At 36.3% G+C, this 404,376-nt stretch overlaps 22 protein-coding genes and 4 long non-coding RNA genes across 62 annotated transcripts in view; 12 read left to right on the forward strand and 14 right to left on the reverse strand.

The window, feature by feature from the left end:
* LOC105837722 (multiple C2 and transmembrane domain-containing protein) overlaps positions 1-6,298 on the forward strand; it is a 34,585-nt gene extending 28,287 nt beyond the window's left edge. For all 10 annotated transcript variants that reach the window (XM_028194637.2, XM_028194640.2, XM_028194641.2 and 7 more), the window contains one exon: positions 1-6,298. This exon is cut by the window's left edge and continues 508 nt beyond it. The gene's annotated coding sequence lies outside the window, so the exon portion shown is untranslated.
* On the reverse strand, positions 3,574-8,984 carry LOC118645421. The gene is made up of 2 exons (XR_004963113.1): positions 8,947-8,984; positions 3,574-7,300 (listed from the first exon to the last, which is right to left on the reverse strand). It is a non-coding gene; the product is annotated as an uncharacterized LOC118645421 (long non-coding RNA).
* A 16,695-nt stretch (positions 8,985-25,679) lies between these two features.
* LOC105832720 (mucin-12) lies at positions 25,680-42,336 on the forward strand. The gene is made up of 10 exons (XM_036286266.1): positions 25,680-25,832; positions 32,190-32,537; positions 32,848-33,237; positions 33,849-35,743; positions 36,117-36,372; positions 36,487-37,185; positions 37,305-37,787; positions 38,321-38,782; positions 39,036-39,647; positions 39,825-42,336. Exons 1-10 carry the CDS (start codon positions 25,680-25,682, stop codon positions 41,322-41,324), a joined length of 6,798 nt encoding a protein of 2,265 aa, XP_036142159.1. The 3' UTR covers positions 41,325-42,336.
* An 808-nt stretch (positions 42,337-43,144) lies between these two features.
* Positions 43,145-69,977, forward strand: LOC105832719 (anoctamin-8). Of its 3 annotated transcripts, none has more exons than XM_036286418.1 (16): positions 43,145-43,465; positions 51,804-51,889; positions 54,136-54,296; positions 54,398-54,674; positions 54,797-54,985; positions 55,205-55,390; positions 55,625-55,777; positions 56,116-56,251; positions 56,727-56,782; positions 57,807-57,881; positions 57,950-58,273; positions 61,701-61,898; positions 62,241-62,532; positions 63,034-63,345; positions 63,973-64,246; positions 67,486-69,977. In XM_036286418.1, the coding sequence occupies exons 1-16, from the start codon at positions 43,219-43,221 to the stop codon at positions 68,066-68,068; spliced, it is 3,549 nt and encodes a 1,182-aa protein (XP_036142311.1). In that variant the 5' UTR covers positions 43,145-43,218; the 3' UTR covers positions 68,069-69,977. The 3 variants fall into 3 exon arrangements, with proteins under 3 accessions (XP_036142311.1, XP_036142312.1, XP_036142314.1); XM_036286419.1 differs by having other exon boundaries at positions 63,055-63,345; XM_036286421.1 differs by having other exon boundaries at positions 57,950-58,228.
* A 437-nt stretch (positions 69,978-70,414) lies between these two features.
* On the forward strand, positions 70,415-72,214 carry LOC105830893 (NADH-quinone oxidoreductase subunit B 2). Its single transcript, XM_012670576.3, has 3 exons — positions 70,415-70,532; positions 70,926-71,480; positions 71,958-72,214. The coding sequence occupies exons 1-3, from the start codon at positions 70,514-70,516 to the stop codon at positions 72,053-72,055; spliced, it is 672 nt and encodes a 223-aa protein (XP_012526030.1). The 5' UTR covers positions 70,415-70,513; the 3' UTR covers positions 72,056-72,214.
* Positions 72,215-72,730: 516 nt separating this feature from the next.
* LOC105830888 (MAU2 chromatid cohesion factor homolog) lies at positions 72,731-77,484 on the reverse strand. 2 transcript variants are annotated; one of them, XM_012670572.3, is made up of 9 exons: positions 77,117-77,484; positions 76,615-76,794; positions 76,266-76,544; positions 75,920-76,166; positions 75,332-75,579; positions 74,916-75,121; positions 74,512-74,714; positions 74,208-74,423; positions 72,731-74,038 (listed from the first exon to the last, which is right to left on the reverse strand). In XM_012670572.3, the coding sequence occupies exons 1-8, from the start codon at positions 77,339-77,341 to the stop codon at positions 74,227-74,229; spliced, it is 1,785 nt and encodes a 594-aa protein (XP_012526026.1). In that variant the 5' UTR covers positions 77,342-77,484; the 3' UTR covers positions 72,731-74,038; positions 74,208-74,226. The 2 variants fall into 2 exon arrangements, with proteins under 2 accessions (XP_012526026.1, XP_012526025.1); XM_012670571.3 differs by having other exon boundaries at positions 74,225-74,423; positions 77,117-77,341.
* A 462-nt stretch (positions 77,485-77,946) lies between these two features.
* LOC105830889 lies at positions 77,947-85,041 on the forward strand. Its single transcript, XM_012670573.3, has 3 exons — positions 77,947-78,857; positions 80,006-80,123; positions 82,354-85,041. The coding sequence occupies exons 1-3, from the start codon at positions 78,696-78,698 to the stop codon at positions 82,542-82,544; spliced, it is 471 nt and encodes a 156-aa protein (XP_012526027.1). The 5' UTR covers positions 77,947-78,695; the 3' UTR covers positions 82,545-85,041.
* Positions 78,963-81,102, reverse strand: LOC118645424. Its single transcript, XR_004963116.1, has 2 exons — positions 80,265-81,102; positions 78,963-79,071 (listed from the first exon to the last, which is right to left on the reverse strand). It is a non-coding gene; the product is annotated as an uncharacterized LOC118645424 (long non-coding RNA).
* LOC105830886 (transcriptional repressor p66-alpha) lies at positions 83,824-96,978 on the reverse strand. Of its 8 annotated transcripts, none has more exons than XM_012670563.3 (9): positions 95,848-96,978; positions 90,737-90,805; positions 90,032-90,318; positions 89,703-89,928; positions 89,320-89,608; positions 88,968-89,033; positions 87,626-88,056; positions 87,107-87,411; positions 83,824-87,023 (listed from the first exon to the last, which is right to left on the reverse strand). In XM_012670563.3, exons 2-9 carry the CDS (start codon positions 90,784-90,786, stop codon positions 86,767-86,769), a joined length of 1,911 nt encoding a protein of 636 aa, XP_012526017.1. In that variant the 5' UTR covers positions 90,787-90,805; positions 95,848-96,978; the 3' UTR covers positions 83,824-86,766. The 8 variants fall into 8 exon arrangements, with proteins under 8 accessions (XP_012526017.1, XP_012526019.1, XP_012526021.1 ...); XM_012670565.3 differs by lacking the exon at positions 95,848-96,978 and adding an exon at positions 91,893-92,006; XM_012670567.3 differs by lacking the exon at positions 95,848-96,978 and adding an exon at positions 91,563-91,857.
* On the forward strand, positions 91,940-95,069 carry LOC118645423. The gene is made up of 2 exons (XR_004963115.1): positions 91,940-92,012; positions 93,804-95,069. It is a non-coding gene; the product is annotated as an uncharacterized LOC118645423 (long non-coding RNA).
* A 2,830-nt stretch (positions 96,979-99,808) lies between the features above and the next one.
* On the reverse strand, positions 99,809-114,297 carry LOC105830885 (F-box only protein 33). Of its 2 annotated transcripts, XM_036286430.1 has the most exons (8): positions 112,969-114,297; positions 112,481-112,800; positions 111,680-111,774; positions 111,414-111,605; positions 110,934-111,338; positions 110,567-110,815; positions 110,300-110,489; positions 99,809-110,156 (listed from the first exon to the last, which is right to left on the reverse strand). In XM_036286430.1, exons 1-8 carry the CDS (start codon positions 112,982-112,984, stop codon positions 110,025-110,027), a joined length of 1,599 nt encoding a protein of 532 aa, XP_036142323.1. In that variant the 5' UTR covers positions 112,985-114,297; the 3' UTR covers positions 99,809-110,024. The 2 variants fall into 2 exon arrangements, with proteins under 2 accessions (XP_036142323.1, XP_036142321.1); XM_036286428.1 differs by having other exon boundaries at positions 112,481-114,297.
* Positions 114,298-114,925: 628 nt separating this feature from the next.
* On the forward strand, positions 114,926-117,330 carry LOC105830186. The gene is made up of 3 exons (XM_012669366.3): positions 114,926-115,452; positions 116,458-116,567; positions 116,671-117,330. Exons 1-3 carry the CDS (start codon positions 115,105-115,107, stop codon positions 116,834-116,836), a joined length of 624 nt encoding a protein of 207 aa, XP_012524820.1. The 5' UTR covers positions 114,926-115,104; the 3' UTR covers positions 116,837-117,330.
* LOC114253925 lies at positions 115,770-116,751 on the reverse strand. The gene is made up of 2 exons (XR_003625352.2): positions 116,613-116,751; positions 115,770-116,543 (listed from the first exon to the last, which is right to left on the reverse strand). It is a non-coding gene; the product is annotated as an uncharacterized LOC114253925 (long non-coding RNA).
* LOC105830185 lies at positions 116,988-120,263 on the reverse strand. 2 transcript variants are annotated; one of them, XM_012669365.3, is made up of 5 exons: positions 119,158-120,263; positions 118,340-118,663; positions 117,856-118,272; positions 117,549-117,780; positions 116,988-117,125 (listed from the first exon to the last, which is right to left on the reverse strand). In XM_012669365.3, the coding sequence occupies exons 1-4, from the start codon at positions 119,470-119,472 to the stop codon at positions 117,562-117,564; spliced, it is 1,275 nt and encodes a 424-aa protein (XP_012524819.2). In that variant the 5' UTR covers positions 119,473-120,263; the 3' UTR covers positions 116,988-117,125; positions 117,549-117,561. The 2 variants fall into 2 exon arrangements, with proteins under 2 accessions (XP_012524819.2, XP_036142324.1); XM_036286431.1 differs by lacking the exon at positions 116,988-117,125 and having other exon boundaries at positions 117,437-117,780; positions 119,158-120,260.
* A 1,153-nt stretch (positions 120,264-121,416) lies between these two features.
* Positions 121,417-124,042, reverse strand: LOC105830189. Its single transcript, XM_012669368.3, has 4 exons — positions 123,461-124,042; positions 122,872-123,195; positions 122,393-122,812; positions 121,417-122,111 (listed from the first exon to the last, which is right to left on the reverse strand). Exons 1-4 carry the CDS (start codon positions 123,779-123,781, stop codon positions 121,896-121,898), a joined length of 1,281 nt encoding a protein of 426 aa, XP_012524822.1. The 5' UTR covers positions 123,782-124,042; the 3' UTR covers positions 121,417-121,895.
* Positions 124,043-125,086: 1,044 nt separating this feature from the next.
* Positions 125,087-253,877, reverse strand: LOC105830188. Its single transcript, XM_028189306.2, has 6 exons — positions 253,149-253,877; positions 205,275-205,340; positions 170,062-170,181; positions 127,588-130,727; positions 126,845-127,312; positions 125,087-126,566 (listed from the first exon to the last, which is right to left on the reverse strand). The coding sequence occupies exons 4-5, from the start codon at positions 129,752-129,754 to the stop codon at positions 126,891-126,893; spliced, it is 2,589 nt and encodes an 862-aa protein (XP_028045107.1). The 5' UTR covers positions 129,755-130,727; positions 170,062-170,181; positions 205,275-205,340; positions 253,149-253,877; the 3' UTR covers positions 125,087-126,566; positions 126,845-126,890.
* Positions 253,878-259,882: 6,005 nt separating this feature from the next.
* LOC105832333 (DNA polymerase interacting tetratricopeptide repeat-containing, protein of 47 kDa) lies at positions 259,883-261,778 on the forward strand. Its single transcript, XM_012673169.3, has 6 exons — positions 259,883-260,323; positions 260,434-260,605; positions 260,689-260,881; positions 260,979-261,259; positions 261,337-261,501; positions 261,585-261,778. Exons 1-6 carry the CDS (start codon positions 260,044-260,046, stop codon positions 261,667-261,669), a joined length of 1,176 nt encoding a protein of 391 aa, XP_012528623.1. The 5' UTR covers positions 259,883-260,043; the 3' UTR covers positions 261,670-261,778.
* Positions 261,779-261,991: 213 nt separating this feature from the next.
* LOC105832338 lies at positions 261,992-277,801 on the forward strand. Of its 2 annotated transcripts, none has more exons than XM_012673182.3 (6): positions 261,992-263,254; positions 268,343-269,674; positions 272,049-272,318; positions 276,282-276,470; positions 276,803-276,938; positions 277,395-277,779. In XM_012673182.3, exons 3-6 carry the CDS (start codon positions 272,096-272,098, stop codon positions 277,531-277,533), a joined length of 687 nt encoding a protein of 228 aa, XP_012528636.1. In that variant the 5' UTR covers positions 261,992-263,254; positions 268,343-269,674; positions 272,049-272,095; the 3' UTR covers positions 277,534-277,779. The 2 variants fall into 2 exon arrangements, with proteins under 2 accessions (XP_012528636.1, XP_036142325.1); XM_036286432.1 differs by lacking the exon at positions 261,992-263,254 and adding an exon at positions 265,095-265,450 and having other exon boundaries at positions 277,395-277,801.
* A 3,172-nt stretch (positions 277,802-280,973) lies between these two features.
* On the reverse strand, positions 280,974-287,717 carry LOC105828130 (eukaryotic translation initiation factor 3 subunit A). The gene is made up of 5 exons (XM_012666347.3): positions 287,494-287,717; positions 283,223-285,946; positions 282,808-283,133; positions 282,485-282,657; positions 280,974-281,745 (listed from the first exon to the last, which is right to left on the reverse strand). Exons 1-5 carry the CDS (start codon positions 287,540-287,542, stop codon positions 281,649-281,651), a joined length of 3,369 nt encoding a protein of 1,122 aa, XP_012521801.1. The 5' UTR covers positions 287,543-287,717; the 3' UTR covers positions 280,974-281,648.
* A 1,067-nt stretch (positions 287,718-288,784) lies between these two features.
* On the reverse strand, positions 288,785-291,239 carry LOC105828118 (putative DENN domain-containing protein 10 B). Its single transcript, XM_036285155.1, has 5 exons — positions 290,874-291,239; positions 290,589-290,785; positions 289,905-290,336; positions 289,617-289,734; positions 288,785-289,380 (listed from the first exon to the last, which is right to left on the reverse strand). Exons 1-5 carry the CDS (start codon positions 290,911-290,913, stop codon positions 289,109-289,111), a joined length of 1,059 nt encoding a protein of 352 aa, XP_036141048.1. The 5' UTR covers positions 290,914-291,239; the 3' UTR covers positions 288,785-289,108.
* A 1,872-nt stretch (positions 291,240-293,111) lies between these two features.
* Positions 293,112-304,741, reverse strand: LOC105830946 (tyrocidine synthase 1). Its single transcript, XM_012670682.3, has 14 exons — positions 304,579-304,741; positions 304,333-304,505; positions 301,682-301,872; positions 301,270-301,545; positions 299,199-299,354; positions 298,704-298,930; positions 298,052-298,114; positions 297,018-297,228; positions 296,583-296,750; positions 296,180-296,376; positions 295,507-295,702; positions 294,521-294,884; positions 293,980-294,430; positions 293,112-293,883 (listed from the first exon to the last, which is right to left on the reverse strand). The coding sequence occupies exons 3-14, from the start codon at positions 301,812-301,814 to the stop codon at positions 293,743-293,745; spliced, it is 2,583 nt and encodes an 860-aa protein (XP_012526136.1). The 5' UTR covers positions 301,815-301,872; positions 304,333-304,505; positions 304,579-304,741; the 3' UTR covers positions 293,112-293,742.
* Positions 304,742-311,444: 6,703 nt separating this feature from the next.
* Positions 311,445-318,706, reverse strand: LOC105830947. Of its 4 annotated transcripts, none has more exons than XM_012670684.3 (9): positions 318,432-318,706; positions 318,043-318,311; positions 317,740-317,847; positions 317,404-317,543; positions 315,998-316,160; positions 315,507-315,663; positions 313,234-313,386; positions 312,314-312,734; positions 311,445-311,903 (listed from the first exon to the last, which is right to left on the reverse strand). In XM_012670684.3, the coding sequence occupies exons 2-9, from the start codon at positions 318,257-318,259 to the stop codon at positions 311,661-311,663; spliced, it is 1,602 nt and encodes a 533-aa protein (XP_012526138.1). In that variant the 5' UTR covers positions 318,260-318,311; positions 318,432-318,706; the 3' UTR covers positions 311,445-311,660. The 4 variants fall into 4 exon arrangements, with proteins under 4 accessions (XP_012526138.1, XP_012526139.1, XP_036141036.1 ...); XM_012670685.3 differs by having other exon boundaries at positions 318,043-318,349; XM_036285143.1 differs by having other exon boundaries at positions 318,043-318,155; positions 318,432-318,705.
* An 8,925-nt stretch (positions 318,707-327,631) lies between these two features.
* LOC105835772 (growth hormone secretagogue receptor type 1) lies at positions 327,632-368,419 on the forward strand. Of its 10 annotated transcripts, none has more exons than XM_036285153.1 (8): positions 327,632-327,842; positions 329,006-329,825; positions 329,953-330,068; positions 330,198-330,360; positions 353,117-353,225; positions 353,346-353,417; positions 366,225-366,843; positions 367,770-367,901. In XM_036285153.1, exons 2-8 carry the CDS (start codon positions 329,726-329,728, stop codon positions 367,899-367,901), a joined length of 1,311 nt encoding a protein of 436 aa, XP_036141046.1. In that variant the 5' UTR covers positions 327,632-327,842; positions 329,006-329,725. The 10 variants fall into 10 exon arrangements, with proteins under 10 accessions (XP_036141046.1, XP_036141043.1, XP_036141045.1 ...); XM_036285150.1 differs by having other exon boundaries at positions 327,635-327,842; positions 328,918-329,825; XM_036285152.1 differs by having other exon boundaries at positions 327,638-328,191.
* An 862-nt stretch (positions 368,420-369,281) lies between these two features.
* Positions 369,282-375,330, reverse strand: LOC105835779. 3 transcript variants are annotated; one of them, XM_036285886.1, is made up of 7 exons: positions 374,440-375,330; positions 373,090-373,342; positions 372,958-372,987; positions 371,450-371,643; positions 371,122-371,316; positions 370,743-370,985; positions 369,282-370,591 (listed from the first exon to the last, which is right to left on the reverse strand). In XM_036285886.1, the coding sequence occupies exons 2-7, from the start codon at positions 373,292-373,294 to the stop codon at positions 370,430-370,432; spliced, it is 1,029 nt and encodes a 342-aa protein (XP_036141779.1). In that variant the 5' UTR covers positions 373,295-373,342; positions 374,440-375,330; the 3' UTR covers positions 369,282-370,429. The 3 variants fall into 3 exon arrangements, with proteins under 3 accessions (XP_036141779.1, XP_036141778.1, XP_012534778.1); XM_036285885.1 differs by having other exon boundaries at positions 374,018-375,330; XM_012679324.3 differs by having other exon boundaries at positions 373,429-375,330.
* A 1,889-nt stretch (positions 375,331-377,219) lies between these two features.
* LOC105835783 (eukaryotic translation initiation factor 4E type 3) lies at positions 377,220-380,057 on the forward strand. Its single transcript, XM_036285818.1, has 6 exons — positions 377,220-377,457; positions 378,455-378,575; positions 379,083-379,190; positions 379,306-379,428; positions 379,508-379,607; positions 379,669-380,057. The coding sequence occupies exons 1-6, from the start codon at positions 377,261-377,263 to the stop codon at positions 379,701-379,703; spliced, it is 684 nt and encodes a 227-aa protein (XP_036141711.1). The 5' UTR covers positions 377,220-377,260; the 3' UTR covers positions 379,704-380,057.
* A 7,490-nt stretch (positions 380,058-387,547) lies between these two features.
* On the forward strand, positions 387,548-403,620 carry LOC105836539 (rhythmically expressed gene 5 protein). Its single transcript, XM_012680626.3, has 4 exons — positions 387,548-393,607; positions 398,010-398,181; positions 398,356-398,448; positions 401,003-403,620. Exons 1-4 carry the CDS (start codon positions 393,485-393,487, stop codon positions 401,419-401,421), a joined length of 807 nt encoding a protein of 268 aa, XP_012536080.1. The 5' UTR covers positions 387,548-393,484; the 3' UTR covers positions 401,422-403,620.
* Positions 403,621-404,376: the final 756 nt, after the last annotated feature.

A 404,376-nucleotide genomic window follows, 5' to 3' on the forward strand; every position in this document is an offset into this window, starting at 1 on the left:
AAATATTAAGCACTGCGGTCATAAACAAACGATTGATGATCATGTGATGCATCTCGGAGTGTATCACAATAAAAGAAGCTATAAAAAGACGCAATTATGTATTGGAATATATATTGTAAGATATTATACAGAATGTAAAACACGTTGTAGAATTATACCTAATGCATTGACAATGTATATAACATATATTGTATATTAAAATGACAAATTGCCATTGTCATTACAATTAATTATAATGATATAACGAATTATGTGATCACGTCGTTTCTTTTCCGCAGTAGCTTGGGGATTTTATTGTTGTCGTTTTTTAAAACGTTTGACCATAATTAATACTTTTCTTCTCTTCCATTGAATAAATTGAAAGTAAAACTATTACATAAAATTTTTTAATGTAAACGCACGATAGTAAGCGCTTCCTATTCGAATTGTCTGGATCTCTATGTTAATGATATGTGATTAATGTAACACCATGATCAGTGAAGAAAAAATTGCATAACGTTTTAACTTCTTCCATATTACTTTTTTATATTATAATCACTTCTGACAGACTGCATAATTACGTGCGATATTTCTATAGTCGAGTCTCTAAAAATACAACAATTTAAGAAGTAAATTTAGAGACACTTCAAGATTCATAGAAATATAAAAGTAAAAAAAGTAAGAATAGGTATTTAAAAGATTTATTAATTGAATTATTTAAATATGCAAAAAACAGAAATAATGAATTAAAGACCAACCAGCCATTAATTCATTATTTGTAAAGCCAAACAGCCAAGAAGAAACTAGTTTTCTTAAAATTCAATTTCAAATTAAATCAATTAAGTAGTAACTTCTTTTCTGGTCATACGATTCAGACAAGAAGAATACAATAATTTCTTTAAGATGATCTCCTAAGTAATAAACAGAGAGAAGGATAGTGATAAAAGGAGGCATAGGCAAGTTTGAAAGTATTCAATGTTAAAAGTGAGAGCCACGTTTCGAGCATATCAAGGAGAGCATGGAACGTGTGTTCTTAAAAAAATTGATAAATTAATGAAGCTAGACATTTAAACAAAATGCGATGATATTTCCCTTAGGGGAACGCTCGTCAATTGTTTCGTCCATCGGTGTTGTTAGTTAGCAATTAGAAACTATTATGAGGGATAGAGAGATGTAAGAGCCAGTAAAAAAAAAAATATATTTTCCAGGACACAATCGTCCTAGAGTTCCCGCAGAAAGTACACGTAACTTCGCGAAAGGATTATTATAGTGGATTTCAAGTTAATTCAGTCACGCTTTTCTTATAGGTAGCAAAGGGTTAGCTTTTCTAAATTACTTGCGGGGACTCCACGAAATGTCCGCTAAAACTATTGAAACGAAAGGAATTGTGTTGCGGTATTTGTAAGTAATAATTTTATAGAGACGCAAAGGGGCTTAGAAAGAAACACACGGCGAAACTTCCGCGTTAACTCAATATATTCGCGCATGCGGTTTTGCAAAATCGCATTAGGCGTACTTACATACGTTGCGTGCGATGGTTCTCTTCTAAAGCGTCTGACGTTACTTAAGTTTTTATTCCAACGCACAGTTTTTACCCGATAAGATGAGATAGAGGGAGAGAGAAAGAAAGAGAAAGAGACGGAAAGCGCGTATTACTTATATGACGGTAACTTGTGTGCGAGGAAAATCGTTGTTGCGAGAAAAGCCTTTTCAACTAGAACTTACCTAAATCACGGCGCGTGTATTTTACAATGGCGTTTGGCATTTGCAAAGACACGCGGTTAAATAACGTTAAGAGACATGCAAATCTGTGCAACTGTTTTCTTATCGCGCGGAGAAACAAGTTTGTTGTACTGCTGCTATTACGATTAGCGATTTTAACATGCCTTTTCAACATGCGGTTATGCAATTGTCGTTGACCTAACTTTTTTTTTCTGTTCGGTGCGCATTTCATTTCTGTGTTAATACTTTATGTCGTTCTAAATTGACAAAACTATGGTAGAGATATATGAAACAACTGAAGATACCTATCGTATTATAACACGTCGTAACATGCCAGTAAGTTTTTAGTGGAAGTCTAATTAGCAGTCTATATGCAAGAGTTTATATGCATATTATCTTAAATTTACATTCGGAAAATGAAGAATATATCACTCGCTACGTTATTACAAACATATGTTAAAGGCATTCCGTTCTTCAGAGGTGTAAATTTAAGGCAGTTTCAGAACATAAATTTTATCCTTGCAAGCCAATTACACTGGTAAATACTGTTATTACTTGCACTAGTATTTCTATGTGTTATTTTACGGACAGTTACTTATTCTCGTACGTAATATTTGGTAATATTTAGTTAAAAAATAATATTATCTTATAATTGAATTGCTTTGCCAGAAAATTAGAATACTTATTTTTATTTTATTTGTCCAAATAAGAATTACCGTTAATTGCATAAATAATATATAACTAAAAATTTCAAAATTATTTTGATAAGTTAAATATATAGCACATTTTATTGGTTCGACGTGGATATTATAATGCGATTGTGATCTGTTTAATTCTATTAAGAGATTTTGAAAAATATTCAAGAACAATATACAATAATGACATTGCATATCTAAAACTATATAAATAAAATATACATATAAATACAAATATCAGTTTTTCAAAAATTTTGAATATCTCGCAACAATGCAGATACAGACCCGAATGTTTTCTTTATTACAATTTCTCAATCAATTTGAAATAAATTTTTCCTCAATGAAATCGACAAATGTAATATTATTCAAGTAATATATTTAGAATAACAAACAGTTAAAAATATTTGTGAGCTACATTTCAGGAAAGACATTTAACAAAATTAGCTTCAATCAAGCTTTATTAAAATTTTCATTTAAAATTCAAAAATGTTTTATAAATTGAAAAGTTACAACAAATGATGATCTCTATACATTGATGGAGAAAATTATGATTGAGAAAATATTCGGATTTTGGAATACATCGTATTTACAAATATGTCGAAGAACGTGTTAATTAATAAATATATGCGGCAAACATCTCTGCGAAATGTCACTTCGGCGACCGCAGTCTCGTTGTGCAAATGCATTTGCTCGAAAAGGCGAATACTGCGTATGAATATTTATTTCTAGTCGCAATTTTAATCGATTTGTGGCCGGTTCGCGAGAAAAAGAAAGAGAGAGGAAGTATGAAAGAACGTGAAAGAATGAAAGAAAGAGAGGGTATATCGCTGATCCATTTTTCGCTTTTCTAATTGTATACTATAGTCGTCACACATACACACAAATACATACACACACCGTACATACGTCTTTTTCCAAGTCTTTTATCTTCGACTTACTCATTCTCATGCTATATAAGCGCCTCGATGATCCTTCCGGCACAGCATTGAGACTCTCGTTATGGAGCACAACGCGGGGCGCATTTATTCCACACACATTTACACGTATATACACGTATTACATAACATACAGGATATGCAACAACCGTCAGTCGTTTTTCTCAGATTGTTCTTACAAAGTCCTTGGCTATTTTGGAACTGATTTTTCCTGTCGATGAAAATATCGATTCTACTTGTAGTTTTTTTTTTTTTTTTTTTAACAATTGAATTATTGAACTATTGAAAGAACCTCTAGCGGATGAAATTTCGGGATAGAAAAATAACATATTCCTCTCGCTCAGCTTCTCAAAAGTGGAGAATAAATAATTAATAGGATTTTTATTTGAATATGAAACTATCCAACGTTAAAGATCGAAAACGTGCGATTAAATAAAGTAAAGAACGATTTCCTTCGATATTCTCGCTAAGGAAAAATCTCCAAATGAACCAAAGAAACTGCGGTTATAGGATATCCAGTGATTATGGGACCTGTGCACACACCGCGTTACTTTTTTCGTTATTAAAGGCCTAAGGGGCGAGTTCTAAAAATACGTTACATATTACAATATTATGTATTATTACAAAGCTTTATGCCCAGTCTACAATGAGTCGTTGGTCGTTGGTCGTAAGAAATTTAACCAATTATGTTCGGTTATTCTTCTCTAAGATCAACTGTGATTGGTTAAATTTCTTACGACCAACGACCAACGACTCATTGTAGACTGGGCATTACATCATCTAGTCAACGAACATATACGATTTTACGAATAACGAAACATAAACATCCAAGATACCTTGAATCATTTCTCAAGCTTCCACTTTATATATCTTTTCTCAGGTTTCTGTTTAATCTTAACCAATTATTTGATTTTTAATCGCGATACTCATTACATTCCTTTATTCCCATTAAACGTTATATCACTGCAAGTGTACTTATTCGAAGTTAATTACAGTTGAAAGTTTAAAATTTAGTATTTTCTATACTGTTATTTATTTTTTAATGTCACAAATCATAAAGAGCAATATAACTTTAAGATCGTTTCGATTTATAAAAATTGTTTCTTTTATAATTGAAATGCTATAATTAATGCGCAAAATATTTTTTATTTTATTTTACCTACAGTGTAATGACGGGAAAGTGAGATCGAATAAGAAATTATATATTTTATTTTACCTACAGTGTAATGAAGGGAAAGTGGGATTGAATAAGAAATTCTAAGTGGAAAAGCTTCAGCTTGTTCGCAAATGCTTCCTTAAAAAGTAACAAAAATTTAATTAAAAATTACTAAGCTACAGCTTAAATAGTATTGTATTCTCTTGCCAAATAGTCTCACTGTAAACCCTGAACGCAGATGTTATTTCACATATTTTAATCATATAAAGGGATGCAATATATTTTCATAAATTAATTTGTATACCAATTTTATCCCCATATATACACTTTACTCAGATTAGTTATCTAAATTCGTATCAAAATATAAAAGGAGGAATATGATAGATTTTAATTATCAAAAACGGTACCTGTGCTGAAATATAGCGTCAATATTAATCAATATCATTGCAAATATGCAGTGAACATTTCACAAATTTTGAGCTCGATTTTTAACTATTCCTAGTCCTTTTCTACTCTTCCAATTTTGTACTTCCACAGATTTTAAGATTTTATCCTCTTTCCACGATCGATACATAGCTGTTTGTTTTCCATTTTATTGTCTTATTGTTTCTCAAAATACAAGCTGCAATACGAGCGACACAAGAATACACATGTAATATGCTTCAGATCAACAGTAAAGCTCTATTCTTGAAAAAAATCGAAGGTCAAAATGTTTAATCTTAGCACAAAAGTGTAATTTGTACAGTTTACATATCGTTACTTTAAATTACTACATCAGATTTCGATAATCTGTTGATTTTCAAATTAAATTTTTAAACAAAGAAAGATTTAATTAAAAATTAGTAACTCAAAATTAGTAAATTTTTAACTGTCGATTCTCCAAGTTTCAAATTAAAGAGCTTATTTTCAAACTGTCTTACATCCTTATCAAAAAGTAAATAAATTCGATATTAAAAGGTTACGCTATTATGAAGCTGTGGAATTATAATATTTTATGTAATAATAATTTCCACAGCTTTGTAACACTAATTTCTGAAAGTATGGATTTAAGACAGTTTGAGCGAAAAATAAGCCCTCCTATTTCATTTGCTCTGTTTTAGTCTAAAAAAATATCTTTTCAAAATGAAACGGCTGTGTCTGAGGAAGACACGTTCGTATTATCAATATGCATCTTCTTAGAGAACAGCTTATAGACATGCAACAGACACTCTTATACATACGTACACATACATACATACATACATACATACGTACACACGCGCACGTTCGAATTTGCATGCTCCGGTTTCTTCGTGTGTTATTTCGATCTTCATTCGGGTGTTTAGTCATTAAGGGGAAGATATGGGAGAATCGCGAACATTTACGAGGGTCGCGTACGTTTTCCTGAATTACGCTGGCCGCAAATAGATCGCTTAAGTCAGTCGAAAAACGCTCCGCACACGTTTGTCTACTTCCTAATCGATGAGAGACAGAGATACTTAAGGAATTTAGATAGAGAACGCAAATGTGATTCGATCGTCGATCTAATAGTGAGCGAAGGGAGTACGTATCGAGGCGGAAGGTTACGTTTAAGCCTTTCCGGAAGAACTCGATCGACATGGGGCTCGTTAATTGCGCCACAATTGGAATTGGGCGCAGAGCGGAAAACGCGAATGCGTGACGTCGATCGAGTTCACGCCGGTGTCCTCGACCAACGTTCTCGATGTTCCGATGATAAGATACTTACGACAAAGCGTGATAAGAATCGTTATTATATTCATAATATGAAAAGGGATACAAGAAATTGAGAAATAAACGAAGCTTTTAATATCCACCCGCCGTTTTATGCTCTTCTCTTCGTGCTACCTACCCTTTAAACTCGCTTCCTTTCACGCGCCAATCATCACCTTTCAAACCCCTTACAGTGATAAAGTTACGCGAACATCTTGTATGTCTTCGGAAAAAGGTTCCCACACTCTAAAAAGTTAAATATAAAATGGCGTTTAGAAAATGGCAAGATTAAAAAAAAAAGTAAGAGATCGATAAGATCTTTTAACAAGATTCTACTCCGCAATCTTGCATTTTGTTGTCTGATTTATAGCAATAGATGCACGGAAAGAATAATTTTGCTAAAGTGTCTAAAATTTAACTCAACATAGATCTAAAATTAGTTTTGTTGTCATGAAAATAATTATGAAACAATGAGCTTTCAATCAATAATGAGCAAGCAATACCATATAAAAAGCTTTAATTATTGTAGCCACCAGCTTGAGCGTTCTACATAATTATTTTGATCTAGCAAAATTACTTTCAGATCTGTAGTCAACTAAATTTTTAAATACTTTAGCGAAACTGTTCTTTTCGTGTAGATAAGAAAAAAATCACCAAATTTAACGTTGCATACGAGCTTCAGCTGATTCATCGCATTGCGATAAAACGATTGCATCCTCGTACAGTCGTGAACGAAGAAAAAAATGTTTTCGCGCGCGATTGCACACACTTACAAATAATTCGTGCAATTTTTCATTCCATTTATCATTAATGTATTACGCTACGTGAGCTAACACGTCACACGTGCGTGTTGCACCCGTAAGATTTTTCCAGCCCGGGCGGAGATTACACAAGTAGGAAACAGCCGTGTTATCCTTGACGGCCGCTTACGCGTTATTTCGCAGTTCCGTCACCCTACATCCTTTTTGCGACCCCGATGTGTCAGACGCGGTTTACTTTCCATAACCGTCGCCGAAGAAAGAGAGGCAAGAAAGGTGCACGCGCTGCGCCGTCGAAGAATGCCGCCAGCACTCGAACGGTGAAAGTAAAACCGCGCCCGTCAACTAAAACAAAATTTAAAAGCTTTTACCGGAATGTACCGGGTCGTGGTAATCCTTTTTCGAATAACGCGGCGCCACGCTGTTAATGACATGTCATGCTCGACGTGATGCGAAAGTAATCGTATAAAAAGTCCTAATGTAAAGTAGATTTTAATGAAATGTTTCAGTTTTTAACTATCTTATGACACTTGTGATTTATATTTACTAAATGAAATACATATTTATGAAGATGTTTACAAATTAAGTGTATTTCTTGTCTTCAATTTCATATAAATTTCTCTAAGGATATTTTTGAGGGATTTCTTACAAAAACTGAACAAGTCCAAAAAATTAAATGTTCAGGAAACAAGAAAATTTCTTAATTTAAAAAATGGTTTATTGTAAATATGAAACCTTTTTCTGGACATATAATAGAAATGAGAACAAAATTGTAGACTTTGATTGATATTTTAAGTTCTTATTTTAAAGAAAAAATAGAATCTTGCGGATTTAAAAAATAGGATTTAATTCTTCCAGAAATTTAATTTATTAACTTATCCTATAATATTTTACATTTACTTCTTTGTATAATATTAATAAAGAAGGAAATATTAAAATATTATATAAAGTAAAATAATTTTATTTTTTTATTTGCAAACATTTTACAAATTGCTCAAAAATATTCTTTCGTATTTCTTTTTTATAAATATGGTAATTTTTCTATGAATATATAATAAGTGTAAAAATAATATTTTAAATTTTAATATATTTTTTTTTAAATAAAATAAAAAGTTTCTAGACATGTTTGATTTTTATAAGAAACCCTTCATTATTCTTGCAATCAAAAATATAAGCCAAAATATGAAAAATGTATTTTCTTTTTTTTAGCTTATTTAAATTTCTCTGTTAAAAATTGAATTTTTCCATGTTGCAAAAAAGTATTGTTTTTTTCTTACAACATATATAATTATTGCTTTTAAGCGTGATAGAGATAAAAATAACCGGCCCGTCATCAAGAATAAGATAATAATCGTAAGCGACGTCCTAGACCTTGTACGAAGGTGAAAGTCGAGGCCACGTTTAACCGACCGGTCGGATTTGGGTCCTCATTGGGAGAGCATGGATGACCAAGCGTCAGTGGATCGATAAATACGCCGCTTACCACTTTCTCGTAAAACGAGCATCGTTAAAGATCATAAACGTTCATTGGCCCGACACACATAAACATGATAGAATATTTTTTTTATTATACATTACTTTTTAATCCATTGTAGCATCTTTTTACAAATTTAATAATTTTAGCCTTTGTTTTATAGCTTCAGCAAAATTTGTTAACAAACATATATATATCGGTCATAAATTTATAATTTTATTATAAACTAGCCCTGCCACGCGTTGCTGTGGCTCTCTATTCTTATGCTACGTTTTTTTTCAAATTTTCTTTGCTTTCGTTGTTTAACTTTCAAAAGCCTTGCTTTACTGTTGCTCTTTTTATTTTATTTTTGAATAAGCATTTATCTATCTTTAATAAATCTAATATTCATTTATTCACGTACTTCTAACTTTTTTTTCTAAAAGCTGCCATGGATTTAGAAATCCATTCAAAAGACTGTTTTAAATAAGTTCCTTTTTTTCAATAAAATAAAAGTCATCTTTATTTTTCTTATTACCTTAATTTAAACACAATAGAAACATTCTTCGCCTATCCCCGTCTCTCCCGGTCTCTGCCCGTCTCTCCCGGTCTCTCTCCGTCTCTCCCGGTCTCTCCCCGTCTCTTCCCGTCTCTACTCGTCTCTCCCGGTCTCTCCCCGTCTCTCCCGGTCTCTCCCCGTTTCTTTCCGTCTCTCCCGGTCTCTTCCCGTCTCTCCCCGTCTCTGCCGGTCTCTCCCCGTCTCTCCCGGTCTCTCCCCGTCTCTCCCTATTTCTACTCGTCTCTCCCCGTCTCTCCCGGTCTCTCCCCGTCTCTCCCGGTTTCTCCCCGTCTCTCACGGTCTCTATTCGTCTCACCCGGTCTAGCAAAATTTGTTAACAAACATATATATTTGTCGGTCATGAATTTATAATTTTATTATAAATTATCACGGAAATTTTTATTATATCTTTTTACACATGCACAATTTTTATATATTATATACATTTTAATATGTTATATTAAACTATATATATATGTACTCTTTATTTTATTTGTACTATCTTATTTTTAATAAAATAAATTTAAGTCAAATCACGTACGATGTTTACATTTAAAAATAATTTGTTTCAGTTGTCAAGTTATTCATCATTAGAAATAAAATGATATCCACGTGTGCACAGATCAAAATTTACCGATTGCTCGCGTTAAAATAAAATGATGATTGCTCCCGATGAAAGTTTAAGAGAACCATTAGGTCTGAAAGAAAATTGGAGACAGGTGATCACGTAGAAAGGCTGGCCATTTGTCTCGATACACGTACTCGATCTGGATCCGTCAGATAGAATCGCGTAAACTGGATGAACCGGCTATAATCATTACACACGGTGTAACTTTCCAGTGGAGTGCCCGCGTGAAAATTTCAGTGGTCCAGGTCAATGAATCGAGTTTCTGGTTAAAAAAAAAAACGACACGGAATGCAAAACCTATTCCGGTCTCTCTGCGTATCTAGTTGTTGTTCATAAATCAAACTCTATTAGAAAATTGAGGACGTTGTATTAAATGATAAAAATGGACGGAAATGATGGAACACAGCGGCAATTTGATAATTGTGAAAAGCTTCGCGATAGTAGCGTGATTAACCTACATTCGCTTCAATTTACATAAATTAAAAAGAAAGTTAAAAAAGACCTAAAAAGAGTTGGTTAATAATTGTCAGTAAAAAGATAATCGCTCATTTCTCTTAATCCTTCCCTTAAGTTTCTTTCCCTTAATTCCTAATATACCTTTTATATTATTAATCATTAATCAAATGTAATTTAATGCAGCTTAAATAATGAAACCTGTAATACAGAATTCTAAAAATTTAAATTGACCTAAAAAAGAATATATACTTAACAGATGGATCTTGAAATATCATTGTCTAAAAAAAAATAAAAGATAAACTAGTGATTCATCGTGTTCAAGTTTGAAATTTTCTTTAGGACCTGCTACGTGCGCGGCAGAAATTGCCCTATTTTACGTTTCAAGATCGAGGCGTGATTTCTTAAATTTTAACAAAATTATTTGAGAAGTCGTAAAAAAAAAAAATGTTCCGTGGCATTGAAATCCGGATCCTGGACCGGAGCGGTCAGACATCCGAATGTGAAAGTAAGATTCTCTACGACTCTCTCCTCTCACAGTTATTCATATTTATCGCGTACACACACTTTGCCATGCAAGGTAGACTGCCTACATCAACGTAACGCGATCGAATCGACAACGGACGTTTGAGAAACTTCTCACGAAAACAATTAGAGGGCTTTCCTCTTTGACCGTGGCCTTAATAAATATTGCATTTTGATTTTTGGACGCGCGAGCGAATGGCTGTGTAACGAGCAAACAATGATAGTCCCTGCCAGAACGAGTTTCACCGTTGGAAATTTATTTTCGGAGTAATCAACCTGACCTCTTGTCGACCGTGTTAATTATTCTCGTTATTTCACAAACGCTACGTTTCTCGTGGGATCCATCGCCACGTCGTTTCGTCACGTCGAACGGCGGCACTTTAGCACTTTATTGTGGATTTCCTGCGAGGCCGATAATTTCAAATGCGTTAAATGTTGGCTTACGAGGTGAGTTCGAAGGTGAAATGAGACGCGTATGAAAGTCATTATAAAAGTTTTCACGGGGAAATGTTACAATTTTACAGATTACAGACGTACTTCCTCTTGGGTGATGCAACGCGGAGCGGTTACTCTTCGTGCAGCGAGTTGGCTACTACGCAACATTCGCGCTGTATAATCTCTGCGGTATTACATTTGGTAATCGTGGCGAGAAGCATCACATACGTTGACCGGAGCAAATCGCATTTCACTCTCAGAGAAACACTCATTTTCTCGAAAAGTTTTAATAAATATTATTCACAGACGAATACATTACGTCACAATTATGTGAAGAGTCGTAATAATATTGGTATTTTTTAATTATTTAAATATTGGTATCTTTAAAAATCTAGTGTTTTCTGAAAAGGAATATTCACGAGTAAATCCGTATATTTATATATTTTATTATGTGTCACTGACATGCTGTCTTGATTTCTATTGTCATTAAGAATTCCTATTACCAAATTGTAAAAGTTGATAAAATTAACGGCAAACATATTAAATCTTCCAAAAAAAAATTAAAACGTGATAAAAATTTGTTTACTATCACAAAATGTGTGTCCTGCTTTCTTTCAATGACACAGTTGCTACGTAATAATTAATTTTTAACCTGTGACACTGGAAACCAGTTCTTTGTATAATAACTATTATTTTTTTATGTCAGAGAAAGTATAATATAAAAGAAATTAAAAAAAATATTATTTCTAAATTTCAATATAATTATAAAATTCAATCGCAGTAATTTGAAGATATTTTGACTATAAAATATCAGTTAAAAGTTCGAAATTTGAAGACTATAAGCTTCTAAGATTTTTTCTTTCTTAATGACAACATTTTTGATTAATACCCTTTTAGCTCTAAAATTAACTACAAAAAACAAAACACTTAATAACTTAATTCATAACAATTTATGCAACGTAAATAACTTTTAGTACACTTTTTTTTTAAACTCTTAATTTTTTAATGAGTAAGTGGATTCAAGTGATTTTTCCCCCGAATATTTATTAAAATTTAATTAGTATATACAAAAAATTAAATTCAAATCGTAATGCTATTTTTTTCTTCTTTGCAAATAAATACTACAAAACACAATTTTACATAAGAATCAAGAGAAAGAAAAAAATTAAATAACAATTTAATTTTAATGAGAAAATTGTGCTAAAATTTTGTACAGATACTCATAGTCATTGCACAGAACTATAATAATAGAACAAGTTATATAAAGGAAAATTGAACACATTTAATATTGTATTTTAAACATTTACTTATATTTCTACGTAACAGAGAAAGTGCCAATTATATATCGAATAATACCAATGACTTTGATCCGTGAGAAAATCCAAGGAAGGAAAAGGCAAACTCCCGATTGGTTCTAAAGGTCGCTCGCGCAACAATGGATTTGCCTCGCCGGTTCCGTATGTAATCGATTGCGGCTGCACCCTTCCCAGTTAAAAAGTTAAGACGCTGATGTATTATATCGATACGATCGCGATACGCGATAGGCGTTGTCCGCGAATTTGTACGCGCATCTGAAAGTAGGCTGCGCGGCGAATTCAGACTTCGACCTAGAAAATGCCTAATTTGTATGCCGTTGCGACACGAGTTACGTGGGTAAGTAGAAGTTATTATCGTAAGTACTGTGGAGACTGTATAATGTTTTCACATAATATAACAATCTTAACCGAAAAAATGTGTCCGTACTTAGAACCTACTTGGACGTTGGAAAGATAAAAGAGAGAGACAAAGAGAGGGGAGGGGAAAGAAAAACAAGATTTTCATTTCATGTTTCTTAAATGTGAAAGCTAATAAAAATGTCATAATTTCATACTTTCAACAATAAAAGAGTGAAAAAGATTATCGATTAAACTTCTGACTTAAAAAAAAAATGTACTCGATTGAAAAAATTGTAACAGCGATTTGTCAGAGTGAAAGGATCAAGGCAAACTCCTCGAGAGACCCCCTAATAGACGTCTCGATAGGTGAAATTATTGATATTCACCGCACGCTGATTGCATGCGATTACATGCGCGATCGCGACGTGTCTGAAAGTGATTTCATAATGCACAATGAAGAATCCCGAATCGCATCCGGAATTCTGTCTGCGGTCTTCCGATTTGATAATCCCTGACGAAATTTTTATTTCTCTTCGCGTACGTTCTCGACTGTGGTGCGCCATTTAATAAAACTGGCGGAGAAAGCTGTCCTCCTCCGCGTATTTTCGATCGCCAAGTTCATTTCTTCATTTACTTAAGGAACTTAAGAGATCCCGGTAGAGGAGAGAGCGCAGTTGCACCGACTTGTTTTGCGCCGCGACGCTTCTCGTGCGCAACGATCCCAGACTTGTTAGGCTGTTACGTACCGCCTAATTCGCGTTACATCGAGAGATGAAAACTGACATAAAACACGACTGTTACTCGGTTACGCAATGGTTGCATTAAATCTGCTCCGCATAACAAGAAGATTGAATTGTATCACGTGCTATCGCCGTGAAATTTCGACGGAAACTTTCGCGCCATCAATATATAACAAGATTACATTTAACGCAATTACGGTACTTCAATTTTAACGTTCGTCCATTGTACTGCGTTACGTGGGCGAGTTTCTAAAACAGCAATTTCCCTATATTGTACCAAGCGTCCATACCCCGTCAGTTAATGACATGATCTAATATATCATATATAGAAGTATTTATAGAGAATATGTGTGTGTATAACAATGAAAGATATAATTCTGAATATCAAGCATATTTGATAGATATACTTTCTTAATCTGCTTCCTTATATATGAAAGATATACTTAAAATGGAGATACACAAGATTAATGTCAGAGGGTTATGCATTCTTTCCTTCTTTTTATTTTCATTCAAAATTCTGCGTCAAATTTATTGATATTGCAAATTTCAAAATTGATAATATTCCATGTGTCATGTTCTAAATTATTTTAAAATTTCTTATGATTTTCAAATTATGGCTGCGTTCCGAAATTCACTGCCAGTACTCTATGAAAATCTATAACATATGTAACGTGGACTATAGATTTTCAGTACTGGCAGTGAATTTTGGAACGCAGCCTTAGTATCAAAGTGTCATAAAGATCCGCACGAGGCAACTCGTATTTTAAAAAGGCATTTTTTTCAAAAAAAGGGGAAGAACAAGTCTAATCTGACCAAAGAATTTATATACATTCGTTTAAGAAATAGCTGAATGACCCGTCACGCTTCAAAAGTCACACGGAGGATAGTCAGCGTGCTCTCAGAGAGGATTCACCCTGACCCACTTCCGGTCAAGTTCATTGCTCATCCGCCATCGGAGCTTCAGCATTCACCTTTTTCGCGTGGCGTGACGCATACTTTTACATACTTCTCTCTCGCGGCTTTCTCTTTCTCTGTTCTATGTGTATTTGAAATGATAAGTCCATTAAGGATTGTAATAAGATATTGCTTAAACATTGCATGAGTCACATAAGTGCAGGATATAAAAAAATAATAAATGTCAAACAGAGAAAAAAATCATACTAAGCGTCTACGTGCATTTGTAAAGCATAAATTAATTTCGCATAATAATGTATAATTTTGTATAAAAAATATAATGCCTACAGAAGAAATATTGATTTTTTTATACTGGACCAAATATATATAAAACCGATGAAACATAGATATTTTTTGTATTATTCATACATAAAGAGTTGAATATTGATGTTTTTGTCCATTTCTAGTCTCTCATATTTTATAAAGCATTCATAGAATGAGTAAGGCGCATTGAAAATAGATCAATTTCTAATTAGGCTACCTTCCGACTCCCCATTTCGCAAACTGCTGAGTGCAATACACAAAATGCGATTGCATTTTGCTAGGTGCCGAAGGAAGGGAAACCCGGTTTAAACGGGGAAAGGAGTTCTAAGGATATTACGATGTCATGGCTCTATAATTAATCTAATCATGCAATTCGCGATGCTGCGTCGTCAAAATCAAGCAGCGTAAATCGCTGAAGATTACATTCGTTAATCTTGTTTCGCGATAATATAAAAAAGACACAATGTTCTTTCCGAGTAAATTATTTTGCATAATGCACGCAAAATTTCGCAGCTCTGTGCGAAGATAATTATGGCATTATGCCGTGTAATGTCGTGAATAACGTAATGTCTTTGCTTTAGGATAACTGCTGGAGGAGTTTGCAAACTCGGATTTTACATTCTTACAAAACTTATAACGATATAACATAAATGACTGATATTAGATGTGTACTTACATAATAATAAATAAAATATCTAAACAATAATAAGAAAAAAAACCATTTTATTTTCTTACATTCGACTGGCTCTCTGTTTAAAGCAAGTACAGTTCAATCTTTTATAGAGTGTACTATAACGCAAGTGCTATTAGAACTGGTATTATGCAATAGATAATATTCAATCGGTATTATGTCTAAAACTAACATCTACATAATATAATTGCAGTTACATATATACTAACAGTTTTATGTAACGTTCTATTATCTCTCTAAACTTTTACATTGTAATGCTTCTTTGTGATAATTTCAATAATTACTATTCTGCAATAATGCAAAATTGTCAGCCGTATTTCTCAATTAAACGAAGTTTGATCTCGTTAAAATATCATTGCTTTCAATTTGATCGCCATTAAAATTGATTATATTTATTTGCAATTATTACCGCTCAACCGCACAATCTGCTAATTGGAACGACATTAACCGTGGCATCTACTCACCGTTTATCGCGTTATTTCGCTACTAGCAAGTTATGAGATATCGCCGCGCGATAATCAAATCAGGAGAGACATTCTCCGTCCCTGTAATTCTTTTGCAAGAGGCAAACGGAGTCAAATCACGGCAAATTGAGCCGCCACAATATCCGCGACCGCGGGACGGAGGGAAAGGACGCTTGAACGACGGTGGAAACACGGTGATACGGCGGCAGATTATTAAGATAATTGCATAGGAGAAGCGCGTGATGAGGGGGACGGCCACGAGGTAAGAATGCATTTTGCTTCACGGGCGGGTCGCTTTCACCTGCGGCGATTCCGAAGGCACGAGACGGCATAAAACCTCATTGTCTCCGCTATCAATTAGTGCCGCTCGTGACAGCAATTTCGCTTTTCTAGGACTCCCCCGCGTCCTCTCGGGGCCAGCTTCTGCGAGAATGAAAATTTATTTGGCCTGTCGCTTAAGCGATTCTTCACTACGAGGCAATTACTTCTTTAGTACGAAGAATGTATTTCGCGCAAAGAAACCATACCCTCTTATAACGCGCTATAAACACATATCTTATAATTCAAGGATAATCCCGATTAGCAGGATAACTATCGTTTATTTTGTTCATTTCAAGCGGACAAATGGTGAAGCGGACAAGCGGAGAAACTTTTTGCGAAATTGTTTTCTCAGAAATCGCCAAACGTTGCGCAAATTACGGTAATGTCTTCTTATAGAAACGCGTACATTATTTCATGGATTTGCCTTGTGGCATTTTATGAAGATTCTGATTACATCTCTAGCTGCCGACATTTCACGAGATAGCTGGGATGTTCGTAAAATGCCACGTTTCGCGAAAAGTCCACGACAAATGTACATAAATGTACGCACGGAAAATCTTGTACTGGCCGACGCTAATTTTTACAAATCGCAACAGTGTCAGTGAAAGGAAAGAGCGAAGGTCTAAATAGGTGAGAATAGCTGAACGGAGTGTCCACAAAGATACTTTCATGGATTCATTAGTACTGTAAAGTTAGTACTACAAATCCTGTAAAAACAACATATTGTATCTTTACGCGTTACGTATAATTCAAAACTGTACATATTTAAGTTTATTAAACTGATGTTAAAGTCTTTAAATTCCAAAATTAAATTAAACATTGATAAATTTATGCCACCTGTTTGACACTTTTACAAGATGAAACAGGTTAAATAAATTCATAAAAGTAACATATATTATCGTAACATTTACCCGACAATATATCGATACAACTAGATCTGTGGAGACCTAGTTATATGTCGGGTAAATGTTAACTAAATAATTATCTGAACTAGAAAACGGTTCATTGATTTTCAAACTAATAGTAGTTATAACTTGCGAGATTTATCTGAGCTCCATTTTTTTTCTAATCGAATTCCAGTTATCAAGAAAAAAAAGCTTAACTTTTTTTTTAATCTTATTGGATTCTCTTTCAATAATAACAAATACAATACAATAGATAGAACCAATATAGTGACAGCGCATATTTTACTTTCACAGTTTACATTACCGACAGATATGAATACTTTCTACGGCAAGGAGAAATTATGTATTTTTCCAATCAGTGCAGACGTGTACTCGCCTGTTCCAAGGTTGCTCACAACAGCGATTATGCAAATTTATTAACGTCCACTTTCGGGAACAATGACGCGATGTAAAGATTTCCATTTACTCTTATTTGTGACAATGTAGTCAATAGGACAAGTTGCGAATTTCTCTCGCTTTCACCCTCGTTTCAACATTCTATTTGCTTACTTTACGCATCCGCAGACTATCGGTCGAGCCAATCAATAAGACACGAACGATTGAAGAGGAATATCAAACGTCCTTGCGTGCGGAATTAAACCATGAAATTTAAGTGTTGCCTTGGAAAAGCATCTGATTAAATCTAGACATCTATAAAGATTAAATTATATACAAACTGTTTTAAAATGAGAAAAAAGAAATACTCACTTGGAAGATGAACATTTCACATAACAATGTTATAAATCAGGAATTGTATATCAAATAATTGCTATAGGAAATTCGTATGTGCGTATAATGTGCGTATATATGTAAGAATATTCTTATTATATTAATATAATATAAAGTTTCATGAGTTTATTTCAAACATTTGATAATATTAATATTTTTTTGTTATATAAGTTTGAATATATCATAACATGAAGCCTGTCAAGATTAGTTGTTGTCATAAGAAAATGAGATATATAATACTGTGTACACATAATGAAGATCTGTTTGCCAGGTCATCAATTTACTCGTAGGACGTATTTTTCATCGCTCTGTGTAGGACAGCATGAAACATGTCCGGCGTCTGTGAGGCCGTGCGAATGTTGAAGGCATGCAATCATCAGCACCCCGTGCATCCGGGCATTCAATTTGAGAATTTGTATTCGTCCTTCCACAGATTCGTTTTATTCTAAATCTTACTCGTCCTTATTTCTCATCATAAAAGGACACGTTTCTAATTAGAATGAGATTCTTACACAAAATTGATGAAAATATTGTTTTAGAATAAATCCTTAACCCCGCAAAAATTTTGTAAAGCAAAAAATTCTATATTGTTTGTATTATTTAGAATGCTATTATACTGAAATATTAGAACTAGAAAAAGACTTTTAATAGTAATTTTTTCAAATTTTTTAAAATAGAGTATGTCAGAATAATTTATTTATTCAATTGTTAAATCTTGAAATTTAAATTTTCAATTTTTATAGATTAAAACTCTAATGTCCATTTTCATCGTACATAGATTAACTTTGACTCCAATTTAACTTGTTCTTTATCTTTTCTTAATTTTTAGAACTAGCAAAAGATCAAAAGTAAGTTAAACAGAGATTAAAATTAATCTACACTGATAAAAATAGATATAAGTTTCTTATAAGACGCTGTATTAATTTTAATATTGCAATTCTAATTCTTCTAAAATTTAATATAACTTAGCGTAAACGACAACGTAAAATTTAATTAGTTATAAATAGAAAATTAGTTATAAATAAAAATATAAGAAATAATTTGTCTACAAAAATTTAATACAAACGTAATACAAGTTACTGCTAAATTTACTGCGAATAATGCAGCTATTCCCTATCAATCAATTCGAGTTTGACTCGAGCACTTGAAGTCAAGGGGAAAAAAAAGTCGATGTTCACTGGGAATTGCGAAAATTCCGTAGCGAGTTAGGCGTATCTCTTCCGACAAAAAAGCATTCATCGGATGCAACATCCTGAGAACAGCGCATGGATCATGACGAGAATCAACGATATGTTCCAGACGCGGCTGATAGCCGATGCGTTTCCTAATCCTGGCGCGGCGCCTCGTTCCTTCCTGCGGGCGAGAGGATCGTAGCCGGCGCATATTTCCGTAAGAGTCGACGAACTGACTGACCCACGATTCCAATCAGAAGTTGCATAAGAACGAGTAACACGCGTATACACCTCCGTTCGCCTCTCACTTCTTTCGCTCGCCTAGCGAGCTCCGGTCGAAGCGGAGCAGCTCTCTCTCTATGATAAAAGCCCATTCTAGACGATCTATAGATCGCCACGGAAATTGGGACAAAATTCTTTGTAACCTGGTACATGCCGCAATGGAGAAAATCTGTTGATACGTGTTATAAAGATAAATTGTATTTCTAAGATCTAAAATAAGCTTAATGCTTTATACGTCGATGTTTTGACGTTTCTTGTACAAACACTTTGCCGGAGTAGGCTAAGGCTTCGAGATTTTATACCAATATCCGCCTATTCTTCACTCTCACATAAACTGGGTATTATAGCCGACGAGAGATGTGCAATTTTCTGAAATTTAATTCTATATCTCTGTTGTATCCTACCTCATAAAATTTGGTATACGATATCTTGCGAATTTTTCATCTCCCTTGTATATAATCTCATACCATAATATATATTGTCTTATTACAAAAATCCTTATTTATTTATTAAAAATTAATTTGTAAAATTTTATGTACACGAGACTAATAAAAATGTCAATTATGTGTATTAAAAAATATTTGCATTTTATTATTTTTGCATGAATGGGGAAATACCGATAAGATAATATCGAATCTATCAAACCTATCATAGCATTTTCTGATCGATGCGTTGCGATAGATATTGAAAGTATGCAGTGCACAAAACATCGCAGTTCGAGTTTCAAACATGACGCGCAACTGGATCACTGCGAAAAGAAATCAGAGCAGTGTATGTTAATATCGCGGGACGCAAAATGGAAAATGATTGATTTCGATCGTACGATGGGTTTTAGTTTTTTTTTTTATATTCGTACGAAAAGAAGATACGAAGAGAAGTAAAATTATACACTCAGCATAACATAGTTTCGCTATTGCCACTGGTACTGAGAGATGCGTCTCCATATTTTTATATTTTCACAATTTATTCGTCTACTTATATTCAAAATAAAATTTGTCGATATTTCTTGTAGTAAAAAAAATCTCTTTCTTTAATATAAGAAAGAATGTTTATCAAAATTAACATTAAAAAACCTTGCTTCTCAAAAGAAGTCAGGAAAGAAAGTAACTTTAATTATTCGAGCATTGAATTAATTCTGATATAGAGCCGGGACAAGAAGTGTGTGTGAATACGAGCCAATTGAGACTCATCCCTTAGAGTGAGATTCAATGTATGATCCCAACACTATAGAACCAATCAAAGGAGAGGCTTTCTCTTGTATCACACGGTTTGCCGGTGGTACCCCGGGTTCCTGTCGGCGAGTTCCCCCGTCATTCTCTGGAGGGGATGTCTATATAGCCTGTCCATTCTGGGACAGCCCGTTCAAACTGCTCGTGTTCCTAAGACCGCACGTGTACGACCGTGTCGACGAAACGTCGTATACGGTTTCGCTTCGAGCTTGCGAGGCAAAACGGAGACGGCTCGAAGTGAATCGAAAGAATCGGGCTCCAATTACGATATAATTGGGATACGGCAAGGGGAGAGATATGTGTGCCGGTGGTGCGATGTGAACGAGTGTGGGGTACGCGATCAGTAAACAAAGCGGCATCGTATCGTGAAGTTCAAGAGAAAGAGAGAAAGAGGAAGCGAGAGTAGGAACCGGCAGTAGGTCGAGGGTGGTGCTGTGACCTAGTGCGGAAATCCACCCACCCCTGCACAATGGTGAGTCCGCGGTGGTGGCGGATATCGTAAAATTCCGGTAGTGCGTAAAGCCCGTATCAAACTACACATTGTGGAAATTGAAAATAAACAATAAAATTCGACCAATCAAATAATCCTAGTCCTTAATCCATTTCTGTTTGATTGAATTAAATCTTCAATTCGCAATCTTTAAGCTTCAATATGTAATCTGATCCGGGTTTTAGAAATACATCAACTTTATATGTTATAACAAATTGCATGCATAAATTCAACCGTGCAAATATAGAATAGATACACGAAAAATAGCAGATAATAGAAGATCTCCAAAAATAGTAAATTATAATTTTATAATTTATTCTTTAAGGAAGTCAAACAAGTAATGGTACTTTCTACAACACACACTCCTACTAATCACGTTTAGAAAGTTATTTTTAAAAATTATATTTTGCCGTATCTTTACAAATGTGAAAGAATTTTGTACATAATAAATAATATTTTACTTATAACAAAAAAAATATCAAGTGTGAAGTATTTTTTTTTAACAATTTACAGAATAGCTTTCTTAAAATGCAAAGTCAGAAAAGTACGTTAATCATTTCTTTTATTTTAATCATTTTTTTCATATTATATCAAAAAGTAAAAGTTTGCTAATGTTTGTTACGTATATTAGAATGGTATTAAAAAATCGTTACACAGTTTCAGATGAAAAATTGGCACAAAGAGAATCCTGTATAAATCTGCATAGGTAGTTTGCTGAATTACAAATCTCCATTAACAGAACGTGTACATAATTAATAGTAGAAAGTAACACTTCTGTTCGACCTCTTTAGAAAATAAAACGTGTAATTGTGAAAATGCCTCAATGTTGTTCATCAACAATAAATAAGCTTTTCACATTTTATGCACAAAGCTGCGCATATGACCTAAAATTTTTGTTTACTTTATGTTGTTTTAATAATTTTGATACACCAATGAATACATAAAAAAAAAATAAAATATTGAAGTCTCTTCAAAGTCCGTGTTAATTCCCCATGTTTACTTGTAAATTATAATTTAACAACTTTCTCGAGGAAAAGCTCATACAATTTTTGCAAAAATACTGAAGAAGAAATATAACATAAAATAACGTGTAAAAAGTATACAAAATAACATACAAAGTATTTTTTACTCTTTGTTTTCTCGGAATTGTAATTCCGTTCCTATAAAATAACAGTGATTTTAAATTTGTGCAATAACCCATTCGGTGTACGCGAAAGCAATCCGAAATATGCCAAATATCCGCGATTGCATTCCTTTATCTTCTGAACAGCGAGATAATTGTAAAATAGACTAGTGTGTCGATGCGTCTCTCGCACGCTTTACTACGCTTTCTAACCTACGCTTCGTATGCCGATGCTGTAAAATTTCACAGTACATAATTTACGGCTGCTAAACAGCTTAAGAAATACCACCGGATATTAAATAACGATAATATTCGGGGCCTAAAAACCCTCCCTACGGGCGTAGCCAATAAAAACATTTCATTGCGGATAATATCAATAAATCGCCTTGCATTAAAAATTTATGCCTGTGAAGAGGTTTTATACTTATATTCCGTTCAATCAGCTATAATTGGGTCGTAGTGTGTGTAATTTACTATTCTTTTTCCTCGCGTTATGGTTACCCTGAATACAGTTTGTATTCAGGTCTTCATGCTCAAACGCAGATCTTATTAAAGAATTGCGGTGTACTGCGAAATCAAATAAGCGGTCGCGTATAACGTGGCAGAAAAATATAAACTGCATCGAGTTTTAATGAGCATGTTAAAAGTTGGACAAGCGTCCGTAGTATGCTCGAAGCGAAAAACGGATTGAGTTAAGGATCACCGAATCCTATTGCAAAAAGAAAGAAGGAAGAGAAAAAGAAAAATTGGAAAGAGAAAGCAGCGCGAGTTCTTGCGCGAAATGTCATTTTGCACGTATCGATAACGATCGTCGACGTTCTTTCTTCCGTAAAGCACGTTTCGCGAGTATCGAAATACTCACTGGTGGCACTGTTAGACAGGATTGTACAACTTTGATTAACTGCAACGTACAGAACCAGCGTGCGCCGCGCGAAAATGGAGACGCTCGCGCGCAACTATTTTTTTCTTCGGCGGGAAATAAGGCGATGACGCGACGATAAGGAGAGAGATAGAGAGGAAGAAAGGAAGATGGTCGCTGACCTCCTGAATTGCGATATAAGAAGCGAAGAGCTGTTCACACACTGACCCGCATTTCGTTCCCGCCAGCGAATAATTTCGAGACTTTTGCCTATTATTCGATTTTCCATGGACGGGGCCTTTCTCCCGGCCCGGGCCGAGCCGTTTCGACAGGATATTCAAGTGAAATCTGAATATAAGTTCAATCTCCGATCGCGTGATTTAATGCCCGAGTTATAGTTTGTGGCCTACTTGTAGCAGGCCACCGCGCGGTGTGAAATTTGTCCAATCTATGTAGAAACGAACAGAAACGTCCCGTCTAATTACACGGAAACATTTTGCCCATCTGCCTTTTGTTTCAGAGTCATTTAGTTTTAATAAATTAATTTAACATCCAGGATTCCCAGAAGATACACATACAAAAAGATTTTAAGAATTACGTTTCAATCTGATAATGGAATTTGACAAAAATAAATTGTCGTGAGATTTATAACTCGTATTAACTTTTTAATAAAAAAATATAAGAAACATTAATTAAAATTTTGTACTTTAATGGAATTTTTGTTTTAAGATTTAGTCCCATTTGTAAACTAATGAACTAAACTTTCAAAAAAAAGTTTCAAATTATTCATATTTTAAGCTCGTGCGGAAAAATTAATACTATTTTGTCTTATAAGAAACGGAACTGAGTGTGATAATTGTAAAAAAACAGTACACCATTTTATTTTTTCTTAAAAAATTCAAGATTGTATAATAATTATCTAATAAATCTAAAATTAACATTTCTCTTCTTTGATTTTTGTATTTTAATTCATAACGGAATTATATGCTTATATGAAACTAGGTCAAAACTCATCTTCCTAAATTGGGCAAATTTCATGTTTTGCCGCAGATCCATTGTGTATGACATTATTCAGCACACACGAAGTGTACGTTCGTATATTTAATCCTAATTGATGATAACATGAATGCATATGCGCGCTTATTAATTAATTATCTCCGCGTACGGTCGTGAAAGAGGAGACAATTCATTTTCGGATCGAGTGTTTTAAAATACAAATAAACAATACAAAATAATTTTCAATATAAAAAATAAACACTTTTCCAGATTAACATGATATTTTTAACGCGCGATTTTTCGCAGACATAAACATTTTAAGAAATTTAATTTTAGATGTTCAGTTTTCATTTCACAATGTGTCATAAATCTCTAAAACAGTTAATAATGTTTTCTAAGCTTATGACACACAAAAAAGAAAAAGTGTTCTATAAGATTCATAACAATACACGGAGAAAATTGTATGGTAAAAATTACTATGGTAAACATTTTTACTACATTTTTCAATTGCCACTACTTGCGACATAATTCTCTGAAATTTATTCTTATATCCGTAGCTGCTATTATATATAGTAACTTTTGATATAAAATTTTCTCCGTGTAGCGTCTAGATTTAAGTTATAAATTTTGCAAAGCTGCCGAAGTATTTTCAAAGTTTCACGACAAGATAATGACGTCAAATGGTTGTTCTACGACGGAAGGTCAGCCGTAGGCGGAAATCCTTGCAACAAAAGTCGCAACTATAAGTGGCACGTAACCGGGTAAAGAAAAGGGATCTCCCCGCCTCCGGCTTTTTAATAGTTCCATCGCGTGCCGCTCTCGTGAGCGAAATGAAACTAGGAAAAATTTGTGATCTTCACTGCTCCTCTTAATTACGTTTTGTCGCGACGAAGTCACGCGTCATGCTGTTGACACCCAGCGGACAAGTTTTGTTTCGTCGCGAAAATGGAGGTAGCTTCTTTAATGTGGAAAGTATGCAGAAACTCAATTCTTATAAAAGTTTCGCCAAGCAAAACGTATTTAGATTGCCGGTGAAAGGGCCCTCTGCTGTTTTATAAACAAATTAAGTGTAATTGTCTCTCAGGCGTAGGAGCAGAATTTCTGCAATATAAATCCTTTAAGCGAAACTAATTATAGTCCTCTTCTGCAGAAGAACAAAGACGCTGCGGGAAAAGTCGTTTGATAACGTTAGAATTATAATAGTTATGTCACGATACTTCCCTATGCCGTGACTATATAGATCGTTACCAACAAGGCACACACAATCGCGACTCGTGCGTGATTAATTCCGTAATCGTAATCCTCCAGGCTAATCTCATCGCAACCCGGAGTCATTGTCATCTAGGTGTATCCTATTCAAGGATGATGACCTCGCGACAACGCGGTGTCATTGTCCCAACGGTCCCACGGATGTGTCTCAAGAGTTAGCGATAATTGGAACTAATTGACATTCAGATTAATAAAATAAAAATTTCAAATCCTGCTAAAAAAGAAACCTGGATATCCTCAAATAGAACAAAAATGCGAGGATATTCCTAACGCGATGAGATAGATTTATTTCTCTTCGGTCTTCTAGACCGAGCAAATTTCACATTTCACACGACGTCGTTTTTCCGTCGGGCGTTACGCGTACGTTTCCCTCATTTCCTGGCCGGGTGTTATTTGCTCCTTTTTATGGTAGGAAGTCGCACGAGCAAGCGATCTATCGCGATAGCCGGGGAACCGCCATCCGAATCGGTCTCGGTGTAGCGCGCTCGAATGGGAGCCAAAAGTTCGAAGGCGAAAGTAAAGGTGGAACACCGGCGAAGAAAGTCGGCGACAATAAGTGGCACGCCAATGAGGCGTCGGCCATCCGACCGGCTCGAGCATGTGAAACCTGTCGGTGATCTCCCGGTGACAGGAGGTGATCAAGTAGAGATCGCGAGAGTCCCGCTGGGAGACGTATTGCTCGCCTCGCGTTCACGTCAAACGTCAGCCTTTCAGACGATAAAGTTTTGTGTGTTGCATTACGACGAGGAGTAAATGCAATAAACTGCAGAAACGCGCGAGGTTCAATCGTGGAAAATGAATCTGCAAGCATCCCGGATATCCACGATATCGTTTTTCGCGGTGAAAACAATCGCTCGTTTGCTCGTTGCTGCCCCCGCCCCACATTGCACACATGGGTCTTCATCAGATAAATTAGCCGCAGCTGTTATATGCAGAAGGAACAATGGCTTGTGGAAATTATAATGAGATTGAACAAAGTCGAGATGTACGACAGATCTCTGGAGAAATTTTGTAATAAACATTAACTCCTTAAATAATTCACAATCTAATCTTTTATAATAGATTTTATTTATTTGAGACTTAAGTATGGATTTATTTAAGAAAATTTATTTATAAAAAGATATATTAACTGAAGTACTATATTTTATTATAAATTTCTTTTGCAAGTAATAACTATATACTTTATTATACAAATAAATATATTAATTAAATAATTATGAAATAAATTATTATATATAATATTATATATAAATTATTAGAAACGCGTTCGCAATTAATTTATTGATCCGACGTTTTTTGCGCAGCAACTAACTACAAAGCCGTAACTCATGCATAATCCACAAATGCATAATCCACAAATGAAATGTGCTTTCCAATAAGCCACGATTGCAAGATGCTATCGCACAATGCATCGCTATTTCTGTACGCGCGTGTAAATTCTATTTACAAGAAACTCGATCGAAACTTATATCGTTCGCCGGTACTTCCCTCTTAGACGCGACGGATACCTTCTCAAAAATCTAAGAAACGAAAGTTCACAAGCGACTGTGGATAGGATCGTGCAAAGGTACAAGTAGAGCGTGAAATTCCGAAGGACGCGAATATGCCATTTTTGCAGACGGTACATTCGACAGGATTACGCACAACACATGTGCCATACGTCCTTCTCAAGAATTTTCAGAACTGAGATAAGACTTATACAAAAGTATTCGTATGAATGAAGAGGCTGTCAATGTTTCTAAATCCTCTTTTCACAGACATCGCTCATGGAACACTGACAAAGTTTTAAACAAGTTATTGCTGTTCAATTCAATTTACTATTGGTAAAAGGACAAATTTTCGAACTAATGTACCTTTAAATATGCTATTGATTTACAATATAATATAGCTATAATACATTTTAATACGATTAACTGATTTCAATAGAAAAACAAAGTGTTAAAAAAGTAAGATTTATCTTCTAAAGAAATACGCTAAAAAAGAGTTTGGTAATATAATAATCAAGCTTTGTTAAAATAATTGTAATTACATATTTTTTTTACAACCAAATATTTTAATATTTAGTAACCAATTGCTTACGAAACGATTACTAAATATTTAATTATATTAACTGAATTTAATTAAAACTATTTCGTCAAACTTAATAATCAGACTATCTATGCTTGAGTATTATTGCTAACTTTTTTTCAGTCTATTTTAAATATATCTAACATATTTTTCAAGTGCTTATATTATCTCAAGTTCTCTTATAAATGTTAAATCAAATGTTTATCCTTCCTCGACGCAATATTAGCAATCTTACATCAAATGACTTTCGGTCATGTACTTCTACATTATGCATTTTAAGACTATATTTTATTACACGTTTAAACGTTTAAAGACCTAGAAGAAAGTTCTTGTAGTATCTCATCAAGCTAATTTACTTTTATCGTGATGCTCAATTTGTTAAAAGCTTGAACCGAGTTGCTGGACACGAGTGATACCGAGACCGCGCCTCTGAAAGAGCCCGGGCTTCCTCGTGCGTCGAGAGAAAGGTGCTCGACCTCCTTTTTAACACCGTTCCGATCCGGCATTCTGTACGCGAACATGAACGATTGATAATTGCACACATTACCGGCGGCATTGGCTGCGCGATGTTACGAGCGAAGCTCAGCGAGAACGACGAATATCGGCCTCGTGTATTTGCGCGCGCTTCTCCACCTGACCGAGAGAAAGTCATTTCTTTTTAACGGCGCGCCGTGCTTCACCGGCGGCAAACGGATAGCTTCAGTCGCGGCTGGGAACGCGTGGGAGGCTATCGACTGGGATTGAAAATGGAATTGCGATGACGCTTATCATCGCGCAGGACGGCGTACTTTCAGATGTAACTGAAAGAATGGAAAATTCTGAAACCAGAACTTTTTAGGATATGCATTTTTCGCGGCTACTTTTATTTCACAGTTGACTAAATATCAAATACCAATCACCGTTTTTGGGAGAAACTAAATCAAGGAAGTAATATAAAATAATTAAATTTTTCAATATCATATAAGATATGGTAATTAAATAATATTAATTGCGATTTCTTTTCATTTGTGTCAATTAGAATGAAATGAAACATATTCTAATATAATTGGAAAAAAAATAGCAAGTCGCATTTACGATGTTGTGTTTAGAAATTTCATTATATATTACATATTTTAGTCTTATCTGTTTATATATTGTAATTATAATATATAATTGATTAACTAACTAGTTTCAGTGTGAATATTCTTCCTGATATACTGACAGTGGCATATATTTCTTCGCGCCTTCTTGGAACAATGTCCTTCTTCTTCCGGAAGTAAATTTTTCATTGCCGGTGCTTTCGCCAAAAACGACGAACCGATAATTCACCGTCGGTATTTCATTGCCACGTATACATGCGCGAGCGAGCGAGTGTCTCATACGTCGTCGGGATCAATTTCTTTTCTTTCCGAACGGGAGAAGGCCCTTCCGGGCGGATCGCGCCGTTGTTTCACACTCGATGGATTCCGTTTCTCTTATAAAACCGACCGGGAGTCGCGCGCGGAAAAAAATCGCGAAGAAAGCAGAAAAATCGCCGCGGCGTGTCCGACACGCGATATGCCGTAATGAAAATTACATAGACGCGCTCGCAGCGCGTAATCAAAATCATGTCAGTGGCACGAAGACCTAACCGATTCGCGCTCGAAAAATCATCGTGGAGTTCAGGAACTAGAGAATTCTTAGCATTCTTCCCGTTCACCCCATGATATCATATACCGATGATATCATATTGTGTGCCGGCTAATTGCACCGATAATATCGCGATAGGTGCACGATAGTGATCTTCAATATACGTTTTCCAGCCACTCGAAGCATTTTTCCGGAATTATCGGTGACTGGTTATTACGCTTAAAAATTCAGCCCGCTACGGTACAATCGAAACGGTCGTCGATGTGGATTTTCATACTCATTTTTTGTTACCACACGCTCGTTTCCCGCATAGTTACTCGTGCAACTTGTCAATCATCATTTTCTGCGTAAAAACTGTGTTCGACAACTTGCGATCTCGTAACTTTAGGTAGTAGTCGAGTCATTTATTAGAAATCGCCGTACACTATTTGATGCGATTCACAGTTCGTTAGCGCTGGTCGCACTCCAGAAGTTCCCCCCCCCCCCGATTCGTGCAAGTAACATGCGATGGCAACATCATCCGGATATTAATTGTAACGATGATATTGTTCGACATATAATAATCGAAATAATTAATCGTAATAAGATTAATAGAATAATTTAATTATGTAATTTTAATGACATTTTTGCGAACATTTTATCTGAACAATATTAATGACACAATTTAGCATTAATAATTGTTTTCTAATTCTATACATATATTTAATAGATTCGTGATCGAGTGTGAACACGTGTGCATAATAATTTCAATTTTAAACAATTAATAAAATTTGATTTGTCCAAAATATTCGTAGTTTAAGCTTCGTTAAAGTAATTTATTTTAAAAAATTAATTATTATTCACTCAAAATTTATTAATCAATTTACTGACGTTCAAATCGAATATTACTCACGATATAAAAAGTCAAATAATAAAAGAAGAAACTCTTTTTTTTTTAAGTTTGTGCGTGTGAATGGTTACACTCCCATTGCGGATGTAAAATAGATTAAAGATAGTTGCGTGTCTATATTTTCCGTGTCCCTAAGTAGAAGGCCGACTACATTCACTTGGAGTACCCGGCACTTGAAAGATTTCCTACGTCCTAAGTATAACGTGTTGTTACGAATTTAAAACTGTATGATTATGACATTCCTAAAATTCTAATTGACGTATACACGATTGAAATAAATTAAACGCATGCACTCTTTCGTTTTAATTAATAAATTATAATTATTAATATATAACACATTTACATTATTATTTCATAAATTATTTAAAGTTACTAGCAACTTTTCTGAATATATTAAAATATTTATATTATACATTGCGCGGATATATAAATAAATAAAAGTGATAACCTCAGTAAAAGTTGTCTTTACACGGGTAATTAAGTCTAATGATTTATGCCTCGTGCACTATTATCAAAGCTATAACTTAACCGTAGTATGTATTTGTTTAAAAAATAAGTAAAAATAACGGATATTGTGTGATATATAAATATATGATTCTCTCTCTCTCAGATGTTACAATCGCAGACGATTTATTTCTTCACCTAACCACTTTGATGGAATTATCGCAAAATAGAGTATTAATAGAGTATTAATGCGTCAACGTGTAATTCCGCGTGCGGTAAATGGAGTGGAAGTAAAACGGAAAACTGTATCGAAAGCAGATATCGGAACAACAGCCGTTGCATTATTCCAATGCAATAATACGCGTCATTCGCATCTCTGTTCAAGATAAACGATCGATCGATGACATTCGCGATGTGCGCGATACGAGCCAATCGCAAATGTCAGAAATAGAAATGTCACACAATAAAACTTTTCCGGCTTGAGAGAATAACAAATTAATTTAATAACGTGCGCGCGTGTCAATATATAAATATATAAATATAAAATTAAATTTTATATTTAAATGATTTATATGTAAAACTTATCGCGTAATTATATCTACTGTACCGCGTACAATAAAAGAAAATTTACGACATTTTCATTGAATTTATACAATTAATTAAATAGAAAACACATGCAATTCTGATGACAATCTATTTTTACCAATCACAATTAATCAACATTCATAACTCGAATTAAATGAAAATCAATTCTCTTTAATTAAACAAGAGATTCAAAATAAGAATAGACATTTGTCTGTAAATATAAATTTCAATAATTTACCTTTATGTAAAATATGCTCTACCTATAAAATAATAAGTTTCTCTCAGGAGAAAATAATTCTTTCAAAGACTTTGTCATAAAAAGCGATTTATAAAACGTTTTATGAGAAATAGTATCGACATTAATATCAGAAGTAATTAATAGCATTGTATACATGCGTGCGTTTGACGTCACAGCTTTGTCGCATTATGAAACCACAGAATCCATTAAAACAATAAAGTAGTGGTCGATTCATCGGTCTATAATCTCGATTAGTTATTTGCATCATGATAAATGCAGTGAAATTGCGGTTAGCTTCTTGTTATCTTCCGCAACATTACCACGTTTTGCCTATTATCCTCTAATGCACTTTACATTCTGTTCCTAAATACATAAAATAACAAGTTTCTGCCTTCATATTATAATAGAATGTATCTTTTATTATTACAAGATAATTTATTTATCTTGTTATCTATGTAAAGAATTATTTTGTGTTTTAATTATTTAAACTTAAATTAAATTATTATAACCTTTTGATTCCCAAACGAAACAAACTGTTCGTCCCACAAATGAATAGTACAAGAACTAAAATAATTATAATAATTGTAATAATCATAATTTTATTATTATTATAGTTTTAAAGATTCTATATCGATATAAATAAAAATATGTAAAATAATGTATTATATTTTTTTACACATTTATATATTTATTTTAATATATATAATGTTTAACGTCATAAACATTATACAAAAAACTTTTAGGATCAATCATTCCTTTCTTTATTGGGAATTTATGTCTACCTAAATCAAATAGTCGAAGTATGAAAATTAATCAATTTCAATTTTCTTGCTAATTTTCCGGACCAAATCAGCGATTCAAGGCAGAATTTCATATAGAATCTTATTTATAATTGTATACGTAATGTATAATAGTATGCGGCTATTATCCTGTATTACAAAACTGCAATTCACATCACTTCACACGCGACGTGTGCACGGGAAAGTGCTTTAAAAAAATATATATAAATATAAATTATACGCCAAAACGAACCGACGTCGATACTGACCCAGATCCACCCTGTAAAGTCAATCGAAGCAATTTTACGTTGTCAACGTAGCGTACGTGCCGTCGACGAAGTTAATTACTTAGCATCCGCGATCAATTAATCGATATCGTCGGTTTTTAGATTGTGCGGAGGTGCTTCACATCGACCGCGGTATTCGTCGTCCTAACGTTGTTAGGCAAATTCGACGGAAGCGCGGCCGAGCGATGGTCACGACAAGTCTCTAACAGCGAGTGGATTCCCCTGGCTAATCCGGGAACCGCGTCCGCTCAACTGCCGCGGGGCAATGCGGAAAATGGGCTTCTATCTAGCAGCACGCATATACCGAATCCAATTCAAACCCTCGCGTTACCGCCCGCCCTTCAGCAACAGTATCAAAACCAACTACTTCAGCTGCAGAAGACGCAAGAGAGCATTCAAAAGCTTCTCTTGCTGCAGCAGCAACTTAAAGCTCAGCAACAACTTCTTCAGGTAAAATGACTTAATTTTCGCTGTTGCTAACATGCTAAATAATGTTCTTAAATTTGTTTTTATAAAAAATATTCACCAAATAATGTCGATAAATTATATTCTTTTATACAGCTTACTTTATCAAATATATTCGTTTAAAAGGCTATGTTTAGATTGAAGGAAAAGATGAGTTTGGCAAAAACTTTTTATATAAAAAATACGATTAACCGTTTCACTAAATGTATTTTCTTAAAAGCTACAGATTTTTAAATTAAATTTAATAGTCGTTCATTTTTACATTTTTTGAAATTAATTTTGCTTTTATTTACAGACTCAGACGTTACTGCCCGGCGATTACAGTAGCGCCGAAGATGAGAAACAAGCACTACCACCGAGTGCCGTAGGCAACTTGCAACCCGAAATAGCGTCGGAAGCTCTGGTACCGCCGCAGCCACCCTCGGGAGCACTTCCGCCAGTGCGACCCCCTCAAAACTTCCTGTCCCAAAGACCGGGACAAGCCTATCAGAATCAGGAACTGACGAACTTGCCTGTTCAGGGTCAAGCTGTACTGCAACACGGCGGGAATGTAGAAGACGTGCAAGAAATACCGCACGCTTACGTAACGAAACAAGAAAGTCACAGACCCGACGGGAAACGTCTGAAAGGACAACCAAATCCAGGATTACCACAATCCTCTCTGATTGGAAGCGATGAGGAGGAGGTTCGTTGACAATGAAATCCTCACTTAGCTTGCTTGCTTTCTTTCCGACGTACGATTTATCAAGTTCTATTGGCCAATTCTTACGTGTGCATCTCTGCGATGGTATCATTAGATTAAAGCAGAATCAGAGCGTGCACAGAATACGGCAAGATTCATGTATCAACCGAGCGAAACCGGAACTCAGCGCGTAATGAGTCTATAAATTTATCTGGTTTCCCGAACACAAAAGTGGAACCTATGATAATGACTAATCGTAGCAAATTAGATTTTACCAAGAAATAAGTTTCGTAATTTTTATTTCAAGTTCTATAATTACATTTATGACGAACAATGTTAATAACTGTTATATGTATAATAATTCAATAAATGATTAATATGTAATAACGCAACGAAAACAAAATTTAATTAAAACCAATATATTTACTGTATTATAAAACGTTAAATATTTTATAAATGTTTATTTTTATAATAAAACTATAAATTTAATATGTTAAATTTTTTAGTTCGATTCATAAATTTTATACGTCAGAATCAAGCATTTATTTTAATTGAAAAATCTATAATTAAGGATGTATATGTTAAAAGTGGCAAATGCATTATATTCAACGTAGGTTCAACTAGTATATGTCCCGGCGGAAACATTGGCGCAAAGAGGTCAACCGAAAAGAATTCGCGGAAGGAAGCAATATCCCGTTCGCCCACAGCATCAGCACCGAGAGAACCAAGGAATTGACCAAACCTCTCTTCTGCCTGAACAAGAAGTCTTAACGCGGCAAGTGCTACAGCAAATCCAGAAGGAACACGAAGAGAAGGCGCAATTTCTAAAGGAGGAACGCATGAGAGAATTCCACAGATTGAATGAGGAGCAGAAAGCGCTAGAGCGGAAGACGCGATTGCAACAAGAGGCTCTTCAGAGAGAACAAGAACTGTTGCGACAAAAGGAGGCTGAGAAGAAACGAAAAGAATTGGAGAGGCTGGAGGAAATGGCGAGGCAACGAGAGCTGGATCGAATTCGCGAGGCTAGAGAAAAACAGAGACAGGAAGAGCTCGAACGACGACGGCTTTCCGAACTTCGCGTCAAGGAGGAGAGACGTCGCGAGGAAGAAGCGAGACAACGCGAGGAGATGCAGAAGGAGCTGGAACAACAGAGAATCCTGGAAGGTCAACAGGAGAATCAATTACAGGCTACCAATCCAAACATCCAAAATCCTCAGTCTCAAGCTCTGATCCGCGAACAGGCGCGTCGCCAGCAGCTCTCGGACGGCACCAGGATCAAAAAGATTCGCGGCAGACAACGTCCACGGATCAACCAGTACCAGGAACAGTCGACTTACCGCGAGGTCACTACCACGCCGTCGCCTAATCAGCCGCCCCTCTCCGTTTACATGGGCAGTTCCTCGTCCAGATTGGATGCCCCCGTCAGGGTTACCGATGTCTTGAAGATCTTAAAAAACGCAAAAACCATCGCTGTTCTGGATAACGTCAGTCCGAACAGTCCGCAGGTATTCGTGGGCCCGTCAAACCTGGACCCTCCCTACGGTTACGCGAAGTTCGATCTTCCCTACCTGTCGTCGCTCGACCACAACAGGGTGGAACGCAAAGTCGACAAATTGCCTTTCTTCGTTGCACCGCTGAGCTTCAATCCGCCCCCGGGTTACTCTAAAATCCCATTCCCGGCGCCGCATATCGGTTCCGTCGTTATCAACAACCTGTCGGAAACATCCTCGGAACCGGACACCCCAACGGACGAACAGAATCCCAGCCCGACGCCATTGATCGAGCCAAACTCTTACAGCGACACTGATCAAAGCGGATCCATCGCTACCACCGCGTCCTACGATTCCTCAAGCACTCAAAACTTCTCCCCGGAATCCAACAGCCATAAATACGAGCCCACTTACTCAACGCCATCAAACTCGAAGTTCAGATTCAGGCAGTATTACGACAATAAGCCGAGCACCGTGGTTGGCACGTCGTATTACGACGAACAATCGACCGCGAAGTCGAAGCCAAAACATTACTACGAGCAAGAGAAATTAACAACTCAGCCTCCGAAACTTGAAACGACAATTAGCTATAGACAGGAAGTGACCTATTCTAGCACCCCGCATTTCCAGGACAGATCGGTAAGTCCGCGTGATCCCTCCGCGAAGGAGCAGGATCTGGCGGCTCAATTGGCGCTCATCAATCAAGAACTTGTCCACCAACGGGAGCCCCAGAAATATAACACCGCCGAACACTATCATTCTCAGTCTAATCTGGGTGAGTCGTACGACGTGAATGACGTCAGAGCGCCAGTTGGCCCGGCACAATACAATTTACCAGCGGAATTACCGCCGATCTCCCCGCACTTGCCGGGCTTAATAAATTCCTTGTTGGATAAGCAAGAGGTGAATCCTCCTGTCGCTTCAACGCCACCGCCGGCAACGACCACGACCACGACCACGACACCAACGACGACAACGACTACACGTATAAGCTCCACGACTTATAGGACACGAGGAAGGTAATTTTATTATATTTTATTACTACTTTCTGTGTAGCCATTTTTCAAAATATAATTTTGTTTTAATGTCTTTTGCGATTTAATTTTTTTGAAATAGATGTTCACAATTGTGAACTTCGATTTAATAATTTAAATTTAATAACTTAAGTCTCTTTGTCTACACTATTTTTCAAAGTTTTCTCATTGGTTTTCAAAATCGTTAACACAATTTATGTGAAAGGCTTAAAATTTTTCCACACAAATCTCTTATTTGATTTGAATTGATGGTATAACATTAAGTAGAGCATAGCAGTTTTTCAATCGTGAACATCAGTGAGATAATATATTAGAATTACGTTGTTAATAAATTAGAATTATGTCCGATCGCACACAGAGGCAGAACTATACCTACAAGACCCAGAACGACTCAGGCGCCTGGTAACAGAACGGAAAGAACCCGAAGGCCAACGTACAATCGATCCAAATCTAGATTTACGACCACAACGGAGGATTATCACGACTCCTCTTACGAACCAACGAAGGCGAAGACGCCGGAGACCACGCAGAAATATAACGCGCTAGAACACAGAAGACCAACGTCTAGAACGCACAAGTATAGGAATCGAGATAGAGCGAGTTCCCTGGCTACGGTACGATTAATTTTTTTAGTCTTATCTATTTTTTTTTTTTGCAATGTCGAGATCTTGAAAGAAAAATAACATACAGTACTTGCGTGAATATTACTTTCTAAACTTGCCCCACAGGACCAAAGTAACAACGTTCAAGCTAACTACGAGAACTATCCGCAGAGTGATTCGCAAAGCAATGCGTCCCCCGATGCGTATTCGTCGCCGAGCGGATCCGCTTCTGGTCTCTATCAGAAGGAAACCCCCTTGTCAGGGACGAGCAATTACCCGGAGAACTATCCTACCGCCACCACGCAGACCGAGAATTATCCGCCGTCGTTGCGCGAGATCCAGCACAGCACGCCCGTGGTGTCCGACGATTACTCCAGGCGGCAGAATTACCCGCAAAACCGCCCTCAAGAAGCGCACTACCAACAGGACGCGACGTACATTCAGAACGACGGCTTCCAACAGCCGGGACTCGAGAAAACTCCGGTAAACGGATTCAATTATCAACTTGCAAACGAGAACGCACCAGATCAAACGATCCCCCAGAGATCCAAGGAATATCCGCACTACCAGGAGGACGCAAACTACCATCTGGCCACGACGGTGGACTCGCGAGTCACGCCCGGCGAGGAGAACCGGTATTCCCCGATTTACGAGGTCAACGTGCCGCAAGCTCAGCCGGATTACAATGCCGGCGGACAGAATTCATTCGACAAGATCGAGAACGCCGCTATAGAGACCGATCCGAATGCGTCGCCGATTTTCGTTCCGCTTCAACAGAACAAGCAGGAAGATTACGAATTGCCCTCCTCGGAGCCGCTTATCGAAGTATGTAAATTAATAATATCAATACACTCTGTGTACACGATATTTTATATTTTTACGCATAAGGTTTGATAATTTTAACGTGCAAAGTTTAAATGTCGCTGCAATCATTTCTGTCCCAGATGACCACGACTAGCACGACCACTCCGGCGCCCGTAATAATACGCCAGCGAGTTCGTGCTCGTCTAGGCGGTCGATCTCAGCAGGACTCCGCGATTCAAACGCGACCGCGCGGCTCTCAGGACGAGTACGTGCGTTTCAGCGCTGTGAACAACGATTCCGGCCGCGGCGCCGGTCAACGGCACCGCGACGGATCGAGGACGAGGACACGCGCGCGTCCGCAAAGTCACGGGTCGCAGGTGCAAACTGAGGGTAACGAGTACATAAAGATACACGCGGCTCAGCAGAGGCTGGCCGCCACCACCGTGCCGCCGACGACGACGACAACCACGACCGCTCGCACGGTCGAGGAGGAGGACGTCGATTACGGATTCATAAGGCCGCCGAACTTCCGGCCGGTGCAGCCGGTGCATCCGGTGGACACCAGATTCCAAGCGCCCGTCACGTACAGACCCGCTTTGTCCGAGGTACGTTCCCGCGACATGGTAGAAAAAAAAAGAGCAATTTTACACGCGGACGCTAAAGTTTTGCTGAAATATCTAAAAATTTTTTTACCTACAGATCCCAACGTAATTTTATTGGGCCATCAAAGTCATAAAGGACATTCAAGCATAATAGTAATAACGCTGCAAAAAGTTTTGACATTCTAGCAACTAGTTTAAATGTACCACATGATAATAATTTTAAAAGTCTAACAAAATTATTTTCAGATCTGTATCGATGCACAGATAAATTTTTAAGTACTTAGCAAAACCGTCCTTTCCGTGCAGATAAGAAAAATTTTTTTCACAATATTTTACAATTCAATTCTTGTGCAATAATCCATCCTCTTCGATATATCTGAAATTTTTCACTTCTCTTAATATTGTCCAAGGGACATATTTCACCTGTGATACTTTAAAATGAAATTTCCGCGTTACGTCCCCATTCATCTTCCCCTCGATGTACCGCATCGCGCAGAAGGCATTCGAAATCACCCTTCTGAAAATAAATGCGAATAAACATGCCGTAAATATAGCACATCTTCTCCAATGACGATACGGCGGTGGAGACGGGTCCAAGTCACACCTTGAAAAATCGTCCGAGATATCAAACCTCGAACCGTCGACCGACTACAAAGACGTTCACGACAACGACGACGAGCACGACGACGGAAAGCGTGCCCGTTGCGACGACGATGCCGGACGACGCCGCGTACAGTGTGAGACCGAAAACAAGGCCGGATGAGTCGAGGTCGACGAGAGTACGAGGAAGAGTCCGGCGACCGGGGAAAAAGCGCATCACGACGACTACGGAATCCGGGCTCGATGCAAACAACGAATTGCCGCTGGACGAAAACTACCCCCGAGTAACACCGCAACAGCTACCGACGACGGCGAGTGGACAACAGCCTCTATATGACGACAATTTCGACGTCCCGCCGCAATTCGTGCCGAATCAGAATCGACCGACACAGTTTTACGAGGAGAATAGCGAAAACGTAAGTGAACTCCCTCCCCCCCCCCTCTCTCTCTCTAGCTCTCTAATAGGTTGTTGCAAAGGAACAAACATGAGATAAGATAAATGGATGTTGGAAAGAAAAAGAAATGCAACTTTTTTCTCGTTCGTAATCAAGGTACAAAGCTAAGATATATAACTATATATATGCTTGGCTAAAATCTGTTTCCGATATTTCTCTAAAGGATTGGTACGCCCTTTTAAATCGCTGTAACATACGTAACGTATGTTTCCAGTACCCGTCTCAGGAATTTCTTCTAAACTTCGGCAATCTGCCGGAGCAGGTGCCGCTACGCGAGGAATACGATCAGGCCCAGCTGGCTAGTGTCCCGTCGAAGAAGTACAGCCACTCGAGTCGCGGGGGCTCGAGCGCGCACTCCAACGCCGGTGACATTTACGGCGCCGAGAGCCAGTGGTCCACGAAGCTGTCGAAAACGTCGTTCCAACCGAGCTTCGCCGAGAATCACGTGCCCGACGAAGCGAAGAGCGGCCGGGGCAGAGCCGACGGCGATCGGGAGAACGAAGACGCGCCCGAGATTATTACGGCCGGGCCAGAGGTGTCGTCGGTGACAATGGTCGTCTCCTCGGACTATCAGAAACAGCCGAGCGACCCCGACGACACGGACACTACGATGGATGGTTTCGGATGGAGGACGAACGCGCAGGATCACACGGAGGAGATGAACGTCACGACGGCAGTGACGAATTCGCCGACGACGGTGCTTCAGGCCCAGGCCGATAAGGAAACGTTGCCAGAATCGCGACCGAGCGGCAGCAACGAGAACCTCAGGGAGCAGATGGACGACGGCGCCAGGGTGACGAAACCTGACTCTCCTAGCGGTAGAAAGGTAAAATATTTCATATAAATAAAAAATGTAAGACACTCCGATATTTTGGAAACCGAACGATTTGTTTTAAACGGTACATTGAACTGATATCGCGATTTAAGCTTACCCACCTTTCTTCGTGTGAATTTTACCTGGCAGGAAAACAATATAAAACAAGATGGAAAATTTGTCTTTCAGACCCGAAGGAGGAAAGTCCGCGTGCGGGTGAGACCGCTCGTGAACAGCAGTAGGCCCGCGGCGGACGACTTCGTCACCGCCGAATCTCAACACTACAATTCTGCGGTGAACAGCCTGGTTCAAGATCAATACAAGTACAATCCGATTCGCGAGTCGAGGTTCACCACCGTTCGGCCGATTGTGACGACCGTCACCGCAAGCACCGCGGCGGCCGCGGAGCCGACCAAGAAATCGTTCCTCCAAGATTTCCTGGAGGAGATGCTGAAGAACGACGCGATCTCGATCCCGACTCGCGTCACCTCGGTCACCACCGAGCTGCCCGACGGGACGATATCGACACCCGTAACGACGCCGATGACGACGCTGTATGGTTTTTCCAACGACGGCGAAGTCACAACCTTGAAGGAGAACAACGCGGCGATCGATACGACGCTGATGCCGAAATTAACCGAGGTACGCGCCACGACGGCAAACGAAAATTCAAGCGGATCGAAAGACGAGGCGACATCGCCCGAGGGAACAATATCTCGTTTGCCGCAGGAAGAAACTGAAGCGCAACAGGAAGCTAAGCCGGAGGATTACTGGAATAAGAAGGAGAACTCTCAGGAGGACAAGAGCGAGCAGAACGACTTGGAGAACGTCGAGGTGTTTAATCAGAGATACAAGCTGCCATCGAATTATGACAAATCGGGAATCCCGAAGAAAGACGAGGACAGCACAACAAAACTGAGTGCCATCGGTGCCAAGGATAAAGAACACGTGATGACGTTAAAGAGGCAGGAAAACAATGAAGAAAACGAGGCGCATCCGAAGAATCACAAGACCCAGTGGAGCGAGGTGAAATACCCGCTGACCTTCGATAAGCCGCAAACTACATCGAATTCGTATTCCACCACCCTTATCCCCGGCATAGTTACGCAAGACAAGGGCGACGGCAACGTGAAAACGCTCTCGGACTACGTGAAGGCCATCTTCGACAGCATGAAAAACGCCGAGGGCGAGGGCGAGGTGGAGATCGCGAAAGTGATCGAGGCTAAAAGTGCGACAGATAATTATAACTTGAATGATACCGCTACGGCGCACGCGGCAGGCGCGAAGGAAAGTGAAGAGATCGATCGAAGTGCCGGCACGGCCGGCTCGCCGCAGGACATTTCCGCGACTCGACGTGCTGAGGTTGATGAGAACGGGACGAGGACGCAGGAAGCAACGACGAGGGAGAGCGCCACCGCTTTCGAAGCGACCACGCTGATCCCGGACACGACCGCGACCACGTCGGCGATACCGTCCGAGAGTACCCTAGGGGTAACAGAGCCCTCCACGACGACCACGAAGACGTCGATCGGAGAAGCGAGCAATGTGTTCAGAATGAACTCCACGATGTTGGGCAAGGTCCTGAGAACCTCGACCACCACGAAGGTGTCCCACATGACAGAGATTTGCTACAGGGGCCGATGCGTGATGACCAGGCCCAAGATGGACGACGAAGTTATGACGAGATGAGGGAAATTCGGCGATTCGGGATTGCGAGATTATCCTTAGCACCTTTCTGTCCGGTTACCAAAAAAAAAAATCAACTGATAATGCGGCAACGATAGATACCCAATAAAGAATTCTCCGAGATTTCTTTATTAAGTGTCTGCCATTGCTGAGAAAAAAATCAACTAAAAATATCGGGTAACTTAGCAATATATTTATATCAATATTTTATATATGCTTATGTTACGTAATTTTTAATGGAAAAGTTTCCAAAGCTATTACACAACTAGTGATAAGAAGTAATTGAAGCAGGACAGAAAAGTGTTAAACCCCCTTTTGCACTTTTTGCATAATTTCTATTTATTGATAGAGGTATATCGTGCTAACGAATCGAATCTCCAAAAGGTCATGTTCGTCAATATCCGAAACTACAATTATGTTTCCATATATTCCCAGATTAAACCCTCTCTTTGTACTCGGAATTCTCTTAATTACATATCAATTCATAAACAAAAGGTTATTATATTTCACATCACAAAAATTAATTAATGTTGGACCTAAAATGTCAGCCGAAATTACGGCGTAGGAGCAGAATTAGTGAATAATCGCCAGGCTCGCACATAAACATGTAAGGAATGATCAATATTCCGTCCAAACACTTTCATTTAGAGAAGATATTTTGTCGCTGGGAGATACGGTATCGCTCAAGATGTCGCGGCAAATTACGTATGTTGGAGGGTTAAAAGCAAAATACCAACGTGATATCAACCGTGAAAAGGGACATCCCTTCTGGAAAGGAAATTCTATGCCGACGGCAAAATCGATCGTTCGTCGCGACGCGTACTCATAAAAAGGGCGCCGAGCTTGTGGCGGTGTCTCCTTCCAGCGAGATCGAAGTGAGATCGAAGCGTAAGCTCGACTTGCGCGACTAACGTGTTAAGTCTATTTAATTTAACTACATACCGGTGTAGTATACGTGTAAGTTAAGCGTGTAAGTATTTTAATAAAGACGCGAAAACGTAAAAAAAAATAAAAATATTTCTCATTTCCTTAACCCGAAACACAGCGCAGATATTACCGGAAATATGTCGTTTTTATAAATAATATAAATCATATATAGTTAATATAATTTATTGTTAATGTAACATATTATTTATTGAACAATATAACTTTCTGTAATGCCATCTATAAGATCATCCATTTATTTGTCAACTTTGTAAATTCCTTTATCGAAACAATTAACCAACTTTGATTAACTTTCGAAAAATGTAGATAAGCGATTCAAATATCATTTACTCTTATCACTTGCTTTTACAGAGATTTTTTCTCGCAAGAAGAGTTTCAATAATCGGAAGAGATGACAATTCACTTCAAAGGAAAGTTTCCAATAATTTTTTAAAATAAATATTTTATATAAGTATTCTTTACAAATTTATAAATTATTTATACGGGTGCACCAAAAATTTTCGACAGACTTGTGATAAAAAAATTAACATTGTCGTTCTAATGTAATAACTTTTTCTTCATTCTAAAGATAAATTTCCTTTCGCGCCTCGGCTAAAATTCACCCTTATATCAGCATCGATCGGCAAAGTTCAACCCCCCTAGTGCAGATGGTGCCACGTCACGGAGGGGTGGTATTCCGGCGCCGGAAATACGACGAAGGGATGCTCGTAGGGATTTCACCCCCTCCTCGTCGCCGTGCGAGCGGACGGCTAGGTGGTACGGCTAGGCGGCGGAGGGGTGAGGAGTGACGAGGCCACGAAGAGGGGTGGGTGCAACGAGTAAACCGGGGGTATAGGGGGTGAGGCGAAGAAGGGGGGATAAACGAGAACGGCGTAGTGAGAGGAGTCACAGTTCAGTTGAGGCGCAAGGGTCCTCCGGCTAAGGACTACGGTCCCTGGCAGTCCGGGACATTATGCCAGGCGGCGAGGGGTCCCCGATCAATCTCCTCGACCACCACCACCATCATCATCGCGCGTCGACCGCCGCCACCACGTCCACGTCCACGGCGGACGAGTGCGCGAACGGCGACGATGTCAGAGCCGCGTCATCGACGACGAGCACCGGCGCGACCTTCACCAGCGCGATGACGAGCGCCCTAGCGGGCGACGGTCTCCGTCGCAGAAAGGTCATACACGCGGCCCGCGAGACCCTCGATAAGGGTGAGTCAGGCGCCACTTCTTTCGTTCCCTTTTGCGGTTATCCTAAAACGCCGTTTTCTCGCACCATCGTCATTATCGTTTATGAAACTTGACGTAACCACCTTCACGTCGCCGCGGATATCTAGCCCCGAATCTCTTTTGATTTTCTGGTGCACGGATATCGGGATCGATCCTCCTTCTCCATGATGCCGCCCGAGATAGGCGGAATGCTCCCCGATCCCGTTCCTGCTCCCTTATCCGTTCGACAAAGTGACCGTCGAAAAGCCAACTGACATGTGTTAACATCAATTTGCGAGACAGCTGTGTCTCTCGGTCGCGTACTCCTATCGCAATCAATGATTAACCGATAAACACAAGATGCGAATTTAGATCTTATAAATCGAACCCCTTGCCGCATTGAATTTATTATTAACCTGTCCCAGGAGAGTATATCATACTTGAATATACATTTCAGAGTTAGAATGTCTATTGACATTCATTATACGTATTCCAATTTAAATTAATTTGCGTTATCATTGAATTAAATATTAACGTTATTGCTAAGGGATACGTATAAACATAAATTCGATAAATTCATGCGGTTGCTTTCGCATCTTTGCATTTTTGTTGTTCCGTTCTTCATGGATACATTTCGGTATAGTAGATTCGTTCTATTGATATATCCGCGAACATGACAAAACTCATAAATAATACATAAATTTCGGGGGGAGATGGATACATGCGCGCGGTTATACGACAGTACAACGAAATGATACCACGCTCGATTTACAATGATAAATATTTTTGCAAAACGAGCATGTTTTATGTCATGTTGATGTCTTTTGATGACCCCGATATTTCAAGACCGCCATGTTGCAGTTGCACTTTCGAAATGGTTGCTGTTATGGCATTTATGCGGGTTGCTATAAATGCATCGTAGATACAGCGAGATGCTATCATGCGATAAGAACATGAAACAGAAATTACTTCATGTTTAATCGATAACATCTTTTTCAGAATGCATAACAAACCTGTCATGAAATTTGATTTTCTGTTAATTGTTTACACGTGTATAACGACAAGAGACCAATGTCGAATTTAAATATTTTATATAGGTTTTCTTTCAAAATTTTATTTAAAAAATGAAACAGCTGAAAATTCTAGAACGTATTATAGATTTATAAAATGTAAGAATTTACGCATTTAATAATAAATATATTAATGTAATATATATTATTTATTATATTATTATGTTAAATAATAGAGAGTAATTCTAATTTAATTATTATATATTAATAATAATTAATTAATAATAATAACTAAACAATTATTTCTTTCTTTTTGCCATAAAACAAATAATAAAGAAAATCAATTTAAATTCTTTTAATCAAGAGAATAACTTATTTAAAAATATTTTCTTAAAATGATAGAAGACTTTACGTAATAATATAGAGCTTCCTAAATATTTTATAAGTTAATTTCTTTAATATAAAAATCTGATATATTGTAGAAGTAACTGCAGTCTGGAAATGTTAAATCTCATCTCTGCAATGCTTTGCCAATTTTAACATTCGACGTACTTATGCGCGTACAGGAGTTACGTAAGAATCCATCGCACGTGGACTGAATGCATTATATGCTCGTTTGTATGTATGTAGTATTATAAAAATAGTTCACCTCTTGTTTTTTAGATAATGTAACAGAGCAATTAGTTCAATATAATTTAATAATAATAATAATAATAACAGAACCTAAAACATTAAAATAAATGTATTTGACAAAGAAAGAATAGAACAATTTGAAAAAGAAAGAATTAAAGTATTTAATTTAGAAAAAATCATAAAAATAAATTCTGAAATTGCGTGAAAAGCAAAAAAAATTACAACATCAAATTAAAACCGTAGAAATATATATATTCATCTTTTAACTAATGGCAATTTAATTGTTTTTACGAATTTGTTTTTTATTTACATATAATCAGATTTCTTGAATATTAATTTATAAATTTTCATAAATTTTTAATTGATCAAATTTAATTAAAATACAAAATCAAAATTGTTTCAAAAAGTTCTATCTTTTAAACAATTTTAAGTCGGCATTGAAATCATTTATAATATCATATCTTAAGTGTGGTAAACGTCAAAGTTATCATTATAATTATATAATTTTATGAAGAACACGAAGATCAATTCTAATTTAGTTTGTTTAATAATCGTGAAATTTTCGCGTTTATCAACGTCCCAAAAACTTCTTATGAACAAATTTGATTAGCACGAAATCCACATGGGGCTAGTTCGGAACTTCTCTTCAACTTCATCGAAAACAACGTTAACCTGAATTCATTTAACACGTGGCGCATAATTTGCCTAAAATAAAAGAACGGAGCTATCCTAAGTTTTATGTATGTGTTTTTCAATCTCTTGTTAGAATATTATTTAATTTAATTTAAATATAGAAATCTTAATCTTAAATCTTGTATTAATTAATTCAAATTAATTCGAAAGAGAACTTTAGATCAGATTTCTATACTTTGAGAGTTGTCGAATTTTATAAACATTAAAGAAGGACAATTCTGGCGACAAGAAAAGTTAAAAAGGTTTGAAGAATCTCCGGTTTCTTAGAAAGTGTAGCTCTCAGAAGATCTAAAGCAAAGAAGAACGCTTAGCGTTTGTTAACGATGATCCCAATCGCGCCGTTCAAATACGGCTACTCGACCTGTTTTTGTGTCACATCACAATTGCGCATTGAATCGAATGATGTGACACACTGTGCATTATCTACAGTATGTATTATTCTCTGATTGTCAGGTTAAAACAATGTTCATGAAGTCTAAATCGGGGAAACGAAAGTTGATGTCACGATTTCAAAACAAAATTTAATAATTATCAGTTCATTTAATATCCGCATTAATGCGAATATAGCAAAGAATTTGTAACAATATGGAAATGTCATTATTCGCGATCAATTACTTTTTCGTTTTCATATTAATTAATATTTAACAAGCCTTTCAAACTCCTTCATATCAAATCTTTTCTATAAACTGAATATGGATCTATATATATATATATATCTTATACTCTTTAACCTTTTTCAATTTTATACATTTTCTTCAATTTTATAAACTTTTCTTGGATATTTTCTTGGTAAGACTTCTTAAAAGAGAAAATGTCTAAAGTACTAGTGACTGTGACGAATAAGTCAAATTACCTCCATCTGTAAGATAAATAAAGAAAAAGTTTATACAACGAATAGCCTGTTGGAGTGTACGGTAACTGCATTGCTAAAAAAACATTGCGAAAGAATCTATATTTATATAACATATTTTAAAGGAGAGTACCATAATATCTGTAATATAATCGATTTTTGTTTGGTTACGAGTTACGACATAAATGAGATCGAAAATACTTTAATGCAGAATAATATTGATTTTGTATTGAGGCAGATTTCCTATCACTTCACGTTTTTATACAATTTTAGCTAAATGTTTTATCTATATTTCTCTAAGATATTTTCAATTGCAAAATGTATAAATAGCAATTAAAATGTAAATTACTCTTTATTTCAAGAACTTTTTAATCTTATGTATAATACTGATAATCAATAAGAAACAATACAAAAAAATTCTAGACAAATGAAAAAATACAAGTGCCAAATACTTTTAATCGAGGTTATACATATATTGAAAAAAAATTTAATTAATGCCAGATTACTTTAATAAAATTGCATTATATAATTATCACAATAACAATTTTCAAATTTCAAGACTAAATTAATATTATTGCCTTTCTATAATCGCTATATGCCAATTTATTATGTACAGTATTAACGCATATATTTATAAAGAATAGTTTTTGTGATAAAAATGTTATCTCATTTTATTAAAAAAAAAAAAAAAAACATAAGCCAAACATAGATATAATAAGTTAGTTTAATTAAAAATCAAATATATGAAAAACATTTAATTTTACTTAAAGTTCTAATCTCTCTGAAAAAGATTTTAACTATAAAAATTTTAAATATACAAATTAATGATAAAATTTTTTAAGTAAAGGTTTATTACTATTTAACTGCAATGTAAAAACGGTCTCCAGGTCACTTAAGTTTTCTTGGTCACCTTTTATTTAATATGATAAAGTATCTAATATAATAGAATGGAAGAAGAGAAAACTATCTCAAGATAATTCCATTGTACTCATACGCGTTTTATCGCAAATCTATTTGCAAAACTTTTTCCTCAAGAAAACGGAACATGGAAAAGCTTTTATAGTTTTATGGATGCACTGGCGTCTCCGAGTTCTTCGCTATCCGATGTCATCGGACTGCAAGTGTAAACAAAGTGCATTGACCTCATTCCAAGTATACTGAGTCAATGAAGCATGACTATTCAGTAAAAAAATTCTTGTATGACGCATAAACGGTTGTTTGTAGGCGTGTCTCAAAAATAGCTTGCTTGTAGTAATACTTTTGTAATACGATTACAAAATACATGCAAAATATATGAAATTTCAAGATTTAAGTAGATAAGAAGATAATGGAAGATGCTATTTGAATTAAAAAATATAAATAAAATTGATCTCAATTTGATGGTGCAAAGTAATAGTTAATTTCTTGTTGACATTTTTCCTAGAGCATTAAATTTTATTGTATCCTCTTAGAGAGAATGCGATAAAGAGAATACAATAATAAAATTATACATCAAAGACTGAAGACAAAAAATATCTCGTAATAATTTCATGCAATTAGAGATTAGATATATGACGACACAATTGCGGAAAGATGTAAAATCTACTGCTAGACATTACGATGAAATAATATATGGAATTATACCATTTTATTTTAAAGATAATTTGATTTTATATATATATAGATTGCAAAATAGAAAATTATAGAACGTGATCAAAGAATCTGTGTAGATAATAAAACACAAACCATTTTGTATTTTAATAAATTAAGATTAAAATTAAGTCATGTTTCCATTGTAGAAATATTTTAATTTGTTACCTTAAAAGTTTTCGCTTCAAAGTATAAAAAATGTATCAGACATTGAATTTTTTACGGAAAACTCAGTTGAAAGTGAAACACGTTCTTAGTGATGTATTTTCATAAAAATTAATTTGTAACATTTTAATTTGTAACATAAAATCCCTCGATATCTTGTGTGTTCGATGCGACAATTAGCTTCGTAACTATATATTCAAATCTAATTAAGAAATCAATTTATAAAATATGTGAGAAGACTCAAAAGTATAATATATTTCATATGTATTAATAAATTTAAATTTTAAAACACATTCATCTCGCTTAATTGCCGCGTAATAATATTTTGCCCGACTGCGGCGTCCATGATGTGCGCATCAATGCGATGTTAAATGACGTCCTCAACGGAAACGTGCGATTTCTCGTTCGAGATGGTCATGTCCGTAATTTCTACGTTTTGTATAGCACCGTCCGTAAACGAGATGTAGAGATAGCGTGGAGCCCGCGCAAAAGAGAATATAGATATACATATATATCTGTATATATATATGCGCGGCTGTGACGTAAGAGGGATTCTCACTCCGTTCTCAACCCCCCACCGAAATGAGATGCGGTGGGTAGCATTTCGGCGACGGTTCATCCGAAGGGATTCGGAATGGGGATCTTCCGAGGCAGCTTAACCACGGCGTTTATTCTAGATCTCAGAGGTGCGAATTTTCGACCTAATGGTTCGCGAGATATTAATTATTCAAATAGTTCCGCACGAGCGCGTGCGACTGCGGTGCATCATTAACAGCCAAAAGAGCAATAAAACTAACAGAATTCACATTAATGTCTTCCTAGTTTGAAATATTCTACTTGTATATATTTATATGTATTTTAACATATTTATATTCATATATAAATATATATATATATATATATATATATATATACACTGTACATATACATATATAAAATTTGTAAAAATATATACGTTTCATGGTTGTTTCTTTAATTGTATAACATATAGTATGTGCATTTTGAGAATCTGCCAAAATGTTTCTGAATAAACTAGTTTTTTGAAGTCTACAAAACTAGGAAAACCAATATTTGTACATAAATTATCACGTCATATGAAGCTAAGAGAACTAATATTTGTTTCAAAATTATTATGCCACATGTCAAACTATATATGAATTTCTCCCTTTCGTGACTTTATTTATCTAAAACATTGCTGTTCTAAACACACAAAAAATATAAAAGTATACAAAGTAAAAAAGATTCTGAAGAGAAATTTTTTTGTATGAAATATTGTAAACTGCTTTGATATTATTAGACATAAAAACCATGGATAATATTAATGAAAATCATATTCTTGTATTGTACTGAAATAACAGAGTGGAGTACAAAATGCAGAATAATTCAGGTATGCTTGATTAGTAGTTCTTTTGGCTCTACTGTTGGAACTCTGCCATTATTTACGCTACATTGTCCCCACATTATTAAGAAAGCAACAAAAACAATACTTTAGTAGATACGACGATTTAGAGTCTATCTTTACTGCAGTACATTTTTAAAGCATTTTAAAAAAAGAATTCTCATATATAAAATGTAATAAAACATTTTTGAAAATAAAATATCATTGTGTATTATGCTCTTATACAAACAAAACTTTTTAAAATTATAAACAATTAAAAATTTCTTCATAACTTATGTTATACGACTTGGTTGCATAACGTAATAATTAAATAATAAGTAAAATTATTTAAATAAAAAAAAGATAGAAACTATTTTGTGTATGTGTGTGTGTGTAATTAAATATAATTTTTTGTAAAATTGCGCAAGAGTTTACAAATATTTTATCTCTTTCTATGAGCAATTAAGGGTCTAATTTCATATAAAGTTTTACGAAAAAGATCACAAATTCATTTTCCATCTTTTCCCTACACTTGGTCCTTGCAAACTCGAAATTTACTGGCGTTTAACGACAGTACATCCCGATGAGAGCTTTAAAGTTTCGCGGTCGACATAGATAGATGCCCATCTTCACGCCTACGCTAGATACCTTCGGGTATGCTCAAAGTAATCACACATACTTTATCTTGTCGAAGGATTTTTAGTCATTACACGTTTTCGTGTATGCGAGATTAATGGTCGTATCCTTTACTTGGTGGTATAATTTACCGCTTGGTTTTCGTTACACGTGTCCGGAAGGACGATTCTTACCACACTGATTGACTTTAATCGTAGTTTAATTGTTTCTCCGTCCCTTTCTGCAAACAAGAGAGGCAATCAAACTGCGACTGAAGTTCACTGACGTCAGAGGAATAGGAATGATGAAACGTTAAAACGTTACTCTTCAACAGTTTTACAGACAAAGTATAGAAAACCAGAATATGCATTGCGAATATAATCATTATCGTTTAAAAATGACAAAAGTATAAACTCGGAGATAGATATAAAAATCAATAGAATACGTTAAGGACTAACGAGCTCTACGCTAGTTTGTCGAGCTAAATAAATAAAGCTATCAATTAAAAAACGAGCAAATATAATTATCTCCTTTATAATTCTCATCTTTCTAAATTATCCAAATAATGTATTGTATATTTTTTTTCTGTGTAAAAAAGTAACACTTTATATAAAAGAAACAATTTTGCTATTTATGAAAATAATTATGGATGGAAGTTAATTACAAGAATGATAAAATTTTTGTAGCGTTGCTCATCGCGCTTAAAAATTCTATTATATTTTGATAATCCAACAAAACTATTTTTTAACTTATATCTAACTAAATTTTTAAGTCATTTCAGAAAAACCGTTCTATTCAGATGTCACTTCTTAATTTTTTATAAGAATATGTAGATTATAAAGATATAAAGAAATGACAAGAATAAAAATTTGTAGTACTTGTACGAATTAGCATAAAAAAAGAATCAATGCCCTCTTTTTTAGAAATATGTGTGCAATCGTTTCTTATTATATCCTAACGATTTGTAAAACTTTCAATACAGAAACGTATAGCTAGCTTATTTAAGGAATCATCGCTCAATGTTGCAATCTGTATAAATTTATTTTCTCGATAATGAGGTCGAGCTCCAGTCTGGGAATAATTTGAAAATCGATTTTTTAAAAAAGTAATACGCCCACACAAATCTCAGGCGCCTCATTTCATTTAAAAATAAAAGAAATTGCTTGTACAATACACACGTGTCAATAAAATCGGAAATATTAAATTTTGCACAAGCTGCACGTGTATTACTCGACACTTTTATTTGTCCTTAAGCTTTACTTCTGCAATCAATGATATAAATTGATGATGCATATCTAAATGATAGAGTATAAATTAGTACAAATAGATAAATTTTATGATTTCAATAATATATATTTTTGTTTGCAGCATCCCGTCTTTTGAGACGAAAAATACCATGTACAGGCCATTTAATGACCCCCCGCCGCCTATGGATACAAAAGGTTCCTACTCAGGTATGTAATTAAAGTATCGTTAAGTAGTTAGTAGAACAAACGTTATTTTTACAATATGCGAGAATGAAATTTAAATGTTCGCCTAATATCGCGAATAAAAGTCCCGACGGAAATTCGTATCTTTCACTCGACATCACAGCAGCAATGTTAAATTTCATAACTTTTCGTCAGAAAGTAATACTTGAATAAATTATTAATAAAGACGAATATTATTCAACGTCAACAAAGACAAAATATTATTTGTCAAACGCTTTGCTGCGCAGAATATTTCAATTCTGACATTTCAGAAATTTGCGAGCTGTATTCAATTACGTTATATATTAGAAATAAATTATATGTGTCAATATCATAATAATTTTAATGCAACAACACTATTTATGCATGTAAATTATCGACTCCAAAGTGTGAAGGGAGAGCGTCACATTTCACTACGATCGTAATGTACGAGTTTAATGCGCAAATGTTCTTTTGTGATGAAAGGCAATACTGGTAGTTTTCTCGTCTGGTAATGCAATATCGCTTTAGTAATATCCTTTTGACACTCAATTGTCATGGTCATACCGATAACGACTTGTGTGCCGCCATTAGAGTTAGATACTCAAGTATCTCCATTTCTTCCTCGTATGTACGTGACTATCTTCATCAATCATGGTATATAGCGTAGCTTAATGATATCACCGCAAAAATCTAATCTGATAAAAGAAACACGTGTATCTAAAAAAAGAATACCACAATTCGGAACTTTCTTAAAACTTATTCTTAAACTAAACTTATTAAGGATAATGCAAAAAGAATCTCCTCTGAATTGAAGACTTTGTAAACAACAATCACGTTATAGATTATGCAGGTAGTTCTGTTCCTATGGAAGTAATAAAATATCGATCGTACACATTAACCTATTAGTGGGTAGAACTTCGCGTGTATTGTGATGTTTACTCTTTCAGGCTACATTGTTGATCCTGTTCTATTTTGTTTGTCCTTCCGCTACTTCGTCTTAAATTGCGGATTCGATTTTTGTCGTGTTGTGATGTGAATTTACTTTGTCATTTTATGAAATATACGTTTATAATAATTTTCATGATATGTTATTTCTATTAAAAGTTATATGAATACTCTCTCTTTCTCTCTCAATAGTATCATTTCAAATCATATCTGGCAAACTTATGTAAATGCAATAAATACCATAATATACAATACCATCTATAAAATCTGCATATTTACGTGACTTGCAAACTAATTGTTGTCATAACGAAACTTATTTCATTATTTGCATACGTTCCATTATTTGCATATTTGGATACGTTTCCGTTTGTTCGCAGTAAATCATATTTCTGCGTACAAAAGAAATTATGGCTTGTATACATTTCAAAAATATTTTTTACTGTAATATTCTCTTTACAATAAAACAAATTCTACATATTAAAAAACTTTTCAATCAAATAAAAAAAAAGAACTATTACATCGTTACGTATTATTAATTAATATTATCAGTTATAAAAAATAGAAAGAAAAAGAAAAAGAAATCTATTACACGGTACTTAATACGGTTAATTAAACAAAGATTCTTATGCAAGTTCGACCCATCGTCTATTTATTATTTCTTTTTCTGTGTAATGCCAATGTTTTTCAATGCGCAATAGTTTCTACGTCTAATCTTAACGCTTGAAAATTGGAATAAGCTGGCTGAATTCCAACTAATATAGCGCTTGATATTGCCATTGCACGTACTACGATACCCCGATAACACGGCTGACCTAGTAATGTACGTAACTACTTGGCCACATCACTAAACCTTCGAGTGGTTTTTTCAGTCACGTTGGAGACCATTAATATTTCACGAAATGACATGTAAGACTGTTGAACTATTCCTCGGAGAGCGTACCTAATGGATTTATGCGGTAGTCTAACAAACTTAATATGCTCTTCCAAAATATTTTCTTTGCGAGGCTATCAATTAAAGTACCAGTAGCCAGTAAATAATAGAACAAAACCTACTTTTTAAATCTATGTATATCAATCTATATCAATCATTTTTATGAAATGTATCGGTAATTAAGATGTTTTTCATTTATTACATTCGCGCGCATTAGGGATATATTATATAACATATTATATAAACCAATCTATAGATAGACAGATTTAAAAAAACATAGAAGAAGAGATGTTATAAGTTTAACCACACTTTCTGTCATATATAAACTATGCGCAAAAAATTCAAGAAGCTTGATTTTTTTTTTTTTTTTTAGGAATGCGATGTAGTCATGATGTTCCCCAACGGGGCGAACGACGAGACTTTGATGTGGCTTCTAGGTCGGCTTCGGGCTGGAACCCCGGGGCTAATAGTTCACGTGCGACATCATGCTTCGTCGGACAGTTACGGGTTTTACATTACGGCACCATTTAGCGTGTAAGTATTCATTTCTCGATAGAGAGTGCACGGGCAGACTTCGAGAAATCGTATGCGGGGTGAGGACAGCCGCGCTTAGATATAACTCGATCGGCTCGCAGTCTGCTCAAGGCCGCCGAGGAGGTGCATCTTCCGAAGACCCTGAGACAGGAATTCGGCGGTGGATTCAAGGAATTCGTCGGCTCCGAGGCCAACTGCTTCGAAGGCAGCGACGACGAGATCCGATTTTTCACTACCCAGGAAAAGCAGTCTCTAGTGCTGCATCTACTTCACACCGTAAGGGCCGGTCCTCACGATCTCAATAGTATATCCGGTCTTAAAGTGGTGGAAGGTCAAGCGATTATCCCAAAGTGCATTTCATCCGGTATTATTTCTCAGGTGCGATATACGCGTATACTGATTGTATTGTGTCCCGTTTGCACTTCCCTCGACGAGACGAGATTCCAACGAATCTCGTCTCATCGACGGGGAGATCCATTACGCGACTCTACTTTCGTCAGGTCTTCCCTCTTCACGAATTACCCGCGTTAGAGAAACTGCAACGAAACTGGGTCCGCGCGTTCCTCAGTTCCCAACCGTTGGACGATATTTGTAAATACTTCGGGGTGAAAATCACCATGTACTTCGCCTGGCTCGGCCACTACACCACCGCTTTGATCGTTCCAGCTGCAGTGGGTGTCATATACTGGGTGAGTATCTCAAAAATGCAAATAACGAACGGAAGCATAGAGAAAGCGCGTAAAATATCCTGTATATTTGTGAATATTTATTTACTGAATAAAATAAAATATAAAATGTAACGGTGAATTAGGAGTTAAAGTAAACCGATTCTCAGACAACGGAAAATGCTTTAAGATTTGCAGCTGGCAAGCAAAAATAAGTAATTATTGGATTCCGAAACTATTTAGGTCGGCATCATCGGCAGGAACCAAGCGGTGGAGGACGTGGCGTACGTTCTGTTTTCGGTGTTCAACGTGATATGGGCTACCGTGTACCTGGAGACGTGGAAAAGGAGGGGCGCGGAATTGGCGTACAGGTGGGGCACTTTGGATCAGAGGGACGACTTATTGGTTGAGCCTAGACCTCTGTTTACAGTAAGAACCTTTCGAACATTTTTAAGCCTTAGCACTAAACTGTCGGCATGGTAATCGCCGTAGTGTGCTACTCCAGCGTCTACACCTGCACAGCGCTATGAGAATAGAATACGCTTTTGCTGCAATTCAGGACGTAGAAAAAATCGCGAGGGATTTTTTAAGGACAAAAAGTCTACCTGTAAAAACCGTTCAAAGCTCGATCAATTTAATTAATTCACGTTTAACTGTGTTCAGGGAACTCTGGAGATTTCACCGGTGACGGGTAGGCTGGAACCGACGTATCCCAGGTGGCGAAGAAATATATTCCGATATTTCGTGAGCGTGCCTATCATCGCAATCTGTTTACTCTTCGTCTTCATTGTTATGATTCTGAGTTTTCAAATACAGGTACGTATAAGTGCACTGCACAATTATTAGTCATAAAAAGATGTCGATTGATTATCAAACAGAAATGGTCATATCAAGTTTAGAAACTTATTTTCACGTATAATAAATTAAAGATTTTAATTGTTTAGAAACGGAAACGCGACGTATGCATAACATAAATTTAAATCTAAATGGCAGAAAAAACTTTTTTTGTCTTTTGGGTTTATTTATTCTAAGTATGTGCATCATTCAGAGTAAATAATTATACAATTCGCTTATTAAAAGAAGCTTTTTAAAAGAAAAAATCGAACATATATAGAATTTGTACTAATGTACTCTTCAACTTCGCAAAATTACAGGATTGGTGGGACGCACATCTTGAATCTGGTGGCTATGGATTCTGGCTTAGTTACGTGCCAAAAGTGCTACTCGCGGTAGTGATTGCATTGATGGATGAAGCGTACTTCAAGGTTGCGGTGTGGTTAAACGATTTGGGTATGTGTCCCAATAATAATCAAGTTTCTATATTATACACTATTTTCCTCCATCTTTCTTCCTCCTCCCCCCCCCTCTCTTCTCTCTTTCTCTCGCTCGCTCTACCTCACTCTTTTTCTCTCTTTCTCACTCTTTCGACATAATCGTATCTCCGTGCGACTCAAAATACAAACAATTGCCATTTTGCCGAACTTTTCGCATCGATATGTGTATTCAACGGTACACTATGCACGTCTAGTTCAAAAGCATAGCATATACTTTCGATAAGTTTTCCACGGCTTAGCTTCTTCTAGAGAATAATTGGAGGATTATGTAACGAGAACATCATATACATTTACATGAAAGACTGTTGCTCTGTTCTTTATGTGACTAAACCCGTGACATATCATAGATACAGTTTCGTTATCATTTAAATTTTGGAGAGCGTTTCATGGTGCGGTAGATAGTATTTGTGATTTTTGTGTGTTGGACGCAGAAAACTATCGACTAGACACCGAGTACGAGAATCATCTGATCTACAAAGTGGCACTGGTAATAAGAAGAACTCTCCATTTTCAACGAATAGAATATCAATGTTGTGCTTAACGTTGTACATATGTCCTCCTCTAATTAAACACAATAAATAATATTCATCATCTTTCTTTACATGATCACAAATATACTCTTTGATCATATTTATTTATTTATCAATTTGTAATTATCTAATAACTTCTAAAAATCTTTAATTTTTGTTAATAGTTATCTATATAACTGATATTCGAAATTATGTAATTATAATTTGCCTGAATAGCTTAACTTGATTATAACTGTTACTTTAATTATTTTGCAACTAATTTTTCAATCTAGTTGCATCGATTATCGAAATCAAATACAATATTATAACGAAAGAATGTAATAGTTTATAGTTATGTGTGATTGGTTCAGAGTATATAAACAAATAGTATAATTACTTCTTTATTTATTATACTACAATTTATTGGATATGCTATATGATATTACTCTGTAAGTGAATAAAAAGAAACATTTTCTTATAAAAATACAATTTTCAATTCTAAATTATTTTTCTAAAATTATTCTTTATATTTTAATAGACTTCTAATAAATTTTATGTAAAATATTTTAAAAAACACAATATACAATACTTAAAAATAAAATTAAAAAAATTAAATTTCTGAAGTATTTATTGTAGAATTTATGCAATTAGTATCAATTCAACTAACTTGATTTATTCATTTGCAATTCAGGCAAACAGGCTTAAAATAAATTAATAACATTATCTAAAGAAAAGCAAATCATGTATTAGAGGTGGACGTAAAAAGGAATACGGTATAGACTAAGCTTTTTGTTTTAAAGCAGAAGCGTCTGCTCTGGCTGTCTCTGTCGCTGCATGAACATTCTTTTCGCAAAAAGAACACTTTTTTGCTTACGCTTAATGTAATCTCTACATCACAGGCTTTTCGTATAATCGCGCTTTTGTGTGTATTTTCGTATATATTGTGTATGTTAACGGCATTGCAATCTCCAGATAATCTGCAACGACTATCCTACATTTCAGTTTCAGTTTGTAAACTCCTTCCTATCGCTGTTTTACATCGCCTTCTATCTTCAAGATCAAGAGAGACTCAAGGAGGTGAGAGGATTCAATTACCTCATCCGCGATGTGTGATAACCACATGAGAATAAAAATTTCCGTTTCAGCAATTGGCCGCCCTACTCATAGCCCGCCAGGTGATCGGCAATCTGAAGGAATCCGCGGTGCCGTATCTGATCGAGCAACTACGGCTGGCGCGACTGAGCTTCGAGCTGTTCGGTGCCCTGAGTCCCAGCGAGGCGAGGCTACCCCCGGGCCAGGAGGCCGGCGAGGAGGTACAGGCCGGTAAGGACACCGATGAGAAGGACGAACGGCCCCCTGACACCGGCAAGTCGAAGCAACCGCGAAACGTCAGCCAGGCAGAATTGGAGAGTTCCCTCTACAGAGTAGGGCATCCCACTAATTCTCTACTTAGTGACGTTACGTTCAAGGTTCGGTCTAGATATAGCCAATAGCTCTTTTGTTTTTCTGGGAGCACCACCAACGCACACGCATGTCGATCTTCGAAGCACTCGCAATCGCAAAACTCAATCGCAATGTATGCGGACTATGTAAAAATAAAAAAGACTACGGGCCTGGACACGGGCTTTTGAATAACGCATAATGCATAATGCATAATGCATAAAAGAATCAATCAATCAATCAGAATCGTTTACTTTTCTCCCCAGGATAAAAATAAAGACCTCTGATTGGTTAATTCTCTTATGCGTTATGCAAAAGTTTGTGCTGCAACCCTATAGATGCGTCTCTCTCTCTCTCTATCGAGATTATGCTCAATAGAGATGCTTCAATCGACAAGGTCTCTCTCCTTGAGGGGGTTTCGAGAGGATGTAAGATTGCGAGTGAATCGAACGTGTCGTATCATAAATCGATCCATTTATCTCGCCCCTAAAATCTTTCTTAGTTCTTTCCGTTCAGACTGCACTCTGAGCATTCTATCGCATGATGGCTGAGCCAAACTATTAATAGCAATATCAATATCGCGTTGCTTTTGTTGATCGTTTCTTTTTGCAGAATTTTAATGATTTTTTCCCGTTTCACACCCATCGATGACGCACAGGTATCAACCAGCAAGGTAATATCACACTCATCCTATCATTAAAGACCAATCCTTTCTGCCACGAACAATCGTGATCTTTCTCAAAAATGCAAAGTGCATAATTTTGATAAACTAATTGTTTCTTAGATGCATTTGATTGTTGTGACAATGTTTGAGGGACGTTTAAAATATTTAAATTTATATAAAATTCAATTTTATGAAATATTTATGCTATACAGGATTCGTAGTTTTGGGATTGAAATTAAAGTGTATGGTTCAGCCTGTTGTCATTTCTACTTCTAATTTTATAGCTATTTTCCCATAACACACGATGCTTGTTTTCACGCTAACTGGATTAGTCTCGAATAATTGAAACAAACTAGATTAGTCTCAAATAATTGAAAATTTTCTGATGTATATTTCATTTATTAATTAAAAATATATTATGGCTAATATTATAAGATACTACATTATACATACAGTTATTAAAAAATTCATAAATGTATCACGGTAAAAAATTTTCCATATAAAAACATATATGAATATTTATGTAATATACATATATGTAATTATGTAGAAAATATATCTATATACATGTTCATATTAATTTAGCAAAAGAAAAAAATTAATATGAACTTATATTATATGAACATATTTCCTACCATAATTGTACGTATATTTTTTTATAAAAAACATTTTAACGATCCCGTTCCTAAGACCGAACGTCGCGCGGCACGAGAAAATAACCTAAGAAGCAGAAAGGGCAACAGGCATGAACACCGATACATTTCAAATACATTCCTAAAATTACTTAACTGTAAAACAATCGATGAGACACGCGACGCAGTCAAGTGTCGTAAGCGATTAGTGTCGCGCGAGTAAATAACAAGTAAACAACAAGAGAACATCATAAATTGTACGTAAATATAATAGGCTACTTACCCCTACGGTCCGCTCCATCGTCGCTCGTCTCCTCACAGAATCCTTCACGGTTCTCTCTCCATGGCACCTCTACACCACGAGACACACGATCTTGCACGCACGCGCGCCAATTACCGAAACGCAACGAAAACATTGAGGACGGTGATCCGGGTGATCGCACAGGTCGTATCTTCCGATTAAACAATGTCGCGAGTCGAGACAGCGTCGTTCTGTTACGTGTCCACAACGTTCCACTGGCGACCGAGAGAGTCGAGAGTTTCGACAGCGGCAACTTCACATCGGCTACTTCGCTCCGATTTATCGCGCGACACAACGCAAATCAAACTAAGGTTAGGATACCGCGAATCGAGACGGTTAACCTTTCGTTACCATGCACGCGTCAAATACCCATCTTTACGGATTACCTCGATACAAAAGTGCGTGTTTTTCTCCGAACGTGCACAACTAGCTAATCTACGACTAGAGATCGAGATGTTTCTTTCACGCAAGTTAAACGCATGCATGGAAACCAGAGGAAGCTAAACTGCAACACGACGCACGACGGTTCGTCTAAAGATAAACAGAGGGACGAAAGAGAATTATATAGAATTTCATATTCACTGTTCACAACAATAGTTCTCGATCGCGCGAATTCCGCGAAACACATGTTTCATCAACAAAAAATCGATCGGTTACTGTTACTTGAGCACGCGACTCGCGACTCGCGACTCGCGACTCACTCCGTGCCTTTTAACGATCTGAAGATAGCGGAGGATCAAACGAACAGAGGCACTTTTAATCGATGAAACGTACAAAGCGATGTATTCAAATCCTTTAGCCTTGTGCCTTGATGTATAAATGATAGCAATTTTACTTTATTTCGGCTGTTTAAATAAGTGAAATGACTAAATTATTTCATTTATTCAATTTTAGACATTAACTTTTATAAAATAATATAGGAATGTTTAAACATGTAGTTTTTCATATTACGTAGTCTTCAAATTATGCAGAGTGACCGAAAAGAACAGAGTTCTTATGGCTTATCACTTAGAACCTATCCTCGTGTTCTCAATTGGCGTTTTGTCAGAATTTAATTTTCTTTAAATGTATGCACGTGGGCATTCACACCCAAGACATGATAAGTTATCAAGTTTTTTTTTAATTATTTAAAAACAAACACTAAATATATATAGTATATTAGCATCGTGTTAACTAGATATTCTTATTAAGTTGATAATATAATAAATAAATAACTTATTTCACTGCCAGATATTGCCAGGTATGCCATATTAGTTCAAAAGATTTGTATATATAATTATTTAAACAATATAATAGAACTAGAAAATTATTATTTTAGTATTAGAATACTTATAAAGAATATGTATAGAAAGGAAGTCTATTTATACACTGAAAAAAAAGTAATATATTTAATATGTTATTGTGGGCTGCCAACTACATATATACTCAATACAATAATATATGCTATTGCAGTATCAACATTGTACTTGCATTAATAGCAAATATTATTGTATTGAGTATTTTATGTAGTTGGCAGCTCGCAATCACATATGTTATTGGCTATATTACATTTTTTTCTGTGTATAAAGTAAATGATAAGATAATTACATTTTCTATTTGTAGCAGAGTAAAGAAACGCACTAAAAATTATGTATATTAATTTATATATACAATATTTAAAATTAATAGATATGATTAAGATAAATTTATACATAATTGAATAAAAATATTTTTGTGTAAATTTTGTAATTAATAATAGGCAAGATTTTTTTTCCCTCTTTCTCTTTCTCTCCTCTCTCTTTCTTACAATTTATTTGTATTAATCACAAAGTTGTATTGTCTTAATGAATAATGATTAATCAATAATTTTCAATTTACAGTATGATGGAGCGTTTTCAGAGCACCTGGAAATGTTATCACAACTGGGATACGTCTGCCTCTTCTCTTCCGCGTTTCCGTTAGCCGCGATGGCCGCTTTACTTGGGAATTTGCTCGAATTACGCGGTGACGCGTTCAAATTGTGTTTTGTGCTTCAACGACCTTTCGGGCGTAGGGTCTCAAATATCGGCACATGGCAAGTAAGTGATAAGCAAAAAGCTCGATATTTGCGGATTTAAATTTAAGAATGAATTCAGTCAGCAAAATATTTTTCTAGAAAATGTAATAAATATTTATTATATATCTAATATTACAAGATATTAAATACATGTTTTTTAAGATAATTAATTTTTATTGAAAAGTTGTTATTGCAGCTATTGAAATAAAAATTAAGTATTGACAAGAATAACTTTAATTTGAAATTAAATAGAATAAACTTTTCCTTTTTTCTTTGTGTGCTAAATCTACATACAAAGTTACATTAGAAGAGGCACATTGCATGATTAAAAATAGAGCTCAACTTATTTTTGCAACTTTGATAGAACGCTATGGAGGCAATGGGCTTGGTCGCTATTCTGGTAAACTGCGCCCTAATTGGACTGAGTGGGCAGGTACAACGAATGTTTCCGGAAATGTCAGCAACACAGACGATTCTGTTAATAGTAGCATTGGAGCACATAATGTTTGCGATTCGATTCGTCATTATTTGCGCAATTCCCGATATACCTCACTGGGTCGCCACCGAGATGGCTAAAGTGGAATTCTTAAGGCGCGAAGCAGTCCGAAGGCTATCCTCGACTCCATCACCGGAACAACAGCCAACTACAGTGATAGGTACATAAATCATTTTTGTGTGATGCTTACCTATGTATACTGTCTATCTATCTATTACCTAACATCAATTGGAGCTATTTTTTATACAAGGAAAAGACGATTTTACTGAATAATATCTGAAATTTTAGCTAGCTGCAGATTTGAAAATAATTTCACTGGATATTCGAGCACGATGAGCAATGCTGCAAAAAGTTTTGACAATCTAGCAATCAGTTTGAACTTCTGCACAATTTTGATGGTACAATGAAATTATTTATAAATTCACATCTAGCTAAATTTTTAGATACTTTAGTTAAATTATTTTCTTCGTGTGTGATTTCTTTATAATATTTTTGCTATGCCAATTTCATCTTTCCCGATCCAGTGGCTATTGTCGACTGCCTATCCAGTGTCCTGCTCGCGAATGATCTCTCCACTCTAGCAACAAGATAGTACCAAAATCGCTTAGTCCATCGCGTTACATCCTTCCTCCTACCAGCTATTAATTTCGCTCGAACTCAGGGAGATTCGTGGTGAGTACAGCAGACGGAGAGACTGAAGAGCAGTTGCTTTCCGAGCGCGCCAGTTATGCGGCCATGTCCAGTCATGTGGACACCCCGACCCTGGCTTCGACCACTGCTCACACGCCAAGCGGTCCGACCACGCCGAACGCCGCAGCGGTGCCGAGGATATCGGAAACGCCACCTATGGCCGGGACCCCCGCCAGCGGTGGTAGCAGCAGCGAGACCAGCCCATTCCTACCTGAAAACAATTCCAACGTCAGCCGGGACATTCGTAATACGCCGAGATGTTCTATACCTGGAGGCGAACGAGGTTTAGAGTTTTTTAAACGCGCATCGATTTTATATATTTACAAAATTTACTTAATTACATTCAAATCACTGTAATTAACACGTTGCCTGCCGTGATGGAATTACCGGCGCTAATAATGTTTTTTGCTTTAGATGCTTATACAAAAAATTAAACGTCATAAAATTTTGAATGATATAAATGGTTTGATAACAAAGTGAAGTAAAATGTGTGTTAATCAACAATTAATTAGCTTTTATTTTTTTACTCTCTAGAGACCGCATTATTTTATTGTATTAATTTTTTTTTATTTTATAAGTAAAGAATTTATTTTATATTTCTTCCTCTTTCAACGCTTATTAATTTTTTTAGTGACAAGAAACATATTTTAGTATGATCGATGCTACACTTCTACTTTTAATTTGTAAGAGTAATTAAATTGAATATACTGATCTTAAAGGATTAATCATGTCATGCCATATTTCATTATTGATGTTTATGATTATAATAAAAATATTATGTGATGCATGGTAAACCATGCAACGTAACTGACGTATTAATGATTTAACGCCGAAGTTCTGCAAGTTCTTAGAACCACGCGAGAGACTTCAGGCGGATAAATAATCGTATTGACGAAAAGTTTCTCAATAGGAAGACGCTCGAGGGAGTGGTTGAGCAACGAACCGGAGGCATCCGGTACCAACGATCAATATGGCCATCATCTGACCATCGGACCACACGGCGGCGTTGATTGGGTGCGTCGATTGGGTTTGGAGCCAGGTGGACGAAAATCGAGCGACTCCGAAATTACCGGTGCCGCCGCGGTGAGCGGACGGGAGCGGGAGGAAGAATTAACTTTGCACAGGTCGACCGACTGCATCGTCTCTAAAGAACTCGCTTCTTCCTCCGACAGCGATCTTCTCAGGTACACACACACTCTCTGAAACAAAATTAATATAAATCAGTAAGATTTCACTAGAAAAGAATTATAATAATATCAATAAAATCCTATCCTATCTAAAAAAAGGCATGTAAAGTCGATTGCTCGCATTTCTCGAAGATCATTGTTGTCGCTTTTCCGCGATGCCAATTGGTTCTCTCGCTGCGCTTACTTCGTGTTGCAAGAGTAACTGTCATTGCAATTGAATTTTGACAGCTGTCAAATTTGTATAAATATTATCTATACATTTATTGTTGTAATTTATGATTGAGTGAGCGAGAGTGAGCGAGGAGTGAGCCGGGAGTGAGCCAGGAGTAAGCCAGGAGTGAGCCAGGAGTGAGCCAGGAGTGAACGAGTGAGTGAGCGAGGAGTGAGCGAGGAGTGAGCGAGTGAGTGAGCGAGGAGTGAGCGAGTGAGTGAGCGAGGAGTGAACGAGGAGTGAGCGAGGAGTGAGCCAGGAGTGAGTGAGTGAGTGAGTGAGTGAGTGAGTGAGGAGTGAGCGAGGAGTGAGCCGGGAGTGAGCCGGGAGTGAACCGGGAGTAAGCCGGGAGTGAGCCGGGAGTGAGCCGGGAGTGAGCCAGGAGTAAGCCAGGAGTGAGTGAGTGAGCGAGGAGTGAACGAGGAGTGAGCGAGGAGTGAGCGAGGAGTGAACGAGGAGTGAGCGAGGAGTGAGCCAGGAGTAAGCCAGGAGTGAGTGAGTGAGTGAGTGAGTGAGTGAGGAGTGAGCGAGGAGTGAGCCGGGAGTGAGCCGGGAGTGAACCGGGAGTAAGCCGGGAGTGAGCCGGGAGTGAGCCGGGAGTGAGTCGGGAGTGAGCGAGGAGTGAGCCGGGAGTGAGCCAGGAGTAAGCCGGGAGTGAGCCAGGAGTAAGCCGGGAGTGAGTGAGTGAGCGAGGAGTGAACGAGTGAGTGCGCGAGGAATGAGCGAGGAGTGAGCGAGTGAGTGAGCGAGGAGTGAGCGAGTGAGTGAGCGAGGAGTGAACGAGTGAGTGAGCGAGGAGTGAGCGAGTGAGTGAGCGAGGAGTGAACGAGGAGTGAGCGAGGAGTGAACGAGGAGTGAGCGAGGAGTGAACGAGGAGTGAGCGAGGAGTGAGCGAGTGAGTGAGCGAGGAGTGAGCGAGTGAGTGAGCGAGGAGTAAGCCAGGAGTGAGCCGGGAGTGAGCCAGGAGTAAGCCAGGAGTGAGCCGGGAGTGAGCCGGGAGTGAGCCGGGAGTGAGCCAGGAGTAAGCCAGGAGTGAGTGAGTGAGTGAGTGAGTGAGTGAGGAGTGAGCGAGGAGTGAGCCGGGAGTGAGCCGGGAGTGAACCGGGAGTAAGCCGGGAGTGAGCCGGGAGTGAGCCGGGAGTGAGTCGGGAGTGAGCGAGGAGTGAGCCGGGAGTGAGCCAGGAGTAAGCCGGGAGTGAGTGAGTGAGCGAGGAGTGAACGAGTGAGTGCGCGAGGAATGAGCGAGGAGTGAGCGAGTGAGTGAGCGAGGAGTGAGCGAGTGAGTGAGCGAGGAGTGAACGAGGAGTGAGCGAGGAGTGAACGAGGAGTGAGCGAGGAGTGAACGAGGAGTGAGCGAGTGAGTGAGCGAGGAGTGAGCGAGTGAGTGAGCGAGGAGTGAACGAGGAGTGAGCGAATGAGTGAGCGAGGAGTGAGCCGGGAGTGAGTCGGGAGTGAGCCGGGAGTGAGCCGGGAGTGAGTCGGGAGTGAGTCGGGAGTGAGTCGGGAGTGAGCCGGGAGTGAGCCGGGAGTGAGTCGGGAGTGAGTCGGGAGTGAGTCGGGAGTGAGCCGGGAGTGAGCCGAGAGTGAGTCGGGAGTGAGCGAGGAGTGAGCCGGGAGTGAGCCAGGAGTAAGCCAGGAGTGAGCCGGGAGTGAGCCAGGAGTAAGCCAGGAGTGAGCCGGGAGTGAGTCGGGAGTGAGCCAGGAGTGAGTCGGGAGTGAGCCGGGAGTGAGCCGGGAGTGAGTCGGGAGTGAGTCGGGAGTGAGTCGGGAGTGAGCCGGGAGTGAGCCGGGAGTGAGTCGGGAGTGAGCCGGGAGTGAGCCGGGAGTGAGCCGGGAGTGAGTCGGGAGTGAGCGAGGAGTGAGCCGGGAGTGAGCCAGGAGTAAGCCAGGAGTGAGTGAGTGAGCGAGGAGTGAACGAGTGAGTGAGCGAGGAGTGAGCGAGTGAGTGAGCGAGGAGTGAACGAGGAGTGAGCGAGGAGTGAACGAGGAGTGAGCGAGGAGTGAACGAGGAGTGAGCGAGTGAGTGAGCGAGGAGTGAGCGAGTGAGTGAGCGAGGAGTGAACGAGGAGTGAGCGAGTGAGTGAGCGAGGAGTAAGCCAGGAGTGAGCCGGGAGTGAGCCAGGAGTAAGCCAGGAGTGAGCCGGGAGTGAGCCGGGAGTGAGCCAGGTGTAAGCCAGGAGTGAGCCGGGAGTGAGCGAGGAGTGAGCGAGGAGTGATCCGAGAGTGAGCCGGGAGTGAACCGGGAGTGAGCGAGGAGTGAGCCAGGAGTTAACCGGGAGTAAGCCGAGAGTGAGCGAGGAGTGAGCGAGTGAGCGAGCTGGCGAGTGAGCGAGGAGTGAGCGCGTGAGCGAGCTGGCGAGTGAGCGAAGAGTGAGCGAGGAGTGAGCGAGTGAGCGAGGAGTGAGCCAGTGAGTGACTGAGTGTGTGAGTGAGTGAGTGAAAAAGGGTGCAAGGAAGGGAGCAAACGAGCGAACGTAACTAGATAAATATGTAGCTAGGTAGCTAGGTAGCTAGATAGCAGTAAGTATGCAAGTAGGTATGTATGTTGGTATGTATGTATGTAGGTAGGTATGTAGGTATGTATGTATGTATGTATAATTAAACTTTACATTTTTTTATTTAAAATTGCAGAAGACGTTTAATTAATGTAAACGAAAGATAGAGAAAATCAAATTGCAATTATTATTATTTTTAAAGTAAAAAGTCAAATAGCGCGCGCGCAGCGCGCGCTTGTAATGTTCTAGTATAATAAAATAGAAATACAAAATGTGAGGATTTATATTGAAAATCGGTAAAATGTTCATTGAATCTCAGTTAATCCTTTTAATTTTTTTATCAATGATATTTATATTTTTACTGAATCATCAATGATATTTATGTTTTTATACACACATAAGGCAAAAACTTTCAATACTTCCCTCTGATTTAAAGTACGCGCTTCAATTACAAACCTCTTCTATCGATAATAAATATCTTATATGTCCCTTATATTTTCGACGGTAATACATTAGTTTTCTACTTGAAGATCGGCACCGCCGTGGATGACGGCTCACAGGAACCAGAAGTTTCGTTTCTCGCCCGAAAAAGAAAAGGAACGCGAGAAAGTGGAAAAGCAGCAATATCACCAGCAACAGCAGCAGCAGCAACAGCAGCAGCAGCAGCAGCAGCCGTATCAACATTTTCACCGCGAAACGCATGAGTTTCGCGAACGCGAGCGCGTGCGTGAGCGCGAGCATGAGCGTGAACGTGAGCGTGAACGACAGTCCTATCTTGGCGAAAAGGAGAAGGACTCGAGCGGCCTGTCGGACTCCAGCAAGACGATCTCGAGTCAAGAGGAGGATAAACCATCTAAGGAGGAGCGGGAGGCGAAGAAGACGCGCGTCAAGCAAAGCCTGATGAAACGGGCACGCTCGGTGGCGATCTTCTCGCTAAAATTAAAGGAACGTCGCGCACGGGAGGCCGAGCTTAAGGCCAAGGAGGCGGAAAGGGAGGCCAGGTGGCAACAGCCGCAGTCGTGCGTCGGCGGCGAGCTCTCGTGCATCCCCATAGAAAAGCTTATCTCTGTGGACGACATCGCGGCCATGGAGATGCGCCGGCCGAATCATTAGCCGCTTGACGACTCGTCCTTTCGTCGTCACACTTTCGTTTCCACTGCTACGTAGAGAAAGAGAGAGAGAACCGTTCGCGTACCGTCACACGCGGGTATTTTGCGTAACCGACGACGGTGAGATCGAGTTCTCGCGCGCGCGTATCACGACGAATTGCGCGACGGAGAGAGAAACAGATCCCGGCCCTCGTGCAGGTGCGCGTTACCGGACGACAGAAAAAGGCGCACAATTTTTCCGAGAATCATCGCAAACACAAGGATCCTGTAGATGACATTCCGTAGAGATTACTGCCCCGATATCCGCTACCTAGATCGCGATGATTCGGTTCCGGAACGGCCACGCGTGACACGCTTTCGAAGGAGGACTGAAAATCCTCAAACACAAGTTTGCGCGGTTTTGAACAATATCGCTGATAATAACATGAAAGATGACCGCGTCGCTTTTTTTTTAAGAAGGGAAATGTAAAAACAAAAATTTCACTAATTTGCAATGGAACGATCTCACAGAACGGGAGATTGCAGAATAATAATTCTCGAAAAACAGAAAGACACCAAATAAATTATGCGATAATTTTAATTGTACTATATCGATTTTAAGAATTTCTGAGCTCTAATTTTTTTGTCAAAATGTATTATAGATGATTTATTATAGAATATTCTAAATATAATCAGAACACGTGTACATTGCCGAATGAAATTAATCCATGTAAAATTCTTGTATCATATTTTTTTCGAGATGTACTTTAATACCCGCTGTTCCGAAACCGAACGTATCTATTTCGATGATTTTAATTTCACTTCGATTCGATGCTCTGCTGAAAATGACACATACTTTACACATAGCTTAGGTCGTTCGACATTGTAGATCGTTGAGGTCCATTCCGTTCGTACTGTCAGTATTCTACGCCGAAATTAGATTTATTCTCGGCTGTGCTCCGTAACGAAAGCGCGTGTAACGAAGTCCCGATGGAGGCGCAGTCGCACGCGACGATCCAATCCGGTCGCGGAAGAAAGGCATGACCGGAAACCTGATAATATAGATACGGGTCCTCTCGGAGAACAACGTGTAAAGTATTCCGGTTACACTCCCGCTGAATACAGCGAGTCGCCAAGTCGGCGCGAAACTCAACGAAAAAAAAAAAAACTTGGAGGAGGAAAAACTTTGTTGTTGTTGCGGTAATAAATTGTTAATTAATCTATAAAACTTTAGGCATTAATGGATTAAACGAACTTTTTGCTAAATAGATCTCTACGAAGGCATATCACATATTGTCGAGACCATCCGCGTCGTCAGCGTCGCCTCTCAAAAGTATCGTCCCTCCCAAGATCGGACGCGCGCGTGGATGCAGGATGAGTTCGCGGCCACGTGAAACTCGCCGGTGGCGATGAGATATAGAGTCAAAGACCATGGTACACACGCGAGGCTCTTCGTCCAGACACGAATTAAAAGAATCTAAAAGGATCTCGTTTTTTGTATATAGTGAAAAAAAAATGTTACGCATTGTAAAATCGGTTTCCATGGCCTAGCCTCATGTCCCCGTCCGCGGCTTTAGTGCAGAGTTATTGAGTATTACTAACACATACATACATACATACATACATACACATATTACATACAGAAACAACACAGATACATACGACATTTCATTACATTTACTGATATTGTTAGCTTAGTATTTATTAACCATTAGATGCATCCACATTGAGCACTGTTGAGCAAACCGATAATTGCGTTGTATGTAGCGTACCCTTCGGAAATTTGCGAGACACAAGTGCATTAGATGCAAAATTGATAGATTAGCCGCTTTTCGTAAAGGCAGGTCGGAGTAAATTCAGCCGAAAGCATCTGTGTTTGTTAGATGTTTTGTATAAAAACAAGAGAACTGAGCCAATAAAAATATTCTACAAAATACCGATTCGGTTTTCCTCCCCTTTGTTTCAAAGATTATGTATGTCTCAAAAGTTTAAATATTTAAGTAAAAATTAGCTTTCGGTACTGAGATAATTTTAAAAAATATTTACAAATATATTTAATATGTTTTAACATTATTGTATTACATTTAATGTAAAAAACTTGCTAATATTAAAAAGCGAATATAAAATTGCCACATTATATTATGTTAATCCTGCTATCCTGCTTGAATTTCCTAATCACATCAAACATAAGATCGAAATTAAAGTAACGCTTATTATAATTAATTATTCAAAAGATTATTTTTACATAAATAAATTTTTTAAATTATCTTTCAATTAAATATCAATTAAATATTCAATAAATATCTAAAATAATAGATACATTTTTCAAAAAAGAATCTACTTTTTAAAGTGTACCTATATTAGTCACGATTTAAATTACGGGTCTTTAATCGTAACCGGCGCATGCGCTCGAATAACCTGCGATTTGCGATGTAGCAGCTAGCAGCAGATCTGTGACGTAGAATCGAAAATGTTTCGTTCTATTACACGTAAGTTATTTCACTGTAAATTATACCGAATTCTATTAAACGAACGCCTCGATGATTAGTCCTGATGCATCATCAGACATAATACGTATTCAATCCCGCGTTGAATAAAATGCCGCGTGCATCTGGACCGCGAATGATCGATATCTCGGCTTTTTGCACACTTTCTGTTTCAATGTCGCGGTATTGCATAAGATTATATTGTAATATACATTACAAAATTTGAAACGCATTTATTTATTTTTATGGTTATACGGTTTATTCCAAAACGATCAATATTAGATTGGAAAATACCATCATAACCTTTCAAGAATAATTAGGCTCACATGATCACACGCTGATTTTTATAATTAAACAAGCATGTAATAATTTATTTATTTGTTTCTTCTTTTACAGATAACGTCCCTCAGGGACTCGTGTCCCTGGTACGCAACAATGTTGCGGCATCAGGACCTGCCACTGCTACATTAAAGGTTGAATCTAAACACATGGCTACGGAATCGTCTGTGCAGGAAACGAAGACTAAATTGCCAGAGAAACCCAAAGTTGATCCATACAGTCCTTTCCAGCAGCCAAGTAACACGGCAGAGTATGCTTTGGCCAGAATGGATGATATATTGAATTGGGGACGTAAAGGATCAATTTGGCCAATGACTTTTGGTTTAGCCTGCTGCGCTGTGGAGATGATGCACATCGCGGCGCCCAGATACGACATGGACAGATTCGGCGTGGTATTTCGCGCCTCGCCTCGACAGTCGGACGTTATTATAGTTGCTGGTACTCTAACGAATAAAATGGCACCTGCCCTGAGAAAAATTTACGATCAGATGCCTGAGCCCCGATGGGTCATCTCCATGGGAAGTTGCGCGAATGGAGGCGGATATTATCATTATAGTTACTCTGTGGTTAGAGGTTGTGACAGGATAATACCCGTGGACATTTATGTACCTGGTAAATTTGCAATTTTTAATTTTTATTGTATACAGACTGTTCAGCAACAGATGGATGAAAGTTTTAAGAAATTTCAGATAATAAAATAAAAACTAAAAATAACAAAGCTTAAGGCTTTGTTTTTCTTAATTATAAACATTGAAATATTCGTGTACTTTAAGGGCACTTTTTAAATATTCAGAATTACAAAATTAGAACTAACAAAATTTTAGAGGTTTTTATTTTTCCTTACAATATCTGAATATTCACATAATCTTTTAGACACTTGACATATAAGGATATTTAAACATTTAAAAATAAAGCCTTGATCATAATTTTGTTATTCTTGATTTTGTTACTTTATCTTATCTAAACCTAATATCATACTTAATCTAAATTCACTCTTTGAATTTTCTTCCATTTGTTGCAGAATACACTATATAAACTCCATTATATTATCTTATTTTGTCTGTAATATATAAATCTTTAATGTTATAGGTTGTCCCCCAACAGCTGAAGCATTATTGTATGGTGTTCTTCAGTTACAAAAGAAAATAAAACGTATGCAAACCACACAAGTTTGGTACAGGAAGTAATGTACATGATGAACATAGTAATAAATGTATAAATTATTTAAAAATTGTAAGATAACCGATACATAATTGAGCAAATAGCGAAGTTGTATATCATTCAAAAATGTGATTGATAAAATAAATCACATTTCAATAAAAATAAATTTTTTTTATTACCACAAATCAGTCTTACTTACTCTTTGCATGCATATTTAATAGAAAAAGAAAAAAAGTGAATTAATTCACTTTATATTAAATAAATTAAACATATAGTTTGCTAATATACATATTAAAAACTAATATCCAAAAATTTATGTAAATTTCAAGATGTCAAGATATATAAACAATATTATTTAATTTTTTCATTAATGTTATATAATGTATTATAATCAAATACATACTTTATTATACACAATTGTGTAACATGGTAATAGAAAAATCTCAATTTCTTTTTGATGTAATATAAAAAAGGGATATAACTTCCTGTATATATAAATTTAGATGCAATATTTTGCAAAATTTTATCAAATTATCTTCTCTTATCTTCTAACCAGTTTTGCCTTTTTTAAAAAATAGCGACATTAGAATAATCGAAAAATCGTGTTGTATTAATAGTCAGCGTAGTAGTAATCGTAAAATATTAATGATAATTGAAGTGCTTTATATACATATACACATATAAAAAAGTATACTACAATAAAATTTGTTCTGTTCTTTATGTTAAGAAAACAAATATTTGTACAAACCTGTGTTTTATTACATTATCTATTCTACTATTTGCGTGTACGTATTTTTTCACCTCTAAAAATATGTACAAAATATATTGGAATAATTTAAACAAAGTAAAGAATTTTACACACAAGTTCTTTGCTGTTCAAGTTACCATATTCTAAGGCCCCTTTCTTTGTTTATTTATTACTGTAACTAATACTAATATATAACAATTACATTTTTATTATATATTCATACAATACATACATATATCATCTTAATAAAAATACATGTATATATACCGAAACATCTGGTAATATAATAGGTAAAGAATTTGCCTCTTTTCGACTTACTGTGCAAAGTTCCATACCTATCTTTTTTTATACTGCTTAATGAACATGTTCTGTTGTGCCACAGCCAAATTATTAATGTTTACTTTGGTCATTAAAAAAAGGCAATGATAAAATATAACCAATAAAACCATTCCATTAATACACTGGACACATGGAGAATTTGTCAAATCTTGCTGAAAGCTAATTACTTAGATTTTATCATTCTTAATATATTTTTCTTATATAATCCAGTATATACAAAATTTAATATTTAAATTTTGATACTTGTTCCCCCCATTACTCACACAGTAACATTTTGAAGATTAATTGTGCTTTACCAAACAAAATCTTTATATATAAAAATATTGCAATTATAATTGTAGACTACATAAAATGATTGCAATTACAAAGTTTAAAATAACGCATCTAATATATTGCAATTTTTTAATTTAAAAAATTAGTAGATTTTTATTTATTTCAGTATGTGATAGATACCAATGTGATGTAAAAAAATCTTGCATAATCGGAAATATAGACTTGACGAGATTTTTCAAACAAAAATAAAAATTTTTATTCTATATTCCGATCTATTCTATATTCCCTATATGTGCAATACAAATCTTGTCTAAACGCATTGTGCGGTAAAACGGTTTATACAACGGTTTAGTCTAAAAAACGCGTCTGTTCTCCATTACGGAAAATATTTTGTCTTGAATAATTTCACATAAATATGATTTAATATAATAAACAAAATATTAATGATCTACATATACAATCAGTCCCTGCCGTGTACAATTTCGATGATTTAAACAATATTATAGCATTAAATTGCTTTCAAGCTCTGCTATAACTAGTTGCCATATACCTCGCAAATCTCTCGTATCAAAAAAGTTTGGATATTATATCAAATATCCTTTAATCCTCCTATATTACCGTCGTGTTACCGCACGGAACATCCGATTTTCTGAAACATTATCATTTTTTTAATATCAAAAATTGAATAAGATTGAATCCATCTCTCTTCATCTTATAATTCAATAAATAATTTGTGTGTGTGTGTGTGTGTGTACATGTATGCAACACACACACACAGTTTCAGAGATTTCTGGACAATTTATATAAAAAAAACACACCTAAATATCTTTTATACCATTAGAGTATTGCTTGTGACGTAGATGGTGGTGGATTAGTTGGTAACGCAGGCACAGGGCCGTCTATCCAATGAATGAGCGAGTGCTCACTCTTTTGGGTACTCTGGAAATGGTCCTTTAAGAGAGTTTGAGAGAATGTGCAGTGCATTTGATACGCTTCGGTCTCACGAGACTGTTCATTACACATTCTATATAAATCTGCAATATTTCAATTATATACAATAAATAGCTAATTAATAAAATAATTATTTATTTTTTGTATCTACATTTTCGTATCTATACAAACCTTTTAAAATGGCAGTAGCCCACAATTGTACATGTACATCAGGTATTTTAGAAGCTAATTGCATCGCAGGTGTGACCATATTCATTGATTCTCTACTATTTCCCAATGAAAGAAATATGTGTCCGAGAAGCACAAGACTACAGGAAGTGAGTCTGTTCAAGTCTTCTGAATTTGCCATTTTTAAAGTCTCTCTAAGATATCGCCTAAAAATCATATTTATATATTTATAATATATTCGAACTGTTTTATACACATTTTTAGGAACTTTTAACATTACTAACTAAAAATCAAATTATCCTATCTTTTACATCTCTTTATTTTTCTTTAAATAAATTAAACTTATTTAGGGAAATTTGTCATTTATATTAAAATATGAGATTAAATATTTAAAAAATCTTACATACTTTGCTTCATTGTATCTAGCCCCAAAGAAAGCTTGAAGTCCCTGTACATAATATGCAGCTGCCCTCAAAGAATGAGAATGTGATGGTAGAGATTCTGGATTTATCCTTTCTAATAACATTCCCAGCTCAGCTTCCTTCTTTGATCTAAGATATACTATCGCTAGGTTCAAATTAGCGAATGTCCAGAGTTCCCTCTCTTGTGACGTCTGAAACAAAGATGAAATAATCTTTTTAAATCTTAGCCAATAAGTATTTCATATACTTAACATTATAATAATGTGTAAAGTTTAGCTAGAATAAAAATAAAAAATTAAATATTACATGTTTGTGTAAATATAGATTAGAGAGAACAATAATATGTATAAAAATTTAAGTTACTTATTATAATATATGATATAACGATTCTATTTTCTTACTCTGAGCGCAGCAGTGAACTGAGCCTCTGCAGCTTCCATACAATTCATAGACATTGCATATAAACCTAGTAATACATGTAATTGTGGTCTATGGCCTTGAAGTAACCTAGGCTGTCGCCTGCAAAGTTGGCATGCTTGAGAAATTTCCGTAAGAGCCAAGGTTTTATTTCCCATTACAAGTCGACACATGATTATATGTTCCAAGAGCATTAATTGAAACACGGACAAAACAGGTTTATTATCGATAACTGTAAAAAAACAATAAATATAATTATAAATGTACAATTACAATTTAACTATAAATTTAACTGTAAAATAGCAAATACAATTCAATATTAAATTGATGCAAAGAGAATAAAAAGTAAAATATAGGGTGACGTGTCGTTCCGTGTGAAAGCAGTCATTTTGTAATCTTTTGTTTCATATATGCCTTGATTTACAAAAAAATAAAAGAATCGAAAATAAATACAAAAATTTTAAATGTGATCTTTATAAATGGATGTATAAAGAGAATTGTATTATTTATAATAAATTGTTATGGTAACAATTAGGTATTTCAATTAATTAAAAGAAAACAGCCGTACTTACTTTTTAGTTTTTCGATTTGGGTAAGAGCTTTATCAGTATATTTTTGTGCCTTCTCCATATATCCGGCTTGCATCGAATGCATGACCGTTACTAAATAAACCAAGACATACAGTTGATCCTTCGGCATCCATATAAACATGTCTCCAATATTGGAGCCTGTGACTACGTCATCGGCAGGCCAACTAGGTGACATTATAGTCTGTATGCTTTGTTGCAATTGTTTTAGACAAGGTTTTACACTTTTCACCTATTTTGATAATGTAAAAAAGATGGTTGTACAATATCTTTAAGAGTCACACAGCAATATTTTAAAAAATAAAATTAATACTTGTAACTATTCTTTTACCTGGCCTGCCATAAGATAGTGGCATACTTGAAGAACTAAAAAGTACACCTTAAGATAGTCTTTTTGATATGAATTGCCCTGCCAATTCTCTATATGGTGGTTTGCTGAATTTAACAGGGGATGAACTTCCGTGAACTTTTTATCGATCAACAACAACATACACCGACTTAAAAGGAAGAGAACTTTGGTGTAACAGGCGTTGCTTATGTGAGAATAATCAACACCAACCGCGAGCAAGCTACTCGCCGCGACAAAGTCCTTCTCCGAAGCATGAATTTGCTGCAATCCACAGGTCATCGTGAGGTAACGTCTCCTTGAGACGTTAGAAATTAAAGATCACTAAGCTTACCGCAAGTTGAAAGATAAGCCTGCAATGCCAGTAGACATTGTGCTGGGACAGTTCTATCGCCTTCCTCAAAATCGGTTTACTCAGGTTCGGCTGCTGCTGCTGCTCGTACAGCTCCGCAACGACGCTTGCCGCTTCGAACTTTACATCATCGAACGTATTTATATTCTGACTCAGCCGCCACTAAAAAGAAAATAAACAAGCGTCACAACAAAGGTGATAACATAATAGCTCCGTTTGTGGTATTTAGCTTTGTGAATCGCGATCGACATAAACGTTTGACTATTTGTTGTTATAGTTTGACACTAAGATGGGACGGGGAGAAAGGGGAGAGTTAGCTTTCACAAATTTGTTGTGGTCGCGCGTGGAGAGGTTAGGACTGACAGGCATGCGGAATCACGCAAATCGCGCGGGGTCAAGAAACGGAGAAGCGGGAGAGGACGGCTCGGAAGACGGAATTCGCTCGCGATACGGCGGGACCAACGTGCTAGATGGAGAGACTGACCGCTTGATCTAGATGGTATCGCGCCAAATCGATGTTTTTCGTATGCGTGAGCAGAATGTTGCCGAGCTGAAGGTGGGTGCGTGCCTCGACGCGCGGCGGCGGCTTGAAATGGAAGACCGCCTGCAGACACTGGATGCACGACTTGATGTTGGGCGGGCTCGACGTGCGGAAATTCTCGGCCAGGCCGAGCAACGACAGATACCAAGCGTCCTGGGAAGACGCCATTTTCACATTTCACAACACGAGCGACGAACGTAGTTAGCGATGGTCGGCGACGAGATCTCCACTCTACCCACCTCCTCCTGAGCCAATAATGCCAGAAAATATACGTCAGAACGAGGACGCCGCCGCTCGCTGTAAAACAGATGGAGGGGCTTGTGCGTACACGCGCGCGCATGCGCACGTTCGCGCAAATATGAAAGGAAGCCTGTCGCATGCGCGCTCGGAGATGCTCCATCTAGAAGTATCTAACTGGAGCATTTAGATTCCTAGATGATCCGGAATCGGTTCGACGATTCAAATCATGCGCGTCTTATCACTTCCCATATCCATATTTGTTAGTAATATTTAAATAAATTTAATTCTTTGATTATATTTTTTTATATCTTTCTGGCTTTTTGGTACCATCACTATTTGTCTTCTTGTGCACTATTTTATTAAAATTTGTGTTTATCTCTTGTTTTTTATTTTTGCCGAAGTTTGTTATCTTTTTTTAGCAATTAAACATTCTTATCTAATATTAAAAAAATACATTTCCATAAAAAAGCAATATTTTTCTATTTCATATAACATTTCAAATAAGATATTAATTTTATTTAATAATTATAATCCATGAATTTTACATATATTTCGTCATTTACTTATTTTGACACTCAATAATTATTAAGATATGACTATATTTTGATAACTTTGTTAATTAAACTCAATTCGAATCAAAGTCATTCTTAAGACAATATCGAAGGTTTGAATTTCTTTGTTTCTACTTGCTCCATTCTGTTCTACATGTAAGACGTACATGTAAGAATATTTTATGGTACATCTAGCCATTATGTAATTGATTATTATAATATAAATATTACTGTCAAACAAACAGTATTTACTAATTACGCTATATATTTTTTAATAAATTAGATCTTCGGCGAAAGGCAAATAGAATGTAAATCAATCGCCGACTTTTTTGATCTATAAAATTTATGAAGACTTCATATTAGTTATCGGCAAACGATGTGGAGGAAATTACACAATACCCGCACAAGAATCAAGAACATGGAATACGGGATTAACCGCATAATAATCGCATGAGAAACGTATTAGAATGCGCGCATTTGCAGCCCGCCTACATTACTTAGTCTAAGCTGAACGAGCGTTTTTTTTTATTTTTTCATAGACCGAGCAAATTCCGCGGGCGCGAGGCGATGCTTTTCCACGTCGATGTGGGAGATCCCCACCAGGTTACTCGACAAGCACCGAGTCCCCAGGCCAGCTGATCACCAGTCGTTTGTGATTTTCGAATCGCGCGGGACCGAACGCGCGCGTTCTCACCGATCTCTTTCCTTAATTTCTTTCCCTATCTCGCGCGATGTCCTCCGACCGGTGTGTGCTCGCGTTCCTCTTCGGTTTATTGGCGTTCCTTCCGCCGCGCGAGACCCACTGCGCGACGAACGTCACGGAGCAGATCCAGGCGGAGAACGCCCTGGCGAAGCTGGTGAAGATGTTCTCCAAACCGGGCGCGTTCAAGCGGGTAAGCCGGGTGACGTCGAAAAAAGTTAACAGGAAATTTGTTGCTCAAATTTCGATTTATTAATTGTTGTCACGTGGGACTTTTTGAATAAAAATATTGTAGATCTTTATATTTATCTCCCCTAAAAATTTATTTAAACTTTTTATCCTTTCAAAAAATCTCCCGTAATTATAACAAAACTCAAATTCTCCAACTCTGACATCGAACACAGTTCCTGAAATTCAAAACTATTATTATTGTTTACGTTTTTTTATTCGGTTATTATTATTAGACAATTTTATTTAATAATTATTGTTATTTAAGTTTTTAACACGGTCATCAGTCATTCGAGATCTTTCAACGAAATCTTGCATTAAAATTTAATAAAATCATTGTAAGCCAAAGCGAATTAAAAAATGTACTAGAATTACTTTCGGCAAAGCTCGGCTTCTTTGAAATTTAATAAGAGACAGAGTCACGAGTGCATCGGAGTCACGCGAGAGTCGAAAATGGAAAAACACTCTTGGTGCCTCGGTGCCGAGGTGAAACGGTCGCCCGGTTTTATTTTTCTGTCGTGGTCCTCCCGCGAGTCAAATTTATAATTCCAAGCAAATCGTCTCCCGCTCGTGATGCAACCATCGCATGAGAAATAAACGCGCGCGGCATACGGAAAGGAGAAATAATCACCGATGCGTCCTATTACGTCGTTCGTAATAACAAACGTGCCTCGCAACAGGATATTGAGGCCCTAGGTGCGCGTACACACCTGGTGTCTTTCTCCAAATAAAGCAAATTCGGACCACAGATTTTTATTCCCGTCGGTCTCGATTTTTACACTTGATCTCAATTCTTTTCAGTTTTTGGAATTAATTGATCGTAAATCTTCTCGCTGGAGTGGCGAGAGAAATTTTCGAGCTGCGAGCAATTAAAAACAAAAAAAAAAAACGGAAAGCTTTCTCGACCGTCGGATTCTCGGCAAACTGGGAGCGTAACGCGATAATTTTTTCAAAAAGAAAAAAAATCCGATAGACGTTTGCGTGTTAATTAATGACTAACATTTGCCATCGAAATGAGAGTTTCGTAACAGCGGCGAGCGCTCGCGACGAATGGAATTCCACGCTCAGGTAGCGATATCATATATGATGACGAAATAATTTCTTTTTTCTCAGATCGACGCGATACTGGGCGAAAATACTATCGAGGCGTCATTCACGAGCTGTCCCATGGGCGAGGAGGGCCTAGAGTGCCGAAGGGCGGAAGCACGACGATCGGTCGACTGTCCTAGAGGTAAATCCCGCCGCCAGGATCCCAGCACCTGACCGCATTGCAGTCCGCGCGCGATACCGTTAGCGAGAGCTTCCTCGCAATTACGAAAAAAAAAAAGAAAAAAGACATCGCTATTCGCTCTTTGACAATAGAGATTCTGACCTTGACAATATAGCCGCTCCCAGATGACTATGTTCGCCGACGCAGCGCGGCGTTGACGCCTCGCCTCTCGCATCCCGGTGACTAAAATACCTGGGGATATTATCACGAGGCGCAATAGAGCGCTATTTGATTACGAAAGGTGATTACGGGGAAATTCGGAGTGAGGCGACGAGATTAAAACTCGTGCACTCTCGAATTTGAATTCACTCCTCCGAACTTGTGAATTAATTTAACGACATATCTCCGCGATAACTGGAGTAAATGTGACCACTTGACATTGCGGGAAAGGAGAGCGTCGTAGCCGCATTTTAAGCCTGCATTGCGCATCGCACCTTTCTCTACGCGTAATGAGTTTAACAGAGAAAAATTTAGCTCAAGGCGAGGATTACGCTGTTTCAAGAGATTTCGAGGAAACGTCGGTGCGTTTTTCAAGGCGCGTCCGTTTGAAATGAGATATTAGAGCGACGAACATTTTAAAGCCAGAAACGCAAAACACATGTAACACTTTCCGCGTTTTATCAATGCTTGAGAAAGTCTTAATTGTTATAACTAGGTGAACACGTTACATGCAAGCGCTTTCGAGTGATGCGTGCATCAGAGCACGCGCGCACGCGAAATACTCGCAGGGATGCAAGTACGAGCGGAAACATTTGCAACAGAAATATCCTCAAAAGTTTATATATTGCATCCTCGCTCACCAAGATCTTGTATTCAATTTTGTGAATTTTATACATTACGACTTTATAGATTCTTAAACTAAGCAAGATGTATAATTGTATAAAATTCACAAAATCACCATTCATTTAATAATATATTAATCACTATACACTGAAAAAAGTTTGATAATAATAAAGTTTTGTAAAATAATTTTAATTAAATATTTAACCAATATAATCAAGTATTTAATAAGTATATTAACTAAACATATAATAATAATAACCAATCGATTACTAAATGTTATTAATGCTGCGTTCCGATATTCGCTGCTAGTACTGAAAATCTATAGTGTAGGTGACGTAAACTATAGATTTTCAGTACTGACAGTGAATATTAAAAAGCAACCTAAATTTAGTTATATTAACTGAACATTTAATTGAAATTATTTCATCAAAGTTTAATAACTATTGTCATTTGATTATTATCAAACTTTTTTATATTTTTAAAAATATTATACATATTACTAGGTGTAATCGAATTTGTATCTACTTAATGTCAAGTAATGCATTCTTTAAAATACAAAAAAACGCGTTATATCTTCAGAATAATTTCAACAAATTAAATTCTTTTCTGAATTTATAATTGCGTGATTGAGAAACGTCTCACAAATGTCACTGCCGCGAATGCGTACATTGATTGTTGCACAACCAGTCTTCAAGTAAAAAAAATGTGTGTGCGATATCTCACTCGGGACATTTTTAAGTCTAATTCTTTATCTTACTCTGTTTTTTGCGTGAAATTATGAATTACCTTTACGTCAGAAGTTTGCAAATCGCATATATGCAACATATATAAGACGATACGAAATATACAACAGATAAGAGAAAGTAATACAGTAAGAACATTCGGAGACAAATCGTTCATACGATTTTCTAACTGTACAACTGATTGCAAAACAGATTTAGAATTTAAATATTGTCCTAAAAATTCTAAGATAATGTATAGACACACACACACATATATATGATATACTGTTTCTAAAATATAAAATTAATTCAAGATTTCTTATATAGACGGAGTTTATAAATAATTCTCAATAAAAGACCTTTCAAGTATTAAGAAAATATTAAACTAACAAATTAAATTTTATTTTGTCACGAATGTTTGAAGAACGATAATCCGGAAGCACTTGGCTGCAACCAGATTTTATTTATATCAGTAAATACTGCAACGCAAACATAAATCGATATTTGTCATTTGTTTAACATCCTCGTTGAAACACTCGAAACCCGGAAGCCGCTTATCACGAGCTTGAATGGTCGAAGATAAAAGACATGTATCGACGCGAGTGAAATCGAGGAAGTAAGATTCGCAGGAAATCGTTAATATCAAATTGTAGAGATATTAAATTGCATCTCAATGTAAATTGCAGGAGACTGTTTCTGTTACGATTGCGCCGCCGCCGGACCTGACTTGTGGGCCTCCTGTTGCCGTGAAAGCTTGAGATGCTGCTCTCATCTCGCGGCGGCTTGCAGGACATGTGATCATCCGACATTGTATCCCTTCTGCGCCAAACACTTCAAGAAGTGTCTGACGCAGTATAACGAGAAGAAAGGCAATTAGGCATCAAGATTTCTCCTCGGCGTTGTCTCAACTGTGATAGTTGGCTTATCCATGACGATCATCGATGATCTTGTGACAGAAGATATTCGATTTGCCTCCTACGCGATCAAATTGTCAAAATTTGCATCGTAGCCACTTTAAAATCGAACGCTACTAACGATCAGAAACGCGAGACATTTAATTTAATCGTATTGCAGGTTGCACAACCGAAGTTTTATACCTCTAGATATAGCGTTTACCCTCGAAGTCGTTAAACTGGTCCGACCTGATTGCTCCTGGGCCCCAACTTTGCTCGAATAAAGATTTCAAGTTCTGTAATCAATTGTACCTGAATCTTGGTATCTATCAATCTACAAGCAGACATTTATATTATTTGTGGAACATTACTTAATGATAAATTATTAAACAGAGATAAAAATTGTTACGTTTTTCCAATTTGTACACATAAGTTAGAGAAAAGTTTTTGCTATAATTAAATTCATAACATACAGTTAATGCATACTTATATAAAGACGTTTCTACCAACTTATATATACTTACCCAATAACATATATTAAAATTTTGGCTGTTAATTAGGTACTCTACGTACCTTAAAGCGCCTTTTGAAAAACAAAAAAACCTTTAGGGTTTATAGATTTACAGATTGAAATCTTGGTATATAAATCAATAAATTCATACGTTTAAAAATTTGCGAATACATAGGTTCATATACCACCAGCATTTTATTTTTTTTTTTTTCGATCCTTGGCAAGACATTGAATAATTAAGAAATAATTATAACAGAACACACATATAATCTTGGATCCGCCGATATAAACATATATTACCAATACTAACAAAAGTCTCGTTGATGCATTAATCAAAAAGAAAAAAAAAAACGAAAATATTACAAGATAAATAAATATCACCTTTTAATACAATCATTGGTAGCTTTATTCGTATAGTTTCCAGAGTATTCGGTAATCTTTATTTATCCACTAATTCTATCAATCGTAGGGGACAACGCTTTTCATTCGGACAAACGTTTCAAAATCGGTGTATGAATTTCGCAATTTTTTTCCTTGATAAAATAAAAAAAAAATGTGCGCACGTCACGCAGTCTTCAACGATTTGATATTCATAAAATGTTTGTGTCCCCGCAAAACGAGCGGACAAAGTCGACCCGTATCTTTTTCTTTCTTTTCTTGCATTTTGCGAACGCCTTAGAATTCTAGTTCTGCTAAATATTCGCCATCCCTCGTTTCTGTCGTGTAGCGAAAAGAGAGTTTGTTTTTTCTTCTTTTTTAGGATATAAAATTCTCTCGCACTTTGAAAGTGCTTAATTGCTAACAGCACCACACAGAGATTAAAAAGAGACAAGACTAGAAAAGAAAATTAGAAAGAAATGTATTCCTTTTATTTATGAGAAACGAGACGCGATTACCGAATGCTGATAATCTATTTGTGGATAATGATAATGATGAATAATGATGGTAATGATGAATAATGATGATAATCACGATGCTGATAATAATGACGATGATGATGATGATAATTTATTTTTTACCGAATCGGTAAATTCCAAGAGTCATATCAAGCATATTCTTGTGCCATTAATTTTATAAAGAAAAATAAAGTAATCTTTTATATATCATCCGTTTATACATCGGTAAAAAGTAAATTGAGAATTTGAATTCCCACAGTGATTCTTATGTTTGTTATATAAGATGTCGCAAGTGATTGCGGAATTGATAAGCTTATTTCCAAGTAGTTTTAAGTAATCATCGAAAATATTAAAATTCCAATCGTTATTTCTTAAATTAATAAACACATATTGAATCAATTTAGACAATTCAATGAATAAACACTAGAAGATATGACTTATAACTAATAATTATAAATCATAATTAATTTTAATGAATATAACATGTAATTATTTTTTGCATTTTAACCTGATTGCTTAAAGAGCAAATTTTTTTAACGTAAAACAACTTGGAAATAAAGCCTTTAATTATCCAAATTATGTAAAATATTGCTCAGTTTTCTTGGAGAAGTACGTTCAAGCTTTTAAGACTCTCTCCTTCTTCAGGTTGTCATTCTATTTCGCTCCCGGATCTCATTTTAGGATAACGACAACAACGACGACGACGGTAGTGCCCCGATGACGGTAATTAGTTGACGACGACATATTATTACGTTTTCTCTTACACAAAAAACACAGATCTTGATCTATTATGCGATCGTAGACTTATTATGGTGTACATGTATATCAAGTACGAGTTCAAAATCTATCACGTAGTACAAAGAGAGATGATTATGCGCTATTTTAGTTTATTAAGTTGTATCATATATCGAGAAATATCAAGACTATAGTACTATATATTAATTGATTCGGAAATGTATAAGACCAAGATCGGTTAGCCCAGAATTAATTAAATCAGACTATTAGTGGAGGAGGAAGGGGGGTGGAGGACTGGTATTAATGGGGACAAGTGCCGGATACGTTCTTTTTTTAACTCGTTCAAGTGCAGACTCATAGAGGACGTCGTAAAAACCCGGCGGTCGCCGTGTTGTAACAATTCGCAAAAATCTCGATTACGTATCTTTTCTAGTTAAGTTTCTTTAAATACTTTTACATCAAATGTGACATGAAATCAATCGCGCTGCGTTAACTCGAATCCCGAATTACCATTTCAGATTCGTCTGAGTCTCGTTTTTAACGTACAAGAATTGTTCAAGTTTAAGTCGTGTATACATCGCCCGAGAGTGTATAATTCCGCGCGTGACACGAGTCCGACTTGACATGCGACTTAACGTCGCATGTGAAAATCATATTTGTGCGCGAATAATCATTCGTGTCGCTTTTCACAAAAAAAAAAAAAAAAAAAAAAAACTCGCCGATGCATACTCCGCCGTATGTCAAGAGAGAAAAAGATTGCTATACATCTCACATGTGCTGGCTTATCATCACTCACACGCGCTTTCTTACAAAGGTTATTTTTTTTCTTTTTTCTCGTATGCAGCTACAGCCCTATCTTGCATTAAACTCGCCTTAAAATATAAGTTCGGAGAAAATAATGAGATATACACATAGTACAGGTACTGCCGATGATCACAACACTCATTGGAACCAACGGCAAAAATCGTCTTAACTATCTAAGGGCCTAAAAAGATCCTTTCCATCAACTTCGTTACCTCGTTTTACACTCTCGTGTCTTCCCTCCCGCAATTATAACTATTATTGTTAATAATCTGATTTGCAGTCGTTTTACACTTATTATTGATTTATTTAGTGCCTTGTAAATGTCTATTTGGTTCTTTATATTTATGTTGTATAACAGAGTTGTCTAACTTGTGATATCGTCACGCGAGAGAGCGAGCATTTTTACTTTACTTTCTATCATATTAAATACTCCTTGTAAATGGCAAAGCAAGAAAATGATACAGAAGAAATACAATAATAGAATCTTGCACAAATGGATAATATTACTTGTTAATAATAAAATTCATTAACATAACAAAAAAAGAGATGAAAGAATGTTATGAAAAGTAATACGAAATAGTACAAAAAAAATAATACAAAATATGATATTGAATAGTTTAAAAAAATAATACAGTAAGAGTGAAGAGGTGATCGCTCACTCGCGTCTAGTTAAACAACTCTGGGTTTATAATTCAAGCAATTGCATTTAATGTTATAATATGCTTGTCGATACGCTTAAATTAATTATTATGTTTATATATCAGCTGTTCAGTGGACAACGTTAACGACACATTAACGAAATAATAACGGATATATATATAAGGAAAGATCAGGAAAAAGGAAATGAGCGACACATTTCCATTTCGGGAGAATCCGTTTGGCCTCCATTAAACGATGAATCACTTGGACGCGACGCGATTCTGTACCCCAACTCATACGTAACGTTGAGTGCGTGTTTCAATGACGGAAATTAAACCTTTACCCCTTAGATAACAATAAAGTCATAAAACGTACACGTCAATTGACATATTCACAACGATTAATTATTCTTTATACAATACTAACGAATGTCATTCTTCTGACGTACTTGAGCTTCTCCTTAACTGAGACACTAACGTTGCGATTGGCATAGTAACATTCAGACGCACAGAATTATGACTGCACACTTTACTAGATTCTCCCTTAGCTTCTTCATTTTCCGTTACACAGGTTCACTGTTTATTCGCACTTACTGCTACATCATCCTTTAAATGCGTCCGGTTACGTTTTCCAGTTGTGTGGATGGGCTCTGGGTGGTGCTTGATTGCCTTGCGCTTGAGATGCCTGCGACGGAATCATGTCAAGCAGATATTGACGTTGAAGGTCCGCCGCTTGTCGTTGTAGCTCTACAAGGCCCTTGCCACCAGCAGCCATTGCTAATTGGTAGGGATACAGTATCGAGGTAAAATGCGGCATCATATGAGCAGGAAGAGGTTGATGCGGTGGTAGACCCGCTGCTACCGGATTCTTCGCCAATTCTGAAACAATAACAAAGAACAATAAATTTAGTATTCGGTCAAAATTTTCGCGGATATGTTTGCTCGAGGATATCTATATTCACCTCTGAGCAATTGTTGCTGCAAGGCTGCCGCAGCAGCTGCATGATGCGGATTAAACTTCCCACTCTCAGCCAGCTTCACCAAGGGATGCTCTTGCAGCTTCGGCGCGGGAGGCGTCGGCGTCAACGTAGGTGCCGGCGGTACCTGCGGCGGAGGCGCAGGCGGTGTAGCTACTCTTCTTGTAGGAGTGGCTGCCTTAGGAACTGGTTTCGGAGCAGGAGGATCTGGACTCGGACATGCCGCTTGCGCTAGCCTTTGCTCTATCTCCTGTTCTTGCTGTAGCGCTTTTACGAAAGCAGTTTTTAATCTGTAATCCAACATATAAAATCCATTAGATGCAAAAAAAACATTGTTTAATTTTTATTTTACAGAAATATATTAAATTTTCAATTATTCATATATCTAAATATTTTACTATATCTAATTATTTATAGAAATTACAATTTATTAACAGATTAACAACAAAATGAGATTTTACTATTATTTACTTATAATTTAATATATACGACATAGAGACTTACCGATTAGTGTGCTCTGCCTTCAACGCTTTCTTCACATTAGTCGTCACACAGTGTTCACATATGACTCTTGGATCGCGACCCGCTGATGGTCGTTGGAAAGTCGCATGTTGCCCTCTAGGACTGTCCTTCTTACCACCAGGCAGAGGTTTCTCCCATTTCCACACGGGCGTGAAATCGGTTTTGCATTGCGAGCACTCGAATGGTTCAGGAGGTGGTGGTACCGCCGGTTCCTTCGTTATAAAATCGACCACGTGTTCCAAACCAACCAGATATATGAATTCCGTATTGGAGGGATTCGGTACAAAGTGCATCTCCGGAGGCGGCGGTTTCGGCGGTGGTATTTGCAACAATGTTTTCTCGAGCTGTTTTCTTAGGGCCATTTTGGCAGCTGCTTGACGTTGAGCGGGTGTCTCGTCTCGCGTTGTTTTTTCCTATGTTATCGAAATGCAGAATAAATATTATTTAATGTAATAAATTTTATTCTATATACAGTTACTCTATATACAGTTAATCTTCCAATAACACAAATACAAACATCTTAAATAAATGAGAAATATATAAACATATAATAAAAGTTGCAATGCAATTTAGATAATTTTATTTGCGCGTTTATATATGTTAAAAGAATAACATGTAAATAAATATCAAAGTATAAAAATAATAGCTGCATGCAAATTACAATTAGAAATAAAATATTCTTTATGTTTAATATTTCTTTCATGTATCCGGTGTGTGTATATATATATATAATTATTAGAGATGTGTATAAATCAAGATTTTTTATGCTGAACCAAATCAAATTATTTCAATTTATAATTATCAAATATAATTATCGTTAGGCTGAGTAATACAGATTTAATAACAAAAGTTTCTATATTGTATATGAGGGAAATAATATTCATTATAATATAAAAGTATTTTAAATATAATTTATAAGACATTATAATTCATATTCAAATCTCTTGGATTCAAAATTGTCGAATAGTTTTGATTTGAGTCATAGAGATTCAAATCCGAATTCAATCAAGTCTTACCTGATTTAATTCGAATTTGAATTTACACATCTCTAATAATTACATTCAAAAAATAAACATGTTAGTAAAAGTTGAGCAATACTGCATGTTATAATTTGCGCATTAATGAAAACTTAAATGCTAGATTTTCTTCCTTATATATAGCTCTTTAATAACAAAATAAAGAATTGTTAAAAGTAAAAAGCACAGAAAGTAAAGCTTAATTAAAACATCACAATCAATGTGAAGGGAAAAAAACAAATCAATAGCCTTTAAAGAACATATAGGCAAAAGAGACATTATACACATTGATCGACGAATGAATATACCTGTTCCGAATTCACAGGTGTGCTTAAGGATGTGGTGGTTTTATTTTCTTGCGATCCAGCAAGCAGCTTTGTGTTTAAAAAACACAATAATGGATTACATATACGTTGATCACAATTAAACAATTATTTAACACTTTCACAGCTGGGAGCAGCGTTTGCGGTGATCGCTCGTAATGTATTGCATCGTAGCGATCGCGAGTAAATGTATTAGCGGTGAAAGTGTTAGTGTTCTTAAAATTATTCACTAAAGGAGTTTTCTCAATGACTTCTCATCGACTCATTCTTAACGTTCACGTAAAACTAGTTACATTACTAATACTTAAAACAAAAGTAACAAAGTGCGACATTATACCTTACTTACTTGATGCGCAGGAGTCGGCGTTGGATCTTTCGTAGATCTCTCCGTTCTGTCCGTTGGCGCGTGATAACTCGAGACAGTTGCCGCCGCAACACTGGGTGGTCTTCCTCTAGGATGAGGTGGTTGCGGTATCACCATGTTCGGAGGCATTCCGCCTGTACTTGGAATGGCATTTCGACCGGCGGTAGGAGGTAGTACCATGCCCGGTGGTGGAGCATGCAAACTACTACTTCTGCTTGGTGCGGGTTGACCCTTAAGTAAAGGCGGTGGCGCTTTCCCAGCTCTGTGATAGAGAAAAGAAACGGCATTTACTTCGACTTTATGCAATGATATATAAAAGTTATACCTCGGAAAAAAATATCGTAGTAAAGTTTTACCTGTGAGGCACTTGCTGCGCTGTTACTGGAGGTGGTAGTTTGCTGAGAACTTTGGGTGCCGCCGCGATGTTCTCCTTAAGTTGCTGAGACTGACGCAGCTTCTTCAAAAGTACTAATTTCATTTCCTCCGACTTGAGTTCCTCCTTATACTTTCTGAGCATTCTTTCGCGCTCGGCTAATTCGTCGGATGACAGTTCCTTGATCGGCAGCAACGGAGGCATGTCGCCTGTTTAAGCATTCAACATAAAGCGAGACATTGAGACAACAGTTCATAAATTATCCTCTTCACTCTTTAGCAGTAAAATTTAAGAAAAAAGAAGATTCACAACCTTCATCGCTGTCCGATGCATTTCCATTTAGATATCCGTTCATTCTAGGTTCATCGGGGCTCTCGGCGTAGCTCCTTTCGATTCTAGGTCTAAGATTACGACGTTGCTTACGTTCGTCCCCGTGCGACGAGCGTTTAGGCGCCAGGATGCCACGGGCAGCGTTTTGTATATTACGTGCTTCCGGCATGCTATTCTCCAAATTGGAACCAGTGGAAAAGTGAACTCCCAGATCCAGCGGAACGTCGGCAGAATTCACGGAGAGGGACGGGGAATTGCGTCTGCCACTGCTGCTGAAAGAACACGTAGTATTACGAAAAAATTTTACGTGAAATCCACTGCATAAAACATTTGTTATCGCATGGCATAAGTAAGTCTCGAAAGTCTTTGGTTGTTTTAAATATATTCAGGCGTAAGTATATTCGAGCCAAGAAGTAACAACAGTCTATTTCTCCGTCCATCATATAGTAGTGATAAGAACCTAATACCGATAAGAAACTCCTGAATAAAAGGTGGCATTATCATTAATTACCATTGCATATCTTGTGTCCCCTATTTTAACATTTAGAGTCGTACAATTTGAAGTGAGATCTGAAGGAAATAAGCGCGAGCTGTCGTTACTCCTTTTTTTCCTTTTATTTCCCCGGGTTTAATCGGAGGAAACGAGTGATAACGAAGTTCCAGGACTTTTTTCCTTCGGCACTTTACCTGATGCTCAAATCCACCACGGAGTCTCCATCTGCATCCATGGCTTCCATTCTTTCGACGGTGGTCACTCTGCAATTACAAACACACGCGTGAAGTCGACCCGACACGAAGGCACTTCATTCGGGCAAGAAAGAAAAGAGGAGGGAGGAGGGGGGAGAGAAGAGAGAAAGAGAGAAAAAGAAGACGTCGCGTTGTCGTTTGAAAACATGCGCTGCGAGGAAACCGCGGCTACGACGTTAATCTCTGCGTGCAGTAACGAGCGAGAGAGATAAATAGAGGAGATATATAGAGAAAGATATATATATACCCGCGCGAAACACCGGCGGATTACACGCTACGCGAGGACACGCGCCACGCACCGCACACGCACGCACGCACAGGCGCGCTACTCTCGCGTCGGCATACACACAACTGGGTTACCGAATCTCTCCTGCGCGCATTCTCGGTACGCGCCGCCGTCGTCGTCGTCGTTGTCGTTGTCTCCCGTGCGACACGACGCGCCCGACCGGATCCCCCGAAAATTCCCCGGCGATCGAGTGCGACGCGTGTTACACCGCGCGCGGACGCGGGAGGGTCACGTATCGTGGACACCACACGCGCGGCAGCACGGCGACGGAATCCCGTACGACACACGACGACGCGCGAAACCGAGGAACATCCGTGACGGGAGACGACGCCACCAGTGTAAAGGCACGGAGAGCGGGCAGCGAGGCGAAGAGGGAGAGAGGGAACGAACGAACAAGCGAGCGAGCGAATGAGTGAAAGAGAGAGAAGGAGATCAGAAAGATGGTAGGGGAGGAGGACGGGACGAGCGATCGGCCAATACCTGCGGAAGTAACTGTCCTAACCTAACTTCCACGGGAGTTTAAAGAGAATCGGTAGCGCGCATCGGTGGGGCGAGTGTTTCCAGAGAGCGAGAACGAGGGACGCCACACGACTCGCGACGAGCACGCCGGACGACGACGTTTTCGTCGTTGGTAAACGACACGGGCCACGTCGGTACCCGGGGGGGTCACCGGCGTATCACTCGCGCGAGTCTCGCGCGCGCTGCTTTTTTTCGGCGGAGTGCACGCACGCACGCACACACACATACACACGCACGCACACGCGCACGCATGCACGCACGCATACACGCACATACACACTACAACAATACCTCCGCCTTTTTCCCTCCCTCTCCCTCTCCGCGCAATTGAAGAATTAAATTTGATGCCTCGGAAGTGGCGTCCCCGACACAATGGCAGCTAAGCGTAGCGGTACAAGACCCATGGAGTAGGTAGGTCGGCCGAGGAGGAGGAGAGAGGGGGAGGACGGGAGCGCGGGAAGGGGGACACGAGGAGGAGGAGGAGGAGGAGGAGGAGGAGTACGCGGGGAGAGGAACGGTCGCACATTAATTATTTCGCCTCTCACCCCTACTACGACCGCTGCCGCGGCACGCTAGCCGCTCACCCACACGCGGCGGCCGCCGCATCGGGAACGGGCTAGAAACCAATTTCTCTCTTTCTCTCCATCTTCATTTCCCTCGCTCGCACGCGCTCTCCCTCTCTCTCTCTCTTTCTCTTTCAACGTATCGGTCCATCGCTCCCCCCTCCCTTTCCGCCAGCGGGCGCGCTCTCCCACTGTCTCCCTTTCGCACCCCTTGCGGATTTTCCCGAATTTCGTCTCCGTACGTACGTGTTCTCCCGCCCCCACCGACGCCCTCCCGGTCGCTCGCTCGCGCGCCCTTATGCCCTACGGGAAATCGATTTTTCGACGGCAGGGTCCCCACTGCTGGCTTGCAGCGGCGGCGGCAGCGGCGGCGGCGACGACGACAACGACGACGACGGCGACGGCGACGCCGACCGCCGCCGATGCGAAGGGCTCGCGACGAATTTTTCGGCGGGCTGCTCTACTCCTCTTCTTCTCGCTCGCGTACGCGAGATCGTCATTTTGCGCGCGCGGCCGGGACACGAGCGCGTGCCCTCCGAGCCGGGCGCACGTTACACCTCACGCCGCACGCGAGAACGCGGGCGATATTCGATAGTTCCCCCCCCTCCCCTCCTTTCCTTCGCTCGCATCGTACACGTCGTACGCACCTCTGATCGCCTGGCTGGCTGCCGTGCCTGTTCGCGCGAGCCGCACGTGGATTCTTTACCCCCGGGTCTTCGTGCACGCGAACCGACGACGCGAAAAACACGCTCGCCTACTCGCTTCGCGGATCCTCTCCCCCCTACCCCCTCGTTCTCCCTTTCTTCCCTCCTTTACGCCGTTCCGCGGCCTCGCACACCGGCATGCGGCGTCACGTGACGCGTCCCGAAGGGGTCTCTAAACTTTCCGCACGCGCAAGTATGCAACCGCTTTATGTACCGCGCGCGTTACCGAGTTATGTCATTTCGCGCGAACGGAGTCAGGCCGGAAAATCGCTTCGACGCGCCGCGCCGTCCCTGCGACCGCTCGCGATAGCGATCGAGATGCTGGCGTTCGATTGTAAATTTAGCGCGGCGTTAACACACCACGAGAGATCAGAGAAAGAGAGAGTGCGAGAGAGACCGAGCACGCCGCGCGATCAAACGAGTCTCGCCACGTGGCGGGCAAGTCGCGTTAAACGTTAATTGATTAGCGGCGGCCAACCTTTCCTTATCGACGACTAACTAGAAGGAAAAAAAAGAATGAACGCACGGGATCCCTTATCTAAATAGGTCGAGTTTTTCCTCTTTTTCAGCGCGCCGAGAACGAAGAGACGCGCCCATCGAGTTTCGATCGCCGGGTGAGTCGAACGACGACGACGACGACGACGACGAATTGCGACTTATTCATCTGGAAAATGACGGCTGTCTCCCGGTCGCGTGTAATTCCCGCGAGTGCAGCACGGGTGTTCCTTCCTCCCCGATGACTTTCGCCGACGATCGACGAGATGCTCGTTCGCGAAATTGTTGTCGGTCTCCCACGCGCCATCGGGAAAGTCATTCTCTCCCGCCCTACTCTCTCTCCAAAGAAAAAAATAAATAAAAGGCGAGGGTGATTTACGTATGCGCAAACGTGTCGCAGCTATTCGCCGCCAACGTTTCGATGTTTTTCGGTTTCCCAGGTTTCCACGACTGCACACTAGAATTGGAAATACCGAACTGGTGTTTACACGGCCAAAGAGAAACAGATTCGAGAGAGACCAAAATTTGAACAAATGGTTCTAGGAAAGGGATGAGTGGAAACAGTCGGAGATTGTTTGCTCAACAGTCAACTAGTCCCAGATATCCGCTTTGCGGGATAATCAATGCTCCTTCGAGAAATATGATTATAAAAATAGGGCCGTACTTGTCAGATGTAACATGTAATGTAAAAACGTATCGTTCGTTTGTTACAACTACGACGTAGCTCGAAAGACAAATATTTTCAATTGGAATCACAAAAACTTGATAATAATTTTAATTGCGTATAATTTAACCTACTGATTACAAAGAAACACAAGTATAATTAGCTCTTCACTCATTGTATTGCACTCTTATCAAATTTCTCCTTTTGTTTACAGACAATTAAAAAATGTCGACTTTGTTATAGTTGCGACAAATGAGAAAACGATATATATTTATAGCCAAAGATCTAAATTCTTGGAATTAAAGTTCCCACAAAAATTCGTTTAAATAGACATCGATTTAATAAGGTAAATTAAACTATAACCTGAATTAATGATAAACTCTTATTTAATTTTTATGCTAGCCAGATAAAAATACATAACAATTACATATACAGTTATATCAACACACTCTGTAGCGTCTTGTGCTAAATAATATTTTTCATAAAGTATATTATTTTTATAAATATATTAACAATGAATTGATATATATCAACATTTAAGTAACTCCTCTCCCTCTCCCCTCATCTAATAAACATGTAATCCCAGTACCAAAGTATCAATGTAAATAAGAAATATATTGTTCTTTTCTGTTCTTACAAGAATTAGAAATTACTTGACAAGTGTAGTGCTACATATAAAGAAAATGTCTGATTTGTTTCATTAATGGGACAATATTAATTACGACGATAATTTCGAAAGGTAAAAAAAGGTTCAAAATAATATTACAGTAATTTTATAATTCAATGCGAAAAGACATTGATTACTTGCAAAAAATTAGTTATGTATCTTTATCTTTTTATTATGCATCTAGAGATTGTCGGAGTTGGTTGCATTCAACTGCGTTGTCGAATATACATATATTATATATATATCGAATATGTGTAACAATGTTTAAAAAGTATAGTAACTCAGTCATCCATTTTGACAATTGCTAATTGTACAGTTTGTGTCTTTAATTAATCGTTTAACAAAAAATAAATTTAATAAAAACTTAAAACCAACCGAAAAAAGCGAATGTCTTAACATTACTTGATAAAATATTTAGAGCGCGAGGTGTTACGCTTGCTTACTGGTGGAAAATATATACATATATTAGCGTGTCTAAAGGAAATTATTGTTTCGAGAGCAATTTTTAATTAAGGTGTACGATAAAAATGCACGAAACAGTGTAAACGCAAAATGTGAGCACCTCGCGTTTAAAGTTATAACCGGCGCAATTAAAACGTTAATTATTTATTTCCACGGCTGTTTACGAATTGAGCGGGTAAAATTAAATAAAAGGCTCGCGCCTATATTTACCGAACCTTTTAATTTTGCACGAACGCGATAAATTAAAACGATCCACGGGCAACGGGAAAACATTCAATTTTATTAAATGAAATATGCAGCCATTAGCAGTCTACACATAAAAAAAAAAGTTGCATTTGCGTCGCATATTGATTGATAACGTCAATAAAAGGTCCCGACGGTATATCTCGTCGCACATCAAGCGCGAGCGTTTCTTCCTCCCTCCACCCCCTCCCCTCCCTTACAAACGAAGTATGTCTCTCGCTCTCTCAACGTCACGCCTAAATTCCCGAAAAGACAAGTACGGCCCTGCCGACGCGAGGGAGCTTCCGGCATCTGTCCATCGGGGGAAAACTTCAGTTATATCTTTTCCGATCGGTGCAGCACCTTGAACCTTCCCGTACTCTCTTTGTCCCCCCCCCCTTCGTTACGCTCCCTTCCCCCGTCGCCCCGCGGTCACCGTACATCCGTGCTAACCCTTGGCGATACGTACCTACGATGTCAATCGGGACTGATCCGAATTCGCGTGGCGGTTCAGCAGACATGCGAGACGAACCGATTCTGCTCCTCCTCCTCCTCCACTTTCTGTTCTTCTCCGCGCGGCCGTCTCCCTCCTCCTCCTCCCCCTCGCGTACGCGGGCTGACCGCGTATGACGGCGAGATGTGAGACGCGCCGCCGTTGCCGGTGACGACGACCGTTCCTCTTTTTTTTTTCCTCTCTTCTTCCCTCTCCTCCCCCGCCACTCTTCCCCGCCTTACTTCACACGTCACCGCGGTCCGTCCGCGTACTACTACTCCGCGTATCACCGCGATTCACACGGCGGGACGCGCACCGCTGCTCGCGCGAGAGATCTCACCACTGCCGTCGTCGCTCGTCCGCAGCACGATATGGCGCACACGGCCAGACGCGCTGTGCATAACCGCTACGAGCAAAGTCAATGTGCACGCGTGCACTCGGCCGACCCGACCGAACGTCCACTCCGCCTCGTCCGCCCTCCCCCTATTCGTCCATTCGTTCCTCCGTTTGTCCGTTCGTCTGTCCGCCCGTCCGTCTGTCCGTCTTGCCGCCGTGCGTCTCGTCTCCGCGATCCGTTCGTTCTTCCTCAATTTTACTGATATCCTAACGCATCCGCGGACACGTCGCGATCATCGCGCGAACGGAACTATGTTGAGGAAACCTACTCGGGAACGCGAAAACTTATCCCTGCGACGATACAGAGGCACGACCGACCCCGCATCGGCGACCCTGAAAGAATTTTCAGGACAAAACGCGGCCGACACTCGTTGCTCCGTTGTTTGTTCCACCTCCTCCTCCTCCTCCCTTTCTCGCGGTACCCGGTGGCCGCGGCGTGCACACGATTCGCCGCACGGAATCGCGATCGCGCGCACAAACACACGCGGGGGCACGCTTCGTCACATGTTCCTCCAGCGAACCCACGCTGTACAATCGGCACGAACGCACGGCACGCATGCACGTCCGTTCGCTCACCCGCCCGCACGTACGTACGAACGGACGCACGAGTTTCACGAGAAAGAATGCCTGCCCGAGTTCCGACTTGTGCACGCGCGAGCAGCGACACACCGACCGAGTTCCCCCAGATAGATGGCGCGGGCCGGCGAGGGAGAAGGGAGAGGGAGAAGATTCCCCCCCGGTAAGCATGCGCAATGGCGCCGACCACGTGACCGCCTCGACAAACCGGTGGCAGCGTGGTGGGAGTCTCCCGGTTAAAAAAATTGTTCGCGCCTTTTATTATTATTTTCCGTTACCTCTTCAATAAACCTTTAATGTCCGTCGACTGTGCGTCGACTGCGTGTCTGAGGATTCAACAGATTTCGCTGCGACTCCGTTCGATTGACGGAGAAACTCGTGCTGCTTTTTTTCCGATATTTTTTTTGCATCCTTTGGGACAACTTCGTTAATTCCGAAAATATTGGAAGGTTAGCTTGACCTTTTTTTCTACATGTTGGTAGCCGTTAACTGAACCGGTTATAACATGTTCGGAACATTTTTCGGTTTAGTAAAAAAAATAAGTCAAACTAGCACTAGTTTGGAATTTATAAAAAAACAATCGATTAATGTACGAAACTTAAAATAAATTATTATCTTAATAAGAAACGCTTAATTATTAATTTAATCTATTATATTTTATATAAAATTATATTTTAGAAAATGAAAAAATAAAACAAAATATGATCAGTTTTGCAGTTAACAATTTATAAATTTAATCGATTAAATCAAGTCGATTTTTTAAGCTAATCAAAGTCGGTGAAATTGACCCGTTGTTTACACGAGTTCAATGATACCACTTATTTCGATGAAAAGTTTACGCTACTGGAACAGCCGAAGACTGTGCTACTGCGCATGTTTGAAAAAATCTGGAAATATTAGCTATAGGTCCTTAATCATGTAAATGTAAATCTTTGATGCGACAAGAAATATCGCACTTGTCATAGAGTGGATGGAAAATGTCGAGAAAGATGCTAGATTTGTAGTGGATTAAAAAATAAGATCTATCGAGTGTCCCCCAAGCAGAACACATTGATGACCCAAGGAAATGGAAAAGTCAAAATGATGTCAATTTGATGTCATATTGACAAATTTACGTCATCTTTAAGTCACCTGTGATTTCATTAATAATAAAAATTTGTCAATGACATCAAATTGACATTATTTTAACTTTTTTGTTCTTCTTGGGAAATCTCATAATAACATCGTAAGGATCGTCACCCTAATTTTATTTGTCATAAGTACATAAAAGATGTCCTTACAATTTCATCGAATGACAAATGATATCTTCGTGACATTATTTGATATGACTTTCGTGATTTATACTTGATATACTAGCGAAAGAAAATTTCCATACGTCTATTTCTGGATCATCGTACTTTAATCCGTTAATCGGAGAGCTAGTCAATAGTACAAAATGTTCTCGAATGCGAACGTGCCTAGGTTCCAGCGCGTTGCAAGCAGGTTTGAACCTGATTGGGTTTTTACAATGTCTCGAAAAGCAACTGTGATAATCCCCAGCGGAATCACAAGCACCTGAAACAAGACAAGCTCTTTGCGAGAAACGAACATTTCCTGATGGAATGGAATTCTAATCAAATCTCTCGCGAGTATCATCGTGGACGAAGATCTTTCTCTCTCTCTCTCTCTCTCTCTCGGCAATTAGACTTCAGCATCTTCCTTACTTTTTCTTCCAACTAAAAACATTACAACAGATATGAAATTCATTTGTTGACGAAGAATCGATGTTTCGTTATTGCGCAACAATCTTAGAAAGTTTCCGCCGCTCTAATTACTCGCTAATTACCATTCGGCTCGCGGCTAACTTCAATCGATGCATCATAATCAGACTGGAGAGCGCTCCATTTTTGATCGCCGACGTAAAAGCGAGCTAAATGAGCGCGCGTTTTGCGAGCAACGAACAGGAAATCTGCGAAGTGAAATCTGAATGTCGAAGGCAACTCGCAATTTCGCGAGCGCACGTTCGAAATTGATCCTGTCATCTCGTGCAGAGCGCGGCGCTGTGAAGATAGGCGCGGTGAAGAGCCGGGAAGAGAGAGGAAAGTGCCGTGGACTCGCGAGATCGACGAATGACGGGGAGAAAAAGAGGGAGAGGGAGAGGGGAGGGCCTGCCCGGGCACCTCAACCTTGAGCGTGCGGCCGGGGAAAAAAATCGCGACGCCTCTGCGCAAAAATTAACGAGAGCGATACAACATGGCAGCCTCGCCCGCCGTTGATGCCTGCGTCCCTTCCCCCTCCCCATCCCTTTGCCCCGGCCCTTCTGCGCGGGCACGATTTCGCCAGGTACCGTTTCGGGCGCGGTGTCACGCCATTCGAATGAGTGACTGGAGGGTGGAAGGACGAAGGGAGAAAAAAAGTAGCCAAGGGGGAGAGAGATGGAGAAAGGGACAATAGGTCATCCTTCGAGTTCCTTCCCGGCAACCCCCTGCTGGCGCAAGTCAGCGGGTGTCGCCAGCTATGGGGCTTACCAGAAACAACCCCAATATCGGACTTAACCGGATGCGGCATCTACACGGTTTGACAGTCGTCTAAACAAACCCCCACCTCCGCGAATTCCGTTTCTCTTCTCTTGTCTGCCGCGTAGCGTGCGACACGACTCTTCACACGGCCAATCAGAATTGAGCCGCGCGTTTGCGACATACTTCAAATCGAACCGCTACGCGGGACGATCGAGATTAATATTGTAAAAATTATTAAAAAATTAATTGTTCGATAATAGGAATATTATTGATTTAATACGCGACTATTTTTATTTGTTTTTGTAATTTAAAAAAAACTTCTAAACGATTATTATACGTATGACTACAATTAAAAGATTTTTCAAACAAGTTTATTTTGAAAAAAAAAATCAACCATTCTCCGTTAGTAATGTTATATATTCTAAGATGAAATTGTCGCATGGAAATAACGTGAAAGGACAATGGAGTTTTGCTCTTTATGCCATGCATTATTTATTTATCGATTCATACATTTTTAAAAATTGATTCACATTTCCAAAAAACATCTGATCTCTATTATTACAGGAGTGACGTAAAAACGATAGATCGGTACACAATCCTACGGGACTCTGAAGTTGAAGGAATACTGATTCGTTAGAACGGTTCTGGCGATGTAAAAATGCTCGCCCGGGACTAATAACGCGTCCGCGGGAAACATGGTGGAGGTAATCTGTAGTATTAAAGTAGTTTACAATAACAGACCTCTACGATGCGTAACACAGGTTCCGCGGGTTGTAATGACGAGCTTCGGCCCTTCCGCAGGTCCGCAGGTACGACCGTATTCCGGGATCGTGCACTCCGGAGGAGGTAAAAGAAACGCCGGGTACACGTGAAACAATCCCGTCGCGATGTCGCTTCGAAATTAACTTGTGGGGAGGAATGGCGGGAAGGCGAAAGATTCCGCATTTTTGGCCGTAGAACGAAACTCGCACTAGAACGTGGCGTAAAACTCGTGTTACGGATGTCAAGAGTGTGTACCGAAATACGCACGAGTAGAATACGAGAAATTTATAGACATACGAAGCTGCAAGAGAGACACATTCGCAAGCACTTCGGAGAAAGATGTATTTGATTATACATTTAAAAAAAGGGGAAACAAAAAAAAAAGAATAGAATGTATCACATCGCGCCGCGCGTAGTAGCTCGGCTGCAGTTCCGTACAGTTCAGGAACGAGAAGAACGTAAGATTTGTCGAATACATTTCTCATTTGTTCCTTCCTAACAACTACGTACTCCTGCATTCGGTGTATCAACGGTGACTTAACGCAGTGACAACGGATATGCGACTATTTTTTTTCACGACTATTAGTTCGATAAAAAAATCCTTCAAGTTTTCTCTTATTCTATTAACGATGAAAGCTACAGGCAAAAATGAGCGAATTTTTGTTATCGTTCTAATATTCCCATTTGTCGCAAATCCAACTTACAGAAACAAATGTCTGTCAAATGGAAAAACCATTGATATATAAGATAATTAGATTCTATTTACAAAAGAATGGAAATGTATCATTGTGGGTGATAATAAATAATTAAATCGGGTAAAAATCTTATATATCTAAGCAGAGATTTGCATGAATTTGTCATATCTGTCGTGATATCTGTTGTCAGAGCATTAAATCGAATTTTATTCAAAAGAATTATCGGAGTACATTTATTATTGTTAATTTAATAATGCATAACGGCACATAAAAAAATTAAAACGCAACGACGAGCGTCTCGACGATCATTAAATCGACTAATTGAATATTACACGCTGCTCAAAAATAATTGAAGGACCACTGCTCTTAAACGAACGAAAATACCATAATTTATTTAAAAGAGCTAAAAGTAGATCATAAATATATTCATTAAAAATCCAAACAAAACAAGATTATTCCTCATAGAATAATTTGTCTCAAAAGTGTAACAGCATATTAAATATATATATATTTTTAACTGCTGTGAATCGTTGAACTTTCTTCAGGATTCATTAATGGGTTTATATTTTCAAAAGGTTATAACTCTCTTAGAAATACTTATTCACTAATTTGTATATAACAGGTTTATACATGTTTCACAAAATCAACGTAAGGCGTCCGTGCCAAAAGTCATGGTTGAACAAAATAAATATATTTTTATAAAAATATATGATAAAAGTAAAAGTTTTACTTCCCAACGGTTATTACTTAACAAAGTAATTAGACTAGATTTTAAAGAAAAACTTGCAGTACAAAAAAATAATATGTCTGAGTACATATTTGTATATAGAATGCTTTACTTGGTATTCCAAGATCTCAATAAAAAAAATTAGAACTTCATTCTTAAGCAGAAATTTATAAGATGTAAGATTCAAAGTTGTTACCGTTCCCTTCGAGAAAGCGATCCTCTAATTATTTCCGCAGCGTAATTCTCATCGTTTCACAACTGAATGCGATTCGACGCGCGTCGAGGGCATCGGGAAGCGGCTCTAACTAACATCGACAAGTGCTTAGAAAATAATGCACGATTACAACGAGCTTCGTGTGTTTGAATGCCGCCGTGCTGTTTCGCGGCGGCAGTCTCGAACAGATTACAACAATGAGCGCGTAAATGGACAGCGTAAAATCAATCCGCGACCCCATCCCGCGATTTCTTCCTCGTCGTCGAATTAAGCCGCGCGATTATTAATAATCTACGATCGCGAAGCCTCCCTCGTCGGCGCGCTCATGCACACGATATAATACGCATAGAATAGACGAACACGCAACGTACATACATATACATCTTACAATTCGTTAATCTCGCTAAGTGAGACGATTATTCGATATAGTGTATGACGCAATTACATTGGCAGAGAAAAATATATAGCGCGGTTGGTTCGTTCGGACTGACGGTCCGACATCACAAGCAACAACGAGTGAGACTTCAGTGCTGAGATTCGATGACGATTCCATTCGGTCTCGCGAAACATCGACAGCACGCGGAAAAGGAACCGGGTCCGGCGCGCGAGAGATTTTTTTCACACGCCCTACAAACCCGTCTCCTTAGTAGACAGTAAAATTGCGTCGAAACGATATCTGTCCTCGGAGTAAGAAGGACAACCCGTCGTTTGCTTATGTCGCAGGCTGTCCGAAGGAAAGTGTATCGATATACTGAGACGATTATGCCGTCCACGAAGGAACCTGGAGACGATTTTTCCTTCGGCGACGATTGGCGAGCTGATCCGCGAGAAAGATTTACTCGCGGCGGAGGCAATGTCTCGTCGATTACGTCGCCAGGGGGAAAAGTCGGCTGCCAGAACGTTTCCAAGACTCAAAAGTCCCCCTCTCCACGTAATACAATTCCCTTTCCTCGACTATATTCCGTATTACATCTGCACATGCAACGCGTTGTATCATGTGTACACGAGAGACGTGTGGCGCAACACGTTCACGTTTGACAGCACGTCGATTAAAATTAGCACCGATCGCAAATCTTTTTCTTTTCTTTTTGGTTGGGCGTTGGTTGCAATCAACACGACGCCATGTGTAACGAATAACATGTCGAGGCGCATCGACGAAGCGCCGCGCTCTTACAGACAGAGGAAAAATGTGAAAGCGACGCCAAATCGCGGCGAGCACGCCGTCACCGTCACGGAGTGCGAGCGCGTGGACTTTCGCGCGCAATTCCTCATCACAATGTTGTACAATCGGCATTTCAACTGCCGACGATGCTAATACTTATAACGAAACTAAATGCTACGGAGTCGACGAGAAGTAATTACAGGTATATGTATCTTGGTCCGCTTGGCCGCGTCGCCATGATTTCGCGTCGTTTCAAACGTCTGTTCCGCCCGATGGGGAACGACATTCGCAAAAGCAACGAGCGCTCTTCCCCCCCCCCCCCCTCCGATTGCTTCTGTTACGCTCAACAGAGTCCCGTTCTCATTCAACCGTTTAATTAGCAACCGAAAGTGCCACTTTTAAACATTGAGATCTTAAACCGATTAAGAACAGTTTCTATCGACAATGACAGAATTACAAAAGTGACGAATATCATTTGTACCCTACGACCTGTGATTATACATCGCCGGTTGAACTCGACGAGACTCTGCGGTAGCGTCATTTGGGTACTAAAGGGTTTCTCCGACGCTCCTCGTGCTGAGAAGCTAAAACTGACATTCCCGTGCTAAACGGAATTCTCACTGAAAAATTCCCAAACCGATAAACCAAATTTTTCATACCCGACAGTATTATGTATTTTAACGCCAATCTGTACTGCACAATGCCCCGAATGCCTTTTTCATCTTAGAATGCTCTCAAATCTGGATTATACGCTTGGAAATTGCATTAATTATCGTCAAGAATCGACTTTAGCACGTTTTTCGGAGTTTCAATTTGCATCGCAGGCAAGCGCTCAAGAATCCCCATCTAACGAGGATTGTCGTCGTACAACATCTTTTAGCGTCGCTCTCGCTCGGTTTAGTTTCAGACAAATAACACGCGAGAGATCATCCTCTTTCGCGCGCGTTCTTCTCTCGTCGATCACGCAACCAGGGCTCGCAAACGATAAGCGTGGCATAAGTGCTTCGATGCTCTGGATCATTCACCATTATACGCTACGCTTTCTTTTCGATTTAACTCTCTATTGCCACGCGGCATACATTGTTGCATGTGGTTACATTATCTTCCTCTTTCTCAGTCAATAATTCAAAAAGTTACAAACTGTACTTAACAATCTATGCGTCTTCAATAGTACAGATTAATTTTAACTCATTGTTGCTACGTACCCCTCCCGCTGAAACCTCCGGGAAGAGACTCGGCCAATAGAGAGTTAAAAAGTCCCGCGCGTTCGGGACGGATGTGCATTCGAATGACCATCCCCCACATGCTCGATGGCATTACTCGCGCACGCTAGACTACTAGGACATTGTGTAAGATCCGTTCGTATCTACGAAACGAATTATTACAGCGACAAAATACATACATACATACGCAGACTCATAAAAGCCAGCCCCTCGTGAAAGATTTCGGGGGAAAATCTTCAGGCTTGATCGCGCGACGGTTACGACGGACTTTCGTTCTCGCTCTTACACAGCTCGTTGCTTACAATCTAACACTTTTGTTTGTGTACTCTTACGTGTGTGATATCGATAGAGGAATGCGCGTGTCCGGCGATTCTACCGTTCCCGATGGGCAAGGATTACTTCGTTACGAACAGATCGCTGATGTCGCGACGTCGCAGGTACAAGTCAATCGGAAACGTACGTGCGTTTTTTTTTTTTCGGAAAATATAACGCCAGTCGAATTCTCAGATAATAGGATCGGTCGACACCGGAAACGATCTACAGGTAACTCATACAGGCACAGCTAACGCTATTAGTTCGTGCCTCCCCTTAGAATCAATAAGATCGTCGTTTGATCGACTTAAGGATTAACGGTCTATCGAATAGGCTGAAATAATCATCCGCTCCCGATCGAAGCTACGCAATACGTAATTTCGGCCTCTCCTGAATCTGATTTCGCTCGACGAGACGAATCGTATCGCCTGTCCGATTTTCTTCCTCGCGTCACCTTACATCACACTACATTCCTGTGAAAAACTTGGAATGGATTACGTGTACTCGTACTTCGTTATTAAATTATGACGACGTTACACGTGCCGCGTCCGAAAGTATTGGAAAGCGCCGTAAACAAAACGAAACAACAAACGAATGAACGAACGAACGAATGAATGAACAAATCTACGTCGAAACTGAATACTCTCTTTCTTGTTCGTGCACAAGGGCGCGTGTGTATTCGTGTGTGTGCCGGCCCTCTCTTCGTTCTTCTATCGCTTATAAACCGTGTAAGGTGTGGTTTTTTTTTCTTAGGAACTTATAAATATTACTCGTGGCCGCCGACCCGACGGCGACTTCGTTTCTTCGTTCGCGCGGGTTTCAACAAAATGCGTCTACATGTCGCGTGTCCGTGTCAAAATCAAAACTATATACATTACATATACATATACTCCGGCTGCTGTACCCTCGATAATCTTGTGCGATCTCGCTTTCAGTCGACGATAACTTAACGTTTTTTTTCTCCCTCCCTCTCCCTTTCTCACGCTCTCGTTCCTTATTATAATTTACCTAAATGCGCGCGCCTCGCCGTCAGCGGCGGACCTTAATTGGAGGAGGAACGTTGTAGCAGCTAAAAGGATTATCTAAGGACTCCCGGAGTGAGTCGAGAGGACCAAACGTTGTTCGTCGATGAGAAGTCGGCGGAGCGGTCGCGCGTGTCCTCGCTTCTCACCGTGGAATGTCGTAGACGGAACAACAAGAAAACTCCAAGCCGCGCTTGGCACCGTGGTACCGCTTTAGAGCCGTGACACCCGCCGTTAAACGTGACGAGGTGCGGAAGTATATACTACTACGCTGTATACCAGACTTCCGGTGAGTGTGTATGTGTGTGTGTGTGTGTGTGTGGTGTACCACGGATCCTCTGCGGGACGCGCGCACGCCTGATCGCTCCGGCTCTCTGGCCGAGGAGAAAAAGAAAATAGAAAAATAAACGTGCGTTGCAAACCCACGTGTAAAGCGCGCGATCGAGCTGGTCGAGTCGTTGTCGTCGTCGTCGTCTACTAGTTAGACCGGGCTATCTCGTCGAAAGACAGTTACTCTTTCACTATTCGCGCTCTTCTCCTTCGATCTGCCAATCATGATTATTCACGACGAACTCTCTCTTCCCCGGAGCGCCGGGGGTCGCACCGGCCCCATTTTGAGTTTCGCTGATCTTGCGCTGATTTAGACAAGTTTTCAACGCCCGCGCGTGAATTTCCGGTCCTCCACAGCCCTCTCTCTTTCTTTCTTGATTTTTGTCTGCTTACTCTCTACCGACACTCGCCTTCGATCTTCATCCACCCTCGAACACGTTAGATTTTCTACTTTATCACAGATGTTTTATTCTCGGTTTTATAACGCCCTGGCTATGCCTACAGCTCACTCGGTACAACAATCTATTGGGGATCTTTGTGTCGTGTTCTCCCCGTGCTGTTCGCACACTGTTCGCACGATTACGCTTTCGATATACATTTTCCATGTTGATTTCTCTCTCTCTCTCTCTCTCTTTCTCCGCTTGTGTAGCCCACATGTGTTACAATTACAGCTCTCGCCTAGCCACTTATGCGCAAGAAGACACGATCACACGCTAAGGCCTGCCTTAGTACAAAAATATACATTCGCTTCTTAAAAAATAGATCTTAGCATTCTGTACTGGCTAGCGTTCGTTTGATATTTTACAGTATTTTGATTCTTGGCAGGCTGCTTTAAGGGTTTAGCTTATAATATCGGCTTCTACGAGAACCGCCGTGTCGAGTGAGCTCTCTCAGGGCTTATTCCGATCTAAACGCTAGCTTGTGTGCACCATCCCTTTTTTGTTTCGCTTTCGCGACGCGCATATTCATAAATTAACGTTCGCGTTCGCTCGATCGCAACGGCGAGGTGGAAAGCAACGTGGAAGGATAGCCGCGTGTCTCTCAGGCGCGGCGAAGAATACCGTGAGGAAAGACAGTGTGTTCGAACACATGACAATTTTATCTTTTTTTTTTTTTTTCAACCGGATGTGCTTTCCGTCCTGCCTCCTCTTATGAATATGGCAACGTGCGGCGGCGGCGGCGATGGCGGCAACGTGCAGCCCGCTCGACTTTTTTGTTGTGTGTACACCTCTTTCGGCAGGTTCAGTCTTATGCTTGTGGTTTTGTTTCGTTATCACGCTAGCGACACGTGGTTACATAGTTGCGTTGTGCCCGCGTGCCGAGCGGCTGCACGACCGCCTTTCTCTACACACACGATATTACTTTATTACAGAGGACTCGCAGAGAGATGGTACTATCATATCACTTGATTTGTTTCTACGATTCGCGGATATCCGTTATTACATTCGAACGCTTATCATCTCGCTCCGCGCTCTCGAATAATTTTTCTCTTGGTTTTTCCTCTATTATCGCACGCTATTAAACTTGCTCTCGCGTAATTGTCGCATGGTTTTTGCTCTCATTCTCTCGCTCTCGCTTTCTCTCTCTCTCTCTCTCTCTCTCTCTCTCTCTCTCTCTCTCTCTCTCTCGCTCGTTTGTCACACTCACACGCTGGACACCGCGTCCCCGAATATAGTTTTTACTTTTGTTTTTTTTTCTTTTTCTTCTTCACGCGGAATTTCCGTTTGTTGTTTGAAAGAAAAACGAGAAGAAACGTAAAATTACCTCGTAAAGTCTTTATTCCGTCCGCGTGGTATCGGCGGTCAGCGGACACGCGTTAGCTATTCGATCAACGTCCGCGTTTCGACTCCCTTGGAAACTGTCTAGTTACGCTTTTTCTCCTCCCTTTCTCACGCCTGATGTAAAAATATACACGCGCGGAATACGAAATGAAAGGGCACGAGCGTGATATACCTTAAGTTTTGTGGCCGCGTGGTCCTGGCGAACGTGGGCCGCGTGTGCACATACGCCCGCCGCACGTTTGCGAGGACAGCAACCGCTATAAGGTGGTTTTAATCTGGTTATCTCTCTATGGTGGATGTCGCGTGACAGATTTCTCAGCGAGTTTACCCTTACCCGCGACTCAGGTACATATTAAGGCCCGTTCATCTTGTATAACAGCTGTGGTCGTACGTCGAAAAGAAAAAACGCTTTCTTTCCTCCTTTCGCATCATATTACTCGCACTTTTTATCTCCTCCACATTCTTTCTTCTTTTGTGCTTTCTTCCATCTCTCCTTTCTCGCTATTTTTTCTCTCTTGCTCGTGTGTATATATATATATATATATATATATATATATTTATATTCCGCACACGCAATTCCGCGTTGTTCGCGCGTGTATCCAGTGTATCTCGAACGCATGGAGAGATGTATGTACAGAAACACACATATAAAAAACCAATATTAATACATGTGTGACTACCATAGTTACGATATACACGTTAATGTAATATAATTATACAAGGGCTCGAAAAAAGTAAACAACCTCTCGGAATTGTAAACTCTGTGTGTGTGTGTGTGTGTGTGTGTGTGTGTGTGTGTGTGTGTGTGTGTTGTGTGTTTATCGGCATATACGCACGCGGTTGCATTTTGGTATTTTATCTTTGTTACGAATAACTCTCTCTCTCTCACTCTCGCTCTTTTCCTCTCTCGCGCTTCTTTTCTCTCTTTTAAACACGCTCTCAAAATCGTCATTGTTAATCGCACGACAGAAATAGATGCGCGCTGCGTCCGAATGTGTTGACGTGTTTAAAGTTCGACAGATAATACAGTTATACATACATATACATACATATACGATTAGCGGTTAATAACTCCGATTTTACAGATATACTTATATTCGTGTGTTCGTCATCAGCGGTCGCTAAGAGCACGATGAGTGTAGACGGTTATACTATATTACTCGTTCGATTACTACGCGTTATCACCCTGTCGAAAGTTATACATGGACAGGCTGGTATGGATAAATACCGAGCGATACTTTTTCACTCGTTTCGCTTTTTCGCTCCACGTACTTTATCGAGCGGACCGCGTGCGCTCTTTTCCGGTGTGCGCGCTACGTTAACATTTGTACAAAAGCGTCCGATTGGTCTTGGTATTAAAAATAACCTCGGATCGCTGTATTGACTTCGTGCTCTCTTTCGGATCGCTGTATTGTGACTTCGTGAACTCTTCGCGAAGTCTTACTAGATATTTACTCTCGCACGTCGTGCTCTTGGCGCTAGCTGTCACCTAAACTTCCCAGAGAATTGGAAAAATATGTTGTTAAACGTATTTTCTACTTACATACGTTTGGAATTTTGTTATTCTTTCCATTGATGGAAGATCACGAGATCCGAATCTCCCTATCTTTTTCTTTCTCTCTCTCATATGTTATACGCTTTCTCTTCTTTTGCTGAATAAATCATTCGTATTCTTCTATCCAGCTCCGCTGCGCTTGGCGTTATTACCTCTTGTAAGATTCACAGTCTTCCTACATTGCAATCTTGTTGCTTAGCTACGCCGTTCTAGGTTGCCGCTCTCTTTGACCAGAATAATAATTGTAGTTATATAAAATGTACTCTGGCTTCTTCTGGCAATATCGACTTAATATAGGCGAGAGAGACTATATGTATATATATATATTAGCACATCTTAATGCGATAATATACGTTTGTGATCACACTCCTAGCATCACTTTGTCAACATCAAAGCGCGACTCATGGTTTTCCATAAGAAGAAAACTATAGTGCATATAAATCACTTGAGAGAAATCGTCCCTTGGTTGAAGAGATCGTCTCATTGTTTGTAAATATGTTGTAATTTGCATTCAAATATATCAACAAGTCGAAAGTAGATCTCTCTCTCTCTCTAATTTAACTACAATTTTATCACATTCATATAACTGACAGAAGTATTGTAAACGAGGAGAAAGTTACGTGTGTGTGTATATATGTGTGTGTGTGCGTTTATCTCTTTGTATCTCTCACATAACGCACCCAGAATTCCCAACTTGGAAAACGATAACGCTATTGACAACGAGATTTCGGATTTACATGGTGCGTACATTTCGCTGTTCGATGTTTCATCCTCGTTAAAAAAATCTTGTAGAAGAATAAAAGATATAATTTGATAACATTACTTCTGAGAATGTTGATGTGGCCCAGAGAGTTGGTTTTTAGATGATCATACTGGAGAGATTTTCCTTGGCTTCGAAAATTAGTTTTGATCACTGAGAACCAACGGCATAATCACTTCTCTGCTGTCGCCTTTGAAAGGATCTCGTATCACCGGTGGTAGATCTATATTTCTCAACAGCCTCCAATGTGGACCCATTATATCTTGAATTTCCTAGATATTGGAACAATTCATATTTAAAAAATCTCTCAATTTCACAGTTAAAAGATTAGATAATCGATATCATTATACAATATTATTGATTGTCTAGGAGCTACTTTTTATAAAAAAATATATTTGTCAAAATGAATACTCACACGTCTGATGTTTTCAGCCTCGGACCAAAATTCAGCTGTAATATCGCATTCTGCGAATACCAACGATTTAAGAGTGCTGCCTCTGAGACGTGCAATGGCCAACAGATTTTCTTGGTAATATTTATGACCCAGAAACATCATCTTGACAAGTTTAGTACACTTCCATGCCACCAACACCAAAGAGTCTGGACTGTAATGGAATTACATATAGATTGTACTCTTGTCAGAAGGGAATGTATCAAGTCAAAGTATAAAGAATTTCCTTACCTATTTGGATCATTTCGATCATACGTAGATGGTATGCACTGCTTGCGATCTATCGAATCTATCCACGTCAACGATTTCAGTGTTTGCGAATACCACATTGATAATTGATGCAGTGCTGCGATATTGACATTTTCGCAGAACAAAACTTGCAAGTGTGTCAATGGCATAGCAGGACAAAATATATGGGTGTCCAAAACCATAACGCCGGCATAAGAATGTATAAGATTGAGCCTCAACTCACACTGTGGACTGCAAATAATTAAATACATAGTTACACAAATCTCCCCTTGCGGAGGGAAACAAGACCATTTTTCCCAACAATGAAAATAATTTCCAGTATGATTAGCATAACAATCACTAAACTCACTTTTTCTGAACAAACATTTGCCAGGCCAAATTCGTCGTGCTCGAGTAATCCTCTCTCCAGCCATGTATATGAATCACAAGTCTCTGCATACATCCACTATCTAATGCTTCCAACAAAGTATCACTAACATACTCATAATCCAGAGTTAAGATAGACAATCTGATAAATGAATTAAAAATAGAGTTATCAAACATGTAGAAGTCGTAATAATCGGGATCGTCCTTGATGGATGCCAGACTGAGATGTGTTAGATGTTTGGAGTGATGAAGACGGAGGGGTTCCAGAATCGTCGACAAATCCAGCACTTCCCTACATCCCAGACTTAGGGTCTCCAGGCAATTGGAGGTCTCAGTAATATTTACCAAGGATTTCACTATTGATGTGGAACTTTTGTAATTACTGAAACTACAAACGCGATCCAACTGTTGTATGTACGTAATGGAAAAAAGCTGAGTTGTACACTAGATAAGATCAATTTACCTGTCATCTTCGTTGTCGAAAAGACAATCGAAGGTGTTGCTATTGAATTCCAAGAACAATTTTTTCAGTTGTCTATTGCGACCTAATTTCTTCAAGAGCCTGTTTGTTTCACCTATGCAGTTGATGTATCTAGGCTTATCCCATCGGATTGTAGCTTCATGTACACTCAGAGCAAAACGATTTGTCAAGAATCTACAACAGATATGCTATGTGCAATACTTGCAATGAGTCGGTTAATAAATGAATAAGTAGCTAGATTTACGAACCGGACCCACGAAACACTGTCCTCATCTCTGAACACAAAAGTAATTTTTTTCCAAAAGTTTGGGTGGAATAAGGTGCTTCTCCAATTTTTGCACACCTACAGAAATTGAATAACAAGTTAAACAAATCTTGTGTCAATCAAGCATAAATGTTAATAAATCCCTAGTCATATTCATGTAAATAACATTTACATTTAAATTTAAATGATTATTAATGAGAAATTGCACATAAGATGTCCAATGATAGTTAATTTTTATTATGAGTGCATAAAATATTGTTTACAAAGATTAAATCACGTTTATCAATTTTGTAATTTTTTGTATCATTAAGGATCTAATCTCTATCGCATGTGCATTAACATGATAACTAATTTATTACTGTAAATGATCGCTGGCACTTCAGCATACCCGTTGTTTTGTCGCTCGATACAACAATGCAGGAAAGAGAATGTACAAAGTAGCAACTCCCCTCCCCTCACATACATGTATACGATACATTCGTAAATCAAATTTTTACTCATGCAAATAACGGTTGATCATGCATATGTCAGACGAAAGAAGGGGAAAGAAAGAAAGAGAGCGGATTCTCATTAACATACATTTCGTCGCAAAAGAAACTTTCTTGCGATTAACACGACAGACGGCTTTATCGGCCGCACAATGTCAAGTCAGTTTACAACGCGAACGATCGTGAAGATAAGGAAAACAAGAGGCAAGACACACATACACACGCATTTATGCGTTCTCTCTCTCTCTCTCTCTCTCTCTCTCTCTCTCACTTTCTCACATTCCTTTGGCGTATACCTGGGAGGCTGTTATTCTGGTCTCGTGCGACAAATACGAGAATATCTCCTGCAGGATAACGGCGGGCAGTCTGTCCCAGGACGGGCCGTGGTCCTCTTGCGCCATTTCGGACGTGCGGCACGCAGGCTTGCAGCAGGACGAACAGCACGAACAGCTGTTCGCCGCCGCCGCGCACAGCGTCGACAGCTGTGCTCCCTCGCACGACTTCCTCGACATCGCCAGCTCCAGCTCCTCCTCCTCCCCCTCCTCCTCCTCTTCCTCCTCCGTCGTGCCCGTCTCCTCCTCCCCGTTTCCGTCGCCCGACGCGGTCGCGGCGACGGCGGCGACGGCGCCGCTCGCCGTCATAGCCGCCCTGAACCTCTCCAATTGTACCTCGGACGTGTCGTCGCAGGCGCGCATCATGTCCAGCCAGCCGATCGGCCAGAGTCGCCGTGCTGCGCCGTTCAACCTGCCGCCGCCGCCGTCGCCGCCGATCGTGGCCGAGACGGGCATGTATATACACATATATATACGTACCGCGAGCCGATGTGTGCACGCACCGAACTCGCGATCACGACTTCCCGCTGCTTCCCGCAGACGCCAACTACTCGCTTCGCTCGTCCACCGTCCACGACCCACGTACGTAAGCCCGCGCCTCGCTCCCTCGACCCCAACTCTCACGGCCCTCTCCTCGCGTCTCTCGCGTCAGGGGCGTCGGGGCAGGCGCGCACGCACGGATGTGTTGTGTACATACTGGTACATACAGTCGTACACTTGATGGCCAGGGTCGGCTCGCGCTTCGATCGGTCCACTAGCTCTCAATTTCCATCCGCGAGAAATAAGCGAGTCGACGACAAAGGATCGAAGAATCTAAAAGGTTTTTTTTGCAGCGAATATATTTACTGAAATGCTTGATATTTATTGAATGTGTGAGAATTTCTGAACGTCAAAAAGGAAAATAAATATATGAAAAAATATTTCTAATAGATAATCGGAATTTGATTAATTTCAGCCCTCACTGCCGTTTGATGGAAGCCGCAAGATTAAAGAAAGTAAAAAATATGTATATAAAGTAAGAAAAATAAATAAATACAATTAGAAATCTCGCGCCTCGTAATTAAGCGGCGCGCACAGCATGTCGAAAAATCGTCTCGCTTTCATTGGCCGTCCATTTCACGGGTGTCAACGTGTTATTCCGCAAACGCGTATTCTTGGAACGGAGAGCGCGATTGTTCAAGCGCGAAATATATTTAAATGCGCATCGTCATACGATCTACAACGACCGCGGTAAACGACACGGAGAAGGAAATTCGAAACCGAAAACTTTTCGCAGAATTCGATACACGTTGTTCGTCAAGAAAACTGGTAAAATCAGGATTACGAAGTCACGATGGAATATTTTATCTTTATGAGTAGGAAACAATAATAAGGAAGTCATGCGTGCGTGACGCGGAAGTCGATTCATTCATTAATAATCATAATCATAATCTACGAAAATTTGAAGATTCCATGCGCGAAAGTTTTCTTTAATGTTCTCTAAACGACTGTCCAGCTGGGATATACGTAAAAGAATTAATTAAACCATTTCGTTTATCATATTTCTCGAGCTATAAATTCTGTGTTCTTTGAAAAGTTTACAAAGAATCTGAAGCTTATCACGGCTAGGTCTGACTTCGGTTAAAAATGAGATATCGTTGACGATAGCACTTTATCTGCGGAAACGACCGCCGATGAGGTCACGCGACTAATACGATCAACTATTGATCATCAGGACGAGTACGTTTGTTTGTAAAAAAGAAAGAAAAGGATTCGATAAGCAGTGTTTGTCATTATTTATATTAAAAAAACCTAGATAAATATTTAACTAAAGAAATAGCTTTATCTTATCCCGATTACAATGTAATTCGTATTTTCTTCATCTTTATCTCGGATTTTTCAAATGTTTTTTTTTTTTTTTTCTTTCAAATTATCTAAGGAATGCAAACAACGAGTATGAAATATTATCAATCTTAACATTCCTTTTAACAGAATTTCTTATGACAACAACAGATTAAATACATTAGAAAGTAGAAACGCAATTTGTATATTAATCAAATTCAAAGAATAACATTTTTTGTCAAATTAAATCACTTGGAGAATTCTAATGTTCAGCTCCAAATTTTATCAAGAGATATTCAAACGCAATAATAGAGCAATCTGTAAAATTGAAAAATTTTTGATAATAATTTTGAAATGTAACACACACACACACACATATCCTTAATGATATACATCATAATCATTCGGGGCGTAAACACGCGTACGTATACACACACCGTGGGTACACGCGTACTTGCAGTGACACGTGCGTGCGTGTGGCATCGCGCGCGCGCGCGAGAACGGTCCGAACGTGGACCGAACCGTCCGAAGGCCGCGGCGTTGTGTGCGGTGCGGAACAGCTGGTCGCGGGAGGAAGCGTGGCAGTGGCGAGCTGGCGAGCAGCGCGGCGGCGAAGGACGTCTAGTTATGCGCGCCGGTCGGCAAGCAACATGGAGAACGTGCTGAAACGTTGGACTGTCGCGTCGTAAGTCGCGAGGGGAAGCTGTGTTGTGACCGTCGTCGTCGTCGTCGCCGCAGCCACACCGTTGCGTAAATGACACGGCACGATGACGCGGTCGAAGATCCAGAAACTAAAGTTCTTCATATTCCTGCTGATCTTCCTGCTGGCGCAGACGGCGGTCTGCGACGGGAGTTACCGGGAGAAGAGGGATGCGCCGACGGACGGGAAGAAGGACGCGGCCGCCGTCGTCGCGACGGACGAGAGGAAGAATGCCGGTGGGACGGCGAACGAGAGGCACGGCGATAAGGACGGCCAGAGGAGCGCGGCCGGTTCGCAAGGAGCCGCCGACGCCAGGAAACTGTCGGCCGAAAGCGGCAATAGAACGCACGACGTAACCTCCAAGCCGGACGTCGCTGCCAACAAAACTGCGCACACCGTTGACACGTCCAGTGAGGTTCGTACCTTCTCGGCCGTTTCGTATAAATTGCAACCGCGTTTTTTTTTATTTCCCTGACGTTTCGTAAACAGTGAGTATCTCGTGGTCAGAGGGGTACGTACATACCGGCAAGATAATGCTTTCACATGAGAGAACAAAAGAATGAAGAATAAAATTCTTTTACGCAGTGATTTCTCCTGAAGGAGGGCAATTCATATTTTTTATTCGTGCAATTCTGTGGAAAAACGTTCACCGTCAGCACTAAAAGAAACTCTGCTAATCTGACAAGATTTATGTTACGCTTCTGAGAACTAGAATTATTCTTTTTTTTTTTATTCGTTTTAAATCAGGATAAAAAAAGGCTACTCTTTTGTATATGTAATTGCTATTAAGGTGAGTACGTCATAAGGTCAACAAGTAGAAATTAATATTGACTCCTGTTATTAGTTGAAATTCTTGTTTACCACTTTATCAGTATTTAAGGAAAAAAACTTTAGCATAATTTCCTTCATTATACTAAAGTAGTAGATTTTAATTACAAAGTGCAATAATATGCTGTATAGCTGTAGCAGATAATGTCAGAATACATATTCTGTTAATACCAATTAATAATCAATTAAATATGATTGCATTGGTAGAAAATATATATAGATATAATATTGACAGATTAGTATTTAATGCTCTATATTATGTACATGAAGAATATCTGTGAATTTTAATTCACATAATAATAGATTTTTCATTTAAAATTTTGGCCAATCAAAAAATTAATTAATGTATTTAAGCCTGTGAATATAGTGCCTCATACATAAAATTGAATCAATCAATAAAAAAATAACTTTGAGTCAGTTTTTATCAAAACTGAGATATTAGAGGTTTTAGGATCAGGGGAAGTAGATACATGACTTCCTCACATCTCAATTTTGGCTAAAATTGATTTGTGTTTTTAAGCAACTTGATTTTTGTATTGCTGTTTGGATTTCTTCTCATGTCACTATTATTGTTATCATTTTGATGCAACAGTCCAGCGAGGGCCACACGTCCTTCAATACTGGTGCTCTTGTACGTGGTTTCTTAGTCTTCGTGGGACTAAGCATTCTTGTCATGGCCTACATCGTGTTCCGTAGTTTTAGGTGCGTTTCAACAAATAACAGTATCGCAATAAGAATGACACTTACAGATATCTCTGGTGTATGATGGATTAATAATTTAATGGTCTTGTGTTATTCATGACAGATTAAGTAAGACGCGTGCCCAGCTGGTTCGGAAATATGGTGTCCTCACGCACAGGCAGGACGTCGAGATGCGGCCGCTGCCACTGGAGGAGGAGGACGACGAGGATACAACCGTTTTCGATGCAAGTAATGTTGTGACGATCAACGCTCAACATCAAAACGCATAGAGACGTGTACCATAGTGAAATACATACCACCTTCGCGTTATTATTATGCGTCATCCTTGTAATGTTCTCTCGACATGTGATTTTTAATAACATCCGACTAACTTTATCGCAATCTCTCTTGGAGTATAAGGCACACAAGAGGACTATCAATTGCGAGACCGATTAAGGCATTTTTCAACGATCTTAAGAAGTAATTTGCTTTGTGCAGCAAGATTATTAACATCAAATATGCATCTGTGATGCACTTATTATTAACGTATTGTGCTTGTCAGTAATAGATGTACTTTTCCTACAAAAAAGAAAAAAATACGAAACATTTCTACCAAAAAAATTCTCCACCCTGTTAATATTACTATGTGATAACACAAAATTTTAGATATTATATCAGCTGCGAGCTAATGAAATAATGGGTGGCTGTATCTCTACTACTCTTATACAGATTATATTTTAATTATAATCTCTACGTTGTTATAATTAAAATTATATAAAAAAGACATGGATTGTGTCTATATTTTATTTAATTCTACACGTTTTTAAATAAAATTCGTGTATCTAAAATTTTATTTCAAATATATATGAATATAATTTTGAGATATATATTGAAAAAATATAAATTTTCATAAAAGAATTTTACCAAAGTTAATTAAATATGTTGCTAATGACATAATTGTGCTTAATAATTTTCTATAACAATGCAAAAAAGATTAATTACATATTTTATACTTTCATAAATATCCATTTTCAACTGCGTGAACAATTACGTCTGCTAATCTTTGTCTTCCACTTGACGTTTCAATATTAGATAGTTTCCAAACATCAGCAATATTTACTGCATCATTGCCCTTGATAATAGCATCTAAATCGAATGACTGAGATGGATCCAATAAACAAAATGGAACAGCTTCAGTAGAGAATACCATTCCAACTTTAAAGTTCTTCTTCACCTGCAAATGATTTCAATATTAGTTATGATTACAATTCCCTTTTAAAACGTTGAACATAAAATAGACAATTTTTACATCTTTCATAAATAAATCCCAGGGATAAATCTTTTCCGGTTCAGATCCAAGAGATTTAATGGCGCTGCTCAATTCGGAGTGATAAGTCTTCAATATGTCATCAAAATACTGATCTCGAAATGTCTTCAAAGTGCAAGAATAAACTAAAAATGATAGATCTGTAATAGGACTAGCGTAACGTGCAAGCTGAAAATCCAGCAATAGTGCTTCTTTATTTTCCCCAGTGTCTCGAACTAGAAAGTTCGGAGCCCAACAGTCACCCGCGGCTATAACACTCGTCGGATTATCTTTGCTGTTACATGATTTTGAGCACTCGTCATATAGTGTGCCAAATTCATAGGAATTAAATTGCTTTAGAGCTTCACTGTTGGGATATTCCGTACTTAATGCATGTTTAGCTATATTTACCAGCGATTTCTGTAAAAACAAAAGTACTTCATTAATAATTTAATTTCATCAAAATGCAACACATAATATCACTTACGTGGAATTCTTGGTACCACTCCCAGTGATCATCACCAAAGTAGGTTTCTTTCAAATAACTCGCAACTTCTACGAACTCCTCTTTCTTTTGATCCTTGTACGCAAATGAAATTGCGTGAAATTTTGCCAGGGCTTCTAAGATCACAGTCAATTCCTCCCAGTCCACACAGTTTTGTCTGGACGCAGGTCCAAATCCTAGGGGAGAGACATCTTCTAAGATTATAAAATCATTTTCACCATCCTGGTACGAAGTCAAGTAACGTGGTATGCGCAGCAAATTGCATTGTCCTTTCTCTGCCAAGAAGTTTTCCATCTTTGGATAAACCTTTAAAATAATATTTGTTGAGACTTGCTTGATTAGATAATATGAATAGATTGTATATGATACGAATAAATTATATAATTAGATCATGTAACTAGAATGTATCTAGAAAAAAATATCAAATCAACAACCATTACCTCATATAAGAATATAAAATTTTTTAAGAATATTAAATTTTAGTGAAAAATATATTTTAATATTAATTTCAATATTAATATTTTTATTTCAATAATCATAAAAACTACAATATGCTTTCATAATAATAGTTTTTAACAAAATATCTAATATTTTTTCCTATCAGCTTGTGAAAATTATTGAATAAAGATATATATTTTTCTTACTGAAACTATAAAATTGTTTGAAATTATAACTTTAAAATTCTTTAAAGATTTTATATATGAAATAATGATTGTATGTATTGATACCAATTTCTTTTCTGTGTCTTTTCACAAGATACATCTCTAATTACATGAAGGAAAAGTTTCAAACATTCTCACCTTTGTATAAAACACGATTTCATTACCGAAAAATTCTGCGCTCCTAAAGGTCTTTCTTCTGCCAATGTTTTTAGGAATCGATTTTACAACGACGTTAACTTGTTCTGGATTGTCGTTTACAATACCGTACACTTTACCCTTGGTAACAGTCGATAAGTAGCTGTCGCCTTTGGTAAATCCCTCGCCACCAAAATTCCAATTTGTCAGCTGCACTTTCTTCCCGTTGTACGCCTTACGGAGAACCTCTACCAGCGCCTCTTCCGTGAACTTCTCACTCATGTCGCTCAAGTTAACACGATTTTCCGTTTGATTCATGATTTCCTCTGCTTTTGTATTTATTAAGACTTACGAAATTCAACAATACTGAGATTTGATTATTAAATACGGCAATATTAATGGAATTAATATTTTGCTATAATTTAAAGAATTTTAACGACGCGTAATCAATCGAAGATCATACATTGATTACAATCTATCTCTGTGATAATCTCTCGTTACGATTAAAAAACGTAACAAACGTGAGGGCGACAGTGAAATATTGATAGACTGGCGAAACCGTCGTGGTTCTTTTATAATGTAACCGTTATCTCACGGCACGATAATTTATTGTGGTTTTTTAGATACTGAACCTTTTAATACTGATCGCCTCTCCTCTCCCGGCGATAAAAGTAATCTACAATTTACACACTCAGAACCACCTTATCATTTCTTGGTATTTAACTTCTTCTACAACACGATTTACAAGTCGCTTCTCGCGTTCTCACGTTCGCCAGAGAGAGAGAGGGAGGGGAAGGGAAAAAGAGAGAAGCGGTCGTTCTTCGCGTGAACACATATACTTATTAACTCAGAATAAAAAGACGCCTGTGTTCGATCGTCGACGATAATTGATGCCGTAATCGCACGCGAGTGTGCTTACGTAGGAGTGCTTCGCATTCCTAGCGCGTCGACACTGCCAACGCTAGACGGGATTTTCCATTGTTAAGCAGGATGAATCTCGTTAAGAGGTATCTGTCATTCAATCTCGCGTGGAGGGAGCGAATTAAATGGTATGATGAGAGGCCACGTGGCGAACTGTGGCTGCGGAATTCCGCGTCACCCTCGTGAACTCCGTGTATCTCCGTCCCCCTACATCGACGCTCTATGAGCTAACACTGGCAGTGTTTCATTATTCACTGCTAGAAGATCTATAGTTAGCGTTACGTATACTGTAGACTTTAGTATCAGACATTGGCAGTGAATATATTGGAACGCGGACACGGCGGACATTGTTGATTGTGCGCAGCATGGACGTATCTAGAACTTCTTTTGGGGGAGGTTTCATTAATTTCGTTGCAGCACGTTTTTTTTATATTAATAAGTTTTGTTTCTTTTCGATTATTCCACAGCTTGTCTACAAAATGTCTCTTCGTTTTTTATTTTTAATAAAGAAATATTGGGTTCTTAAATCGCAACTTCGTTTTCCTGAAGAAAATATAGGCAAGATACAGTCATTAAAAACAAAATAGATTTTTAACTTTGCAATTATTACATATATAAATGTTCGTGATTATTTTCTTAGGAAAAGGAACAAAAAAATATCAAAAGAATAGAAGGGTTTTTTATATAAAAAACGTTTACTAAATATTAAAATGTGATATTAAAGTTAAATAAAAAGAAAATGAAGAATAATGAATAAGACAAAGATCACTCAAAATTAAAGAATTATGCGACGATTTTTTTCCAAAACAATTTAACACATCTTCAATATTTTATGACAACAAAAAACTAATTCAAAGTCAAAAGTTATATTCATTTATAATTAAAAATGAAAAAAAAATTTTTAAGTTTGAAATCCTTTCCCTCATTTTAGATACGCCCATGGCGCATTCCTATCATCGATTCGCACAGGAGAAACATAACCTTACGTATTGCTGGAAAAAGCGAGGGGACTCTTCGATAAAAAAAAAACTTCATTTAAAAATACTATTAAGGGCCAAAGGTTGTACATGACCAATCGCAAGACCTGCAATCTTTTTTTTTGCTTCAAGGACCGTTTTGTTCTTCGAGATTGAAAATTGAATTAACTTAATTGTTTCTAGGACCGTTATCAAAACCATTAATGATGTATAAATATTTATACATCACCGTCTTTTACTGACTTTGCTTCCGCTATGATATTGCACATTTTCTCGCGATTATATGCTGATAAGGGGATGCTCCAAATTTTGATAAATCATACGATGCACTGTAATGTAGGTATATGGAAATTATACAGTCAGGTTTTTCAAAGTGTTTTTTAAAACTTTATTTTTACAGAGTAAAATTGCATTTGTGCAATCGATTAGTCGACGATTTAAAAAATTGTCTTACACGGCGTTCTAAGAAACTTTGAAATTTGCAATACACTTTGCCTCGAAATGCAAAAGAAAAGAATGCTGAAAGATTGCCTATTAGAAACATACTATGTAAACGTTGCTTTTAAGTAATATTTTAATTCGCTGTTATTAAAGTATCATTAAAATAACAAAGAATATATTTCGAAGGAAATATATTCTTGATTTGAGTAACAGTTAATACTTAAAAAATACTTTATAAGAATTTAGGAAACAAAGAATTGACAATGTTTCCTCTATCTCTAGTTAGTGCGGATTACTTTACAGGCGTCGCAAAAAAATTACAATGAATCCTAATACTATTCATTAGTTATTTTAATTGTTTCACGTGGCGGGCAATGATATTACAGCGAAAACTTCCGCGCGTCATATGTATCCTTTTTCAACGGCGTGAACTATCACGTCCGCTATTCTTCGTCTTTCGCTTGCTGTTGCGATGGAAAATGTCACCCCGTCACTGATATCTACTGCCTGATCGCCCTTAACAGCGGTGTCTATGCTGAATGACTCGGACACGTCCACCAGGCACAGCACGATAGCGTCAAGCGAAGTGAACACACCAAATACGAATTGCTCCTGCACCTGAAAATTAACATCAATATTAGCGTTAATGCAGGATTGGACCGATGTCCTTGCCGTCGCATTCGATAACGATCGTTACTTTTTTTGCCTGTGAATACTAATAACGAATTTCATCGGTACTTTATATAAACGTTAAAAAAAAAAACACGTGTATGGACCATGTTGAGTACGTGAACCATGATCAGTATGTGTTTTTCCTTGTCTATATAAAATTATCTAGATGATAAAATAATTCTATTCTTACTTTATTTTGAGAAAAATTGTCAGGAAACTACTCTCACCTCTTTCATAAACAAATCCCAAGGATAAAGCTTCTCGGGATCGGATCCGAGTAATTTAATGGCACTGCTCAATTCGGAGTGATAGAATTTTAATAGCTCGTCGAAGTACTGATCACGAAATGACTTCAGGGTGCAAGCGTAAATTAGAAACGACAGGTCTATGATAGGACTCGCGCAACGTGCGAGCTGAAAGTCGAGCATCAACGCCTGCTTTTGATTTTGCCCAATGTCGCGAAATAAGAAATTCGGCCCCCAACAATCGCCTTCGACTATGACAGATGTAGGAGCGTCGCCTCTCTTACATAATTCCGTGCACTTGTCGAAAAGAGCGTTAGATTCGTAAGAATTGTATCGTTTTTCAGCCTTACTGTTGGGATATTCGGTAGCTAATGCGTGTTTAATCAAAACCCGTATTTTTTCCTGGAAAAACAAATCACTTTAGGCGGAGGGAAACTAATTTCAATTTTGCTGTTACTTACGTGAAATCCTTTGTACCAGTTCCAGTGTTCAGGACCGAAGAAGGTTTCTTTTAAAGAATCTCTTATTTCTACGAACTCGTCCTTTCTTTGGTCTTTGTACGCAAATGAGATCGCGTGAAATTTGGACAGTGTTTTCAAGACAGCCGAACATTCTGTCCAGTCCAGGCAGTCGTGTCGCGTTATGGAGTGAAATCCTAAGCAAGAGGCATCTTCCAAGACTAGAAAACCGTTTTCGCTATCTGTGGAAGAGATTATATAACGTGGTATGCATAATAGATCACTTTGTCTCTTTTCCGCTAAGAAGTTTTCAAATTTGGAGATAATCTGCAATAAATTTAGATAATAGTACGTTTGATTACGCAGGTGAATTTTTTTTAACGAATAATGCATCTGCATAAAACTAGTGGCATATAGAAAAATTTAAGCATTGAGCAAATCAACCAATTATAATCGAGAATTTAAAGCAATAGGATAAGAAATAGCAAACCGAAACTGTTAAATTGTTTTCTTTCTAAACGCCTTACCGCTCGAGTTTTTTTATATTCCACTAGTCTAAGTTTCAAAAGTCTAAATCCAGCTATAAATTTACCTGCGTATAAAAAATAATTTCATTAGAGAAGAAATCTGCACATCTAAGAGTCTTCCTCGTTCCAGGATTTTTTGGCATCGATTTCACAACAACATTCGCTTGCACATGTTGCTTCGGATCGCCGTCGGTAATTCCATACACTTTGCCCTTGTAGACAATTGACAAATAATTGTCGCCTTTAGCAGACCCCTCATTAAAATTCCATTTCGTCAGTTGCACCTTTTTCCCATTGCTTACTTTAGAGAGAATATTTATCAGCACTTCTTCCGTGAATTTATTATTCACTTCACTTAATGTGACACTCATCTTATTCTGATCCATTTTTTCTTTCTTAATATTATATAATTATATTAATATATTGATATAAGCGTGAATTTTGATGCAATTTACTAATGCTTCACAAAATTTACTAATATCTTATTAAATGTTACTATTTATTTATATTAACGAAATTAACGATTAATTTCATAAGATTGATATTACGAGTGAGCGACAAATTGTACTAACTGACACTAAATTAAAGATGAGCCTGGTGCGCTTTATATAACTTATCTCACTACATTACGCTTTATCAGAGGTTGATAAAAACGTAGACATAGAACATTATAATAATCAGAGTAAAAATGCAGTGTCGTTGTAATCAATAGATATAAATATTAAATATATAAAAAAGGATGTTAAATTTATTAAATAATATTTATAATCTGTATTAGTGTACTTTATTATTGCATTTAATATCAAATATTTGGTCATTAAAATTTGAATCTTTTATACAATATACTTACCAAATCAAATTTTAATAGATTTCTGAAAGAAACAAACATGTATATCGTTATCGTTGTTCATTGTTTCATATAACAAATATAAATAAAAAGTAAAATATAATATCAATATTCTTTAAAAAAAATAACATTTTCCACGAAAAAAATTAAAGAAGTGGAGAATGAAAATGGAAAGAAATGGTACAATAAAACACAAAATCATATAAATATGAGTACATACGTAACTAATACATTATATTTATATATTACAATATAAAATTTGTTTATAGGAAACCTAAATTCGGAAACATTTTTGCGTAATGTGTGTCGGACTATGAATTCTGACATCACACTCTTGTCAAATTTATTCAAGTCATGCTATCCCGCGATAAATTAATAATATATCGTGAACACAACTTGTGTAAAGGTGTCTTTCAACTAAAATTCGTTCTTTATAAAAATATAAAATCAAGAGTATGTTTCACGTATATTTGATGCATCTAGAATGACTAAATCTAGTAGCACAAAACATTGGCACAATACTGGAAAGTAATGTAAATGCAATACCCTTAATATTGATTTAATATTAAAGTAGACGTTTCTCCTCGGCCAATTTATCTAAGTAGTAATATCATTCAATATTCGATATCAGTTTAACATTGGGCCAATGTTAGATTATTCAATTTTTCATATTGGATATTAATTACATCCTAATTTGCAACCAATTTTTTGTAACCAATATTGGCGTTACATTAGGAAAATATTGATCAATGCAGTTCCAATATAAACCAATGTTAGCCAAACATATTGCCAATATATTGTGTTACTAGGGAAATCTCGTTTGAAAGTAAGATAAACAAAAGACTTCGCAAAAAAGCTTTTATTTACATTTGTTCCGCTTCGTTTAGCGCCTAGTTAAATTTATAATTGCAATAAAATCCCACACAAATCGATCGCGCACTCACACTGATCACTTGTGGAATGTTTCACATAATAAATACAGCTTCTGAGATAAATTAAAATACAAGTCTTGCATCTTTTTTTTATACAACCAAGAGATGTATAAATTCCAATGTGTCGAATAGAATCCAATCGGATTCTATCGTAACAGTAAATTCACTCACGACGAGCCCATATACCTTATTTACAATGTCCATATATAAACATATACATTGCGACCTATCGATATATGAAGTGAAAGGTAAAAAGTACTATTTTGTACCTTAGAATCTGAGAAATAAAGTAAAATGCTGGCCTGTGTGTGTGACGTTAAATCGCACTTATGTCGTCTATTCTAAATCGGTAATAGTATTTTTTTTATGTCTTCTTATTCTCCTTCGATTTATTAAATGTAAACCTGTTGACATTAGTCGCATTTTGCCTAACTTAACGGCTAAACTTAACGTAACCCGCAATTCTTAATCTAGTCTTAGCCGCTAACTAAATCGTACAATTGGACTGAGTGATAAATTATCATCGACTGTACAAACATCGCTTTCAGCTTGACACAATCATATCCTAATCTCGGAATACCTGAATGAGAATCGTAATTGTTTTCCCCAGTTGTGTGTGTTTGGACCTCGCGTATAATTTTTGTAAAAAATATACTTCCTGCTAATCGCAAAAAGCTGATTTTATGTCGAATTTCCGTCACAACGGAGAATTTAAAGAAGAACAAGTGTCAATTGAACAGATGATTACTGAAATGCTTTAACATATGTACGACTATACATAAAATAATGAATCTATACGATTATAAAAATTGTGCTGGAACAATATAAAACGCCGAAGTCTTCTATAATGTGGCAGCGAATAAATAGCAACGTGTTTGCTAAAATACGTCGGAATTCCTTGTGTGGCATTAGATAGAACCGATTAAAAAATTATTTGTTCCTCCGATACGTTCCACAGCCGTGTTCGGTACTAACAGTGAACATAAAACCGAGCGAGAAGCGTTTCCCTATATATTTCAGTGAGACACATTATTTCTTTTATTTTTTTTTCAATCACATGAATCTTAATAAGTACCAAGTGCCTAATATAAGATCAAGTTTCGATATACCCTGAACTACCCACATATAGGTAGAGGAACCCCAAACGAGTTCGCCGTATACTTTTACTCGCTTATCGAGGATCAAAATAAATATGTATAGATATCGTACGGCAGAGGCTTGGCTCGGACGTCGATGCGAAGCGGGAGAGCAGGAATGGCAATTAGGTTTGTCTATACACAGGACATATCTTACATAGAGTACGAGATAAAATTAGTTTAGACCGAAGTTTGCGAGGGCGACGATTCTCGCGGGTGTCGATATATCCTGTTTCATCGACGACGATCGTTACGTCTGTAATAAAAGAACACAAATTATAATACATGACATACGTAAAGACAGATAATCCATTATCATTTTATATATAATATTACATACATATAATTTTATTTGTTATTTATTATATTCTTTAGACATGCACATCAACTAATATCGTGATCTCAACATTTTTCTTACAAGAAAATAAATTGAAAAATCTCATGTAAAAAATAATACAATAAAAAATAATAAATTATTACATTAAAACAATATATATATAATAACATTGAAGTTTTATTTTTTGTTATACCTACCGAATCAACGAGAAATCACGTTCTAGTCATCGCGTTGGCACAGCCTTTATGTGTTGTTGTAAAGTTGGTGATGGGTTTGATGCTGACTCGGATGCGAGTGTTGCAACGAGTGCTGGTGCTGATGGGGATGCTGATGCTGTACCGTAGGATGCCTCGCGTTGTATCTAACGCTACCGGCAAGCGAGCTTCCCCTGCCGTGAGTGCCGACCATGCTCTGCGTATCGGACAGCTCGTCCTCCTCCGCACCAAGACTCCGAAACCTAACGAAGCCGTCCTCGGCGACTAGCATCGTCGAGCCGCTAGTCGGAGGTTGTTCGTGTAGGCCTTGAACAGGCGTATGCCTCCCGCGAGTCTCTGAGTTCCTTAAGGTCTGTATGCCGTTACCATGACGACTTAAGGATCCCCGACCTTCATGAGGAAAGTGGCCCATCGTACCTGACTTGCGGATGGAATGTCTCTCAAAGGTACCTGCGCAACAAATAAACATCATTTTCTGTTAACCGATTAACAGTTTATTATATTAAATATTCTAGAGAGTTTATATATTAAATATTCTAGAGAAACCAAGATTTTGTGTGTGTGTGTGTGTGTGTGTGTGTGTGTGTGTGTGTGTGTGTGTGTGTGTGTGTGTGTGTGTGTACACGTAAGTGTTTTTCTTTAGATTGAGAATGTGACAAATAAATTTAATGATGAAGAGATCATATTCCTAATGGAAAATTTATAAGATATTACAGTTGTTTTACCTGATATGTTCAAATGCTCGGGCAAAGTATTCAGTGGAAAACTATCGTCATAAACTTGCTTTCCCGTTCGCATGGTATAATTTTGAATCGCTTGGTTGGTGCTACATATAGCGGGGTAGAGTACATCGTCCATGTTTTCCGTTGACGTGGAACTGCCGCAGGGAAACAGAGCGAACCCCGAGTGTGCCGAGTGTTGCTGCATCTGTTTCTCTCGTAAAGGATACTGCGACAGGCTGGCAACCCAGGCTAGGAGACCACAAACGGATAACTCTAGCAGTCTGACGGAAAACTGCCAGCCCCACCAGAGCCATGGATACTGTTGCGGACGCTCTTGAACGCCGAATATGCCATATAGTTGCACGAAGCCCATGAGAATGAACAATAGAGCGGTGGCGATTGTGGTAGTGATGGCAGTGCTGAGAGCTACCGTGGTAGGATCGGCGCCCATCATGTGATTCGCACCGGCTGCCTTATTACTGGCCATGTGGATCTGCGAACGCACCACACGGTACACATACATATAGCACAGACCTAAGGTGACGCAGACGACGATATAGATGCACTGACAGATGAGTGGCAGGATTCTCGCCTCGTCCTGATAACCGAGCATGTTCGCGGACACGTGCAACGATACGCACAGTACGATGTGCACTGTAGACGAAAGTACAAGCGTGATGGGCGAGACGATGCTGTTGTTAAGCGAAGGTGCCTCCGAGCACCGGGCGAGGTATAACATCAAAGTGGCGAACGCTGTGGACAGGAGCGGTGCCGGCAGATACATCAGTACCCTGGACAATGACTCCGGCAGCGAATGTCCGAGATTATAAGCGTCATAAAAGAGGTGGAAGCACCTCAAAGTGCAAATTGTAGTTAACAGCAGATGAACAGCTAGGAAGTACGACTGCGTGAGCAGATTCGTTGCCTCGTTGAAACGCACGATTTTGTAGATCGAGTACAAGGCCATGAGCGTGAACATAATCGCCGCGAAATACACGTGCAGCGACCAGGCGATTCGCCACGTGGATTCGAGCGGATGCGTGTCGACGTGTGGTATCAAACGATCGTCGTCATCGTCGTCGGTGCTCGCCGGTCGCTTCGACGTTGGCGCCGGTGGCTGCGGCTGCGGATATGGTAGCCTTTCCTGTTGCACTATTTCGATACTGTCAGCTTTTAGGCCGTGTTCTTCCTGCTGGCCAGTGTTCGGTAGGTAGATCGTCGGCTGCGTGACGGCGATCTTCGAGGGATTCGTCGTACTGCCAAACACTTTCGGCGTGGTGCTTGGCGGTGACGTAGTTTTGTCGGTTGCCGGGGCAGAAGGTACATTTGGTAGCAACGGACTCTTTGTGGCTAAGGGCTTTAGTATGGGCAGCAGGATGTCGGGGATTTCCTGCTTCCTGCCGTTGCTGCCGGACAAGATCCTAGAAATACTGGGGTAATGAAGGGTCACGAACGAAGGATCGTTCGTGCCGTTCTTTCGATCGGCCTCGCCGGACTCCGCAGGCCTGTGCTCCCTGCTGTCGGCCACGTTCGTCGGTTTCCTCGAGTGAGAATGATGCCTCTCCGGCACTTGTGAGGGACTTTGAGGTAGATCCGGCGGTCGGATCGGTATCCGCTCGTGCGCCGGCGTCAGGCTCGGTGGCGGTACTGGCCTCCTGTTATTGGGGTGTACATCCGAGTTGGTACCTCGCAACGTGGGCTTGTCGGCGAACGGGTGCAGGTACTCCGGCGGCAGGGGTGGCGTGAAAAGTGCCCTGGAGGGCGGCGCGTATGACGGCAAATCCCGGAAAACGGGCGATGCCGTGGCCCGCGGCGCTGGATATTTGATAGCGGGTATCGACGGGGTAGTGGTGGTCGTACTGGTGATCGTACTGGTGGTTAACGGCGACGGCACCGTCGACAACGTTGTACTGGCCGACACTTGAGCATCGTACGCCGGCACGCTGCGCTTCGTGGTCGCGGAACTGTGCGCCACCTTGTTAAAAATTGCCGCTAGATTCTTCTCCAGAGCAGTATGATCCAGATTGAAGATCGGACTGTTAGGCCCACCATCGCTGCTCGCCGAGCAAACGATCGAGCAGGATTGTATGGCCAACAGAGCGGATAGGAGGAGCAGCCGCATCATCGGGGTCATGATGCTCGTATCGAGCGCGATGATGCTCGCGGACATTTAGATGCCCTGTCCGGGCATCGGTTCATTCCATAACAGGGTCAACGCCGCTTCGCGACGAGGACACGACGTCGAGAAGAAAACCTGAAGCCGTAAGGACACTTGTTGGAACGAGTCTTTGTCGATCCCGTATGTCGATCTATTTATTCCGTATGTTCCCCTCTTTCCTTCGTTTCACGATTCCCAGTTGAAGGATGTACTGATTTCCTCACACGGAAATCCTGTCACGCGTCACATTCCTGAGATTGGCTGTCTCTAGGTCCTCTCACCGTGTCACTTCCTTTCCTCGCAACATCCGGCACGTTTCCCTTCGACGTCGACGTAGCGTTATATTTTATAGCCTGTACTTTCACGTCGATCGTGAATACCGTCGATACACGCGAAAGATTTTGAATAGGATAGGATGGGGTTAATAGTGTCTTCTTTGTAACTATACTTGTATCTACATTTTTTTTGTGTCCCGCATCAGATAGAATCTCCCTTGACATTTGCGATGTGTCGGGCGATTAGGCGGCGTGTGAAGATGGGATTCAATTTCTTCCTCGCAGCATCCACCATCCTCTGGGTACACTATCGTCTCGTCTCACTTGCTTCCATTATACGTGGAATACGGGATCCAATCGCCCCTGGATTATTTTATCACGCTAATTTCGTTACCGTTGTTCTACACTTGACTCGATTTAAAATCTATCTACTTGCGCAACCGATACGGCGATGACACGGACTTGTTAACTGAATTTGATCCGATATCGCTGTTGCTGCTGCTGCTGTTGCCGCTTTTGCTCCCAGAAGGCCATCCCCGATCTGCGAGAGTCCCGGCCGGAACGTGAATCGCCGGGGGAGCATTTAACGTGCCGAATTGGCCCGTATTCCTAGTCGCCGACGCGGCTTCGTAATTACCGTATCCATTTCTTTAATTAGGACCGTGAACGTGCTCGTTGTAGTCATCCAATTCTTTCACGACGCTGGATACCTGCAAAAAATATCTGTCGTTAGTTTAAGGAAACAATTTGGAAAATAACGATTTTTAAAAAATATATAGGCATCAGAATTATTTAAAAAATAAAAATTTTACTAAAAAAAAATTTGTAGTTCTTTTCACACAAAAAGAATAATTTTGCATTATCTAAAATTTTAACTAGATACATCAAAAAATAACTTTATGTTAGATTATCAAAACAATTATATACCACACTCTCAGGCGTGATAACATTACTGCAAAAAATGTTAACATTCTAGCTTAAATATAATGTTCAATACAATTTTTATAATAGTTTAGTATAATTATTTTCAAATCTATGTTGTATAGCAAAATTGTTCTTTCTGTGCAATCATATTTTTACGTATATTTTTACTATTTTTATGTATATATATATATATATATGAAACAAAGCATTATAAAAAAATTTAAATTTGTTTGGAAAAAACTTCCAATTTAAAAGAATTTAAGATATATATTTTAAGTTTTTATCATTAATATTTCTAATATTAATATTAAAATTCTTATATACTATATTTCAGAATGTATTAAAAACCTTGATTTCGTAATTGTTACATACTTTTTCATTTTACTGAAATTTCGCAACTTGTTTTATTTTTAAAATAGTATCTGAAATTTCTCAGATTATATTTCTTTATTAATTCTCTTTCTCTCTTCTCTCTCTCTCTTCCTCTCCTTCATTGATTTACTTTTGCATGCCAGAATTTGAACTAAATATTCTAAAGCGTAACGTTAAGAATTTCAATCGGATATCAATAACTCAATGATTTTAAACTAATATAAAATATTATACAAAAAAAGCTTTTAAAATGTAATTTTTTACATTAAATTTATCTAATAATTAAAAAGTTTTCACTTTTGATTTAGTGTTCTTGAAATTTTTGTGAGCTTTTACGCAAGGAAGAAATTTAGAAATATAATTTGTTTTATTTCCAGCAAGTTATACGATTGTTTACGTGCCTGATTTCGATAATGTTTTATTGTGCATCAATTAATCGTATAAACGGATAAAAATAAATATACACCGACCACAAATGCACAATATCCGTTACGCATCATTAATTTACGCGTTATTAATATTACTAGCCCGCAGAAATATGTAAATGAGCAAGTTCGTGTTGGACATAATTGAGTTATTCATAAATACTACTATTTATCGTTATTAAGTTAATTAAGTCCGATATCGGTCACCGCTGCTACCAGGTTGGTAATTCACCACCGGTAATTGATCGTAAAACGATCCGAGTGGCGGAGTATAAATTTCTGGGATATCTTAGACAACGAAGGAAGTCCTACAAAATTTCCTCCGACCCTTCGCGATGCAGCCAGGAAATTGATTCGGCCAGGTAAGACGGAACACGTGGATGAGTCAGTTGTGACGAAGAAAGGAGTGACCATTGATTTCTTCCCTCCCTCCCCCCCCCCCTCTCTCCCTGGTTCGATATCTCATTCCGTGAAACGAAACTTAATAATGGGGACATCTCTTCCGACCGCGAGAGATTCGATTTTCGATCATTCGGCCATCAGCAATCGTAGGTGGACGCGCGATGAGCGATGTTCTCCGTAATGAGAGATATTCCGAATACTCCGGAGGGAGAATACAACGCGAATCAACAGAAACAAATCTAAACAGCTAGATGTAAATGTTGATCGTCAGATTGCCGCGCCTGCGGGCCATAATGATGATCGTCCAGTGACTACCATTCTTGCGTCATTATGAGATTCATCCTGAATCTCGTTACAATAAGAAGAATAAAGTCATATAGCATTGGAGCATTTTTAATGTCATAACTCGAAAGATAAATTGAAGACAAATTGGTTCTGCATACGGTAAATTGAATTGACTAACAATTTAACTTACTGATCATTATCTACCTTATTTCATAGATGACCGAGAATGTCTCGTGACAGAGTGGACATACCGTGGACAAAGTCCGGTGGCAAAAATAGTAGCTTACATATGATTACGTGTCATTATTTTAAATGGTTGCATAGCGATGATATAATTCCGTGACGGGATCAGAATAGGTCAGGGCACTGATTCCGTATAGTCGATATTATGATTCATAGACGATAGGGAACAACTCGTAACACTTTGCAGACGGCAAAAAGCACGTCCACGTCAAATTGAAGTATGATAAAATATAGATGTATGCTTTAAACGTTGGGTGAGGTGTCACGACGGAATGCGTACTCTTTTCAGGCCGACAAAAAACCACTGGGGTAGATACATACAGTTAGCCGAGCAGCTATTTGTCTCTTTTTCAACGAATATTTTAGGGTCGACCGTACCTTAAAATATTCGTTGCATGCTACCTTACGTGTAACCTGATTTTCAAATACTGCCGCTATCAAGATTCTATCGAGCGAAAGTGGATAACGTTTGACATCTATGGAAGATTGTAAAAACAAATCAATCATGTATCATGAAATCATAAATAAATTCATATGCCTAGCGGTGTTACTTGCTTCGCACATTTGAAAATGTGTTGCCGGAAATTTCAAATTCAGAACATTAATAAAATAAATTTTCTTGTGGAAATTCTGAACGTCACGTATTTACACTTTTGCGAATCGCAGAACCAGAATTGGCATAAAAAAATTTTCTCGAATTTTCATTGAACCCAAAGATATATATCAATTATCAGTACGTAGAATTTTCATTAAGTTTTTTAAATATAAAATTGTTATATATTAGGATAAATTCAATAAAATTAAACGGTTAGTAGAAGATAAATTAAATTATTTTACTAAAAGTATATATATATATATATATATATATATAGAATTAAAGTTTTCATTTTATTTTTATTATTTTTTGCAAGCGATTTTTTTTCTATTTGGAATCTAAAAAAATGCCTGGCATCTGCTAAAGCCTTTGTGAAAAAATAATCTGCTCATAAGTTCATTAAACAATTCGTGAAGCAATGAAACGACAATAATTCTACTGCATTTCAATATTAATAGTTATCATATATTATACTAGTTTAGCGTATAAATCTCATATCGATATGTACCACCTGGTCGCTTTGGTCATTACAAGCTTCGTGACATAGAATCGTTGAAATTGTTCGCGATAAAAGGGCTTTATGCTGTTGCACGTTTGTGATCCGCTTGTCACGATAATAGTCTGTGAATTAAGTATTAGCTCGAACATTCATCATCAATGGACAGCGAACACTACAATCAATAACATGGCTAGAGTCGTCGATCTCGTTTAGTTTTTGGGGGGAAAAAAACATCCACTTTATATTTTTAATAAACTGAAACATTAAAATATATCAAAATGCCAACCTGTCGTTCCTAAGAAGAATCGAATGTTTATTCAAGAATCTGTAGTTGCAAAAAAGTATTATGGATACTCTAATATTGTTTTTCCGTTTTTCGGTCTCTCCATCAAACAACTCACTGTTGCTAACGACATCCCTGATTTTTTCACTGCACCTTTATTTTCAAACGACTTATCATTAGCAACGTTTTGGCGGCCAGTTTATTTTATTTGGCAAATACGCGACATTCGTTGGGCGGTTAATTGGTTGGTTGGTTTGCGCATCTGTGTCCTTTTACCCTTTTACGTTTGTCCTCGATCCATCGAATCGCGTGATCGCACACGCCGATGCTGCGCCAATACATAAACCCTGCGGGCGATTTGCTCGATAGGAGTTGATTAAACCAAATCAATGCAGCTAATAATATCGTTTGTTAAGGCTCAAATGCATTTACGCGACCGAGCAGGTAATTTTTGTCATCGTTCTATCGACCTTGTTGAGCTTGTTACTATTCCATCGTATCACGTGAATACAAATGACTATAGGACTGTGATACTTTCGATTACTCCGACTTTCGTACTTTACGTACAGCTCCATATTAATAATTATATAATAACAATAATAATAAAATAATTTATAGTCCATTATCTCTTCGTGTATTTAGGAAAAAATGACATTCCATTCTCAGTGCTAATAATATAAAGTTTCTTTAAATTAAAGTTATTAAAGAGTTCTTTAATTTCTCTCTTTTTATTATTAGCACACTAAGAATGGGATTTTTAGCTTAAGTAAAATTTTTAAACGTATTTAAGTAGCTATAGCAAATGGTATTGAGTTTACTCGTGTTTAGAACTCTAACTTTCCTAAGTTCTAAGAATGATGGATCGCAGACAAGGAAAAGTACAAGGTACATATATGCTGACACAAGTTGTTAGTTAACATAGTAAGTTCACGTAACTTCATGTTTCCCGGGCTTAGTTTAATTAATTATACGAATGTCGTGGGATTGGCATGTTAGAAGGCCGCGTTCGTTCACATGCTTCCGTATGATATAATATCTAGGTAAAGCTACCTTAGCTATTCGTGACTAACGATCGTCAGTGGATGGCAAAGGGGTGAATAGGGTGTGGAACCGTAACCAAATTGGGCACACGAAGACCTAGCGGAAATGTTTACATTCGTGATTGGCGAGTTTCTTGTAATTTTAAAATTTCCGCCGTACCTCGTTTCTCTCTTAAATAAATTCTATTTTCCTAAATACATAGTTAAGTCTTAATTCCGTACATTTTGCCATTTAGTATTAGGTTATTCTTTCAAATTTTATTTATTTTCACGAGTTTCTCGAGAAAATGTATCTTTAATTAGAATTTAAAGTGATTCGCTAAACATTCTTATGCACATTGTACAATTTAATATTATATCTTATTTATAAAGTAATTTAAAATCTTTTAAATAGAATAATGCTTGGCAATCTAAAAGTATAAGTTTTTTATACTATATGTAGTCAACATCTATTATTGTGTTTTATTACAGAATTCTAACATTCAAGAAATAAATTATTTAAAAAAGATATTTTTAAATATTTTTAGGAGTTTTCTATAAAGCAGACGGATAAAATCAGTTGAAGTCTGCATAATGTATCGTAGCTGCCCGTAAAAATATTTTTCAATTCGTGAAACATCACCGGAGGTCGCAGACAGGGTTTCAAGAGACAGAAACGCTGGGGAGATAAATATTTGTTCAACGCATATTAATTTCGACTAAACGATTTCAAAATATGTTTGCCATGGCCATCGACGGGGGAACTTCCCCGACGTAACAGCGAAATATTATACAATAAATATCAGTAATAGATATTATGTGATTTGTTAAAATAATTTTGGTAAAGCGAAAGAAAAACCTCGAATGAGATAAACTCAAATCTCCATTTATAAAATTATATAAACCTCGATTTATTTATCGATATCTCTGGAAACATATTGATTAAATGATCTTTCTATGGATTGACAGAAATATTTTGCAGCAATTAAATTCTCGTGCAAAGAATATTAATATGAAAACATGAGATAATAATTACGATAAATACAATTATGGTTTTGTAAACTTTTATAACCTTTTTTTCAAAATTTTTACATTACTTGATCGATGGCATAGTGGTAAGGATAATATAAAACAGATAACATAAAACTATTGAAAAAAATCAGGAATTCGATGTAATCCGGTTGTTTCGAGGATGTTAGTAGCGCTAAGTGAAATGCGATCATGTTCGATCTGTTTTCAATTCTCAACGGTCCCTGAGTTGAATTCATTATCAATTGTTCCTGTGCAGGCAGCGTAGCCAAACAAGAAGGAATTATAGGACATTTGCCTTTTCCCATTTTTGCGATATATACTATAACTGTAATAAATACGAATGCATATTTCAAAAATAAAATTATATTGAAAATCACTGGCAATTGCCAATCTGAAATAAATTCCTCATCATGCCATTACATATTAATCACAAATGAGTTCATTACTGTCAAAAATTGTGTATCATATGCAAAAGGAAAATTTTCTAAAGGGGTGAAAAAAATGTAGATGCCAGATATCAAATTTCACTTCAAATATTTTCACAAATATTTCAATTACCATTTTGGGAGGAAACATATATTGTAGATAAAATATTTACAGATTGAAATGGATTGAAAAATAGACTGAAATCTCTATACTGGATATCACGTGTACAATTCGTTTGTATCCTATAACTTGCTCGGTGAAAAGCTTGACACGTGTTTCGCGATTCGATTATCTCGTCTGGATAACTGCTGCACGCTCTTCAATGGCCAGTGATTGCGTATCGCACGCGCGTGTAATTCGCGTGTGTCACGCGGAGTTACATCGCGGCCGTCCGCGAAGTCACGCGAGGAATTCAGCCGCGCGATGCTCTCTCGCGATGCAATTGGTGCTAGATCATTTCGTTCACTTTCACATAAAATTATCCTCTTTTACGAAAGCGCGCGATCCTCCGGGATCTATTAACATACAGTAAAGTTGATCGAGCAGCGCTCGACCCTACAGGTGTCAACTTTTCCAATTTCCGTCGAATATATCGGAGAAATATATCATCTTTTTCGAGTTAAAGAATAAAAAAAAAAATCGGATGCGATACCACGGCTCCAAATCCTCGATATCGAGAGAAGGGCACGGACACTCCAACTGTCAAACTCGTCAAAACTTACTTTCAGGCTGAAATATGTATCCTTTTCATTATCGTCTACGCTCCTATCATAATGTGAAACTCGTTCTTTAATAATTCAACGATATAGCTTGATTAGAGACGGCGATATTTTATATCGCGGTGGATTAAGTTCTCTCTTTACCCTAGAAGTGCATGCTTTCGATACGATCATTGAGTATAACCTCGAGTCGCATGACGTGTAGTTATCCCTCATTAGCCCCCTTATGCCTTCCTCTATGAAAAGAGGACGGTAATCTATTCGCTGAAGTCTTATAAGGAAAGAGCTCCGCAATCGATCCTGATTTTGACGAGCTTCGCATATGAAACAGGATAATAAGTTCAATAATAAAAGACATGTATCTTCTTAACTTATAAATTGAGAGAAATGTCGTGAATTTGATAAGATTTGATATGTAAAACTTACGAATACATATGTATTCTGTATCTGAATTCGTTGAAAAAGTTGAGGTTTACAAGACATAGAAAGAAACTATTATAAATGTAACTGTGTGTAGATTTTTATGTCTTTAATTATATCTAATAAGCAAGTTGCGTTCTTATCAGTATTAATACGGTGAAATGTTTTCGAAAAATAAGAAAGTACCTATACCAGTATTGGCAATCTTCCTCTAATAATATAATAGATAAATGATAACTGAAGGTCCAGTGCTAAATATTCGGATACATATTTCTGTAATTAATATCGTGATTCTTCAATATCTTGAGATTGTTACTCATCGATCAGCAAGAATCGTTTAATCTAAACGGTGTCATGGTCGTAAATTTAAGCTAACTTGAGATAAAATGTGAACTACATAACTGGGTCGAGTTCCAACGTATTTGATAAGTAACCTAAACCCGTGCACCGTATTAATTATTAAAAGCACTAAGGCGGGACTATCTGCCTTTATGCTGGTGTCTCACGGGGAGCATTACTCGAGGAGAAGGTGAGGAGAACCCCCGGGACTCGACGATGAAGTGGCCCGCAGGTGAAACCTCTCCCAATTCCGTTAATTATTAAACACGCTGTCCCACTATTTCCTACCTTCAAAAACTTACAGTCGACAACATGCATCCTATGATAATCCGCTAAATTAATTCTCGAAAGTAAAACAACGTATAACATCAAAAATAGGACCCTACTAAGTTCTACCGGATTAATTAGAATAATAGAAATATATTCTAACTGGTTTATTTCTAAAGACTGAAATGTGTAAAAATAAATCTCTCTTTTAGTTTACTTTTAACGTTTTTACATAATTTAAAAATCGAAACTCCAAGTGAAGTACTTTATGATTATTGTATTTCTCTTTAAATTTAAGTTTCTTATCTTCGCGCGAAAACATTTTTGATTCAGTCATTAATAATTACATTGAGTCTTTCTCAATGCACTAATGCCCATTTGAGAGACATTAATCAAAATATATATAACTTTATGCCTATTTAATGTCGCTCAGTTTACTTCTCTGCAAAGTCCAATTAATCTTTTATTAATTAAAAATCTATTGAGATGGAGGAACACCTCAATATTGAAAGTACCGTTATTCATTTTAATTTAACATCCCTCCCCTGTATACTCTGTTCTCTGTCTACAGAACGTGTGCCGCGCAAATAAACGGTATTATGGTGCGCGTGACTGAAAAATATCCTCTAATTAAACTCGTCTCAATGCAAATTAGTGCGCACAGAAAATATTTATTAAAGTAATTAGTCATGCGGGGCAGTCTATATTTACGGTAGTCTCACGGTTCGCGTTACAGTACAGCGGCAAAGGTTTTGCCGATGACAACGGTATAGCCACGGTACGTGACAATTTTAGAACTTTCCGTCAGTCACGTGTAGTGAAAATAATTCTAGAAGAACCGAAATTATTCTGCCTGATTGTATATAGAAATGCGTTATATTTTTTCCGTGTTTCGTATCTCTTTTTATTTAAGCAGATCAAATACGAAATCAAATACAGGATACGTTATTTGATATCGCGAGACGTCTTTTACGGGGAACTCAAATCATGTAATGAAATTACTACTAATAAAATTATTAATATGTACTACATAAAGTATGCTTATATTTATATACGTATTGGATATATATATATATATATATATATATATATATATATATATATATAGTTTTTCTTTCTCCCTAAGTATATTCGAGTAAATGTAACATCGTGACATGTATCGATATGAAGAACTACTGCTAAAACAATCGTTCTTCATTATTAAATGTCGTTAAAGTGAATTTTGCATGAGCCCCATTAAACTTCTTGCTACACCAAGCACTCTGGATAGCGCGTAGCAATTTTATATCCCCCTAATACCTAGGTGGAGTTTCACAGACTCCTGCTAAAACAACAATTTTCACGTTTATAAAAGAAGCAGCTCGGTTAATGGACGATTACGTTCATAAGCCTCCTTATTATTTTATCCTGCAATAAGTTCGACTATTCAACATTTGAATTGTAGTAATTATAAAGCATAACCACCATCTCTCCAAGTGTTTTCCCTACTTGCTTTTCTACATTTAACTATCGATAATAACGCCGCTATTATTCAGGTTATAAAAACATTGAAAAATCGTTACTAACTGCCATTACTTAATAATCGCAGAAAATTTTTCAGAAAAATTTGATCTACGTTTTCTGTTGTCTTATTGATGTCTCAAGTTTTTTTAAGTATAGTTTTTGTAATAAATGAAAAATATGCAAATAAAAAATTTACAGTATACAATATTCGTCAGATAAAAATAGAGAAAAAAAGGTTTTTTTTTTATCTACTTGATGGTCTTTTACTACAATGATAGAGATAGATTGTAAATATCACTAACAATAAAGAAATAACAGAATACCATTGATTAATAACTTCATCAAGAACTGCTCGTTCCATCGACTTATTATGCTGCAAAGTGGAACGTTCGTCAAAACAACCGCGTGCAGAAAACGACGAGAAATCTATGGGCAATTAGTGAACAGAAATTGTTCCGTCTGAATGAGACCGCTCGTTAAATCAACTTCAAATAAACGATACGCGCGGTTCATATGAAAACGATACACATTGTTTCCGAAAGCTATCGCTCGTTGAGTGTCATCGCCGCCTACGCGGGCTTTGTCCATCCTCCTCATTGAAAATACGACGAGAAATAATAGCACGTGTCATTTTAAGAATCTCCTCGGAAAGTTGTACATTGTGGCGTTGTCTCATCCGCAACCATATTTCTTTCTTTCTTTCTTCTTTCGACAAACTCATAATGCATGAGTCGCTTTACAATGGCACGAGGATTTGCGACTGGAAAAGCCTGCGCTCCTTTAATAACGCCGCATCTCAATCTCAGTCGTCAAAACACAAACGAATATTTCACTTTAAATACGGAAAATGTAAAAAAAAAACAAGAAGTGCAATTAAAAGGAAAGCGCAGACTCGGAGAACGGCGGGTCTTGCGGCACAAAGTTTAGCTACGTAAATAAATAATAAACGAACGACAGATATCTTTACGTTGCGCGTTTTCGTGCGGATAAATCGAGTTTCAACTTCGGGAGGAAGAAACTTTGAGGCGTAATTTTTCGTAAAAATTCGCGATTTCGTCTTTCGTAACGCCGGGCCGGAAGGCAGCCGCGTCCTTAAAAAAAGCAGAATCAAGGGGGAACCGTCGGCGAGATAATGCGTATACGGTTTAAAATTTAATTACCCGACGCGGTTTTATGGAGCCTGCCGCCGTTATTGCACGCAACCTGATGGGTACCTTCGTATCGGTTTCGGTAATGAGACACGGTCGAGAGGACCAAGGAAAGGCGAAGGGATCAGGAACGTCGGTCGCCCTCCCCGGCCGGATTATAACAAAGTTGAAATATATAAACGCGCGGCGCGTAACTTTAATGGCGATTATCGAACTATGTTTTACGTGTATACGCCGACGGCACGACCGGCGGGAATGTCGTAATCGACGAATTATCCTTCGTAAAAAGGGCCGCTTTCTCAAGTTGGCCGGAACGTCCATTTACGGCTTCTGTGTACACACAGGCGGTTTCTTTAATATCCAAAACGACCCGCGACTGATTATCCGGATTATTTATGCCGGTATGAAAAAAATTGTTTGAGGAAGAGAAACAGCTATCCGCGCCACCGCCGGACGTTTCGACGGCTTATAATACGTTCGCCCTTTTTAAGGCGAGGGGTCCGTTCTCCCGCTAACAAGATCGTAACGCGCCGATATGGACGATCGGCTGAAATTCCTACCTCTCTCCGAGATGCCGATAGGACGCGGCGCGGCTCGTCGAGGGAAGACGAAGGACGGAAAGATCACGCCGGGAATACCTGCGCATCTTTCCCTCGTACGAAGGATTTAAGAAACCGAAGTGCTATCTGCCAAGGCTCGATCAAACGCGCAATAAAAAGCGCAATAAAAGCACTTCGCGACGAATTCGGTCGACGGTTTCTCTCGACCGATCGCGTTTCCACTTGCACGGCTCCTTCATACGGCGCAGTCCCCGTCACCCTCCCCCGTCTTCCGCCTACTTCTTCGATCAATTTGAAGTGAACTTTCCCTTGACAAAACTCGGAGAATATCCTTTCGAGTTCGTAGCGATTGAAAAATTTTACGAATTTTATGTGACTTGCACTTTTGCAAAAGTGTAACAAATATTATCGCGCGAAACTACGTAATTCTCTCTCTAAATGTTTATTTGATAAATATCGTAAAATCAACAAAAAAGTATAACAAGTGCGTAGATATGTAAACATTCATAAAGGAGAGAGAAAGAGAGAATCTTTGAAGTGTAAAAAGATGCTCGTCTCCAAAATTACTTTAATAATTCGCTAATTAACGAGTACACCGAATTCTCGTAAGAAACTACGTTCAAAAACATGAAATGATAAGAAGCAAATAACGCTGATGGGTTTTCGTAACGAGTATTTTCGTATTTGCTCAAGTTTTCAGTCCCCAGCTTCAAGAATCGAATTTTATTAGAGCACCATTCGCAGTTCTCGTATCGCGAATACATATGATTCTCCTACAATCGCTTTTTATCCGCAATATTATATTATACAACCGTATGTTCCGTGGCAATTCAATCTTCATAGAATTACAGAATCGTTTTTATCTCATTAGCGAATTAATTTCACTCATGTAATTTAACTCATTTTAATATCTGCAATAAGATATATTTGCATAGTGTATTTAATGCTAAAAGCTGGAAAATGTTGCGACCTCGGCAGTGGTGTTTTATGAAATTTATAGAAAAAGCCAGCTTAAATTCGCCGGAGAGTCTGTTATTGTCAGTTACCATCATTGTGTAAAGTTAATAGAGGGATGATGTCCCGTATACATGTTACGTTAACGCAAATTCACCAGTGGAAGTATCGCGTTACAAAAGATACTCGCGTTACACTTGCTTAAGTACCTAAGCAACGCTCCTTAAATTATGCAAATATACATCACGGCAAAACGTCGGCGGTGAATTTTATTCGCTGGGCTCGCGTTTGCGCGAATGGCCCGAAATACGAAGCTAATGCTAATGCGCCCGGGAGAAATTTGTTAATTCAGTATTTTGTTTCATCGCGTTATTCTAAATTGTCTTGCGTTACCAACGTGTTATGTGTAATTAAAAGTTAAACCACGGGGAATCCACGTTGATACTCGTCGTTGACGACAATCATTAAATGTAGTACGATTAAGCGCTTATTGAGACGGTCTCCAAATAATTCCGACGAATTATAAATTTGACTCGTAATTCTTTCGAGCATGGCTTTTGCATTATCACTCTTTACTCTGTGAAATCCTGAGAGACCCATAGCCATTACGAACATTCTACATAGATCAGGCGGTGTAACATAAATTATTCGTTATAAGATAGTTCCCGGCTTACACGAAGGTTATGCAAACTACATAACGCATGTAAATCCCTGTATCGAACAAATACAGGTGAAATTAATGAAGTAGTGTATTACAATTTATTTCGAGAAGCGATTAAGATTATTATTGCGAAATATTATGATTCTCTTTTTGTGAGAAAAAGAACGGACAAAATATATGTAAAAAAAAATAAAATAAAAAGACAACAAACACTACTTACACGTAGAATCAGTGTTTGCCAAATTCTTTTGTATAAATATTCCTTTTGCGGCCGCAACATTTATCTAGCTTAGGAAATTGGTACAATATGGGAGCCACGTGACTTGTGACAGCCTTTATGAGATACCCTGTACACAAATAATATAAGCTACGGTACACATAGGCAAATGTATACGCTCATGGGAAAAGAGAAGACAGAGAGGGATAAGGAAAGAAAAAGAGAAAATGCGTCGCGCATCTACATAAATTCTTTACTGCTACGTGCATCGCATATTTCCGATATTCTTGCGCGGCGTGTTGTGAGTTCTCGGAAACTTTAAAGAAACATTTTCTACTATGATCCCGTACATACCTATCTCGAGCATCTCGATAAACTGTTGCTCGTAACAAATGATGCTCTTATTATAGATAATGTGATGAATATTGGTTGTAAAAGAATATATTTATTGCAAACTTGTTTATCGTATAAAATGCATATTTTGCACCTACTGTTTTAATTTTGGTCTTATAGTACGTTGCTTTTTATTTTATACATGATATCCTATAACTCTTGCAATAAATCATTTTCACATTTTTATCCTCACAATCTTAACTTGTAAGTATACTGTGCAGATAACTCATATTAAGGGGGGGAAAAAGGTATTTTTTCTCACTTCTGTTTCAGGACTCATGTTATCACTTATTTTTATCCTGTAAAAAATTTAAATTTTGCAAAATTTGAGAAACAATATTATAAAATCTGCTGTATTATTTGCCGGAAGATACTTTCTATAGTTTGTATAATATTTATGTTATCAAAATTTTACAGTTTATATTTAAAAAATAAAAACTTAAAAATAAAAATGTGCCGGTAATTGGTGACCTTCCTCTAAATATATTGACATTAATATCTCCGTAAGTTTCAAGGATTTGTACGTACTCGTGCAGTGTTCAAGAATCGGAGAGTTCTGCGGAGAGACTCATGCGTGTGCAGTGACCGATCTTCCCGCGAGTCGAATCGCGATGGACGCCGTCGCAAGAAAGACGACCTACGAGACGACCCGTGATCTCTTCCGGGCTGTCGATACGGCGATTCGCCTCGCGCACTTCTCTCTCGCTGACGTGTGCCGCGTTTGCTTTAGTTCCGGGATGCATATGCGGGAAAGGGAGAAAGAGAAAGAGAGAGAGAGAAAGTGTGTGTATGCGTGTACGTGCAGACAAGGTTTTATTAACCCTCTCGCGTACACCGCTCGCCGCGTATGTATACGGGAACACGGTGCATCGGCTACGAGTTACTCTCTCTCCCTCTCTCTCTCTCTTTTCCTCTCTTTCTTTCCTCTTTGCTCGGTGTACAAGCGTGTATAAAGCACACGGCGCGCATTCTGTGTACTTGCAATCGATCGTTGGCGCGTTGCCACCAGCCATAGCGCCTTTCTTCCTCTGCCTCTCTTCTTCTTTATCACCCGTTTCGTCGTCTGTGTATCTTTTTGACCTGTCTACTTCGCTCTTTCTCTCTCTCTCTCTCTCTTTCTCTTTCTGGTCTCATCCGGCACGGCGCGTTTGCACATACCTTTCCCACGACCTATAAATTCGCTCTCGATGATATTGTTCCGTGAGCATCGCATCGCATCGCATCATATCGAATCGCGGTGTAAGGCGCTTAGATAAGAAACCATTGAAAGAGACACCCGGTATTACGACGATATAATCATTACGATACGAAAGCGCGAGATTGAATTTCGCTGTTGGGTGGTAAGGAACGAGGGATGTGGGGCTGTTCGACCTTTAAATTGTCCTTGTAATGAATATTTTATTACTATTCCTTTTAGCAACGTGTCATCCGTCATTTCCGGCGAATCTTGATCGCGCACGATAACAAGGAAGATAAAGATTAACAGTCTATATGCACACATATCATGTTCTCATATAAAAGTACCAGAATCCTTAAGTCTAACTGAAGTTATATGAATGTGTAATTAAAATTATTCATTGAGAAATATGAAGATAAATATCTTTAAATACATTTTAGAACAAAGAATTCAAATATATTTCTCTTAAATGTTTGAAAAGTTTCATAAAAAAAAGCAAAACTACTGAAATTCTAAATGAATTATCTAAGATAATTTATTTTGCCCGTTACATCACAAAGAACTCGTGAAAATTCGCATCTCTGAGACAAAATTTATTGTAATGTTATATAAAGACCTGTAATTTAAAAAAAAATTTTCAAAATATTTCTATTCATGCATTATATATTGAAAATATACACATAACTTTTACATTAATGTAGAAATTTAATATTATAATGTATTTATGTTATATATAATTAAAAAAAAAAAAAAGAATTAACACACAAAATAATTGAATATTTATTATATCTTTTACAAATTCATATTTTTTTACGAATCACAGATCTCTCGCTCAATTTGTTCTATTATATTTATTTTCTCGTTCTATCGTTGCATGAAACAATATTTACAGTTTCATTGTACTCCACTTTTATACAATACTAATAAAAAATAATTTCTAATCAAAGGATACATTATTTTGCTCCAGGAGGAGGTTCTTAATTTTAAACTTCAAAGGTAATGTATTGTTTAATATTGCGATTGTTCAAGAATAAACGGCACAAAACTGCAAACGCTCGAGTTCTGCACAAAATTGGCGTATCGATATTCCAAGGCACTTCGCACGAATGATTTCAATATTATTGGAATCTAATGCTTTAAGCCGACGGATGCGCGTGAATTTCGATAAAAGCAGAGTTTGCGAAGTTAACTTTGTGTTCCCCATGTGTGATGGTGAAATTGCTGCGTTCTCCATGGGCGAATAAAACAACAGATATCTGATAAAATCGTTTCGTCCATAGACTGATTTTTCCGCCACCGCCGACGGAGGCAATTGCGCAAATTATACGGACCGGCTGATAAATACGCAATACCGCTAAATCGGAAAAACTTCATATATAATCTAAATGCAACGCGAAAACATTCCTCGGATTTTTCAATTTTACATGCCAATGTAAAAAAATTCGTCCCTAAAATTAGCAGTCGTATAAAAGAGCTAATTCACATGTTCCAGTTATAGTCGTAAAAAATGTAAAAACCAAAATAACTCGTTAAAAAATAATAAATGTAATTAATAGTTTTCGAGACGGGGAAATTAACCATCTACGGAATAATAAAATAAAAAAAATTCAATCGCTTTTGGTGAATTATAAAGAAATACTAAATTAATAACTGTGAAAAGCTTTTACGGTAAATACTTGATTTTCACTGTGAAAAATAAAATACCTGTCGTTAATAATTGATTGCCATCAACTGACGACTATAATGAACTTTGAATTAATTATGCGCATTCGAGATTAATCGACGCGTGGAAAGATAAAGCAAAGCCTTTATTCCCGGCGCAGATCTGTATTTTATCATTCTTATTGATTTTCGTTCAGGCAAGAATAATATGAACCATTTATTTCGAAGGGAGTATGAATCAAACTTTGGATTACAGGAATTTGCATACGACAGGGGTTACAAGTAGATATACGCGTGTAAAAAAAAAAGATTCTTACAATTTGATTTAGACTGCTATGAAAAAGAATGAAAATGTGTAAGTATATAATGTTCTAAAAAATTGACAATTAATTTAGTATAACGCATACGAATGCAGTTGATAAAACTTTATGCAAAATGTTATCAAATTCAGAGAAGTAGTATTGCCAGAAATGAGATATATCAAACATTTTAAAATAAATACATAAGATTAAAAGAAATAAAACATTTTCACATATACATTACTTTTAATACAATAATTCGGTATACATTTGATTGGTGAATTAAAACTCAGCGATAAATATAAAGCTATCCATTTATACGGCTTTGCACGTCGCAGCTAAATATTATCAACAAATTTTAGGTAACGAGAACACAAAAAGTAAATGACGCGACACATTCCAATTAAATCTATGCCTAGTCGACTATTTGTACGGGAATTCTATCAAAAAATTGCGACTATTTCCCCTGCAGTGTCTGTCATTCCTTTTCCCCTTTAATCAACCGCCACGCGACAGTTGCTATGACGACTTTTGATTGAAGTAACATTTCAAATTGGCTTTGTGCAATCGCACTTAACGAACGCTTTACACTGTTCCATTCGTCGCAATGGAGAAGAACAGAGATGGAGAGTTTAGAGTTTAATATAATGGGTATTAGCAATATTACGAGCGAGTTGTTAGAAGAGGGGTTCAATAAGTAGCGGCCGCTCCCGAGGGTGCCCAGCTGTTCGAACACTGAGAAAGGGTTTTGAAGCATAGAGAGGAGGGTTCTGATAGGTTGGCAGTTTGAAGGAGAAAAATTCTCGTTTCTTTTTTTTTCCCGCGTCAAACTTTGGATTCCACCAAAGGTGTGGTGGCCACACCGTGAAATTCCCTCCCCTATTTCTCAACCTGTTGAACCACCTTTTACGCGACCGCCTCTATCCCCTAACCGACATAACGCACGATTTGTTTTTCGCGGTGTTACCGCATTCCCCCGATATTCCGGCAAACTTGCCGACGATGAATTTCGTGGCTCATAGAGAAGATTGTACTTTAAGATGTTTTTACAAGTTTCAAGCTGACGGAGACGGAGAGAAAGAGAAACTCGATTTCAGCTATGCTTCTTCTAAGTTTTTGGACTTGATTAAGGCGGCGATACTTCTTGCGGTGGCTTCCCCGTAAGAAATTTATAAAACGCAAGATGTACGTTGTTCCCGAGGTGGAAGTTTTGCCTAAACAACAACGTCGTTGGCGGAACGACGTGAATTTCTTCCGCGAGGCAATACGGTATAACGTGGGGGACGTGCGCCAGGGGAGAGCGATAGATGTCGGGGATGATTTGATCGCGAACAATTCGCGTGAATTCACGCGCGAAGTCGAAAACGACGTTACGTATCGGCAGTGATGCTGTCAATATGTAACATCGCACGCGCAGTTATCCGCTTGTACGCGGCTTACTGCCGCCGTTTCTAAAGCGCGCATTTTTGGAAGGTGGTAATCCGCGCGCGGCTGGCGCTTTCCCCCCCCCCGTCCCCCTCCGCCCCCTCCCACCAACGAGAGTGCTACGTGCTACCATGCGTCGCTTCGGTCTGAAAGGCAGCCGTTAACAGTTTTTGCAAAATAGCCATAAAATGGAGGAACTCTGCCAAAATCTGTTTCGCATTTGTTTCCGTCCTATCTACGTTTCAATTGCGATCGGAAATATGCTGACGGAATTTCGCAGTAATACGAAACACCCTTGGATGTAATAAAGCCGCTTCGACACCTCGAAGTAGACGTTTTGCAAATTGTCTAAAAACAAACGATCCCTCTTCTCTCAACCTCGGCATCGTTTTACCTGTGGCTACCTCGACTACGGCGAATTAGCGACGTTTATCCGGTGTAATAAAGCGCTTAAGAAATAGCGTCGGTATTTAAGAGATTAGCAGCCGGCGGGGGGGAGAGAGAGAGAGAGAGAGAAACTCTCCTTTGTAGTTGACAAATCGAGGACAATCCAGCCGAGCGGAGAGATTGCGCGACGTCAATTTCGAAGATATCGTTCCGCGCGCTGGCTGCGGCATTCTCGCGCCGCCGCCGCCGCCGCGCGTTTGCTTTATTAGGCACGGACTCGACTGTATGTCTGTTTATCGTTAAACCACTTTTACGGAAACACGCTCGGGGCAAGATAGATTACCCGCGCCGTGAACGAGCGGGCTCTTTACCTTGAGTTGCCGCAACGCTCGTTGTGCAGCCGGCTCTCTCCGCTCCCAGCAAGCGTAACGATCCCCCGACGGCGCGGCGCGTATCTGGACCGCGCGATGATACGAGCCCTCTCTAAATGGGAAGCCTGGCGGCCCGGTCGTTTTCGCGATAAAGACGCGAGCAAAGTCGCTCCCTCCCCTCCCGCCACACAGCAGACGGAGAATTTCATTAAGCCGCGACGATACCCGCCGAGTTGGGAGAAAGTTAATGTCGGATTCCGACCGTCATTTACAGGAGAGGCGAAGCGACCGGCCGCAGAATTCGCACCCTTCGTAAAAATCGCCGTGAGAGACGCCGAATAAAATTAACTTTATGATGTACGACTTCTTTTTTTTTCTTCCTTTTTTCTCTCCTTCGAAAAGGGGAACTTCTGAGGTCTCGTCTGATCCCTTATACGCACTTGTAGATTGCTTTCGAGAAACTTTGCTTTTTGCTATTATTAAGTGCCTCGTCTACTTGTTGAATTGTCATGAAAAAAAAAAAAAAATGAGAAAGATAGATGTATGTACATACATACTAACATATACATATATGTATATACATACCAGCGTACGCTACATTTGAAACAGATATTACATTGGCAATCAATATCGTTAAAAAAACAATTGAAAGGCTTACACGTGTAACATTCACTTTGAGTCAATAACGTATCATGCGTTAAATTTAATCGATATCAAAAAAATAATTTTTTCCGCTTTCTCCTTTTCCTTTTTTTTTTTAGGTATAATAAGCTTATACAATAGGTATAACAGTTATAATAATTTTTAGGTATAATAAAATATAATAAACGGTAGCAAAGATGCACCATACGGCGAAACGGAAACTTAAAGAAAATCCCAATAAAGTACTAGTCAACTCCGGTATTCTGAGACGAGAAATTTTCTACGTTCTGATTCGCGCGCGCGAAAGTTCGAAAACTTTGAAAAATTGCACATCCGTACGGACCGGCTATAAATAATAGTTGGCGGCAAGAAGCGCGTGACTTATGTTGTATGCGACCGTGTGTCTCTCCCAGTGCATTAATATTTTCTCGGAATCTCGACAGGGCTATGCCTTTTTATTGCAACGTACGCGCAATGTAAATCCAAACGCTCGTATCGTACGGCCCGAAACGCGCGATATTTCTTTTTCATCTGCGGCAGACACCGGCTGTCACCGAGCGTATGATCTGCACATTACCAGTTTCTAACGAGGAAAACACTAGCTACCCGGACATTCCAGGCATACGTGCGAGGTGTAATGGATACAATTTTTTAATATTTATATACTTTAAAATATTTCTGAGAATTTCGCCTCGCAAAATCAAATTGTTAAATTGATTTGCAAGGAATAACGATTAAAAAAAAAATTGCTCAAACGCGATATCATCATACAAGCAAAAATCAAACTTCGTTATTCGAAATAATTGCCCAATATCCACTTATCATTAACTGAATATCAGTTCGATATTTAAAAATAATCTCCTGTCACTAAAACTTTCTTTATAAATGACGTCGGGAATACTATCTTCCCTTATAAACATTATAACGACAGTAACAATAAGTAAAAAAAATAGATAGTGATTTGTCACTATCGACACAGAAGGATGCCAATATTTGTTGCCGTTTTAATTTAGTTTTTAGATGGCACGATATTCGATATTCCAATATCCACTATAGTCTCCTATTTTTCAATATTCCATTTTTTTAAACCGATGGTATCCGTTTTGTTTTCAGCTTTACTGAAACATTACTGACTATATTACTTATTCATCGTGCGACTAGGAGACAATAGCTCAAAAAAGCATTGTCCCATCAAAAGGAATAACGGAGCAAGTCAAAATTGAGAAGAGAAGAAACGAGAAAAAATTTGAATCATGCATCGAGGTCCGTCTTAACAATTAAAAAGCTACGGAAACTTAACCATTTCGGAATAAATGCTCGGGGTTTGGAGTAGAGGCTCCATCATTTTATACAAAAGTCCGCAGTAATACGAAATGATTGTCGTTGCAGATGTTTGATAATTCCGACAAACAGCGATAAATGTCATCGGTGCGCTGAACTAATCGCTTCTGTCGTTCGTAATAAAATGGAATAACGGCCGTTGATTTCGCGGCTGTGTTCTTTCGGTTAAACAAACGAGTGAATCATGTGCGATTATCGGCCAAATCTATTGGAAGTAATACTGTGTTCACAGTGGCGCGTGCAAATTATACAGATTGATTGCTTGCGGTAATGAATTGCGAGATCGATGAACATTGCACTTGCGGCACGACTTCATGCTATAAATCTAAACGTGCCGTTACATTAGTGCATTACTGTAAAATGGTTTAACATAAAAACTGTATATGTGATAGGTACGCTGATTATTTTAAATTGCGTGTGTGTCGCAAAGTTCGAGGGGGAATTCTAAATCAATACGAACAGCTCTGGCTTAAACTGCACAAAATAATTTATTAAATTTGTGCTAAAAAAATTTATTTCCCTAAATTTATCTACCATTACTAAAATAATTTATTTACCATTACTAAAATAAACACGAAAGAAAACATTGGGAGAAGTGTAAATAACTTACGGCAAATTCATGAAATGCCATATAAAAATAAAGCTATTAGTTTAGTGTAAAATATTTTTACACTAAAAATGTAGGAAAACATTTTTAATAAAATAAATCTTTCTATTGTATTTTTCGTAAAATACGTTATTTTGTTCTACATTAAAATTCTTATGGAAAAAAAAGTACAAATAAAAATATTAGACCAACAGCAAAACTTTGTAAAAAATACATTTTGTAATTCTGAGCATCTTTATCGCGAGAACCGTTTTCGTGCTTTATTGATCTAATGTTCGCATGGTTGCATTAAGAAATTGTCAGAAAATTATTTTCGTGCTTCATTAATCTAATGTTCGCATGGTTGCATTAAGAAATTGTCAGACCTTGACATAGAAACTTCCTCATTTGCCTGAGAATAATAACCTTTTCTCCGTTTTCTGCATTCTTGCTTCTCTAATTTTCATATAAACGTCAAGTCGAGTTTCGGATGTCGAAACGAAGCGGCTGAAAAAAGATCATTCTATTATACACATGCTCGTATATATGTATATGTACGTTCATATACACACACATTACGAGCTAGAAGGATAACAAAAATCGTTGCTCTGCTTCGTACACTTGGTCTTGGATGAGCATACGCAGCCAAGCGGCTACGAGGCGGATATCTATGCAACATATGCAACATAGGTTCCTCCGGAAGAACCTCTAGAAAAGTAGAGCCAGATGTGGCACTGTTTCAAATTGTCCTAAGACTGTCACCCGTCGTTCTTTACCGGAGGTGAAGCGTGTTACTCTCAAATACGTCTCCGCCGCGCATTTTTCGCACAAAAATAGTTCCTCCCTCCGTGGATAAATTTTAAATAAGAGTCATTCCCGGGCTCGACTCAACCGACAACGTTTCTTTCCGTCGTCGGGATTTGTCATCGTATTTTTATTTAATAGTTCGCCACAAAATTTCAGCGGGTAACATTTGTAGCATATTGCATTTTAAAAAACACGAGAAGCACTTCGTATAAAAACAGTAATACAATATCTTCTCACGCTTTTTATGTAAAATTGAAAAATATGTATAAAAAGAGCTAACTGATAACCATATCAAAGTTGGCGTCAAATTTCTTTTACCAGCAATTTTATCGTGTAAAGGATTATCTGATAATAAAAATCAAAGCTTTCTGGTACAAATGCGAGAACAAATAGAAACTTTATTCTTCAGTTTCAGCATATGTAAGGTACCTGTACCCAATATGGGCCCAATTTGGCTCCTCCCCATTTTCAAATAGTTACACAATGAATTTTATAGATAACGCTAATATATCATATAAATATATCATATCGCTCAGGAAGTCGATATGATGTATTTATGCTAGTTAACTGAATATTTCCTTTCTACGGCTTGTAATCACATTTTATTCAAATTATATTCTTCTAAATCTAAAATTTCAAAGGTAAGTTTTTGCTTTGTGTAACTATTATGTAACAATTACAAATATCAACAATTCATATTATTGTAACTTATTTATGCTTTTCAGTACTGTATTTATTTTAGATTTTTATTAAAACATCTCGTTTGTAATTAAAGAAAAAAAGCTCTTTGTATTGTGAAACCATTATGGCCAAAAATACTACTAAAAATACAATATATTTTATTAATACACAAAAAAGTTAAGATTCTGTTTCTTTATTTAATGTTTAATTTTTTATTAATATTTCTTGTCTTTCTTTATTTAGTTGAAGCTTTTTGACAGGTAAAAGTTAAGATAAAGCCCCTTGTAAATAAACACAGTTTCATTATTTAATGAATAGCTGTATATCAATAAATGCTTAATTAAACGTGTTGATTTTGTTATTTCACATTAAAAAAAAAAAAAATTATGAAAAAGAAGAAAATACATAACTGGGCCACATTGAGTATATATGTAATCAACACCTATCTTTTGTTAAATGTACTATATTTATAAATAATTGAAAATATTTCACATATTTTTTTTTAATTTCAGAAATGTCTCCTATTTTAAATCTGACAATTATTTTTTCAATTTCGTATTCATCAAAAAATTACAAAATATTCAAAGTTTAGAGGGATATATTGGGTACCTTAATATGAAGCAAAATGTATGATGTGTATAATGTCAATTATTAATAATTTAGCTATTCAATCTCGCATTTAAAATCATTGCATAATTGAATCAAATGTTTTTTTTACGTAGTGTAAAGAGTGTAGTATAACTTAGAAAACAGTAAAAAGTAAAAAGGGATAGATTATAACACGAGAAAATAAAGCTTATGTATTACAAAAACTAATGTGTACATTAACGATTACTAGCGTTCCTTTTTTTATTAAAAAAAATTCAAATATTTAAATAAATAAATGAATTAAAACTGTGACAGTAAAATACTTTTTATTTTCTATACAAAATCGATTGTTGAACTGTAAGAAACAAAATATAGGCTATGTCTCGAGATAAATTTCACAATCAATCTCTCAGTTGAAAATACAACATGCAAATACAAAAATAAATCTTTCAAGATCTCTATTTATTACATCTCACAAAATTGATTTCAATGAAGTTTTTATATAAACGCGATTTAAAAAAAAGACACAAGTTTAAAATATAAAAAAAATAAAAAAGATTGTGAGAAAAAGTCTAAAATATTTGATAAAAAAATAAAAGATCGTGAGAAAGAACCTTAATAAAAATCCATTAAAAGAATTAACCTGCTAGAAATTCAATAAAATGTCAAACATTTTTCATATGTTTTACCAAAATATTTAACTATCTTTATTTATAACTAATAAAATTTTACTTATATTTCGTGTATGCCCTATAAGATAATGTGGTCTATACGGCGCTCTGTGTAAACTATACGCAAGTATAGTTTATAACTGTTTACAAGTATAAATATAATTGCAAGAACCAGTACTCATCATTAATAGTATAACTCTTTTTTTTCGGATAACTATCTCTACATACTTATCTTTCTAAAGATATACATTACAAAATTTACCGATTCCAGATTCTGCCGCAAACGGGACATAAATGGGACGATATGACTACGATAGATAAGAGGGAAGCGTTCCTTCGTCATGGTCGGACAATAAAACTCATTGTCAGACGGCTATGAGCCATACAGATCTTAAGGCTGCCCCACGCCATTGTCTTCGCGAGCTATTTTCGGAGGCGTTGCCGTCACGATCCGAGGTACAAAAAGATCGCTCTGTTCCCTTTCCGATTGCTCCACGCATTATACAAGGAAATGAGCCATCTACGAAGAATAATTAAAGAAAAATCCATCCTATAATCATCGATTAACATCATGCAATTATTTCCTTTTTTAATTAAATAACTACTATTTTTAATCGGTGCTTTCTTCATTAAATGACTTGATTGCATAAACTTACGTTTACAGTAATGAACGAAAAGAGCGGCATTTTTTAATTCTCATACTAATGGACGTCGTTGAAAAGATTCGATAAGCTAAAGGGAAATAGCTGTTCAAGCTGTTTTAACGCTTTTAATTTACTTTTGCAGAGTAATTGTATCGTCGTTTCGGTCACATCTTGCGTATAATTCAACAAACAAAAGTATTTGTATACGTGTATACAGGTCAATACTTGGAGAAAGCAAAACTTTGTGCTCGCAGTTGGGGAAATACGATAAAGAATTAATTTCTTTAGCCAAAGAATTAATTTCTTACCTCCCGTTAACAACAAATCTTGACGGCGTGTCTCTCCGTTGCCTTAGACAATTAATATTAGATATATTACGGCAATGGGGAGGGATAAACTGCATTATGCAGCGGGAGGAAAAGGGGAAGAAGATTGATCTACATTCTACAATATTCATTCGTTGTTATTATACTTGGGATAGGTAATCCGATAATGCAGGACTAGTGTAGTTTCCCCGGAACAATGTAAAATATCAGCGGCAGAATGAAATGACTAAACTATGTAGCTTTCGTATAGACCTGATATCTGCAAATTTGCCGTAATATCATAAAACTGCAGTTTTTCGCGTCTACTAAGTATTAATTTTATTTATCGCATATTTTATATTATTCAACATAGATAATTTTTTTCAAATTGCTATTTTCAGGAACAGACAAAATCTTACAAACTGCATATACTGTATAATATAAAGAGTAGATATAGTAATGCGTAATCTGCATACAACTCGCGAGCTGCAGGCTTCATTGTTACAAATTATTATGTATAATTAAATAATTATCAAGTTATATCATAAATAATTATAACTCAGGATTTAATATTATAATTATAAATTATAGATGTATATTATCTTCATTTAGCTAAGAAGTTATTTGGCTTACGCTCGATTAGAGCATTTTTAATTTGTTTTTTTTTCTCGTCCGTACATACGTAAAAAAAAAAACGAAAGTTTATCCTAATTGTCCGCCGGCACAAATTGAACTTTACAGGAATAGCCGCCGCTTCCTCGGTTGCGCTTCGTCGGCGGATTTATGTTCGCGGTAAAACTATTTTTGCGACAATGTCGCGTCGACAGCGACAACGACTACCTTCCAGGCGCTAGTTGCGTTTCGACAATGTTGTCAATGACGAAAGTTTCTTCGTTGCCGACAAAGTTGGCTGCTGCGAACGCAGCATCGCAACGACACACAAAACGACGGTGTTCAATAGCGTACCAAATAAAATACAAATAGGCATAGGGAAAATACGCACTGCCGACGAGGCATGAAATTTGTTCGAACTACGAACAGGAATATTTGATTAAGAAAGTACAAAAATATTTCATTTGGTTGCAACTAAACATAGACGCTTCTAGTTCAGTAATTTAATCTTTTAAGAGCAAGAAATTTGTGAATTTATATTTACTTTTTTATTTTTCCCAATTACTTGTTTTCTCTCCGAGTAAGTATATTTTTCTGAGAAATATTCAAGAGTCTAAATTTCAAAGATCCGTTTCATTGGATTAAAGATTTCCAAATATAGCTAGGTAAAATGGATTCTATTACCTTTCTAAATTGAACAAATTTCATAGTATGCGACGCCGATGAGAAATTCTCTCGAAGAAAGGCGTGAGCATGTCGAGTTACCTCGAGCAGAAATAACGCGTTCGCAGATGAGCTATTAGATCAGCGCACATCTCGCTTGCCATTAAAATAGATGAAAAGTAAACAGGAATAATTGCAGGGGCGTGCTTGGAGCGAACGGTTCTTCTTGCGGTAGTCTCATAACGACAGGATCAGACACATATGACATGTAAGTTATGCGTATACGTCCTTTGTGCAGAACACTTTGTTTGAACTATGATCTGTTTCATTAATTCCGAACAAAATTTTTTATTAATTACAAATACCGTAGCACTTGCAGACTCTTTGGATCACAAATAACTGAAAATTGAGAGATATTCAGGGATCTCTAAATATTCGTAAATATCAAATATAAAGATAAAAATTGGTTACATCAATCAGCAGTGCATTAATTAGTGTCTAATAATTTGTGTAAATTTTTACTATCTCCAACTTCTATGAATGCTGCGCGCTGCAGTTTTTGTTGGTTTTAAAACACAGTCCCTACATAACGAGAATTCCCTACGGAATGAGTAATTTCACTAATTAAATTGATGAATAATTTAATAGTATTCATTCTCTCAAGCATCTGTAAGATTTCCTCTGAAAAAAACTTAAGAATTTATTGTGAAAAATAACATTTCAGTCAGGATTCGTAAATAATAAAACGTTATAATAATTATTTAATTTAATAATTTAAACAACCTTTAATAATTTCTACTTTACATATGTACATTAGAAAGATAAGTTTAAATGGCAATTAAAATATTTCAAAAGAAAAGAAAAGAATAGCTTTAAACTTGATCTAATTAAGATCAATTAAGATTAATCTAATTCATTTAATTTAATAAAGAATTCTGTTAGGATTCTGTAAGTGACAGAGGAAAAAAAAAACAAAAGACAGCTGTGATATGCTGTATATGTGCGACACGAAATAGCAAGTTTAGACGATGTCGTGCAAAAATAAATTAAGGGATTCGATGTAGCTTGACGCCGAAAGACGGGCAATTATGGTAAATTTCCACGAGTAAGAGTAGAACGACAATAGGAATGTAATTATTGTTTAAATTAGGTTTATATCAAGACTGTCAAAGAACGAATGCATTAAATGGCGAATGTAATTAAGTGAATGTAAACCATTATACAAAAGTAAGTCGGAAAATCATTTGACGTTGGAAAGGCCAACAAATTTATCTCAATTGCACTTATTTTATTACAGAAAGAAAATATTTTAATAAAATTAAGAAGTTTATTTATATGTGTAATGAATAATTATATATACAACTCACATACATTGCAACCAAAATATTATAGATACATAGGAATTTTAAAAAACAGTCACATCGATCAAAACTTTTTTTCAGTGGATTATAAATCTGTAATTCAATCATTAATAAGTGTATTAATATCTAAAAATTGTAATTAATATTTTTAGAGTTAATTTGGTATTTAAATTTTCATAATATAAACAATTCTGGAACAAATCTTTTAAAAATACTTATGTTATTTAACCCATTTGTAATAACATATATATCATCGTTAGATTCTACACCTCGTAGGAAGCTTACACGGCGCTTAGAATCGATCAAACGAAGTTTGAGCGAATCTAAGCATCCTATAAATCTTCTTCGATTTCTGTAACAAGTATGATCGCGTAAAAACTTTTCTAACTTCAACTTGCAACTTTGGAATACGGAAAACGTTTGGGGAGACCGATAAGAAAACCGAGTATCCGACAGTATTATCGGGGCAAATGCAGCTTATATGGATGCTTGAAGTGCGAAAGCTCAACAAGCGGATAAAGTTACACAATATGAACTGTCATCAATCTAAGAAAACAAAAATATTCTATCCGGCTCTATAGAAATATCCCATATATTCTTCTCTTGTGTGTATTGTACATACATGCTTTAATATCATTTATTTGAAATTCATAGACTGAAAGACCTTCAAGAAAATCTTAAAGGAAAAGATCTTTGAAAAATATATCTACAGAAAAAAACATTGGAATTAAAAAAGATACGTTATTCTTTAAAATATATAAAAAATATTTTTTATTATTTTAAATTAACAACCGAATAAAATTTGAATTGAAACTATTTTACAACTTGTATTAGCAATTTGGAGACAAATATTTTTTAATTAAAATTCAATTATAAAATATTCCCTTTTTTTAACATTAAAAGAAAAATAGTTTTTGTTATCATTGTACTCCAAGCTTTTATATTTGCAAAAACAAGATCAATATTATATAAATAAATTTTACAATAAACTAGCGAAATTGTTCCGTGGATTGAAGCATAATAATCTATGTAATATTATTTTATATTTTTTGTATTTACTTTTAGAAGGAATTTTAAAATATAAAATAATTATTAATATCAATAACAAAATTAATAAAAATAAAGATTATGTTTATATGTAACACAAGGTATTTCTTAAATTGAATAAATTTTGCGACGCGAGTGATGATACTTCCAAAGCCACCGTTTAAACGTTACATTAAATTTTTTAATTACACATTCAGCTGACCAACCGAGAAAATATCATATTCAAACTCGAACTCTCTGTCGGCAGAATAAGCCATAAGAAAAGTACACCCTTATCTTTGAGAACCCGTCGTGCTCGATGCTCAACAATGATCCTCGGGGGAGAAACAGAGACGAGCGTGTCGACGACGCTGACAATGCCGTCCACGACAAGTTTTCTTGCGGCGAGGTACACGGCTGGATGCAGAAAGTACAACGCCACGGTGCACTGTCTATGATAAAGCGTAAGAACAGTAAGAAACATACAACTCGTTATAAATATGTCACTGCTCCTAGAAAAGAGTATGTAAACAAGTAGAAGTTCGCCTTTAACGTCCTCAAATGTACGAGAGAGTGAAGTAATGTTATAACTTTTATCCATTTCTCAAATAAAGTCTAATTTTCGAAAGTAGTCATAAGCAGGTCGAATGTAGAAAATGTGTTGTACAAAATCTTTTCGTGTCAAGAAATCAGGTTCTCTCTCTCTCTCTTTGCATTTTACAAAGTTTTAGAATAATATGCAGTCTCGTAAGGGCATCTATTTTTTATTCACTCATAAAAAGTATGGGTATCTCGAAATTGATAAATCCGGCATCTTTTATCGTTACGTTTTACATCTCCAAAACTTGTAGAATTCTTCTAGTTTTACTCTTTTTTTGAATACGTTGCTCGTGCTCGTATTATACGATAAATATAAATCTGAGTTATGTTAACATGTATTCATTTCGACGTAGTAACAAGTTTGATATTAGATTTTTGCTGCACGTGTAATGTAATCAAAGTTGGTGCAACGGTATAAATGTCATACATACATGTATATATATGTACGTGCATATAGCTATATTGTGTACCACTTTTACAGCAACAAGAAGTTGGACGTGCAACACGTCTCTAGCATCAAACTTCTTGCTACTATCGCACGCGCAGCATCGATTTGCATCAAGATTGAATAATGAACTCTTTTTTTAATTCTTCGGTGAGCTTACAGATTTCCGTCTGACGCTGTCACGAAGGGCGTCTCAGGCTTTTTTCCCTCACGATACGAACGTATCGTAGAAAGGTCCAAAGGACGGATGCAAGACGGTTGCTTCGTTTCACAAACGAGCGATCTCGATTCCTACCGTTAGAATTGATTATTACAGCAACGCGATTCGATTGCGAGCATTCCAGAGACACAAAGGGGCCGATGTCACCGCTCCTTCTGCCTATCTCTTTTAACTGTGCCGTGAGAAAAGATAGAAAAATGGCCGCTATTCGTATTACTCGCGAGCGTAATCGCGATATATCTCTTACGACTTTAAATGGTCTTCGTTTCGCACTAACGACCCTGTCCGCACTTTCTAAAGACTTAAATGGCGAGGCATGACTTTCGCCACAGTCGGCGTTGCCATAAACAGTATCTAGCTTCGGTCGGATGCGGAGCATCTTCGTTGGAATGTCATTTCGTAACTCGTCAGCGATAGAAAGCTAATTCGATATCTCTTCCTTTCAAGAAAATTGAAACAGGATTGTGGTACTCCAACACTAGTCCACTCTAGGATGCTCTTTCACTGCAGAATACTTGCATGAATTTCTTTTAATGTAAACATGCAGGTGCGTGCATTAAAAACAAAACATTATCCGATTTTATCGTCAATGAAAAAACAGTGGATGTCGGAGAAAAAAAATTTTGTAGGAAAAAAAAGAAAAATATCGAACGTTTGTATTATCCCGCGATTGTTTTATCTGGAAATATGTATTTAAGTACGTAAACAAAAAATTGTAATGAGATTTGCAGTAGGAAAGAGGCGGACAGTATAAATTTTCATCCATGTACGTTATGATGGAAATGCAAGCGGATAAGATACAAGGAGATAATGACTTCGCGCGGTGTAAAAAGAAAACAAATTTTCGGTTGATACTGGCCTTCGGATAAATACGAATTGGTTACGATGTCGCACAGCGCGATGAGGCGACACGCGATTTCGAACACGCGCGGCATCGCAATTTCGGTATGCAAATTATTGCTCGCCGCAACGACGTTAGGCGCCATTGCTCGCTCAAAAGTTATAACTGCATTTCCCGCCTAATATCGCCACGCAGAGCTAATTCCGTATAATAACGCGCAGACATTTCGGGTTTAATGCCGGGTGGACTTAAAGTTTTACGAGATGCGACGCACACGGTAGATTTGACGCGCTAGAATTCAAAGCGCGGTCAATGTGGCAGGATGGAGGATACTCTCGGTTTATTTTTTGTTTCCGTGTATGAATCCGATAATGTGAAGAAGACTTTGCAAATGTAAAATATAATAAATAAAAAATGTTATATGTACAAATAATGTTGAAAATTTTGGGTTGCTCCACAAAAAAATTCTTTTTTTAATTTGGATTACCCTACAAAAAAAGCAAAATACTTGCTCTGAAATAATTCTCACTATATGGCAAATAATATTTCCACGTTACATCAAATATCTAAATGTAATTATTTAATCTTAAATATGTGTTTTAGTATAATATAATAAAATATATTAAATATTTGAGTAGAGAGAAAAAGAGAGAGAAACAGATTTCATTTTTCAAATAATAAAGATAAATTTTATATTTTCCATATTTTATTCTTATTTTAACTTTTTCCTTTTATGTCTTTCTTCTTATCCAACGATTCGTTTGAATTGTCATTTCTTCGCACAGACGTGACACGACCTATTTTCTTAATCTTAGCAGTTTGAAGCGGAAAAATTCTGGAACTAATCCGTTATAAGCTTTTAAGTAAACACAACGCTTCCAGAAAGAAGGAACCCATTTGAAGAAAGGTAATTCAATATTTAAAGAAAGTAAAAAACTTTTCGTTTCCGATTGTTATAAAGGAACTAAGCATCCATCTAAGAAACTTATATGTTTAAGAAACATCGGCTTTTTGTCTGTTTCAGAGGTATCAGTGGCAGGTGAATATTGATCGTAAGAAGCCTCAATTGTCACCTCAAATCGCAATCACCACTTTTTATTGGAAAACCCAATACACAACGTCATGTTGCATCGTATCGAAAGCATTTCACGAGAGATAAGAGATGCATAATAGCGTAGCGTTACTGTTGGCGTATTGTATATTATAGATTCACAGTTCTTATTCTTGTGATTAGCAAGATGATTATTTTAGTAAAATAGTAATTACATTCGATATGCTTATTAATTGTTTGTTATTATAACTAATAGATTTAAGATTAAAATATAATAAGAGGGAAATAAAGAAATAAAGTTATAATATAAGATGTAAGAAATAGAATGCTATAGTAACCAATAATTGGAAAATAGATATCTAAAACTGAACTTTTATTAAGTGATTTTAAAATTATGAATCTATAATATATTTTTAAATACAAAGTTAGATCTTGATCAAGCAAGATTTAAAATGCGAACGAAACAGAATAAATTTGCTGCAATAATAGTAAATAAAAGATAGTAAATATGTATGTAACGAGCAATAAATAATAACTGTTAAAAAGTCTCGTAATTGTTTCAATTTTACATAAATTATGCACATACATTTTAATTGAAATATTCGCTTTATTGTATGCTATGCCCAAATATGATTATCTTCTCGCATGGTAATTACACGTGAAATTATATATTTCCTAAATAATTTCACTCAACTCTCCTCATTTCCATTACACAAAAACGCGCATTTAAACCTGTAAATATTTATTACATGCTCGCAACTTTAATTCGAAGCAACGACCAACATTCTCCGGTTGCCGGTTTAACATTTTCACGCGACGCTCGGTGGCTCTTTGGAAACAGTCACATTGGGGATTAACTTCTATTTCTCGTCCGTGTCCTCCATTCCTCTGCCCGAAAGCAACGTTCGCAAACGTTTAATTACCTCGCGCTGTACTGTATTTAAAAAGTATCAAAGTGTCGAATGAGTTTGCTGGCCATCCTACAGCGGCTTTATCACGTAACTAGTATTCGGAAGTGATCGCCGGCGCGCGGGTGCATTTCAATTCCAATACAAATACAATCCAGGATAATCCTCTCCCGTCCGTTTTCTAAAAGCAATGCATCGGCCTACCTAACCGCGTGATTGGCTGCTCCTCTCATTTCATTGTTGAAAAGCTCGTTGGTCTTATCGAATATAGCACGAATAAAATCGCGAATTCATATTTTGCACGCGCAGTGATTATATTTGGTTTCGCATTTAAAAAAATTCAGTACTTTAGCTCAAAATTACGTAATTTCTAAGTAAATCCATGGAAATTTTATATTTGTAGTCGCACGGAAACTTTTAAGTTTAATTGTGAGCTAATTGAAAAGATTGCATTAATGAGGTAATGTAATAATTTTCCAGAGATTATTAAATATAGAACTCGTGCTGAAAATTGTAATAAAATTATAAACAATAAATTATATATATTTTGTCGCTGGAAGTTTATTGTCGCAATAATAAAATATCCCACTTTATTGTTGTATTGTTCGTATTTATACGTATATTATATTATCTTCTCTGTTAATGTACAGGATGCCCTATACAATATCGTATAATGATTTAACAGCGTATCTTGGCGAATTGAAGGCTTGCTTATAATACGAAACCTATTGTGATCTCGACAGTTCAATAATAGAGTCTTGTAATTAATTTTCAACATAAGTTATTAAAGTATTATATAGTACGGGGACTATGATAAAATACAGAATTGTTAAAAAAGTATTTTTTTTTCGCGGAATTACACATGAATTAATTGTAAGAAGAATAAAAGTTATTTTAGCATCATGGAACCCATAAAATTTAAGTTCAAATCAAGTTGTTATAAAATATTGAAAATTAAAAGGGTCGATCTTCTTGTATATTCGAGAAATATTTCATCCACAGAGTCTCGCATATTTTTCTGTGTTTAAAGTATCGTATATGTTTAAAATTACTTTAATCTAAATTTTTCTATCTCTCGTCATTGTATGCAAACGCACTTTGAATCGAAAAAAAGGAAGTCCCGAAACAATTCAGCGCTCGAATCTAATTTTCGCACGTGTTCGAGCACAACGTTGCGCCGCATTCAATTTTTCCTAAAACGATTCTGCTCTTTTGTTATCGTCCGCAAATTCATATTTTTCGATTACATGCGCGACCACATTCGACGAAAAGAAATAGAAAGAGAGAGGAAACAGTAGCCGAGTCAGAGTGTTCGCAAAGTTCAAACTATCGCGTACCTAGCATTTTTTTCATTTCTTTCCTCAAAAATTCTTCGCTATATGATCAATTAGAATCAGGATATTTTTGTATCTCCCTTAAAAAGATATGCTTATTTACTACTATTTCCTTCACTAAAAGAATAATATCTCTTAAAAAATAATAAGATATTGGAATAACAATTGTTTAAAGAAAAATAACTGATTAATGACTCATATTTAATTTTTTGACGAAATATAAAAATTCCGTATAAAATCACATACCCTAAGAATTTATTTCAAAAAACAACAAAACAAATATTTATTTTTCAATTTGCATGCAACGCTTTATTAAAACAATCATAAGGCTTCAGAGTTCTCTAAATAAATTTTTATTACGCCGTATTATTGGAATAAGCGCGGCTTCAAATTTTCTCTAAAGCCGTTTTCCTCATTAGAACATTTCATTAAATCACTGCTTTTAGATCGCTTTAAATCTTTTTTCCATACGACAACATTCATTAGAATAATTAGAACTTCACATTTAAGGGATAGAAAAAACCACCTGCAGAAAAACCTTCAGAGATTGAAAAAGTTTCGTGTAAGCTTCCAATCCGATATTTAAATATACCAATTTTAGTGAATCACCCCGTGTCCGTTGGTGAACTCCTTTCTGCATCGATGATATCACCTCTCTCAGCGCGATCCCCGGCGCTATTGCAAACGATATATATATAATACATATATATATATAGTATATATACGCACGGCGCTCTCGTTGCGCGGCCAGAAAAAAAGTGCTCAAATAGAGAAGCGCCAGGAAAAACGGAGGAGAGACAAAAATCGAGGCTTCCGACTAAACCGGCGCGGCGAGCATCGGCGCGAGCCACAGTTCCCCAGTTCCCGCCGCCGCGCCGGCAACGCGCTACCGCGAGGTCGCCTACTTTTTTTGGAGCGACGCACTCGAAAACGCAATGTTTCTCGCTCCGGCGAGCTTTCCGCCTCGTTCGTTTGTCTGGCAAACGATGTGAATAATGCCACGGAATGAAAGCTTCGCTATCGCGAGGACGCGGCCGGCCGTCCTTATCTATATAACATATTTCCTCTCTCCTGTACTTCAGTCGAAATCTTTCACCGTCTCTCACCCTCTCACGCTCTTCGGTCTTCTAGCGGCATCCCGTTTCCACTTCTCCTCGTTTCGATTCTCCCGCAGCAACCGAGCGGCGGCGGTGGAATCGAACGAGAGGAAAAGAAGGCCCTCCTTTCTCGTCTAGACCCCAGTAATCCACCCAGTCATTATCTAAAACGTTCCGAGCGAAGCTACTAAATGCCATCGGTATCTTTCTCGGTGGCCTCCGTCTCCTCTGCTTCGCCCCCTTTGCCGCCGCCCCGCCGTTCCATCTCTCGGGGTATGCCTTCCGAGATCGCACGGATGGTCTTTTCAACTTCGTACAACTGCGGAGAGAAGGTGGGTGGAAGAAGGGCGCAGCAGCCGTACAGCCGCATGATATTTGCCTGTTGCCAGAGACAAAGTGATGCGCGCGAAAATGATCACGCTAAACGGTACAGAAGGAGCTGACGGTGAAACTCTCCTTTTAATTTCGAACGCTACAACGTCGCGCAGGCATCACCTTTCCGGGTAAAAAGGGAACGAGGTGATATTCCGAAGGAGTTTCGCGTAAATTTTCTTGTCAAGAGCGAACTTATCAGATGTTTAGCTGACAGACACATGAAATATCTATAATAATTTTATATCATTATGTAAAAGAAATATTCGTGAAAAATGATTGCGCAAAGACGAACTTAAATTTTAAACTGTCATAGTCAGATCAAAGTGATGCTATACCTTATTGCGAATACTTGATGACGCATTTAAGGAGAAGAACGCGCGAGAAATTGTGCTAACTGCATCTGTAATTTCTTTATAAATTTTTTGAGCGCATTCATGCCGTGTTCCTTATCGCCACGGAGTCAAGGTCTGAGTGGCCCGCCGAGGCCATTAGCATAAGGTACAGCATCATTTCTTTATTAGAGTCCATCAATCGGTTATCCAAATTTGACCACAACGGTTTAGACTTAATGATAGCCGAGGATAATGGCATGCGCAGACAGAGGCCCGAGACGGGCCGAGGGGCGTAGGGAGAGAAAGAAAGAGGAAGAGAGACGGACGGGTGACACGAGAACGCGAAGTTCTGATAGAAGGAATAGCTCTCGCTGAAGGATCGGCATTCCAGGTGCCTATTTCGAGAATGACTGGACCCCGGGGTTTTTTCGGGTGTCGTATCCGCACCTCTGTTTCGCCCTTTCGTACCACCCTACTCGCCCTTCGTCCGTTGGAATCGCGCCAGTTATCGCGGGTAGTACGAGGAGGACGCGCTCTTTCTCGATCTCCTCGCCGTCGGCGATACGTCGCTCCCTTCCCCTGACATTTCGTTCGATACCGGCGTCCCCGGCATTCACCCGGACCACGAACACTCCCGGCCCGAAGTGCGCCTGAGGTTTTTAATCTCGAGATTCTCCCGAGTCCGAAATCACTGTTCCTTCACTCAAAAATGTGACGGTAATTTGGGAATATCATGGGTACGCGTTTCATCCTCTTTCTCTTCCCCCCTTCCTCCCCCCCCCTCTCTCTCTCTCGCTCTTCTTACACGTTTCTTTATCTGATGATTCTTTAAAAGACCGAAAGTTGTAACTTAACGAAGTAGCGTCCGATTCTTTCAGAATTCTAACGATAACTCCTTGTTCCACGAACATTTATATCGAATTGAATAATTTTCTTGTCTTAATCGCAGCTATAATGATGGAGAAACCGCAGCGTTTCTTATTTCGTTGCAATAACGAAGATAAGATTCTTCAGTCTTCTTACGATGTCGGATAAAGAAATGTCTGAGAAAGATGAGAATCCGAGAGATTTTATATGGAATATCTCAAAATTACGATCATTCTTTTAAGTTGTAGATTCTTCATCCAATTAAAAATTGTTTTTTGTTTAATAAAGCTTTGAGATGCAATGCTCATCACTGTCCTTTCAAATCCAGCATTAATTAATTCTCAAATTAAAAGTTCTATTAAAGTGAAAGCTAGTTAAATGTCTCAGCTTAATTTTACAATATACTGGCTTTGTTGCATAATTATAATTTGAATATCCGCATTCAGACCGGTGTTTGAGGATTAACAACTTCGAGACAACAAATCCTGTCATGCAGGCTTAAAAGCACCAGACGTAAGATGTTTGATTAAACCATACAAGATTATTAAGAATAATAATTAAAAAGAAGGAACAATTAATTCTTTAAATGCAGGACCTGGTACATTTTTATGAGTGATGGGTGACTTATGAGTGACAAACTATCGCATTTTTGACAAAAGTCAAAAGCTTGGTCGAGCAACAGCGAGCGTTCAGCAGTCAATACAGTTTCTGTTTGAAAAATGATTTCCTCGTTCGAAGCTGACCTGAAGAAGGGTTTGTTTGTTCCAAAGCGTCTGGAGCTGAATACTCCACTACCAAACAGTTCAGTCCTCAGCACATACCATAAATTCTGTTCTGTTTTCGGTACAATGGGATCTATATGACTCCACTTGAAAAAAATAAAAAAAAAAAAACACGATTTTTATCCCTTTTTTAACGTTTCGTTATTCGTCATGGCAACGTTTTTCGACGCAACGGAGCCCGAGGAATAGCTCTCGCTGAGGGTTAAGAATCGTGAAATTAGGTACTAGCAGACATCCATATCCATATACGGCACGTACGGCATCAAAATTCCGCCGGCATGCAATATCATAGCGGTCGCGGGGCATCCAGCGCGGTAAAAACTTCGTCCCGACCAAAGAGGCAAAGGACCAAGGAGAGGACGCGGCCAACGCAACGGAACGGGATACGTGCGGCGGGAGAGAGATGCAGCAGCGGCAGGCAGCCATCTTAATTACCTAATTTTTTCGACGGCGTCTTAAAACCCCGAAGACAATTACTAACATGTACGACGGACTCGTCGGGTCCGAAAATGTGGTTTTAAATTTTTGTCCCTTTATGAACACGGGTCAGGGACCGGCTCCTGGCTATTTTTTGGGGCTTTGTTCGGTTCTACAAGGGGCCAATAATAACCAGTCATGCTGGCCATTCGCCCCGACGCGGAGTGAAAATTCATGTCAAAGTTAAATAAAAAATCAAGACAAAGCGTTCGGACGATCGATTTTTGAGTGATCGATTGTTATCGGGGCGCCAGAACTCGGGTAAGCCGAAGAGATATCGCGCGCCCGAAAAATTCAGGGTAATCGAAAGTAATCCTGGGCATCACCTGGACTAAAATTGAATTCAATTTCGCGAATAGATCCGACTCGAATGTCGGATCTCTCGAAAATTTCTGCTGCCGGCGCAACCCCCCTAGTGATTAGAAACACATGCCATTAGCACAGCAGTTCGGATACCTGATAGTTTGGAACTTCCGGCGCAATTTCTTAGTAATGAATGCCTCCTCTTTAATCTTTCTACCTTCGTCGGTTCTAAACGCCGCAATACATAGCTCACGTGTCGCTTTAGCTCGATTTTTTTCCCTCCGGTGAATTTTCTTAGAACCTTAGCAAGGTTTATTTCGCCGAGCGAAGGTGTGTTGTTTTTCGAATTTTTATTTCTTCCGGCACCCCCGTAAGATTGACTGTCCCAAATTTCCGTCTGGCGCATATAAAAATTCAGGCGCAGTAGTTGGAATGTCGATTCTGCCTCGACACATCGACGTATTCGTTCGATAACATACATGCCGCCTCTCCATTTATTCTTCCCTTTTTCCTCTTTCCGTCTCTTTTGCCCTTTCATGTCGCCCTACTATTCTGTTTCGATGAAAAGCTCGGCCAGTTCGGGCGTAAGCGATGGCGAGTATTCAGAAGTGTATTGCAAAAATTGTGCCGATAGAGAGGCAAATCGCGTTCGCACAAGTGGCTTGAAAAATTTAACTTTGGTTGTTTCGTATTTCGATGCCGCACAGAAGCCGTCTCGGTCGCCGCCAATTTTCGGACGTGCATTTATCCGAGACTTCAAATACGGGACCGCGCACGTATTACACGGGGGAAAAAAAAAGGAAAAAAAAAAGGGAAAGATAATAGCACTCCGTTCGCGAAAAGGAGAACAAATAATTGTTCTTTCTCAAAACACATTCCTCTACAATGCGAATGTACAATTAAGATTAATTGGTTCGTGTGCAGCGTACCGTGATAGATGATAGACACAGAAGTAATGTCTCGAGTACCATCTCACCGCAACGGTATATTACAACTCACGCTATTATGTATAAACTGCAGGATGTTTGGAGAATAGATAGCGGTGAAAGAGTATAAATCATAATTATGAGCTTCGCGCATAGCACATAGCAATATAAATAAAACCGCGCCGTCAAAATAATGCCGGCTATCGAGATAACAGAAATCAGACAAACAGTTTATAGAAGATGCTGTTTGGACTCCCGTGCTACTTGGGCAAGCAGTCAGTCTGTATAATCCTATTTCGGGTTCTCTTTTGAAACACGCCACATTCTACATCGACTGTCAATGTGGAAAACTAACATCAAACGCGCGCCAGGTAAAGGAGAACAATAACAGAAAAGGGAGAGAATAAAATTCCCTGAGAAATTTTCTCTCCCCAGATGCAAGTGGCACGGAACGAAAGCACACACGCGTTTCGAAAACGATCGTCAAAAGATCGGCGTAGAATCCGCTAGTAGAACGAGAGGGGCAATGACGACTTGGCATTTGGTACTCACGTTACTTTCGGGCCGGCGATTACGCTTATTGCAGTCGTCTAATAACGGAACATTGTTTTCTGCAGGAGACGAGGCGAGGCGAAGCGAGCCGTTGTTCCGAATTATTCCGCGCCTTTAGACCTGCAACAGGAAGCATAAAATGAAATTAATGTCGTAATAATCGCGCCGCCGCATAACGTAAGTCAGCAAAGCCGCGCCCTTGAGACGGCGGTTAATTCCGCAATAATTGTACTACACGGCGAATTATCGTGATTGTATTACACGCCTTGCAATACACGCGCGTGGACAGGCTCTGGGTGTTAGCACCGGAAACGGAATCGCTTTAATACGCGAACCATAGTCTTGCGTTCTACAGAGCGATTCGGGAGAAAGCAGTAGTGCTTCCAACACATGTTAGATGAAAATAAAAGCAAGCGTATAACTGATATACTGTAATTAACTAATAATTCTGTCTTTGTTTTCACTTATTTTTATCCAGATTATTATAACAAAATTAATTGCATCGATATATAACCTGAGTAAATATACATTTATATATTTAAATATACTTTCGCACAAAGGAGATAGGAACTGCTGGGATAATTGGATATATGTGTTTATAGAACACGTCTTGTTTTAACATTTTAAAATTTCCGCAAGAAAAGTGTGACTATCTCCTTTCAAATCACCCTGTGTGAAGATATAGTAATTTCACTTGTTCATTGTACTTTCATTCTCGCTTTCCTCGATTCACGAGTAAAGTATATTTGCGGGTAGAAAAATCCGGTTCGACGCGGTGTCAGCTTTCCAACAATTCTTTCAGACATAATCAAGCACTCTCCTCGTCCGTGTGAAAAAACGCCACACGCAAATGCTTCATCACTCGACATTCTCATCGCCCATTTAGCGTTAAATGCGGCAGCCCGACTCTCATCTTGTGCCCACGCTGAATGCGATCCTCCCGATAGACAAGCGGAACTCGTGTGAGCTCGGCTTATCTTCAACAAAGATCGCGAAAAAACAGTTGCGCATTCACCGGTACAAGTAAATTTCTTTCGTCGACTTCCGAAAAAAATTGCGTCCATGTATGCGATTATATTGCACATGGTGCAAGAACATGCAAGGGATATATATTTCATACACAATCTCACCAAGTGTATCACTCGGTATAGTTTTAACTACAATTTCCATGATTGATTTAACGCTAGTCTGAGCAATTTCCTTAATAAAAATGTTAAAAGAGACAGCATCGTTTATCACATTTTTTTTCAAGTTATACGTAATATACTTTATATATCGTTACGATATTAAAAATCAGATTAAAAATGCTAGTAATTTTAAATATCAAAATTATTATATTTTTATTAATGAATATTTCCATTCACCAATATGTTTCTAATTGAGTCTGATTTAAAGTTATAAAATATCCAATACTTAAGACGTTTTATAAAAATGAGACGACACTGCATAATGGGATCGAAGAGAAGCGGAATAATGTGAAGAAGAAAGAGATGTGAGAAAAGTATATTAAAATTACGATAATAGAAACAATTTGAACTAATGTTAAACACATTTAAAAGAACAAAAAATTAATTAGCTGTCATAAATATTGCAATACTACCATGTTGTCACGTTCGCCGAGTTAACTTCACTTTCTTCGGTTAGAATGATTTAAAAGAATGAGTTAAGAGCCGATTGTTTCTCTGTGTTCAATGACTTGTCGTGAGTTATAATGGCTCGCTATAAAAACCGATGAGTATCATTTATGATACCCGAAGACCCTAGGAGCGCACACATTTGTCCGCACGGCAGGATGTACCACGTTCGTTTTCGAGACGACGACGAATCGCCACAGACAGCATCGTCGACAGCATCGTCGTTTCTACCTACCGTCTCTCGTTTAAACGAAACACGTCCGCTCCGATACCAAACCCACTGAGCAAAGGCGAGGAAATATTCGCCCTCCGTCGTTGTGGAAACAAAAAGAGATCAGCGGAAGGAAAACAAAATCGCACAGAGAGAAGGTCCATAAAGGAAGAGAATACAAAGAAAGAAGAGAGAGAGAGAGCTGAAGGGACGGCGCACAGAGGGAAAGAGAGAAAGGGGGAAGTGAGTGGAGATGCGAAGAAAGAAAGATGCAGAACGAAAAACGGAGAGAAAGAGTGAAAGCGAGATAACGAGCAAGTGGAAGAAGAAATGGAAACAAAAGGCGAAAGGGCATGGAAGAAGGGAACACGGAGGGAGGGAGGGAGGGAGGACGCCAGAAGGGGGTGAGGAAGGCTGCGGGCGAATGACGTTGATGAAATGCTTCTCAGCGGCGAACATGTAACGCGACCTCGGCGGATCGAGATAAACGCATTCGCGAGTCGGATTCCTGCACTCTCCCCTTTCCCCCTATTATCTTCCCTCCTCCTACTGTTCCCCGTGATGCCCTCACCCACCATCACCTCACCGGATAGCACTGCATTCGCACGACGGCTCTTCCTTTAATCCATTCGAGCTTTATCTCATTGACGAGATAGTTGGCTCGCCGAGATACATCCGAATCCACCCAGTGTGTATATATACTCTCTCACTCTCTCTCTCTCTCTCTCTCTCTCTCTCTCTCTCTCTCTCTCTCTCTCTCTCTCTCTCTCTCTCTCACACACACACACTCTCTTCAGCGCGCCTACGATCGTTTTAATCAGTGGTTCGGATCGACTCGATTGAAATCGGCCCAAGCGCGATTGAGGCTGGCGTCCGCCACTACGCTCTACTCTACGTAAAACTGAAATCGATACCGTTCGGTTTGTTCACCGCAAAGCCCGTGGTGGGATTTCGCGCGAGCGAAACGTGCGAAGCACCGGAAAGTCACAGCGCTAGAAACAGGAAGTCAGCGCGGAAAAAATCGACAGATCTAGAAAAAGCACTAGAAAGTGCTTCCTGCGGAAAGATCGTAAACTTGAAAACCTTGAGGCTTGCAAAACAATCCTTTTTTTTTTTAATCCTGCGTAACGTGTGCGATATCACAAAACGTAATTCTGAGATCTCATTGGAAATTCTGTGTGCATAAATTATTTCTCGTAGATTTATCAATGTAATAAATTTATTAAGCTTAATGTGCATCCTACATGCGTGCACGTACGAAAGCACGAATAGAAATAATTTATTCTTTCCTTTTTTTAATCAACGATTGTTCGAAAGATATTGCATTTGCGCATTTAATTATACACTTTAGTTTGTTTTCTGCGCGCGCGAGGAGATCGTCGCAGCGCGGAATTTCGAATTTCGACGACACCGAGAACAGCGGAATCGATAAGAAACATACGTGGAGAAGATATTTCCGATTCCTTCGCGCTATACTGTACGCATACTAATTTGTTCATTCTTATTTATAAGCCGCGGTATAGGTAACGCGGTGAGCCTACGTAAATACAGAGATCCCAGTTAAAATGGCGATGGCCTGCTTTGGCGTTTGAAAGCATCGTGTTAATACGAGAGAAGAGCATAGAAAAGCGTGCTGACTTTCGAAGGAAGGAATTAAGCGACTCGATGTAAAGGAGATGAAGGCGCAGCTTCCGCGTGTTTCTCGGGCTTATCGCCGAAAGTTCTACCCGCGAGCTCGTTTTCTCCTCCTGAGATTTGCTTAATGAGAAAAGTGAATAGAACCGTGGCTGTGCGCGCTACCCGAAAGTAGCAAACGAGGCTCCCTAACGCCTCTCCAACCGTCATCGGCATCTTCGAACCTCGAGTGTATTCCCGGAGCTGGAGCTATACGGTCGCTTCGCTTTTCTCCCCCCCCCCCCCTTACTGTAGAAAAACTATTTCCCTTTGGACGGCCCTGCACCGCCACCGCCAGCTCTTTTTCCACGATCTTCGCTTCGAACGGTCGAGTCCGTGCGAGCTTACACTGATAACGGCTCCCCATGCTCCCCGGAGGATTTCTCGCAGAGGTTTATTCGACAGCTCGCCCTGTACATGTCACATACGTGCAAGTATACGTGCGGGTATACACATAGACAGGCGTTACGTTTTTTTGAATTTTACCGAACGGACAAGTTTGTACCGGGAAAGCTTGTACTGATATTCTTATCTCATGGGTTTTTCCTTTCTCTTTTCTAGGACCGTCAATGAGCGTCGAAATATAGATAACATTGTTTAGGAAAACCTGTAAAAAGTGAAATAAGTTCCAATGTAAGTTTATATAATTTCGCAGGATAACGCGCAGCAATCAAAATTTTTGTTGGTACAGAAAGAATATCTGTTTCTTTCGGCTTTTTTAAATCGCATTTCAAATGACATTTATTTAAATTACTATTCGGTGTAACTTTCATTTAGAGCATATGTTAATATAAATTTGTCTTCACACACACACACACAAATATTTTTACATATTTATACAAATTCTACCCAACAGAAATAAAAAATTGTATTCTATCGATAGAAAATATCTACGATTTTATCGAAATTATCTACGATTTAGATTAAGGAATAAATCGTTTATTCAACTATGTATACTAATACAGAGAAAACGAAATATAAAAAGGCAGGATTTACCGAAAATGTTAGACAAGTAATCTAATATTTATGAATAATAAAAGTATGATTTCATTATATCAATTTTTTTAACTTAATCGTATAAAACATTTTAATTACGTAGATGTAATAAAAACATGATCTGTTTACATTACAGAAACATCTCTATTATTCAGGGCAATTTGAGGGTAGGAAGGTTGGTATGGATAATCGAGAAACGCAATCCAAAGCACATACCGTACTTTATTGAGACACAAACAAACATTGCTGTATAACTGTAATTTATTCGTGATATGCATAAATACACGCCCAGCGATGCTTACGAGTGGACGTTTAATACGTTCATGTAAATAATTTGCGATTTTCGTTTACCTCTGGGACTCGATAATGAATCATTTTGTCCGAGCACGTTATTTCTCATCTTCATCATTAGTCATTAGCAATTTACGATAACGCACAGATAATACGTAAATAGGATAATACCAAATGCGGATAATCCAGAACACGCTGCGCATATTTCTGTATGCCACTATTTCAAATACGCTTGCTGCCTTATTCTCATATCAAGAAGTCTGAACTGCTTAACCCTAGATAAGTGAACTAAATGAACTAATTTTACTCAACGCGACACAATCAACATTTAATTAATAAAAAGGAGTTCATCATTCATTTTAACACTTTCGCGTTAGTACTTTTATGCATTGTATCTCAATATTATTTTTCAAATAAATTCACGCAAAAATTAGTTCGGCATTCAAAAATAATCCGGATAATAAAACTAGCTTGACCAAAATTAACGCATTTGTGTTCGACTGATATTGGAATTGATTTATAAAAGACCTCATATAAAATGTTTCAAAATAGAAGTCATATTTTTTGTATTTTAGAGCACGTTTTTTAACGTGCTCTACGCTCAGGTAAACTAGCGGTACTTTCAATGAAAAGAATTAGGTGGTCATGCTTTCTTCTTTTTTGTGATAAAAATTTAGTCCTGCAAATAAAACTTTCAAATTTTCTTCATAAATATTTGTTAATTATTAAAAATTATACATCTTTTCAATATTATAATATTGCTAGCAATCATAAAGCCATGTATATTACATTTATTAATAAAATGTGGAAATTTGCAATCTCTGATAAGTGCATAATTCTCTAACGATGGCAATTTCCTAATGAACGCGCTTTTATCAAATATGAATGCAAGTAATGACGTTAATATGATTATTCTCTAATTCATAGCAAAATAGCTTGTCTGACAATCGGATTTTATTTGTGGTGATGTACGAATAAATATAGAATATTATAGATCGTAACGAGAAAGAAATAATAATCTCTTTAGTCATTATAATCTATAAAAAATATTTTTTGTATTACATACCTAAAAAAATATACTATTTAATTTAAAAAAACTGTTAAATTGTAAAATTGTCATAGTTCCTTATTTTTAATAAAAATTTGTAACATTTGTTTATATCAAAAGACTCTCTTCAATATATTTTGATTCACTTTTTTTAATTAAATTATTTTTTATAGTTTTCTTTTCACTATTCACAGCACTATAGTCGCAGGAGAAAAAGATATATGTGTATGTGTGTAGATGTATTTAACTATTCGTAGTTGATGAGCTTGGATCCGTAGGTTTGCTAAGCCTTAATGACTAGGCGGATCAGTCATCCCAGTCACTGTTTTGTTTGATCTCTAACTTTTTATGCCTATTCTAACGGCACGTGCTAATACTTCGACATTTTAGTTTGCGTTGCTTGATTTCGTATTAAAATTCTACGCAATATAATACATTTATATACACATGTATCTAACCGTTGTTAAAAGCTTTCAGCATAGTGAGTTTAATAACGATACGTATATATACACATTTGTTTTTTTTATTCATGTAATTTCATATTTTTATAATATAAGACTAATAATTAAAATTATTGAAAAATTGTATAGAATATAAAAATGTTTTATTAATGTTCTTTTTGTACGTTTACATTTCCATATGCATGTATAATAAAATAGTATATTATAGTATAACACACAAAAAGAACGATTTTGTTGAATTATCTAAAAATTTAATTATATACAGAAAATAATTTTGTTAGACTATCAAAATAATTATAAATAATAAGTTCAAATATCATCAGTAAAAGTTTTGACATTTTAGCAACCAGCTTGAACATCCTACATAATTATTTTGATAAAATTTAATAAAATTATTTTAATCAAATATATATTTAATAAAATTATTTTCAGATCTGCATCTCTCCCTCCTGCTCTACACAATTAAAATTTTAAATTTACTTTAACAAAACTGTTGTGTGTGTGTGTTGCATATGATGAATAATAAGTCATTTTTATCATTACAATTAAAAATTGTTTATAACTTTTATATAAAAAATTTTTTCAACTGTATTAATAAAACATTTTTATTCAATTTAATGTTCAAGTAACGGGTTTACTCGTATTAAATTTTCAAATCCTGAATTCCTTTTTTAACATCTTGCAATAATAACCAGTCTTTATTGGCCTAAGAAAAATTGAGGTTCCCATTCAGACTGCGACGCAAAACTAAAAAGGTGAAGATCTTAGAATTAGGATTATTTTACAAACCCCAAAAGAGTTATATTTTTATGACCAAATGAAGATGAGTTGAAAACGTGCAGCTTTCGATGGAAAGGCAACTGACAGGCACAAATGTCTAGTGTGCAGGGTTTGGAAGCTTGTAAATAGCTCGTAACTTCGATTTGCTTTTTTTTACTCCCGCTCGCTAAGGGGTCCGGCTAAATAGGGGTAAGGTTGTAAATGGCGGGTGGTGTATATGGCAGAACCCTTCCTCGCTTCGTTACGGGCATCGTGTAGTGTTGGCAGGTCGGACCGCGTAAGAGGAACATTAGGTTTCGCGCGGCTTGCTCTACGCACACAGAACGGTCGGAGAATAGTGCGGACTCGGTGATTCTGTCCGCCTAGTTTATCGATCGTCCGCCGAACAGGCAGAGGGAAAGAGAGACGGGGAGAGAATGAGACAGAGAACTCTCTGTACGAATGCTGTATACATGATTACCAATGTAACATGTGTTTTCAGATACGCACGGCGCTGCTGATAGCGCGACGTAACAGTAGCGTAATGCATCGATATAGCGCTAAATTATTTCACGCCTCAGGCTCCTGTCCCGTGAATTCTTAATTTTCGCGTTTAATAAATCCTACCATAGATGTGTATGTCCGATAGCGAGCACCGATTCGCGATTACTAATCTGATTCTGGCGCCGGCATGAGCGAGACTGCGAACGACACGCGAGAAAGAAATAAAAATGTTTCGCGCTTCACGTACTCGCCGCTGCACGCGTGTGCGGAAAATGAAAGATTCAGCGTTATGAGTGGTACACTCAGACTTTGCAGCACGCATCGCTTTGAATTAAAGTAGCGATATACAACTACTTTTACCATTACGTGCGCATTCGTACGTTTCAAGGAATTAGAAATAGTGAGATTGCATTTAAAAAAAATGTTCATAAAATGAAAAATTGGAAAACTGCAATATATTTTCAGTAATATTATTCGATATAAAAACAAAATGATGAAATTTAAAAGACGTTGGTAGAAATAATAAGAAAAGCACAAAGTTAGCTATTTGTAGAATTCATATGATTAAAGAAGTACGTTAATAGATGGCCATTATTATTCTAATGGATTCAAAGAATTAGTTTCTACAATATTGTAAGCATTATAACGAACTCTTCAAAATGCAATCATAGAAAAAAGAAAAATCCAAATTTTCTCGGGTTTATTTGCAACATTTCCATTGCAATCACAGTATTGGTAACGTTGCGAATACAATTATGCCGAAGTGACATAAAAGTTCGATATTTTTCACGGTTTAGTCAGTTAATTTCAGTTAATCTCTTTTCAAACGTTTCTTCCGTCTGGAAACTTTTCAGAAACACCGTGTATACGGACAGTTACTAACTGTATGTAACGGGTACGTGTAACAGAATTTTCAGGCAACCGCGTGGCGCAACTAAAACGCCAGCGACAGCTTTTAATTGAAGCTGGTTTTGTCAGGCGAGATATCGGAATTAATCGCGAAGGTTGTGCCGCGCTAACGAATGGACGAACGTCGTGTTAGATCACTCAACGGATAATGGATAAATCGATAAAATGCTCCCCCATGGCGTTGACACGCTTTCCCTCTTTCGCGCCATATTCGCGGTACTCCCCGCTAAACCGAACCGTGTCTGCAAATCACTAATGCAATTTGCAGCCCGCGCGGCGCTCTTACACTCCAACTTCAACACCTTTGTGAAATTGATGTATTATTTTTAGAATTTCGTTATAATTGATAAACCATCCCTTTCTTCGAAAAGTTCTGCAGTTTTTCGATGGATTAGGGGCCGGTTGTTCCAACTTCTCGGTAAACTCACCTAAATATGTGTTCATCTTTATTTATTTAAGAAAAAAAAAATGAAGATAGACATACGCTTACCTGAAAAGTAAGTTTCCCAAGACATTGGAACAACCGGCACTAAAAAGAAAAATCCGTAACGAAAATAATATAGAAAACAGAGATCCGAAGTTATGGAATGTCAACTTTTATTCGAACAACAATACTATCTACACACGTAAATATTACGTATAAAAAAATAACAAAATAAATCAAATTTATCGTTGACGTATCGCAGTCTGTCTAAATAAAAATGCTTCACGCGTGTCTGAACATATTCGTGCAGACCTCCCACTCCATAATGCGTAGTTTATCTATCTTGATCTTGCATTCTTTTCAAGAAAAACGTTTTACATTTGTAATTTTGCAATACACCAATACCTTAATTTCGCTTTAATGAGACGGAAGAGTTCATTACCCGCCAAAGTTTCATATTTCATAGCGGCAATGATAATATTCCAGAAGCAATTAGGTCGAAACATAGCCGATCAAGACGAACGGATGATATCGGTGGTCGTATACGGGGAATAGAGCGCTCGGGAGAAATGGCGCAGGGTGAGGAGATAGAGAGGGGCACGGGAAGGCAGATAGGAAATTGCTTCGAGCAGATACTCGCACAATACCATCGGGGCAACAGGGGTGTATGGGCGCGTGTGCGTGCGGGTGCAACGCACCGTGACCCCCGTTGCGCGCACTATGCAGAAATTTTGTTACGTCATTATCGAGGGCAGCTGGACAGTTTGGACATACTGTGAAGAATATCGTAATCTACCATGTGTTGCCAAGGAAAACAAAGATAGTACAGCGTAATACTTGGGTTTGCTTAGATGGCGCCCACGCACCTCACTCATTCTCGTTTAACGGTCCAAAATGATCCAGCTAGGATTTGATTTGCGGCTTTACATTTAAAATTGCATAGAAAATCGTTTAGATAAAATATACAACAATTAATTGTACAAATGTGAAATTTTTTATAATAACTATACACAATAATAAAAGCAAATTTGTCCTGTATAAAATAACTGTCTAATTTTAAAATTGGAAAAAAATTGAATTTAAAAATCAATTTCAAAAGTTTTGTGAAATTATTATTGATGTTTGACAATTAAATTATTTTAATAAAATATATAGAAATATATAAGCGATAAAATAAAAGCATATAAGTAACGTCGAAATATATAATAGCTTATTCTTTTTATTTAAAAAATTTTTATTATAACAAAAAAGTTAATTTCCCTTTGTACATAATCTACTTTTATATATAACACATATGTATATAGCGCACATGCATATGGAGATGTAGGCATGGATTTAAAAAATGCTATACATAAAATAATGTCTCTCAAAGGAGAAATAACACTTGTTAGAAACGGCCCGATAGAACACACATGGTTTTAATCTCTTCTGTGACAAAAAAGCCCAACCCCTGTCACGAAAATCTAGTCTCTTATAAACAAAAAAATCTTATAAAATAATCTTATGGATAAAAAAATCTCGTCGAATATATCCCAGGATTGTAATTTTTAATAATGTTACAATACATAAACGAAATTTTGAATACCGATGATAGAAGAATTCAAAACTTGTTTACTGTTTCTCTCTATGCAGCTACCGATCAGATTTGTTTATATTTTTCATTATAGAGTTGATTCATACAGACAAGCGACTTGTCTTGCTTATTGCGATATTATTTGCGCTAAATCAAATAAACAAATTCCATTATTTTACTTTCGACTAACAACAACGTTTAATATTCATTTAAAGTTGAATAATACTATATTAGGATTACAATTTCGAGAGCTGATACGCACAAAAGGTACATTATACACCTATACAATAAATATACTAACAACATAAAATAATGAAATTCATTTATTCACTTTTCTCCTCAACTATATAATGATTATAATGTTAAATCAGATATTATATCACTTGTTATATTTCAAAAATAATATAACAAATAAACGCTTTTTGTTAACAAACACTTTTAGTGGGATATGTTGTATTTAAGATACAAAACATTTTTCAATTTAATTTTAATTGAAAAATTAATAACAAAAAACATTTTGTTACACACACTGGAAACGATCATTGAATAATTAAGTTACTTTAAAATATTATGTTATACATTTTCCTAAATATTAACAATATTTCCATCTCTTTTATTACTAATTACAGCAATCTGTAATTCGTAATGCTTTAATATTCAGCCAGTTCTGCACCTGGTACAATTTGTTGGTCAGTTGGATAATAAAATAGGGGCAAATTGTACCCCAACTGTTCTGCACTTAACATTCGCATATCGTTACCGTCGTTGTTAGTTCCACGAGAATTCGTTGTCGCGGTATACGCGCGGTAATAAAGTTTTCCGTCGTATTCAGAAGTGCTTCGAGGCCCCCCCGAAGCTGCTATTATTCTTGCGCCAAGGTTCGCGTCATCCATCATACGGCGTTGGGGTGCATCGCAACGCTCGTGCACCCACACGGGGACACGCGCGCGCGCGCGCGCGCGGACGTGCACCGGCGCACCAGCGGCTAAGAACAAAGCCGGCGGCAAATGACAGCAGTAATTTTCGCAAACTGTTGTGGGACGCGCGGCCGAGGCATTCTCTCCAGGCAATGGCATAGTGCGCGCATCGCGCGTCCCGCCGCTGCCACCGGCTACTCTCTCCGCCGCGCCGCGCCGCGCCGCGCCGGCCGCCGCGAATCCCATTCTACCTGTGCACCAGAACGAAGTGCATTCGTTCGATTCGACGCTCGGCGAGAATCGCAATCGACGGCGAATCGCGCGCTCGATTGACCGTGCAATTTTTCAAAGTACGGCTTGGATTGAATCGAGATTTTTTAAAAGTATTAGCTTCTACGGTTAATGTTTGTCGCTGCGAGAAACGTTTACACAACGTTTATATCAATAATGAAGTAGAATACGAATAATTTCTCCCGAGTGACTTTCGCAAAAAATATCCCATCACATCGCGGATGTTCATTAAGGAAATTTTTACGTCGTTTTTATGCTTAAACGGTCGATTTAAAAATTTCCCGAGAAATTTTTCGATATCGCCGAAGAAGATTTGACGGGTAATATAGCATATGAAAGTCGCTCGTCGCGCGTCGTGTGTCGCATAAAATCTCCAATTCCCTTTGAATTCTATTCGAAATCGCCATGCGAAAACCGTCCGCTGCACTCAAACCGTTTCCACTACGCCTGGTTTAAAGCGAAATTGGATTGAAAGGCAACCCGTGAGAACGATCGATTATGGCTTATGGATATCACTCTCTTTAATTTAACTGCAATTGTCCCGTGAAGTTCGATGATATTTACAAAAATAGTACGGTTTACCTGATTCGTAATCCCGTTCAAATTTAAATAGGTATGTCACAGAAATAGAAGGAAAAGAAATTCGTTACTTCAAGTTCTGTAAGTTTTAAGACCCTTTAAGAATAAAACTAGAATAAACTTAATTTTTTCGAACTATTTGTGGATTTTATTAATATTATTCTCATTCACATGAAAAAACGATAAATATTTGAATTGTCGGTGTCATGATGTTGCTACAATAAATTGATAGAATTTTGTATCAGCAATTTGCACATCGCAAATAGATATCTAAAATAAAGAACAATTGTATTATCTGGCACTGTAGAAGAATACCATAAATAACTTTATAAAATATGAAGCGCTTTTCTTATCGTAATAACAAGGAATTCATTATCTCTGTATTGACTATTCTCAGGAGTTATTAAACTTTCTGTTACAACTTTTGTTTTTCTCTTTGTCGAATAAAAATTTACTCAAAAATGCATTTGTTGTTTCTATGCATACTATGTTAAACAAGTACAGATTGTATTTCTCAACGTAGAAAAAGTTAGGAGAAAAAGAAAAAGGAAAAGAAAAAAATCTTTTCTCTATAAAACACCTCTGAAACTAAGAACGCCTAAAAGTTAGAGAGTGAAGGTAAGCTGTTAATTTAAGGTGGTGAGCAAAAAAGGTAAAGTAGAAACGATTGAGGCAGACTTTTCCGAAGACTACACTTTAATCTACACGATCAAACACGAAAATCTGGAAGATTAAACCGTTCCAATAAGCACAGTTGGAAGATACGAGGACTAAAAGAGCTATCTAAAATCATGTTTACATCGACATTCTGTATTAGGAATATCTTGAATAAAATCACTGTCCCTTACATGTTTATATAGAATCGTTAAATAATTTATCTTTTTATATGTTGTAATATTTTATAATAAACGCTCTATCGATATATATAGTCTTCTGTAATATTATTATACAATTATGTTTAAATTTAGTTTAAATTTTCAATTAAAATTTAAAAGTTTATAAATTCGTTAACAATTTATTATTATACAAAACTATCAAAATTGTCCAGTATTTTTAATTATTTTTTATTTAATTTTATTTGATCTTTATGAAAAAAAAAAAACAAATATTATATATGTTCTAGCATAATAAAAAACATTTCCAAATTTAGCGATTTAAATAAAGATAACATATTATGAAACTATTGTGTGTTTCACATGTATTCTGTATTTAACTCATTTATCATTGTACTATTCTGTTAAAGTATTTGTATAATTAATTCATGTTTAAAAATTAGAAATTGTACATAATATGACAATTACAAAACACATAAGACATATAAAACTTCTGTTGTAACAGTATCTCTGCTTTGTGAAATACAATTTAAATTATAAGTTTCTCGATTTAGAAAACTCAATAGAAATAATGATGTTTTAGAATTGTAAAGCGTAAACAAGCCAGTTATCGTTGCAGGCTTAATAAACACTCGACAGACTGTGAAGACTTAACACAAGTACGACTAATGACCTCTGCACAAGAGATCTCACTTACGGAAATTAAGTGCTTCCAGGTAGGGGAGTTCGCGGCCAATTGTAACAAGGAACAATTGTAACACTCGTGATAATTCGAGTCCTTAGTTGCTATACACCGTCGAGAGGAGTTATATCGAGCGAAGAATGTAAGGAGAATTAAATCTTTTCCAATAATCCACGTTGAAGTTTTCCTTACAATAAGAATTTCTACGATATATTATTTAGTAGAGATTCCCGCAAATTATCTGAAGACACAAATAAGGATTAAATTTCAAGTTTTCATAAACTAAATTCGAGATTGTTTCGAAGAGCACTTAACATATTTTCAAATATAATTTCGAAAGAACAAACGATAAGAAACGCACCTTCTACATTTCAAGGCAAATTAGCATCTCGTGCATTTATGTATTAAGCATTCGCTTCTGAATTTTCTGACAAGCTATTCAGGATTCTATTGAAATTCTTATATTCAGGCGCGTCTTACAATCCCGAAAATCGATATCCCGCTTACGTGGAATCATAAGAAAGTTCTATCACAATGTCGAGGTGGACATACTAATTTTCGTGAAACGCGCGTGCAACGCTTCGACTTTCGACACGCGAAACGTCGATGAAAAGTTCAGCTGGCATCTCCCCGGATGCGCGGCGCGCATCTTGTATGAAACGAAGCAGCACCTGGAGATGCACTCGCGTGCCGTCACGTAGGTACTTCCCCGCCGCGCATTGGTATACACAATACGGTGTAGCGGACAATAATGCCCAATTTTACACGGGGCAAGATTGACGACTGTATACGTCTCTCCCTCTCCTTGGCGGACGGGCGAGCGGACGGGCAAGGCGAAATCCGCTTAGAAGTTTCAAAACCTGCCCCTGGGGCACGTGAGCGAGTGTACGTGTGTGAAGCGAGAAAGAGAGAGAGAGAGAGAGAGAGAGAGAGAGAGAGAGAGAGACGGGCGCACTATGATCCGATACGAATAGGACGGAGAGAACTTATTTACTTTACGTCGCACACAGGTGAAGGCGCGTTGCACGTGTAGCAGCGTGCAGGTACACACGTCCTTCCTCGTACGGCTTCATCCATGCGTTAAATTCCTCCGGGGGTTTCTCCCGTCTTCCTCTCGCTCGTGGATCACCGGCGGACCTTCCTCTCGCCTTCCTCCTTTATCTTCCCCTTCCCCGAGACCGGGGCACTTGGCCGAAGAGAGACCGCCGCGCCAAACCCTGTGGCGTCTTTGGTCGCCGGCAACTTCGATGGCGGTGCAACAACAACTTGGACGATCCTTGATTCCCTCCCCCGGCGCAGGGCAAGTTTTAATTTCTTCGAGGCACGGAGACACCCCCCTCTCCCCGTGTTCACCTTTCCGTCCCTTCGCGTTTTTCGGACTGGAGTTACGACGAGAAAGTGCGATAGAACAACGCGGTGGATACGGATCGCAACGGCGATAAATTATTATTGCTGGGTGGACAGGGCATTACCGCTGCGTCGTGCTCAAAGTCTTCGCTATCGCGCGGCAGTTATAAGCGATAAATGGGCCGTCGAGGTTGGGGAACAGCGGTGTGTAAACCATATATTTCTCCACTCGAGAAAGGAAAAAAAAAGGGGGGGGACCGTGGAGGAAAAAACGCCGCGTCTCGGTTTATCTAACGGAATCAGAGGATTGACTTTTTTCCTGAAGATTGTAGCGACGATAGGATTCTATTCCATATGCGCATAATCTACCCGGGCCACAGATTTTATCCCCACAAAAATAACAGCGCACATTATTGAGTGTGTCAAATTCGGTTCGCGTAATTATACCTCTATGCAAATGCAACTTGTCTTGGACTTTTTATTTAAAAAAAACAAAAAACAAAAAAAAAAGCGTTTCCACGCGAGACGGACGGTTATCGATACGCTCTCCCCCTCCCCGGCGGAAGCCACGGCAGTCTTGAACCGTTATGAAGATGACGAGTTCAACATCCGACGCCGCGAATGCGGAAGGGATTTATCCTTGCGACAATTGTCGCGGTTCCATTGTTGCGAGCAAAACGATAAGGATCGCTTCGTGCGCGGCGTCGGGGGCGTCCGAGACCGCTCAACCTGTGCTAGATGCTCGCAAATTCTTCACCGGTTAGGATGAACCCGAAGCGACGCGACGGCGCGAGGAAAGCGCTGTTTGCGCGTGTCCGTCGTTTCCACGAGGGGCCCCGAGCTCCTCTACGTACGAGGAAGAGTTCGAACACGCGCGATGCGATTGTGGCGGATGCGCCCCTTGGCATGCAGCGCGGTCTACTCGCGCGAGCGTGCACTTTGTAACGCGCATACCTGTACACTTCGCTCCGAGCGATTCGCGACGCGCGCGCATCGCCGCCGCCGCCGCCGCCGTCGTCGTCGTCTTTGTCTTTGTCTCGCACGATGTGCTGCAGCACCGAGCGAACTGGGGGATCTTTCGTCGGCATTACACACGGACAGCGGCGAACAGAGAGAAGTTTCTCCCGATTCTCTCTCCGATAGGTTGCAGTTAAATGCGCGCCGAGGGCCGGATAACGCGAATTTCCGATTTCCGAATCTAATTCACTGCAATTCAGTCGGTGCAATTATATCGTGGCCACGCGTTTCCTCGCGAAAATTATTACATCATACACAAAATTACACATTTACGAAAATATATGATAAAATTGTTATCCCAACGTGCTTACCTGTGCGAGTTTCGTTCGATAAAAAAAAATAAAAAATAAAAAAAATCCGGCGTCTAACAATGAAAAATGTTCGCATTAATGTGAAAAGTATAAATCCGTTTTATACGTTACACAACGTTTACCGTGATACGCGTCGTTATGTTAATTAATTCGCACAAAATAGTTAAATACTTGCCAAGTTAAAGCGTCCTTTACTGCAAATAACGTTTTATTTCCATTATCACGCATTTTCAAACCATTTTGCTTTTGATGTGAAAAGGTTTGCCCAAAGAGCCGTGTTTAATCAATGTTTAATCGCACGGACGTGCGCCAACTTTTTGCAATAATTTTTCAAATTAAACATTCAGGTTCAGTCGAAACTTCATCCTGTCGGATGCGAGCGCCGGTGATAAACAGTTCGGAATACGATTTGCGAATTATTCAGAGTCTGACAGACGGAAATGGGGTTTCAATCAGGGAGGGATATCCACGAGTAATGCTACGCTATCTTAAATATCGATAGAAAAATGAACGTGAGGAGATTTAAGCGTTCAACGCTCCCCTAAAAATGACACGAGACTTCAGCGGGGATTCTCTGTAAAAGTCGGCAATAAACACAACGATCGTTATAAAGCCGTCGCACAATAGTCTACTTTTTAAAACGCTATTGACTGTCCGCCACCGCTGTCTCGGGCTTTTTTCGGGCTTTAACGTGCGCATTTAATTTACTGCCCGTCCGCCGTGCGTCCGCCGCACACCTCTACAGGTAAATAAAACTAGACAAGTGGAAAGAGGAAGTGAAAGAAGAGAAGAGAGAGCGAAAGAGATAGAGGGTAGGACCACACCGAGACTCCTAACTTCCTCAAAAGGGCTCCAACGCAATTTAATTAAAAAAGTATATTTTCCAGGTTGCTTTTTCCCCGCCGGCTTTGATCATGCGCGCTGAAACTCTTTATACATTTTATCCCGACGAAAAAACAAGCGTCGGCACGAGGCGACCGGCTACGGTTTTTCGCGGGGTAGCGCGATGCGCCCGTCCGTTCGTCAGCTCGCTTGTTCGCGGAGCCGCGGGGAAAAAAACCTTGTTTATTCGCATATATATATATATATATATATATATATATATATATATATATCTATGAATGTTTCATGCAATATTCTTCCGCATACGTAACAAGGCTGTATGATAATGCGCGGTCGAGCAAACGAAGCTTATCGTTCTTTGGATAAATTATGCGTCGCTCTTAACTGCTCATAGAGAAAAACTTCTCGTTCATCGATCGCGCGTGATACATAAAAGCGCATGGAGGGGAAAAAAAGAGCGAATGCCGAAGATGCAAAAGTTTCTACCTCAGATTGTTCCCCAATTTCGTACAGACTTTCTTTTTGACGAGGAGCGAAGAAAGTCAAGGAAATTCTTGGCGACCCTACGCTACCTAAGGTCTGCCTACAGTCTACTTAAAAGCGAAGACGACTTTCTTCACAGTTCCAACAGCGACGTTAATTTAGATTTTCTGTGGAACGACCCTTTAACTCATCAATAACTGTCAGTCTTAAAAAGAGAATAAATATGTTTAACACATTTGTGTTAAAAAATGTGTTTAGTTTACACAGTAAAAGCAGATAAACTATACGCTCCTTTAATGTAAATATATTGAGGAAAAAGTTGTTAGTGTGATTAAATTTTTTAGTTAAATATATAAATATTTAAATTGAGGTTTAAGTATTTTATGTATTTAAGTTAAATACACAAATACTTAAAGAAGTTTGTTTATGTTGAAAAAATTTAATCAAATCAATAACTTTCTTCCCAATGCAAAGATAAATCATAATAGTTAAGATTGGATTAAAAAAAAGTAAAAAATAAAAATTTTAATAGTGATAAAAATTTTCTTGTAAAATATCTTTAATGGATGAAAAACTCTCCGACTTTCCTCAATGTTTCTTTCCTGGAAAACTGATAAGCGTATTACGGAAAAATATCTTGCACTTTTACGTCAAAGAGACGTAAGAGAATGAACATTATCCGAATAATCGCCGCAGAGAAGGATTGCGGTTGGAACATTGGATCCAAGACGCAATGGCAGATAGAGGTCTCGATTTATGGCACATTATTCCTTCGATTACCAGTATCGGTGACCTAGCTACTGTTGATGATTAGTCGACGACGGATGATCTCGATAATTGCAGTGGAACGCTTTGATACACGCAAGGAGAGCGCGCTCCCATTTACGGCGGAGAACGCGACTCGTTAGCGTCTGTCGAGGCGAGATCGTAGAGTCAATCGTCGTGCACGAATGATAATTAGCCGTACAAAGGTACAGTGAGCGAGCGAGCGAGCGAGCAAACGCGAGAGAGAGAGAGAGAGAGAGAGAGAGAGAGAGAGAGAGAGAGAGAGAGAGAGAGAGAGAGAGAGAGAGAAACTGAATTCTCTGTTGTACGAGAGTCATAATAATTATAGTGCTCGCGCAACAACCGCGCAACAGACGATCCCGAGCACCGGAAAAGAAGAGTCCATCTTCCGAATTGACACGCTCCTCTTTGAGATCCGTCACGGTTCTTTGTGCGAGTTCTAAAGGAACTATACAGGGTGTCCTGGTAAATTCCGCGAGTAAATGCCCGTTAAGCGTACAATAGTTTTCTCCTTTCTTATGGAAGTTATGATTTCATGGAGATTTCCTAAGCAAATAGGCAAAAAGGAGTTGCGACAGCTCGTTTTATATTTTATAAATGATCTGCTTACTTTATAAGTGAATTTCTTTTTCTCCTGCTCACGTTATAAATTCTAGTTTAGTCTGGGAATAGTTGACAGTCTAAAAATATTATATAAAGAGTAGTATATTAATTTTCACGAACATTAACCATGTATATTATATATATAAATTTCTCGAATTTAAAATGTTATTTCAGAAAAGAAACAAGTCAAACACGAAATTTTAATTTTAATTCAATTTTTTGCTTTTATAACTTAAAATTATCACGGTATGAAATTAAAAATTAAAATATTACAAAAAGAGATAAAAGAAATATAATCTTCACCAAGAAAAAAATTAATCCTAAGAAATTCATTATTGAAAATTCCCGATGGTAAAAAGTATTTTCTACTGTATTAGTTGAGAGAGAGAGATTGATTGATTGAAGTTTATTTAGCTTTCTATTATGTATTACATAGATTTACATATATGCTTCTTTAACATCCGTTTAAATACATCAATTCTTTCACAACTTCTAATTTCTGCTGGCAAAATATTGTATAATTTTACGCCCTCGTAACACACAATTTTTTGCGCGCTTTTAGTTCTAACAAATTTTATTGCGACAGTCCCTTTCTGTCTTGTTTTTCTTCCATTTTCATTACTAATTACTTCTAATCTATCCCTTAAGTAATTTTGCGCCAAGTTATGTAAAATCTTAAATATAAATATACATACATTATAGTGTAGTCTCTGTTTTATAGACATAAATTGCAACGCTTGTAACATATGTTCTATTTTGGTGTATCTAAATTGTAATATTACTCGCATAGCCCGATTCTGTGCTACTTGCAATTTATTCAATTGCGTTTCTCCCATATCTACCAGTAGAGATCAGGAGAGACCGGGAGAGACAGGGAGAGACGAGTAAAGACGGGAAGAGACGGGGAGAGACGGGTAAAGACGGGGAGAGACCGGGAGAGACGGGAGAGACCGGGAGAGACCGGGAGAGACGGGGAGAGACCGGGAGAGACGGGGAGAGACCAGGAGAGACCGGAAGAAACGGATAAAGACGGGGAGAGACCGGGAGAGACGGGGAGGAGAGACGGGGAGAGACGGGGAGAGACCGGGAGAGACGGGGAGAGATCGGGAGAAACGGGGACAGACGGGGAGGACCGGAAGAGACCAGGAGAGACGGGGAGAGACGGGGAGGGAGAGAGAGAGATATGTATTCATAATATTTCGAAACTTTAAACCGAAAGTCACAAAGGAGAGATCAGTGCTGATAAGTAGTAGACTTTTAAACAGACAAAAAAGCTTGTGATTTTACATCCTTGGGACATAAAATCACAAACCTCCGCGTGCAAGCGCTTTAGCTGATACTAAAAACGAAAAGTACCGGCGATAGACCATGATATGTTGTCCAGCAGGTAAATATCGACTCGAGGGGGAGGAGGAGGTACGATGAGAAGGAAAAGGCGCAAGCGAGAAAGATCTCGATTATTTAACATTGAGATTTGCAATCGGCGTTCTCTTCCTTCTGCCGCTCACTGCTGCACAGATGCTTTACCATATTCTTGCGCGCACGCGCACAAATCTGTGGAGGATATCTCTTGTGATTCTTCCATAAAACGCGTGAGTCGATGGAAGAAAGAACGATGAGGGAATGACGAAAGTATCGGAGAATCTCGTCGGCGTTTCTCACCAATTAACCTGCCAATATAAGCGTAGAGGAGGATGATATCGATATTTTAATCATTATTGACTCATTACTGAAGAGATGGATCAGATATTTAAGTGGTAAGAGAGGGGAGGACAGAGAGAAAGAGAGAGATGCGTCAATAATTCAGATGGTATAAAAAATGAAAGGTTTTTTAAAAAAATCTGTCAACAATCACGGTTCATAATTAGAAAATTTCCAAGTATTAGAGACTCTCTAAAAATAATATAATATCAACATTTTCTTGTTAATTTTAAATAGGGTAAATAATGATTATTTTATGAACCGTGATCTAGAATATGTTTATCCAATTACTCAATTTTGTTTCAATTCTTTGTTAAAACACTTAATTGCCTCTCTCGTTTACAGATGTGAACGTTGTGAGATTTTCTGATCGGTTTAACCGCTGAGTTATATGATCCAATGCATCAAAAATACAGCGGCGGATTTAACGACTGTTGAATTCATCGGTTTGCGAAATACCGGGAACGATCCGGCTTTTCAGCGAGCCTGTCTCTGCGGAACATCGAGACAAATACATCCGTTATTGCATTTGAAGAGAGACAAGTCGATAATCAAATACGTGGCTGGAATCGAAGACGGGAAGAGGAAAACAAAGTACATTTTGTTTTCTCGTATAAAAATTCATGCTATCAATGCGTAAACATATAACAGAAATTTCATAGTATTTACAATGCAATATGATAGCAAATCATGTTTAGTAAACGTTGGAACTCGCTTTCCTGGTAACGTGCCAAAAATATTTTGGCATTGCTGACGATGCTTTCACGCAAAACTTATTATTTCACGTTTGCTTTATTAAATAACACATCGCGGAGTTTAATTACTATTTACGTTGTATCTCACTAACCATTGTACCATTCTCGAAACTTTATTTTGAAATGTTTCATTTACATTAGTATCGTAGATTTGAAAATATTTCTCAATTTTCCATTCTATTGTAATTTCCAAAATGACACTCTTTTCTCTTCTCGCTTACCGCATTTTTCTGCTACCCTATGCTAAATAATTCTAAACAAAACGCACGATATTACTAGACGGAAAATACTTTTGTTCTCGTAACGCGACAAAGAGACCGCACGAAATTCGCGAGGATGCGAATTACCGGGCGCGTCATTAGCACGCACATCCGTAAGTAACGCGAAGAGTTTGCGAACGGCTTATAAGAAGCTGAAAAGTGCTCCTGACAAAGTATCGTTCGAGAAGCCCGCAAGAAGACGAGAGCGAGGAGAAGGAGGGGGAGCAAGCCGATCGTCGTAGCTATATCGGTAGCACGGCGACGCGACGAGACGTCTTTTTGCCTCGCCGGTGATTTTGCATACTTAAAAAGTTTGAACTTCGCTTTATAACAAGCTTAGGACCTGCGCACGGTTAACGAGGAATGATTTACCGCGTTCCTCGCCATATGGCACATTACGGGACCGCGCGCATACATCGTGTCCGCGCGATGTGTGTATATAATCGGACGGGAGGGAGGCGGGAGAGAGAGAGAGGAGAGCGACTGAATAAATCACCGCCGAGCCGAGCAGGGCGCACGGCCTAATATAATCGCGCCTAATAAAGTTGGCAGCCACTAAATTTCCTTAATTCGACCTCCCTCCCGCGCACTCCCGCCCTTTCGATCAATTGGCCGGCCCGGTCGACTGACCGCCAAAACGATTTAACAACGTAATTTGCCCGACCGAATTGTCTCGCGACAAATGCGCGCGAATACCGACGTCCGATGGCCCGACGTCGTCTCTCGTTCTTCGAATTATCGGAGATTTCGTGGAGATTAAGGAGCCGGGAGACCCGTCTCGGAGCGACGTGATATGCCGGAAAAATAATGCGAGTCATTAGAGAGCGAAGCGGGATGGAGGGGCGAAGAAATGGAAAATTGCATCGATCAAATCGGAAAATTAATTTGAGGGTTAAAGTGCCGAGCGCTAAAAGCAATATCGACGAGACGTAAATGGATTTCGTAAGTTTCACATTTCGATTAGAAAGCGTACCTTTTAAATTATTTCGAAGTATATAAAGTTCTAATATGTGAAGTTCAATTTTAGCTTTCGACGCCTCAATTATCTCGTTTTCAACGCCTCGATTATCTCCTTTTCAACGCATTCGTATTATTGCTGGACTCGCCAAAAAAAAAAAAAAAAAACCGACTTCGGGCTAAATTTCACAGGAAATAATTTCAGAGATCCATTTATCACCAATTTTGAGACACCGTGTGTGTTCTCGTAGGCTTCCATCCAGTATTTCGCATGCTTTCTTCCTTTTTTTCAAAGAAAAAGGAAAAAAAATAGGTCTATGTGCCGAAAGGAGCAGACATGCCCGTTCCATTTGGCACACAGACCCATTTTTGATCTCTCTCACTCCCCCTTTGTGCCAATATGCCGTTTCAGTTTCTCCGGGATCCTCCAAAAATTACCGTGGCCAACATGATATTTCACGCCGTCGTGTCTAAACTATCGGGCCTGACCTAGTGACCGTTCTCGACACCGAAAGGTCCACGATCTTTTTTACGCTTCATTATGGCATTTTTAGTATCCGCCGCGCATAATCATTGCGCTTACGAAATGGTAACTGTAAAACTACTAGGTGGTAACGGATAAATGCAAAAACCCGAGACTCCCTGCTCGAGGCTGGGCGTTCGTTCGGCCTGGGCAGCTACGCGGTCATGTGTATTTACAAGGGAGATTTACGTTGCACGCCGCTACCGATCCCTATTCGCGTATATCCTCAATGCATTAACGTTGAGGTTGTTGATGAAGAAAATGCAGCAGCGGCGGCGGCGGCGGCGGCGTCGGCGGAGGAGGATTGACCCATGGACCCTTTCCTTCCGCTTGGTAACCTTCGCGCAGCCGTATGATTACGTTCCCCATCATTTTTCTGATCCAGCAAAACAACGAAATCGCTTTCTCGGCAGAGTTGCATTGTTAAAGTATACGATCGAGAAATGTACGTTGCAAACCATTACCAATAATATAAAAATTTTATAGATTGTATAGATTTTATAGCTACTGCAACTATTTTTCTCTCTCGGTGATTGATTTAAAAAGTAGCTTAATTTTTTATTCGTTCTTGATTCTTGTATATAAAATCGTATTATTTCCAAATTTGACGAGAAAATAATATTATAAATTAAATCAAAATTTTTATGTATATTGATAAAACTGTAATAAATATTCATGCAAAGTTCATTTAAATCCATTTATTAGTTTAAAAGTTATTTACCTTAAATTGCAGAAAAAATAATAATTCACGCTGCATGAACATTATAAATTCAATTATTCGTTGTTTTGATGTTTAATGGTTTCAAAATTGGTTTTTGTATATTTACAATTAAACATTTTTTGCATCATTGATTAGGAAAAAACATTAATATATTTAAGATTTAACATGCAATTTTTTAACTTTGATAACTTTTAGCTAGTACAGCATAACCAAAATACCCTCGATACATTTATTTAAATAACATTTTCGTTATATATGATATTCTCATAAATATTATTAGAATTTTCTTAGAAATCAAATTTGCACACTCATCATTTTCCTTATGTTAATTTCCGTCTCTTTTCCAGGCTTTCTACACTAATATTACACGGGATGTTCCCGCAACGTCATGCTCGACTTTGACATCGTAAAATAACATTAATCGAATTTCATAATTTCTCACAATATTCGCCGTCACTTGAAAATGAAGAAACTTTCTTGAAGAACTCTTGAAGATCTGAAGTTTTAATTTGCGCTTTTGCGTTTACTTTACAAGAACTGATTGCAAACCTCAAATTCTGACGTCTGAAATGCATTTCTAACACGATTTATAATTAATTTTTACTTCATAAAAGCCCATCAATCTCAACTATATTCGTCGATGAGAAACGTCACGAAGCGCGAAAATGTGATAAATGTAAAAATTTATAAACTTTTTCAAGAGGTTAAACAGAACGTAAGATACTTCTGCGAAATTGTCGTTGCAATTTCCATCACTTGTCGCGTACTGATTTGTCGCGCTTTGTAAAATCGGCACGACGATCTTGCGGCTATCTTTTCAAGCTGTGCAAATTTGCTGGAGAGCCATGTACTATACGCGATATCAAACGAAATAGTCGGGAAGGGATTTTCGAGGCGTCGACGTGAAATATACGACGTGTACGGGCGGAAACGTATGGGAGGGTTTCGTATACCCTCTTGATTTAGACACGATGATTCTTGCATTTCATTTTGCAGCGGCGCGAAAATCGCGCGTATTGGCAGCCGGAAAGATTTATCGAGCAGTACGGGCACCTGGTATCGATAAATTATTGGAATTGTAGTTGGTTTTGGCATAAATAAATTAGTAAATTACTGCTGTAGCCGTAATGATCACAGCGGTTTGGCAAACAGCTACATTTTACCGTCGCAATGAAATTGACGATTAAATTCAACGCGCGACATCCGAAGGCGACCAATGCATGGCGATTTCGCCGTTCCTCTTTCGGGGGGAGGGGGAGAGAGGGGCTCGTAATTTTCAATGGAAAAAGAATAAGAATAATTGACACGCGGCCTTCAGTCCTCGTTCGATACGCGGAAAAGATCGATCTGAAAGTATAATTTATGGAAAGTCCGGGCCGCGCGGTAAATTCCAGAAATTCTCTTACTATCCCGTTTCGTGGGGATCCTTCGCCTTCATCCCCGCAATCCTGCATTCACGTTCGCATTTTCACCGATTCCATCGCTTCTGAACCGCTCGTTCGTCCATGTCTGTTCCAGGTCCAATTTGTGACGTCCGCGTCGGATTTGACGAATGTCGTGCAGAGGTAAACGACCCGATATCTCGAGGTATCGGTAAATCGAAGATCTCCCTCCCTCCCTCTCTCTCGTTTTGTCTGCTGTTTCTCTCTCTCTCTCTCTCTCTCTCTCTCTCTCTCTCTCTCTCTCTCTCATATCTTCTCGCTTATGGAAACAACGTCTCGCTTCACTTGCGGCCACTTAATCTCTCTCGTTAATTTTGCATTACGATGTAATGCTCTCTACAAGCGCAACCGTATAACTCGCGACCGGCATACATTTTCCCTATCCATCTCTCTGCCTCCCGCCGGAGCAATCTTCCCGCGAGCATCGAAGCGTGCGATTACGTTTCACTTCATTCTTCGCGTATTCCGCATAGCGTAGAGGTGCGTTTATGCAGCGCGAGCCCGGGTAGACCCGTGTGAACGAACTCGGTGTGAACGGAATTTTGAAATTGTGTATTCAAGAGTGACCGAACCTCATCCAGCATAAATCCATTGGATTCATGGGATGCCAATGCGGATCGAACACAATTCAAGATTTTGTTACTCTGGTATTAGGTAGTAATATCCATTTTAATACATGACAGTAATACATGATACAAGCGATATGTCCCAAAATCATATTATATCAATACGCTCCATGAATAAAAGTAAAAAGAGAAAAATAAAACGTAATCTCTAAAATGTTTTTTATGGAAAAAATTGTTGTAACGAAAAAAACGAAAATAATTTCAGTTAAAATTTCAAAATGTTCGGCTGGCCTTGTCAATACGAGTCTGACATATTCTGGAGAACAATTCTTTAATCTGACATTTCCCCGAGATTATCTGATTCTCTTTCATTAAATTTTTCAAATGTAAAAAAAATTTCTATGGAAAAAATCGAGAAAGAGAATTTATCGAACGAGAGGAAATATATGACAGAATTTGATCAATGTTGCATTCGTTGAAATTAAACAAAAGCGGCACAAAATTTAGCGCTAAATTTAATCTTCTGACAATATCAGACTTGTATTAAAAGGGATAATCAATATTTTAAAATGAGAGATTAAGCAACAATTTTTTTTTACCGTTAACTATTGAAACTTTTGTTTATTTTAACCTTTTATTAGAACCAATAACATCCTTTTCCTACTATAAGGGACTTGTTAGAGATGCTACAATTTTAGAGGCGACAAATTTCGAATATGCAAGGTAACTCGAGGTGTTTGTAACTAACGCGAAGATTAAATCAGTAATTTGTAAGTTCCACTTTAAATGTGAAAGCTTACCTAAAGTATGTCTTACAAATTACTGATTTAATCCACCCTAATTCCAAAGACCTTGAGTTATCGAGTGTTCGAGAGACTTCTCGTCCCTAAAAATTTAACTCTGCAGACACAGTTGCGCCCGGCGTTCTGGCCAGAGCACTGTCCAATACCTCCGAGAGATCTTTCCGGAGATGAGATAGTCACGATCCGTCGTGAAATTTAAAGAAGCTCCAACGGAGCAGAGAGAATATAAGGAAATCAAGCTATACGGAAAGTTCTCATTGACGAATCGCGCCGCCGAGCGTAATCGCAAACGGTAGTTTACCCGCGCTGACAATTGATTAGACTCAGGATAATACAGAGCTCGGGTGTACTGAGAAAAGAGACAGAGAGAGAGAGAGAGAGAGAGAGAGAGAGAGAGAGAGAGAGAGAGATACTCTGTTCCGATAACTACGAGTCGACTACTCCGCGCATATAATTACGTTTTCCCTCATCCCGCATCAATTCGACGTAGTGCCTTTCCGTAGTAATTCGTTTCCTACTTTCATCCTCCTCGAACACTCCTTCAGCGAGCGCGTCCTCTTACTCTCTCTCTCTCTCTCTCTCCGTGGCCAGGAGAGAGAGACAAGCCGTTCCGAGAAAGAGAAAGAGAAGGAGCAAAGCGTGCATTTTACCGCGACTGCAAAATTTAATGAAGTCACAGAGAACGGGAAAAAGCCCGTATCAGCATCGGGAGTAATTTAAGGAGGTCAGGCTATGTTCGCTTTGTGCGCATTTACCGAGCGTAATTCTTTATTAAATATTTCCGCCTATCACTTAGAATTTGCATCCGGTGATGTGATTAGGATCAGGTCATTTCTTTGCAAAAACTGCTGTACCTACTTCAGTATTCGTAGTGGTTTTCCAAAAAATTTATGTAACCCGAGTTTTATGTAATGTCGCGGAATACTTTATGGCTTATTGCAAAATCGATAGTCTTCTCCAACGAGAAATTCTTCTTCCGTTTACAATTTGCAGAGATGGTGCCGTGCGTTATTCTTGAAATATTGCGCATCTATGCATTTAATACATACGAATTTAGCATAACAGACGTGTATACTACTGTACCACTATTATATATGCCATTGTACTATTCAGAGTTGCGAATAAAAATGATCTCGTTCATCTCTATGCCATTACCGCAGTTTTTAAAGAGAGAAACGAAAATAACTGAAGGAATGATTTTTCGTGACTCTTAACGCAACCGCGGCCGCACGTGAAAGCATATCAGGTCATGACGAAACGATTTTATCCATTCTCAGATTCAAAGGGGAAATATCGAGAATTTTCTGAACTTTAACGTGGGCTCGCTCATAAGATGCGAATCGCTCGCTCATGCGAGAATCGTCGCGCTTTTGCTTTTGATAAAGCCTAACGGCAGGATTTTTAATACCGCTATGCCGCCATCTATCTATCCATCCATTCATCTGTCTATTCATCCAGTCAGCCAGGCATCCATCCATCCATCCATCCATCTACCGTCACCGTATGGAAACGCGACTCTACGAAATGAGTGCGAGGATCACTTGACACTAATCACGATACGTGGGCCATCAAAGTTCGCGGTAGAGCCTCGCAGAGTGGACCATTCAATCGCCAAAAAGGAAACGGAATCAAAGAGAGCAATTAAAAAGCCGACATATCTACCGGTCTTCATTCTTTTATTTCCCTTCCATCTTTCTCTCTCTTTCTCTCTATTTACTATCTGTCTGTCTATCTACCTATCTACCTGTCCAATCGTTCTGTCTCTCTCGCTCCCTTTCGCCTGCCCTTTCGCTGGCCTTTCGGACCTTTGCATCGTCCCTCAATCAAAGTACCCAGGCGTGCGCGCGTGCACACACATACACAGCCGCGCTTACATATGCGTGTTTGTGAGAAGATACCGCATCCGCGTGTGTACATAACCCGTCGGGATCCTTCCCTTGTTAGAAGTCATTTCAAACATTTGCTATATCACGATCGCTCGCTCGTTGCTGCTCGGCCGGTGCGAGCGTTTCTTGCTCGCGGTCCCCCGAGCTAGGAGAAAAGACGTCCGGTCGTCGGAACGAGACTTCGATGGTCCCTCGACACGAATTAAAGACCCATTCGCGGTACTATACCTACGGTGGGCTCCGCTCGCTTCTTCTTGCTCCTCGTTTCTACGTATGCGGTATGCGCGGCGATGAGCTAACGAGCGTCTTAAGTCGTCTCGTAAATACGACGAATCATTCCGGATATTAGTCACAGATAGGAATCCTCGGAAAGCTTAAAGCGTTAATATATTCAACTCCTGAAGTTAATAGGAGAATGTACGATAATGTGAAAGACCGAAATCGATAGAGTTTTAAAAATTTGATTTTTGCACAAACGCGTCGGACGTTGCAGCAATTGTCTATACATATTTGCGATAAAAGCTTTTTGTTAAATATTTAAAAAATTGCTTTAGATAAAATAAAATTAATTTCGACTTCGCATATATTACACTATTTATGGCACAGACCATCGTATCTCTCTGTCCCCAAAACTTGAGTTTTATGTGAAAATTTAATTTTCGCTTAAAATTTATGATCTACATTTATATCCGATTAAGATAATAAATTTGCTCGAATATACATATATTTACACATAACGACGGTGCTTAGTACTTAATGATATAAGAATCTCCTAAATTTATTTACTTTAATCTGTATTACAGATTGATTAACAAAATTACATACGGAGTTCTATTCATAAAAAGATTTTAATGTTTAAAAATTATCAAGACTTTCATAGAGCTTTAGAACCTTTTATATTTGTTAATATATCTCTCGTAAGATTTTCAAGACTCTCAAGAATTTCTGTGTGTCCTTGTGAGTAATATCTACAGTAATAATTCCACAGTTACTATATCGCTCGAGAACTTGTAAGGAAGAAAATAGAGTTACTAGGTATGCGTCGGTGTGTCCAGGCAATTCCCCGATGCATGCTCGATGTATTTTTTAGATTATTCGGATTCACCCGTCTTCTTCCCGCCCCCTTTGGGTCCGCTGTCTTCCCTTGAATATAAAGGAGAGACCTACAGGTGAAAGTGTACCCGATGTGCAGTGCCAGCTTAGTCATCCTAAATGTGTCGTCGGACCTCGAGTAGGTAGAACAATGGCCCGGGCTCCATGCGTCACCCTCTTGTCTCATAGTCGCTGTCTCTTAGAATAAACGCGCTAGATGCTCTACGTTAAGAAGAGCGATTAACGCTGTTTGTCCTGTCCTTATTGTTTATCCACTTAAAATGGAAGATCTTTCGAAACTAATTGCAACATTAATAACTGACTGAGTTCAGTGCAACGACGATTTAACTCACTTCTAAGAAATTAAACACAATTAAACGCTAAATATTATTTCCTCAAATTTTAAGAACATTCTCTTTTTAAGAGATCTCTTTAAAAAAAAGAGGAAATCGAATTGCAATTATAATCGTCAATCTTGTAAGATCTTATTCTTCCACTTCTACAAAATGTTCTCTTTGTATTTAAGAACACAGTTCTATTGATATCACATTAAAAAGGAAAGATTATTTTTAGGTTAATGAAAGAATCATTGAAATTAAAATATTCAAGTCAAAATCTATTTCTAAACCATATGTGTTTCTAGGAGCTTGACTCCGAGATTTAATTTAATTAATAGCATTCAATTGCACGTAGGCGAACGCGATGGAGTAAAATCCCCGAGAGATTCGCAAAGAGACTCGCGAAGACCCGAGGAAGCTAATCGCGTATCTATCTCGTTTCTCGTCGCGTCATGTTGAGACGACAGGCACCCCGCGTAATTTATCGCACCGTTTACATAATCGAAGAAGCCGTTGTTGGGTGAAACATACATATTCGCAGCAGGATGCATGCTTGTCGCGATTCGAGAATGCATTCTAGATACAAAAGAAAGAGGGAGAGAAGGAGATGAGTAATCGTTGGCAAGATATCATTTTTCCCGAAAAATAGGAATGAAGCATCAAATAGCCACCAACTCTAACTTCGAAAAAAAAAACCCCACGTGAATTCAACTATCCAAGCGTTGAGAAATGCATGTCTCTCACACTATTCAACGAATAATACAATCACATATATTATCATATTTTCCCTTACAGAGCTACTGTTAATGAAATATATATTTATATGTACATATACATTGTTAGCAATCATTTCAATTACATTAAATTTTAAATATTTTTTTAACAAAAAATTGTATCTAATTTTCTCCCTTTGATTAAATAGATTTTCAGTTAAAATCGTAATTAAATTTTAACTTAAATTCTGTTAAAATAAAAGCAAAATTTTCATGTAATAAGGATTAAATATATGTTTTTAAACAAGCGCATAATGCGTAAATTTCATGAAATTTTATGTTAAACATTAATGCTTAACGTAATTTGGTCTTTAAACTTTTGCAAAGAGAAAAACGTCAATTATAAAATCATCAAAGGATACAAGACCTGTATTATGATAACATTCTAAAATATATTTGTATACGGAAGACAGTTCAGAGTGGACAAACAGCTTGATTGTCAAACAAACAACGATCCGCAAAGAAAACAGTGAAGGAGACCTAGCTGTAATGAATCCAACAACAACGAACGACCCATCATGTAACTGTTACGCTATTGAGGTAATGGACTATGATTGATTCGATAATGTAGGATGAACTATTTTTGACTTCAAAGGCTAATTTCCGAGATGATGATAAACATTGCATTAACTACCTCCGCAGTCACGAAAAAGACATGAGAATTTATGACGTACGAAAAGGGTAACTAAAAAAAAAAAAAAAAAAAAAAAATAAACGTTTATTTTACAAATGTGATATGCGCCACTTGTTTTTTGTAGATTGATTAATGTGTGGATTTTCGGCGAGCTCATTGGACATTTGCCGGGAATTCCCATGAATTATAGACTGGATATTCAATACGAGTGCCAAGGACATTCATCACATTTTCATATCATCATATTTTCTTTGTAATATGTAAATGAACTTGATTACACTTGCTTTTATAGAAATAAATAATTCATTTTCCATTTTTTAATCTCATCTTTCTTTTCTACAACCTATACGTATACATAATAATATGAATAGTATAAATTCTATAATTATAGAATTTATTAATTTTGATTACACAGACATCTCAATTTTAATTTATAATTATTTTTGTTTGTACTTACTATCGTTTTGCGTACTTACAATTACATGTCAATTACATATTTATATTACAACAACAATTGTTTTCTATAAATTCTTTAATTTTTTATTTAAGTTAAAAGATTTTTGCTATGTCATATCGCGCGATCAACAGCATTCCTCAGAAAGCGATAATAGCTTCGAAAATACTGGAAATATTGCCACAGAGGAATTTATAATAGATGCACAATTTAAAGAGACATTAATAAATGGATGGCGATATAAATATTGAGTAAAGGTCTGCAGTTTCGAATTCGATTTCTCGGATGTATATCGCACTACGCGGATTGCGTTTAAAATTGATAGCCCGATCAACGACACCCGCCTCCTACAATTGAATCTTCTGATAAATTCCCCATCTATCTCGACACGCAACTTCTACGACGCCAACGTACCAACATACCCTGCATACGCCCGAGTCAAATAATTTCACGAATTGTAATGTCGCCGATAAATCAATCCTCGTCGTTCTGATCCACAACGCAATTGTCTTTGTATTCACGAGTACAATGCCGTGTTAGCACGCCCGAAGTGCTACACGTCAATTCGAAGGTTTTACTTTTTAAAGCGGTAATTCATTAGCTTGGTATAAAGGGCCGTTTTTTAACCTACAACTCGGTCTTTACACTCGTTTTTAATTACCTTCTTCCTCCACATAGAGTGCGAGTTTGGCTTTGCTCACGTGGCAACTCTGCAACCACAACTAAAGGATATAAAATAATGGACCACATATATATAATATCGCGAGAGAAAATACAGAACGTTTCTACCGACAGTTTAAATTTCATTAAAATTGGAATATATACTGAAAAATACCAGTTCTATTAAATGTCAGAACATTTCTACAATAATTTACTCTCCATCGACTTTTTCTTCAATTCATTTATCCTACGCTTAAGATAATAAATTGATAATAATAATGACGAGCTGTTCAAACTGTATGAATAATAATAAACTGCATTTGACTTAAAAGGGAATAATAGAAATCGATTTTCAAAATGAATTTGTGTGCGTTTCGTGAGTTAATTTCGAAAATAACTCGCGATAGTTACTCTCCAATGGACACGTAGAATGACCGTTCAATATTTAAATGTTTAGTTCGACTTTTCAAGCTCCAGGTTTTATCGTGAATCGAAAAGCTAACAAAAAAGAGTGTAGCTCTCTCGAGCACGTTACAATACTCCTGTGTCCATTTCTCCTACGCGGCTGAAAATGCGCGCGCTCTTTCTCTTTCTCTCTCTCTCTCTTTCACTCGCTCGCTCATCGCGTTAAAATTCCGAGGACCAGTAGTCGCTCTTTGTATCCGATATATATCGGGAGCGCACCACAGGATGCATCCGGGAGAAGCCCAGAAAGAGGTGCGCAAGGTGGTACAATATAAAATCAACCGTTCATTTAAATATAAACGAGCCGCGTTGGACAAATAACGTTTCGTCGGAACGATGAACACGTTATCCCCCGCACCTCTAATTCACGATCTCCTCTTGGACGCACCAAGACGACGATACAGTGCCGTGGCATCATGTATAGCATAAGCCATATTTACATATCTTGATACATACACATGAGAAAAATCGATGGCAGCCACTATGGCCAATCAGAAAGCGGAAGGCAGACCCTACGCACCGACGTTGTACGTGGCCATCGCTCCGGATATATGGAATATATAGGGTGTCCCAAACCTATCAAAAAGTATTCTAAAGAAGAGAAGATAAGAGAATATCAGATGAGATGGATATTGTAGACTTTGTAGAGAGACAGCGAATAGACCATGATCGTCGTTTCCTTTTAGAGAAATTTGAAAGTTTTAAATAGACGATAGTTAACTTTCTAATACTTTTTCTATTATTGGAACGCACATAAGATTCAAATTATGAATTACATACATATAGTAAACATCACTAGTAAAATAAAATATCTAATTTTATGAAATACAGATACCATCGGTATTCTGTATTTCGACTTTCTATTCTATCTTTCTATTCTGTCTTTCTTGATTACTTTTTCTATAGAGAAAATATCAAAAGATATCTCCATTTATCGAATATCATTTATTGGTAACAGCATTTTTCCAATTTCCAAATTTCCATTTCTTGATCAACAAACTTCAAATAAAATTTTTGTTTCGATAAAGTTTGCTTGAACTTAAAAAATAATTTTGTTCTCAAGACATAATTCTAAAAATAATATGTCCCTTTTTATTTTGTCGTTACTTTATGCAATATTAAAAGTATCTATTATTAATTTTTTCAAATTCAAATCCTGCTTAAGTCTTTTAATAGAAAATACAGTTTTTTTAATTTAAGACTAGCTCATCGTTTTTAACAAAATAGATTTAAAAAACTCAATTCGTGACATTTTTTATCAATAATATTTTAATGGCACTAAAATGCCATTAGGGACACCTTATACATAAAGCAGGGTACTGACCGCTCGCGTTATTCGGCCGCGCGTTAAACAGTTCGTCGAAAAAGGCACGTACTTAAGTCCACTCTCCCTCTTTTCGCTTCCCTGGCCGTTTTTATCGGTTTCTTTCGTCGCACAGAACCGTAAATTCTCCTCGCGTTTCATTCGGAGGAATAACGAATCGCTTGTTTCTGAGAATGGCGATACATGGGGTAGGAGAGGGTGGAAGGGGGTAGGGGAGCCTAGAGGGAGATCAAGGTTTATCGTAAACGACCAATTTTATTCTCGCCACGAGAGCTATTCGTCGCGCGGGGACGACGTAAAGACGTCTAGACATTATTATTTAGGAGGGAATCGGGCTGCAACAAGAGAGAGAGAGAGAGAGAAGCTTGTGGCTATCCCGCGGGAGACACTCGATAGAATGGGAAGGAAGAACGTGTCATGGAGTCGGCTATCGATGCTTAACACCGGAAACGACTACCGGTTATCGTCCACCATCAAAGTCAGAATATCTATATTGACGTTTGATACTACAAATATCTTGAGAACATCTCACTATCTGTAATGTTTGATTTGGGTTTCTACCATACAAATGATTTCATAAAATTCGTAACAGTAGATAACAGATAATAAAGAGTTAACTCAGCACTCCATGTCAATGCAATCTATGAACTTATTACCAATAAAAATTAAGGTTAATTACGAACCGAAGGTGATGGAAGTGAAGCGTGATGCGAGTATCCAAATCAATCAAAACTAGAGGCAGCCAGCATCTGAAACAGAAATATTGCGTACATGAAGAAAAATATAAGTATCGCGTAAATTTGAATAATATTAATTCATCCTTAATAAAAAAGAAGACCTCAAGTTTTTTGCTTTATTCAAAGATGCTCGATTTAAAGGTAGAGAATGCTATTCGGAACTAAAACGTTACCCTAATAGATGATAAACCACCGATACTTTTCTCCCCCATCTGCTATTTGACTATCTATTCTTCTGCATCATACCCCGCTCTTACCCGATAATATCATACAGGGCAAAGCACCAGGTCTCATGAATTGGCTATCGAGTGGCCCACCGTTTCCGAAATATCGACGCTCGGCGGAGGGTCGTCTCTCTCTCTACGCTCCATCGTTCGGTAGAGCGTATCGTTCGGTATCGTTAAGAAAATGATAGTTCCCGGCGCGAATCGGCGGGAAAAATGGAACAGCAGGTGCCCGCGCCGGACCACGCAGGCAATCTGTCAGTAGGTGGGTCCGTGTAATCGCGCAGCGTTGATTCTTATGAACGTTATATATGCGGCGTTGCGTGCCGCCGTTCTCGACGGACAATTTAAACTTTCCGCGTCCTCCCAGCGGCGTAATTAGGGGAGGCGGAGGACGCGAAATTGGCCGGGTTTACCTGGCATCGACGTGTTTAACATTCATTAATTTACTAGGGCAATAATTTTTCATTCAAACTATTGTAAGATTATACTCCGCGAGGGCGGGAAAAAAAAGCTGCACGAATGGGTGCGTCTCGCGTGCGAGGTAGGGAGGGAGCAATGGAGGATGCAATTTAAACTTTTGCGAATAAGTTATTCCAAAAACTGTCGTTACAATCTTCGTTCATAAGCGTTTAGTGTTAATGATGTGTTGTTCGCGCATTTCAAATAACACACAGAGTGAATCCTAACCACATGCCAGTACTTCAAAGGGCAAATTTAGAGCGCGGAGCAAGAAGAAAATATGTAAAATATATATAAGGAGATCCTGCATAAGGAGTTAAATGCTAAACATGTTCCGAGCCATCCACTTACTTAGTTACGCCGCCGTCGCTTCCTTTCCTTGCGTGTGGATTAGAGCACGCCAGGCGGGCACTCTGTTACCTTCTTTTTTTTATCCGTCACGCTAAAAGATAAAGGCGCTCGAGCAAGAGACGCGTATAAATTTCAGCCCAATTTTTAGGGATCCAGAGACTTATGATCATGCAAATCTCACGCGACCGTTCGTGCTCTCGAAGGTCGGCTGTTTGTTGACGAAGATTTTTCTTGTCCCGCCGCCACACCTTGTCGCGCGAAACAAACGATCTACGGTATCTATTGTACGCGACTCAACACAAGGCGTCGGCATCTAAGAAAAAATCTGTGCCGGACTCTTTATCCAGGTCGGTTAGGTTTAGCTGGAATAATCGCTTTTCCGAGCCTATCCTTGACACCCATCGCGGTTTGCTTTCCGTGTTTCAAGACTGACAATGGACCGTTTCCAAGATTGAAGGCTGGTAAGAAAATCCGTAGTTTTGTGCAAAAAGCCGCTTAAAATTCTTTCCCAAACTAGTAGTATACATGCATGTGTACGAGTGTGAAAAAAAGGAAAACTCACTACGCTGCATTTCAAGTTTATGAAATATTCACGACTGTTCTAAAAAAAAAAATCGAAATATATTCTCTCTTTCACGAAATTCTCTAAATAAATAATGTTCACGAAGTAAATAGAATTTTATCAAATGCAATATATAATAGTACAAAATATTTATATCCTTCTCTTTCTACTCAATAATTGTAATCGAAGATACAGAAAAAAAAGGAAGCAATAGTTTAATTTTACAATCAATATTACTCTGCGAGTTGTGTATCAACTGTAAATTTCTATTTTAATAAAAAGTTCAATAAATAAAAGTACAGTAAATAATATATTGCAATGTTTAATTTTTATTACATTTTTACACACAATATTTCTCTAAATAATATTTTATTCAAAGCAATTTGAATTTTTTGAAAATAAAATACACAACAGATTTCTCTCGTATTGTAAAGAAATCTTATTTATTAAACCAAATATTTCCCCCCTTTTTAAAATATACGGCATGAATTTCTGCATTATTTACCAGATAAACTTCAAATGCGTTTAGCTAAACAAATATTGCAAAATACATATTTTAAATGTTTACATAATTTATAAAATGTGTAAATTTAAAATATTTAGTAGAGATCTGATTCTTTACATAATAAATTTTTATAAATATATATATACGTACATAAAACATTATTGTTTTATCTCCCTTATCCTTTTTAAGGTATTAATAATTGAAGCAGAAAGAAGAAAAAAATCAATTATTATGTAAATAATTACAATATAATCAATCGCATTAATAATTACCAATATTTAATGTTATACAAAAAATATTTATATTAATAATGTTATATATATATTATATATATTATTAAACAATATATTTTGTACATTATATTAATTGATTAATGCAATGATAAAGCAATCGCAAATGCGTTTCTCCCACAATAGTTTACTTCTCAACAGTTGAGTTTGTGAAATCAAGAATTGATTGGAGCTTCTGAATAGTAGGATATTATCATTACGATTAAATTTCCGATCGAGAAACGACATCTATGATCGTGTGTGAGTGCTATTATTACGGTCTGCCGTCCGGCAACCGTCACGCATAGCTACACGCGCGTAACGATCGTAGGAGACTTCCGGAAAAGAAAGAAAACTCGGGCAGCGTAATAATCCCGTTGGAAACTACGGACGACTGTGGGCGCAATTACGGTAATGCGGCGCAAAGACAGACGCAGAGGAAAAAATAGAGAAAGAGGAAGTTTGTAACTCTAGAGCGAACATAATACCAAAATAACATAGATACACAGTGATAGTTTTAAAAAGAATTACAAAATTGAAGAAGTATCTTTCTCCCAGTATCGAAATCTAATTTTACGTTCACATAAATTTTCACATTTTCACATTTCATAGGTGATATACGAGTCGATATACGTATAAAGTCATCTGATGGAGCAATTGTTTCGCGTAGTATACAAGGTTTTTTTTTTGCACTTGAGGGAGAAAGAGAGATCGAGTAGAAAACATTTTTCTTTCAAAAACACAAATTTCGTTGGAAGGGACACCAACGGACACGTGTGATGCACACCGGCGCGTAAATTGGAACGTGAAAAATGTAAGAGACAGGCTTAGGCAAGCTGTTCGTCACTCTTCTGCTTCCGGCGTAACACACACGTGTTCGTCGTCGATCTTTCCATCCTCCTCCACGCGACCGTGAAAAAGAAAGGGGCGCGCACATATCTACACCCCCTCCCCCTCACCTCCCTTACCACCGAGCTCGAGAGAGCCGGGCTCGGCGAGTGAACTGTTGCAGCAGCTGAATATTACATCGCGCCGGCTACGGTACACGCAATTGGACGTCGGGTTTCAACCCTACGTACGTACCGCATACATACACGTAGCGCTTATGTCGAGCGTTATCCCGAGGCATAACTCATATACGCTCGCGCGGACGCGCAAACTCGACGCCCCGCGCACAACAAACTTACGAGCAGCTAATGTTTACGTAGTCGCGGGAATTAAGGATGCGCATTCCTACCCTACCTCCCCCTTCCCCCCCCCCTCATCTCATCTCATCTCATCTCATCTCGGTCATACTCGAGCGTTGGCATAGCCGGAGTCGCATGCGCCGCGCCGCCGGTCCCCGGTGTTTATGCTCGATATTACGGAAGTTATGTATGTCGTAATAGCGCTTTTTAGTTTTATACTCTCTGTCCCGTGCACTCTTTCTCTCTCCCCGCACCTGCTTCTCTCTATCTAGCGTCATTTTACGGAGCGATAAAATTACGAAGTAGAATGACCACCCGCACCAGACTATCCCTCCGCCTGGATGTATTTATGACCGCGATAGCGCGGCACCGGGCGAACGGCCGAACCCATGAATCCACCACCGCGAAATAATCATTTTCATCTGTCGTTTTTTTTTTTTTTTTTATTGTGAACCGCCGGCCGCGCCGCCGTGCCGATTGTCGCGGATCGACGAGCGTCCCCAAACCGCGATTGCCAATTTTTTGATTGTCGCGCGCGCTCACAAAGGGAGACACTAGCTGTCACTGATGACAGATTCCGTTAAATCGGAAGGCCGGAAATATTCTCTACGGAGAAGTCGAAATGTGTCGGTTTGAAGTTGAGCGTTTTGCGCCGATCAATCTCGGAAATTTGTTCACCGACATTTCGAAATGGAGAGAAAGAGAGAGTGATTGCGTTACGTATTTGGAAATGGCACATCGATTGGATGACGTTATGCCAAAGTGATTTAAATAATCCAGTAGTAGTTTACTGCAAAATGCAGCAAAATGTTGAATTGCACTTTGTCAACTCAATTATTCATCCCTGATTATAACCCATTTTAATCAATTCTGTACATTATCAAATTTATAAGTACGTAACACTGTCCAATTATACTTACGATTCGATAGTAAACGGCATAATAACTGACTAGTTTATTCAGTTAAGCTGATTGAGTGTAAAAATAGAAAAAAAATATCTCAAACTCGTCTCTCCGCAGCTATTTGGATAATTCAATTTTAGAAGTGTCATTATCAACAACTTTTTAAAAGCTTTTCCTCCCATTCTTCCACGTCAAACAGATAAATTGAAGATTAACTCGTCTCATAAATATAAAAAATTGAATTACCGCTAAAACCTGACAACCAACTTCCTTGACTTGTGTATCTGCCTGATTGATCAGGCGTATGCTGAGCATATCTTTTTTTTTTCACATGAGAATACGATCGAAAGTTCAACGTTCTGCGGTTTAAAAGTTCATTTCTCAGTTACCGCAATACATACCGCGGTACACACAATACGTTACGTTACAATACGTTCGCATGCGAGCGCTGTTAGCGATAGGAATTTGTCGACATCGACATTTGATATGAAATATTTAATATAAGAAACTGTGGTCACAATTCTATTGAGATTATCATATCGCGGAAGCCAATGCCGCAATTTTCAACTTCCTGTTTTCCATGTATTGTTTTGTATAAAAGTTTTAACCTTTAACCTTTTCGTAACGACGGGACTGATAAACACTATCACTATATACTCGAAGAGTATAATTCTTTCTGGAGTACACAACTCCGCCTCACGTAAACTAGTATAAATATTCAATTTGAATAATTTATATATACAAATTCGAGATATAATGTATATGGTTACCAAAACGCGTTAATTTATGAAAAATTTAAACTATAAAAAACTACTTCTAAAATAATATCTCCCTCGTGTCAGAGGCTAATTGAACTTTAGAGAATTACTTAATTCAGGGATGTAGTGGAGAGTTTAAAGAATCATTTTTGGCCGGTCATGTTCCTATCGTGCCTCGTCCGTTATGCTTTTACGATGTAATGTAACACGTAAAAGTTACACTTTTAATCAAAGTATCGCGTGTCACAAAGCTAGAGGACCGTTCCTTGATCTTCTCGTCCAATATAATTTTAACACATGCTGTGTATAGTTTGTTCATGAATATACGCATATTCTGTAATAAGATAATATTTGGCGTAAAAAATTGTAAGTTGAAGCATCTAATTGATTCGTTGATCGACTTTCTCATTCCGGAAGTCACACTTCATAAAAATTCCCAAGGAAGACGTGCCCTCGTCGCGACTCGGGCTTCGTGACTGCCGGCTCTATGGCCTAATGAAAATGATATCGAGAGAGTGGAGCACTGCGCGGCACGGTAAAAAACACGCGGCAGAAATCGATTAGCTCTGACAATCCTCGACTAACGGGCGCGCACATTTCTCGAGGGAGACGACGGGCCCAGAGATAGAGGAAGAACATCGAGAAGAATTGGCGAAGATGGCGCTGGAAATTATTGTTGTGATTACACGTTCATGCCGGACCAGGGTTCCGACCGCAGGTATAAAGGGAAAACGAGAACGAAAAAGAAAAAGAGTCTTGTCCGAGGATACAATATCCTCGCGAAACGTGCCCGGATTTTATTGAGAAAAGACGAGAGAGAGAGAGAGAGAGAGAGAAGCGAGTCGCGCAGGGAGAAAGCGCGGCCGCGCGATCGCCCGTGCTACCACGGTCCCGCAGGCCTTAATCTCGTCGATTATTTCGTTTGGGGATGCCGCCGACAGATGGTGGGTTCGAGAGAACGAGAGAGAATCAATTTCAGGGAATCAGCTCCCCCGGGCTGCGTTCTGCCGCTCGCGGGAGAAGAAGGGAACGGAAATGCCGAGAAACGCTGAAGAGCAATAATCCTATGTGCGTCCGCATTGGCCACCCTTGCCATCTTTGCCATCCTTGCCATCCTTGCCACTTTACTTTCTCTCTCTCTCTCTCTCTCTGCCCTTCCTCTCGAGCCCGCGAGAGAAAATTAAAAACTTAAATTACTGATCGCGACACTGCGATCGAAATCAATTTCGAGCAACGGCACCTGGCATAGCTGACATAGCTGGATAAAAATTCGTGTAATTTGAAAAATTAAGAAATAAATGTCGGGGAATTGACACTACTTCAACGTTACAACAATGCTGTTAGAAATATTCTGAAGATTGAAAGCTATGGCACTTGCAGGTTTCAAGATAAAGAAAAGAAGTATTTATTATTATTATTAATTAATATTGATTATAATTAAGTTTTCTGATTAAAATACGTTTCATGGTTATCGCAAGACCTACCCTTATACCAGAGCATTTCATAAAACTGAAATCTTCAGAAAGCACGATTTCGCATATAACCAATCTAATATTTATCTTCGATTTAAGTAGCCTAACATAGGTATGTATACAGTACCGCCGGGATCAAATGCAGACCCTGTTGAAATTCGTTAAATATTTGCAGACTCGGACACTGATCCACTGTCTCGATTTCGCGACCCACTGTGAATTACTCGGCAGTTATCGATTATTATATTAGCGTTCACCGGGCCGCACGAACACCTGGGCCGTTCGAAATCAATTTTTCAAGTTGTCGGCATGCTTTTATCGAGGATGTATTTACGAAGTTCGAAAGGTTAAAGCGCTCAGCCGTAAGTACGCGCGCCGTAACGCACGGTCGTTAATAAAGTTTCGGCGTTTATCTCGCTTTTCCACTACGATAATTAACCCCGATGTATGTGTGAATATGTGCGCGTGTATATATAAATATATATGTATTTCTTTCTCGCGCCATAATCCCGCGCATGCACACGCGAAGAATCCGCACATACACGAATGAGTTACTCGCGGCGGCTCGGAGTTCGGATTTCATCTCATGGTGGTCTCCCGTTCCGAAAATTACATACTCGTTATCCGGGAATTTCGCTTACATACGTAAAATTACGTCCGAGAGGGAGACGCGGCGTTTGAATGAACATGTGCACACGTACGTGTGCGGCCGCACTTACGCGTGTCTCTTCCTCATTCAGGCGCAGGCTCCGGCTCAGCTCGGCTCAGGACTTAAAACTGTTTTACCAGAAGTGGCAGCACGTGATTACGACGGTTATTCTTGGCTTTGAAGTTTTGATATACTCGTATTTTCATTTACTCACTCACTCACTCACTCACGTGCTCTCTCTTTCTCCCTTCCCCTTAGCCCCCCTCCCCGTCTTTCTGTCTCGCCACGAATCCGCACACGTAACTAGGGCGCGTCTCCCTGTGTTCACTAAATGCGGGCGAAAAATAACGCGCGCGGTCGAGTATTGGGAACGTGTCGTCTCTCGTTAAATTATAAGTTTCATCACGTGTCGCTTACCGTCCACCATCACGTAAAGCGCATTTTCGACCGTCATTCAACGATATTTGAACAGTCTCGTTTCAACGAAAACATTGAGTAACACGGTAAGACACGTTAGATGAGCTGAGTCCCACCAGCTTAATGTACCACACCGCGAAGATAATGATTTTACACAAAAAGATAAAGTAAAAATTGCCACGAGAAGAGATACAGATTAGATTTTTGGAATAATTTAACATTTTACTATACATAATTCATTCTCAAAGTACTCTATTTTAGAAATTAATAATACTTTTGTCTAAACTTTGAATTACAAATGTATAAAAAATTCATATTCTGCTTATTTAAAAAATAATACAAAATATAAAACAAAAGATTCGTGTAACATATCAAAATTATGTTAATATTATTTTGTCTCGTTTAATTTAATATTATTCTTCCTTCTCTTTCAACAAAATGTTTTTGATTGATAAACGTGAAACAACAGCATGTGCAGACTACAAACGAGGGAATCTTTGTTATGTAATACATAAAACGGTGAAAATACATCATGTAGATCTCCGTTATGCTTACGATAAAACTAGGTTAATATAATAGCTGGAGTGGCTTTCTGTGACTATAAGCACTGGTTAAATAGTACAGTGATTATTCAACATACAATACTGCAATAAGACAGTCAGTACGAATTGTTCTTCTAAATTATAGATAGGTAGAACTTTTATTTCCAGAAGATAATATTCGTCTATAAGCTTTCACGGTGCAATATTTTGCTTGAAAAATTTAAACACAAATATGCATATTCGCTTTTACGATTGTATACCAAATCTGGTATAGTCAGTTTATATTTATTTTAAGTTTATACATACGCTTTCTCGTATACTTGTTAAGAAAGATTACTCAATTTGTGTGTATGCCAATATTACAACTTAATTATTCTAAGAAAAATGATAATTTACTGTATAAAATAAATGTCCCAATTAATACCGCTTTTGTCAATTGTAGTGATAGAATAAAACGTATGAGAGCATTATGTGTTAAAATGTTTCAACTTTAAATCAAGACTATCTTATAACATAAATAAATAATTAAGTACACGAACAATAATTACAAATAAGGAGGCAATATTAAGTATATACGGTAGTAATACATCAAGAAGAGGGGAAGTAGTATTCAGGACATTGACTACTAATAGGTTCAATACCTTACATTCTTTCATTAAAAAGTATGAGAGAGCGTTATGTATTAAAAATGTTTTAATGTTAAGCTAAGACTGTCATATAAACGTATAAGTAAATGCGTGGCTGTGATAGAGAAGTAATATTAGATACGTATTTAATTAGATACGCGACAGTAATCATGGAGCGAGTGCAATATTTGCGACATTGATAAGGCTGACAGTAAATACGGTCATATCTTATTTTTATTTCTTTCATTATACAATACTCAAATAATCAATAATTTTTCGACCTCGTATGTAGCTTTTATTTTGTGTAAAGTTTTTACTTAAATATATAATAATAAAAAATAATATATTTATTATATTCAAAAAACTGTTATCTAAACTAAATAAACACAGACAACGTACGTGCTTGAAGTAATTATGTATGTGAGTTTTGTTAAGAATAACATGTTCTGTTTTTTTTTTAAATATAAAACGGATAAAAGTTCGTTGATATTATAGCTTCGTCCTCTTTTTATCTGTGGCAAATATCTATAGTTACTTCTGCTTTTGTCCCACTTGCGCATAAAGATACATGATCATCCCCAAGTGTAACTATAGCCTAACAAGTCGCGGGGTATACGACAAAATCTGGTTGTTAGCGGTATCTTCTTGCTCGCAATAAAAATAAGATGGCAGGAGAAGCGACGGTGCTCGCAGAACCCTCAAGAGGGGTATAAACGATAAGTGGCGGAAGTAGAATCGCCGAGAGGTTTTCAATATAATCATAAAAGTTTACTTTCGCTTTGACGTTGATGCGAGTGCTCATGACACAGTAAAAGTCATTATAACTTGCCGGCAAATATCGTTATGCGTTTATCTACGGTCGGGGATGGACATTTAATATCAGTTGTTTTTGGTGCAACGATACGACGAGCCTCGGGAATTACTCCAGATCAGAATAAAATATATCTCGCGTGTTACGTCCCACTGCCAGGCCCTTACTTAGATTTCAATTCCTTCAACGTTGAGTTTTCATTTACCGTGAGAGGCACCTAAGTTGTTTGTAAGCGGCTGCTAATTTCGAATGAAATACAGAGTACCAATATAGATGAAACTCGAGATTTTCCACGATTTGTTTCTACGAAATTAAATTTGTTTTTGGGAAATAATTGAATATCTTGAGAATTTCGGAATACTCCAAAATTAACGAACGTCTAATTATCTATGCTGATTCTAAAAATACAAAAATATTTGACACCTAGTAATTAAATTAGCAAATGTCATAAAACTAAATATATAATTTTGAAGTTAATTCGATATTTTTGGTGCTTTGGATCTTCAAAGCCATAGATTTATATACGATAACCAATTTATTCGTTAGATGGAATTTAATAAACAAATAATTTATGATTAATAGAAAAATATTTACATAAAATATAATAAATACATAAAATCACATAATTGTATAATTTTTAAACTTTTTTCTTCTATTAATATAATTCCTTTGAGAGATACTCACGTAACTACATCTTTCAAAAATTCTCCACTGTCTCCAAAAACAAAAGAAATATTACTTTTTTTCAAAAGCTTCGCTCTAAACATTTATGACTGACGACGCTGGGAACAAAAGAATTAAGACATCATTACGTTCGCAAAAATGTTTACTTAATTCATTATCGTTTTCCGCGTGTAAAAATATAAGCGAAGTTCGTATTTATGACGCGGAAAACTTGCAGAGAAAAAGAGGCGGAAAAGAAATGCAAGACACCCCTCCCGACTTTTAAACTTTGGAATTACGTCTACTTCCGCGGGTACACCGGCGACTTAGACCGACAGTAAAATAAAAATGTTGCAAAATGCACGGATATTCAGAGACGTTTTGGAACTTATTTAGGGAAACTCTAACGATCAACTTTCGCACATTGCCAGATCCGCCGGAGAGAAGCAGAAACAGAGAGAGAGGAGCGAGTCGCGTTCAATAAATTTGTCCGCGCTTTACCGTCTAGCAATTCCGCCGTACACCGTGGAGAGCAGTCCTTTATATTTATTTAAACAGAAAGTTAATAAACCTTCCTCTCTACCTCTAGCCAGTTAGAACGAGAAGCTATCCCCTCATCACCCCCGCGCGATATTTAACACCAAAGTTTCCAGCCGTAGAGTACGCAATTCCACTTTCGGTTATATTTGCGCCGTGAGTTTTCCGCAATCATAACGAAGTTCCCTTCCCCGAAAGGAAAGTTATTTAATTCGATATCGGCAAGAGTACCTTTCTGCCGGCGCGGGATCCTCGACGCGTTAATTAACGGGAGTGTAAGTACCTACATATTCAAGACTTTAGTGCTTTTCGATCGTTGGAAAGTACACGTTGCACTTTATAAGAATCAGATAATTTATTAATGTCACAAAGTAGTCGCACATTATATACAATTACACATAGAAACAGATCGACTCTCTTGCAATTCTATAAATATATATTGAAGATTTTGTAATCTGTTATCAAGTTTTCTAAACGATCCTGTAATGTAATTAAATTCGACACAACATTCAACGCAATTGGCAATTCAATATGTTGAGGCAGTTCATATCACGGAAATCTTGTTTCGTTCTCGCATTTTGTCAGATTTCCCTACATCTGCGCGTAAGTGGATTATGTAATTTTCCTCTAAAAGTGGAAAGAGCCGAGGGAAAAACTTTTGCGCGCGAGTTTATCGAAATTGCATGTGAATACGTAGGATCTTTTTTTTTTTCACCGCGATATATGATGAAATTTCGATTGGGCGAGATCGGAAATCGTAATAAAACGAAACTTGACAATTGGATTTTTGATGACGGTGTCATTGATCCGTCCGCAGCCCCGCCTTCGAGCTTTGCGCCATATCTGCGAAAACATCGTGACGCGTATGTACACACCATGCGAATAACGGCGCAATATTTCATGATACATGCACCGGATGCGATGCTCGAAAATAATTCGACGTTACGAAGGATGCGAAGAGCGAACCGGAAATAACGAGATCCGCAGAATGGAAATGGCATATACCTCGCAGAGAGGCCGCGGCGAAAGATTTCGCGATTTAAGAGACGAGATTGTCGTGTACCCCGTAATAAGCAGTAAACGTACGTTTATTTCGCTTCCCGTCCGTCTCTCACGCTAAGCTTGGTCACCGGGGCGTGACCTGATAAATTATTCATACCTGTTTTGTCAAAGTGCTCCGCGAATCGAGTGTCTTTAACCGAACCTTCGCCCGAGATGTTCTTATTATTGATGTACGCGAAAATGTGGCACACGCTGCCACCGCCTAATAAACGTGGGCCAGGGCGAATGAGAGCGAAGATAAGCATGCTCGGAAATATATCGCGCAAATTGTTTAGTTTATATTTTATAAAATAACATTTAGTTATCCTTTCATATCCTCGAATTAATTCAATAATGTTTTCTTTACAGAAAACAAAAAAGTATATAGATATGTCAGAAAATAAAAGGTTTGAGACATTGATATTTTTTAGTTAAAAAAATTGAAATTATTTAAAAATATTTCTTGACAGGCCCATTATTCATTGGCATATCTACCTCATCACGCGCAAAAAAATACTACGGGGTGCCGTTCACGGTCGATTTCATCAACCCTCCTAAAATTCTCGTTAACGAATGTTACGTCGACGAGGCATCGATTTTTGATAGCTTGTTAAAAAAAAAAAAAAGCAGACAGAGACGATTCAACAATTGCCGGCGCTGGCGATCGATGTAATAAAAAAGCTCCGCGTTTAAGGGATCGTCAAGGATTTAACGGGTGTTATTTGTCCCGGTGAGGAAGCCCTTCCCTCCCCTCCCACCACCCTATTGAAATCGGCCGTTAGTCGAGCTTTCGACCGCGCTCGGAAAATCGCAGCGGAAAATATCGGATATCGCGCGCACGAACAGATAGGAAAGTAAACGAAGCAATATGGGCAAAACTGGGAAACACGGTCGATGGCAGTTATGTCGGCGCAACGCAGCGCGTTCAAATATGCGACGCGTATTGGGGGCTCGGCCGATTAAAATGCTGTTCTGGGAGTGCTCCGATTTAAATCCAATTATTAACGGCGAATGAGCGTGAGCATTAAGCGCTAAGTGGTCTCGGCCGCATCATGAACCGTGTGACGTCGAATCGGAATAATCGCGATTGCCATGTCGCCGCCTTGTCATTCTCGATGTTAATATTCGACTCGCGTAACGCGCGTGCACGGCTGGATTATCTTATCGCACGCGCGCGTGCCGCGCGTAACGAGCCGATTTTCGAGGGTGGGTTCTATTTAGTTTACCTCGGCCATGCCTTCGTGCGGTATAAGGGCACGTATCCTTGACTTCACGGTGACAAATCGATCGTGTGCACGCGTAAGTCCCTTTTCAATTAAATATTAAATTATTCCGCGCATGTATTACAGCAATCAAACGGTTATCGTAATTAATAATAAAACTTACGATAAGACGTAAATTCTTCTTTTACTTACAAGTTTTCATTAAACGTTGGGATTTGTTGTGCCTTAAAACTTATATAATGAGATTAATAATGTGATAATTAATAATTTAATACCAAGCGTTATCAACCAACGACTTGCGTGCATTCAAATGTTCTTTAGATTTCTTATTTACTCTATGTAATAAAAATGTTGTAATTATTATTTACTAGTCCTCTATTTTTTGGAAAATATGATAAAAATTAAAGTGCGTGAAACACAATACAAAAAAATTTTTTTCTTGATATTCCTCGTAACAGGAAACTGTCGTTTCCCCCCTAGACTAAATCCCGCAGAACAAATTCTCTTTGGCATGCCTTATTTTCTCGGAGTATGTCAATCGAATACAGTAAAAACATCGAGAAAAATCGAGAAATTTCAGCGGTTGTGTTACGCCACCAACAAAGTTATAAAAAACCGAATTTAAATTGCATTCCCATGCAACGGGCGCTGCAGCCGCGTATCACGAGTGCACGTAAACCCGTATCTCACGTTTCGTTCTCTCGCAAACGGGCAAGGGAGAGATCTCTCTTCCTCCCGCTTCTCGTTCTTGGGCAAAAAAAAAAAAAAAATTGCTGTTAAGCCCTGTGGAGCTTTTCGGCGATTCGTCATACACGCCTACCGAAAAATGCGGCTTGTCACGCGCGCGAGCTCTGTGTAACACTGAATAAGCAAACATTACCTATCTCTAAACGCCTTTGGAGGCAAAACCGTAAACATATCGCGTTTCGCGCGATACACACACGACGCGTATACGCATTACACGCGGGAGGAGGAGAGCCGTTCAACTTACAACAAGCGAGTCCCTTGTATCCACGCGGTCGAACGGCATACAACGGCGCGCGGCTTACGTTACATAAGCGTTCCGCAATAATCTCCAGTCTCTGTGTGCGCGATTCATTACCTCCCAGCATCGCCGCAATACTACACCGTGGAAGATAATTCCATGTTGCGTTATTATGTCGCGCGATAGTCGAACTATGCCGTGTAAATAATAACTCGCGCCCGATGATGGAAGATTCGTTTTCCTCGCTTTATCACGCGGATAAATGCCCCGTGCCCTATCATGCAAGGATAAAAAGCCCGAAAGAATTATCCCGCGTTCTCTCAGTGGGAGGAAAAAAAAACATGTTGAACACACAATACGCATACACAGATGTTTTATGTAACGGTAAAATGGGGTTACATTAAAACGTCACTATAATGCAATAGCCGTAATTCGCGGAAAATATTCCATCACTCGCAGACATTCGAGATTCATTCGAGCATGAACTCTGACCTTAAAAATTCAACGACGTTAAATAAAAAGGGATCCTTTCGCGAAGTAAAAGTTTGTGTAACTAGGAGACAAAAAATAATTGGAATAATTGTTTGAGAAGTCAACGCAATTTATATAAAGTTTGTGAACTTAGGCAGACATTTCATTTTTATACTATCGCTAATTTTCTATAAAATCGTGTGTCCGTGAAATATACTTCTAAATGTTTTAAATATTGTTGAATTTCGTTGCATAAGTGCGGAATCGATAATCGTGCAAAACACCCGCGTGGCCTGGGAAAAAAAATGTACTCTGCAATTTCCCGAAATAACACTTCGCCCATAAATACTCCCTGATGAACAAACCCGTTTCGGCATTAACCTCTCCCTACGTCTCCCACGTTGACAATACGATCAGGTATAAAGAATCGATTTTGCGATAAAAAAGGCGAGTCCTGCACCACGCTTTGATTTATTACTTGACAAACACGCTCGCAACAAGCCAACGTTCGCGATGCGGGCGCTTTTTTGCCTTCGGGCTCGAGAGGAAAGAGCCCGAAAAAAAAAAAGAAAGAGGGAGAGGAGAAAGAAAAAGGTCGAACAATTCGCGCCGCGATTACGTTTGCACTGTCACGCGGCGAAAATCCCCGCGATGGCGTCGCAGATATGACACGGATTTTCCACGTGTACTTAGACCGGCGGCGGCGGGCAGGCGGACCGCGAGGAGAGATACCACACGGTCATGCACAGACTGGGAAGAATGCGGAGAAAGGCAAGATTCACATCGAGCATGCCCGCTCGCTCGCTCGCTCGCGAGCGCTCGCGCGAATGCGCGCGGCCGAGCATTCGTTCGAGATGATTCCCAGATGCTTGATCGCTCAAGCAGATATAATCCCACGAGCGGGCAAACGGGATGATTTTAAACAAAGGAAGCCACCCGGTGAAGCATGATCGAAGTTCGCCACGGTACGTAGCCGTTCTCCTCGGCTCGGTGGCCGCCGCTCTATCGGCCTTTAGACGCCTTCGACGAACCGCCGGGCACGAACCGACCTTCGGTACCGACGACGACTCGTTAAGGTGCGTCCAAACTTGCAGCGTTACCCGCGCGCTGCCGTATTGTGTCACCGTTGTAACGTTTTACAAATGACGGGCGCACGCTGTGCCGGCACGTCAAAACTCTACTTAATCAAACCCTCCCGGTGCCCGAGAAATGAGGAGGGGAACAAAAAGTGAGCCGCGGCACGTTAGCGATTCGAAAACGGAAAATATTCGGCACGTTAGAGGAAGAATAAGATTCTTTATGGCCTCACTAAGTTTCAAGGTAACTTACCCTATTAAAGATAGACTCCCCTCTAGCCCACCCCGGAAGCGGGAGAATCGTAAAGAATCGGGGCCTCTTATACGTTCCTACCTCCATTTTTCCGAAGGAGTACGCCCCGCCCATACGGTATGTCAGTTTACGTTACGGAACAATGGCGGTTCAATTCTATTTTGCTACCTAGAATAACCTAGGATTTTGGAGCGTAACCTCGTGATGGGTTTAGGGCCCTACATACGCACTTGTCGACACTCGATCCTGTTCTCTCTCTCTCTCTCTCTCTCTCTCTCTCTCTCTCTCTCTCCCTTTCTCGCGCGCGCGCGCGTCTTGTCCCATTCACTTCGGCCGCGATGTGCGGTACATTCGCGGTAAGGTTTATGGGTCTGGACGGTACCTTTACAACGCGCGAGCCGCCGTAAGACGCTATAGTCTCTCTTTGGTGAGTTTATAATGTAGTCTTCTCCCCGGCTGCCATCGCGCGCGCGCGCGCACGGTGTTGGCGGTGTCGTTGCCCGTTCTCTCCGCGAAGGAAACTCCCGAGGCGAACAAAGGATCCAAATAATGCGGCCGAACATCATCGCGAAACGTCATCGGCTTTTCTTGCGATAGTTTGCCGCGACGTTGATTAACACGAACACACGTGCATGTACTGTGTGCTGTTTCGAGGATAATATTACGAGTTGCGATAAGTGGATCGCATGTAGCCGATTCGGAATTATGATAATGACTGCATATGTCGGCACTAATTAACACTAGGAAGCGCTAATCAACATTTTGCTTTTGCGTGATGAGTTATATATAACGATGTACAGCAAATCAATATACGTATTCTGAATAAAAATAGAATCATTTCTTTGATGCCTGAGAAGAGACTTAACTTCGGATTTAAGCTGAAATAATTCCGACAGTATAAACCTCGAAAGATGAAACGTGATACACCACGCATAACGTGAGGTGCATCACATTTTTTGCATTACAAGCACCGATCGAAATATCTCCCGACCGCCGATATCTCTGGCATTTAAGGTATCGAAGATCCGAAATATTGGATTCGCTGGATGTGGGTCACCCGCGAACGCGCAAAAGTGCGCGGCGGCAGACTGCAATAGCGTGTAACGATGCGCGCACAAGGGAGACGAGTGCATCGATTATTTCCCATCAATCCCTTATCGCGCGTGGCGGAATAACGCCGTGACTTTCGGTTTTCCCCCGGCGCGGCCTTATCGCGCCACGAAAGCACCACCTTCTCACGCGAACCACACGGCATACAGCCGCCGATGTTGGCGATAGTGCGAAGAAAGCATAACCCATTAAGCGCGAGCGCGCTCGCGCTGCGAGTGCACGGGCGGCTTTCGCAGCCCTTTTACTTCGAGAGCGCGCTGCATTTTCCACAAGGTCTTCTACGTTCCTTGTGTTCCCGATTCAGGTCACTCGCGCGGTTAGAGTACGTCAGATTTACACGGATCACTGTGTACAACCTATACATTACAAAATACTTCCTATCGAGAATTTCTTGCCATTGTCCTCTCGATGTAGCTACAACTTACCGCCTGCATTTATCTAACAATGGACAAAGTCGGTAATACTTTAGAAAAGTTTTCCAAATCGTCTTAAGTTCACATTAAAGAAAAAAAAAAGATAATTACAGGACTAAAGAAATGCCGCAATAAATTCGTAAACAAGCTGTAAAGAGTATTTCTATCGTTATATTATTTCTATCATTTACGTAACTGTATTAATTTCTTCTTAACTATCTCCTTGTAAATATGGAAGTTCATAAATTGTATAAAATATGTAAAAATGAATAGAAAACGCGTGACCAACAGAATTGTCATATCTTTGGAAAAAAAAAGGCAAACAAAAGCGCTAATTCGGAGTACAATTCTATCGATCTCTTCAGTTGCGCTAACGTTGAGAAAAGACAAGGAAGATAAAAGTAGAATGCGAATTGCGTAACTACTCGAAATTGTATTGAGAAAAAGAAACCCCGTGGTACTTTTTACCTCCTTCCGTCGAATTTAACAAACAAGCGAGAAAAGCAAATGTAATAATAGGTGCAAAAATCGAGGGAGAAGAATGCGAGATTCTCGTAACACGTCGATTCTCTTCCAGGCGCATCGGTTTACCTTCGTCGCCGTCATCGCTATTACGGCTACAGGGCCATTCGACGTTTTTCACTCTCAAGAAGCTGGGTACGGCCATTCTCTCACGCGAACCGGTAACTGTGCCGCGAAGATTATGCAAAGACAGCATCATCGAGCGAGCGGGCGAGCGAGCGAACGAACGAACGAACGAACGAACGAACGGACGGACGCGACTCTCGGTAAGCGGCTCTTTCTGCCGGCTCATTCTTTTCCTTTATGCCGCATTTCGTGCGATGAGCTCGGCCTCTTCGCTCGATCACACAGATCTTGGCAGCTTCATGCTCCTTGTTGAGAGTCACAGAGAAGAAAGAATCAGAAGATTTTTGCCTCTTGATTTTATTATACGAATTACTATTACGGTCGTTGCATTATTAGCGCGATATGTCTCGAACGCTAATTAGATGAAGTCCGATTGCATGCCGTAGTCGTTAAAACGTTACCAATAATTACGGTAGTCGTAATTACGTTATCGTTTATTCGTTGCGCACCATGGTGCATGCGCTACCTGCACGTCATTATCGACTAATTGCTTTTCGTATTTGTATAACAGACAAAACGATTCAAAAAATATTCCAAATAGAATATAAATTATACGAGGAAGAGAGGGAGAGAGAGAGAGAGAGAGAGGGAGAAGGAAAAAAAGGAGAGATACATGCCGGCAAACGCGTAATTGCTGGCGAGACACGTGATGCGATAGTCGCAATGTGCGGCACTTCGCAGCCAGCGAATTAAATTTGAATTAAATTCTAATTTTAATCTCGTATATATGCTTGACTTCCCAAAATCTCTGCAGTAACTCGATCGGCGCGAGTAACCCAGCCGACGCGCTGAAATTTTAATGACGATTACGCGCCGCCGAATGTTGCGCACCACCAAACTTTACCTTCGCTTAACTTGTCATATACGTCTTACGTGCACACGTAAGTATCGCATGCATTAGGAATCGGGAACGTAAGCGCGATATTCTACGCAACTATAATTCCAGAGTATATCCGACAATTTTTTTTTTGGGATCCAATTATTAAGCCAAGTGCGCGCAACTTGTGCAGGAGAATCCGGCAATATGGATCTCCCGGTGCAATTGTAAATGCAAATAGGAAAACGGCACCGCGAACGATCCGAAAGCCTTGTGTTTTCTCGCATCCCGATAGTCGGCTCGAGATCTTCGGATCTTTGCGAACGTAACTGTTTTTTCTCGGAATTACTTCCAGAATCTATCGGCATATTTGCATTTCCTTGCCGGAGCGCGGCCACTTGGCACATTCCCGTTGTCGGCGTCCCTTTGTTTTTCCCTCCCCTTCCCCCGCCTCCAAGTCGGGGGCCTCTCGTCGATGAGACGGGAGAAACGTTTCGCGCACCTTGTGCTCTTTCGAGGCTTTCGTTAGAGGGTGCGCGCTTCCTTCTCGTTACTTCGTTCGAGAGCGCCTCTCGTTCTTTCACACGAGAGAGGCCGGCGACTGTGTTGCTGATGATGCGAGAAGAGCATCACCCATCAAGCGTGCCGAGTCGAGCGCGGCGGCGGCACGGCGGGTTCGTCTTTGCCGACCTTCCCTCTTCGTTTTTTCTCCCTCGTTACCTTCGACTCCCCGACATTTGCACTCGCCATGCCGCCGAGACGAGGCCGAGCAACGTTGAAGAGAGAAAGAGAGAAAGAGAGAGAGAAGGTAGGCACACTTATATGCCGCGCCTTTTGTGCACGGGAGAATGCGAGAGGCGAGTGTGCTCATCGCGGCGTGACTCAGCCGCACGATATATTCACCGATTCGATGAAAACGTATTTATCATTCGTTTCCTTTCGCTTCTTTTCGCCCCCCCTCCCCCCTCTCTCTCTCCATTGACAGATAGCGCACCTTGTATCACGCAAGAACGATCGCATACAAATTTACACGAGAATGTAGCAAAGGGCTTATAAATTCAACTCGAGAAAATGCTAATTCGGCGATTAAGCTCAATCCGATTTTCTTATCCTTAAGCCGCAAGGGCTTTATAAAATGTCCGTTCGGTCTTCCTCCGTAGGAAGAAAATTCATGCCGTTGATAAGCCCAATATGGTTAATTCGCGGGATTTACAAGCTTATGAATTGTTCCTAAACTTAAGTTATGCTTTCGTTTATCTTGAACTGCTTTTTTTCTCTGCGCGATGGAGAAGCCATTTCGGCGACGCATTAACAATGCACAAATGTATTTGCCGATGTGACTTTAAATCTTATAAAACGCATACGTCTTCTCATTATCTGCAATAATTATTTCGTAATTAAAATCGGTTTAACATTTAAATTTTGTACGAACCGCGTATTTATACGTGTCTCTTTAATTTCATGGAAATGATTGAATGTATTACTGCAAATGACACAAGTATAATAAATAAATTATTGTAGTTCGCTGATTAGAATAATAAATAAGATATCATTATGAAATAATAATGACGTTTGGTATTTCATTATCAATGTTATGAATTCTGCATTATGACAGAAAGACCTTTAACAACGATTATTAGAGTAATTATCCATCAGCGATCAATAATCGTTACAGTAGCCACACATCAAACTTGAACTTCAACATAAATTTTTTCCCCCCTTTTTTTTACAAAAGTGGAAAAACTTTAATAAAGTACCTTTATTTTCTGGAACGTAGAATAATGAAAGCGCAGTATTACTTCGCAACACAGAGGAGCAATAATGAATATTCCCGGAGCTTCTTCTCCTGAATTGTTTACGATCGAGAGAAATTCTTGCGAGTCGCGTAAATATGAATCGTTGTTAAGGCGATAATTGGATCGTTTGGAAAAATATTAGAATGGCTCGCTGCGGGGTTCTTTTGTGAAATCAAATTCACCACAGATATCAAAGACCGAATAACAATAACAACAACGGTAATCAGCGCGCTTTTTCCTCGTGTTTTACTTTAGCCAATCGTTCTTTTCGCAATTTTCCTCGATCGTTAGTAAAACGCGATACTCAAATGCTATTCTGGTATGCAGGTAAGATGCATTGTTTATTCATTATCTTCAACTATACAATATTCTAATTGTCTCACAATAATGAACAATGATGCCAAAAGGAACAAGATTACATTTTCCAAAATCGTCCTAGAAGGTATTTAAAATTTGAATTATACTATGATCTCAAGTAGTAAAATAAAAAAACCGTAACATAATAACGAAATATTACTATTTCCGTAGAGAAAACAATAAAATTTCGATCTCCAGCAATAAGTCATTTCCAACATTTTGTTATTAACACAATCTATTAGTTCTGTGGTGTAACAAAATGTGAAACGACGTTTTGTCTGCAAAGAGCTGCATCTAGGCTCTGCACGATGGCCAGGAGAGAGAAAGGGATGGAAGGTCCGCGTTTCTCTATACGGCTTTTATGCGAGAAACCTTCGATGAGGATTCAACGACGTGACTCAACGCCATAAGCACGCGGAGACGGTTGTGAAAGAATTTCCCCCGACTCGTGGGCTTATCGTCTATCATTAAATTCTTCGGCCGTTAACGAACGAAGAGGAGGCGCGTATACACTATAAACCGAACCAAAGTGGCAATCGCTTTTTCTACCCGTCGAATAATTCCCTCCCGATGAAGGAATCGCGTTTATGCGTTGTACAATTTGTATACACGTCGCCGACACGTGAACATCCTTGTGAGAAGCTGCGCGCCGTTCCCGTCGCATCGGAAGTCGCATCCCTGCACAGCAAACGTGTGTACGTACATTGGAAGCGCGCTAATTCACACGGTGGTTGAATCGCAAGCCATTCCGCAAACGCCAAGTCCGATAATTAAAGTTATATTCTGACAATAAAAGTACGTAATAAAAAGTACGTTATTTCTGAAACATGAATATTGTTTCCAAGCGGAATTATGTACGGACAGTAGTCGTACATTACGCAGAAATGTATTGCAGCTGCGTATAAGAGAAAACCAGAAATGCAAATAAATGCTGTAAATTACTTTCCGATCTTTTTTTTTTTTCGAAAGATTTAGATTAAATTCATAAAAAAGATGGATTTTTCTAGAAATATTATTTCAATTGCGGTGCGGACTGCCTCGCTGCTTACCTACATACATATACCGTATTCCTTCGAGTTCTCCGCGTTCTCGGGGCCAACTACGCACGCAAGTGCGTGTCGGGATGTGCGTTAGAGAAGAGCGGGAGAAAGAGCGAGGAGAAAAAAAAGCGCGTGTTCATCCGCGTGAGCGCGAGGTATTTCTCTCTCGCGGGATCTCGAAATAGTAGCGCACACAATCTGGGCTACAAGGCACGTAACGTGGACTATTAGTTCGCTACGCTTCGGCATGCGGCAAAGCGTGCCGTGGAACTCTTTCGCTACGCTTCGCGACGTATGCGCTCGGTCTCTCTCTCTCTCTTTCTCACCGGTGCGCAAAGAACCGACCGATACTTTATGCAACGTGCACGGTGCGTATCGGTATGCCTGGCGATCGCCGAAAAATACCGCAAGTATGCGGCGCACTGCGGCGTTATCCTCCTCTTTCTCTCGGTTCCTTTTCCCTTCGTTTCTCCTCTATCTGCATCGGTGCGTCTCGTAATTGCGACGCGTCCGCGAGAATTAATTCGTACGATTGGCCGGCTCGTTTTTTCGTGGGCTTCGCCTTGCTCGTGAGAAAGCGCCACGCACTGTATTTACGGCGAGAGTACGATTAAGGTAAGTGAAGCCAAGTACATTTATTGAGCGAGCACATACGGGGTGTTCAGAAAATTTACGAGGGCATAAAATATGAATCAATTCATTGTTTTACACTCACATCTCTTATCCATTAATTTCAATTGTATATCGCATGATGAACCAACACGTCTCCTCTATACAGCACTCAGAGTAGAGAACCTAGTAAACAGCGCGACCGAATCGCCATGTATACACACGTTCGTCCGGTATACGGAATGTACCTTCACTTGCCTTAATACATTTTTAATCGCCCCTTTGACGCGCAACTGTTGAACGTTCTCTCTGTTGAGCAAGACGACCAAGTCCTTTGTACATACGCTCGCCTTAATCGACGCATTGTACGTGAGCACTCCATACTCTCTCTCTCTCTCCCTCTCTCGCCGTTCCCCGTCCCCTCGCAATTTCGAATCTGTGAAAATCCGTGAGAACGCGACGACAAACGACGCGGGAGCGAACGTAGGGCGAGCGAGCCAGCGCAGCGCGAGTAACGGCCAGGAGTGAACGCGTAATCGCGTAAATACCAAAGACATCGCAGACGGCCTTCGAGAAGATTTTCTACTACAAAAGAGCGGAGGAGAGAGAGAGAGAGAGAGAGAGAAAGGGACAGAAAGCGAGCCATTGGCAACGAAAGAGGACAACGGCGAGAGAGGATTTGCCTCACGTCCCCTCGGCTCGGCCGCAACGGTACGACGTTCCAAATGGACTCGCATTCTAGTAAGACATAAGGTCATCGGATTTTTCGGAATTGTAAAAGCGGGACGCCACCATATTTTAAGTTCCCGTTGTTCCATCCGAAGTACCTTCCCCCCCACCCCCCGTTTCTAAAAACGCTGGTAAATGTTGTGCCGTAAATACAAAGTGTAAAATGCAAATTTCAAAATTTAATCAAAAATACACCGTCGCGATATATTTTGGTATGTGGGACTTTGTTTGCGAGAATTCGGAGTTCGTATCGAACTGCAGTAATAAATTTATCGAAGCAAAAACTTTACATAGTTTTTACTCTCGCGCGTAATTCGTTTCTCCGCACACTCGTTTCTGCTTACCCTAGCGTTAAAAGCCAAGTGTACCAGGTCACCCTCGCACTAAGACAATGGTGAATCGCCATCGGGCATTGCGAAACATTCGCCACCAGCACGCCAATTACAATTCTATGCGCATTATATGCTCATTAGCGTGGCCGTGTCTCGCAGGGCAGGGGCGGCGCGCGGCGCACCGACGTTCCCTTATGCATAATAACCAGCTGCCTGGCAGAATCCCCGCGGCGCCTCCGTCCCGATAACGTTACATTATTTCCGTCTAATTCACGCGAATCGATACGATAATCCATCCATCAACGTTACGGCGTTCGCGCCGCGCCGCGCGAGCGGCTCGTTAAAAATGCAGCCGAAATCACGTCTTGATAAATGTCATGTCCGTTCGATCGGCTACGCGAGCGCGCGCCCGGCTTCGTTAAAGCGAGTTTCATAAGTAACGAATATATATATAGATATATATAAACGTGCTACAGTCACCCCCGGTGATGCATCGCGGCTCATTCGTCACTCGAATCTTTGAGAAACGAAGAAACTCTCTCTCCCGGCACAGAGGACGATTGTGTACTCGCGCGAGCGTGTAAACGTTATTACAAAGAGGTGTAACACGGGAGGGGGGGGGGAGAGGGTGCGACGTAATGTAACGGCTCTCTCGTTATCGCAAAAGTTTACATATCGTTAGAAGTTGTAATGCGCGCGAAGCGCACGTTAACGTTTCATTTAGCAAAACGGGGCCAATCTACCTTGTAAATTTTATCCTGGAATTCTGAAAGACGTGCCTCTCCAAAGAGAAACTCTCTGCTGACTGACTGAAAATTGGACTGTTGATTATTCTGATTTCTAATGTGATAAGCTTCGTGCTTTAACGCTTTATTCGAAAACAAGCTTCTAATTTTTTTTAAATATCAAGATTGGCCTAGAAAAACGTTCATGTTTAGATTCTAATATTAATATATAATTATTATAATTCATAAAAATACAAAATTAAAGATTTATTATAGAACAAGAGTGATCTAAACTCATTTAAAAAGAAACTTGGATGAGAGAGAATTAAAATTTAAAATTCTTTCATAATTTTTAATGTTAAACTTAAAAAAATAAGTATCTTTTCTTTTACAAAATGAAATAGTACAAACGTGAAACGTAATGTATTTTTTTAATTTGATCTACTCTACAACTTTTATGTTAGTAAGAAAGATTGAATTAGTGGTGATATTAATATTTTGTGAAAAGCACGTGACACAAAAAAATCTCACAGGTATTGTGCGCTCCCCTTTGAAGCTACAAAAACTTTTGTCCAAAATACTTTTCATTTCAGCACGCTCAAACGGAGATAATCCAGATAATAATGTTAAAATCTCCCATTCTGCACAGCACAACTGAGGGTCCAAATTATCAAAAGTCTCCCAATTCTCCCTCGTTAAAATTATTTTCTGTAACCTCCCCTCATAATATGAAGATAGTGCGCGGGATAAATGCCGGGCTTGAGAAAAAGAAGTATAAGCACGTACCCGATGAAATTAAGTAAACAGCCATTGTCTGCGGAATGACGCGCGATATGATCGACGAGAGCAGCTATTGAATCGAACGGGGGGCGGTTTGTGGACACAAAAAATTCCTTCCGAGACGTGGAAGCTAATGAGACCCGCACCGGCGATCGACAATGAATGACGTCGGTTTATTTTGGATTTCGACTTTGTCAGAGGGCTGACATCACCACATCGGCGTTTGATCGCTGAATCGAGCGACCAACCAGATACATTCGGTCATTCGAACGAACTACCAGATGCTGCAGATGGACGGACCGGCTACTAATCACAATAGAGGCCCTTCTCACCGATATACAGAGTGTCTCAATTTTGACGCGCGTCCTTTTCATCTTTAGGTTTTAACAAAGTGTATTTCTTAAAGGAAAAAGAAAGTTTTCTTTACCGAAAATATATTTAACATTGTATCTTCTAAGAATTTCTCTACAGGAAATTTAGATACTTCTTTAGATTTTTTTTTTTTGTTAACTTTAAATTATGCTAACTACACTTATGAAACTGAGAAAAGAACGAGATTTTTACTTCCACAAGTTAGTAGATGTAAAGTTCAAAGAAACCTCGGGTATTTTTCTGAAGAACAAATCCCCTTGTAATTAATCAACCGTGTACATAAGAGAGAATACAAAACATTCAGAGCACCCTATATAAACGCTGTAGATATAATTCGAGCGTTTACCTGCACGCGTTTGTAGGGCTTTAGCTCTGTGTGCTCGCCTTCTGTGCTCTCTTCCTTTCCCCATTTCGCCAGGTAAGCGTGGAGGTACACGTCGCGCACACGAAAACGTTCCCGCAGCAGCCACCGTGTATGTATCCGCGGTCTTTGTGCGCTGGACCGCTGACAGGAAGAGCCAGGCGTGACGACATAATTTTCGTCGTCTTCCTTACCTCCCACGTATTCCGCGTTTTCCTCGCGACTAAGAAACAACCGAGACAAGAAGTCGCAATAATAATGGACGAGGGGGAGGGGGGGTGCATTCACGAGGTAAAAAGAAGGTCGCGAGGGTGATAAAATTAACGACCTGCGCCTGCGAAATTTTCGTCCGTCGTGTGCGACGATATTGTCTCCCCGTCACCGTTGTTATATCAAGGAGTTTGCGCTGTGTGTAACGCGCGCGTGAAATTTATCGTGCGTGAAATTCGTCCCGCTCTTTTCCCTTATACGCACTCGCCACATTTGCATTCAACGAGGCGATTCCGCGATTCTAATTTGTCCCACGTAGGTCTCAAGAGACAGCTGAGAGATTAGCTCGTCCTCATTCAGTATACACACGGGGGATAATATCTTATTCTCTTCACACGCTCAGGAATTGACGTCGCGTGCGCGCGTCGCGCCGCGCCGAAATAACGCGAGTAAAAAATGCATACGCTTTTACGTTGCGGCGCGTTAGCACACCGTCTACACCGTTTATGTCAAAAGCGTGGAGTTCGCTTCAAATCCTCTTATCGTTCTTCCCTTTATCTTTCTCTCTTTCTCTCTCTCCCTTTCTCTTTTTCTTCATTTGTCTCTTTCTCTCTTTTTTCTCCCTCGCGGCATTTCCCTCCGCGCTTTCGAGCATTAGAACGTGCCACCTTTTGGCACAGCACGAACGAGCGAAAAGTTCCTTTCCACTTCGCGATTTATTTTTGAAAATTCCCCGACCGCGTAAAGGCCGTTTTGAGGCGGACTGTCCATGCGTTCGGGACTGCGAGATGTTGAACTTTTAGAACCGTGTGTATTATGAATGAACGGCAGGGCCGCGAACCATATGGCGAGAGTGCAAGGCGAAGTACTCTTATGTGTGTGTGTGTGTGTGTCCGTAAGAGAGAAAGAGGGGCAGGCACAAGGAGAAAAGAAGAGAAAGAAAGAGAGTGAGGGAGTGAAAGGGAGGAAGAGAGATCGGAGAAGAGAGGAGCATGCCACGGCAGATTGAACGATGACAGCAAAGTCGATGGCTTCTTAGGGCCATTTTATAGAGAAATCCAACGTAGCGCGTAATGCAATTTGGGACGTGACAAATGTACAGCAGGTAAATTCCCTGGGACTCGCACGATGCCGCGTGCAGCCCCCATTATTGCGACTCTCAGCTGCTCTCGCATCGTTCCCGATAAATTCAGTGAAACTCTTAACCGATTAATGGTTCTCTTCATCGCAGCTGGGTTATTAAAACGAAATATACAGGATGAGTTATCGATTAAAAAAAAAAAAAAATACAATAAGAGAATGCTGCGTTAAAAAATAAATATTCAAGATTTTTATATATTAGAATAAAAAACGATTACAATCATCTTTCATTATGTAAAGCATAAAAGATTAAGACTATTCAATATTTAATTGAATTGTGATAAAGCTCTTTGTTGATGTGCAATTCCTTTATATAATATAATACTAAATCCTTTCTGCGGAATATCAGAATTGCAACATGGTTTGATGACGAGCAACTGTAAATTGGATTGAATTTGTTACTGCTGACCTCGGGCTAAACGCAATACAAACGTATATTTACGCAAAGTGAGTCAATGCGACGAATTTGCGGTTTGATATACAACTGGCGATTGAATGCGTTCCATTCGATTGTTGTTTGATTAATTCTTACTTCCTCGAGTGTAACATTAACGTTTAAAGGTACAAGGGGGATACGCGAGGCGTCTTAAGTAGACGGTCGAAGGCATTAATTGTAACAAAACGCGAGTCCATTCATTCAGTTAAACGACTTTCACCGCCTTTACCCGTCTGTCGAGCGTGCGATATAACTCGCACGCGTTACACTTTTAATTACAGCGAAGCTGAAAGCGCGTGAGGAAGAGTCATTATGCATTCCGTGCGAGAAGCGGTGCGTACTATGTAATTTGAAATGCAATAAAAGCGCCCCGTGTAGACAGGTAAGTCGTAAAACCGCAACAATGCATGTACGTATATCTCTTTAATATGAATTTCAGTGGGGTGTGCGCGTCTCCCTTAAACACCGCATAGTAAATCAATAAGTCTCACAAAGTAACGTCGGTAAAGTGTAATGTAGTGTATGACAGAGTACCTCGAGTTTTTTCTGCGGCAAACACTTTTGAATCTCTATTTTAATACAACTATTTCTTTGATCTTTCGGACACTCGAATAAAAATGTCTATAAAAATATAATATAGTGTATAACAAAGTGTGTGTGTTTGTCTTTTCATAACAACATTTTTTAGAATTAATCTGAATTTCATCGTTTTCTCTGTGTCTTTCTGGACAAGAATGGATGAACTTGTTAAATAAAAAAGTAAAGAAAATCATTGACTTTTAAATCGGAACACACAGAAAAAAAAAGTAATATAGCCAATAACAGATGTAATTGCGGGCTGCCAACTACATAAAATACTCAATACAACAATATTTACTATTAATGCAAGTACAATGTTGATACTGCAATAGCATATATTATTGTATTGAGTATATCTGTAGTTGCCAGCCCGCAACTACATATCTTATTGGATATATTGCACTTTTTTTCAGTGCATAAAAGGATTTTGTTAAAAACAAAATTTTTGTGATTCTAATGTATTTTTTCAACTTGTTAAATATATGTTTTGATTGTTAAACATCAATTGTTGTAATCAAGGCATCACCATGATTGTATTTATTTCATTATGCAATATGTATTCTCTCTCTCTCTCTCTCTCTTTCTCTCTCTACCTCTACCTCTATTATCATATATAGTTACATATTAATATGTAATATGTGCATTAGCTTTAATACCCTAATTATACTATCAGAATAACATGTCATTAAAGAGGAGGAATTTTCAAAAGACATTTACATAAATTTCACTATAATTAAAAATATAATTTAGGCATAATTAATATCGATTATTATAGCTATTGCTAAAAACCACGCTTAAATCCGTATAATGAATAAACCGCAATACCAATTACAGTCGCATGTTCCGCGCATTTAATGCTTTCTCTAGCACGATATAAAAATGCTAAACGCGTATCCCCGACGAGAGCTCTCGCGGTCTCGCACGCGAGCGCGTGTTTCGGCGAGACGTTCATCCGGAACCAGTTTGGCGGGTTTTTCGTTACCTTCATTGTGACCAGCGCGGCACCAGAAGTTCGTGAAAAACCGTGACGAAGGTTGATGGAGAGAGAGAGAAAAAAAAAAGATACCCCTGCCGCCGCGGTTGTGCCTGCTGCTGTGCTGTTGCTGCTGACGGCGTGTCCGGTGGACGTTTACCAATGAATTGCGGACAAGCTTGAACTTCTTCGGCCACGTTGCATATCGCCGGAACTTGATATATACGCACATGCGGGCGCGTACACATACATATGCACACACATGCGCGCCTACGGCATTGTAAAGGATCTCACGACCGGTACAGGCTTCCGTTGCCCATAAAATTAACATCGCACCGACGATCCACAAATCGAGCGAGTTAATTTTCAAAGAAATTCATCGAGCGACAATTCCTTTTCAGGTGCAAATGTTGACTCGTCGCCTCGACTAACACGTAAATGTATCGTCTGGAGACACCCTCTCTTTCTCTTATCTTCGATAACGCGAGGAGGAGGGTCGTTATTCTAATTTTCTTGTTTGCTTTCTACATTTCGTCGTGAATCATCCTCACGTCGCGTCGTTGTCGAGCGAGACGAGACAAGAGGCAGCAGCATTTAAATAACAATTACCCATTCGCGACGACTGCAAATTGAATGCAATTAAATGGCTAAAAACCGGAGTACGGACGGGAGTTTACTCGTTGAGCTTACCGAATTTATAATATAATCGTCGCTTACTTTATTTTCTTCGACTTCCGTCGCTTCTCGAGAAGGACGACCGCTCTTCGCGCTGAATAATGTAAGGCGAATGTATAAAGCTACACTCTTTTTACTCTTATCGGAAACTCCACTGTTTTTAATATACAGCAACTCGAAAACAGAATATGAATAACCCAGTTCTAAGCTAAAAAAGATGGCGATAACTTTACAAGATTTAATAGCGGCAGACTTATTTAATGTTACGAAAAGTGAAAACTTTAAAATTATGTATACTAGAAAAGAATGGTAATAATAATAATTGCTAGTCTAGATTACATTTATTAAGCTATTAAGTTTTGGTTAAATAATAAAATGTTTGCTTAATATAACTGAATACCTAGTAACGTATGGTAACACACACCGTTCGGTATTGTTATATTATATATTAATACATAATTATAATTAAAATTATATACTAACATAATATGCAATGCTAGCATACATTTGATTATTAATATATTACTATCAATATATTACTAAATATTTAATCATCTTAACTAAACATTCAATTGAAATTATTTCATCAAAAACCTTATTGTTATTATTACAAAATTTTTTTTTCAATGGTTCGAAATCATAGACGAAATAAATAACCACGCGCGTTAGATTCACAGATATATTTATAATCGATATAATTAATCACGAAAATCAATTTATCGCCCGAGCCGATAATTTGAAAGAAATATTCGTGTCTGCCTCCTCGTACTTGACGCGATCGCGTCCCGATGAGTAATGCGACGACATACAGAGCGGACCTGCCGCTACCTGCTGACTCGAGTCACCTCGCAAATGACAGCACACGATGCTTGGCGATCTCGAGTCCCGCCAGGCGTTACTAAAACAAGCACCGCAAGATCGTACGCCAGCCAGCTTCGTACGAAACGTCTAACAAATTATGAAATAACGCTAAATGTTTCACTTCGTATATTTCAAATTAATTTTGATGAATGACCCATCCCGCACTTTGCGCTTCGTGTTTTGCGAACCATCTGTGCCGTCTGAGACAAAGATTAATATCGTTCGATTGACAAAGCGTTTTGCAACGGAAATATTGTTACTTAATCTGATTGACATGTATATTAATTACAAACATTAACGCATATTAATAACTACTAATAACGACTGATACATACCAGTTATTTCTTTTTTTATAAATGACAATTAGAGAGACAAATGCATGCAGACGATCTCATCTCAACCAATCTCTATCAATTATTGAACGAGAAAAAGCTCAGATTGCCTCAAAATTGTCTCGAAATAAATTTCATCTGAGTATCGCAATTTATTAATTTAAGAAGAATCGCAATTGTAAATATGATATATTAAAATAATTCTCAAGATCAATTTGTTGAACGATATATCTCATATGTAAAATGTTCACAGAAATGTAATCATAAATAAAAGCTTTGGATATTTTCGGTTAATTCGTCAATATTTTTATTTTAATAGAAATTATTGCAAGTTCAAAGTCCTATATCAAATAGGAAGATACTGGAAATATTGCTATCAAATTTAGCAGAGATAAAATTGGCAATTTATTGGAATTTGCCCATTGTTTGAAATTTATACCCGCAACATTTCACCGATACGCACAAATAACAAATGTCGTAACGCGTTACAAATATTTTTTTTTTTTTTTCGATCACCGAGTGAAGCAATGCGTTTCGACCAATCCGATTTACCCAGTGTCCGCTATACGAAACAGTATTTCCTCGTTTCTAATTTCGCGACGTAGATCTCGCGACACGTTGTGAGAGTAAATTTCGAGCACTGGGCGAATTCTGTTATTACCAGTAACATGTTCGTAGCCACGGAAGATACGATAACCCCGGGATCTGTGTCATCCTGTATATAGGGTGACCTAGAAAATCTTTATGTTTAACGACAACTGTAACCAAAATGAAATCTCAACAATAAAAAAATCAACATACCAATAATTTTGAAAATTTACAACGATAGTAATAAAGTAAAATTTGCACGATATAAACGAAGATTATTTATTTATTACAGAGACATGTTATACGAAGCAAACGAAACATGAATAATACTAAATAATATATTTGCGAATAATATACTTATTTTAGCAAGTTATTCATTCATCACGTTCGTTTATTTTGTATAGATCTAGTTTAAGAAATATTATTTTCATTTAAATTTCATTAATTGTCCCGTTTCCGCACTATGAGTTTATATCTCCTAACATTCTTGATTTTCGTATCATTCCCCGACTACCCTAGATTTTCCTAATACTAATTCGTTCCTGATTTAAAACAGTTTTGGAGCCGAGAGTTGGCAGGGGAAATCGAAAATAAAACGCACAAAGCCAAATCTCTCCGAACGGTTTTTATGTCGACGTCGTTACGGAAAAGTCGAGAAAATCGGAAGTCGATGGTTTCACGAACGAGAATTAAATCGACAGAGGCACGAGCGACAGCAACGTAAACAGCGGCAGCGGATAAAACGCGTATACGTGTGCACGACCACACCACCACCATCACCACCCCACCACACGCGGGGGAGGGGGGTGTACCGCACATGCAGCATCACGTGATATCCACTTTTCTGGCGGTAGCATCTAACAGCCTTTAGCCGGGAAAAAAATACAAACGATCGCGGCGGTTGCCGTGGCGCGCGGTATGCCGATCGCGAAATTCCTCGATAAATAATCCCTCGGCCTCTTTCGCGGATACATGGGCGTGCGCAGGTAACTCGCTGATACTCGCGATATGCATCCGCGTGCGCGCGCGCGCGCGTTGTGCGTGCACATGCAATACACACACACACATACACATCGATCGCTCGTTCACCGAAAAAGCTCGGAAACCGGCCGCGCTCGCTCTCGCGACGGCTTAAGTGATTTGCATGCGCGACAGGTGCAGCGCGCGCGAGTCGGTGTATTACGTGTTTAATTCACGTGTCTCGCATACCCGGCGTTACGATTCCCGCTGATTTCCATAATGCAACCGGGGCATCGCACCGCGCGCCCCGCCGTGCCGTGCCGTGCTGCGCCGCAGAGAGAGAGACAGAGGGGGAGGAGGGGGAGAGAGGATCCGCCCCGGATCAGCGCTCGTATTTTTCGGCGCGCGCGAGACAGATCACCCGGCGTTTATGCGCCCCTATCGATCGCGTTAAACGCGTGTCACCGACGCGTGGGCGGTCGACGACGGTGCCGTGTACCTCGCCGAATCCGTTGACATCCGCGTATTAACTCTTTGTGCTCTCAGGCCGAGGTAGGCAGGCAGGCAGACCCCTCGATATACCGTAGGTTATAACGATATGCATTTTTCGATGATAAATAATTATTTCTCTTTGATCAGCGCAGACAGGGAAGGAGAGGCGGTAGTCGCGTTAGTAAATTATTCGTGATATTTCGACAATTGGCTCTTTTTATCGTATAATAATTTAATTACGGCTTAACTAAATTACGGATCAGATCCGTGTTCGATATAACAACTGATTGAATTATAAAAATTGAAGAATATACGTAACGATAGCTTGCGCACGTAAATGAAGTCCGCGTGATTCGCGTACAATTGCATTGCTTTTTATTAACATCATCAAACCGTTGAAAATGTTTTTAATTTATACTTGTAATTAAATCAATGTATTGTTATCATTCTTAAATTAACTCTCAGCCAATTTGTTTTTTTGTTACACGATTATATTGTGGTGTAAAGTTAAACGTGATTGTAGGAAAGTTTTAAATCTGAAGAACGAGAACCTTGTAGTAACGTTTCATATTTGCGGTAAACACGCAATAAAAAAAAATAAAAAAAAATAATAAGTTTCCAACGTCTGTAGAGTGTGAAAACGTGTATACTGTAAATTGTATCGTATTGCCATCGTACTCGTCGACTATAATATGACGAGGCGTTCAGTTTCGTCGAGTTTCCGATTAACGATGCGTTATCGGTTCCGCTTTCCGAAGACGTGGCGCGTGACAACGATGACAACACTCGCGCGCTGGTAAACGTAATCACCGGGGAACGTAGCGTTGCCGGGATTAAACAAGCAACAATCTCCGGGGGTATGAGTTTCATCGAGCGAATATCCACCGCACATCGGCTGCGTTCCCAGCGGGGATCGTTGAATTCTAAGTATTCCGCTTCGTCTCGACTCTCGCGGAGAGAGAGAGGGAAAGAGAGAGAGAGAGCGAGCGTGTTCCGAATATACGCGGCTCCGTGAACGCGGCTCCGAAACAACAAACCGAAAACAGAAAAAAAAACAACGACCGGGAGGAGAGAGAGACAGAGACAGAGAATGAAGGAACGAGGAGAGGAAAATAGTCGTAAAACAAAGCGCGTATCCTCCCCTTCCCCCCGCGCTCGCTTTAAAGTTCTAACGACCGGTCCGGCCCGATAAAGCGTGTGTATGTGTACAATGACGGCGATGCAGGAGAAGAACGGTGCAGCGTGTGCGCATGTGCACGCGTGTGTGCACGCGGATGAAAGTCCACGGGGTCATCCACCAGTAGGGAGGCCACGATGCGCTCGCTTCGTTCGCTCCGCTCCGCTCCGTGCCGCCGCCGCCGCCGCCGCCGCGCTGGAATTACGTTCGACGTTGGATTAACGTACCGAAAACTCGTTTATGTGTTTTGCCATTGCCGTGTACGGTAGCGAGTACACCCCGGAGACGATGACGGGGATCTCGGGCTACGCAACAGTGACGCCCGAAGTCCTCAAGGAATAATCCTGGAAGAACCGTAATCGCCCGCGCTCATCGCTCGACTGATTAGGGAGAACCGAAGAGACCGCGCGATTCGCATGCCATCGGAGTTTCCTTCCGTATACACGCGACACGCGAATGTGAAAAATCGCGTTCTTTATTGCGCGAAAGCCCTGCCCTGACGGGGGGGGGGGGGGGAAAAAATCTACGGCGGTAGTCGAGCAAATTCTTTTATTTTCTATTTGCGTTATCGCTGTTGCGATAGTAAGTATAAACGCGATTTGATATCACAACGTGCAGAAACGATTTTAATTCTTAACTTAACGTATATATTTTAACGTATATACAAGACGGTCTACATTTCGTGACTTCAATTTTAATCGCATTCTCCGAGCAAGTTGGACTTTTCCTTGGTGAAAGGCTTTTGGCGAATTAAACTTCAGAGAGCCAAATAGATAACAAAGTCACATTCTTTAGCTAATTTCAGGCGAACTTTACTGTAACAGAATTTTAAGATTTAGTTGCAAAAGTATGCGGCATTAAGAATCAGAAATTGCAACGAATGATGATCCCCTTCTCAACATTTTCGCTAAATCGGCTGTAACTGCAAACACATAAAATGAAACTACTCGACTACATTGGTCAAATAATTTCCCCGTAAACTTATAAAACTGCGAGTAATACGGAACAATCTTAGATATACTTTCGAATCTCTACAACCGTAATTATATTCCTAAAAATATAGTTGCGTACTTATGCATTTTTCTCTCTCTCGGAAATACATACCTGTAATTTATATTTCAGACGATAAAAGATCTCCCTACTATCGCCAGTTTTCCCATCGTCGTAAAACTTAAACGTGAAGAAACTCAGATCATACAGATAAGAAGAGGAATTTTACGCATTTAACCCTTTACGTCACGTTAAACTGCTTCTTCAAAATTATTGACAAGACAGAAACGAGTTGCATTTACGATATATATTACCCAGATTCATTACCTCCACGTAAATCAGCGTGAAATAACGATGTCGTAAATTAGCAGCGAGGAAGCTTAATTGAGCGTCCCTTAAAATTTCACTTGTCTTTATTGTGAAGCTCTCGATCCTAGGCTAAGTGGACACGTGTACACGGCGTTTCCATCTAAAGGGTTAAGGATTAATAGTGGTAAAAGATCTGTCCGTTCGTTCCGTGTACAAGCCGTGTACGTTAACGGTATTAAATACTTACGGAGACGACGAAAGTTTACGATCGTGTCGAATCGTCGGTTACTCATGCGTGCGTTGAAAATGCCGAACAAGCACATTTAGTGCTGATCGAACGTTATAACTCGGGAATTAGATTACGCTCGATTGATACACGTAGCGACACGTATTGCACGTACGTTCTGTATTTTTAATTCTTGACAAATCGCGCCAAGTTGGCTCAATTATTAAATGGGAGGTCGCAAGACTTGTATGACAAAAATAAAGATTCTGCGACAGCGGAAGGAACTGCGCGCATAAAACGTCATATAAAAAATTTAGAGAATGCATTTTCATGATCATTCAAGAGATTAACGAAGTAGACTTAATAAGAGTAACAATATTTTATGTTTGAAAGCATGGCGAAGGTGCAGCGTCCTATGGAGATTTTCCACTTTGCAATTATAAATACCGGATTCTCTAATTAGCTCATTTCGTAGTTTCACGAGCTTCATAGAACGTTATACAATATTAAAAAATATGCAATAAATGTAAGTACATACGTATATGTATTTCAAATAAATTTAAATTTTTATTAATATAATTATTGCAACATACCTATTTCGTTATTTAACAAGAAACACAAGATACAAATAGCATACAAGTAACTTTGGCGACATCAAGATTCTTTCAACGTAACGTAACGTAAATCGTTTCTAAAACAGGCGAATTAAAATCGCCGAAAAAAAGGAAAAGTAACAGTAAATAACGAGACGAGTAGTACTACTCCCGTCTCGGTCTGACGCCACTTCCGTGTTATTATGTAAAGCTAGTATTCGCTATCTTTTCGCATGGAAAGAAAATAAAATCAGTGAACTAGGAAGAAAGGGAGAGAAAGAGAGAGAGAGAGAGAGAGAGAGAGAGAGGAAGGGAGTGCAACCGTCACGTCGATTCCAACCATTTCTGGATAGCTCTCCACGGTGGTTTGCAACGGTTCAATTGGATCAAGCCCGTCGCTACGCGCGATGCACCTTGCACCAGGATCTGCACGGACGAATCGAGCTCGTTGCAGCGTGAGCTCGAAGGGCGCGGTCGAAGAAGGCGCGAGACGAAGAAGACAAGAGAAAGGAAATCGCGTTATGAAAAATCCTGGCGCGGCTAAAGCCCGGAATTTAACACGGTTCGACTCATGGTGACCATCCCGAATCGTCCAGAGTGAGCGCATTGGACAAACGAGTTTTTGTTTTTACAGTTTACATCGGAAGGATTCAACCACCCACAATGCATTCCAGTGTCGCTTTCTCGAGGCTTTTGAGAAAAGCTCAAACTAACGAATTACACGCCGTTTTAAATACTTTCCTTCTCTCATTCTACCGACCCTGTTTTATAATAGTATAGTGCTAATATATACATATATATACAATGCAATTAGTAAAACAAAGGTATTCTCTTCATAAAATTTTATCAATTTGTATATAACTTTAAAGATATTGATTTACGAGAACTTTGATTTATCATATAATGTTCTGTTATGTATATATATATTGTGTGTGTGTGTGTGTGTGTGTGTGTGTGTGTGTGTGTGTGTGTGTGTGTGTGTGTGTGTGTATTCATATAAACAATAGTGCATTGTATGCATCAGTTATCTCGTAATACACTTTTTGCGATAACATTTACATGATTCACTTTTATGATTCACTTTACGTGATTCATTTCGAGTATTACAGCAAATGTACGAGAAGCTTTAACCGTGCCAAGCATTGAATAATTCACCAAATTTTTGGCGTTGCTACAGACTCTCGTACTCGATCGGCCAAATTGGATGCAGATAACAGTTTTACTTCTTTCCACGGTTCAATATTTCCGTGAATATGTTATTTACTCAATTCATTTCTCGATGATAAATGAGATGGGTGTTCAAAAGTCGACCGCGTAAATTCGACTTAAGCTGCACATGTAATTCCCGCAGGATTTTCAACTTGCTATGCATGATTCTAATGTGCGTAAAAGCCTCTTATGTCCCTTATCTTTTCACCGTTTAACAAACAACACCTTGACACGATTCACTTTTTAATGCTTCGTTTAGGATTATCATCAACAGACGATCATATAAAATTGGTTTATACTACACGCACTTCTTTTCGATTGTATAATTTTAATACGCATTAAAGCTTCCAAATGAGATTAGCCTCCTTTCATCTTTTAACAAACTTTTTTTTTTCTGAAAATATCGCTTGTTCAATTTTTTAAGGATTTAATCGAAAGCAAATTCAAGTTGAATTCCACGATTCCTACTTCTTCTGGGATTCCGTGCATGATTTTAATATACGCGACCTCGTTGACGAAAACGTGTCGATAGCGCCATGTCGGTAAAGCGAATAATAAAACGACACGAGAGGGATCCTCTCAACGACGAGACGTACCGAAACCAAGACAAACTAATTGTAAACGAGCTTCAAGGAGAAGGTGGCGAAGGCAGAAGAGAAGAGGTAAGGAGCACAGCGAGCAACAGCAGCAGCAGCAGCAGGAGAAGATCCTCGTATTCGACGCCGAGATTCCAGTTTCTCCGTTAGTCGAGAAGCGGCGGTCGCGGAGACGAGAGAAAGGAGGAGAGGAAAGAAGAGAGAAGGAGAGGAAGAAAGACAGAGAGAGAGAGAGAGAGAGAGAGAGAGAGAGAAGGGAGAGGGAGAAGAGGTCTCCCGGTATATACGCCGAGGCAACCAGCCTAACTCGCCGAGGTCGGGTCGAATAATAAAATAAAAGAGCACGTCGGGTGGATGGGGTGCAAGGTGGTAGCGTGGTAAAGGTAGAAGAAGAGGAAGAAACTTCGCTACGGGTACGATGGGTGGTTACGTGTGGCCGGCGGTGTGTACGTGTGTTGCTGCCAGGGAGAAAGAGAGAGATGCAGCCGGAGGAGTCGAAGGGGAGCGCGAGAGAAAGAGACTGATCTCGGCGTTGCCACATGCTCACTGAATTTCCGAGCGCCTCAAATATAAAGGCCGTCTTTATAAGACCGCCGTGCGCTTATGCGACTGCCTTCGAAACTCGCATCAAATTCTTGACGTCTCATTAAACATCGTCAGGTTTCAAGAAGTTAAACGTTACGCCGCTTTACGCACGGCGGGCCGCTCCTACGTGCAGAAGTAACGAATCCGCCGGACAGAGGAGCCGTTCTTTCTCCTCTCTTCCTGTTTCGTTGCCATTCTCTCGCGCCTGCACTCTTCGCGAACGAAGAGAGAGAGAGAGAGAGAGAGAGAGAGAGAGAGAGAGAGAGAGAGAGAGAGTCCTGCCTCTCCTACATGCGTAGGATATCATATGTAGAGTGTAAATAAACTACAGGTGCAAACTTGAGAGATTAATGGAGGTCATTGGAAGGAACAAGCAAGTCTTAATAAGCATATGTCTGGGAACTAGTAATTACAGAAAATATTCGGCTTTTCAATTTGTAAGCCGGCAATCTTTTTACGCGTAATTACATCTTACGGCAGAATGAAAAGAATCTAAAAGGTATGAAGCACTATAAGAACTTTTATTTTCAACTTGAAAACAGTGTTTCTGAAACCCATGTGTTGGTTGGAATTTCTTTGTTCTGTTCAATAAGCTCAGTTAAGCCTCAAAGAGATTGTACACCCACAGTTTACATATACACGTATCTACAGACACATATAATACACAAACGCTCAGTATAAAGTTTCAAAGTTACATTAATGTGTTTCTATTGACGGCCACTAATTAATTGTTTTCATAACCAATTTGCTCTAGAAATATTAGTTCGCTCGCGCCTACTTAAGAAACGATTTGCCTGCCAAGAATGATTAACTACTCGGAGCGTGATAGGCTCTCTTCGATATTCTCAATATCTTAGAGTGGTGTTAACCCTAATTTTATCGCCTATTAATCGTTCCATCATTTTACTATAAAAACAAAGTAACGCTGATAATATATAACGTCTCGTCCATCCTAAACCTCTATACCCCTAAACGATCCTTACGGATTCTTTGATCAGTGTTTGAAGTGGACTTTCCTTACTGAGGTATTATCTATTTAAAATAACACGGTTTCTATACGCGGTGCTCGTTACAAGAAGCAAACTGCATAAAATATTTTTATCTAACATCGCCAATGCAGCATACATAATGTCTTTGAAAACAATAGATAACCAAGTTTCTATCCTCTGATATTATTACACAAAATGTCTTGGGTATCGCTACAGTGACACTGTACAACGCAAACTATCACGTGTAATTTTATGTTAATATATTTTCCGTCATTTTATTCCTAATTAATTTTTTATGTAAACGTCTTATGAACGAAATAGAAGAAATGTTTCGTAACGTTTTGGAGAAAACGCTCTATGCAATTGTTGATGCGCATAGATTGATGTCTCTAATATTTATTTAAATATTAATGAGCAGTCAGTGACGCTACAATTATATCTTTTTCGCCGAGTAATCACGGTTGACGAACGAGCTCATTTATCATACCAAGTAATTACGCATAATAATTGCGACAATTGCGGCGTTCTCCCGAGCATTACAATTTCATAAATTTTAGCAGACTAATCCGTATCTGTTTTTCACAAATTAAGTATTCCTTATTTACAGATACAATGTGTTGTGCTAAAGCCTAAAATTAATTATATTTATATCTCTCTTTTAAATCATTGTTATATACAATTATACAATTGTTATTATTTCTGGCTTTATAATAAAAATATTCAAAGACATCGAGATACGAAAAAATAAAATTTATGTTAAGCTATCGTTACATTCACGAATTCTGTCGTAACTTTTTTCATTCTTTTTCTTGCAATTTGCATTTTAGTCAACGTGACGTTTCAATTATAACTGGAGCTATCGAATATTTTAAGAACTCACGTTGATATTTCACAAGTGAAATAACGGCTGCATTTGTGCTTGATAAATTAGATGGATTATTATGTTGGGAACTCTTCGTTGACCGCTTTCCGGTATATGCACAATATTTGCCACGTCTCGTCGAGTTCAAACAGCAGAGTCAACAGTGTGCGGTATGCGAGCATTATTCCTCGTATTATGATATTCCGCGAGATACGAATCTCGAGATAGAAAAATTGCCGGCAGGAGGAATAACGTCGACCCGGTTCGTTCGTTGCGAACGCGATGCAGCAGCAACGCGAGGCCGTAAAAATGAATTATTGTATTCGGAATTATCGGGGGGAGTTGCATCGACCGCGAAATGCATACGAACGCGTTATTTCCGTTGCACGAAATCGAATTTATCGAGATTTCGACGTTGACAGGATACAGATCGACGTAACGAGTCATAAAGCGTTACCGTTAATTGCATCATTGGACATCGCATTTCCTATGATTTTTGAACGTCGAGTCCGAATGTTGCAGCGCATAACGCTCCGCTCCATCATTTTCAACCAGCATCATCCCGGCGCAAGATAAATTTTGCAACTTCTTTATCATCATTCAATCCTCTTTTCCTTTTCATCTAAATTTCGCGTTTAATTTCAAGGAGCCTCAGATTTGCGTTGCACCAGCGTAATAAGAAAGGCAATTCGCCGCGTAAAATAATCGTATACTTTCTACTCCGACGAGCTGGCGACTTCATAGAAATTAATGCGATTGTGCGCGGACACCGCGGTGCAATTGCGTTTAAAGGGCATTTATTCCGCGCGAGACTCTCTCTCTTTCTCTCTCTCTCTCTCGGCTCTCTGCAACGAATTATATCTCATCTCAGCGGCATGATGGTACTGTTAGCTGTATTAAGAAAATTGTTTATAGGCAAAATACCGACGATACGGCGACAAGAACGGGTATATTGCTCGCGTGAAGCTACAGTGAGCGCGCGCGCCGCTGCATGGCCGTGGTCCGTCGTGTGTGGATACTGGTTAAGCGAAGCACGTGTTTTTCTTTGCAAAACGAACAGAAAATGCAGGAACACCTGTTACCTGCGTGATACATTATTTCGCGATACTCCCTTTCGCGTCACTCCGGAATACGGAAAGGGGTTGACCGCGTTCGTTCGTTCGTTCGTTCGTACTGTGTACATTTTCGGGCAAAATAAATCGATCGAACGCAAGAAGAACACGCCCTTGCGCCCGGATGGACTTAATTTTAATCTCAGTGGTATTCCCAAAGGACTCTGGAAAGCGCGCGCGCGAAAACAAACCGGTTGCGTCGATATTTGTCAAGAAGGCAAATATTATTCGATTACAATTGCCAATTTGTCGCATATAATTGCATTTCCCGTTCACCGCGCGTAATTTAGCCCTACAGTCGGGGAACGAAACACTTTTTATTACGTTTTCGCAAAATACAGGAAAATCTCGATCGCGCAAATTAAATGAGAAATATACATCTATTAAACTGACAGCCATTTTAAGCACTGAAATGTATGTATGCGGAAATTTACGCTTTTTTTGTCGCCAACGTTTTGTCCCGTTTTTGTTATTCCTGTTCTGCTTCATCAAAAACGTGTATATAATGTAAAAAATGCATTGTCGAAATAATTGCTCTTTTCATTTAATTAAAAATACACAATACATTTTAATGAAAGAACTATTTATATTATGCGTATTATTGATGTATTTATATCACGTTTAGGTTTAAGGTTATTATGGTATTAGGTTAATACATTGTGATACGAGTATCTATAGATATTCAAGAGATAATTAAAAAAGATTATATAGAGAAAAGAATTTATAATGGAAAGTTTAGGGAGACAAAAGTAATTAAAATAAAGATAGACTGTATAAATAAGACAGAAGGATGGATGGACGAATACATGAGTGTGTCAGAAATAGTAAACCAAGTCCCCTTCTTGGCTACTGTAATGTTGAAGAGAATAAAGATTGAATATTATTGACGTATTTGTTTTATTGATAAAATAAAAAATAAAGCTAATAAAATTCAATTATTTAATTCTTTTCTAAACTACGTCCGCGGTGGAAAGAAGGACAACGATTGATAGAGGAGAAAAATATGAGCGTGCAAACCGACATATGCGCAGAATATTGGTCCTTTTTGCTAAACGACGTTGTTCAAACAAGCGAACGTTCGATTAAACAATATTCAGATAAACGACCGGTTAAATGGTGTTGAGGTATAGCAGAGAGACTCCAACGTACGATTAAAAATAACAACCAGATGGATAACCTCAAACTGAATTTTTATCAAAGTTGTCCTCAATAAAATACAATATTATATTTATTTGATACGTACGTATCTTTTCATTTTCAATTGTTTATAATTTCAAAAACTGAATATGCACAGCTGTAAAACTAGAATACATGGAAGTTCGGATGTATGGTAAATAACCAATGCATATGCGCAAGTTAAACCCACGAAAAAATAGAATAACACGAGTTACAAATTTTTATAAAATATCTCAATATCGCCGGAAAGGGTGTATGTCGACGTAGTTTTACATGTGAATGGCAAACGTTCGTATGTTGGCTACATGTATTAATTAGTCACTTCGCTGCAAATTATCGGCACGTCGAAAAGCCGATGAAACTACCAGGCAGTTTCGACAATTTGAACTACGTTTCCATTTTCAGTTTCCTATATACATACGTCGGTATACCGAGTCCCGCCGCGACTGTAAATAAAAGCTCGATTATTACATCGCGCAAATATGCTTTTTTATTGAACATGCTCCGAAACGTTCGATCACATATGTATCACATATGTTATTAATACACAATCAAAGATCAACAACCGTTTCGTTGTTACGATCGATTTGCTTTTAAAGTTTGTTACGGAATTGTCGAAATATATTTTATATTTTAAACCATGTTTATGCATATATATCGCACCATAATGATTGATTTATCGTTACTACCAACGCGAGATCGAGTTTCATTTCACAATATCTTTTTTATTTCGGTTATTTCATTTCGGCACGACACGTATGAAGTTATTTGGGTTTTAAATATATATATTTTTAAAAATATAATCTGATTTTTTCACGCTAAAGAAAAAAAAATCGGCGTCGAAATGGACATCGTTAATTAAAAAAATCGTAATATTTCAATGATAAAAGTGTGGTTCAGTAAAAATGCAAAAATCTAAAAAATCATAATCCCGAATATATAAATGCGGTACAGTAGATATCTATTGTACCGAAATATTGTGGGAAAATATCATTCTCTCGAATATGCGAGGTTTTATTCAAAAATGTACAGAAAAATAATCGGAATTTGAAAGATGTATGCAGTGTTTTTCCTAACTTAACCACCTGAAATATATTCGTTACTTTTAATACAAAAAAATACATAAAAAGAGAAATCTTTTTTCTATTAAAAAGGAGAATACAAACGTTATAGTCTGTGAAAACTTTAAATTAATTTTCTTCTTTTTTTTTGAAATATTAAAAAATGCATATTTTCTTTTTGCTCTTTTAAACAGCAAAATCTTGAACACATTTGAAATAATAACCTATATAAATTCCTAACGGAATACTATATTTTATATAATTTCAAATTATAATTAACATAATGAAGAAACTAGATGATAATATTTTCTTTCATTAGAGCAAGTAATTTTTCACATACAAATATTTTTTCATACTAAAAGCAACGGAGATACGTCAAAATATGCGTAAATATATATAAATCCTACATGATATAATTCTACCCGCTCTAATCTTTATTATAATTAAAAATTATAATTAAGAGAATTTTTCGGTATCTTGTGTTGCGAAATACGTAAATTCGCGGTAATAAATTTTTGAAATAGCGTTTCATTCCACCGATTGCTCGATGAGAATTTTCTACGTTTCGAATGTTTCAGCCAATAAAATCTCAAGCGGCGATGGCGACGTCGAGATAACTTTTCTACCGTTTTCGCGTATACCTCGTATCATATCTCTTTCTGTCCTTGGGTTAGCGAAACGACTTTTAAGGACTTCCGGGAATTTTGGAGACCGATGAAGTCTCGAAGCGATGACACATCGAGATAACGTTTTTTCGTTTTCGGCGTGTGTCGCGTCGGCGCATTTTTTTCCCCGACAGTCCTCCTTTTTCGGGAGCGCCGCGTTTCGTCCATTTCGCAAACGTGACGCTCGTTATAACGGCCACCCGACGACGGACATCGACGACACCGCATTAGCAAACAGCACCTATCCCGCCGACGACGTCGGTGGCCGAAATCGCGCGTACACGATCCGCGAGGTAACACAAATACCTTGTCAACGGATTTAACTCTGAGTAAAATATGTCATATTAACACGCAGAGAGAAAGAGAAAGAAAGAGAGAGAGAGATTCACGGTGGTTGTCAAGATATTTCAACGTTGGGTGAGCAGGTAACGAGCAGCAGATTTCAGATAACTATTTATTAATCACTGAACTAAATGCATATAAATCATCACGGAAATGTAGCCGCTGATATTATCTGACAGGTATGAAAGCCACTGCCCTTGCGCCGCCACGCGCAAACGAATACCGTGTATTTACTTTTGTGCTGAATAAACTGCTGACACATTATTTCCATTAATACTGTAACGCCGAATACGTTGATTACGACGTTAATACTATAACATTAAACATGAAATCGGCAAAGAGCGTTCCGGAGATTGCCGCTGCCGTGATCCAGATAAGCCGCGCAAGATTTCGTACGACGTTAAACGAATCACCGTCCGAGCAATTATCGAGCGTCACGTCGCGACTTTTCACGTAACTTGTAAGACCCGCTGGCAAAGAGAGAGAAAGGAAGAGAGAGAAAGAGAGAAAGAGAAAGAGAGCGCATTCGCGTTCCGCGGATCACTCCACAAGACGTCAGCCTCCCCGGACTCGTTACACGCTATCGCGTACAACAGCAAAGTGGCAAAGCGCGATGACAGGCGACGCACAACCGGGCGACACGCACTTGTCGTCGCGCGCGCGTCGTCGGTCGCCCGGTTCGTATTTATCGGGTCGGTCGTATGCGGGCCTGGAGTCTTGCGGTAATAAGCGCGTCACGCGTAAATCGGAACTGGTTCCCATAGAGAAAGAGCGAGAGAGAGGGAGAGAGAGAGAGAGAGACACAGACTCCCGGGTGCTCCCGTTCGTCATTCACGTGGACGCGTGCGCGCAAGTACATAAATACGCGACGCGGACACGCGAGAGAGCGTGTGTGACGAGAGAAAGAGAAGAGTGGGATTTGTAAGAAGGTCGGGGCGCAAAGCGGGAGGAGCCAGCGGGTGAGTGCTGTTCCGGAGCAGCACTTAAGGATAATAAACTACCTCGCGATAGCACGAAGGGGAGGGGGGGAGACGCGACATCTTTCCCGTATGTACGTACTACAATCGGGAGAGGAGAGGAGAGAGAAAGAGAGCGGATATATATATATCTCTCTCTCTCTCGCTCTCTCTTCCGAAATTGATCGCGCTTCGCGCAACGCGCATACTCTCATTACGCGGCTGGCCAGGAGTATGTACATGACAATAAATGGACCTTCCCCGAACGTGGGGGAAGGGAAGGGGGAGGCGAAAACGTTGCGCAAGGAGCACGCGCCCCGACACACTTCCTTCCGGATGCATCCTTCGGAAATATCGGACGCTCCTTCACCTCCTCTCCTCCCCCCCTCCACCGCAACACGAATCGCGCAGATGAAACGGCTCGAAGTATTGTTCAAGTAACAAATGATAGTAAATCATCCAAAAGTAATACAAAGAAATAACTATTGCATTATTGTATATTTAGTGTTATAAATTAACGTCGTGAACTATAAATTTGCGTGCCGCTTGATTTGTGCGCGTGTTTATTTACGGCTCCCTTTCTAAACAGAATTAATGCGTTCACGCGCGCGCGTGTGTTTATCATTCTTACGTACCCTGGTATTCGTCCGCGTGGTAAACACACGTTTACTCGAACGCGATAAAAAAGGAAGACGAGGCGAGCAAAAAAAGGCGAGGAAGAAACGCACGTCCGTGTCCCTCGTCCCATAAATCGGATATGTCGGCGACGTTACGCGACGTTGGCTCGCGCAATTTTTTTTTTCTCCCACGCGGAATTTCGCAGGATCGCCGTCGACGGTGAAAACGAACGGCCGACGACCGACGACGACGTATCGACGTGCCGTTTCAGAATGTCAACGCGACGGCTCTCGATTATGGAACGGCCCGAACGGACCGACCGCGAATTTAACAAAATAACACGTAGAATGCGAACCACCATGGAGAAAACCATTTCGCGAGTGCGCGTGTTGTTCGATCCGCACGATCGAGACGGCCGTCGAAAGAGAGAGAGAGAGAGAGGGAGAGAGAGAGAGAGAGCTGTAGAGAGAGATTATCGAGATATTCGGACATCGAGGTTCTCTCGGTACGGACAGGCCTCTTCGCTCGAGAGGAGCGAGCGCTACCTCGTGTTAACGTACACACGTACACGCACGCGATATACGGCTTCGCCGAATAATTCGGCGAATTCAATTTTGTACGGTGTAAATACGGCGGCGTATATATCACGCGTGGGATTCAAATTTCGTTTGCTTCCGTTATTCCCGACGTTCGAATTGTAGATGTACAATTCGCGGACAGTGACAGAGTTTGGCGTCCGACATGAAAAAAAGAGTGAGTGAGAGAGAGGGAGGGAGAAACAGCCCAGCTACATTGCACTCGCAATGTGTTTTGATACGGACTGGCGGCAGCGTTCGAGTTTGATTATCGCGAGTGACATATTTACAGCGACGGTCGAAGCGTCGAACTCGTCGCCGGGGCGACTACCCTGCCTTTCGTGTTCGTGCGTGCACGCATCTGTCGCACGCACACACGCACCCACGCACGCACGCACGCAGCCACGTACGCACGAGGCGATCGTGACTAGCTCAAAATTTGATTAACGCTCACTCACCGATGCGACGTCGAAGTCGATGGTGGACCACCACCGCCGTAGTCGTCGTCGCCGTCGTTGCCGTCGTCGTCGTCCTCCTCCTCCTCCTTCTCCTCCTCGGTGCCAGGGGGGACGAAGAGGGTGACGAGGCGTCCGAAACGCGCCTAGGGGAGACGACGCCGCGCCTGATAAATCCACCGTCCGACGAGGGATCCGAGCGCCGGCAGTGGCGGCAGCACGACAACGCACACTCGACAACGGGCCGCACACATAGAGACTCCCCCCCCCTTTCCCCCGTACACACTTGGCTGCTGGCACTTGTGATCCGTTGCACGCACTATTCACCGGGAAACCAGAAGCGCTCCAGGATAGCCGCGAGCGATCGCGCACGACCACCGACCACCGGATCGCGACGACGATTCACAACCGACGATTCGCGCGACGATCGACGGGAGACGAGTGCCTCTCCCCCTCGGTTTTTTTTTTCCCGTTCGTCCGTTCGTACGTGCGTTCGTTCGCACCCCGCGCGATCAACGATAGGACGCGCGAAGAAGAGAGACGGCGCCGGGCCTCACTGCTCCTTCTACTCCACGATGAATCGCACAGTAGTGGCCATTACACTCGTCGCGGTGAGAAGCGGAGAAGTATGTTGTTTTGTTTTTCTTTCTCTCTCTCTTTCTCTCTTTATAATTTCTTTCTCGTCTCCTCCGCGCGGGCGGCGGCGACAACACGTCCTACCGCTACGACGTCGTGGCAGCGACTGCTCTCGGGAGACTGGCGATGCAGCCCGATCGACCAATCGCGTGCCGGCTTTTACCGAGCGCCATCTTGCCCCTACCCGAGCACAAAGAGGCCGCCGACCGAGCGGCCGCGGAAACGCACGACCGTGTCCGCTCGTCGCAGTTTCCACCCCTGCACCACCGTCTCCTCTCCCTCCTCAGCCCCTCGTATGCAGTCCCCCCTCCCGCCCCTGCCCTTCCTGCCGTCGACGCCACCGCTACCCCACCGCCGCTATTACCCTAGCGCGGCGGTGGATCGACGCGCGTTTTGCGGCTTCGCTCCTTCGGTGTCCTAACTTTCGATATAGGGGTTTTATGGCGGGATTAAGCGCGGGGCGAGCGGAGGCGGCGGCGGCGGCGGCGACTGCGAGCGGCTTGCCCGTATTTCGTGGAATTGTACTTCGTAGGTAGCGATTCGCGATCGGCGTATCGTCGCCGAGCGATTGCCCCGAATGATGACTGTTTTACGAAAGGGGGAAAGCCCGCCCGATAAATCTTTATTGCGCTTTCATTCATGCGCGACCTCGTGTGTACCCTAAACGACATCCGAGGGAGGACGCGAGAGACTTCGTCGCCGGGCAAATCACATCCGAATAACGACGTCGTATCGCGATAACGGATTTTTTTTTTTTTTTTGTATCGGAAGCGTGCGCGATGTAACTGCTGCGATTTAAATTTTCGACACGTACGTCACGATCGTCCGCGTATCGTCTAACGAGAAGTAGTTAACGGCACATTTCGCGGGTTATTTTCGAGTAATTTTCGCGCGGCCGTCGGTGTTGGAACTTTGCTTTCCTCCACTCGTCGCCGAGACCGTACCGGTTTCGAACGAACTTCGACGTGGCCTCGATTACGACGATCGCTCAAACGGCACTGATCGCGCGAAGACCCGACGGTAACCGACACGTTTCCGACGGTCGTCCGTCACTCCGCCCGGCACTCCCGACGGAAATTCGCGCTCGTTATGCGCGCTCCTGAACGGATAAAACTCCGGGACTGCTTCGCGATCGTGTTTCTGAACCGCGAAACACCGTCACGGTGACCGGTGGTATTTCGCGACGCTTCGATTCGGAATGTTAGGATAGCGAGAGATTGCAGACAATTCGCGACGAGAGCTGGTCGTTTCCTGATACACGCTACTGAACAATTTGCGATCATTAACGTGACGTTGTATTCTTTATGGGTCGATTGTCCCCATTTCTTGGTAAACTATTACCTATCAGGTAATAGTTCTTACCTATCTCAGGTAAATATGTGTCTGTCTTTATTTATTTAGAAAAAAAATGAAGACAGACATCTGCTTATCTGATAGGTAAGTAAGTTTACCAAGAAGTTGAAACAACCGGCCTTTTAAGAAATAATAGAAACGCCAGAGAGACGAATCGTCGTCGATAAAGTTTTAAATTGACGCACAATGGACTCGTCCAATTTGAGAAAACGAGTAATGTGAACTCGTCCGCGTAATTAATCCGTCAAACATTGTATGCTTATGTTGTAAATATAAAAGGAACCAATTCTCATCGAGTTCAATATTTTGTTATTTTTTTCCCATGTGCGTATCGAAACGTATTATGTTAACGCAAAACATGTGATCAAAAAACCATCATAATTAATCTGTTCATTTTTGTGGACAAATATATCTGAGATATAATCAGATACCTTTATGCTTACAATTTTAAATTAATTTTAAGATATCTTATTGTCAGATATTCATAAAGTTCTGCAGGATATTATTACTTGATATCACGTGTTGCCTGTAAAAGGATATCTCTGGCATATAATATGGTCGGTATTACAGTTAAATTATTTATTTTATTTAAGTTTGCTTTATATTTATTTTGAAATATATTTCATAGCCATTAAGATAATTCATACATATTTTAACATATTTTAAGGTAAAATTCAGATCTTAAATATGTCTATCTTAAATATAAAAATTAAAGATAAGATTAAACCAAAAAATCAAATATCACATTTGAGATAAAATTATCATGATTTTTTAAGTATCTTGGAGATATCTCAGAAAAAATTTTAAAATATCTTGACAATGCTACGTAACAAATATTCAAACATACAGAGTGTTGTACATAAGGTGTTGTGGATTCGCAATGAATGGATTGATTGCATATAAAATTTGTATATAAAAAAATACAAATAAATCCAAAATGTTTATATTTTAGTTTTAAGAACATTATAACAAATAATCAATTTAAATCTGTTAAAATCTGTCAATAATGTGGACTCCTAAATGCAATTAATTAGTAGACAATCTACTGTATATAATATTGTGGATAATATAATATTTCGGTTGCATTCTACCAATGGAATCTATTTTATTTCATAGCGAGTTATCTCTATAGACATGCTTGTATGGCCTCGGTATTGTAGAGGTTTCGAAATTAAATTACACATAGTGTAATTGCGTCCAAAAATGTCAAAATATTTTGCGATGATCGAACATTTTGTGACACACAATGTAATATTTTTATTTCGCGAAAATATTATGTTTCAGTTTTCACGTTGTTTATGTGTCTCTTATAGATCATAGTAAACTAGTGAAAAATTAAGTACTAAAAAATGAAGAGCTGAAAAGCAAAAATAACATTATTCTGTATGCCTAAAGTATTTAAAAAAATGTTATGTATGTTAAAAATATATGTTTAATATTCTAAATGGATAAAACTAAAAACGATTGAAACTAACTAAAACGGTATAATTTTTCTAATTTTCATTTCTAGATTTTTTACGTTTGAGCGAAATAGAGAGAAAAAGAGTGAAAAGAGAGAAAGAGATAGATAGATAGAAAGAGAGTGAGAGAAACCTTTTACTCTAAAAGCGTTTTAAGAGCCGTATTTTTTCAGTTACGCATATATTTTATTTTGTCGGAAATATGATGTCAAAGAAACGCAACGTTCCATATACGACGATTGATAATATCTATAGCTCGCAATAAGTATTACATTTTATTAAATTAAAGAAGTAATAGTCGATCTGTAGCTGAGTACCGTGTTGTTATTGCGCTGTTTACAAACGCTCGGTGATTTCCTGGAACCGAACAGCTTCGCTGATTCTCCGAATTTCCCGGTTTCAAGCGCCTCGCTGTTTTTTTGCCTCTGTTTTGCTCAGCGTTTTACATTTTAGGAATCTTGAAATGTATGACTATCCTTAAAATATATGAGTTGTGTTTTGATGCTTGTTTTCCATAAAAGTCGTTAATAATAAATTGACAAAAATATGAAATCGCGATGGAAATAAAATCTTATTAATCAGTTCAGATTATGCTCGTAAAATTTGGAATAAGAGAATTACCGGAGTCATTTCACATTCCGAGAAAATATGCTTTTTTATTTACCAATTGTTGTCAATAAAATTATAGGGATGCTCGCTTCTTTAATTTTATCAACGATTTATTCGACTTCATCTACTGTTTCATGTTGCAATGAAATATTTCAATGATTCGATACTTAATAAAACACAGGAGTATATTTAGCGGTTTATCGAGTTATTATAAGATATAAATAATCAGAATAGAAATACGATTGATCATCACGACTTCCGGTTGGAAAGACGAAATTTAGGAAGTTTTATTTAACGATTATTAATTGTTGATTGACATCTGTCTCTCTTTTTGTTATCCTCTAACCCCGTGCGCTTTCTTTTTATAAATTTTTATTAAAAAAATTGTGTTTTTCTCTTAACTGCTTGTATGAATAATCACAGTGATTTGATCGGCCGCGTTAATGCGTTAAAAAAATTAATATAATATATAATATATATACTAGTTAAGGAATTTATGACCAGATGTACAGCCGGTATAAGAATAATTCTTGGAGATGCTTTGTCCATCGTCGATAATCCGCAAAAATTTATTGCCGTATAAATCGAAGGATATGTTTCTTAATAAACTCGTTTAAGAGTCATTCTGTCGAATTGATCGTGAAGGCTGTAATTACAAAGGCAACCAGCAGATATTTCATGTGTTCTGACAATAAATTCTCCTTTTCCTGTTCTCTTAAATTTGTTGTATGTTGAAATAATGGTTCCTCAAATTCGTGGTTACACCCTGCGAATCTCGTAATCCCAATATCTCGATAATCCGATAATATATCTCCGTATATTAATTAGTATCGAATTATCGAGATGGCGCATTGTATTGACACGGTCCGTTTTACAATCCGCTCGTAAATCTGTTTCCGCGAGATTTTTGTCATAAATGTAACATGGCGGAAATTAAAGACAACAAAGGACGTGCGTTGCAACATATAAATTATTCAAACTTAAATGTGTGCGAGAAGGAGAAAGAGAGAGAGAGAGAGAGAGAGAGAGAGAGAGAGAGAGAGAGAGAGAGAGAGTGTGTGTGTGTGTATTGTTTTCCTTCTCTTTATCACTCTTTCTCTATCATCCTCTTTCTATTACCTTCTCTTTCTATTTGTCTGTGTCTATCTGTCTGTCAGTCTGTCTCTGTTTCTCTCTCATTCTGTCTATCCTTCGTTACCCTTTATTTTCCAGCTCATAGCGATCAAATTTTCCATATCCCGGCTTTTCCGCATTTGTATAGATGATCCCTCGACGGTTATACATCAAATTTCAATGTTTTATTTCCACAGTCAATATGTAAAAATAAATGGATATTGTGTATTTATCGAACAATTATTAATATTGATGGCTCTGTCGCAATATTAAGCTATCTATTATTCAACACTAATTTATGACTTTTACTGCACGATCAAGGTAATTGAGACACTTTTTGTTTAGGCAGCTACTATAAATATTTAGTCCAATATATAGATCAACACGCGAGGCAACAGCGGCGAAATACATAATTAAAACATTGAATGCTTTAATTAAATCATTTAAAGATAATTTTTTCCACTTTCTTTTATTTTTGACGCCATGTATTATTTTCAGCTAATAAAATGGACTATTTTTAAAATTAGAACAATTCTTTATTAAGAAAGCAATCGAGTTAATATAGGTTAAATCAACATCGGTGATTTGCCCCTATTCCATACGTACAGTTTGGGAATACTTTGAATTATTGAAAATTTAGAATTGATTGGTTTGAATTAACGGGGACGTAATTATAATAACGTCAACGGTCGTAGCGGAACAATTGTAGTAAGTGTGCCTTCATTGTTGACACATTGATTCTTTTCGTAAATATAAACCTTAGCCGTACGTGACTGAAATTTTTTGATAGAATGGAGCAAAAATATGTTGTTTCTTTAGAAAATTCGCAACATACAATGTAATTGCATAAGAATGTCATTTGAAGAATTTGTATCGAAATTCGGGCGTTTAACTGTCAACAAAATGTCGAATTCGTGCAATGCATGTTGAAAGTCGAGATTTGTGTCAGACGTAAGATTGCAAACGCAAATTGAATTTGAGAAACGTGGCATTCAAAAATTTCGTATGATATTTATTTATTGAGCGCTGCGCTAGATTGCATGCAAATATTGCATGAAATTTTCTCGATTTCTCTTATACTGACTTTATCTAGAACTGTTTGCATAATTGTGAATCATTATTCATGTATGACGAACATATCATCTGTAAGATAATTATTATTGATTTTTTTTTACATAATTATTATATTATTTGTTTCAAGATTATATTACTTGGAATAATTAGTTTCTTTTTAATGTTTCATATTTATTTATAATTTAATTTTGTTTTCTCTTGCTCTCCCTTTTCCTCTGTCCTACATTCCATATATAATTAATATTGCCTCAATAATGCAATCAATTTATTATCATCTATCTATAATTATCTTTTTCTCTTTTCCTTGAAACTCGATTACAATTTTATTCTACGCTGTAAAAATACATTTATTCGTGCACCAAAAATGTCGCATAAAAACAATTAAAGAGCACAGCCAGTGCCATCTGCAAACGAAATCCCGAGGCATGGTCGGTAAAATCAGGATGAAATTATCGTCTGCTTCTGCTATTCTCACCTCACGTGGTTGTTACAGACGGTCGATTTTGAGGTTATGCTTTGCGCGTCGAGCAATATTACGAGTTAATTGTGACATATGACATATTCAATTATTTATTATCGTAGACGAATCGGATTGTAGAAAAGTTTGTTTGTACATAAGTTCGAGTATTGTGAAATATTTTTATGAAAACAATATGCAACATACGGGAGACAATGTTGGTGAAAAGAAAAAGGTTTGGACAGAGGAGGAGCGTTTGGAGCTTGCCGCGAAATTGGACGCCGAATTGGACGAGTACATAAACAATTTGGAGAAGAAGAGCTATACGGAGGGATGGCCGGAGGACCGATGGCAGGAGGAGATGGAGAAGCACCCTTTTTTCATGAAGAAACCACCGGAAGCCGGTGACGAGTTGTCCCCCCTGATGGAGGGACTGCAACAACTCAAGTATGGAGAGGATGACAACACTCCCGAGGGTGCGTTTTCTTTCATGTACATGTTTTATTATTTGTTGTATTTTGTCTTTAATGGTTTGCATTGCCTGCTTTCCATGCAAAAAATTTATATTCGTGTATCTTTAATGTAGAATTGGCAAACAATTACAAGGAGGATGGAAACTTTAATTATAAGTATAAAAAGTATCGCCTTGCAATTCTTAGCTACACAGAAGGAATAAGAACCAAATGCAAAAATGATGATCTGAAGGCTCAACTTTACAATAATAGAGCTGCTGCGCATTTTATGTTGCAAAATTATAGGTAGAGTTACCTTTTGATAGACTGCATTCAATGATTGTTACTCTAATGATAGATTTTATATTTTAATGTAATAACAATTACAGATCATGCTTGAATGACTGTAAATTGGCTTTGAAGTTTAAGCCACAGTATTTAAAGGCTTTGAGTAGAGCTATCACTTGTAGTTTTCGCATTAGAGATTATGACCAATGTATCGATTTATGTGACCAGTTCCTTGATCACAATCCAACTGACAAAACAATATTGAAATTAAAGTCTGATGCTATAATTGCAAGGGTAAGCTGTTGATAAATTATATTAATATAAAAGTTAAGTCATAAAAGAGTACAAGTTTCTGTTCTCAATATGCCATTTTTTTACTTTCCTCTTGAAGGAGTGTTTACGAAGAGATCAGAGGAAGCAAGAGAAAGCAGAGAAAAAATTGGACAAGGAGGAGGAAAAATTGTTAGATACAATTTCTCAAAGAGGTATAAATTTAGAATTGACAAATGATAAACAAAAGCTTGAACTTAGAGATCTAGAGCCTCAAGTACCACAAATAGCACAAAGCAGAGTACACTTTGACGAGAGGGACAAGCTTGTGTGGCCTGTGATGATTTTATATCCAGAGACTCAGCAAACTGACTTTATACAAAATTTTCATGAGGATACATTGTATGTGTATCTTTTTTAAATCAAAATATACATTATGTAATTATTACTAATATTAAAATCTTTTTAATCATTCATAGATTAATCGAACAGTTAGTTGAACTATTTGAGGAACCTCCAGAGTGGGATACAAAACGTCGTTATACTATAGAAAATATAATTGTATATTTTGAAGGAAAAGATAAATGTTCCGTTCACAAAGTAGACACTCAACTCACATTGGGCGAAATATTACAAGACAAGCAGTGAGCATTTATCGGCAACATAAGTTCTATAAGTAAGACATAAACCGGAGCTTATTGTTAATGTCAAATTAATTTCTTTTCAGGTTCATAGTTCGCGGTGGTACGCCGGCTTTCTTAATCTTCGTAAAATCAAGTGAAGCTGAGAAACATTTCTTAGCAAACTATTAAGTCTCTGTGTTATTAATTGTATAATGTGTTTTGTACATACTGCATATATATTGTATATTAATGATGTCTTTTATAGATTTTTCTGTAAGTATATTTTTGATGACATACATATAGAATCTCTTCTGTAAACTCACATATTTTACATCGTTGAAATTCAAAGTAAACATCAAACAGACCGCCATGTAGTTACCTAAAAATTGTGAGTCGAATGAAAAAAAAGTGGCTTCCGCAAAAAGTTTTACCCGATGCGAAGAGCCGAAAAGGTTTTCTCCCACACGAAGTGCATGAGTGAAAACAGTTAAAAATTCGTGGTCATCCCTGGGTCAACCGCTTAAAAAAAAGTAGAAATACCAGTGCGTTTCTCAGATCGCTGCGCGATAAAAAAAACCATCTGTCCGATAAAAGGGCGGCGAGCTCCCTTCTGGCTCGAGACGCGTCCGCACGCGTATATTCGTGTATACGTGGTTAAAAATTCGTGGCGGTCGTTCCCTTTTGTACAAAAGAATGGCAATATCATTGCATTCTCTCCTTGAGATGCCACACGAGAAGAAAAAGTAGCTTGTTACCGAGCCGGGAGACCCGGAAGAGCGTCACTCAGCTCGGAACACCCGCGTGTGCGAGAGCAAAAACGCGGTTAAAAATTCGTTGCGGTTGTCCCTGCGGTTTTTTTTGCAAAAAATAAAAAAAAACTTCCCAGGAATCGGGGAACCAAGAGAAGTTTTCTAAATGTGAACCGAACGAGGAGAACAGTTTCCTGAAAGTTGTGGGGTCAGAGGGAAAAAAATTGGTTTCAAGAAAACCTTCATCGGACGAAAGGACCGGAGAAAGACTTTCCATTTCAATATTATGACCACCTCGAATTTTTAACCATCTTAAATAACCTTTTTTGCTCATATATATTATCTCGAATTTTGTTCGTTCGAAAAAAAAGGGCTTTTGTTTTCCGGTTTCTTTTCTTCGTTCGAGGACTAAGAAAGACGTAAATACGCGAGTTTTAAAAATCAGTCAATGGGAAAAGGAATGCTGCTAATTAATTTCTTTAATTATTTATCTTGAACTTTGTTTCTTTGATAATCGATCGTTTAAGAAGAAACAGAGAGCGCTGGTCTTCTTTCTCTTTTTTCCTCTATAATTTGCTCCCACGACGATCGTTCTTTGGAACGCGGCAGGATCGGTAAGCGGCAGGGGGTCGTCGATCGGAAGGTGGTGCCACCTGCAGCACCTGTCCGCGCCAGGTGAGAATAAAGAGAAGGAGCCGCAGTAGCCTGAAATTCAGTTGGGTCGACGCCGTGGGACACGTGTGTTACGTTATCTATACGTATTCCGGTCGCCGCGGGGAGATTACGTTGAACTCGGCCGGTTCGGCGTCGAGGAGGAGCTCACCGTGTGCGCAAATCGAGGAATCCCGCGAGGACAGCACGAGGAAGGTCGGCAAGGGCCGCCGTTTAGTCCGGGACCTTCAAGTTTCAAGAGGGAAAGAGGAGGAGAAGGAGTGAGAGACGCGGCAAACCGAGGGACGTCGTACACCACACAGCCATCGCGGAGCAGCGAAACTGGACGCAAACGGGATGCCGAAGCAATGCAGGTAAAATTCCTCTTTACGTTGCCCTTGCTGCTCGCGGAAATGCCCGCGCCTCGCGCGAATCCCTTTTCAATGCGACCCGGCTTTGTTTCGTCGGCTTTGCGCGTCGCACCTGCGCCGAAACGAGGTCCTTTTGCCCGACGGATCGGCGACGCTCGCCGTAAAATAACGCGAGGAAAAAGCCGCTTTGTCTTTGATTAACGGGAAGGCGAAACTAATAGCTTGCGTTTCGTAAATCTTTTCCGATTCTTCGACTCGTTTGCATTCCACAGAATTGAGTTGTGAAATTTAATCGACGATTTATACTTGCCTACTTTTTTTTTATCGTTCATAATTGTTGATTGATTTATTTTTAATTGCTATTTCTCTCTTTTTCTCTAAAATATTTTAATATATATTATAGAGTTAAATAAAAGTGATATATAATTCACATGCAAAATGTAAATTAACCCACACAGCAAAATATATCTATCTGAAATATAATTTGCAATCAATAAGATAACTTATTTAATATATCTTATGACAAACTTCAGACTATCTTAAATATAAGAATTAAAAATAAAATTAAACATAAAAATTAAATATCACATTTGAGATAAAATTATCATGACTTTTTGGTATCTTAAAGATATCTCAGAAATATTTTTCTCAGAGATATCTTGACAATGCTATGCAACAGATATTCTGACACATTGATATCTTCAAGATATTTCTGTGATATATTTTGTTGTGTGGGAAATTTCTTATCTAACAAAAATTTAAATTACATTTGTCATCTAATTAGAGGTAAAATACACTTTTCAAGTGATACATTAGTTTAAAGAATTATTGTAGTCTTAGATTTAAACATTTTAATATTCTTATAGTCTCAATATCTTAAAGTTTATTAAGTAATTTGGTATTAAGTATAATTTGATATAACTTGAAGTATGAGTATCGTGTGTATAAGTTTATTTGTATACAACATTAATTGCTAAATGGGATAAACAGTAGAAAAATTGTGAATTAAATCTAAATTAATAATACGTCTCGCAAATGCTTTGAAAAATAATTGCTGAGATCTCACACTATTCTGCAATTTTTCTACAATAATAATATACCGATAAAAGAGTTGTTGTATCTGCATATTTACCTTCTACATCTTAGTTTCCCAATTCAGAGATATGTTGAAAAAGTGCTGTGACGCTTTCAAACTTTCTCGATTCTTTGCGTGGGCATTTTTAGTGATTGATCATTTGGAAAGTGTTCTTGCTACGAAATACACAGATGTAATTCAATTAAACATTTCAAACGTACGAACTTTTAATAATTGCGATCATACATGAAGCACAATTGTGCAAATAATGGATTCTTGTCAGATAACAAATTTAATTTAAATCATTTTTGTTAGATAACTAATTTAATTGGTTTTTAACTTGTTTAATGTACTGGAGGCGGTAAATGTCAAATTGGTTTATTGCGATTTCAAAGATATCGATTTTGCGCGCCGTTTCCGAATTTGTATTCATGTCGGTGGCCGTTGTTTCATCTTGATTTTAAAATAAAGGGAGGAATGCGTAATGATAATGAGCCGATCTGTGCGCGGGATCGGTGTGCTGCGGACAGTGTCATTAGTACACGACAATGAAGCTATGTCGGGCATTAAATTATTCATGGGATAGCTCTGTTGCATCGCGTCCGCGACGATCGGCGCGCATTCCGCTGCGTGACAAAAGTTTTGCATTTGAATGCGACCTGGCATTAACACACGGTGCGGTTTTGCAAAAATTGAAAGCCGCGCGGTGGTTCCACCCGGTAGAACCCCGGTCGGATCCGCTTTTTCTGGGTCAGAACAGATCGTCGGTCGATCTCGTGATGCACGCTTCGCCGGGAAGAATTCGCGAATTTCGAGCGACTTCGTAGATCCCCGAGGGATGAGGGACACCCATAGTCGGCACTGCGTGTCCTAGTTTCGCGCAGGATGTGCGCCGGGCCACGGTGCATCTTTCCGTCCGACATCCCGAGGGCAATATGTGCCGAGGGAGTTGCGTCACGCGAGGCACGCACATCGTGCGGCAAGAAAAATGCGCGAGCGGACCGATCGCCGAACCGGTTATAACGACGAGTCAACATCCAGCCGGTCGCGGACCGAGAAAGAAAATCATGTGGGGAATATCATGTGCTCGGAGATTGCGCCTTCGGTAGAAAAACGGAGCAGGCGTAAAGATAAAACAAATTTATTTGATAATTTCATTTTTTTTTTTTTACGAGGTTCATAAATTCCTCAGAGGTTCATGATCGTTTTAATATAATTACCGATAATAATTTAAAGTTATTGACTCCACACTTTTATATTTATTGGTTTGTTTGACGTTTAGAGTTGAAATTTTAATTTTGGCTTGCCATTTACTTCGATTCATTCTATTTTTAAATTTTCAATTTTAATTATCAATGTAACAGCCAATATGATAATATAAAATTATGTAAATACATATAGTAACAAAATGATCTAAATGAAGACAAAAAATTTAACAAACTGGTGAACAAAGATTGAAAACTTAGCATGTACCAAATATCAGTTCACAGAATGTATTTTTCGTACAATCGGATCGCTTAAACTTGATAGAACGCGGCGTCTCGGCGTCTCCGAGCGAGTGTCAGCCGGCGAAACTCACTCGTGACAGGTTTGATTTCGCGTGGAGACAATCGGGATCGCGCAGATTCCGATCCTGGAACTCTCTCTTTGTTTCCATCTCCCTCCTTCGGTCCCCGTCCGTTTCTACGTCTCCTGCTCCTAGGCGACGATGCCTCGCACAACGCGTATGTAGTCGCGACGTGACACGGTCTAACGGCATTCAACCCAACCTCGTCAACCCGTTGCCTCTCCGTGTATGCGTGCATTCCTGCGTCTTCCTCGCTCTTACATCCTCGCTCGTGTGATAACATTTCCGTCACGCGTGTGCGCGCACAATCGTTTGTCATATCGCGACGGGTCATGCGAATCCGACGCGGCGGCGCAGTCATGTCAAAACTCCTTTTATCTCACGGGCCACACAGAGCAATTTCGCACAATTTTATGCCGACGGTTATGCGTCCTCGACATTTACGCCGGCGGCGCGCCGGCATCCTGGAGCTGAATGTATCTCTGAATATTGTTTGCGAACGCTAAGAAACTCAACGACCCGCGATTATTTTCGCCAGTCGTTTGAAATCCAATTTGAAAATTTTCTAAAACAATTTGTAAAGTTGTTAAATAAGTAAAATGCTAAGGCGTAATGATGTGTGAAAATTTTCTTTCTCTCTCTCTCTCTTGTTCTTTTCTATTTTACACACACACATTAAATCTATCGAAGAGAAATAATTCTCTTCGTTATGATATTCGCGTAATTCAATTATACCGCATCTTGTAGTCTGGTCAGCTACCTCTCGCATGTTCTGTGCAAATAAAAACTAAAAGCACAAAGGTCAATGAATTGCTTATCGATAACCGAACGAGCTAACAAAGCTATTCGTTCCCACACACATAGCATCGTTCATCCGAGATATTGTAATGCTAGAATTTTCTTCCCTTCTTTCGATCGAATATTTCTTACGACACAGCTAACGGAGATAGCTCGGATAGTAATAGGAAAATACTTGGTGTACATTTAAATCCGACTTTAATAATATGCAGTGGCGCGCATGCGATACATTACGTCGCGACAATTGCTGCTCCAGTTCCGTCAAGAATGTTACAGGACAGCATTATGCAGGAACACCGACTTAAACTCATTTTCCGCGGCATCGATAAATAAACTGAAACGATATAAGCGCACTTGACTTGATTGTTCGAAATGAAAATTTCGGGGCTAATAATTTTTTCTTTCCTTGTAATATCTCCCTTTCAACCTCAAAGTTTTATCTCGTAAACCGACTCTCGGAACGGGAGAGAAATTATTTTGAGCAGCTGCTATATACAAAAACTTAAATGCAAAGAACGTTTAATTATCTCTCTTCGAGTTTAAACCGACCGTCCCGGCCTCCCGGATCGTTTTTGGCGGACCGGTTCAACCTTGGTTGTGATATTTAACGATGAAAAAGATGTAAATGTAAATCTTAACGTACTAACGGCAAATAACAAAGTTTCTTGCGGCAGTAATGAAGCACACTTGGGAAATGTCGGATAGCAAGAAACGGTTATTATATCGCGCCTCTTAAATTTTATCGTACCGTTAGCGATTGTCCCGCCGTTGCCTGCTTATTACAGATCATTAGCAATTCGTTTCATTTTATTTTAACGTTGAGAGAATTTAAGTAGCATCGTACCTTGCAAAACCCCAGTGTGGGACTGGGTACGAGACCGGGGAAGATACGAAGCTCGGTATCTTCCCTGCTTTCTGCATCCCCAATGAAATTTCCTCATTCCATTTCGCGCGATCTTAAACGGAAGACAGCTCGGCAGATTTGTGTATTTTTACTCTAAAAATATACGCCAGCGTTCTCTGACTTTTCAATTCAAATTTAGGTCAATGCGAAATGAAACTCTATTTTCCCACCAGTCTCGTAGCTTCTATTTGTGCTGTTTGTCAATTTTGTTCCGAGAATTTTCATACAAAGGCGTTACTTTAGTAATGCTAAAACTTTGTTTCTTCCTGGTTCCATGTAAAACTTTGAGGTAGAAAGAGGGAATTCAAGAAAAAGGAATTATTTAAATTCTAAATATGCTTATTTAATAATTCTTACCTTTTAAACGTTTTTGTTCTTAAACTTTCCCTATTTTCGCGGAGTGGAACGTCTTGAAAGAAAGTACAAATCATGCTTGTGTTATCATTAAAATAATGTGCTCGTATAATGCATATGGATTTATTCACGATGTCGAGAGTAAAAAACGAGATACTTGACACTTTCGGTATTTTAAATTATAAGAAAATAATGTTTGAGATTAGAAAATAAATGCCGCATTGCTTTCTAAGAGCCTATTGTACTTCAATGCTCAACGAGGAGGATTTCTAACAGAAAAATACGTATTTCGCCTCCTGCATAAACTTTATTTATCGCTATTCTTTGCGTGTTTATTTTTTCAACACAACGAAACTTCGTTCAAATCGCCTAACGTACTGATTTCTCTTACAGTTGACACATCGCAAGATCTCACGTGGTAAAAAAACACGCGTCTTCAAGATACCATTAAGAAGTCCCGACATCAAAAGGTATTCGAGGTGGATTCTGAAGCGACGACGTTTCAGAATCCCTCCATCAGGACTCGCGCGCAATAGCATTTGATCGGAAACAAAGAAGCAAGAAGAAGGAAATTGCCGCGGTAATTTAAGCGACACACACATTGCACACCTCGCATTGAGAGAAACTTCGCCGTGCGACAAGTTCAAGCGGGGAATTCTCTTTCTCTAACTTCGCAAGCCGCAAAAGCCGTCGAAATATACGTAATAAAAGATTGCGGCGGTATCCAAGGGGGCCGAACGATTTTCCGCAATCCACCACCTGTGGCTTCTGATAACTCCTCTGATAAGGAGAGAAAGAGGAGCGCCGCGACACCGCCGCGGGGGCCTTCGAGATTAACGCTAAGCCCTCATTTTTAAGGAACCCTCTCTTTCTATTAACTCAGGTAGATGTACTCCGCAAGTTACGAAAGAATGTTTTAACCGCGCCGTATTTAAGAGAGAGAAAGAGAGAAAGAGACGATCGATTTCGCGAACTGGAGAGGAGAATGTTACAAGTCCGTAACTTAGAATACTTTTGGAAATTCGGAGTGAGAACAATGAGACGTTTGTTTTAATAAATAAGAATTGAAAGCGATTTTCTTCGGAGGTGAGATTATTTGCTCTCATTCCAAGATCGGTGGACAAAGGTCTGCTGGCGAACGTGGAACAGACGTTGCCGGAAGTAATCTCGGACAATCGCGTCATAGAGAGATCGTTGAAGAACGCACCGGTAGAAAGCGCGTTATTAGATCTCCGAGGAAGAGTCGGAAGCTTCTGTAGAAGATTGTGAAGAGATCTGTCGAACAGAGGTGGGATTGGCGACATCCCCTTCTCCCCCTTTTCTCGAGCACCGTGGAAGGTAATTCACGAAAAACGGCGAACCACTACGGGGTGCATTACGCGAACTCGTACGCGTGCAGCAACGGCGCACCGAGCGTGTACACCAGCACCGGCTGTTGCACGAACGTCAACGGTGGCGGCTTTAACGTTCACCAGCCGCAGCCCCACGAGGATTATCGGCCGATCTACTTTTACGTGGCGCAGCCCTACACGATCCCGTACACCTTCGCCAAGAGGCCGAAACCCGCCGCGTCGTCGTTGCTAAGGGCGGCAAAGCCGCGCGGCAACAATTGCCGCGTAAAGTTCACCAAGCGACTCGGGAACGCCGACTTCTCGCAGAAGGTCAAGCAGGGCGAGTTCTCGCGGAGTCTGAACCAGGTGCACTTCGCGGAGGGTCAGGGTCAAGGTAACTGCACGTCCTTTCAATTCACCGAGAGAAAAATTAGAGAGCTTACTTTCAAATTTGAATTCCATATTTCTAAGAAACAGTCTGCACATAATTTTCTACATATATATATATTTTTTTTTCAATCTTTATATTTTTAATATTTTAAAAACATCTGAGCGATTTTAAGATGAGCTTCTCAATTCGCTGTTTAATTTTTATTTGAAATATTGATTTAATTCAGCTAAATGGCGTATGAGACTTCCGATTTTAATTTAATTTAATAAAACTGGTTTTCCTGATAAAACTTAGTGACTGTGTGCATAGCATCGTATTTGACTTCATTATGACTTATCGGTTCAGTAACTTTTTTCTCTCAATGGTTCTCTGTTTAACTTTTATCGCATAATTGAATTATAATTGAGTATGTGCATATAAATTAAGTAGTGTGTAATGTAAGTATAATTACTAGCTGGAATTGATAATCTAATAGAAATTATCTTGTCATATCTTTTGAGCGACCTATATATTTTTTCTTTCTCAGATCTGAAAATTGTTTTATAATTTATTAATTAATTGTATCTCACGTTTCACCTTTGCAATATTATATTATCTCGCGAATAGACTTATTTTTCCAAGAGCTATACGAACTGTTGGAGCTTTGGATGCTTTGTTTTCAAGACGCTTTCATACCTACAGATTCTTCTTCTAGTAGGCCAGATAATTGTTGCGAAAGTGGCATAGTTTCTGTGTGGCATAATTTAAATAGCGACCGTCGTCAAGTAGATTGCCGATGCCCATGCGAAGAGCAGTCTCGTTCTCTGTCTCTTGCACGGAAACATGAGCGTGTCACATGCGTCTCCGGTCAGTTAAAGAATGAATAGAGAAAACACATTCTAGAGAGAAAGGAAACGAGCTGCGCTGGTGCACAGTGATACGAAAGTTGAAAAAATGTGGAAAAAACTCAGTTTTTCAATAAACACGATAAAATGTTCGCAATTCAAGTAATCCGCTTAATAATAATAAAATAATTGAATTTTTTTTAATACAGAGCAATTTGTAAGTTGAAGAAATTGATGCAATTGACGTGAGATACTCAGGATAAAATTAATTTTCCGTTTATATAAATTTGATTAAATAAATTGACTTAATGTCAATGAATTAATAGAGATGTATATATGAACTATATATATTCAAATATGAATCTTACCCGTTTCGATTTCATTTGGATTTTCATTTCGAAGATTATACAATATATTGACAAACTAATAAAATTAGATTTTTTATATTGATATTGCAACGTTAAATATGACATTACATCATATAATCAATTTTTTATAGTACAGAAATATTGTTATTATCTATATATTTAACCTAATAATAATGTTGTATTGATTAATGATGTTAACACGAAGGAATTCTTCTCAAGTACAGCAGAGCGCGGCAGTAGTACACGCTATTTCGTTTCGTTTACGCGAGGAGGATCGAAGTGTTCCGACGTAAAAATTTGTACTGTTATTCTGAGTACGGTAGCGGCTCTCATCGGTAGGTTCTCATGTACGCGGCGTAACGCGCGGATGATGTTAATAAGATGCAGCGAGGCGAGACTCTGCTCCATGCGAAGATCGCGAAGACGTTTGCTTTCCGCGCTACGTGCGGGATAAAGGATGAAAGGCATCTTCTTTTTACTTTGGCACGAATGTAGGGAGAAAAGACGTGCATTTCGCCTGAATTTTTTTAGAGAAACATTTTTACAAGTATCTGTTGGATGGTCATAATTTTGACATGTTTAACAAAGTGAGAAAATTTTCTCAACAGTTAGAAAAGAAGCATCAAGGCAACGGTATAATAATCGGGAGATATAAAGGAATTGAAAGCGAGGGATGAAGTCGAGTAACTTGCAATAGATAAAAAACATTTTATTCTTTATTCCAATTAAATATTAGCAAAGTTTTAACTTTAAAATATGTACTTGAAGATTCTTGTGAATTGTAATTGATTTATAATCTGAAATTACGTATAGAAACTGTAGCATAAAATTATTACTACCATGTTATCACAACGATATTCAATAACATGTAACGTTTTCAAATATGTCATATTTAACGTTGCAACATCAATATAAACAAATTTTGATTTGCAAATGTTTCTAAAACCTTACAATGTTTCGTGAAAAAATATGTTTCAAATAATCTTTCTGTATCGGTTAAACATACATGAAATTAACATTTCTAAATATTACTTTAATATTTCTTGCTTATTCAGACTATAATATGTATCAATAATTTTTGATAACAATAACAATATTTTTATTTGAAAGATGCTGAAAATATATTGAACTTTTTTATTATCCTCCTTTTTTGATATCTTTGTCATATTCTCTTTTACTCCACAGTGCTCGCGAGCTATCCAAAAGCTGGATCATCGTCTCGCGACCCGAGAATGACGTCGATGTTTCGAAGAGGCACGATCTTCGCGACCTTCTTTCTATCATTGCTAGGCGGTGGGCTCGTCTGCGCCGCCCTTGTGACGCAGCACTGGGTAGAGGCGCGACCGTGGAGAACGCCTAATCCTCAGGAGAGCGCTGGCAGAGTTCATTTCGGCTTGTTGCAGGGTAAAAAGGAGTTAAACGTCGCTTACGGATGGAGGACGTATCACGTGTCCGGTATGTTGGTACTTTCCGCCTTTCTCTTTGTGCAACGCCGATTGCGTTTTGCGCGTAATCACCCAATCTTTCTCTCTTGGTATGACACAGGATATCGTAACCTTGAGCGTGCATTCTGATTATTAATCGTGCGCGTTCTAATCGGAAAACTGATACGCCAGGAATTACCGTTAGCTAAGATTTTAAACTACATAGAGCTGCAATGCAAAATATCTACACACTCTCTTATATAATTATACAAGCAAATATTAGTTGCAAGTTTTTTGAGAAGGTAATATAAAATCAATTAATGAAAAGGAATGAAGGAAATTTGTTTTTTTTAATGACAAATATAAGAAAAGTAATAGGGATTTAATTTTTGTAAGAGGAGTAAAATACGTGAACAAAAACAACTATCGCTAAATTCTGATGTAAATTAGTGAAAATCTCACATTTATCTTGTGAAAAATATAAACGCATGTCGAAATGGGAAGACATATTTAAAAAATTCAGTTTTTAAAAAAATTTTTTTCCATTTCAAAAATCATTCAATCTGATACAATAAATTCCTACAATTTCTTTTAACACTCTTATTTTTCGCCGGAATTATATATTTCATCGGGATTATATACCCGTGATAATTTTAAAATAAATGTTATAGTAACGAGACTCGAGTATTGTGCGATCGTGCTGAATACTTTTCAAACGAACTACGCTATTCGAGTGACTCGCATGTGATGAATTATGATCGCGCAGAGATATTTGCAAGAGAAAGACTGGATGATAGAACATACGTATGAGGCAGGACAATAAATCTATGAATCGAGTGCATTAGAATTCTATTTAGCGTTCGCTGATGCTTGTAGTTGATCGTGGACGTATGATGTGCATGTGTGTGCAATGGATGATTGATTTGGAAATCATTAAATTCATTTCATTGATTTCGCGTATCGATCAAAACGATTGCCAATCGTCAATGGATCGCTGAATCCTTTGTGGATACTCAGAACGCTCATCAATAACTTCCGTAAAAAAAAAGTGCAAAATTCACGATGCATTAATGAAGTCTTAATAATTTTTATTGATGCAAATTGTATTGATACATATTACGTATTATACATATTACGTTTTATTAATTGTAATATAGCAAGGAAAGCAATATGTACATTGGCTTTGAAATATCAAGCTTTTTGATTGAGATTTGTTTTGTAGTAAAATTTTTTTTTTCTGAACATATTTTTTAAAAATCGAAATTGTTATCGTACGAGAAGAAACTGTTATCATGCTATAACCAACATACAATAGCGGTTGAAGCACTCAACTGGAAACATCCGCTCCTCATGGCATCTTCGTATGGTGTCCTCGCAGATGGAGTTCACAAAGAGATCTTTCAAAAATATAAACACAATAGCAAACAAGAGAAAATATGTATAAATCTTTTCCCTTGGAATTATTTTCTTATATTTAATCGCGTTTTTTTAAAATCACATATCGCATTTTAGTAATGTTAAAGTTATTTTTACGTACTTATGTATATGCAAATTTTTGAAAGAAAATATGTAGAAATTGAAAAAGTGAAACAATGGGAGGTTCCAAAGAAATTTAATAATTTTGAAATCAGATAAATAAGACGATGTGTGTTTTTATTAAAAAATTTGAAATATTAAAACTGACAATTACAGTATCACTCTCTTTCTTTCCTTCTCTCTTTGTCTTTTTTCTTTTCCTTTTTAGTTTTACTAGTATCAAATTTTCACACACACATACACACACACACACACACACACACACACACATTATTCGATTTCCGGATTTTACGTTCATTAAATTTTTATACTATCTCAATATCAGGAAATCTGATCTGTCTCTAGCTATTTTCATATCCGCCGGGTGTACTTTTGCGAAGCGGCGGTGTATTGTGCCACGCGTGAAAAAGATAAATTCCTTATACACAAGGCATAATAATCGTGCCGATGAGCAAGCGACTTTTACGTAGCTATTACGCTGTACTTCCGGAGAAGAACAACAGAATCGCTGGCACGCGCTGTGAGAAACATTTCTCTTTCATTCAGGCGGGTAATGAGTCCGAAGGGATACCTACGTAAACATGCATTCTACAATTACTCTAACGAATATCTTTTTAATCATGATCTTTTTTGAGTAATTTAAAAAGGACATTTTTCTTCGAGAATGTCAAAAGACGTCACTTTTAATTACATTTTTCTATCACTTGTTATCACATTATTGCATCTTACGTAAGTTTCAAATTAAAATCCTATATATATATCCAAATAGTTTTTATAGTGCTTTGATCTTTTTATTCAGAGATAAAATCCGATTGATATTTAAGATTATTTGATTTAAAAAGATGCGACTGTTAATTTCTAATAAACTTTAAAAGGGAATAAAATAATTATGATAAAATTGTTTCATCAATTTTATTAATTTTACTTGCTAAGGAATGAGATGCTGTGCTTCCAGAACGTGGTGATATGGCCGGCGGTACTTTAAAGAGAAATTCGAGCATATAATTCGAGCGTAGCATATCTGAGAGCGAGCATATATACGCACGTTCGAATTTCTCTCAGTGTAAAACCACAGGCATATGCATGCTTGCATGTTATCATATATGTAACAAAAAACCGTCAAGTTACGAGACGTATGCGGGTAACAATAGACACGGAAACTAGTTTTAACATACAAAAATCAACGACCAAGCCTCGTGGTCTACTTTCACGTGCTCGCGCGTTGCTCGTATCATCGCTACTGATGCTGACCGTGGTAAGAGTATCGGATTCTGGTACGTGATCAATTTTATATGGCCCAGAAGAGAGGAGAAGGAAAGAGAGAGAAAGAGAGAGAGAGAGAGAGAGAGGACGAAGGAGCGGTCGATTCCACCTGATTGTGGTATTCGCAGCTTACATTGTGCCACAACATTTACTGTACAAGCGCATTTTCTAAAAGCATGCTCAGTATAAGAATGCATTACGCCATCATCATCAATCATTTTCAGCACGGAAACAAATTAAATTATTTGCACATTTATGAAGAAGCTGCTTTGACTTAAAATTTGATAAAATCAGTAAAAACGAAGTTAGAACCTTGAAATTGAAACTAATGGACTCTAATGCCGTTTTGCACGTAGCAGCTTTAATTTTGGTCATAGGGACGCTATGAATGAGATCGGACATAAAAATAAGAAATGCACCATATCGGATTGAAACGATAGGACTATCACGACCGCCGTCAGATACGTTTTTGAGTACCTGAGTACTTTAGCGGTAGATACATTTTCGAGGCGGATACTCGTGGAACTTGGCGGTCGCCTCCGGCGAATGCAATGATCCGTTATTCACGCCGTCGTGAGTTGAAATGTCTCGCGGAAACTTCGTCATATTCTGGAAGCGTAATGCGCGAAATATTCCTACTTATATTCGTTTTTTCACTCTCGAGCGTACATCACGCCCGAATATAAAATACGATAACAGCGGCTTTTAGTTTCCGCGGCGTGCAATACATCTGCATCAACGAAAGACGTCAAAAGAGTATAGCATTGCGGAGTATTGTAGATATTTTCGAGTATGACGTTACTGAAGATATATTTTGATATGTAAAGTTAATCGCTTGAGAACTGGCTTCGTTTCAATTTTCGGATATTATGCAACTATATTGCATAATCCAAGTCCTCGTTCCTGTGTTACATTTGGAGAAGCAATTCAAATTTATTTCAATGTATACGCGACTTACCGATAACATGTACTACGAAAATCGTAGAAATACTAAAAATAATATTAAAAACTATAATTACAAAAAGATATAATTGCAAATTGGGCAAATTGGTTAAATTTAAAGAAATCGTGATATCATAAATCGATTTTAACATTCAACGTTAACTAGAAGCTTAAAGATAGAATAATTACGATTGAAATCACATTTGTTATGCCATTATTCCGAATATTAAAATCTTGATTAATAATGTTTCAGTTCCTCAAATGATCCGGCAGGATCCATCGGTGATGTCTTGGGCACTTTGGATCGGTACTTTAACAACAACCTCGGCTGCTCTGCTAGCGGCTGCATTAGCTGCGCTTTTGGCAGTTTTAAATACGGCTACTTCACCAAGATCAAAAATTCTATCTATTCCTGGAGTATATTTTATAAATATGTTAACGCGTAAGTATTTTTTCAAAAACATTTATCAAAATTATGAAACATATTCTTTTTTAAGATTATTAAAACAAAGATTATTAAGACAAAGATCTCAGCTTTTAACATTGGATAATTTTTTTTTTAATTTGATTGTGTTTATTAAATAAAGCGTTAGATAATATTTTTTTACTATAATGTTGATTTAAATATAAAATTAAAAAAAAAACAAAAATTAAAACGTTATGAAGTTTATATAAAAAAATATGAAAAAATAATTTTAAATTTATTTCAAGTTCACATATAAACTATGTATCGTGTGCAGCATGAACTCTTTCTTATTCGTGACTTATTTTTAGTGTTAATGTGCTTAGCAAGCACTTGTACTTGGTTAGCGCAATATTATACGAGACTATACGTCAATGTGCTTCCAAAGGAGGACATCGATAATATGTGGACCAGCGAAGGTTCTGCTGAGCTTGGTTATTCATTTTGGTAAGATATATATTCTTTACGCTTTATGATAAGTTTCCATTTTAAATTAAGTATCTATTAAAACAATTTTTCAATGTTCTTATTTTTTTCCATTAATATGATTTTAATTTTTTCATAATACTTTTCCGACTTTTTCAATTTAATTGCGAGCTGTTTATTGTAATGGTGACAAGAAAGAATCGGATTTCTTATTAGATTTCTAATATTATTTTGCTTAAAGAAAACAATTTATAGAAGTGCTTCGGGTAAACTAATTAACTAATGCTTAATTAAAATTGTCGTAAATATCTACATTTTTGTCCAATAAAAAATTTTGTTAAACTAAAGTTTACTTTATACGTATTACTCATTTATATAATTTTTAAGTTAGTTTCGTATATTTATATTTAGTATTTTAAATTATAAAATTTAAAATAAGTTATCTTATCTATTTTCTTATCTATTTTTTTCATTTAGGCTCGTGGTTAGTGCCGGTGTTGTACATCTCATTAGTATAGCATTAGTTGGCTGGGGCTCAGGTAGAGAAAAGGATGATCGTCTGGAACCAATACCCGCACTTGAAGAGAAAACAGCCGCAGCGATAATGTTATACTAAAATATTATAATATTATTGCTGCAAGACTTCGACTGAATTACGTTAATGTGCGTAATATCAAGTTAATAGTGTCTATATCGAGATTAAACGAAAATTAACTGAGATTAATAGCAATGAAATTTTCGTTTATATTTGTGCCTTGCACAGTTCCTAGATCTGCCAGACGTTTGTAATCAGTTGCCTAGGTGTGTTTTGCAACCGATATCGTGCAATTTTATATCAAATTAAAATACAAAAATAAACTTAGCAAGTATATTTGAAGCGCATTAATAAAGAACAGTATTTATTTGTGACAGTATCTTGACGAATCAAGAGTTAAATAACTATGACGATATATACATAGCATTTACTGTATACATTTGGTCATATTTTATGTATTGGTATTATGAGCGGTCATCGCGTCGTTTTAGGTGTTTTCATTTATCAACGCCTCTATGTGCACAAAATGTATACATTGAATTACGTAGTCAAATATCTATGAATCCCATAGGTAATGTGCATGACTTTTTCGGTCTCCTCTATGCTACGTCTACGTTTATTTCATGCTATATCCGTAAATTTTACAATTATATGCATTCATATTTTAAATCTTTTATGCAAATGTGCATAATCGTGTTCTATAAATGTGCAATACCACATATACATGATATAAATTCAATTAATTTATTTGATAAAAATTCACTCACCGATTGCTGTCACTACTCCTGCTGCTGATGCTGCTGCTGCTACTGCTACATTCCTTTTCCAGTTTTGATTCTGAAAATGTGATAAATATTATTCCTAAACTCAAACACAAAAGCAGGTAAAGAAATGTATCACTTGAAATAATAATATATTTTAATACCGAGTCGCTCCATGGATGCCACTTTCTGCTGACATCATCCTGCTACTTCGAATGAAACTGCACATTAATAATAACGATCGCCCGATACTTTATTCGGCACTCCCGATATTACAGATAATATATCACACACGAGTAAAACGTAAATTGCGCGCGAGAATTTCACTTGGCGCGACCGTTACATTTGGAAAAATACGTGAAAAGTACGTAAAAATGCAGGCCGAGGAAAGCGTTGAGAAAACCGTTTGAATGAAAATTACGCGCCGAGATACATCGAACGGAGACAAATTCGTTTCGTGAATTTTCTATTTCGTATGCTCGCACGACTAGTAGCACTTCACTTAATTGGCACTCGCGATATTTTACCGTATCCCCTTCGAGCAAACTCTGCTCGAACACGCACGCGAACACTTCACTCGAAAGCAAACGCACGATGCCACGCTTTACAAATAAACCCGACCTCTGTTACGTACGACACATGGTTCGCGTGTCGTTTGTTAGCGCGACGGCACTCTAAACAGTATAAACACAACACCGTACCTGCGCACAATGAATTCTGAATACGCGAGACACGTACGGAATCAACAGAACGTCCGGGCGATGCGTCCGACCGGCGCTGGAGCGCGGAGCAACATGGCGGCGGCAGCGGCGTACGTGACTCGGCGGTAGTCGGCGCAGGCGCGGCGAGTCAACCGCCTAGCAAGGCCGAGTGGCGCCGACTACCGCCGAGTAGCGCCGCGAGTCACGTACGTGCCGCTGCCGCCGCCATGTTGCTCCGCGCTCCAGCGCCGGTCGGACGCATCGGACGTTCTGTCGACTCCGTGCGTGTCTCGCGTATTCAGAATTCATTGTGCGCAGGTACGGTGTTGTGTTTATACTGTTTAGGGTGCCGTCGCGCTAACAAACGACACGCGAACCATGTGAGATCGTTCGTTGATTTTCGTTCTGGGGTAAAGTTTTCGTGTGCGCGTATTCGCTCGAGGAGTGTACGCAATCCGTTCGGTAGAATGTCGATCGTGCCAATAAACTTTACTAGTCGTCGTGCAATCATACAAAGATACAAAACTCGGAGAGCGAATTGATTTTACTTCTGTTCAGTGTGCCTTGACGTGCCGTACTTTTAAAACGTATTTTTCCAAATGTAACGGTTGCGCCAAGTGAAATTCTCGCGCGCGGATTACGTTTTCTACTCGTGTGTGATATCCGTAACATCGGGATTGCCGAATAAAGTATCGGGCGATCGTTATTAATGTGCAGTTTCATTCGAAGTAGCAGGATGATGTCAGCAGAAAGTGGCATCCATGGAGCGACTCGGTATTAAAATATACTATTTTTTCAAGTGATACATTTCTTTACCTGCTTTTGTGTTTGAGTTTAGGAATAATATTTATCACATTTTCAGACTCAAAACCGGAAAAGGAATGTAGCAGTAGCAGCAGCAGCATCAGCAGCAGGAGCAGCGACAGCAATCGGTGAGTGAATTTTTATCAAATCAATTAATTGAATTTATATCATGCATATGTGGTATTGCACGTACATTGATAGAACACGATTAAGCACATTTGCATAAAACAGATTTGAAATATGAATGCATATAAATTGTAAAATTTACGGGTATAGCATGAAACAGAACCAAATAAACATGGACATAGCATAGAATAGACCCAAAAAGTCATGCACATTACCCAACATTACCTACGGGATTCATAGATATTTGACTACATAGTTCAATATGCATATTTTGTGCACATAGAGGCGCTGATGGATGAAAACACCTAAAACGACGCGATGACTGCTCTCAGGTTCCTCTCTGGGATATCAATTTGTAATACTCGTGATTTCAAAGTGACTATAATCAATAAATTTATAAAAAAAACGAGCATTTTATGTGTGACAATAATAGATTATGATTGTAAACTATTCGTTTACATCTTACATGGTATAAAAAGACGAGATTGAGTATGGAAAAAAAACGCTTTATTATAGCTTAATCTATACATTAGTTTTTTTTATCAATAAGGCCGCAATCTAGACATTGCAATTATCATTTCAGATCTCGGTTAACAAATTTTTATCATTGGTAGTATAAACGTTCGTATACAGACGCGTATGTAAATTATTCACTACAAATTTAGATAGTATATTATTTTGTTATATCATTTTAATTATTGAGTTTTGTCCTTTGATATATTTCATACAGTTAAAATGCATCTGTTTTATATCCTTATTTAGTATTATATATTTTCTCTTTTTTTACAAAGGCGATTTTTTTGACTAGACTGGGCTCTCGAGAATAATTATATATATATATATATATATATATATATATATATTACTATTTATAATTCAATTAATTAAAGAGGATATTATAATAAGTAAGCGTGGCGTGCCTTCTTCGAGATAATGAATATTTTTAACAGTTAATCCTCGAGACTGCGTTTTTCCATATAAAATATATGGTTTCATTAAATCTGTGGCAAATCATATCAAATATACATCGTGGAATATATTGTATGTAAATATAATAAAAAGTTTCCTTGGGAGTATATTTATTACAATGATGTCGCAGGCTTAATAAAACAGTAAACAAGAAATAAAATATTATATGATCTTCATACTTTATTTCCTCTATTATGTCGAGCTCTTCTTCATTATCTTATAATCTATTTCACATAAATGTTTTTCATTGTATTATACACAACGATAATTAATCGCTGTAGATGTGTAATAAAAAGAAAATGCACATTAAGAATGTACAATTTCTTCTTAAGGAAAGATAAGTGAAATAAGACAGGATAATATAAAAAAATCTAATAAAGAGGTAGGGTACAAGAGAATTTTATTGATATTTATCTTTTTTAATCTTAAATCTTTAAAACAAGATATTTTTATCATGATAATCATTGATTAGTTGCGCTAAATAGAAAAAATAGTGTACCTGTATATGTTCAAAATATCTAAACTTAAATAATTTGAATCTATATCGAATTGGACATTTCAAACCTGGGTTTACCATCATTCTTTCTGTTTTACGCAATAATCAATATAATTTATTATATTTAATGAAAATATCTTGTTTCTCCAATTCTTGCTATACATCTATCATTACAACTATTCCCCTCCCACTTTCTTTTCTGGAAGAATAAAGCCACGCACAAAATAATAAAAATGGACAGACTTCCGTATTAGATAAAAGGTCTATTCATGTATAATATATCGTTCTTAGAGAATAATGAACTTATATAAATCTACATGATTAACTAAGACTTTGATGTTAGCGCCGACTGACTTTCGACCAGCCATCATCCTCTAATGGTCGCCTTCTTTCATCAGATTTAGGCGGAAGTCTGTCATCTTTACGATCATCTCGTCTGAAATGCACAAAAAAATCGAAGTTTAATTAAAACTTAATTACGCGATCACTACTCGTAAAATCTGTTCAAAATGAGTATAATAATTTTTATTTTGTTATCAGTGAACAGTAATTGATATTATTAAATATGTTACTACTAAATATTAATTCCAGGATGATATTGCTGATATATAGTACTGGTATTGACATATAAATTTGACATCCGAAAAATGAGTCACTTTTAATTAATACACACAAAATTTTTATACATTTCACACTTCTATTAATAAAATATTTATAATCTAGATCTTCACACATAAACATAAATTGATTATTAATTTTAACATAAGATTTAAATCCTTTATTCAGCCTAAATATCTAATGGTGTAGCTCAGAGCAATACTAGTGATTAGGGTGGTTAATACATACAACATTTTTATACATTTCACACTTTTATTAATAAAATATTTATAATCTAAATCCTCACACATAAACATAAATTGATTATTAATTTTAACATGAGAGTTAAATCCTTTATTCGACCTAAACATCTAATGGCATAACTCAGAAACAATACTAGTGATTAAGGTGGATTAGGATAGATGAAAAGAATGGAATATGTAGAGGTTGTTAAAATATAAAACATAAAGTTTACATACAGTATCACATACTCTTACATACATACATATATTCTAGATTTAAATTTTCATACATACATACCTACATACATTCCGGACTTAAATTTCCTAAATACTCACTCGCGCTTGGGTGGGTCTCTCGGGGAATCTTGAGGCGGGTCGCGTTTTCGCCAGTCCTGGTTAGTATTTCGTGCTGGTTCATCACGACGATCGCGATAACCACTACGGCGATCGGACATTCTACCGCGATCTCGATCTCGATCATCGCGTATGTCACGTGGAATCTCTCGTATCTATAATTGCAATTAATTAGAGAGATATGAATGTAATAAAGAAAATTTAAATGAATAAAAAGAATGTGACAATGAACGAAGAAAAAGAACTACAGAAGAACATTTTATAATGTATGTAACAGGTATTTTATTGAAGAAACGTATACTTACTCCGCGTCCATCCATTCCACGATCACGGTCACGGTCACGATCACGATCGCGATCGCGATCATCTCTTTTGTCAAAACCACGGTTTTCTAGTCTATCTCGATCTTTTGAATCGTCTTTATCAAAGTTATCATCTTTCCTCCATTTATCCATAGTATCTTTTTTCCATCGGTCCGCATCATCGTTCCTTCTCCATTTATCCATGTCGCGTCGTTCTGGTTCTCTTTTCTTCCATGAATCTTCGATCTTGTCATCGCGTTTTCTCCAACGGTCCGTTTCGTTTTTGAGTCCATCGGAGTCCTTGTCAGGACGTCGCCATGACTCCATCGCTAGTAATGATAATAGTACAAATTAAGTTTCATTTATAATCTTCAAAAGTATCTAGCGATCTAAAGATATAAAAATATGTTATACTCACAAGATTTCGGGCCATCGCGATCACGATCACGATCACGATCACGATCGCGATCGCGATCACGTTCACGTTCACGATCAAATTCCGGACGTCGCCATGTTGAAGTCAGTTCTTTATCTCTCTGCCGTTCTTCCTCCAATTTACGTTCAATCTCAGCTTCCTTAGCTCTAATAATGTCTGCTTGTTTCTTAAGCTTAGCCAAACGTTCGGCTTCTTTGGCTTCCTCTTCGGCCCGTCTGATCCTCTCTTCCTCCTCCCTTTTCGCTCTTTCTTCCTCAAGACGTTTCTTCTCCTCTTCTTGTTTAATGCGCAATTCTTCCAGTCGTCTTCGTTCCGCAGCTTCCGCACGTTCCTTCTCCCATTTCGCCTTACGCTCGGCTTTACGCTCCATTTTGCGCTTCAACATTCGCCTGGCACGTTCTTCATTTAACAGTTTCTCAAATTCTTTTAATTTTTCCATGTATATGCTCCTACGCTCCGCCAAGATCTTGGCCAGGAAGATGTCGTGATCCTCTTTCATACGCGCTAAGCGCTCTTGAGTCGCGACGGCCTCTTGCCTCTCTTCAATAGCTGCGGCAATTCGTTCGTCTTCCTGTTGTCGCCAGAGCTGTTTCGCCTGTTGCATCCTATCTTGTACGGCCTTCTCCAGTAACGGGATTTCTTCGAGCCGCTTGGCGCGCTCGAGATAATCGACCTTCTTCTCTTGAGACTTAAGTTTTTGCTGCATCTCTCTGCGTTCTTTCTGCAGTTCTTCAGCTTCCCGTGCCGCAATTTGCTCCGCGTCCAACTTCTTGATCTCGTCCTCATCTAGTTTCTTTAGCACCTTTTGTCCATGGCTCGTCTGTGAAATCTGCTGCATCTTTTCCTTAAGATGACGATCTTTGATTTGTTGAATCTCACTTTGCTGACGCTTCCGTTCACGCTCCTCTCGCTCCTGCTCCAGTCGTTTTTGTTCGGCCAGCATCTGCTGTCGCTGGAGTTCCTCCTGTCGGCGCATCTCCTCCTCTTCTCGGACCGTATTGATGTGTTCAATGTACTCTTTTCGCTCTTCGATAATCTTGTGTCTACCCAATATTCTCTGGTGTTCCTTCATCTTGGTCTCGTGATAGTGAGCGACCATCGCGTTGCGTAGCTTTTCGCGTTCGAGTTTCTTCTTGTTAGGATTTATCACATTAATAGCACGGTGCAACACAGTTGCCATGTTCACCAATTGGCAGCGTATTTGTTCAGAGGGCATTGCTTGCAATACCGGACCATCCGGATGATCCTCTCGTTGCGCCTCCGAAAGATCAACTCCGAAGTGAACACATGACTTGCCGTGGTCTATTCGGACCTGCATGTCGTTGTAGCGCACGCAGTCTACCAAAAGACGCTCGAGGTGAAAATCAGTAGTAAACTTGGCGAGTTCCAAAAGTCTGGAGAATTGTATAGTTTGATAAACTTGAGAGATCTGATGGACAAGTCGCACGAGTGTAACATCCTGCAAAGCCGGAATGTATTGGACTAACGGACTGTTTTCGTCCGCTTGTAATGTCTGAATAACGGAATCAACTCTACAACAGAGTTCTAATGGATGGAATTCAACTTCTAACCACGAATATAATTCTTGTAACTGCGGTGACGCGAGACTGACAACGTTCAAACGAACAATGTCCTTCAACAGAGAGACGCGTGTCGGTGGTTGCGAGAGACCCAGAAGGGTTGCGAGTTTCTGTGCTTTTTCCAACGGGCTCTTGTCGGTCTCGATGAAGCGATCAAACTCAGGATGCGCGGATGGCAACGGTATCGACAACGTTGCCAACAATACACGATTGGCCATTCGCTGCTGCTCCTCCGAGGACATGTTCTTTTTCATTTCACGAGAAAGCTGTAGAAGTTTGAACAGCGCGGCCGCGTGAAATAAATAATTGCCAGCTTTCCAGAAAACCATAGCCAGCTTCTGGTAGTAATTGGCCATCGTTTTTGGTACAGGTAACTTCTTCGACAAATTCATCATACCGTGAACGTCCTCTGAAGATTTAAAAGCTTCCTGCCATAATTCCATTTGTATCGCAGAATCTAATTGATTTAATCTAGTCTCTAGATTCAACTGTTGCGTTTCCGCTTTATTCATAGAAACGTTCGACACGAGCGGCGGCAGTTTACATATTTCTTCAAGGTGTTTCCGTAATTTCTCGCACAACTTACGAAATTCAGTCTTACGACTATACTCGAGACAAAACTGGAAGGCCATACGTGCGATATCGTGGTAAAGAGTTTCTACGTGCGCATTAGTTCTGAGTAACTCCAAGCATTGACAGTACGATTCCCACAAGAACTTGACCCAGGGTGTCAAAATGGTACGATCGCTTCTGTCTTGTGCATCCTCTCCGCTAACAGCTGACAGTAAGATGCTCTCGGGCGTAGCGAGGTTATCGAGGTCGTCGATGTCAATCACTGCTTGCTGACTTTGCTTACGCGCCGCATTCGTTTTCTCCTCAGCCATTCTCAAATAGCCACGTATGACATTCTCCAAACTTCCAACATTGACGGATTGAAACATATTTCGATACTGGAACAAGCCCTCCTTCGCTATGTGTGACTTCTTCAGTTCCACACAGAGATCCAGATACTTGAACATTATAGGTTCCAAGACGGATTCTGACCAGTTGTATGTCCATTTTTTATTACGGAAGACTTCTTGCAGTGTGTCTAATGCTCGAGCAGGTTTACCCACTTCTATGAACTCTGTTTAAAAAAAGAACAGAAATGTCAATACATTGCTATATTTAGTTTAAAAACCAAACTAAAATAATTTTTTAAATAATTTTTAAACTTTTATATGTGTATATTAACAGAATTACTAATGTAAACTTCCAATAATGTGAAGTAACTTTGATCACTGTTTAACTTACTCTATATCTTTTGTTAATTCTAAGAATTAGGTTTTAGGAAAAGACAAAGAAAGAGTTAACTCTAGATACAGAATATTGCTGAGACAAATAATAGTATGCAGTATTGATACTGATACATAAATTTTTTTTTAGCATTTAAGAAAATGGGTCGCTTAATTAATGTAACAAAATTCTTATATATTTTATTGACAATTTAGATTTTTAAAGACACATAATTCAATAATTCCAATTATTAACTTTAACATGTCAGAATTAGATCCTCTGCTGATCAATGACACAGTTGAGGACAACTGGATACAACTGGACACAATTGAGTATAGTTTAGCACTCAGCAGTGGTACTTATTGAGGTAGAAGGAATATATAAAATTATATGTAAAATTTAGGTACAATACTATTCTAGAGTTAACAGAGATCTTAATCTGCATTGGTAAAAATGGACACAAGTATTAAAGACTACAGAACACTGACAACTAAAACTAATTTCAATTTATCAAAACTATTTAGCTATACTGTATTACATTTCCTGGATTCAAAGTAAATATATATATTTATATCCAGGCATTGGAAGGGAAAAAAAGAACATTTTGGAAAAAATAATTATAACATATTGCACGTTTTCACTTTGCTTATGTAACAGACAAGGTATGACACTTATGAGACAATACAAAATACTTATATAAAAAATAAGCTAATTAGCAATGTAAATGTACAATGCTAAAGAGTACGATATTTACACGATGAAATACATAAGCTCTGCTAATCTCTTTCCAGACCCTTTTTGTCTTTGTTTTTTTTGACTGAACTTCTCGCACAGTTCATACTCCATATTTTTCTTTTCATATCAGACAGAAAAAAAAGAAAAAATAAACCGTGCAAGCTCAGTTCTACAGAGAACAGACTACTTAGCATTTCCATACACAACTCATATGCTTCTGTTAAATAAACAAAGAAACGTGAAAAATGCTCTACGTGCAATGCGTATTGTGCACGACATTGCGGAGTGTACCTCGTAGCTTCCCGCACCTTCGACGATTTCGGAGCACGTCCGATGTGAATGCATATGGTCATAAGAGAGAAGGAGAGAGAAAGAGAGATAAGCGCGAAATTCCACCGAGAGACAGGCAGCCTTGAGATAGGCACGCCGATTTTTTGGACACTGGGCGGCGCGGCGGGGTCGATCATTGGAACTCGGGGATTATCTCCGCGAGTGGAAGCGATAAAAGGAACGGAGGACTCGTGCGTTTTACGCGCGAACGCCCGCGAGAGACGCGTGAGTCTCCTTCTTTCTTTTTCTTCTTTACGCGGGACAGCAGGGCTCCGATGCCATCGGCCATGTCATGCTCGTGTAGGATGTCAGGCGGAACCCCCCCGGACTTACCGTTCGCCCGTTTCAGGGCGTTCTCGGGTCTCTGCCCATAACGCGCCATGTTTCCTCCCCGCGGCTGCGGCTACAGCACCAACATAAACACTAAACGAGAGCTCCGCTGCGGCTTGCAGGCGTTCGGAATTCCGTTTACGCGTGATAACGTGCGTTCCCGACACGTACCCTCGACCGCGTGTACCGGATAGAAGAGGCGGCCACCGAGGAAAGATGGCTGCCAGTTAATGCGCGAGTCAAAACACGATCCGATGTCCGGCTGTTCGTGTCACGGGATAATTACACGACTGCGAGACGAATCGCGTCCGTCTATCGCCGAACTTTTGCTCTTATTGTCGACATACCAGCATTCCGGCGGCAGCCGACGACGTTGATGTTCACGGAACGAAGCTTGACTCGCACGGTGGTCCAGCGACATCTCATTGGCCGCTCCGAGGACTGGACTTCGAGCCCGAGCACCACACTCACGCACACATCGCGCGCTCCGTCTATCCGTGAGCCGTCGCGCGCACTCGGTTACGTTCGGCCAAGTGGTGTCGCCAGTGTCGCGTTGGATCGCGGCGGGAAACGCAGGAGTGCGAAATGTCGGAAGTATATCTCTCGCGATCGCGATTGCCCGCGGTAAATGATGCATAATGGAGTGCGGAGTGTTGACCGTTTCATCGTAAGTTGAGTGTTTCGTCGCAATGCGTTCGCACGTCGTACACGATCGTCGACGACGTAATTGTACTACGCCAACAATGTCGCTGGTGGATCCTGAGAGACGACCTACTCCCCTTCTCCCCCGTTAGCGCGACTGGCTTGGAATGTGTCCGGATTCGATGGAAATCATTCAGCCTTGATGGGAAGCAGCGAATTCAACATCATCACCAGGTAAGTGCTATTTGGTTATGTTGTGATTAATTCTCGTGAAGCTTTACATTTCGCTAATTCGCAATCTTATTTCGATGAACCGTGAACCGTAAACCACTCAGAAAATGCGTAATGGCGATTGCCACAATTGAATTTGAATTGCTTCGAATGCTGCAAATCGCTCGCGATTGTTTTCGCCGAAAATTTGTCGACGAAGAGAGATGATTTATATTTCGACAAAGTATATATTTCTGATCGTTACACAAAAAATTCAATATTTTAAACGTTTCGTTAATTTTTGATTTCTAAACTATTACTATCTATTTTTTAATGTTAACGTTAAGACGTAATTATAAATAATGAGTGCATCTAAGTTGAATATGGACATACATTGATGAAAGTCATATTTTATAGTAGTTATATACAGAAAAATAGGTGCTTTTTGCTAAGAAAGTGTAGATTTTATTCTTAATTATTATATTTCTTAAAAATATAATTAACAATATTAATATAATATAATAGAAGAGGCCTAATGTTCGAATAAGAATAAGAAGCAATAAATAAAACATTGCTAGAATAACAAATAAATTTTTATATCTTAATATGTAAGATTAATATGTAGATGATAAGATAGAAGAATTTGATATGTTAATATAAAAATCTCAATATGTAAAGAGAAAATGATAACGAAATGAATACATTTTATTTCTTATTTTCATTATCCATCGTTTAACGTGTTAAGAGGCTTTGGTTTATACAATTATCATAATATAAAAAGATTTTCCGCAATGGCTAAATTAATAAGGAAACTTTCTACAGCTGGCGCCAAATTTTTCTCCTTAAATATCTCGACGGAGATCATTCTTTTGCCATCTGGAGTTTGCACCGTTGCTAACGAAGTTAACTGATTCAACAGATCTTGCGTTTTATCACTTATCTCGGATATAACCTGTGCCTCCGTATAGTTTTGATTTTCACACAGTTGAACCATGAATAAAGCTATTTCCTTGTGGGTTTTTGTCATCGTAAGACTTTCTGAAAAAGAATGAATGTAGATTATTACAAAATTTTTACTTACAAGATTGCAATGATGAGATATTTCATAGATGAAGCCACACAGCAGAGAACTTTATTGTTAATATCGCTGCAATATTATGTGCTGTGATGTTTGGAAGAATATAAAGATGTTTGAAATAAATGTAACTAAAAGTATTTTCTTTTTAAAACCAGAAATATTGAATATACCACTACTATTTTCTTTTTATCATTACCTTTGGCATGTGGTGCTACAGTAATTTCTCTAGCAGGAATGTTTACAAGTAGGTCATACAGATCTATTCTTGATGATATTGAGCTGTTACTGCAACCTGCCACATAGTGTGAATATTTCTATAACACAGTGATAATAATTATATAGCAGTACAATTAAGAACAACAATATGAGTAATAATATCAACAAGAATAATAACATACTGCTTTCATAGTTCATTATGAATAAAGAAATTACGTCTCTTATCATTTCTTGCTACTAAAGATATGTTCTTTTATATAATACGTGCCTTCAATTCAATTAACTCATCGTTTACCAAGTCGATCCAGGGGAAAAGATTGTCAGTAACCTTTCTGTGTTTCATCAATACAGGAAATGTTCTTATCCACTTGAGAAGCTGCTCCAAGCTATGATGATATACAATAATTTTCTTTTTTAATAAGAGAGCAGTATATATCAATATTGTTTCTAATTCGAATGTTTTAATCAATTCTTTGACGTTGGTACTAGCTGCGAAACGATGAGTATTGAAATCATCAGAGACAAATGTTCCATTCTCTTGGGTTGAACACGATCCCTTCGTGAATACCGAAAGATACAGCTGCAAAATCTCCGTGGGCTTTCCTGTTTTGCAATACATTTTGCTAAGAACCCGCGAAAGTACTTCATATTTTTGTGGATTAAAGTCCTTAGCAAAGAGAACTAATGCAAACTGCTTTACCTGTGACAATTATGAGAATCAAGATATAAGTCCATATTCAAAACATAATTATAAAGACATTGGCATGTTTTTTTGTCATTCTATTCTTGTTTAACATCCAGTAAATAATAAAGATATAATGAGAGAAAGTTAGTAAAGCTTTTTAAAGAAAATATCTTTATAAGCACATTTTCTGAATACAGCCCATAGTATTTTTTTTAATTTATAAGAAAATATCTTTTTATTGTAAGAAGAACAAGAACCTATAGATACCTTTGGTAATTTGTCGGAATCGAATACTTCGCTGCAGTGTATGTAGAACCAGTCATGGCCGTGTCTCGCACATACAAATACATGAGGGGATGTATGTTCTAATTTCAAATTGCATTTTCTCATGACTACAGTCTTCTGAGATTCTGTAACTGATGGATACGACCATGTCCACAAGACATCTCCGTTACAATCTTTTTCTGAAATTTTAATTTTAATTAAATACAAGGTGAAATATATCTGGTATATATTATATTTTCACTTTTTCACTGTATAAAAATACTATACCTATTACACTGCAAGAAAGTAAATCCGTTAATGGTGCCATTTGGAGCCGTTTAAAATAAGTAATTAATAACTAGTAGACAAATAATTAATGATAATAACAACTGTCAGAAACAATATTTTTAAGTATTTCTTATTCTGTATGCCTAAGTGTGCAAAATTAATTTTTTATTTTCTTTTTCTTACAGATATATCCTACACATTTCCATTATCACTATTATTAATTCACTAACTATTAATTCACTAGAGTAAATTATTGGTATATGTCGAGTACTGTCAAATCGAGTCAATCATGAAATCAAGATAGAAATGAGGTTATGTTTAAATTGTCTCTCTCTCTCTGCCCTCCCTCTCTTTTTCAATCTCTCTCTCTCTCTCTCTCTCTCTCTCTCTCTCTCTCTCTCTCTCTCTCTCTCTCTCTCTCTCTCTCTCTCTCTCTCTCTCTCTCTCTCTCTCTCGCCCTCGCTTTCTCTCTTACTCATTCAACAGTGATAAATTATTAATATTAAATACATATATATTTGCTCCAATACTACAACATTTATTAAATTATATGAAATCTTAAACAAAAATTTGCAAATCTTTATTGTACGTATAATATATTAAAAATTATATTTATATAGTGAGATAAATTTGTATGTATATCCAGATAGCATGAGTTTTTTTTAACTCTCTATGCTATCTGAGTATATATTTGCATCAATAAATCTTTTTTATTCAAGTTGAAAGCTTATTCTCTTGCTAGTTAGAGTATAGAATAATTATTACATATACACAAGTATCGCATATAATATATATGTATATATACATACATATATTTTCAAGAAGTATATACAAATTTATTGTTATATTACTTATATTTATCTTGTCTTCAAACTATATTTTCTAAGACTCGGAGCATTGTCCCGAAAAGTCAAAATCCCGAAATTTTGATTTATATTAGACATTAAACAAATTTTAATTTCTTTTGAATATAATGAATAGAAAAAGGAACTTATTTTGTTTGTTAAGTCATGTGTCTGAATGTGCGTGTATGTTGTGTGTATATGTGTGTATGTGTGTGTAGACACTTTAATTATAAATTTAATTAAAGTTTTATTATGACTATAAAATAAATATATTGGAATTTTAACTATAATAATTATAATGCCGTGCTGGACAGTTATGACAATTCTGGCGACAATTCTCGGTATTTTATCTCAATCTTAGTTGAAAACAATTCGTAATAATTCATATTTTCTTAGATACGATGTGAAACTCTTTAAAAGCAGGGCTACAAAAATGTTATAAAGATAAAGATAAGATTGTCTATCCGGTCTGCAACAAATGTTACTGTTGCATAATATTTTTTCAATGAATTTAATGTTTCCAGCTCATTACGAAATACGCGCCACTTTTTTCAGTCTTGAATTACAGTTACTAGCTAGATATTGGTACTCAGAAGCATCTAGAAGATTTCTTCCTTTTCCTAAATTATTGGAAATAATTATTGCGAAAACTAATATTTGAATCAGGATTGGCCCATCCTAATTGAGATATTATTTTTTGCAAAACCTATATTATTGTGAAAATAATACATAGTCAGGACTGACCATCCTGGCTGAGATATTATTCTTTGCAAAAGCTATATATAAGTTATTGGGAAAATAATACATATCTTAGCCAGGACTGACCACCCTGGAATTATTTCTTGCAATAAATTATTCGCAGTAATTCGGGAAGGGGAGAGGAGAGACCTTACAGATGCGTTACATGGTTACAACATTGAGTTGGTTCAGTGCATCATAGTATCTAGCTACTAACTGTTTCAAAACTGATAAATGTATCGGCGCGATTTACGATAATTACAGTTGAATGCAGACTATCGTATGATTTTATTTAATATATAATATTTATTATGTGTAATTAACGTATTCTCGTATATGTCCGGAGTTGCAACAGAAATGTCTGAAGTTTTAGGCCGGTAAGTTCTAGTTTAAAAAATGTTAATATGGCAACTTTATTCGGGACAATGTCTCGAATCTTTAATTTTGGAATTTTGACTTTTCGGGACATTATCTCACTTTTCGAATTTCGGTACACTTTTTGGGGGGACAATGTCTTTTTTTTACATTACAACTCTGCAAATTGAACTTTACTGATTTAAATTTAGAGAGTACAATAAAGTATTATAAACAATGCTATTTTAAAAGTTGATCAGAAAAAATGTTTGTAATAAGTCAATTATTGATACTTTTCGGGTTTTGATCAAAATACTTTTATATTTAATTACTTTGGAAAATTTTCGGTTATACATATAGCTTTATTAAATTATTATTATAATTAATTAACTATACAGTTCAAATCTTTGAGAATTATTTCGTATTTTTACACATGAATATCGATAAATAACTAAAATAAATTCTAGACTAAAGTAAATAATCTTAAAGTTTCCTGATCTATGAAAAAAAAAAACAATAACGAAGAAACAATAATCATTACGTTTAACAAATAATGTATAGATAAATAATTGAGTCTAGTAGAAAAAGCAGTTTTACAACTGTTATAAAATGTTTTAATACAAATTAATTATACACCTTTTGATCTGAAGATACTAGAGAAGGAACTAAGAGCAAAAACCAATTGTATCGAAGAATTTTATAACAGTTACAAAGCTGTTTTTTTTTGCCGAACGCAGTTATTCAATTATTGTATAGCTTAATTACATTGCTTATATCGCCGATATTTACAGAAAATAACAATGCTGTGTCAAAATAATTTTATGGTAATGGATTATTAATAGTCGCAGATGATAAACACAGTGTAGTAATGCTTACACGTATATGTCAATTATTCTCAGTTCTCTCTTTTTGCATTAGTTATTAAAATTGTTCTAGTTAATCATCTTCAATGAACAAATAGCCACTTGGCTGTCAGGAGCTTTGCCGAAAGGTTTATTTCCATCGGGTGTCTCATATTTGTTTACTTGATACGCCAGCATTGTTTCATAACCGTATACATCCGTACCAAGTTGCTGAAATTTACATTAAAAAATGTAAGTCAAAAACTTTGCAGGATTACGTATAACAAATAATTTCTATTATTAGTTATGTCAACGGATTAGATTTACCTGTGTGAGCGGACTGGTATTTGTAGTGAAAATTCCGCTGTAACCTTTTTGTTTGGCGAATTGCAAACAATATTCTTCCATTTGTCTCATTACAAGTACGTTCTCTGCGGAATTCAAATCGCCGCTCGTCGCCATCATGAAAGAATGAATAATCTGACCTTTATCTTTTGGCAATCTGCAATCTCTAATCGGTTTCTCCAGATATTCAAGAAAATCGAAAACAATCATTAACTTAGATTTTAGTATCACTTCAGGTTCATCCCAAAGATCAAAGTTGAAAGTAACTCCGATTGTTTTGCCACTTTGCGCCGACTTTATAACGAAACTGAGATTCTTTTTTACAAGAGGCTCCCACATAGCTTCCATTAATTCCCGATAATCGGCTCTTGTTATGTCTGGCATTAACCACTGCTCCAAATCAGCTTTTGAATAAAAGCTCTCTGTGATTATTCTGCAAATTGAAGTAAATGTTTACTCTGAACGTTTCACTTTATATCATAGCCAGTTATAAGATTAAATTTTCATTTTGCACTACGCTTACTCGATCGCGTCCTCCTTATGGTAATCACTCAATGATTCAAAAATGTATGGCTTCTTGTCGATGGCTTCTTTCAAAGGTTCCTCATCCGATGATATGAATTTCATCCGGTCTAATATTTCAGCTAGATTTTTTGCCGTGATAAAGTCTGTGATACCGATCTGATAACCTTGATCTCTTAACTTGGTCACCGTGTAAATGGAATTCAAGGAATTTCCACCAAGTTCGTAGAAATTTGCGTGTAGTGTTATTAGTGCGCGACCACCACGTCCGATTACGGATGCGATAGTCGGAAAGAGGACACGGGCTTTTGCAAGATCTTGACTTGGCACGTTGCTGTAATCACAATGCGTAGCAACGTCGTTTTCTATGGAACACAATTTTTTAGCTTAATTACTAAACATTTTTTTAAATTAAAGAGTAAATTATCTTTTACAATTAAAAGAAATTGAAGTTTTTTCTGAACATTTAGATTATTAATGTTTGAAGAAATAAAGAAAAAATATGATTTTTTTTCTTTAAAATGTTACAATTTTTCTTATTTTTTTAACAAAAGAATTTCTTTTAATTCTAGAGTAATTATCGTATTACGTACGTTATTTAAATTATAAGTTTTTACAAGTCTTACGATTTTATCTAGAATTAATTAGCATAAATTGTAAAAAAGCTTAGAAAGATTATTCTAATCTCACATAGAATTATTTTAATCTCATATAAGATACATGAGGCGTGTTGAAATAGAAAGGAATGAAATAAATATTCATAAATTGGTTTTTTAATAGATCAGTAACACATTTCATAGTTTTACATAGTTTTATATGGTGTCACGTATTTGATAGCTTATAAGTTCTTTTTATATGTACAAGATAAAACAGTTGTGCATAATTGATGTATAATTACAGTAAAGTAATTGCACGTCACTTAATATCACAACGTATACATATCATTTTACTTACCATAATGATATAAAGTTATTAATTTGACATTACCTTCGTTAGAGCAAGATGATTGGTATTTCTTTAGTAATGTTTGTCGATCCGTTTTTCCATTGGTTAGAAGAGGTATATGATCAACAATAAAAATTTGCGGTAACATATATGGCGGTAACGTGCTTTGAAGAAAATCTTCGATCTCCAAACTGGATAGGGTTTTGCCATTCATAATAGTAACGAAGGCTATTAGTGCCTAAAAGTACAAAAAATATAAAATGTATAAGTCTATTTAAAAATTAATTTACGTTATGAAATTAATTAATTTATGTTTAATGATTTTTAATATTGCTATTTTTGATAGCTTATAATTTAGAAATGTTTTTAAATATAGGAATATGGATTTCTATATTGGATTATGTAAGACAATGAAAATTGTCAACAAATTTCATAAAATTGAAATAGTGTCTTGTTTCAATTTATAAAATATCGATATTAATAAAGTATTTCGATTCTTTATAACATGTAAAACAAACACTAAAAAAGATTAAAGCTTTATTTCGATTTAAAGCGATTAGAAAGATTGACATATATGTATATTGGATTATTTATCTCTTTAAAATGTTTAGGTATTAGAAAAGATTTTTGAAAAAATTATTTCTCTTTCTCTCTCTCTCTTATGAATTTTAGCATAACTATATATCGTCTTGCGCACATGTATTGATATATTTACCTGTGACAATTCACCGGGTTTGTAACAAAGAACAACGACTTTATCGATATCAGGTACTCTGGCGATCACTTTTTCGACTTCCGTAAGATCGACACGATGACCCCTAATCTTAATTTGCGAATCCACTCGTCCTTCGAAAATTATCAATCCTTTGACAATTTTAGCATAATCACCCGTACGGAAAATCCTTGGATATTCTACATATAAAATCGACATATTAAAAAATGTTAAATATTATAACAAGATTATAATTTTATACACTAAGAAAATCGCGACGTTTTGTTTATTGTACTTGTAAAGGAAATCGACATTTTGAAAGGGAGAATTTATGTGTCGCAGTGAATTCTTCAAGTTCGAAAGACATGGCATTCTATCTTCTTGTTACGTTATTTTATTTTCTCACCTGGATCGATGGCGTGAGGATTGTCCAAAAATTTATGTGTGTCTTGTTCGCGTATATAACCTGCGGCAAGATTTCTTCCAGCCACGATCAACTCTCCGGTTTCCCCCTGGGAAACCAGTTGCATGTCCTTGTTTACAAGATAAATTATGCAATTGTCGATAGGTTTTCCTACAATAAACACGAACCATGTAAATGTCGTTAGCGATTATTTCCTAGTAATAATAATTCAGCAAAGTTAGCTTAGAATTAATTAATTGCAAATACTTTGCTGTTGTTTTTTTAATTATTTTATTATCAACTATTTTGTTATTTTCTGTTTTACATAACATGTCAACTTTATAATTTTATTTAGAATGTATGTATTTCTCTAATTTTTTAATATACATCTTCACTATACGTAATCTTTGCACATTAACAAGTGAGAATTATTCTTACCGATTGGTACTTTCTCCATCTCTTGTAACTGTGCCCGTTTGGTTAACAAGCAATACGTAACATCGCCCATGACTTCTGTGCTTCCGTAGAAATTAGCTAATATTTTGCCCTTGTTGTCAAACGTGGCAAAAAATTGGTCGGCCAGTGCGACTGATAAAGTTTCCCCAGAACAGATCCAAAGTTTCAAACGATCGAGGACATTATCATTATCCTGAGCAAAGTAGCAAACAGACCATATAATTAAATCCAAGGTGTGTTGCGAGACGGTGGACATTCTTGTCGTATAAATTAAAATAGTGTCTCAGGTATCTCGACTTACAATAACATTATAGAAATTATTTACATTATACATTAAATGATTATATACAAAGAAAAATGGATTATATAGATAATAATAATATTGTATAATTTTTCTAAGTTGCTTGGAATAATAATTTGTATGATTTATAATCTCTAATAATTATCCTGATAATATTTGCTATCTCAACAACATTTTTGTTAATTAAAGTTTAATTAAATGCTTATCATCTTTATTATATGATTTATGATCGCAATATTGATTTGTGAAAGAATTTCTCACAATCAGTTGCGAGACCGACGCATATCTGGGAGTGAACTGGATTGTGAACGCATTAGTTCGTATTTCCAAGTTTATTGCTTCGCACGTGTGTTCTTTAATTTGCTTAAGCGTGACGAATAAATTTGTCATACATTTTCGAACTAATGGTGAAAGTAAAATGTTAAAAGTACAAGGCTATTTAAAATCTTCGCGAGTGTTAAAGGAAAAAGTTATATGTCAGCACGTTATTAATTATTTTTCATTCCCAGTAAATTATTGTTATTACGTTATTGAAAACTCTATTTATGTTCTATTAATGGTCAGACACTAATGGGAAACTACATTGTCCTTAATCTTTTCTGTAATGTTGAGTAAAATCAAGATTAAAATTCTCGAGAAGTTTACGTAATAATGATAGGTTCGCCTATCTTGTAAGAGTGATAAATTGTGTGGAATATAATTTTATCCTACTCACTTGTAAACCTAGATACATGAGCAATGAACGCAACAATGATGGCACGAGAACTAAGCGTTGTATCTAAAACAAATGATTTTTCTTTTTACCATAAATTATATATCACATGTATTCATAATTTATATAAGTTATATCAAGATTATGATAAGTTATATCAAATGGAGGGAGTAAAAGACTTTGTAATATTTTAAATTAACTTTATATGAAAATAAAACTTTTCAGTATTTATTTAGTTCACCTTTGAACAGTTGGTGTAAATTTTTTACGAATTGCATCATGTTACTATTAAAGCTAACAAACACATTTTTTATGCTATTATTTTAAAAATAGCAAAAATGTAAATAGTAATTTCATTAGGATACGTAGTAACTCAATTATCAAAAAATTATAATTTTATATATAATAAATCTTTTCTACACAGTGTAAAAATCTGTAATAATATAATAAAGTATTACTTATACAATTCGTATTAGTAAGAATTTTATTGTACAATAAACAATAAACTTTAATCTCTTAATTATTTTCTCATAGTTATTCATTTAAAATAAAATTTATGAATATTTTTACTTATAATAATCTTTTCAATAAATTATCGCAATTTTTTCTAAAATATTTTGTTGTAATTAGATGCAGTAAATTAGTGAGTTTTTACCTGATGCTTCTCTAAGAGTGGTATAAACTTTTCCGGATCTTTAGTCACGCTTTTTGATACGATTACTAGAGTACGATTTTGTAAAAGAGGTCCCCAAATTTCGGGAACACTGTCGACGAAAGTAAGGGAAGTTTTGAAAACACATTGTTTCTCGTCATCAGCGTATGGAAGTTCCCTCCATTGCCATTGTAGACGATTTAATAGAGTAGCATGTGGTATAAGCACACCTTTAAAAAGATAAATGTGTATATTATGATCTTTTAAATTCTTATTTTTTTGCAAATTTGCAATAATTTTCTATTTTTTTACAGTTGAAATAAATGTTTTTTTTACAACAGAAATGCAATTTTGACTTATCAATATAAATGATATTGTAAAAATATATTAGATTGAGACCTTTTATAAATATCCGCAAATATCATAGTTTGTAAGAAATAAAAATAACTACGTGTATTTTTTTACATTATAATGTATAATTACAAAATGCCACAATACCTTTGGGAATTCCTGTACTTCCGGAAGTATAAAGAACAATAGCAAGTTGATTTGATCTTTTCTTAGATTGTAATGCATTCTCTTGTTCTTGTTCGGCTTCTTTCGAAAGTTGTTCGTACGTCATGACTAAAGCACCCTCATAGATTGATAAATCCGCTAAAAGCGAAATCGTAGTTTTATTCTTAATTGTTCACATTCAAGGATTAAGTAAAAGTAAAAAATTCAATTTCAATTTTATTAATTCTATTATCTTCAATTATATCTAATCAAAACAAAAACTCAAGGTTCTTTTACGCATACTTATAGCTGAAGTAATAAAATGTATCCGTGTTCTACAAATTGTTTCGAAACGATCCACTATTTGCTTTAAAATTAGTGCCATTAATTCTCTTGTTGGTAAAAACTATCCATCGTAACAAATCTATATATACATGGCCTTGCGCGAAAAATCACATAATTGTAGTAAAAAAAGGGTTATTACGTTATAAATACTTTACGCTTATCGAATCTTTTACAAAATATTGTACATTCAATTTAGCAGATAATCCATAGATTTGATACCATCAATTTTGATGAATGATAATTCTGTAATGTTAATTTATAACAATGTTGAAATATTTTTAAATAATAAGATTCCGAGATTCTGTACGAGATTTTAACAAATTTACATATACACAAATTGAAGTCAATATAAAATAATTAAAGTTATTAATGTAGTAATTCCGTAATAATTTATAATTTTGCTGAAATATTTTTAATAATGAGATTATCAGAATTTAACAAATTTTGTACAAATTGAAATTAATACAAATTAATTAAAGTTAATAATATGAAGTTACATAATGAAGGTACATAAATATTGAATAAAGTGAATTAAAATCTATTTTCAAGGCTCAAACATGATAAAATTATCAAAAATTTAATCAGAAAAAGGCAAATGAGCCATTACAATCAGTACTTTTGCTTTAGACTCTGAGTATAATACATCTCTTTATTTATTTTTGTACGCCTGTTTTCATTTGACTTTGTCATCTGTACCAAACTTCGCAGACAATTCTAAAATAAGCATGTATTTCAATTAACATTATGTTCTCCGATCCTTTATCAATTGATATCAGTTTTTAATTACAGCGTACATTGTCAAAAATTTAATCACATCTCTGCAATACTTTAAATCTGACACATATATATTTTAACTATATGACTTCAACAATGTTCCAATCCAAATGCACCATCATAGAGCTTACACACACAAATAAGTATGTATTTTAATAAAATATTCTGTCCACCGATCTCGTTATCAATTTGATGTCAGGTTCAATAGAGATTTTCACTTTCAATTACAGTACACATTATCAAGAATTCAAATTTTACTGTCTGACTCTATACATCTCATTACGGATTCAAACAGCACAGACTGTGTAATTTCACACCTGACATATGATAATACGCGTTTAATTAATGTATTTTGTACACTATGTAATCTGCGCACAATTTATATGTATTGAAAACGATCTGATATACAGATCGAAACGTCTACTTATGTTTCATTAAGATAATATATTATATTTTTACTCTACACCAAGACCTTGTAATGGCTCATTTGCCTCTTTCTAATTGAACTTTTGAATAAAGTGTTTAAATGTCTAAAAGTATAATGTAACTCGATAATTTTTAAAATTATTTATTAAGGAGAAATAAGACTTAAAAAAATATATATAATACTAAATTTGATATAAAATATATAATATGGTTTTCTTTTATTCAAATACATTTCTAATAATGTTAGGGCACTGTTTGTATTTTATTCTTGTTTTACGTATAATGAATAATAAAGATAGACTGACTCAATAGTGCGCCGATTTTATAAGCGCGTTCTGAAGACGGATCTGTATATAAATGAAGAGATTAATATTATAAAATATTGTTATAGTATTGATTCTTTATATCTTTTAAATAATCCTAGTATTAGTAGTAAACCTAATATAGGAATTATATAAAAGATAAAGCTGGAATTTAGAATGATATTTTATTTTAAAATATTTGCATCATAGAAAAGGATATTTACTACCTCCTTCTTCGACCAACACTATTAATGGTTGAGCTTCTTCCAGAATGTGTTTTACTCTAGACATCGGAAATTCCGCGTCCAAAGGTAGATAAGCCATTCCTGCTTTTAATATACTAAGTAATACAGTTGGAAGTCGATGTGACGGTTTCATGCAGACAGCTATTAGCGATTGAGAAATCGTTTCAAATTTTTCATACTTTTGTAAAGTTCGTGCCAACTGATTAGTAATGTTATCCAATTCTTTAAAAGACAGCACATATTCCTGACCGGCGTCATCTGTATCGAGTTTTAAATAATAATAATTAAATATAAATTTTCTTTTGATATTCGCATTATTATAGGCATTATTTAACACAACTGATTAGTTAAAATCATTCTAGTCTACTTTTTCGTGTAATTTTTATTATATTACCTTTGTAATATAATGCGGTTTGATTTGGATAGATTTTTGCTGCACGACTGAATAATTCGTGCACTAAACCTTTCTCCTGATTTCTTCCTATCTGCTGACCTTTTAAAATCGACTGTTGCTGCAAAGTACCCATTTTCAAATTTTTGAAGCGAAAATATTATAACTTCTTGCTTTGTACGATTAGCAAAAATCTAAAATTTAATTTAGAATAAAAATTAATAAACATATTTAAATATTAAACATTTATTTCTTAATAACTTATTAAACATAAATACTTTAAAGGGGGAAATTTTGTCTTCAGATTTTTTGATGTTGATAGTCTTAGAAGAAACAATTAATTTTAGTTTGCAATGTACACTGAAAAAAATACTAAATTGAAATAAATATTTTTTAAAATAGTACCATGCAGAGGTTTTGTAAAAAATAAATATTTACTTCAAATAACATAATATTTTTTTATAATTTAGAAAATGTATAATACATTTTCTAAATTATAGAAAATATTATCTTATTTGAAATAAATGTGATTTATTTTTTACAAAACTTTTGTATGGTACTATTTAAAAAAATATTTATTTCAATTTAGTAAATTTTTTTTAGTGTAAGCACACATACGGCAATTTTTTATTTTACTGCGAACGCGCAACAAAAAATATTAAATAGCTCACAATTTGTTAATACATTATGCGATGAGAATAAATTTTGTCATTCACGATTACGAGGAATGCGGATAAGTTCGGATAGCAATTAACAATAATCTTAAATTCTGGTGCGAAAAATTCATTGCCTTTATTTTCTTGTAATCCTAAATATTGTTTTCTGTTTTTAGTTCTTTTCTCATGTTCTAATCGTTATTATTCTAACCGACAATCTCGAATTTTCCATTTTTCTAATTTAATGAACTTTAAATGTCTAGCATGTAATTTCCACGAATTATTAATGTTCAGTATTCCGTTCTGTTTAGTCACGAATCCATGTATAAAAACTTGCCTTTTAAATATCCGGCCAATGTGTCGTTAAACTCGTGCTCGTGTTTTTCTATACACACCGAATCTGTATTATATTCTCGCTGTACGAATGTATTCTCTCTTCAGGTGAACTAATCAATTAATCATTTTATCTGAAGTCTTTACATTTTTTATAAAAAGCACACGTTTACATTTTTTGAGGAAAAATATATGAATATAAGTGATTTTATAAATTTAAGCAATTGGTAATAGTTTGTAGAAACTGTTTATAAGTCTTTATTCGGTAGATAAATTAATAATTATCCGTAAGAAACCTTCGGAATAATAATATAGAAGTAATTATGATATTTTTTTTTTCAATTTTTTTTCTCTAAAGCAGTGGTTTTTAACAATGTCCATTTTTGAGTTTTTAGATTATTAAACAATTCGCATTATGCTTAATTAATTATCGATCTCGTATTAAGACTTAATTTAATAGTTAAAATTTCAATAATAATTACAACAGTAGCATAGTAAGGCAAGACGTGTTATTAATACATAAGCTGTGACAAAGGAAATAGTTAAAATTCCTGAAATATACCGTAACATGAATGCGTTAAAGTGCGTTAGATTGTATTAAACCGTTAGAAAATTCTTAGATATAAGACGTTTCTTTCTTTACACGTGGAAATACATTCCATGACAAAACAAGTTACGCACATGTCTAAACTTATGCGTAACTTTTTTTGTGTAAAGAGTGTATATCACGATAATATTGCTGCCGGAAGGAAAAAAGGAGTCATCGGAATTCCGTATTGTACTTGCCTTGAATCGATAACAGAAAAAAGAAATTCATATATAGAGGAAGGTTGTTACACACGTATTAAAGCGCGTACAATATTCAACATTGCTGCATTATAGTATATTCAATGCTATTAATAATACGTGAACATTGTTGTGTATAAAGTGAAAGAAATAGCGAGTCGTTCAGTTAGAATATGTCAAAATGTTATTATTTGACATTTTAAGAGATTTTATTGAAATTATTAATTTAATTATGTATAGTCTTCTCTGATGACTAATAAGCCATAATGATTAAACTTATCGTTATCATTTTAATCATAATAATTGTTAACGTTGAATTCTTTTTATGATTTTAATCAAGTATACCAAAAACTATAAATAATTTCTTTATCTCTGACAAAATTAATTTGCACTTACACTGATTTTTTAATTTAGTTTAATAAATGCAAATTTATTATTCGAGTCTTGAGTACGTTTTTAGTATTCTGGATAACGATCAAATCGATTATAACAACCGGAATCGATTATAATACTTAATATGGTTCATGTCAATGTTGAAATTTGTTAACGCGGACATTGATTGCTCAAGCATTGGTTTCTCGCTCTAATAACGTCAAAATTTAAATAATAATTTCCGTAAATATCAACAAAATACTTTGTTGAGAAACATTTAAGTTTTAAGTAAGCACTTGAATTTATTATTTATTACTTACGATACTGTGTTGTGTTGAAATAAACGTTTTTTTTTAAATAAATTTTCAAAATTTTTTAAAGTTACTTTTTTAAATTAAATTATTACGTTTATTTATTAACACATTATAAAGGACTTTTGATTCGCAATTCACCTTTCGCATTTTGTTTATCATGTCAACTCTCATTTACTTTATCACTCTATTTTACCTGGTTGTTTATTCGTTTCTTGCAATGTGCATATAATTTCACCAACAGCTAACACTTTTACGTTATTGCACACACGGCCAATGACTGTCGAAATACAACAATTCTGGTTCCCTTTCACTCGTATATATACTCCGTTTTTTCTTTCCCTTGACCGAACACTCGGCAGTCTCTTTCTGAAAGCACGCACTTCTTGTTAATTTTTTTTATTCCTCTTATTGTCTCTTCTGATTTTCTTTTTTTTTTTACTTGACGCTTTCTTTCTGGTTATTCCGATTATTTTCTGACTCTTCTTCCTTGTGACGCAATTCAGATAACTTGATGAGGTTCTTACATCTAACGCGACCTTAACGTTTAGTCGTCGATGGGCTGGTTACTAATAGAGAATGTCTCCTCTGGTTGATACGGCTTATATAGAACTGGCCACGAGGACTCTGAATTGTTCGTTGTCCCCATATGAGTACCGCTACCACCATTATCTCTGTGCCGCTCTGTCGTTTGCTTTCCATTGATGTTTTCTGGGATCACCGCGCAAGCATGATTTATAACTTTTCCAGGTCTCCTGCGTCACTTTCAAAGGAATGGCTAGAAAGTGTCATTCATATTTTCCCAAATCGTCATCTTCAAGTTTAATTCTTTCATTTCCTGGTACGATCAACTTTTTCTTTCCCAACATAAAAATTATGTAGTCTTTATCATTACCATGTAAAACGTGATATTAATTATCTTTAAATTGTAACAGTTAACAAAATTTTGATAATAATTCTGAATTATAAGTTTTATTTGTTTTATTACTTTTAGCAATGACTGTAGTAACACTATATGAGCGAATATTTAAATGCAAATACGACAAATTTATACTTAACATTACTTAACATTAGCAAATAATTTTTTCTCACAATTACATTAATTTTGTTCCATAATTTCTATAGTTATTTTAAATTTATATATATAAAAGACTGTATATATGTATGTAATACAATTCAAAATGAGATAGGCTTACAACGGTTATAGCGGATTAGCATCTTAGTGCTAAATAATATTTTTTATGCAATTTATACATTTTTGAATGAACTAGAAGATGTATAAATCACACAAGAAACGTTATTTAGTATTAAGATCCGTTATTAGCCTATTTAAATTTTAATTATGTTGTTTTAAATTATTTGTATGTATTTCAAATCAAGTTTATAATTTTTAAAAATTAATTGGATAGTGATGTATTGAAGTAAATGTTGAAAGTAATTGCACATGGAATCGCAAATTACGATTCAATTAATTTAATATTATAATTTTACAGTGAGTAAAAGAACTAAAAATTTTTGAAAATAATTAGTTTAATAAAATAGTTTTTCTATTAAGGGGATGCTGGAGTCGTCTGTTTTATTGATTGAACGTTATTATTTTTAATTAGGCCTATTTTTTTACTGATTTCATAGAATTAAAAATCTTTTTCCAGAATTAAAGTATAGACAATACCAAATAATACCTACAATTTCATGTAAAAAACGAAAAAAGTTAGAAAATTATACTTTTGTGCAGTCGTCTCGTGTCTTTCATCTGTAAGTTTTAAAGACTCTGTACGTACAAATAACTAGTACGCATGCTAATCTTATTACATGAAAGAATAATAAAATGCTTGCGGAAATGAGCTAGAAGCTTTGGTATACGAAAAAAGCCTCAGAGAATTTCGTATATCTGTGTGAGTAAGGAATCGGTCCGAGACGGTCCGAGAATAGAAACAGAGCACTAGTTTAATTCACAGATTAATATTAATATATAAGTATTTTAATTCTGAAAAAGAATTTCTAAATTTATAAAAGAAATATATACGAAATCTCATTAATAATGTGCACGAATGACTACATTATCGACCTCGATCAAGTTTGAAAGACAGTCGAGCATCCCCTTAATATCGCACAAAATTCTTTTTTTTATTTAAATTGTATTTTATTTTTCTACATTGATATAGAATGTCATCAATGTGCAATATCATATTGATATCGTTTCTGGTATTCAAAAAATACTCTATTTATTCGCTAAAATGCAGTTCAAATTTCAACCTTATGTATAATCAACAAAAAATGTCGTCTTAACAATTTTTTTTAATTGCTTAGAAAAGAATGAGCTTTAAGAATCTGGATTAATATTAACAAGATTTTAACAAAAAACTTGTGAAAAATGATAACAAACTTTTACTTTTTTTAATAAAAAAAGAACATGTTTTGTTTTCATGCGATATAAAAAAATTACACTTAACAAGTCAAATTTTCGCCTAGGGATTCTTAAAGTAGAGTCTTTACCTTTTAATTTAAAAAAAAAATTTATGTAATTTGGATGATTTTTTGCAAAGTTATGTCACTTTGAAGAGTGTCTAAAAATTCGATCAAAATGTTTGTCCCGTTTTTTTGCATTAGTATATATTGTTTCTTATTTATTTGTGAATTGTCATTTTTGCAATCTTTTTGGTCATTTATTATGATGATGTACAATTATTGAAAGATATGCAACTGTTAAACCAATAACAGACTAAGCATTGGAGATTAAGATTAAGATTTAAATTAAGATAAAGTTTAAAAATTAATTAATCACACTATATGATTGCGACCTGCATTGCAATTGCTTACATTGGATTTTTTATAGCCTTTGCAGATTATATCCGATAATATCAATCGTTTTTCTATTTCTTATATTATAAACATATTTTGTCTTTGTTCCAAATTTTTATTTTTGAAAACATTTTTCTATAACACTAATCGTTTTTGAACTTTAAAAAGTTATACATTTTATAATTTAACTATAATCTCTTATTTGTATTTACATATACATTTGCTAACATTTATTGTGCGAAAAACTGCTGATTGGTTAAAATCGAGATGAAAGACTAAAAAAATATAAAGTTTTGAATTTTAATTTGCAATCTCGTACTGTTTTATACTCATTGGTCGAGCTTCTTAATCTTAATTTTAATTTTAATCTTCATTTCCAATGTACAAAGGCTTTATTTAGTCAACAAGTTGAGATTGTGATTAGACGTAAGTTGCGGGTATAAGTTTATTAAAAAGTTTTTTTCTTATTCAATTCTAGATCAGTAGTGTCTTTTTAAATTAAATGTTTTATGTTTATGAATGATTTTTTTATATAATTCTATTTTGTATTGTGTGTGTGTGTTTTACGTATAAAATAGAGTTAATTTATAATAAAATTTAAAAAAATACAATTATTATAGATAAATTGCAAATTTTGCGGCTACAATTCTTTATATAATAATTAGATTACTAAAAATTAGAAGTTGTTTTGTTGTCACATAAATTATAATTAGAGTCGAATCAATAGATAAAATCTATATATATAATCTATATGTAATCTAGTCGTGTAATATTACTCAGAATTGATTGCTTAGGCTGGTTTTCCCTAGATAATTGCAAACACAGTCTTCCTTAGGAAATAAAACAGGAAAATCTGTGGATTTTATCGCTCCATTCAATAACGTTTTACATTTTACTGCGTTAATTCACAAGCTTGTGCTAATGTGATGAAAGGGGGAAGAGAATCCAAGATAATGAGATAACGTTGATTTTCCTATTGCACTACAATCTTCCTATTGGTGCAATAGATGCAATCAACAAAAATCTTTATAATGTTGGAGGAAATCTATAGATTTAGTACTATTTTTTATACTATATATATTATTTTTATACTATATATTTTTTATACTAATATATGACTTCACACGCACACGCGTACACGAGAAAAATAAAATTTAAACTAGAATTTTAACGAAGAATATGCGTTGAAATCAAGACTTTAATCAAAGAGATATGCTGCAATTACGACCAGTTTTTTTAAATTTGAATCGGCAGAATTACACATGGCTTGTGATGAAAGACGAAAATTTGGCAATTTCGAATTCTTTTTCTTTTAGCATAATCATTTTATAATTTTAATTTAATTTTATCTTGTATATTACATTGACAATCTATATTATTTTATTTATGTATTATTATTTGTAATATTAGATGTATTAATGATAATAATTATGCGCTTAAGTGCACATAGGAAATTAAATTTTGATTTACAAATTTACTTCTACATGCTTTATTTGCTTTTTTCTACATATTAATATTTTTTATTATTTTTCTTCAAGATGCTTACGTTGTAATATATAATATCTTTTAAACATTTTTTTTAAACATTTTTTTATCTTTCTTTTTTTTAGTTCTGTTGCTTATATAGTTTTCGTGAAAAAACGCAATAGTTTTTATCATTCGAGAAACAAAATTTTGCAATAATATTAATAATTAATAATTTTTACAGTAGAATTATTATCTGCGTTAAAAAAATGTATTGTTTTCAAGAGGAAAGCGGTAGAATTCAAGGTTTACGCTTACTTTCATATTTCATGAAACCTCGTCCTCAATTTTTTAATGCGACGAGTTCGCAATAGTAATGTGTAAAGTTTATCTTACTTATAATGATTACTTTAATTTTATAGATTTATTAGTAAATTATGTATATGTTTAGTTTAGAAAAAATATTATTATTTATATTCTGTTTCTATAAGATAACGATTACACATAAGATTTTTATTTGAATTATGAATTATAAATATAATTGATTTAAGCAAATAATATATTTTCATTAAAATACAGCTAGAATTGTTTTCTTGCAGCGCATGATATTTGCAAATTATAAGTTACACTCTTAAAGGAATTCTAATGTAACGGTTGTCAATCACTTCTATAGTTAAATTATTATTTATTAATTACAGTGACACGTGCTGATTCTTAAAGTGCCCAGAGGCCATGTGCTCTTAAATCATTATGTATTCATTAATGAATGGCGAGAACGTATTCTAAAAAAAAGTATATGATTCATACATTATCTTTGTGCAATGCAAATGAAACGAAAACAGTTAAGTACATTACCACACGTGAATTATCGTGACACGATTATATCTGCGGTTTATTTAATTTGGAAGTATCGTTGAGCTTAGAAATAAATAGATAAATAAAAGAATAAATTAGTTTGATGTAATAAGAACGTTATACATATACGTAAAAGTTAATTTTACGTATTATAAATAAAAAATAATTTTATATAAATAGAGAAGCTTTCCAAATGGTCAAAGCTAAATCTTACCGTTTGATAATATTTTATATAATTTTGTATAATTTGTATAAGTCTTTTTTTTTTATTCATTTAAATAAAAGATTTTTAGTGAATTTTTTGTAAATTTCGAGAATATTAGAATAAATTATGGATAAATTAGAAAATTTTATTTAACTAATTTTAAATAAATGTGTAATATATTATACAATGAAAAAGTGTTAAGAAATTACGAGCGTAAATATCATATCTCTCTCTCTCTCTCTCTCTCTCTCTCTCTCTCTCTTTTCTTGATCTATCTATTTCTCTTATGATACAAACGTTAAGATAATCATTTTTTTACATAAATTATCGTGACTAATATTTCATATTCTTTGCAAACTTCATGTTTTATTTATGTTTAATTACTTCTCACGAGTCTGATATGTCACGTGGAGAATGAAAATAAAAATACGTGAGGAGTTATTTATATGCTTTAAAATTGCTCTAATGTGTCTTAACAAAAAATCACGAAGATAAGTATAAGTTTTTTGTTAGGAATACGGAAGGTTAGCTTCATGATCTTATTCCATCTATCGTATTCAGGTAGCTTTTCTAGAATATCTTTTGCGTTTTATTATTTGCAGCTAGGGCATCACTATTAAATGCTATAACTCAAATTATCTCGTGCTTAATGCACGCTATTTATTGCTTAACTACTACGTCAATAACATGAACATACACGTATATATGCATCATCTAAGCATTTATTCACTTTCACTACAGGGCAATAAATAAAATCGAAAATTGCCAAAGAGAAATAGTATTTTTTAGTATTTTTTTTTATTGTATCTCATAGCAAAAAAATATTATTTTATTATGAAATGGATAAAAATTAATTGATTGAACTTATCGTATGATTACGCTAATTTAGAATGAGCTAGTTAGGGAGAAGAAAATAATGTTTAACGGCAAACAATTTTAATATATTTGTACATTTCTGTATAATATTAGATATATAAGCATTAATCAATTTAAAATTGAAATTATATCAATATTTATTAGAATTGTAAATATTTTCTACAAATGATTTATGTTAAAGGGGAAAAAAATATAGCTTCTTATACCAGGTTTGAGGTGTAATTTTTCTCGTTCATTTTCTATTATGAAAACATTAATAAACATAATTCCTATAAAATATGAAATAGTATTATTAAAAACTGCTGTATTATGTTTAATAGAAGATACTTTCTAATTTATACTTATGTTTTCAAAGTTTTATTTCTGTTTAAGAAATATTATTTAAAACCGAAATGATACGCGTATTGTGTAGGGTAATATGGTGATCTTGTATTATATTGTTATTATTTCAAACTCCTCTCTGTGCTATATTTTGTATGTGAGAATAATGGATATTGATATGATATTGAAATAGAATATTATGTATTTATATGTTGTATTGCGTGCTTACAGGTGCGCATATGCACAAATATATCTTCTCTATCTGACTCTAATCGAGAAAGTATATCACGCATGCATTTACGCGGATTGCTTTTTAGAACGGATTTTGATTATCGCGAGCGGTACCTACGTAACAACGTGCGTTATGTATTTTGCATGTTGCGCAACCTTGATTGGCTGTTTGATTGCGTCAAGTGGTGAGAACAATAGCCTATATCTATTGGTCTATCCAGGCATAACCCCAGGCATTTTACTATCTTAATCTGTTACATCCGCGGTAACCTTACTGTCTTTTATTTGATTTGCACTACCACTCTCCGGATATTTTATACGTTCCACAACAGTACATCACTTTAACAGCGTATTTTGTACGAGCATAAATTCTAAAGATAAATTAGAAAATAAAAAGATATAAGAAAGTAAGGTTTGTGTTGATCAAATTGGAAGAAACATAAGATGTATACTGGTGGAATATGACAAGAGTAATACATATATAAACATATATATGTATACATATATACATGTATACATAAAATTTTAGTTAAGAAATAAAGCATAATAAAACATTTTCTTTATTACAATATATTATTCTTTATTCTGATAAATTAGATTATTAATATACTCGTATGTTATAATGACATTTAAAAAACATGTTCACAAAGAAACAGATAACCAATGTATCTTTACATATACTTTATTATTTTAAAGTAAATTTTTATCTTCTACTAAAGGGCTTGCTTTATTTAATATTCATGCGATCTATCATCTTCGATGCATTTGCGTCAAACGCTTCTCTCAGATATAATGCTCCTGTCGCTGCCTCTTCTTTGTGGAGTATGTAACACTCGCTGGGTGGTTGTAGTTGTTAATTCCCTGTCGTTACTCATTCTCCTTACACTGGTATCTCTATCCAAATGACTTTTGTTTTTGGTACATTGCGGTCTTTGTACGTTCGTGTAAATAACATAAACGGCGATAATTCCCATCAGGAACATCGCGATTCCCACACCGCTTACTGTAAATACCTGTAATGTGGAAACTAACTTGTGTTACATTCCTGAAATCCTGGCTTTTTAAATATAAATATGTAACAATCCTTAAGGTTTTAAAATCTTTAAAAAAAGTTTTTTTTACAATAATATTTTTTATAATAAACAAAAATATAAATATTAACTAAAAAAACTTGGATATTTTAATAAATATAATTTTTGAAAAGTTATAATGTACTAAAAATACAAAAAGGAAATTCAAATGACTTATTTGATAACTTTAAAATTTTTTTTAATACTTTTATAATTGTTTAAATAATTAAATCTTTAAATAGTTCGTCATAAAACAGTAATATTGATACACATATAATGCTATAAAGTTTTAAAAAATTAGTTTTACAACTGAATGAAAAACTGATTTAAAATAATATATCAAGAGATGTCACCATATTCCACCACTCGTTATCGTCCATTTCCGAAACTAAAATCTGTGTTGTCTTATTATCCTTTTCGAGCATCTTAATTACATTAACATCTGTGACGCATTTTGATTGCAGATTATTTTCGTTTTTCAAAAATTCTCTAAACATGTACGGCACATTGCTTTTTGACGCCTCGGGATTTTTCTCAATTTCTTCAATAACATCTTCTGTCTCGTCTGTTTTTTTTTCACCCCAATAAATTTTTGTTTTATTTTGGCGAACGATTATGCTACCCAAGTGCTCTAAATTACTTGTCTTTTTCTTCATAAACAAATTCAGAAATTTTGATGCCGCTTCCGATTCTGCGTTTTGCGTTCTTAACATGTCCGATAATACGTGATTCCAGTCTAAAGAATTTATTTGTGTTTTGCACTTTTTATTTTTGCTGCAATGTAATCGACAAATTAAATCTTTTCAATAAATAGTAATGTTAAATTTATTATATTTATTACGTATGAAAATTTGTTTTGTGCTTAAGAAAAGGTTTGTCACTTCTACTAAATATTTGTCACACATTAATTAAATTATAAGTTTTTTAATGTGAAAGATTTTTTTGGAAAATTTTTTGTTTTTTATTTATTTATTTATTTATTTATCCTTTTTAATAAAAAATTTTAATATATAATTTAAAATTTTATTAAAATTAAAAGACACAATGTTATATGATAATATAATGGATATTTTTTTTCTTTTATACACATATGGAGTTAATTAGTTGCGATTATCATTATTTAATCATTCTTGTAGTTAGCTATGAGTTTATCAATCTGGTAGTTTGATTAATAACGCCTGACTTGCAAAAGCCATTGAATTGACTTTTATCGTTACACATTGATACTTAAGATAATTATCATCAATCAATAGAAACTATATGCAATGCTTACCATAGGGATTTTAATGCTTTTACGTAAATTTCTATAGCATTTTCTAGCCATCTGACTTCCTTCAAATCCTTGATATTGAACTTTTCAAAACTGTTGTTAAACGTCCACCATTGCGAATTCTTGACTTTTAACTCGAGACCGTTAATTACATTCCTATGAAAAAAAATTAATAAATCTTTATTATATTTGAAAATTAACAAAAGGGGCTGTTTTTGTAAAATAAAATGTTATTGAGATAAATTCAATTCTTTTTTCTACTTTTAATGAGCTATCTACTTGAAATCTATTTAAAAAACTATAGAAATTCATAGATCTTTATCTTGAAATTGAATAAATTGGAACTAAATTAGATATTTAGAGCGGACTTTAAATACATATGTGTTAATGTGCACATAAATCACACCCAATCGTATATATCAAATATGTATGATATAATTCATTTCGTACATTGTTACAGTTTTGTAATTTTAAGCGCAACAGCTTGTTATAATAATTGGTACTGTTGCTATTATAGGTTTGCGGAATAACTGGTTTTTTCTATTTCTTAATCTCTGGATAATCTTTAACATTAAATGCAGTGTTACACAAGAAAATAAATTGCAAAGGCAACTAACATATACATAAGTACATTATTTAAAACGAGAGTAAAAAATAGATAAAGTGAGCTATTATATTATATTGACGTAATATTTTTTTATATATTTTTTTACATAATACATATGTGGTTTATGAATACGTTTATAAATGTATATTTTAATTTTTTTAATTTAAGAGAATTAGAAATGAATATTGTTCTAACTTCTCGGCATTTTATATTCTAAAATTTTAGTAAAGAAATTATGAAAAATGTTGCGAAATTTATAAAGAAGAAATAAAAGTTTGTGTGCTACTTCTAAATAATATAAATGCTCCTCTCCTGTTAAATGAAAAAATATTTTAAATAACACATGTATGTTCGGATATTTCATAAAAAATTCTAGAAGCATTTTTAATAATCAAAACATTGTTATAAATAAAGATATGAAAGATATAATTTAGATTATAAAAGATATGAAAAGATATATACTTGAATTAAATAAAAATTAATTAGAATAACACGAATAAATTTTATTTAATAAAAATAAATTTTAGTTAAACATTTTTTGAACATACATGCACTTTCATATTTAATCTTTCTCTGTAAAACGGAGCACACATGACAAGTTCAGGGAGATTTTTTCGCGTTGATTTAAGGATGGCCTTGACGAGGCTGCTGTTCCGAAGAGTGAAACGAAAAGTGCTGGGAAAAAAGCAAGGGTACCGGCAATTCACTGCGATTTATCTAAGATCCTTAACCTCGATTAAGTCCGACACATTCTACGGAAGTAGAAATCGTTATTTCAGATGTGTGTGTGTGTGTGTGTGTGTGTGTGTGTGTGTGTGTGTGTGTGTGTGTGTGTGTGTGTGTGTGTGTGTGTGTGTGTGTGTGTGTGTGTGTGTGTGTGTGTGTGTGTGTGTGTTTATATGTGGTATTTTAGAGTCGCGCAATTGACACAACATTCGTGATTGGTGTAAAATTATTTTATAACGCAATTGTAGTTAAATGTTACTGTCGGTTGAAGTGATAGTACAGCTGGTAATAATAATGAGACATCATATAAGCATTTTTAATGAGAAAATTCTACAGCGTTTCTAATAACAATGAAACATTATGATGCGTTGAATACTGAAGTAACGAAGAAATTGAATTTTATTGATTACACGGAATGCACTTCAATCACATTAAAATTCATTGTAATTTATGGAAGAAAACCTTTCATGCTCGATTGCTCTGCTTTGATCTATGTAATCATAATCAATAATTCATTAATAACAAGGTGTACGTAACTTTGTTGAGCAGTTTATCATTAATAATTATTAATAAGACGGTAGTGAGTTACACAGAGATAAGTTGTCTTTACTCTTTCATATTTATGATTACATATTTCTAAGTTGTTTATTACAAAGATAAAAATTATTAAAGATATGAATAAATAATTAAATACAAATAAACTAATTAATTTTATTGATTTTTGTAGTTTATATTTATAATTTAAATTAGATTGAAAAAAAAATTGTTTTTTATTTATTATAAAAAACAATGTTTATTAAGGCATTTATTATGACTTTAATTAAAATAACTTAAAATATTAATTAATATACTTTATTTAAAGATTACTACTAACAAGAAGTTTCTATGAATAAACAAAGAATATTAAAACAATTAAGTGTAAGTAAAAATTGCTTGTAGTTACCTAGCATCTTCTAAAAGCAATATGATATTAGATGAATTTATATGATTCAAGTAATCTTTCAAATTTCCTTCGCTGATAATTAGTATAGTTGCATTTTTAGGTTCATTGAAAAACTTTTTTTCTGGTTTTCCAACATATACGATATGTGATGTATAATCTGTAACAATCAAATTAATAAAGCATGTATTAAATCTGTTGCAGTAAAATTATATAATTTTTTAATATAAGAAATGATTTAATTTATTAATTTTATTATTACGTGTAAAATATTAAAAGATATATCGGTAAAAGTTTTATGAATTAAGACTTATCATTAAGTCGAGATTTCATCGTAAATATGCAAATATACGATATTTTAATTTTGACATTTTTAAAATTATTATAGGCTTGACATTTTATTATTAAAATTTTTGTTTTTATTTTTGTTATTTTAAAATATCTTGTTAGAAACGAAGTATCTTACATAAGGAAACTGGGAATGTAATTTATACCTTTTTCATCGTTATCGTGAATTATAACACACAAATTCTTCTCTATGGCATTTATCGTTAATGTCTTTGCAATATTTTGTACGTCATCATCGTTTTCATCATCAACGTTAGCTACTAATGTGAAGGATTTCCATTTTAAAATCTCTATCATTTTCAAGATTCCCTAGAAAAGAGATAATAATGATATTATTTTCTAAAAATTGTAATAACTATAAAAAATTTAATTGTTTATAACAAAATTTATATCAAGTTTAAAGCAAAATTAATAGTATAATATTTTTTGCGTTAGTATTTTTGTATTAGTATTCATATTTCTCTTAACAAATATTGAAAATGAAATAGATATAAACGCGTTATAAAAATACGATGTATACGAAACTTATACAAATCATAAAATGAATTATACTACTAAATATAATTTTTACTATAAATTTTATTAGGAAGAAAGATTAAATTTTATTTATTTAATAATGTTTTTTTAATGTGATATTTATGATAAAGCTGTTATATTTAATGATAAAGCTGTATATAATTAATAAATTTTAAACTTTTAATCTTTTTTAATTTAAATTTTTCGTTAAAATTTTAATATTTTTTGAGATAATGATGCATACATAACTTACAATTAGTTTATTACTTTAATTTGATAATGTATAATATTACAATTGCAAAGCATTAATATTTACAAGTTTTGAACAGTTATTTTTATATTATTTTTGTATAAGACATATTTATGAAAATATTATTAATACAAAAAGACGGATATAAGAATGTAAGCATTACATAAATAAATGTCTGTAGTGAGATTAGTGAGTCATTCATATGCATTTAAGATTGGAATATGCGCACAATCTGCATTGTAAAAGCATTAGTTATTTCTGGATAAATATCGAGATTGTTTTTTGTAATTAACATATCCAGTTAAGTTAATATTATGTATCAACGATGATTTACACTATTTGCTATAAAAAATAATTTTTACTATCAAAATTTTTAATATTATGTGAACAAATGCATTTTTGTCTATTTTTACATTTTACTTAACATTGAAAAAATTAGAAGTTAATGTAGTTTGACTTTCAACATACAGCAAAAATAAAATTTATTAAGAACTATAATTAAACACAATGACATAATTTATCTACGTAAATTGTAAGGACATTTCAGTTATTGTAATACTCTCAAATGTTTGCGTAAGCATAATGAACTGTAATATTATTCCATTATGCAAACATTACAATGAGCTCAGCACCTTAGTTAGCTACTTTACTCGAAGTTAATGATTCCCATAATCAGTTTATAGAATGAAGTTTCAAGGCTTTCGATAATAATAAGCAAAAGCTTGAAAATATAACGTGTGAATTTATTTATAAATTTATTTATTTATTAACCCTTAATATTAATACCTGTACTAAATAAGAATTTGATTCCTCTGCCAAAGAGTGCAAATTCGGAGAAATCGATGGTTTCTTGACAATGTGCGGCACTTTCAATATCGAAGTTATTTTGTGTACTGCTTCAGCGTTGGTATCTGGTCCGATAATTCCTATATAATTCAGAATTACAAGACACATAAATTAATGGACAGGGAAATTACCTGGGAAATACAAACTTTATATTTGTAAAAGTATAATATTTTTCTTTGCAGTATATACTATTTTATAAAAGAGCAATTTTGTCAAATAATTTATTAATTTTTAAACATTAATATCAATATTCGCATAAAGCGGTGATTATCCTACCTAGATAATGGGGTGGATGCAAACAGTTGATATCTGCCCACACTAAAGCTTTCATCACTGCTTTCAGAGCACCCGTTATACTTCCGCATGTATCCAAAACAGTAATTTCTACAAATATTTATTTTGCGATCATTTAATTACAGAACATTTTTACTTTATACTGGAATTTCTGTCGAATAATGATTTGATGTTTAAATATTCAAGTATTTGGAGTGTTTAAATTAAAATTAATTATTGTGTGTGTGTGTGTGTGTGTACATATGTATGTATATATATATAGTTAATTATGTTAATATAATTTACCGATTTTAAAGTCATCGTTTTTATTGTTTTGATTCTCTGCAAGAAGCTTGGCGGCCTCATAAAGCGTAACGCCGTTCCTCGACAATTTCGTACACGATGGATCATCATGCACACTAGTTAGAAATGAAATTTGCACAGTTTTATCACATTCTGTGCGTGCACCGCAGGTGCACGCGGCGATCACCAGGATTACGCACCAGGTTCGCGAAACTCCCATGTGTGTTTTGAGTAAATAGATTAATTCAAATCTTGATTGAATGGTTTGAGTTCTTTGAAATTGAGAAATGTGAATGCTTTTCTTGAATTTCTTATTATAGTAAAATATACATAACACCAGTGAAAATAATACTAAATAAATAAATAAAATTTTCTTTTATACGCTGACTTACCGTGTGAAGTAATTATCAAATTTTTTTTATTATATTAATCACAACCAGTGTAATTAAAGATAATAAACTGTTATTTATATTATTCTTTTGCTGTTAAATGAATATTTGCCACATGATCATTTTTTAATTTGTAATTATGAACACATGACAAGAAAAAAAAAGGGAAGTTTATGCATGCAGAACACAATATATAATAATGTATCGTAGCGTAATATTTCTTATGACAAATTTTACTGAACTATTCGTTTCAAGTGCAGACCCTGATATTGAATTCTGGAAGCTTTATAAAGTAACTGATGCGATATATCTTATGCGAATTTGTAAGGTTTTCAATATGTCCTCGTACAGGAAAAGTTCTCACAATCTACCATTTGACGTAGCTCTGGACATATAGGAAAACATTACAAATGTTATAAATTTTTAGTAGAAACTAGCCGCTCTTTATAGAAAATAAGAAAATTAGTTATTTAAAAAAAGATTCGATAAATTATGTATTCCATTACAAAATTATATTATACTTTGACTGTCTTTATCTTATCCGTATTTTAATATAAACATAAATTACTTTGTCTTTTTTGTGTTTTTATACTGCTTTTAACATTAATTGAAAGCAATTTAATTTTTTTTATTAAATTAAAATTGTTAAATTAAAATTATAGTGAAAATTATTTACTGAACTTTTAATAAATTTTATTTTATAGTGTTTTAGATTTCAGATGATAAATACAATTATAATAGAAAATGAATAAAATTTTTTAATATTAATAAAGAGAAAAATCAAAATTGCAATTATAAAAACTTAATTTATTATTTAAAAAAATAGAATACTTATTAACAAATATACAACACTTGTTGTTAATGTTATAACACTTATTGAAAAGTATTGAAAAAACAAAAACTTTCAAAAATATATAATTAATATAATAAAAAATGATTTTATATTTTTTATTAGTTTTTTTTACGAAGATTTATTTTTTTGTTTAATTCTATTTCAAGTAATTAAAACTCTTACATAACAATAATATTTTTGCAATTAGTTTGACTTGAGAACCTCTCTTAATTCACTCATAAGCTTGTTAACAGGTTAGTATAGTAGACCAGGTTGGTCGATAAGAAGAATCCAATATTTAATTCTTCTTACGTCACTAATCTTGTCTTTGTATTCGTTTTTTTTACTTCTTAATTCTTTCATATTGAACAGTTAGAAAATTGTAAAATTTGTAATAGTATCTAATTTAGCAGATTAATACAATAATTTTGCAAACAAATCGGAGTTTTGCTTCCAGAAGATTTACAAAATTAATGGGTTTTTTCTTTAGTGTTTAATTTACTATAATCTGTCATATAACAATTATTTTTTAAATAACAATTACTTAGTTTTAGAAATGTCTAAATTATTACTGTGTACATATTTTTTTGAGAATGAAGAAATTTTTTAATACTATCAGTTTAATTGAGAACATTTTAAAAACATTTAAATTATAAATGAGAGTAAAATAATCATAATTATATTGCCACAATAATAATGTTTGATAAATATGTGATAAATTATATGTATTAATAAGTGGCATGATGTAATATTATTGATAAAGATATTAAATAAAAAATTATATATTTATAACTATATAAAATATATATTTTTTTTGATATCTTTATTTTTGGATAAGCATTCATATTATAGGTTTTTCCATATGATAATATTTTAATAACACAGATGGCGGCAGAAATCAAAAGGGTTACTTTGTATGACTTTGTGAGTTATATTAATTTCAAGCAACACGAGATGGCACCACTATCTGATGCTAATGATGATGACTTCTTGTACGGATAACTGATTTATACAATCATTTAGGCTTATTGTTATCTAGAGAGCTCAGCATAACGCAGATATACTCACATATAATTACACATTATACATTTATTAATATACACATGTTTTTATATATAATTGTTTTATAAATTGTTCTACATTTAAGAAAAAGATAGAATCAAGATATAATTTAAAAAAAATAAAGATAAGATAAGAATGAAAGTCATATAAAGTAAACAAAGCAAAGTTGATTTTTTATTAATATCTCTTAAAAACTAATGACTTATTTAATACATATCTTTGGACATTATTAGTATCCTGTTTATTTCTTTTCGTACCGCCTATAATTAGTTATATCATTTATTATGTACAATTTTTTTAAATATAAACAATCATACTTTCTGAAGATGTTAAAGTAAAAATCACTTGATTATTTTTTATTGTACAGCATTTTCTTTAGTGACTTAATTGTTGAGTACTGGATAATTTTACAATTATCCAAATAATCACAGAGTTAAATAATTTTGACTATTTATGAAAGTGTGCATAAAAGTTTAAAAAATCTTGTGTGTGTATGTGTGTATTCTATAGTCAATAATTGATTATTAAATATAATGATAATTGAATGATTATAGATATCGAAATGATTGAAGTTATTATCAAAGACATTTTTGTAATTTTAGATAAGAAATTTATATTAGTTCTTTATAGTTGATTAAATCTTATTTTTTATTTTATTATTTAAACTATATTGTACATACTAAAATAAGTATTATCCTTTCTACATGCATCTAATTGGTACATACAAGTTATAATTTAGTTCAATAACACGATGGCAATTAAGAAACATTATACTCACAATTAGCTTGACGAACGTTTTGTTTTGCTTACAAGGATGTGATTTAAGTAACTCTTTGATATAGATTATAGATGATCGCACGGACAACCGTACTATGCGAAACAGACACATTCCGCTATTGAATCGTAATTCTTTCAACTAGTCATACAAACGATTCGCAAACCGATCTTTGCACTTCAAAGGCAAATAAGAAAAAGCGCGGAAGGATATATTTGCGTCTGCGCTGGCCATTACTTACGTTGGCACAGGACCAACAATAACAGTGGCGGACTTTTAAAAGCTAGAGACGCGGGGCTTCCTCGTATCTCAAACATCCCCATACTGTCCAGTTGTAGGTTGGTGCAGACACAGCCTGCAATCTTTATCCATCTCTATCTACACGTCCGTCGGATGTTCGATAAATCCTCTGACGAATTCTCGACTAACAGTTTCACGCTGAACTTCGTAGGTATTGTTATAGGGAGAAAAAGGGCCGAGAGAGTGAACATGATGGAAAACTTACTTATCCCACTCTTGTATTTCCAGCAAACTCCACTTTACTCTCATATTACATTTGGGTTTAGGAGGGTTTTAACCGGTGTCAATATTACGTCAGAATCACTGCAGCAGGGTCGAATGACATATAATTTAGATTCCTTGGACAATGTAAACTAGGTCAGTGCGATGATTTCTAATGAGATTAATAATTGTTATTTCTAATGAACAATTTTTCCGATGACAAACATTTTATGATTTTATAACTGCTAAAAATTGTCGTTGAAAATACATTGTGCTATTTTTCTATGATAAAACTTATTTATCTCAATTTAACTTACGCATATTTTAAAATTTTTACTTTACTGACATATTTCGAATTTATTTCCATTTTCTAAACTTATTGCTAACAAAGATATAGCTAAATTGGATTTTTTAAATTTATTCTATTGAATATTTGGAACGGAGTTAACATTTTCTAATAGAGTGATGCCAATATAGAAAATTGCGTATAAATATACATGGAATACATATTACATATTATTGCTAATATAATTATTTTTTATAATTTATCTTTCTTATTTCTTCTTCTTTTTCTTTCATTCATCACTGCAAGCGATGATTTGATTCGATTGCGAGACATTACGTACGCCGATAAATTATAGTTACTAGTTTTGGCTCCGATCCGTCCAATATTTACTTTATGATTTCTTTGTGCCATCACGTGTTCCATGACACATTTGAAATATGAATATACATTGGCCCGTAGACAGTTAGATTCAGGACAAGTGCATGCAATCGCAAAAATGAGCGAAAAATGGATACGTATATTAGTATAATCAAGAACGGAATGTTTATTCGAGAAAGAAAAATTAAGAAATGCAATGTTATGTAATGTCTGACTGCAAAAATAGAACAAATAAAGTTGACTTAAAAATATTTAATGGAAGTAATAAAAGATGTGGTTACTAGATTTAGAAACTCTGTGATTCTAGAACAGGAATTATAACTCTGAGATAGGCACGCGAATAAGCCACATTCATTGCGGTTTGCGCGTCTAGCTAACATTCTTTTTACACACATCGGTGAATGATCATGCATAAAATCTAGTGTCAGTACCGTCGTGCCGTAATTCTTTTGTGAGACTTCTGATTTCGGACGCGACATCGCGGTGCCTCTACGACGCGCGACGTAACGTTAACGCTGACAAATGCCCGCGCGAAAGTTTATCCGTAATCGACCGGAAACGTGAAGACTGGCCTAGATTTCGTGGCGTAAACTGTCCAGAAAAAAAAAATTTGCAAGTAAATGTCTCTTGATTGTCGATAGTTTTGTTATTAATTCATCCAAAGTTTTAGTTTTTTGTATCTTAAGCTTTATATTTGTTTGACCTTTTAGTTAAGTAGAAATAAACCATTGATAATTTGCATACAACTTTACGCATTGTATTTATATATCTCTCAAATTTAAAACGGATCTTACAGGCTTATTTTTGTCCTGAACTCTCCGTGTACAACGTTTTATGATTGTACGTTACAATGTTAAACGAGGTTAATGGATAAACCGTTGAATTACGCTCGCTGTCATTCATTATAACCGTCGCGCCGACATTTTCCTTTGCTTAGCATAATCGGGTCGCTTTGCGAGCTTTGTTGTTGCTTCTCTAGCCGTCGGCGCACTTGGCTCGCATGCGGGTAGAAAAATTTTCGCGTCGTTTAGCAAGAACGACATGCAACGGATCTTCAGCCGTGGAAGCGCCACGGTTGGAGAGATCGGAGTATTGCATGCGCGTGACCCAATATGGAGAAATTGAGTCTCTCTCTCTCCCCCTCCCCCCCCGTTACACCTACGTATTATTCATCGACCATTCAAGTGGCAATGTTAAGATTGATTGACTAAGCGATCGGCATAAGTAGAATACTGCATTCTTCGCGAATAAACACACGATTGTTCGATCTCCTATCCCGCGTTGTTACCTGCGAAATCCAAAATTTATTGCGAGAACAATGTATGTTTTCTCTGTTTATTTAGAGATTACATTAAACATAATGAAATGAATGAAACTTTTAATGGATTATTGATGAGAGCTCTTCACTGTTAATTTGCGTTATCATTATTTTACGTCGATTAATACAAAATAAATAATAAGTCGGAACAGTACTCGCATTACAATTGCAGTGCAATCCTGTTTTGTTGATCGGTTCCCAATTTGGAAAGCGCTTTATAGAGTGTTACAGTTAAAATATTAAATAAACGTGACGTAAAACCCAGTGATTGACAGCTTGATTGAAGTGATGTCATATGACCACGTTTTTAATCAAGCACAGATATTCACTGATTATAAGTATTTCAACAATATACAAGTATACGTATATAGATCAAGCCTCTGTACACTTCCACTATATAAAAATAAAACTGGAAATTGACAGCTCAGTATTGAAAGAAATAGTATCTCTCTTTCAATATATTTTTTATTCTATCTAACAAAAATGTGTATTACAAGATAAGAAAAGTAAGAAAAATAAAATATATTAACATTTTTCACGCATAAATCACTTCGTGAGATAAAGCACAAATATTCCTTTTATAAAATTTTACTATTTTTATCAAACTGCTATAAGAAGTTAAAAAGGATTTTTATCAATAAAAGTAAAGAGAAAAACTTAAATTATTTTTATTTATTTTATATATTTAAATAGCTATATATAAAAATCTACGAGAAATTGATGTTAATTATTAATTACTAAAATATTTTTTAATCAAACTGGATGAGTGAATAAATATTCGAAATGCATGAGAAATAAATTTACTTTATTGTGAATATATTGCTGAATGGTACCAACCTGTATCGTGAGAGCCATTTTTCAGGCATCTGTGACACTTGAAACAACTATAGAAAGCTATTTAGTAAACTGCGATGACTTATCGAACGGTGAAACCCACGTGTATCATATACGCGGCAGTCTCATGGGAATTCGTAAATTGCTGGTGAAATATTGCAGAATTTCTCATATGAATTTGGCGGCGTTGATTACGCGACCTAGTTTAGTTGCGTGCGACGTCATTGACGTCTTGCCGTACGTATTGACGTATTCATAAATAAAATCTGTTAACGTTGACGTGACTGCTTATGATACACGATGCTACGACGTTGATTAGATTTCTCGTCGTGGTTGTAACATTAGATTGACAAAGACGTAACAAAAGTTTTCATAACAAAAGTTTAACGATCCAAGTAATTAAGCATAATATGATATATAAAACGTTTGTAATAATAATAATAGGTAATTCTCATGAAAACTGTGCATATAACTATAAAAATTCTTGCGTTTCTCAGAAAGAGAAACTATATATAACAGCTTTGCAAACTAGTACAAGAAATAAGAGAAGTGTCATTTCTCGGTTGAGGTAGTTCTTGGTATTTGATAAAAATTTTAGTGTAAATTTTTACAATCTTAGCTTATGTGAATTACGCGCCATATATTTGTTGGTCTTGAAACATATTTCAGACACAAAGCCGAAATAATTAATTCACAAATTAAATTTACGGGCAAAAATGTTGAGTAAAAATTTTAAAGAAACGAGAAAATAGATTTGTCCCAAAAATTCTTGATAAGAAATATTCGCGATGTATTAATATTGCAACACCAACGGACTGCATTGACAATATGCTTATTTCGAATATTCAATTTGAAGTCATATGCATATCACTATAATCTTAATTAACTTTTATAATATAAACTTTATGACATTAATTCACACGTGTGTTTATGCGGAAAAGCCGAATTTACAAGCCGAGTAGATTGTAGCGACGGTGTACGTATCGTAAATGCAAATATCTAACAGGATACCTGATTCAGTTAATTTAGGCAGATAAACTTCTTGTGTAACTACATAAACCAATTATACAACTATTATTTGCGTAAAATTTTCAATTACTACTATTATAATAGATAATTAGAAGAAATTAGATATATACGAATCAGATAAAGTATAATTTGTGCAAACGTATAACTCTAAGAATAAATGATATTATATAATTATATGACAAGTTTCCTATGATAGATTTTTACAACTAGTTTGTATAATTATATTTTTTAAAAATATTTATAAATTTATCACATAATTTTCTCTCTCAAATACTTTTTCTGAAGCAATCACAATCTTTATGATTGTGAAATGTCAATTATGAAAAATTATTATTAAAATACAAATTTTATGTCAATTTATTATGAATTCTTTATTAAATTATTTATACATAATGAATATATTTTTAATAAGTTTTTAAGATCTATTTAATCGGTATTTATTTTTAATTAAAAAGTTCTAGTTAAGAGTTTCTTAGTGAGAACATATAATTATATAAATGCAGACTTCATTAATTGATCAAAGAGATCTATGATCAAAGATACATTACATTTATTTTATATGAAGATATGTAATTACTAAAGCAATGAAGATTATAATTTTATGATGCTTTTAATTAAAAGCGTTTATAAAAATGTATGCGAGAAAGTAGTTTGCATTGAATTATATTTAAATTTTTATTGAGAAAATAAATAATTCTATTAAAATTGGAGTATGTCGGAATTTTCAAAATTGGAATTTTCTGCATTATTTTGTATCTCGTATACATAATACATATTTAATATTTCTATTAAATTACTTAAAAAATATTTTAAAGCTATTACAATTTCTTTCAATTATTTGCAGAATATTTTTTACTTTTTTATTTTATACCACATCTTTTTTAATCATTATTATAGATAACAATTTTAATGTAAGATATGATTTTTAATTTAATCAAAACCGCGTAAATAAATAAATTTTTTTTAATCAAATATTTTTGGTAATATTTTATATGTGAAAATTTAATTTACGATACAACAATGCATATAATCTATTATATGCATTGTTGTATCGTAAATACTTTGCATTATTTGTCAGAATATTTATTCTTGTATTTTAAAATTTTTTTAAATACAAAAATTGCAACGTATATGCCGACAATTTATTTTAGCATAAAATAAATCACTTTTAATAATGCGTGTCTTTGCTTCATCGCGCTTCACTTCAAAGCGAGGAGCACGAGAATGTCCCAAATCGACTACAATGCAAACTGAGAAGATTGACAGCGAGAGATTTAAATGGAATGCGCTTGGTTTCCTAATAGGGAATCGTGTTTATTGCAGCTTATTTCGTACTTCACTACACCGTTATTAACCTATATTGAGAAAGATATAATATGAGAAATTGGCAGAAAAAAGAAACAGAAATACAATGATAATACAACCAGTTGCAGTTTCAATATTTAATAAATAATTAAAATATATGCTGAAACTCAAGATTTTTCTCAAATTTAAAAATAAGAGAAGATGCACTTTTAGACATTGTATTAATAATAACAATTTTATTACTGTATCGTTGAACACTGATGATCATGAATTAAATTGTGGAAGTAACGCGTTATGTCTACTACTGCGTTTTATAATTACAAAAGTTACACGTATTTTAATACGTCGCATTTATCGCAACTGAAACCAATAACGTGCATTTTCTTCTTATCATTATCAACCATACATCCGAATGCGTTATCTTCTCTCTGTCTATAAAAATAATAAAATTTATAATGAATAAAAAATAATGATAAAATAATCATATAAATATCATATTAGGTCAATTTACACATATCCGTAATGTGCCGTGTCCGCTCAGTTCGTGATTTTCCGTCAGTGTCAGTGATGATGAATATTGGTTTTTTGATTTTAAATGGACATGTTCACACAGTCCGACACAATACCGTAAAAATCACGAACTAAATGGATACAGCACTGGTACATTACGGATATGTATAAATTACCTTTAAATGTTTGAAATATTTATTTTGATTTATTGATATTTAAAAATAGAAAGAATCGTAATTGATTTTTTTAAAAAGAAAGAGATATGATGTTCACTTATTAATTACAGACCCGCACACATAATTGTGATGAAAAAAAAATACTATGAAGGGGGAAAGAGCGCGCATGCTCCTGATGAAAGGGAGGCGCGTTTGAGAGTTGGCCGGTCGAGTTCCGTGTTCCATTCAGTTTACCGGCACTATTTGCACGGTTCGGATTCCTTCTGGGCACATGTAGCCTGGCGGGCCGATGATGACAGAAAGCGGACGAATCACGTGGCTGCAATGCCGTCGAAATTTCGGTCGGTTATCAGTGCGCATTGCAACGGAAGTCACAAGCGGGGAACGTGTCTCGTACCATCTGTGAGGGTAATTCGACGAGAACGACGATCGAGACTTTGCGCTGCGCGAAATTCAATAACGTGGATTACACGTCCGAGTGAATCTCCGATCTCGTGGATTTATTCGCGGGTTAAATTGCGAGCGACAGTTTAATGCACCGTGGTGTACAAATTGTCCGCGCGGTCGATTAAAACTAAATAAATCGTATTTAACTCTAGCAAATGTGCGAGCGGTGCGAGCGAGTATACGTGTGATCTGATTGAATCGCTTGTTAAAACAAATATTAAATCGATAATAAATTATCGGTTGCCCGTGACAGATTGAATCGGCGACTCATTAGATTTGAATTGGTCGTTATCAAGAAGCTTCTATTCTTGTAAGAAAGAGCTATTGAACAAATAAATCGAATTAAACTATATAGAAGCTTTATTAGTTAGCCGAGTAGCTCATTAAGTTTGATTCTCCTGAGACATGATTGAACCGGTTTGCGTCTCACTAATTACACACAAAGTTGATCTATATATGTGCGATTCTGTACTTCGACATCGGAATTGGCATACCTAAGTGAATTTTTGCCAAACGATGTGAAACGAAATTTTGTCAATGAAAGGAATGGCGCGCGGAATGCAGAATCGAGCTGCGGCGAATTTAATCGCGTGTGTTGATCAGTGACTTCGGTTTCGAGGTTTCAAATATGGATATTGCGCGATTAAAATGCACCTACTGATATCGGGACACGCGAAGCATCATTCTATTTGAGATTGGATGTCAGATATTTCGAAGGTACTTCGAACTCTCGAAGATTCTTCTCGCGAACCCGAGAGACGCTACAGATTGCTGCGAACGCATTCTTACTTCCGACTCGACGATTGATAGTTGATAATTTGTCGCGAGAAATTCGCGGAATTGGAATTCCATTACGTCATAAGATTTCTAAGATAACGCGAAAGAAGTAAGCAAATTTAAAGTCACAACAGTTTAATTAAACGGATTAATATACTTTTTTTTATTACATTCAATCCGATAAAAAAATTCTCGAATAAAAGTATGATCAATGCACAAGTCACGCTCTTATATTTAACGAATGTGACTATTCATTTAGTTTAGCAAACGGACGGCACAATTCTATTAAACGGATAAAGCTACGTCTCAAGTGTAAGAAAGTTAATAATGTTAATCGGCCCCGCTAGGGCATAAAACACGATTCCCTGGGGCGCGAATTCTCGTCGATGTTATAGAAGATAAACATTTCGTCCGGGGCTTTCCGCAAATTAACATTTCCACTGTCTGAGCCGTTCGTTCGATCGAAGCGGTTAAATGGAGTCTCGTTTTAAGTGAAGAAGCCAATCAGTACGTTTCGCAGGGCGAGCAATTTCTCCCGATCTCGTTGAGAACTCGTTGACGCACCATATCGAGATAATTAATGGTGAACGTACCGCGACGAGAGACCTGATGATGTCACTTAACGTTTCCGACCCGGCGAAAGTGGCGGTTATCTCAAAGCGGGCAAAAACGAGTCGAGTTCGCGTCGCGAGACGCCGAGGTGCCATCACGCACCTGCGATTCCTGATGGATTTTCTCGGGCCGCGTCCTGACACATCGCAATCCGTCGTCGTAACGCGCGTGACTCCGACGTCGCGAATTGTCGCGGCACGACGGAAAGTGTTGCCGACGTAAGATTGAAATTTCCTCCTTCGAACAACGCAAGTGATAAACCGGCGTGGCGATGCTTGTACGTGATGCTTGTAAATACGTAACTCAAACGGCAGACCCCCTCCCAGTCTATAATAAGTGAAGATACGTGGTAAGAAATAGTCTAAAAAAAGAAAAGTGAAAGAGAAAAACCGGATAAGAGAGCGAACGTACAACGAAAGAATAACAAGAGGAAGGTGCATTTCGTTCCCACACTGATGAGAAAGATGTTGACAACGATGTCTACCGTCGCTTTCGAATTGAACTCGTCTTATTACACGACGGCGATCGGCAACAGCGCGCTCGACGGATTCTCAGGTACTTCTTAGGATTATGGTTTCCTGTCGTAAAACTAAACTAGATTAATTACAAACGCTCGGGGCCACTCCTCGTGAAATGATGTCAAGAGGGTTCTCTTGAATATCTCGTAACCGCATGATTCCAGTAATCGAATCGGAGAATGCTACTTCCGCTCTGTACATGCTGCCTGCCTACATCCGAACGACTTCGATGGTAGCCTGCATAATCGTGATGATTCTGGGTATAGTTGGCAATCTGATGGTAATTTTAACTTAATTCTCTTAACGCAGTTGCCTCAATTTAGTCGCTGCTTTTATTTGTAATCCGTATTATCGATGTATCAGCTTTAAAGAGCCGGCTGCTATACCATTCGCGTATAATATCCCTCAGGTGCCGTTAGTCGTACTGCGTGGTAAGGACATGAGGAACAGCACCAACATCTTCCTGGTGAATCTGAGCGTCGCCGATCTCTGCGTGCTCGTGATCTGTACGCCCACCGTATTAATCGAAATCAACTCGGGTCCGCAAATCTGGCCGCTCGGCGAGCACATGTGTAAGTCCGAACCGACTGCGTGAAAAAGCATGACGCACTTTTTGACGTACCTATTCCTATCATCTCAGCCGCGTGCACGACCACTCGACAACATAGGCATGGCACGGTAATCTTCAGTCGACCGACTGAATCCAAAAATACCAAACGTCACATATTTCCTCAACAGACATTGATAGACCAGCGTCATCCTTTTTTCTCCTCGTAAATCTGTGCGTTTGTTAACTAACACGCACAATATTTCTGTTGCGTCATGACAATTCGAATACGTCGACCAATTCTCGCCGGAATTTCGGTTCATGGTCGTACGAACTTCAATACCGGCATCGGCAGATCATCCTTCTTTCTCCAGAGTAATATGCGCAAAAAGATCGATAAAAATACTTCATGGCAAAACTATAATTGACATGCAACTGTTTTACTAGAAAACATTTTTTTAGATACTTCTGTATTCTTCGAAATATTATGTAAAGAAATAGATTTATACAAATTTTTTTCAATTTTATTATACTGATCATAATAAGTGTGTATATTTTAATAATATATACACTTGTATTAACATGGGATAACTATCATGTGTTCTTAGGACAGTTAATAATAATATTTCTATATTACGTAAATATTAATACTCTAGTTAATATTCTAGCTGAAGAAACAATGAAATTTTAATATCACAGTAAAAACAAAACTTTGTCTCAAATTTATTGATTGAAACGTTTGTACGTTTTCTAGGAAATAGAAAAAATGTACTTTTTTGGTTGAATACTTTGAGCGTCGTCAAATGCTATCTAAAAATTAATTTATAGCTGGTACGTTAGTTTGTCTCATTGTCGTGATGGAATGATGGACGCAAGTTTTTATCTTGACGGGACGTCATTAAATCGCGGAAACGCTGCCGAATTTTTCGAATCCATCTGAATCGAATCCATCCAGAAATATCTGATCTCGTTTCACCATTATTGAACTGTCGAAAAAATGTTTTTTTTTTGTATGCCGTAAGTTGCATATCTATCAGTGCACTCGCAGGTACGGGATTAAATTGCAAACTTGACAGATCGATATTAAATCTAACTTGATATTATTCCATTTTTCTCTACTGATTACATCATTTGTTTGGGATAATGCGAGATCACTCTCAGAAAGGATTTCTGATACCAAGACAAAAAATATTCTTGATATATTTAATCTTATTATAACTTTATATAACAAAAATAAAACCAGATTTAGATTAAATCACAAATTTCTCTTCTTCTTTCTCGAATTAAATAAGATTGGCTTATTATCTTGAGACAAGAGTAATATATATATATATATATATATATATATATATATAAATTTAAGCTTATAGTATATTTTTACGTTTAGAATATATATTTTATTCTTAAGATGGTATTCTGTTCACTACCCATCGGCTACGTGGCGTGTTCTTGCGTGTTCTCATAAACAAAATGCACTATCTATTGAGTAAAGGGAACTCGCCAAGAGCGCGGAAAGAAGTAAGATTTCGCTCTTGACATATAACATACTAGATTGAAATATGTCAGTCTATAAAAGAAATCGAGAAAAATGAGAATTACAGTACATACGTTAATATGTGTTAGTGTTAGTAAGTATTAATGTAATAATGTTGACCCTTCTAGAAATATTAAAATCAAATTTTTAGATTAAGATTCTTTAGATTGGGGCCTATTCTAAAATCTAGAATATCATAAAATTGTTATACTAAATTATTCTAAGAAAATTAATAAGATAGCATCAAGAATTATTCTTGATTTAAGAACTTTTCATTTCAGAATAAAATATTCCTTCTGTAATGATAAATATGATTGGCGCTATGTCGATCCTATTTTATGGTAGATCGAAGAGCATTAGGTCCAAAAATCTTTTCTGTGATGTTGCGCAATTTTTGATGAGAACGATATGAATTATTGTATAGTATACGAAACATTCTATTAAAGTATTATCATTGCAATGACTATTTATTAACAAGTAGTGTCGTTTTTTTTTAATTTTGTATTTTTTAAAAACTTATCAATATTAACTTAAATTTATTTTTTGTATTGATATAATTTTTTAAATTTGTTTTGATTATATTTAAATAATAATTTGATTTTTTACATGTCCAAGTTGTGGAAACATTTTTCTTTATTGGTTTTATATGCATTTAATAACTTACATTAAAGGAACGAATTAAATTTTACCACAATTTTTAAATATTTTAATATATCTATTTTTGATTAATATATTTTATTTTTAATAGTTTTTTAAATCATTAATCGTTATAAAGAATTTTATAGAGAATATAATCAATTTGGTCGGTTTAATATTGACAATGAAATTATTTCCGAATAATTAATGTGTTGTTCGTGTATTGAACGAAATTGGTTTACTTATATAGCATTAGTTTCTAGTAATCTATATTGTAGGGACATAAGAACATAAGGAAGGGGGAGATAAAAAGGGAGATTTAGAAATCTTTCTGAGCATCACATGGTTGATGATACTACCCAACTTTCACGAGCTTAGTACGAAAAGACGTGAAAATATCCGAGACAAAAATGCCACGGACAAAAATAGTTTTGGACTTTCTTATATCTCACCATGTAAAGAATCGCGAACAACTGTGACGTATTATGCACGTGTACCGTTGAAATCGCAATTACTACATTATTAAAATTTACTTCTTGATTATTGCTAATTTGTTCTTTACGAAAATAACGTCTTATTATCATTTCCTGCTGCGTTTATTGAAACAGTGGCAATTTTTTCAATGGTTATTACTAAGAATATTAGTACTAATTGATAATAGTATTAGTAATAATTGATACTATAACAATTATTGGATTAAAACCTCGCACTCTATAATTCCAGCAATTTCGTGTAATAGTTTCTCAAAATGTTTTTATGAAATAAAATTTGATTAAAATACAATAATTTAAATACAATTTTTTAAGAAAATAAACATTATAAGTTTAATATTTTTTTCTTACAAAAGAACATTATTTTACAACATTATTTTATTTTAAATAAATTAATTAAATTTGCTTTCTTCTTCCATAATTTTTTTTGTAAAAAAATAAAGACTGAGTGTTTTTAAAGTTATTAAATGAAATATGATGTTATTTATATCTGTTTGTGGTTAACAAACAAAAATTTGAAACAACAATTACAAGGTTAATAACTATTAATATAGTAAAACTATTATCATTCCTTTTTATTTATTCGAAATAACGACAAGATAATGACTTAGTTTTACGTTTTCTTAAAATATTGCTCTTTCTTTTATATCGTAGTTACTGAAGGTGTTTTAAGAAGTAATTAATACTTTTGTTTTATTACGTTCAGCAAATTAGTTAATTATCGAAAGTGAAAAAGAAAAAAAATATATTTTTACAATTGACAAAAAGTACAATTTGATATGAGGAAATTATTGTATAGTTAAATTTATTATTTGACGATCAAACACTTGATATAAAAACATCAAAACTGCGAATGCAAATTATTGATCGATTAATAATATTATTATTATTTTCCAAATTGACAATAATATCCAATCATTGCCAATTGTCTGCACACAAGTGACACGTTTCATTTACACGCCAGATAAATTCCCCTTCGAATTTGCGCTACCAACCGGGCGAATCTCGAGATCCGTACTCGTAAACCATTGGTACCATATGGCGTTGCAGGGGCGAGAGATTCTTCCGGCTTACAATTCCTTACGAGCGACTACCTATATATCCACTCCCCGGTCTTCTTTGCTCGAACGGAAGAATGCAAGAAAGGCGAAACGCAAAGACGACAGGAGGATCGTGGTTGAATCAACCGGCGAATAGCGAGAACATCGTGAGGGGTCTCTATGGGCTATATGAGATGCGTTTACCGTGGAGGGTCGCGCGAGGGTGGTCCAGATGGGGTGTGGTGCGAAAGGAGGGGTAGCATTTAGGCGCGTCTGGGTTTTATGAAGCGCATACGGCGACGCGCGTCTTAAGTCGATGTCCTCCTCCTCTTTTTCCTTGACACCGGCATACCGTCTCTCGCCTGACATTCCTTCGAAACACTGCCCGCTTCTCACGGTCGAGGCCGCGTAGCGTTTATTGCGACGTAAAACGTCTCATGGCGGTATGATCAGAACAAAGTATTTCACTTAGAAAGTGAAAAGTTTCCTTGCACTCGCGCGGTGATAAATCAGTCTGGCTCGCGCACGTCGCGATTGCGTCTACGGAATTCTAATTAAATTCTTCGACTCTTTTTCTAGGTCTAGTACACGTAATTCTATACGGTATCGCGTTAATTTTTAAAGCGTATTGTGACCTTCTTATAAAAGCGTTGTTACTTTAGTTATTACTTTCGTTAGAACAGCAATTTATTAGTGGTTGTTGAAAAATCGACTCTAATTGTCACAACAATTGTTTGTCGTAAAGCATTTAAATAATAACGCGTGTAATATTTTCCTTTATTCTTTCGAGGAAAAGGCTAATAATGATGCACAAAATGTAAATTAACAAACGTCACATAAAAAAGAAGAAGACAGAGTATAAAAAACAAAAAATCGATATTTTTATATAAATTTGACATTTGACTGTTGTTTACTTGCTATTAGTTATTTATTTGATTTCACAGCAAAGTTTTACATTCATGCATTCTTTACTCTTTTGTAGATTTCAGTATTTATTTGTTATACTATTTCTCTTTATTTATTGATTTAAAATATGTTTTTTTGACGACACTAAGAATAATAAACCACACAAAAGATAAACAATTTTTTATTTATTTTATAGTTTTTATTTTAAAGTAAAGTGAGAAAAAAAGTACATACAGGAAACAAATAACATTTTTTTATTTCTTAGTTTAATACGTTTTTTTAACTCTTATTGTTTATGATTTTTGTAATTTTGCATAAATAATCTTCACGACGAATGTAAAGCTTTTCCTCTATTTTATCATTAAAACAAATACTTCAGCAGTACAATCTATTTTTGTCCCTTTTATGTCATTGTTTCGCTATAATGATTCTTTTTTGAAACACTGAAAGTGTTTCACTCAAGATTGTGGCTTGATTCTCTCTTGATACAATTTCACCAGGCATTGCCTCCAGCAGAAGATCAACATGCGCAATATTTGTTTTGCTACTATTGCAAGTTATTCTTTTCTATTCTTTCTATTCTTGACATTCTGTATTGCATCGTGAGCTTTAGCTTACGAGTCAAACCTGTATCTATGAATTTTTCATTCGAGAAAGAAAGTTTAATGTCGTCCGAAAATACAGTCGACATCCAGTTTTAGATTGCTTTCATAAGTTATAAATGTTGAGATACTGCTTACCTTTCACTCTTGTTTTTCCAAAAAAGTGAATCGTATTTTTTAAAAATATAATCAATTTTATTTATAATGAATAGATAAAATTGCCTAAGAGTACATTAAATTTGACATTAAATATTTATTACTTTTTATTGTTTATTTTTTATAATGAAAAATTTTGAAGCTAAACGATTCAGTGATTAGTAAAGTAAACAGAAATCAATATAAATGTCAGTGTATATAAATAATGCATAGGAATACTATGCAAAAGGAATAAAAAGTAATCTGATTAGATAGGAATAACAATTTAAGAGTACAAAATCTAAAATTAATTTGTGGTCAGAGACTGTTTGTGTGAAAATGATCTATGATTATATTTCGATCTATGAATAGTACTCCGTTAAAGTGTTGACTCTCATCATTAGTGTCGAATAAAAACAAACACAGCAGATGTTACCGACTAGATGTCTACGATGAGAAACTCGATCTGTCCGGAATATTTGATATAAAACAGATTTTAGTGTCATCATTTGGTGAATGCAACATGTTGCGTGTTAGCGGTTATCATTAGAGTAAAATATGCATGAGAAAAGACAAACGATAAATTAACAAACGTTTCAACTATATGAAGATAAATTTATGCACGAACATGATGAATCTGAATTTGAGCAAGACGAATTTGAAATCTAAATTTTTGCTTGAATTTTTACCTGAATTTAAATTTTAATTTGACATTATTCGTATAATATATATATTATATATCTTGTATTTTTGTAAACCTGACCAATTGTTGAATTTGAAGTTTGAGCTTAAAAAGCGTTGAATTATTTTAATTGTTTGGAAATCACAAAATTCTGAGTATTCGTATTTGTTGTACCAGGAACATGCCACAATTATATCAATTTCAATGATCTAATAGTTTCTCGAGCCCTTCTCGGTCGATCTAGCAAAGAGTCCAATTACGCGACTCTCATTGCAGTATTTTTGTTTATTGAGCTATTGTTATTAAGCATATTGAAAGTATAAAATAAAAAAAATGTTTTTCTCATTACATTGCGCGACAGGCAATCAGCGAAGGTAAGATGCGTTTTACATCGAGGTTGAACGCAATAAGTACGACGTCGATTCTTGTTAGCTTCTATGAACAAAGTTTCTCGTAGGTGAGTTAAACAAACAACGAATGTTATTAACAAGTGAAACAAAAGCATATTGACTTTGACAGCAATTAACTTTTTTTCACGGTCATGAACGTAACGCGTACTGACAGTTGCTCATTATTGACGTTCTAAAGTGTTCTAAGATGTCGGTTTTCGCTAGAATGCTCGCTAATTGAAAGGCCGAATGTTTGAATAAACTGTGCGGTCTTCGTTCATTATCTCAACTCTATAAGAGAACTCCCCTTAAGTTTGACTTTTGAGGGACTTCAAAGAATAGATTTAGATTCTCTAGAGCTTAAATCAGATATCTACGTGTGAGATATGTCTATGTGTTAACTGAAACAGAAAATAATATTATTTATAAGAAAATGTAGATAAGTTTTTATTTATTTTTATGATAAATAAAAAATTATAAAGTAAAACCCCCCAAAACTTTAATAAATGTTATCTTTATAAATGATGAATTTATAATTATTTTTACAGTAATTTATTGATACAATAACTATAATTTATATAAAGAAAGAGAGATTTAATAAAGATTACAATATTACATTTGTTTACGCATACGAATGCAATTTATGTATAGTATTTATATTTATCTTTTTAATAATATAACGATTTACAAATAAGTTTGCTGTTAATAATTAAAAACAGTAAAATAATTTGGAAATTTAGGAAAAAGCACGAGTTCAAGATTTTTGAAATCCTAAATTTGATGAATAAATTCTATGGTTAATTAAGTGCACTGCGGATGTTTTGTTAATTCACGAGTTAATTGATGTAATTACATTTAATTTGAAACTAATTACATGAATGTAACAAGGATTATTAATTATCATTTTTTATTTGCTAATTATTTGCTAATTGTTTGTCGAATGAATAAAAAACATTGAAAAACTATTATTGTAATTGATAGAAATAGGTATTAATTATTGCAAAATAAATGTTATTGTCCGCAGTACATTACATTTTAAGATTATGATTGAGATAGTTATTATAGGTAGATGAAAGTTTTTATGTCATTATTGCTATTTATTGACATTTGTTGTGACTAATGAATTTGCGACTAATAAACGGGAGAAGGAGGAGAATGAAAAATGACTTGTCCGAAGAAACGTAAGAAGTAGAAAAGTTATACGCCGGAACCGTCCGGATAGAAATTCGATTTGCGCATCTGGGCCGCATCTGATGCTCAAAGTAGGTTGAAGATGACAAATAATGCTGTATCACGCAATGTTCGCGATAGCCTGTACCTTTATCGCTGTCTCTTTTTCACTTAAAGCGATATAAAAGTTAAAGCAAGCAATTAAAGAATAATCTTGTACAACCATTTTTACATCTCGTATGTGAATAGTTATATCTTGACACATGTCAGATGATGCTTGACACATTGACAGATTGATGCTCTATGTTTATTCGATGTATATTTTGATGGACATATATTTGAACTTTATATTTCTCTCTTTCACTTAATACCATTCTTTTATTTATCTAGAATTAGTCTTTTCTATGCTTAAAAAGCAATGCGTAGGTGAATTTACAATGGAGCAGTAACAAAATCATGTAGTTGCTATGTTGTAAACAGAAAATTCTGGTTAATAGATCGGAATACTATAATGATGATGTACGCATTGAACATTACCCGATGAAAATATCAAACATTTTCGTACGAATTGCGAAAAAATCAAATAATGTTACATTGCAAACATCTTTGCAATTCAGTATGATTTACAATTGTATTTCTCATAACTTTATTACATAACTTTCAATTCGTAACATTGTATCGATCTCCATTTCTTCAGAATTCTCTTTTCCTGCCAATTGTTCTTGAGGAATAAAATTTAAAAAAAATTAAGAAAAATTGATATTTGGGCAAGAGAGTAATATAACATATCAGTAAATATATTGAAGTATTCTTATACTTACATACACAGAAAAAAAAAAGTAATATAACCAATAACATATGTGATTGCGGGTTGCCAATTACATAAAATACTCAATACAATAATATTTGCTATTAATGCAAGTACAATGTTGATACTGCAATAGCCTATATTATTGTATTGAGTATATCTGTAATTGGCAGCCCCGCAATAACATATTTTATTAAATATATTACTTTTTTTTCAGTGTATAATTGTCACACAATCTATTGTATTAAATAGTGGTTGTAAATTGCACTTTTTTATATATAAATTTAAAAAAATAATACATATTTATTGAAATAATTTCTATCACATTTTATTCGATTTTACTTCATTCAATTTAAAGCTCATAGAAAGGCCTATATGCCTAAAGTAAAGAAATTGTTTTTACTTCTATACGTATTTAATTAACTAGATTACGTAGAGATCTTGCACTTTTCAAATTTTTTTATTATTCGTATTATATGACAAAAGAGTTAGTTTCTTCCTTAATGTTATTTCCTATTTTTTATATATTAGATTTCACTCTCTTGTCTTCAAGTGATCTTTATAAAGAATTTTCGTTACGGATGCCTTGTAATACGACACGAAAAGCTAAATTACAGAATGTTGCATAGTAACTCAAAAGACGAATATATCTTTGTAGAGAACAATTCTACAGTTTTATGTCAGTTAATTACATTTAAATTTATTTGCCAAAAGACAATATTCAGAAAATATATTTTAGCTCGCTCTTTCTGTATAAAAGCAAGAATATATAAAAGGTTTAACGAATTGAGTAGAAATAATTTTCCGAAAGAATAAATACATTAAATTCTTTAATAAAGCTACATGCGATTAAAATGCTATTATGTTTTTAATTCTGCATTAGATATTAAAAAATTTTATTTCTGTATTATTATTGCATTAGAAAAATTATACATTACTTCTTTTAGAAAGAAATTTTATTAAATTTAATTTTTGAAATTATTTAATTAAAAAATAGAAACAAAAGTGGAAACCTTATAAATAAAACTTATCAAGTAAACTTATTGTGATAATTTACTAACAGATATAACTATTGTATTAATATTTGTTTAAATTATTTTATGATATTTATTAAATTAATTATTAAAATTAATATAAGCTGAGAAATTATATTAATATACATATTATGTAAATATATATTACTTTATACATTTCATACTTATTCTTGATTCTAAAATTTTTATATAATAATATAACAAAGTCTTACCAAAACAATTAAAAAAGTAAAGTATATTGTAAGTAATCTAGAAATCATTTTAAAATGAGGTCATTGGAAGTTCTAAAAAGGTCCTTTTAGGGTTAAAAAACAGAATGAGTTATTCTCCTCCTAAGAAGTTATGTTTCTGGAGGTAATTGATTTTCTTCTTTTCTATTCAGTTATATACCCATAAATCTGAGTAGCCGGTAACAGCTGCTAGGCTGGTAATGGAACGCTATCGCAAATAAAAGCGTCATAAAATGGAATAATGTTATTTTATTTTAAAAATCTATCGCTACTCTTAAAAGCATTAAATACAAATTTTAGATATTTAATCATTAAAATGATTTATTTATTGTTTTGTAACATTAATTTAAATTCTTAAGAAACTCATAAAAATTACAAATAGCATTTTATTAAAGTTCACAAAATTACAAGGTAAAAATTAAATTTTAAAGATTTGAAAATTTTTTAACACATTTAAAATATAATTTTCAGTATGTATATATAATTCATCCATAAAAGCTGGAAGCTATGTGACAAGTCATTGTCGAATATCAGCCTAGGTTGTTCTAAACGAAAAGCACACGACTTGTCTCCTGTCTGTTGCTTCATTGGATAGATTTGGACAGCCGCCAAAGCCCATTATCACCACTCATTTCCGCTGCATATAACGTAATTTGCGTGTAGACTTCTATTCTTCTTTTTTTTCATGTCTTTCGTTCTACCTTGTGCTGTCTTTTCGCTGCGACTATAATTTTTATTCGTGCTTCTGATCGCTCTAATTGAAATAAATGATATTATGCTGTTATGCATTTCAGTAATTCTTTGTTAATGATACTTACGAGTAATATTGACAAATAAAGGACGAAGAATCTAATGACGATTTAAAGACGAAAAAAATCTTAGCATGTTAATATGAATACTTGGATTTTATAATTAATGAATTTGAGTGTACTATTTTATAAAACTCTCTCCTTCTTTCTCTTTTACACACACGCACACACACACACACACACACACACACACACATTCTTATCTTAATCTACTTTTTTTCTGAGATAAGGATATATTATCTTGTGCACGTAAAATCTGTTTACTATTATCGTCGTTTCAGTAAATCATCGTTAATTCTTTACTTTTTCGCACTATGCGAGACGGTAAATCTTCGGGACAACGTTCTGAGTTACGTTAAAGCATTTAAAGTGTTCTATAAATAATAGGACACAAATTGTGATGCACGAGTATTATACTAAAATGTATGGCTAGTTGCCGATGCATAAATTAATTTAACATACGCAAGTTATGTACCGCAATCACCATTCTTTTCTTTGAATTACATTTCTAATATTTTGTCTTTGGTATTTGTTTATAAATATATATAAAACACAATTGATAAATTGAAAAATAGAAGCTTATTGACAATCACGTTAATTTTCACAAGAATTAAAAAATTTCAAGATGTGATTAAGAAATTATAATAGAAAACAATAATTGCATACGTATTAAGATTTCCCACGTATGTATCTAAAGCTGGACATTCTGCGAACTGTCTTGCATAATATCGGTGTGTTTGAAGAAACGATTACAGAAATCGGTGAGTTACGACGTAATGTATTAACCTAAATAGATAATGAGCAAATTAAGCGGGCTCTATCACATCTTTTACCCTCCTATGTTAATATAAATATCGGCTAAGATAGCGAATTGAATTTAATGAAAGTGACGTAATGAAAAGAGAAAAATCCAAAAAGAAACGCTTGTACTACATACGCCTATTTCGTATGTAACTCGCTAATTATATTTGCGGATGTGTCCATCAATATTGTTAATTAATTATTACATAGCATGAAATTATTATGTTAGTAAAGTAAACTATTGAAAGTCTTTATTTGATGTTTATCATTAATTTTGAATGGTTCTGTTATTAACAATAATTGATACTCCATTACGCTAAGATCTTGAATCATATTAAATTATTTGTACAAAGTAAGTACCAAATTTTATTTATATATTACATTTATTAAAATTAACGATATGTATTTGATTTAATCATTTATTGTCCAATCATCACCTAACCGTTAATCATCATATATGACGATTTTCCTGTTCATTTTTTCCGCTTATTTCGTAGAAATAAAGAAGCCGTCAGCTTTAAGAGGTTAAATTCCTTTCGTGTATGTTAGATCTCTTCACTAACACTTTAATGTGATTTTCTTTATTTTTACGACTCTTTTTCCAGAATGGCAATTCCAATAGATGGAGAATTATAAATTTTATATTTGAGAAATATAATGTTCAAATTGTTCATAAATTACTTTATAAATACGTTCATAAATTACTAAATTAAAGTGGACCATCCATTATGAAACTATTGGCTATTTTATGATTTAGTTACCCAGTTTCCGATGACGTGTTGTGTATTTAGCACTCTTGAGTTTGCAGTGATTAACAAGTTATACACGGAGAGAATTTTCTCTTAAAATTTACCCTCAAAATCTAGTAATTGTGGGATAATGTGTGTCCTCAAGGACCTACTTTTAATAAATTTCACTATACTTTTAGTACATTTTACTAAAAAGTATAGTAAAATTCCTCACACATTATCTCACAATTATCAAATTTTGAGGGTAAATTTTAAGAGAAAATTCTCTTCGTGTAGTTTTATACTTCCGAAAAATTGTAAACTACATTATATGTATTCGTCAGCAAAAATATTATTTTAGATTAAAATATAAAAGTAAAATGTAGGTTAATGTCTTTATTAAATTTAAAAGTGTTTTATATTTTGCAAAATTATTTTATACATCTATACATTTCTACAAATTAACATTTTTGTAATTTCTTAATATTTTATACATAGAATAATTGTTTAAATAAAACAACATAAAATTACACATTCTTTTTCTTTTAAGATACATAAATATATTCTCAGAAATAAAATTAGATTTTATACATTTATATTTAAAAAATGTATATAAAATTTTTGTTAAAATATTAAAATTTATATTTTCTCAGTTCAGTACTTAATGTTATCCTGATTGTTGTAATAAATTTTCTTAATAACAGCATAAATCCTCGAGAATTTTTTAAACAAAAATTTTTTATTATTCTCTTTAAATATTAAAGTTTATATTTTCTTGATTGAATACTTACAAATTATTTTGATTTTTATATGGGTTTTGAACTTATTTAAAAATATTGTATAAATTCTGCTAAATTACTCGAGAACTTTTAAAACGAGAGCTTTTTATTATTCTGTGCAAATATAAATTTTAAACATTTACTTTATTACGTGAAACTTAAATATTCTATAAGGTGAAAGCTCCATGTATATTAAAATTTTCTAAAGCTTTGTGAACGATTCAATTAAATTCCACAGAGTCAACGGAAATGATAAATTTGAATGAAATTGCGTAACCCAAGTTCATTTTTATAAGCAAATTTTTGCGTAGCGTTTAAACGATTGTTGGATCTATAACCAAAGCATTGGTATGTTACATCGTCCTATGAAAGTAAAGCAATGCAAAATTTTTGGGGAAAGGAATTTTTTATGAGACATATAAAAAAGGCAAGTTGTATGTTGTTGGCGGTCTCGAGAAAATTGCTTGCGACGAACATACGGCTTGTCCGAAGTTATCTCGCAAAAGATCCTAAATGATAAATGGGAAGACATCTATTGTGTAAACTAAGTCCATTACATTCACAAACATGATATTTTCTTTGATATTAACATATACCGTTTGTAAAATATACTTTTATTTGAGACCGGAAAATGTCGCGTGGCTTGATTTTATATACCAGAAGTGTAGCTTATTGTTGAAAAACTACAATTAGAAATTTTGATATTAGAATTATGCATATACATAGAACTTGCATGCAAATCTACAGTAAAAATAATTACTTTATTATATAATTGTGGTTTATATGGCAAAAAAGACATACGTTTATATAAAATAAAATAATTTTTTAATTTTGAAATATGAAGATTATATACAATTTTTAATTTTTTTATTTAGACAAATTTTTTTCTATTAAAAAAGGCGAATTAAACTAAAATTTTCTTTAATAAGAAATTGTTATTATTAGGCATATATTATTCAATTTCTTTTATTATACAATAATACAATTTTATCTTATTGTACGATTTGATATGTAATGTTTGACTGTAACAAATTTCAGTAATTGAATAGTGAAACGCTTATTGTCAGCATTGGTACATATGTATGTGGATCACTTTGCGGATTGGAATATTTGTTAAGTAAATTACGTAGCAAAAATCCGAAATGCAATATATTATTAATATATGGTATTAATTTCATAGAAATAAATGATTCAGTAACAAATAATTCTGTGATATAATAATGTATTGATCACCCGAAAACTCAAATTTGTTGATAATATAATGCAAATTTAACGAAATCCTTGATGAATTATCCTTTTCATATTAACGTACTTAAGCCCGATTATGTAGATTATGTAGAATAACAGATTCTGATTACATTTATTATATAATCTCCACGTATTTATTATCTATACATATAATGAAACATTATATCTGTGTCAATAAATTCTAATATACTTTATACGAATAATCCCATTTGTTATAAAATAATTCTAGTGACATATATAACTTGCATGGAACCATTTTCGTAGTTATCAATTATCCTTGGCGATAAGCTCAGATTGGATTAATTATATAATTAAACGTTCGAATACATTGTTATGCCCATTATAGCATTTTAATAATGACTTCATAACACGTTTACTGTGATAAATGAAGCTGTTATCACGCGATACGTTTCTATTTAGCGACTATTAGCACAGAGAAAATGTACTGATATATTAGCAATAGTATCTGACTAATTTCTATATTAAAAAATATATAAAATGTTAAAAAGTTTTTAAATAATATTAACACACATACAGAGAAAAAAGTAATATGCTATTGCAATGTCAACATTATAATTCAATCGAGATCGTTGTACTTGCATTAACAGCAAATATTTTTGTATTGAGTATATCTGTAGTTGGCAGCCCGCAACTACACATTTTATTGGATCAATTACTTCTTTTTGCGCAGTATAAAGTTATGTATAACAAAGTAGCAGTTTATAAGTACATTTTTTCAATAAAATGAAAGATTTGAATTACATTGAAAATAACTGAATATACAAATATTATAAAAATAACATTTTTATTTGTACTATAAGTTAATTTAAATTTTCTATCAGATTGTAAATGAAATTATTGGTATATTCCTATAAATTAAGTTTATACATTTTAAATTTTGTATTGAGAATAGAGCTACGAAATAATTGTGTCATTTTGAAATTTTATTATGTACTAGACAGAACGGGAATATTTTATATATATTGCAAAAAGCTACGATAGCTCATTTTAATTCAACGATCAGGACGAAGAAATTTAGGATCGTGTTTTTCCTAACATCATCTAATGAATATAATCATAATTTGGCTATAAAACTGAATCTTTTCATGCATAAAATGCTGATAGTGCACTTTAATCCGAATTTCATTACCATGTGCAAAAACTTTATTACCGTCCTTCTTCAGAAAATATCTTAACAATTAAGTTTTTTTACTTTCTTTACTATTTATTACCTATTAATCTATTATCTATTTATTTACTTTCATAATATGTTATTGTATACTTATTTATAGTATATAATAAAATTTAGAATTATTGAAATTTTATGATCATATTTAAATGATTAATTTATTTTAAATAAATTAAAGAAAAATATTCAGTGATTTGAAAAACCGGAAACAATTTTATTATTTAAAACGTATTTCGATGTTTATATCAAAAGTAAACTTCAAAGAAAATCATAAATCATAATTCGATTATTCTTTTGCGTTACAACAAAGCCTCGCAAATAATTTGTCACAATTTGTATCTACATTTATATTGTTTATATATATGTAGCAAATAAAGTATAATAATATTTGTGTAATCATATTTATAGACGTAATGTATGTAGGGATTAAAAATTCTGCAAATTGGATAAATTCGAGGCAATGAAATTATCTTTATGTATTATGTTAGTTTTAATAGTGAACCATAAACTTTATGTAAATTTGTCGAAAATTATTTTATGCAAATATAAACTTAATATGCAAGATACATATAGAGTGTCCATAACTTCATGTTATAAAGTTCCTTTAGCTTTAACTTTTCCAGCAAAAATCGATATGATGTTAACGAGGAAAGTTAGTATGGAGCGCGGGCATTAATTGTATGGCACCCGATGTAACGGCAGTGATTTTCACATTAGTTGTACATCGTGATACTTCTCTGTCAAAATATACACGTCTGTGCAACTTCGCAATTTCATTTAGCTTGAATAATTTACTATTCTAATTTTTTCATTCTTTCGCAAAGATATGCGTTTTGTTTATTTTTATCGAGTCGCTTACAAAGTGTTGCGAATCAGGCGGGTTGCGATTTCAATTTGTAGAGTTGCATTCTGCATTACATTCTGAATGTAAGATATCGACACCGAAACATGCGTTTTATTTAAACTGTAATAACATTATTTAAAAATTCTTAATAGAATTGGGGTTTTACGATAAATTGTTTCTTTCGCAAGATTTAATTCAGAATTTGCGTTTAACAATTAGTTAGAAAAATTCATTTTAGCACGACTCAGGAAAAATTGTGACCTTCACGTTCATCAGTTGCAGTGATTTAATGAACGGTTGTGCGTGGTTCCTTTAGCTCGCGAAGCCCTTGAAGGAAACGCTGTATCGCTGGGGCAAGGCTAGGGCAAGGTGGAAGAGAGTAGTACGCACATTGTGCGCGACAATGCCTCAATGCTGGACAGGCTCGACAACAATCCACGGGGCTGAAACGAGTAGGTGAACTTCTACCCCCCGCTACGAATTACCGTTGCTCTTAGCCTGTACCGCGTTGAAGCATTTAATGCTACGCCCCGTAACACCTCTTCTTGTCCTACCGGTACTCCATCCAATTCTCTCTTTAACCTTCGTGGCAGGAAATACGATAGAAAGGCGCCGGTGACCAGGAGGTAGACCCTATGGGATTCTTTCGGTCTGAGCGACGTAGACAGATTCTCCAGACGAAAGCGAACCCACGGTCTCTCGTAGCTTTGAGCGTTTATTCGCATTCCTTTCCGCATTTTCTCGACCAAAATTATTCCTCTTTACTTCTATTGCTCTTGTTTTTTTTTTTTGTTTTTTTATCGCATAATACATTTTTGATAGTAAAAAAGTTTTATTACGAATTGTGTATGACTATTATTGCTTATCCGCGGCATAATTTATTTTATAGATGTTTGATACAAATTTAACATTTTGTCTATATTAAAAATATGCAGATAATTTGCAATAGATTTTTGTTACGGGCGATCGTTGCAGATGTGGCATGTATAATCTACAAATTATTTGACTAATTTGGAATTGACCTCTTTAAAACCGATGGATGGAAGTAGTTCTTGAAATAACTTGACATATATTTTTCCTTCAAAAGTTATCTGAAGACAGATATTTGTGTAAAAGCGACATTTTGCATATGTGACGATTTAATAAAATATTATTAGTTCACTTCAATGACCGAGAAAGATTTTTTTTGTTCTACTTATAAAGATTACAGAATATTTTTAAAGACTGCGATTTTTTTGTGATATAAAAGACGACATAAAAGTAGTATAGAAGTTCATATTCTGTACGTGTTAAGACCGACGATATATAAATGTGCTGGTTCATTTAATTCGTTCCTCTGATCGATCCGCGACGAGATCCATTTGTGGCAGGAAAAGAAGCCTTCCTGCGTAGATAACAACTTTCTTGCAACGTAAATGTTAGTGCAAAACTGTACGATTCTAAGTTTGTAAATTGTATATTTAGCAAACGAAAGAACGAAAATATTTTTGGTAAAAGATAACGTTAGTAGTAATATAATATATAGATGTGATAAATATAAATCTATCTTATAGCACGTTTTTATAAGGATGAATGAATAATCCTCTTATCTATGCACGATGTCCGAGACTTTTCACGTCATTTTTTTATCCGATTCGTTGAGTGATTGATGGCGATCATTTACGGATTCTTTGATGAGCCAGAAATAATTTTCTTTTTTAATAAAAATATGAATTTATTAAACCTGGTAAAAGCAAATCAGAACTATATAATTATGTAATTATATATCTTTTTGAAGTGAAATAACGTGCAATTCTCTATTTGTTTTTATTTGTTACAATTATAAATCTGTAAATATATTAAGATTTTAGGATTCAATTGAATATTAAATTAAGAAACTACAGAGGTTAAAATACCGTTCCGTAATTTGTGTTAACGAACACTGTAGATCTCCTTATGTTACACTGCGTATTTGATATGAAGTACTTAAGGACTACGGGGAGGCATCATCTTGTCATGTCTAACTACGTCACTGCTATCTCATCTCATGAAAGGATAAGATCTTGCAATTAAAACTGATCCTTTAGGATGTGCACGTATAAGAAAGACTTGTACGAGAACAAGTAACTTAAATTAGAAATTAATTTTCTAGGAAGGTTAACGAATCTTCTCTGTTATATCTTTTTACACTTTTTTATTTTATATTAATGTACGCTTGTTTGCAATAATTTGACTTAGTATCTTGTGTTTGTGGCGTAAAATTGAGAGTGTGTTAAAATAGATTTCCGCTCAGAAAGTCTCCCTGGACGATTCAAAATTCGTGCGACGGTGATAAGAACCGACTGCGGGGAACATACGTGCTGAATTATGAAAGCTGGTGCCGCAGATAATCGATTGTGGAAATAGTTTTTCGCGTACATAAATTCCTAAAACGACAAATCTTTCCCAGTTATTTAATATCTTGCCTTCGATAAGTATGGATTTTAGATTTTTTTGTAATAAATAGTGCAATAAGATAAAAGAATTAGAGCAAAAACTTTCTATTTATCTTTTATAAAATTGATTAATGAATTTGATTAACTTATTCTGCAGGAATATTATTTTTCCATAATTTAATTAAAAGACATTTTATTAAATTTTTTTTACTTTTGAATTTTATTAATAAATATCCGTCTAACGACATTCCTGTCAATAAGTAAAGAATTTCAATAAACAAAGTTTATCTTTCTTACGTTACAATATTAGTACATTATTTCTAACCGACTGTTAAACATATCAATGAGTTTTTTTAAAATCGCCTCACGGTCTACATCGGATTTTAGTGATGTTATTAAATTTAATTTTAATTTTTCTTAGCTTTTTTATTTAAACTGCGCGCCGACAGGGTTTGTCAGACTTAAGATGCAGTAAACAAGCTAAATTTCAATGCTCGAGAGCATCCTATAATCCTCCCTTTCTTACGTTAATTAATTTTCTTAAGTTATTTTAATTAAGTCTATTATAAAAAAATTTAAACCGATTTAATTTGAACTAAAATTATTACTAATGGGACTGATAAATCGTTTTCACTAAAAATCTAACATAATATTAATCAAAGAATATAGAATAACATAATGTAATTAATAAATTTTAATAGATTAGATTAGGTCTTAATATAAACATAACATATAAAAATTTATATTCCATTTATTAAAATTTTGATATAGTATATTCCTAAAATTACTTTATTATTGATATAAAAGCTGTTATATAACAATATTATTTTTTACATATTATTATTGTGAAATTTATTTTTAAAATATTTTTTTAATTTATAACAAGCAACAGATTATTGTTACCTATTGCATTTTAATTAAAGATGACAATGCTTGGTATGATTTGATTCTAATTTTCTTTGTGCAGAAAATTTAAAGGGAATATTGTATTTCTTTAACGAATACGCGGATTCTGTTACATTGAAATTGCATAATACCCCTTTATTTATTGAATCAGAAAATAATACGTTTTATTGTAAACACTGTTAACCATAATTTATAATAGAAAACATTTTTAAATAGTGCATAATTTGTACAAATAGGTGGTTTAACAATTATAAATTTATATAGAGCAATTTTATTTAAATTTGAATATAAAAAATTTATTAGACTTAGTATTATTTTATAAAAATATTTCGTATGTATTATATTTTATTATTAATGTTATTGTCATCAAAAGCTTTTTGAATTCTTTCTGACATATTGTTATGTTTAAATACATTCAGTTAGAAAATTGATAGAAGCTTTTCTTAACTCTTAATAGTTTACAGTTAGAATAGTGTGTGGAAAGAAACCATATGAAGCTTAAGTAAATAATAGTAAAGGGTTGAACGTGTGCACGTTGTTTTCGGAAGAAAACTATCAAATAACGGCTAATGGATATATGTTCTCGATAAACATCTTACCACATTGTTATTACATCTTTGCTATTTTCTTATGTTTAATAAGAAACTTGATATTGTTTTTGTTTTTGTTTTTTTTTTAATATGACGTTGCAATGTAACGAAGAAATATATATGTCTTATTAAATAAACGCTGATTAAATACTTGCTTATACATAACAAAATCAAATTTATTAACGAAACATATTGTAAAAAAAATAAAAAATTAACTGAATATTTTATCTACTCTCTAAAAGAAAAAGACTTAATTGCCAAACCATGTACAGTCATACGATCACGGGTCGAAGGAGAATGTTAGAAGGGTCTATCTTTTGCTTTGAAAAGGAAATGCTAGCGTATCATCTTTATTATAGAGCTAGTCTGAACTATCGCAAGATGGATCGGTCATTCCCCGAAGCTTTCTGAAGGAAAATCTAACCACCCTCTCGTTCAGTTGCCCTCCTGCGAAGGCGGAGGAGTTAGAGCAATTTGTCTGGAACGTCCCCTTGTAAGCCACGAAGTATTGAAAAAGCACGATAAAAGAGTAGACGTGTGCCTTTAATTACGCACTGAATTATGCTTTAATTTTGATCGCAATTCTAAGAAGTATCGAAACTGGAAAACTTTGTCAGTAATAACAAATAATTATTATTAAATACTTTATCTATATAAATAAAAATGTAAATGTTTATTCCTCATCTAAGATCTCCATAAGTTTTTCACCGATTGCTTTGAAATTTTTACACAACGTTGCATTCGTAACCGGGAGTGTTCTTATGGGGTCTGATTTTAGAAATACCGTGTGTTTAAAAAATGATGGCCATAATTTAAGTGTAAAAAATAGTTTTTTATTAATATTATTGAAATTTTGACATATTGAGACGGGGAGAGACGGATAGAGACCGTGAGAGACGGGGAGAGACCGGGGGAGACGGGGAGAGACGGGTAGAGACCGGGAGAGACGGGGAGAGACGGAGAAAAACGGGGAGAGACCGGGAGAGACGGATAGAGACCGGGAGAGACGGGGAGAGACCGGGAGAGACGGGGAGAGACTTGAGAGCTTTTTTTAACAGTTTCATACTTTAACATTATATTTATCTGCTTGTTCTCTTAGTAAACATATTTATTTGCATCAATAATTTTGTTAAAAGTATTTTTATAGCTAAAATGAGAGAGAGAGAGAGAGAGAGAGAGAGAGAGAGAGAGAGAGAGAGAAAACTAATATAACATTTTATGTTCAACATTTATCGTGTTAAATATTAAACCAATGTATTGCGATAAATTATCTGATCAATATTCATAAACTTCTGTATACAGATGATCCAGTTTACAAATGTCAAAAGTTAAAATTAACACGCGGTTTATTAATTAAAGCCCAGAATAACACTGTCAAAGAACTACGTGCGTCAAATAAATATGCGTAAATAAAATATGCAATATTTAAACTAGAGAAAGACAGATAAGCATTTCTAGTGAATTTTCGAATAACAAACAATATCTATTCCGACTAATCACTTTTTAAACAATTTAATTTTATTTTATTTGATCAAAGTAATAAAGGTCTATAAAATTGATTTTTGATAAATTTGTTGACGAGTTCATGAAATTTTGTGCTTTAAAATGTATTTAAACTTTTCTAATTTATTGTTAGTAATGTTTAAAAATGAGAAATATTTTTAGGAAAATGGCCGAAATATTTTTGTTTTAAATAAAGTATGAGAAATTATATAAGTTTCAATACAGCGTTCTAATGGCAAATTTGTTCGTGAGATAATGGTGGTTTTATCATCAAAGATTCTATATTTGCGCCGTTAAGGAGCTGAAATCGGCTGGAAGAAGTCAATGTATTTGCTATTTTATCTTGAGAAAAAACACCGTTCGTCATGTTGATGAACGGTTTTATTGCTCAAGCAGGTGGTCACTGGATAAATGAAGGAATAGATGCGTACTAGAGAATGATAGTGTCCAGAGTGTCGTGACAGTTTATTGCGGCACCGTGTTTTCTCAGGCGAGACTCCTTTTGGGAATTATAAATCACGCATCCACGAAAACGTGGTTTTTTTTATCTGGCATGTGAACAAGAAAGTCTTGGAAAAACTGCCCAATGTTCTCAACGATACAGTGGTTCGACTGATATCAAAGAAATTCTTTACTTTCTTAACATAATATTACATTACTTGATTAATATTTAATTACACATTTTTTTAACAAGTTAATTTCTTTATTATAGGATTTCTCCAAAATTTTCGGAGTAAATCACTGATACATTTAATATTAGAGCATTATTTCAATTATTTTATAATTATACATGTGTTTAGCAATTAAATATAGTTTTCTCCGAGATACTTTTATTTTATTATTTATAATTATTTCTTTACAATATTATTATTGTTTATGACGTGTTAACATCACAAATAAGCTTGGTCTTAACTTTAAAGAATAAACTTTCTGTTGAAGGTAAATTTAATTTCGTGCTCTGTGTTTTGAAATAAAGTGTCAGTCTTTTGCAGAAACTCGGTGGTTTCTCATTCGTATTTTGCATGTTCCTTTTATACTCATGTACTTTTGTTACATAAATTGCAAGTAAAACAACTTATTGAAAAAAAACGAAGCTAAACAAAACTTTGATGAACTTATTGAACTATTATACTTTATTGATAAAAAAACATTGTTTACAAAAGTTTAATAAGAATATGCAAATGTTATTTATCACTAAAACCTTTGTTTCTTCAGTATACAATTTTTTTTTATTTTATATTAATGCATATAATTTTAATCTTTAAACAGAAGAGTTTTTCTTTTTAAGAAACATGAATAATTTTCTGTTATAGGTAAGGCTGTTCCATTCGTGGAATTAACTGTGGCTCATGCTTCGGTTCTCACAATTTTGGCCATTAGTTTTGAGCGCTATTACGCTATCTGCGAGCCTTTAAGGGCGGGGTAAGTACAACGTTACGCCTGGAGTTATCGCGGAAAGCCGTGAATTTAGAGAGTAGATAAAACCGAACTAAAGAATTAGACTTATCTGATCTAATCCGATACAACTTATATGTTATATAGATATGTGTGCACAAAGGCAAGGGCAACCTTTCTTTGTTTTTTGGCGTGGGTGGCAGCGGCGCTATGTACAAGGTGATACAAAGAGCGAAAGTTGAAAAAAATCAGTAATTTGCTTTATTAATGCTCTGCCGTCGTCTTTCTTTACGTCTTGTTCTTTTCTTGTACTTTTTCCGTAGTTGACGCATGACAGGCTTTTTCATCTTGACTCTCTTCATGTCCTGCTTTACGTCATCTTCACGTGACCGTAATACGAAGCCGTCACCTACACACCTTATTAACTTCTATCGTGAAGACTGTTATAAAACGTGCGCAAGAAACGGTTAATCTTAATTAAAATTCAATTTAGATGAACATAGTCCAAAATGAACTCCAACGGCAGAAAAATAATTTTGATAAATTAAAGATTGAGGAAAAGCGAAACTTAAGGGTTTATCTAAAAATCTTATTGAATCTACATTTTTTAAATCACATTTTTTTGTATTTTTTGTAAAGCAACAGTACTTTATAATAATATCCATCTTCTTTTTGTTTCTCAGATATTTTTGTATCGTATATAAATTACATTATCTTTTTCTACTAGTTAAGTTTCTAAAATTTTATCAAACTATAACTGTGAAATATGTTTCTGAATTAATAAATTACAATATAAATTTTAAAAACTAAAAAACTTTTTCTGAAAGGCAATTTAAAATTTACAATCAATTTCAGAAATAAAAAGAATCTGAAACTTTGGTAAACAGTTTTGTTGCAGATTAAGAATTTTATTTCGGACTTTTTATCATGTTAGTCTCGATGAAACTTGATAAAACCAATGTATTCAATGTACACTTTTAGCTTATTTTATATGTTAGATGTATTTTATACATATTAGAAAGTTTATTAATTTACATGAAAAAAATTTCTCAGAATTTTTCACTCATCATTTATGCCTAAATGGAAAGGATTTTGACGTTTCGTTATTTAAACTCTTATTTTCATTGTTAATTAATGCTCTAACTTTTAATGAAAGAAAAATGATGAAGTAGGTAAATTAATGATTTATAAAATTAAAGTTGAAAATTTAAAAATATTTGGTATATGTGCAGAAAGTATATTCTGCACAAAGAAATTTTGAAAATGGGCAAAACTACTTTTCGACGATGATATATCTTCAAAGATAAATGCGTGACACAGCGCTTTCTATGCGAATCTCCTTTCGTTTCTATAAAGCTGCTAATTACGATGCATTGCAATGCATGCCATATTGCATGCGTGAAACAACATTGACACAACTACGTTCATTCAAATGCAAGAACACAAATGTCATCTGTATCGAGCTGTGTAACAAGCTACTCCCTTAATTCTAGTGCTTAATTTCGTTTGCCACTTTTAGTGCACTTTTATTTTCAAAATAGCTTTGTAAAATTATGTTCCTCTTAGTATAAAATTTCGTGAATTTTTTGATAATTTTCCGTTCATATATTTCTATGGCAAATATATCTAATAAAAAAATTAAAATTTAGATACAAATTTGAGGGAGTTATGTGGTGAAATTATTCGAATAGTTCGAACATTTCGAGCTTCCGTTTTAAGTTTGAGCATTTCGTACATTTCGAATGGAATAATCGAACTGCTTAATCGATTAACCAAAGATTAAACTGTTAGAACAATTTAGACAATTTTAAGCTAATTTAAAAAGTAGTTTGTTGTAATCACCAACTTTTGCTTGTTTCTTTTTATGATACGTAAATTTATGTTACAATTTTAAGATTTTACCCGTGAATTATTTAGATATACTTTTAGATATACTTACGAATAATCTGTAATTTAAGATTTAAGATTTCAAGATTTGAAATGTTCATGAAAATTTTGAACGCGCAAAATCATAGATTTCCGGCGAATTTTAATGTATTAAACATGTACAGGAAACGGAAAAGCGAGATTTAGCTTACATCAACTTAGTTTAGCAATGAATGATAGAGATTTGTCATATTCGTTCTGCGCAGGTGTATGTCTTAGTGATAAGAGATGTTGATTCAACAAACAGCTGACCTTGTTTTGTAAGTAGAGAGGACTAGTTTTAGAGAGTATTAATTCTTGAAAAATGAGTTAAGTTATATTTATTCTCAACATCCGGTACAATCAAGATTTGAAAATATAAAAATTAAATACATTTTTAACATAAAAACTTTTTAATAGTAAATATTTTAACACTAAATATCAAAGTATTGTCATAATTATTATTTGATAAAATTATGATTTTACTTTATATTTGAACGTTTAAATAAATTCCTAATTAATTAAATTCCTAAAAAAATAAGAAATAGTGTGTTAATCATGAGAAACAGGAATGTCTCATTAATGCTTTGTTTTAATCCTTTTAAGATAACATTTTTTCAGTGAATTTTTGAGAGAAAACGAAATGATATAATTCCTTTTAAGCATTTTATTTTACTGTATTTTATATTTTGTTTAAACTTTAATCTCCGAAAAATGGAGAAAAATGGAATTTTGCTGATTTGATATATTAGTTTGAATAATTATGAATAATGAGATTGTGAATCTTTTGATATTGTTGAAATGTTTCATTTAAGGTCCCAATTTATTATTACGTGCTCGCGTTTCAATGGTAAAGTTAACGAGTGATATTGTACAAGACAATATATATATTTCGCTCGCATTATACTAGTTTCTATGTCACACACAGAAACTTCGTGGTTCTATAAATGTTAGAAATTTCTCGTAGAGTTTGCTGAATTGCGCGTGCAAAGACACTCGAGCAACGTAATTGAATCCCTTTACCTTGAGATGCAAGATGCGTGCACATTGGACGCATAGGGGCGGAGAAATTGCGAGAAGCGTGTGTATTGCGCGTAAGAATTGCTATACTATATATATAATATATATTATATATAAATATATATACATGGCAAATATTGCACCGAGAGTCACGATTTACGGAATTCCTTTAAAATTCGTTTTTTTGAGTCAAGTCAATCACCTTGGATATTAAAGGGCTATTAGAAAGGAACATATTGTATCTTGTAACAATCCGGCAATAATAAATCTTTAATAAAGTGGCACGTTAGATAATAAAATGTTTTTTATTTCTGTTTTTTATACACACTTATAAATGCTTCAACTTTCAATGATGTTTAGATTTATAATATAAAAATCTTTAAAGCTGTTTTTAAAGATTCTATTTTTAAATGTTTTAAAATGCTTACAATCTAAACACCGTTCAAAGTTGAAACATTCTTAGGTACAGAATAGATACAAAAATGAGACATTTTAATATCTTAAAATTAAACACTTTGTTTTTTAGAATTACTCATTAAAATTCGCTGATAACAATAAATTTAGATGGATTTTCGCGACATTGGCATGAATTTACATTACTCTAAACTTTAGTTTCTAAACTATCTTCTAAACTCCGATACTGCAATATTAGACTTTCTTATAAGAATATTAAAATTTGACGTACCGACAAACCTCCCTTTAAGGTCTAACATATCGCGTCGAGAAGATTGAAATCCGGGCTTATCGTAATACCAATACTCCGGCACATCTAGAAAAAGTGCACCGAGGGGACGAGCGATAGCGTTAGCATAAAAAAGAAAAATCAGTAGAGCAGAAACGTACGAGACCCTTGCTCACCTCAGGATGCTTTTATCTCGGATCAATGCATTTAAACCAGCGTTATGAATGAAGGAACTTTGTCAATATCCGCGAGTGCTCAATTGTGTCCTTGTCGCAATTCCCCTCGTAAAAGGGATCCCCGCCAAGTTCATTCAAGGAGGGTGCCGTTTGATATCCATCGCGTAAAATGCACGCGATTATTATGTTTTTTTTTCTAAGCATGAAAGTAACTAATATGCGTAAATAATCACACGGAAAATGTGTGGAATAATTCGTATTTAATTCGTTAGGAAGACATACGACTAGAAGATCATCGATCATACGTCTGACAAAAATAGATTTTAATTAAGGCCGCCATATATTTCCTGAAAATCGTATTATCTTGAAAGATGTAGATAAATAACATTAATTATTTATGATAATTAAAGGCTTTTTAATAAATTATATGGAAATTACAGAAGCGTTGATAGTTGACAAGATTTTGTTTAACTGATTACTTTCGTTTCTGTCTGTTTTAATTAACTCTAACATACGTTGTAATTTTAAGTAATTTTATCTTTAAAATTTAACTTTAAAATTTAATTTAATTTAGACACAAAGAAGAAGAATATAATTTAAAATAAAATTTAATACTAAAATATTAAGGTTTTTAAATTATAACGTGGCATTAGATGAATATATGAATCATATATTTTAGATAACAACATGTGCAATACAAGTTGAAAGTATTTCATATTATTATCTGTAGGACTGAAATTATTGGTGCGATATTGATTATATGAAGTCACGTGCTTTCTCTTGGAATGCATTTTAACCAAAAATGAGAAAAGAGAAAAAGAGACAGAGCTTTTGCTCGGTAACTCCAGGCACAAGTACATTTTTCTCTTATGTCGAAATGCCCCGTGATGAAAGCAGATACATGTCTACACTTCCGTAAGATTGCAGAATACCGTGCATAAGAAAAGTATCGTGTGTAAACATTTCTTATGAAAATGTGTGAACGACGTATATCGTTATTCGAACACGTGTCATGCATAATGCATGTCTTGAGCATATGTTCGCGATATTATATTTGAAGTGAAAACTTTCTTGCTACATAATGACTCCTTCTCATGACGACTTCTTCTTGACATTTATATGTAATCTTTTGTGCTGAATAGAAATGACATATGGATGCAAATTTTGTATCTTTTATCTTTTAGAAGATTTAAATATTTATTACAAATTACAAAATTATATATATATATATATATATATATATATATATATAGAGAGAGAGAGAGAGAGAGAGAGAATTTCAGAATATTATGCATATAAAATATTATTACACAATAAAATTAGACAATAAAAGCTAATACTGCTTTTTAATTTTAGGCAAAATCAAAATTCTTTTATTAATTTATTAATTAAAAACATTAAATAGCGTTTATTATATTAAATAATAAAAAATAATTTTGACACAAACCATTTTATGCAATTTATAATGTAATTTTGTTTGTTATTAAAATATAATTAAAACAATTATATAATTAAAAACAATTAAATATGTTAATATTTTTTTAATATGCGTTTTCTTTTCTCACTCATTTTCACTTATTATCTCTTTCTCTCTTTCTCTCTCAAAAAATATTTCAAAAAATTTTTTTTTAATTTAAAAACTGTATAAAAATAAAATAGAACCTTAGATAATAGAAACGAGAGATTTTGCAAGAAAAATAGAATATTTAGGTATGTTTCAAATTGAACTTGTAAATAGATTTACTTGTGACGTTAAATGAATTTTTCAAAATAACTACGAATTTATCCTTTTTTTTTTTAAAAAAAAGACGATAGAAAGATACCTAAAAGAGGATGGACAAATTCGATTTTCGCTCCATATGCGATAGATGTGGCCGGTCGAAAAAGGATAGACAGATTTGATTTTTACTTCATAAAGTCTAGCGGATCTATATGCCATTCTCACACTCGCGTTTCACCCTGATGTAACACACGTTGCGGTAGGACGCACATACGCGTCATAAAAGTGATATCGCACTAAACTAGTTTCTCGCAGGAGTCTGTATATATGCCATATATACGCGTTAAACATAGACGTCTCTCAGTCGATCGCAAAGAACCTAGTTTATAGCCGCTTGTAACAGGGGGCTGCGCCCTGAGCAAACTTCATGATATTACTAAAATTATATCTTAAATGTTCCAGAAGATTAACTTAGTAGACGAGAGAGAGAGAGAGAGAGAAAAGTAGAAAGAGAATTGGAAGCTTTGTTTATTTAAGATTTTATTACTCTGATTCTCCTCTCTACAAAGTTATTCTTAGACTATCAAATATTTAACCACGATTATTTTGGTCAATTTAAATAACATTTGTTTATCTTAAAGTTAATTAAAGAATATTAAATGACAAAGTAATACCATTTAAGAAATTTGATTAGTCACTTTTTTTAATTATATAACTTTTAATTAATTACTAGAAAATGCTAGAAGTCTTATTGTTTCTATTAAAAAATTAAATTTTAAATTGATAAAAAATTATTTTACATGTATTATTTATTAATTTTATTAATTTTTTAAATTATTTTATATTTGTAATTTATATTTTTGTATTATATACATACACAATATATATAAAATCTAATATCATGATTACACATGCATAAATAATATTATATAATATGTGCAATAAATAGAGTGAATTTGATATATCGATAAATTAATTGATGGCATGGTAAAAACTTGTATTTAGGAATTATTTTGTTCTCTGAATTGTTTCTAATCAGCATTACTGTGAAAAATATTTTAATTGCAGTTTACGAAGTATATTATGCAATTAGTACTGATTACATCAAAGTAAAACAGCAACTCGCATATGGTATTTCTCCTTTCAAATACAGCTTAAGCGCTTTCAACAATCAGGGCTTTGATAGCAAAACAAGAAGTAAATTGAATTACGTTACAAATTGTATTACATGACAGTAAGCGAAACCACAATCTAGTGTATTAAGTTTAAAGACGACTCATGTTCCTCATGTGTGTTCTTCGTCGTATTTATTAATACTTCTTATTCGTATATTTCACACGAAACAGTATAAGACGTGTTTATTTTTTCACGTATGCATATTGTAAAAGTATCCGTTTCTAGTTTCTGTAACAAGATTGAAATATTATACACTAGATGTATACTTACCTACATAAAGATATTCCTTATTTCGATTTTTGAAAATTATATACTATTCTCTGAGAAAGAAATTAGAAACTAAAGTATATACCGTATATTATAAATTTAATGATTTCTTTACATGTATGTATAGAAATGTATTAGCAAAATAAACACTTGTGTTTGTTAACACTTTTATTTCTAAAATTCAAGTTCTAATTATGAATTCTGCCGTGTAAACATTTGAAATTAGGACAATGAAGGAGTATCCGGACTAATGTCTCCGAGGCCCCACAGCTTACAAAAGGATTTAGTCGACATAGTTCGAAATTCTTAAGAAAAGTAGATAATCGTATTATTCGAGAGAGGGATCGAAATGCAGTCATGTGAATCTTTCTAATCCGTTCAAAACTCGACGTTTTTCAAGCTAGCAGCACGTTTTCGAATTGTAATTTTGGAATCGTTGCAACACGATGTTATTGATGGCGAAAGAGATGAAGAGCTTGCAATGAATTGTGGGGATTAAAAGTGCTCGTGCAGCAGCTGAAAAGCTTGTTACGTAGCAAATGGAAAAGATGATAGTGTTAGCAATAGTGACAGTGTTAGCATTCCTAAACTAATTACTACTGTAGCTATTATGTAAAACGAGAAATACTTGAACAAATTAATTGTTCCTTTTAATATCCGATTCCGGCATGCGAAAAATATTTAATGTATGCTCAAAACATTATTTTACTGTGGAAATCTGAAGCGTAATTCTTGCACGTGTAATTTTTCGGTGAAATAAAATGTAGACAAATTCACGAAACTTTATTTTCTTTTTATACGTTGCAGTAAGTAATAAGATCGGAAATGCAAATTAAAGCCGGGGGGCTTATTGTAAACCCATAAAAACCTGCGTTAAATACATTCGCGTTTATTTTCTCTGATTTTCGTTTCCGTTCCACTTATACGTCGAAATAGTCCGAAAACACTTCTGCATCCTCGAGAGATCTTCATGCAAAAATAATTTTAAAATCTGCAGCTAAAAAATCAGAATTTTTTTATAGAGATTTTTTATAGAGATTTTTTGTATTAATATAATAATATATATGATAAAATATTATGTATATTTTACGTTAAATTTTTTAATGCATAATTGTTTGTAAACATATATAGGCTATATCATAATTTGTCTTTTCTAATTAATTTGAAAAAAAATTAATGTTTTCTTATTAAAAATAACAAAGAGAGTTGTCACAACTTTATAATTTGTAACATTATCTTTTCAAGTATCTTTTATGAATCTTTAATTAAAACTTTTAAAGTATGAAGTTAAAATTAACTGAATATAACTTTATTTAATTTTATTCTTTTTAACTTGTGCAAGAAATCTTCCTTATAGTTTATAATTTATAAATGACTACTTTAACCTTTTTTTTTGCTGATTTGATTGCTTGCAATATTCCTCATATATGCAGTACAGAAGTATAAGTACAGAAAATTATAATTACAAAAAAGTTTACAAGTATACATAAAGTTATATTAATTGCAGAAATATTTATATATTTATATTTTATTATATATTTTTTTTATTAAATTTATAATGTGTTTGTTATGACTGTATTGTCATGTAATAATCACATAGTTTAAAATACTGATGATAAAATATCTAAAGGGGGCAAAGATATGAAAAATAAAAAAATACTTTTTCCATATATTTTCTATAAACTTTAATATTTCTATGTTTCTTTTCTCTATGTTTACAATGAATTCGTAACATATAATCTTTGCGAATATGGAGTTTCTATTGTGCTCAAAAATATTTTTGTACGATAATCGCAAACTCCATTAACAACTATATTTGTAACAGCTAGAATAGCTGTAATAGAGCAAATATTTTTACTGTTTCTGAATAAGATCTGAAAAGTTATAGTAGAATATTTCGTGTCGCTGAACGTGAACAACTGCATAATGCAATGATGGATCACTTTGAAATAAGTTTTTCGATCTTATACGGAACGAGTAAATGCGCGTTTCGACAGGATGACATGTAACTGTTTCGAAATTTCCTAGTTCTCCCTTCTCGTTCTTGACCCATAAGTTAATGTCTTAATGATTGATTATTAATTCCAGATCTGAACATGTAATTAATTAAACTTAGAATATATAAAAACACATACGCAATATAGTTGTTTCTTTATGGACTCTTGTTTCTTTTTCGTTTATTTAATGATTTATCTATTATTTGTCAAATATTCTGTTTAGGGAATAATATAATAATATTTATTATTTAAAAAAAATTTAAAATATGATTAAAAGTTATACTGACAGACTTCTGTTACTATTTTTTAAATAAAAATGAAAAAAAAAATAATTTTTTGTATTTTGAAATGTGTACAAATATGATCTATAATAAGTGTCATATATTTTAAATTATAACAAGGAGATTTTCAATTGTATATTTATATTAGACAAACCGGTCAAACAAAGCTTTAATGCTAGTATCCGTTACTACTACATTTTCTAGTAAAATATTAAAAAGATCACGGTCTTTACGCGTCAAGGTGCAAAGCGCGTCAAGATAAATGGTGGTACGCAATTATCGAAATCACATTTCACCAAGCATTTGAGGAAACTCGATCTTGTTCTATTCGTTCACGCGCAAAAACCGAGTTCGATTCCGTATAAAGTGCTCGTATAAAGTGCTAGAGCAAGAAAAAAGCACGATATTCTGTTTCGCGGCGTGGGAAAATAATCATCGGAGACACTCCTTACTCGTCCATAGTTTTTATAAAGTGTGATGAAGGACAACAACTTTTCTAACACTTTATAATTTTATAAAGAAAATTATTTGAATAAACCTTAATATTTTGTAATTGTTAAGTGGACATATTTGTAAATTTTAAAAGTATAAATATAGTTCTTTTTCACTTAATCTACAATAAATTTTGTAAAAATTAAATTTGCTAATAGAAATTCTGACAGCAATTTTTGATTTTAATTTGAATAGTTTTTAGATATCTTTTAAATGTAACTAAAAAAACACATTATTATTTAGCTGTCAATAATAAACTATTTTAAATAAATAAATTAATAAACAAATATTTTAAGAAGAACATATTATACAAAATATTATTTTATATTACTTTGCTGAAATAATTATATGTACATCAGAATATGTAAATTAATAATCTATGTTGGTAGTAATTTTAATTCTAGATTGAGTTTATAATAAAATTGTTGACCTTAAGTTAAGCCTTTAATTTTATTCAGATATATAACATTCACACTAGAACAATATTAGAACAATATTAAACTTAATGTTAGAATAATCATTAACAATAAATCATCCGAGAAAATAGCTTTTCCTGTGCGACAATAAACTTCATACTTACATGTAATGAAATGTTGTTTTCGTAGAAAAATCCTTTTTTAGATAGATAATACGTATTATAACGCAGTTTGTGCTAACTTTATCAGAGTGACATAAAAATGTCTATTTAGAAAACTGTGTTTTAATTGGGCAAGTAATGAATTTAGCCTTTACATTTACTTTTATAACACACACACACACATAGATATACAAAATACAATTCTGTGACACAATATTTAAGACTGTTTGTGATAAAAAAAGAAAAAAGAAAGGTAAAATTAGTAAAGATACATTTTTAAAGCTGTCGGAGAAAGAAGACAAATTTATATTGACACTTGCTTTAAATAAAAGTACATTGATACCGATAAAATAAAAATCTTGAAGTTCCAGATTTATCCAATCTCTGAGTTAAAAAATTATAACTATTTTTGCTGACAACTGCTCTAAAAATGAAGGCTACACATCGATAGAACATTTTAAACATTTTAAGCTTAAATTTAATTTAAGAAATAAAAGTTTTCTGTTTTTTATACTCACTTATTTGTTTAACAATAAATTCTATTACGACTTATTAGACTAATGCCGGACTCTTGAGAATGGATGTAACTTATATGAATACCCGCAGAATAAAATTATTATTAAGTTATAAATTATACAATGTATAATTATTGAATTAACAAGGCGAACAGTAGTTTACAAAGCTTTCTCATGCGCATCTGTCTTTACTAAGTTACGACGCGTTATTAAGTTTAGGGAAACCACTTAAGCACGTCTTGACTCAGTACATACGATATATCATCAATATATCACACAAACTGCAATCTGTCTTTATCTCATCAACCTACGTCGTACTCTCGATCTATCCTCGCGAAGAGCATTTCCACTCTGAGCTGTTCTTGAAACTATTGAACCATAAAGCAATCAAACATCGAGTAAACTCCGTTTGCTTTACTGCCTTCTTTTTCTGTCCGCTTGTTACCGCGAGTCGATTTCGCCGAAGTCGCAGTTTCGTCGCAGAAGCAAAGATGAAATTAAAAAAAAAATACGTTTTTGTTTGTTTTTTTTTTCCGATTGATTGCAGCCCGATGATCTGGGTATCGCAGTATCGCGAAATGAGGATGACGAGTCACGGCATTGCGCACGATGTCGTTGCTAACGTCGGGAAAGATCAGCAGGTGGCGAATCAGGTGAATCGCGTGCCGGTGTGCCTGACGCAGGCCGACACCGTCGCCAGCGTGACGTTTTTCCTGCTGCTGGTCTTGCTCTTCTTCGTCGCACCATTCGTGATACTTGTGGTACTGTATTCATTTATCGTGAGTCACCTGATCCGCGACTCGTCGAGGACGTCCGGCGGCACCAGCGACTCGTATCACAGCCGGGCTAGAAGGCAGGTGGTGTACATGCTGTTGACGGTAGTTGTGAGCTTCTTCATGTGCCTGTCACCCTATCGGCTCCTCATCTTCTACATCGTCATAGCGCCAGCCGAACAGATAGCCGCGCTTGATTACGACACGTTCATCTGTCTGCTGAACTTCTGCAGGATCATGTTCTATCTGAATAGCGCCGGCAATCCGATACTGTACAATTTAATGAGCAGTAAATTTAGGCGAGGTTTTCTGAAGCTGTGCGGCTTTAAAGGCGAGAGGATCACGCATAGGAGCACGGTCATCGGCACGAGAAGAATCATGACGAATCAGCAGGAGAACTCAAATCAGGAAGAGAACTTTTTATAAACGAACGATATCGAATATTGTGACATGGTGAGGTGCCTGTGATTCGCAATTCCTAATATGTGTACAAAGAAATGACCGATCAATGACGTATTAGTTACAATTAGAATATTAGATTGAATATTTAGCATTATAATAAATGCATTTCTTCCAAAACCGGAGAATGCTCAATGTGATATAATCTTTAAAAGTGAAAAGTAATAAAATGTGAGCAATGCAAAAGGATATGAAGATGTTGAAAGATTATGCTTGCTATAAAAAATTATGGAAATATTGGAAAATGTTATATATACATATATGTATATATATTTACTAAAGCAAGAAATGTACGAATGATGGACAATACTTAAAAATAAAAGAAAGTGAAGATATCGAAAAATGATTTTAAGTAGAAGAAACGAGGATTTATATTTCTACTGTTGTACTAAATTTATTGAAAGAAGTTTAAAGTCGAACAAAGAGAAGCAAGGTGTTGTGTGTGAAAGATTGGAGACTTGTACGAGAAAACTTTTGACTTTCTGTAAGATAGTAAACTTTACAAACTTTCCTGAAAATTACGGTTAGGAATCGAATGAGCGAATGCGCTCGGAAAGATTAAATGGTGTGATCTCATTATCAGTATTGCAGACGATTAAATAAATATGAAGGAAATAGATATCAATCCGTATCAAATGTCATATGAGTAGTTCTTTTTTTTTGCGCAAAGGTATATGAAATTATCGTGAACATTCTATGTCAATTGATTTTAATATTCGCCTCTTGCAGCTTTTTTTATTGTTTATAAATATTTTAAGTTAATTGTTAATGCTGTATTTGCTGAGTATATAATTTTGCATAACAGAAATTCATTTGCGCTAAGATATTTTTTGCAAGTTATTATATTTATATTAGAAATTCTTGTAACGCTATGTGCCAGACAGCATTCACATTATGGTAATTTACTGGAGTTTCGCTACACAATAAACGTACGCGCGTACTCCCAATAATCGATCTCTGTTTTTTTTTTTTTTAACACGTTCTAGTCCCACACTGCTTATGGTAACCTACGAGATAGAAGAGAACGATGGTACGTACATACCTACTTGTTCAACCCAGGCTTTGATGACCTGGATGACGGGCTACATCCTGGCGACGATCCTCGTGTTCTTCGTGATTCCTTTGCTGATCCTAATAGTTCTATACACGGTGATCGCCAGACACCTGATGGCAAATCCGGCGATAAGCCGCGGACCGGCAAACAATCTGCTCAAGTATCGCAAACAGGTGGTTATGATGCTGGCCACGGTGGTGCTGTGCTTCTTCCTGTGTTTGCTACCCTTCAGAGCCTTCACCCTTTGGATTTTCATCGTGCCGCCCAAAATGGTCATTTCGCTCGGCATAGAGGGCTACTATAGCCTCCTGTACTTCAGCAGGGTTATGCTGTATCTGAACTCGGCGATTAATCCGATCCTTTATAATCTTATGTCGACTAAATTTAGGGAGGGTTTTCTCAAATTGTGCGGCCTAGGATCCATCAAAAGGAAGAAGAAGAAAACGTCGTCGGAACGTACGGGCACTTACACGACCGGCTCGACTAATTGCAGCAGCAGTCACTCGGACTTTTGGCGAAGACACAGCAGCAACAGGAGCTGCAACGTGAAGGTACCATGCAACGACCATTCGTCCGCAGACAAACAAATTAAATTGCCTTTACTCACAACCGTCGTAACAGGAAATATTGTTAAGAAGAAGCAAGAGAGTTACGTTTAATCCCTGATTTCATTTGTCCATTCTATGCTAATTATATTTCTTTCATTTTTATATTATTCTATAGAATTATTAGTGAATTTTTTTATCACACTTTATCCGGGTAATTAAATATTTTTATTGATTATTCTAATACAATGATCAATTTATCAAGTGTAGTTTGTTCAAAATTTCACAGATCAACAAATTGTGCTGATTTGTTCTCTTGCTTTCTATATACGTACTATAGCTATCTCTTTATGTTTATGATGGAATTAACTATTCCAGGATTTCTAAATGACTGGATAATTAAGTAAAAATAATTATTTGTTAATATTTAAATATAAATAAATATAATAATTAAATATAAAATGTTTAAATGTTTTGTAGCATTTGTTAAGAAATAACTGTTAACTGAATGTTTACTAAATGTTATTATATCAATGTTAACTTAGACATTTGTAAATCCAAATGAGAATAGAGTATTAATTACAATAATTGTATTAGACCTGAATATGTAAAAATTACGATAATTTTAGTTTTTCGATTTTATACGTGATACGTTATATATTTGTGGCATTTTCATGTAAATTACATAGATGGTAAGTAGAAACAGTTCTTCCAAGAAACTTGCTTAAAAATAATAAGACAGTTTTTAGCAAATGCTAATCTTTTGTTCATAAACGCTTTAATCGTGATAAATTTAATATAGATTCCATTAAGCAAATATGTAGATGAGAGATATCCGGATATGAAGCGAAACTACAAATGGCGGGTTTATTTTTAGTGCTTTTTGCTTTTTTTGCGTTAATTAACATTGAGATTGTTCTGTTATATTTTAGGGATCAGAATTTCGCTATTCCACCAATGGAATCAGCGACAAAATCCGACGACAGAAGCAAGATATTGTTAAAAGTCGGCACAAAAACGAAAACGAAATTGCAAGTTTTGTACATAGATCAGAAATTAATTGAATTTTAAACGGCACATCTTGTTATTGAATGTGGTACGTATGGTAGGTATTTTCTATGATGCTGGCATCTGAAAAGAAATACTTTTTAAGGACACAATAGTTAGATGGGAAGTATAATTTCTTTGTAAACCTAACACGTACAATGCCAAGTATCAAATCTTGTGTGAAGTATTTGAAGAATTAAGAAGCTTCTATGCGATTGTTATGAGAAACACCTAATATAAAAAACGTTATAAAAAATTTTTATTTTTTAACATCAATTATCTTTTTTATAAAGTAAGACTGATACAAATATGTTATGATTAGTATTTTATTGTCGAGTTAAAGATAATATAATTTATTGAACACAGCATAATCTCTTCAAAGGAAATTAACTGTACTCTTACAATTAGTACCGTCTCTTTTAAATAAATATGTTTTAATAAAATTTAACGCGTAATTTTTTGCAATAATTTATTTCGTTATTTATTACTAGAATTATAAGAATTTGTTACAATAATACTAATGTAAAAACTATACTTATTTTTAATTAAATCTTCGTTATTTGTATATATTGTATTATTATCATTTAATTATTGTTATATTATTTTATGTAAAATTGTTCAAGTTTTTAATATCAATGAAGATATATTTAATATATACTAATGAAAATTTATTACGATTTAATATTTAATAAGATTTAATTAATATTTTATAAGATAACTTTGTCAATTTTATACATTATGTTTATATAACAATAAGTTATTAATAAAATTAATTAATATCTATTTAATAATTATAGGAATATTAAAATTTGATACCAGCAAATTTGTAAATAAATTATCAAAATTATGTTTATATCAAATATTACAGAAAATATTAATATCTACATGATATTTAATATGTTAAGTCAATTCTGCTATAATATGTGTAGAATAGAGATATTATTTAACGACATCCGAACATGATTAGGTTTAAAAATATACATAAATATAAATGAAATATGAATATATGTAAGAGATGTCTAACTTAAATATGTTTAATTGATGTTCATTTATTCTCTACTGAATAAACTTCGTACAAACATGTATGTACATTATCATATTAAAAAAAATAAAATTTGCAAAATTTTGTAAACAATTACAAGAGATTACAAAGCAACTCAGAAATTTATTATTTTCTCTCAATAATACATTCTTATAATAAAAAATAATTCTTTATAAAACTTCATTATGAACCATCAATATAAAATATTTTTAAAAATAAATTTTATGAAATTAATAATTAAAATTTGAATAAACTATTTACTAAAAATAAACTTATTTAAAATTTAGTAGATATTTGATTTTTAATTGAATTTGCTGAATTTTCTATACTAGGTAATCATTCAATTAATTTTCTGAATAAATATTCGCACGAGAGAAATGATCTATTTTATTAAAAAATTATTTAATAAGAATTGAGAGAAAACGCATGAATTCTGATCAAATATATGAGTTCTTTTAGTTAATACAAATTAATATTATCTCCAATAATATGTACATTCGTATGTTAACAATTCTCTCGCAATTTGAAAAAATTAATTTTCTTCGAAAAGGTCACAATATATTATTAATAGGCATTTATTAATAAATTAATTATAGAAAATTTCGAGAGAATTGTAATTGAAAAAAAAAATGCTATTAATTTCTATCAAATGAGAGTACAATGTGTCGTGTACGATCACAAATTCTCGATTGCACAACTATATTTATTTCTTCTTATTTATAATTATTAATTTATTGTTAAATTATTATAAGCTAAACGTCGTTGTGTGCGATTTGTCATACGTTTTTCTATAGAAACATAGATTGTAAATGGAGAAAGATGCATTTTAGTTTATTAAAAAAATATGGTTTTGTAAATATCTTGTATAATACAAAGAATGTTTTCATTAACAATTTAAAATATTTATTCGTACAATACATTATTTTCTCGACAGATTCAATCAACTATAATTATGACTAGTACGTCAAAAAGATTATTATTAAATAATTCTAATAATATTTAAACGTTAGATATTATTAGAATAATTATTTAGGAAAATTATTATTATTGTTAAACCACGCGCGCTTGTGAGGGTACGAGGATTGAATGATAGGAAGAATATGTCCCACTGTTTCGTATAATCTCGTTTATTCTTTTCGTACAGAGTCGCCGTTCGCATTGCCAGTCAATATATACTTTTCTCGGAATGCTCGATTATTCGCCGTGGGACCAACCTTATATCTTCAAATTCGGCCTATTCCTTGTAGCAGGGCAGAAATTCCGTTTAGCCCGTCACAAGATAAATCGACAATACAGCAATAAATAAGAAGCAATAATACAATACATTAACAGATAATAGAATAGGCAATGCGAGGAAAACACGCTTTCTCATCACACGCTCGAGCGGAGTCGACTCCTCGCAAGTCCCTTACATTATAATATCACATTCTCAGATTAATAGTTTTCGTGTATACAATCGCGCTGCGCGTTTACTTGGCGCGAGCCACTACCGTGTCTCTCCATCTACCTGTATTCTCTCGTCATATTGCGTTTAACAAAAATGATATCGTTCGCCAAATTGTCCGAATGCGTCACGAAACTGTAAACGTAGTATCCTCTGCGTTCCATCATATCAATCAGGTATTTTTTCCCCTTTGCATTATGTATGTACTCCACAGAAAGGGTCTGAAACGTATATCGAGTGATCATCGTGCCATAGAAATTATTATGCTCCGCTTCCGGGAAAGCAAGAGACACGCGAACGCAATTACTGCGAGCGATTAGCCGCGCAAATCGCGGACGCGGTGCAGAATTGATCAAGGTATACGCGTCATACCTTTATATCCACCTCGTTGAACGGTATCGTTTCTAATACGTCGATCTCGTTGCCTTCAATGTCGAGACTGAAATAATCGATTATTTTGACTCCCAACGCGGCGGTGTAGAGTTTCAACGGGAGGCACTGCACGCGGACGTGTTCGCCCGTGTAAACCACATCGGCCGTGTTCGTGGGTGCAGTCTCCGTCTTGTTTTCGGGCTCATGCAGACGACCCACGTTTCTGGCCATGAGAAAGGACATCTGCAATTTCGAGAGACTTAGTTTCAGAATTTACTTAGCATCAATCTAATTTGCCATGTCGAAAATTGATTCTAGGATTTCGCGACAGCGCTGTCTCGGCTTTAATAATGATAAATCATCGATCGTTAATCCTTACCACCGTAGGGCTCTTAGTGAGACTGATACACGTCGGCGAGAGATAGGCCTTTCTATTTTTTTGCAGCATCTTCGTGAAATTGATGGGATCCGCTTCTATCAAGAGACCCGACCATCCATTAAATCGCTCCAGAAACAACGTGTTGCTGCGCGTTTCCCCGTTGTACGCGCCGCACTCTATGAAAAATCCATTTTTCTATCGGGAGCAATAAATCAAATTCGGTATTTATTAATACGCAAAGAATCAATCGAGTATACAAAATTATCGTGTATTCGATTTTATTCGTGTGCGAAATGAAATTAATTTATTTCCTGCTATATTTTATTACCTTATCATTGAAAATTTCCCTTATTGCCTTTGATTGGCCCATCGACGGATCTTCCACACTTGGATCTTGAAGCACATATGATTTCTTCGAATCGTGATTCCATATTATCCAATTTTGACGAATATCATTTAATAAATCGTGAAAAACTTCCCGGCTCAAGGCAGATATGTTCTTCTTGTTGTACCATTTTTCACCTAAATAGTCATTTGTTAATTATTAATTATATATTTTCAGAAACACATTTTGATTAGAAGAAATATGAATTGCAAGCTATAATATTTACACGGAATGTAAATATTATTTTTATAATACACTTATAATACACATTCGGTTACAAATGTATTGCTTTGCTATTTGGTATAAAAAAAATATGCAAAATGTATTTTATATTAAACAAAACAAAGAAATCAAGAATTAGTCTTGTATTATTTTCATTAAAATCTTTATTTTTATTCGAATAATAAAATAAGCGTGAATCTACTTAAATTTCTTCTGAAATAAATTTATATCTTTCGAATAATAATTTATCAGTAAAAATATTTTAACAGCAACAATATTGTATATACATAATATTAAAGAAAACACATCTACAAATTTATAAAAGATATCTTATCTAGCTTAGAGCAAATAGTTGAAATGTCCGATATCTAAATTACGTCATTATCCGGTTTATCGATAATCAAATGTACTCCTTGAGAAGCGTGATAAATTTCTTAGATTGAAAATACTGCCACTACAATTTTTCAAGTGGTTTTCCTCAATAAGAGTTAAAATTCACTCTAATAGAGAATTTTTTATTGGAGTGGAGTGGAAAATTACTCGAAAAATAACTCTTATTGAAGTGGAAAATTCATTCTATTGGAGTGAATTTTAACTCTTATGGAGTGGAAAATCGCGAAAAATTATAATGGCTGTATTTTTACTCTAAAAAATTTAGAGAACAGTTTTATACAACGTATTTATTATAGTTACATAAATAAACACATTTTGCAATATATAACATTACGCATTTTTATATAAAATCTACTAAATTTATTTAATTTCTTATTTAATTAACGAAATATAAACAATATGAATATACTTCTATATTATAATACACAAATATAAGTTTGATATATGTATATATATCTTTATATTTTTAAACGTCAGTCAACGTCAAGATTTTATTTAGAAAATTTTATTTAGAATGGACAGCTTTTATTTATTATTTTGCATTTTAAACATATTGTTCACAATTCTCAGTATTATTCTCATTATACAAAATTGTTGTTTGCGTAATTCAAATATAGAATAACATTACTGCAGTATCTTTGGTCATGTGATACGAATGTTCTGTATTTGAATCGCATTTCGTTAATTATAGTTATATGCCATAATTTAGTTTTGACGCACCCTGAATATACTAAATAAATAAAACTCATTCGCTGAAGCGATAAACATTATGAAAACGTCTGTCATGTATCTGTTAAATATTATTTAAAGAAAAATTACAAACAGTTGGAACTTACCGTTAGAAAAGTTGTACCATGTGTGCAACACTGTAACAGCAAGTATTGTTATTACCATTACGAACTATAAAGAATTATTTTTTTACAAGAAAAAAAGAACTATGTTTGAAAGGTTCTTTGGAAGGTTCTCACCTGATTCATACAGATCTGCGGGTACATCATCTAGGTATGTATCGCGTTCTGTCGTGGTATTCTCGATGGACGGTTGCTTTGTGAGAAGTACGACGAAAACGAAACACGAAGTGAGAAACGCGATAAGGAAAATCCACTTTCGACGCGAGCAAAAATTTGAGATTCGCCTGTATACAGGTTGGTAATTATACGTGTTAGCTGGCATCTCATAGAGAAGTGTCAAGAGCGATGCCAGGTCGTTTCTTCCACGTACCTACGACCGAATAAAACGTTGACGGGAGTTTGGAGGATCTACTGTCTAAGCGCAGCTTTTATCGTCAACGTTTAAATATCATTTACCGTGACGCGAACTTTTCGTTCGAGAGAAAGCACCGATAATGATGCAATTATTTACTATCATTTGATAATCTAAAAATAAGCATTCTTACGTGCTGCTGAAATATAGGATTGATCGAAAGAGATTCCCGTAATGTCATTTCTTTGACGAAATTTTAAATTATTTCATTTTCGTCAAATTATTTTCTTATATAACAGTCGATCTTCGTAATAATTACGTGAAATTGAAGAGCGGATTGTATAGAATTAAATGCGACGGTGTAGAACGAATGTATAGAATGAAGCATCTAAAACCTGTTGCGCACTACTGAACATACGATAATAGGTCTGGTAATTATCGGACTTATATTAGAGTATTCAGTTCTATCTATGTATAGAATTTAAATTAGGTTTTTTAACCTTGGCGAGAATCGAATAGAATTGAAAAATAAATGCGAAAGTGTAGACTCTGAACTGACAAACTACCGGAAGATTAATATCCGTAAAATATCCATAATCCAATATCGTACGTTATTATATACAATAAAACAACATATGATTTATACAAATATTTTTTCCTGTATTATAGTTTCAAACATAAGTATATACGAACCACGTAGTAGAAATTTAATATGTTTTGATTCCAAGATGGCAGTAAACGTTTTTTCAGATAATCTCGAGTGCTTGCAAATCGCGTACTCCCGTAAAGTACACGGTCGGTCTCTACTCGGTCACTTGGCGCGAGCCACTACCATATCTCTTGATTACGATAATGACAATGAGAATAGAAATAGATAATAATGAAAATCGATTATGGGACCTTAGAGATAAGAGAAAATCAGCCAAAGATAAACTGTAGGTGGCGGATGATATCATATCAATTCTTTAAAATAATTCAGTATCTAATTCAAATAAATAAAATTGCTAAAGTTTTTATATACACATATATAAGATAATATTACACATACAAACATTGCCGTTAACATATATTATATATAGCTATGAATAAATTAGTTACGCAACGATTTTATTCACATTTTAATAAAGCGCCGCGTGCTTTTCGAATTATTATTATCCTCATTATTCGCGGCTCTCCATTGTTCGCTTTCGGCCTTTACTTCACATAATCGAAAGTATAATGTACAACTTTTTCGCGGGATGGGTTAAAGTGCTTTTAAGCCACATTGTTTGCTGATTTTATCGAATAGATTAACACAAAATATTTTCGCTGCAGTTTTTTGAAATCTCCGTTTTGTTCGTCCTGCCAGGATTGCCATTGAATTGTCAGTCACTATTCATTCCGGACGGTCGGGGGTACTTCTGTCAAATTTTTTGCACGCGTCGGTCAGGCGGCACAAGTCTGTCAAAGGATTAAATTCCAAAATCGATCGACGGAACGCTCGCGTAGTAACAATACACAAGGAACTTCTCGTTTTGTGGCACAATATACACACGCATACGACAAGCCTGAAGCTACGGTAAACCAGAAGAATGCCTCGCGCGGCTTCGACACGCGAAGTAAATTTAGCTTTGGGCGTATACGTGAGCGCGACGTGTCACGGTTCGCGAAGCAATGACGAACGAAACGACGTCCACTCGCAAATGATGACACCTCCGGACATATTCGAGAGGAAATATATATACGGAAAAAGCGAAAGGCTCGCCGCTCGCTACCGTGTCCCAACTACGAATCGGCATCGATGCTCGAAGATGCTCTTTGAAACAAGTCTATCTATATATATATGTTCATGTGTGTGTGTGTGTGTGAATATGTGCTTATACAAGGTGTCTCAAAATAAACGAGTTTAATTTAAATCTTCGATAAGTTGTTCGATTGGCAGCTGGTTATAACAGATGTCGAATCCATTTGAATTTGTAATAGAATTTTTATGTATTATAAACTCTAAATTTGAATTTGATGCGCGAACCTTTTTTCTTTCTATAAAAATATGTTATTAATATAATTGGAGAAAAAAATATTTACAGAATACAAATAAATTTATATGTTTTCCTAATATATGTATATTTACAGTATTTTTATTAATATTATATAATTATAGATTTCAATTAGTTGGGGGAAGAAGAAACAAATAATTAATGTCTGTTAATTAATACTTCTTTAAGCAAAAATGAATTTGATATTTGCTAGTTAAGTTAATGACACATTCGAAAAATTTAACAATCGATTTTTCTTCAGAGAAAAACGTGTGAAAACAGATGATTATTTATATATTATCTTATGAAAGAATTGTTAACATGTTAACGTTTATATTTTATAATTTTTTCAAACAAATTTGAACTAAAAAATTTGATATTAGAAAACGTGGTTATTTTTATCATATCGGGACTTTATGGAATAGGAAATTTTATTGTTATGCACAACAAGAAAGAATTCGAGGACTACAAAAAGTATTCACATATCTGTGGTTCGAGATGAAATCACAAAGTTGCATACATGTGAACGTAATATCTGGCACATTATTAGCAATTACGAAAACAATACACTGCATCTTCCCCACACGCTGAGGTCAACTTGTATTACAAAGATTAACTTCTTCCCAAGATAGATCGACTTATCTATCATTAACGAATATCACTAATATTACATATCGGCGTGTAGTCTCTGCTAAGAGCGAAAATATAAGGAACGAGGACTTCTTTATGTAAGAAAAACGCGCCGTGTAGCTTAGCGTGCGTTGCAATAATGATAAACGATGACTCAAGGAGAGTAGCATTTTTTTTTCAATTTGCTTATCATAATAGGTATTGCCTGGTACAGTGACGTGAACAATTTATGCAGACGCGATAGCTCGAAAGACTCAAACTCTAGATAGTAAACGAAGGAATGTGAAAACGCTAAACGACGATAATTCATCAACGTTTCACGTGAATTTTTCGCGTGGTTGCATCGAGAATTTAATTCGATACGAGGAGAGAAGAGATAGGAAACGAAAAACATTTCTTGTTTATTAGAATGTTATTTATTATACATTATTACTTTACAATAGTTAAAGCAAACTGCCATAAATTTATTAATGTTTAAATTGTCGTTGTGTCGAATCTTGGAATCAGTAATTTATATTAATTAAGTTTGATTAGCATTAGAAACTCAGAAGAGCGTTGACATTATCGACCGTTTCGATCATGAATATTTAGCAGTAAGGCAGCGTAATTAATTTGTGAATTTATAATTATTTCGTATTTCACAAATACGTACATACATTTTACATCTTAGATTACATTATACATCTCTATAAAATTTTATTTTACTGTAGACTAAAAACAGTCGATAACGTCAACGTTCTTCAATTATCTCGATAATCACAGCTTAATCTAAAAGTAATCTTTTTAAAATAATATTTCTTCGATGTTGTATAATTTGAGCGCATTTGACATCAAATTTATTAAAAAAATCTTTCGTAAATTAAAAAAATGTCAAACACTTTTTTCCCTCATGTAAAATGCAACGCGCGTATATTGATTTTCCTAACAAACTTACATATCTCTTAAGTAATTGAAGATGATCAAAAAACTTTAATTAATCTAGAAAACTTCCACTTTATTAAGATTTATTAGCAACAGCTTTAAAAGAACTTGAGCTCTACGTAAGCGGGAAATTCAATGTAAAGAGACGCGAAAGATTAATTGAATTAATTTGAACGCGAGGCGAGTTCGATGAGCACGACGAACGTCGAGGCGCGCCGGTCGAACGTCTCGGAGACGGTACCGACGGTCTCGTCGTTACGTCTCTGCCTTCTTTTTTTCCTCATTGGACAAACGTCATCGGGTCTCGCCGATCATCGACGGCGGCAACGGCGGCAGTGGCGGCGGCGGCAGCGGCAGCGGCGATCATCACATGATTTTTGACGTTGTAGCGCTGCTGCACCGTTCGTTTTCGAACATGGCCGCGGCGGAATGCGAAGCGAAGGAGGGCACCTCCTCGGCGGACCTGTTGAAAACGCCGGTGCTGTCGGACGAGACCGTCAACGCAATCCAGAAGGATGAGGACCCCGGCAATCCGTTGCAGACATCGTGGACCTTCTGGCTCGACAAGTGAGACGGGAAATTTTCGCGGTGATTTCTTCCTTGTTCGTGCGACGCATCCCGACAAAGAGCGACGGTGCATCCCGATCTTATCGCCGTCGCTCTTGTCAAAGACGCGCGTTGACGCCGCCGCACGTCCGTTTACGTGACGCCCGCGCGAAAAGCGCCGTCGGAGAAAATCGATCCGACGTCGATGAGATCGCCATCACTGATCTCCCGCTGTTTAAATAGCTCAACGCCGTACAAATACGCGCGATGGAAATTAATTTGAATTGTGCACCTTCGTAAATTCAACGTCACGCTCGCTTCGGTTCTTGGAAGCACCGTTACGTCATCGAAAACAAGTGCATTCATATCTGTTAATGAATAATACATCCACAAAGTATTTATCATTATTGTCGTGCGAACAAAGAGAATAAAATTGATATATTTAATTATACAGCATATTCCAAAATCAATTGTAGATAATGTTGGATGGAATACTGTGTGTGCGTGTTTTTCTTGTTAGATATTTTTTTCAAACAAAATCGTATTGTTGAATAGATATGGCCAGTTATTATTGTATGAATAAAATATAAGTGGACAGAGGTTTATACATAAAATAGAATAGTTTTTGTTTTCTTTTTTATTTTTGCTTCATGAAACGTAAAGAAATTATATCCCTGAAATTTTGAAACATCAATGGATTTGTATAATTAGAAGTAATTAAAAAATTATATTTATGATACAATTATTTAATTATTGATAATTTAATTATTTTTTCTGTTCCAAACAATGTTTTCTATCACTATATCAAACTTTATTCTTTACATATGTCTTTATATATGTAATTAAAAGTTAAAAATATCAATATTATTCTATAATTTATCAAATTTGTCACTTCTACTTTGAATGAGATTCCTTATTATCATTTATTGAATTTTGAAGATACTTGTAGCTTGGAGAGAACGAAAACTACTCCTGTCATGAATACATTGCTAATTCGAAACAATTGCTAAATTAATAGAGCCATCCCTGGCACAACCACGGAGGAGTACAAAAACAACCTGCAGAAAATCTATACCGTAAACACCGTGCAAACTTTTTGGGCAGTCTTCAATAACATACCAAATGCCGGAGATATGCAGGTACGATAAAGAATATGTATACAAACAAAATAATTTGCTGGTGTAGTATTTTATACTATCTTTAATATTAATTTCGTCAATTATTATAGTAAATTAAAACAATTTTAATTAAGAATACTATTTTTATTTGTTAAAATTTTATTGAAATGCAAATAAACTTGCAAACTATTGCAACAGCAAGTTTGTATGTTTCTACAGAAAAATTTACTCAGGATTTTTCTATTTTATTAACATAACAGGTCTAGCAAGTGAATAAATTAATTAGGACAAAAAATTTTATTGTCTTTATATATGTATGATATTTCATTTTAGTAGCAAAAACTTCCTGGTGGAATGTACTTTTTATCATTTGTAAAGTAGAATTATTATAGACAGTGTTTAAATGCTATGCCATATTTAATGTTTAATTATATTTAATTTAGTATCTAATTATGATACGTTATATTAATTACCATTTTACAACTTGTCATTTTTAATTTTAAATTTTTTGTGTATTCTTGTTGCCAGGTTAAATATAGTTACCATTTAATGAGAGACGACAGATACCCTTTGTGGGAAGACAAACTGAATCAAAAGGGAGGAACCTGGAGATTAAAGTGCCATAAAAATGATACCGTAAGTATTCCAATACATTTATGCACATATTAACTTTTGTGTAATTTTCCTATTTTCCTGTCTAAAGCTTTCATGACATTCTAAAATTTTTTTCTAACAAATGTTTGGTTTTCAGGAACGTGTGTGGAAAGAAGTGGTGCTTGCAGCTATTGGAGAGCAGTTTGCCACGGATGTGGCTAAGGACGATGAAATTTGCGGGGTGACAGTATCTATTCGCGACAGGGAGGATCTCATTCAAGTACGTCGTGAATCGGATAGACAGCATCGTAATTAAATGTCTGTAGTCAGACAGGATTGAAAATATATTATGTTTTCAGATTTGGAACATAAACGCTGACCTAGTATCAAAAGCTACGGTTTTACTCAAAGTCCATTCTCTAGTGCCTAACATAAACTTCCTGGGGGAGTTTTATAAGTGTAAGTAATATTCTTCCGTTAGAAAAATTTCCAGTATAAAACAAAATGTTTATTCTTTTAGCTCATAAGTCTCATCACGCGTACGGGAGACATTAAATATGCAGCAACTTTGTGATGAAGATTACATATATATATATTGAACCATTAAGTATATAAGATTACAGACAATAACGAAGGTATGTTTATATAAATTTACAATGTTCGTATTATTGAATAATATGAACGAAAGTCTCTTCTTTAGAAACTTTAAAACACAAAGAATATGTCGAGAGGAAGAGAGTTATTCATTATATATAACGTATGTGATTTAAAAGTTTGTTATTTGTGAATTTTATTTAAATGCGCATTATTCGATGCGTTGTTTACACGCTGGACATTCGATATCTTTCAGAATCGAATTGCTGTTGTAACCGTTTTACAAACGCGAAATATATTTTTATATTTACTATGTGCGCGTTTGTGTTTATACTTCTCAGAGGAACATATTTTTGTAAGAGCGCGTAACATTTCGAGTAACATTCCACCTTGACACGTACAAGGCTTCGCATCTTTATAATCACACAAGAAACACGCGGTGATTGATTACTGATTAGGTCGGTGGAATTTGCAAACAGTGTTTCTTTTTTTTTAATTTGTGCGTGTTTTATGAGCGGTAAACTGCGCACCTACGCGAGAAAACGATTTGCGTAGGAAGGAGAAGGATGTCTGGCGCCTGCCGCCCGTTGTGTTATTGATTGCGACTTATTATGTTTATCTTCGAAAATTTATCAACGACACATCAAAAATGACATTTAAAATTCTTGAGAAAATAACGTGAAATCATACGACAAGGTGCGTCTGTTAACACGCACAGAAATTAAATATTGACCCTGAATTTTATGGAGATCTAAGAAAAAGTGTTTACGCGCGCGAAAGAGCATATCAGTTGATCACCTTTCTGATGAGTTAGCGTAGCTTGTTGATATTTGGCTCGTACAAATCTCGCAGTTTTAAAATCAAGGAGCTTGACAACAAATATAAGTTATAGCACCTACTTATCAGAATATTTTAATGAATCCGAAATATGAGAATTAGCTTGACGTTGAGATTAGATGGAGGAACGTGGTGCTGTTCCATATAATAGCGAGAAGAAGTCTTGCAGAGAAAAAATGGAGAATTCCTTGAACGGATCAAATATTGTGAATCAAATTTAAATGACAGAAATTTCTCTGGCGCTCAATGTCGGAGATCAGTTAGCGCCATCCAGAAATTCCTTGGAGCATCTTGAAAAACAAATTTGAATGTTTAATTAGTTTCTCTTGAAAACCAGTAACATCAGTCGACTACTCGGCGCCAAGTTAACATTTTACGGTTCCCCGACATTATTCACGTTGACGTCAACTGGAGGATGCCTCAAAAATGGAACATAAGTTCTTTCAAGCAGCCAATGCCTATTACTAGTTTTAAAACAGACTTAAATTATGCCCGCAATTTACATTTTCCGTTTGTGTCGCGTATCGACAGTATCACGAAAAAAAAAACATTGAGATTCGATCATTCACACTGTTTATACGAATCACTCTTACATTAATTAAACATTCCACATGTTATGCGTTATTTCGAGATAATTTATCTTAGAAAAAATCCATTGACTAAAATTTAATTAATCATCTAAAAATGCATTTTTAACGTATTAAAATGTAATCCACGTTTTCACAGTAATATCTACAAATGAAAATCTTATAAGAGAAATCTTGCGTTACTTGGGTATTAACACATGCCATATTTTTGTTTAAACGATATTAGTTTTTACGGGATAGAAAGTTCAATTGAAGATAAAAGTTTTGCCTTCCAGCTAAATAGAGAATATTGACTTAGCGTTTCGAGCTCGAATCTAGCTAGATTTCAATCGTCTTACATATATAACCGGAACCGTTTCCAAGATGAAAAAAAACAGATATTCATCCATCATAGTTAACCTGGGAAGCGAGTCCTCTCGGTTTCGCGATACACGAATAAATCACGGCGCGGCCTTGCACACGGCCTTGCTGTGCGAAAGGCACGTGTATGTATATGATTGCGCGGGCATAAACATGAACATTAGCGATATCGCGTTTTTCTCTTTCTCTCGAGATGACACCGATTTGGAGACACTGGCGTAAAAGTTCCTCTCACATCTGAGTCATCGTCGATAATTATCATCAAATAGCAACTAGTTATTTTCACATGAGAATCACACTCATAATCAATTCATCACTGAACTGCCTTCTGCTATGAACTGTCGTTACGCTTTGACGATTTTTTCTCATGGTTTCAAGTATTACATAATCATAATTGAATTGCATAATCTACTTTTAATTTAAAGCTTTTTGCTTCGGGTAACCATACAGCGCAGTTTTGCAAGTATATTATGACACGTATTAAGTATAATGGTTAAATTGAATATAAATCAGTGTTTTTCTTTTATTAAGGAACGGTGACTTTTACTTTTAAAGGTATTATAATAATCTTTCCCAACGTGTAGAATACAATCCGATATATGCGAATGCCTCAACTCTACGAAAAATAAAAAAAGTTACAGTTTCTTGAAATGAAAGATATAAATGCACTTTGTTCGCAGGTAATTTGTTGTTTCGGTGCTTGTGCTGTAAAAATAGAGAATTAGAAGCTAAGAGTCGGAATAAATTTTAAATTGTTAGGCACATAGATTAATTCAGCAATCGCCGCCTCGGCACCAGACCAATCTAACACGCTCATTATAATTCAGCTAACTGTCTGACCGGGACCGTCCGTCCAGGATCTTCTCGCGTAGAATGTCTAGAAGATACGGGATTTCCTGATTACGGAATGGCGCCGCGCTGTGGATGCCGCGTGGGCCACGTACGTATACACATATGCGTACGCACGCACACGACGCACTGGCAGACGTACTGTTACACGCCTTTGTGTTCGAAAATTTAATCGGAATTTTTCGCGCCTACATGCGACATCGTTTAAGAAGTCAAAGGCCTCGCAGGGAACCCCAAAGGAATCTTTGCTGAGAAAAAAAAGGGTTCTTCACGATTAAAAAAAAGGGTTTTCCCTGATGCCATGTAATTTATCACACTTTCTTTTTATCTACATTCCGTTATATAGATATACTTGATGGTGCATAAAACGGTGCTAAAAATATCCATAAGATTGTTCGACGACGGAGTGGAGTGTATCATTGAAAAATTAGTTTGACAATAAATATATTAAATGTATAAGCAAAATTAATTTAATTTTACTAAATATTTAACTAAGTATTATCAAACATTGTAACATAACCAGAACCGTTTGGTATTATACCTACAAAATATTTAGAAATGTAAAGTTATTTTTGCTTGTATTAACGAAATGTTTTGTTAACTTTTCTGTCACTCGACATTTGTTAACTATTATTAAATTTGTTTCTTAGTGTTTTCGCGCCATACGTCAATATGTAGAGAAGCATATTTTCAAAGCATATGCTTCGCGATTTTATTATGCTTCCACGCTTTTTTCGCATTTACGGAATTTTTATTGAAAAAAATTCAATTACTGCTCTATTGTTCCACTGTTTATGCGATATTTTTTTAATTCGCGCGATTTTTGCAGGCATGTCATTGTCACGCGCCGACGCGCGTAACGACAGAGCAACGGTTTAAAAAATTCAGCAGCGAAATTACACATTATCACGTCGAGATGCAGTAAATACGTACACAGTAAAAAAATTTGTATTAAATTTAACAGATGTCACCTGTCTAAAACGGTCCACAGAAATTTTTCTGTTAATTTAACATATCAAGAATATATTAAATAGCAACATAAATATTATATTATATTTTAACATAAAAATATAAATGTAAATTTATATTAAAGATAAATTCTGTCACTGATAACAAGGAACATATTTATTGTGTAAAATTAAAAATATGTGCACATTGTGTTACTTTTACTCTTTTTTTTTCAGTTATTCCAATAACTTAACACTTCACTTGAATTAACACAACAGTAATATGTTAAAGTAATAAGCAAATGTGTTAAATTTGAACATAAAAAATTTTAACAAGGACCGATTTTAACGTAAATACAAAATGTTTTTTTACTGTGTGGAGAAATTCGGTTTTTTCTAATCGATAAATAAGTTTATCTTCGTTAGAAGCGCAGTTATAACAATGGTAACTTTACGCAGCCTGCGCCTCGTGATTTATTTGCACGATGCACAGGCACAGCCTTCGGAGGCCGATCGATTGTATTTTTGCAAACAAAATTAATGCATTCGCCACGGGATCCTTGCTTGATATTCCTGCCGCTCGATTCCTCCCAATAAATTATCAATTCATTTCGACGTGCTCATCTCGCGGAATTCCCTGTCAGGCTCTGCCAGCCCATTAATCAGCCATAACATTGTTCTCATCGTCGGTTTCTGCATTCCTCTGCATGACGACAACGATGACGGCGACGCCAACAATGGTGCCGCCTCGTAAAATGTAATTTTGTAGGACATTCCCGGGCTATTTACAAATTACGGCCGTAATCAATGACCATCGTCATTACCGACCATCCGGAACTCGCGTGCTCCTCTGTCTCTTCTTTCTCTTTTTTTTTTTGTTTTTATTATTGTAAACGAAGGTCGATACGTAACGTTCGATAACTTCCGACACGTTTTTGCGAAATCATAACGTAATGTTTGCTTCGAAGCGGCAGATGTGTGTATTTCGATCGTTATCATCATTATTATCATCATCATCATCATCATTGTCTACGTTGTCGTTGTCGGCGTCGTCGCGTCGTTATGGTACGACGACCTAAAGAGGGAGAGAAAGAGAATTACGTGATTTCTGATCCATTCGTACACGAAGACTCCCGCATTCCGGGAAAGGTGAGAAATCATGATCGCCGAAACTGGAATCTCGGTTTTTTTTTTTTTCACTTCTACAATTTATATTAATGTGACGACTTTGGTTGAATCCACATGTTTTGACCACGCCGTCATCGATCGATCGTTGGACCGAGAGAAGCCCCTGCCGTATCCGGTAACGATTACGTCGACCGGAACGCGGTTCTCCGCACGTGCCGCTTGCGTAGCATCGCCGACGCATGGTGCGGAATTTGTTCGGTCTATAGAAGGAGAAAAATATCCCTTTTGATTGTAGATGAAAATATTCAACGTTTTTTTTTTTATGGATTTTGTTTTGTTCAAATTTATCCGAAATTCAGATTTTAATAAATAATCATAAGATTACTTTGGTTTCTTTAAATGTAAATCATATGAAATATAGAGAAAATATGTATATGTAACATTTTGTAAACTTATACACTATCCTTGTGTTATTTTAAACTATTAACAATTTTTTACTTTCTTACTACATAAATCAGTTTTATCTGGTAGTTGTTTAATTAAATTGTCTAATTAAGCAGTTAATGTAGAATTAAATATTGTGCTAGGTATAATTGTTATATATAATCGAGTAAAATATCTTTATTCTTTTAAATTGTACATTGTGCGACGCAATGGAAAAAGGAAATTGAAAAACAGGAAATGATCTTCTGTCCTCTTTTCAATCCGCTTCCGCTTTCTCATCCTTCTGCATTCCGTTGCAATCGATAGGCACGGGAATCATTGTTGCGCGAAACGATAAACGATCAAAATGCAAATTGCGCGATATTATCCCAAATGTGTCGAACGAGCATTCAGTTACTAGGATTAAATTTAATCGTAATGCCGTGATTAATATGATGATCGAAATTATAAGTATGATTATGATAATGTCTTTGATGCTTTGTAATCAGGAAGTAATTCTACGCAAAAAAAGAACAGAACGAAACCTTTTGATTTTACTTCTCGAGGTTGCATTTTCAAGAAAAATGATTTTGAAAATTAAGAAATTCCCATATTTATTCGCGAAAAGTATAAAATAGGTTCGTTTTTATATATTTGCAGTATCGAAAAATAAATTCGCGTTATGCTCATTTCAATTCCAGATTGGACCAAGAAGTAAACAACGTCTAGACTTTATGTAATATTAACTAATTCAGAGACAAATTTGGTTCCACTAGCTATAACATAAGTGACAGTTAACAGTCAACAGTACTGTCGAAGAAGTTATAACTTATGTACGAATGTGTTTCGTGACAACGTTCTATCCTTGGTGAGAATAATAGTGATTAGGCGCCGATTCACTTCCGGCAAAAAGGATTGGTTTTATAAATGCAAATTAATACTGATTTAATTCGGCAAGGTCAAACACATGCAATACAGAAAAAGTTTGCATTAAATTTTGGGTTTATATTTCTATACAGTGATTATTATTATTATTATGAATTATTATTAATTTATTTATTATTATTAAATGAAATTTTTAATTGCATTGTTTACAAGATATTGTTAAGCTGTCATTTTATTACTCTGCACAAATAATGAAATTTAACTTATTGTTGTACTTTTTGAGCCAATTGATTTGGCAGAAGCTCTTCATAGAAATAATATTATTTTAATTAGATGTTTTTATCGTGAATATTTTTTATTATAATTAAAGCCATATCCCTTAAAATTTATTAGGAGGGACATTTACAGATTACTTAAATCAGTACATATTGTTATATTTAACAAAGATGACAGATGAAATCAGAATAGATTCTTTATCTTTTTTATATATCTTTGTTATTTTTTTTATTTTTCGGTATTTTTTTTCTCTCTTTTATTTGTTTCTAAGACATATACTCTTTCATAATGCATAGACAAACATATAATTACGTGCCGATGTATTATATGCTCAAGCTAACGAGACATAAATTTATTAGTACAGGATAGTACAACTTCTGGTTGCCACGAATTACACCACGAATTACGCCCGTTACAGAAAACAGAAGCTACTGTATTACCAAGACTACGTGTGAAATGTTTTTATGTGAGAAACTATGGAATCTTTCTATCAGTTCTGTCATTATGTAATTAATTCCGTATAAGCTACCGGATTCTTTCCCTCGATGTGGGACAATACCGTTAAAAGAACACGAGGAGAATATGCATATAAGAAATTCGTGAATTCATTTTCGACGTTGAAAATTTTTATTTTTATTGAGACCATTTTTATTGCCATTTATTATTGATGAACGATTAAATTAATTTTTTTATTGATTAAAGTTATTAGTGCATTATCATTATAATTACCGTCACACTAAGATTATTTTGCGCATTTTAAATAGCCTTTAAAAAGCTATTGTGAGAAACGGTAAGACATTTTATACTCAAAGTCTATACATTATATATGTAATATTTTCTTGGTGACAGACTGTGAAGACGTAATCTCAAATAACATTATGCGAAACTAAAGAGTGCAAAAGAGACAAATGTTATCCCGTCGCAAGAATATTCATTTGTTTTGTTCAAATTTCAATGAGAAACGATATTCCAACAATAAAAATTAACATAATATGAATTGCAAAAAGTTCTTGCAGTTTCGTGTGAAATAGAACTTATAATGCGTTTTGTTTGGTTGCGAAACATTTTTATTTATCTATTTTTAGAAGGATACGACTCTTATAATTGTGATATTTTTATCACAAATATAAGAATCGTATCCTTCTAAAAATAGATAAATAAAAATTTTTCGCAACCAAACAAAACGCATTATAAGTTCTATTTCACACGAAACTGCAAGAACTTTTTGCAATTCATATTATGTTAATTTTTATCATAAATATAAGAATCGTATCCTTCTAAAAATAGATAAATAAAAATTTTTCGCAACCAAACAAAACGCATTACAAGTTCTATTTCACACGAAACTGCAAGAACTTTTTGCAATTCATATTATGTTAATTTTCATTGTTGGAATATTATTGGATTGTTTAATCAATCTTTGAAAGTCGCATTAAAAGCTCACAAAATTTGAATAATCCGACTAAAAATCGCAATTTTAAAATCATCAATTAATCAAATTTGTTTTAATAAAAAATTTTATTCAAACTTGTCAAAAAATTGGGAATTAATAAGCATTGGGAGTTAATAAGCTCTTAAAATTCTTTTAAATCGCCGCACGCACGTCTATTTTTCTGAGAAGTTAACTAGAAAATTATAATTTATCATCTGTTTTGCTTATAAGAGTTAGTTTACTAAAAATTCCTCGTCTTTGATCGTCAATCATTCGAGAAATACGAAATGCCTCGACATTTTTATTGTAGAAAAACCGAAGTCAGCCAAAGAGTCTTCAACAGGAAGAACATTCCGTAGTTTCGGAACGTTAAAATTATAAATTGATATTATTCACATAATCGTCGCGCGTAAGGAAAAGAAAAAGATTCCCGGTCGCGGATTATTTGCCATCGCGAATATAGATGTGGACTGCGTTTCGCACCAAGCCAGTGCATTTAGATTGTGTCATTCTGCTTTCCAATTCAATTGACCGTGCGCGAGCTCGACCTCGATGTGGCTACGTGTACGTAGCGCAGTCATCCTTACAGTCGTTCGACATCATCAGCATGGAAGGATATCCGTCATTGCCGTCAACCGAGGAGCGCGTCGATTTTTATGCGCGCTTTACCCGATTAAAACTGTGAAAAACACCGCAGGAGGTCAAGGGACACCGGTGACGGTGCGCGTCAATTGGCAGATTCCCGATTAACCAAGTTTTACGGCCGAAGGATGACAGCATCCTACGATTTCGAATCCGTCACTGCCTCCGACCGACGATTTATTTGCTCGTTTTTTTTTTTTTTTTTTGTTTTTCTAACTTTTAAGACTCTTAGGACTCTTCAAAGAACTCTCGACGTTGTGCACTTTGTGCGTTCGTTCATATTTTCTAGGATAAATCCTATTGCGCGGCAATAGGATTTATCCTAGAAACATAATTACAGATACGGCCAATTCAATTCAATTCAAATTTCACGGTGCATGCAATGAACGGGATATACCTTTGAATCCTATGATAATCCCGCGATGATACTCTTCTTGCTAATTAAAGAACACATTACGTGTCAGAGCGAATTAATCTCACCTCTTGTTACACAATAAATTTATTAGTCGCACGTACGTGAAACGGATATGTAAAGCAGAAGTTGTAAATGCGACATAGCTATTGTTTTGCCCAGCGAGACTTGACTACCTTGAATATTACTGTTAGATGCAAATGTTTGTTGTTTTGTTACTTTGATATCGCGAATCTATTCTACAGCAGCATATCTTTCATACGCTACATTCTTTTGTACGTAATAGCGTGTAATTTTATTGCTGTTATCTATCATATGTATCTGTTATAATATTTTAATTTAAAACTATAATATTTTATTATTTTATTATATTAATTTTATTTTTATATAGCTATTAAATTAATCTTTTAATCATTAAAACGAACGAATAAAGTATATGGAATGCATACATTAAATATTAAAATCAGTTGAATGACAATTCAGAACGAAAATAATATTTTATTGCACCTGTTGAAATCGTTAAAACATTTACAATCGGAATATAAATTTAAATTAAATTATAATGCTTATTCTTTTTTCTCTTTTAATGGTTCCATATACAATTGTTCGCCTATATTTCAATATCAATATTAATCTAAAATGTTTTATTTAGACAAAATTAGAATGATTTTTTTATATAATGATATTTTATAAAGTAATGGTTATTTATTGGTTAATAATTCATAGAACACTATTTTATAAGACACAAAAGAATAATTGCAAGCATATTTGTTTTCGATTTTTAATAAAAACGCTTATCAATAATTATTACTATTAAGAAACAGAATATCGATGTAATTAAGACGACAATTAAACAAAAATTTGCAACGTTCCTCTAGCATAATTATGAAAGATGATCATCAAGTTTACAGTTTCCAAATGTTCGCATACATTCGTGGCTCTGAGCACGAAGCTTGCTGTTAAACGGGCGGATCGATGAGATTACTAATCTAAAAGATTACTGGGGAACGGCACCCGTTGCGGTAAAAGCAGATGCACATTCGCGCCGCATGCATAACTGCACGTATAATGAGAGGTGTGTTATCCCAACGCATGCACGCTGTGCTGCGAGGTGGCATGCAGAATACACATGTGAGCACGCTCGAGCGGCGGCGTTTGCATTCTCACGTTGGTCATCGCCACGGAAAAGCATCGTAATACCATTGTTCAATTTTCTACGCGTGAATTTTCCCTGCCCATACATTCCGCGAGACGATGGAAGTCACAAAGCGTAGCGCGAAATTTATTTTTTCCCCTCTCCCCTATACAAGAAGGAGGGAGACGATATTTTCTGATTACAACGGGTCGCAGATTTTTATTAATACAAGAGAAAAGATTTTAAAATCAATTTCTCTAATCTTGAAACATACATACTCAATTTTCAGAATTTCTATAATGAAATAGTAACGCGTTTTAAAGTTAAAAAAAGTTTCTTTCTGGAAAAGTAATTTTCGTGGAAAAGCGATTTTCCACGAAAGACTTGCTATCTCTCCTCCAAAAATTTGCAGAGTTAAAATAAATCAAAATTGCTATTATTTGCGCGACGGAAATTGCTTTTCGCGCAGAATCAGTCAGACACGCAACATTGATTTTGACTTTTAATCAACTTTTGATCGACCGTCCGAAAATTCGGTCAAAAGTTATTCGGACAAAGTCTATAATATGTGTTTGCCGGTTGTTCGCACGCGAAAAGAGACGAATGTGAAAGTAAAATTGGGAAATGATGTACAAATTTTAATTCCGTATGCCACGGGCGCGCGATGAATAAATAACGCGACAGGCGTTATGTGTCCTGCTGTTACGAATTACGCTTTACCTGCCCGCAAACCTTCCTGACGAACCAACGTCGATACGATCGTCGGGCATACGGGCGGGCACAATCGGTGTCGCTCTTTAATTGACACTCCGCTCACGCATTCATTTCATCGTGCTCGATGTGATGCCCGTTCGCGATCAATCACCGCAATGCGCACTCCGTGTCGTTCACTCCGCTCCTCGAAATATCGCGAGCACACAGAAATTTTTTTTTTTTGTTTCCGTAGCAAAACCGCCACTACTTTCTACGAGAGTACGTTTGCATGTACGATGCGAAAGCGTATCGTATGTCGCTAGCAGAATTATTTATTCTATGATATAACGAGGCCTTTCTTTCGTAAAATGGAAATTTTCCTGTGGACAAATTTATCTGCAAAAATGCAAATCTACTATTAAAACAAGTTTTTTGTTCGGTAACTTAAAGAGACATAATCTATTCTTAGCAAATGCAGTTTATTGTCGTGAAAAGGTATGTTTTGAAGATAGAATAAAAATTTAATTTATTGTTACACTGTAAAAAATGTGTATAAAATTACAACTACGTTAATGGCTAAGTTTAAAATACACTATAATAGTTGTACATTTTACACAAATTTTTTTACAGTGTATAGGGAAACGATTGAAAAAAGATAACGTTATTTCTAAGTTAATCAAAAGGGATTTTTTTAATTAGCAGAACTTTAAGATTTTATTAAGATATCTAATATTAAAAACAAAACTTTGCTGAAAATGATGGATCCTTGTAATGTTTTCTTCGAGGAAAAATTACTTTTGTCAAAAGACTTCTGGAATGTTTAGACATCCCATATGTGTGAACTACCCAGTATCTCATTAAAGAATTGAACGGGATCTACTTGTTTTATTGCTGTCGTAAATTTTTCTTGTTTACGCTCAGATTTTATGAACTCATCGTGAAGCGTATTAGAGATCGTTCGTTGATAGAAGGTCAATTTTGTCAACCTCGCTTAGTGATTTATGTTAATTTTTATCGTCATAGCAAATTTCTCTTTTCAATCGGCATGTATTTCATCTTAATCCACGGACAGCGTGCGATAGCCAAGGGTGTTAAATAGGACCGATAAAACCTTGGCCGGTTTGTCCTCTCTGTGGTAATCCGCGCTGCGGATCGTTAACAATGTACGTGCGAAACGTTTTATTAGGTTTGTCGAAAATTCCCATATCGCGCGTGCGATGACGTAAAGACGTTCGCCGGTTGTAAAATCGTCGTAAGAGCAGCATTTGGAACTTTGCCGGACGCAACCGTTGCGGCACAGGGAGAAAAAAGACTTGCCCTTAGGGCTCCGGTAAAATCTCGGGGAACATAATCTAAGGATGAGATAGGAGAACCGGACAAACAGGCTCGAGCCCCCTTTTCAGGCGCGTTTCTCTCGAAGCAGTCGTCTCTCAACCTTACTCAAATCAAATTGCAACCGATCGGTAAACTTCATCCCAAAAGTAGTCCTCGGCGTTTCAGAGCCATACGCGATATTTTCCTGGTAGTCCGCGAATCGTCTCGATAAAAATTTTCCTAACGTCCGGGCGCGAATCGTCTCACTTTTTCTTTTTAATTACGCGCACTTTTTTCCGCGGGCACTGCACTGCAACATTTGTCGATTAATTAATTAAAATTATGGGAGGTGTATTCTTTTTCCCCAGTCTGAAAAGCGACTGCCACGGTGCGGTATGGCTCATTCGCAGGAATGTCGACGCGGCGCCGAATAAAATTACGAGGTGCTTTTTTGCACCTTCTGCATACCTGTGTCGCGTCGACGCGAGTTCGCCGAGCGCGTAAATACTAACATAAAATTATGTGTGTGTATATATATATATATATATATATATATGTATATATAAACGTGCGCGCTTAATAAGCATAATTATGACATTACTAATGAATCTTCACCTTGGAACCATTTCACTCGACCGTCGCGGAAATCGTAAACTTTCTTTCGACTTCGCGCGTGTATTCGCGCAGGAATTTCGGCGCGGCGCCGAATAAAATTATGACGCGCTTTTTTTTTGCGCTCCTCCACATCCTTGATCATGTGTCAGGGATTTCCTGGAGCGCGTAAATATTATTGCCATGTAAAATAACGTGTAGCGCGCGGTTTCGCGATTATTAAGCTCGTGCAAAACTTATTTAAATGTTAATGCAACATGTCCATCCAAATTGATGTTACTCCTCTTGAAATACGTAGAGTTTCCCTCCCTCTCCCCTTTTCTCCCTCCCCGTCGTATGCGTTCTTCCACTGCTGAAAGGACTTTGAACTCCTCGATTGGAATACCAGTCAGGCTGTCATTTGAAATCCTCGAGCCGACGAACGCTTATAAACTTTTAAACAGCGCCGCGCGCGCTGTATCGGTTCTTAGAGCAGAAGTCTTTCGGTGTCATCCTAATCTCCGTGCATATAAAACATCGCGGGGCAATGAGAGATCAATCGTGTATTCCAGTCGAACTTACAGCGCTACTAGAAAAAAAAAAGAGGAAAAAAAAGCGCTCACGAATTGTCAGGTCGCGCGGAGCAACGTATCTAATAGGCGAATTTACGACACTAATAAATCTCCATTTTTATCCCATATCCTCCATCTCGGTCGCGAGAGAGAAAGAACCGCAAGCTCTCTCTTCGATTTAATGCGCGTGTCGCGCGCAGGAATTTCGGCGCGGCGCGTCGAATGAAATTAAGGAATGCCTTCTTCTTCTTCTTCTTGCTTTTTTTTCCGCGCTGTCCGCATACTTGCGTCGCGTCAGCGTGATTTCCTAGAGCGCGTAAATACGTTCCGGATCCCCGTGGATGGACTCTGGCTCCTCGTACTGACGTGTGTACGAAACCCGGATAGATGGACTGGAAAGTGGGGGCACTCGGAGGCGCGTGGTCGCCACTGGACGCACGGGGCAACATAAAACGAAGCGGCAAACGAGATCGAGGCTCAGTGTACACGAGACGATCGATCGCAGCACGATCCCGTGAAACGAGAACGAGATTGGGCTTGTTATTGATTTGATTTGACAGCAATCGTGACGGCGGCAATTGCACGTGTGATCGCATCTGCCGGCGTGAAGCGAGTGTCGCGAGAACGAAAGGAAAACGGAAAAGGGGAGCAAGAGCATAATGATGATCAGCGGGACTTCCATCGTGAAGGTCACCACCTGTATTCTGCTCGGATGCTGCGTGACGATGCGAGTCACCGGCTCGGCGATACCGATGTGGGAATTTCTCTCGAGAGACGAAAAAGTGAGTACCAAGCGTATCATTTCTCTGTCGTATTTTTTTTTTTTGCAATTATGCCAGTAATGTTGGTTTAGTGCAAAAGATTAATCGATTTTCGATTAAATTCTCCTTTAAATTGACGCCACTGAACCTTTTAAATTACTTCTTTTAGTAAAGCTGTTCACATCTTTGAATCACTCTTTTAAATAAAGTTATCTGAGCTTTCAAAGAGCGCATTGTTTTCAAGCGCAGTAAAGCTATCTGAATTTCTTAAATAAGAATTTAAAGGATCTATGTCAATAGATAAGAAAAATTTTACTGAAGCATTGACAGCGTTAGCTATTTTTTACTGCTATTTTAAATGGTGCTCTAAAATTTTTCAATTTTATTTCTAATTTTATCCGAATAATGATTGAAGAATTATTGATATCAATTTTTAATAGAACTTATGTAATAAATGTATTCGTATAATATAAAAATGAGCAAACACAAGCTACAGACTTATTGATAAATTCTATAAATCTAAATGTTTGTTTTTATCCCAAAGAATAAACTTTTTTATTCTTTACCTTTCCCTGCTCTCTCTCTCTCTCTCTTAAGATTAGAAAAAGTTAAAGATCAAATTGAACCGAAATTAAAATTAATATACTTTGGTGGAAGTAGACAAATATGTAGAAATGGAAGTATAAAAGATATTAAAAAAGGAAGCACTTATATTGTACAATGAATAAAATAAGGTATTTCGCGTATTTTATTTTCTTCGGAATAATTTTGAAAGAGAAAAGATATTACCGCTGTTAAAAATACAGTGCATTATGCCATTTATGTTAATACATCGAATAAAACTCTACAGCAACGTTTCTCCTCATTGTAAATTATTCTAAGAGAGAGAGATAAAGTATACAATTACTTCACCCACTATAACTTCCGCGCATCCATTTTTTTTTATCTTCGTCAATATGATGTTAAATCTCTGTCATTAGTTTCGCATGAAACTGCGAGTGAGAAATGTTACAAACATCTCTTCGTGATATCAGCTATTCAGTGGACTTTCACCGAACAATCGAGTTTATCCGATGCGAGCGCGTTGCATCCGAACCACGTATACGCTGGGCGTATTCCGTGTTGCTGTTATTACATTTGTATTGTAATACGATTTCTTAGCGACGAGTTAAACTAGGATGTCTATTTATAAGTTTAATATTAGTTCGATGAACATCTTTGAATTTCAGATATTTGTTTAAAATCTTTCTCATAATTTACAGAAAGATAATTGATTTTTTATCTTTTTTAGAAATACTTACTCTTAGTAATAATATTAGGAATACTCTTAGGAATAATAAGAATGAATTTAATATTTGTCTGAATTTATTTTAATACAAAAGTACAATGTATTTTTATTTCTCTAAAATTCTTGATGTCCTAAAATTTGATAAAACTACTAATATAACGCAATATTAGGAAAGATTTATTTAACTTTTTCTGAGTCCACATTTCTAATTTTCTTTGTGTCCTCTCCTTATTTTATAAATGACAACTTTGTAAATAACAAAATTTTTTTGTAATTAGTAACGAGACAGAGAATTAACATCTTATTTCCAACAAGTTTCAATTATTTTATTTCAAAAATAAATCGCAATAGCGTTTAATATACTACGTTGGTGTGACGTTTTTGAAGTAAAATTTTAGATTAAAAATGTATTCTGAGAAATTTTTTTCTTGATACTTAAAGAAAATCTGTTGAAATCTAAATTATTTTAATTAATAGAAATTTCGAAACATGTAACTCGTTGTTAACTTTAGTTGACAAATACCAAACGGTCTGTTGTCGCAATCTAACACTTGTTTATTACTGTCGTAAATCTTCTGACAGTGCGAGTAGTCTCGTGCGAATGACACATTCGGTATTGTGGAGCTGTGGAAATCAGGAGCCTCTTTTTAATCTCGAATTCCTCGATGTTATCAATTAATAGCCGGATGCTTGCGATTTTACACTTGGCTCGTACTTCTCATACTTTTTATCTCAAAGTTATCCTCATGTTTCCCATGAAGTGTCTTTACTATCTGTGGAACATTATGCAGCGATGGATGGGTTGTAAAAAACCTGAAGATTACACCGCGATTGTAACGATCGGCTACCGGGAAAATAATTACGCTGGCTGTTAATCGTCACCGTGACACAATAATTGTGCGGATTCTTGCAAGGCAATGAATATATAGGAGGTCATAGGTAAATTAACTTCCGATATGTGTAAAAAATTAATGGGCATTAATTTTTAATATTTATTGGGCTTTAAATTGCAGAGTATGATTAATCTTCTAATTAAATTAATAAAGAACACGTAAATTGACTTTAATTTCCTTAGGTTTATTTTTATGATGTTTATCGCAAATTGCATGCTCTAAGGTTAAAAATAGAACGTAGTGTGTGTAGAACCTTAATTGGCGAACGCTGACTACTAAGGTTGAATTACTGTCAGTCATTGAAAGTGCCTTGTACTCTTGGCCAAGGCTATACACACGGTATTTCGCGGCTGTATGTATCGGATTAAATGTGTGCATGTAATACTCCTGAAGCAAGTAAAAGCGATCGCATGGAGTAAGTGCCGAGTTGAAGTTCAAGAGCACTGCAGCGTATCTACAATCAGTTTCTCGACAAAGTTTAATGTATGAATTAGAAATTAATTTTAATTACCCAGACGAATAAAATATGTCGCGTTATGATTAATTTATCATAATTTTTTTTAACAATTGCGTATGGTAATCAACATCTGTTTAGGATTAAAATAAATTATTTAAGACAAATTGTATGAATTCTGAATAATTAAAAAAAAATGCTTCCACGATATGTAGATTTTTCTTGCATATTTTAAACTATGTTTTCAAATTTCAAATGTAGTTGAACATAAAGGGAGACTCATTCAAAGCTAAAATAGTTTCTTTTTTTTCCTTTATTTATTTACATTTTAAATGAATATTTAAATTCTATGTAAATAATTTTTTTAATGGTTTGTAAATACATGTGTTTTTCTACAATTAGCTAAAATATTTGACGGATAGGCGCGAAATGCAAATATTGTTGCTTCCAAATGTAATAGCGTATCTCTAGCGTAACTACATATGTAGTCATTGTCTTTCCGCGCTAATTCGCCTATAGTCGAGAATCCTGCTCATCTCCGCTTTCTCTCGGTTTCCGGAATCGTAGTGGAAACGGGACACTAATCCGTCACTGACCACATACCTAAGGTACATTAGTTAGCAAAGTAATTGTGCAGTGGAAAAACATAAGATAAAAAGGTGCCGCTTGTTGTTCTTTTCTTTTCTTTCGTGACTTTCAATTTACTTTCTTAAATATTTAATAATTACATAAAGGAAGTAAACACTTAGCGATAAAAATATTAAAAAGCTAAGAGATGTTGAAAAGATTGAAACAGTTTTCAGAACGTATAAGATTCAGAACTCTAGGCATCTTATCTTATAAACATTTCAAATCTTAAAATTATTATACACATGCAGTTTCTTATAAGAAATAATATAGAAATGTAGTTTTCTTTTATGTCATGTTTTTCTTTTACGTAGACAAATTTTTAAATTAAAAAAAGTTAATAATTTTAAGTATTAAAAATAACCGATTAAAGTTAAAAATTAAATTATTTAAAATGAAGTAAATTAAACGTTACTATCTTTTTTATTACTTAACTCTTAACTTTTTAACTAGTCACTACTCGATCCTAGTGATTCAATCAAAGGTGATGTCAGCGATGAATTGGCTCGTTTAATCTGTAATGTTCGCGAGAAGCGTGACTGGGCCAAGTAGTGTCGAAACTTCGCGCGACGCGAGAATAATAGACCGTCAGAATCGTAAAAGGACACGAGACGTGCCGTTACAGAGGTGTCATTAGAAATTCTAAGGTCGGATATGCGCGTCATCGCAGCAAGCCGCAGAAGGTGTTCACCTGTGTGGACATTCGTTCTCGTTATCGCCGGCGGCGTGCAAGAACGTGGCGATCGCTGAAGTTTCTCGCGGCCGATCAGCGAAAAGACGACGGGGTATCTCGCAACCCGATACGTGGTGTACGTGGGCTGGCGCATCGCGCATACATATTTGTCGATTTTAACTCAGTTCCGTCGCCGGTGTTACACATATTGCCGGAGTTTCACCGGACGCGGTCGGAATGCCGTTTGTGTACCGTAGTCGCGCGTGATACGGTTCTTTCGTATTTCTGAAACCCGAAGGGGACTCCGACATTACAGTAAGAGAGAAACGTGTCGCGTCGAAGATAATCTATCGAGGAAGTTCTCATTTCGCTTAACTTCATTCCTCTCACGGGTGAATCGACGCGCCGCGGCATTCGTGGCATTTCCCCGCAAGCGGGATCAATGGCCATCGCAGGTTCTAAATAGACCCGCGCCTTTCTTGCTTCAGATGAGTCACCTGTACGGACTGTTCAGCAAACAAGTGGCACGGTTTTGCGCCGATTCCTCGAGGCCGGACTGCAATAAGAACCTGCTCGTAACCGGCATACGGAGCCTCGCCAGTATGGACGACAACGTCCTCGACAAGCTGGACCCCTATCAACGCGGCGCGAAGGAAATGAGTAAGGAAGCGTTCCTCCGTCGAGAAGAGATTTCGTGTTTACTCGGCTGTCTCGGCTGGATATGTCGCGGAAGAGGTTTCGTTGTTTACTCGGCTGAACATACAAATGAACCGCGAATATCCAGCCTTGACACTTTACTTGGCCTTGTATTCAAACTACTTGTCCTGTTTTCAGTTTGGCACGCCATGGTGGGAAGCAACAGATTTGCATCGAGAATCAGCCATGAAAACGATGACTCTTTCTTCACGGCCGGAACTGACTTATCAGGTAAGTGTTGTCGAGATGATCGCTCTTTTCTTATCGATGACAATCAATCAAGAATAATTTAGACATATATTATCGGCTATAAATATCCATGGAAATAGAAACGAATTGTATTGTGTAACATAAAAATGTGATGTGAAAACAGTATTCACAGAAGAAGAATGAGGATGATCAATAAAATTTAAAAAAATAGAATGAGCTAAGTCAGCTAAGACATTAAAAATGAAAATTTTACTCGTCGAATTTATTTAGAACTTTGTTGAAAATAATGTTACATCTCCATACTTAATAATAATGCCATAAATGCTTTAGCCAGTATCTAAATTTGAATATTAATCGGAATCATCTTGCTTTGATCTGTCCTATATCAAATAGCAAAACTTTGCTTCATGATCTAAAAAAAAAAGGATGTAAAATTTAAATTTATATCTTTATTTTCCGTAATGAATGTCGCTGTGAATTATCAGAGAATGCTTTCAAATAAAATTCCAATAAAATAAAATAAAAATCTTCACTTCAATGTCATAATATTTTTTTACTAACCGTTTGTCTTGTAGCTTTTCTATCGCAAAAGATTTAGTTGCGTGTATATTGTAAAGAAAATCATGCGGTGAAGGGGAACGCGCCCCGTGTCGGTCTACTCGAAAAGAAATGACATTTTTCGCGGATTCGCTTCTTCCTCGTTTCGGGAATCTCTCACCGCGATCGCGGCCTCGCGGACGGAAACACATCGTATCTCGAGAAAGTTTCAGTCGCGGTTTCGATCCCGCTCGTGCTCCTAGAAAGTCTTTTTTTTCTCCCTTAACGATATTGCGCCCGATAGACGGTAAATCCTTGCCGGTTGTCTTCGACCACGCGCGCTTTCTCCCTTCTTGGGAAAAAAAAAAAAAAAAAAAAATCGGAGAATCACATGAAGTCCATCGCGCCGAACCGAACTGATTTTTCGTTTTTGCATAACATCATTATAATCATGCTTGTCAATCGACCACAGACTAATTAGATGTGTTAAGTTGCAAACGGACAACATTCTCCGTTTAGTGATAGTTAAAAGATTGCAATCTCCCATTTTTTTATTGTTTTATAACAGTAACATTTGGATGTGTGTTAAACACCTTACGATCACAAACATATCTAATTCGTATATGAAAAGATAGATCTCTAAGAAGCATTTGTAGAGAATTCTATTAATTCTTCATTCAACAATCTATTATCACGTCTCTGACAGTCCTCGCGCCTAACAAGCGTTTGATAGATAATGGACAGATCGCGAAAGGAGGTCACTTTTCTCAATGTCCAAGATGTGAGGGTCCCGACGCGGGGGCGCACCACGGTGGCTTTCACATTTTCTCTGTTGGCCCATATATACATATGCGTATGTACGCTAATGATGCATCGACACGCGATGAAAGCCGCGTGCGTTATACGCCTATGATTTCAGGCGTTTACCGATCAATTATCGTGCAGAAATCTAGAAATCTTCTAGCGAGAAAGAAAAGGGACTCGGCCTGCGCTGCCTACCGATCCTGTTCGGCGGGATGCAACGGAGCAAGAAAACGCGCGATGTTTCTTTCCGTTATACATCGTCAGTTTTTCATCAAATCGATAGCAATTATGCCGTACACATTTCACGGTAGAGGAAATTTATAACTGTACAGTCTCGTGCAGCCTCTCTCGCTGCGGCCGGGGAATACGTGTCGATAAACGCGTAAAATACACGCGGCGCTCATCCGTCACGGGGGCAAATTCCTTCACGTCCCTCTCGCGAAGTCCTTGTAGCCTACAAATTGGCTGTAGTACTCGACTAGCTGTCGGAAGCGAACTGCATGATCGTGCCGGTATTGGATTTTAAATTATCATGATGCGGAGGTCGCGCAGACTCCCCTCCCCCTCTTCTCTTTAAAAAAAAAACCACGTGTGCGGAACGCAAAATGAGGGGCCGTTGATCCAAAGCGATCTCCGCCCGCGCGCGAAGAATTGCGAGCGTGCCTCGTTCTCCTTTCATGGATCTCTCGCGGGACACGCGGTGCCATCCTTTTTCTACCGCACCAAAATGAAAGCGCCCACAGTTTTGAATCAATAAATCTAAGGAAGTCTGCAGTCGACAATTGTAACATGAACCAATTATAATTATATATATGCGTTGAAGATTGTAATATTATATAATTATTATTATTATTAGATTAAACATCCGTATAACGGTAGAATGAAAAGATTTTATTTCATGAATTTATTAGAGCTTTAATGTGGTCTTATAGAAATTTATCGAAATTATCGTAACCAAGCCTGGGCATTCAATTCTTATACTCCAACGGCATTTAATTTGCGTAAAGTCATCGTGACTAAGAAATTGGATGCTCGGCTCTAACGAACTTGATGAAGTATCTTGATGAAGTATACGGACAAGGATTTCGCGTTGGGGGCGCATGTACTTCCTGGTACTCGTTGCGTTTGTATAATGGGCTTGTTACTCAATCCTTGGCAACCATAAGCCAACGTCATTTTTTAATTTAAGTTGGCGCGTTTATTTAACGTCATCTCTTTCTCCCTCTCGTTGCAGCGAGCAGCGGTAGCGAGACGAACGGCCTCGGCGAGGATGAGACCGCGGCGAGCGGGGATTACTTTCAATCATCAGAGACGAGCGGGCCATATCTGGCTGGACCGATGGTGATACGGGTCTACCCGGACGGCCGACCGGTTCCGGAGGACCAGAAGCGCCCGTTGCCGAAGGACGAGGACGCGGACGAGTTCAAATATTCCCGCTTGCCGTCCATCGAAGAGATCGAAGCTAAGAGCGGCAGTATGTTCTACGGGAAAGGCACGTACGAACCGTTGACGATCAAAAGGAGGATGTCTTTCGCCGATGACACGAAAGACTATCGGGGACTGGAAGCGGTGCGCCTTCGCGGCCGTCCACTGTCCTACGAGAGGCCAATGTTCCGGGGCGCGTTAAACGAACGCAAAATACGTTACTACTGAGAAGATATCGCTGAGAGGATGTCTCTTCTATTCTGATACCGGCGAGATATCTTCCCACGGAATGGCTCACCTGGCCGCGCCGCCTCGTGATAATGAGATTTTTTTTCATAAAATCGCCGTCGAGATCTTGCGGGGAAACAGCAGTTCGCGTCTGCTGCGGTCTCAAACGATACGTGGAAAAGAAAGTTGAAGATACAAGCGGTACCAGTCGCGGTCGCGTTGTGGACGACGACGTAACAATAATCAGCTGTAATTACTAATTCATTGCGCATTCTAATTTATCTGATATTGTCGTTGCGGTAAGTACGAAAGGGGAATCGTCGTACGCTGCTTTTTTTTCCTCTCCGCGCTGTATTTATCGTTGGAATGAAAGATGTCGAACGGGAAATGTGATCGAAGAACTTCGTCTAAGACATGAATTTCACGACTTCGCAAATTCTTTCGACTCGTATAAATTGGAAGCTTGACGATTGGTCGGTAATTAGATTCTTAGGATACGAGCGTCGGGAAAGATACATGTATATTCGTATATTGTCTGAGTAACATCCGCATAATCCGACCATGAATATCATTCGAGTATCATTTATTTAACTTCATTCATTTATTATAATATTTATTTAATACTCAATGTGATTGTCATGGCTCCATGCAGAAAACTTCGGCAGAAAACATCGATGAAAGTGTACTAATTCCCAGACTATGAATAGGAATAATAGAATTTAGACCGCAAAACTGACAACGCAAAAAATCACAGGTATATATTGTTTGAATCTATTCTGCAATTCTTCAACAAAACAGAGTTTATCATTATAGATCTCCTATTTTATGTTTCTGTAATATATTTAAGATATATTATACGGTATTTCTCTTTGATATATGTGCGCCATCACGTCGCATAAGGGAACCAGTGTACCTCGCTGAAAAATACTGCGTTTCACATATAGAACATGTTATTATCTCAGAGAGAGAGAGAGAGAAAGAGAGAGAGAGAGAGAGAGAGAGAGAGAGAGAGAGAGAGAGAGAGTAATCGTTGAATAAATTATTCGTTTTAACGCATTATAATTAGTTTCCTGAAAATTGTTTTTTAAAATTTCCATAACTAATTACGCTAGTAATTTGCATATTGGAATAATTGTAATACTTAATGAATGATCTGTTAAATATTCACGTAAATTGTTGTTTGCATAAATATATGACATGATGGCAAAATTTATAATAGGCATTTACGTGACGATTACGATTGATTATTATATTTATATGTACTTATTTTTGTTTTGTAAATACGTAAGATTTGTCACTATTAACTTTAAGTATATGTCAATAAGATTAGAACTAAAGTGTGATAAAATATAAAACGCGTAATATGTATTCGAAGGGCGAGATTAATGAGATTACAATGTGATAAATTAAAATTAACGCGTTTAATGTATGTATGTGTTATAACATATGTAGAAGTATTTACATATGCAATATATACTCACACACATACATACTTATTGCAAAAATTTAATATAGAAGACACTGCTTCATAATTAATTCAAGATTTTTAGATAAAATTTTCTGTTACAATAATCTTATAATTTTTTAATATGTATATACTGCTGCTAGCTTAAACACATTTTACACTTACATTTTAAAAGTTTTCTTATAATTTCGAATAAAATTTTTTAATAAATATTTCGAATAAACCACAATTAAATGTCTATTATCTTAGCTTTTCTACAATTTAATACCTTTATTATGTAAATTACGATTTATTTTTGATAAATATATGTATGATGTGTGTTTTTATACGATTGCATATGAATAAATGAAAATATGTATACGAATACAAGGCAAATATAGATTTAACATTCATAATATTATTTTAGATCTTGCGGTGATAATATTCTATAAATCTATATCGTAAATATTATATTTAAAAATAGTGATATATCGAATATTAAAATAATTAAGATGATTACAAAGATGAATAGAAAGGAGTTGTATTTCATTGCATTATCTTTTTAATTTTTACAGTATAAAAACTCGTACACTGTTATATCGAATCAATGTATTGCATTATTAATAGATATATATGTATGCTTTAATTTTAATTTAACAATTCAATATATGGACAAACTTGTATGACCCGCAAAAAAACATAATAATACAATATAAATGATATATTTAATAAAATACATCACAAAGATTATGAATATATTTATATGTTTATATATACATAATTAATATATACTAAGAAAATTATTTAATAAAAAAATTAAAATAAAAAAATGTTGATTTCAAGAAATAATTTATTTGTATATTCTTAATTAAGTATTTATTTGAAACAAATTAATAGTTTGTTGAGTAAAATAATGTTGTAAATTGAAATAAATATTTACTTGACAACAAAGAAATTTAATAATTATAATAAAAACAAATATTAAATATAAAGATTTAAAATATTTAATTTGTTGAAAAGTTTTTTTATTAAAAACTTAAAAGAATAACTGCAAAGTATCACTACTTCGATTGTTTTATTCACGATGTTAATCTTTTAATTGTATAACGATTAATTTTTTATTAAAAGTTAAAGAATGAAATCTTTGCATAATATATTTGACATAAATTTTATACAATTAATTTCTTGTATACTTATACCTATATATACAAGAATCAAAGTCATCATGTAAAAATTTATTTTAAAAAGTATAGAAAAAAAGCTAAATATCACATTTATGAAATTATTAAATCTTGTCTCTAAATTTCTTTTTTGTCATTTTTTTCAAATTTTTTACGTAATTTTAAAATAAGTGTAAGTTTAAACAATTTAAAAAGGGAAAACCGAAGAAAACTGTAGAAAGCAAAACAATAAAACAAATAGGTTTTGTGTATCTCCTTTTAAATTTTTCTACTTTTTAAATGTATGTTTTTTCTGTTTTTAATTCAAGAAACTTGGTATGTACATTCCAG

This window comes from Monomorium pharaonis, chromosome 4 (genome assembly GCF_013373865.1).
Source record: "Monomorium pharaonis isolate MP-MQ-018 chromosome 4, ASM1337386v2, whole genome shotgun sequence".
Lineage (NCBI taxonomy): Eukaryota > Metazoa > Arthropoda > Insecta > Hymenoptera > Formicidae > Monomorium > Monomorium pharaonis.

Excerpts from the sequence above, each read along its gene's own strand:
- LOC105832720 (XM_036286266.1), top strand. The coding sequence starts at position 25,680 with ATGGGAGCCAAAAGTTCGAAGGCGAAAGTAAAGGTGGAACACCGGCGA. Across the intron at positions 25,833-32,189 it reads CGGTGACAGGAGGTGATCAA|ATTGTGCGGAGGTGCTTCAC; the intron begins GTAGAGATCGCG and ends GTCGGTTTTTAG. Across the intron at positions 37,788-38,320 it reads AGGTACGTTCCCGCGACATG|CACATCTTCTCCAATGACGA; the intron begins GTAGAAAAAAAA and ends CCGTAAATATAG.
- LOC105832719 (XM_036286418.1), top strand. The coding sequence starts at position 43,219 with ATGCCAGGCGGCGAGGGGTCCCCGATCAATCTCCTCGACCACCACCAC. Across the intron at positions 54,675-54,796 it reads CATCCGGTATTATTTCTCAG|GTCTTCCCTCTTCACGAATT; the intron begins GTGCGATATACG and ends TACTTTCGTCAG. Across the intron at positions 63,346-63,972 it reads TATACCTGGAGGCGAACGAG|GAAGACGCTCGAGGGAGTGG; the intron begins GTTTAGAGTTTT and ends GTTTCTCAATAG.
- LOC105830893 (XM_012670576.3), top strand. Across the intron at positions 71,481-71,957 it reads CGTGGACATTTATGTACCTG|GTTGTCCCCCAACAGCTGAA; the intron begins GTAAATTTGCAA and ends TTAATGTTATAG.
- LOC105830888 (XM_012670572.3), bottom strand. The coding sequence starts at position 77,341 with ATGGCGTCTTCCCAGGACGCTTGGTATCTGTCGTTGCTCGGCCTGGCC. Across the intron at positions 76,167-76,265 it reads ACTATCTTATGGCAGGCCAG|GTGAAAAGTGTAAAACCTTG; the intron begins GTAAAAGAATAG and ends TTATCAAAATAG. Across the intron at positions 74,715-74,915 it reads GCTAGATACAATGAAGCAAA|GCGATATCTTAGAGAGACTT; the intron begins GTATGTAAGATT and ends TATGATTTTTAG.
- LOC105830889 (XM_012670573.3), top strand. The coding sequence starts at position 78,696 with ATGTCCTCCGACCGGTGTGTGCTCGCGTTCCTCTTCGGTTTATTGGCG. Across the intron at positions 78,858-80,005 it reads AACCGGGCGCGTTCAAGCGG|ATCGACGCGATACTGGGCGA; the intron begins GTAAGCCGGGTG and ends CTTTTTTCTCAG. Across the intron at positions 80,124-82,353 it reads ATCGGTCGACTGTCCTAGAG|GAGACTGTTTCTGTTACGAT; the intron begins GTAAATCCCGCC and ends TGTAAATTGCAG.
- LOC105830886 (XM_012670557.3), bottom strand. The coding sequence starts at position 91,176 with ATGCGCGCAGGAGAGATTCG. Across the intron at positions 90,319-90,736 it reads GTGGTGGATTTGAGCATCAG|CAGTGGCAGACGCAATTCCC; the intron begins GTAAAGTGCCGA and ends TTCTTTCAGCAG. Across the intron at positions 89,929-90,031 it reads TGCATCGGACAGCGATGAAG|GCGACATGCCTCCGTTGCTG; the intron begins GTTGTGAATCTT and ends ATGCTTAAACAG.
- LOC105830885 (XM_036286428.1), bottom strand. The coding sequence starts at position 112,984 with ATGTGTATATACATGCCCGTCTCGGCCACGATCGGCGGCGACGGCGGC. Across the intron at positions 110,490-110,566 it reads GATCGAAATGATCCAAATAG|TCCAGACTCTTTGGTGTTGG; the intron begins GTAAGGAAATTC and ends ATTCCATTACAG. Across the intron at positions 110,157-110,299 it reads AGGCTGAAAACATCAGACGT|GAAATTCAAGATATAATGGG; the intron begins GTGAGTATTCAT and ends TCCAATATCTAG.
- LOC105830186 (XM_012669366.3), top strand. The coding sequence starts at position 115,105 with ATGACGCGGTCGAAGATCCAGAAACTAAAGTTCTTCATATTCCTGCTG. Across the intron at positions 115,453-116,457 it reads CCGTTGACACGTCCAGTGAG|TCCAGCGAGGGCCACACGTC; the intron begins GTTCGTACCTTC and ends TTGATGCAACAG. Across the intron at positions 116,568-116,670 it reads ATCGTGTTCCGTAGTTTTAG|ATTAAGTAAGACGCGTGCCC; the intron begins GTGCGTTTCAAC and ends TATTCATGACAG.
- LOC105830185 (XM_012669365.3), bottom strand. The coding sequence starts at position 119,472 with ATGAATCAAACGGAAAATCGTGTTAACTTGAGCGACATGAGTGAGAAG. Across the intron at positions 118,664-119,157 it reads AAATCGTGTTTTATACAAAG|GTTTATCCAAAGATGGAAAA; the intron begins GTGAGAATGTTT and ends ATTATTTTAAAG. Across the intron at positions 117,781-117,855 it reads GGGATTTATTTATGAAAGAT|GTGAAGAAGAACTTTAAAGT; the intron begins GTAAAAATTGTC and ends AATCATTTGCAG.
- LOC105830189 (XM_012669368.3), bottom strand. The coding sequence starts at position 123,781 with ATGGATCAGAATAAGATGAGTGTCACATTAAGTGAAGTGAATAATAAA. Across the intron at positions 122,813-122,871 it reads ACTGGTACAAAGGATTTCAC|GAAAAAATACGGGTTTTGAT; the intron begins GTAAGTAACAGC and ends TTGTTTTTCCAG. Across the intron at positions 122,112-122,392 it reads GGGATTTGTTTATGAAAGAG|GTGCAGGAGCAATTCGTATT; the intron begins GTGAGAGTAGTT and ends GTTAATTTTCAG.
- LOC105830188 (XM_028189306.2), bottom strand. The coding sequence starts at position 129,754 with ATGTCCGCGAGCATCATCGCGCTCGATACGAGCATCATGACCCCGATG. Across the intron at positions 127,313-127,587 it reads CGAGCATTTGAACATATCAG|GTACCTTTGAGAGACATTCC; the intron begins GTAAAACAACTG and ends TTTGTTGCGCAG.
- LOC105832333 (XM_012673169.3), top strand. The coding sequence starts at position 260,044 with ATGCAACATACGGGAGACAATGTTGGTGAAAAGAAAAAGGTTTGGACA. Across the intron at positions 260,324-260,433 it reads GGATGACAACACTCCCGAGG|AATTGGCAAACAATTACAAG; the intron begins GTGCGTTTTCTT and ends TCTTTAATGTAG. Across the intron at positions 260,606-260,688 it reads TTTATGTTGCAAAATTATAG|ATCATGCTTGAATGACTGTA; the intron begins GTAGAGTTACCT and ends TAACAATTACAG.
- LOC105832338 (XM_012673182.3), top strand. The coding sequence starts at position 272,096 with ATGACGTCGATGTTTCGAAGAGGCACGATCTTCGCGACCTTCTTTCTA. Across the intron at positions 272,319-276,281 it reads GAGGACGTATCACGTGTCCG|TTCCTCAAATGATCCGGCAG; the intron begins GTATGTTGGTAC and ends ATAATGTTTCAG. Across the intron at positions 276,939-277,394 it reads GAGCTTGGTTATTCATTTTG|GCTCGTGGTTAGTGCCGGTG; the intron begins GTAAGATATATA and ends TTTTTCATTTAG.
- LOC105828130 (XM_012666347.3), bottom strand. The coding sequence starts at position 287,542 with ATGGCGCGTTATGGGCAGAGACCCGAGAACGCCCTGAAACGGGCGAAC. Across the intron at positions 285,947-287,493 it reads CGCCCTGAAACGGGCGAACG|AGTTCATAGAAGTGGGTAAA; the intron begins GTAAGTCCGGGG and ends TTTTTTAAACAG. Across the intron at positions 281,746-282,484 it reads AGAGACCCACCCAAGCGCGA|ACGAGATGATCGTAAAGATG; the intron begins GTGAGTATTTAG and ends TGTGCATTTCAG.
- LOC105828118 (XM_036285155.1), bottom strand. The coding sequence starts at position 290,913 with ATGGCACCATTAACGGATTTACTTTCTTGCAGTGTAATAG. Across the intron at positions 290,786-290,873 it reads ACTTTCTTGCAGTGTAATAG|AAAAAGATTGTAACGGAGAT; the intron begins GTATAGTATTTT and ends TTAAAATTTCAG. Across the intron at positions 290,337-290,588 it reads ATTCCGACAAATTACCAAAG|GTAAAGCAGTTTGCATTAGT; the intron begins GTATCTATAGGT and ends TAATTGTCACAG.
- LOC105830946 (XM_012670682.3), bottom strand. The coding sequence starts at position 301,814 with ATGGGTACTTTGCAGCAACAGTCGATTTTAAAAGGTCAGCAGATAGGA. Across the intron at positions 298,115-298,703 it reads CACTCTTAGAGAAGCATCAG|ATACAACGCTTAGTTCTCGT; the intron begins GTAAAAACTCAC and ends CATTTGTTTTAG. Across the intron at positions 294,885-295,506 it reads ATCATCTTGCTCTAACGAAG|AAAACGACGTTGCTACGCAT; the intron begins GTAATGTCAAAT and ends TGTGTTCCATAG.
- LOC105830947 (XM_012670684.3), bottom strand. The coding sequence starts at position 318,259 with ATGGGAGTTTCGCGAACCTGGTGCGTAATCCTGGTGATCGCCGCGTGC. Across the intron at positions 317,848-318,042 it reads AAACGATGACTTTAAAATCG|AAATTACTGTTTTGGATACA; the intron begins GTAAATTATATT and ends AAATATTTGTAG. Across the intron at positions 315,664-315,997 it reads TCACGATAACGATGAAAAAG|ATTATACATCACATATCGTA; the intron begins GTATAAATTACA and ends TGATTGTTACAG.
- LOC105835772 (XM_036285153.1), top strand. The coding sequence starts at position 329,726 with ATGAGAAAGATGTTGACAACGATGTCTACCGTCGCTTTCGAATTGAAC. Across the intron at positions 329,826-329,952 it reads CGCGCTCGACGGATTCTCAG|TAATCGAATCGGAGAATGCT; the intron begins GTACTTCTTAGG and ends GCATGATTCCAG. Across the intron at positions 330,069-330,197 it reads GTATAGTTGGCAATCTGATG|GTGCCGTTAGTCGTACTGCG; the intron begins GTAATTTTAACT and ends AATATCCCTCAG.
- LOC105835779 (XM_036285886.1), bottom strand. The coding sequence starts at position 373,294 with ATGCCAGCTAACACGTATAATTACCAACCTGTATACAGGCGAATCTCA. Across the intron at positions 372,988-373,089 it reads CGCAGATCTGTATGAATCAG|TGTTGCACACATGGTACAAC; the intron begins GTGAGAACCTTC and ends TTGCTGTTACAG. Across the intron at positions 371,317-371,449 it reads GGGAAATTTTCAATGATAAG|AAAAATGGATTTTTCATAGA; the intron begins GTAATAAAATAT and ends TGCTCCCGATAG.
- LOC105835783 (XM_036285818.1), top strand. The coding sequence starts at position 377,261 with ATGATTTTTGACGTTGTAGCGCTGCTGCACCGTTCGTTTTCGAACATG. Across the intron at positions 379,191-379,305 it reads AGTGCCATAAAAATGATACC|GAACGTGTGTGGAAAGAAGT; the intron begins GTAAGTATTCCA and ends TTTGGTTTTCAG. Across the intron at positions 379,429-379,507 it reads ACAGGGAGGATCTCATTCAA|ATTTGGAACATAAACGCTGA; the intron begins GTACGTCGTGAA and ends TTATGTTTTCAG.
- LOC105836539 (XM_012680626.3), top strand. The coding sequence starts at position 393,485 with ATGATGATCAGCGGGACTTCCATCGTGAAGGTCACCACCTGTATTCTG. Across the intron at positions 398,182-398,355 it reads ACGCGGCGCGAAGGAAATGA|TTTGGCACGCCATGGTGGGA; the intron begins GTAAGGAAGCGT and ends TCCTGTTTTCAG. Across the intron at positions 398,449-401,002 it reads GGCCGGAACTGACTTATCAG|CGAGCAGCGGTAGCGAGACG; the intron begins GTAAGTGTTGTC and ends CTCTCGTTGCAG.